The sequence below is a fragment of the Saimiri boliviensis genome, chromosome 2 (assembly GCF_048565385.1).
Source record: "Saimiri boliviensis isolate mSaiBol1 chromosome 2, mSaiBol1.pri, whole genome shotgun sequence".
Lineage (NCBI taxonomy): Eukaryota > Metazoa > Chordata > Mammalia > Primates > Cebidae > Saimiri > Saimiri boliviensis.
This window is the reverse complement of record NC_133450.1, coordinates 190566791-191143506: the sequence shown is the minus strand read 5'-3', so window position 1 is coordinate 191143506 and position 576716 is coordinate 190566791. Positions and strand designations below refer to the sequence as shown.

The following is a 576716-nucleotide window of genomic DNA, read 5'->3' as shown; positions in this document are numbered from 1 at the left end:
TTCTTCTAGGGTTTTTATGGTGTTAGGTCTGATGTTTAAGTCTTTAATCCATCTGGAGTTAATTTTGGTGTAAGGTGTCAGGAAGGGGTCCTGTTTCTGCTTTCTGCACATGGCTAGCCAGTTTTCCCAACACCATTTATAAAACAGTGTATCCTTTCCCCACTGCTTGTTTTTGTCAGGTTTGTCGAAGATCGGATGGCTGTAGATATGTTGTATTTCCTCTGAGGCCTCTGTTCTGTTCCATTGGTCTATATCTCTGTTTTGGTACCAGTACCATGCTGTTTTGATTACTGTAGCCTTGTAGTATAGTTTGAAGTCCGGTAGTGTGATGGCTTCTGCGTTGTTCTTTTTGCTTAGAATTGACTGGACACATGCACATGAATGTTCGTTGCAGCACTGTTTACAATAGCAAAGACCTGGAACCTAGATGCCCATCGATGATAGACTGGATAGGGAAAATGTGGTACATATACACCATGGAATATTATGCAGCCATCAAAAACGATGAGTTCGTGTCCTTTGTAGGGACATGGATGAACCTGGAAACCATCATTCTCAGCAAACTGACACAAGAGCAGAAAATCAAACACCGCATGTTCTCACTCATAGGCGGGTGTTAAACAATGAGAACACATGGACACAGGGAGGGGAGCACTACACACTGGGGTCTGTTGGGGAGAAATGGGGGAGGGACGGGGGGTGGGGAGGTGGGAAGAGATAGCATGGGGAAAAATGACAGATACAGGTGAGGGGAAGGAAGGCAGCAAGCCACACTGCCATGTGTGTACCTATGCAACAATCTTGCATGTTCTTCACATGTACCCCCAAACCTAAAACGCAATAAAAAAGAATAAATAAATAAATAAATAAATAAAGAATGGGCAATCTGAGCTCAGTCACTTGAGTCAACAGGAAAGGAGAGGCTTGGAGTCCAAGACTGGCTGTGCCCTCCCTGGGTAAGGCAGCTATACTGAGGCAGAGATGGGCAGACCTAGGAGAAAGGTCAGGCTGGGATGTTGGCAGGTGGTGGAGCAGAGCCTGTGTTGGGGGTGCAGTAGGGCTGTCAACAGACTTAGGAGTTCAGGCTCTGCTGGGATTAGGGGAGGAATTGAAATCTGAGAGAACTGGCAGAACCAAGGCAGGATCTGAGTCTTAAGAGGAGATAGGCAGGTTATCCAGGGCACTTAAGGACCTCAAGGCAGCAACCTCCTCATCATACTGGAGCTGGAGATTTGTATTTCTTAGTTCTTTGCCTAACATCTGATCTTTGCCAGGATACAAGGTCACATGTGAAAATGCCTTCAAAAATATAGTAGGATGACATAAATAATTAGTGCTTAAGACTAATGGGGCAAAGGGAAGCAAGTGATACTAAATGGGAGGCTGAGACGGGGGATGGCTTTGAAAACTGAATTGACTTTGGAACCTCTGACCACAGAAGGTGATTCATAACTCGTGGTCTAAACCTAACTTGGAAGAATTGTTAAGTTAAAAAAAAAATCCATTAAAATCTCCCAATACTGTGTGGAGTCTTTTGTAGAAAAAAAAATCAGTGTTCTCCAGAGGACTTTTATAGGCACAGTATCTCACAGCATAATACAGGCATATACTATATAACAATGTTTTAGTCCAAAATAGGCTACATATACAACAATGGTCCCATGAGATCATAATATCTAATTTTACTGTATCTTCTCTCTGTTAAGATATGTTTAGGGTCGGGCATGGTGGCTCAAGCCTGTAATCCCAGCACTTTGGGAGGCCGAGGCGGGTGGATCACAAGGGCAAGAGATCGAGACCATCCTGGTCAGCATGGTGAAACCCCGTCTCTACTAAAAATACAAAAAATTAGCTGGGCATGGTGGCGCGTGCCTGTAATCCCAGCTACTCCGGGGGCTGAGGCAGGAGAATTGCCTGAACCCAGGAGGCAGAGGTTACGGTGAGCTGAGATCGCGCCATTGCACTCCAGCCTGGGTAACAAGAGCGAAACTCCGTCTCAAAAAAAAAAAAAAAGATATGTTTAGGTACACAGATACCACTGTGTTACAATTGCCTGCAGTATTCAGTATAGTAACATGCCGTAGAGGTTTATAGCCTAGGAGCCATAAGATATACCATGTAGCCTAGGTGCGTAGTAGGCTATAGCATCTGGTTTTGTTAAGTATACTCTGTGGTGTTTGCACAATGACAAAAGCGTCTCTGATGATGCATTTCTCAGAACGTATGTCTGTCATTAAATGACACGTGATTGTATTCAAAATGTCTAAGCTACAATCCAAAATCACTCAACAAGGAAAATTTAAACTATTGTCAGGGGAAAAGACAACCAATAGATGCCAGTCCTGAGATGACTCAGATGTTGGAATTATCAAAGACTTTAAAGCAGTTGTTACAGCTATCCTATAAGAACTAGAAGTGAGCACTCTTGAAATGACTGAAAAGATGGAAGTTCTCTCAAAAAAAAAAAAAAAAAAAAAAAGATGGAAGTTCTCAGGAGAGAAATAGAAACTACAAAGAAAGAACCCAGTGCAAATTTTGGAACTAAACACTACAATATCTAAAATAAAAATTCATTTTAATGGGCTCAGTATTAAAGTGGAAGTGACAGAGAAAAAGTGACAGTCTCAAAAAAAAAAAAAAAAAAGTTAGTGAGTCAGTGAACTTGCAATAGGTAAGTTGAAATTATCCAATCTGAAAAACATAGAGGAAAAACACTTTAAAAATGAACAGAGCATCAAGAATTTATGGGACAATATTAACAGGTTTAATATGCATGCCATTGTATTTCTGAAGGAGAGGAGAAAAAGATTGATTACAAAAATAAAAATTGATGAAATAATGGCTAAATACTCCCCAAGTTTGGTGAAAGATAAATAGATTTAAGAAACACAGCAAGGCCAGGCTCAGTGGCACACGCCTATGATGCCGGTAGTTTGGAAGATGAGAGTGGTGGATCACTTGAGCCCAGGAGTTCGAGACCAGTCTGGTCAACATAGGGAGATCTCAATCTCTTAAAAAAAAAAAAAAAAAAGCCAGCCCTGATGGCATGTCTCAGCTACTTGAGGTGAGAGGATTGCTTGAGCCTGGGAGGTTGAGACTGCAGTGAGCCATGACTGTACTATACACTCCAGCCTGGGTGAAAGAACAAGGCCTGCTCTCAAAAAAGAAAAAAAAAAAAAGAAACTCCACAAATCTGAAATAGGATAAATTCAAAGAAAACAATATCCAGACACATCATTATTTATTAATCTACTGGAAATGAAAGGTAATGAAAACTATTTTGAAAGCATCCAGAGAAAAATTACAAAATAGAAATTAATCAAATGATTTATTGTAGCCGAACTCAATGAAACTGAAAATAGAACAACAGAGAAATACTAGTGAAACAAAAAGTTGGTTATTTAAAAGGATTAATAAAATTGATAAACTTCTAGCCAGATTGGCCTGGAAAAAAAAAAAAAAAGAGAAGACAGATTACTAATATCAGGAATGAAAAAGACATTATTACAGACCTTACAGATATTAAAAAGATAGTAAGGGAATACTACACACAACTATTTTCATAAATTTAATATCTTAGATGAAATGGACCAATTCCTTGAAAGTCACAAACTATCAAAACTCACTCAATAAGGGAATGGAGTGGCTAGGCTATTTGAGGCAAGAGGCACTTCATGGGAAACCTGAGGCAGGCTTGGCAGTTTTACCTCCAATTTGAGGCTCAGCTCATCTTTAAGGCTTCAACATTCCAGATCTAGGGCACCAGCACTGTTAGTGACCAGGGTGGGGGACATTTCTTGGTCACTGGAGCCCCTCGATCACTCAGATGGCCATTTAGTTTCTGAACATCTTCCGGCTCACTGGCTTTCAGGATATCTTCTGGGTGTAGCTTAGGAGTTGGAGTCTCCTTGGTATCTTTGGCTCTTGAAGGAATCCCTAAATCTCCAACATCCTTTTCCTAAAGTGCGAACTCCAAGAAGATGCTCTCCCCTGTGCTGAGCCCCTTCAGACCCTCTGCCCTCTGTCCTCTGCCTCTGGGTACTGCTCCTCTGTGGCCAGAATCTGTGGAGACGTAACTCCACTCTCATCCATTGAGTATATACTGCCATTGTCTGACTTAAAGTGACTTTGGACTATCTCTCTTGTCCCCCTTACAGTCTCACTCTGACACGATCTGTCCATAAAGATGATAAGAGAGTCTTAAAAGTTTGCCTGCTTTTCTTCTTGGACTCAGGGTCCTCTGTGACCAAAATCTCAGGGCCTTCTGGATTTCCTGCTTACAGCTGAGGGAGCAGGGACAGACTCTCTGGGGTGAGAACTGAATTTTTTTTTTTCTTTAAAGATGGGGTTTCACCACGATGGCTAGGCTGGTCATGAACTCCTGACCTCAGGTGATCCACCCACCTTGGCCTCCCAAAGTGCTAGGATTACAGGTGTGAGCCACCGTGCCCGGCCGAGAACTGAATTTTTTTGTGATCCTCTTGTCTCCTGGATGGAGCTTATCTAATGATTTCTTTCAAGGATCTAAGCAACCTCAGCTTAGCCATCATGAAAACCTGGGTGGCTGAGGGAGAAAGGTGGACTTCAGAAGGAGCTGTGATTGGGCCTCTGTCACCTTAAGTTTTATGGATTCAACAACCTTGAGAGGTAAGCTATACCTCTACCTCTGCCACACTCAAAACCATGCCACCTGGGCTTCTAGTGCTGTGGATCAAGAAAGGAAAGCTTCCAAGAGGTATTCAGGCAGTATCTGATTCTCTGAGGGTGCCAGACTTACAGTTTTCAGGAAGATCTAGGACTTCCCAGGAGGGGGCGATATATAGTTAGCAGCAAGTCATGAACATGCCCATGGTCTCCAGCCTGGGCCATTGGCCCAACTTCCTGTCCAAGTGAATGTTTAGGGTGTTTTCTGATGGCTTCTGGTCTAGGTTCTCCCTTGAACCCTGGACAAGTCATTCCCTGAGTGACACTTTAAGCCACCACTTTTCTGCTTCTCAGAGTCGGACCCTAGGCTCTTCACGGGGTAGCTTTTTAAGCACCAGAATAGATTTTTTAAAAAATCCTTCCTCAAGCTGGGCTCCATACTCTGCCTGTAATTCCCTACCGGAACTTTGCTGGGCCCCTCTCAGGAAGCTTCTGGGCACCTTAGTGCCATCTTGCTTAGATCTTTCCTTGCTGCTTTGACCCTTACCACAGAGGGCTATGTAAGGGTCCACACTTGCCCTTTGGCTGAGAATTTGTTCTGAGGCTGTATCTGTGCCAGGTGGGGCTGGTGTTGGATGAAGCTCTTTCAGTGATGGCACTCCCCTTGCCCCCAGATCCTGCTGCTCATAGGACATCTTCAGCAAGGATGGAGATGGGTGCTCAGGTCTCAGAGGCCATGCTATCCTGAGGAATGTTGCGAGCTGAAGGGTTCAAGGTTTCCTGAGATCTTTGGACCAAAAAAAGAGTAAATGCCACAACTATTCTAGTTGCTTTTGCAACAAGTGCCAATTCAGGTATTGAATTTCCCTTGGGATGAGAGATTGTACCTCCTTCTGGGCTCTAGGGAAAGATACCTCACAGGCTCTAATCTGGGGTGAGAGTTAGAATGGGAAAGAGGATTGAAGGTAGGCCTGAGGTGGGACTGGGATTGGGACAGGAGCAGGGGATGCAATGCAGATTCTTCAGCCTAAATTATGCTGGAGGCCATTAGGAGAGCATTGAATAAGACACATGGAAAATCTAGTGGGGATCCACTACCAGAGACCAGGACTGTAGCCTCTAGGAACTTGCTGTGCAGAGAGGTTAGACCCCAGAAGAGCTGGTTCTATTCCTGCTGCCAATGGTTCCCCCAGGTTTTGGGACTGGGAGCTGCTGAGGACTGTCCAGACTGATTTGTCTTCAGTATTTCCACAAGGGTTGGGAGCCTGTGGTGTTTTGCATGTCAGCAAAAAACTGTAAAGTAGACCCAAAAGATTTCAGTTGATTTTTCCTGTTGTTTGGGAAAAAAATCCCTCCTGCATTTCTCTCCTCTATAACCTGGAAATACACTGTCTTTGTGACTTGTATCTCTAGAGCTCCTGGAAATCAGGGCTGAGGAAGACAAGCTACCATCTTAACACCTGCTGGCAGAGTCCCCCAGAGACAGGCCTCTGAGAGAGGGAGGGCCCAGGCAGAGGAGTTGTGGAAGCCAAAGGGGACAACAGAAGGAGGAGCATCTTCCCCAAACCCCATAAACAACAGAAGTTTAGGTTCTATGGTCAGTCTACCTTGACCCTCCCAGCAGGAGTCATCTTGCCTCAAGCTCCCCTCATCAGGAAGCCTGCCCAGATAGCTGCAAGTCAGGAGACACAAGCTTGAGCCAGAAGCAGAATGCGAGCTGGGCATGGTGGCTCACACCTGTAATCTCAGCACTTTGGAAGGCCAAGGCAGAAGGATTGCTTGAGGTCAGGCGTTTGAGACCAGGCTGGCAAACATGGTGACCCCATCTCTACAAAAAATACAAATATTAGCCAGGCGTGGTGGCAGGTGCCTGTAATCCCAGCTACTCAGGAGGCTGGGGCAGAAGAATCGCTTGAACCCAGGAGATGGAGATTGCAGTGAGCTGAGATCACACCACTGCACTCCAGCCTGGGTGATAGAGCAAGGCTGCATCTCAGAAGAAGAAGAATGGGGATAGACAGAAGGCCCAGCAGGCCTGATGGGAGTTGCACTCTCCCACGTTGCAGGCCTTGTGGTACTTCCCTTATTCCCCATGCTGGGGCTTTCTTTCACATTTCCTTCCTGTGGGGATTCCTCTCACATGCCAACCCCAGCAGCACTAAGGTCCTGGAATCACACAGGCTATGCTAAGAAAAGATACAGAAAAGGAGAAAAGATTGATCAATACTTGCTTTTCCAAAGAGCAAATAAGTCCAGTGGCAACATGAGCTCCTTTCTGGCAAGCTCTCCTGGCTGGGAAACCAGGGGACTTGGTCACACAAGGTGAAGGTAGGAACAAATGGGTCATAGAGAAGGTAGAGGGAGGTCATGGGACACTAAACTCTGACAGCCTCAGCTGCTGGTACACAGGGTGGAGTGGTCAGTGACAGCAGTCTGCAGGCTCGAGTATGCCACCACGTGTTATACTTAAAAGTACTTTCTTGTATATTATCTTGTATGAGTTACATACCTATGTTGTGGGGGATACAGGCCAACTGTATCTCAAAGAGGCATCTGAGCCTCAGAGAAGTTAAATGATTTGTTCAAAATCAGAACCTCAAAGGTTCACCTCTAGCTACTCTTCCCACTGCACCTCACAGCGCCATCTAGTGGGTGAGACCAATGAGCTGGCTCCATCATTCTTTCATTTCAGGAAATGGACAGAGCGGGGAATCTGCTAAGCATTCCAAATTCTGATTCCTTCCTATGATTGTCCCTGCTGGGGGCTTTGTCTTTTGAGAGTAATGGGCTCTAGCACCTGACACAGGTCAGAGGCTGTGGACCGGGGTCCTCATGGGAAAGAAGAGGTTAAGGTTAGACCTTGAGAGTTCTGGGCTGAACAAGCAGAACCTTCTGCTATTGATTGAATGTTTATATCCCCCCAAGTTCATGTATTGAAATCCTAATCCCCTGTCCAGCAGTATTAGGAAGTGGGACCTTTGGGAGGTGAGTAGATTGTGAGGGAGGAGCCTTCATAAGTGGGATTAGTGCCCTAATGAAAGAGACCCCTGAGAACCCCTTTGTCTGTTTTACTATGTGAGGACACAGCGGGCCTCACCAGATACTGAATCTGCCAGTGCCCTGATTTTGGCCTTCCTACCCTTTAGAATTACGAGAGATCAATTTATAAGCCACCTAGTCTATGGGCGTGTGGTATTATGTTATTGCAGCCTAAGTGGACTAAGACACTTAACTGGAAATGCTTTCCTCTCTGTTCCCCCTCATCTCTTCTCTCTACATTGATGCTGAAAGACAATAAAGGAAAGAGGGCTGAGGTCCAATGCTGTCTCTCCTCTGTAGGCAGACCATGCTCATGGATAGTCTTTCTCCATTGCAGAAGTGGAGCTCTTTATTACTCCCTTTTTATTCATTTGTAAAATGGGTAAAAATGTTTTTCTGTTTTCTTCTTTGAAAAACCTTAAAGAAGTGTTATTTGTGTATTCCTCTTTTGTGAAAACGGACAAAATCTCTAATAGGGTTTGTTCCATGAGGTGGGATTGGCTCCGCAAGGACTAGGGCTCCAGCCTCCAACTGGAATCTTTTAGAGGCTCAGCATTGCTATCCAGATTAGCTCTAAACGGAGGAAAGCCTTGGCGAGCACACCTAGATGGAGGGAACTGATGAACAGGGTGAGGACTCTGCTCTCCCTGGGTTATTCTGAACTCTAAATAATCCAATTCCTGGCTGGGAATTTTCCCTGAACACCTCTGCCACATCCAGATAGATGGTCTGTGACTACTGGATAGAAGCCCTAGTCTCAACCCAAACTCCTCCCTTTTCATAAAGATGTTGTTCTCTTCTGAGAGTTCACATCTCAGTTGTCTATCTGGGCTAACATAATTCATTTAGAAAAGTGAGAAGAGAGACAAAAAAAAAAAAAAATTCAGTCTCTGCTGGAGGCTGGCCTTCAGTTTCTCTAGGGTGGGGACGGGAAGGACAGAGTGCCAGGTGAACTTATATTCTCCCTCAGCCTGGCTGTTTAGTGCAGAAGACCCTTAACCCTGCAGCTCCTTCTAAATCTCCCCACCCTTCTCTGGGCCTTCCTGTTCTCTAACTGTCTTTTCGTCATGTCAGATATATCCCTTATGCTACTTTCTGTTTCTCCCACCTAGAACCTAGACATTAATTGGTTTCATTATCCCTTGAGATCTCAGCTTGACACCCCCTCAGTTCCACAGTGTTTGAAAGTCTTGCTCATTTCCAGGAATTTACCCTGGAGACTTCCACTCCAGCTTCCCTGCATGATGTGTTTTTGCCTTGCATCAACATGCACATACAGTTCAGCCTTGCAGGCCAGGTGCAGTGGCCCACGCCTGTAATCACAACACTTCGGGAGGCCAAGGTGGGCAGATCACTTGAGGTCAGGAGTTCGAGATCAGCCTAGCTAACGTGGTGAAACCCTGTTTCTACTAAAAATACATAAATTATCCAGGCTTGGTGGCACATGCCTGTAATCCCAGCTACTTGGGAGGCTGGAGCATGAAAATCACTTGAACCCAGGAGGCAAAGTTTGCAGTAAGCTGAGACCGTGCCACTGCACTCCAGCCTGAGTGACAGAGCAAGACTCCATCTCAGAAACAAAGTTAAAATTCATCCCTGCATCCTTCAGTACTCCCAGGAGAATCCCCTTTCACAAAAAAAGAATGAGTGAGCAATGTAGACTTTTCTAATGACTGTGCAAGAGTAACAGGAGGGGCCGGGCGCGGTGGCTCAAGCCTGTAATCCCAGCACTTTGGGAGGCCGAGGCGGGTGGATCACGAGGTCGAAAGATCGAGACCATCCTGGTCAACATGGTGAAACCCCGTCTCTACTAAAAATACAAAAAAAACTAGCTGGGCGTGGTGGTGCATGCCTGTAATCCCAGCTACTTAGGAGGCTGAGGCAGGAGAATTGCCTGAGCCCAGGAGGCGGAGGTTGCGGTGAGCCGAGATCGCGCCATTGCACTCCAGCCTGGGTAACAAGAGTGAAACTCCGTCTCAAAAAAAAAAAAAAAAAAAAAAAAAAAAAAAAAAAAAAAGAGTAACAGGAGGGAAGGAGGCCCATAGTATACACCATGGCAAACAACGTAGAAATTCCCTCTTATTAATTCCTTTTCTCCTAAAGTCTTTTGTGCTGCTGTGGCCCTCAGGGCTCTCACCTCTGTCCTTCATTCAGGCGGTGCCCTGCCCTGCCAGCTGCTCACTCCCCTCTCCCAGGTTCCTCCTCTCCCCCTAGCATTATGATTCTTCTCCTTTTTGTACAGAACAATTCACCTCTCCCAAAACTCTGCCCTAACCTGCACACCACGCTGATTTGGGAGTTCTCATAGCAGTTATCACTATAATGTACAATATTCTATACAAACCTAATTATTCCTTTTGTCCTTCCTTTCATAGGTGGTATAGAAGCAAACCATTGTGTTACCTGGTTGCTACTTTAGAAAACGCAAATGTTGTTTAGATATCAAAACATCTTAACAGTTTTGTTATTTTGAATATGAGACCTGGATTTGGGAAAGGCAAAAATCAAGAGAAGATGGTTAGAGGATGGCTGGGCATGGTGGCTCACGTCTGTAATCCCAGCACTTAGGGAGTCCGAGGCAATCAGATCACTTGAGGTCAGGAGTTCAAGACCAGCCTGGCCAACACAGAGAAACCTCACCTCTACTAAAAACACTAAAAATTAGCCTGGTGTGGTGGTACACGCCTGTAATCCCAGATTGCGGTGACTGAGGCAGGAGGATCTTTTTTTTTTTTTTTTTTTTTTTTTTTTGAGACGGAGTTTCACTCTTGTTACCCAGGCTGGAGTGCAATGGTGCGATCTCGGCTCACCGCAGCCTCCACCTCCTGGGTTCAGGCAATTCTCCTGCCTCAGCCTCCTGAGTAGCTGGGATTACAGGCACGCGCCACCATGCCCTGCTATTTTTTTGCATTTTTAGTAGAGATGGGGTTTCACCATGTTGACCAGGATGGTCTCGATCTCTTGACCTCATGATCCACCCGCCTTGGCCTCCCAAAGTGCTGGGATTACAGGCTTGAGCCACCGCGCCCGGCCTGGGAGGATTGTTTTGAAAGTGGGATGCGGAGGTTGTGGGGAGCAGAGATTCATGCCACTTCACTTCACTTCAGCCTGGGTGACAGAGCAAGACTCACTCACTCTCTCTCTCTCTCGCTCTCTCTCTCTCTCTCTCTCTCTCTCTCTCTCTCTGTGTGTATACACACATGTATATCAAATATGCAAGGTGTATTAATTTGGATATAAATTTTGAGAGGAGGTAGATTAAGAAAAACAAAAATTAAGAAAGGGAACTTATATTTATTGCTTGGTTTATCAGAAAATAAACTTTATATATCATAATATACTCGTATAGTAAACACTGAATAGCTATGATGTAGATGTAACTATTTTGGTAGACAGTGATAGGGATAAACCAGAGAGAAGTGGTTAGAGAGGCAAATCCTTATCTTCAGTTGGAACTCAAAACACATCTTCTCTGGGCCCAGTGCCTCATGCCTGTAATCCTAGCACTTTGGGAGCCTGAGATGGGTGGATCACCTGAGGTCAGGAGTTTGAGACCAGCCTGGCCAACATGGTGAAACCCTGTCTCTACTAAAAATACAAAAAAATTAGCCAAGCGTGGTGTTGAGTGCCTGTAATCCCAGCTACTTGGGAGACTGAGGCAGGAGAATTGCTTGAACCCGGGAGGTGGAGGTTGCAGTGAGCTGAGATCGTACCACTGCACTCCAGCCTGGGCAACAAGAGTGAAACTCTGTCTCAAAAAACGAAACAAAAAAATGAAAACAAACAAACAAAAAACCACATCTTCTACAATTAAAAAAATTTGAAATGGTAATTTCTGTAACCTACATAGTATCCTTTTCCCCTTATTTTCTAACAGATCACTGATTTTACTTGGGAAAGCTGAGCATTCAGCTAAAAATTAAAAATCTGCCAATCTTTCCTGCAGTGGGAGTGGCCTTATGACACAATTGTAGCCATTGAAATATAAGGAGAGGTCCCTGTTGGTGATGTTGAAATGTAAGCAGTCAAGAGGGTTTCCAGGTGCAGTGGCTCATGCCTGTAATCCCAACACTTTGGGAGGCAGAGGCAGGGGGATAGCTTGAGCCTAGGAGTTCAAGAACAGTCTGGGCAATGTAGCAAGATTCTGTCTTTATGAAAAATTTTTTTTAAAATGGCCAGCATAGTGGTGCATCACTGTAGTCTTAGCTACAGCCACTTGGGAGGCAGAGGTGGGAGGATCACTTGAGTGCAAAGAGGTCAAGCTGCAGTGAGCCCTTTTATATATATATGGTGATATATATCTATATAGTGATACATATATATGTATATGGTGATATATATCTATATAGTGATACATATATATGTATATGGTGATATATATCTATATAGTGATATATATATGGTGATATATATATATGTAAGGTGTACGGCTAGATATATGTAAGTAACATATATATAAGTAACTTAGATATAAGTAATATATTTATGATAAGTTACTTATATCTAAGTTACTATATGTATCTATAACATATATATATGTAACTTATATACGTGCCCATATATATATATATAGAGTAAGTCAACCTTCATATATATATATGAAGTCAACCTCCCTATATATATATATATGTATACGCGCACACACACACACACTTACACACACGTACCACCTATAGATGAAGGTTGACTTAACTAGCACTTTCCTTTTGTGCCTTTTCATCCCTCTGAATCTTGATGGCATGATTCTATTGCCTTCTAGAAACTGTAGAAATGATGCCATTATTATTCTTCCTGCCTGAGATGCAAACATATGGCTGGAGCTCTGGCAACTGTATTGAAAGACTGAGACGGTGGTATAGGGTCACACCCTTAAGATCACAGCTATAAAAGGGAAAGCTGTAAGGAGCAGGTCCTTGTGGCATCATAGACTGCAGTATTAACTCTGAACTCCTTTTGATGTCAGAGAAACTAACACTGTATCTTCAGGTTTCTGTTACTAGTGCATTTCCTACTTGATAATCAATATATGGATATATAATAGGGTAGTCTAACTGCTACGACAAATACATGCCAAAATGCATGCTAACTCAAACATAATAGAGTCCTTTTTGCATAATGGTACTGGGCAGGTAGGAGCAGACTGGTAGGTCAGTCTTCCTTCTTTCCCTCATTCAGACACTGACTGATGAATGCTTTTTTTTTTTTTGGAGACAGAGACTCACTCTGTCACCCAGGCTGGAGTGCAGTGGCTACTGCACTAGTGCAGAAGTGCTACTGCCACTTCTAAGCCTGGTCCCTAAAACCACCATGCACTCCTCTATGATCTTTCTTCCTCTTTTTTTTTAGATGGAGGCTCACTCTGTTACCCAGGTTGGAGCGCAGCGGCCCAGTCTCAGCTCATTACAACCTCTGCCTCCCGGGTTCAGTCAATTCTCATGCCTCAGCCTACCAAGTAGCTGGGATTACAGGTGCCCACCACCACACCTGGATATTTTGTATTTTTAGTAGAGACAGGCTTTCACCATGTTGGCCAGACTGGTCTCAAACTCCTGACCACAGGTGATCCACCTGCCTTGGCCTCCCAAAGTGCTGGAATTACAGGCATGAGCCACTGCACCTGGCTGATACTATTTCATTGTAGAAACAGTTTATAAATATTGCCTTGTAAAAAAAAAAAAAAAGGCCAAATTAGTTTATAAAAATAATGCAAAAGGGCTGGGCACAGTGCATCATGCCTGTAATCCCAGCACTTTGGGAGGCCGAGGCGGGTGGATCCCCTGAGGTCAAGAGTTTGAGACCAGCCTAACAAACATGGTGAAACCCCATTTCTACTAAAAAAAAATACAAAACTTCACCAGGCATGGTGGCGGATACCTGTAATCCCAGCTACTCAGGAGGCTAAGGCAGGAGAATCATTTGAATCCAGGAAGTAGAGGTTGCAGTGAGCCGAGATCATGCCATTGCATTCCAGTGTGGGCGACAGGGCAAGACTCCATCTCAAAATAATAAGTTTCAGCTACAGCTTCCTTTTGCATTCCTGTCTCTGCCTCTGCTACCAGTCTCCCCAAGGGTGGGAACCATTTCTTTTCTTTTCTTTTCTTTTCTTTTTTTTTTTTTTGAAGTGGAGTCTCACTCTGTTGCCCAGGCTGGAGTGCAGTGGTGTGATTTTGGCTCACTGTAACCTCAGCCTCCTGGGTTCAAGTGATTCTCCTGCCTCAGCCTCCCGAGTAGCTGGGACTACAGGCACCCGGCACCATGCCCGGCTAATTTTTGTATTTTTCAGTAGAGATGAGGTTTCACTTTGCTGACCAGGCTAGTCTCTAACTCCTGACCTCATGATCCACCCGCCTTAGCCTCCCAGAGTGCTGGGATTACAGGCATGAGCCACTGTATCTGGCCATTTAAAAAATATTTTTAGTTGAGACGGGGTTTCATCATGTTGGTCAGGCTAGTCTCAAACTCCTGACCTCAGGTGAGCCACCCACCTCTCCCTCCCAAAGTGCTGGGATTACAGGCATGAGCCACTGTGCCCAGCCAGGTGAAAGCCATTTCTTAGATCCATCTTCCTTCTTCTTCTCTAGAGACCCATGCTGCCAAACAAGCAGAAAAAAAAAATGTTGAACAGAATGGCATTCTGCCCACTTTGCTTGCAGTGGGCTCACTCTCATCTAACAGCCGCTCATTCTTCCCACGTGTCCAGCCTGGTAGATCTGTGCTGTAGCATGCACTGCTTCAGTCCTGAGAGACTGGCCAGATTCCAGGGCCCTTGTACTCACTGTTTGATGAAGCCAGAGGAATGCCTGCAGCAGATGAGCACATTCCCAACCAGTGTGCAAATGGTAATGAAATTACTGTAGCTTCCTGTGGGGAGTCAAGTGCCATGACCCTAACCCCACAAAGAAGATGCTGATGGGTATGTTAATAGAAATTTTCCAGCATGCAGAATCCTTGCATTTCACTCTATCCAGGATCATTACCATTAAAGTATAGCGTTTTCCTTTGATTTTCAGTATCATGAGATTGCATTTGCAAGAAAAGGTTTTCTTAGATCCTCACTTGCTCAACAGTGAAATGGGATGCCGTGGGAAGTTACAAGTTCCCTGCTTGGGGTGCTGGATAACTGATTGGCAGGGATGTTGTGGAGGTGGAGAGGAGGACTCCAACCCCAGGATGCTATGAGTCTTTAGTGCCCATTGTCCCTAGGACGCCACCAGAGGTACGCAATCTGATGTGGATTTTGCAACACAGCTTCTGAGGTTAGTGATGCAAGTTCATTCAGGAGAAAACTGTGTGGCTGATGAGATGGGCCCAGGCTGTTGAGGCAGCTGCTGGGGGCAGAAGAGCCTGACTCACGCTTCACAGCCCCTGCCAGCATTTCAGAGGGAAGCGATGTTGTCTCTCATTCTTCTTCCTCCGCTCTCCCCTAAGCCAGGTGTCTGGTCTTCAGCCCTTCTCTTTCATTCCACACAACCCCCTGGGAAATTTCAGCCACACCCCAGCCTCAACCCTCATCTCTGTGATAACTCCTAACTCTGTCTACAGCCTTGACCTCATCCCTAAGCAACAGACTCATATAGTTAACAGTTTATTGGACATCTTCATCTCATTGTCCTACATTTCAAACATGATATATCCCAAATTGGGATGTTTTCTCCTGGCTTCAAATCTGACATCTCTCACCCAGCCAGCCACCCCATACAGAAACCTTCCTACATTCCTCCATCTCCCTCTTAAGCTCGCATCTACCTTATAAGTCCTGTGTATTCCACTTCTATGGCATCTCTTTTTCTTGGCCTTTTTCATTCCAGCTCTATTACCACTGATTCCATTCCTTCAGAGTGAGTATACTTCAACCCAAGTGGGACACCACCTTCACCAGATGGTCACTCCCCTCCAAAAACTAAGCATAAAACACAAAAAGACTGACAATACCAAGTGTTGACAAGAATATAGAGCAATGAGAACTCTTGTGTATTCCTGGTGGGTATGTAAATGGGTAGAAGGATTTTGGGAAACTAGTAGTATCTATTCAAGTAGATATATGCCTAGCCCACGACCCAGCAATTCCAATCCTAGATATGCACCCAGAAGATTTACCCCCACAGGAGCATGTAAAGGCATGTGCAGGAAGCTTTATGGCCCCAAACTGGAAAGTGCACAAAGCTCATCAATTGCAGTGCATCCATACAATGGGATGTTAACCAGCAATGAGCAAGGGCAAACTGCATTTATGTCTAACAACATGGAGGAGTCTTGCAAACATATGTGGAGTGAAAAAAGCCATACACAAGAAAATAGCAAAGACTAGTTTATGGTGTTAGGGTGGTTGTTTCTCTTGTATGTAGGTAGTTCCTGAAAGAGGGCCAGAGTGGATCTCTGGAGTCTTAGTAATAATTTGTTATTGTTGTTGTTTTAATCTGAGTGCTATCATATAGATGTAGTCAGTTAAAAATTTTGTACTTTTTTATACGTATGTTATATTTCAATAAAAAGTTTACTAAAACATACCCACCTACACATACATGCTGAAAAAACAAAATCTATTCCATGGTTCCTGATACCCGGAGGAGAAACTTCCAGACTCTGACAGAACACTCATAGATCTCCATGATGTGACCCTGTTTGCCAGGCCACCGCCTTCCCACCAGTACCATGTGTGCCATGCACTATGCCATTCTCCTTGGTGATTGATCTCTGTGCTACTTCAGCTTGAATCCCTCTGTCCACCTGGCTCTGTCTGAAGAAGCCACTTCCTCTATGAGGCCTCTCCTGATTTCTGAGACCACAGAAATCTCTCCCTGGACTGTAGTCCCATGGCATGCTGCTTTTCTCTCTCACACAGCTCTGAGCTCTCTCTGCTTGCATGTGTCCCCTTGACTGAAAGCAGCATGCCATGGAAATGCAGCCCAGGGAGAGATTTGTGTGGTCTCAGAAATCAGGAGAGGCCTCACAGAGGAGGTGGCATCTTCAGACAGAGCCAGATGAACAGAGGAATTCCAGGCTGAAGGATTAGCACAGATACCTGCACGGAGAATATGGAGTAGGCTGGTAGATGGCACACATGCCTACGTGGGAAGGACGTGGCCAGCTAGACAGGGTCACACCTCTTGAGGTGGCAGAAATGGTGTCCAGTTTATTTTTGTAGATCCTACTGAGGCTAGTGCCGTGCCTGGTACAGTGCTTGAGCTAACAAATGTTTGAGAAATGATTGAATATATGCTCTGGGTTAAGCTGTAGTCCACACTGCTAGAAAGCCAAGACACCCAGTGTGCCTGCAGACAAGCTGCTGAGAGTCACTTCCCTTTGGAAGCAAACACATCCTGTACTCCTTTATTGGCTGCTGACAGCCAGGTCACATGTGTTGTGTAGCATTGTGGGCGTGTCCAATTAGACTCAGTGAGAAGGAGCAGCCCCACTAACATGAATAAGCCGTGCAAATATGTGGTTAATGACCGTGTCAATCTGTGTCAATTCTTAATCCCGGATAATTAGCAGATAGATAATTGGTGGAAGAAGGGGAGGTGCTGATGGATGGCCCGTCACTTGGGTGAAGCTAATGATCCTTTATGGATTAAGACCCACCCTCTGTTAAGTGTTGATGGCTCCTATTTGAAATGCTCCTTTTGAAAGGGCCTAGATCCAAGAAAAGGTGTCAGGAACTTCAGAGCCGGGCGTTGGCACTGGGACTAATTCCCTGGGCTGCTTCCATGAAAGGTGGGCGGATGCCTCCCGCTGCTGCCAGCCTTGTGCAGGCAGCCAGAGTCCTGGACTGCCCCTGACTAGCTGGGTAGTCCCACGGAGGGCCTTTTTCCTCTCTTGGTTTCACATTTGTTTAATAGCAAAGAGCAGGAAGGCTGGGGTGGGGATGGTGACTTCAGAATCCATTGTAGACGAGAGTTTCCCTCACCTGCCCCTCCTTGACCACATTGGGAGTGTGTCATTTGCTGCCACTGAAATGGTTTAGGTGGACTAGCTGGCCTGGATGATAGGTTGTGGTGGAGGGGACATGCAGGGGTTGAAAGCAGACACCTGAGACTGAAGCTGGCAGTACCTTATGTGATTTGAGGCAGGGCCAGTTAGCTGTCCACCAGGATGGGTGCATCTGGTGCCACAGTGTGAGTCATCACTGCACAACAATTGCTCAGCCAGCAACTCCATTTCCCAGGCCCCTTTGCACTAAGTCAGGTACAGTACAACGTTTCCTGTTGTTGACAGCCGACATTTGTTCCGATTGGCTGGGTGTCCACTCTGATACCCAGTTGGTGTGTGTGCTGAGCTAGTCAGAAAGTTTTTCTTTTTTTCTTTCTTTGTCTATAAGGAGCAAAAAATTTAGTAGGCAAGAAAGAAGAGACCAAGCCACCCCATACAAAGACACGGGAGGAGGACTTGGAACAAAGAGAAACCCTGTGTATCGCAGAAAGGGAGTCCATTCTATAGGAGGTTGGAGGAGGTAGTGTCTGTTTTGAATAGGGCCCAGGGATTGGTTTGACCAGGTGTGTCATGCATGTAGTCCACGAAAAACCTGGCCTTCCCACCTTAACCCTTTAATATACAAATGTGGGTCACCATGATGTTCTGAACACATGGTGTTGTCTGGAAGTGGCCATCACATTTGGCACAGGTGGTTACCTGGAGAAGATGGCAGGAATCACCATGCAGAGTGACCCCAGTTTCTAATACCCAACATCTGCATATCAAAGCTGGCTGGGCCGGCCCTTCAAGCTGCCTTTTCTGTTAGAAAATAGATGGTTCGAGGTTCTTATTACAGGAAAATTTCCATCGAGAACCTTTATCCTTACTGTCTGTCTGCCTAAAATATTTCTTAATAACTCCTGTATTATTCCCCCCTCAAAGAAAAGTAAACCTAATTGCTATTAGGGGGTGTTGGGTGATGAATCTTTCAAACTAGTCAGAAAGTACTTCTAATATCACTCTTAGAGGTATGAATCCCTAAACAAGAAAGATATCATTTAGTTTTACCCATTTTGCATTTTTAATGAATGGAATCATAAGGCATATATTCATCAGTGGCTTTCTTTTTTATGCTCAGAGATTCACATGCATTGTAAGAAATAATATACGGAGATCCTATATATCCTTTACCTACTTTCACCCAAGGGTAGCATCTTGCAAAACACTAGTATAGTATCACAACCAGGATGTACTTACATAGTATCAAGATCAGAACATGTCCAGCACCACTAACATTGCCCTTTTATGCTCACAGCCACTTCCCTCCTACCCACACCCACTCCTTAACCCTGGGCAATCACTAAGTTGTTCTTCGTTTCTGTAATTTTTTTATTTCACCAATGATATATAAATGTTATATATTGAAATAGGCTTTTTCCATTCAGCATAGTTGATGGATAAGTGTTGTATATATCAATTCATTCCTTTTTATTGCTGAGTAGTATTTCATGATATGAATGTACCACAGTTTAACTGCTGATGTACCATATTTAACCTGTTGAAGGACATCGGTTTTTTTGTCCAGTATTGTTTGTTGCTACTATGTAAATAAAGCCTCTACAAACATTCATGTACAAGTTTTAGTTTGAACGTTAAGTCTGCATTTCTCTGGAATAAATACCCAGGTGTGCAAGTGATGAATTGTATGGTCATTGCATGTTTTGCTTTAGAAGTAACTGTCAGCCCAGGGTGGTAGCTCACACCTGTAATCCCAGTAACTTCCGAGTCTGAAGCACGAGGATCACTTGAGTCCAGGAGCTCATGACCAGGTTGGGCAACATAGAAAGACCCTATCTCGTCTGGCCGGGCGCGGTGGCTCAAGCCTGTAATCCCAGCACTTTGGGAGGCCGAGGCAGATAGATCACGAGGTCAAGAGATCGAGACCATCCTGGTCAACAAGGTGAAACCCCATGTCTACTAAAAATACAAAAAAAATTAGCTGGGCATGGTGGCGCGTGCCTGTGATCCCAGCTACTCAGGAGGCTGAGGCAGAAGAATTGCCTGAACCCAGGAGGTGGAGGTTGCGGTGAGCCGAGATCGTGCCATTGCGCTCCAGCCTGGGTAACAAGAGCGAAACTCTGCCTCAAAAAAAAAAAAAAAAAGAAAGAAAGAAAGAAAGAAAGAAAGACCCTATCTATCTCTACAAAAATAAAAAGAAAATTAGGGCAACAAGTGAGACCTCATCTCTACAAAAAAAAAAAAAAAAAAAAAAAAAAAATTAGCTGGATGTGGTGGCAGATGCTTATAGTCCCAGCTACTCAGAAGACGGAGGGGAGAGGATCTCTTGAGCCTAGGAGTTCAAGGCTGCAGTGAGCTATGATGGTCCTGAGTGACAGAGTGAAATGCTATCTCACAAGAAGAAAGAAAGAAAGAGAGAAAGAGAAAGAAGGAAAGGAAGGGAAGGAAGGAAGGAACCAGTACCTTGTTTTCCAGAGTGTATGAATGATCCAGTTTCTCTGATTCTTTGCCAGCATTTTTTATTTTAGCCATTTTTATAGGTGTGCAGTGATATCTCATTGTGGTTTTAATTGCATATCTTTAGTGGCTAATGATATTGAACATTTTTTTTGGGCTTATTTGTCATCCGTATGTCCTGTTTGGTGAAATGTCTCTTTGGGTTTTTTGTTCATTTTCTGCTTGGATTGTTTTCTTACTGTCCAGTTTTGAGTGCTCTTTGTATATTCTAGATATAAATCTTTTGTCAAATATGTGGTTTGCAGATATTCTCTCTCAGTCTGTAATGTGTCTTTTCTTTCTCTTAGAATGATTTTTTGAAGAAAAATGTTTTTAATTTTAATGAAATCAAACCTATCAACTTTTCCTTTTATGGATTGTGCTTTTGGTGCTAAGTTTAAGAACTTTTTGCCTATCGTTACACCCCAAAGATTTTCTTCAGTATTTTTTTCTAACAGCTTTGTAGTCTTAAATTTTACATTTAAGTCCATGATCCATTTTAAGTTAATTTTTGTATAAACTGTGAGACTTAAGATTTTTTGTTTTTTGAGGGTTTTCTTTTAACCTGTGGATGTACAATTGTTCAGTACCATTTGTTGAAAATGCTGTCTCCCCCATTGAAGTGATTGTGCATCTTTTTCAGATCAGTTGGGTATATTTGTGTGGGTCAATTTTTGGATTCTCTATTCTGTTTTAGTGATCTATGTTTTTGTCTGATAACCACCGTCTTTATTACTGCAGCTATTTATAAAACAAGTCTTGAAATTGGGCAAATAATGCCTAGAACTCCTAGAATTAATAAGGGAGTCCAGGAAGGTCCACAGAATATAATATAAATGTTAAAATATTTATATATATATATTAGCAATGGACATCTGGACATCAAACTTAAAAATATATCATTTATAATCACTCAAATAAAAAAACCTTAGGTATAAATCTAACAAAACTTGTACCAGGAAATGTATGCTGAAAACTATAAAATGCCCAAATTGATATACAAGGTTTAACATAATTTCTATTAAAATCCCAACAAGAGCTTTTGTTAATGTAGACCAAGATTATTATGAAATTTATGTGGGCTGGGCACCATGGGCCAGGTATGGGCCTGTAATCCCAGCATTTTGGGAGGCTGAGGTGGGCGGATCACCTGAGGTTGGGAGTTCGAAACCAGCCTGACCAACATGGAGAAACCCCATCTCTACTAAAAATACAAAATTAGCTGGGTATGGTGGCACATGCCTGTAATTCCAGCTACTTGGGAGGCCAAGGCAGGAGAATCACTTGAACTCGGGAGGTGGAGGGTGTGGTGAGCCAAGATCATGCCATTGCACTCCAGCCTGGGCAACAAGAATGAAACTCCATCTCAAAAAGAAAAAAAAATTATGTAAAGGCAAGGGTACTAGAATTTTTTTTAAAAAAGGATATCCACCAAAAAACCTACAGCTAATGTTATACTTAACAGTGAAAGGCTAAATATTTTCCCATAAGATCAAGGCAAGGCTGTGCACTGTCACCACACTTACTCGACATAGTGCTGAATGATCTAGCCAGTGCAAAAAGACAAGAAAAGGAAATAGGAGTCATATAGATTGGAAAGGAAGAAATATTGTATTTTCTATATTGTTTTCATTTTTTCAATTACACCGATTTCTGTTCTTATCTTGATTATTTCTTTCTATTTGCTTTGGGATTTTTCTTTTTCTACCTTCTTAAGGTGTGCTATGGTTTAAATGCGTCCCACAAAGTTCATGTGTTAAAAACTTGATCACCAGTGCAGCTGTGTTGAAAGATCCAGCCCTAATGGCAAGTGTTTGGATCAAGCTCACTGCCCTTATGACCATTCATGCTGTTGTCTCGGGAATGGGTTCCTTATAAAAGGATGAATTCAGCCCACTCTTGCTTTCTCTTTGCCCCTCCACCATGAGATGATACAGCAAGAATGCCCTTACCCATGCTGGCCCCTCAGTCTTAGATTTAACAGCTTCTAGAACGATGAGCCAGTAAATTTCTGTTCATTGTAAGTAACCCAGTCTCAGGTGTTCTGTTATAGCAGCACAAAATGGATTAAGTCAAAGTGGGAGCTTAGGTTATTGATTTGAGATTTTTCTTCTTTTCTAATGTATGCCTTTAATGCTACAAATTTCCCTCTAAAGACTGCTTTAGCTGTGTTCTGTAAATTTTCATATGTTGCATTTTCATTTTCATTCACTTTGATGCTTTTCCCTTTCCATATCCCTGAAACTTTATCTTTGATCCGTAGATTATTTAGAAGTTTCTAAGTATGTGGAGATTTTCTTGTTATCTTTCTCAGAGAACTTCTGAAGACTTTGGAGAACTCACTCTGTAAGATTTTGTTTCTTTCGATTTTCTTTTAATGGACTGGGATATGATCTATCCTGATACAGTACGTGTTTTTAGGTGGAGTGTTCTATAAATGTTGGTTATATTTTATTATTGCTACTGTTGAGTTATATATTCTTGCTGATTTTCTTTCTAGTTGTTCTTTTTTGTTTGTTTGGAGATGGAATTTCATTGTGTCGCCCAGGCTGGAGTGCAGTGGCGCGATCTCGGCTCACTGTAACCTCTGCCTCCTGGGTTCGAGTGATTCTCCTGCCTCAGCCTCCCAAGTAGCTGGGACTACAGATGCCCACCACCATGCCTGGCTAATTTTTTGTATTTTTAGTAGAGATGGGGTTTCACCATGTTAGCCAGGATGGTTTCGATCTCCTGAATTCGTGATCTGCCCTCCTCAGACTCCCAAAGTGCTGGGATTACAGGTGTGAGCCACCTCACCCGGCTCTAGATGTTCTTTCAATTATTGATAGATGGGTGTTCAGTTCTCTAATTACTATTGTGAATTTCTCTTTTTCTCCTTTTAGTTCTATCAGTTTTTGCTTCACATATTTTGTAGCTGGTTTTTGGTGCATATATATTTAGGGTTGCTATGTGTTCTTGGTTAGTTTACCCTTTTAACATTATGTAACATCTCTCTCTGTTCCTGTAATTTTCTTTACTTCTGAAGTCTACTTTATCAGATAGTAATATAGCCCTCCTGTTTTCTTTTAATTAATGTTTGCATGATACATATTTTTTATCCTTTTATTTTCAACTTGAATTGTTACATTTAAAGTGAGTTTCTTATGGATATCTGTATTAGTTTTCTATATCTGCTAAACCAATGTACCACAAACTTGGTGGCTTAAAATGACACACTGGCTGGGTACAGTGGCTCATACCTGTAATCACGGCAGTTTGGGAGGCCAAAAAAGTGAGGCAATTGCTTGTACCCAGGAGTTTGAGACCAGCCTGAGCAACATAGGGAGATCCTGTCTCTCTTTTTTTTTTTAATAGCTGGGTGTAGTGGCACTCACCTCTGGTCCCAGATTCTCAGAAGGCTGAGGCAGGAAAGCTGCTTGGGTCTAGGAGGTCAAGGCTGCAGTGAGCCATGATTGAGCTACTGTACCCCAGCCTGGGTAACAGAGTGAGACCCTGTCTCAAAAACAAACAACAAAAACCCCCTCACATATTTATTTTCTCATAGTTCTGGAGGTCAGAAGTACAAAATCACTTTCACTGGGATAAAGTCAAGATGTTAGAAAGGCTAGTTCTTGCCATTGTGGAAGTTCCAGGGAAGAACCTGTTCCTTGTCTCTTTCAACTTCTAGAAATTGTAAATTTTCCTTTGCTCATGGCCATATTACTACAATCTCTTGCTTTCATCGTGGCATTTTGATTTTGGGGGTATCAAATCTTCTGCTTTTTTCTTTTAAAATTGTTATTTTTTAATTTTAGAGACAGGTCTTGCTCTATTGCCTGGGCTGGAGTGCAGTGGCTCAATCATTGTGTGCTGCAGCCTTAAAATCCTGGGCTCAAGGGACCCTTCTACCTCAGCCTCCAAAGTAGCTGGGCCTATAGTCATGCACCAGCACACCTGGATAATTAAAAAAAAAAAATGCTTTTTTTTTTTTTTTTTTTTTTTTTTTAAATAGAGACAGGGTCTTGCCTTGTTGCTCAGGCTGGTCTCAAACTCCTGGCTTCAAGTGATCCTCCCTCCTTGGCTTCCCAAAGTGCTGGGATTATGGGCATGAGCCACTATGCTTGGCCTCCACTTCCCTCTTAAAAGAACGTTTGTGATGACATTGATGTTTACCCAAATAATTCAGTGCAATCTCTCCATTAAAAAATTCTCCATCACATTTGTTAAGTACCTTTTTCCACACAGTAACATTCACAGGTTCCAGGGATTCAGATCTGGATACATATATGTATATCGATAGATAGATAGATAGATAGATAGATAGATAGATAGATATACACACATATATACATATATATATTAGCATGGCTCCGTATTTTTCATTTATTTCATTTTATTTTATTTTTGGTGGAGGAGGATTCAGGTTTTTTGGTTTTTTTTTTTTTTTAATTTCATTTTTTATTTCCATAGGGTTTTGGGGAACAGGTGGTATTTGGTTACCTGTGTAAGTTCTTTAGCGATGATTTGTGAGATTTTGGTGCACCCATCACCCCAGCAGTATACACTGAACCCAATGTGTCATCTTTTATCTCTCACCTCCTTTCCACGCTTTCCCCAGAGTCCTCAAAGTCCATTGTATCATTCTTATGCCTTTGCATCCTCATAGCTTTACTCCCACTTATGAGTGAAAACATATGATGTTTGGTTTTCCATTTCTGAGTTGCTTCACTTAGAATAATAGTCTCCAATCTCATCAAGGTTGCTGCGAATGCCACTAATTCATTCCTTTTTATGGCTGAGTAGTATTCCATCAGAAAGAAAGAAAGAAAGATAGATAGATAGATAGATAGATAGATAGATAGATAGATAGATAGATCGCAGTTTCTTTATCCACTTACTCATTGGTGGGCATTTGGGCTGGTTCCACATTTTTGCAATTGCAAATTGTGCTGCTATAAATATGCATGTGCAAGTATTTTTTTCATATAGTCACTTCTTTTCCTCTGGGTATATGCCCAATAGCGGGATTGCTGAATCAAATGGTAGTTCTACTTTTAGCTCTTTAAGGAATCTCCACACTGTTTTCCATATTGATAGTACTAGTTTACATTCCCACCAGCAGTGTAGAAGTATATTTTTCCACTCTATCCATGCCAACATCTATTATTTTTTGATTTTTTTTATTATGGCCATTTTTGCAGGAGTAAGGTGGTATCACATTGTGGTTTTGATTTCATTTCCCTGATCATTTGTAATGTTGAGCATCTTTTACGTGTTTTTTTGGCCATTTATGTATCTTCTTTTGTGAAATGTTTATTCATGTCAGCCCACTTTTTGATGGGATTGTTTGTTTTTCTCTTGCTAGTTTGAGTTCATTGTAGATTCTGGATATTAGTCCTTTGTGAGATGTATAGAGTGTGAAGGTTTTCTCCTACTCTGTAGGCTGTCTGTTTTCTATGCTGACTGTTCCTTTTGCTGTGCAAAACCTCTTTAGTTTAATTTAGTCTCACCTATTTATCTTTGTTTTTATTGCATTTGCTTTTGGATTCTTGGTCATGAAATCCTTACCTAAGCCAATGTCTAGAAGGGTTTTTTTTCCAATATTATCTTCTAGAATTTTTCTAGTTTCAGAGGGGCTGGATATCTTTGAGAACCATCATTCAGCCTATCACAGAGGCATGAAGTTGCACCTAGGCTCCTCACTTGAACTTTTTGGTGTGGTTATGCGTAGGGGGTCACAGTTTTCTGTGGTGTTTGGCTAGAGGGGAGAAGTTATTGTCTAAAAGTTTTCCATCTTGCTAGGCTTTCCCTGTTCTGCTTATTTGGCTAGAGCAGGCTTTTGGGGGCATTTTGGTTTGTCCCCTGTGGCATTTTTGGGCCATTTTCAGTTCCAAGTCTAGGATATACAAGGCAAAAAGAAAATACATGTATATACATTCACCCGTACTCTGAGTATGTATGTATGTAGACTTCTGGAAATCCCAAGTTTTGTATAGTCTTCTTGTACATTCTCTACCTTGCACAGGCCCTCAATGAGTATTTCTTGTTTCTTATACCTCAAAAAGTCTACGAAACAGTGCTGAGCCTCTGGAATTGGCAGCTACTCTCAGGGCAGTTATGGCTTGCTCATTTCTAAGAATTCCTGATTTCATTTCATTTTGAGCCTCTGTGGATTTAAAAAAAAAATTTCTTGGCTACTCAGCAATGCATTTTAAATGATATTTTATTTGGATATTTTAGTTGTTTCCCTTGGCGTTTGGTTTTCTTTGCTGATAGAAACAGAAGTCTCAGTGCTTTTTCCACCAAGATATCTGTCCCCAGATTTCAAAATGTCAATAGTACTCAAGCTCTTGACCTGGATATACTTTGTATGTGTTTTATAGGGTCAGGGAAATTATTGTTTTCACTGCAATGGCAAAGGTTGGAGGAACAGACTTTAGAGTCTCCTTGACAAGCCCCTGCTGTCTTAACCTAAAAAAAGCAAGGCACAAATCCTTTATGGTGCCAGCCCAGTATCCCTTTCTTCTGATATGTCCTCCTAATTTACATTTGCTTTGTAGAAGACTTCTTTATTGGATTTAGTCATGATTGAACTGTCTGTTGGTCAATTGCTCTATCCCCTACTAGTCAAGGGGAGTATGTGATATACTTCAATATCTTGAAATTGATATACTGCAATATCTTGAAATGTATCACATACTCCCCACGGTGTCCCTGGAAACTGAATCGTGAGCTCAGTGGCTCAGTGAGTGACAACTTCACCTTGACAGTGGACTCACAACTCATCCATTAGTTCCTGGAGTCTAGGTATTAGCTACTGTTTTGAATTATATCCTTTTTAAGGCCTGATTTTTCTGCTCTCCCTTGAGATTTGTGAACTGTCTTATGCCTTCTAATATGTTCCTGTGACTGTTTAATTATTCAGAGTTGTATTTTTTTTTCTTGCAACCAAATAACCCTGATTAATAGTGTTGTAGAAAGCCTGCGATGTCTTGTTCTTTTGGAGTGCCACTTAAATGCCAAGTAGAGGATGCGTGTAGAATTAAGAAATAGGTATGTGGATGAGTCTTCAGTGGGTGCCTGATTTCCTAGAGACTTAGGGCTGTAAGAATCTTCAAAAGTCATTTAGGGGCTGGACATGGTGGCTTACTCCTGTAATCCCAGCACTTTGTGAGGCCGAGGTGGGTGGATCACTTGAGATCAGGAGTTTGAGAACAGCCTGGCCAACACGGTAAAAACCCATCTCTACTAAAAGTACAAAAATTAGCCAGATGTGGTGGCGTGTGCATGTAATCCCAGCTACTCGGGAGGCTGAGGCAGGAGAATCACACTCCAGCCTGGGGGACAGAGCAAGACTCTGTCTTTAAAAAAAAAAAAAAAAAAAAAATTCCCCCAACTCACACCCAGGGAATGAATTCCCTTACAACATCCCCGCTGACTGCTTTTTCAACTCTGTTTGGACACTCCTCCAGAATGAAGAGCTTGTTATGCCTGAGGCAGCTAGCTTCACCCTTGGCTGCCTCCAATGAACTGAAACTTATTCCTTTTATTAGCCGAAATCTGATGCTACACAGCATTGATCCTATCTATGCTCCCTCCCCTGCCTTCTCCACTCTGAAAACTCCTTAGAGAGAGACTTCAAGAAAGGAAAATGCACCCCAGCCTGGCTTTCTTCAAGCTACACAAGCCTAATTCATCCAATTCCTCCTCCTGGGACACAGGTTGCAGCCACTGCCCCATTCTGTTTGTCTTCTATGACATATTCCATTTAATCAATCTCTATCAAAAAGTGTGAAGCTCATGGGCAACCCAGATACCCAGAGCAGGGCAAAGTCAGGTATGACCATCACCTCCTCACTCTGGGCACTCTTTTTCTTTTAATGCTGCTACAAATGTAGTTTATTATTATGAAAGCCTCATGACACTCCTGACTCACAGGGAGCTTAGCATTGGCTAAGCCTTTAAACACACGCTGTTACCCATTGTGGCTTCCCCAGCTAGTTCATGTATTATTTGTGTTTTGAACTCATGGCCCTACTTTAAAATATGGCATATCCTACCTAATTTTTCTATAGCATTGTCAGAAGGATCTTGCTGTGGGGTTAGGTAGTTTCTAGATTCCCTTTGTATTATTTGTTCTGGATATGCAGAAGAAGGGAGTGTTAAGAAACACTTCTCACTAAAACAGTGTTCAAACATACTGGAGCAGAAGTCATGAGTGTAATTATGAAAAAAACCTCAGTCCAGGTTGTAGGGTGTGTTATTCACATCCTTTTGGGAGTAGTTCATTCTAATTCTAATGTGGGACTTAAAGTCCAGAAGAAAGTGGGTTGAATATGCTGGGTTATTTTTTTTTTTTAAAGAAAACTAGAAAACTTTACTGAAGTGATACTGGCATCAAGATAGATATATAGATCAATGGAATAGAGAGTCCAGAAATAAACCAATACATCTATAACCAATTGGTTTTTGACAAGGGTACCAAGACTATTCCACAGGAAAAATAATCTCCTCAACAAATGGTGCCATGACAACTGATATCCACATGCAAAAGAATTAATTTGAACCCCTACCTCATACCATAGATATTTAACTTAGTAGTTCTAATAGGCATGTATACAAGACTCTTCCTAACAATAAAATACATATTTTTCTCAAGTGCATATGACATATTCTCTTAGATAGACCATATATTAGGCCACAAAAGAAGTCTTAATAGATTTAAACAAATAGATATCATACGAAGTATCTGCTCTGACCAAAACAGTATGAAGTTAGAAATTGATACAAGTAGGGCTGGGCTTTGTAGCTCATGCCCATCATCCCAGAACTTTGGGAGGCTGAGGCAGGTGAATCATTTGAGGTCAGGAGTTTGAGACCAGTCTGGTCAACATGATGAAACCCCATCTATACTAAAAATGCAAAAATTAGCCAGGTCTGATGGCACAAGCCTATAATCCCATCCATTTGGGTGGCTGAGGCATGAGAATCACTTGAGCCTAGGAGGTGGAGGTTGCAGTGTGTTGAGATCATACCACTGTACTTTAGCCTGGGTGACAGAGTGAGACCCTGTCTCAAAACAAGCAAACAAAAAGCAACAAAAAATCCCCCTAAAAACCCACAGAAAATTCATGAATCTATAGAAATTTAAAAACTTATTCTTAACCAATGGGTCAAAAAAGAAATCACTTATGTAGATATTAGGGATATTAGAAAATACTTGGAGACAAATGAAAGTAAATATACAACATACACAAACTTGTGAGATGCAGTGAAAACAGTGCTCAGAAGGAAAATTATAGCTGTAAGCTACTGCACTAAAGAGAGAGAAAGATCACAAGTCACTAACCTAATTTTACACCAAATTTTGCTCTACTTTTTCTAACTCAAACATAGCAGAAGAAATAATCAAGGTTAATAGAAATGGAAATAGAAAATAGAGAATAGAAAAACAGTAGAGAAAATCAATGTAACCAAAAGTTAGTTCTTTGAAAAGATCAAAATAGTGAACAAACCTTTACTTAAACTGACAAAGAAAAATAAAGATCCATAAATAACTAAATTCAGAAATGGAAGTGGAGACATTACCACCAACCTAACAGAGATGGAAAAAAGATTATAAGAGAATACTATGAGCAGTTGTATGCCAATGCATTAGATAACCTAAAACAAATGGACAAGCTTCTTGAAACACACAAAGTAACTGACTCAAGAAGAAATAGAAAAATCTCAATGGATCTCTAACAAGTAAAGAAATTGAATCAGTGATCAAAAACCTTCCAATTAAGATAAGTCTGGGATCAGATGGCTTCACTGGTGAATTCTATCAAATATTTAAAGAAGAATTAAAACCAATTCTTACCAAACTCTTCCATAAAATTGAAAAGGAAGGAACACTTCCTAATTCATTCCATGAGGGCAGCATTACTCTGATACCAAAGCCAGATAGACATAAGAAAATTACAGACCAATATTCCTTTTGGATATAGATGTAAAAATTCTCAACAAAATATTAACACATCAAATCCAAGAGCAAATTAAAAGGATTTTCAACATGACCAAGTGAGATTTATCTCAGGAATGCAAGGATGGTTCAACATATGAAAATCAGTCAATCAATCATTCACATTTATACAATGAAGAGGGGAAGAAATTACATGAGCACCTCAATGCCGAAAAGGATGTTGGATCATTTGGCAAAATCCAACATCCTTTCATGATGAAAAGCTCATAGAAAACCATGAATAGAAAGAAAATTCCTCAAACTAATAAGGGGCATTTATTTAATTTAAAAGTCCACCGTTAACATCATACTCGGTCATGAAAAACCAAAAGTTTTCTCCCTAAGATCAGGAACAAGAGAAACATGCTTGCTATATGCTGTTCAACATTTCTGGAAATTCTAGCCAGGGATATTAGAAAAGAAAAAGAAATAAAAGGCATCCAAGTTGGAAAGGGAGAGGTAAAACTATCTCTATTCACAGATGACATGATCTTATCTGTAGAAAATCCCAAGGAATCCATAAGGTGACTAGAGCTATTAAACAAATTCAACAAAGTTGCAAAATACAATATCAACATGGAAAATCAGCTGTGTTTCCATACAACAACCATGAACAATCTAAGAGGGAAATTAGAAAAACAATTCCATTTACAACAGTAGCTAAAAGAATGAAATACATAAGCAAATAAAAGAATGAAAGAGTCCGGGCGCAGTGGCTCACGCCTGTAATCCCAGCACTTTCAGAGGCCGAGGTGGGCGGATTACGAGGTCAAGAGATCGAGACCATCCTGGCCAACACGGTGAAACCCTGTCTCTAGTAAAAATACAAAAATTAGCCAGGCGTGGTGGCACGCGCCTATGGTCCCAGCTACTTGGGAGACTGAGGCAGAAGAATCGCTTGAACTCAGGAGGCGAAGACTGCAGTGAGACAAGATTGCGCCACTGCACTCCAGCCTGGTGACAGAGCAAGACTCAGTCTCAAAAAAAAAAAAAGAACAACAACAAAAAAAGAAAGAATGGGAATAAATCTAACCAAGGAGGTAAAAGACATAGATTGAAACACTGCTGAAAGAAATTAAAGACAAAAAATGGAGAAACATCCCTGTTCATGGATAGAAAGACTTAATATTGTTAAGATGTCTACTCTACCCAAAGTGATCTACAGATTCAATGAAATCAAAATTCCAACAGAAACAGAAAAGGTAATCCTTACATCCACATGAAATTGCATTTTGAATAGCCAAAACAAATCTTGAAAAAGAGAAATAAACTTGAAAGCATCACACTATCCAACTTTGAAAGTTACTACAAAACTACAATAATTAAAACAATACTGGCAGTCTGGACATTGTGACTCAAATTACAAGTCTGTAATTTGAGGACTTTGGGAGGCTGACGTGGGAGGATCACTTGAAGCCAGGAGTTTGAGAGCAGCCTGATGTTGCAATGTAGTGAGACCCTGTCTTTACAAAAATTGAAAACAACAACAAACAGGTATGGCAGTGAGTACCTGTAGTCCTAGCTACTCAGGAGCCTGATGCAGGAAAATCCCTTGAGTTCAGGAGTTTGAGGCTGCAGTGAGCTATGCTTGTGTCACTGCACTGCAGCCTGGGAAATAGAGACCCTGTCTCTAAGAAAAGAGAAAAAAGTACTGGCATAAGGACAGACATATAGACCAATAAAATAGGACAAAGAGCCTAGAAATAAACCCTCATGTATTTAGTTAATTGATTCGCTCAAAGGTGCCACAATTAATGAATTGTGTTGAGACAAGCAGATAAATAATGCAGAAGAATGAACTCGGTTTTTTACACCACATACAAAAAAGAACTAAAAATGAATCAAAGACCTAAAGTGAAGAGTGAAAGCTATATGAGACTCTTAGATGAAAAATTGGGGAAAATCTTCATGACATTGGATTTAACAATGACTTCATGGATATAACACTAAAAGTGTAGAAAACAAACAAAAAAGAAAAATTGAACTTTATTAATATTAAGAAATTGTGTGCATCAAAGAATACTATCAAAAAGTGAAAAAGATGACCTAGTAAATGAGGGAAAATATTTGTAAAGCATGTATGTGATAAGAAATTAATACTCAAAAACATAAAGAACTTCTAAAATTCAGTAACAATAAAACAACCTCATTCAAAAATGGACAAAGGACTCAAATAGACATTTTTCCAAAAAAAATATATAAATGGCCACTAAGCACATGAAAAAATGCTCAACATTATTAGTCATTAGGGAAATGCAAATCATAACCACAATGAGATACCACTGCACACTTACCAGGATGGGTATAAGAAAACAGAAACAAAAGCCCAGAGAATAACAACTGCTGGTAAGAATGTGGAGAAACTGGAATCCTCATGCTTTGCTGGCAGGAATGCAAAATGGTGCAGTCACTGTGGGAAACAGTTTGGTGGTTTCTCAAAAGATTAAACATAGAGCTGGGCACAGTGGCATGTGCCTACTAAGAAGCTCTGGACCTAGACTGCCTGGCTTCAACTCTGCTCCCACTGTTTCCTAGTTCATAGTCACTACCTCCTTGGGCAAGTTTTGAAGCACTAAGACTTCTCAGGTATCAAAGCCAGGACTTAAACCAGTGTTTTTCTCACAAAGGCAGACAGCCTCTTGGGAAGCTGCAAAGTATCAACAAAGGTAAGATTTGATGGTTATGAAAAGTACAGCAGCTGTGGCTCACGCCTGTAATCCCAGCCCTTTGGGAGGCTGAGGCAAATCATGTGGATCACCTGAGGTCAGGAGTTCAGGACCAGCCTGGCTAACATGGCAAAAACCCTTCTGTACTAAAAATACAAAAATTAGCTGGCATAGTGGCAGGCGCCTGTAATCCCAGCTACTTGGGGGGCTGAGACAGGAGAATCGCTTGAACCCGGAAGCTGTAGGTTGCAGCAAGCCAAGATTGCGCCACTGCACTCCAGCCTGGGCCACAGAATGAGACTCCATCTCAAAAAAAAATAAGATAAATAATAAAAGAGTACAGCGGAGGCTTCAGGCTTATTTCACACCTGTGTGTGTAGTCTGCAGGGGGCAGTGGGAGCAGCGTTAGTTTCCTGAGATTGAATTTAGGTAGAGATCTTCAAAATGAGACCCAAAAGTTCCTTGCTGAGAAACAAAGCATTCATCAGGGGATCAGTCTCTGGTCTAGCCAACCTTGCAGTTCCGGGAAAGCTGCTTAAGTTCATTGTAGTTTGGATTTGGGTGGAAAGTCTGTTTTGGTTCTAGAGTTTTGCTCCCCTCTCAGCCCAGCTGCAGGCCCAGACGGGTCCTTGTTGGAAGTCAGCCCTCCTCCCCAAAAGGAGGACGGGCCCTCCAGTCTGTGGTCGGAGGCATTGTACTCGCTGGATTCCAGGCTGTCAGTCTCATGGGTGAGCTCCTGGGATGCTTAGCCTGCAGATTGTTTTGTTAGTTTTCTCCTGCAATTAATTTGGAAATTACCCAGCTACCCACAGCCTCTCCCAGGTGTTCTGTAAACTGCAGGCCTGCTCCTGCAGCTTTCGCCTTGGTGGAACCGATGCTGGCTGAAGCTGGGAGGGTTCTGGGTGGAGTGACAGGAGTCCCACAATGGCAGGACTTGTTTTTAGCAAAAGCCAGTTTCCTTCAGCTTGGTCACTAACCATCCTACTTTGTTGGATCTGAAGCAACTGGATCCACACACTCAAAGACATTATCTTTAAGCCTCACATGCCCTGGGGAGATAGGCTGGGGGTGTGGAGAATCCACCCTACTCGGAGGCCCAAAGCCAGAGGATTCCCAAGCTCCAGTCAACACTAACAGGCGATTCTCCCAGCCTCCTGATTCCCACATCCAGGGAGGAAGGGGCCTCAGACTTCTGGTTCATTTTACTGAGGATTCATTACACCCGGGTTGAGGGTTGGTCCCTCCTGTGTGCAACGGTCACATGATCTTGAGCTTATCACTTCCTTTTCTTGGACCTTAGTTTCCTCACCTGCAAAGGGTATATTTGAAACTTGCTGCTCCCCAGGGGAGTGTGAGGATCCAAAGAGAGAACACCTGTGAAAGTGCTTGGTACCCCCTGAACAAAGTGGCTTTTGGAAAATGTCAGGATTATCAGGATTATTATTAGTTGTGCTCCTGCTGAGCTCCTGGAGCTGTGAAATGGTCCTAGACTAGGGTCTACGATGTTAACTGACTGTAACCTGGAAAGTTACTTTTTCTGGTTTCTCTTCCATAAAACAAGGGGTAGAGCTAGATAATCTGTTACCTGCACATTTATTTATAAGAATGGAAAGAGCTCAAAGGGAGTAAGTCAAGAATCAGTTTTCCCCGGCCCTGTCACGGTCACCTTCTGTATCAGTTAGGATACATTTGTTTGTTGTTGTTGTTGTCATTGTGATTTTTGAGACAGAGTCTTGCTCTGTTTCCCAGGCTGGAGTGCAGTGATGCGATATCGGCTTACTGCAACCTCTGCCTCCCAGATTCAGGCGATTCTCCTGCCTCAGCCTTCTGAGTAGCTGGGATTACAGGTATGTACCACCATGCCTGGCTAATTTTTGTATTTCCAGTAGAGACAAGGTTTCACTGTGTTGCCCAAGCTGGTCTCAAACTCCTGACCTCAAGTGATCCACCCGCCTTGGCCTCCAAAAGTGCTGGGATTACAGGCATGAGCCACTGCACCTGGCCAGGCACATGCCTGTTTCTCTTCCCATTTCTTGTTAAGACCAAATAAATGTGTTTCAGAAGTCCACAGCAGACTTTCCTGAACATCTCATTGGCCCAGAAAGTATCCTGTACCTATTTCCAAGTCAATCCCTGGCAAGAGTGATGGGATGATTACCACGCTTACCTTATGCAAGTCAAGATTCACTGCTAAGGGATAAGACTTCCCTAAAACACACGACCAACTGAAACCTGAACAAAATCAGGGTTTTGTGAGCAAAGAAGAAGTGAAGAAGATGGGTGGGTAGACAACTAGCAGTGCCTAGAACAACTTCTCAGACTTAACAAGATAAGCTGATATTTATACGCCAGAAAGAGGGTGGATTGTTCCATGCCTGTCTGGAGTTGCCCACTGGACAGTTGTCCTCAGCATGGTCCATCTGGTCACCCCCAGCTCTGCCATCAAAAGCCCTGAGCACAGTCCCCAGGAGAGGACACCATTCTTTCTTTGTGAGCACCTGTGCAGGGAAAATGAAAGCAGATCCCACTTCACACAAGATTGAATCATTGTGTGAGGTTTTGATAAAAATTTGGAATAAAAGAATTGTGTTATGATGTGGGAGGGGAAAGTTTTGAAAACATTCATATTAAATGTAATTTTTTCATAGTATGAGAAACCCTTCATAGGACTGCTTGTGGAAAAGTCATGTTCCTAATTGCACTCCCAGTCCCGAGGTCTGGGCCTTTGTGAGAGAGTGACATGGTCTGGCTGGCCTTTGAGCTGGGTCACACATTGGCTGCTGTAGGAGAACCACCAAGGAAGCAGGGGGTCCTATTAGGAGGCCAACACTGTGATCCAGGAGAGGTAAGAGGGTCCTACTGGGCTGGCAGCTATGGAGGCGTGGCATGGGGTTAGGTGGTTCCTGGAGAGGGAATGGTCAGGGCAAATTCATGATGACGGGAACACATGGGAGTGTCAGAGAACAGCAAGTGGTGTGTTAGCTGCAGCCTAGGGGTGTGGGAAGGCAGCTATGGGAGATACAGCTGGCAAGAAGGTTAACGTAAGGATCACCGAGGGTCCCAAGTGTCAGGTGAGGCGCTGAAGCATTCTACTGCCAACAGCAGGGAGCCTACTCCACAGGGCTGGAGCTCAGCCTCAGGGAGGTAAGGCTGGCAGCAGGGACAGAATGGAGGCAGGAGTCCCCTTGGGATGTCCTGGCTGGCTGCTGGGGCCATGAGCAGAGGCGGGAGTTGAGTCCTGGTAGGTGGTGGCTTTCAATGTATTGCCTGGTTGCAGAGTGCCTTCATGCCTGAGAAACCATGGCTGGGGCTCTGCCCTGACCACCCCTACTTGAGAAGCTGTTCCAGGTTCTCAGATAGCGAGATAAACCGGTGCTCTGCACCATGGCTGAGATCCACCCGATTCTGGCTTCCCAGTCTTTTCCTCACCCTGGGAGGGGCTGACAGCTGTTCCTCAGGCCTCTCTGACTACATACTTCCTGGTTAACCCTTCTAGGCTGAGCTGGAAATCTGAGCTCTCAGAAGAGGTAGTGTGGGGCTGGCTGAGGGGCTCAGGGATGCCACATTGAACAGACAGCCTTCCTCTTTTGAGGCCAAGCATTGAGGACCATGCCAGGGGCTCTTCTTTGGCCTCAGCTGGAAAGAGGAGATGCTGGAGAGAGGCAGGGGCAGGAGAGCGGAACTTATTACGGGTCTTCCATCTGCCCCCCTCCCCGCCGCCTGTCCATCCCATTTAAAATTTTGTTGGCTGCTTAGTTTGGCCTGAGAAGCACTAACTACACTACTTTCTAGGTAGTTCTAAGCTGTTTAACAGGGAAGTCCATCCCTCAACTGCACTCCATCCCCATTCCTTAGTCCCTACCTTTACATCTTCACCGGTACTTTTACTTCTGTATTACCTTCATTAAGATGATAATCAAATGCAGTCTCCATTGGGGGAGGCATTGGTTCTAGCCCAGGTTGGACACTTATAGCTGTGAGATCTTGGGCAAGTCCCAGGCCCCTTCTTTGGCTCTATGGAGGCTCCACACACACTTCCAGTATTCCTATTTATTCCCATTGGGAACTTATACAAGCAGGGAGATGCGAGTCCTGGTTCTCCCCATGTTAGGGGATCCTGGGAACTTGCTTTCCCAATCTGGGCTCCTGCCTCGTCCTTCATAATACATGCCCCTGTCTGAACTGCTTTTCATCAGGGACATTTCCACCACCACCACCACCCCCCCCCCCACCATCTTGTCATGCCTACCCTCAGGAACAGGCTGAGCACATACAGAAAGCTAAGCTCAGGAAGATGTATGTGTTCGAGGAAGGGGAGAGGTCCTTAGGGCACTGAGGACCTTAAGAGTTTCTACTAGAGGATCCCTCTGCCCAGACCGACTTGGAGACAGGGACCGCTTCCAGTTGGCCATTGTGTCCTGAACAGAAAGCTTCGTTTTTCTCTTAAACCCTGAAGTACCTCAGACTCTGGGCCAGAGCTGACGGGTCAGAGGCAAAGTTTATTCCATACTCAGACAATTGACTGCTGCTTAGGAGGGGTAGAGATTGAACCCAAAGTCCCTACAGTGCCTCAGCCCAGAGTCAGGACCTGGCTTCCTTCTCCAGCTCTGTCACCCCAGCTTTCAAGATGTTTCCAGATATACTCTTGTTGAATATCATTGCCACAGTCACCCATAGAGCTGGAAACAGGAGGTGAGGTGCAGTCTAAGGGTAGCATTCCAAGACTTAGAAAGTACCCAAAGGAGGAGATGAAGCACTCCGCCCCAGCTCTGTCCCCTTGCCACTCAGTCCTCTGTGCTCTCTGCAGTCAGAGCCAGAAGGTAGCCTTGCAGTGCTAGCTGGGGTTCCAGGCCAGAAACAGGAGACTTCTGGAAGTCATTCTGGCATCTCTAATCTTAGTAACACATTGTTTCATATTTTTCAAAGTTCTTTCTCTTTGGTCAGGGAATAGGAGTCACCTAAGGGTCTTACAGAGAGGCAGGTTCTGATCTGGGAGGTCTGGAGTGAGGCCAGAGGACCAGCATTTCTAGCAAGCTCCCAGGGAATGTCCTTGCAGCTGACCTCAGTCTCCTGTGTAAAACAGCAGGAGAACTTGCCTCCCTTCGCCCCCAAGCCTCGTTCCTGGCCCTTGTAGAAGTGCATATTGCATTCAAGTGAGCAAACGAAGGGAAGTTAGAGAATGTGAAAGGGTAAGAGGGGGCCTGCACCTAGTTTTATAGATGGGGAAACAAGCCCACCCCGTGCCGGAAGGACCTTGTTCAAGACCTCACAGCAATTCAGTGGCAAAGTCAAGACCCAGGCCTTTTGTACAGGGGAAAAGACAAAAGCAAAAACAAAATCCAGAAAAGATACTCACATAAGTGTTAACCTTGCATTCTCTGGGCCAATATGGGTTCCTTTGGGTTTTTTCCCGTCTTTTTTTTTGTTGTTGTTGTTGCTGTTATTTCCCTCCTTCTTTATTTTTCTTACCTGTTATTTCGTTTAAAACAATGAACACGTGTTGATTTTGTAACAGGAAAAAAATTTTAGTAAAAGAAAATTCTCACAAAGTTCTTTGTAAATGAGATTATGTTCATGAATGTGTTCGGTAAACTAACTCCACAGCGCAGCTCCAAGTCATCGCTGTGTAGTTCGGCTCAAACTGTGCGGAAGTCATTTCGAGGACGTTATCCTTACTATTCTCGGAGCCCACAGCGCCCAGATGAGGAAAGCCACCGCTGCCGCCTAGGCCGACTGCCGCGAGCAGCTTCCTGCTCCCCCGTCGTAGCCTCTGCGGTCGGGGCACTTCCCCCAAAGAGCTGGCCGCAGGAATCTTTCCCCTTAAGTGGGGGAAGAAGGTTCTCTAATCCATTTTCCGCAGTGAACGATCTCGGGCCAAGTCTGCTTTTGTTGCTGGTTCCCTAAGCTTAATTGCAAGCAAACTTAATTTGAAAGAAAATTCATGATACGGCTCTAGGGCGAATTCTAACGAGCCTTGGGCAATTAGGAAAGAACGTGTCTAATTAACCACAGCCCCGGGGCGCCTGCACACGTCGCGGGGGGCGGGGGGTGTGCAGGGGCTGAAGAGGGACAAACGATTTTTCTGTGTTCACAAAATGAAGAAGAAAAAAATATAAAAAAGGCACCTCTAGTCTCTGAGCCCCCAGATGAGGGCCTGGGAGGTCCCGTCCCGTGGTTTGCCAACTCCTAGTATTAGAAAGTTCCACGTGCAGCGGAATGTTCTCAGGATCTCAGTCATGCGGACTAAGGGGGCCGCCCGCGACCCCGCTGTGGGTGAGGCTTGGGGGCGGCGGGCACGGTTTCCGAGGCACTGGCTCCCCTGCGCGGCGCCGACACCCGGCCCGGGCGGTGTGCGAGCTCAGCGTATCCTCGGCCGATGGAGGCTGAAAAGGGCTGTCGCTCTGTCTTCAATGCCTTGATCCCAATCCTCGCGTGTCTCCGGGTCCCTTGGGTTCCTGCAGCACACACCCAAATCCCTCACCGCAGCGTCCTTTCTCGCCTGGTGCTTACCCTCGCCCTTGGCACAATCTTAGCTGTCCCCCAGGTTGACAGTAGAATGGTGGACGAGCACGCCCACTTTCCCAACCTTTCTTTCTTCTTCCCGGGGCTTTATCGTGACACTCCAGGAGTGTTTGTTACAAGCTCTTATTTAAAGCCTTTCAGCCCTGCTATGCCCTGCGCTTTACAGTTTACAAAGCACTTTTCACATCTACTCTCGCTTAACTTCAGGAAAATTATCTGAGGTAGCAGGCACAAATTCCCGTTTCACAAATAGCAACTGGAGAGGAGAAGGGACTGACTGAAAGTTAATGGTGCTGTCAAAGCACTGAACTTGCTAATTAGGAAACAGAAAGGCTCACCTCTGGCACTAACGGGGTGCAAAAACTAGCCTTCTGCAGCCCCAGTCCTACACCTGGGCTCTTCCCCAGCCCAGAACAAAACTTTTGGGCAGAGTACTCTTACTTTCCCATTCGTCCCAACCAGGCAAGGCATCCAGACCTCTCTCTGTACCTGGGACAGCCAGCTTGTCTAGCTGCATGGTAGAGAACCCTTGAACTCCATACCTGCAAAGGTTCCTAGGGAGAGGATGGCAGCCCAATATCTGCGCTATTCCAAGGACACAAGTCTGGGTCTGGGATTTGGGCCCATGGGTGGCAGGGTCGGGGCTTAAGTGCCTTGAACCTCCAGATGGTCACTGACCACCACCAAAGCTGGGGAAGGCCAGCAACTAGAGCTGCACAGTGTGACACAGTTTGCTACTGAACGCCTGGCAGGCGACTAGTCCAAATTTAGAGAAGCTGTAAGTGTAAAATACACTCCAAGGCGGGGGGCGGTGGCTCACATCTGCAATCCCAGCACTTTGGGAGGCCAAGGTGGGCAGATCACGAGGTCAGGAATTCAAGACTAGCCTTACCAACGTGGTGAAACTCCATCTCTACTAAAAATACAAAAATTAGCCGGGTGTTGTACGCCTGTAATTCCAGCTACTTGGGAGGCTGAAGCAGGAGAATCACTTGAACCCAGGAGGTGGAGGTTGTGGTGAGCTGAGAGTGTGCCATTGCACTCCAGCCTGGGTGACAGAGCAAGACTCCATCTCCAAACAAACAAACAAACAAAAAACCTCTAAATTGTAAAGCCTTCATGTGAAAACAGAGTAAAACATCTCCATTTTTATGTTGATATCATAATATTTTTTGTATGTTGGGTTAAGTATATCATTCAAATTAACCTCACCTGTTTCTTTTAACTCTACTAATGTGGCTACTACAAAAAATTACACATGCAGCTTTCACCCTATTTCTAATGGAGAGCACTGATTTACACAATCCCCATTTGGACTGAACCAAGTTCTCATGTCTTCGTGAAAAGGATAGTGCAGTCCCCAAATTAAAAAATAAAAATTACCAATGTTTTTCATACAATCTTATTTTTCGCACTCCCAACCTTTCCCTGTCAAGTTTATACAGAAAGAGGCTGAGTTTCTCTTGCCAGAACTCACTTGCTCAAAGATTTTTATTAAAACAGTCCATCTGAACACTCCAGTTTATCTAAAAGCTGTGAATGCAACCTCCGAAATATTTAATGTTGAAAATGTTTGCTCTAGAATTGAAACTTACACTTACAAGATTTCTCAGGGGAAAGGTGGGAGAGATATTGGACTTTCTCTGATTTTAGTGAGCTGCTACTTAAGCAAGATCCAGAACGGAGTTAAAATTCCAGTTTCTTTCTAAAGCTCACTTTACAGACTGCCCAATTTAATTTTTCTCTTGTTGCATGGGGAGGCTGCTGAGGTGTAGCAGGGGTGCTGGGGATGGAAAGGCCCTCCCCAACTACTGAAAAGTGTCACCAGCCGGCTCCCTGAATCCTCTCATCTCCTTAAACTTTAGTTCACCCTTTGGGTCAGGGCTGCTTGATGACAAGAAACTGCACAAATGAACGAATGTATTTCTATCTGCCTTATAATGGAAAACCAGATTTATGACTCGGCAGTAACAGCTACCGAATGACCAGTACATCCTGCTCAAAAGATCGGTAAGTTCTGATATTAATTGCTGCCTGGAGCCAATCATGGGATTTTAGGTTAGACGCTTGGCCATGAGTTGCTTTTCCATTCCCTAGATGAGCGGCGAGGCTTTGGCTGGCTACTCAGAGGCCCCGAGTGGCCCATCATTGCTGCCAAATATGCAGAGCAGCATCCAAGATGATGGGGCCCTGAATGACAACCCGGGGGCGGTGGGTAGAGTCCTGCAGCCCTCTCGAGTAACAGATGGGAGAGACTGAAGGTTCAGGTGATGGGACTGGGGCGCCGAGGCACAGTTCAACTAGGAGCTAGGTCTCCAGTTCTCAGAGGCAGGGAAAACCAGCCCAAGTCAACAAGAGCAGAGATTTCTCCCATTTAAAAAAGAAGAAAAGGCTAATTGCTTTGCAAATTTGTCCTCACTTTAAGAAGAAAGGCGCTGCGGCGGAGCCTTTTATTATAGTAACGCAGTCAAAGGTGCTAGAGGCCGAGCCGCGTAAAAGGGGCCGAGTTTCCAGCAGCACGTGGAAGGCTGAAGTTAAGTGATTTCCCACAATTTGGATTCTGGTCTCTGTGTTGACAGTACGCTGCCCTCTGGTTACCGCCAAGGACTCTCCCCGAGGAATGCCAGAAAGCAACTCTTTTGGGGGCTTCGCCCCATCGAGGGTCGCTGTGCCCGTCCAAGGGTTCTGGCCGCCTCGACCCACCTCCTCCCATTTACAAAGTAAATAGGGTGCATTCGCTGTGCGTGGGGAGACTGAGCCTCTGTGGCCCTCTCGATCCCTTCCACGTGGGTCCCAACTGAGTCCTCTCTCCAGTCCTGTTCTTAGGTTGCGGGAAACGTAGTTCGTGTGAACAGCCGAGGTATCTGAGTTTTTGTTCATATGCTCGGCTCACATGGCGGACACGAACCGATCTATCCCGCCGGAATAGGCGGCTGCATGGCGAGCATGGTAGGCGCCTGCACTGCCGCCTCCGAGCTGCCCACCAGGGTTGTAGCAGGGCCCCAGAGCTCCGAACTGGCCGGGCGACGTGCGCCCGTAGAAGTCCACCGCGGCCTCCACGCCGCCACCGCTGCCGCCCGTTGGGGGCGAGGCGGGTCCCGCCAGGCGGCCGGCAGCGGCAAAGATCGCGCTGCCTGCGCCCTGCGCGTACGCGCCGTCGGGGCCCGCGAAGGTGGTAGCATAGGCCGAGGGGTTGGCCTGTCGGGCTCCGGTGCAGCCGGCGGGCTGGTAGCCGGCGGTAGTGGCGGGGACGCCGGCTGAGGCAAAGGCGCAAGAGCCGCGGGGCCCCGACGGCGCGGGACCCAGCTCTGGGCTGAGCGGCCGCTCAGGAACCAGGCCGAAGACGCGGCAAGGGCCGGGCGACGCCGCGGGGTAGTAGACCGGAGGCGGCGCGGCCAGCGACGGCGGTGCGTAGCCAGCATAGACGGCGCCCGGGTAGGGCGGGCGCGCAGCGGGCACCGCGCCCGGGAAGATGGCGGCAGCGGCGGCGGCGGCGGCGGCGGCGGCGGCCGCCGCGTCGTGCATATAGGCCGGGTAGGTGGAGAGGTCCGAGCGCTTGAAGCGCTTGCGGCGGCGCAGGAAGCTGCCGCTCTCGAACATGTCCTCGGCGTTGGGGTCGAGCGCCCAGTAATTGCCCTTCCCCGGGCGGCCGGCCTCGCGCGGGATCTTGAGGAAGCAGTCGTTGAGCGTCAGGTTGTGGCGGATGCTGTTCTGCCACTTCTTGGGGTTGTCGCGGTAGAAGGGGAAGCGCTCTGTGATGAACTTGTAGATGCCGCCCAGCGTCAGGCGGCGCTCGGGCGCGTGCGCGATGGCCATGGCGATGAGCGCGATGTAGCTGTAGGGCGGCTTCCCGCGCTGCAGGGGGCGCTTGCGGCGGCGCCCGCCCGCCCCGCGGCCCGCGGCCTCCCCCGGGACCCCGGCCCCTGCCGCGGTCTCGCCGCGCTCCTCCTTGACTGCAGCCAGCACCTCCGGCTGCGGCGGCGGCGGCCCGCTCTCGGCCGTCATGACACGGGCGTCCCGCGCCCCCGGGCTCTGCGTCCCCGCCGCTCTCGGGGGTCGGGGGCGGACCTGAGGTCCCCGGGACGAACGCTCGGCCACTCTGCGGAGACTCAGGGCGTCCTCGCGGGCCGGCCCCGAGAGCACAGCTGCCCAGGCCGGCGTGCGCTGGAGGTTCGGCGTCCGCCGTCTGGGGCTGGCGCGGCGCAGACGAAGGCTCGGGACCGACCCGCCCGCCGACGGCTCAGCCCGCGTGGTGCAGCTCGAGGCGGGCAGCGGCGGCGGCCTCGGGACCGGCACTGGGCCCCGGTCGCCGGCTGGAGGGTCCGGTGCGCGCTGGTGCCGGGCGGTCGAGGGGTCCAGAGTGATCCCGAGGTTGGGGAGGCTGCAGCTGGTCTGGGGTGCCGGCTGGTCTGAGGATTACCGCCGAGGCTGTGCACACAGAAGAGGCTTCGGGCTTGACGGCCAGGGCGAGGGCAGTCGGTGCAGGCGCGGGGCGATCTGGCGGGGGCCGCCCATGCCCTGCCCCTGAGGCCGAGGCGGCTGGCCGCGCCACGGGCAGGGAGGCGAGGAGAGGGCAGTGAGGTCGGGGCGCGGGCCCCGGCGGGGCTCCCTGAGGCTGCTCCTCTCCGCGGCGCGGGTCTGCGGCCCTGCGGACCTCTGGCGAGGCGCTCCCCTGCACACGCCTGGACCGGCTCCTCCCTCCGCCGGCTTCCCCTCCTTAAAGGGGCCAGGAAGCGTGGGGCGGCACCGATTCCCTGCCCGCCCCCCGACTGCCCGCCCCCCAGGGCTCGGGCGCACCTCCCCAGGTAAGCAGCTGTGGCGGCGGCTGGAGCCCCACAATGTCAGGGCGGGGAGGGCGCTTGCAGATCCCCTGGGCCGGCTCCCTCCACGCCCGGATGAGGAGACCTCAGCGCCCGAACTCAGGATTTTCGGACTTCTCAGGCCTCTGCCAAGGGCTGGGACTCGCAGATGAAAGAACGGGCTCGTCTCACTTTTTTGTCCCGAGAGGGTGAGAATTGGCCGAGAGGGCGCCCGGTGTTTGTGGGAATGGGGAGGGAGAAGTTTCGGGACACCGGCTCCTAGGACCTTTCAGGACGGTTTCCAAACCCCAATTGTGGCTGCCACGGCCACTCGGCACTCCAGTCCCCCCATCTTTAGATGAGGATACCTAGGCCCGAAAGGGAAGGTGACTTGCTGTGGCCCCACTGCTACTTCTCCGCTGCTTAGCGGAGTCTCCAACCTGTGTCTCTTTTAGACTGAGCGTCCCCGTTGGGTGGTAGAAGTAGCCACTTTCCCTTTTTGGGCCCCAGGTCCCTCGACTATACCGGGGGTTTGGGTCTCTCAAAAGTCCTTAAGAGGCAGATATTTAGAGAAAGGCCACCTTCTTACCCCCAATCATCCGTCTTTGAGAGGCCCAGGATCCTTCTCTATTTGATGGATGGTGGAGCATGGATTAAAGATGACGCAGGTTAGGTAACTTCCTCCTCCAATTCCCCAGAGCCAGGATAGCTCTGAAGACCCTCAAAGGCAGCCAAGTAGCCCCTTCCCGCAGCATGAAATGAGGGCTGCGGGTTACCGGGGAGTGGAGAGAGAGCTGCGACGGGTGGGCACGTCTCCAGGGGAAGGGGCGGGCAGTCAGGACACGTATGTTTCATGGGTGTCCAATTTCTGAGTTCCTTTCCTACTGTTCCTGAGCCAGGACTTGGTCCTAACCTGAGATCCTCGCGGCGCGGCCCCTCTGGCCTGGGTCACTCCCTGGCCATTCAATGGAAGATCCAGAGCCTGTCCCTGTCCCCTTTCAGGGCCTTAGTGTTCTACTCTGTTAAATATCGGCTGGAGGACATGTGCTGATCTCCGAGGCCCCTTCTAGCCGTAGGATTTGGGCCCTGGCGCGGGTTCCAATGGCTCCAGCCCAGATGCAGCTTTCCGGGCCGGGGCTGTGGGTGCAGGGCCACGCGGAGGGTGTCAGGCGAGCATGGGCTATCCAGGGTTTTCGTCGCGTTGCGTTCTTCGTGGTGGTGAGATGAGGGCGGGCTTAGCCCGGCCAAGCGTTGGGGAGCTGCTTTCGGAAGAGCGAGGCAAAGCCCAGATCCTCGCTCAGTCGACCAGGTCTGTGGAAATGCTGGAAGCGTTTGCTTGACAACCTTCCCCGGCAGAGGGGTGGTTGAATGAAGGGAGAGGGGCTTTACACTCGCTAAACAAAACTCTTGGCTTCCTTCTTGCCAAGTAACGAAGAAACAAAAACCCAGATTTGGTCATGTTTCGTTTTTACAAAGGGGAAAAAACTTGAAATTTAAAAAATTTAACTGGATTATATTATAGGCATCCTTTAATACTGAATTCAGTGGTTCTCAGTATTTTCAAGATTCTGAGATTCAGATATCCAGATTTTAAATTCTGAACGATCGTTGTCTTAACGTGATTCCATAAATCTAGAGAATGCGATCTTGTAATTCTAAGATTCCATGACTGGGAGTCTAACTTCTTTGACTATGCTTATATTCCTTTGACTTAAGCTTCTAGTCAAAGTCTAAAATCCTATATATTAAGATACTGGTACTAAACCAGGCATGGTGGCTGGAGCCTGTAGTCCCAGCTACCTGAGACTAAGGCAGGAAGATGGCTTAGTGCACAATCATTGTGCCTGTGAATAGCCACTGCATTCCAGCCTGTGCAGCAGAGGGAGACCCGATCTCTTAAAACAAAACAAATTTAAAAACTGGAACATTAAGATTTTGTACCTGAAAATATGATGCCACTCTTGAAGCTGCTACTTCTCTAGTTTTTGATTTTTTTCCACTTTAAGGTATGTATTATTTAATTGAAATTCCTGTCTAGGAATGTCTGATTGGAAATTTGAATCCTGTAAATTCACAATTCTCTTTTTCCTTAATTCTAAAATGTTAGTGCTGGATCCACTATTCTGTAGCTCAGATAATCTGATTCTAATAATTCTTCTAATGTTCATGATTGTATACTTTAATGCTTAGTCCCATGACTTTATGATTCTCTGCTTTTAAGCTGCAACAACTATGGTTAAAAGTCTTCATGTCTCAGGATTTTTTGATCATCGGTGTCTTGTCTCTATGACCTCATTCTTCTAGAATTCTGATTCTTTTCTCAAACTTTATTGATATCAAGCTACTCCTGTGGTGCAGACCGAGACCTAGAATCATGAGATTAAGAATTTCCAAGATCATAATCCTAAGATTTTCACAAAGGACCCCTAAATTTCTATCTCATAAATGTTCTATTCAAATAATGCATTTGAAGATTCTGTGAGTCCCCAGTGAGTTCACATTAAATGATGTAGTGAGCACACAGGTCACAAGTTTACTTGTTTGGATCAAAACCATACATAAAAATCACCTTGGTGCCTCGGTGCACAGGCATTTCCTTGCTCTTCCCATTGCTTCCTTCTCAGTTTCTTGAGCAGGAACGTGGTCATGCCCAAGTTCTCCCCTCTCCTCTGACACAGTGCTCCTTAGCGTTTGTGAATCATCTGGAAGCTAGGAAGGGCAGGTTCCAGTCCCTTGTTGATGTGGGTAAGCCAGTGATTTCTGTGTGCTTCCTGCTGGTCTTCAGCCCTTCAAGTATTCCCAGCACCCTTGGAGAAGCCTGCCTGCAGCAGGCCATTTTGTGTGCATAGGGGGCTGGGGTGGGGGTGGGGGCACTATTGGGGATCTGTACAAGATGTTCTTCTGCAACAGCTGCTTTCTCCAGTTTTGAATTGCCCTCGGAGAGTTTGTAAATTAAAACAAGAGGGGTCCAAGGAGTCAAGGAAAATTCCTCCAGATTCCTTGATGGAGATTCCCCTGCTTGCAGTTCTTCTATTTAAGGAAATCACTCTGGATCATGGAAGGGACTTGTAGAGAGGAAAGCCTTGGGCTGAGAGGGAAACTCAGGCCTTTGGGCTCTTACTCTTTGCCCCTGAAGCCTCTCTCTCTTTTCCTGAGTTCTGAGAGCTTCACTTATACTTAATTCTTTGGCCTGGGCTGCCCTTTTTACTGAATAACAAAACTCCAGGCCTCCACACTTGCAAATCTGATCCAAGGATCTCCTTACAGCAGCTCGCAGTGACCTCTGTTTGGGTTTCTCCAGTGCATTCTCTCTGGGTCAGTGGGCTATACGGCCCCAGAGCGCATCAGAGCAAGACGCTGCCACAAAAGGGGGCCCCAAGTCATACTCAGCCCTGCTGACCCCGGAAGACATTCTTCTAAAGCAGCACCAGCATTGTGAAGGCTTCCACCCAAATCACTCAAGACCCACCCAGTGACTTTAAACCATCCACTGCCCTTCTTAGGCCCCAGCTTCTCCATCTGTGAAGTGTGTGTGTGGGTGTCCCATATCTGCGCCTTCTCTTCCACCGAGTCAAGGTGATAAAGTGGAGCGCATTACAGACACACGATCGTGTTTTTCCTCTTTTAAATTGTTTCAAGACAAAACTTGGACAAGGAAAAAAAAAGACAACACGCTGGGGAAAATTCCAGCCTGTTCCACTCCCGGGCCGCGATGAAATGCGCCCCCTCCCGGCCCCGTCCCACGGAAGAAGCAGCGGTTGATTAAAGTATAACATTTTCTGCGGTCTAGCCCGAGATTTTGTCTCTGAGGCTCCCGCAGGTATGGACCCTTTCGGCTCCCCCAGCTCGGCGAGCGCTCTCTCCCTTTAAGTTGGTCCACTTAAACACTATGAACAGAGAATCACTGTCACCTCGTCACTCGGTGACAGGATGGAGGATCTTGGGGCCCAGGACGGGGAGCCTTCTGCTTCCCACCTCCCGGTTTGCTTGGATCCGGCCACCAACGTTTTCTCCGTAGATAAGATGCACCTAGCCTTTCCTACTTCCCTCCCCCCAAACCCTCCCACAGAGTCCTCTCCCAGCACAGTCTCCTCTGCCCAGGGCACTCAGGGTTCTCAGAGCAGCGCGGAGTGCAGGAGCCTGCTTGGAGGTCCAGGAGCTTTGCAAACGCAATGAGAAGGGGAAGTCGGCTCCAGACGGTGCGGACTTGTCCCACCATGCACAGCGTATTGGGGACAGAGTCAAGCCGGACCCTGCCCCGGCTCCAGGTTGGCTCCACGCGCTTTCCCTGCGTTCCAGACCCGAGGGCCACGAAGCGCAGGCCACCACCCGTGTCTGATGTAACCTAGGTGGGCCTGCGGGAGTTCAGCTGTGGTGGCGGGCAATCCCAGCAAAGCCGTGGCCTGGAGCAAAGGTGACGACCCGCAAGCACATTTCAATTAGATTCTGGGACCCTGGGCACAGGATAGGTCCTCAGACAACCTCAGGACTCCAGGTTTCTTGGTCTGGGTCCGAAATCGGTGCGCGGCTTTGGAGCACTTGGAAACCTGAAAGTTGCACACAAGATTGTGGGTGTTCATTTCAGGAGGTTTGCAAGACATGTTCATTTCAGGAGGTTTGCAAGACAATCTCAAAAGAGCGGATGATTACTCCTCTTCCCCCTTAAAAAGGGAGATGTGTTAGCCTCGATTCTAGTTCAACCACTAGAGGCACAGGAAGAGGCAGTGACTTTTTCCTCTTCCCCAGGCCAGCCTCTGCTGGGATCCCTTCCCGAAGCTCAGTCCGGCCGCCTGAGCACGGGCAACGGGGCTGGTTGCCTCCCGGTACAGCTCAACCTGGTTGCTTGGCTGCTTGGCGCCCCAGGCCTGAAGTGGACCGTTGGGAGGTGGCGCAGGGAGCTGGAAGACACTTGAACCTGGATACTCGAGAGCAGCCAGCTCTCCTCCGGCCTCTTCACCACTCCCCCTCGGGCCGCAGTGTGTGTGTGTGTGTGTGTGTGTGACCCTAGTTCTGGAGCCGGCGTCTCTTAGTTTCATCGTAGGTCTTTTTGCCTCTTATGAATATGCGTGCATGTGTCCTGCCTTTCTGGGCTCATCTCCCCGGGGTCACCGGCACGGCAGCCCGTGGGCTGGAAGTAAGGGGACCAGCTGCACACTCCAGCCAGGTCCCAGTTGCCCATACGAGCCACTTCTGTCCTGGAGGATGGCACAGAGAGTGGCAAGACAGGACAGAGGGACATCCACCCAGGAGGACTCTGGAGCCGGTATGAGTTGGATCCTCGGCTTTTCTGCCCAACAGCTTCCTCTGCTCGGCAGAGCCTGACCCAGGGAGGAGAGGCACACAGGGTTTTTCTCTGCAAGTCCAAGGCTCTAAACAGTCTGCTCCCAGCGAGTGCTCTGCTGGCTCTGCATAAACCTTCAATGCTTCCCATCATCCTCCTGCAAGATCAAGTGCTTACCTGGCCTGCCATTCAGGGCCCTCCCTACACAATGCAGCTTCTTTCTACTCTCCCTTGGTCTTTCCTTTCCCAGCATCTGAGGACACTGGCCCTCACCAAGTCTTCTGTCACAAGGTGACCCTCCTGTGAGAACCTGTTACTCAGTTCCTGTCCCTGCCTCTTCCAAGCTGTGCAACCTTGGCCAGTCACTTACCTACTCAGCCTCAATTTGCCATTCTATAAAATGGGGATAAGTACTAATATAAGAAAGTTGTGAAAGTTAATAATGTTAACTCAGGCATACAAAACTCTTCCATGCACACACACTGTTTTAACCAGTATGCACATATTAAATACACTAATGTATCAAGAGACCCACGTGCTAGTCTCAGGCCTGTCACCAACTGGGCATTGGGAGCACATCCAGGAGAACTGGCAGAGCACTGGATCTGGAAGGCATGGTAATGGAAAGATGGGCCATCTAGACAGGTGGGCAGCTGCAAAGCAGCCCATAAGCAGAAGTCTTGCAGGTGATAAGCAGGCATAAGGGGAGATTCAGACTCAGAGCGGCATCTTCTACCCTAGAATCAAGTACTGGGGACCCTGGAATGATCCTGGGGTCTAGAAATAAGAAGGTTTCAGGGGCAGTTTGGCTAACTTGACCCTACTGGGCTGGGGTCTGAGGGTCTCACAGGAGTATCCTTTCTCCCTGGTGTCCCGGGAACTTAGGGCCTTGAATGTGCATGCAGCCCTTGCCTTTGCCTGGGCAGATCTAGCCCAACTTTTGATGGGAGGATCAGGGAAAGGTTCAGCACTGAGCTGGGGTCCAGCCTCTGCAGGTTCAGAGGTTTTCTTCAGTCCTGAAGCCATCTGCATGGTTATCATGCTCATCAGCCAGTAGGGTAGGACTCTAGGGGGCTCTGGGGCTGGCCAGGATAGCTGGGCTTGCCCTCCTGATGCGGGTTTGAATGTAATCCAGGGGTATGAAAAGGCAAGGAACAGCTGCTCAGGTCCCTGTAGGGGGACCTCACCTTGGGTAGCTGGTGTGTGTGGCTCCCTGCCTTCCCTGAGCCCTGGCCAGGCCAAACTGTCCATAGGTGGTAGGACCAAACATCCTCCTGGAACAGGGCTCTGGGTCAGTGGACAAACACAGTGGTGAAGCTCTGGATGTGTGTGCACGTTGTGAGGATGAAAAAAAGTGAAAGGAAGGAGAGGAAAAATAGCTTCTGAAATGGCCAGGAGGTAGAGTTGACAAGGCTTAGGAAAGGTTATCAATTAGCTGCCTTGTGAGGTTGGTATCCCAATAGTCCTCGGACCACTTGGGCTCCGGCCTACAAGACTATTTTAGGCAAAGCAGGGGCCCAGCTATGAAAAGAATCATATTAATGATCTCTGAAAGCCTGCACAGGCTTCTGTCACTTCGGTTTTCAAAGTTTTAACCCTCTCATAGACTTTCTACTATATTCTCATCTCTGGTTTGTGGAGCTGCCTCTGAAAGTTGGGGCATTTGCTGTCCAGAGATGATTGACATCAGCTTTGCCCAGTGAATGAACAAGACTATCCAAGCATAGGTAAGCAGCGCTACTCTTCCCTGGGTTCACTTTGTTAATCCGCCCTCTAGTGCCCACTTGGGAAGTGGGTTTCTAGAATTTGTCATTTATTAGTATTGAAATAACCTAAAGAGTCAAACAGTGGCAGATGATTTCCACCGAGAGAAGAAAAGGGGGCATCCTTTACACCACACCCTAAGCCTGTCCAGCATTTTATCCATGACTTAGAGCAAGCTCATCCAACCCACGGCCTGTGGGCCTCATATGGCCTCATGTTGCCCAGGACAGCTTTGAATGCTGCCCAACACAAATTCTTAAACTGTCTCAAAACATTATGAGTTTTCTTCTTTTCTGTCTTTTTTTTTTTTTTTTTTTGTTCACCAGCTATTGTTTGCGTTAGTATATTTTTTATATAGCCCAAGACAATTCTTTTTCTTCCAATATGGCCCAGGGAAGCCAAAAGACTGGACACTCCTGACTTGGAGGAAGACACAGAAGGAAGGCAGGCTGATTTGGCTTGTGGCTGACCACACTGAGGTGCTAATGCTGGGAGTTGACAGACTCCAGGCATGGAATAATCACCAGGTTGGGAGCCTGAGCCAAAACCAACAAGAAGACATTTTAAAAACTGTTATGAAAACATTGTAACATTACAGGAGACAAATCGGGAAGAAAAAAGTCATATACATGCCAATTCTCTATCATTCATCTATTAGAATTTTCTGTTCTGTTTTTCTTCTCTTTGTGTTCTTATACATAAGTATGCATGTCTATATAGGTGTAACCATAGCATAAGTATAATTCTGTAGTTTTTGTACAATGTACATTTGCATTATTTTGTAAACATAGCTAAACACTGCTCTTCTTGTTTTTCATCTGTAATTGTGAAGGAAATGGTCTAGTGTTGATTTAACCCTTTCACAGTAGCTGGGAAATTAGGTAATTTCCAGTATCTTTGATGTAGGTGAAGTTACTATGAATGTGTTTGTATAAAGAGCTTTTTATATTTTTTTAAAATATCCTTAAGACAAATTCCCAAGAACAAGATTTATGGGGCCGCAAATATTTTTATGGTTAATATCGTGTTACTAAGTTGTCTCCAAGGGTATCTTGTAAGTCACGACAATCAAAATAATTAACGTATTTATCACCCCTAAAACTTTCCTCCTGTTGTTTTGCGACCAAATTATCCCCTACTCCCATTACCCATAAGCAATCACTGATCTACTTTATCATTATAGATTAGCTTGCATTTTGTAGAATTTTATATAAATGAAATAATGTAGTGTACACTATTTTGACATTCATTCATGTTATGGTATTAATAGTCTATTCCTTTATATTGCCAAATAGTATTCCATTATATGGGTATACCACAATTTGTTTGTCCATTCACTTATTGATGGACATTTGAGTTGTTTCTATTTTTGGTTATTACAAGTAAAGTTGCTCTGAATATTTGTGTATAAGTCTTTATGTGGATATATGTTTTCATTTCTCTTGGATAAATACCTAGGAGAGGAATGTTTGAGTCATATGGTAGTCATATGTTTATATTTATTTCTATTTTTAAAAAAAATTTTCAGTAGAGATTACTCCTTTTGAAAGTATGGTTAATTTATTTTTCTTTTTCTTTATTTTTAACTTTTAGTTTCAGGGATATATGTAAAGGTTTGTTACATATGTAAACTTGTGTCATGGGGATTTGTTGTACAGACATTTCATCACCCAGGTATTAAGTCCAGTACTCAATAGTTGCCTTTTCTGTTTCTCTTCCTATGCCCACCCTCCACCCTCAGGTAGGCTCCAGTTTCTGTTATTTTCTTCTTTATGTACATGTGTTCTCATAATTTAGCTCCCACTGTGAGAATATGCAGTATTTGAATTTCTGTTCCTACGTTAGTTTGCTAAAAGTAATAGCCGCTAGCTCCATCCATGTTCCCACAAAAGATACGATCTCATTTTTTTTTTATGGCTGCAGAAAATATGGTTAAATTTTTAAGAAACTGTGAAATACTTTTCACAAAGTAGCTGTATTTCTTTCATTTCCACTACCAGTAGATGGGAGTTCTAGTTGCTCAACCTCCTTACCAGCACTTGACATGTTCAGTCTTTTAAATTTTACCTATTTTAGGGAGTGTATAGTGGTATCTCATTGGTAGTTTTAGTTTGTATTTACCTAATGACTAATAATGTATTTGTTATCTACTGCTATGCAACAAATTGCCTCCAAATTACTGGCTTAAAACAACAAACATTATCTCACAGTTTCTATGGGTTAGGAATTTCGGTGTGGCTTAGCTGGGCTGGGTGTGGCTCTCTTATCAGGTTGCAGTTAAGTAGAAATCATCTCAAGGCTGATTGGGACTACAGAATCCACTTCCAGTTCACTTACCTGGTTGTTGATTGACCCCAGTTCTTCATCATGTGTACTTCCATAGGCTGTCCGAGCAATCTTGGGTTGGTGATCTGAGAAAGAAAGCTAGAGAAAACCCAAATGGAAACCACAGTCTTTCTGTAGCTTAATCTCAGCTTTCTATCACTTTTATTCATATTTGATTTGTTAGAAAGGAGTGAATATGTCTAGCCTATACTCAAGAGGAAGGGATCACACAGAGTGTGAATATGAGGATGTGAATATCATTGGGGACCATCTTAGAAGCTGCTTACCAAAAACAATGTTGAGCTTCTTTTTATGTGCCTTTTTCCATCTGTAGATCTTCTTTGGTAATATGTCTTTGGTGAAATTCTGGCCAATTTTTTATTGGGTTGTTTGCCATCTTATTGAGTTGTAAGAATTCTTCATATTCTTTATAGCAGTACTTTGTCAAATACATGTTTTGCAAATATTTTCTTCTAGTCTGTGGGTTGGCTTTCCATTTTTGTCACAGTGCCTTTTGAAGAGCAAATGCAAATTTTGATGAGGTCCAGTTTATTGAATTTTTAATTTTATAGTTGGTGCTTTTTGTGCCCTATTTTAAAAATTACTAAAATATTCTATATTATTTTCTATACATTTTAGCTCTTATATTTAGTTGATCTATTTTAAGTTGTTTTAGATAGTGTAAAGGTTGAGATTCATTTGTTTTTCAACATGGGTACCCATTTGTTACAAAACTATTTCTTGAAAAAATTATTGTTTTCCATTGAATTACCTTGGCACTATCCTTGAAAATCACCTGTCTTTAATGTTATTTTTCTCTCTGCTTATACTGGATGGTTGATTTTTTTTTTTAAATTAATAAGCCTACATTAACATGTATATGGTGTATAGCATTGATGAATTTGATTTTCTTTATTTTAAAATTTTGATTGCACACATAAAAAGTTTTGTATATTCATGTTTGAATATTTTCCTTTGTAATTTTTTTCTGTTGATTCAATTAATAGAGAATCATTACTTCTTCATAGTTGAGATAAATACGTTATCCTGTTCTTTGATCATTTTTATGAAATTTAAAAACTATATATGAGACAGTCTTCCTCTGTTTCCCAGGTTGGAGTTTAGTGATCTTGGCTCACTACAGCCTCTACCTCCTGGGTTCACACAATTCTCCTGCCTCAGCCTTGGAGTAGCTAGGATTATACATGTGCGCCACCATGCCCAGCTAATTTTTGTATTTTTAGTAGAGACAGCATTTCACCATGTTGGCCAGGCTGGTCTTGAACTCCTGACCTCAGGTGATTCACCAGCCTCAGCCTCCCATAGTGTTGGGATTACAGGCGTGAGCCACCGTACCTGACCAAAAACTATTTTTTTGTTGTTGTTGTTGAGACGGAGTCTCTCTCTGTCACCCAGGCTAGAGTACAGTAGTGTGATCTTGGCTCACCACAACCTCCACCTCCCAGGTTTAAGCGATTCTCCTGCCTCAGCTTCCCAAGTAGCTGGGACTACAGGCATCTGCCACCATGCCTGGCTAATTCTTTTTGTATTTTTAGTAGAGATGGGGTTTCACTATGTTGGCCAGGCTGGTCTCGAACTCCTAACCTCGTGATCTGCCTGCCTCGGCCTCCCAAAGTGCTGGGACTACAGTCTTGAGACACCATGTCTGGACAAAAACTATTTTTAAACATAAAAGCAATATAGTCACATTACAGAAGTTTTAGAAAATGAAATTTTAAAAGATTATTTTATCTTACTATAACATAGTTATTATTACCATTTTTATGTTTTTCCTTCTAGACTTTTTATATGCATATTTCCTACAAAGGTTTGTATTTCATTATTTTAAATTATTCAGCTTAATTTATCTGGAACATATCACTCTCATCCTCCCTCCATAGCTCATTAGTTCTGAAGTTCTATCTTTCCTACTTCCCCCAAATTCTTTCAGTTTATTTCTATTCATTTTTATTTCCATTGTCCTGGTTTAAGCTACAGCAATCTCTTGTTTGGTTTGCGATAATGACCTTTTTAAAAAATCCAACTTAATTAGATACATTTTGCATATCATAAAATTCACTATTGTAAAGTATACAATTTTGTGGGTTGTAATACAATTGCAGACTTACACAATCATCACCACTATCTAATTCCAGAACATTTTCATTACTCCATAAAGAAACTGTATACCTATTAGCAGTCATTCCTCATTTCCTCTCCCTAGCCCCTGGCAACCACTAATCTACTCTATGGATTTGCCTATTCTGGACATTTAATACAAGTGGAAATATACAATATGTGGCCTTTTGTGGCTGACTTCTTTTACTTAGCACATATATATATATATATATATATATATATTTTTTTTTTTTTTTTTTTTTTTTTTTTTTTTTTTTGAGACGGAGTTTCACCCTTGTTGCCCTGCAATGGCGTGGTCTCGGCTCACTGCAACCTCCGCCTCCTGGGTTCAAGAGATTCTCCTGCCTCAGCCTCCTGAGTAGCTGGGATTACAGATATGCATCACCATGCACGGCTAATTTTGCATCTTTAGTAGAGACGGGGTTTCTCCATGTTGGTCAGGCTGGTCTTGAACTCCCGACCTTAGGTGATCCCCCTGCCTCAGCCTCCCAAAGTGCTGGGATTACAGGCATGAGTCACTGCACCTGGCTACTTAGTAGAATTTTTAAGGTTCATCTGTATCATAGCATGTATCACTACTTCATTCCTTTTTATCGCTGAATAATATTTTGTAATAATATTCCCTTGTGTCTATATGACATTAAAAAAATTCATCCTCCAGTTGATGGACATTTGCATTGTTTCCACTTTTTGGTTATTATGACTAATGCTGTGAATATTTGTGTACAGGTTTTTGTATGGAAATGTTTTCAGTTTTCTTGGATATATACTCAGGAGTGGGATTGCTGGCTGTTTTGACATTTTGAAGAATTATCAGACTGCTTTCCACAGCAATTCCACCATTTTACAACCTTCCCAGTGGTTCTAATTTCTCTACATCCTCTCCAGTACTTATTATTCTCTGTCAGTTTGATTTTTAGCCATCCAAGTGGGTGTGAAGTGGTAACCAATTGTGGTTTTGATTTGCATTTCTTTAATGACTAATGATGTCAAGTGTCTTTTCATATGCTTATCAGCCATTTGTGTAACTGCTTCAGAAAACATCTTTCAAATTCTTTGCCTATTTTTAAATTGGGTTACTTGTTTTACTGTTTAGTTGTAAGAATTCTTCACATATTCTGAGTACAAGTCCCTTATCAGATATATGGTTTGCAAATCTTTTCTCCCATTCTGTGAGTTGTATTATGGTGTCATTTGAAGCAAAAAATTTTAAATTTTTATGCAGTCCAATATATCTTCTTTTGTTTCTTTTGTTGCTTGTACTTTTGGAATCATATCTAAGAAAGCATCCCCTCATCTAAGGTTACGAAGAGATTCTTCTAAGAATTTCATAGTTTTGCTCTTAGATTTAGGTCTATAATCCATTTTGAGCTAATTTGTGTATATAATGTGAGGTTATATATAGTCTAGCTTCTTTTTTTTTCCCCATGTGGATATCTAGTTTTGTCGGCATCATTTGTTGAAAAGACTATTTCCTCTGTTGAATGGTCTTGGCACCCTCATCAAAAATCACTTGATCGTAAATACAAAGGTCTATTTCTGAACTCTAAATTCTATTCCATGAATGATTTTTGTATGCACTATCAACCTTACATTCCTGGGATAAATACCACATGGTCATGGTGTATGAACATTTTATATATATTGTTGCATTAAGTTTGCTAGCATTTTGGTGAGTTATTAACATCTTGCATTAGAGTGGTACATTTGTTACAATTGGTAAGCTAATGTTGATATATTATTATTAACTAATATCCATAGTTTACATTAGGGTTCATTCTGTGTTTTATAGTTATATGGGTTTTGAGAAATATAAAATATCATTTTTTTCTTTTATAATATAGGCATTTGTAGCTATAAATTTCCCTCTGGATCTATGTGCCTAGCATTATGGCAGTATCACACTGCCTTGATTACTGTAGTGTTGTAGTAAGTTTGAAATCAGGGAAGTGTGGGTCTTTCAATTTTGTTCCTATTTTTTAAGTTAGTTTAGGTATTCTGTGTCCTTTGCATTCTCATATATATTTTAGTATCAGCTTATCAATTTCTATAAAATAAACAGATTTTGATAGGGATTATGTTGGATTTGTAGGTTTGGGCAGTATTGCCATTATAATAATATTACATCTTCTGATCCATAAATATGGGATATCTTTCCATTTATTTAGGTTTTCTTTCATTTCTTTCAACTATGTTTTACAGTTTTCAGTAGGCAAGCCTTGCAATTATTTTGTTAAATTTATTTCTAAATGTTTTATTCTTTTTGATGCCATTGTACATGGGATTATTTTCTTAATTTCATTTTAATTTTTCATTGTTAGCATATAGAAATTAATTTTTGTATATTGGCTTGTATCCTTTAATTTTTATTGGACTTGTTTATTCTAATTGTGTGTGTGTGTGTGTGTGTGTGTGTGTGTGTGTGTGTGTGTTCATTAGGATTTTCTTCGCAGGTCATCTGCTAATAGAGGTGATCATCAGGTCATCCGCAAATAGAGATAGGTTTACTTGTTTCTTTCCAATATGGATGCCTTGTATCTGTTTTTCTTGCTTAATTGCTCTAGCTAGAACCTTCAATATGATGTTGAATAGGAGTGGGGAGAGCTATCACTCCTATTCACCATAGTACTGGAAGTCCTAGCCAAAGCAATCAGGCAATAGAAAGAAATAAAAGGCATCCAAATAGGAAACAAAAAAGTCAAGTGATTTGTTTACTGATGACATCTACTGATTCTACATCTAGAAAAACCTTAAAAAAGACTCCACCAAAAGGCTTCTAGAGCTGATAAATTACTTCAGTAAAGCTTCAAGGTATAGAATCAATATATAAAAGTTAGGACCAGGCTTTTATAGTGGCTCATTCCTCTAATCCCAGCACTTTGGGAGGCCAAGGTGGGAACATTGCTTGAGCTCAGGAGTTCAAGACCAGACTGGGCAACATGGTGACACCTTATCTCTTAAAAAAGTATTTTAAAAAATCAATATACAAAAATCATTAGCATTTCTATATGCCAATAATGTTCAAGCTAAGAGCCAAACCAAGAATGCAACTCCACTAACAATAGCCATACTCACAAAATAAAAATACTTAGGAATACATCTAACTAAGAAGGTGAAAGATCTCTACAAGAACTGTAAAACATTGCTAAAAGCAATCATAGATGATACAAACAAATGGAAACACATCCCATGCTCATGGATTGGAAGAATCAATACCATTAAAATGGCCATACTGCTGAAAGCAGTCTACAGATTCAACACTATTCCTATCAAACTACCAATATCATTTTTCACAGAATTAGAAAAAATAATTCTAAAATTTATATGGAACCAAAAAAGAACCCGAATAGCCAAAGCAATCCTAAACAAAAAGAACAAAGCCATAGGCATCACACTACCCAATTTCAAACTATACTACAAGACTACGGTAACCAAAAGAGCATGGCACTGCTACAAAAACACACATATAGACCAATGGAACAGGACAGAGAACCCAGAAATAAAGCAACACACCTACAAACATTGAATCTTCAACAAAGTCAACAATAACAAGCAGTGGGGAAAGGATTCCCTATTCAATAAATGATCTTGGGATAACTGGATAGCTATATGCAGAAGAATGAAACTGGACTCTTACCTTTTATCACATACAGAAATTAACTCAAGATGGATCAAAGACTTAAATGTAAGACCTAAAACTATAAAAATCTCAGAAGAGAACATTGGAAATACCATTCTGGACATTAGCCTTGGCAAAGAATTTAGAACTAGGTCCCCAAAAGCAATTGCAACAAAACCAAAAATTGACATGTGGAACCAAATTAAAATAAAGAGCTTCTGCACAGCAAAAGAAACTATCAACAGAATAAACAAATAACCTACAAAATGGGAGAAAATATTTGCAAACTATGCATCTGACAAAGGTCTAATATCCAGAATCTATAAGGAACTAAAACAATTCAGTAAGCAAAAACAACCTCATTAAAAAATGGGCAAAGGACACAAACAGATACTTTGCAAAAGAAGACATACACAAGGTCAAGGAATATATGAAAACATGCTCATCATCACTAATCATCAGAGAAACACAAATAAAAACCACAATGAGATACCAGTCAGAATAGCTAATATTAAAAAGTTCAAAAATTACATGCTGGTAAAGTTGTGGAGAAAAGGGAACATTTATACACTGTTGGTGGGAAAGTAAATTAGGTTAGCCACTGTGAAAAGCAGTTTGGAGGTTTCTCAAAGAGCTACTATTTGATCCAGCAGTCCCATTACTGGGCACATACCCAAAGAAAAACAAATAATTCTACCAAAAAGACACATGCTCTCATATGTTTGATGCAGCACTATGCACAATAGCAAAGATATGGAATCAACCTAGATGCCTATCAATAGTGGACTGGATTTTTTTAAAAAGTGCTATACATATACCATGAAATACTATGCAGCCATACAAAGAATGAAATCATTTTATTTGCAACAACATGGATGCAGCTGGAGGCTACTATCCTAGGCAAATTAACATAGGAACAGAAACATTGACTACACATGGTCATAAAGATGGGAACAATCTGGGGGCTACTAGAGGAGGGAGGGTGGGAGCAGGGCAAAAGTTAAAAAATTACCTGTTGGGTACTATTCTGACTACCCAGGTAAAGGGAATTATTTGTACACCAAACTTCATCAACGTGCAATTTACCCATGTATTGAACCTGTGCATGTACTCCCTGAATATAAGAGTTAAAAAAAAAAAAACTGGAGATAATGTACATACTTTTCATAGAGAAAGGATCTGGTTTTTCACAATTAACTATGATGTTAGCAGTGAGGTTTTTCATATCTGCTCTTTTTCAGATTGAGGAAATTCTCTCCTATGCCTACTTTGTTGAGTGTTTTTTTTTTTTTTAAATTATGAAATGAAGTTGGATCTTGTCAAATGTATTTTCTGCCTCTATTGAGATGATCATATAGTTTTTGTCCTTTATTCTATTAATATGTCATAGTATACTGATTGATTTTCATATGCTGTACCAACCTTACATTCTGAGATAAACACTACTTGGTCATGGGGTACAATCCTTTTTATATGTTGTTGAATTCAGTTTGCTAGCATTTTGTTGAAGATTTTACATCTACATTCATTAAAAGATATTGATCTATGCTTTTCTCATGATGTCTTCATCTTGTTTGGTATTAGGGTAATAGTGGCTTCACGGAATGAGTTGTGAAGTATTCCTCCTCTTCTATTTTATTGGAAGAATTTATGAAGTCATGGTGTTAATTATTCATTAAACATTTAGTGGAACTCACCAGTGAATCCATCTAGGCCTCAACAGATCCTCTTCCTGATCCCTCAACTGTTTGCGTTTTGTTGTTGTTGTTTTTGAGATAGGGTCTTGCTCTGTTGCCCAGGCTGGAGTGCAATGGCACGGTCATAGAAGACTGCAGCTTTGAGGGCCTGGGCTCAAGCCATCTTTCCACCTTGGCCTCCTAAGTAGCTGGGATTACAGGCATGAACTACCATGCCTGGCTAATTTTGCTTAAATTTTTATTTCTTTTATTTCTGCAGAGATAGGGTCCCACTATGTTACCCAGGCTGGTCTCTAGCTCCTGGCTTCAAGTGATCCTCCCACCCTAGCCTCCCAAAATGTTGGGATTAGAGGTGTGAGCCATCATGCCCGGCTCAATTGCTTCTGATGATTCTTCTCATTCCCCACCCCAAATATACAGGGTACAGTAACCTTTTAATCAAAACAGCATTGTAGGTGGGGAATGAAAGCCTGCTGTTACATGTTGCTGTTATTTCACAGCTGATGCAGGTATTCTGGTGATGCTACTGTGCTGCTCAGTACTGAACACATTATTTTTTCACTGCATTAATAGTATGTTATATTTTTTACTATCAAGTTCTAAGGTGTAAATTAGCATAACAAAATGATTGCTAATCAGTAGCATATACATTCAGAGTCAGGAATGACGGTGATGCCAAGCAACCAGATTGTCCACATGGGTGGCTGGGAGAGTGGCACCTTTGCTTTCTGATGGTTCAATGTACACAAATTTTGTTTCATGCATAAAATTGTAAAAATATTGTATAAAATTACATTTGGACTGTGTCTATAAGGTATATATAAAACATAAATAAATTTTCTGTTTAGACTTGAGTCTTGTCCCCAATATAATCTCTTTATGTACATGCAAACATTTCAAAATCCCCCAAAATCCAAAATCTGAAGCACTCTGTTCCCAAGCATTTTGAATATGGTATATTCAACCTGTATTTTATATATATATATATATATATATATATATGTATGTATACATGTATATATATGTGTATATGTATGACTACTTTTCAAATGTATGTCAAGCTGTGTGACAAATAAAATGCAAATTCATTTTAAGATGTTATTAAATTTTTGGTCTTTTTTTGAACATAAAATTTCTCCGTCAATGTTTATGAAAAGTCTATCTACCTTGTTTGTTGTGAGGACTGTGGAATTTATAGCTGTTAAGAAAGTATCTTCAAACTAAAAATGATAAAGAAGCACTAAGATATTCCCCAAGGTCTCTTCTAGCCTGATGGAGTAATATTAACAATATTCTATTTTCTGAATTAGAGAGCATGGAGCAGGGGCAGTGTATAATGTAAAACTGTAATGCCAGTCATCATACATACTGTGTTCAGGGTGCTATTCTGACAAGAAGGCATTGCGGGTTATAGGAAAGAAAGGCTCTACCAACAGACAATGAAATGAGCAGGCCAGGACCTTAGGACAGAGATTTTTATGGGAGGACAGTAATAAGTTATTAGGAACTGATTATATGGTAGAAATAATGCAGGGGAAATGGTGGCCACTTTCACCATTGAATGGCAATAGCTGCGGCATAACAACAATTGATGCAAATTAGTCTTTTTTTTTTTTGAGACGGAGGAGTCTTGCTCTGTAATCCAGGCTGGAGTGCAGTGGTATAACCTCAGCTCACTGCAACCTCTGCCTTCTGGGATCCAACGATTCTCCTACCTCAACCTCCCAAGTAGCTGGGACAACAGGTGTGTGCCACCATGCCCAGCTAATTTTTTATATTTTTAGTAGAGATGAGGCTTCACCATGTTAGCCAGGATGGTCTCGATTTCCTGACCTCGTGATCTGCCCGCCTTGGCCTCCCAAAGTGCTAGCATTACAAGCGTGAGCCACCGCGCCCAGCCTCTTATTATTATTATTTTTTTAATTGATGAGAGAAGAGTTGTGAGGGTGGAAATTTTCATCAAAAGAACCAAAATAGCATGTTCTTGCATAGAATTTATATTAGCTGCAGGCATTACAATTTCCTACTGTTTTGTAGGAATGTATCATAGATATAATGTTTTAACTAATAAAATTCAATTTTTTTCTATAACTAAAAAAAGTTTTTTAACACTCCGCGGGGCAGGAGGTATTGACCCATCAGAATATGCCCTGGATCAATCAGAATGGAAGCCTAGTCAGACTGGGCCCCCTGCAATGCCAGGTTTTAACCTTTTAATGGCAGGATCTCGAGGTCAGTCCTGGGCGTCCCAGGGGAAAGGTTCAGATAACCAGGACAGCTGGGGGAACGGGGTAGGTGTGGGGAAGGGAGCTTGGGCAGTGGGTATGTATCTGTGGGCATGGCCGTATTTCAGTATCTCCGTGTTCAGAGGTTACATGTAGGCTATCCTCCCAGCTGCGGCACTGAGTGGCATACGATGCTCCCAGCCCAGGCTGCTTGGCCTCTTGCCTCCCACACAGCTAATACTCCATGGCCACAAGCCCACCTGGTATCACTACATGCACTCTTCTGCTCCACATTTGACTTTAAAATGATCTATTATGCTGGGCAGTTTTCCACCCAGGTGGTAAACTTGTGAACCTCCAAATCAGGCTTTGGTTGAATGAGTTCATCTCCTGCTCACAGCCTGTGTACAGGTGAACTGTGTAAAGGAAAGAAGGCTAAATTTGGGGTCAGGAGCCCAGTTCTGGATTCACATCTCAGCTCTAATACTGTTTCCCCATATGCCTCTGAGTAAGTCAGTTCATCCCTGTGACCTCAGTTCCATGGTCAGTGAAAGAGGATGGTGACTTCTGCCATTATAAGGCCCCTCACAAGGTTGTGCTGAGGTGTAAATAAGAGAAAAGAGGTGAAGTACTTTGCAAACTGTAAAGCTCGGTGCACACATGCGTGAGTCTGTGTTCCGTAGACCGAAGGATCTGGCTGTTCAGAATGTTGTTTGTCTGTTTCTGATTAAATCAGGAGTTACATAGCTGCCATTTATTTAGAATGTTTCCTGACTATCTTCAAATACGACCATAATGTAGATTTGGCTTTTCATGGAGGAGAGAATGGGCTGCGGAAAGTGTGATCTTTATTTCCCCTTAATCCTACAGCCTCATACAAAATCAGAGCTGAAATGGACTGCCAGAGAATACCTACTCCACTTCTCTTAGATTAACCAATGAGATTCCTGAGATCCAGAGAGGACCAGTGAGTGCCCATAGTGCGTTATTAGTGGAGCCAGAACTAGTTCTTTTGATTCCTAGCTCTTTTTGTCATAGCATGCGACATGTCTTGTGGCAAACTTTTTCTTTCATTCAATAGCATTTATTAAGTCCGTTCTAAGTGTTGGTTTCTGTGATGGCCATTTGTGGTAGACAAGTTGGGTGCAATTCTGCTTTCAGGTTGCTCTTGACTCTGGGCAGAGAAGGCTCTTTCAGAATCCTGAGACAGGGACAGGTAAAGTTCTATCTGTATAGGTTTGGCCACCTCCTTTGAGGGTGACGGTATTTTTTGAGAATAGTCAAGAAGTGTGATTCTGTAATCGCAGCAATTTGGAAGGCCAAGGTGAGGGTATTACTTGAGGCCAGGAGTTGGAGATCAGCCTGCTCAACATAGCAAGACCCCCATCTCTACAAAAAATTTTAAAACCTAGGCAAGTGCAGTGGTGCACACCTGTAGTCCCAGGTTCTGTGGAGGCTGAGGTGGGAGGATCACTGAGGACTTTGAGGGTGCAGTGAGCTATAATTGCGATGCACTCCAGCCTGGGTGACAGAGTGAGACCATCTCAAAAAAAAAAAAAAAGTGTGATGAAGCTCTGCAATGCTGACCTAATACCAGTGAATGACCAGCGTTCTCACCTTCCTACCTCATTTAATTTTTACAACAATTTTCTCTCATATTGCAAATGATGAAGTTGAGGCTCAGAGAGGAGAAGGGATATGGCTGGGGTCACAGATCTGGAAACTATCATAGTCACTTTGATGGATTCCTGGGCCTTGTAGGTCTTACGAAATGGCTTAATTCAGGTAGAAAGAGCAGGGTTCAGGTGTTTGGGAAACCTGGGTTCAAATTCTATGCCAATTCCCAGGTGAGTGACTTGGGCAAATTACTGTTAAAGAGACTCAATTTCCTCATGTGCAAAATAGAGAGATAATAGGATATGTACCTTCGGGGCTCCTTGAAGGTGAAATCAGTGACTGAGGGTAGAGCCCCTAGCAGTGCCTTGCATACAACCATACAATGGGAACTCCATACATGTTCCTTTGCAGCCTCTCCCTGCCCCTGCTGTGGTGGTTTGGTCAGTATTCCTGGCTCTCTGGAGCAGTTCTGTGCTTCCAGGAGAGAGGCCTGGAGGGTTTTCCTCTGTCAAACAATAACAAGGGCAGGGGCAATGGTGAGGTTTGCTGAAGATGCAGGCCTGAAAACTGGGGCCCTTTCCCCCAAATCTCTATCTTTCTCTTTTCCTTTCTCTCCCTCCCTCTCCCTCTACCTCCTTCTCTCTCTCTCTCCCCCCAACTCTCTCCCCTCCCCTTCCCTCTCTCCGTCCCACCCCTGACTCCTTTCCTCCTTGTCTCTCTCCTGGGTGGAGCCTACTCCAGGCTCCTGAAGGCACAGTGTGGATACCCAGAGTGGCTGGCCATGCCTGACTGCACAGGTGTCGGCTCTGCCCCTCCTTGTCCCTGCTGCATTCCGGCTTTATATGTCAGCACCTATGAAAATCTTCCAGGTCTTGGGTTTGAATAGCCCCTTGGCTGCCTGGGAGACAGGAGGCTGGCTCCGTTTTGCCTGTCAAATCATCCACTTTGTTTGTCTACGGGCAGGTAAACCAGGTCCCCTTCCATAATACAGACGGGGCCATTAGTGTCAGGGCTGATTCTACCAGGCTCAGGCTGAACAAACAGCCATCTGCCCCACCAGTGAGGCCGAGGCCAGGCAGCGGCAGGGGCTGTATTCTTCAGGAGCAGTTTGATGACAGGCTCAGAGCAGATGCCGGCACTCCATTGGGAGGGAGCTGAGCTCAGACTTGCCTCTCCCAGCCGGCACAAATCCTCCTTTCTTGGCTGGGTCTAACCTTCCGAAGGACTCCCACTTTCACTTCTGCCATCACCAACGTGTGATACAATGAGAAAAAGAAATGGGAACAATGAAAGAAGACAGAAATCTTGCTACACAAAGAGTCCATGAACATCTACAGAAAACCCCATCACCTGCCAGATTTCTTCTTTCGCTTTACTGCTAGGAGACTTGAAAGGAATTTAGCGCTGGTGGCCATAATTAACTCACCCTAATGGTCTGGCAGTATCCTCCACTCCTTTTAATTGGTTCTCTTAGTTTAAAATTCATCTTTCTTGAATGTATTTTTTTATTGTGGTAAAAAAACACATAACATAAAATTTGCCATTAGTGACATCGAGTAATTCACAGTACCATGCAATCAATTGTGCATTCATAATCTGTACCACTGTCTAGTTCCAGAACTTTTTCAACATCCCGAAAGGTAACCCCTTATCCACTTCCCATTCTTTAACTTTTAAGACATCACAGATATCTTCGTGAAATGAGTAGGGGTGTATATTCTAAATAAAAAGATAAAAGAATGGATAACTTTTACATTTCAGTGCATTAGCTGTACACATTCACCTTTTATTTTTCCACATTCATGTTTGTTTCATTTTCTTTTGTTCATTTAGGGTCTGAATTATGAACCATTTCATTATGAACCTGTGTCATTTCAAATTTCATTCCTTCATTTCCCACCCCTTTTTTTCTCTTTTCTCTCTAATCTCTTCCTTCAGATCTTCAGGTCTACTGTCTATCTACCTAGGTACCTATTATATATCCATATATTTATCTCATTCATCATCTTTCAAAAATCTCTCCTCTATCCATGTGCCATCTGTGTATCTCTACCTATTGAAAATCTGTCATCTATCCATAGATCATATATCTATTACATCTCTATCATATTTGTTTTCTCCATCCATCTGTCTATGCCTCTGTAAATCTAGATAATTGGTTCTCAGTCCTGCAAATTAAAATCACCTGGAGAGACACTGAAATCACCTGAAGAGTTTTTAAGATCTATGGATTCCTGGACTCCATTTCACGCCAATTGAAACAGAATCTTTTGGTGTGAGGCCTGGACATCTCCATATCTTAAAAGTCCTCCCAGGTGATTCTAAAGCATAGGGAAGGTTAAAAAGCACTCATCCTAGCCGGGCGCGGTGGCTCAAGCCTGTAATCCCAGCACTTTGGGAGGCTGAGGCGGGTGGATCACAAGGTCGAGATATCGAGACCAACCTGGTCAACATGGTGAAACCCCGTCTCTACTAAAAATACAAAAAATTAGCTGAGCATGGTGGCGCGTGCCTGTAATCCCAGCTACTCAGGAGGCTGAGGCAGGAGAATTGCCTGAACCCAGGAGGCGGAGGTTGCGGTGAGCCGAGATCGCGCCATTGCACTCCAGCCTGGGTAACAAGAGCGAAACTCCGTCTCAAAAAAAAAAAAAAGCACTCATCCTGGCTAACACGGTGAAACCCCATCTCTACTAAAAGTACAAAAAATTAGCTGGGGATGGTGGCACGTGCCCAGCTATTCAAGACGCTGAGGCAGAAGAATCGCTTGAATCCAGGAGGCAGAGGTTGCAGTGAGCCGAGATGGTGCCACTACACTCCAGCCTGGGTGACAGAGTGAGAGACTCTTCTCAAAAAAAAAAAAAAAAAAAAAAAAAAAAAAAAAAAAAAAAAAAAAAAAAAAAAAGAAAAAGAAACACTCACTTAGAGATACCTCTCTGATACTTAACCTTCTGCAAAAACTCCTTATCCTATCCTAGCTCTGGTCCTCAGTTAGTCTATTTTTTACATAAATGGAAGTTTTCTACATGGGATGCTTAATAATTTGCCTTTAACAATATGTAAAAAATGACTTTCTATGTAGTTAAATATTTTTTTAAGAGCATCATTAAAAATGTTGCCTAGTATTCTATTAACATATATGTTATATTTATTTAGTCTTCTGTTGGGATTTTGATTAGGATTACATTAAGTCTGTCAATGAATAAGGGATAACATGTATATTTGATATATATATTTAATTTAAACACTTGGAATTTTAAGCATATACAAAACAAATAGTATGATGTACCCCTCAGTATTCATCCCTAACAGCCCTCAATCCTGTACAATTCTGTCCTATCTGTGCCCCCATCTTTTCCTGTGGTCAGATTATTTTGAAACAAATCCCAGACATCATTTAAATTCATCTGTAAAATATCTCAGAATATATCTCTAAAAGGTATCAAAACCCCAATACTGTTGTTGTACTCCCCCAAAATTAACAGTAGGTCTTTAATATCATCAAGGGCAACTTGATGACTTGTTAAAAGTCAAGATTTAAATTTCCAACTCATCCATTCATTTCATGAATGTATTTGTTTTTGTTTCTACATTTTGTTTGGGGTTGATTTAGGTAGTCTCATCTCATTTAATACATAAATTATTGCACCACCTTTTATTTTCTCTTTGGAATTTATTTGTTGAAAAAACTGGATTGTTGGTCTTGTAGACTTTTCTGTATTCTGAATTGTATTTTTATGGTGTAGTTTAACATGTGTTTACTTTCTGTATTTCCCATGAATAGGTGACTGGAGCTAATACTTTGTATGACATTGAGCCTTCCAATTAATGAACATGTTTTATTTATAATTTGTTTATGTTTTCCTTAATGTCTATCAATAAAAGTTTTCTATCTTCTCAGTAAAGGTCTTGTGCATCTTATTAAAATTATTTCTAACACAATCTTTTTAAGAAAATAAAATTGAAAATATTAGCTCTTCTTAAGTTGAAATTTCTACTTGTTTACTACTGATGGATACAATACTACTGAGTTTTTACATTAATTTTGTATTTGGCAGCTGGTTAAACTCTCTTAAAAATATAGTAATTCATTCTAAATTTCTTTTCGTTTTAGGTGTAATTATGTAATTTGTGAGTAATGACACTTTTGTTTTTTCCTTTTAAATATGTATGTAACTTTTTTCTTGCTTTATTGCTTTCAATACAGTGATGAATTAAAGTGATGATAGTGGGCATCCTTGTTTTGATCTCCAAAATAATGTTTTAATGTTTCACAAATAAATATAGTATTTTGCCATAGTTCTTTTTTTTTGGGGGGGGGGCGGGAAACACTTACCAAGTTAAGAAATTTCCCTCTATACCTAGTTTTTAGGGAATTGTATCAGAGATTGGATGCTGGTTTTTCAAATGCTTTTTCTGCATTTATTGAGATAATCATATTCTTTAATCTGTTAATGTTAATCTGATTTTTTAAAATCTTAAATGTTATTTTAAAGTTTTCATGTCTAGTTTATGGTATCATCATGAAGTATTGGGGAATAGTCCTGTCTATTCTGTTTGGGCTGCTATAACAAAATAACTCACATTTGGGCAATTTGTAAACGACATACATTTATTGCTCATAGTTTTGGAGGCTGGGAAGTCTGAGATCAAGGCAACAGCAGAGTCAGTGTCTGGTGAGGGTTTCTCTCTCCTTCCAAGAAGGCAACTTCTAGCTTTGTTCATATATAATAGAAGGGGTGAACAAGCTCCTGGCTTCTTTTATAAAGGTGCTAATCATGAAGGCTCTCACCTCCCAAAGGCCTCCCCTCTTAATGCTATTGCACTGGGGATTACGTAGCAATATATGAATTTTGAGAGGGACACAAACATTCAGACTACACCAAGTCCCATTTTCATTTTCTTTTTTCTTTCTTTTTTTTTTGAGATGAAGTCTTGCTCTGTCACACAGACTGGAGTGCAGTGGCACAATCTCGGTTCACTGCAACCCCCGCCCCCCGAGTTTAAGCGATTCTCTTGCCTCAGCCTTCCTGAGTAGCTGGGACTGCAGATGCCAGCCACCACATCTAGCTAATTTTTGTATTTTCAGTAGAGATAGGGTTTCACAGTGTTGGACAGGCTGGTCTCAAACTCTTGACCTCAGGGGATCCACCCGCCTCCGCCTCCCAAAATGTTGGAATTACAGGCGTGAGCCACCGCACCCGGTGATATTTTCTATTATTTTATTTTCTTAAGTGTTTGATAGATTTTGCTGTTAAAATCTTTTGGGTTTGCTAATTCCTTTGTAGAAATATTTTAAACAATTCAATGTGTGTGACAATTGTAGGACTACTAGGTTTTATGTTTTTTTCTTGTCAGTTTTTAAAAAAATTAATGGACTATTTTTTAGAGCAGCTTATATTTATAGCAAATTGAGAAGAAAATGCAGAGAGTTTTTACGTACGGCAGTCCCAACCCTCAACACACACATGACCATCAACTTCCCCCACTGGTGTGATGCACTTGTTACAACTGATGAACCAGCATTGACGCATCACTACCAGCTAGAGTCCCTAGATTGTATTAGGGACTATTTTTATTTATAGTGTATAGGTTTCAAAAAATGTATAATGGCACGTGTCCATCATTATAGTATAACACAGAACAGTTTCACTGCCTTAAAAATCCCCAGTGATCCACTTATTCATACCTTTGCTCCCTCAGCACCACTGGTCTTTTTACTGTCTCCATAGTTTTGCCTTTTCCAGAATATCATATAATGGTAATCACACAGTAGGTAGCCTTTTCAGATTGGTTTCTTTCACCTAGTGATATGCATTAAGGATCCTCCCTGTGTTTTCATGGCTTGATGGCTTGTTTCTTTTTATCACTGAATAATATTCCATTGTATGGATGTACTTGTTTATCCACTCAGCCATCCAAGAACATCTTAGTTACTTCCGGATTTTGGCAGTCATCTTTGTCCATTTGTGCTGCTACAAAAAAAAAAAAAAAAAAAAAAAAAAAAAAGCCACAGACTGGGTAACTTACAATTTATATACATTTATTTCTCACAGTTCTGAAGGCTGGGAAGTTCATGATCAAGTTAAGCTTGGTATCTGATGAGGTCTGCTTGCTCTGCTTCTGACATGGTGCCTTGTTACCGAATCAGCCAGAGGGGAGGAGTGCTGTGTCCTCACATGGCAGAACGGACTGACGTGCAAAAAGGGGCAAATTCCCTCTGCCAAGCACTTTTATAAGGGTATCTAATCCCATTCATGAGGGTGGAGCCCTCATGACTCAATCACCTCCTAAAGAACAAACCTCTTAATAATACTGTTGCATTGGGGATTAAGTTTCAACATGAATTTTGAAGGGGACAAAAATATTTAAACCATAGCAGTAATTATGAATAAAGCTGCTATAAACATTTGTGTGCAGGCTTTTGTACAGACATATGTTTTCAAGTCATCTGAGTAGTTACTGGATCCTATGGTAAGAATATGTTTAGTTTTGCAAGAAACTGCCAAACTATGTTTCAAAATGGCTGTACCATTTTGCATTTCCACCAGCAATGAATGAGAGTTCCTTTTCTTCTGTATCCTTGGCAGCATTTGGTGTTGTTAGTATTTTGGATTTTTGCCATTCTAATAGATGTAAAATGGTATCTTCTTGTTGTTTTAATTTGCAATTCCCTAATTATGTATGATATTCTTCACTTGATCTTAGCCAAAAGGCCGAGAAGCGATATGTATGATATTCTTTGTCATCTGTTTATCTTTCCTTGGTGAGCTGTTTGTTCAGATTTTTTGCCCATTTTAAACACTGGGTGGTTTTCTTATTGTTGAGTTTTAAGAGTTCTTTGTATATTTTGGACAACTGTTCTTTATCAGACATATCTTTTGAAAATCTTTTTTCTCAGTCTATGGCTTGCCTTCTTATTCTCTTAACAGTGCCCTAGGCAGAATAGAATTTTTCTTAAGTTAAACTTTTCAATTTTTTTTCTTTCATGGATCATGCCTTTGGTGTATCTAAAAAGTCACTGCCAAACACAAGGTCATCTAGATTTTCTCCTGTGTTGTCTTCTAGGAATTTTATAGTTTTACATGTTACATTTTGGTTTATATTCTCTTTTGAGTTAATTTTTGTGAGAGGCATAACGGCTGTGTGTAGATTGATGTTTTTTTTTTTGCATGTAAATGTCCAGTTGTTCCAGTGCCCTTTTTGACAAGATTATTCTTCTTCCATTGAATTGCTTTTGCTCCTTTCTCAAAGAGTAGTTGACTATATTTGTATGGGTCTACTTTTGTGCTTTCTATTATGTTTCATTGATTTTTAAAATTCTCTTGGCAATGCCACACTGTTGTCTTCATTACTATAGCTTTACAGTTAGTCTTGACGTTGAATAGTGTCAATTTTCTAACTATGTTGTCTTCCAGTATTGTGCTGGCTATTCCGAGTTGTTTGCCTCATCATATAAACTTTTTTTTTTTTTTTTGGTAGAGATGGGGGTCTCACTAAGTTGCCCAGGCTGGTCTTGAACTCCTGGCCTCAAATGATCCTCCCTGGTCAACCTCCCAAAGTGCTGAAATTACAGATGTGAGCCACCATGCCTGGCCAGCCATATATGCTTTAAAATCAATTTGTCAGTATCCACAAATAACTTGCTGGGATTTTGATTGGTATCGTGTGGAACCGATAGATCAAGTTGAAAAGAAATGATATCTTAACAACATTAAGTCTTCCCAATCATGAACATGATTATAGCTATTCATTTATTTTTAGTTCTTTGATCTCTTTCATAAAAGTTTTATAGTTTTCTTCATATAGATCTTGTACATATTTTGTTGGATTTATACCTAAGTATCTCTTTTTTAGTCTAATGTAAATGATATTGTATTTTAATTTCAAATTCCATTTGTTAGTCACTGGCATATAGGATAGCAATTGATTTTAGTATATTAACCTTGTATCCTACAACTTGTAAGTTTCAAGGGGTTTTTGTTTTGTTTTTTGGTCAGGTCTTTGGGATTTGCTACATGGATAATCATGTCATCTGTAAACAAAGACAGTTCTATTTCTTCCTTCCCAATCTGTGTACCTTTTAATTCCTTTCCCTATCTTGTCACATTAGCTAGGACTTCCTATTATTGGTTTCTAATTTAATTCTACTGTGGTCTGGGAACATTAATGGCATGATTTATGTTCTTCTAAATGCATTGAGGTGCATTTTATGGCCCAGAATGTGGTCTGTTGTGAGTATTCCATTTGAGCTTGAGAAGAATATGTATTCTGCTATTGTTGGGAGTATTCTATAAATGCTTATTGTCATTGTCTTGTGTTCATATTTTCAAGACTCTTTTAGTTTTTGATACATACTAAACACAATTTAAAAATTTTGTTCTGATAATTCTAATAACTTGTCTGCAGTTTTTGCAATTCTGATCTGCCACCTCACTTTTTGTGTGGTACATTTCTGACTGAGATATTCTTTTTGGGGGTGGGGAATGGAGACTTACTCTGTGTACTCTGTGGCCGGCTGGAGTGCGTGATCTCAGCTCACTGTAACCTCCACCTCCTGGGTTCAAGCAATTCTCCTGTCTCAGTCTCCCAAGTAGCTGGGACTACAGTCGTGCACCACCATGCCCAGCTAAGTTTTGTATTTTTAGTAGAGACGGTTTCATCCTGTTGGCTAGGATGATCTCGATCTCTTGACCTCATGATCCACCTGCCTCAGCTTCCCAAAGTGCTGGGATTACAGGCATGAGTCACTGTGCCTGGCCAATATTCGTTTTTTATAGAACTTTATCTTTGGAAATCCTTTAGGCTTTATATCCTCTTTCTCTTTTTTTCTTTTAGTGAGTGGAACTACTCTCCCAAATTTCTGTTTTCTTTCTATATCAAAGCCAGCTTGTCTTTATGTAAAGTTATTTGCATGCAACATTTCTTACTCTCAAAACTTTGTAAATGTTACTTTATTATCTTTCACACTCCTTTTGCAGAAGACAAGTTTGGTGTCAAATTGAGTTTTGTTCGTTTGTGGTAACTTTACTTTTCTGTCTGTGTGGATTTTAAAAATTGCTCTCAGTTCTAAATGTTTTCTAGATTATATTTAGATGGAGCCTCTTTTATTGATTTTGCACAGCACATGATTAAAGCTTTCAATCCTACATAGACCATTTTTTCCATCTCTGTAAAGTTCTCTTTTCTAGCTTTTATATTGTCATGTGCTTCATTTATTCTAATCTCTTAAGGAACACCAAATAAGTGTTTATTGGCTTTATGTTTTGTTTTTCCTCAACATCTGTCATTTGTCTTTCACCAGATTATCTTATGTTGAACACTATCAGTGCTCTGCTGTGTCACACAGGCAGGCACTTACCTCTATTCACTGGAGGCTACTTAACTGGGAACACCTATGACTTTCCTGAGCACTTTTTTCTATCTATGACAGTATACTTAGCCTGCGTGTGAAACAAAATGAAAGTTCCAGGAAGTCAATGCCCCCAGGAGCTGCATAAAATGATGACAGATATAGAGTTGGTGGGTAAATACTCCAGCTTCCTCACTTGTCAGGAGGGGTAATTCTGAGGTATGGTTACACCGCCACTGAGGGTTGGCCGGTGGGACTGAGCCCCAGTTGCCCATGGCGGAAACCTGCTTTATAACTCACACCCTTTATAGGCTTTCTTTCCTTCCCTGGCTCACTGCCTTATCTCCTTACTGGTGCTTCCTAGGATCACTTCTAAAATAAACTACTTGCATCCATAACCTTGTCTCAGGGTCAACTTCTGGGGAAACCCAGCTTAAAACAGATATTTATTTATAATTTTTATATAAATAATGTGACAATGAATATATTTGTACAGGAGTCTTTGCAACTTTCACTATTTAAAAAAAATCCTCAGAAGTGGAATTGCTAGGTCATAGGACATAAATATTTTAAGCCTGTAGTAGACATTGCCAAATTCCAGGTAGGTTTTAGACAGGAGTTGGGTAGCAATCCTTCTATAGCTGGCCTCTCTGAAAGACACCAGTGTTGACAACTGCTTCATTTGGGGTGTGTGTGTGTGCGCGCGTGTGCATGTGCACTTGCTCATTGCTATTGTTTGACTGTCCCAGCCAAAACTCATGTTGAAATTTAATTGCCATTGCAACTGTTGAGAGGCAAGACCTTTAAGGGGTGATTAGGTCAAGAGGGCTTCACTCTCACAAATGGATTATTGCCATTATTTCAGGAGTGGGTTATTTATTGTGGAAGCTAGCTCCTGATAAAAACAATGAGTTTGCCTGATTTCCTCTCTCTGTCTTCTGCCTTCCACCCTCTTCCATGTGATGACCCTCACCAGATGATGGCTCCATGTTCTTGGACTTCCCAGCCTCCAGCACCATGAGAAATAAATTTCTTTAAAAAAATTACTCAGTCCGTGCTATTCTATTATAGCAGCAGAAAATGGACTACAATGCCCATAGCCTTATAATCTTAAAGAGCAGGAGCAAGATAGCCTTTTCTGGAGTGACAGGGGGTAAATGCTAGTAGTATGTGATTTTGTAGGTTGGCCTCACATACCACCAATCTTATTCAAATACATTTGTTCTTATTTTGAATGTATTAATTCTTAGACTCCATATATCCTGCCTCAGACTCTAACCTGAGCCACAGACTTACTGATTTTCATGCTATTTATTTATGCAGTTTATCCAAGGTTCTCTGAAAGATCCTCAATTTGATAAGCACTGTTTCCCCTCAGCATTAGATATGAACCCATCTGTTTCATGTACTTGACAGTGTGTTGAGCCAGGACCCTGTGTTCAAGGTTTATAATTTTTGATTCCTCCCCTTTCCTCTCTCAGCCTCAGCTAGAGTTGATGAAAATGAGACTTAAGGCAAGATGGTGACTTGCCAAGATTAAACAACAGGTTAAACATGGAGCTAGGTTCAGAATCTGGCTCCTTTGAGATCCTAGAACTAAAAACAAAGCTAAAAAGACAACAATCCAAAACCCTTCTGGGGGTCCATGATGATTCTTCTCCACTCCCTGCCCTTGCCCACTTTTTCTAGCTCAAGCAGATGTTCAATCTGCTACAAAGTTCCAGGGCCATCCTTCCTGATCAGGGCTCTTCCCATGTCTCTGGGATCCTATCTACCATGCCTTCTTACTTGCCCTTCCCCCAAATATCTCTCTTGCTTTACTCTTACCTGGTTCCGACCTGCCCTCACCCTACTCTCCTACCTTTTACCAGATGACTCCCCATGTGTCACTCTTCAGGGAAGCTGTACCTAGTGATTGGTTTGTCTGTTTTCTAGACTAGACTAGAAGTTGTTGATGCCAGGAATGGCCACTCTATCCCCAGCACTTGCCACAGTGCTTGGCCCAAAGCAGGTACTGAATAAATGTCTGCTAAAGTAACAAATATCTACTAAATGAATGAAAGAAAAATGAATGGAAGGCATTTGTTAATCTCCTTGAATGAGAATTTGTTTGAAGATTAGCAGTTAAATTATTTAAAAACTCATCCCTACACAGAGTTAGGAAAATGAAACAAGAATGACAGGCACAATGGCTGCTAAAAATACCAATGTCTCAGGATCTTACTTTTCACACCTGGCGTGGCCAGTTTTGTTTATTCAGAATTTTCTTATTTCCATGTAAATCACATTCACTGACATCAATCTGGCTTAGATTCTATGTCTTCATGTCCTTTGGTTAAAAAAAATACTGTAGTTAGTAAGCTTCTGGACTTCACAGTCTGCTGTTATTAAGAGCTGCCATTTAATTGAGATTTCTATGTCACAGAGTATGCTAAGAGTCTTATTTCTAATTAAATCCTCCTGATAAATGCTATTACTCCCATTTTGTATGTAAGGAAATGAAAGTCAAGAGATTAATTTATTCATGGTCACCCAGAAAATGAGCAGTGAAGCTGGGGTCGGAACCCAGGTTAGATCTTTTCACGCTCCATTTCTTATCTCCCCAATTGACAAAACAGTTTTACTTCTATCATCTCAATGGCTCCTCAAAGCTTCCTCCCTTCAGGGAAGGAGAGAGGGAATCCTAACCTCACCTTATGTGTGTGGAAGGTGAGAAAGTCATTAGCAAATTTAGAATTTGAACCCAGTCCAGCAGATCTCTCACTCAGCCCTTGCTAGGGATGTGACTGTGGACAACTTACTTTCCTTCTTCAAGTCTCAAGGTCCTCATCTGAAAAATAGGAATCACTGAAGAACCATTCTGCAGGGTGGCTAGGAGGATGAAATAAGATAGTCGGGGTGAAGCAACTAGCAAGACGTGAGTTGTCTGCAGGAAGCCTGAATATTTCAGGCAAAGTGAGGGAAGACAAAACTGAGGCTTGAGTGGGTAGAATGAGCTGAGGACTTAGCAGTAGCAAGGATGGCTGAACTATGCAGGCTTTATGGTGACCTCTAGCATAGACCCACATGATGCTACCTGTGAGAGTTCAGAACTGTTGTCTAAGGGGAATAACCAAGTCTAAGCTGCTGGGATGAAGCCAGTGAGGGCAGAAGTCCTCTGCCAGCCCCCTCTTCTCTGACCTTCTCTTTCTGTATGCCTTTTGCCTTACATTTCCCTCACCAGCCTCTCGAAGGCTCCTGTCTCCTCCTCCCCCCTTCCAAGTCCCCCCAACCCAACACATAAACACATACACACACTCTCTCTCTCCTGGGACTCATACACTCTGTCCCAAGAACCAGCCATCACTTCTCGCAACAGGTACTCTCAGCAGCCTCCTATGCAGCTCTCCAGGGTCATTCAGCCATTCATTCATTCATTCATTCACCAAGCATTTCCTAATATTTTGCTTGCCCTGTGCTGGCCCCACTGAGCTGAACAAGTCATGTTCCTCTGCCTGGTAAAGGAGCTTTCCTATCAGTTCAGCAAGCTCTCAGTAATGTTTTTCAGCTGCATACCCTGTCTCTAGATTCCTTCCTTCCTTCCTTCCTGCCTGCCTTCCTTCCTTCCTTCCTTCCTTCCTTCCTTCCTTCCTTCCTTCCTTCCTTCTTTCCCTTCCCCCTCCGTCTCCCCTCTCGCTTCTCTCTTTCTTTCGAGAGAGTGTCGCTCTGTCACCACGCTAGAGTGCAGTGATGTGATTTCGGCTCACTACAACCTCTGCCTCCAGGGTTGAAGGGATTCTCCTGCCTCAGCCTCCCAAGTAGCTGGGACTACAGGTGTGCACCACCATGCCCAGCTAATTTTTGTAGCTGGGATTACAAACTCCCAGAGACAGGGTTTCACTATGTTGGCCAGGATGGTCTCTATCTCTTGACATCATCTGCCCACCTTGGCCTCCCAAAGTGCTGGGATTACAGGCATGAGCCACTGCACCTGGCCTCCAGATATTTCTCTACTCTGCTGTCCTTAGGAAATCCTATCATTGGCATGTATTTCTCATTTTTAAAAATACTAAAATGAATGCAAATCAAAACTACATTGAGATACCATCTCACACCAATTAGAATGGCGATCATTAAAAAATCGGGAAACAACAGATGCTGGAGAGGATGTGGAGAAATAGGAACACTTTTACACTGTTGGTGGGAATGTAAATTAATTCAACCATTGTGGAAGACAGTGTGGCGATTCCTCAAGGACCTGAAAACAGAAATCCCATTTGACCCAGCAATCCCATTACTGGGTATATATCCAAAGGATTATAAATCATTCTACTACAAGGACACGTGCACACGAATGTTCATTGCAGCACTGTTTACAATAGCAAAGATCTGGAACCAACCCAAATGCCCAACGATGATAGACTGGATAGGGAAAATGTGGTACATATACACCATGGAATATTACGCAGCCATCAAAAACGATGAGTTCACGTCCTTTGTAGGGACATGGATGAACCTGGAAACCATCATTCTCAGCAAACTGACACAAGAGCAGAAAATCAAACACCGTATATTCTCACTCATAGGTGGGTGTTGAACAATGAGAACACATGGACACGGGGAGGGGAGCACTACACACTGGGGTCCGTTGGGGGCAAATGGGGGAGGGGTGGGGGGTGGGGAGGTGGGAAGAGATAGCATGGGGAGAAATGACAGATACAGGTGAGGGGACGGAAGGCAGCAAACCACACTGCCAAGTGTGTACCTATGCAACAATCTTGCATGTTCATCACATGTACCCCAAAACCAAAAATGCAATAAAAAAATAAAAATAAAAATAAAAAAAACTAAAATGTTACTATTCATATAATGTTGAATTATATTATTAATGTGGTATCCCTTACCCAACCAAGTGAACTTTCAGCTTTAATTTCTTCATGAATACCACTATGCGTATAGAGTTGATTTTGCTGGACAGCAGTATAACAAAGTGTTTAAGAGCTTGAAACTTGGGGTCAGCATGGACCACCCAGGCTTGAGTAATGTCTGTATGTTTTACTAACTGTGAGATCTTGAGAAAAATCCTTTAACTTAACCAAGTAAGTGAAGGATCTCATCAAGAAAAAGTATAAAACATGGATGAAAGAGATTGACGAGGACACAAAAAATGGTCCTCCATTCCATGCTCATGGGATGGAAGAATCAATATTGTTAAAATGTCCATAGTACCTTAAGTAAACTACATATTCAGTGCAACCCCTATCAAGATACCAAGGACACTCTTCACAGAAATGGAAAAATCAATCCTAAAATGTATATGAATTTTATTTGTTGTGATTGTAAATGGGATTACTTTTTTATTTCTTTTTTGGAATATTCAGTATTGGCATATGGAAATGCTACTGATTTTTGTGTGTTGATTTTGTATCCTACAACTTCATTGAATCTGTTAGTTCTAATACTTTTTTGGTAGAGTCTTTGGGTTTTTTCAAATATAAGATCATAGCACCTGTAAACAAAGATAATTTGACTTGTTCCTTTCCAATTTGGATGCCCATTATTTCTTTCTCTTGTCTCATTGCTGTAGCCAGAACTTTCTTAACCACATTTTTAAGACCTCATAAATGCACACCTCTTTTTATGTGATATGTTAATAACCTTTTACAAAACCGAGCATCCACTCATTATATAATCTGGTCATCAGGATGAGAAACAACATGAACACACAAAAAAAACCCATAATCAGTCACTTTCAACATTGGTTAGAATCCTACAATCTGGGACTTATTTTTCAAATCCTCTACCCCAAGCAACAGTCATCAGAGGGTCTGGGGAGAGAATAGAGCTGCATCCTGTGAACCCAATCCTACATTAGGGAAAGGAGTCCCTTGGGTTGGAAATTTGAGTTATGTCCACTACACTTGTCCCAGTGGCCATTCTAATGCTCCATGTCTACTCTACCTCCCCAATATCATTCTGATTTTGGCCCTCCTCTCTATTCCTTCTGTCAGTCACAAGACTATTGCAACCATCTCCTTACTGGTTTCCTTCTCCCAGTTTCTGCCGTCTTCAGTCTACCTCCCATACTAGCTTCCAGAGGGACCTTCCTTGAGCATAGTCCTGATAATGACACCTCCCTCCTCAAAAACCTACAATGACTTCTCATTGCCTACATAACAAAATTCAAACTGTAAGCCTGCCATTCAAAGCTGTCCATGATCTGGATTCTTCACCTCTCTCCAGACTTACTTCCTTCTTCCTCTTTCACACATCCTTTAATCCAACCAAATAGAATTGCCTGCTGTTGCCCAGACATACCCCCACTCCCAGCTTTGATTTTACTGTTCCTTCTGCCTGGAATGTCCTTTATACAGCATCTCTGCAAGTCTGCAACTCTTTCCACTCTTCATCAGATGCCATCCCTCCATAAAGCCTTCTCTTTTTCCCAACTGGAAGTGATCTTTATTGCTTTGTGTAGTAGTCTCTGACTTAACCACCAACAAGACCAGGAAAGTTGCACTACACATTCCTGGGGAGGGGGATGGGGGCATTCACTTTGTAGTCCATGAGATTGATTTTCCTTGGAGTTGTGCAATAAGCACCACCTGTGCAGCCCTACATGATCACTCTGGGCAGGGCCACTTCATCCACCACAGACTAGAGGTACAGTCTTGTGAGTTTTCAAGAGCTTGCCCAAAATGTATCGATTCCCAAACATAAAAAGAAAACCGTAAAATTTAAATTCTAAATTTAAGAAAATTACTAAAATCTCTTACCTTTTACAAAAAATTAACTAGTGGGACGAGGCTTACAAAAGAAAGAGCGATTAAGGCCCATGGTGATGATGATAATGATCATAGGTAAGATTTATTGGGTGCTTACGTGCTCTAAACACTGTTTTAAGTGCTTTACATATTTTGAATTAATTTAACCTTTTATAGCACCTCTATGAAGTTATGCTGCTAATATTTCTTTTTCACAGCTGAAGAAACTCAGGTGTAGTTCAAGAATGTTTTAAAATGGCTCTGTTTGCCTGCATCATCCTCTAAGTCCTGGGTAGCAGGGGCCTTGAATGATTTAATGCTATGTCCAACTCAGGGCTTGGCATTGAGCAGGTGCTCAGGGTTGTAAGATAAAGGAATGAATGAATAGTTGAGTTGATGTCCCTCTAGAACATTTTAGATGTACTTCCTTTATCAGATGCGGTCCCTCCCTTATGAAATTAGAGGTTGTTTTTATTTCCATTTTCAGGCTCTTGTGAATTCATCACTTCTGTTATAAGAAACAAGTTTGGGTTACTGCTTTGCTAATGGACTATTGTAAGGATGCACAGAAGAAGATGCTTTTAATCAAGATATTCCAGGCAAACAGTGAGCTAAAGGGAGCTGGGATAGGTACTAATATACTACTGTCAAAACAGATTTTAAGTAAAGGGTTAAAAGAGACAAAGAAGGACATCATATACTGATAAAATAGTCAGTCTACTAATAAATACTAAATTTTATAATAATTATAAACACATATCTAAAAATAGAGTCCCAAAATATATGAAGCAAAAATGGACAGACTTGAAGAAAGAGACAGCTCTGCAGTAATAGTTGGAGACTTTAATATCTCTACTTTCAATAAAAGCCATCCAGATTGGAAAGGAAAAAGTAAAACTATATTTTCAGATCACGTAATTTTATATATGGAGAACCCTAAAGAATCCACATGTACACACAAAAATGATAGAGCTAATAATGAATTTAGAAAAGTTGTAGGATACAAAATCAACATACAAAATTAGTTGTCTTTCTGTATACTAGCAATAAAAAATCCAAAGCAGAAATCAAGAAAACCTAAATACGTAAAAAGACATTTCTGTGTTTATGGGTTGGCAGACTTAATATTGATAAGATGTCAAGACTACCCAAAGTCATCTATAGATTCAATGCAATTTCCATCAAAAACACCCCAATGGTTTCTTTTGCAGAAATGGAAAAACTCACTCTAAAACTTATATGGAATTTCAAGGGATCCAGAATTGCCAAAACAATCTTAACAAAGAACAAAGTTGGAGGTGGGGACTCACTCTTTCCAATTTTAAAACTTACCACAAAGCTACAGTAACCAAAACTGGCATGCAGACCAGGAGAATAGGCTAATAGGCATATAGACCAATGGAATAGAATTAAGCATTCACAAATAAACCCTTACATCTATTGTCAGCTGGTTTTTGAAAAGGGTACCAAGACCATTAAATGGGTAAAAATAGTCTCTTCAACAAATGGTGCTTGAAAAACTGGATATTCACATGTAAAAAAAAGAAAGTTGGACTACCTTATGTCATATACAAAAATTAATACAAAATTGATTAAAGATCTAAATGTAAGAGCTAAAACTATAAAAAATCTTGGAAAAAAAAATCATAGGGGCAAATCATGACCTTGATTTGGTAATGGTTTCTTTTCTTTTGTTTTCTTTTCCTGAGACAGGGTCTCAATCTGTTTGTTGCCTAGGCTAAAGTGCAGTGGTGCGATCATGGCTCACTGCAACCTCAAACTCCTGGGCTCAAGTGATCCTCCCACCTCAGCCTGTCGAGTAACTGGGACTACAGGTGGACGCCTTACCAGAGGCTGGGGACCCAGGGAATGGGGAGTTATTGTTAGTGGCTACTCAGTTTTTGTAAAAAATTTTTTGACTAGATAGTGGTGACAGTTGCACAACATTGTAAGTGTAATTAATGCCACTGAATTGCACACTTAAATGTGGTTAAAATGGCAAATTTTCTGTTATATATGTATGTTGAGAAACATTAAGTTTACCCTGCCCCCACGGCTCCTTTGTGGAGAATACTTTAGTTTGTAATTAGTGGTAATCGGGTAACAGCTATCTACTTCGTATATTTTTAAGTTAAGAGTAAATACAGAACACCTGTTTATTAATAAGAATCACCTGTTTAAGAGATAATATGTGGATCAGAATCTGCTGGGAGCCTTCAGCCTGGAATTCTGTCAGCCCCAGAGGCTCTCAGTTCGGAAGGGTGCTGGCTCCCCGCTGGCAGACCCACTTTGTTGTTCTGTCTGGGTGTCTGCCTCTCATTGCTTTCAGTCCCACCTGGGTGGGGGTCTCCCGGCCGAGCTGGTACTTGGTATATGTATTTTACTACAATCAAAAGAAGCAAGAACTTATATGTCTCTGCCCACCCCTCCCAAGGTTAGTATAGCGTCTGACACAATAATAGAAACTCAGTAGGTGTTTGAAATGAGTTAGGCCTGAGGCTGGGAGTCCAAGAGCCTATGCAGAAAATGTTGAAAGCTTGTTTTCTACAATTTATAGACTGACCATACAGCAGATAGTCAACCTTTTTCCTTCCTAGAGCTACCAGTGAATCTGGTGCCAAGGCAAGAGAGAAAAAGTTGATTTCTTATCTTTTTGAGACTGGAGGTGGCCCTTGCCAATTCAAGGTAAGTGTGTTTTTCCATGGAGCTGTTTTCCTCTGAGGGAGCTCTGATTGTATTTGGAGTGTACTTCTCCAACTAGTTCAGGCAATGCAGCCACTCAGGGTTGAAGAAGGAGAGCTAATCTTGGAACGATGAGTCACTATGGTTTTCAGAGCCAGGATGAAGGGGGAAATAAGGGCAAATTCAAAACAAGTGGATGGGATGCTGCAGCACATCTGAGATGGAGGGCATGACAATTCACTCCATACAGTCACAGGTATGAAAACAAATTGCTATGTTCGTACCATTGGCAGCAGGCATGAAAATCGGCACCTTTGTCCATAGCAGCTTCGGGTTGATTGTGGTATTTGCAGATAGATGCCCTCATTTTGGAAGGGCATCTGGTTTCCACGTGAAATTCCTCAGCCCCTTATTACTATCTGCCAGGCACTGGCAGGATGCCAGGAATATAAAATGAGTGAGGTAAGCAAAGAAGTACTGTATGTGCCACAACATGGATAAAACTAAAACAAAATTATGCTAAGTGTAAGTAGCTAGACACAAAAGTAATTCTGTATGATTCTGTTAATACGAATGTCAGAAAAAGCCAGTCTATAGAAACAGCTGATGGTGGTGTGGCAGCTAGGGGCTGGCAATGGAAATAAGGACTGATTGCAAATGGGCATGAGGAATCTTTGTGGGATGATGGAAAGACTTCTGAAACTAGACTATGGTGATGGTTACACAATTCTGTGAATTTACTAAAAGTCATAGTATTGTATGCTTAAATGGTGAATTTCATGATATGTAAGTTATACTTCAATAAAGCTTTACAAAAATCGTGAGGTTGGCAGGGCACAGTGGCTCACTCCTGTAATCCCAGCACTTTGGGAGGCTGAGGCAGGTGGATCATTTGAGGTCAGGAGCTCGAGACCAGCCTGACCAACATGGTAAAAACTCTGTCTCTACTAAAAATACAAAATTAGACGTGTGTGGTGGTGCACACCTGTAGTCCCAGCTACTCGGGAGGCTGAGGCAGGAGAATCACTTGAACCTGGGAGGCAGAGGTTGCAGTGAGCTGAGATCATGCCATTGCACTCCAAGCTGGGCAATAAGAGTGAAACTCTATCTCAAAAAAGAAAAAAAAGTTGTGAGGCCCCAGACTCTTCTTTGGAAATGTGGGCCTTCCTCAGGGAGAGGGACTTGGAGGATGCTCATTTGACCTTGAGGTGGAGCCAGCATGTGCCAGATACAGTGCCAGCACTTGGGGGAAGTATGGGGAAGGGGACAGGCCCTTTTCCACTGTGGGAAGCACACAGTGTCCCCAGTGCACATTCTACACCTCTGCCACAGGCCCCTGTCACTCTTACCACCACCTGACCCTGAGGGATGCTCTGCCTCTGGACAGTCAGCAATGGGAAGAAAAAGGTGCACTGGGTCAGAGGGCAGGAGGCTGGTTACAGCTGGGACCTGAACAACTGATTCACCTGTGTGACTATAGGCAAGACCTAAGCATTTCCAGCATTGAGGAAAGGCTGTGAGGCTGAGCTACGTGTCTAGCTCTCTCTTCATGGTTAGGGGAATTAGGGAAGAATGGCCCATGGAGATGAGCAGATGGATACCCAGCCAGCAAAGCACATTGCATCTGGCTCATAACTGCCCTGTGCAGGAGGCGGGTGGGGGCAGGCTGAGAATTGCTCCCTCCTGATCCCTAAGTGGCCTCCTTCTGTTGTTCTGAGTGTGCTGGCTCCTCCCAGGACCCCTGGATGACCCCATCCCCAGCAAGCAGAGGACTAACAGCCAGCTCAGGAGGGGACCTCCAGGTCCCTGCCAGTGTCTGCTCTGATTGGTCTTTGCTATCCTGGTGGTTTTTTTATTCAGCTTACTCCTACCGAGTCTTAGAACATGGAGGCCTAGAGGGAGAAAGGACTGTGATGCCATTCTGACAGCAAGGAATGACTTAAGCCCTGGTCTCCTATTTCTTCCCAATAGGTGGTCTCTCTGGGCTCCTGCACAGCAGGCTTTTGAGTGAAGGTAGGAAGGGTCTGGGGCTGACTCCAAGACATGGTCTTTCTCTCCATAGATGGTAGAAAGCTCCACTTGAAGTCCAACTCTGACCTGCAGGAATAATTATGTTCCCACTCTTGGGAGCCTTTCTTCAGGGAGCTTCATGGTTCCAACCTGCCCAGAAGCCTGGGACATCTGTGCCCCTGGGCAATCCCCTGCAGGTGAGTCATAGGGAAGGAGGAGACAGTTTCATTATGAAAGGGGCCACCCACCGGGGCTTTATCATCTAGCATAATAGGAAAGTAATTGCCTCTATTTATCCAGGGCCTAACATAAGTCTGGCACTGTGGTAGGTGCGTCCTACGCTTTATCCCACTTAATCCTTACAGTTGCATAGCAAAAATGTAGGGAATAGTATTTACAATTTACCAAAGAGGAAACTGAGGCTCAGAGTAAGAAAACCTGGTATTCATTCCCTACCCTCAGCACCTGTTGAAATCTTACTCACAGGTCAAGATCCATCTCTGGTGTCCCGTGGCTCTCCTCAGAGCCATCTCAGTGCCTCTGTGCCACCACCTCTGCTTGTCTTCCATGGCATTTTGGCTGTAGACTACAGATCTTTGAGTCCATGTCAGTTGCCCCACTCAGCTGGGAGCTCCTGGAGGGCAGGAAGCTGGTCCTACTCGGTTCTGTCCCCAGAGCCTGGCCAGGACTCTGGGAATGTGGGTTGGATTGGCCCCATATTTCCAAACTGGGTCAAGACTCAGGGGTAACAAGAAGGAGGAATGTAAGGACAGCAGTGGCGAAAGTAAGCCACAATCCTCACACCTCCCCACCCCACCACACCCCCATGCATACCCTCCTACCCCACCCCTTCATCCTCCCACCACATGAGGTTTGGGTAATGATCTCCATTAGAAAGTAATGAGGAAACAATCTGAGAGAGTTTGAGTAACGAGGTCACACTGCAAGCAAGTGGAGGAACTGGATTCAAACCCTGGCCTGACTCCAAAGCCCATGTTCTTTTCATTGTTCCAGGGAAGTTCACCATAATTTGAGTCTTTTGATTCTGCTTTTACAATTTTTGCCATATCTACAAACCACTGTGAGAGTAATCAATATTTTTTTAACTCATTTAAAAAAATGTACACTTACTCTAAAAAGAAACTTTGGATGGAAACCCTGTATAATTTGCCATAATTAAATTATTATAACAATGAAGTTTATCCTGGTGCCACCTACGATCACCTTTGGTACTATGCACATATCATCTGGGGAATCCACACCATGCACACTGCATCCTTCACACTGCTGCAGGAACCCTTTAAATCTCTTCTTTCCTACTCTTTTGTTCACTGTCCATTTTGTCACATGGTGCTCAGGGTCCTGGGACCTGAGTGTTGGAAAGGACATTGGACATAGAGGAAGTCCAATATTGTCACTGAGTCTGAGAGAGCTTGTGATGTGCCCACAGGCTTGTGATCACGTGGCCCAGGTCCCACTGGGGCTTTTCACCGCTCACATTTCATTGTCCAGAACTAGCCACATGGTGCCACCTTGTTGCAAGGGACAGGAAGTATAGATTCCCAAATACCCAGGAAGGAAAGGAAAACCAAATAATGGTGAGCATTTAGAGTATCTCCTACACATCATTCCTCACATCATTTCTATGGGGGAGGAAGTTACTAAATATTATTTCTTTTCTATAAATGAGGAAACTGAAGCCCACAGAGGAAAATTGACCAAAGCCTCACAGATGGAAAGAGAAGGGGCCAGCATTTGAACCCAGGCAGTCTGGCTTTGGAGTTCATGGAAAAAACTCAGTGAGAATGGTTAGCATAAAGTTAGCAATCTATCTGTGTTAATTTCCTATGGTTGCTGAAACAAATGATTACATGTAGGACTCATCTAGATAATCCAGGATATCCTCCCCATATTAGGATCATTAATTTAATCATACCTGCAAAGACCCCTTTGTCAATTAGAGTAATATTCAAAGGTTCCCAAGATTTATGCATGGACATCCTTGGCAACAGTATTCAGTCGACTGCACTGTCTTCTGTGAGAGCTCTAATTATCTGGATGCTGGTTGTCTTTGTGGTCTGTTTCTTAGGGCCTGATCACTTTCTACCTTGCAGGCTAGCAATTTGTCTGTTATTTTGCTGGAATTTGAGCACCCTGAGGGCAGGGAGTGTTGCTGATTCACCTTCCTCTCTACAGAGTTGGGCACATACAAATCACAGAATTGTGGAAATGACTGATTTGAGTGAGTTAAAATTTCTCTTGAGGGCATCAGAAATAGCTGTAGTAAAGGAGGGGTCTGTGAATGGTGGTGGCCCAATGAAACACCTTTTTGAGGATGAAGAGGGGGACCAGCTGTCCTCCAGGGTTCATGTAGAACTGCTTTGCCCTGTCATTGCCTCAAGCCTGCATGTTGGTTGTGGGGAGAAGTTGGCCCTGATTTCTCACCAGTGCCTTTGATTCATTGACTCATATAGCAGATGTTTGACTATCTCTCCACTTTAGTAACATCTTCATCTGGAGAAGCCATGGCCTTAGGAACCTCTTTTTGGTGCCATGTGCAAAGACTTTGGGCACATTCCCAGTCAGTAAAGTGGAAGAGAAAGAGGCTCAGGATATCTGGGCTCAAGTCCTAACTTCACTGCTGCCTTGAACAAGTCATGTCTACTCTATGGAGTGTCCACACACATCACTGTTAATGCATTTACTATATTATTAAATTGTAATCATACATAGTTTCTGTATCTTCCTTCCATAGGATGAGTTCCATAAGGAGAGGACTATGTCATCTTTGCCTTCCTATTCACTATCTTAAGACCCAGTGTATCACAAACTCTAGTAGTAGTGATAATAGTGTAGCAATGATGATGATGACCCTGGTAAAAGCTCTCCATTTATGGAGAGCTTACTATGTGTCAAGCAGCGTTTTAGATCCTTTCATGTTGTAACTCATTTCTTCCTCATAACACTATGAATTAAGTACTATTATTATCCACACTCTATAGAGGAGGAATCTGAGGCACAGAGAGATTAAGTAACTTGCCCAAAGTTGCACAATTAGTAAGCGTTTGAGCCAGGATTTAAATTCAGGTTTTCTGTCCAGAAGTCATGGTTTAAACCATTCTGTACAATGTGGTTTGTTTGAAAGATGGAACGAAATGTGAAATGAGGACCTGCAAGGTCACTTTAGCTCCCATTTCCTCTGAGTCTCAAAAATGCTTCCCTGCAAGCTGTGCAAAGGACCTCTGCTCTGGCCTGGCAGTGTGGACCAGGGAACACTGAGGTACAGGGTGTGGTCTCCTGAGAAACGGGTGTTTGAATCCTGGTTCTGACACTTATTGTTGTGTCTTTGAGAAAGTTATCTAACTTTTCCGAAGCTCAGTTTCCTCATAAGGCAAAAGAACACTAATACCTACATTGTGGAGTTGTTGGTAGAATAAAAATAAAACAGAATAAAAATAAATAACTTAGGAAAAGTGGTTGACATCAAGGAAGCTCTCTACGGAAAATAGATACTTTGGAATGTAATTGCTACAGAGTTGAATATTCCTCCTTAGAACAGAGCTTGGTGGGGGATTTAAGTTGGTTCATTTCTCTCAAGGATTAGTAGGATTAGTAGGAGAGATCCCCATGAGAAATCCAGCGAATCCAAGGTTGATCTGCTTTCTGGATGTGAAGACTTTGGATGGAAAATTAGGCTGTGTGTGTTTAGATTGTCTTGGGGTCAGTTGCTGTGATGGGTAGGGACATATTTCAAAATGAGCAGGGACTACAGAGTGAGGAAACATGTTCAAATTCTGGCTCTGCCATTACCTTCCTGTGCCATCTGGCAGGCAGGGCCAGAAATCAATCATCTTTGGATTTCCAGTTTCCTAATTCCAAGAAGAGTAGGTGGAATCTGAAGATCTCCAAGGCCTTGATGAGTGCTACCAGTCTGGAAATTCCCAAGCCAAGTTTTACAATGAATGAAATTTCCTCCAGTAGCCATTTCTACCAAAGGAGAAACTCCTTCTCACTGACCTGGCTATGTATTCGAATTGGACACAGGAGAAAGGCATTTTTGTCCAGCCTTCTCTGGCCCCTCCCCTCTCAAGCTGGCAAGGAGCTCCAAGAGGCTCAAGGATCCCAGCCATGTAGGGATAAAAATACCCAATCAATAAACATTTTATGTTTAAAAATCACACAATTAGCAAATACAGAAGATATGCATACGCAAAATGAACAAAATTAAAATGTCACAGAATCGCAGGACACTGGGACCTGAAGTCTTGGAGAGGATGCAATCATGAAGTCATCCCAAGGAAGAGCAGGATGCCCAAAAGAGAGGGATGCCTAAATTGGTGAGCCTGAAAGCACGTGACTCTTAAGGCATGTGTAAGGGAGTGGGAGCCTGCAAAAAGACTGGGAAGGAGCAGCCAGAAAGGAAGAAAACTGGGAGTGCTTGTTGTCATAGAAGCCAAGGGCAAGGAGGACAGGGGTTCGGAGGATCCGATGCAGGTATATCCCTCACACTTTCCAAGGGTCCCCTCATGATTTTAATCTTCCCAACAGATTGGTGAAGTGGGAACCATCTTATTCTAACTTCTCCTTTTTTAATACTTTTTATTTTGGATGATGGGTATTTATTATTTTTATATTATTCTTTGCATCTTTTTGTCCTGCATAATTTTAATTTTTTTCAAGGTTAAAGAGGAAGGAGGAAAATAGGGATTCTCAGGCCAGATCCAGAGTGGCTCCTCTATGGAACCGTCTTTGGGCGCCCCAGACTAGTGCCTGAGCAGGTGACCAGCTCTACCTCCGTCCCAAGGTGGAGTACAATCTCAAAGTGTTGGTGCAGAATGAGGCCCCACTGCAGGTGGCTGCCCCCAGGACCAAGCTCACCTGCCCTCCTCTAGCCTCAGTTCCTTACTTGTTGGTTGGGACAGTAATACCACCTTAAAGCCCTGGGGAGGACTGGCCCCTAAGGCTCACAGAAGGTGCTGGGTGACTGCAGCTCTTGTTGTGCACCTGTGTGTAGTGGGATGTATATGTGTGTCTATGTGTCATCACACTTCTGAGGGCCCTGGTGTAAGCTCAGGATACCCCATTCCACTCCATCCCTCTCTCACTAACAGCAACTCCAAGGACCATGGCCCCAGGAACTAGGCACAAGTGAAAGGAGCCACCTGCCATGTCCAAACCCAGTGCACGCTCAGCCCGGCCTCACCTTTCCTCAAGAACAGCTGGCACAGGCCATCATCGTGGCCCACGATGATGGTGAGCATCAAACTCCAATTTCTGAAGAGGAAACTGAAGACCAGAATGGGGAGGAAAATGTCCCAAAGTCACCAGCTAGTCAGTGGCAGACACAACTTGAACCCTGGTTTTGACTGGCAGTGTATGGGCATCGAGGCCACCATTCACCACGTACGTAATGTGCGCCTGGCACTGTTCCAGGCTTCTCCTGAATCATTTCTAATCCCCTCAACCAGAGGATCAGAGAGGTGGCGTTTTTACCCCTACCACGCAGAGGAGGCGCCTGGGGATCAAAGGCACGTGTGGGACTCGACCCATGTCACGCACCCCCCAGCAGGTGGCCGAGTGTGGTGGCGGCGGGGGTCTCCCCATCCCCAGCGGTGAGGGGTGGCGGCTCCTTCCTGAGGAACAGAGCGGGGTCCGCAGCAGGAACCGCTGGAGGCGCCCAGCTCCGGGCCCGGCCCGCCTTCGCCCCCGCGCCTGCTTGGCCGCTGAAGCGTGAGAGCCGCCGCCTGGGGCCTCCCCACTGCGCGCCTTGCACAACCACCCAGATAAATGCTGCGTTTCTGGGCAATTATCACCCTCCCGCCGCCGGGGCTGGCCGCGCACAGGGCCCACGGCCAAGGGACTCGCAGCCACCCAAGGAGAGCTGTACAGTCTGAGGCGGCCGCCAGCGCGCGCGATTTCACACCGCCAGAGCGCGAGGATGGGGCGGGCGGGGGGCGCGATGACGTCACGCGCATCCCCGCCCCGCGGCAGCCCCGCCCCCGCGCGCTGGGCCGGACCTCGGGAGCCAGCGGTGCGAGGCCACCTGTTGACCCGCGCCGCTTCCTCCTTCCCCCTCCTCACTGTCCCCTCTTTTTCTTCTTTCCTCCCATCTCCCATCTTTTCCTTTTTATCCCGCCCATTCTTCCCTCTTTCTGTCCGTTTCCTCCTCCCTTTCCCATCTCCTTCCTTTTAATTTTCTTTATTTTCGCCCCCCTCTTGCCTTCTCTTTGCTTCCTTTCTTTTCCTCCCTCCCTCCTTCTCTTCTGCCTCCTTCCTTTCTCCTCTCTCTCTCCTTTCTCCTCCCTCTCCTTTCTTCCTTTCCTCCTCCCCTTTTTCATTTATTTTTCTTTCTTTCTTTCTTTTTTTTTTTTTGAGACAGAGCCCTGTCGCTCAGGCTAGAGTGCAGTGGCACAATCTCGACTCACTGCAACCTCCGCCTCCCGGGTTCAAGAGATTCTTCTGCCTCAGTCTCCTGAGTAGCTGGGATTACAGGCGCCCGCCACCATGCCTTGCTGACTTTTTTGCATTTTTAGTACAGATGGGGTTTCACCATGTTGGCCAGGCTGGTCTTGAACTCCTGACCTCGTGATCCACCTGCCTCAGCCTCCCAAAGTGATGGGATTACAGGCGTGAGCTGCCGCGCCCGGCCTCATTTCTTTTAAAAGTAATTTTTTAAAAATATTTTTAATTGTCGTAGAAGACACATCCCATGAAATTTACCGTCGTAACCGTTTTAAGTGTGCAGTTCAGTAGTGTTAACTGTATTCATATCGTTGTGCAACAGAGCTCTAGAGCTTTTTCATCTTGCAAAGCAAACTTTATAACAATTAAACAACTCCCCATCCCACTGCCCCTCCTAGCCACCATTCTACTTTGTTTCTCTTCAGTTCTTTTTCCGGGCCTTGCTTTCTTTTCCTTTATCTCTCCCTTTTCTTCCCCTCTCTCTTTTTCTCTCTTTCGCTTCTAAAAAGCCCTGTGGCCCTGCTGCACCCTGGGCAGCCCTCTCCAGCCTCTGCCTGGACTGGGTTGACGGGCCTGTCAGCAAGGCTGTTAGAGTCTGGTGAATCATCATTCTTCCCTAGTGTGTCAGGCCAGTGGGCGGCCCCTGGAAGCCTCACCAGTGAAAAGCCATTTTACATTTGCACCAGCAAGGTAAACATGTCCAGCAAGAAACTTCTGCCAGGAAAAGTTAATTAGAGAGAGGCCCTGACTCCCCCAGAGTAAGAAGGTCGGACTGGGAACCCCTCTCTTCCCTGGGCCTTCTCCAGCCCTGGGGCTCCCCTTCTAGACAGTAGAAGACAGCCATGATGATGCTGATGGGGATGATAACTTGGACTGACACAAAATGCATTTCTATAGACGTTATCTCATTCTTGTTCTCACAACAATCCTGGGAGGTAGGTGTTATCATTCCCATTTTACAGGTGAGGAAACTGAGCCTCAGAATTGTAGGTGAAGGGATTTGCCTATGGCTACAAAGCTGCTCAGCTGCAGAGTTGGCAAGGTAGGGGACCCAAGTTTGTGTCACCAAAGCAGGAAAAAAAATGGCTGGGTCAGAGTGTAAAACATTGAATAAATGATTTGTTCCTTCTTCTCTGTTCCCATAGTGCTTTGTTTAGACTCCTGGATGTAGACTGTACCTGATGGGTTTCTCCAACAGCTGGGCATAGGCAAGGGTGGTGGAGGCATCTGACTGCATGCATAGCAAGTGCAAAAAAGCTGGTTTCTAGGCAGCTAGGAGAATTTTTAATCAAATAAAGCTGCCAACCAGATGTCCCTGGGTTTTCTGAAATTTTGGCTGTCCATATTGGGAATGTATTGAGAGAATAAGGTGTGGCTGGAGTTGCAGATCTCCCACCTTTTGTGGGTAGGACCTCCAGTTCATGGGACAGTTCACATTCTTTGAGCATATTCTGTTTTAATCTCTTTGCAATATGTTGGTGTGGAAATAATTTTTAGTATTACAGGTAATTGTGGAAGATAGTTAATGTTGACCAATTATCCAGTTCTCCTTCTAGGTATGTGGATGCATATACTCTTATGTCCCCTTGAAGTAAAGCATGGTCATGTGACCATTTTTGGCCTATAAATGTTATTAAAAGGAGTTGTTCCTATCTTTTGGCTATTGCAAAAACTGCTACTATGAACTCTGGTGTATAGGCTTCGGTGTAGACACTTGTTTTCAGTTATTTTGGTTATATACCTGGAGTGGAATTGCTGGATCATGTGGTAATTGTTTAATTTTTTGAAGAACCATCAAACTGTCTTCCACAGTGGCTGCATCATTTTACATTCGCACCAGCAAGGTATAAGGGTTCCAGTTTCTCCACATCCCTGCCAGCACTTGCTGTCTTCCCATGTTTTGGATAATAGCCATTCTAATCGATATGAAGTGGCATCTTATTATATTGCCTTTGTTTCTGAACGATAATTTTACTGTGTGTGGAGTTATCAGTTGACATTTTTACATTGAATATTTTTCCCCACTGTCTTCTAGCTTGCATTTTTTCCCCAATAACCAATCTGCTGTTATCTTTATCTTTTTTCCCTGTATACTTTTTAGATTTTCTCTTTATCATTTGTTTTGAACAACTGGATTATAATGTGGCTTGATGTCGTTTTTTTCATTTTTTTTTTTTTTTTTTTTTGAATTCAGTGGGCTTCTTGGATCTTTGCATGTATACTTTCCATCTTTTGGGAACTTTTAACCATTAGCTTTTTTTTTTTTTTTTTTTTTTTTTTTGAGACGGAGTTTCTCTCTTGTTACCCAGGCTGGAGTGCAATGGCGCGATCTCGGCTCACCGCAACCTCCGCCTCCTGGGTTCAGGCAATTCTCCTGCCTCAGCCTCCCGAGTAGCTGGGATTACAGGCACACGCCACCATGCCCAGCTAATTTTTGTATTTTTAGTAGAGACGGGTTTCACCTTGTTGACCAGGATGGTCTCGATCTCTCGACCTCGTGATCCACCCGCCTCAGCCTCGCCTCCCAAAGTGCTGGGATTACAGGCTTGAGCCACCGCGCCCGGTCCTAACCATTAGTTTTTAAATCCATTTGTTGAGATATAATTTATCTACCATACAATTCACCCATTTAAATGTACAATTAACTGTATATTATTATATGTGTGGATGATGTGCACCCATCACCGCACTGAATTTTAGAATGTTTTCATTATCCTAAAGAGAAACCCTGTTTTTTGTTTTTTGGTTTTTTGTTTTTTTTTTTTGATGAAGTTTTGCTGTTGTTGCCCAGGCTGGAGTGCAATGGTGTGATCTTGGCTCACCACAACCTTCTCCTCCTGTGTTCAAGCAATTCTCTTGCCTCAGCCTCCAGAGTAGCTGGGATTACAGCTATGTACCACCATGCCTGGCTAATTTTGTATTTTTAGTAGTGACAGCGTTTCTTCATGTTGGTCAGGCTAAGCTCGAATTCCCGATCTCAGGTGATCCACCTGCCTCGGCCTCCCAAAGTGCTGGGATTACAGGTGTGAGCCACCATGCCCAGCCAAAACCCTGTTCTTTTTAGCCATCATCTCCCAACCCTCCTTAACACCTCCCACCTCTCTACTGCAGGCAACCGCTAATCTACTTTCTGTTTGTACAGATTTGCCTATTCTAGATATTTCACATAGAGAAAGCATACAATATGTGGCCATTGGCCTGCCTGCCTGCCTTCCCTCCCTCCCTCCCACTTTTGGTGGGAGTGTAAATTAGTGCAATCATTGTGGAAGACAGTGTGGTGACTCCTCAGGGGTCTAGAAATAGAAATACCATTTGACCCAGCAATCCTATTACTGGGTATATATGCAAAGGATGATAAATCATCCCATCATAAAGATACATGCACACATATGTTTATTGTGCACTCTTCATAATAGCAAAGACTTGGAACCAACCCACATGCCCATCAGTGATAGACTGGTTAAAGAAAATGTGGCACGTATATACCATGTAATACTATGCAACCATAAAAAAGGATGAGTTCTTGTTCTTTGCAGGGACATGGATAAAGCTGGAAACCATCATTCTCAGCAAACTGACAAAAGAACAGAAAACCAAACACCACATATTCTCACTCATAAATGGGTGTTGAACAATAAGAACTCATGAACACAGGGAGGGGACCATCACACACCAGGGACTGTCAGGGGGTTGGGGGGCTAGGGGAGGGATGGCGGGGGATGGGGGGATAGAGAAGGGATAGCATTAGAAGAAATACCTAACGTAGATGACGGGGTGATGGATGCAGCAAACCACCATGGCACATGCATACCTATGTAACCTGCACATTCTGCACATGTACCCCAGAACTTAAAGTATAAAAATAAAAAAAGAAACTGATGGGGGAAAGAAATAATAAAAAATAAAAATAAAAACCCCTTTAATAATATCTAGTTCAATGAATTGTACAAATGAAATGTTCCAAAACATAAATCCCCTAAAAAAGGGCCGTAAATGCTTTGACATTATTATAAATAAATGTTTCTCAAACTAAGAATAACAGACTAATGAACCCATTTAAAAGGAGAAAAATCTCACAGACTCCTCAGTACTTAATGTATAATTTAAATGTATTTTAGTTTAACATCGTTTAAGTATGTACAATGTAAAAGTAGATATAACCTTATAAACAATAAAACCAAAACAAATTTATAAATTAGATACAATACTACAAAAAATCAAAATCAAGACCAATACATTTAATATGATGGAGTTTTTTTAGTTGCTGACACTGAATGGCTATTTGCAGTGTTACTATGGGGCTGACCTGTTAAGGGGCTGATTCTTTGAAATTTGTCATGACTGTAATGCTGTGTGTGGATGACTCCGTTTGAACTTTCTCTATTTTAACGTCTGAGAAAACTTGCTTCTTACAGGGCTGTGATATTCTTTTATCTTTAGATAACATGACCATATTACACCTTGAGATTAGGTCTGCCTCCTTTTTTTTTGTTAAGGTTACTGCTTGGTCCTAGTTCCATATAAACAGTGCAAACATGAACACTGCGATGGTGAATTTGGTGTGCCAGTTTGACTGGGTTTCAGGGTGCCCAGATAGTTAGTCAAATATTATTCTGCATGTTTCTGCAAGGGTGGTTTTGGATGAGATTAACATTTAAATCAGTGGACTGAGCAAAGCAAATTGTCCTACCTGATACTGGTGGGTCTCACCCAATCAGTTGACACCTCACTGGAACAAAAGGCTGACCCTTCCTTGAGTAAGAGAGGATTCTTCCTGCTTGACTGCCTCCAAACTGGGACATTGGCTATTTTTTTTTTTTTCCAGTTCTCGAGCCTTCAGCCTTCAGACTGGAGCTACACCATTGGGTCTCCTGGGTCTTCAGCTGGTGGATTTACCCTGCAGATCCTGGGCCTTGCCAGCCTCCAAATTGTGTAAGCCAATTCCTTATAATAAATCTCTTTATTATGTGATAAACATATAATAAATGTATATACACACAGAGGTACTGACATCATGTGGCAAAAGATATAAAGTATATTTTTTGGGGGAGAAATGTGTCTCACGCAATATCTGAGATATACTTATACTAAAAAAGCATTCACTGTTTATCTGAAATCCAAATTTAACCGGGAGTCCTGTATTTTATCTGGTAGCCTCACATCTAGAGGACATAAAATACGATTTTATTGGTTGTTAAGATTATTATTGCCAGGCACAGTGGCTCATGCTTGTAATGCCCGCATTTTGGGAGGCCAAGGCTGGTAGATCACAAGGTCAGGAGTTCGAGACTAGCCTGGGCAACGTGGTGAAACCCCGTGTCTACTAATAATACAAAAAATTAGCCAGGCATGGTGGCAGGTGCCTGTAATCCCAGCTACTCAGGGGCTGAAATAAGAGAATCACTTGAACCCAGGAGGCTGAGGTTGCAGTGAGCCAAGATGGCGCCACAGCACTCCAGTCTGATCAATAGAGTAAGACTCTGTCTCAAAAAAAAAAAGAGAGATTATCAAGATAGAAAAGCAAAAATTTTCCCTGATAACTTGAGGATGGGTCTGCAGACTCCAACAGAGAAATTGCAATGGTGTTTACATGAATGTCACTTGTGTAGAATTATTTGGGAGCCTGCCCACCATATCTCTGCACCACCTAGCTGCAAAGTGACAGACTCAGCTCCTTGTGCTCTAGAGCATTATAACACTGCACCACCTGAAGAGTTGGAAAAGTCAGACCTAGGGATGCATTTTGAGGTTAGATGGGCCCTCCCTAGAGGCCTCATGGTGAACTCCAGTGCCAGCCACTTAAGAGAATGATCCTTTGAGGGACTCATTCTGGCTTCTGCATTGCAGGCACAGTAGAGAATTGTTGCTAACCAGCATTGTGCCTTTTGTCTGAAGTCTATCTTTCCCTAAGAGACCCTCAAGACTAATCTCAGGATACCTTTCATTCCTGTCCACCTCAGTCATCTCCAGAAACCCAAGCTCCTCAGGTCAAGGGGACCCTAATCCCCACGCCACTCTGAATAATCTCTGTTCTGACTCAATTTTCCACTTTTTTCTGCACTCCCAAACCTTTTCTCAGTGGGGTGGTGAACTCATGGCTGTCAGCTACACTCTTTCCAATATCCTCAACCACCTCTCACTTTCTTTTTTTGCATCAAATGAAAGCTGAATATCTGCTTATGACATTATTTCTTTTACAACCTACTGAGGTGGAAGGTGTCTTTCCTCTTAAAAACTGGGTACCTGAGGACCTGAGGTGGGGTAGTTGGGTGAGTGGTCCTTGACCTTTTTTGTTCTTTTCCAGCCCAATATGATGCCCACCCATGCTGGGGAGGGTGGGGGTTCTTTACTGCCTGCTGATTATAATGCTGATCTCTTCTGGAAACACCTGCACAGACATACTCAGAAATAATGTTTTGCCAGCTATCTAGGTATGTCGTAGCCCAGTGAAGCTGACACACAAAATTAACCATCACGGTTGACATGGTCTGATTTGTACTTTTAAATATACCTTTAAATCTGATTTCCACCCTGGCTGCTGAGTGGACAATAGAAAGTAGGGGAACAAGACAAATAGGACATAGGCAGAGAGACCAGTTAAGGGAGACCAGGAGATAGGCAGGGAGACGAGACTGCAGTAATCTAGGCGAGAGTTGATGTTGGATGGGACTAGGATGTAATTGTGGTGATGAAGAGAAGTTTTAGATTCTTGATTAGTTCTGGGGAGACACTTGAACATGACTTAAGTATGAGGGGTGAGGAAATAAATCAAAGATGTGTCCAGAGTTTTAGGCTGATAATCTGTGTGGATGTGTGCTATTTACTGGGATGGGGAAGACAGGGGGTGGAATGTGTTTGGAGGTGAAAGGAGAAACAAGAGTTTGATTTGGGACAAAGCAAATCTGTTAGACATCCAAGAGGAGGTATAAAATATAAAGTTGGATATATATGAGTGTGAGATAGACAGAGCTGAAGGTATTTTTGAGCGGCACTGCAGCATATTCAAAGCCTTGGGCCAGAGGAGTTCACCAGGGAGAAAATGGATCTGCAGAAGGAGATCTATGGCCAGGACTTAGTGCACTGTGGCATTTAGAAGTCAAGCAGCAAATGTGCAGGGCTGCTAAGAAGACTACAAAGGGACATGATCTAAAAAGATAGGATATTCCAGAAGCCAAGAGAAGAAAGCAGTTGAAGAAGGATGTGGCCAACTGTATCAACCATATCAAATGCTGCTGAGAGATCAAATAAGGACAGAGAACTGACCTCTGGAGGTCCTCAGCAGCCTCGTGAAAAAGACTCAGTGGGCTGGAAGAAAGAGAGACCCCGTGGCACAGGGCTGAGCAGAGAATGGAAGGTGAGGAAGTAGACACAGGTGATAACTCCCTGAAAAGGGCTGCCTTGAAGGACAGCAGAGAAATAGATCAGCTACAGGAAAAGGCAGGGTAAGAAAAAGACTCTGCAAACCCTGGAAATACTGGAATAGGTCTGCATTTTGGGGGAATGATCTGAGTGGAAAGAAAGAAACCAGAGATGCAACAGAGATAGGAGAATTGCAGAACCAAAGTCCTTTAAAAAACCAAGAGGCCAGAGGATCCAGCTCTCAAGTGAAGGGAATTTCTCTTGGTAAAAGAAAAGACACCTTATCCATAGCAACATGAAGATAGCAAGAAAATATGAACACAAATTCAGATAAATTGTGTAGTTTTTGTACATGTCATGCTGCTTTGGACTCTGGGCTTTCTAGCTCATTCCTGGAATGCTCTCCCCACTTCTTGTGAAGGATTTCTACTTATCAATCCCTCATGACTCAGTTCAGACACCACCTCCCCCCAGGGCCAGCCGACCCCCTGGCCAAGGCTTGGGGGAGCCCCTTCCTCCCTACCTAGTGCTGATCTCTGCCACTTAATGTCCATATTGTTTATAGAGTGTCTGTTTACACACCAGAACTTAAGCTCCTTGCAGGCAGGGATTTTTTTCCTGTTCAACTCCATGTCCCAGCACTTGTCATACTCGCTACTTACGACATATGAATGAGTTCTTCCAGCAGCTCTGTGAGGTCAGTTGTGGTGACATCATGTCCAGTTAAAAATATAATAAAATTGCGACTTAGAGAAGGGCAGAAGTGATATGGGACATTAGAGATAAGCCAGGTCAGGGGCTTGTCAACCTTACCAGTGGTTTCTTTAGACAAAATAATATGCATGGCTTTTCAAACCACTGCACACAGAGGGCAGCCGGGGACTCAGAATAACTCCCAGAACGAGACTCTCAGAGGGCCTTCCAGCACAATCCTTCCCAGGCTGTTCTGCTTGGAAGCAACCTCACAGTTCCACTGTTGTCCAGTCATCTCTTGCTGCAAACTCTGCAAGGCGGGCAGCCTTCTACCTGCTCCAGTGCTCAGCTTTCCCTTTGTTTTGACCTTGAAAATGCCCTCACTGTAGAGTGGTAGACACTGGAGAGTTGGAAGGGTGGATGGGGGTGGGGGGTAAAGGAAGAGAGATTATTTAATGAGTACAATGGGCAATATTTGACTGATGGCTACCCCAGAAGCCTTTACTATCCAATATATTCATTGTAACAAAACAACACTTGTACTCTATTTTTTTTTCAAAAGAAGGAAAATGTTCTCACTTTCCTATAAACTCAGCTATGCATTTAAAATGATTAAAAATTTTCGTACCAGCATTTCTGAGTGTTTTGTAGCAGGGAACTTTCAGGTTATTTCGTCTGACACTCTATGAATAGGTAACCTCTTTCTTGTGTCTAGCCTTCATCTCCATCTCTCCCATTCTACCGTGGTGTGGTTTCTCCAGAGGGGAAGGGCAACTGTGTTGAGAAACCTAAAGGGTGACCTCTCTTGACGCTGTCATTGCTGCTGAAGTTACTATAGAAAGAAGTGATCCTGGGACTGAAAGATTTATAGCTGGGGCTTTCCAAATCTGGGAGCATGCTGTGCAACATCCCATGAAAAGGTGTGGGACAGGCACGAGTAGGGGAGCTTCATGTATGATTGGGGCCTCTTTCCAGTCCCAGCTCTGGTCCTTCAGTCTTTGCTGCCTCCACAATCAAGTCCACTCTTCCTTGGCCTGACCTTAAGGTCTTTTGCCATCTGTCCCCACTTACCTCTCCAGTCTCACTTTCCAATTCAACCAACCAAACATTCTACCTGGTGTGATTCCAATGCAGCCCATCTTTCTTGCTTCCAGACTGCACCTCATACTTTCTCTTCATCCTGGGTACCCTCCTCTCTGTGTTTTGCCCCATCAGATCTTTCTTATTCTCTAAGGGACAGGTCCAGTATCACCTTTCAGGAAGATGGGGTGCTCTTCCTGACCCCGATGCCCTATAGCCCATCTCTGGCCCTTCCTGTGGTCCTGATGACCATACTTTGCTGATGCTGGGGTCTGTGACTGTGCAGTCCTGGGAGTAAGCCACCTTCAACTTGCTCTGCTTCTGTCAGTGGTCAGTGCAGCACTTTGTTCATGGTACAGGCTCACATTTGTGTGGAATGATGAAAATGGTGGTGAGGGACTGGCTGCCACAGGGAGGTATGTGCAGCCCACCAAAGCAGCAGCATGCTCCTTCCTGGTCATGAGGTGGTGACCATCTCATGACAGCTTTGAACTTGAAGGAAAGTCACTACTATGGCTGCTTTCCATTTTCTCATCCAGAACTGGGGCTGAAAGCTCAGAAGCCATGGAGGGAGCACAGCTTTGCTCTGAAGGGAGAAGAGTTTCTTTATTTTATTTTATTTTATTTTTTATGGATGAGAGTTTAATGCTTTCACATTCCAGGCCCCGGGAGGAAACAAAGGGCCACATCTTGAAAGATCCTTCAGCCACCATTGCTCCATTGTCTACCTCATGCAGGCTTCCCATCCCCAGGAGCACTTCCCCAGCATCACCTCTGAATGGGGGAGCAAATGACTGGGAGGTCAGCTCACGGTAGAGGGATTTCCAAGAGTGATTTTGAGTGTGCTGAGTTTTTGCCTAATATGCCGACTTCAACCCCAATACCCAATACCAGGTATGTCTTCACCTTAGCATTAACACCTCATTTAGAGCTTGTTGTATAAATGAATGAATCCTCAGACATTAGAATTAGGAGGAGCCTTAATGGCCATTAGCTGCAATACACATTTTATGAAGAAATACATATAATAGTAATAACTATTTATTGAGAGTGGATTCTGTACTAGGTATCACACTGAGAACTTTACACACATTATCTAATTTTATCCTTTCATCAGTAATGTGAAGTGGAAGTTATCATCCCTACTTTATAAATAGGAAATAAGGCACAGAGAAGTTGCATGACCTAACAAGGTTGCAGGGCTGGTGAGTTGCGGAACCAGATGTCTCTAGAGCCCTCTGGCTAACCCTATGCTATACCACTGCTCACTGCATCTGGAGGAAACAGACTCACAGAAAGATAGTAACTTGCCTGGGTCCCCCAGCCTTTCAGAAGCAGGATGGCCACTTCATCCAGAGGCGCCTTCATTCCTGGGCCTTCCAAGACACCTGGCCACAAAGACACCATGAAGAGGAAAAAGAATTTCAAGTGCATTCTAAGAGCCGTGTCCATTCTCTTGTTGTATAGGCAGAAAACCTGCACTCAAAGACCCAGCCAAGAAGAAAGATTTGATCTGCTGGGCAGAATCCACTTCCCATGGCGACGCCTCCTTGAGTCGCAGCTCTGGTATGAAGTAAGACTTGTTTAAGGCAGTTAAAAGCAGCAGTCTCTATTGTGTCGAGTGGTGACAGTATAATCCTCCTTAATAATTTTGTTCCCTCTCCAAACTCCCCTCCATTATGCATCCTTAAATGTGACTTCAGATGCCTCTTTAGGTTTCTAGTTTTATGAATGCAGGAGGATCTGGTGACAGGGGAAGCAGTAAAGAATGTCTTTATTGTGCTCAATCAGTTAGAGATACTTCACTGGAAAGACCTCCTGCCCCGTTTGCCCCCAATATTTGTATTTTTTGGTCAGAGCTATTTGTTTTATTTTTGAATGCAAATATAAATTATATAAAAAAGTAGAGACATTAAAACCTCCACGTCCACATCACCTTGCTTCAATAATATCAACACATGGCCAATCTTTCCTCCTTACACCCTGTCTACTCCTACCCCTCACCACTGCATTCATTTAAAGCAAACCCCAGATATATCAGGGATGCACATACCTTTTTTTTAATCTCTAAATACATCTTTTATCTCTAAAAATTATACACTATATCACACCTAAAATTAAAAATAATTGTTAATATCACTAAATACCTCGTCTATGTTCAAACAGGTAGATAGATAGATAGATAGATAGATAGATAGATACACACACACTAATATGTATATCAGAATCCACAAAGTCTACACATTGAATTTGGTTGATATATCTCTTGTCTCTTTTTTTTAAATTTTTTTTTTTATTTTGAGACAGGGTCTCACTCTTTCACCCAGGCTGGCATGCAGTGGTATAATCGTGGCTCACTGCAAACTCCACCTCCTGGGTTCAAGCAGTCTTCGGCCTCAGTCTCTCAAGTAGCTGGGACTACAGGCATGTCAGGCATGTGCCAGCACAACTGGTTAATTTGTGTATTTTTAGTAGAGACAGGGTTTTACCATGTTGGCCAGGCTGATCTTGAACTCCAGACCTCAAGTGATCTGACTGCCTCGGCCTCCCAAAGTGTTGGGATTACAGGTGTGAACCGCCATGCCCGGCCTCTTTTTTTTTTTTTTTTTTTTTTTTGAGATAAGGTGTCTCTGTCTTTCACCCAGGCTAGAGTGCAGTGGCACAATCTCAGCTTACTGCAACCTCCACCTCCCAAGTTCAAGGGTTTCTCCTACCACAGCCTCCTGAGTAGTTGGGATTACAGGGACCTACCACCACACTTGGCTAATTTTTGTATTTTTAGTAGAGACAGGGTTTCACCATGTTGGCCAGGGTGGTCTCAAACTCCTGACCTCAAGTGATCTAACTGCCTTGGCTTCCTAAATTGCTGGAATTACAGGCATGAGCCACTGTGCCCAGCCCTTCATCTCTTTTAATTAATAAGCTCCCCTTCTTCCTTTATTTTAAAAAAATTATATATTGAATTTGTCCTGTAGAATTTGTCCTGCAGAATTTTCTGTGTTCTGGTTTTTGCTGACTGCATCCCCAGGGGATCATTTAACACGTTGCTCTGGTTCCTGGTAGTGAAGTCTAGAAGTTCTGTCAGATTCAGGGGAACTGAATTTGAGGGCAAAAAAGTTTAAGAGATGGCACTGTGTAATTCTTGTTGCCTCACATCAGAAGGCACATGCTCACTGGTTTTCGCTAGTCTTGGCTTATTCAGAAGATATTGATCAGTGGATTCAGGTGTTTGCAGCCTGATCCATCCATTATAATGTTCCTTGCTGGCTTTTTGCCTAATGGTTTTACCAGTCATTGATGATTATATTATTTCATCAGAGGTTTCATGTGATATTCTAATTCTGATATTCCTTCTTCTACTATTAGCTGTAATTCTTCTATAAAGACCTTGTTCTCATCAACTCTCTGGTTACTCTGAAATAGTTGATAAAGGAAAGGCAGGACAAATGCTTGATTCTTTATCTGCTTTTGGAATACTGAGTTTATTCTCAAGCATCTTCTGAAGGTGATGTGCTGGTTACATATGCTGCATATTAATTGCCTCCTCACTTAGTGGCTTAAAATAGCAACCATTTTATTTTGTATGATAAGTTTGTGGGTCAGGGATTTGGGCCAGGATAAGCTGACAGATTCTTCTGCTCCATGTGGTGTTGACTGAAGTCACTTGGACAGATTCAGCTTGTGGATGAGCTGCTCTGGAAGATCCGAGACAACTTCTCTTGTATATGTGATGTCTTAGTGGGAATGGCTGGAAGGTGGAGCTGTACGGGGACTGTCAACTGGAGTGCGTATACTTGGTTTCCACAGCATGGCAGACTTCCTTACTCTAAGAGAGTGTTCTAAGAGACTCAGGTCAAAGCAGCAGGGCTTTTTCTGACCCAGCCTCAGAAGTCATGCAACACCACTTCTGCCGTATTCTTTTTATTACAAGTGAGAGTTCCAGGACTGGTCCAGGTCCAAGGGAAGGGTAGTTCATAAGCACATGAACACTGGGAGGCATAGTGTATTGAGACCCTCTTACAGTTACCTGGAGCATAGCATCAGAAGCCTTCCTAACTTCTCTGATTGTACTTAACCCCTTCTGCCTGCTATGTGTCTGGCCATCTTAGTTTTGGCTGGGTGCTTGTTGCAGAAGACACATCCCTACTCCAGGTATCCACAGTCTCCTTTGTGGTCAGCAGAATGTGTACAGCCTCATTGTGAGCAGGGCCAAAGTAAGTTACCAAGCTTCTGCAATGCTGGAGTGCCCATTGTCAACTCCTGCCAACCCATTGCCACATAGTATTTCATGGGCTCTTAGTTAAGCTGAACATCTTCGCTAGGACCACCTTGGAGGAATTTGGCCTTGACCTGCTTAAACACTTGAGCAAGGATCTATTCTGAGAACTTGGCTCTTTCCTGAGACCAGCAGGACTCACAGGGGTTTTGCAGATGGCACGAAGAGCGCCACAGCCATGCACCCATGATTGGTTTTAATGGCTGTAAAATACTTCACACCGTGGACGCAGCACATGCTGCCAAACCATTTCTCTGCTGTTGTAGCTGTTTGTACTTTTGATTATTTGCAATTAATACAATTATCTATATTTTTTGTATCCAGAGCCTTTTTCTTCTGTTGAATTATTCTCTTAATTATTGATTTTCAAGAGGATAATTGATTTTTGGATCTTGATGTATGTTATCAAATATTCTTCCCAAAGAAGTGAACAGTTTTTATTCCAACAGAAGTGCAAATACTGGTGTTTCTAATACCCTCGACAGCATTAAGAATTACCATTTTAAAATGTGTTTGCTAATTTTGTAGATGCTAAACTGAACTTAGGGTTGCTTTGGAGTTCTTTTGGGTTGTTTTGGAGTTCTTTTGTTTTCTCTATTGTGTTCTAAGTTGTCAGTTATTTTCTTTTACAACAATCATACAAAAGAATACATTCCAGCTCAATGTGGTGTTGATTTGCTTGATTTGGAGCAATTGGATGTTGGTTGCCTAAGTGAAACTTAGGTTGTTTCCATTAGTGCCTCCAGTACAATTTGTAACAAAGATTCTCCTCACCATTTTAAAATAAAAACATTTAACTTCTAAATCTACTCAAGGATGAGCAACAGCACCACTTTTCTTCTTGGATTCTGCACCTACAGGAAATTCACAAGTGGAGGTAATACCTAATTATATCAGGGATAAGCATGTGACCAAGCTTCACCAATCAGAATCCTTTCCCAATCCAGGATTTTTGATGGTGGATCTGGGAAAGGGAACTTTTCCTCTCTGGTTGTGGCGCTGGTAGGATACAAGCCCAGAGCCTGGGTGGCTAGTCCTGTGTCCCATGAAAAGAATGAGAACAGAAGGAAGACAGAGAGAGGGGAGAGGTAGCCCCAGATGGGGGTTGAACTACTTATTCTAGTCACCAAGGCATATTAATCCTGGGGGTTTTCTAAAAGTTCAGCTTAGCTCTTACCTCTTGTTGTTACTGTTGTTTTGAGACAGGGTCTCACTCTGTTGCCCAGGATGGAGTGCAGTGGTGCAATCAAAGTTCACTGCAGCCTCCAACTCCTGGGTTCAAGCAATCCTTTCACCTCAGCCTCCCAAGTAGCTGGGACTACAGCCACACACCACCATGCTCAGCTAATTTTTGTATTTTTTGTAGAGATGGGTTTCTACTATGTTGCCCAGGCTGGTCTTGAACTCCTAGGCTCAGCAATCTTCCCCTGCCTCGGCCTCCCAAAGTGCTGGGATTACAGGTACTAGCCACTGCACCCAGCCTGTTCTACCTTGTTTTTAAGCAATGATAATATCCTTCTGAAAACCACCCTGCCTTCTTTTTTCCTTTTGTTTAAATAAGCTGGAATTGGGTTTCTGTCTCTTGAAGCCAAAGAATCTAGCCTAGTGTTTCTTAACAGCAGCATTAATGACATTTTGGACCAGGTAATTCTGGGTTGGAAGGAGCTGCTCTGTGCATTTTAGGATGTTTAGCAGCAACCCTGGCCTCTACCCCACTGGATGCCAGCAGCACCCTACCCCAACTATGACAACTGAAAATGTCTCCAAAGAGCTAAATGTCCTTTAAGGGTGAGGGCAAAGTTGCCCCTGTCTGAGAACCACTGATTTAGTCTAATGCCCTCAATGTTTCTTGTTTAAATGAGCAAACAGACAGATGGGGAAACTGAAGTTTGGCAGGATGGTGGGATTATTTTTCAAGGTAGCAGAGACATGACTCCCAAATCAAGTGGGAAAAAAAAGGATCCAGGAAGTAATGCTACAAAGAAATGTTGGTACATGCAGATGTTGGCTCTTTTATAGCTGTTGGAACAATAACAAACCCCACAAAATGATTTGGGATTTTACCCATGACACAGGCAGTAACTCTCTGCTTAAGAATTCTCACACATCTCACAAGACGGTGAGACAAAGCAATGCTGATTTGTCTCATTTCTGTTGGTTTAGATCTTTCTGGTGAACGACTTGGAGGTTTGGGTTCAGCAAACTTTGATGTCTCAGAGGGTTCACCACATGCCCTCTGAAGCAGATATTCCAGGAAACCAAACCTTGTTACAATTCAAATATAAGATTCCTGGCACAATAATGCCTACATGAGATCAGTAAAATGACACGAAGAAGCAGCTTCGTTTTCATGAGAACCATTTTTAAGGAAGTGCTCAGCATGGTGAGGAAAAGAGTGCTGGCAGAGGAATCTAGAGGTCCGGATGTGATCTTGGTCTTGCCACTAACACTGTGTGATACTGTGCAAGTGTCTGCCCCTCTTGTGACCTCAGTTTCCTTCTCTGTAGGGCTGAACCAGACAAACTTGCAAGGCCTTTACAGCACTGCCCTTCAATGCTTCTTGTAGGCAGACACCATACCTACCTATCTTGGCTGTCCTATCCCCAATGCGGGACCTGGTGCAGTACCAGACACAAAATGGGCACCAAGCAAATGCTTGTAAAATACACAGGTAAATTATTTAGGAGATTAATAATTGCTCTGATGAGTTTTCTATGTACTTTTCTCTAATTCTTCCCATATGTTTCAACTAAACTGAAAAGAAATATGAACACATCATTTGAAAAAAGTTTTTATATTTTTCAAAATTATACATAGTTTAAAGGTCAAATAACTCTATAAGAGTTGATATAAAAAAAAGCAGCCCTATTCCTTTGCCTTTTCCCATTTCCACCACCCAAAATCAAATTTTTCCCAACTCTTTTGACTATTTTTAAACATGTTTTTCTTTCACATCTCTATATAACACAATTAACTTGCTATTACTTGTTTTTTTTTTTTTTTTTTTGAGACGGAGTTTCGCTCTTGTTACCCAGGCTGGAGTGCAATGGTGCGATCTCGGCTCACCGCAACCTCCGCCTCCTGGGTTCAGGCAATTCTCCTGCCTCAGCCTCCTGAGTAGCTGAGATTACAGGCACGTGCCACCATGCCCAGCTAATTTTTTGTATTTTTAGTAGAGACGGGGTTTCACCGTGTTGACCAGGATGGTCTCGATCTCTCGACCTCGTGATCCACCCGCCTCGGCCTCCCAAAGTGCTGGGATTACAGGCTTGAGCCACCGCGCCCGGCCTATTACTTGATTTTTAACAATTGAGGTATAATTGGCAAATAAAAATTATATATATTTAAGGTATACAACATGGTGTTTTGTATATACATTATGAAATGATTACCACAAGCTAATTAATTTATTCATCACCTCACATAGTTATATTTGTGTGTATGTATGTGTGTGATGAGAACACTTGGTATCTACTCCCTTAGTAATTTTCAAGTACTTAATACAATATTATTAACTATGATAACTATGCTCTACATTGGGCCTCCAGAACTTATTCATCTCATAACTGAAAGTTTGCAGGCTTTGACAAATACTCCCTTTTCTGCCAGCTCCAAGCCCATGGTAAGCACCATTCTATTCTCTGTTACTAGGAGTCTGGCTTTAAAAAAAATGTATTCTACTTATAAGTAAGAGCATGCAGTATTTGTCTTTCTGTATCTAGTGTATTTCATTTTGTATAATGTTTCCAAGTCCATCCAAGTTGTAGCAAGATGTCCTTCTTTTTTAAAGGCTGAGTAATATTCCATTGTGTGTTTGTATGTATTACATTTTATTTATCCATTCATCTGTTGAGGACATTTAGGTTGTTTCCATATCTCAGCCATTGCGAATAATACCACAGTGAAAATGTGAGTGCAAATATCTCTTTCACATACTGATTTTGTTTCCTTTGAATACATGCCTAGACATGGGATTGCTGGGTCATCTGGTAGTCATATTTTTAATGTTCTGAGGTACCTCCATTCTGTTTTCCCTAATGACTGTACCAATTTACATTCCCATCAACGACGTACAAGGCTCCCTTTTCTCCACATCCTTGACAACACTTGTTATCTTTTGACTTTTGCATAATAACCATCCCAACAAGCGTGAGGGAATATCTAATTGTGGTTTTGATTTGTATTTCCCTGTTGTTTAGTGATATTGAGATTCATTTCATTTCATTTTTATTGATTGATTGATTTTTTGAGACAGAGTCTCACTCTGTTGCCCAGGCTGGAGTGCAGTGACACGAGCTCGGCTTACTGTAACCTCTGCCTCCCAGGTTCAAGAAATTCTCATGCCTCAGCCTCCCAAGTAGCTGGGATTACAGGTATGCACCATCACACCTGACTCATTTTTTTTTCGTATTTGTAGTGGAGATGGGGTTTCACCATGTTGGCCAGGCTGGTCTCAAACTCCTGACATCAGGTGATCCACCCACCTTGGCCTCCCAAAGTGCCTGGATTACAGGTGTGAGCCAATGCACCCAGCCAAGATTCCTTTTACATACTTGTCGACCATTTGTATTCTTAGGAAAAGCGTCTATTCAGGTCTTTTGATCCTTTTAAAATTTGATTATTTGGGTTTTTTTTAATTGAGTTGTCTGTGTTTCTTATATATTTTAAATATTAACCCCTTATCAGACATATTAGATTTACAAATATTTTCTCCTATTCTGTAGGCTGGTTGTCTTTTTGTTTTGTTGATGGTTACCTTTGCTGTGCAGAAACTATTTAATTTGATTTAGTCCTTCTCGTTTATTTTTGCTTTTGTTGCCTGTGCCTTTGGTGTCAACTACTACTTAATATTTCAGATTTTGGACTTAGCTTTATGGAAAATAAAGATTTGGCTTTCTTTTACACCTATATCCACCATGTGTACCCATTCCTCCTATTACCCCATCCTCTAATATAGTCATATCATAATGTTAATTAGATCAGCAGTCAGTGTTTCTAGTATTATATAAATGCTTTTCACAGCTGAACTAGTAAAATACTATTTCTTTATTTCTTTCCATTTTTGGACTTTGGTTTTATCTGGAGATAACAGTCATCTGTGTTTTCATTTGCTGAATTAAACAAAATTTTTTTTTATCACTAATTCAATCCTAAATGCTCTCCTCTCTGTGTTTTCTTGCTGCAATCTAGAACTTGGGCATGGCCATCGCCCTGGGATCACCCTTCACCAGCATTTTCCAGGAATTCCCTTAATCTTTCTGCCGCGTTTCATGCCTTGCCCTTGTGTCCATGTCTTCCTTCTTCTTGATTTTCTCCTTTTTTGTGGGAAGCACATACTTCAGTAACTTCCTAAGAAAGGTCTTGGGAATTAAGGATGGGACTAGAGAAAGGCAAGTGAGACACTTGCTTCAAGTGCAGAATGTAAGGGAGCGCCCAAAATCTCAGTAATCACAACAAACGATATTTTAAACAGCATTTTAAAATATCAAAATAAGTACAAAATAATCATTATGAACAAAATATCAGAATTTTAAATAAAGACAACGTATTACTGACTTTTCCTTTTTCTCCAGCCCCCAATATGGCTGAGCATAGCCCTGATAGAAAACATTTTGAAGTTTTGCTTGTATGAAAATGTCTTTATTCTGTTCTTTCATTTAGCTGGCAATTGAATTCTAGGCCAAAAATAATTTTCCTTAAGAATTTTGGAGGCAATGTTCCATCATCTTCTCACTTCCAGTGTTACTTTCTGAGAAGTCTTTAGTCATTGTAATTGCTGACTATTTGTATGTGACCTGGTTTTGCTGTTTGAAATCTCATAGAATCTTTTCTTTATCACCAGTATTCTTGAACTTTGTAGTGACTGTTGGGTGTGAATTTTTTGTTTGCTTATTTGTGTTTTAATCTATGGACCTGATTCTCAAGGTTTCTTTCATTCTGGAGATTTACATCCTTGGGTTCTAGAGAAATCAATTTTTATTTTATTTTATTTTATTTCGACAGAGTCTTGCTCTGTTGCTAGGCTGGAGTACAGTGGCTTGTTCTTGGCTCACTGCAACCTCAGCCTCCCATGTTCAAGCAATTCTCCTGCCCCAGGCTCCCGAGTAGCTGGAACTACAGTTACACCCAGCTAATTTTTGTACTTTTAGTAGAGATCGGGTTTCACCATGTTGGCCAGGCTGGTTTCAATCCCTTGACCTCATGATCTGACCACCTCGGCCTCCCAAAATGCTGGGATTATAGGCGTGAGCCACCACACCTGACCATCTTTTTAAATTTTTTTTTTAATAATTTTGTACCTTCTTCTTTTTTTCCACCCTCTGTCTGGAATTACTATTAGTTAAATTTCCTGAATCCATCCTCTAGTTTTCTTATGTTTTCTCTACTGTTTTTAATCTCTTTGCCGTTTTATTCTATTTTCTGACAGACTGCCTTATTGATAAGAGGATTAGTGCAGTCTTTCAGATCCATTTTCTTTTATTGTTTTGGAAATCAAAACATTTAACACCACTCAACTTAAAAAAAATTTATTTACTATATTTTAAGCTCTGGGGTACATGTGCAGAATGTGCAGGTTTGTTACATAGGTATATACGCGCCATGGTGGTTTGCTGCATCCATCACCCCATCATCTACATTAGGTATTTCTCCTAATGCTATCCCTCCCCTAGACTCCCACCCGCTGACAGGCTCCAGTATGTGATGTTCCCCTCCCTGTGTCCATGTTTCCTCATTGTTCAACACCCACTTATGAGTGAGAACATGTAGTGTTCGGTTTTCTGTTCTTGCATCAATTTGCTGAGAATGATGGTTTCCAGCTTCATCCATGTCCCTGCAAAGGACAGGAACTCATCCTTTTTTAATGGCTGCGTAGTATTCCATGATACCACTCAACTTTTTGCTACTTCTCCTTTTCTCTGTGAGTTGTTCTCAAAGATTGCAGGGAGTGCTTTTGATATTGCAGTTACAACTTTCACATCCCCAGATAGAATTCACTGACTTGGAGACATACTTATTGCTTTATTAAAATGCAAATGCCTATAACAATAATAGGTATAGTATTTTGAACACTTGCTATGTGCCAACCCTGTTCTAAGTGTTTCACATGGCTTAATGTATTTAATCCTCAAAACAACTCTGTGGGGTGGCTGCTTTTATTATCCCCACATTCCAGATAAGGAAACTAAGGTCCAGAGAGGTTAACAGCTCATGAATTGCAGAATCAGAATTTGAACGCAGATGGCAAGACTCCAGAGTCCATGCTTTTAACCACCATACTATATTGTCTCTTGGAACTTGTACAGCACCCAAAAATTCCTTTTTAGGAGGTACTTTCTGATTAAGATCTGAGTAGAGGGAGTAACTAGCACCCCATGATTATGGCAGTTCTGGGATATTACTACTTAACTATTTCATGGCCAATAAAACCAGTTTAATAGGCACAATTTTGGCCTTCTAAGCCAACAGTTCTCAGACTCTTGGATTGAGCAATATTTCAAGTAAAAATAGGGGAACTCTGCAGGAAATGTCATTTTTGTTTTGTTTTCCAAGTCAAGTCAAACAAAGTAACTTATAAACTATCGAAAGCTAAGATCTGCCATCATTTCCTCTACAAGGACATTTTAATAGCCCAAAATAAAATAATTAGGAAAGACACACACTTAACTAAAGCCCAATCAGTTCTTTCCAATAACAGTCATCTGATTATCTTATACTGACTTTACTACTGTGGACTGATGCTTGGAAGCCATAACTCTAAGCATCTTTTTTTCTATTCTTTTTCAGAAAACCATAATAAGCCCTTGAATTTGTGCCACATATACATATGAGAAAGTGTGTTCACCTAGCCATGAAAACCAGACATTGCTGGAAGTTATTATGTTTTGGTAACAGGTTAGGAAATGGAAATCCAGGCAGGAAAAAATGACCTGTCTAAAGTCTCACGGCAAGCACCTAGAGGAGTGGAGCCTTTTACCACAGACCCAATACTTTCCTAGCTACACGTGAGTTTGGAAACTTTCCGTTGAGTTCATACCAGTCAATGGCAGAATGTGCTCTAAAGATAAGGGGCTCCTGGGATGTTAGTCACTTTAAATACACTGGAATAAATCACTTCTGTGCAAAGTAAGGCTCAGCAACTGGCACAACGCAGTGGGGTTGGCAGCCATCCCAAGCCTCAGTGTGAAAGGCGAGAACATCTCCACACCCTGTAATCCCAGCAATAGGGTCTCTATCTTTTAAGATTCCTAAACAGTATTACACATAACCCTCCAGGGGCTTAAACTTGACACACAGACAGGTAAGCAGGGGCAGGTAGGTAATCTCCTCACACATCCTGTTGCACCTCCCTGGCTGGTAGAGAACAGTGTCACCTTAATCCCCACCAGGCAGATCTCTTCTTGCTCCTGTTGGGAACTAGGAGGCAAGAAGTGAGAAATGGCTCCAGGCCTGGAGCCAAATCATTCTCAATTTTTTGAAAGTGAGCTCTGCAATATAGAACAGGAGTTGTGTTCAGAAAACATCAAAACAATCCCTGCAGGATTAGGACTGTGGTGAGGACCCCTCTGACACATGATTCAAGGGGTTGATGGAGACGGACTCCTAAGTCCTCTGCAGGTAGGAGGATGCCTGTGTTCCCACTGTTTGCACCTGAATCAAGGCAGGGGTATTTGTCTCCCTACAGCCTGATGAGCAGCACTGCCAGAGACAAGGAGACACGACAATCTCCACATTCTCCCGGAACAACACTAGGAGTGACTTAACTGAGCAGCTCTGGGAATGGACAGACTGGCTGCTGTGCAGACTCACACCCGGAACATTCTGCAGCAGGTAGGTGGAGCCTGGGGGAGGGGCAAGCAGCCTGGGTAGAAAGAGAAACAGGGAAGTGACACAGATTCCCACCATAGTTCCCCGATTCTGGGGTCCGTAGTTTCATTTGGGCTGGGTGGTGGAGACTACAGGGCTCTGGAGTTAGGAGAAATCTTGGTGACAGCTCATTTGAGAAAGAAGGCTTAGCAGTTAAGGGTCTTGCCCATTTGGCAGATAAGGGCTGGAGCTGCTAATAGCAATAGCAATACCTGGGTGCTTACTATATGATAATGCTAAGTATGAAACAAAATGTCTGTGCCCATTGGTTCACTTAATAATTCCAACAACTTAATCATTCCAGCACTTAATAATTTCTAGCTGCAGTAATTTGCCAAAGCCATGGGGCTGGCAAAAGGCAGGAGCAGGACTTGAACCCAGCCAGGCCTGCTGCCAGGGCCGGTGCTTGGGGACTCTGGTGAAATGCCAGGTAGGACAACACTGGATGGAAATTGGAATACTGCATTTCCTTCTATTCCAGTTCATAATATATCACTTAGAACTAATTTAAAAAATTTTTGAGGGTCGTGGTGCTGTGGAAGTCAGGAGGTCTTGTGCTCAGTCTCTTGCCTAAATTGCTGTGTGACTTGGGACCAGCGTCTTCCTTTACCTCTCTGAGCTTCAGTTTCATTATCTTGAGGCCTTGTGATGAAAATGCATTGTGTGCTACAAAGCAGGGATGGTCACAGAGGGAGGACATGTGTTGTGGACATGTTTCTGTACAACCCTCAGTGGCAAAAGGGAGAAAGGCCACCAGAGGAGATTCCAGGTGATAGCTCAGGGCCTGGCCTCCCAAGAGGCTGGGCCGCTTCTAGCCCACCAGCTGGGCCGACACAAAACCTCAGCTTTTGTTTGACTTGGCTTCTTGTGCCTTGTTTAGTCTGCAGAGCAGGGAGCTTATCCTCTGCCTTTGTCACAGGCCATTAGTACACACATCATCCCTGAGGGCTTACAGCTGGCTGCTTCTCTAGGAATTCAGGGAGGGCCATGGAAGAGGCTCAGCTCTTAGAAGCCATCGCCCCAGCCCCCATCAGAGAGAACCTATGGAGCTCTGCACTCCTTGTCTGCAATTTTGGCTGTGTGACCTTGGGCCTGTCTCTCTCCATCTCTGGGCCTTGGTTCACCTATCTGTGCATACAGAGAGCAGTCCCAGGTGCCCTCAAAGGGACCTCAACTTCATGAGGATCAGAAGCCCCTTCTTGCATGGTTCCTCCCCTTTGAGGCCTCCCTTGCTTCTCTGCTGCTCCTCCCCAAGTCTTGAAGCAATTGGTAGTGTCTGCTGGGTTTTCACTGATCCCAACTCTGCCCAGAGCCTGGGACCAATCCCTCTCTCAGTTCTTCTCTTCTTCACCCTCCTGCTTGTAAATTTGGGCTAATGATACCTGATAACTCACATCGCTGGTATGGGGATTAACTAATTAGTGGTTATGAAGGGATGGAGGAACACAGTACGCTGTTCCCATTAAGATGACTTTCCTCCTCCAATTTCCTGCTACTGTCTGCGCAATCTCAGTGTTAGTCAGAAAATCCTGAGAGTCCGGACTTCTAGCACCTCCATTATATAGATAAAGAAACAGGCTGAGGAGCAGGAAGGGGTAGCCTGGGACCATACAGCATCTTGCAGCAGAGAGGGGACCAGAACTCGGGCTCTGGACCAGAACTCTAGTGCTCCTCCATCATCCCCACTGGTGGTGGTCCAGGGTTTTCCTTGGGCTAGGAGGGAAGATGTATGGAAAGGCTCCCACACCCAGCGTCTGGCTCACAGGGGATCCACAGTTTGGTTTTCAGGGGAACAAAATTTGGCATCAGCCAGACCTAGGTGCCAGTCCTGGCATCTTGGCTTACTAGGTGACTTTGTGCATGTCAGCTGCTTCCTGCTTAACTGTCAGTTTGTTCATGTGTAAGTGAGGATAATGACACCTTCCTCAAAGGTTGCTGTGAGGATTAGCCCCGCTCAGTATTTGGAAAACAGTAGGCATCGTGTCGTTATGATTATATTGTTGTTCTTGTGGATTGCCATGCGGGCCAGAGCTCTCCGTGCCCCAGGAGCAGAGCTTCCCTGAGGGCTCCTGTGGGCTCCACCCTGGCCAGAGGCTTCATCCTCACCCCAGTCAGCATGGGAGGTGTTACTAGCCCATTTGACAGAGTTGCACATGGAGGCTCAGAAGGGAAAATAACTTGCCTGGAGCCATGCTTTCATTAGCAGTGAGATGGCATCATTTTCAGTCTTTTTCTCTCTATCTCTTCACTTTCCTTCACCCTTTATTTCTTGTCCATTGCCCTGTCTCTGCTCTGTAGAGAAGTTTGAGTGATGCCCAGCTCATTACAGGCCACACCCCCCTCAGGCTTCTCATACCCCTCGATTAGCACACCTGCTCCCACCTCAGGTTCCAGGCATTTGCTGGAAGGTGCGTGGAGGTACAGGAAGCCATTGGGTCTGATCAGGCTCAGTGTCAGGAGGAGGGCGGTGGGCGGGGGGACAAGACTATGCCATGCACCAGCCTCAGCCTGGGGTATGATCTCTCTGTAATAATACTGATGACAATGTTGGTGTTAGCGTCCATGGCTGAGCACTAAGCCAGCATTCATCGTCTCCTTGCTGCAATATGTGGGCTCCATATTACTAGCTCCCTGCTACTGGCTCCATTTTAAACATGAAGAAATGGAGGCTGAGAGAGGTCAAGTGACTGGCCCAAGGTCACACAGTTTGTAAGCAGCTGCAATTTAAACCTGAGTCTGCCCCTGTGGTCTGTGCCCATAACCAGATTCTGTATACCTCTGAACTCCTTCATCTTCCTTGGAGCCTGGAGTCTTGGACAGACACAGGTTCAAACCTGAGTTGTTCCTGGTCATGTCCATCCTTCAGATTCCTGCAGTTGTCCCGTCAGCCCAGAGTGATAGCCTTGTATACACAGGCAGTCTAATGGGAATGATAATGCATTATTATTGAAGTTACTGAAGATGAACTATAAGCAGAGCACTCATTAAGGTGCCTAGCACGCAGTGAACACACAGTGTATGGCAGTAGTTGTTATTATAGACATGACTTTGGCCTCCTGTGGAAATGTGGGGGTCCATGTGCACAGGGGAAAGGGAAGCTAGAGGAAGTCAGTGCTAACAGGATAGAGAATCCTGTCCCTGATGACCTGTTAAGGCTGCAGCCAGGAGAAAAATCAAACTTAGCGGGGTATGGCCTTTGTCTCTGAGGGGCTACCCTGGGGCCAAGGGAACAGATGTGGTCTGTGGGGGCCACAGAGGACAAAGCCAGTGGGGAGGAGATGCGGGGGTGGGGAGGGTGCTGATTTATAAATACCCAAAGAAGGAAAGGGTTGGTGTGAGTGGTGTTGAATTCCCCAAACTGGAGGCGAGTGAACAGATGCTGGAAGTGGGCCGGCATCTGTGTTGCAGAGGGCATTTGAATGGCTGCATCACACGATTCCTGAGGTCTTGGGCAGCAGTGTTATAAGAAGGCTGCTTTTGGCCCCAACTGAGCAAGTGTTTTCTGGCAGAGCTATCTACAGATGCATCTCACTGCTTCAGAGAATGGTAGTGAGGCTCCTGTCTTGGGGAGTGTTCAGGCAGAAGCTGAATAGTCACTGGACAGGGATGCTGTTGAAGGCATTAGTGTATCAGATAGCAGGCTGGACTGGATGATCCCTTCGTGAGAAGTGACAAAGCGCTGGAGAGAAAGAGGGGTCCTGAGTGTGAGGTCTGATCCAGCCTCTGACATTTGCCAGCTGGGCAATCTTGGGCAAGTGTTTTCACCTCTCTGAGTTCTGGTTTCCACATCTGTAAAATGAAAATCATAATTTCTACCCTCCTTGCTATCTAGGACTGTAGGGAAGGGTCGGAGATATGCCAACTGTGAAAAGGCTTTGTGAACTCTGAAGCTGCTGTGAATGACTCACTTGACCCTGTTGGGGGACAGGAAGAGTGGGGTTTAGATAATAATCCAAAAAAACACAATCCCAAACACCATAATCGTGAAAGCTGAATTCTGGAGATGGGATTAGTGGAGATTTGGTTGTACATAGAGTAGTTGCATTATGTTAGTTGCATCACGTTAGGTGGAACTATTACCTTGCTGTTGTCTTTATTTGCATCTGGTGGAAAATTCCGATGAGTGGTTTGGCCAAGCAATATTGCAGTTGTGAAAACTTCCGTTTAAAAATGTTTCGTTGGCCTGCGTGGACATTCCTTCTAGCTGATGACATTCCAGGAGCTTTTAATGAATTAAAGACACATTTGCCTAAAGAAGCCAGTGAAGTTATTGACTGGTTTGAAAATGATTATGTGCATGGTAGGATAAGAAGACAGCCAGTGGTATCACTGTTTGATCACCAGTAGTATTTTTTCCACCAAATTTGTGGTCTTACATGCACATTTGTGGAATGGATTTTGGAATACCCAAAACAATATGGGAGCTGGGCTCAAAAGATTAGAAAATTTAGTAGGAAATGCTATTGTCAGTGTATACTGCATCATAGAAGGATTTCAAAAAGAGCAGTGCCATGCAGAAAATGCATGTGAATATATTTTCCAAGGACAGCCATGTCCAAATAAACAAATAAACAAGCAGTTATTTATGATGCAAGACTTCAAAATACACTTAATGATCAAGAAGGTCAGCCAGCTCTTACAGACTATCTCTGTGCAGTTGCCCATATACTATCCTTGTAATACACTTTTCAATATGTCAAATTTTCTTTTTAGTTTTTAAATTTTGGGGGGTTCCCCCCACTATTTAAAATTGTTAGCATTTTACAATTCACTACCCTTCATAGCTCATCTTTTGATCATTTCAAATATTGGAAGTATAAATTGTATGGAGATTTTCAGAGTTCTGATTTGTTTTATGCAGTTTTTACAAATTTGACTCCATGAAAATACAGTATCACAATGTTTGCTTGTGTGTAAGCATTGTGCATATATGTAAAAACATTGAAACTCCTTCAATAAAAGAAAATATGTCCTTTTTTAAGCATTTGCACTTGTGAATATAACATTTCTTGAGATCTCGGCTCTTTGGGTGACTGCATATTCAGTGGTGACCCACCATGGTTTTTTATTGATCCTCATTAAAAGACTTAGGATGTTCATCATGATATTTCAGATGACTGCCATTATAAATCTGGGTGCCTGCAACTCTAACTATAGTTAGATACCTTTATAAATTTCCAGTTTAAACCTGTTTCTTTATGAGTACGGTTAGTCTGCTCATAACTGTCATACTTGCATAACTGTTGTTAGTATACCTGAGTATTTATGTTTGCAAAAGTATATATGATATTATTGCCTATTTTATTATGTAAAGTAGCCTATGTGTTTTGATGTTTCTCAAATAAATCTTCTTTTAAAGTGTAAATAAATACCTTTTCAAGAATTTTAAAATTATTTTTCCCAGAATTATGTTTTTGGGATTTTGATCCTTCAATATTTGGGATTATGGTGTTCAAGGTGTCTCTTCCGGGATTATGATCAGCTCCTGGAAAGGGGTGTGGAGAAAGAGGGGTGGAAAGGAAGGAGAGAGAGGGGGAAGGAGGATGTGTCTGGCCTGGTGCTAGGTGCTGGGGTGGAAAAGAAAGGAGTTTGTAGCAGATGGTCTGCCCCTCTTAGCTCTGCAGTCATAGTTTGAGTTTCTAGAAGAGAACTTTCTACAGTGATGGAAATGTTCTATATTTGTGCTGTCCAATCAGTAGCCAGTAGCTACATGGGGCCATTGAGGCCTTCCTGGCTAGTGTGACTGAGGAACTAAATTTTAACTTTTATTTAATTAGTTTAATTTTTTTTTTTTTTTTTTTTTTTTTTAAACAGAGTCTCACTCTGTCTCCCAGGCTGGAGTGCAGTGGCGTAATCTATGCTCAATGCAACCTCTACCTCCCAGATTCAAGCAATTCTCCTGTCTCAGCCTCCTGAGTAGCTGGGATTATAGTCACAAGCCATCACACACAGCTAATTTTTGTATTTTTAGTAGAGACAGAGTTTTGCCATCTTGGTTGGAAAGGCTGGTCTTGAACTCCCGACCTCGGGTGAGCCACCCACCTTGGCCTCCCAAAGTGCTGGGATTACAGATGTGAGCCACTGCACCCAGCCCAATTAGTTTAAATGTAAATAGCCACATGTGGCTGGTGGCTACCATACTGGACAACTCAGCTCTAGAGAAAGTGACAGGACCCTCCCTTCTTTCCACCTTTCCAATCCACCTTTCTTGGCAGATGTTGTTGACTTATGCTGTGCTGGGCATTGTAGAGGCCACCATGATGAACAAGATATGGGTTCAGCTTCTGAGAGCCCCCAGCTAATTCTGTGAGACGGACAGACCAGCATGTGAATAGAAACTCAAGGGGAGGCGTACAGCCCTCCAGCTGTGTGGGAGCAGAAGGAGGAAACTATTTACTCAGTTGGGGCCACAAAGGCTGTACTGTGAAGGATGAGTTAGGAGGCCTGGGTGGGAGAAAGCATTTTTGATGAGGGAACAGCAGAGTCAAAGGCTTGAAGGCAAGGAAGAACACGGAGTGTCTGGAGAATGCAGGCTGAGGTGAGGCTGGGGAAATCAAATCCCATACTCCCGTCTCCATCACCAAGGAATGGTTGGTGAACTGGAGAGCGAAGAGCTTCAATGGCAATCCTAGTGAGGGTTCTGTTCACCCAACCTGCCTCGCACCATTCAGGACATGTGAAGGGGATGGCATTGGGGGTCCCCTTTCTCCACCCCCAACTCACAGTCTTGTCTCCCTGACCTTCCTGCACAGAAGGGCTCAGGGCCCCAAGATCCTCCTTTGGCAAAATCCCCGAGTTCTCCCTCTGAGAACACACCCTTCTTGTCTTCAGCCTTCTGACCGAAAACTTAGTCCTGACTCATGCCTTAGCGTTCCTGGGCTGAGCTGTCTCTTGGTTTCACCAGTGCTGGGCTGGCAGCTGGACTGACTTCCTAACTGGTGTTCCTGCATTCAGCCCCACCTCACTTTAGTCCACCCCCGACAGCAGTCCAGAGAACCTTTCTCAAAGTGACTAGGACAAATGTTGACACCTGAAGTTTGCTTCTGGACATGGTGTATGGATGTTTTATGATCACCATTCTCTTGCAGAGACTAGGGGAATAAAACTTCCTGCCTGAGAATTTGATGTGGCCCCAGTGTAAGGAAAGCTTTGGCTAGGGTGACCATTGGATGTAGTGCAGTGCACGTCATGGGCTACCTGCCAGTGCCCTTTTCCTTTTGTTCTCTCCTAACAGAACTCTAGTGTGATTGAGGTAACCCCATCATACACTTACAGACTGCCCCTGGGGGTCTCTGATCCCACCTCTGACTTCAGAGTAGTGCTTGATTGGTCTAAGGAAAATTCCATTTCGCTTGCTACTGTCTCTATCTCAACTCATTGATTGAGGAAAGCCATGAGATCTGATTTTGGCCAGTGAAACGCACGAGATACCTGCTGAGGACTTCAGGGAAGATTTCCTTGCCTTAACCCTGAGAGACAGATGTAGTAAGAAACGGTTTCCCTACTTCCTCAGATTGACATCATGTGGAAGATTCCATATGAATGTTATGCATCCTTATTTCTAGGCAGAGTAAGGAGCTTGGAAGAACCTGAAGACACCACTGAATCCCTGAATCAACCTATCTTGAAGCCCACACTAACTCCACACTTTTTGTTTTGTGACATAATACATTTCTGCTGTTTGAGGCTGAATGCTTCTTAACCATTAACCACTACAGGGAGATGAGGTGCATTGCTTGGGACTCTTTCTACTTTTAAGTGAGACAACACAATTCCAACTGGCATGAGCAAAAAGGGCACATATGAGGGATATCCATGTGGGCAGGAGAATCTGTGCAGATTATACACATTTGTAAAAATCTCTTTCTTCTAGTAGTCTAGAGTCTACACTGGCTTTGAGAATTATTGTTTAGCTTTGAAAGTGTACGTGTGTGTGTGTGTGTGTGTGTGTGTGTGTGTGTGATTGGGAGGTGTTGGGAAGAACTAGTGAGCATTTTCATTTCATTTTGGCGAAGACACGTAGAAGAGGACTGTCTTTTGAGTGCCCAGGCTGACCTAATGTTGTTCTGCTGAGGCCCTGCGTGACTATTCTAGACTCGGCCTTTGGAAAATTCCTGCTGGGTGTATTGTGTGTGATGGATTTCTCTGATACTGAGTTAGTCTCGTTCCTGTGAGGGCTCACCTGGTGAAGGACTGGCAAAGGGATTTTTCTCACAGAGAGGGAAAAGGAAAGTGGTCTTCAAGACAAGAAACATGAGAAAACCACTCATGGAGGGTTTATATTTCTTTGTTTTTTGTCCCTTGGAAGAGTTGTATTTGGAATCCAGTTTTATGGCTGCAATTTTCTGATGTTCTCTGATCTTTGGAGGTGGCTGATAGACCTATACGGCCTGGTGGGTGGGTTGCGGGGTGTTGAGCATGGGCAGGGGCGGAGGCTGGGCTTTTCAACAGCTCCTTCATGGTGAGGCCCTGCAGTGCTGGCTACATCATACAGCTGATGACCAGAGCAAAGCAAATGGAAGCCCAACATGAAGCTGGAAGTGGTGGGCAATTGAAACCCTTTGAGATCCATTCCTCAGCCTTGAAATAGGCCTCCAAATATTTCCCATTTGGGTCCCAATGCCAGATTAGGGTGGAACTTGATGAAAGTGGCCCAAGATCTAAGTAGATACACTCCCCACTCAGTGGCTCCCCTGCCCTCTTGGGTCCTTCCTAAGCCACCCCCTGGGGATGGGGCTCCATTTCCCCTGTGAGGTCTGAGCTGAAGCCTGAGATGCCTGCAGATTGGGTGTCTATCCTCTGCAAAAAGGAGTGATACTATTACCTTCTCCTGTGTGTTGGAGGCTTAGGGACTTAGTGCAGCTGTTGAGAAATAAAGCTATTTAAGTGGTGAGCTTTATATTTTGATCCACAAGCCTGTCTGTTTCCAAAATTCCCTTGTAGACACCATCAAGTAAAGCCTGGCAGGTTTTGTTGTTGCTTTTTTCTTTCCTCCAAAAGCCTGCTAAAATTGCTTGGTTAGCTGTGATAGGAGAAGCCATTTTCTTCCGTGTTGTTGGATTCTGTTTTCCTCTCTCCACTGAAGCCACCAGCTTGGAAACTTTCTGGGTGCAAGGGGAGGGGACTCCTTCTTAATTCCCCTGCCTTAACCTAGCATTCAGGGCTCTTTTTAAAGAACAAATCCTAATTGGCCTTCATAGACTTAGCTCCAGCTACTCCTCAGTGTATACTCTTTTTTAGAAAAATGAAACAGTGGCATCACTACTTTTAAAATCCAGGAACCTGCAGTTACGTCCTCTCTTCCCTGTCTATTTTATTCCCACACTGATGACACTATGAAACATTAGTAATCATCTCTCCCTATTCAGCTTTGACTGCAAAGTATGTCCAGGCCCACTGTCTTATTTTCTTCTTAGAGTAGCTCTTTGAGAAAGAAGGATAAGCATGGAAACTGAGAGTAGAGAGATTAAACAGCTTGACCAAGGTCACCCAGCATTGCTGGGCTCAGCTGATTCTGGACCAGGCAGCAGGAATGTGGAGTTCCTCTTTCAGGGCCCTGCCATGCTCTGCTTTGCATTTTGGCTATGTGAGCCCAAATCTTACCGGACTCTGAAGGGCAAACATAGTGCCTGACTCACTACAGAATCCCCAGTTCCCAGTGCAGAGTCTGACAGAGGGCAAGTCCATGGTGAATGTTTGTCATGTTGAGTGAATAAGCACAAAGTACAGGAGTTTACTCACAGCTCTCGGCTCACACAACTCCCTCTGGCTGCTCAGATCAGAGTAGAACCCCATGACTATTTCCCACTGGCCCCTTTTGGTAGGCCCAGAGGCAGGCTCCAAAGAGGCAGCGGGTACCCTACGAGGAAGCAGCCATGGGTGTCATTGGAGCATGTCCCTGGCTCCACTGAGATAAGTCAAGTATTCCCTGGAGCCCTGGCGCCTCTTAGCAGCTCCAGCCATCTGGTTCTTCGTAGCAGCCCCAGCCATTTCTGCTTCCCAGTCCCTGCTTAGGTGTCCACTCACCTGTGACAGCTGGGTCAGGAGCAGTGCTGGAGAGGGCACTGTGTGGATCCAAGCACCCTGGGATCCCCATGCTTGGCTCCAGCCAGGAGATCTGGGGCTTGAATGCCATCTCTAAGCCTCTTGGGCAGCAGCTGGGCAGCCAGGCCTAGATTCCTGGGAGAAATTCCAGTGTTGGCTCCCCCAGGCAGGCAAAATACTGGGCTTGGAAACTCTTCTCCTAGTCACTCTCTAGGGGAATTTAATTTACCGTGACTCTGAGGACTGGAAGTATTTCTTATTTGGTTAGTTCTAAGTACTTCTTGCCTTACATCTATTCCTTCTGAATCTAAGGCACATTGAGAAAAGCTCAATGGAAAGAGTGAGAGAACTGGGATTTTTTTCCCCAACTCAGTTCCCATTGTGCTTTGCCCCTGGCAAGTGCTTCTCTTCTTCTGAGGCTGAGAGAAATATTACTCAGAGGCAAGCTTAATGATACCACCTTTTTTTCCAATCAAAGATAAACAGACAGCTCATTAGAATGTAAAGAGCATTGGATTCTGAATTGGGAGATTTCTGTGACCTTTGACAGTTGCTTAACCTCACAGATTCAGTTTTCCCATCCATAAAATGACAATAATGTATATTTTCCTAACCACCTCTCAGGCTGATGGGGGGTCTGGGGATTTCATAAATGTCCAAGTGCCTAGTAAGAGTGCTTACTAAGAGTGTGAGTAGGTGACAATGATCCAAACCTCAGCTGTCTACATTGAAAATCATGAAGTCAACTAATATTTCTTAAGCACCTGCCATATTCACAGCACTTCACTGAATGCTGAGACATGCAAATATATGTCCAAGGAGACAGAACTTAAGGTTGCTGAGCATTTTGCTTTCTACAAATCTGAACTACAATGATTCTTAGATGTATTGCTATAACAACCTAGGAAGCCTCAAGCTGGAATACATTTCCATGGGGCTCAGATAAGTCAAGGAATGTGTCAGGAGAATGTGAAACAAGGAAGAGGGCAGAGATCAGTCATCCCTGAGGTCCTACTGTGTGCCAGGTGCTGGGTACATGTGATCTCCTTCAACATCCAAGGCAGCTCCCAAATGACAAGCAGCAGCAGCCCATTCCACAGATGAGGAAACCGAGGCTCAGCAAGGTGATACAAGGGAGATGGCTTCAGACTCTGTAATCTGATCCCCAGCTCTGATGCCTTGATGGATTCATTGACTCATTTATCCCTCCTTTCCTTTATTGCACACATATTTGTCACACTCACATCCAGGTGGAGGGATTTGGTTTCTCTGCCTGAGCCTCATTTTTTGCTTCCTCCTCACTGGGCTCTTCCCGCTGACTCGGTCTTTCCCCTCTCACAAAGAGACACATCAAAGGAGATCAAACTGGGCGTAGACTCGGTGAGACTGGTTGATATCAGGAAGTGAGAGTGGATGTTTGTTTGCTGGAGCCTGGCAAGGAAAAGGGGTGGTCAAGGGCAGACTTCCACCCCACCTTCAATAATATCACTTCATCCTTCTCAAGATCCTGCCATGGTACTCCCCTCTCCCACATGTGAGTACCTATTTTCTGGAAGGAGCTGCAGGTCCCTACACCATGGCTTCTGCTGGGCAACACTACCTAACAGTCCTCATCCTTTCTTAGCCTCTCAGGACACAGAGCAAGACAGAAAGGGTGGAGGTAAGATTGGGGGCTAGGAAGTGGTGCAAATGAAAAACAATCAGCACATTTGCCTGGAGACACTCGCTAAGAAGATGCAAACGTGGTCTAAGTTCTTACCAGGACTTAGCAAGTCACGTAAGAAGGACAGGAGGGGATTGCAGTACATATGCCTCAGTCCCCCATGCCCCATCCAAAGAGAGCTACTGCAATTCCCACCAATTATTGCCATCTGGGTAGACTCAGTGTCACCAAATTTTCACATTTTTTCAAGAGAATCTGAAAATCTGGATTTCAATGCAATGCCTCTTATTCCTGAATGTTGGCAATAATTCCAGTTTAAAAATCATACTGGTAGCCGGGCGTGGTGGCTCAAGCCTGTAATCCCAGCACTTTGGGAGGCTGAGGCGGGTGGATCACGAGGTCGAGAGATCGAGACCAGCCTGGTCAACATGGTGAAACCCCGTCTCTACTAAAAAAAATACAAAAATTAGCTGGGCATGGTGGCGCATGCCTGTAATCCCAGCTACTCAGGAGGCTGAGGCAGGAGAATTGCCTGAACGCAGGAGGCGGAGGTTGCGGTGAGCTGAGATCGCGCCATTGCACTCCAGCCTGGGTAACAAGAGCGAAACTCCATCTCAAAAAAAAAAAAAAATCATACTGGTAAATGGGTAAATAGACTGTGGTACATCCATACCATGGAATATTATTCAGCACAAAAAAGAAGTGAACTATCAAGCCACAAAAAAATATGGGGGAATCTTAAATGCATATTAGTAAGCGAAAGAAGCCAATCTGACATTCTGGAAATGGCAAAACTATGGAGACAGTAAAAAAGATCAGTGATTATCAAAGGTTTGGGAGGAAGGGGGAGGTGTGAATAGGAGAAGCACAGCAGATTTTTAGGGCAGTGGAATTATTCTGCATGCTACTGTGATAGTGAATACATGACCTCATGCATCCAGCATTACCTGTAGATCTGTACAGCACAAAGAATGAACCCTAATATGAATTATGTGCTTTAGTTAATAATAATGTATTGATGTTGGTTCATCAGTTATAACACTTATACCATATGAATGCAAGATGTTAATAACTAAGGAAAGTATTAAGGTGGGAGTAGGGAGAGGAACTATGTGGAACCTCTCAATACTTTTTGCCTATTTGTTTCGTAAGCCTAAAACTGCTCTAAAATAGAAAGTGTTTCAATTTTTAAAAAGACATACTGAAAATGCTCTGTGGGCTGAATGGAACACATGCCTGCTGGATCTGGCTACCACTTTGTGACTCATGATCTAGTCCAACTCCCTCATTTTACAGATAGGGAAGCAAGGGACCAGAAAAGGAATGGATGCTGCTGGTCTTCAGCACAGAGAAAGAGAGAGAGAGTGAAGCTTCCCATCTTGGGGTGCGGGAGTCTTCCAAATGAAGGGGAAGGCCCCCAGGAAGGCTACTACTTGTGGAAGAAGAGGCAGCTGAGGGCAAAGGCCAGCTCTAGCCAGGCTGGTCTGGCTGAAATGCTCCAGTGAGTAGTGAGAACCTCCAAGAGCCCAGATGCTCTTAGTGTCTGTGTTTATTTAGCCAGAGAGCAGCCTCCCTCCCAGCTTGGATCAGACTCACTGAGTTGGATCCAGAAAGGAGTGGACGCTTGCATCCCTTGTATGTGCCTTAGAGCAGGACAAGACTCAGAGGACAGAAACTGCTATGTGCAAGGCCCACACCTGGAGCTCAGTGACAGTGAGGTAATGATATTGGGCATTTGAGGGGTGCTAGGCAATTCTTCCAAGCCCCTTTATATCTGCTATAATTAATCTCCTACCATCAGGCCTAGGAATCAGGTAGAGCAGAGTTTGCTATTCTCATTTTATAGGTGAGTAAACTGAAATAAAAGAGAAGTTAAGTGTGTGCCTTATATCTACACAGCCAGTGAGTAGCAGAGCTGGGGTTCGGATCCAAGCTTTGTTTTAAATATAATAATTATATGTAGTGAAAGACAAAACAAACTGTTTAGAAACACTGTGCTGCAGTTGGTAGATGTATTTCTCATAGGAGTACAGGTTAGCATTCTGAAGCTACTTTATATATATGTAAGGGTTCAACAAATAAGTAAATAAATGATAGATAATGGGAGGCAGGTTTCTTATCGTCAAAGAAAAAAGTCATAATTCATAACAGGAGAAAGACCAGTATGAATCCTACAGGGCCAGTATCAGTATGAATTCATGTTTATTTTAATATATATACAAATAGATTTAGAAATAAGTATAGTTACATATATATTCATAGGTTAGTATGTGCATGTATTTGTTTATATTTGCTTGCTCTGTCTGCTGAGAAGGCCTAGAAGCAGTGGTACCCCAGTAACAACGGGCACTCTCAGCCCTCAGATCTTGCTTCCTAAATGTTATTCTCCAATAAAAGGAACCAGGGCTCCCTGGAGAAATGGGTAGTCCTATAACTAAGTCAAGGAAAATAAATACAAGATGGTCCTAAATCCTAAAGGAGTGCCAGCAAGTAAGAAAGGATATTTAAAAAGTAAAGAGAGGGTATATCAAAAGGGCACAAGAGTCACCCTGAAAGAGTCTCCAGTGGCTACAGTTGAGCAATAAGGTCAATAAATGTGGTACTGCATTGTAACCCAAAGAATAAAATAAACATCCATGAGTCCATGAGATACAAATAAAAATGGACTGAATAAATAAATTAATGGGGAAGAGGAGATAAATCTTCCATATAAAAGAATTCCAAATAGTAATTACAGAAGAAACTCAGAAAACAGAAGATCACCATTAGAACACTATAACAGTAATTGCAATATCCACTGACTAAGATAAAATTGGTAGACAAAATTTTAAGGAGAAACTGGATATTTATATAGCCTCAGAGGACTTCCTCCTAAATATTCATTAATCACTGTGAGGGAGGAGGCAGGACTCAACTTGAGCAGGGCTTGGACACTGGACCAAATTGGAGACTAGCTAAAAGAGGGATGGGGCAAAAGCAGCTTTCCATAAGACATGCCCACCGGTATGCCATGTCAGTTTGCCATTGCCATGGCAACACCCAGGAGTTACTGCCCCTTTCTATGGCAATGACCTGATGACCCAAAAGTTAGCACCCTTTTCCTAGAAATTTCTGCATAAACTGCTCCTAAATCTATATGTAATTAAAAGTAGGCTATAAATATGACTGCAAAACTTCCCTGAGCCGCTACTCTCAGCACACTGCCTATGGGGCAATGCTATTCTGCAGGAGCAGGAGCAGTCATGAAACTGTAACACCACTGGAGCTGTAACACTGCTGCTTCAGAAAAGCTGCTTTCTTCTACTCTGTCACCAACTTGTTCTTGAATTCTTTCCTGGTTGAAGCCAAGAACCTTCTTGGGCTAAGCCCCACTTCAGGGCTTGCCTATCCTGCGTTAACTGTGATAGTTTTAATGTATGTCCACAAACCCTGATATTCCTCCCTCCAGGAGGTGAAGCGTAATTCCTTACTTCTTGAACTGTGTGTAGTGTAGGCTGAACTTAGTGATTCTCTTTTCTGAGTAGAGTATGGGGAAAGGAAAAAAACAGTACTTTGCTGTGGAGACACCTGAAAGACACCGCCTTAACCAGGTTATTAAATTTAACATCACCAGTGCTAACAGTATTAATATTATACCACTGCTATGATGCAATAAGAAGGGGACTTCATCTCTGTGATATTCTTTCTCAGAATTCACTAGCTCTGTCAAGTCATGAGAAAACACTGGGCAAACCCAAACTGAGGACATTCTGCAAACTCCCTGAGCAGTATTCTTTAAAAATGTCAAGATCATGAAAAAAGGGAAGACTGAGAAACTGTCACACATTGCAGAAAAATGATATGACAGTTAAATGCAATGTGGTACCCTGTATTGAATTTTGGGATAAAAAATGACATTAGTAGAAAAATTAGTGAGATCTGAGTAAAGTCTGTAGTTTTATTACCAGTATTGTACTGATGTTTATTTCTTAGTTTTGAAAATTGTTCTGTGGTTATATAAAATGTTAACCTCAGGAAAAGCTAGGTGAAGAATATATGATAATTCTCTGTTCTATCTTTTGCAATTCTTCTGCAAATTGAAAAGGTTTTTGAAATGAAAACAAAATAAATTACACTTGCTGCACAGACAGGTTGTAGCCACTACCAAAGAAATATCAAAGCCAATGAGAATTTGCCCCTGCTTTATAGTTCTAATACATCAAACTGTCAAAATGAGGCCTTCAGTTCTCAGATCTAGTCGACATTCCTCCATGTTGATCTAACAATCAGGAGGGTGGAGTAGGGTATTTACTGCAATGCCCATTGCACAGATGAGGGAGCTGAGGCACAGATCATAGTACTCCATCATCTTATTGTACAGATCGGGAGACTTAGGCCCAGAGAGAGGAAAGGCTTGCCCTTGGTTATGTAGCTGATAAAGGGGCCAACCCAGGACTAGAACTCCTGGGTCCCCATCCTCAAAACTATATTGGCTGCTGTTTCAAGGCAGCTGCAGACAAAGCTTAAATTTGAACTATGCAGGAAGGCAAAGGAGAGTAGTTCTCATCTGGCCCCCACCCCCTTCTCACCTTTAAGTTAAGCAATAAAGCTGAAAAGATCCTTCAACAAACAAATCCCTTCTTACTATAGAATCTGCAGGCACATCGGCTCTTAGGAAACCTGAAAGGCAAGCTCCTCAGGAGGGAGGGCTGTTCATACATGCCTGTCCAGGTGCCCTCTTCCCTGCTCACTCTCAAGAAGGTAGAATGTCTGTTTCAGGAGCAGCAGTGTGGTGGACATTCAGGTTCCCAGACATCCCGTGATGGAATAGGCTGGGGGTGGTGGGAGCAGTGGTATTCCAAGACCCAGCTTCCAGGAAGGCACACTAGCCAAGGCACAGTCTATACTTTCCCATTCCAAAGTTGGATTCTTTCTGGATGTTAGAAAATGCTCCAAAGGACTCCTGTTGATGAGAAAAGGCATTTGTGGACTCAGGTCCATGTGGTGATCAGATAAAGATTGTTCCCAGGCTAGTGGATGAATCCAGAAAAAGATGTGCTCTTTTCCCTTCCACAGAAAAGTGCAGCTCCATTGTATCTTTCAAACTATGAGAAAACCGAATTAGTAGGATATAGTTTTGCTCATGAAATTGGGGCCAGGAATTCTGGGCAAGGTTTGGCTGCACCAAGAAGTAGAATTGCCTTAAAGAAGGAAAATGCAGAGAAAACATCCCACCTGCACATCTTATTTGAGGGATATAGAATAATTTCTCCATTTGCATAAATAAAATATTAAAGCTTTTTGTTCAGGAAACCTATATCTCACAGGAAAGGAATGCAATCATTCCAGTAATTAACAGTTCCCTCAAGAAGTGTGGTTTGCATCATATATGATCTTCTCATTTTGATTTTCTTAGTTCCCAGAAAATGCAGTGTTCTTTCTCCAGGGCCCCATAGAAGAGAGATGGTATTGACAAGAAGACTTTGCATACCTATGATGTCAGAGTCCAAAGTTTCAACCCTTGGCTGATCAGCTTTTAAGATTAGAAAACACAACATGGTGTAGGAAAAGATTCTGGGCAATGCTGTACATCAACCTGGGCTTAAATTCTGGTTCTACTTGGTAGCTGCATGGCTGAACTTTGAAGAATTGGTTAGCCTCTCTGACCCTTTGGTTCCTCCTCTTTAAGTGGAGATAATAACTCCTACTTAATGGTATTGTTGGGTTAGCTGCCATCAAATTCCATTGCACAGTGGGTGCTCAGAAGATATTCTTGCTGAGTATCTCTAGAATATCTTCTCTCTAATTTGCTTGTAAGGAGTCTTGTTTTGCAGGAATATGTGTTGATTAAGAATTTCTTTTTATTTCCCCCAGATAAATAAGAACTTCTTTTTCTCTGCTTTCCTTTTATAACTGCTGTATGAAGTTACAGAAAAGTTTCTTTTAATGACAGTGTTAAAAAATTTATTTATTGTACTTTAAGTTCTGGGGTACATGTGCAGATCATGCGGGTTTGTTATATAGGTATACACGTGCCATGGTGGTGGTTGCTGCATCCATTGTCCTGTCTCCGTTACTTGATGACAGCTTCTAAAACGTTCAGCAGATTAGCACTTTCAATTGTGATCAAGCTCCTAGCAGTGCAGATCACTCTACCACTCTATTGTAGGAATTACCACCATTTTAATTGGCTAATTAATTGTGAAATGAATTGTTTAATGATGATCTGTCTTACCCAGAATGTAAGCTTTATGAAGGCATGGATAATAAGGACAGTATCTGTCATGTTTACTGCCATATCCCTCACACCAGGGGCTGGCTAGTATGTGTGTGTGTATGTACACACACATATATATTAAGCACAATATAAGTGTTGCTGTTATTTTTTGGTAGCAAATGTTTATCCTCTGAGGGTGCAGTCATTTTTGTAAGTAGCCAAAAGTTAATCCCAACCCTATAAATGATCAAGCTGAGAAATAGGGTTTTTGGTAAAAATCGTTATGTATTCACTTTTTTTTTTTGAGACAGAATCTTGCTCTGTTGCCTAGGCTGGAATGCAATGATGTGATCAGCTCACTGTAACCTCAAACTCCTGGGCTCAAGTGATCCTCCTGCCTCAGCCTCCCAAGTAGCTGGAACTGCAAGTGTGGACCGCCATGTCCAATTAATTAAAAAACTTTTTTTTTTAAAAGATATTGGATCTCACTGTGTTGCTCAGGCTGTCTAGAACTTCTGACCTTAAGTTATTCTCCAGCCTCATCCTCCCAAAGTGCTGGGATTATAGGTGTGAGCTACCAGGGCCTGCCTTCCTACACTTAATCAATATTTCTTTAGCCCTAAATGCCAGGAGCTGGGAAGTCAGGCATGAACCTTGCCCTGAGGAGACAGACACACATATCAACAACTACAGGAAAAGCCAGAGCCTTGGAGCTGGAGGCAGGAGGCAGGAGGCTTGGATTCTAGTTCCAGCTGTGCTTTGAACTTGCTTTGTGGCCTTGAACAAGTCCTTTTCTTCTCTGGGCCTGTGTGTTGGGGGAATCAGTCTTGATGTGAAACATCTGACTTTGTGGTTTTGGAATCTTAAGATTATTTTCAATAAGATGGTGCTCCTTCCAGCAGTTTCCATCTCTTGAGGTCTGTGCGGCCTCTACAGGAAGGTGTGTGAATGCCACCCGCTGAGATCTTTCCAAAATGCCAGTCCCACTAGCCTGCCTGGAGTAAAAAGGCCTTTCTTGGCCCTGGTTCCTCCCTTCATTGACTGTGCAGCCTGAGAATACCTGCTACTTTGTGGGTCTCAGAACTTCATATGCACAACAAAGAGGCTCTGCCCGGAGGTCTCCTGGCTTTCTTCACGACCTCCATCTGGTGCTCTCAGGTTGTCAGGACAAGAGCTGATATTTTTCAGGGCAGCATTTCACAAACTGTGTTCAGTAACACATTTATATTCTTTGGGACGGGAATAGGATTCAGCAAACAAAAAGTAGTAATGGGGATGGAGTTGTTCCAGCCTCAAATAAGGGTGGAAGATGCTTAGTTGAGTTTTTTCTTTTTTGAGACCAAATCTAACTCTGTCACCAAGGCTGGAGTGTGGTGGCACCATCTCAGCTCACTGCAACCTCTGCCTCCTGGGTTCAAGTGATTCCCCTGCCTCAACCTCTCAAGCAGCCGGGGCTACAGACGCACACCACCACGCCCAGCTAATTTTCATATTTTCAGTAGAGACGGGGTTTCACCACATTGGCCAGGCTGGTCTTGAACTCCCGACCTCGTGATCCACCCGCTTCAGCCTCCCAAAGTGCTGGGATTAGAGTCGTGAGCCACTGGGCTTGCCAATGCTTAGTTAAATTTAAACAAGAATTCTAAGGATGTTCAGCATGCTAATGACATCTTTAATGTCCTTCCTCGGGGGACAATGCAGTAGACAGAAAGGTAGACTTGGAAAGTGGCATGAAGGACAAGATGGGTTTGGAATCCTGGTTCCACTACTGCCTAGCTGTGCAACCATGGGGGAAGTTTATTAGCTCTGTGAGCTGTGGTTTCCTCACAGTTCAGAGAAAATTATGGAACCTGCATTTTAGGGCTATTGTCAGGATGAGGGACAACACTGCATGTAAGATGATCTGGGCAGGGCCTTAATAGATGATGGGCGTGTAATTCTGTATTACTCATGGTTTTTTTTTGTGGGAGGAATAGCTATAGGTGTCTCTCAGGATTGTAGTATTCCACAAACACAGTTTGGGAAGGGCTGAGCCATTTGTGTATTCCAAGCACTTTGCTTTTTTTTCAGTCTGACGTTGCAAAACGTCGGTGAACATCTGTTCTGCCTCTTCATCCAGTTGTCTTGATTGTGAAGTCCCAGAACACAATGAGGACAGAGTCTGGGCACCAAGTACAGGGTTCTTAAAACTCTGGTGAGCCAGATCCTTACAGCTCAGGTGGATAAGCAGGTATAGCTTAATTGGGGCATCTGAGAAAGAGTGTAGAGGATGAGGCTGGAGAGACAGCCCTGGGGTGACTGTTATGCCAGGAGGAGGAATTTGGGCTTTACCCTGGGGCAACAGGGATTGTGCTGGAGGTGCCTGGAGGCCCTGCCTTCTGCTTCACTTTGGCACAGATTTTCTGACCTGAGTATCCAGGGCTGATCCAGGTGGGCAGCAGCTAGATGAGGAGGCATGAGTGAGAGGCTGGCTTCCCTCTCTGCATGGGGCCTAGGACATGTCACTCACCTCTCTGTCTTAGCCTCCATACCCATAAAATTATAGGCATCATGACTCCTGGGCAGCCTGACCCATAGGGCTGCAGTGAGGGTTCAGGGAGATAAAGAATTTCACTAAGCACATTAAGTTGAGATCCTACTATGTGCCAGGCATTGTGTTTAGGCCTGGGGGAGACTGAGATGAACAACACATGATCCCTGCCCTTGAAGGCTCACAAGCTGCTGAATTTGATACAAACTCAGTGCTAAGATAAAGATAAGCCCATGAAACGGCCGTTCACCCAATATGGGGAGTGGAAAGGCTGGGGGGGCGGGGAAGGAGACATTCAGTTTTCCCTGGAGGATTGATGTCTCCATTGAGTTCTGAGATATACCTGGTAGTTAGTGGATGAAGAAGGAAGAAATAAGTTTCCAGGCAGAGGAAACAGCATGAGCAAACTCATAAAGCAATGAAATGCCATGGTCCATCTGTGCAAATGAGTAGCAAGTAGTATTAATAGGCCATTAAATTTGAGGTATGGAAGGAGACTTCGTGGACACTGTTGGTGGCAACAATGCTTGCTTTTAGACAGACAGCACAGTCAAATGCTAAGAAAGTGGAGCTCTAACTGAAAAACTCCAGGAATTAACTTGTATAAAGCTTTTTTGTTTTCCCTGAAATCGCACGATGGTCTCTTTGCTATCTGTGATAGGTCACTGTGGTGTTGGCAGACTACAGGCCTTGAATGCCAGGCTGAAGGGCTTGCTCTATAGCTTGCAGACTAATGGAAGAATTAGCCATAAAAGCCAGGGGATTTAGAATGGAATCCTTGGCATTCTCTGCTTGTGCGGGGCTGGCTAGGTAAGGCGGTTCCCAGAAGGAAAACAGTGCAACCTTTGCCCTCCTTCTGTACTTAGGTGAAAAGCAGAATTAGAATAGGGCTGACTGAGTGATCTGGTTATTGTGCCTTCCTTTTGGGCTTCAGTATCCAATCTGCCCTAGTGCAGGGGGCTTAAGGCATGCCACTCAGGAGGCCAGATGATAAGCCCCAGCCACTGCCTAAGCTTTGAGGAGCTACTGCGCACAAACAAGCCTGTGCCCGGGAAGTACTGTTGTTATTAAGAGAAAGCCGCTTGGCTATCGCTCTCCAGCTGAGAACGTGCACTATCCAGCCTGCCACCACTGCGGGGAGAGTCTCTCATCCTGGTTCTCCAGGGCACCCCCATCACTGCCTTGGCCTCTGTGCTTGATAGTCAGAACCTCCCATTATGAGGTCCCTAAGGTGGAGAGAGGCAAGGGCTGGGAGACAGGAGGTTAAGAATTCTGCCCCTAACCTATGTAACTTTGGGTGAGTCCATTCATTTCTCTGAGCCTTTCCAGAAAGACTTTCTCACATTTCCAGAATGAAGAAAGTCCAACCCTGTGTTGGGCCAAGGGCAGATATGAGCATTAGATAAGTGTGTAGAAGGGCTTTGGAGTGGAAGAGGCATTATTATCATTATTAAAAGAGGCAGCAGGGGAGAGTAGAACAATGATTGGAAGGGTGAATTAAATGTGTTGCCTTATTTGGTGATCTTAAGAAAGTATTATGAAGTTTTAAGGCATAGTAATGGTATTTTGGTCATGTTTTTAAAATTGACTTTGTCTTATAAAGGCACATACTGAAGTATTTATGACAAAATATGTGATGTCTGAGATATGCTTCAAAATAAGGAAAGGGTGAAATGGATGTGGATTCGGGTGAAACAAGATTGGTCAAAAGTTGGTCAGTGAAGCTGGGTGACAGGTGAGTAAGGGTTCACTACACTATTCTGTCTTCTATAGGCTTAAATTTTCCCATAATAAAAAGTTAAATCAGCTGGGCATGGTGACTCATGCCTGTAATCCCGGCACTTTGGGAGGCTGAGGCAGGCGGATCACCTGAGGTCAGGAGTTTAAGACCAGCCTGGCTAACATGGCGAAACCCCATCTCCACTAAAAATACAAAAATTAGCTGGGCGTGGTGGCACACACCTGTAGTCCCAGCTACTTGGGAGGCTGAGACGGGAGAATTGTCTGAGCCCAGGAGGCAGAGGCTGCAGTCAGCAGAGATTATGCTACTGCACTCCAGCCTGGGGGGACAGAGCAAGACTCTCTCTCAAAAAAAAAAAAAAAAAAAAAAAAAAAAAAAAAGTTAAATCAAAGAGCATGTCATTTAGAGACTGACCTGCCTTCACCACCTAATAGGTATGTGACCGAGGGAAGGTCAATTTCTGACTTTCATCCCTTTAAACCTCTTTACTCATGTGTTAAACAGGGTTACTAAAATAGCACTGCTTCATAGGGCTCTCATAAAGACCATGCATAATAATGCATGTAGAATGCTCAGCCCATGGCTGACACATGGCAGGTGTTTGGTAAACTATGATTCCCTCTCCCTCTTAGAGATGATCATCCATCATCATCTGTCATCTGACAGCCCTGCTGGATGTAGTTTGATATCCTGGTCCATTGTGACCCTAGGCTTTCTTCACTGGTTGAGGCACAATTAGTATGCTGGAGCTCTGCGGTGGTGAGGAAGGGAGTTAATGTGGTGCCCCCACCTGTTCTCCTTCCCATCTGGAAGAAATGGGAATGGGAATGAGTGAGTAGAACATGCTTGGATTGGGCATTTTCTCTGCGCTGACCACTGAGCTTTACAACCACCTTGTGAGGTCAGGGCTTTCACTCAGAGAGGTTAAGAAACTTGCAAGTGGTTGCACAGCTAGTGGGTGAAGAGGAAAGAGGGAGAAAGAAATAAGGAGAGGGGATAGGGACACAGGGAGGTGGAAAACGAGTACCTCCAGAGGAATGGAGGGGAGGTTGGAAAGGGATGAGAGAAGAGGAACAGGATGAATTAGGGAGAAGGGCACCAAGGGGTAGGAATAGGAAGAAAGCAGGGGAAGCAGAAACATCGGTCCCTGCTTCTCCTTCTCCTCCAGTCCCTCAGTTGAGAAAGTGTCTCCAACCCCTTCAACCACTGATTAGGAAGGGTGGGAGACAGGAGGGACCAATCTGCTTCCCTGAAGGTCTCTCTTTTCCCAGCAACGAGACAAGTCAACGCTGTGGGTCGGACAGCACCCTGGCTACGCCCTTAGCTGGTAGGGGCTTTGCCCGCTCTCCTTGTATCTTAATGGACAGTGCTGGGTCTGCCTCCAGCCTCCTTTCTCAACTCTCCTTCAGGCCACTGTTCTCAGATAGCTTGGGACTTGACCTGAAGGATCAGGTGGAGCGTGGGTGTCTCTCCTGGGCAGGGCCTGACACATGGCTGGATATCTTTTACCTACTGGCCCTGGGCAGGTACCCAAGGCCCAAGGCTTCCTAAAATATGGGAGAAAGGAACCTGCCTGCAAAGGCTCAGTGTGCTTGGAGAGATAAGAGAGATGTGTATGAAATTCCTGTAGAAAAATAGGAGGCATTTGGATTTCACTCCCAGCCAGCATGAGAGACCTGTTCTTGGAGCAGGGTTCCTCAGGGAACCTCAGTCCTGCCACTCACCAGCTGTGTGAACTTGGGACAATCTCTGGAATATGAGACTCAGTTTTGGCATCTGTAAAATGCAGATTACACTGTCTGCCACACCTGGCTGTTTGAACATATGTAGGATGATGGATGTGAAAGCACTTTGTGAACTCTACTGTGTCCATGTGAGGGCTCATTCCTGGGTGCCAGCCTGGATGGTCAGGATGTTGAATTGTGTTTCTTTATTGGGCTGCAGTGTTTATGCAGGGATAACATGAGAACCCTCCACATGAGGATAGATCTTATCTGAGTCACTGTTGAGCATTTTATCTCTTGCCTTGTTCAGTGTCCATTATGTGAAGATACTTGCTCGGTTATTTTTAGAATATAACATAAAGGAAAGATGTGTGTTGCTTGAAGAGCAGAACTGATACCTTTTTATCAGAAAATGAAAATTACATCATCCACTCTGATTTGCGTTTTGCCTCTGCTGTCTAGAGGCTCAAAGTAAAACTTGAGTGCAATAATAACAATATAGGTGCTTATTGTATAATTTTTTTCTTCTCATTTTTACCTGGTTTTATTTTTTTCTACTGATGTTTATTTTTTCAACTGACATTTCAGTCAGTTGATGCCAAGCTGATCCAAAGGCGAACCATGCTTAACACGTCTGTATCAATCTGTTTTCACACTGCTAATAAAGATACCACCTGAGACAGGGTAATTTATAAACAAAAGAGGTTTAGTTGACTCACAGTTCCACATAACTGAGGAGGCCTCAAAAAACTTACAATCATGGCAGAAATCGAAGGGGAAGCAAGGACCTTCTTTACATGGCGGCAGGAGAGAGAGAGGCAGTGCAGAGGAAAGTGCCAGACACTTAGGAAACAACCAGATCACGTGAGATCTCACTCACTGTCACAAGACTAGCAAGGGGGAAATCTACTGCCATAATCCAATTGCCTCCCACCAGTTCCCTCTCTTGACACGTGGGGATTACAATTTGAGATGAGATTTGGGTGAGGACACAGGGCCACACCATATCAAAGCCCCAAACAGATCATTCCAGCCGTCAAGAGCAACTATGACAAATGGGGAGGTAAAATACACTTTACCGGCCCGGCTCAGTGGCTCACGCCTATAATCCCAGCACTTTGGGAGGCTGAGGCAGGCGGATCATGAGGTCGGGAAATCGAGACCATCCTGGCTAACACAGTGAAACCCCTTCTTTACTAAAAATACAAAAAATTAGCCGGGCGTGGTGGAATGTTTCTATAGTCCCAGCTACTCGGGAGGCTGAGGCAGGATCACTTGAACCCAGGAGGCAGAGGTTGCAGTGAGCCAAGATCAGGCCACTGCACTTCAGCCTGGGCAACAGAGACAGACTCCATCTCAAAAAAAACCAAAAAACAAAAAACACTTTACCACTGGTATCACTTTCCTGTGGATCCTATAAAAAAAATTGTCACAAACTTGGTGGCTTGAAACTACAGAAATGTATTCTTTCCTTTCTGGAGGACAGAAGTCCCAAATCAAGGTGCCAGCAGTGCTGTACTTTCTCCAGAGGCTCCAGCGGGAGAATCTACTCCTTGCCTCTTCCAGATTCTGGTTGCTGCCAGCATTCTATTCTTGCGGCTGCATCACTCTAATTTCTGCCTCTGTCTTCGTATCACCTTCTCTTCTGTGTGTCAAAACTCCCTCTTTTAAAAAATACACGTGATTGATGCAGGTCCTACTCAGGTAATACAGGATAAGTTCCTTCTCTTGAGATAATTAAATCAATCACATTGTTCACCACATAAAGTAAGGTTCACAGGTTCCAGGAATTAAGACATGGATATTTATTGGTGGGGGGGGCATCATTCATCCCTCCACATCATCTGAGAGCCCTAGACTCATAGACTAATCCGTCCTCTCTCATTAGTGATAAAGCTTAAGTGATTAAGAGCGCAAGTTCTGATGTCTGACTCCTGGGTTCCCATCCTAGCTCTGTCATTTGCTGTGGGACTTTGGGAAAATTACTCAATCTTGTAGCATCTCAGGGTTTTTTTTTTTTTTTTTTTTTTTTAATTTGAAAACCCAAGGATCGTATTTACCTTGTAGGGTTGAGATAAGGATTAAACAAAATACTCTGTAAAAATACAAAATATAGCAGCTCTCAAGATTTGCAGGGTGCTTAGAGACTATATAACCCCATCTCTCTACTTACCACTGTTAATTCTCAAGCTGATTTTAAGTCATATAGGGACAAATCATTTTTTAAGGTTGGAAAATATTTTATTGTAGTAGGAACTACTAGCACATAAATCTCATTATTTCAGATATAGCTTATCTGTGAAATAATGAGATTTATGTGCTAGTAGTTCCTACTACATCCCCTTATCAAAATTTAATAAACAATTTGATATAAAGAAAAACACTGGATCAGTAATACTGCAGGTTGTGAATCAGGTTCACTGCGTACTGGTTACCAACTTGTCTGAGTGAGGTGAGACAGAACACACACACACAACGTGAAGTTGCATGAAGTGAGTTCACTGCTTACAGAGAGACAGCAAGGGACTGCAGAAGCCTAGAACACATTTAAAACCTGTTCCCCAAGGCTCTGGAAAGCTGCCCAGGGGAATGAAATCTTGACTGTGTGTCCCACTTGCACTGCAGTGGAGGACCCTGGAAAGTAGCCTGTCCTGGATTTTATACCCGGGAAGACAAGACTTGCTGGACTAAAGCGTTGAAGGACATTCTGTCCCGGGGAGGACTGGGACAGAGCCAGACTGTTCCAGCCAGCCCTCCCTATCTCAGGATGCCCTTCCAGCATATTCTACAATTCTTGAGAACCACAGGGAGAAAGGGGTAGAACTGGATGAGTCCTAGGCTACCTGAAGAAGTGTCCTACACAGGCGGTACACAGGCATGGCCAAATGAGTGAGTGAAGTTCCAACACTCTGCAGCAGCCAAAGTGCAAATCCAGCAGGATCCCAGAGAGTGAAAGCCCATCTCTTTCTTTGCCTTTTCTTTTCTCCCTCTCTTCCCTCTTTCCCTCCCCTCCCTCCCTTCCTCCTTTCCTTCCTTCCTTCCTTCGACAGGGTCTTTCACTCTGCGGCCCAAGCTGGAGTGCAGTGGTGCAATCACAGCTTACTGCAGCCTCGAATTTCTAGACTCAGGCGATCCTTTGGCCTCGGTCTCCCTAATAACTGGGACTAAAGGACCACTACAGTGGGTTTTTCTTTTTCTTCTTCTTCTTCTTCTTTTTTTTTTTTTTTTCCCAGTAGAGACAGGATTTCGCCATGTTGTCCAGGCTGGTCTTGAACTCCTGGGCTAAAGTGAGCCTCCTCCTATAGGCCTTTGGGATAAGGAATCCCTGGCTTGGAGTAACCTTCAAAGCCAGATCCAGCTTGTCTGGGTTAAGGATTCGATGCCGGAGCTCCAGTTAGGCAGAGAAAATGAACATGCCCGTGCCTCCAAGGCCTTCAAGAGCCTCCAGGCTCACAGAGATTAACTCGTCCTCACCCGCCTGCCTGCCCCTTTGTGCAGGTCTCTGCATTGTACTGAAGAAGACTCCTGCACTCAGGCCGAAACTCCGTGTGCCGATGACCCGGGTTTTGCGGGGGAGTTCGGGGGGCGGCTTGTCACGTGAGGCACTGGAAGGGATGGCGCCCACCGCGCCCCTGAAGGCCTGGATCCACCTGCCGTAGGCAGACAGCCGGCAGCACCGGGCAGCAGCGCCAGGCGGCCCCGAAGAGGCTCAGCCCCGGCTGGGAGTCAGTTCGCCCTGCAGCCTTGCAGGCCGCCCTGCCACCTGGCGGTGGATTCCCACGGGACGCGGCCTTTCCCCACGGGCTGGGCCTCCCCTTTGTGCGAGTCCCCAGCGCAATGCGCGTCATCCTGCAGACCTGCCGGGCAGAGGCGGGCGGGCAGGAGCGCGCTGGGCTTCCTGTCTCGCAGAATGGCTTGAATGGGCGCTGGGCCCACTCCTAATCCCCCAGCGGCTGACTGTCCCGGCAGGGGCGGAGGAGGGCGGGGAGGCTCGAAGCCCTCGCGTCTCCTCAAGGCTGCAGCCAGTGGGGCCCGCCTCTTCCAGTTCCGCCTACCTTTCCGGGGTGAGACCGGCAAGGGACCCTCCGCCCTTCTCCCAGGACTATTTCTGTCCAGAGCTGCCTGTGCTGAGCTTACAAGCAGGCCGCTAGTGGTGAAGAGCCTCAAGATCCAGCACATCAGAACCGGAAGCGCCCTTACTTAAGGATTTCATCCCCCTTCTCATTTTACCAGTGGGGAAACTGAGGCTCTAATGGTTCAGGAACTGCACACGATGAGTAAATGAGAGACATAAAAGACAGAGCCAAGGCTCCTGACTTTAGTCAGGTGGCCTTTCCAGCAGACCAGCTGTCTCCCAACGCTGTTCCCTGCAGCATCCCGGAAGACTAGGGGATATTTAGTGCTCCTGACAAAAAAAAGTTAGGCAGAGACCCTGAGAAGTCCTGCAGTGTGTTAACGTGGATGATATTAATGCAGCCGTTTCCAAACTTACTTGGTAACACCCTTCTTTTTTCACATGGCACCTTTTCTCACATAGAAGCAGAACTCTCAAGCACACGATCTGGAAATTCTGCACTGGACCCTGCTGTAAACTTTCCAAAAGTGATTCTGAAGATGATGAGGATATTTCGTTTTGACTTTGTGGAGTGTCACCCAAGTGGAGGGCTGAAAAATAAGAGGAATCCCTTTAGAGACTCAGAGTCACCCAGTGTTTATTGAGCATCTGTTACTACCAGGTCTAATCCATCTCAATTATCTCTGCTAAGTCTCCTAACAACCTTGTTGGATGATAGTAGAACCTCAACTTTACAATCGTGGAAATTGAGGACACGAAACTGAGTAACTTTCTTAAAGTCACACAGCTAACAGTCAGCAAAACTGAGTTTCAAGCCAAGTCTGAAATCCAGTGCCCTCGTTCTGCCATGCTCCCTGCTCCTCTTTCCCTAGTCTGTTAATGAGGCAAAAATGGTGAACTGGAAATAAAAGAAAAACCCTGAGTTCATAGCCCATTCCACTCCTGTTGTACTGTGTGACCTTGGACAAGATCCTGTCCTCCCAGGTCTAAGCATCCCCCCAACAATGGGAGGGTTAGAACAAGTGCCCGGTTCCTGTACAACTCTTCTGCTCCAGCATCGTATGGCTCCACCGCTCTTGTCCTCAGACTCAGTGGTAGGGAGGTTGTGCTGTCAGGGACATCCTGGGGAGTCATCAGTTCAGGAACTGGGTGACATAAGACTGGGATTGTGTCTTACGGACACCAAGATAGACCAGATCAGTATCCTGTCTGAGAAGGCAGAGAATACGCCAGCTCACTCCTAGCGCCTTGTCAGAGCCATGGGAAACTGTCACCCAGAGGCTCAGGATGGAGTCCAGCCCTGCGTGGTTCTGGTTCTGGGGAGCATGACTTGTGACACCCTCACAGGTGCTCCCCTCCTTCATGAGTGGTGAAAGAACTTGCAAGACTGGTGAGAGTGGGGCCAGGAAAGGAGCAGGCAAGTGGTGAGAGGGCATGGAGGTATCCAGACCTGACTTGGACTTACTTCGTATAAACAGTATTTGCCATTGTTTAGCCAGGTGGTTCACTCACCCTGCCTTTTTGTTTAGAAGGTGATAGTCTTAGTTTGGGTTACTCCTGAAGCAGACTCTAAGACAAAGATGCAAATACAAGTAGTTTTTTTGGGCGGGGATCCCAGGAAATGCTGCTAGAGAGTATGGAAGTGAAGCAAGAGAGGGGAAGAACAATCCATGGTGTGTTAGCAAGCAAGTCTCCCCTGTGGGCAACTGGAGCTGGGTCCTGCTGGGGGCTCTGGGAGCCAGCGTGGCCCGTGTGCACCACCTTGCCCCTTGATGGGAATCCAGTGCCCTTGTTCTTCTGCCATGCTCCCTGCTCCTCTTTCCCGACAGTCTGTTAATGAGGCAAAAATGGTGAACTGGAAATAAAAGAAAGTTTATTTTATTTTCTTTTATTCATGGGCAAGCCTCTGAGTTCCCATCAAGGGGCAAGGTGGCTAGAGGATGTTTCTGCCAACTGCCATCAGCCACTGGCTGAGGACTACTCCCAAGGAGGGGCTGTTAATTCCCCAGCACATCTAGCCTGTGCCAGAAGTGACCGGAGGGAGATACCCCAGGCGGCATGGCAGATGCTGAGGGCATGTGGATGAGGCAGTAAAGTGGCTTCCTCAGAGGTTTAGGGAGCCAGAAGCTGAAACACCTGGGAAGGCGTCTAAACTCCAAAAATTACTAGGCAAGCAAGGCTCACTAAGCGCTTGGTATCTTTAAGCTTCAGAGGAACTTTGATGGAACTTTTTCATCTGTTGAATGGGAGTGGAACATTGTCCTGCCTATCACACACAGGACCAAATCATGAGTTATTAAAAGGCAATGATGAGTACATACTTACCCCTCTCTAATCCGTTCCTCCCATCTGCCTGCCCCAGCACCACATACTAGTTCTCATTCACTTCAGCTAGGACTGTGGGCACTGAGGTCGTCTACACACTCTTCTGCACATCCTGGTCAAGGAGCCATCTCCCTTAGTGTGAGAAAGGACTTTAGAATTAGAAATGGAGATTTTTAGGTTCAAAGGGAAGTAGAATGATATAGCAGAAATAATATGGGCCTGGATTTAAATCTCAGTTCATTCATTCATTCACCCAACAATCATTTTATTTATTTATTTAAGACAGGATCTCACTCTTGTTGTCCAGGCTGGAGGGCAGTGGTGTGATCATAGCTCACTGCAGCCTCAAACTCTTGGGCTCAAGTCATCCTCTCACCTCAGCCTCCTGAGTAGCTAGAACTACAGTCACATGCCACCACGCATAGTTAATTTTTTTTTTTTTTTTTTTTTTTTTTTTGTAAAGAGTTTCACTATGCTGCCCAATTGCCCAGGCTGGTCTTGAACTCCAAGCCTCAAGTGATCCTCCTGCCTCAGCGTCCTGATTAGCTGGGATTACAGGCACAAGCCACCATGCCTGACTCACCCAGTATTTATTGACGACCTACCATATGAAAGAAGCTGAGGGTGCTTTTTAAGAAAACAGTTACTGTACATGTTTTATAGGTTTGTTTTATAGGTAAACTCTTGTCACAGAGGTTTGTTGACAGATTATTTCATCAGAGGGCTCTTGAGGAAGACATCGTCCTAAAGGAGCAATGTGTCCTTGGGTAGGCAGGCACCTTCCCTTTGCTTGGCTTTAATTTCTCCATCTGTGAAATGGGCCAGGTGGTTCCTGAGGTCCCTTCTAACATTGTGACTTTTGTTGTTGTTAATTACCGTGCTCCCGGGCTCCTTGAGATTTGCAGGGGTCGACAGAGGAAATGAGGCCAAGGTCTTGCTGGGGCTAGGGATTGTGGGTCGGGGAAGGGAAAACTCCACGGGGAGCCCTCCAGTGAGACTGCCACGGCACCTGGGCTTCCTCTGCTGGGAACGCTGCCTAAGCTCTGCAAACAGCAGCTGAGGATGGTGGATTTGGTCAGCATTAAGCTGTATTAAGTCGAGCTTTTTCTACAAAGACTACATTTTAGGATAAACATGGTACCAAAGCCACACTAAGACAACACAGCACTCCTAAGAAGAGGCTTCATGCCACCCCCAGCACCTAGTGCAGAGAACTGTTCTAACGCACCCACATACAGACTCTCCGAAGAGAAAATCCCGCAGCGTGTCCTCCGTCTGTTCCTTCCAGGAATACATCCCGTGGCCCAGGGAGAGGCGCACGACTCAAGCCAATCAGAGGACGCCATCCTCCTGGCTACTGTGATTGGTCCGGGGGGGGGGGGGGGGGTCACGTGTCAAAAGCCAGGCAAATGAGAGTTCTTTCCCGGGATTTTTTAGCTGAGGAAGAATCTTCTCCTGATGGGTCAGGGAATGGTGAACTGAGAGCTTTCTGAAGTCATGTCCTCACCCCATGGGAAACCTATGGCAGGGCAGAAGCCAACAGTTAGAGATGAGATGCTGAGAAGAAGAGAGGGTCTTGCTGATAGTAAGTCCCTGGTCCCAAACTGCCCCAAGGCCAACTTCACCCCTGCCCTTCTTGGTTATTTGAAACAACAGAATGCCTCCTTTACTTAATCTAGTGTGAGTTTGATTTCCGTCACTCAAACCAAGAGTCCCAAATAAGACCAGCATCTTCCATTTACTGAGCTCACCATGTGCTGGGAGCTTTTCACTGTATCACTTTATATGATCTTGAACACAGCCACATGAACCATATGGCCATTTTATAGACAAGGAAGCTGAGACACAGAGGGGGCTGAGGGATGTACTTTTGGCCACCCAGCTATTAGTAAGTGGCCAAACGGATTCAAACCCAGGTCTGCCTAACACCAAACCCATGTCCCTAACTCTTGCCACAGTGCTATTCACACTGTGCTCTGAAGCTTCTCCAATTCTCACTCTCTGGGATGCACAGCTTCAGAACAGACTCAGCTTTTATGACTTGACCTTTTGCAAACTCGCTTCTTGTACTACAAAAGAACTGCAAATAAAATTACTCCCATAAATAAAATTTCAATACAAGATCTTATGATGGTTCTTAGCAGGTTAGACTCAAAGTCTCCATGTTTGATCTCTCCTCACACTTTCACCACACTAAGTAAATACTTTTTATTGACATCCCCTTTGGAGAGTGAGACTTTTCTGATCTGATCAAATCCTGGCCTTAAGAATGCAACCAATATTGTAATCTTCAAAGGCTCACAAAGGTGAAGTGACTTGCTAGGACACTGAGCTTGCTAGTGGCAGAACAGAAATTGGAACCCAATTATTCATTTTGTCTAGTTCTAACAAATTTCTGAGTCCTTATAGCCCTCAGGATTCCAAACCTTCTGTCATAAGACCTCTGCATCCAGGCACAGATGACAGTGGTGGTGATGCTAGCACTGGTAAAGAGAAGTGTAGAGAGCCCCACCTTTTTGCTTTGAACTGGTGAGAGCTTGTGCTTCCCTCATTAAAACCTCTTGTGGGAACTCTTGTGGAAAAGGCTGTGGTCAGGAAGTTGGGGTAGACTACCTGCCCTTCCTCCCAACAAAGGGCGTTCCCCCCCAAATCAGTGTAGGCTGGCAGGGGCCGTGGGTGAGGTCAGGTCTAGCCCTGGCACTGGCAATCACTGATTCACATCGAATATGTACATCACCATCATCATCACTACCACCTACTCTTCTGAAAAAAAAATAATGACTACTTTTATCAAGCAGTCTTAGATGTACAGACATTCACAACTGCCCAGTGGAGGAGGCACTATAGTCACACCACGTGACAGGTGATGAACCTAAGGTCCTAGGCATTGCAGCACAACTGCCAGTGGCAGAACTGGGATTTGAACCAGGCATTCTAGCTCCAGAGTCCATTCTATTAGCCATCTCGCTACATCGTCTTCCTTTTGAATCATGAATCAGGGTATTCTCTGGCAATCAAACCATTCTAGATTTGATGAGGAAAAGGGTGCATCAGATAGCATCCTTTTGAGGCTGAAATCACCAACTTTGTATCAATAGAATAGGGTATTATCGATGCATTAGAGTGAGTTTATCTAATATCTATTTGGAGGGATCCCACAGGGCTAATTTTATGATTTAAAGAAATGGGGGTAAGTTCCATTCTCTGCTATTTACATGGGCAGATTGAGTGAGCATTATCTCAGCAGGGTTTTCTCAGTACTTTATCGTTTACAAAGCAAACTTTAATGTGTCTGAACTTTAAGGATTCTCTGGCAAGCAAAGATAAGCTCATATTTTACTAATTAGGAAACTGAGGCCAGAGAGGGAAAGGCACTTGCTCTGTGCATCATGCATACATGCACACATGCCTGTGTATTTGTGTTTCTGTGTGCGAGAAGGGCTCTGAATGCTCCTGCAGACCTGGATCCCAGTTGTGAGAGAAGTTGTCAGTTCTGATGCTTGGCAGGCAGCGTTCCGGCCCACTGCTCATGTATGGAGTCACTCAGACTTAGCTAAGTACACAGCAGCCAGAAGCCTGCATTTCAGCAGCTGAAATCAATGGGCAGCACAAAAATGTAGGTGTAGGTCCCTTCCGCCTTCCACCTTGCCCCTCTTCTCTCCCCTTGCACAGGGTGGAACTGCCTGGAATAAGCTCAGCCCAGACAACAAGTCTGCACATGCAGCATCCAGGGAATAAGTACAGGGCAGCTTTGGGCACACGTGGAAACACGTACCTTCATACATACGCACATATGTACACACACATATACACATGCATGATTTTCTAGAAGGTACACTAAAAAGGTGTGGGCTCTGGGTTCTGATCTGGCTCAGTCTCTGATTCTTGGGTAACTTCTGATTCTTCCTGTCTTGGAGTCCTGACTTTCCACCTGTAAAATGGGAAGGATGATGTCTACTTCCCAGGCCATTGCAAGTATACAAAAAACAAAGACGGCAGCATGTGAGAGCACTGGATGTGAAAGAGCCCTGGGAGACAATTAGCCTAAAGCTTTCGTTTTACAGACAGGGATGCTGAGGCCCAGGGAGAGACAGGGAATTGCCCAGATCACACAGCAAGTCAAGCACAGATTGCCTAGAACGCAGAATTCCAGAACCCACACTCCAAGCTCAAGGCCTGGCTCCGAAAAGACCAAGGTGCTGTCGAAGGGGAGTTCTTGCTCTTGCCCTTCAACTTCCATGCAGATGCCATTCTGAAACCAAATACTCTGTAAACACCATTTATTAACACAAGTTCACATGTACTCTGCTGTGGAGGGACATGAGTCTTCCTTCTTTGTGAAATATTAGCTCAGATAGGCATATAAAGAACTCTGACTCTCAGTTTGCTTAACATATTTGATTTGCTTTATGCCTACAAGTTCATACTAAGCTCTTGCATATCTGCTGGCCTCTTTATTGACACTATATCAATCCAACTTTCCCTAAAAGATAAGCTCCAAAATAGAAGGAGAGATGGAGCCCTGGGTGGCAGGAGAGCCAGGGTTCAGGACCCCTGTGAGAGCTTTCCCAAATCCCTGCCTGTGTGCCTGCCCATCTCTAAACTGATAGGTGTGCATGTATCTGGTGTGTTTTCCTGGCCTGAGTTTGCCCACTGACGTTCTCCTTGGTTCCTGGGGCCTGCTGTAAACACTACTTCCTCACCCCAGCTCTCAGTTTACCCCTACAGTGTGGCGCTCCACACAGGTAGCCATCTACCTGTCAGGTTGGGTGCCCCTCAATGGCAGGAACAAAACTCCAGTGTCTCTCACAGGACCCAACCCCGAGGAGCTGTTCAGCTATGTGTGTCCAGTGGGATGATCCTAGGTGAACTTGGAGTTAAGGCTCACACATCACAGAGGAAGGAAGAACTTAAAGACAACAGCTAAAACATTGGGAAAGTCAACATTCCCTCCTCCCTCTGCCTCTGCGACCAGCCTATGTAATATTCCAGGTAATGCAACACGACTTTGTGGGTGACACAGATTTTCCTCATAATAATCACAGCCATTAACTCAGCACATCCCATATGCCCCACATTTCATGTATATTAGCTGTGATCCTAACACCAGTCCTAATCCCATTTTCAAGATGTGGGACCTGAGATTCAGAGACCTTGAGTTATGTCCTTAGAAGGAGAGGAGCTAGGATTTGACCTCAGATGTGTTTGATTCCAAGCCCACATTCTATCTATAATAACATGCAGCCTTGTTCAGAACACTGATAGTCTCTGCAGGCGTGAGGCTAAGGTATTTCCCCCTGCTGGATGTTTTTTTTAGTGTAAAGGGTAGAAGTAGTGAGGATGGGGCTTTTCCCTGACCCTGACTTCTTGTGAGCATTTCTTCCTTCCCCTGCCTCAATTTCCCCATGAGTGCAATGAGGAAAGAAACCAGGTGCACCCAAACTTATTGGTGGTTCCAATCAACCATTCACTTTTTTTTTTTTTTTTTTTTTAAACTTTGGCTTTTAGGAGCAAAGACATGGATGAAGACATGGGTGGGGTGGGGGTGGGAGTGTCAGGGGAAGAACCAATTGTAACTACTGTCCTCAGAAGGGGAGTGGAGTGGGGGCGACGTGGGGAATCGTGCTGTCTGAGATAGTGATAATTTGCCTCGTTGGTCCATTGTCCATGGAAACACAAAAATCAGGAAAGTTGCCACACCTGGTTGAGTAGCAGAATCACCTAGGGCAGGCATCCCCAAACTTTTTACACAGGGGGCCAGTTCACTGTCCCTCAGACTGTTGGAGGGCCGCCACATACTGTGCTCCTCTCACTGACCACCAATGAAAGAGGTGCCCCTTCCTGAAGTGCAGCAGGGGGCCAGATAAATGGCCTCAAGGGGCCGCATGTGGCCCGCGGGCGGGCCGTAGTTTGGGGATGCCTGACCTAGGGGATACTTTCTAAAAGGCAGATTCCTGGGTCCTACTCCTAGAAAGACCAAGGCCATAGGTTTGGGCAGGGACAGGATGGTGCATTTATTTTAAGACAGAGTCTTGCCCTGTTCCCGGGATAGATACCTCCATCTCCCAGATTCAAGCGATTTTCCTGCCTCAGCCTCTGGAGTAGCTGGAACTACAGGTATGCGCCACCACTCCCAGATAACTTTTGTATTTTTAGTAGAGACAGGATTTCACCAGGTTGGCCAGGATGGTCTTGATCTCTTGACCTTGTGATCTACCTGCCTCGGCCTCCCAAAGTGCTGGGATGACAGGCATGAGTCACTGCGCCTGGCCAGGATAGTGCATTTTTAACAAGCCCTCCAGATGATTCTGAGGCAGAAGTTTGGGAGCCACTGTCTGAGGGATCTGGGACCCAGGATTCTTCTAAGCCCAGACACTAAGGGGTCAGGCAAGCTAAAGTGGAGGAAATGCTGCTGTGAGTTAAAGTCCCTGATTCATTTGATATAGTCATAGTCACATATGTTAAGATGTTTTGTGTCCTACCTTTACCCAAATAAGATTTAAAGTGGCTTAGGGAAAAAATTATGCTCAGAATCCCTAAATTAAAAGTTAATTAGGACTCTCAGATACATACCTAAGAGAATGCATCCGTGTATTAAAAGACACTTATAAGAATGTTCATTGGCAGGGTGCGGTAGCTCATGCCTGTAATCCCAGCAGTTTGGGAGGCCAAGGCGGGTGGATCACCTGAGGTCGGGAGTTTGAGACCAGCCTGACCAACATGGAGAAACCCCGTCTCTACTAAAAATACAAAATTAGCTGGGTGTGGTGGTGCAGGCCTGTAATACCAGCTACTCAGGAGGCTGATGGAGGAGAATCATTTGAACCTAGGAGGTGGAGGTTGTGGTGAGCCGAGATCATGCCATTGCACTCCAGCCTGGGCAAGAAGAGCAAAACTCCATCTAAAAAAAGAAAAAAAAAATGTTCGTTGCAGCACTGTCTTTAATAGCCGTAAATTGGTAACAACCTAAGTATCTTTTAACAATAGAATAGATAAATTGTAATTGTGCAATGGGCTACTATCACTCAGTGAAAATGAAATAGATCATTGTTACCTGCAAAAGTGTGGATGAATCTTAGAAACATAATGTAGAGTGAAAGGAGTTAGATACAAAAGAATACATATTGTATGATTCCACTTATAAGAATTTCAAAAACTTACAAATAGAAGCATGAATCATGATGTTACCTCAAGGGTATTGACTGGGATGAGGCAAGAAATCATCTGTGGCACTGAGAATGTTCTATACGTTGACCCACATGGTGGGGACGTCGATACATATTTTGTGAAAATTCATCAAGCTGTACACTTAATATGAGTGCACTCTCCTGAGTGTGTATTATATCTCAACTTAAAAATATGTTAAGAAAAAATAGTAAATTGTGTAAATCTCAATTCCAAAACACTACCATCTAACAAATCATATTCTGATAAGAATACAAAGCAATTAGAACTAAATTATTGAAAGACAGCTTCCCTTTGCAAATCCATACACCTAGAAACAAAAATACACTTGAAAATACTCTTAGGTTAAAGAGAAACCCAATGGAAAGTGCAGATTTTAGAAGTAAATGACAATGAGAACCCCATTTCTTAGTTCCTGGCACATAGTAGATACTTAATAAACATTTGCTGAACTGCATGATCTCACAGGTGGAATCTTTTAAAAGTTGAACTCAGCTGGGCATGGTGGCTCACACCTGTAACCAGCACTTTGGGAGGCCTAGGCAGATGGATTGCCTGAGCTCAGGAGTTTGAGACCAGCCTGGGCAACACGGTGAAATTTCTGTCTCTACTAAATATACAAAAAAATTAGCCAGGTGTGGTGGTACTTGCCTGTGGTCCTAGCTACTTGGGAGGCTCTGGTGGGTGGATTGCTTGAACCTGGGAAACGGAGGTTACAGTGAGTCAAGATTGCACCACTGCACTCCAACCTGGGCAACAGAGTGGGACCCCATCTCAAAAAAAAAAAAAATGGTAAACTCATAGTACAAGAGGATAGAACAGTGGTTACCAGGGCCTGGGGAGTGAGGGGAGATATTGGTCAAACTTTACAAATCTGTTACAAGAAGAATAAGTACTGGAGACCTAATATAAGCATCATGACTCTAGTTAAGATTAATATACAGTATACCTGAAATTTGCTGAGTAGACCTCATGTGCTCTAATCTCACATGCACACAACACACACACACACACACACACACACACACACACACACACACACGGTGACTATGTAAGGTAATGAATATGCTATTAGCATTATTGTAGTAATCATTTGCCAATGTGTATATATATCAAAACATTATGTTATATACCCAAAATATGTATAATTTTTAGTTCTCAATCATACCTCAATAAAGCTGGAAAAATATTTGTTGAATGAATGAATATCAGATCTATGAAGTATCGCCAAAGCAGTACTCAGAGGGAAATCCATAGCTTTAAATATCCTCACTATTAAAAGAGAAAAATTAAAAAATAAGGAGTGGAACCAACTGAAGGTTTAATTTAAGATGCTAAAAAAAAAAAAAAGAAAAAATAAATAAACTCAGAGGAAGTAGAAGAAAGAAACCTACTTAAAAGTAAAAATATCAAAATAGAAACAACTAACTCAGGTTAAAAACAACAACAAAAAAACAGGTACAGATGATGATCAACAAAACAAAAAGCCAGTTCCTTGACAAACGGATAAAATAGACTGCTCTTAAGAAAAATTAAATAAAAAATATATAAGACAAGTAATATCAAGTATAAAGTTATAATTAGGGGTTAAAGGAGAAACCCAACTATAGACACTGAGGAGATTTAAAAACATATAAGGAGATGAGGAAACCGCAGTAAAAAGAAAAGAAGGACAGGCATGTACAGTAAAGGGCAGGGAGCTTCTTGGATTTTCTGTCTCACTAGTATTCAATGTAATGGCAGGACCAGGCAGAGAAACAACATGATTGGGCTGCAGGGTGTGTTCTTGAAAGGCAGAAGCTCAGGTTCCCCAGTGGGTGTGCAGGGATCCTGGAATCAGCTCAGCATGCCCAGACCTCCCCTTTCTGCCTCATCTTATTCTACTTGGGCTTTGACCTATAGAGGGCTGGCACTGCATGGGGGGATATTCTGCCCTCCTAGCTCTGTCTCCAGCTCAGGGATGCTTTGAAAATACAGGGTCCCTTCTCTCCAGTGGCCCCAAAGCATTTCCTCCTGGGGTGGTCCAGCTCAGCACAGCCTGTAGCCAGGCTCACTCAGTGGGAGGTTGAGTGGCCCCACCCAGGGCCTCCTCCTTTCTCCTGAAAGCTGTTTGGGCCAAGGACCAGAGCCAGAGGAATCTAGGGCAGTGAGGATGCTGGCCCCCAGGAGACAGCAGCCACCTCATCTTCCACGGTGTCACTCTGCTATAGATGAACCCATTTGGCTGCCCTGTCTTCTCCTACCTGAGCTCTTACCGTGGACTCTCCCACCAAAAATGTATGCATATATATGTACATAAGTTAATTATAAATTTTTCTAATGTAAAGAATGTGTAGCCTGCAATTTAAAAATAATAACATTGCAATATTCTACTATAAATTCCATCTGCCTTTAACTTCGGTGCTGCCATTTGTTGTAAAATCCGCTAGTAGTTTTTGTAATTCTATCACCAAAAATCATGTTATAAAATCAAACTATGAACAAATGGTTGTTTACTATAGGATTCAGCAATGAAGTCATGTCATGAAACATAGTTCTTTCACGAATGTTGATTGACATTTTATGCTAACAAGTAAGAAAAAAATGATACAATGAAGACATATAATAGAACTTTACTCATTCATCAGTGACAGATATTACTTTAATTGAATCAGAATTCAATCAGATATTCATTTCAAATAGACTATTTCATCATTTTTGAGTGCTATTCATAATATATAAAAGCTATAGACATGACAGACTTTGTAATTCAATCTGTTATTCACATTGTCTTCATCCCTTTCTTAAATTCAGAGTCTGGACTTTAGACAATCAACAGAACATTAAATGGAGTCCTGATGTGTAGCATTTGCCCATTTCCATAGTGTAAATACTCCCACCATTGCCAGTTTCAGCTACCAACATCATGTCACTGAATATACAGTTGGGTAGAGATGCATAGCAGCACATGGCTTTGTAGTATTTTCACCGTACAAGTGCAATAGATGCAAACAATTTCAAGAGCATAGATAATAGTAGAATATAGTGAAATAATTCAGATGTGACAATTGTTGGGTATTACCTTCGTTTCAAATATTATTTATCAAATTGTAATTTTGTCAAATTTGTTTTTAGTAATGACTATGTCTAAGCACTGGCATCTGAGATTCCTAAAAGCAGTTAGCCTCCAAAAGCTGGTACAAACTGGCTCCGGTGTGTCACATGCCCTCACCCTGCTTTGAGATCCAAATGCGACTCCTGCTTGATGCCCTCCCTGATCACCTCAGGCAAAAATCGTCTCTTCCTCCCATGTGCTCTGTGACAGTGAGCAGTAGGTTGGGCCTGCGTCTCTCCCTCAGGGCCTGGCATTGAGTAAGCTCCATTGCTCAGCAGGTGTGTGCCGAAGCCACGTGTTGAACCAGCTGCCTCCACACCAGCTCCAGGTGTCTTTCATGACCTGATCCTCCTGTTGCATGGTCACCACCTCCTCCACTCTGCCCCTGTAGGCCACATGGAAACTGTAGGAACAGCAGGAACAGCCCATTGGTCTTAGTTTCCTCATTGGTAAATGCTAAGGATGGAGGAGATGAAAGAAGGAAAACACCCTGATATCCTTTCTAGTATCTTTTTTCTTAGGCATATGGCTGTGGGCAATTGTATTTGGCCTGTACATGCAATTTAGTATCTTGAACACATCATAAGCAAATTTCCGTGTTCATATATAGTTTCCAAACTTTCCACTATCAGAAGCAGATGTTATATTTTATGTAATCAAAATTTGCTTTACCTCTCTTTTGAAACAGTTGTGTAGTTTTCAGTTTTATGTCATCATCACCAGCATAGAGTTTTTCATTTCAGAAAATATATGCTAATCATAGACTTTATTGTTGTTTTAGTGCTTTTTAACTACTAGTGCTATTGGACATTTTTCTACCAGCCATCCCGGCCCTCTTAGATCGACAGCACAGATCACAAAGCCTGATTCTCAGCATCTGCAGTCATTACCAATGACAGGAGCTCCTGGAATGTGTAGGGTTTTGACCCCAGACTGTGCTTTTGAATGTCTATAGCTGCCATTTATACTCTTTTGGGCATCCTGTCAGGCTGTTAAATATTGCTTTTTGCAGGGGTCAGTGGGCCAATTTCTTGAGTCTTTGTTTACTTCTACTCTGAAAAACCGGACACAATAACTAAGCTTGTTAAATTGCTTAGAAGAAAACACACTCACTGAGTGTCAGGCCTGGTTGCTTCATTAAAAGGAAGGTGTGGCCAGGTGCGGTGGCTCATGCCTGTAATCCCAGCACTTTGGGAGGCCAAGACGGCAGATCATGAGGTCAGGAGATCAAGACCATCCTGGCTAACACGGTGAAACCATGTCTCTACTAAAAATATAAAAAATAAAATAAAATAAATAAATCAGCCAGGTGTGGTGGCACCTGCCTGTAGTCCCAGCTTCTTGAGAGACTGAGACAGGAGAATCGCATGAACCCGGGAGGTGGAGGTTGTGGTGAGCCGAGATGGCCCCACTGCATTCTAGACTGGGCAACAGGGCTCTGTCTCAAAAAAAAAAAAAAAAAAAAAAAAAAAAAAAAAGGGAAAAGAAGCTGCATGGGTTCATGTTATCTTGTACAGTTGCCTAGAGGCCTTGCAGGTTTCTATCCTAACTCTTGGCTGGGGTCTGAGTGTATGAGGATGTTGGATCAATTACCCGAAATAAGAGGAGTGACCACATTTGGTTTTATTTAAATCATGCTGGTAGAACGAATGTGGATAGCAATACCTTCACATGTGCATTGAGCTTGACATTTTATGAAGCCCTTTAGCTGTATCATCGATCCTTGCCATAACATTACAGGGTAAGGACAGCCTTCCTATTTTATGGATGAGGATGATTAGACCTGAAGAGATTGTGTGTCTTACACAAATTCCCTGAGCTAGTCTGTGGCAGGACCAGCTGTCAAACTGGGACTCAAGACTCAAGACCAGTGCTCCCCGGCTACATGTGAGGTCTGCATGACTTCAGCTTCTGTGTGTCTGGCTCCTTCACGTGTTTGCTCATGTTCAAGATGCAGGATGTGGGGAAATTGCCTTTAAATACAATAAAAGGAAAACAAGCTGATGATCTCACAAGGTTTTTGTTTGGGATGGTACCTGTTTATCTAACTGACGTTCCCCAAATTGCTAATACTGCTGTTGCAGCCAGGAAATGGACCACCCTGTATCTGAGACATAGGCGTCTCACTGTGAATTTATAAGGTTATAATTTAATTCATCTTGATCCTTTATGTTGGACAAATTCAAGAGGACAGCAGTGATTATAGGGAAGGGGACATTAATGCCATCCTGGGGACACCCATGAGGGCTTTGGATTTCTGAGGGCAGATGGTGTGTATAGGATTTTGTGGTATACGAAGGATTTCCTATGGGTGGTCCTCCATAGATAAGGCATTATCCCATGTAGTGAGGCAGTAGGGCATAGAAAAGGGCACATGGGTTTTGGAGTCAGATATACCAGGGCTGGAATCCTGACTCTGCCACCTGGGTGACACCTGGTAGGTCACTCAACTTCTGGGCCATCTCCATGGACCTAACCATGGTGCCTCCCAAAGGCCTGTCCTATTTATCTCTTGTTCTCATTTCTTGTGTTCTGAATGTCCAGCCTGGAAGGAATTAGTTTTTCTTTGAGGTGATGTTGTCAGTGCATATCCATTTAGATTCCTTTACCATTGGGGCCCTACCTGCGGGTATTGAAATTTTTTATTTATAGAAAAGTTACAAAGCATCTGCATCTCTTTTTCAGAGGATAGAGCCCAGGGTCTGGCCACTGCTTTGCCTGCACACAGGAGAGCTGGAAGTACCTGGGAGATTGCCCACCCCCACCCACCCTTTTTCTAGTAACTGATGGGTGCTGAGGCATAAGTACTCCATCCCCCTGCCCCTGACCAGGATGACTTGGGGGTATGACCCTTACCAGAGCTCCCTAGTGGGATTGAGCCAAAGTTCTCCTCTGAGTGCCTGTGTGATAACAGTGCTCCACTGCCTTACCTTTTTTTCTGGGAGCACTTCCTAATACATCACTTTCACATCACTCTAGGGTTGTTTCTGGGGACCCCAGTTAAGATGCAGCCATGGAGAGGCAGCTGCCCATGCTGTAAGACAGACCCAAGTGGGCTTACTCAGACTCCCAAAGTTCTTCTCAATCTAAACTCATGTGTCCTCCAAATTGGCTGCTGCTTTTTTTTTTTTTTTTAAGAAACTGTTAAAAGTTCCAGTGGCCGGGCACGGTGGCTCACGCCTGTAATCCCAGCACTTTGGGAGGCCGAGGCGGGTGGATCACCAGGTCAAGAGATCGAGACCATCCTGGTCAACATGGTGAAACCCCGTCTCTACTAAAAATACAAAAAATTAGCTGGGCATGGTGGCACGTGCCTGTAATCCCAGCTACTCAGGAGGCTGAGGCAGGAGAATTGCCTGAACCCAGGAGGCGGAGGTTGCGGTGAGCCAAGATCGCGCCATTGCACTCCAGCCTGGGTAACAAGAGTGAAACTCCGTCTCAATAAATAAATAAATAAATAAATAAATAAATAAATAAATAATAAAAGTTCCAGTAAAGCAGCCATTTTTGAAAAAGCTCTTTATTAAGACCATTTACCTTTGTAGCATTTTAAAAGAGTTTTCATATACATGGTTTCATTTGAGTCTTACGGCATTGCTGAATAGCAAGACGTTATTGTCCTCTTTTGCAGGTGAGAAAATTAAGGCCCAAACTGATGAAGTGATTAGACTAAAGTAACCCAAGAGGTACATTGCAGAATCAGGTGTAGAAACCCAAATTTTCCAACCCTGGTTCAGCTGTAGGACTGAGTTTTTAATAGTGTGACTGATGATGATGATGAGGTGTTTTCAGGCATTTTGTGTGTGTGTGTGTGTGTGTGTGTGTGTGTGTGTGTGTGTGTGTGAAGACGGAGTCTTACTGTGTCACCCAGGCTGGAGTGCAATGGCGCGACCTCTGCTCACTGCAACCTCTGCCTCCTGGGTTTCAATGATTCTCCTGCCTCAGCCTCCCAAGTAGTTGGGATTACAGGCATATGCCACCACATCCAGCTATTTTTTTTTTTTTAAGTAGAGACGGGGTTTCACCATATTGGCCAGGCTGGTCTTGAACCCCTGACCTTATGGTCCACCTGCCTTGGCCTCCCAAAGTGCTGAGATTATAGATGTGAGCCACCATGCCCAGTAACTCCATTATGTTTAAAAAGGAAAAACCTTTATGTAATTTTTCTCATTATAAAAGTAATACATTATCAATACAACTTTTTATAATTCCAAGAGTTTCTTTTAGTCTTTTAGTATTTTATGCTGGTCTTTTGTTTTTTTCTGTGCAGAGTTGTTTCTTTCTGTGTTGCAAGCTCAAAATAATTTACACTTAATTATACCTACAATTGCCAATGCACAATCATCTTTGTGGATCTGTGAGGGCCCCTTTCTTTGTTCTAATCTCACACTTTTTCTTTACAAAATGAGCTTTATATATCTTGTGCTGGAAAGTAAGGCAGTGCTCAAAAAAAGTGATGGGGACCTGTCAAAATGATAAGGAAATCAGCTTGAAGAGCCTTCTGCTGGCCAAATCTAGGGCAATTTGAATATCAACATAATTAAGAAAATAAACCATTGAAAAATAGGCATCTATGAGTCTGTGCAATAATAAATAGATCAATAGTAAGTAAATAAGAAATAGGAGAAAGGAGACGGCTCTTGCTTACAGTAAAATGCCAACCATTTAATGTGGAGAGAGTCCTAGAGTTGGAAGATCATCATTTTGAAACTATCATGGTAAAAATTGATTTGAATAAGAATCTTCAAAGGGTGCGACACCTTAGGGGGAAATTTTTTATTTATAGAAAAGTTACGAAGGTAATACAGAAAATTTCCATATACCATCACAAAGTATTCCCTAATTTTAACATGTTTTTGTTTTTGAGACAGGGTCTCTCTCTGTCACCCAGGCTGGAGTGCAGTGGCACAGTCAGGGCACACTGCAGCCTCAAACTCCTGTGTTCAGGTGATCCTCCCACATCATCAGCCTCTCAAGAAGCTGGGACTCTGCCATGCCTGGATAATTTTTAAATTTTTTGTAGAGACGGTCTCACTATATTCAGTAGGCTGGTCTCGAACTCCTGGCTTCAAACTACCCTCCCACCTCGGCCTCTCATGTTGGGACCCCAGGCATGAGCCACCACACCAGCCCAGAATACTTCTTGCTCCAACTCCTGTGTCCTCCTTGAAGCTTTCTTCACTATTTCCCTCCTATCAGAATTTTTCTCTGTTTCTGTTTTACATTATCTTGACAGTGGTACATGCACCGCTGCTTAGCACCTACCTCCTTGCACCTTGTTTTTGAAGTAAGTGGTGAGATGTCTGTCTTCTCCTCTTACAGAAGGGAAAGAATGAAATCTAATCCCTCCACCTGGCAGAATGCAGTGTACCTACTCTGTGGGCAGGTTTTCAATTACTACTGCTGAAAGAATTCAAACTGAAATGGAAGAAGTTTCCTCATTGATCAAAAATCTTAACTAAAGACTTCACGTTTTCCAATAACCGCAGTCATTTACATCTGTTTAAGCTTCTGGTATCAAAAACGGAAAAGCAGCCAGTGACTTCTGCTTTAACCAAGGCTGTCTTGTATTTTTTTTTAAAGTTTTTCTACGTTTTTCTAGAGATAGGGTCTTCCTCTGTCATCCAGGCTAGAGTGCAATGGCATGATTGTAGCTCACTAACTTCAAACTCGTGGGATCAAGCAATCCTCCTGCCCTAGCCTCTCAAGTAGCTCAGACTACAAGTGCAAGCCCTGCTAATTTTTAAGATTTTTTTTTTTTGTAGACATGGGTGTCTCATTATGTTGCTATGTTGCCCTGGCTGGTCTTGAACTCCCGGTCTCAAGCGATCCTCCTGCTTCCACTTCTCAAAATGTTGGGATTACAGGCCAGGTGCTGTGACTTATGCCTGCAATCCCAGAACTTTGGGAGGCTGAGGTGGGTGAGTCATTTGAGGTCAGGAGTTCAAGACCAGCCTGGCCAACATGGTAAAACCCCGTCTCTACTACAAATACAAAAATTAGCCGAGCGTAGTGGTGCTTGCATGTAATCCCAGCTACTTGGGAGGCTGAGACAGGAGAATTGGCTTGAGCCGAGGAGGTGGAGGCTGCAGTGAACCAAGATGGTACCACTGCACCCCAGGCTGAGTGACAGAGTGAGACTGTATCAAAAAAAAAAAAAAAAGAAAGAAAAGAAAAGCGTTGGGATTACAAGCGTGCACCTCTGCACCAGGCCAGTCTTTTTAAATAGTGTACTGAAGGGAAGATGCTGATTTGGGTTGTAATACGCTTCTGCACTCTGCCGTCTGTACAGGATGCACTGTGGAGTGATGCTAAGACCCGGCCTCCACAATTGGAGAGCACCTCTGAGGAGCCGGGAGACCTCTTCATGCCTCTCATTTCATTCCAGACCATTTAATCTGCTGTAAGCGAAAACTGATTGATTCCTTTACATTCCACTAAGTTTTGTTATTTTTTTTTTATGATTTTTGGGGGGTGTCTCTAGGTATGAGAGAACAGAAATAGAGATTTGGGTGTCTTTAGCTGTTTAGAGTAAGTTACTGAAACTCTTCTCTGCCTGTAGCTGCTATTTCAAACACCGCTTATCTCCGCACAATGACAATGGGCTTGTTCCTTAAGGTAGTATACTCTGTTGTTTTATTTTTAATGATAGGAAAGGAGAAAGAAGACATTTTATTTCAAATTGTGGTATACATTGATTGGAAACCTCCCAGGTTGTTTTCTAGTTTCATACAACTTAGAAAGAAAAAATACAACTCAGGGAGACAAATATTTGAGAGTGATGTGTACATTTTAAGAATGTTTACCCAATTCAGGGAAGAACCATTTGCCACTAAAAGGTCCCCCCGCAAGTCCTCATCACCATGTCACCCTGCAGAAGGTCAAGTGGCCTTATGCATGAGGCTAATTCCCTGCATTCCTGATCAAGGGGCAGAGGGGGCAGGCAGAGTCGCTGCTGTCTTGAGCAGCCAGTGGCCATGAGGGAATGAGGATCAGAGGCCCACAGTTGCAAGGATAACTGAAATACACTATAGGCTTCCTTCAAAGTCTGAAAAGCATAGGCTTGGGGCTTCATTCACTTTGAACAAAACTTTATGAAAAGAAACAGTCAGATAGATTGAAGTCTAGGTATCTTTCAGACAGGTAATCTCAAATGACATTTACATAGTATGTTATGGTTTATTGTATACATCTCACCAGCCTAATAAAAAGAAAAGGGGTCTCTTCGAAAGGCTGAGTTCCAGCCACAACTCAGCTACTGACTTGCTGAGTAATCTCGGGCAGGTAACTTACTTTCTGTGGGTTCCAGGTTCCTCGTTTGTAAAATAAGGGGTGGAGTAGGTCATGTCTAAATAGGTCCCTGATTATTCCCTTGTAACGCACATGACAACTCTGAGATAGATAGGGAAAAGAACACTGTCTATTTTACAGATAAAGAAAACTGAGGCTCACTGAGGAAAAGAATCCTGACCAAGGTGGCAGTGTGATGAGTGGATTCGAATCCTCTAACTCCTGTATTTTTCCCATTACATTGAATACACCATTGCGTGGCTGCTGTGGGAATTTTTGTGCTGGGGACAGAAGGCATTGTGGGTGAAGAAGAGCTCCATCTCTGCAGCCCAGGCTCATCTGCTTCCCTCGGGATGCTTGCTCCTCTCTCTTTAGGGTTTTCAAAGTTGCCTTATTGGTGTTATGTAACCTTGATTTCCATCAACACCTAAAAAAGATACCAGAGACAGCCAGTCAGGAGTAACCCGGGAATGGCAAGGATGCAGCTGTGTCTCTTAGGCAGGTCAGCAAAGGGCAAGCTGACTGAGTCCAAGCGGAGAAACACCTGAGCTGAGAAGCATCCTCACCCCCCCCCCGCCCCACAGACCACATGGGCAGCAGAGACGTGAGTTCAAAAGTTGGGAACTCCCTGCACCGCTGCACACGGGTCACCCGCTGTGAGTGGCACCCAAGTCATCTCATGTACTCCTCACAGCAGTCCTAGAGGTGGCAAACCTCATCATCCCCATTTTACAGTGGAGGAAGCCAAGCTCCTCTGAGCTTGGGGAGCTTGCCCAGAGTCTCTGTGTGTTGGAACTGGGATGGAATTTGAACCCAGGTCTGGCTGTCTGCAAGGACAGGGTCTCTTTCCCCATGACCACCTGCTGCCTTCCAGATTATTTTGGGATACTTTGCAAAATTTGGTAGTCACACACAAAAGATTAAATAGACATTTGAGCAAGTGGTGTTGGATACCTCTGGGGTGGAAACCTAGATTGCTCCTGGACATGGAAAAGAGGGAGCTCTCTTCTTCAGCATAAATCCTTTACACTGGTAACATTTTGAACCATATGCATGTATTACCTATTCAAATGAATGAATTAATTTTTATTTGATTTGTTTTTTGAAACGGGATCTCACTCTGTCACCCGTGCAGTGATCACAGCTCACTGCAGCCTTGATCTCCTGGGTTCAGGAGATCTTCCCACCTCAGCCTCCCAGGCAGCTGGAACTACAGGGGCATGCCACCATGCCTGGCTAATTTTTTGTATTGTTTGTAGAAATGAGGTTTTGCCATGTTGCCCAGGTTGGAATTAATTAAATTTAACAAAAGGTAATCTAGTATATTAGTTTCTGGTGTTAACTATAACCAATTGCCACTGTCTGGGTAGTTTAAACTACAGAAATTTATTCTCTCACAGTTCTAGAGGCCAGAAGTCTGAAATCAAGGTGTCAAGAGGGCCCTACTCCCTCCTGAGGCTCTAGGGAGAGTCTGTCCCTTGCCTCTTCCAGCTTCTGATGGCCTCAGGCATTCCTTGGCTTGTGGCCACATCACTCCAACCCCTGTGATCACATTGCTTCTTCCTCCTCTTCTCTGTGTGTCTGTCTTATAGAGTCACATGTGACTGCTTATAAGACCACCCACAGAATCCAGAATAAGCTCTACCTCTCAAGATCCTTAACCACATTTTTGTCTTATAAGGGAATAATTACCCCTTTGCTATATAAGGTAATAGTCACAGGTAGAAGGGATTAGGATGTGGATGCAGCTTTTGAGGCTACCATCCAACCCACTATGCTAGAAATTAGCAGGTGAATCTCTACCCCTTCCCTGCTTGATGTTGTTTGTCTCCCTCTGTGTAATCCTTTGGATAGGACACTTGTGTCTAAAAACAGCAATTGTCATTTTGAATCTCATCTAGAGTGTTTATCTGGCCTTCTTTTCTTTTTATTTATTTATTCATTTTGAGATGGAGTCTTGCTCTGTTGCCCAGGCTAGAGTGCAGTGGTGCCATCTTGGCTCACTGCAGACTCTGCCTCCTGGATTCAAGCAATTCTTCTGCCTCAGCCTCCCGAGTAGCTGGGATTACAGGCACCTGCCACTATGCCTGGCTAATTTTTTGTATTTTTAGTTGAGATGGGGTTTCACCATGTTGGACAGGCTGGTCTCAAACTCCTGACCTCAGGTGATCCGCCTGTGTTGACCTCCCAAAGTGCTGGGATTACAGGCGTCAGCCACTGTGTCTGGCCTCTGTGGCCTTCGTGAATGCTTAAGCTTGGGAGTGAGCCAGAAGTGTTTTCTAATCTCAGTTCCTTCGTTTGCCCCCTGGGGGGCCTTTAGGAAAACGAATCTGCCTGTTTCACCAGATTAATACCCCTAAAGCACAGTTCTGATGGCATTACATCCTGTTTTTTCAGGCCTTCAATGGCTTCTGGTACCAAGCAAATGCTTTACAGCCACCTTGCTCTGGCATTCAAAGGCTCCTAATCTTTCATGATCCCCTGCTCAGGCCTTAAGTTTCCAGTGTGTTCATCTCATGAGAACATGGACTTGCTTTCTCTTCCCTGCTTCCCTACCTTGCTCACGCTCTTCCCTTGGCTAGAATCCCTTTCCTCCGCATCAACACGTGTTTACATCCTTCTCATCCTTAAGGCCCGGCTTAATGACACTTCTTCCATGATGCCTTTCCTCATCTTTTTTTCCAGGCAGAATCTCTACTTCCCTAACTCCCTCAGCACCCCATATCTCCTGCACAATCTGCCAGGTTGACTTTGTAGTGCAAGCTTCTCACTGGTCACCTCCTCCCCTGGTGACCAGAGGGCTCTTGCAGGCAGGAAACGTGCATCATATGCACTGTCAGAGCCAGGAGCAAGGCTTGCAAGAGGATACATGCGCAGTGTTCAGTTCTTCCTTCCTTTCCTTTCCTTTTTCCTTTCTTTTCTTTCTTTCTTTTATTTTGAGACAGGGTACTGCTTTGTTGCCCAGGCTGGTCTTGAACCCTTGGCTTCAAGTGATCCTCTTCCCTCAGTGTCCTAACATACTGGAATTACAGTCATGAGCCACAGTGCCCAGCCCAGTACTGATTCTTAAGCTGAATTGACTTAAAAGGAATAGAAACTATGCTGGAAGTATCCATAGTGGTCATGTGTTCAAACTCTCATTTTATAGATAAGGAAATTGAGACCCAGACTGGGAAAGGACTGTCTTCCAGCCCAGTGTTTCAAGACAATTTGAGGAATTAGACGAGAAGGTTGAGAGGTTCAATCTGGGGCCCTATTAGCCTCTGACTTGGGAATCTGTTTATTTGTAATGATGTCAAATGGCAAAGGGCATGCATTTCATGGTGCATTTTGTTTAGGAGTCCAAAAAGGCCAGATCACTTGAGGTCAGGAGTTCAAGACCAATCTGACCAACATGGTGAACCCCATCTCTACTAAAAATACAAAAAGTTAGCTGAGAGTGGTGGTGGGCACCTGTAGTCCCAGCTTCGAGACAAGAGGATCGCATGAACTCAAGAGGAAGAGGTTGCAGTGAGCCAAAATCACACCACTGCACTCCAACCTGGGTGACAGAGCAAGACCCTGTAAAAAAGAAGGAAAGAAGGAAGGAAGGAAAGAAAGAAAGAGATAGAAAGAAAGAGGAAAGAAAAAAGAGAGGGAGGGAGGAAGGAAGGGAAAGGAAGGGAAGGGAAGGGAAGGAAGGAAGGAAGGAAGGAAGGAAGGAAGGAAATAACAGTCTGGTTTTTCTCATGTGTGCTCCAGCTGTTACCAGCAAATTGCAATCCTAATCTCACACTTGGCTTGGTTAGCATGCACTTTGTATTTCACCCTAATTTTGTTGTTTTTTTTTTAGCCTTTCCTTACTCAGCTTTAGGCCAGAATGTCCAGATTCAAAGTTTTGGCACTGTCTTTTAGAGTCCTATTTTCCCAGAAGAAACACAGCAGGAAAATGCAAGTTGCCTAACAAATCCTTCCAGTCGTATAAAACCTCAGAAGGGCAAACCAGTCTTCATCAACATGTCTTTGCTGTCTGGTAAAGTGTAAAAAAGGTGAAGCAGAAAGGCAGACTAGAACACCTGTGGCTACTATGAAAACCATGCCACTTCCCAGCCCTACGTGTTTTCTGCTTAGAAAGTATGCACCTGTCACCCACAGCTGAAAACCCAGCAATCGAGGGCCCAGAGCTAGGGCTCAGATGAGTTGACTGAGGAATTAGAAGGATTTCAAAAAAGCCTATTAATTCTGTTGGATTGAAATATTCTCCATCTCTGCACAACCACAGATAGCTGAACTTTTGTTTGACATTTTATACAGTGTCTTAGGCCTGCCTGAAAGACGGGGTGCAGATCTTCACAGAATGGGGGAAGGCCAGAGATTTGGACTCCAATGACCACAGCTTGGATTCTGAGCTGTCACTTACCAGCTAAAATGGAATCTTGGCCCAGTTACTGAAGCCCCCTGAGTCTCAACTACCTCATCTGTAAAAGCTTCTCATCAGGCGCACGTTAGATTATCTATTCGACCAAAAGTTCAAGCTCTAAAGTAATGTGTAATTGTTCATGTTATTACCAACTTGAGAGAAAAAGAAAAGCAAAACTTGGTGGTTCAGAGAAGACCGTTTATCTGGATTTTCTCTGTTATAGGAAGGTCAAAATCACCCATGCCTCCTAATCTTGGTCCTTTGATTTATGTCTGACTGAGTGAAGAGGTGGTCCCAGTACCTGGGATGGGAAGAGCTTGCAGGGGACCCAGGTGGACCTAGCTGTGGTGGGTGGGGGGATTAGCTGATGCTCAGGGCCGTCATTCAGGATAGCCCATCCTCTGTCTTCTAGAAGGAGCATCTTCATTCTTCCTCTGGGCCTCAAGTATTTGAAACCACCACCATCTCTTGGAAGGCAGAAAGTCTTACCTTAAATTGTTTTCTTTCTTAATTTATACACTTATTGAATATAAAAACAAATGCTAATTCTCCTGTTAAATGGAGAGCCCAGATTTCAACTATGTAAAATCTGTATACACATAGAAGAAAAGACTTGATGAAAATGTTAATAGTGACTGTGTTTGAGAGAATAATCAACTTTGTCTGCTTTTCTATATTTTCTAAATAACCTAAGTGTTCATCAATTGCTCTTATATAAAAAGAAGATTCTATTCAGAAATATTTTAAGGCCCCAAAGGGACAATTCATTTATATATTTTTATGAGAATTATGTATACAACTTCAATAAAAATTAACGATACTATTAATAATACTAAAAAATTTGAAAGATGTTTTATGAATATTAATAAAGATGTCAAGTCTGAGTCACTCAAAAGGTGCAGCAGCGCAGTGAAAGCATATTATAATAAATCTTACACATTAAAAAAATCTGTATGATTTTAAAATCCACTTCTGAAAATAGTACACTTATAGTAAGGAATATGACACATTTAAAAGCACAGCACACACAGCACACATGGAAAAGAATGTAGGCAACCTCTTAGGGTTTGTTGTACTAGAATGTCTCTTCTTGGTTTTTTATTTTTTGAGACAAGGTCTTTCTCTGTTTCTCAGGTTGGAGAGCAGTGTCACTAACCTGACTCACTGCAGCCTCCACCTCATGGGCTCAAATGATCCTCCTGCTTCAGCCTCCCAAGTAGCTGGAACCACAGGCTATATATATATATATATATATATATATATATATATATATATATATATTTTTTTTTTTTTTTTTGTAGAGATGGGGTCTTGCTATGATGGTCTCAAACTCCTGGGCTCAAGCAATGCTTCCATCTTGGTCTCCCAAAGTGCTGGGATTACAGGCATGAGCCACTGTGTTCAGCCTCAGAATTTAACCTGTATCTATATAGGCTCAAAACCACTGTCAACATTGCTCAAAAGTCATAAATTGGAATTAATGGAGGGATGTGTTAATGTTTTAGAATATTGCAATTGTTACTAGTAAACATACATAATAGAGATGTATGTTCCGGCCGGGCGCAGTGGCTCACGTCTATAATCCCAACACTTTGGGAGGCTGAGGTGGGTGGATCATCTGAGGTCAGGAGTTCGAGACCAGCCTGGCCAAGATGGTGAAACCTCACCTCTACTAAAAATACAAAAAATAGCTGGGTGTGGTGGCACATGCCTGTAATCCCAGCTAGTCAGGAGGCTGAGGCAGGAGAATTGCTTGAACCCAGGAGGTAGAGGTTGCAGTGAACTGAGATTGTGCCACTGCACTGTAGCCTGGGAGACAGAGTGAGACTCCATCTAAAAAAAAAAATGTATGTTGTAGAGCAGTGATACAAAATTAAATTCCATGGGACCATCATTTAGTAAGAGGTCTTAGATGTTACCTGAGAAGAGGGTCAGTGGTCAGAGATGCCAGGTAAATGCTATATCTGGGTATTTAACAGGTTCATCTTTGCATGGCTTTTTGGAGCCTCAAATATATTAATTTTCATTGTGAATCTCCAAAAGGGGTGTGTAATAATGTGCCCATAGCATTTGCCCAGAAAGCCATTTGAAAAAATCTTAGGCTGGTCATGGTGGCTCATATTCCAAACAATTTGTGAGGCCAAAGTGGGAGGATTGCTTGAGCACAGGAGTTTGAGACCAGCCTGGGAAACATAGTGAGACCCTGTCTCTACAAAATATAAAAAAAAAAAAAAAAAAAAAAAAATTAGCTGGGTGTGGTGGCACATGTAGGCCTGCAGTCCCAGCTACTCGGGAAGCTGAGGTGGGAGGGTCACTTGAGCCCAGGAGTTTGAGGATGCAGTGAGCTGAGATCAACCAACCCACTGGACTCCAGCCTGCGTGATAGACCAAGACCTTGCCTCAAAAATGAAATGAAATGAAAAAAAGGAAAAAAAAAAAAAAGAAACAAAAATTCTCATTGGGATATGCAGTGTCATAGGCATGTAAAAAATTTTTTTAAATCTCTTCAGTTTTAGTTTTGAGACCATGAAGCAGAGTTTGTCTATCTCTATTGTCACAAAGGAGATATTTTGCCAGGTGTAGTGGCTCACGCCTGTAATCCCAACACTTTGGGAGGCCGAGACAGGTGGATCACCTGAGGTGAGGAGATCAAGATCAGCCTGGCCAACATGGTGAAACCCTGTCTCTACTAAAAATACAAAAACATAGCCAGGCGCCTGTAATCCCAGCTACTCGGGGAGCCGAGGCAGGAGAATCGCTTGAACCTGGGAGGCAGAGGTTGCAGTGAGCTGAGATCACACCACTACACTTTAGCCTGGGCAAAAAGAGCGACCCTCCATCTCAAAAATAAATAAATAAATAAGTAAATAAATAAAAATAAATAAAAAACAAAGGGGGTATTTTATAAATTTGAAGCTCATGTATGGGTCACAATAAACCATTTAGTGAATCATATTACATGGAACTAAAGTCTAGTTCTCATTGTTGGGATGAGTCTCATTCAAGTCATTCCCCTGCAGGAGTGCTGCAGGTGCACACCACCAGAAAACTGGCAGAGACTTTTGAGCTTCATCACAAGTTCCGTGCTTTGACCTCCTTTATGAAAAGGCTGAGGAATGACATGCAACCCTGCACCTCCTCCTACCCCCCAACACACAAATGCACACCCTTTGCTGGCATGCGAAGCGTGCTTAGAAAGGGGAGGAAAAACCCAAACCACAAAACCCCACATTCCTTTCGAGGGCTGTCTGTGTACACACCCTGGACCTTTGACTTCCTTTCTCTGGTGAAGAGGGGTTTTCAAGGCTTTGAGTCAGGAGTTAAGGACTGTTGAGATGCAACTCTAACACGTCCTAGCCTTATGATTTCAGCATTTACTCTCTCAGGGCTCTGTTTTTTCTCTGTAAAATGGAGATAATAAGCCCTAGGACCTGTCTAACCTCCAGGACTGTTGTCAGGATAAGACAGCCTCCACTATTTCCTTTATCACTTATTTAGCCAGTCTTCTCATCACAGTAAACACAGGGCTTCCATTCATTCTAAAGACCACAAAATGGCAAAGCAGCTGACAAATGAAAACAGTTGTAACATTTCACAGAGATGGTTCATATCCATAACACACAAGGAGTGCTTATACACAAATTCAAATATATATGAGTCATTAAAAAATTGGCCAAAGTTAAGAATATGCATTCACTTTTGCCAATAAGTGTATAAACAAAGAAAATGATTTTGTGCAGGAGGAGCAGCACAAAAGGCCAATAAGCATATTTTTATGTCGATGCTCATTTTGAAATTTTGGAATTGTTTGGTTTTTAGACTGGCTACTAGATGGTATTATTTAGTGTGTTAATGATAAAGCCCACATTTTACTATGTCACATTCTGAGAACAGAGTCCTCAGGCTTCATCAAAGTGCCAGAGGGCTATGGCAAAGAATCCCTTCCATAGACGTCTGATCAAATGAAGTATAGTGTATCCATATAATGGAATGCTGTGTAGATATCAAAATTGATGCTTTAGTTAAAGATGTAGAGCAGTTGGAACTTTCATACACTGCTGGTGAGAATGTAAATTTGTGCAACCACTTAGGAGACTATCAGCATTTTCCACTAAAACTGAACATTATGTTCTTGAAATTGCACTCCTGAGCAGGCAGGTAACAGAAGTGTACACCTACGTTCACCAAAAGACATCTAAAAAATGTTTGTAGCAGCTGAAATAGCTGAAACCTGGAAACGGCCCATATGTCCATCAACAGTGAATGAATAAGTAAATTGTCATATATTTATACAAAATAATACTATATATGTCAATGAGTGAATGAACTGTCACTATATGCAACAACGTGAATGAATCTCATTCATATACTGTTGAGTGAAAAAATATAGACAAAAATAAATACTAATAATAATTCTACCATATAGTTCAAAAACCAGACAACACAATTTTTAGAAATCAGAAGTCAGAATTACGTTATTTTTGTGGTGAGAGGTGACAGTTACTTGGAGAGGATCCAAAAATATTTTGGGGGATGCTGGTAATGTTTTCGTATTTTATCTTGGCGGTGAATATAAAAGCAGAGTCAATATGTGAAGGCATTGTGAGATTTACACTTACAAGTTTTTGCATGTTTCTGCTTTCATGTTCTACTTTAATCAAAAGTCTGCTTAAAATGACATAGAAACATTTTAATGGCACTGAAAGATATTCATGTTGTCATGTTATATTAAAATACAGATTTGTGTATAGCATGCTTCCACCTACTCCCCTTCAAGATCATCATTCATATGTGCTTTTCAGTACATGAAATATCTTTAGAAGGATATATAAGCAATTGATAGAAGTGGTTGCTTCTGGAGAGTGAGACTGGGAGAGATGTTTATTTTTTACTTTATGCCAAGGATGTCCGATCTTTTGGCTTCCCTGGGCCACATTGGAAGAATAATTGTCTTGGGCCACACATAAAATACATTAATACTAACAATAGCTGGTGAGCTAAAAAAAAAATTACAAAAAACATTCATAATGTTTAAAGAAAGTTTATGAATTTGTGCTGGGTTGCATTTAGAGCTATCCTGGGCCATATGTGGCCTGTGGGCCACGGTATGGACAAGCTTGCTTTATGCTGTTTTGTGCCTTTTGAAGTTTTACCTGTGTATATGTATTGCCAATTCAATACATAAATAAATTAGATTATAAAACTGTATAAACTCATTTTGTGAAAATAAAGGACTGGCACTATCAATATAAAATGACAACTATGTTTACTTCTGGGTAATGGGATTATGGATTATTTTATTTTATTTTTATTTACTTGTTTATTTTTGAGACAGGGTCTAGCTCTGTCACCCAGGCTGGAATGCAGTGGCACCATCACAGCTCACTGCAACCTGGAACTCCTGAGCTCAAAGAATTCTCCCACCTCAACCTCCTGAGTAGCTGGGACTAGAGGTGCACACCATTGCACCCAACTGATTTTTAATTTTTTTGTAGAGATGGGTTGGGGGTCTTGCCACGTTGCCCAGCCTGGTCTCGAACTCCCAGGCTCAAGCAATCTTCCCACCTCAGCCTCCCAAAGTGCTGGGGTTACAAGTATGAGCCATCGTGCCTGGCTTGTTTTTTTAAAATCTGATTTTCTCAGTCTTCTAATATGAAGACGTATTTCTTTTGAGAGTGAGAAAAGTAATTATAACTTTTTTTGTAATGCAGTTTTTATCAGTGTTACCGAGGTATAATTTGCAAGCAGTAAAATACACTGGTTTTAAGTGCATTATTCAGAGTTACAAAGGTATGTATACCCATGTCATCACTCAGTCAAGACCTAGAATGTTTTCGTCCCCTAGAAAGTTCCTTCTCTGCCTTTGTAGTCAACCCTCCCCTTGCCTAAGGCGGCAACCATTGACCTAATTTCTATCACCGTAGCTTACTTTCGCCTGCTTTGAAGAAATAGAAATTATATAGTCTGTATTCTTTTTCTGTATGGCTTCTTTTGCTCAATATAATGCTTTTGAGATTTATTTATGTTTTGGTGTGTATCCATAGTTTATTATAATTTTTTAACGAAGAGTAACATCTTAACTACTTGCTTTCTGATCTGCAGAATGAGACACCATCCACACGAAAATAATCTTCCACAGACTCTCCCAGCATGTCTGCTGTAGGAAGGGGTGATCCTACAACCTTCCTGTCCTGGGAGGAGAGACAACACCCCCCACTTCCATTCTGGCCTGCCCCCTCCTCTGGCGGCAGCGCCAGTCTCAGGTGAGAGCCACCCTGCTTGCTGCCATTGTTCTGCGAGTGACAGCCTCAGGGGCAAATGGAAAGCCCTCAACCTGAGGCCTGTCAACGGCAGACAAGAATTCCTTTCTTTGTCTGGCTGGGTGGTCTTCGTGGCTTCAGCATCAGCCTGTACAAAGATGATAAACATCATGAGCACTCACAGGAAAACATTGCCACCACCCAACAACTCTAACCGCACTCCTTTGTGAGGCCAAGATTAGCCTGTATGTGGCTTCCCTTGACTGTGTACAAATCATCAAGTCCCAGCCCCAGTGAGGGCATCCAGAGGTCATGTAGCCCAAGTCCCCCCATCCAGTCCCCCCACCTGCTGCTTCGGCATTTATTTGTCCCAGAATCTTAATCACAGACAGCTGGAGGGTCCCTTAGAGATCTCCTGGTCCAACCCTCTCGGGCTACAAGATGGGGTCCAGACACAGGCCGTGACTTGCCCAAGGTCACACAGCACAGGGACTAGGGCAAGGGCAAGAACTCACATCCTGCAAGCCTTCCCCTTTGGAGAATCCTTTCCACTACTCCAAGCTGCTTTTGTTAATGTCATCTTCACCCCCAAGGTGCAATGTAGTATCATTTCTAACTGTCTAATAAAAAAGGAGTGGTGTGTGTGTGTGTGTGTGTGTGTGTGTGTGTGTGTGTAAAACCTGCATACTTGGGGACCTTTCTGCAGCCTGGGTTATAAAGGCTTTATTGCATTTGTGGCCAGGACACCTGAGGCCGCTTTCATTAAAGAATAGTTTAGTGCCCTCTACTGGCTATCAGTAACAATGACAATCACTGCCCCTCTGCCTGGGCATCTGCTGAGTAGGACATTCAACATGCACTTTTATTTCTGATTTTGAATCCAGAGAACAGGCCTGGGGAGTAGGCAGTTTTCTCTCAGTTTTCTAGAGGATAAAATTGAGACTCATAGATATTAAATAATCTTCTCAAGTTGACTGAGCCCGAACGCAAACTCAGCCATGTTTCTTCCGCTCGTGTCAGCACTCCTACTGAACACATGGGCAGGCCTAGGCTGGGACATCAGTGGCTTGCTCAGGGCCACAAGTCCCGTAAACCCCATGCTTGCCGATCACTGTGTCAGGCTGCTGCCCAGAAGGAAAGCGGCATACAAAGTGCCCAAGGAAACTTCTTGCCCATGGCAGCCTTTCTCCAGCAGGGGTACTGAGGGGGACCTAGGGTGTCTCTGGGCCTCTCTCTGTTCTCAGGTATATGTGGGAAAGGGGTTCCAAGGGACTCAGAGATGAAGAAAACACAAACACATTTGATTCACTTGATTCAATGATGCTGTACAACTGATCCCCAGGAGTGAATGCGTGAGCAAATGAATCAATGAATGAATGGAGTGGCCTAGACACTAGGGTGAGGACTGATAGCAGAGGCTGTGCCGGTCAGGGGTGGTTTTGCAGTTGTACTATAAAGAGATTGATCCCAGCTTAATTTGAGGAATCCATTTCTATGGGTCAGAGCAGTCCACAGTTAGAGAAGGCTGCTCCCATGGGGGTGAGCTCCACATCCCAGGGATGTGTAAGCATGCTGAGAAGATCTCAGTGGAGTTGTTGAGAGGGGATTTCTGAGCCTGTCTGTGTTTTTCAACATCGGCCTAAACATTCAGAAATTGGAAGATTTCACATTAAAATCCAGATTTCGAACTCCTCTTTAACTGAGTGGGAGACTTGGCCTCACTGGGCCTGCTGCAGCCCATCACTGCTGCCCCTCCTGTTGTTTTTCTTATTGTAAAAACAAATAAGAGTTGCTGGGACTACAAACACACACCACCACATCTGGCTAATTTTTAAAATTTAAAATATTTTTTTTCTAGAGGCAGGATCTCCCTATGTTGCCCAGGCTGGTCTTGAACTCCTGAGCTCAAGGGATCCTCCCACCTCAGGCTCCCAAAGTGCTGGAATTATAGACATGGGCCACCATGTCTGGCCTGAAGATTTTTCAAGTGAAAAGAGAAATTTTAACAGGAGGAAAAAGAAAAATAGAATATAATGTATTTATCTGCAGAAATAAAGAAATTTCTATACATTTTAAAGGCAAACACACAACTTGGTTTTATTACCAGCATGAAATCCACAGCACTCTGAGTTTGCTAGCCAGTAGAATCTTTGATGGCTTCTTATCTCTGCAGTGTGAACCTCAAGTCAGATTCTCACCCTGTTGCTGCCGTCTTTAGCTTCTGAGTGATGGGGGGCCATGGAGCAGTCCCGGGTCTAGTGGTCCGAGGAGAGAAGAAAGCCTGCCCAGGCAGACTGCTGTGAATGTCCAGGTAAGTGAGAGCATAAATGCCTGGCAGACCACATCTATGCCCTCTGTCCCAGGGGAGCCCTTTGGCGATCTGGTGCCTGGTCATGAATCTGCACTTTCTTCCTGTGATAGGGTTTCTTAGCTCTTCCTTCCCCATCCTGGCCATATAGACAGCTCTCTGATTCCCTGATGGTGTCTAGAACCGAACACAAACTCCAGATATGGTTTGAGCATCCCCAAACAGTGGGGCAAACACCTCCCTCACTTCAGGCACTGCTTTTGTTCTTGTCATCTCAGATCATGCCATCTCTTTTTAGAAGCTATACCACACTGTTGATTCCTACTTAGTTTGTAGGACCAAGGTCTGTCAGATCATTTAATGAGCCCTACTCAAGAGTGGTCTATACCTACCTGACATGAAAATAATAGACATTGAAGGTTGAACATTGTCCTGGAGGTCATCTAAGGCCACTTCCCACACATGCAGAAAAACACCCTTTCCTCAAATGCCCTGTAATACTCCATTCTCATACTGCTATAAAGAAATACCTGAGACTGGGTAATTTATGAAGATAAAAGAGGTTTAAAGGACTCACAGTTTTACATGCCTGGGGAGGCCTCACAATCAGACAGCAAAGGAGGAGCACTGGCATTTCTTACATGGCAGCAGGCAAGAGTGTGTGTGCAGGGGAACTGACCTTTATAAAACCATCAGATCTCGTGAGACTTATTCACTATCATGAGAACAGCTGGGTAAAACCAGTCCCTAAGATTCAATTACCTCCCACCAGGTTTCTCCCACGACAGGTGGGGATTATGGGAGTTACAGTTCAAGATGAGATTTGGATGGGGACAGCCAAACCATATCACACCCTTACCAAATTTTTAACTGAAGTGGGGAATTTATATTTCACTTATTGCTCCATTCCTCCAAGAATGGATCTTGATTTTGTCAAAAGACACATTAGTCATCTTTTCCAGTTCTGTGTCATTCATAAATTTGATTAAGACAATTTCTACATTTTTATATATGTTGGTATAAGTTATGCATTCTGCTCATCAAGATACCTCATAGTCATTATAGAAAACTTAGAAAATAGAGAAAGCGTAAAGAAAACAATTTAAAACTCTGGGATACACAGACTATGTAAAGAACACTTACAATTCAATAATAAAAAGGCAGATAAATCAATTTAAAAGTGAACAAAGGATTTGAACATACATTTCTCTAGATAAGAAATACCGATGGTCAATACACACCTCAAAAGATGCTCAACATCATTAATCCTTAGGGAAATGCAAACTGAAACCACCATGAGATACTACTTCTTACCCACTGGAATGGCTATAATAAAAAAGATAAGTGTTGGCAAAAATGTGGAGAAATTGGAACCCTCATATACTGCTGGTGGGAATGCAAAATAGTGCAGATACTTTGGAAAATAGTCTGACATTTCCTCAGAATGTTAAATATTCCCTAGCAATTCCACTTTAAGTTCTATATCCAATTAAAATGATAATAGACGTCCACATAAAAACTTAGATGTTCACATCTAAGATGATCATATACATCCACATAAAACTTAGATGTTAACAGCAGCATTGTTCATAATAACCAAAAAGTTAAAACAACTCTGTGTCCATCAATGGAGGAATGGATAAAGAAAATGTGGTACATCCACGCAATGGACTGTTGCTTGTCAATAAAAAATCAAAATATCATATAATACATATGAATCCTCAAAACATTATGCTAAGTGAAGGAAGCCAGACACAAAAGGCCATGTACTGCGTGAGTCCCTTTATGTGAAAAGTCCAGAATAGTCAAATGTCTGTCTATAGAGACAGAAAGCAGGTGAATGGTTGCCTAGGGCTGAGAAGGCTTGAGGGGAAACGGGGGAACTGGCTGCTAATGGGTATGAGGTTTGTTTCTGGGGTGATGAACATGTTCTAAAATTGATTGTGGTGATGGTTGCACAACTCTGTGAATATATTGAAAATAATTGAATTGTACACTTTAAATGGGTAATTTGTACAGCGTGTGAATTATATCTCAGCAAAGCTGGGAGACCCTACCTTTTATGAGCGCTTTGTGTAATCTCTGTAGTTGTGTTCTCACCAGTGGTGGATGCAGCGTCAGTCAGCAGCATTGGCTGGATATGAGTCCACTGTGGGCCAGCTCCTCTGCTGCTCCCTGAATGCAAAGGAGTTCCTCCTCAGGAAGCCAAGTGCGTCTTGTATCATCTAGGGGAAATAAGCAACAGCATCATTATAATACAAGATGCCAGGATGGAAAATGGGGGTCCTTAGAAGATGGGGGAGAGGGGCTAGGGATAAGCCTCAGAGGAGGGAACAGATTACTCCTAGCTGAAAGATCGGGAAAAAGGCTTCAAGAGGAGGGAAGTTGTATCCTTTCAGATAGGATTGTCGCAGGTGATCATGGATGTGACCAGAAGGAGTCTAAATTAGACTTTGAGCTCCTTGAGAGGAGGACTGTGACTACTTCATTGCTGGTCCTCAGCATAGGACCTGGCTTGAGGAACGTGCACAGTAAAATTTGCCAAATGAATGTACAAATGAAAGAATGAGTGAAGTTATAAACGAAAGATTTATAGGGTAAGAAAACAGCATGAGCGAATCATGGAAACAGATGGGCACAGGGCAGGTCTAGAAAATACAAACTTGTCCAGTTTGGCTAACACATATGGTTCGTGATAAAGGTTTATGGAAGAAAAGTTGCTAAAGGGCTGCGGGAACCAGGTGATGGGAACTTAGAATTATCTACAACTGGGAGTCAATAAATGATTTTTGAGCAGAGAAATGGCATGACCAAAGCTGTACTTTAGAAAGATGGAGCTGTAAACCTATGCAGAAGATGGATTAGAGTTCAGTGGCTGTTCATGTAAAAATTGGTGGGGGCGAAACCAGGACAGTGGCAGTGGAGCCAAAGACACGTAAGGCCAAAGACACTCAGCTCCTTTCCAGGCATTACACAAACTACAAAAACAAGTGCATCTGGTGATAAATATTTCACTATTCAACAGAACTATACCTATCAGAGGATGCACTTGCCAATAAAAATAGTGGTTTGTGGTTTGACGCTGCAACCATACTTGTTATAAAGGCAATTGAAAGGAAAACCCTCAGGGGCGTAATAAGAGAGGAGGAAACCACAAGACCATAACCCCATTGTGACCAGAGTTTATCACATAATGGGTGAACCCTGGACCATATTCATCCTCCCTTGGTCCTACCCACGATGGGCAATGATCACTTGAAGACTAAGCTTGAGGCAGAGATGCCCTCTTTGTTTCAAGCCACCTGGTTAGCCACATAGGTTATTGGCAAGAACCTGGTCTGATCCCAGCTCTGTGCTAACCCATGCAGGACAATCTCTAGTGGAGGAAGTAGGAGGGAGACTTGTTCTAATTTAGAGACATAACTTGGTGGTTGAGACTATTAATGCTGGGGTTGGGCTGCGCCTGCGTGAACCCAGCTCTGTCATTTATTAGCTGTATGATCTTGAACAAGTTGCTTAGCATCTTTGTGCTTTAGTTGGCTCATCTCTAAACTGAGACTAGTGAATATGCTTAAAAACTGCCTAGTATTACAGTAAGTGCCATATAAGTGTTTGCTATTATTATTGCTATTACAATAAATAATGGGCAATGCTAGATAATAATGGAATGGGTTGTTCTCAAGTGGAATGTTCCCCATTACCAAAGGCACATAAGCAGAGATGAGGTGGTTGTAGGGTTCACCTTTGGACTGTGAGTTGTCAGTGCTAAAGAGATATGCAAGTAGTCTTATTCAGTATTATTCAATTAATTTAACTCCACAAATGTTTGCTGAGCAGCTACTCTGTACTGGATACCATGCTAAGCCCTGGAGATATTGGGATGAATCAGACACCCTTAGCTCTCAAGGACCTGAAAGGCTAGTGAGAACGGCAGAGAGGTATTGCTTCTGGTGTGCTAAGTGCCACAGCACCAGCACAGAGGAGGTTCAGAGAGAGCCAGATGAGGGAATCCGGCTTCCAAAAAGCTGCGATGGGAAGCCAGGGGCCTCTGGGGCATCTTCAGGATCTAGGGATGCAGAGTGGGAAGACCTGCCCTTGCTGGTCTGTGAGTGATGAAGATTTTGGCATCCATAACCGATGGCCCTGTCCTTAGTTGAATCAGTTGTACACTCCCACTCCTTGCTGCTTTTGGAAAGACAATTCTTATGAATCTTCAAGATGTTTTCAAAATCTCTCCACACACACATTTTGTTGATAGAAGCTCCACTATGATGTTTTTGCCCAGTTTTAAAATTTCTTTTGGTTCAGGGAGGCTAAAATCTAAGTTTCTTCAGAAGGAGGATTTGTCTGGCCCATCAGAGAAAAAAGAGACTGCATTTCCTGGATTACTAAGCGAATGCAGCTTAAGGCAACAGGATTGTGCTAACTTCTGTGTTACTGTGGCCTCCACCCAGAAAGAGTCCCTCCTTGCTGCGTTTCTCTCACAGATGTTTCCCTGTTGTGAATTGATGCCAAGGATGTTCAAAGTGACCACATTAAGAAGTAAAGCCCCAGGGAACCAGGGGAGAAATAAAAACAAAAAAGAAAGCCACACACAGGTACTATTTACTAGATAATAAAGACAAATGCGTTAACACCCTGTCATCTCCGGCATGAGTCACCCTGGTAACACACTTAGAGAGTAGGCCCTGTCAGAAAACCCTGCCAAGTTTCTTACTCTCCTTTCTGGCTTCCATTCTTATCTTCCTGCTCTTTTTGAGGCTTTGGCGAGGGCTTTCAATTCTTTCTGTGCTTTGTTAAGTATCCCTCTTTGAGCCAGGACCTCAGTTGGGTTGGGAGGAGAGGAAGGTAGAACTCAGGAAGATAAATGCAGTCACAGGCTTCCCTGAGATTGAATGGGGAGAGGCAAGAACACATCCACTTCTCTATTTTCCTTGCCTGTTTTCCTTGCGTGCCCTGACAAAAATGACTCATGCTGCCTTGCTTGGGGCAAGCCCTCCAGCCTCTGCCACCCTGTGGGTTATACCTATTCAAGCATGCATTTTTCTTTTCTCCAAAGGAGTCATTTTATCTTGGTCAAGATGTCAGCTAACAATGCAGACCCAACTACAGCCAACAAAGGTCAGTATGCCAAAGAAGAGAGAGTTATGGGCAAAGGAAGACCACAGTTACAAAAGCTGCCAAGAGTTACAGAATCTAGGGCCTGTACAGCATCTGAGCTGTAGGTCACATTCTCCAGCATCGAGGCTTGGAATGCTTTGTTGGGGAGGGGGTTCTCTGGGCAAATTATTTCCAAAAGGTTACCTTGGGGGAAAACTGTTACCTTCTCCTCTGGAAATATTTCACAGCCTCAGAGATTATTATAGCTATGGAGTCCACAGGGGTCATCTAGTGTGCGGGCTCTCAAACTTTGCTGTGGGCTCATTAGAATGACCTAGGAGTTGGGCTATGGGGCTTTACAAAATCCTGATGCTCAGAGCTCGCTCTGACCCTATGACATCAAAATCCCTGGAGGTGAGTCCTAAGCACTGGTGTTTATTAAATACTCCGGGTGCTTTCTGGTACAGTCAAGTTTGGGAACCTGCAATCTAGACCCTTACCATTCCAAGTATGATCTGTGGTGCTGCGGCACCACCAGAGATAATGGCATTTCAAAATAATTTGTAAGTATTCAGTTTCTACACAACTTTATCATCCACTAAAATTTAAAAATTGTGTTCTCTGTTCAGCTGTTAATGCTGGGATCCACATTTAGTTTTATAAGCTTTTCCCTGTTTTTAGTTTTGTTTTGGGTTTTTTGGATCATGAATTTTATTTCTGTTTGTCGATAAGAAATGTCAGAGTGGAACGTTAATAAATTTCAGTTTAGGGCCGGGCACGGTGGCTCAAGCCTGTAATCCCAGCACTTTGGGAGGCCGAGGCGGGTGGATCACAAGGTCGAGAGATCGAGACCATCCTGGTCAACATGGTGAAACCCCGTCTCTACTAAAGATACAAAAAATTAGCTGAGCATGGTGGCACGTGCCTGTAATTCCAGCTACTCAGGAGGCTGAGGCAGGAGAATTGCCTGAACCCAGGAGGCGGAGGTTGCGGTGAGCCGAGATCGCGCCGTTGCACTCCAGCCTGGGTAACAAGAGTGAAACTCCGTCTCAAAATAAATAAATAAATAAATAAATAAATAAATAAATTTCAGTTTAGTTCTGTAATGTCAAGAATTTAAGACTTAAATAAGTGGATTGGTTAAAAAATGCTTCATATTTGAAAAAGCTGAGAATTGCTGTCTTAAAAATTTTTTTTTAATGCTTATTCTTTAGTGTAATGGTAGACACATGGCATTATACATTTGTTCAAACTCAGAATGTACAACTCCAAAAGCAGCCTTAGTGTAAACTGTGGACGTTGGGGGATGATGATGTGTCAATTTAGCTTCATCAGTTGTAGCAGATGCACCACTCTGGTTGGGGATGTTAATAATGGCGGAGGATATGTATGCTCGGGAGCAGGGAGTGTATGGAATATCTTTGTACTTTCCTCTCAGTTTTGAACTTAATAGTACTCTAAAGTTTTTTTTTAAAAAGAAATGCGTATTCTTGGGTCCTACCATAGACTTACTGAGTCAGAATATGCATTTTAACAAGATGACCAAGAGACTTATATATGCATTCAAATTTGATGCTTTTCTTGGCAGATTGAAAAATCTGGCAACAAGGGGCCCAAATTCTTTCTTCAAAACTACCAGTTGGATTTGCATAGTAGCTGTCCTCTTTAAGGGGGATCTCCACTTTCCAGTTTGCCTCAGTTTCATGACTGGCTAGGTTCATTAACTTCTACTACCTACCTGTGCCTAGACACCTAGACAGATACTGAGTTTTTTTTTTTTTAATTGTGGTAAAATATACATAAAATAAAACTGACCGTTAGTGACATGGTACATTCACAGTCTCATGCAACCATTGCCACCATCTAGTTCCAGAATATTTTTATCTCCTAAAAAGGAAACCCCTTATCTACTAGGCACTCACTCCTTCCTTTCTCTTCCTTTCAGCCCACGGCAACTCCTAATTGCTTTCTGTCACTGTGGGTTTGCTCATTCTGAAAGTTTCATGTAAATGGAATCATATACTCTGTGGCCTTTCCTGTCTGGCTTCTTTCACTTAACATAAGATTTTCAAAGTCTATCCGTGTTGTAGCAAGTATCAGCACTTCATTCTTTTTTATGGCTGAATAATATTTCTTTGTATGAATATATTCTATTTTATTTATCCATTCATCAGTTGATGGGCAGTTGGGTAGTTTCCAGCTTTTGGTTATTGTGAATAGCGCTACGTGAACGTTCTGCATGCATGCTTTTGTTTGCACACCTGTTTTTAGTTCTTTTGGGAATATACCCATGAGTGGAATTACTGACTCATGTGGTGATCTTATTTCGTATTTTGAGGAATAGTCAGACTGTTTCCAGGGCAGCTGCACTAGTTTACTTTCCCACTAATAATGTATGAGGGTTCCGATTTTCCTTTTACATCCTTGCCAATACTTCTTTTCTCTCTCTCTCTCTTTCTTTCTCTTTCTTTCTTTCCTTCTTTTTCTTTCCTTTTCCTTCCTTCCTTTTTTTTTTTTATTCTAGCCGTCATAGTGGGTGTTAAAGACCTTAAAGGCCACTTTGATTAAGTCTCTTTGGGAGGTTTGAGAGCCATCTTCTAGTTTTTTAAGTTCCTTTCAGATAGTGGGGGCTGACTGGAAAAGGAAGTGTGAATGAGTAGGTAGATTCTGCCCTCACCAGTTAACAGCCTTGAGGGCAGCTTTATCCATGCCAGCTAGGAGGCAAGTTGCCTGATAATCCCAACTGGGGTCAGTTCTGGGGACAGCTAGAGTGTCTATTGGGTTATGGGCAGCATCTTGTTGGTGGAGGGTGTTTGCATGGGCCTGAGTGGCTGTCTGGTTAGGTTCCCTATTCTCTGGGGTGAGGGAGGAAGAGAGGATGACATATGTCATGCCAGGCAAGGCACACAGAAATTCCTTTCGGGCCGGGCGCGGTGGCTCAAGCCTGTAATCCCAGCGCTTTGGGAGGCCGAGGCGGGTGGATCACGAGGTCGAGAGATCGAGACCATCCTGGTCAACATGGTGAAACCCCGACTCTACTAAAAATACAAAAAATTAGCTGGGCATGGTGGCGCGTGCCTGTAATCCCAGCTACTCAGGAGGCTGAGGCAGGAGAATTGCCTGAACCCAGGAGGCGGAGGTTGCGGTGAGTCGAGATCGCGCCATTGCACTCCAGCCTGGGTAACAAGAGCGACACTCCGTCTCAAAAAAAAAAAAAAAGAAATTCCTTCGGAAGGAAGTGGGGTCTGTGGAAAAGGAGCTGAGTCTCTTTTTAAGCTGGGAGAGGTCGGCTAGGGAGAAGGGAACATGAACTTGGACTATGCCTTCGGCCCTGCCACCTTTAGCAAGGAAAGGACTTTGGAAGACCTTTGGGTGTGGGAGTGGCCTTTGGCAGAAGGCGGTTGGGAGAAAGATCCAGTAGGCATTGGAGACTGAGTGGAGGGATGGAGGATAAGAGGGTGGGGGAGTGGAGCTGAAGCAGAAGGAAAAGGTATAAAGGAATGGCTGTGGGAGGGGGACTGAGAGAAGGGGTTCGTTGGCGGGGTTGAGATCAGTGGAGGAAGGCTTGTCTGGAGATCTTTTCATGTGTTTGTTGGCCATCTGTATATCCTCTTTGGAAAAATGTCGATTTAAGTCCCGTGTTTATTTTTAAATTGGGTTGTTTGTCTTTTTGTTGTTGAGCTGAAAGTGTTTGTTATACATTTCTGGATACTAGATCTTTATTAGATATTTGATTTGCAAATACTTTCTCCCATTGTGTGGATTTCCCCTCCCCCACCAATTTTCTTCATAGTGTTCTTTGATGCAGAAAAGTTTTTAATTTTTTTTTTTTTTTTGAGACAGGACGTTACTGTGTTGCCCAGGCTGGAGTGTAGTAGTGCCATCACAGCTCACTGCAGCCTTGACCTCCCAAGATGGGTTCTTATTACATTGCCTAGGTTGATCTTGAACTCCTGAGTTCAAGCAATCCTCCTGTGTTGACCTCCCAAACTACTGGGAGTACAGAAGTTAGCCACTGCAACTTGCCAATTTTTTTTTTTTTTTTAAATAGTGATGGGGTCTCACTGTGTTGCCTCAGCTTGTCTTGCACTCCTGACCTCAAGTGATTCTCCTGCCTTGGGCTCCTAAAATGTTGAGATTACAGGTATGAGCCACTGTGCTCAGCCTAGTTCTTTTTTTTTTTTTTTTTTTTTGAGACGGAGTTTTGCTCTTGTTACCCAGGCTGGAGTGCAATGGCGCGATCTCGGCTCACCGCAACCTCCGCCTCCTGGGTTCAGGCAATTCTCCTGCCTCAGCCTCCTGAGTAGCTGGGATTACAGGCACGTGCCACCATGCCCAGCTAATTTTTTGTATTTTTAGTAGAGACGGGGTTTCACCTTGTTGACCAGGATGGTCTCGATCTCTCGACCTCGTGATCCACCCGCCTCGGCCTCCCAAAGTGCTGGGATTACAGGCTTGAGCCACCGCGCCCGGCCTCTAGTTCTTAATTTTAATGAAATGCAGTGTTTTTTTCTTTTGTTGCTTGTGCTTTTGGTGTTATGGAATTTTAAATATTTTCACCTGGACAAGATCAATGGCTAGGGAGAAAGAAGGATCTGAGGGGAAGGGAGATGGGGACGGCTTGAGATTTCTATCTCCAGTTCAATCAGAAGATTTCAGCATGTAACTGCTTTATACAAGGTTTTGCAGCTTTATGTATATATGGCCGATAGATTAGAACTACTGAATTGTGTTTCTGAAACTTTAACCATTAAATATTAGTGGGAAACATCAGTGCGTCAGGTTGTCTTTCTAAAAGCCAGTCCTAAATGGTATAGGTAGTAATTAGAAGTTAAAGTTTTCTGGTTTCAATTAAGTATTATTTGTAACAAAGAGAAAGCATACATTTTTGAGAAAGCCTGCTATTTTCTTTTGTTCCACTGGCCACACCTTTGGGAAGTCAGGATATTTGCCCCAGATCCAAACCCACTGTCTACCTGGCAGCAGCTCACCTCACTGAAGGAATGTTCCATGGAAAAGATAGCCGACCTCATGCATTTTAGCCCTGGACCAAATGCTGCATTTGCTTGAGGTCACCCAGCAAGCTAAGTGGAAGTTTCAACTCAGGTTTTCTCATTTTAAATCTGAAGCTGTGTCTCTAGGCCTTATACCCAATATAAAACCAGGGCTCTATGACTGGCACTACTGCAACTCACTGTTATCATTTTTTGAGGTCTTCTACATGCCAGGTATTGTCCTGGCAATCTCATCTTCCCAACGACTCAGTAAATGGTTCCATAATTATCCTCATTTTACCACTGAACAAACTGAACTCTGTGTGACCTTGGGAAAGGGTTAAATAACTTGCCCAAGGTCACACAGAGTTTTACTGTCAAGAGCTCAGACTTAACCCAGGTCTGACTCGAAAGTCCATACTCTGAATCTCCAAGCAAGACTTTAAAGGTGATCAAGTCCTGAGACATGATCTCATCAGCACAGACCCTTCTCCCAGCTGACAAGTGAGCAGGTAGGTAGGTGGGTACTTCTGGCTGTGCGCGTGCCCAGACTCCGCCCAGCGCCCCTGCCGGCCGTCCCGGGCCCCTTAGCTGCGCAGGCGCTCTCACGCCGAAAGGCCGCTGGGTGAGCGCAGCGGCGGTGCGGGCCGGCGGACTCGCCTAGGTGCGCAGCGCGTGTGCGTGGGGCTGCGAGCTACGTCCTCGGAGTGGGTCGGAGATGGCGGCGGCCGAAGGGGCTTCGTCGGAGGCGGCGGCTTCAGAGCAACCCGCGGAGCTGCCTGCCTCGGTGCGGGCGAGTATCGAGCGGAAGCGGCAGCGGGCGCTGATGCTGCGCCAGGCCCGGCTGGCTGCTCGGCCCTACCCGGCGACGGCGGCTGCGGCTACTGGAGGTTTGGGCCGCGGCGGCGCTTCCCCCTTCCCTCTCCCAGCCTCCCTGGTCCCCAGAGTGGCTCGCGCGAGCCGAGTGCCGGGGTCCGGGGGTCGCGTCAACTGCGCTGGCGTCTGGGCTCAGATTCTCCCCCAGTTTGGGGAGGGAATCCGCCCAGCCGGCTTGTCAAAGCGTTCTGTCCACGACCACAGAGCGTTCCGCGGTCGCACTTGGGCCTCCTGAGCCGCAGTCCCGGACCTTCGTCGCTGCACCTTGGCTGCTCGGCTTCGGCTTTTCGTTTAGGGATGCAGCCGCCCCCGCCGAGAGGTGCCAGTCGGTGCCAGGTGTCAGGGCCTCAGCTGTCCCAGAAAGAGGAGTTAGACTAGTTCTTGATTCTCAGCTGTATACCCAGAAGTAGTTGATGGAAGAGGCAGCTCTTGGTGTTCATTAGGGAGAACTTTCAACATTTGGAGTTGCCAAAAGTGCAATGGATTGCTTCTCGTGAGCGTCGCATCACTAGAAGCGCTCAAATAGGAACTGGAAGAACCCTTACTTATATGGAGGAGAGGAGATTTCAGCAATCAGAAGAAGGGACTGGATAGTAAACCTTTAAGATTCTAATCCATGGATTCCATGAGTCTTTCTTGGACGTGTGACCTTGGCAAAAAGTAGATGCTCAAAACGTGTTTATTGAAGTAAATTAAGGACTGATCTCTCATTGCGAATTATTCTTTTATAGAATTTGTCACTGGGTCAACTAAATTTTTTTCAGGGTACTTGAAATATGGTTTGATTGACAGGCAATTCTTCAGGATTACCTCTGTAACATGAAGTACATGTGTTGCGAAAGTGCTGTACGGTACTGTGTCGAGCACAGTTTAGAGCTGTATTGTCTATTACTCTTTTTTTTATCAGCCAGAAGTAGTGAGAGTGAGAAGAGTCTGAGGCTGGCAGCATGTCTTGATATTCATACTAACACGGAAATTGTAAATTCTGGCTACTTTTGATGGTACTGGTCTCATCCTTTGTGCTTTGTAGTGCTTTTCTTTTATTCTTTTCTCAGCTTGAGGCACGCTAGAGTCTGATTAAAAAGTTCATTTGCCCTGATTAATTAATATTCATGATTCCATAAAGGTTTCCAGGTTTATACTTCATGGCTGTGGAACAGAAGGTACAAAATAGCAAAAACTGACATTAAATTAAACTTCTGAACATGGAAAGCAAGGTAGAATGAACATTCTGTAAGATTTCTTAGGCAGTTCCCCAAGAACTGTACTGTATTGTAGCATTGGGTACAACCCACCGTGTTTCAAGAGTTACGTAAGTGCCGGGATTTTTTTCTTTGTGGTACTTTTATTTCACGGTACTATACGATTTTTTTTTTTTCCTCTGTGTGCCATGACATATGCCATGAAAGAGACTGAAAAAAACTTGCTTAGAATATGAAGAATGGTGATAAGGTCCTGGGGAAACAGCAAGGCATAGCAGCAGAGAGAAGTTGGGCTTTGTTTTGGGCATGAGTTAGCATTGTTTAGGATCCTGCTCAGGTCATGGCCTTGACTACTCCAGCTTTCCCTGTTCTTAATTCTCATTGTGCTTACTGGCATTCCATTCATTTGCTTTGCTTTTTATATTACATATTCCGGTACGTTCGTTCATTTCTGTCTATCCAGTCGGTACGCATGGAATGTTTACTCAGAATTAACACAGGTAAAGGCACTCAGTCTAATGAAGGGATACAGCGATACCAACAGGTGTTATAGTGTGAGAATTGCTATTAACAGTGGAAACAGGCTTATAATCTAATCCTTTCATTTAATAGGGGGAAAAATTGAGGCCAGAGAAGGAGAGTGACTTTAGCAGAATAAAACATATTGTCTTTTTAAATTTTTTTTTCACTGTGTCATTTTTCTTTTATTATTTTTATTTTTTTTATAAGAAAAAGAATAAAGAGGAAGAAAAAGAGGAAGAGGGAGAGAGAATGGGGGTATTGCTTTATTGCCTGGGCTAGAATGCAATCTAAATATGGGTATGCCTATAATTGTCCTTAATAATGGAGATATAAAAGAAAATGAAGGAAGAGAATAACAAACAGGGAGCCAACGAACATTTCGTTTAAACTTCTAAGTTGATACGATGTGGTACTGATCTACGTATTCCTGTATTGGGTGTGTATATATTTAGGATCTTTAGCTCTTCTTGTTGTTGCATTGATCCTTTTATCATTATATAATGTCCTTCTTTGCTTCTTTTGATCTTTGTTGCTTAATTTTAACTTCTGCTTTTTATTTATTTATTTTAGCTCTCTGTTTGGTTGGTAAATCCTTCTCCATCCCTTGTTTTAAATCTTTGTGTATCCTTGAATGTGAGATGGGTCTGGATGCAGCATACTGATGGGTTTTAGTTTTTTATTCAAATTGCCTGTCTGTCTTTGGATGGGGGATTTAGTCAATTTAAATTTAGAATCAATAATAATATATGTGAGTTTAATACTGCCATGTAATATTAGCTGGCTATTTTGCCCATTCGTTTATGTAAATTCTTCATTATATTGATGCTCTTTTTGGTATTTTTTTTAGAAAGGCTGATACTGTTTGTTCCTTTCTATGTGTAGTGGTTCTTTCAGAAGCTCTTGTAAAGCAGGCCTGGTGGTGATGAAATCTCTGAGTGCTTGCTTATTGACAAAAAACTTTATTTTTCCTTCACTTGTGAAGCTTAGTTTGGCTGGATGTGAAATTCTGGGTTGAAAGTTCTTTTCTTTAAGGATGTTGAATATTGGTCCCCACTCTCTTCTGGCTTGTAGGGTTTCTGCTGAGAGATCTGCTGTAAGTCTGATAGGCTTCCCTTTGTGGGTAACCTGACCTTTCTCTCTGGCTGCCCTTAGTATTTTCTCCTTCATTTCAACCCTGGTGAATCTGACAATTATGTGCCTTGGAGTTGCTCTTCTTGAGGAATATCTCTGTGGTGTTCTCTGTATTACCTGGAGTTGAATATTATCCTGCATTACTAGGCTGGGAAAATTTTCCTGAATAATGTCCTGAAGCGTATTTTTCAGCTTGGATTCATTCTCTTCGTCACATTCAGGTACACCTATCAAGCGTAGATTAGGTCTTTTCACATAGTCCCATATTTCTTGGAGACTTTGCTCGTTCCTTTTTATCCTTTTTTCTCTAATCTTGTCTTCTTGTTTTATTTCATTGAGTTGGTCTTCGACCTCTGATATCCTTTCTTCTGCTTGATCAATTCGGCTGTTAAAACTTGTGCATACTTCACGAAGTTCTCGTATTGTGTTTTTCAGCTCCATCAATTCACTTATATTCCTCTCTAAATTGTGTATTCTGGTTAACATTTCGTCAAATCTTTTTTCAAAGTTCTTAGTTTCTTTGGATTGGTTTAAAACAAGTTCTTTTAATTCACAGAAGTTTCTCATTATCCACATTTTGAAGCCTGCTTCTGTAATTGGAACACACTCGTTTTCCATCAAGCCTTGTTCCATTGCTGATGAGGAACTTGTCTTTTTTAAAAAAGCGGGCTGGGCACGGTGGCTCGTGCCTGTAATCCCAGCACTTTGAGAGACCAAGGCGGGTAGATCATGAGGTCAGGAGTTCGAGACCAGCCTGGCCAAGATGGTGATACCCTGTCTCTACTAAAAATACAAAAATTAGCCAGGCACAGTGGTGGGCACCTATAATCCCAGCTACTTGGAAGTCTGAGGCAGGAGAATCGCTTGAACCTGGGAGACAGAGGTTGCAGTGAGCCGAAGTCCACAGCACTCTAGCCTGGGTAACAGAGCAAGACTCTGTCTCAAGAAAAAAAAAAAAGGTAATAAAAAAATGGAGGTGTAACGTAGTGTAAAATGTACTCATCTGAATTTTACATATGTAAATGGTTGTGTAAACACCATAGTGATCAAGATACGTACACTTCCAGAACCTTAAAAGTTTTCCTGTGGCTCCTTCCTAGTCAGTGTCCACTCTCTACTCTCAAAGTAATACTCTTGTGACCATTTGATTGGTATTATTTCCAAAGTTCATGTACACTGAGTCATAACAGTATCTGACTTTTTGTGCAACATAGTAACTGAGAGATTCACGCATTTTGTTGCATGCATTGGTAGTTTGTGCATTTATATGTTGTATAGATTCTTTTGTATTATGTCACAATTTTTCCATTTTCCTTTTGGTGGATATTTGGGTAGTTTCCATTTTGGGGCTGTTAATGAATAAAACCTCTGTAAACATTCTTGTTTATGTCTTGTTTTGTTTGTTTTTTGTTTTTGTTTTTTCTACTTTTTATTGCATTTTAGGTTTTGGGGTACACGTGAAGAACATGCAAGATTGTTGCATAGGTACATGCATGGCAGTGTGATGTGCTGCCTTCCTCCCCATCACCTATATCTGGCATTTCTCCCCATGCTCTCTCTCCCCAATTCCTCACCCCCACCCCCACTGTCCCTCCCCTGTTTCCCCCCTATAGACCCTAGTGTGTGATGCTCCCCTCCCTGTGTCCATGTGTTCTCATTGTTCAACACTCGCCTATGAGTGAGAATATGCAGTGTTTGATTTTCTGTTCTTGTGTCAGTTTGCTGAGAATGATGGTTTCCAGGTTCATCCATGTCCCTACAAAGGACACAAACTCATCGTTTTTTATGGCGGCATAGTATTCCATGGTGTATATGTGCCACATTTTCCCTATCCAGTCTATCATTGGTGGGCATTTGGGTTGATTCCAGGTCTTTGCTATTGTAAACAGTGCTGCAATGAACATTCGTGTACATGTGTCCTTATAGTAGAAGGATTTATAGTCTTTTGGATATATACCCAGTAATGGGATTGCTGGGTCAAATGGAATTTCTGTCTAGGTCCTTGAGGAATTGCCACACTGTCTTCCACAATGGTTGAACTAATTTACACTCCCGCCAACAGTGTAAAAGTGTTATTTCTCCACATCCTCTCCAGCATCTGTTGTCTCCAGATTTTTTAATGATCACTGTTCTAACTGGCGTGAGGTGGTATCTCATTGTAGTTTTGATTTGCATTTCTCTAATGACCGGTGATGATGAGCATTTTTTCATATGTTTGTTGGCCTCTTGTTTATGTCTTTTAGTGTACATACACACTCACTTCTATTGTGTATACGCCCGGAGACGGAATTGCTGGGTCATAGGAGAGGTGTAATTATGTTAAGCTTTAGTAGATATTGCCAAACAGTGGTTCTATCAGTTTCCAATCTCACCAGCAGTGTATGGCAGTTCTGGTGGCTCCACATCCTCTCGCTCGGTATTATCATGGTATTGTCAGTCTTTTTCATCTTAGACATTCTGGTGAGAGTCTAATGATACTTCATTATGGTTTTAATTTGTATTTTCCCAATGATTAGAGATAATGAGAACCTTTTTTTGTGCTTTTGGCCATTTGGATATCCTCATTTGTGAAGGTGCCTATTCAGATCCTGTGCCTAGTTTTAGGAAAGTTGGGTTATTTGTCTTTTACTGATTTAGAGGATTTGATTATGTATTCTGAATGTGAGTCCTTTGTCAGACATGCATATGTTAGTCCTCCCTTATCCAGGGTTTCACTTTCCGTGGCTTTAGTTACCCACAATCAACCATGGCTCAAAATATGAAATGGAAATTTCCAGGTGTGCGCGTGTGCACACACACATAACACAACACAGCTCATTGCTGGGGTTCTGGCTGAGATCACCTTGAATCTTTAGATAAATTTGTGAAGAACTGACATTTTTATAATACTGAGGTTTAAAATTCATACATAGTATGTTTCTCCGTTTAATTATTTTGAGACGGAGTTTTGCTCTGTTTCCCAGGCTGGAGCGCAGTGGTGCATGCGATCTTGGCTCCTTTTCCTGGGTTCAAGCAATTCTCCTGCCTCAACCTCCCAAGTAGCTGAGATTACAGGCCTCCGCCACCACGCCTGGCTAATTTTTGTATATTTCAGTAGTGACTGGTCATGTTGACCAGGCTGGTCTTGAACTCCTGATCTCAGGTGATCTACCCACCTTGGCCTCCTAAAGTGCTGGCAGTACAGGTGTGAGCCACCGTGCCTAGCCTATTTCTCCATTTAAGTCCTCTTTGATTTCTCTTAGTGTTTGTAGTTTTCAGTGCAGAGATTTTACACATCTTTTCCTAGTTTTAATTCTTAATTCTAATTGTATAGATTCCTGTGGCTATTTTACATACATAATCACATCAGCTGTGAATGGATCCTGTCTTCTTTCTTTTCATCCTTTGTACCTTTTTGGTTTTCTAGCTTTGTTGCACTAGCTGGGACCTTCAGTATAATGTTGAATGGAAGTAATTATTGTGGACATCTTTATGTTTGAGATACATTGAATTTAAAGGAATTTGCTGTTTATGCAGAAGGGAACATACGGACTTACCTAAATTGTTGACTACTGACACTTACTTTTCTAGGCATGGCTAATGTAAAAGCTGCCCCAAAGATAATTGACACAGGAGGAGGCTTCATTTTAGAAGAGGAAGAAGAAGAACAAAAAATTGGAAAAGTTGTTCATCAACCAGGTAAAGTGAGTTTTTCAAAAATAAGCATCTCGATTGGTTATTTTGAGTAACATGCATAATTCTATGCAAACCGATGCTAAATAAATGCCGTACTTTAATTGGAGTGCATTATAAAAGTGATAACGTTTGGCAGTTTTGCTGGTAGAGTTAAAGAAAAAAAATTAAAGAAACAGCCATGCATGTGGAAATGATTACTTAACTTGTAGCTGATGTACTTAGGGGTTGATGCTCTCTGTTGTTTTATAACAGGCAGGGTTAGCCAGTCTATTGATTGATAGAATAAATACTCAAAATTATCTTGATCAAATGAGGCACCAGAACTCAAGAGATAACATTTAGGACATTCTTTTATTTATCTGTAGAGAAAGAAAGTAGATTACAAAGTATGAGATAGACCAGCATAGAAAGAAAGCTATAACTAAGATCTAAGGTTAGTGCTTTGGTAAATCACTTATATGTATACATATCTTCACAGTGAGGATATTGTCACACTCTTTGGGAAGAAAATAGAAATGCTTTATTTGTTCATAAGTTTGGCAGCCAACAGTGCAATATAACAGCTTAAAAAACCCACAAAACCCTATTCTAGTCTTTAGTTGCAGCTACAAAAGTGTTGTGCATCCATGTAGGTGGTTGCCCTGCTCCAATCTATGTGTGCAGAAGCTGAGACTTGAAAGATTAAAGTATTTGTTTTTATTTGCACCAGGGACTGGTTTCATGGAAGACAAAACCTGGGGTGGGGTGGAGGGGCGGCAGGTATGGTTTCAGGATGATTCAAGCACATTACATTTTATTGTGTACTTTATTTCCATTATTATTACATTGTAATATATAATGAAATAATTACACAACTCTTGCTTATGGTAGATTGCCAGTTTCTGAGTGGTAAATGTAAAAGGGAGTGACAGAGTTTGAAAATCATCATGTGCTTATTTAGGAATTCCCATTATAAAGAATGTTTTAAATTAGAAAACTGTACATTGTATATGTTTTGATTAATGGTGTAGTAGCTTCCTAATTGGTATTTCTACCACAGTTTCTCTTCATTCTAATGCATCCTGGTAATTTTTTCAAAGATACCACTTTGACTGTCACTAGCCCTGTTCCAAAATTTTTAGTTTTTCCTTTTGTCTATAGCTATGCTCCTTTAATATTCTACAGAAAACTTTTTTTTTTTTTTTTAAGTTTGGAGATTAGTGTGTTAGAAGGAGGTAAGGGAAGGCAGTGATAGGAATATTTTGAAATAAACAGTTAATAAATGACAACTCCCCTTTTCTTTATTTTGCCTTTTTTTTTTTTTTTTTTGAGATGGAATTTTGCTCATGTTGCCCAGGCTGGAGTGCAGTGGCACGATCTTGGCTCGCTGCAACCTCGGCTCCTGCAACCTCCGCCTCCCAGCTACAAATGATTCTCCTACTTCAGCCTCCTGAGTAGCTGGGATTATAGGCGCACACCACCATGCTCAGCTAATTGATGCCTGGCTAATTTTTGTATTTTTTGTAGAGACAGGATTTTGCCATGATGGCCAGGCTGGTCTCGAACTCCTGGACTCAAGTGATCCACCCACCTTGGCCTCCCAAAGTGCTGGGATTAGAGGATTGAGTCACTGTGCCCAGCCTTACTAGTAAAATTTATAAAAGTACTAGGAGAAACAATTCTTAAAGGATTAAATTCCTTAGCGAGGCATTTGAAGTCCTTAAATAACCTAGCTTTACCTTAACCTAAGAGTGGTTTTTCTGTGCTGGGAGTTGAGGATACATGGCTGAATACAGTCTCTCCCTTCAAGGAGTTTATAATCCAGTAGGTGAGACAAAGAAGAAGCTATTTGCTTTGTTGGTAGGACATAGAATGAAGGAGAAAAAAATTTTTCCATTTGGAAGTGAATTCTGTTGTTGTCTCTTTTCTTCTATTACCATGCTCATTATTGCTCTTTCCCGTGTACTGTTGGTACCCTGTCTGTAAGCAGATCCCTTTTCACCCTACCACTCTGGGACTAATCTCTTTTGTACTTTCAACAGTGCTGTGATAGGCAGAATAATGGTCCCCAGGGATGTCAATGCCTTAATTACCCTGGAACCGATGAATCTATTACCCTTATCATAGCAAAAAGGACTTTGCAGATATGATTAAGGTTAAAGACCTTGAGATGGGGAGATTATCCTGGGTTATCCAGGTAGACCCAGTGTACACACAAGTTTCCTTAGAAGTGGAAGAGGGGCCAGGCGAGGTAGCTCATGCCTGTAATCCCAGCACTTTGGTAGACCAGGGCAGGTGGATCACATGAGGTCAGGAGTTCAAGACCAACCTGGCCAACATGGCGAAACTCTGTCTCTAATAAAAATACAAAAATTAGGGCTGGGCATGGTGGCTCATGTCTGTAATCCCAGCACTTTGATAGGCTGAGGCAGGTGGATCAGGAGGTCAGGAGTTCGAGCCCAGCCTGGCCAATGTGGTGAAACCCCATCTCTACTAAAAATACAAAAATTAGCCTGGCGTGGTGGTGTGTGCCTGCAATCCCAGCTACTCAGGAGGCAAAGGCAGGACAGTCACTTGAACCTGGGAGGCAGAGGTTGCAGTGAGCCAAGATTGCACCACTGTACTCCAACCTGGGTGACAGAGCAAGCTAAACAGCCCCCCTCAAAACCCGGCCGGGTGCCGTGGCTCAAGCCTGTAATCCCAGCACTTTGGGAGGCCGAGGCAGGTGGATCACGAGGTCAAGAGATCGAGACCATCCTGGTCAACATGGTGAAACCCCGTCTCTATTAAAAATACAAAAAATTAGCTGGGCATGGTGGCACGTGCCTGTAATCCCAGCTACTCAGGAGGCTGAGGCAGGAGAATTGCTTGAACCCAGGAGGCGGAGGTTGCGGTGAGCCGAGATCGCGCCATTACACTCCAGCCTGGGTAACAAGAGCGAAACTCCGTCTCAAAAAAAAAAAAAAAAAAAAAAAAACCCAAAATTAGGCATGGTGGTGTATACCTGTAATCTCAGCTACTTGGGAGGCTGAGGCAGGAGAATTGCTTGAATCTGGGAGGCAGGGGAGGCGAAGGAGGCAGAGGTTACAGTGAGCCGAGATCGTATCACTGCACTCCAGCCTGTGCAACAGAGCAAGACTCCATCTCAAAAAAAAAAAAAAAAAAAAAAGCAGAAGAGGAAAGCTGAGAGTCAGAGGGACATGTATTATGGAAGAAGTGAGTGCTGCAATGTGAGAAGCCATCACTGCTGGCTGTGAAGATGGAGGAAGGGATCACGAGTCAAGGAATACAGCCTCGAGAAGCTGGAAAAGGCAAGCAGATGGATTCTTGCCTAGAGCCTCCAGAAAGGAATGCAGCCCTGCCAACACCTTGATTTTAGCCCACTGAGACCCATGTCAGAATAATCTAGAGATCTGTGTGATAATAAATGCGTGTTTTAAGCCACTTGATGGTAGTTTCTTATAGCTGCAGTGTAACACTAATACAAGTACCTTGCACAAAGCTGGGATTGAGAAATACTTGTTGAATTGCTAGGTTTTTTTCTTTATGTTACTTCCTTTTCTTTTTCCTCTTAAAAAATTGTTTTTATAGATAAACATAATCAAGATCTTATTTGGTCTTTTACTTAAATATATTTATATTAGGCATAACATACATGCTGATAAGCTAATAAGATAGAGGAGAATATATTGTTCTAGTCATAAAAAAGGAAACTTAGAGTTCATTTTCCTTTTCTTAGGACCTGTGATGGAATTTGATTATGTAATATGTGAAGAATGTGGGAAAGAATTTATGGATTCTTATCTTATGAACCACTTTGACTTGCCAACTTGTGATAACTGCAGGTACTTATTTTAGATGGTGTTCCGAATTGCCAATGTTTATGTGTAGGTTTCGGACAAAACAAGTTATATCTGTTTGGATATGATATTTTCTTAATAATTACGGTTTTTATTTTGGGCATTTCCTAAAACTTCTTTGGTTTCTATTTTGCCAAATATAGTAGATCTGTGCTTATTAAAGCTTATGATATACCCCATAAAATAGGAAGGATGCCAGTGGTTCTGCCATATAAATTTCCTTTTCCTTTCTGGTGGCCTGAGTTTTTTTGTTTTTGTTTTTTAAACATCTCTCAGTGGCAGACTCCTAACACTTCTCTTCTCCCAGCCCTAACGATCCCTCTATTTCTTAATTATTCCAGGGTGTGTTTACACCTGGGTCAGAGGACTGGGGCCTTCAGTGAGAGGACAGTAGCTCATGATACCTTTTTTCATTCGTCTTTTGCTACCCTCATAAATAGATGAGGAAAAATCATATTCTTCCCTTCTTTTTCTTCTTCTAGACTTTATCCTCTTTTTATATCATCCACAATAACCGTTCTCAGTTCACATGGTTCTCTTATCGCTACTGTTTACTCAGCCAAATGCCGTTGATGTCTTTTGCACACTGAAGGTCCTGTCTTGGAATCTTAGTTGCCCCCCCCCACCCCTTATTCGTTCCCTGTTCTTACTTTGTCCCTACAGCCTTAAATCAACTCCTCACCTGCCTGAAGGATCTACCCTTTAAAGTCCCTTCTGCAGACATTGGGAGCCATCATGATTGGCTTGTTGCTGAGTGGAATCTTCAGTAGACAGAGAGGGAGATGTGGTCCCTGGCCTCATGATCAGATATATGGCTGGGAATGTTCTGGCACCACAGCTGGAACTATAGATGACAAACTTATTTCCCACTGACACAGTGGTTAAGGTCCTTAGTCTTGTCATCATTCTCCTTAAAGCCAGTATAGCTTTTGGGAACTGAAACACTCCATATAATTTATTTCCAAGATAAAATGGAAGCAGCCGTTGTACCAGTTTAAAGAAAGTTGTGAATATATTATCTTGCCATAGCAAAAGGGACTTTGCAGATATGATTAATGTTAAAGACCTCAAGATGGGAAGATTATCCTGGGTTATCCAGGTAGACCCAATACAAGCACATGAGCTTTCTTAAAAGTGGAAGAGGAGAGCTGAGGGTCTGAGGGACATTCAATTATGGAAGAAATGAGTGATGCAATATGAGAAGCCACCATCACTGGCTGTGAAAGTGGGAGGAGGGCGTCATAAGTTAAGGAATGCAGGTGGCCTCTAGAAGCTAGAAAGGGCAAGGAGATGGATTCTTACTTAGTGCCTCCAGAAAGGAACACAGTCTCTGCCAACACCTTGAAAAGTCTGGAAACATTACACTTTTTTGTTTAATCATTATCAGGAACATGGTCCTCCATTCTTTTTCAATATCATTAAAGATTATAGTTATAGTACAGTATAGTCTGCATGTCTCCCATTAGTTTATACTTCTGAATTATTTAGCTTTCATACAGCCATTCCTAGTTTTAACTTTTATGGTTTTGTGACAGAATCCTCTGATAGAACCTTTGATTTCTCCCCTCCCTAACCTGTACCTGCTCTTTAGTGTTTACCATTTTAGTACAGGCAGCTTCATTCACTGGCTATGTCTCCGCTCTCTTGTGTGTATTAATTCCAAAGCTGTTTGGCTCTATGCTCAAACCATATCCTGAATCCATCTGCATCTCCTCCTCTCCCACTGCTGCCTTAGCCTAGGCCACCGTCATCTCTTGCCTGGACCACTGCAGTAATGTTGTAACTAGTCTCTCCCCAACTACCCCTTTAGTACCCCTAGGGTCTCTTCTTCATACAGTATTTTGCTCAAAGCTTGGTTTCTAATGCCATTTAGAATAAAATTTTCTTCACCATTGCTTGCAAGGCCAACTGTCTCTGACTGTATCTCCCACCACTCCTCACCATCACTTGTCTTCTAGTTACACTGGTCCCTTGCTGTGTGGTCCATTTGCAAAGTACACCCTTGCCCTAGAGCCTTTGCTAGGAATGTTTCTTCTCTATATAATATAATTTATTAGAATAAGTGAAAGATATTTTTCTGTTAGAATTCCTATGTTGCTAATTTAACCATGACAGTTGCAGGAAAATGTATTATTTATGTGCTTTTTTGCTGTGGGTGCCCCTAAGTTGTTGGGCTATTTGCAATTTATTTAAAATAACTAACTTACGTAATGAATTTAATCTGTTTTCAGAGATGCTGATGATAAACACAAGCTTATCACCAAAACAGAGGCAAAACAAGAATATCTTCTGAAAGATTGTGATTTAGAAAAAAGAGAGCCAGCTCTTAAATTTATTGTGAAGAAGAATCCTCATCATTCACAATGGGGTGATATGAAACTCTACTTAAAGTTACAGGTCTCTAATAAGTTGTATTTATTAATTTTAACTCTGGTAAAGTTTAAACAACAAACTAGTTATAATTAGTTTGGTTTTTGCTTACAGATTGAAAAAACTTTCCCTAGTTTTGCATATGTGTGACAGTCATGCACAATGACATTTAGTAACATGTTTTCTCATTCATTTTTCAAATAAAATTTGAAATAAAATTTTTGCAAAAAAAGCAAAATGAGAAAACATGTTACTAAATGTCATTATGCATGACTGTTACAGGTATGCTTTTTTTTTTTTTTTTTTTTTGGCGAAAGGTCTTACTCTGTCACTCAGGCTGGAGTGAGGTCACAGCTCACTGCAGCCTTGACCTCTTGGGCTCAGGTAATCCTGCCTCAGCCTCCTGAGTAGCTTGGATTACAGGCACACGGCACCATACCTGGCTAGTTTTTGGCATTTTTTGTAGAGATGGAGTTTTGCCATATTGCCCAGGCTGGTCTCGAACTCCAGGGCTCAAGTGATCCTCCTGCCTTAGCCTTCCAAAGTGCTGGGATTACAGGTGTGACCTGCCATGCCCGGCCTCATTTTCCTTCTGATATGGCACTTTGAAATAAACATGTTGCTGTAGGGTGATGTTAAGAGTACAATTTGGAAACTAAAAAAGGTTGGAATGGGAGTCATGCCCTGTTTCCTTACCCCCTTTCACCTCCATTGCCCACCAAAAAAGAAATGTTAAAAAAAATTTCGGCCGGGCGCAGTGGCTCACGCCTGTAATCCCAGCACTTTGGGAGGCTGAGGTGGGTGGATCATGAGGTCAAGAGATCGAGACCATCCTGGTCGACATGGTGAAACCCCGTCTCTACTAAAAATACAAAAAATTAGCTGGGCATGGTGGCGCATGCCTGTAATCCCAGCTACTCAGGAGGCTGAGGCAGGTGAATTGCCTGAACCCAGGAGGCGGAGGTTGCGGTGAGCTGAGATCGCGCCATTGCACTCCAGCCTGGGTAACAAGAGCGAAACTCCGTCTCAAAAAAAAAAAAATCACAAATACCTAAAATCTAACTCTATTCAGGAAATGCCCTTCTGGAATGCTAGTGAGTGTCCATATAACTCTGTAGTCTCAGAGCAGATCTTCTCAACTCTACTTGCTGCAGATGGGTATGCCAAGATGGTGATCGACTTAGTGGCTAGGGCTGCTAATGCCCAGGCCAGTTTCTTTGGGTCACAAGCAGCTTCTTGTATCTACCCCAGAGTCGTACAAATATTGTAATATTCTATTTGTGCTGTTAGCTTGAAACATTGGGAGGCATTCCTTTAGAGCACAGTTTGAATACATGCTATACTAGAAAATCCCGTATCTCCAAATAAAATTAAGAAGTTGTATTATAAAACAAAATATGTACTGAATTTCATTAAATATTAGTATGATTCGGTTGATTAGAAAATTCACTATTATGTACTGTTAAATATTTTTAAATGCTAATTAAATCAACATATGCCTTCTTATCACTTGATGCTTTTATTTTATACTTAGTGAAATAGTGCCATTACTTTATTACACTTTTTTGTCATATATCACAACTTTTACATACGTAAAAGGGAAAATGCAAGTGCAAAAGACTTACTAAGGCGTTCCTAAACTTCTTTACATTGAGTTCAATTCTTCTGCACCACTTTTGGACTCAGAATTTTTAAGTACTTTGGTGATGCAGCATTTTCAGGGATGTTAAATTATGGAAAACGTGATGTCCCAAAATCTATGAAATACAAGTGTATCACTTGATTATATTAAGAAATTTGAGTTTGGCTACATTGATTAATATTATGGTCCTTTTAACATATTGTGAGAGGCATCCTGGGCATAATTCTTAGTGTGTAAATTATTCTCTTAAAATGTAAGTAAATATTATAAAGAGTAAAGGTATATAATGTAAAGTTTTAAAAGTAGAATGAAGACTTTTTATATCATTTTGGTACCAAAATTAAAATAGATATCCTGCAGATCATAAGTCAAGTCGATAGAAATAATTATTGATCTTGAAGGAGATGAGTAGTGGTAATTGGTAATTTCCTGTGGTTGGAGATTTTTGGAGATGACCTCATTTTTAGGTCTGATTTGGCTAATCTGTCAACAGACTGTTTCTTTGGTGAGCTTGCTACAGCTGGTGAAACTCACTGATCACATGTACTTTTGATTCCTGTGACAGTACAGAGGACAACTTTTCTATTTATAATGTAATTCAGCATACGGTTACTGAGAGTTTTATAGGTTTAGATAGATGTTTTATTAGACTTGTTTCTGATCATTGCTATTTTAAATCTTTTAAATTTCTAGTAAATAGTTATTAATTTATACTTAGATAATTCTTTGGTAACTGGATTTGATAATTATAACTTTATAATATTTTGCAAGTCTGAATCACAACTCATTTAAATATGGATTTCGTGTTGTAGATTGTGAAGAGGTCTCTCGAAGTTTGGGGAAGTCAAGAAGCATTAGAAGAAGCAAAAGAAGTCCGACAGGAAAACCGAGAAAAAATGAAACAGAAGAAATTTGATAAAAAAGTAAAAGGTAAATGGCCACATTTTATATCGTGAAGGATTGTGTTTTACCATTTCTCAAAAAGCCTTTAGCTAGATTCTTCCTGTTTAATGTCACCAATAGATTGGAATGTGATTTTTAGAGGATGATAATGACTTAAGTTTGCCCTCAGTATGTTGGTTTTTAAGGCACTCAGTTCAAACCTTACAGTACTACATTTCTGAAAAGATGTATGTCATCATCTTAAAGTGAATCATGTTTTTCTATAGGAACAATGTATCAGGAGTGGTATCACTGATCAAAGATTTGGCATCAATTAAATCTTAAGTATGATCAACAGTGTTATAAAAAACACCCACCAACAAACCTCTCTAAGTGCTTACAGTGAAAAGCCATGCCCTAAGTCCTAGTCCTCTAATTCAGCAGCTAGAAGACACTTTTATTTTACATATGACCAAAAGACCCAGAAAGGTGGGGTGACTTGTTACATAGTTGTTGGCAAAGTTGGGACTGGAACCAGGCTTTTTTTTGACTGAAAGTCTTCATGAAGTAGTCATTTCTCTATCCATGTGTCTGTCTCTGTATGCTTTCCCTTGTCCGTCTATCTCTGCATTATTTTGTCCCTGTTATCCATATATGTCTGTCTGTTAATTCTATCTCTGCATCCATCAGTGCATCCAAAGTGTCAACTATGTGCCAGGCACTGTGCTAACATAAATGCTGGAGTCAGTGTTTGTCAGGAGAGAAACTTAAAATTGTTCAAATGTGCTAGGTACTGTGATAGTGATGAACATGCAGTGCTGCAGGATCACAGAGGTCACTTTCTGCTCTATCTCAGAACCGCTAAGAGTCTCAAAAAAGTAAACATAAATGTTCTTCATGCAGTAATTTATGCAGAGTCCCACTGTAGTGTACAGTGTGTAGAGATAACACATTTTGTATATATATTGGGTTTTTTAGATATACTAAATTAATTCATTTAAAATGAACGTCCTGCCGGGTGTGGTGGTACATACATGTAATCCCAGCACTTTGGGAGCCAAGGCAGGCGGATCATGAGGTCAAGAGATCGAGACCATCCTGACCAACGTGGTGAAACCCCATCTCTATTAAAAAACACAAAATTAGTTGGGCATGGTGGTATGTGCCTGTAGTCCCAGCTACTCAGGAAGCTGAGGCAGGAGAATCACTTGAACCCAGGAGGCGGAGGTTGCAGTGAGCCGAGACCCTGCCACTACACTCCAGCCTGGGTGACAGAGTGAGACTCTATCTCAAAAAAAAAAAAGTCCTACCATATAATTTTGCTTTTGTTTTTAGGATTCAAGAAGTGGCCTTGGAGGGTGAATAAGATAACTCAGATATCTTAAACACAAAAAAGCAAAACCAAAAATGGAATGTAAGCCTTCCTCGTTGTGAGGAACACAAGTTGTTGTTGTAATCCTTGTCACTGTGAGGATTTGTTTTTCCTTTGTCATTACAATTGTAATTCAATTAGTGCAGAAAAGTTAAGAGAGTTACAGAGAACCCTTATGGCATGATTTTCCTAAGAGACAGTCATCAGCCACACTTTTTTTTACTCTTCCTGTTCTTTTCTATGGTAAGACCCTTACAAATTTTTTAAATAAAAATGGAAGCACTATTTGACACAAAGTTTAGCAAGCAACTCCGTAATCAACATCGTTATATACATCTTTTTATATAGTTACTTAGCAATCCCTAAATCACAAGGTAAGGCACACTTTCATGGCTTTGTAGAGTTTCCTATAGCAAGTTATGCCATGTAAGAGCATTTCATTAAAGAACCTTCCCAAAATTTGCCACTGCTGTATTGAGAGGATTTGAAAAGAGTTCTTTTGAATTTAGCCCTTTAATCTTTTCACTGCCCCACACCAGTCCTTCCTCTCTTACAGTAGCAAGGAGAACCTTGAAAGACAAAGCAGTGAAAAGGCATTTTAAGAGGTGTGAAATGCTGGACAGAGTTATAGGTTAGTTATATACTAGCCTAGGTTTTCTTGTTAATTCCAGCCACCTGAAATCACCTCAACTCTTGATTCTCTGCTGCCTCCTTAACCATTTCCAGGTGGTATTTTGGTGCGGATAATAATATATAGATAAAATAGTAAGTATTAATTAAAAACCTTTATCTGCAAAGTGGTGAGGTATTTTTTAAAAGGAGGGCTGTCTGTACTTTTTTCTTAGATACTAATTCTGTAGTTCAGTGTCATCTAATGGTAACTAAATTCCTGTAATTTGACTAGCAGATTGAAAGATGATGGCATCCATTTCATCACATGCTTTTTTCTATAAAAATTCTATGCAGCATATATATTATTAGTATGAACAGAACTCTTAAAAAAGATTTAGTTTTCATTAGTATTACTTTATAAAGAAAGATACGAACTTTATAATAATTGGCTTTTTTTCTCATTACATTAAATTGCTGCTATTAATCACCAGATAAGCTACTGTCAATTGTCCTCATTTTTGAAGAGTTTGAGCTTTCCCTGAAGCTCAGACTTTTCATAGAGTTAGACTTCTTGGGTCTGGTTTCTTTATTTCAGTTCGCTTTTTATTTGAATGAAGCGTGTCTTTTGAGAATATTTTCCCAAGTAGTAACATGAGTGGTATCTTTTCCAAGTCTCTGCAAATAGAAATGTTTTTCTAAGTTGTTTCTCAGTTCAGTAACATTACTCTATGGTCTTCTGGTGTTTAATGTGCAGAGAGGTCAGTGTGATGCCTTCTTTAATTATGGCTTCTTGTTGATTTACTTTAGAAGTTGTTCCTGCCTTCCTGAATAGGCCACAAAGGGCTGAGATTGGAGTAGACACTGTAGAGATTAGACACAAGAAGCTTACTGTGCAGTTTTCTCACAAGGCTCAGAACAGAGAGGAATAAAAGCAAGTCTAAAAGTATTTTAGTTGAAAAGAAATTGGAACCTGGTTCCTCTTGGTCTTCTGATTTTGATCCACAAAGAAGCTGACAGTTTACTTCTTTCTGGGAAGGTAAGAGATTATATTTACCTGCTTTTAGAATATGATCTTCTACTTTAGCAGTTTGAGAATTTATCTTACTACGAAAAGAATTTTACCATTGAAATAGTGTGTGTATATATATAGATCTGTATTTATATATCTGTATCTAGATACATAAAAGCTGAAAGACAAGAGTTTTCTTGTTAGTGAATTCAAACTGTTACAGATTTTAGATATAAGAAGGCAGAACTGCTGTCCAGTCTTTTAACTGCTATCAAAACTCTGTATCAAAATATTCAAAGGACCTATTGAAATTTGGAGAGTTCTTTTGAATTTGGCCCTTTTCTTTAATCTTTTCAATGCCCTACACCAGTCCTTCTCTTCCAGTAGCAAAGAGCCTTGAAGGAAGTATAGTGAACAGGCATCTTAAGGAATGTGAAAGAGTGGACAGTTATACATTACAGAAATGAGTTATAGATTATAGAAATCAGTTTTGATTTCAAAACTTCAGTATGCACTGGCCTTGGTATTAGATGGGAACATTCAGCTGGTTCAGATGTACAGAACGTTTTGGGTTTGCTTGCCTACTCTATAAATAAGGTAGAGTTAAAGCTTTTCTTTTGTTATACTAGCTTTCTCTTATTTAGTACTGGTAGAGGTTACCCTTCTAAAAAAGGAAAATTGATTTTCATTATTTATTACTATGTATTTTCCTCCCAAAAGAGGTAGATAAGAAATTGGGGGACCCCAAGTTTGTAGGTATTGTACATTTTGGGCCTGTGGTTATATTTATGACCCTTTGGGGTCATCTCTCAAGAGTTTGGGAGACTCAATTCTGTTTCTCTGCGTTAGTTTATGGAGGAAAAAATAAGACCAAAGAAACATTTTGTTATCGTGTTCTTTCTTTGTAATTCTTTTTCTCCTGTTAACAAGGGGCATCATGAGTCAATACTTCCTGCCCTACCATAAAGTATTTAGAAATATCTGGTCTCTCTCAGCTACTTGTCTAGTAAGTTTACCTCAGAAGCCAGCAGCATTGGGTTTCTTTGAATACAGACCACCTCTTTTGCAAAATCAAGATGTTAAAAACTGAATACAAGTTTTAGATTGGTATAAAATTTTCATTAAAAAGTTTTAGGAGAAAACTATTTTGTGTAAAAAGTAAAAGCAGTGTCTGAATATATTAGTAAGAAGACTGGTTACCATGAAAATTTTTATAAATTTCCACAAAAGGCAGTCCTTAGTTAATAGCTTCCAGCATTGTGAAATTCTAGGCCAGTGACTAGGAGGCTGTAATGTGGTGAACCACTATTTCGTCTCCAGCTTCAGTTAGGCTTTCAGCACTGCGTAGGACCTGCATCCACCCAGGTTTCCTCAGCTCCACCAAAATCATTTCAGATTACAGACCTTTCTCACTCTTCTAAAGTGTTACCTTTCTTTTAAAACTACCTCCTTCTCATTCTTAGCAGGAGATAGTTGATACCTGCTTTCCAAAGTTTTGTTAAATGAATTAATGTGAAAAAATTATTAATGTTAAATTTTACCTGATGTTGACATTTGCCATATATTTTTCTTTCACACACACACATTTTGCCAAGCCATGTAAGTTACTTGCAGACATTGTGATTTTTTTTTTTTTTTTTTTGAGGTGGAGGGAGTCTCACTCCGTTGCTAGGCTGGAATGCAGTGTTGGGATCTTGGCTCACTGCAACCTCCGCCTCTCGGGTTCAAGTGATGATCCTGCCTCAGCCTCCCGAGTAGCTGAGACTACAGGCATGTGCCACCACGCCCTGCTAATTTTTGTATTTTTAGTCGAGATGGGGTTTTACCATGTTGGCCAGGATGGTCTCTATCTCCTGACCTTGTGATCTGCCCACCTTGGCCTCCCAAAGGACTGGGATTACAGGAGTGAGCCACCGTGCCAGGCTTGTGGGTCTTATAAATATTTTGGCTTGTTTCTCCTCAAAACAATGGCATTCGGCTGGTGGCTCATACCTGTAATCCCAGCACACTGGGAGGCCAAGGCGGGCAGACCATCTGAGGCCAGGAGTTCAAGACCAGCTTGGCCAATATGGTGAAACCTTGTTTCTACTAAAAATACAAAAGTTAAAAATTAGCTGGGCATGGTAATGTGTGCCTGTAATCCCAGCTACTCAGGAGGCTGCGGCAGGAGAAATGCTTGAACGCAGGAAGCAGAGGTTGCAGTGAGCTGAGATTGCACCATTGCACTCCAGCCTGGGTGTCACAGCAGAATCTGTCTTTAAAAAAAAAAAAATGGCATTCTTTTACAGAACTAAAGATTAATGATCATAGTCAAGAAATTTAGCATTAATATAATGATCCTGTCTTGCGTATAGTATTTCCCAGTTGTTTTGGTGTCCTTTACAGCTGTTGGATCTAGGTACTATTCATGGATGATGCATATTGATAGTTGCTTTGAAACTAGTCCCTCAGTCTTTGTCTTTCATGACACTGACATTTTGCAGTGCCCAGGCCAGCTGCTGTTCAGTGTGTCCTTCCATTTAGATTTGTTAGCTGCTTGTATCCTCATGGTTAGGCTCATGTCGAACGTTTTTGGTGGGAATACTTTAAAGATGATGTGTTTGAGCACTTATCAATAGACACATGGTACCAGCTCTTTGAAGGGAGTGGTAGTTTGCTTAGTTAAGCTGGTATCTGCCAGGTTTTTCCACTGGAGAGGTACTCTTTATCCTTTGTAACTAGTGTGAAATCTAATACTATGTGAATATCTCATTCCTTACCTTTCACTCAGTGGTTTTAGTACACAGGGCTGAGTTTTACTTGAGTTGGTTATTATTTTGGTGGATATAAATGGTGATTTTCTATTTCTTTCACTTTCTACAGTTGTTATTTGGGTTTTGGAAAGAAGAGTTCTTCTCCTTTTAAAAACTGATTTTTTTTTTTTTTTTTTTTTAAGCATGAGCTGGACTCATGGTTTCTTATTCTGAAGTCAGTGTATTACAGTTCATTCTGGTCATTACTCATTTTGGTGTTCAAATTGTCCAAAATTTGGCCAGTAGAATCCCCTTCAAGCTAGCGCCTGTCTTTTTAAACTATTTTGTTTGGAAATAATTTCAAACTTATAAAAAAATTGCAAGGATAATAATATAAAGGGCCACTTAGATATTCTTTATCCAGATTACCTACTGTTAACACTTGATGCTGTTTGCATCATTTGGATGCTCTTTTTATACATACACAGTATTTATTTTTTTCTCACCATTTAAGACTAAGTTGTTTATATCACTACCTTTTACCCATAAATATTAGTGTATATTTCCTCAAAGGGATATATTCTGTTAAATAACCAAAGTATATTGTTAACTTGAGTAAATTTAACATTTAGTGTTTATGTCTAATCTGTCTTCCATAGTCTAGTTTTGTTAGTTGACTTAAGGCTCTTTTTAGTGATTCCCTTCTAGAACAGAATTCAGTTCAGGATTTGGTATACTGGCTTTAGGTACCAAGTCTTTCTAAACTTCTATTCCAGGATATTTACATAGCCCTTATTATTTTATGACATTGACATTTTTGAAAAGTCTGGTTCCCTTGCCCTGCCTTTTAAAACATGCTTGTCACTTGGGGCAGTTTCTGGTGTGTCCTGCTGATTAGATGCAGGGTGTGTATTTCAGGCCATGGATAGTATGTAAGTGATGTGCTTTTCTCACGGCCTCGTAACTGGAGGCATTGATGTCTAGCAGCCCTCGGTGGTAACTCTGATTTTTGATTTGGTAAGCAAAAAGAAATTGTATCCTCGTAGATTTAGTATCCATTGATGATTCTTGCTAGAACGTCTTTAGTATGACGGTTATAAGAACTGTCTTCTAATTCCAGCATCCCTTCTGCATTTAAGCAGTTGGCAGTCAGAATTCTATAGCATCCTTTGCCCTATTTACTTATTATTGATATGGATTCATTAATTTGTTTTTCACCAGTGGCTTTGGTTCATTTCTGTTCTTATTTTGGTGCTCAAATGGTCTGATGTGGCCTAGTGACTAGCTTTTGTATCTTTTGACATGTCATTTAAAAATTTTATTTACTTTTGAGACTGAGTCTAGCTCTGCCACCCAGGCTAGAGTGTAGTGGCACAATCTCAGCTCACTGTAACCTCCACCTCCCAGGTTCAAGCAATTCTCCTGTCTCAGTTTACCAAGTAGCTGAGATTATAGGCGCATGCCACCATGCCCACCTAATTTTTGTATTTTCAAGAGATGGGATTTCACCATATTGGCCAGGCTGGTCTCAAACTCCCAGCCTGAAGTGATCTACCCGCCTCGGCCTCCTAAAGTGCTAGGATTACAGGCGTGAGGCACCGTGCCCGGACTTAGGTCATTTCTTTAGCACTCCTTTCTGCTTTCTAGCACAACACGTGTATTTTATTTGTCCGTCTATACGTATATGTAAAGTAAACCTTGAGTTTTCACTGATACATCCAGTTCTAATTGGAAATTTCATGGTTTTACGGATGATGAGAAACCTGGGTCCTTTGGTCCTTACTTACTATAGTGACTTGATCAAAGCCCTGTGACTAATTCCCATAATTGTTGCTGCCTCCTTTTCTGGAGGGAGCCCTTTTTCTTGGGCTCTCTCACTCTGCTGTGGATGCTTACTTGCTCCAGTTAATGGCTTTAGGTCCAAATTGTTCAGAAAGGGAAAGAAGGATGAAAAAAAACCCCAAACCTATCTATCTATTTTTAAATACTTTTGTTCTGTGTGTTTTTTTTTTTTTTTTAAATTTGAGACAGTTTGTCACCTAGGCTGGAGTGCAGTGGTGCAGTCATGGCTCACGGCAGCCTCAACTTTCATGGCTTAAGTGATCCTTCCACTTCAGTCTCCTGAGTAACTGCGACTACAGGCACGTGCCACTGTGGCTGGCTAATTAAAAAAAATTTTTTTGTAGAGATGGGGGTTTTACTATGTTGCCCTGGCTGGTCTTGAACTCCTGGGCTCAGGTGATCCTCCAAAGTGCTGGGATTATAGGCATGAGCCACTGCACCTGGCCCCAAATACTTCCTTTCTGGCACAAGTTTTTCCAGGAATGTCTAGTAAATGTTAAATATATGGCTTTATTCTTATTATATAGCCTGACACAATAGCTGAAGAATGGGGAGAAAAAGTCAATGTAAAACCTTGGGTTCAATTAAGGCTAGAAAGACCGATTTTGACAAGTTATTTTTTTTAGTATTCAGAAAGCTTTACTTTGTTTTAAAGTACACATAATATATTCAAATTAGGCAGAAAAGTTAGTTTAGCATGACTGGGCTGCAGTGAAATTTTGTAGGATTTTCAGTGGGATGATCATGCCAAGATGTCTTGCATGAGAACGAAGTTGAAAAGCAGTTATTAGAATTGAAGTAGGCAACATCTTCCTTACATTATCTGAAACCAGGAGGCATCTGTGGAGTTCTGGTTAGCATATCATTTACTTCTTATTTAGAAAATATCCTAAGGTAAAATTTAAAGGATGGAGGGCATTCCAGATCTATATACAGAAAAACCAATGTCTTCAGAACAGTATGAGGATACTGACAGAAATCGGAGTTTGGATGTTTTTCTTCCAGGCCAAAAACTATCTAGAGGTATGTGCACTGAAATAAACTCAAAAGTATTTATCATGCTAGAGGTATCCCGTCAACATATAATGCAACCTTCTCTGTGTTTTGGTTTTCTCATCTGTAAAACTGGAATAATTCTACTTACCTTAAATGTTTGTGAGGATTAAACACATTTAAAATGGTAGGAACAGTGCCTTATACATAGCCCTGTGTTTTCATCCTCATGATATCATAACAGCTGAAAATACAAAGATTCAAGTAGTATTCTGATCCTACTTATAGATCTAAAATGGATTAGGGAAAATGTGATTTCTTGGAGTATGTTGATTTTTATGGCTGAGATTATAAAAGATAGCTATCATACTCTCCCTTAGGTAATGCCATTGTCAAAGATGATGAACTGGGTGGATCACTGGTGAGATCAGAAATGTAAAGTGTTGCTTTTTATTCATTAATCTAGAAACTAAGAAGTTACTAGCTTGTTAATTTTCAATTAGCACCTTTTTTTTTTTTTTTGGAGACAGTTTCACTCTTGTTACCCAGGCTGGAGTGCAATGGCGCAATCTCGGCTCACCACAACCTCCGCTTCCTGGGTTCAGGCAATTCTGCTGCTTCAGCCTCCTGAGTAGCTGGGATTACAGGCACGCACCACCATGCCCAGCTAATGTTTTGTATTTTTAGTAGAGACAGGGTTTCACCATGTTGACCAGGATTGTCTCGATCTCTTGACCTCGTGATCCACCTGCCTCGGCCTCCCAAAGTGCTGGGATTACAGGCGTGAGCCACCGCGCCCGGCCGTAAACTTTTTTTTTGAGATGGAGTCTTGCTCTGTTGCCAGGCTGGAACCACCGCCTCCTGGGTTCAAGCAGTTCTTCCACCTCAGCCTCCCAAGTAGCTGGGACTACAGGTGCGTGCCAAACACCCGATTAATTTTTGTATTTTTACTAGAGACGGGGTTTCACCATGTTGGCCAGGATGGTCTTGACCTCTTGACCTCGTGATCTACCTGCCTTGGCCTCCCAAAGTGCTGGGATTGGCAGTGTAAACTTTTAAAATATTATTTACTTGGTGGCTTTCAAAGAACCCAATATAATTTTCTTTGTAAAATGATTCTGACACGAAGTAGCAGAAAAAGCTCCAAACTTAGAATATGACCAATGTTCTGGCTTCACAGTTGGAAGTAAAATTAACTATATGGTTCTTTCTAACTCTTAATATCCTGTGATTGTTATTTTTAGCCCTTTCCTAAAATAATGCTGTCATTTTATAAAAACTTCAATAGATATGAGGTCTGTTACACAAGCACCTTTTCTCAGATGAAAACACATCAGCAGAGTGGTAAGAGTTAACTTTCTAGTTTTCTTGCAGGCAAAGCTTGACTTGGTGGTTATAGCTTCTGACAGGAACTTAATAATACCCTTTTAAAAAATTTTTTCAACTGACTCCTTTTTCTACTGTGGCATTCTGTTATGTGAAGTCAAATGTACCTGAATGTGTCCTATTCTGTTACTTCTGAATTTGGTTCTATTTTGCCTACCGCCAACCCACATAACCATTCTGAATCTCTTGTTTCACACTGCTCCAGTGACAACTTAATTCATAGACCAAGCTACTGAGGTAAGAAAGTAAACTTCCCAAGTTTATATAATCAACTCTGATTTGTTATAAAATTAAGGTAAACTACATATGGTTTAAATACACATAGACACACACATGTACATGGCTGAAAGCTTGATGGATTTTTGGATTCAGCTGAATAGCACCACTGAAAAGATGACCTTTTAACTTTTTTCTTAGAATTGCGGCGAGCAGTAAGAAGCAGCGTGTGGAAAAGAGAGACGATTGTTCATCAACACGAGTATGGACCAGAAGAAAACCTAGAAGACGACATGTACCGGAAGACTTGTACTATGTGTGGCCATGAACTGACGTATGAAAAAATGTGATTTTTATAGTTCAGTGACCTGTTTTACAGATTTATACATTTAAATAAAGGAAATTAAGATTGGTCCTATTGAAAATTTAAGAAAATGCAATGTCTTCATAGATGAATGAAACCCTTATATAAGTAATGCTTCAATAACAATTATGTATGTTACTGCTTAAAAGCAAGTTTGAGTGAAGGTCCACCTGGCCTGGTTGTGTGCAGAATGTCATGTCTGTGATTGTTTTCTTACAACCAGAGATGGGAGCTGAGTGCTAGAGTAGGTGCAAAAGTGAGGACAAGATACCAAAACAAACTGTAGACTGAGGTACCGGGAAAAGCTTTCAAAAAGGACCATAGCCATCTGAACTGGATTCTTAACCAAGAAACAAATAGCAATGGTGGTATACGACTGTACCCGGGTTCTGGTCATGTTTTTTTAGGACGATTTCTGTCTCCACGATGGTGGAAACAGTGGGGAACTATTGCTGGGAAAAGCCCTGATAAATAGCAGAAATAAACATTGGAGTTTGATCATGTAACCACTAGTTAATAAGCATATATAACGAGGCCACTATATTACAGAAAATAGATTTGTCTAGTTAAGGGATGCTTCTATTGACTCTCTACCCTTATCAGTTTAAGACAATCCTAGTATCCATACATTGCCAACAGCTAAATCTGCTCTACCTAGGTTGGCAAGGTCCCTTCCTCATTTTTCATTTTCAAGTATAATTATAAATCAGGAAAACAGTTATGTTTACTTTGACAAAAGCATGTTAAATTGCATCAGTACAATTTAACAAAATATTTATTGCAAGGTATGACATACAGTGACATGCCTGCCATCTTTTGTCTGTGTGAACTTCATCAGTGGGGACAGCAACTGCTGAATGTTTGCTCTTACACCTTTATTTCTTCAAAACTCAATTCCTAGTTCAGTTTTTCTATACACTTAAGCTGCTAGACTGGGACAGAGCAGGATCACATCAGCGAATACTTGTTAAAAGCAACCATTATACATGAAGAGAGGACCAAGAAAAAAAATTAAAACCTACAAATTTCTCTAGAATGCGGATCAAAAATAACTAGCCACACTTTTCAGTACATTGTGAAAAAAGATTACAAAGCAGTTTAGACTCAAAGTTACCAATGCCTTAAAGGTTATCCTTTGGTTTTTTTGAGGACAGGAGTCATTTCAAACTACAGTTGACCCTCGAACAACTTGGGGTTAGGGATGCCGACACCCCGCACAGTTAAAAATCTGCATATAACTTTGGACTCTCCCAAAACTTAATCACCAATAACCCAATGCTGACTGGAGACATACCAATAACAATTAACTCATTTTGTGTATTATATGCTATATTCTTATAAAGAAGCTAGAGAAAAGAAAAGAAAAATATATTTACTATTTAATTAGTGGATCATCATAAAGGTCTTCATCCTTGTCATCTTCATGTTGAGTAGGCTGAGGAAGACAATGGGTTGGTCTTGCCATCTCAGGGGTGGAAGAAAACCCGTGTGTGTGCAAACCCACACAGTTCAAACCTATGTTGTTCAAGGGTCAACTGTAATTACATGTAATGACATAGTTTGTGCTGTGCTTAAGCAATGGGCAGGAGAAACAGTCTAAACGAGAATACGGAGCCAAGAACCGAGGGTTCAGTCCTCCAGGAACCCGCCACGCAACCTGGATTTTTCTGAGTAATTGCTTTGTATTTTGTCTTACATAGTATAGTATTTAAAAACCCTAGGAATTCCCATCTATTAAAGTGGACTATATTCTGTAGCTACTAAAATGGATGGCAAACCAAAGCAAAAATACATCAAAATATGGAAAACACTTAATGCATCATTAACTTGAGATGTAGTAAGAAAAAAATTGTATCTTCTGTGCAAAGGCACAAATACACTACCAGTAGTTGTACTGGTAATTTTTTTCTAAGGTTTAATGAAAAAAGTCTAATAATAATAGAAATTTGGAATGTCAGATAATTCCTTATACTTGCATATTATCTTACAACCCACTGTCATCTTATTTCAGCATCAATACCACAGGAAACAAGCTAAGGACTTCGTACTTTTTTGGACCAGGTTCCATAGAAACAAAATCTGAACTCACCTTGAATTCCAGATACAGTTTGAGTCGATCTGATCACTTCTATATCCACTTTAGTGTTCCGTAACTCATTACAAGACTTGGACAAACCCAGAGGCTAGAGGAAGTCAGTAGATGCTCTAAGATAATGGTGACCAGACCTGGAATCACCTGGAGGAACTTTAAGGATTACTAAGGATGTCTGTGTTCCACCCTCAGATTGGGGTTTAATTTCAAAATAACCTGAAAGATTCCCAGCTGATTTACATTCAGACAAATCTGAGAACTACTGTTCCAACTAGTAACACTTATATACTAACAAGTCGTGTCTTAAGATACTACTTAAAAATATTCTGAACAGATTTTGTGAAGAAAATTTCAAATGGAGAACATCTTCAGTAAGAAACCACCAGTTTTAAGACCAAAAAAAAAAAAAAAAAAAAAAGGAAACAAACCCCACCAGTTTTAGAGATTATAAATCATGAAGTACCAAAGTTTAAAAACCATACTTTTAGTTTTATTTCAGCCATGTTATCCCCGAGCTGTGAAAAGTTAGACTACTGGGTAAACCCATCAGTTCTATATGCTACGTAAGGTTGACCTCTACTGTTTCACATACCTCACACCTGTTACTTTGTGCCTTAAGAAAAAAAAATACCAAACCGATCACAGAAAAGTCGTATCTGTCACATATAGAATACATCATGGTCATCGTCACATTGCTGTCGTAGGAAGTATTTGCTTTTCAGGGCAATTAAAAGTAATGCCATGTTATTCACTGCCCTCTTTTCCTTTGTTTCCTTTAAGAAGTGAAAGGATACTACAAGAAAGCAAGCATTCAAATCATCAAAAAATAAGAAATTATTTTAAGATATTAAAAAAAAAAATCTTGACATGAGGGGAAAAATGACCCTTAGGCCTGCAGGGCACAGAACTGCTGGAACACAGCCAAGATATGAGGGTCTAATTCAGCAGTGAAGAGAAGGTTCTCCAGGGTCACCATGTACTGCTGGATTATCTGGTGATGCTGTGAACACAGAAAAGGGGGTAGTTAGGTTGGGAAAAAGCATGTAAGCTATCTAGTTGAACACTTCTTTCAGCAGCCCTCCCATGCTGCAGCATCAAGAGAAGAGGCAGGGGGAAAAAAAAGTGCTGACAGGAATAACGGACTCCTGAAAATCCCCAATTTTTTGCATTTCCCTTTTTATTTTATGTTATTAAAAAAAATAAAAAGGGAAATGCAAAAAAATGGATGCTCAAGAGATTTTTAAAAATCCAGTTCTCAGCTACTCGGGAGGCTGAGGCAGGAAAATCGCCGAGTAGAGATCGTGCCACTGCACCCCAGCCCAGGCAACAGTATGAGACTCTGTCTCAGAAAAACAAACAAAAAAAAATCCAATTGTTACCAACTTCTATGTAAACAGAAGTCATGATTCAATAAATGTCCTGATTGGGGAGAGAGTCTGCCACGCTGCAGTGGCAGCAATGCCTGCTTGCTGCTAGTACTATTGCAGACTAGGCTCAGCTGGCTCTCTCCCCAGTCAGAACATAATACATTATGACTTTTTAAAAAGCAGCCAGACAGGGACTGACAGGAAGATAAAAAGAGTGAGAAAATGAAATATTTTATTTATTTATTTAATTATTTTTGAGACAGTCTTGCTCTGTTGCCCAGGCTGGAGTGCCATGGTGCAATCTCGGCTAACTGCAACCTCCGCCTCCCGGGTTCAAGTGATTCTCCTGCCTTAGCCTCTTGAGTAGTTGGTATTACAGGCGCCCACCACCATGCCTGGCTAATTTCTGTATTTTTCGTACAGATGAGGTTTCATCATGTTGGTCAGTGCTGAGATTACAGGTGTGAGCAAAAGTGTTTGGCCTAAAATACTCTGTGTGTTCCTCTATAAGCCATTAATATACTCAGAAATTCTTACAGGACTAGACACTGGGAAAGCTTTTAAAACTGGCAGTAACTGGCCAAGCGCAGTGGCTCACGCCTATAATCCCAGCACTTTGGGAGGCCGAGGCAGGTGGATCACCTGAGGTCAGGAGTTCGAGACCAGCCTGACATGGAGAAGCCCTGTCTCTACTAAAAATACAAAATTAGTTGGGCATAGTGGTGTATGACTGTAATCCCAGCTACTTGGGAGGCTGAGGCAGGAGAATCACTTGAACCCATGAGGTGGAGGCTGCAGTGAGCCAAGATTGCACCATTGCACTACAGCCTGGGCAACAAGAGAAAAACTCCATCTCAAACAAACAAAAACCCCCAAAACTGGCAGTAATATAAGATCGGGAATTCCTAAATAAATAAATAATAGGAATTCCGATTTGGAGGCTCCAAGAACTGAACTTAAAAATTAAGGCGGGAAGGGATAGCATTAGGACAAATACCTAATGTAGATGACAGGGTGATGGATGCAGCATACCACCATGGCACGTGTATACCTATGTAATAAACCTGCACATTCTGCACATGTACCCCAGAACTTAAAGTATAATAAAAAAGAAATTTAAAAAATGAATTCTACACTAATCATTCTCCTAGAATGAACAAATGAAGACTTAAGAGAGTAGCATCTTAAGACACAATTAGTTCCACTTCCCTATATATCTTTAACTTAAATCTGGGTGAGAATAGGTGCTGGCATTTGCTTTTGCAGACAGACCCTAGGGAGTTTACCTTGATTCTGTGGACACTGTTTATCATCTGAACACTGGATTTTTAGGGACTTCTAAATCCAGTGACTGTCCTCTTGACATTTTTGTCTTCTACATTTTATATTATAGCTAGGATCCCTAGCATAGAAAATGGCAAGTAGGAGACTGGGCGCTGTGGCTCATGCCTGTAATCCCAGCAGCACTTTGGGAGGCTGAGGCAGATCACCCGAGGTCAGGAGTTTACGACCAGCCTGGACAACACGGTGAAACCCTGTCCCTACTAAAAATACAAAAATTAGGAGTAGTGACAGGTGCATGTAATCCCAACAATATGGGAAACTGAATGAGAACTGCTTAAACCTGGGAGGTGGAGGTTGCAGTGACCTGAGATTGTGTCACTGCACTCTAGTCTGGGCAACAGAGTGAGACTCCATCTTAAAAAAAAGTGAGGTGGGGTGGAAAGGCATTAGGAATCTAAGTGGTATAGAATCAGTTTAAGCCTAAATATTCTGATGAGCAATGGTTGCAGCAAATGGACATGAACTTAAGGGTCTAACAGGTACTATGTAACCTCCTAACAAATTTGATAAGGATTGATTTTAAATCAAAAATCTTTGTGGCTGAGAATAGTGCTGTTTATTATCTAATTGAAGTTCCCCATGTACCTGTAGGAAGATCTGCTGCAGCCTCTCTATACAGTTCTTATACCATGGTGTTAATACACTGGTCCCATCAGTTTCGCATCGTACTAGGTGCTCAGTCAAGATCATGATAAACCGCTGAAAAGGGAGAAGGAAATTAAGGTAGTATTAGAGATAGAATCTTATACTTCAGAAAAAAAATTCATGACAAAGAAACCCCAAACCACTGCTTGTGTGCTCCTAACTTTCATTATTCATTAAATCAACCTAGAAAGGCAGACTGGTAATAACATGAGTTGGTACATAGTTCCTGGCAATACATAAAGACCTTTAATGTCTTAAATTACTTATCCTAGTAATATTACTTCCTGACATCTATTCTAACAAAATAATCAGAAATGTTAACAGGAATCTATGCATCAAAATGTTCATGGAAAAAAAATGATGAGCAAAGAGAATAAATGAGATGTATTTAACAAAAGCAACCCACAATTTTGTTTTAAAGCATGGAGAAATGCTCATGCAAGAATGTAAACAGCAGAGAAACTCAGAGGCATACACGGTTGCCTGAGTAGTAAACTTTTATTTACTTCCAAATTTTTATATTTTTAATCTTTCTATAAATATTTATTACTTTTATAATTAAAAATAGTATTTTTAAAAACTAAAACTAAGGAAATGTATTGTTTCCTTTTATGTAGAAATGTCCCAAGCCAAAATACCTGAAATATGACGAGGAAGAGATTCTTTTGTTCACTCTGAGCAGATTCCACTTTTTCCTGAAGTCTTTCTATTTGTTCCTCAAGAGCCCCATCTTTCCTATCACTGCTTCTGTCATCATCATCACTTCGCTACACAAGGCAAGAGAACAAAAGGAAAATACCATTTAGAATTCCAGTGTATGAAATCCCCTCCAGCGGAAGGATTTTATTGTGGCTGGCCAAATGTTAAAGGCTTATTATATTCTGCAGTAAAAGTACCCCCCACCCCGCCACCCACACATATATACCTCAAAGTCCTGTTGTGGTTCAGAAATATGGTCTTCTCATTCAGAAATTCCATGGGTTCTTATCTAGGCCAGGGAAATTTCATGGCACTTTTCTTGGTAACAACGTGGGGGACTTGGCTATAATTTATCACTATTTGACTGTTTGAGTAGTAACAACAAAGAGGCGGCTTGCTAATCATTCATCTCCTAATGGGCCATATAAAAAAACTGGGCCAGTCCTATGCACCGAGGCTGCTCATTTTTGCCATTATTTAGAAATGGCTACATAGTTTAGAAATGACATACAATAATTCAAAGTGGCTGTTTAAGATTTTCTGCTGGCAATGATGGGGGTTCAATATACTCCTGTAAAGCTTTAATAATTCCCTCCTAGCTTACTCTGAAGAGTTTATAGCATTTTGATTTTTTTTTTTTTTTTTAAAGGAAAAGAAAAACAAGGCATGGTTTACTTCCTTTTACAGAGAAGGGAACAGGCTGAGAGGTCAGATGACTTTCCCAGTATCACCCAGCCTGAAAGTGGCAGAGCCAGAACGTGGCTCTAGGTATTACATACCAAGGTACTTTCAGCAAGAAGGTGGCATCACTGAATCTAGAAAGCTGGGAAATTCTTTTGAGGTGATACTTACCGCTAAGGGCCCATCTACTGGTCGCCTCTATGCTTTAAACAAAATGATCAGAACCCCACTCTCGGATTTCATCTTGCTTTTCTCTCTATAAACACAGCCCATTTATGAGGTCTGCTTTACGTTCTAGAAACTTGGGTACATAACTGTCTTTTCCTAACACCACTCTAAGGTAAGGTTCTAGAGCACTACTACCTAACCTCTCTTCAACGGGGCAAACGTTATATAAATATGTGCAGCCTCTTACAACAGCCACAACGTTACTACTTAGCACCTGAAATGTGGTTGTGTGACCAAAAAACTGAATTTTAAATTGTATTTAATTTTAATTAAACTAAAATGGTCACATGCAGCTAGTGGCTACTGGGTTGGACAGCACATTTCTGAAACAGTGTGGCATGAGAGAAAGTCTCTGGAGTCTGACAGACCTGGGTCAGAACCTAGCTCAGTCATTTACTAGCTATGCAACCTACTAGCTATGTTACTTAATTTCCCTGTGTCTCACTTTATACATCTACAAAATGAGATGACATCATTTACCTTACAGTATTTTAGGTCTGTGAGTGTTTATATCCATATATGTATACATGTATGTCTATGTGGAGAATTGTACTCAAACTTGCTAAAGGTTTCTGTAAGGCATCAAACCCAGCTTTTATTTTTTTTTACCTTCTACTTTGATAAAGATGCATAACAATAGAAAATGCTGTCATAAAGAATAGTAGTAATATCGTAAGTCACAGAACGCAGCCAGCTCACTGCTTCCCTCCAAAATGGCTAAAATACTAAACTTAATACTATGAGAAGCATTCTGTTAACTTGGGATTGACTGTTCCATTCCTCCTCATAGTATGGGGAAAGTATCAGTCTCTATAGTCTTCTCCCTCTTCCTCCAGAGACTTCTACAAAAATACAAGCGTTCTCTTCCCTTCTGCTACTTCCCTTGTGCAAACACAAGGCTGACCCAGAGATGGCCAACGATGGAAAGTGAAGTTTGTGGCTTCCTGAACTGGTCATCATGCAGTGTAAAAGCACACAACACACTACCTGCTCCTTCCTCCTTCTCTGCTTCTGCAAACAGCTCTGCATAATTTGGGCTCAGAAAAAATGAAATACCATCAAGATAATGAACTCTGAATTCTTTCCAGAGTTTCTGGTATATTTTCTTTAACTATTTACGAGTTGACACAAAACTTACCCGTTTGTGTTGCCTTGCAAGTTTCTCTTTAGCTTCTTCTAGCTCTTTCTGGATCTTCAAGACATGTTTGTTCATCTTACGAATTGTAGAGTGCAAGATTTCCCAAACAAACAATCTTAAAGAAATACGGCATTTGATGATTGTATGTCAAGCTATCATTATAGAAAATAAAACCTTTCAACTTTTATAATCTATTCTTTTTTTTTTTTTTTGAGACAGAGTCTCACTCTGTTGCCAGGCGCCAGGCTAGAGTGCAGTGGCACAATCTCGGCTCACTGCAACCTCCGCCTCCCGGGTTCAAGCAATTCTTCCGCCTCAGCCTCCCAAGTAGCTGGGACAACAGGTGTACGCCACCACGCCCAGCTAATTTTTGTATTTTTAGTAGAGACGGGGTTTCACCATGTTGGCCAGGATGGTCTCGATCTCTTGACCTCGTGATCCGCCCGCCTCAGCCTCCCAAAGTGCTGGGATTAAAGGCTTGGGCCACCGCACCCGGCCTATAATCTATTCATTCTTAACAGCTGATATAGCCTTCTGTCCTTTGGGCTGATTAGTCATATTTCTCCAGCAATACTTATGGACTGTCTTTTATTATAAATTGTGCAAGAATCTATCTTCACACCCGTTAGATTCAGGTGAGTCCCCCGAGGGCAGTATTGTGTAGTCATTTTTCTTATTTCCATCCCTTACTAGAGGTACATACTCACTGAATTGAAATGGCAAACTATAATGAATACTAACATTAAAAATGGAAATAATTTTTCCTCTCTTTATAAACAGTAAGTATTGAAATTTTCTCAAAATGGTGACCTAAGGTGAGACTCATTTCACATGCTTTATACTATTTAATTAGCACACACTCAGCCAGTTATTCTCTTGGAACATTTAAAACCCTAGCAATTCAGTATATTTCAGACCAGTGTCCTCTGGCAGTAACCGATACAGTGGAAAAGTTAAAGGCTGTGATAGATTTTTGTTTTCACAACAAATTTGCTTTTGTTTTTTGCTTTGTGTGAACTCCTGCTGTCCTGGGTCCTATCAACTGTAAAGTCCATGGAACTTCACAAATAATAATCAAATAGCAAAAACTTTCTTTCCTTAGGGGGAATGAGTACAGAATGAATCTTCGGCACTGAACCTAAGATTATGACTGTGGTGAGAACCCCTTTCCCCTAACCTTCAGGCATCCTGGTACTCACCAAGCTTTCCTGGATCCCTCCATGATTTGTATTTAACCTACTTTCACCTTGGTTTCTCCCAGTTCCTGGTGTGCATTCTAGACGCCATGCCCACTGAAGCTGGAACCCTTCCCAAGTCCCATCTGGACTGAGACTTTGCACATAGTTGGCTCTTGCTAATTTTCTCTCCCAACAGTCTGTATCCTTCAACAGCATTTCTCCTTCACTGGCTTAGTCTTGATTCAACTTACGATTGTGTCCTCTAAGAGAGGCTGCAACCCAACAGGCTGTGTATGTTTCTACTGTCTAGGAATTTTTGCCACGTCCAATCCTACCAGACTGGACCATTAGTACGTTAATATCAAACTAGTTTGGACCAGAATTTGAAGCTAATATATGAGAGACCACACATCAATCAATTCTTAGAGAATACAAGTTTTCATAAAGTAATTCATATTACCTGGTAAAGTCACGAGATAGTTCTGAAGAAAAGATCCAATTTGCTACTGCAGCACAATCAACTATTTGTGTACGAATCATCTTATCCACTAGCACAGCAATCATCTACAAAGAAAGAAGAATTATACGAGTAACAAACACACATGGCAAGACTGCTGCTATAAAAGTAAAATAGGAGGGCTACAAAATTCAGTGTTGGTGGCTATGGAATTGATTGATCAATTTGACCATTGTGGGGAGTCTTGCTCTGTTGCCCAGGCTGGAGTGGAGTGGTACAGTATCGGCTCACTGGAACCTCAACCACCTGGGTTCAAGCAATTCTCCTGCCTCAACCTCCTGAGTAGCTGAGATTACAGGTATACACCACTATGCCCAACTAATTTTTTTAACTTTAGTAGAGATGGGGTCTCACCACACTGCCCAGGCTGGTCTCAAACTCCTGGACTATGGTGATGCGCCCACTTCGGCCTCCCAAAGTGCTAGGATTACAGGTGAGAGCCACCGCACCTGGCCATACCATTAGGTCTTAAGATTTATTCTGCCCTTTGCTTTGCTCTAGCACAACAAGAAACAGGTTGACTAAACAAAAACTCTGAATGGTAACAGTTAAAATGAAAACACTGGCCGGGCTTATATCTGTAAGCCCAGCACTTTGGCAGGCCGAGACGGGTGGATCACCTGAGGTCAGGAGTTCCAAGTCCAGCCTGGCCAACATGGTGAAATCCTGTCTCTATTAAAAATACAAAAATTAGCTGGGTGTGGTGGTGGACACCTGTAATCTCAGCTACATGGGAGGCTGAGGCAAGGGAATCACTTGAACCTGGGAGGCAGAGGTTGCAGTGAGCTGAGATCATGCCACTGTATTCTAGCCTAGGCGACTGAGACTGTCTTCAAAAAGAAAAAAATTTTTTTTTACATTTCAGATACTAATACCTATTCAAAAAAATTTAATTTCAGTGAACCCCAGAAGTTACATGTAAAACAATGTTTTATCATTAAAACCTCAACTGTTTTCTGAAATTTATTTCAATGTTTCTTTATAATACACAATATACATCAAGGTTTCTCAATGTTTGAGAAATCTGGAGCTTGTATTTAGAAACTGGATAGACCAGATAATAAATCTTCTGATGAACATTTAAAATATGTTGAGATATTGTCGTTCAAAACCAAATCATAATAATGCATGCTCTTTAAAGAATGAATCAAATGTCATTACTCCCATAGCACTGAAAAATTTTTATTTAAAAACCATTATCTAGGCAAAGTCAAATTTCATGTTTTACAAACAAAACAATGGCAATTAACAAATGGCCTTATTTTTATACAATCAGAGCCTCAACACGTGTATTTAAGTAATTTTTACCTGTGGATGGTTCCTCCAGACCTCAAACATAACTCTTAGCACGTGTAACTTTCCTTCATCACTTTCAGCTAGGGTTTTGAAGACTTCATGAAACCTTTTGATAATAGTGGGGAAAAAAGAACCATATACACTTATTCATTAAACATTTTAGCGTTTCCAAAGCCTTTCAATGTTACTGAATTTATAATGCAATATGTAAATACAAAATAACTATTAACCCTTAAGGATGCAAAAAGCATGATCAGAGATTTACAGTTTGTGAGGAAGCTGTCATAAAATCTTAAGACATTTATAATACACTACCATTAGCCCAGGACTACAGTTTATAAGAATAGGTAAAAACTAAGCAACTGTCTTCAAACATGGTGAAATATTCAAACTGCATCTTCTGTGGGAACTCTGCAAGTACTACAAAGCCTTGGAAATTGAGACGGGGTGAGATGTCCAGTTTCTCTGCTCGGCTGGAGGAAAATCTATGTGCTCTTTCTTCCTTTAGACTGTCTGACAAGTTAAAACTATATCCGTCTTTAGATGCCAACCTGTGGGTGGCTCCCAACAACGTAGCTGATTCTAATTTCTTCTTACCTTCCTTTGGGAAGATACTTAGGGTGGAAACTTCCAACTGCATATATGACTGTCCTGAAGATCTAGGTTTTTACTCGTTTCTTTTAATGTCTATATGAAAAAAAGCACTTACCATGTACATATGCAAACTTTACAAACAGACTGATAGAAGCTTTAGGATATAGATTTTAGCTACCACAAACCCACTCTATCCAATTATACATTATTAAGATCTTCAAATTCAACAATCTTAGTAAAAATTACTATACCACTGGTGTTCACCAAGCAAAGTTCCAAACCCTCAAGAAAGGCTGTGTACTCTTGTACGTACTTTGCAAGAGCACTAAAGGAGTGGCTGAATGATTTGGCTGCCAAGTGTAGCAGAGTCTGTACAAAGACCTCTATTTTCAATGGGTTAAAACTGAATCCTTCATCTGAAAAATATTTTACAGTAAAACAGAAAAATGTAAGTATAGCAATTCTTTGGTGCCTTACCTTAAATGCTAAATAGATGGTATGCTCACATTTATACACAGATATTTTTGTAATGTTTTTTAATAATAACAATAAAAGACTGTCACTGATTTCAAACACTGAAAATCAGTTTTTATGTGACTGTTTTAATTCTATGATCCATTCCTCGAAAAAAAATCACATAGGTTTCCTTATTCATATTCTCCATAATATGGCAAGATAATATAATACCCAAAAAACCCCAGTAAAACCTCATGTCTTAAGATGTCTGACAATGTCTAAATTTAATGCCATCATTTTGGCATATGCTTTCTAAACACATTTTCTCCAATATAATACAAGTTTCTTAGAGATATCCAAACAAAATCCCAGTAATAAATACCCAAAGGCCACTAATATCATATTTTGATTAAGTAGTTTTTCTATGTGCATATCCATGTATTGATTCAGGCAACTGTATAAATTAGTTTGTCAATTTTCCCACCCTTGCTCAGAAAAACCCCTAAGATTCTGGTTGAAATTACACGGTACATAATTTGGTCAATGTTAAGCATTATTACTTTAATAGCTTAACTTGGAGACAATATCCAACTTTACAACACACCAAGTCTTTCTATTCAGGAACCTCTCTACGGTGAAAGCGGGGTTGTTTAAAAATCCTTGAATGGTAGCATATTTCATTTTGTATTTACAATCAAGTTAATATTCTTAAGTAAGCTATTTCACAGAAATGTTAGGATCTCTTTTTATATAGGGGAAAATGCCTGGGATGCTAAGAACAACTAACAGTCTGAACAAGATATATTGCTTTATGAGCATCATGTTGCCAGAGTTGTTTATGCTTTAACTTGGCCTATACATAGTTCCACTCAAGAAATACGGAAATTCCCTTACCGTCATCATCATCCTGGTTAGGATTTGGTACATCTTTCAGAATGCTGAAGATTTCATCATTGGTTGCCTTACTTTTAAAGGCAACAGCTAAACAGAGGGCAACAGAATGTCCAGGAAGAGAATCTAAACACAGAATGGGGGGTAAGCAGAATGACAGATCAGGATTAAAGACTATTCTTATGAATAAATAACTGAGAAAAATTCTTCCTTTCAAAATAGGATGCTCTTTATCCCAAGGATAATATTTAATCTGTAAAAAGACACCATATGTGAAAGTTTCTTTTACCCATGCTGGCCCAGAAAAAACCCCTAAGATTCTTATTTTTCACCTAAAAAGGGACAATTCTCATTTCAACAATTCCTTAAGAACACTTAGCTAAGTAAAATTCAGAGTACAAGGGGTGCTGATCTTCCTCCAGATGAGTGGTAAGGAGAAGACTGGACACAGTTAAACTTTTAATGCCCTCAATTCTCCTGGGCTCAAATGCCCAGAAACAACATACTTCTTTTTTATTTTGCCAACATCCGCTTCCTCCTCCTTTCCTCGGGACAGTGGAAATGAAGTCTGAGTCTCAACAAGGTAACAGCTGCCAACTTTAGAGAGGTGTTTTTGTACTTTTCTTTTTTGCTGAGTCCACAAGCTTCAATCTATGTAAGTCAGATGCTCACGTGATGGGACTCCCTGTGTTTACTATTGGTTAGTATCAGTTGAGTCCTTATTATAAAAATTTGTGCTAGTACATACTGCAAGGCATCGCCAGAGCAACAAGAAATGCTTTTAATGTAAAGTAGACAAAGAGGTAACAAAAAAGGCAATCCTGTCATAGAGTATGAGTTACTGGAATGAATAAAGTAAATTACAACAGTCAGGTTACACCTGCTGATAGCTTTTTCTCTAAAAGTAAAAGCAAAGAAAAACAGAATCCCCTGTCACCAAGCGGTCTACATTCTACCTGCGGAACCAACATATTCACATTAGACACAGCCAGAGAGCAATATAAAACTGGCGTGCTAAAGGTTAAAAAATATATACAGCAATCGAGCTTCGGCTAGACCCTAGAAAGATGAAAGGAAGTAAAGTTAGAAAGGGCTTTCCAGACTGGGATAATGGCAAAGCTAAGAACAAGGAATATGGGAAAAAATATAAAATGATGTGGGCCTGGCAGAAGTAGAGGTCCATTTGAGGAGAAATGAAAAATAACGAAGTAGGAACAAGGGTTATGAAGGCCTTGAACGTTAGGCTGAGTTATTTCTATGGGGAAAAAAGAAAGCTCATTCTTCAACAAAAGTCTGAGCTTTCTGACAGCAAAGACTGTACCTTATTATTCTCCGAACCAGTACAAGACAAAACTTAAAACCTGGCACTTCTAAGCGCTGCATGAATCTTTCTTTGATTTGCCAAAAAGCACAGTAACTAAGAGCATGCCCACTCAGTTAGTGCACCTATACCTGAATTTGGGCTCCACCACTCAGAAGCAATCTCATTCTAGCTTGACCTGTTGGAAGCCATTTCCTCACTGTAGTTTTGATAATCATATCTATTTTTTAGAGTTGACATAATAAAATATGAAATGTACCAGGATCAACACAGTTCATTTCAAGGAAAACTAGCGAAGTCAGGGACAGAGGTGGAGAAACAGGCATACAATATGAAAAGCACGGAAAAGCAGAGTTTCGAGATGCAAAGAACCTTCACACAACATGAAACGGAAGGATCATGGAGAAGCTGTGTTAAGTTTAATCTGCCAAAAACAAGTTGGAAAAACTCCACACCTAACTCTACCAGTGATCAACAATGTATAATACTTTACCTTCATTAAGTGTAAACACTGTGCAAAGTACAAAATGACACATCAAATTATAGTCCCTAATTTATGGTGCAATTTCAGAGATTATGTGACTAAAAGGTAAGAAAATCATAACTAAGAATTTACTTTTAAAGGCATACTGCCACAGAATAGGTACATCTATGTTCCCAATACCACACCTGAATAAGAATGAATTCAAGTAATCTCCATCACCATGACAATACACATTTTCAGTTTAGTAAGCTATAAATTCGTCTCGCTATACTTAACACATTCAAAAGAGAAAAACCAATTAATAAACCTAATAAAAATTAGTCTCTAAAAAATTAGTAACTAATTTTATCACAACCAAATCCTCAAAAATGACAGGGCAAATAAAACAGTGGCTAATGATAGACCACCATTCAAATGTAGGAAATATAAACCCCAAGAAAAGAAAACTGACTTCAGATATACTTGAACTGGTACCTTTTAAAGGCAGAAGGATTTGTTTCGTTACTTACTGCTGCTTTCATCTCCATACTTGTAAATGCAGGTTGGGTTTGCAGGACATAGAGCTGAGAAGGTAGGAGGAACAATATCTAATATACGCTGATGGTAAGACAACCTACAATACAAATAACAGCCTCAGAAAATATCGTTTATATTTTCTGTCCCATTCTTCGGTAACACCCAACTTACCTGGAAAGTCACAATCTCCAACAACTTGGAACTCAGCTGACAACCAAAAAGTGAAAGGGGAAAAAAAATCCTTTGGGCTTTTGTCTAAGCCAGCACACCAAATCTCAGGCATACTGCAAAACTTACTGGCTTGCACTGAGGTGCGGGTGAGTGAGCTCATGAGCCTGGTGGCCAAGGATGTGGGATGATGATGGGGTGTAGTGGAGGTGGCAGTCTCCATGCTTTGGAGACTGGCTATAATGTATCAAATAAATAAATGTTGAAGATAATGAGAGCCAAGTTTCTTACTGCCTGAGAAGGTATTTACAAATCATGTTAGAGAAGTGTAGAAATAAGAAGGTATTGAGTTGGAATTGGAGGGATATATATACATACACAGGTGGACATAAAAATAGTTATGGAGGGATGGATGTGTGCCCACCAAGAGGCTTAGAACCAATGACATCCCAATGGCAAAGAGCATAGCAAGTGCCCAGATCTTGGCTCTTAGGTACCATATTCCATTACTCTATTACTAGACACTAGGGCTCTATGAATAAATAGATGATCCCAATGATGGGGCAAGAAAATGCAAGATGATCCTAAATATGTTGTTCTAGAAAATAAATGCTCAATGAATGGTGGGGTACATTTAAAAAAGGAAAAAAAAAGGACATATAGAACTTACCAGGGCTCCTCATGTACATAACACAGACAATTTGGGCATCAAAATAAATGACCTTCATAGTTTATAACCCATTGAATGAAATATAAATTAATTAGTCCCTAATGATATATAAATAAATGAATACATAAATAGGGAGAAAGGACAGCTCTTTCTTACAGTAGAAGGCCCACTGATAAATGTACAAAAAATAGTGGAATGAGAAAATCATCACTTGGCAACCATCTTAGTGGTAGCTGCTAAAAGCAGGAGGGAGATCTGATGAAGAACAGATTAAGAGTAAAACTTCAGACTATCTCCCACAAAATACTAATGAATTCTACTAAAGGGAAAAACGGAGAGGTAGAAAAAGCTGGCAGAGAAAGGTAGGGAAAGCTGGAAGATATTGACATGACCAGGTGATCAAGATTAACATTACCAGTGGTGGGAATCATGTGCCTCTAGATGTGAGGCACCAAGAACATTAACAATTTAAGACCTCAGGCTGCTCATGGGGAAATATCAGAGCGATCCAAGTAAAGTCTAAACTCTTGAAAACTGGTAAGAATGCAAAGATAGAAAAAGATTAACTGTTCAAGACTGAAGGATCTGAAGAGAATAACAACTCAACATTACACATGTTCCTGGATAAGATTCCAGACCAGACAGGAAATACAGACGTTGGGATGGCTGGCAAAATTTCAGCAGCACCTGTGGATTATGTAGTAGGATTGTACCAGAGCTAATTTCCTGATCTAAAAGGCTATATGCCAGCTAGGTAGGAGAGTGGCTTTGTTTTGGAAGATATGAAGTTAACAGGTTTGGAATGTACCTGAACAGGATACAGAATTCTTTGTACTGTTGTGGCAACTTTTCTATAAATCTGAATTCATTTCATATATAACATTTTTTTTTGAGATAGAGTATCACTATGTTGCTGAGGCTGGAGTGCAGTAGCAAAATCTTGGCTCACTGGAACCTCCACCTCCTACGTTCAAGTGACTGCTGCCTCAGCCTCCTGAGTAGCTGAGAATGCAGGCCTGTGCCACAACACCTGGCTAATTTTTCTATTTTTAGGAGAGACAGGGTTTCATCATGTTGGTCAGGCTGGTCTGACCTCCTGACCTCATGCGATCCACCCGTCTTGGCCTCCCAAAGTGTTGGGATTACAGGTGTGAGCCACTGCGCCCAGCCTATAACATCTTTCAAAGTACTGGCTTAATTCACATGGAGTCTATACGGCATGGTTGCCTAACTTCTTCAGCCTAAAAGTGCGATGGAAGATGAGTAAGTGGATTTTGAATCCAATATTCTGAACACACATCACAAATGCAGAGAAGAGAAACAAATCCTCCCAAAGAAGTTAAAAGACCTAAACAAAAGAGAAAATACAAAAAACTTACCTCATACATTTTTCTAGAACTTCTCTTACAAACTTTGGTTTGGGACTTTCGGGATCTTGATTAAGACAATCAGACCTAATGAGGAAATGTAGTTTTATCAATTCTTACACACCATCTGCACTTACACATATTTATACTATAATTATCTGTTAACATAACAACTTAGATGTTAAGTTATAATTGCACTTATAACTATTTGTACTTAACGATACAAATAATTTCCTTCCAAGAAATTAAGTATTTCAGACACTTTTATTTTACAGTTTTAAACACTGGCAGTTTTCTGACTACAGAAAGGAAGGATAAAACACACCACCACTTACCAATCTTCCCAGCTCCAACGGAACTGGAAGTTACTTAGATGATGAGAAAACCAATTAATAAACCTATGTAGAGGAGGGGGAGGTGGGGAGAGAAAAAAGAATGGCTGTGATTTAGAACATAAATTTATATAAGCCTTCAAAGAGATAAAACTCAATTTTACAGAGTTAATGAAAAGCATATTCCCCTACATACAGCTTTATCTCCTACCAACCCTGTTTATCCTTTTTAGGTCAATGACATACACATTTCTAGTACGTGTTTTGTGTGGGCACCTAATTATTTAATTCTCATGACTTCCAAGGTACATATTATTTTCCTCATATAAATGACGATGAAACTGAAGGAAAAAAAAAAAGATTTAAGAAATGGTGGCCAGGTGCAGTGACTCATGCCTGTAATCCCAGCTACTCAGAAAGGAGGCTGAGGCAGGACTGCTTGAGCCCACAAGTTCAAGGTTATAATGAGCTATGCTCATGCCACTGCACTACAGCCTGGGTGACAGAGCAAGACCCTGTCTCCAAAAAAAAAAAAAAAAAAAAAAAAAAAATACTGCAGATAAAGTGATTACTGTACCTGTCTACGCAGGTGGTATTCATTGTGTCCAAACGCATGTACAGCATTTCCGTTGCCTGTGCAAGCTGCGAATTTAGGATAAGGAAAACTGTTCTCTACCTTTATCCCAAATAAGTTGTAACAGACAAAAATAGAAACAAAACATTTCCTTTAAGTCTTTATAATGATTAAACATCTTTTCATACAATTGATCTTGTTTTTTTACAGCTTTGAAATATCAGTGATGTATAATGAATTTGACCTGCATACACTAGTGAAATGAAGAAAATATTTTTATCACCTCCCAAATTTCCCCATGCTCCTCCAAATGCAGAGGCATACACTGTTTTATTGTGCTTAGCAGAAATTACATTTTTTTTTTTTTTTAACAAACTGAAAAGTCTTGTGGCAACCCTGCACGAGCAGGTCTACTGGCACCATTATCCCAATGGCATATACTCACTTCATGTCTCTGTGTCACATACTGGTAATTCTTACAATGATGCAAGCTTTCCCACTGTTAATTGCTGTAATCTCATAATAAAACTTTAAAAAATAAGAAGCTGCTTTCTATGGATGAACAAAGAAAGTAGTTTCTTGAGATGAATCAACTCCTTGTGAACACTGCTGAATGACAACAAAGGATTTAGACTACCATAGAAACTTAGCTAATAAAGCAGTGGCAGGGTTTGAGAAGATTAATTCCTTCAAAGTTCGAGTGTGGGTAAAATGCTGTATCAAACAGCAATACATGCTTCAGAGAAATCTTTTGTGAAAGGAAAAGTCAATCTATGCAGCAAATTTCATTGCGATTTTTGAACTTCCTGACCCAAATAGTGAATTATATATCTACAGATACATATATATTTACAGACATACAAGTACATACATGTAATACATACAACACACTTCAAAAGCTACTTTTTTTAACCCGCAAAATTTAAACCCATTAGCACAAATATTTAATCATCTCTTAAGACCAGGCCAAAGAGATTAACTTTAAAAACAAAGGGAAGGATACAACTTGGGGTAGAGAGCCAGGCTGAAGTTTGCACAGTTCAATGAGAAGTGTTGTGTACATCACATCAATGTGAGGGGGTGCTGGAAGTTGAAACAGCTCTGCAAAGATCACCTACAAAATAATCATGAGTCATAATTCAATTCAACTGTTACCTCTGCACTTCTATTAGAAAGACCTTAACATTCTAAATCTGAGTTCTAACTCCATGACATTTTTAATGAAAATTGAATTACTTTTTAATATTTAAAATTATGTTCTTTCAAACACAAAAACCTAAAATTAAAATTGTAATGAAAATTTCTACTCTCCACAATTTGATCAAATAAAAACATATGACACTAATGCTCATTTGATCTATACTCCTCCCAGAAAACTATGCAATTAAATTCCAACTTTGAAAGTTTCACAGTTGAGACAAGGAAATACAGCTTTCTGAGGGGCTCAAAAGATCCATGACAGTTTCATTCCAGTAAGTAGTAAGAACTCTTCAGCCGGGCGCAGTGGCTAATGCCTGTAATCCCAGCACTTTGGGAGGCCAAGGCAGGCAGACTACTTAAGGTCAGGAGTTCAAGACAAGATTGAAAAACATGATGAAACCCTGTCTCTACAAAAAATACAAAAATTTGCTGGGTGTGGTGGTGGGCACCTGTAGTCCCTGTAACTTGGGAGGTTGAGGCAGGAGAACTGCTTGAACCCAGGAAGCAGAGGTTGCAATAAGCCGAGATCGTGCTACTGCACTTCAGCCTGGGTGACAGAGCGAGACTCCATCTCAACAACAACAACAACAACAACAAAAAAAAAAAAAAAAAAAAAAAAAGAATCCTGTTAGATTCTGGGGACAGGAAACAAGATAATCAAGTCATTCCACACTGTTATTTGAAATAGATGCCCAGATCTTTCTGGCAATCCAAGACTTCCTTGCTATGCCTCTTATTCAGAAGCTTCCTTCCCACCTTCTCTGTGTAACTGGTGGACCATCTGCCTAGAATTCTAAAGCCCTAGTCTGCATCCTTTACTCTTACCCATCTCTCACACTTCTACACTTTGGTCTAATGAATGCCTATAAATTTTGCAGATTTAAAAATGACTTATTTTGCATTTCAAGCATGTCACTGAAATGAGCCAAGTTCACAACATTAAGTATACACAAGTTTTGTAAAGAAAGGAAATACACAGTACTTTTTAAAAAAAGCACAAAAGTGCATTATTAATAAAATGTGAATCTTAATACATCCTATCAGGCCCAGTTAGCTCAGTCAGTAGAGGGTGAGACTCTTAATACATCCTATCTATGCTCTCTCTTTCATGAATGCTAATTTATTTTGAGACGGGGTCTCACTCTGCCACCCAGGATGGAGTACAGAGGCATGATTTCGGCTCACTGCAGCCTTAACCTCCTGGGCTCAAGTGATCCTCCTACTTCAACCTCCCAAGTCACTGGGACTACAAATGCACATTACCATGCCTGTCAGAGTGTGTATGTGTGTGTGTGTGTGTGTGTGTGTGAGAGAGAGAGAGAGAGAGATTGTGCGTGTGTGTGATTTTAGTGAAGACAGGGTTTCGCCATGTTGCCCAGGCTGGTGTTGAACTTTTGAGCTCAAACTATCAGCCCGCTTCAGCTTCCCAAATTGCTGGGATTATAGGAATGAGCCACCGTGCCCAGCCCATGAATACTTTCATATATATTAAAAGAAAATATTCAGTGGGCTGGGCGTGGTGGCTCACACCTGTAATCCCAGCACTTTGGGAGGCCGGGGCGGGCAGATCATGAGGTCAAGAGTTTGAGACCAGCCTGGCCAATATGCTGAAACCCTGTCTCTACTAAAAGTACAAAACTTAGCCAGGCATGGTGGTATACACCTGTAGTCCCAGCTACTTGGGAAGCTGGGGCAGAAGAATTGCATGAACCCAGGAGGCGGAGGTTGCAGTGAGCTGAGACCATGCCACTGTACTCTAGCCTGGGCAACAGAGCAAGACTCAGTCTCAAAAAATAAATAAACCAAAAACCAAAAAAGAAATAATGCAGTTAACAGTTTGACTCATGTCAAGTGAACACTTTCTTTTTTTCATATGCATCTCTATAAAGTATTCAACTGTATATTAACATCAACTTTTGTATGCGTTAATATGAAGCCAAAAGTGTTGCTACTCTATTTCTAAACTGCTTGGCTCTTTAGATTTCTAAGAATAAATGATTCATCTCTACTTTGTGTTATAGGAAATAATATACTAACCAACTGCATGCTAGTAATAAGAGGCCAAACACAATTAAAGATTATGTGTCTAAAATGATAAAGTATTTAAGCCACTTATACGTCTGTTAAGTGGAGAATGTATTGACAGAGCTAGAGGTAACTTACATTATCCACAACAACTATCTATGAATGAAGACATACTATATAATAATTTATACGCAACTCAAAATTTCATTTGGCTACTGGTTTCAACCTTTTTTCTTTTTACTAACATGACTAATATAGCACCAAAACTGACAGCAATTTCCTCACTCCTCTGTTAACTTTCAATACCTGACAAGTATCAAAAAATAAATAAGCCAAGAGTAGATTATACTTTAAAGCCAACAGAAAGATTCTGAAACTGAGAAACAAGCTCCACATGGAATGCATACCTCAACTATGTGGTAGTTCAAGGGGATCTTGTTCTTCCCTGGATAGCTCACTAACTGTGCAGCACTATAAAAAGTGTAATTTAAGTTTAATAAGTATACAAAGACACATGAAAAGTCAAATAAGCAGTTTCAAAAGCAATGTGTTTAGACATAAGCAAAGAAAAATCTTTTTTGAAATGTCCTAGATTTCAGTTACTTCATTTAACTATGGCATAAATTATTTTGTCTACCACAAGAAAAATCTTTAATGCATCCCAAATTTCTTGAAAGATCTAAGGAAGCACATTCAAATGTACTAACTTAAAGAAGTCTTAGGCTGGGTGCAGTGGCTCACACTTGTAATTCCAGCACTTTGGGAGGCTGAGGTGGGGGGAATCACCTGAGGTTTGGAGTTCGAGATCAGCCTGACCAACATGGAAAAACCCCGTCTCTACTGAAAATACAAAATTAGCCAGGCATGGTGGCACATGCCTGTAATCCCAGCTACTCGGGAGACTGAGGCAGGAGAATCGCTTAAACTTGGAAGGTGGAGGTTGCAGTGAGCCAAGACTGCGCCACTGCACTCCAGCCTGGGCAACAAGAGCGAAACTCCATTTCACAGAAAAAAAGAAGTTTTAATAGGGTAGATCACTCTCAAAATACTGTATTTTTTCTACCTTAAAATCTAAATCAAACTTCCCAAAGTTTAAGAAAATTTTATTTAAAAAAGCATTCCAAAGCTTGGATGTCTAAATGATAGAAAACAGAGCAAAATCATTGGTATCCAAACCCCAAAATAACTTGCCATTCAAGCTCTCCATAGCATATGACAAACATCCACACCAAAAAACTGGCATTATATGCTTATTACCATAAAGCACCTTGAAAAGTATTACATGAGGGTAAAGAGCCTCAAGAAAGTAAATCAAATGTTTTTAGAAATTGGTCTTAGCAAGACAGGGAGTTAGGAGAGTAAGGTTTTCTAACACTCTCAACGTACACTTTGCTCTTACTGAATCACCAAAATTGCTGCTTTGTCTCCCTTCTAAAAGTACCATGAAAAGAAACTTACCAAGTCTTCCTTTCCTTCCAGTGGGACTTAATGATGCAGTGAAGATTCTCTTCTATTACAAATCTTTCCACTGAATGACTCCCTGGCATAACAGGACCCTGGAAAATAACCAAATGTGTATACATACAGGGCTAGGAAACAGATTTCTTCCATTTATTCAACAAATATTTGAGAGACTATTATGTTCCAGGCACTATAATGGGTGGTAAGGATTAAAGCTATATATTTCAGTAAATTCCATTGTCATGTTCACTTATACCCCCAGAGTATCAGCTGTAGTGTTTCTTCTACTACATCTGATACCTACCATACAACCATTGCCCACTTTACACACCAATTCTTATATGAAACAAACTAAATAATTTTGGGTATTACAAGCCTTACAGTTTATTTTTTAAACCGAGTAGATTATTTCCATTAATATGGAGAGAGAGAAAATCCTATTCAAACACCATATAGCCATTAAAAAGTCATGCATGAATGAAAAGTTGCCCATAATATACTGTCAAAGCTTAAAACATATTACCTACACGGCATTGTTTATTTTATTCTTAAGTTATTGCATTATTTTATTCTTAAGTATATTCATAGCAAACAGGTTCAAAGAACAAAAAACAGACCTTTAACGGTGACTTTCAGATGATTTTAATCTTCTTTAGAATTTCTTTTTTTTTTTTTTTAATAAACAACTTTTAAAAGGCCAGAACCACCAAAATCCTCTTCATTTTGAGAGTAATAAGTAGTTTATATATTTATACTCTTCCAGCAAGGGATGGATATGCACCTTATAGAGGTGATATCAATTAAATATAAATACAGGAGAAACAAATTTTAGGGTCCCATTCTAGTTTCCCTTGCATGAAAAAAATAATCACAAACATTAGCAGTCATAAATGTAAACCAGATTTTCAGTTAGATATACATAACCAGATCATTAAATAATTTTGACTTAAGTATTTGGTTACATATGGAACATAGCAAAGAGGGCCAGCAAACTGCTAATTTTGTATATGTAACTGATTATCTGACAAATTTTTATTCTGAAATAGATTACATATATACTAAATTTCTACTGGTCATATGCACTTTACTACAGGACAGAAAAGAGAAGACAGGAGAAACTCAAATTTGACTTTAGGTGGTTATGTTCATTTTTATGCCAATAGTTTTCAACTGGGGGCAATTTTGACCCATGGGGACATTTTACACTCTCTGGAGATATTTTTGGTTGTCACATCTGAGGCAGGGAGAGTGCTACTGGCACCTAGAGGGTAGAGGTCAGGTATACCACTGAGCATCTTACCACACACAAAATAGTACCCAAAATGAAAATTGTAAATTTTCTTTATTGTATAATATATATTTGTAACAGTACAATGGCTGCCAGCAACTTTGACTTTGAAATAATATGTATATTAAAAATGATAAAGTCAGCTTAGACTAATCTTTGGAATTTTTTAGTTAAACACTTTTAACATTTGTTTGTAAATAACCATACAATATGAATAATCACAAGACAAGCTGTGTTGCCTAGAGAGAGATGGAGAATATCTAAAACTAGGTACTTTTCCTGAGAAACCACCTTATTAAGTATAATTATGGCCAGGTGCGGTGGCTCATGACTGTAATCCCAGCACTTTGGGAAAACTTGGTGGGCAGATTGCTTGAGCCCAGGAGTTCAAGACCAGCCAAGGCAACATGGCAAAACTCCAACTCTACAAAAAATTAGCCAGGCAAGGTGATGCATGCCTGTGGTCCCGGCTACTCAGGAGGCTGAAGTGGGAGGATCACTTGAACACAGAAGGCGGAGGTTGCACTGAGCTTAGATCTCACTTCTGCCTTTCAGCATGGGTGACAGAATGAGACTCCATTTCAAAAAAAAAAGGAAAAATTGCTAGAATGGCTGAGCATTCATCATGTGTCAGACACTGTTTTTGTTCTATGCATTTTACATATGTTAATAATTCAAGCCTCATAGCATGAGATATATACTACTATTATGAGATATATACTATTATTATTACCTTCAGGAAACAAAAGCAAAGAGAGGCAAACAATTACCAAATTCACACAGCTGGTATTTGGCTAAACCAAGTTTAAAACACAAACAATGTAGCTCTCAAAACCTACATTCTTAGCCTGCAAACTGTGCTTGTCTAATTTATTTACACATGCCAAATATAATTTCTTGCATAATGAGGTGATATCATTCACTGAATTAAAAAGTTAACTTCATTGCTATTGACTTTCTTAAAAAACAACTCAAAATTAAAACATACCACAGGCATAATTTGAGCAGGATTAAACCACAAGCACAGTGCAACACAGGTCCTATCTATGACTTTTAGTTGGTCACCTACCTCAGGATCATCTGTGTAATCAAACATTCTGAAGATGACCCTTGGCATTGGGTACACTGAATCTTCAGTGTGAGGAGGTGGTGTAAAAGGAGGCAGATTATGCTGCAGTGCTTCACACAGGATGCTGTCAAAGGCAAGATAAGGTCTTAGGATGTGCCGTTCCTGCCAGCGATCCTTTTTCAATTTCTGAATCTGGGCCCACAGGCAATCTAAATACTAAAGACAGATTAATTTTTAATAATTAATATAATTAACATTTTGATTAGACAAAATAAAAAAAATCACTACCCTTTAAAATACAGGCTACAAAAGTAAGCTATCTTGTAATGTAAAATGGCACCAAAAAAAGGTGCTAAGTTTTTGTTTTTATTTTAATTACTTATTTTATAAAGTCTGTTCAGAATTGTCTGTTTTCACATTTTTCAAATTGAGCATTTAAATAAATATATGTCAACTCTGTAGTAGCTGGAATCCCACAGAACAAGGGAAGATTTCGATTACATTCTATCATTTATTAAAAATCTACTGTATACCTAGAGCTATGAGAAGGAGCTGACATGAAATGTGGGAACACAGCCAAGGGGTAAAATGGAATGGTCTGAGTATCTTACACAGGTGGACTCTATTCAAGAGCTGTGTTTGTATCACAAGAGACTGAAATCAATTTACCTCTTCTTGTGGATGTGGTTTATCAGCAGTCCATACCTGTAACATGGGTACATGAGTCTTCTGGCGTCTTCTAAAGATAAAAGTGAAAATCTACATTTAGGCTTTTAAAAATATGAGATGCTAAGTCACCTTCATAGTTATTAAAATGCAAATTAAAGCAATAAAATAACATTTTGCCTACTGTAGTGGCAGATGTCAACTGTTTTGATAATGTACTGTGTGTCAAGACGTAGGTAAAGATTCAGTCTCAAACATTGTTGACAAAGAGGTTAACTGGCATAATCTCTAAGAGTACAATCTCTTTGGAAGGTAATTTGACTAAATCTATCAAAATTAAAATTGTTTAGAACCTTCAACCCAGTAATGCTGTTTCTAAAAATTTATACCCCCTATAAATCTATTTGCACATGGACACAAAGACATATACACAAAGATATTCACTGAAACATTGTTTATAATAGCAAAAGACTGAAAATAACCTAAATGTCCACCAACAGGAGAGTAAGGAAATCATGGTACATTAGCCGAGTGTGGTGTCTCCTGTCTGTAATCCCAGCACTTTGGAAGGCGGAGGCGGGAGGACCAACTGAGGCCGGGAGTTCCAGACCAGTGTGACCAACATGGAGAAATCCTGTCTCTACTAAAAATACAAAAATAATTAGCTGGGCGTGGTGGTGCATGCCTGTAATCCCAGCTACTTGGGAGGCTGAGGCAGGAGAATCTCTTGAACTGGGAGGTGGAGATTGCAGTAAGTCAGGATCAGACCATTGCACTCCAGCCTGGGCAACAAGAGTGAAACTCTGTCTCAAAAAAAAAAAAATAATAATAACAATAATGGTACATTAAAAAGTGAAATACCCTACAACTGTTAAAGAATGAAGTAGAGCTCCGTATTTTTATGCAACAAATCCAAGTTACAGTAAGAAAGAAAAAGCAAGTGAAGAACAGTGTATATATTGAACTACCCATTACATAAAAGAAGGAAGGATATGTATACATACACAAAAGATTCTTATTTTTAAACTTCTTTTAACTTTATTTATAACCAACTAAGTAGCTATTAACAGTTATCCAAAAAGGTACTCAAAAAAGAGAAAATGAGGGCCGGGCATGGTGGCTCAAGCCTGTAATCCCAGCACTTTAGGAGGCCAAGGTGGACAGATCACGAAGTCAAAAGACCGAGACCATCCTGGCCAACAGGGTGAAACCCCGTTTCTACTAAATATACAAAAATAAGCTGGGCATGGTGGCGCATGGCTGTAGTCCCAGCTACTCTGGAGGTTGAGACAGGAAAATCACTTGAACCTGGGAGGTGGAGGTTGCAGTGAGCCAAGATCACCCCACTGCATTCCAGCCTGGTGACAGAGCAAGACTCCCTTTCAAAAAAAAAAAAGACAATGAAACTTAACAACAAAATCCATCTGTAAAAACTTAAGGGCCACATGACCATTACCATGTTACTGGATAATTAAGCATAAATTTACTAAAAAGGCTTATTATTATTACTGTACCTAACAATATAAACCAAGCTTTTACATTGGCTTGGGAGAGATGGGTAATGAAAAGACAAGTAACTATTTTAATTGAAATGTGCCATATTACTTAAGAAGTACTGCCTGGATTAAGGACCATTGTTTTAAGAGTTTGGTTTATGATTAATTTACATGAAATATGTTGTATGTGCTAGGACAGTGGTTCTCTACTTGTGAAATGTATTAATAATACAGATGTCCAAACCTCTCCCTCAAACTGCGTAATTTATTAGGTCTGGGGGTTGGAGTCTGAGTACTTTAAGTACCACAGGTAGTTCTTATCCACACTAGTATCTGAGGAACTATTGTACTAGGGTGTTTTTAAATAAACATAAAGCAGCTTAAAAGAAGCTACATTACCAACTGTCCTCTGCACCGGCAAAAGTAAGCAAATCTATTTGACTACTTTGAGCTCTCAGTGAGCTAAAGCGGTACGACAATAGGACTGCCTAGAAAATACCTTCAGGAACTCTACAGCTTATTTTTGAGAAACTCAAATGACATCACTGATAGATAAAGTATAAAACTTAATTAGATATCCTTTACCTAAGCAACAAAGAGTACTATGAGCTGTGCCCTTACTTAAGATAGCTTTCAGTGTTGGCAAAGATGCGGTCCATCTCTGCATCTTTCTTTTCGTACAACTCCTTTCCAACCCAGGGCAAAGATGACAGAAATGCATACACATACCAATCTCGCCGCACCTAAAGGATTTTTAAAAAGTTAAGTTTAAAATATGCTTTAATTATATTCATTCATATTTTATTTACTCTTGAATGAAATCCTATGGAAACTAATAGGACTTAAGTAAGACATCTGGTTTATACAGAGCATTTCTAGATATATTAGTTCTAATCTTACTAGATAGCATCATTTAAATTAACATACAGAAATCATGAGAACCCACCAGTGTGCCAGTCAACTTAATTTTTAGACATTAAGAACTTAAAGTGTGATAGTCTGCTGTTATCTTTATTGCTAATGGGTTATCAGCGAAAAATTCCTGGTACTGTATGAAGTACCAGGATTCAGAAACCCCTCAAGATTCAGCATGAGCGGTTCTCTTACCTGAGGCACATCTTCTTCCTGAGTTACACTTACAAAATTTTCAAACATAGCAACCATTGATGGGGCAGCAATCACGTGACAATTCACAAGATCAGATAAAAAACGAACCTGTTGGGGCAAACAATTTCTGCTATTAAATCTAAATGTTCTTTGTAATAATTACAAAATAAGCAATCTTGTACAGCCTGAACTATTGGTCTGAAAAACTATAGCCCAAAGGCTGGATCTAGCCTACTGTTTTTTTTGCATACGTGGGAACTAAGAATGGTTTCTGCATTCTTAAATGCTTGAAAAAAAAACCAAGAATATAACACATACAAATTACATGAAATTCAAGTGTCCAGAAGTAAACTTTTATTGGAACAGCCACGCTCATTCACTTACATATCGTCTATGGTTGCTTTTGTGATACAATGGCAGAATTTAGAGGTTGTAACAAAGACTATATTAAAGGACAGCAATCTGTGAGTTTATAGGTTTCTATGCTATACTACATTAAGAATCTAGACTGTAAAATATTCTAGCTACTTCAACCTATAATCTCCTTTTCTGTTTGGCTGAGACACTTTTCACTGAATTACAGACATGGAAATTACAGAAGAGATATATATTGGGTATGCTTAGTGTGCTATTGTTAAACACTACTAAAAGTCACTGTCAGGGGACCCATTCTAGTGAAGTAAGCAAAATCTCAATACGAAGGGATGACTCTTGCACTAAAAGGCAAATTAAAACTTTTCTAGGAACAATGACAAAGGGAGTTAGGGAAAGCATCATAAAGGAGGTAACAATTAGGCTAGGTCACACAGGACCACCAACGGTCTCAAGTAGTGAGCAAGGAGGGCAGTGTAGACACAGAGGTTCAAAAACAAGGTACATACACATGGCAATGTGTATGCAAGTTATTTTGACATTGCTGGAGAGTGTATGGGAGACAAGAATAGAGAAAGAGGCTGGGGAAACCCTAAACGATCAGGCTAAAGAGTCCGGACTTTAATCCTACAGCCTGATGGGTGGCCAAACTTTTTTGTCAGTAAAAAAGAATGTGATCACTTATCTTCAACACATATATATTTATTTATGATATACACTGGATCACTATTAATCTATGTCTTAAGTATTAGTAAGGCTTAATTTCATTTCCACTTAAGATAAATAAGAGTTCTTGGTATTTACTTCCGGCAACCCAAGGAATCATCTTGTGCACCAGGCTTTTAAGACCACTCACTGTAGACACTGAGAAGGAACTAAGGTTTCTTAAACCAGTAACCAACATGTGCAGAGCCTAGTTATAGAAAGACCAGTCTGGTGCCACTGTAGAACACAAAGTGAAAAGCAGAGAATCTAGATGCAAAAAGATCAGTTAAGAGGCTATCAAGAACATATGGAGGAAGGCACAAACTAAGCTAGAGGCTCTGGAGATCAAGAAGGACAGACTCCAGAGAAATTTGGGAGACAGAATTGATGGGGACTGGGAACACCTATGGTACAAGAGGGCAAAGGAAAGACAAAAATTAATGCTGAGCTTTCTAGATGGGTTATTCAGTATGCAGTGGCCACTGTGAGGACAGAAAAAAGGAAGTATCAATGATGCTTTAATTTAGGCACTTCCTGGCAAGGTATCTGAAGGCTATAGAGTTAGCATCTGGAATACTGGACTGGAGCTCAGGAGAAAGGTTGAAGTTGGAGGTTCTGTTACAGATTTGGGGGTATCATCAAAATAAAGGTGGTTTATGAAGCTATGAAAGTGAATGAGAATGCTTCAGGAGAGCATTTTAAATTTGGTTGTTGCTCACCTTTTCCCTCCATCCCAACAGTAAGCCATAACACACCAACAAACTAACTTACCAAATATACGGCTTCATTATAATTGTTTGCTTTCAATGATTCTTTAAGTTGACGAATCATGGCTTCTACAAATTCTCCACCAAAGTTGTAATTCCTGGCATTCAGTAGTCCAACTAATGTTGTATAAATTGTCAACTTCTCAGGTAACAGACGTGCACTGATTTGAGAACCCAGTATAACAAAAAAAACCCCAAAACAAGGGCGTTATGTTAAGTTGCTGAATTTTATGTGAATCTTTTTATCATTCCACTAACTTGGAACAGGATTACTTTTAGCTATGTCTTTAAAACTACTTCAGAAAAAGCATGTCATTGAGAAATGTTACAGATGTAGCTCCATAATTTTTCATTTTAATTCATTAAAGAGTTAAGAAAGTAAATCGTTTAACTGTGAAGTTATCATACTGAAATAAATAAAACTAAGGCTACACCAGTTTTTCTTCAAGTGTGTTTAGTGGAACTGAACAGGATTTCCACAGAACATGGTTTCCATGGTAAAATATCTCAGAAATGCTGGGTGAAACAAGCCTCTTTAATGCAGAATCATTAACGGGGGTGTTGGGGGCGGGGGGAGGTACAGCATTCAGTTTCTAAACTTAGCTAACCAAATGTCATGGAACCAGAATTCTACTTTGAGAAACACTATTCTAGTTGCTTAGAAAAGATGCACAATTAAAATGAGTTTCATCTAAGTTCCTACCAGTTTAATTAGTGAATTTTAAAAAATGTACTCTGATATAGATAACATTTGTCTACATCTCAGTTGCTTACTCCAAGTGTGTTGATTTCATTAAAGTTATTTGAAAAGTATGGGAAATGATTACAATAATAACCCTTTAGAAAAAGCAGTTTTTCCTAATTTAGGCAGGCTTTAGAATTAGCTCTTAAAAAAAAAAAAGCAAGTAAGAAATCATGATCATTCAGTGAGGAAGAGATTCTCTGACTTTTTATTTTCCTCAAGTACCTAGCAGAACATAAGGGTCAATTTAGGTCTTCAAAACAATACCTGTGATGATGGTAACTGTGCTTCCTGAAGCCCTCTCAAAACCAAAAATTAAAAAAGAATACTATGAAGTAATACAAGTTCAGCCTTAAACAAGGCTTCCAACAGAGTTTAAGCATAAAATACAACTCCATTTTAAAAAAGGATTTCAGAAGATTTCCTTAGTAGTTTCTTAAAGTTACCTTCACTTGATCTAAACGAAAAGACTAAGAAGTGATAAGCATCACTTTCGTCATTTAAAAACACCTCATACAATTTCATGAAACTACAAAGACTCCCATTTACCCAGAGGGTATGCCTATTAATAGCGGCTTCAAAAGCATCTTCAGTTTTCCAAGAAGGGCTATTATTTGAGTTAACAATTCCCAAATTTGGTACTACGAATTTTAAAACCTAAGTAAAACTCTATTTTAGACATTTAAATGTATATCCTTAAAAAATATATGTATCTGAATGAGAGAGTATCTATTCTCTCTACAAAGTCAAGTAAGGCTGTTGTGGTGGCTCACGCCTGTAATCCCAGCACTCTGGGGGTGCTGAGGCAGGTGGATCACGAGTTTAGGAGTTTGAGACCAGCTTGGCCAATATGGTGAAACCCCGTTTCTACTAAAAATACAAAAATTAGCCAGGCGTGGTGGCACGTGCCTGTAATCCCAGCTACTCAGGAGGCCGAGGCAGGAGAATCACTTGAATCCAGTAGGTGGAGGTTGCAGTGAGCAGAGACTGAACCACTGCACTCCAGCCTGGTGACAGACACTGCCTTCAAAAAAAAAAAAAAAAAAAGAGCCAACTAAAGTGATTCTAAGGTTCTAAGAAACAACACATAAGGAAAATATTCAATTTTAGTTTTATCTCTAAGAAAGAGTTCACTATAGGGCCAAAGGTTGGCTCGTTTGTACAAATTTCCCCATAGAAGGAAAGCCAAGGGCATACAGAACATAAACATATATTTTGAACATTTCCCAAAGCATTTAAGAGTAGATAATACATTATCACCTGGATTCAGAAATCTTTTGCATACATACACTGTACAAAGAAGCCTTAAGATCTTGCTCTTGTAGTTAGGAAGATCAGCTTCCAAAACCCCAGCCAAGCCTTCTAGGTTGCTCTCCAAAGAGCAGGCACTCTGTAGAGGACATCACATTAAATATCTGTCAAGTACTCAGGAATATAAATTTATTTATTTATTTTTTTATTTTTGAAACTCTATTTAAATGCAAATATATACATATACTTTAAATCTTTGTAAATTAATTACCAATCTGTCCTTTTAACTGCTATTTTAGTGAACTAAAATACAATTTTCTATATGATCATTAAAAAAGTTAAAGTCTTACATGCATACAGAGCTATAATGGGTTTAGTATAAATCAATTCAGATACTTACTGCTTTTTAGAAATCCACGAAAAGTCGATGAGTGAAATTTAAAAACAAAGCAGTCCATGACAGAATAAGTACTAGAAATGGGAGGACACCATGGGCTCCATTTTACCTCTTTTACTAATTACTCTCTTACGCTGGGCAAATTACCTCAAGTATTCAGGGCTCATTTAGTTCATGTATAAATTAAGTGGTCTATATCCTAGGTCCCTTCCAACACTCATCTTCTACGAAAATTATTAATTACTAAATTACTAAAAATGATCAATTATCTGCATCCCAGGGGCTTCAACATTCATTCAATTTGGGCTATAAATGTATGGTAATAACAGCTTTGTCAAAACATACTTCAAGTTTGCAGCATCAAAAATTAATCAAAGCACAGTCAACCACATTCTTTTTATTTTGTTTTTGTCTTCTACTTACTCATCTGATTTTTTTTTTGTCAACCACATTCTTAACTCCATCACAGCCTATGTCTACTGTGTGACGTACCTTTTCTCCTACTTTGCATATTAAAGATTCCAAATGATCTTCAGTTTCATTTGCATCAGAGGTCTTTCTCCTTTTGTGAGGCTGCCCACCTATTTCAGCAACATAAAAAACTAACATTACATGATAAATCTGCTATCACAAATTTTATTTAACCTTTTAAGGTTCTAATCTCTTTTCTACCAGGCCTTATTATTATTATTATTATTTACAGAGTAGAAGCTCTTTACAGACCCTCCATTTCTCAAACTAAGCTAGATTAACCAACAGCCTCCATTCCCAGAGCCACTGCATACAATAACTCCAGGAGGCATTATTTATGTTAAATTTTGTGTGAATGGTGCCCATGGAGCTATGCAGTCAGCAGCCCTGTGCATTCCTGTGGACAGGCTGGGAAGCTGCCAACATGTTAAACACTAGGAGTTAGTACAATACTCATGTACTGCTACTTCCATTCTAACTTGAGTTGTTTACTGATTCTCAGTTGCTTGTTCTGGAACCTGCTAGTACCAGTAGTATTCACTAATCTAGTAATGTAATTATTATGTAAATGACAAAATAAGGGTGCAAAACCAAGTTGAATGCTTTGGAAAGACTTGATCAGGAAAAAAAAAAGCTGTTATAACAGCTATAAAGAAGAAAGCTTCAAAAAATGGGAAAAAGGAACGTAAAACATTAGGATTTCTCACTTGCTTCACATGTTTCTAAGCTCTTATCTAAGTCTTCAATTAACAGTTTCAGCTTTACATACCATGCAGCATGAGGGTACAATTTATCCTAAATAATGGGAATGACAGTACACATAAATTCAAAGAAACCCGAGCACTTTATCAAATAATTGGTGGAAAAAAGTACATGTTTGACAATTCCTGCTTTAATTAGCTTTTATTAACTGAATTACTGACATTGATTTAAAAACCGTATCATTCGAATAATATTAATACACATTTTTAAAAGTCTACCATTCTAAAATTACCAAGCATCTGTCCTTCTGATTGCTAAACAATTCAAGTTGAATGAAGCTGTGCTAAAAATTAACCTCAAACACCTGTCTATTGTTAAGACCCTTGCTCTATCTCTTATCATTTTGTTTAAATCCTTAATGTGCTCACCTAAGTCCTTTTGTGGAATAAGTTAGGCTTAAAAAATTTAAATGATAGTGTTAAATATGGAAACTGATGCTGCTGCTAAACAATTCTGAGTAGTCTAATACAATTTTCAACTTCCACTGATTCAATTATTTGGTCGGCATATGGGCAAAAAAGCCAGAATCTGTAACTGTGCTGGGAATCGGTATCAATAATGAAAATCTGCAGTTGGATATAGGGTTACACAGTAGCAAGTTATGTAACTTCAATCTTCTTCAGACCTGAACAGCCAAAGGAATTAAATTATTTTTACAAAGTTCATAATCACTTACTTGCCTCTGGAACACTTGGCTTGAAATGTATGGTGCTTCTCATAAAACACAGCACCTGGTTATTCTAAGCTTGGAACGTTAATCTATCCAATGACTGAAATGATCTTCAGATACCACATGAACTGAAGCTGAATAAAACAAATCTATTACTATCTACATGGGATCTGAGGGGGTTGTTATAAAGGTTACAGGGTAAGGCACTCTGTGCTTTAACTTCCCAACCCATTAATTCCCATTATAACCTGACTGAATGATCACTGACTATAATTTTGAAGGAATAATGCCACAAAAAGTATGATATGCATGCAGTGTGAAAGCTGAGATGTATTTATTTCTGGAGATATCTGCCTGTGTAAAGTTGTAGACATGTGTTGCACAGAGGTTCAGGGACCTTGATTCTTAAGTATACATCAAATCTAAGTCATAGGACCCATCGAGGTTCCGTCACCCAAAGTGCCAACTTTCACAAAAAGGTCTTTTATTTCCAGGATTCATTTATTGAAAACACAATGCATAATTGACATATTTATACAAGCTGCCAGCCAGGACATTAAAATAGCCTTCTTCTAGAGCAGTAGCTCTCAACAGGGTGTAGATTTTGCCCTTAGTGGTCATCTGGCAATCCTTGGAGACATTTTTGGTAGTCACAACTAGGGGAAGCAGCTGGCATCTAGTGGGCAGGGGCCAGGGATGCTGCTAAATATCCCATGTTGCATAGGGCATCTCCCAAAACAAATAATATAGCCAAGAATGTCAATAGTGCTGATGTTGAGAAACCATATTCTAGAAAGCAGAGTTCTTCAGAACCAAATTTCAGTGAGGTTGGGAGAATGCAGATGCTGAAAAACTAGCTGAATGAGAAGTTACTTTTCTTGTTGTTTTTTCAACCTTATACGCACTGTTCCCTTCTTTCCAGCTCATCTATTTTGCCAACCCTTTATTCCACCTCTACAGTCCTCCTAACTTAACTTTCCAGCTGGCTTGTTGTAGTTTAGAATCATACCACAGCCTTTAAAGCAACCCTCTGAGGCCCTCTTAAAAGCTTAAAAATGGGAAAATAATGCTGCGGGAAGAGAAGGTATGATTTCTGAGAAAAAAAAAAAAAAACTAGAAAATACAGGTACACAGTCACATTTCTGAACTGCAAACCTCTCTTCATTTTGGCTATATTAAAGGACAAAATTTGTCTGGAGAATGGAAGGAGGCAGAACGTATTAAGAGGTAATACATGTTCCACTCTCACCTGATAGTTGAGAGAATATAAAGGGGGGAAAACTACAGACATAATCTGAACTTAGGAACAGAAACATGATACTGAACTCAGAAGAGAACCTGGGTAAGGGAACAAGGAAATGAAATAAAACAACATGAATACAATTTTGGGACTTAGCTCAATGTTTTCATGTACCCTGAAGAAAACATATCTATGGTAGTTCCCAAAGCAAGAACAGACTTTTTATTAAAATTTAACTATGTAAAAGTTTTAAAATGTTAAAATATACATTACCATTTCACTCTGGAAGATTTGGCTAGTATAGAGAAGCATGTATAAAATCCATCTGAAAGGATCTTAATAAACCAAATAAATTTCCCCTATATAAGGCAATCCTAATTTTATAAGGGTACACTGTAGATGTTGAGACTTTTTTATAATATCTGTATAAGAGGCGACCTTCTGCTATCTCTCTAACCTTATCTCCTACAACTTACCCCACATTCACTATGCTCCAGTATCACTGGCCTCCTTGCTGTTCTGTGAACATGACAGGAACGCTATAGCATTAAGACGTTTGCACCAATGGTTCCCTTTGTTTGGATCACTGCTCTGCCCCATACAGATATATGGTTGCTACCTGACCTCCTGCAAGTCTTTGATTAAATGCCATTCACACTAAGGCCTTCTCTACCCAACCTACATAAAACAGTAACTTCTCCCTCACAGAAATCTCTACCCCGTTTACCTAATATTACTTTTCTCCATAGCATCTGTCACTATACAGTATACTTGACTGTCTTCTCTCTACTCTAGAGGGGAGGCTCTATCTTTATATTGTCCATTGCTGTATTGCAAGTAATTAGGACAGGGCTTGGCAGTTAAGCGTTTGTCGAATAAATGATTTTATACATATATATATATATAATATATATATATATATATATATTATATATATATACACGAGTTTCCGTATGCTTGACTCTGTAAAGCAGGCGTCCCCAAACTGCAGTCCGCGGGCAGCATGTGGCCCCCTGAGGCCATTTATCCAGTCCTCCACCACACTTCAGGAAGGGGCACCTCTTTCATTGGTGGTCAGTGAGAGGAGCACAGTATGTGGCGGCCCTCCAACTGTCTGAGGGACAGTGAACTGGCCCCGTGTAAAAAGTTTGGGGACGCCTGCTGTAAAGTATGTATGTTATATGCAATGATATATATATGTAAAATATATTATAAAGTATATATTGTATATAAATTTATATGTAATACATAAATATATTACATATTCTATTATAATATATTACATATATACTCTCTCTATATACAGAGTCAAGCATATGGAAAGTCAGGGCAGTGATAGGAGCTGACAATTATCCAGAAATGTTCAGATGCATCTATTTAATTCTGACTATAATTCCTAGCCTATTATAAAATAGCCTTCTATAATACTTAAGCTTCTAAGATTTCTTATTTTTTAGAAAATACATGTTTAACTAAAAGGAAAGCATCCAAATTATCTGATTCAGATCATTGTGTAGGGTAAACTCCAGCTGACTGTTACCCAAATTGTGGCAATTTACAAAAATTTCAGATTTGCTGTATTATCAAATATAAACTGTATCTGCCTCTCCCATATTAAAATACCCACCAATATTAACCTTTACTTAATGAATGCCTTGTTTTGTTTCTTTGTCTTACTCTGAGGTTGTCCGGCAAGACACAAATGGACAGTAATTCGGCTGCCAGCTGGTGTTAAAAAGAAGCCAACTCCAAGAAAGTTATGTAAGTCTCCCAATAACCAAAGCAGAAGTTATTTTTCTACATATTTGCATTCCAATTCTCTAGGATGCCAGAAAGTGACATTTCCTCTCTCCTTAGGGATTCCCGATAAGGGAGAAAAAGCATAACAACAACAAAGAAAATGGAAAGGACAAAAGATTCAAGTTATCCAACCCCCAGGTAATGACTAGGGAAACATATTTGCTTTTGACTAATCAATAACAAAGCATATGAAAATTGTATTTTCGGCGGGCGCAGTAGCTCACATCTGTAATCCCAGCGCTTTGGGAAGCCAAGGCGGGCGGATCGCCCTGAGCTCAGGAGTTGAAGACCAGCCTGGGCAACGTGGCAACACCCCATCTCTAGGAAAAATACAAAAGTTAAAAAAAAAAAAAAAAAACCGGCCGGGCATGAGGGCCTGCACCTGTGGTCCCAGCTACTCAGGAGGCTGAAGTGGGAGGATACTTGAGCCTGAGAGGCAGAGGTCACAGCGAGCCGAGACTGAGCCACTGCAATCCAGCCTGACAGTGACACTCCGTCTCACACACGCAAATAAAGGGGAAATGTATTTTCTGTGCCTTGTACAGAAGTTACACAAGAAGCCTCTTGTGGTAGAAATCAAAGCACGTAGCATAATTTACACCTGTGTAGTGAAGAGAGCCCTGGAATGGACTTGCTCTTCCTGGTGACTTGGAACTGACAGCTGTCTCTCCGTGTTAGTTATACTCAGTCTTTATACCCTTAGGTGTCAGATGAGAACGCTGGACTAGAATATCCCTTCAAGCCATGCCTTTGTAGAAATCTGGTGTTTCCCTATTAAAACTAAATGCATGAGATTCTGCTTCCACCTCAACTGCCACAACATTCAAGCAGAGAGGGGAGAAAACTTAATTTAAAATGCCTGTTACGGCTTTTCCCCCTACATTGACAGCATCTGCTAACGTTTACCACCTCTTAAGCATTGGCAAATGATAAAACACCATCGTGGGCCACTGCTGATGTGTATTATCTCAGATAACCTTCACAAAACCCAGAAAATGTAAGTATCATTGCTTCTATATTACAGACTAAAGTTTAAGGAGATTATATAACCTGGACAAGATCACAAAGTAAATGGTAAGGTCTGGCTTTGAACCTAAACCCTCTGGTTCCAAAGTCTCACCTCTTAAACGCTACTATACACTGTCTTCAAAGATTAATACACTAAAATGTTAATAACATAATTACTCTAAGTATTACTTTGTGTGTGTGTGTGTTTGTATTTTTGACCGACTGTAAGGCTTATGTATAATGTAAGCATCTTTTTGTTTGTTTAAACTAGAATTAGTCCGTTTTTATGAGGGTAACACCATGATCTCCACGAGCACAATCATCCAAATGGAGATAGAAACCCCTAACTCTCTGAGAGATCTGAGTTAGTTTTCTAGCACTCTTTCTCACACGAGGGAAATGTGCGTGCGGCCAGTTCGAAATCTGCCGTAACCTGTGTCTATTAAGGACCTCTTGGGCGTGGTAAGACAATATTCTTTCTTCGCAGCTCGAAAGAAGGAAAATCAACGGATGACCACTACCGGAACAGAGTTCAGACTGCAATTCATGAATCTCTCAGTCCTTTCCTTCAGTGAATTCTTCCGAGCCCTTTACAGGTGCAGCTTTGAAGGTTAAAACGAGACACTGGGGTCAGTGGGTTCCTAAGAGGCACCAGTACAGACACAGGTGTGCCTCCCTGCTCCGTGGTGCTAAGGACCAAGTTCTGAAGCGTCCTTAGAGACCAAGGGTCTACCCGTGAAGTTCACCAGGCCTCCTTTCCCAGGATCGGCCCATGACTCAAGGAACTGGGGCGAGAGAGAAGTCGCTTTCCAGAAGCCTTCCGGCCACACCGGTACTGTATTCCACTCTTTCCCTCCGCGGCTCCCCGCACGCTCCCGGGAAAAAGAGCTTCCCTTCTCTTCCCTGGACACCCAAAGACCCCGAACCTCGGCTCCCAACAGGGAGCGGTCTCCGCGGCAGGGCCGCGGGCACTCACCGTCGTTTTCGTCGCTGTGCCGCCGCCGCGACATGCCGCCCTACGGTGCGCCGCGAAGCCGAGAGACCAGGCGGTAAGCGCTGCAGGAACTGTCCGGCGCTGGCCGGCGCGAGGGCAGCTGCGAAGCGCGCGGATGCGCCTGCACGCAGGCGCAGTCGCTCGCCACGGCTCCCGGAAGCGCAGAAGAGGCCGCCGGGTGAGCTCAGAGCCACGAGAGCCGGCGTGAAGAAGCTCAGTGGGCTACGGGCGACGGGCTCGCACGCAACCGCCCCCTTCGGGCTGCCTCCGTCTGCCGGCTGCTTCTTTCTCCCGCCTTCCGCTTTATGTCCTTCCGGGGCCACGCAGAAAGTGCGGCCGCTTCGACCAGTCAGAGCCCCAGGGCCGCAGTCGTCATACGTCTGAAAGCGAGTGGTGCCGGCGGCCGCTCTAGTCCCCGCCTCCGCTCAGGCCGGTCGTTCGGGGTTTCTCAATGGTTTTCCCGGCGGCCCTTGCGCTGACGCCCAGGAGACTTCCGGAGCTTGGTGACGTCACGAGCGAGCTTTTCTACCTGAACATGCGGCCGGGGCTAGGCTCGAGGGCAGTGAGCAGTGACAATTGCTAGGCGGAGATGGTGCAGGGAAGAGACACCTAAGAAAGGATCAGGACTGGCGGGTATGTGCTCATCTACTCCCACTTTCCGGCTTTTGCCGCCTTGGGAAAAGTGGGCGGAGAGGTTGGGCCAAGCTCTGCACGCGGGGTGGGGCCTGGGCGGGAGGCGGTGCCTCCCCCTGGGATGGAAAGGCCAGTCCTGACTCGAGCCTGCTGCTGCCTGCTGCTCCTGGCTTGCCGGCTGGCCGTCATTTTACCTAAGTGTTTGCTTAAGAAGGAACAAATGATTGTTTTAGTCATCTGTCTTCAAGGATTATTGGATGCCTATATGCCTGTGTGTGAACATTCCCTCCTCTGATGTCTTTCTGAGCACCATACTGGCTTATCTAACTGCTTTGTCCATGGCCATCTGAAATTTCACTCTCCTGGCCTAATTCTCTTTCAGTCTTATTTCAGTAAATGACGTCATCGATCGGCTGCTTAATCCAAAAGTTTAGGGAGTCTTTCTTAGTTCTTCTCCCTCACTTTTTACATAACAATAATTTGTAAACCCTGCGTGCTCTGCTTTCAACACAAATCCAGAATCAGATCGTGTTACTGCTTTGTTTAAAAGACTCCTATGAAGGTCGGGCGCGGTAGCTAACGCCTGTAATCCCAACACTTTGGAAGGCCCAGGCGGGCGGATCTCTTGAGCCCAAGAGTTCAAGACCCACCTGAGCAACGAGGCGAACCCCGTCTTTACCAAAAAAAAAAAAAAAAAAAAAAAAGCCGGCCTTAGTATTTAGCGTCTGTAGTCCCGGTTACTCAGGGGGAGAGTAGGGGACCGAGGTGGGAGGATCCCTTGAACCCAAGAGGTCGAGAATGAAGTAAGTCGTGATTGCACCACTGCACTCAAGCCTGGGTGGCAAAGTGAGACCCTGTCTTAAAAAAGTGTCCTATGACTTTGCATTGCAAACTCCATACCATGGCCCGTGGGGTTCTACCTCTCCTCACCGTGCTCCAACCACTCTTTCTATTCTTCCAATAGATCAACTTGTTCTCATTTTAGGAACTTATACTATTTCTTTAACCTGAAGGTCTCTGGTTCTAAATCTGCGTGACTGGCTCTTGGCCACTTAGGTCTCAGCTCAATTATCAGGTCCTTGGTGAGGCCTTCTTTGGTTACCCAATCGCTGTTTTATTTCATTCAACGAATATTGTATTTATTAGCATTTAGCACCTCCTAGGTGCCAGGCAGAGTTCTGAATGCTGAGGATGTAGAGATGAACAAAGGAAAACCCCTGTTCTCTTGGTGCTGACATTCTAATGACCCATTCAGGAATAGCCACAAATAGTGCCATCATAGGTAATGAGCAATGGCAGAGTCGTAGATAAGATCAAAAAGGTAGGGGGAAGGTGCTCTGTAAGCACCTTCCCCCTACCTTTGGACATGATGCGAGTAAATTGAGAAGTCATTGGAGTATAATTTTTTTTTTTGGAGACAGGTTCTCACCCTATTGCCCAGGCTGGAGTGTGCAGTGGGACAGTCTTGGCTCACTGTAACCTCTGCCTCCTGGGTGCAAACAATTCTCATGCCTCAGCCACACAAGTAGCTGGAATTACAGACATGCACCACCACGTATATTTAGTAGAAACGGGGTTTCACCGTGTTGGCCAGGCTGATCTCGAACTCCTGGCCTCAAATGACACCCCCCACCCCCACCCCCCAGCCTCCCAAAGTGCTGGGATTACAGGCAAGAGCCACTGTGCAGGGCCAATCTGACTTATTTTTTAATAGTTACCTCTCTGGCTCCCATAGGAGGAAGATAGTTTGGCTGTTGCAATAATTCAAGCTACAAATGATGGTAGTCTGAACTACGGTGGTAGTAAAGATGGTGGTGCAAAGTGATCTGATTGGATTGTACTTCAAAAGCAAAGCTGGCCCGGCACGGTGGCTCACGCCTGCAATCCCAGCACTTCAAGAGGCCGAGGTGGGTGGATCACAAGGTCACAAGATTGAGACCATTCTGGCCAACATAGTGAAACCCCATCTCTCCTTAAGAAAATATAAAAATTAGCTGGGCAGGGTGGCATGCACCTGTAGTCCCAGCTACTCAGGAGCTGAGGCAGGCAGAAAAATCACTTGAACCTGGGAGGTGGAGGTTGCAGTGAGCCGAGATCACACCACTGCACTCCAGCCTGGGGACAGAATGAGACTCCTCAAAAAAAAAAAAAAGCAAAGCTGATAGAATTTTCTGAACAAGTAAATAATAGTGTGAGAAAATAAGGAGTAGGCAGATATTTATAGAAGTAGGGAAAATTATATGATGAATCCCCATGTACTCATCATCAACTTCAGTAATTCTTAACTCATGGGTAGTCTGGTTTCATCGATGTTACCTCCTTTCTCCTAATTATTTTGAGGCAAATATAGTTTTAAGTCCTTGGAAATAGATGAGATCACCTATGGGGTAAGTATAGATAGAGCTGGCACAGTGGCTCATGCCTATGATCCCAGCACTTTGGGAGGCTGAAGGGGGCGGGTCACTTGAGGCCAGGAGTTTGAGACCAGTGTGGCCAACATGGTGAAACCCTGTCTCTACTAAAAATACACAAATTAGCCTGGTGTCGTGGTGTATGTCTGTAATTCCAGCTTCTTGGGTGGCTGAGGCACAAGAATTGCCTGAACCCAGGAGGCGGAGGTTACAGTGAGCCAAGACTGTGCCACTGTACTCCAGCCTAGGCAACAGAGCGAGATCCTGTCTCAAAAAAAAAAAAAAAAAAAAAAAATCATATTCCATTTAGAGGTTGGGGTGATAAGGAAGATCCAGCAAAGGAAACTGAGAAGCAGGGGCCCTTATCCCTAGCTGGTATTTTCATGTTTTTTTCTTATTTACTTACTTAATGTCTCTCTTTACCAGAATATAAGCTCCGAGAGCGCAGGGACGTCAACTGTTTCATTTATATCTGCAGTCCCAGGACTATTCCACATGCCCGGCACATAGCAGAGGTGCTGCAAATAACAGTTCAGTGCACATAAATCAAAATACGGTGAGACTAAAAAAAGATGTCAAGTATGGGGAGATCATTTTGGGGTGGTGGAAAAAGTACCCCACACTCAGGTGTGGAGACCTTGAGTCAGGAAAGAACATGGCTCGTTTGTGGAACTGGACATGGTCCAGTGTGGCCAGAGTAGGAAATGTGATGGGGAATGGGGAGCATAGTCAGAGATGAGCCTAGAGTATAGGGAAACTAAGTTTTTCAGGTCTTCAAAGGAAGCAGTGGCATGGGGGTAGCAGACAAGACATAAGTGAAAGGTGACACTTGAGCTCAGTCTTGATATACATAGTAAGCATATGGGGAGGGAAAGAGGAGAGATGAAAAAGCAAGGGAAACAAAGCAGCTGAAAGCATAAAGATTGGGACAGACCACTTTAACCATCAGATCATATAGAGGGAGATTGGGAAAGATGCGGGAGGTGGGATCAGATTGGATAGCAATTTCTTTCAACCATGTTACCTCCCAAATGCACTGCCCTTATAGGTAAATCTCTGTTTCTAGAACAATGCCCAGAACCTAGAAGACCCTCCGTAAATATTTGCTGAATGAATTTTAATTTGCAAATGATATACACACTTTTTCTCCCTTTACAATAAAACAGCTTTGAGCATGGAGGAAGTGTGTTGGATGAGATTCTTCTACTTATGTTTCCTCTGCCTGGAAGGCCTACAGATTTGTGTAGAGACAGAAATGTAACCTTTTCAGTGGAATTTTATATGAAAGACATTTTCATGAGAAAGGAAAGAGATGCTAAAGAAGGTAGTATTTCTTCACCCAGTCTCTTTCACTTTCAAATACAAGTAGAATTTGAGTTGAATAAATCTGTATTACCTTGCCTTACCTCTATAACAAAGCTCATTTTGAGTTCCATGAAAGCACCACTTAGCTGATTCAAATGCATTTCATGTGGTGCAAGTGACATCTTAGTTTATGAATCCAAGAAACAAAGGTCCTTTATAAGAAAGTTGGTGGTGCGTGTGTGTGTGTGTGTCTGTGTGTGTTTAGTCTCCATCAATCCCATCCAGCATTTTTAAGCAGCGGGTGTTCCCCGACTCATAAACTGCTCCTCCTTTGCCTTCACCTGGTTGAGGTACCCCATAGACAGAGTTGTGAATCGGCAAAGTTCTTCACCAGTGTCTCACACCTTCCTTTTTCTCATTCTTAGTGGTGCACTTTTTCTGTTCCCTCTTGTGGAGCTTAGGACCTCTCTGCATGTTACTATTTTCAGAACCAAAAGCGTCCGCCTCAGTTTTGCCTCCTTCAACATTATCCTCAAGATACTAACTTTGCCAGTTCACTAGTAACATGAAATAACCATTTGTTATGCTTTGGGGCAGGAATTTGGATAGAGCACAACAGGGATACCTTGTCTCTGCTCTCAGCTCAGAGGCCAGTCTGAAATCTGAAGGGTCTGGTGGTTGATGCTGGCCGTCAACTAGAGGCCTCTTCCTCTCCACCTGGTTTTCTGGGTGTGGTCTTTGCACGTGTTGGATTGGCTTACTCACAGCACAATGGTTGGTCTCCTCAGAGTGAGCATCTCAGAATGAGAGCCAGTGCTAGCGTATCCTTTTGAGGACCCAACCTCAGTCATACAGCATTGCGTCTATCACACTTTATTTTTGGGAGCAGTTAACAAACCTGCCTAGGCTTAGGGAAATGGATCAGAAATAACTGCTGGAGCCATTTTTGGAAAATATAATCTGTCACAGCTAAATTTTAAAGAAAATTTTAATGTGAAATTTAAAGTACAGCATTAAATTAAATTAAAACATTACCATTCACTGAACCCTAGTATGTGCCAGACACTATATATTATTTCTTTCCAGTCCACAGTACAGTACTGCAGTGTAGATACTGCCATGCCCAATTTCCACATGAGAGATTTAGAACTCAGAAACTTTAAGTAGCTTGCCCATGTTCACATGCTTGGCAAACTGCTGCACCACAAACCAAAGCCCATGCTTTTTCTCAGTGTGCCTCTTAGTGCTTGTCACCTATAACCTTTGCTTTACAAAAGAACCAATGTAGTATGATGGTTGTAGTGTGTCCATTTTGATGAGATTTAGCCACAGTAGCAATTTTGACCTTTCTTCTGGCTCATTACAGTGGGGCTTTCTTGGCAACTATTTCTTCTAAAGAAGGAAGTTTGCACAGCTCTGAAATTTAGGGGGCAAAAAGAAGAAAATGTTTATGACTGAAGGTACTGGCACACAGCTTGATTGATTTGGGTTGTACCTGATGCTTTTCTGGTATTATTTACCCTAATGTCTGCCTGGCTTACTCCCTAATTCAGGTTTCTGCCTGAATGCTATTATCGCAGAAAGGCTTTTCCTACTCTCTGTGTTCAAAGGGCTCCTCCATCACTGCCTCCTTACCCTGCTGATTATTCTTCATAACCTTTTCACCATCTGATTTTAAAAATAAAAAATCAGTTTATCCACTTGTTCACTTCACCCCACTGGGATGTAAACTCTAAGCAGGCAGAAACTTTTTTCTATTGTTTACTGCTGTATACCCAGTGCGTAGAATAGTGCTTGACTTAGAGTCGTTGTTAAGTAAATACTATTGATTTAGTAAGTGAATGAATGGATAGCTTGGGCTGCTTTGCCCATGCTGATTTGCATGATTGATTAGCTTCATATTCAAGAAGTAATCAAAGACTAGCATGGCTGTTTCTTTCTTATTTATATTCTAGGAGGTATTTAACTGAAAGGAATCTCTGCCTCACTGTTGCAACCAAACCAGATGCCTTCTTCCACTTCACCAGACCAAGGAGATGACCTGGAGACCTGCATTTTAAGATTTTCGGACCTGGATTTAAAAGATCCAAGTCTTCTTAATCCTAGCAGCAGCCTCAAAGCAGAGTTAGATGGCAGTATGAAGAAAAAATACTCATTTGCAAAGAAAAAGGTAGAATTCCTATGAATGTTTCATGATTATGTATGTATGGTTAATACAGATACATTTGGAAGTAGCTTATCAAGGTTGCTCTCCAGCTCAAGGTAAGGTCTAGTCAGGGACATTAACCAGTGATGTTAATTCCATCTCAGGCAAAAGGGAATCATAGGCAAGGTGTGGCCCTGGAATAGTCATGGTGGAGTACTTGAGGAGGGTGGATCCTAGACAGATGGGTTAGATTTCATTCCCCCTTCCCAGGTCAGAAAACACTGTCAACAAAGTTGAAAATCAAATGACAGGCAAAGAAAAAGTTTGTAACTATGATCAACAAAAGATCACTAAAAACACTTACACATCAGTAAAAAGATGAATGCCATAATGGAAAAATAGTCAACAGATGTGAATGGGCAAGCCAGAAAAAATAAATAGGAAAAAATATTCAACATTACTACTAATCAAAGACATTTAAAAAATAGCATTTCTTTTGCCTTTTATTTGGACCAACATAAAAAATATTGATGATAAAAAGTGTTATCAAAATATTGATGATAAAAAGTACTTAGTCACAAAAAAAAAAAAAAAAAAAGTACTTAGTAAGGCTATGGATAAAATGGCACCCACATGCTTTTCTGGTTAGAGTATAAATCGGCACATTTTTCCAGGAAGTTACTATTACAGATTAAAATTTCATGCTTTTTGACCCCTCAATTTTTATTTTAGATATCCTATATAGATGGTTAAAGATACAGAAAGATGGATGCACGGAAGCTCATTCAGTATTGCTTATAATTAGAAATAGTAGAAGCAATCTAAATGTTCATCAGTTGGTAACTGGTTAAGAGAATTGTCTGTTTTACAATAAGCATAAGGAATTTTTATAAAAATAGTAATATTATTTTCCAAGAAAGAAAACATTTTGGTACATTTCTTCCCAGTCTTTTTCGATGTACTTTTTAATGTGGTTGAGCTTATATTGCATAAGCAAATTTTATCCAATTTTTTTCACTTAACATTATATCATAAGTATTTTTCCATATAACTTAAAAACTGGCTGCTTAATACTCCATGGTAAGCATACTCCATAATTTACTTTCCATTTTCCTTTTGAAAATAACCGATAGTGTTATTTGTAATATTTTAGGCCAAACTGTATTATGTATATTCCACTGTGACTAATTCCTGAGAATAAAATTATGATGCTGAGAGTTATTTAACCTCCTTAATATAAAGCCTAGTCTTGATTTCTCTAATAGTCTCTTCTAAAGCTTACTAATAAGAGAAGTGTTACTCCTCAGAGAACTGTATAGCATAATGGGACATAAAACTGGAAACCCCTGTGGAAAGATAATATAAGGAATCTCACTGAGACTTCTATTGGCCGTAAACTTAAGGTTATTTAACAGTGTTTGTGTTTGTAATCTAATTGCAGGCCTTTGCTCTTTTTGTCAAAACCAAAGAAGTTCCAACAAAGAGGAGTTTTGAATGTAAAGAAAAATCGTGGAAATGCTGTCAGCAACTGTTCACAGACCGAACCAGCATCCATAGACATGTGGCAACACAGCATGCCGATGAAGTTTATCACCAGACAGCTTCTATTTTAAAGCAACTGGCTGTGACATTGAGCACCTCAAAGAGTCTTTTGTCTGCAGATGAAAAGAACTCTCTAAAAGAGTGCCTTCCACCTAGCCATGAAGTGTCTGCTTGGCTCCCTGATATAACCTGCTTTAACCCTGATGAGCTGATAAGGTAAGATTTTCATTCAGTATTTTGGTTTGATTTAAAGTATTTTTCCAACCACAATGAGATACTACAGTTCACCCATTAAAATGGCCAAAGTCAGAAAGACTAACTCTGTCAAATGTGAATGAGGATGTGGAACAGCTGGGACACCCAGTCACTGCTGGAGGGAATATAATATTACACAACCACTTTGGAAAAGTGTTTGGCAGTTTATTAAACGTGCATTGTCCCTGTGGCCCACGCCTGGGTATAATATCAACAGCAATAAAAACATGTCCACAGAAAGACTTGTACAAGAATGCTCATAGCGGTTGTATTCATAGTAACAAAAAACTGGAAACAACCATAATTATCCATCAACAAGAGAATGAATAAACCGGCATAGTCACGTAAGAATACTGCACGACAATAAAATGCTATAAACTGCTAATATGCAAGAACATATATGGGTAAATGAGAAAATCCTTATGCTGAGTGAAAATAGCCAGACATGGGCCACGTGTGGTGGCCCATGCCTGTAATCCCAGCACTTTGGGAGGCCAAGGCAGGCAAATCACGAGGTCAGGAGTTCGAGACCAGCCTGGCCAACATGGTAAAACCATGTCGCTACAACAAATACAGAAAATTAGCTGGGTGTAGTCGCAGGCGCCTGTAATCCCAGCTACTCGGGAGGCTGAGGCAGGAGAATCGTTTGAACCTGGAGGCGGAGGTTGCAGTGAGCCGAGATCACACCACTGCACTCCAGCCCCGGAGCTGGGGTAAGAAAAAGAAAATTATAATATTTATTTACTATTCTTTCAGTGGAAGTGGCACATCATAAAGATCTTGACCCTTGTCACCCTTACATTGAGTAGGCAGAGGAGGAAGAGATTTTGGTCTTGTTGCCTCATGAGTGCTAGAGGCAGAAAAAGATCTGCAAATAAGTGGACTTGCACAGTTCAAACCCATGTTGCTCACGGGTCAACTATAGTCCAAATTTGATAAATTTTTGTCATTACTACTCAGTGCCACATTCCTTTTGCTTATCGGAAAGCAGAAAGTTAGAAAGGAAATTGAAGTAGGAGTCACTCTTGAGATATTCACTAAAATTTTCCGTACCTTCATTTCCTTACCTCTAAAATTGGAGTAACAATCCCTGCCTTGCCTTCCTCCCAGTACTGCAGAATGGATTACATAGGATGGTGATAGAATGAGCACTTGTGAACTATAGTGTGCTACACAGATATGGCCATTCCATTTCTTTATGGCCCCACACTTCAGGAAATTTACTTACTGGTTAGAGAAACAAAGAAAAAGACACATGAGACAAATTAGTAGATGGTACAAAACAGGTTATATAATTACCTGTTGAATTGTATGATACAGAGACTAATTTGTTAAAGGAGCTTAGAGAAAGGAAAATAGGATCTGAAATAGGCAAGAAGGTTTCATGAAGGAGACTAGGCCCTGAAATATGATGAGGCTGTTGATGAGAGACTCAGACTCCAGAGCTGGAGAAGACTTTAATTGTCCTGTACAGTAGCATTCCCTAAGGTTCTGTGGAACACTAGTTTTAGAGGCTGCTAACAAGATATTGAAAAAAGGGGTATGAAAGACAAATTTGGGAAGCACTCAATCAAACTGTTGTTACTGCAAGACTTCTCAGAGCCTTTAATAGATTAAGAGGCTTTTGCTGTGATTCTTAAGGAAGGAGATGCTGTCTACAGGGTTTCCAAACATGACTTTATAGAGCAGCTTCATAACACACTTTGGAAAATATAATTTATTTCCATTCTCTCATTTTACAGATCAGGAAACTAAGGCCCAGAAGTGATGAAAAGACCTGCCCAGGTTTCACAGCTAGTTAGTATAAAACAGCACAGTGCAGTAGAGAAAGAGCATAGATTCTGATGTCAGAAGACTGGAGTTCAGGTCCTTGCAATCACTTTCTGGCCATCTCATTTGGGAGGAATTGGCCTCAGTTTATTCAGCTGTAAAATGGGGATAATAATAACCTGCATCATAGAAAGAGGGTTATAAGAAAAAATGGAAGTGATCCTGAAATATACCACAGGGGGAAAAATAAAAAAAAATTTTTTTAATTAAATAAATATAAGAAAAAATGGAAGTGAAAACTTTTTTGTATGATGATTCATACAGATCCTTCCTTATGTGAGAGGATAAGCCAGAATGGAACCAAATTTCTAACTTTTCTATGAATTGGAGTTACTAATACCTGTCTCTTGGATATGACCATTAAATGAGGGATCAAAGTAAACTCACTTTTTGTAAAGTAAGTTCGGTATAGATACTGTCTTCTGTACAGCAAATATAAAAGGAAATTGCTTTTCATTTCAGCAGGAGAACAATAATCAGAGCAAAGGCAGGCATGAGTGTCTTCATCTTAGCCTTCCCTCAGACTGCCTGGGTGTGCTTTATGAATTGTGACTGCTTTATGCCAGTGACTCAAATGCTCTTTGCCTCGGATTTTCATTTTATAGTGGCCAGGGCAGTGAAGAAGGGGAGGTGCTCCTTTATTACTGCTACCGTGACCTGGAGGATCCCCACTGGATCTGTGCCTGGCAGACAGCTCTGTGTCAGCACCTGCACCTCACAGGCAAGGTAACACCTCCTCCTATACTCCTTCCTCGACTCGGTTCATCTTGCCTGCCGACCTTGGATTGCAAATGCTGCACTCATTATAAAAAAGATTCACTGTTGAGTTTTTAGAAATTCGGGAAATTCTTTTGGGAATTTAAGTAGAATATCAGCTATTAACATGATATTTTTTGGAGAATATTTACTGGCATAAACCAGGAGTTAGCAGACTTTTTCTTGAAGGGCCAGATAGTACATAGTTTAGGCTTTGCACAAAAAACTATTCAATATCGTTATACCATGTGTGTAACTACAGATAATAGGTGAAAGAACTGTATGGCTCTGGTTGACTAAAACTATATGGAAAACAAGATCACTTGCTGTTCCCTGGTATAGGGAAATATTCATGATGTATTAACTGGAAAAACATTTTATAGTACATAGAGGTTGTGATTCCAAGTTGCTTCTTAATTTTCCTGGAACATGCCAGGGTCATTTACCAGCTCAGGGTATCGACATTTGCTGTTTCCTTCCCCTCTAGAGTGCTCATCCCCTGCACTTTCACATGGCACATGCCCCACTTCAGATCTCTGCTCCCGTATTGTCTCCTTAGCGCTCTAGTCTGAAGTAGTCCTCTCCGGATCTCATCACGTTCTATCCCTTTCTGCTTTTCAAAAACCGTATTGCTACCTGAAAGTGTAACCTTCATTTATAACCTTCATGAGGAGAGGAACTTTGGTCTTAATTAATTGATATATTCTCAGTACTAGAACAGAGCTTAGCATATAGCAGTTCCTCAGAAGATATTTGGAGAATATAGAATGAAGGAATGAATGCATGTTCATGCCAAAACCAGAAGTGTGTGTATAAAGATGGAAGGTTGTGTATACCAAAATGTTAGTAAAATTGTCTAGGCATGTAGGGTTATTGATGGTTTTTATTTTTTTGGTTTTATTTTTCTAAAATATTCTCTGATTACATTTCACACATCCATATGTCTGTGTCTTTTACGTTAACTTTCCAAGTTTCAAATTATATACCACTACCAATGAGTTGTCATTGGCTTGTACCATGAATCTTGTTTTATATCCATACCCTAAAGAATTGATCAAGTGAGGCATCAACCCAAGTGTCTTCTCTGGACCCTGAAAAGGGCAGCCATTAAACATTTTTGAATTATAAAGTACTGGTGTTATATGACTAGAACAATATAGGACCTTGAATTAAATCATCTGCTTTTCCAGAAAGTGCCATGATGCCACATGTGCTGTGCTTGCTAGCACTTTTCTTTGGAGAGCCATCTTTAAACTCATCCACAGGAGTTTGTAGTACCAAAACAACCAATTCTGCAGGGCACCCAGAGCATTGTCCCTTAAGGCAGGGCCTTACCCCAGGCTCTAATGTCCCCTAACCAGGGGAGCATTTCAAAGAGAATCAGGGTTTGAGATACCAAAGAGCCCCAGATAGGGATACACATTCATTTATTCAGCAAATATGTATTGAGGGCCTACCATGTGGCAGGCAGTATTCTGGGTGATATACCAGTGAGCAAAACACACATACCTATGCAGAACTTGTATTCTAGTGGATGGGTTTGCAGTGGTGGGCTGTCCTCCAAATACCACGCAGAGATACATGCTAACATATACTCTCTGCTTTCAGATGTGCTCTGTGCTTAGGGTTTGGATAGTATCTCCTCAGCAGTTCTTTTCATTTCTGGTGCTCTTTATCCACATAAAGAAATAAGGGTTCAGAGAAGTCAATTAACTTTCTCACAGCTACATGCAAGTTAGTGGCAGAGCTTAATCTTGATCCTAGATCTGCTCACCTCTGTAGAGGACTCTGTTACGCTACCTGGATTTAGATTAAGCTCAGAATTCACTTCTTTGGCTGTTGGACCATCGTAGCTCCATAGGAAATGGGGCTTTCCAGGAGTTTTATTCACATTCTCTTGTTCAGCACACATGAAACAGAATAGTTCATCTGAACTGTAGGTTATGCCATTTTAGAAAAATACAGATATCCAGCTGGGCGCAATGGCTCATTCCTATAATCCCAGCACTTTGGGAGACCAAGGTGAGTAGATCACTTGAGGCCAGGATTTCAAGACCAGCCTGGCCAACATGGTGAAACTCTGTCTCTATTGAAAATACAAAAATTAGCTGGGCTTGGTGGTGCATACCTGTAATCCCAGCTACTCGGGAGTCTGAGCTAGGAGAATCACTTGAACCCAGGAGGTGGAGGTTGCAGTGAGCTGTGCCACTGTACTCCAGCCTGGGCAACAGAGCAAGACTCTGTCTTAAAAACAAACAGGTATCCATCGCACACCAGTCAGAATGGTATTATTAAAAAGTCAAACAGTAACAGATGCTGGTGAGGTTATGGAAAAAACGAAATGCTTATATGCTGTAGGTAGGAGTATAAATTAGCTCAACCATTGTGGAAGACAATGTGGTGGTTCCTCAGAGACTTAAAGATAGAAATACCATTCAACCCGGTAATCCCATTACTGAGTATGTAACCAAAAGAATATAAATCGTTCTATTATAAAGACATATGCACACATATGTTCATTGCAGCACTGTTTGCGGTAGCAAAGACATGGAATCAACCTAAATGCCCATCAGTGATAAATGGGATAAAGAAAATGTGGGAATACTATACAGCTATAAAAAGAACAAAATCATGTCGTTTGCAGAGACATGGATGGAGCTGGAGGCCATTACCCTTAGCAAATTAATGCAGGAACAGAAAACCAAATACTGCATATTTTCACTTATAAGTGGGAGCTAAATGATGAGAACACATGGGCACATAGAGGGGAACAACAAACACTGGGGTCTTTTGGAGAGTAGAGGATGGGAGGAGAGAGAGGATTAGGAAACGTAACTAAGGGGTACTAAGCTAAACCCCCATGACACAATTTTACCTGCAGAGCAAACCTGCACTTGTACCCCTGAACTTAAAAGTTTAAAGTAAAAAAACACAGATATCTTTGTCAGTAGCACTTTGATGTCCTCAGCAGCTTCTCTGCTTTTCCTGTTAAACTCAATTGACACACATGAGCCTATTGTTCTTCCTTAGAAAGATAACTAAGCTAAGAATAGTCTGTGTTCTCTTTCTTACCGTCTTGTCTCAGATTCGAATTGCTACAGAAGGAATCAATGGGACAGTTGGTGGAAGCAAACTGGCTACCAGACTCTATGTGGAAATCATGCTTTCCTTCCCATTGTTTAAGGAAGATCTGAGTAAAGATGATTTTAAGGTAAGAGAAAATGAAAATAAAATGGATCTAGAGCCATCAGCTTCTGCCTCAGTGCATGTTATTGAAGAGGAGTTCAAAGTAAAGAAATAAGCAGTGCCAAGTAAATACCCTTTCCCCTTTATTTTTTGTGTGTTTTTTTCTGGTTTGGGGGGTGGGGCTTGTTTTGTCATGTTTTTGACAGAGTCTCGCTGTGTCACCTAGGCTGGAGTGCAGTGGCGTGATCACAGCTCACTGCAGCCTCGACCTCCCTGTACTCAGGTGATCCTCCCGTGTAGCTAGGACCATAGGTGGGCACCACCATGTCTGGCTAATTTTTAAATTTTTTGTAGAGATGGGGTCTCACCATGTTGTTCAGGCTGGTCTTGCACTCTTGGGTTCAAGCAGTTCTCCTGCCTCAATCTCCCATAGTGCTGAGATTACAGATGTGAGATTACTGGTCCCTTTTCCCCTTTAAATATGCTTTTCCCTTTAGGTTACGAGACAGTGCAATAGAAGGAGCATGCTTGTCCCCATTCTTCCATTGAGTCACCATGTGATCTTGGACCAGCTAATGCCCTCTCTAGACCTCAGTATCCCTTCTTATAAAATAAGGATGTTATAGCTCATGCAATCTGGGACTCTAATAGACTTGGACAGATTAGCTCACTTGAGAGACCACCAGGCTGGTCAGCACATCACAGTGTTTTTAGAAAATCTGGAATAGTGTGATTAATACTTCACACCACATGGAGGAATAAAGCTGTTGCTCTCCCAGGTGGGCTACATTGTTTGAGTGACTTTCTACTTAGTCATAATAAGTGATAAGGTGATAGGAAATGCATTGCTAGTGTTCATACTGGCAGTGATAGGAAAAGAACGAAAGCTGGGCATAATCACACGTTAGAATTGCTTGGCGGTGTTTCCGTTGTATAATTAAATGATTATACCTGAAGAAACCCCTTTTCACCTTAACATTCCTTCACATGGCAGGTATGCAGTAAGTATTAATGTTGAATTATCTAGAACATTCTGGGCCCTAACCAGAAGTTTTTTAAGGTTTCAACTATCGTTATTACAGAGTAGACCATTATTCTTATATTGGCACTTGTTTTATACCTGGAGATGGGACAGGAAGACTGTATTCTGTTTTGTTTTTCATTGGCTAGACCAGCAGAGGAGGAGCTCACTGTTTTCCAGAACTGCGTGTTGGTGTATTTGAAGAAATCGTGCCCATGGGCATCAGCCCCAGTAAGATCTCCTACAAGAAGCCTGGTATGCTTCCTTTTAGAAGATTGTGCTTTAATTCACAGGGACAAAGCTTAGTAGAGAGACAAATAAGAAAGCTGGGCACTGTGATTAGCAGGAGTCATGAGTTCTCTCTAAAGCAGCTGTTGGGTGGCTAACGCTTGGGTGCATCCATGCTTAGATTGTTTCTCTGTGGTGCTGTGGTAATTGAAGACTCACCTCTTAGAGTGACGTATCTTATTTTTCTTCTTGGTGATGGTTTAGCAAGTAGTAGTTTTCTCTTTCCAAAGACAGCAGTTTGGCAAGAGTGTAATTATTACTTGTAAACAGTTCATCAGCAGAATAGAGCATGTAGGCCTTTTGCTACAGGAAGCAAGTTGCCTTCAACACTAAAGCAGTTTTCACTGTGTTCTAGAATGTTCTTTCCCCATCTTCTCCATGGTAAATGGTTGAAAGACATTTGTTTGGCACGTTTTTGGGGGGTTTTATTGTACTTTTTACTATGAAAAATTTTAAACATTAAAAAAGTAGAGAAAATAGTATAGTGAAGTTCTGTGTACCTATCATGCAGCTTTAGCAGTTAACTGATTCATGGCCAGCTCTCACCCATACCCCATCCTTTCTCCCATCTTGGTTATTTTTTGAAGGGAATCCCAATGTCAGCCCATTTCATTTGTAAATATTTTAGTAGATATTGCTAAAAGATAAAATTTTGTTTAAAAAGATGTAAAACTATATCACATCTTAAAACATTTTAACTAATTCCTTAATATGTTATCAGGTTTCTAGTTAGTCTACAACCATAAGTCAGGCACTAATCCAGAATCCTTGGCCTGGCTCTGGGCCCTCATCTCTCCTTGGTGTGGAGCAGTTTCATTGGTTGTTGGGGTTCCTCTCTAAGAGGAATGAGGCTCCTTTGGTGCTGTAAAGCTTTATCATGAGTGGTGGATAACTGAGTCGCCAGAGCCCCTGGCCATGATGAGGCATGGCTGCTTCACAAAGCAGATTCACCAAAAGTTCCTCGCAATCTACTGGGATGGCTGGACTCCCAAAGATGGGGGAATACTTCTATCCTAGAGAGTTACGAGGCAACGAGCCCCAGGAGACTGAGGTTCTCTTTTTTTAGTCCCTTTGTATATATATTTTTGAGACAGGGTCTTGCTCTGTTGCCCAGGCTGGAGTACAGTGATGTGATCGTAGCTCACTGTAGCCTTGATCTCCTGGGCTCAAGGAATCCTCTTGCCTCAGCCTCCAAGGTAGCTGAGATTGTAGGCACACACTACCATGGCCAGGTAATTAAAAAAATTTTTTTTTTGTAGAGACATAGTCTCGCTATGTTGCCCAGGCTTCTCCTTGTATTTTTAAAATACTTATTTATAATACTTTAAGTTCTGGGGTACATGTGCAGATCGTGTAGGTTTGTTACATAGGTATACACAGCCATGGTGGTGGTTTGCTGCATCCATCACCCCATCATCTGCATTATATATTTCCCCTAATGCTATCCCTCCCCAGTCCCCCCACCCCCTGCTATTCCTCCCCTAACTCCCCACCCCGAAGGCTTTCCTGTCTTTTTCTTTCCTTTCCTTTCTTTCTCATATGTCATTTCTTTGTCTCCTCCTCTTGCCCTTTTCTTTTACTCATGTACACACACTTAGAGACATTCTTCTTGCCCTTTTGCATTAAAAATATATATATTCCAACATTTTTCCATAACTTGATGCTCACACCTGCCTGTGTCAGGGTTATTATCCTTCAACGTGGGTTTGACCTTGATACAGAACAGTTTACAAAGCCTATAGTGAACCACATGCATGCCTAGCTCCTCCATGCACAGTGACAATAGAACAGCAGCCGTTTCCTGACCTACTATTGACCGTACAATGGACCAGCAAATTCACATGGCAATTTAGATCTCAAGCTACCTGGTTTTTATTACTAGGGTAAGGCCAAGTATGAGGATGCACAATTCTTTGCCTAGTCATTTCTAAACTACCAGGTCTCCATAGCCCTCATTTTAGGAGGATGGCGATTGAGGACACCTGGAATTACTAAATTATTTCATCATGATCATCAAATAGTGTTCTTTTCAGACAGCTGTAATCATGAAGAGGTTTGGGTGGAAAGAAACTAAGCAACACGTAAGTGAGGCTGGGCCAGTTGTGACTGGGTTTTGGATTTTTCGTTTTGTCTTTGTTTTAACATAATTTTTTGGTTTGGTTTTAGGAGTCCATTTATCCCCAGGTGAATTTCATAAAGAAGTAGCAAAGTTTTTATCCCAGGCAAATCAAGAACGGAGTGATACTATCCTTCTTGATTGCAGAAACTTCTATGAAAGCAAAATAGTAAGTAAGAGCCAGAATTAAGTTCTCTGAATTGGTACATCTCACCATTCCCACAGTGTGGTATGTTTCCCAAGGGGACCTTGTGTGTGCCTACCTGTGGCCACATGGATCTCCTCCTAGTACTAGCAGCTTCAGAGAAACACAAGCCCTTAAACTCAGAATCTGATGAGAGAGTCTAAGAAAATATGAATTAAAGACATCTTGGCACATAATATACTTTTTGACTCCCATGAGCCTGCCTTTGACATGGATCAAGGATCTTGCAGAGTTGCCTTTGGGCAGCCTCTCCAGTTCCCCTGAGGACCCTGGGAAGGTGACCCATAGCCCACCAGCCTTGGTTTGAAATTCAGATCTTGAAGTTGAGAAGTCAAGAGTGGGGATGAGATTAGCAACTAGCAGGGGCTTCCTTGCCAAAGTGGGGTTTGTTGGGCACAAAAAGAACCTTGTTCCTACCAAGTATGTTTTTCTGACAATTTTCCTTTTGCTGCTCCTATGTTACAGGGACGATTTCAAGGCTGCTTAGCACCAGACATCAGGAAATTCAGTTACTTCCCTAGCTACGTTGACAAAAATCTAGAACTTTTCAGAGAGAAGAGGGTGCTGATGTACTGCACCGGGGGCATCCGCTGTGAGCGGGGTTCAGCCTACCTCAAAGCCAAGGTGAGCCACTACCCCAGGCCACTGTGGGCATGGCGGTGAAGGAGGCGGCTCCATCAGCAGCCTGTGTGGAGCTGTCCACTGCCCCCGGTACCTCCCCACCCCAGGCAGCCAAAGCATGCATTCACCCCTTCTATGGCTCCAGCATGGATTTTATAAGTACAAAATCTGAAGGTCTTTAATCTCAAGACGTGAAAAACACTGAACAGTCTTAGAGACTCATTGAATGTAAAAGGGAAAGATTAGTTATCATCTCCCATTTCCTAATCCTTTTGCTTGATCCTGAGAAGAGCAAATTCAGTAACATTACATGTCCCAACAGGTGTCTTCCTATATTTAGGGGGCAGCAGAAATAGTTGGGCTTCCCAGGATCTAAAGGGTGAAGGCCCTGCCTGCTGTCATAACCCATTCCCCTAGGAGGCAAGATCTGTCCAGTTGGTGCCTTACTTAACCCCTTGGTCAGCAATTCCTCAGTGTCTCTCAGGGAGAGCCAGTAGCCCCTGACTGATAGCAGCGGCCATGAGTCCTCCACGTCAGCACTCCTCGCCATGCGCCGCTCCTCCGTGGAGCATCGTAACAGGTCTCTGCTTGGCTCTTCAGATTTTCTGTTGTTTTTCCACACCTAGGGAGTGTGCAAGGAGGTGTTCCAACTCAAGGGTGGCATCCACAAGTACCTGGAAGAGTTTCCAGATGGCTTTTACAAAGGGAAGTTGTTTGTTTTTGATGAACGCTATGCTCTGTCCTACAACAGTGATGTGGTGTCAGGTAGGTCAGCGCAAGCTCAGAGCCCAAACTGAAATGAAGCATATTACCAGTCACCATTCTAGAAAAATGACACAGGGAAGACAGGCCAGTGCTCATTACTGAGCACTGAATAAGCTGGGAAAATAAGTACATTGTGCCACCATTTTCCCAGCAGTGGAGCAGAGAGAACCCTAGCCCAGGAGTCAGGAGGCCTGTGTTGGGATCCTGGCTTCACCATTGCTAGCTGGACTAGCCCTTTAACATGGGGATCATCTCACCTGCCCTGCCTGCCTGTCTGCCTGCCAAGAGCTGGACTACTGGGCTAATTCAGGGCTCTTAACCTGGAATTGGTGTATAGATTTTAAGGGTTCTGCAAATTTGGATGGGAAAATAATTCTATCTTTGTTTTCAATAACTCCTCGCTAAAATGAAGCATTTCCTTCCATAATGAATGTAGGCAACAAAACCAGTTATATTAACATACCTGTGACTTTGTCTTCAGTAGGATTCACAATATTTTCGTATGTTACAGTTGCCTCAGAGATCTCAAAATAGTATTTGTATCACTGCTTCAAAATGGAAATAGTTTATTAGACCCACCACTAAGAATTGATACATAATGTGTTAATGACACATCTCTCTCTCTCTCTCTCTCTCTCTCTCTCTCTCTATATATATATATATATATATATATCAGATTTTGAAAAATACTTTGATATTTTGTATTTGTATATAGTTGGTTTCCTTTGGAAACGTACATATTTTATGCATTTAAAAATATTTTTCTAGGTCAGGCAGAGAGGCTCATGACTTTAATCCCAGCACTTTGGGAGGCTAAGGTGGGAGGATCACTTGAGCCCTGGAGTTTGAGACGAGCCTGGGCAACATAGTGAGACCCTGTGTCTACAAAAAAATTTTTAAATTAGCTAAGCATTTATTTTCACTTTAGTGGTTTTGTAGTCTCTTACTGATCACTACCTCAGATCTGTTTTGGAGCCAGATGGGGTATAAATTCTAAACAAGCAGAAAGAGTAGATTTGATTTTACAGGGGTTATATTGGCTGGACTCGATGGGTACCTGCATGTGAGTGTGAAGGAGAAAGAGACAGCCCAAAGGTAGCTTAGATAAGCAAGATAAGGAAAGATGAGGAAGAGTGATGTTATCAATGGTAACAGGAGGTCATCAGGGAAGAACAGGTGGAGACGAGGATAGTGTGAATTTTAGGAAGCAGATGGTCAAGTGTCCTAGCAACTGCAGGAGAGATGCAGTCCTGGGGGAGAGGGGTGTGGACTGCAGATGTTGATTATAGGTGGGTTATCGCCTGAATTTAGGTGTGTTGTCCACACAGGAAAAGAGAATGATCAAAGGGGAAAAGATCACTTAACAAGGGGGCTTGGGAGGTGGTTGGCCAGCTTTGGAATAGCTGGTGAGAGAGAGAAACTTTCATTACCATCTAGTCACCGCATGTTCTCTAATGGGAAAAAGAAAAAAAAAAAAGGAAATACTGGAAGCAGACAATTTCCCCATGTAATCTCCCAAAGAATAAGCGGGTTGGTTTGGGTGGTGGTTGGTTGTTGTTGCTAGAGGACAGAAGACTTACTCTTTGGAAACCTTCCCCGGATATATTAGCTTCTGGTCAGCTAAGGGGAGGAATGCCTGTCTACATGTGAGTGAATGCATGTGTTTATAATGAGGGCTTTCCTTCTTCCCCAGAATGTTCATACTGTGGAGCCCTGTGGGACCAGTATAAACTCTGCTCTACTCCCCAGTGCCGCCAGCTCATTTTGACCTGCCCTGCCTGTCAAGGACAAGGATTCACAGCCTGTTGTGTCACATGTCAAGACAAAGGGAGCAGGAAGGCTTCAGGCCCTACGCAAGACAGCTTTAAAGAGGAATGCGAGTGCACAGCCCGACGTCCACGTATACCTGTGGAACTCTCGCAGCATGTGCGACAGCCTGTGAGCCCAGAGCCAGGGCCTGATGCTGCTGAGGATGGACCACGTCTTGTGTGAGCAGCACCTTTGGCATTTTCCCAGGCCCTTGATAAAAGTAGGTTTGGGGTGACCATATACAGAAAGAATGGCAAGGCTGCAGAAAGAGAAATCAGGAACTTCAGTGCTGGCTACTGTCACCATGGCAGCTCTCGGCACTTCGCAGTGGGAGGGGAGAAGGAGTCACATTTTCTACCACTTACCTGAGACATTCTGATATGGATGATGCTAGAGCACGAAAAAAGGTGAGCTGCGTGGGATCCCAAAGCTGCTGAGGGATACTGCCTGTGCCTGGTGGCCACAGCCTGCCCTTTCTCTGCCATGCAGCGGAGCTGTTAGTCATTGCCCTTGTCAGCAGACCTTCTACCCCAGTGGCAAACGTGAAAGCTGTGGCCCTGGGAGTGGTCTCCTAAAACAAGCCACTTAGGTAATCTGCCATCTTCCCTTAACCTCTTTCCTCTCATAGCCTGAGGATATCTGCAAGCTGTGGCATTGGGCTCACCTCCTGCTTTTGTAGATATAACCATTCTTTTGTATACATGGAGGATGTTATAAGAACGCCCGAGTATGCCAAAACTCTTGCATACTCAAGTTCCACAGTGGGTCCTGCAGAACCCACGTATCTGATAAATTAGCCCTCCATGTACGCAGGTTTCGCATCCTGTCAGTACTGTATTTTCCACCTGCATGGTTGAAAAAAAATCCATATATAAGTTCAGCCATGCAGTTCAAACCCATATTGTTCAGGGGTCAACTGTACAGTTTATTGGCACAGCCACACCCATTCCTTTACATACGACCTACAGCAGAATTGAGTAGTTGCAACAGACACTATGTGGCCTGTGAAAGCTGAAATACTTACTGTCTGACCTTTTACAGAAAAGTTTGCCAGCCCCTGGTGTAGACCAACAGCTTATCTGATAGAGACAGAGGTGGCCTTAAAGATGTTGCCTTCTTCATTTTTTTTTGGTTTGGTTTCTATAAGAGATTTCCTCTAATAGCTCTGCTTTCCCCAGCACTCACTCTGTTAGTTTTTAAATGTTCTCTTTGGGAGCTTCATATAAGCTCGATGACATTTGAGCCACAGTTTGTAGATCAGCACCTGGAATAGATGACACATTCGTAGTGAGGTCATCCAGCACTGCCATGATGGCTGCCCAGTCTTCTGGCCAGTGTGCTAGGTACACCTTCCTGTCACACAGGGCCCAAGAAACACATACACAGCCATACATAGACCAACAGATTTAATATTATATTGCAGTTTTCAGCGATGCATAATGCAGCTGCAATTGTGTTTTAAGGAGAAGCCAAGTGGGGATGGTTGTCCCTGCAACCCACTCCTGGGCCGTGTGCAGCCTCAGTGGACACTTCCATAGTGCTGAGGCCCTGGCCCTGCCTCCAGTTACCCTGTACTGCCCACTGCCTTATGGTTCAGTGCGCAGGCCTTTGCCTTTTCATCACCAGCCTCTCTGCTCAGTGCTCTGCAGTTCTTGGCCTTGTCCTTTATCATGAGATTTGCTGAAATCACTAATGAAAATAACTCCCAAAAGCAACCAACAAAAATACTAGTTTAACTGGCACTGTGGTATATTAAAAGGCACAAGGGCATTGTGGCTTAACACTTTTGCACTTTTGCTGGATCCCAGGAGACGCACATGATGTTACAAAGGGATCTGGCAGAATACTAATAAATACATTTCAGTATAATCATCTTGGGGTGGTTTGGCCAGGATTTCCTAATTCTTTGACATCTAGGTTTTCTTCACCATTGTCCTGCAGAGGCTTAATATACAGGCATAAGATCAGCAGTGATTTGTCTAATAAGTGATGAGATTGGCAGCCAAAGTCGCTAAGCTGGACCATTACTAAATACCCTGGCCATGTTGGACTGGAAATTTATCCTTCTAGTGTCTTACCTGACATAAGCCATTTGCCCACTGTGCAATATAGAAAGGTGTTTTCAAGTATTTGGCCATAGATTTTCACATCCATCATAAGGTTGGCATTCAATAGGAAAAACTTCTAACTCCAGTATTAAATTGTACATAAATCCCAAATGTTCTTAAAGAACACTCAGGGACACGTTTGTTGCCTGGGCTTGGTAATGAAAGGTTCGTTTTTGAAACTTGAAATTTCACCATTGGTTTTTTTCCTATCATTTCCTCATATCCAGCAAAAGGAATCTCATGTTCTTTGATTCCTGGCAGAGTTCTGTGGCTTCAGTCTGTCTGTCTGTCCTGAGGGGAAAATTGTGTCTTGATCCACTAATCAATTTGGTAACTTTAATCTTGAGGTTTTTATAATTCCAAGGAGGGTTAATAAGAATGATAATCTGTTTTGTTTGCTAATAGCTAAGACAAATTTATAATAAAGTGTTTCATAATACTTCTAAAGCATATGGAAGAGTATGCCATTTATGTGTTACACATTTTAAATGTACTTGAAACACCACACAGCAAGGCCACTGAAATTGGGCTCCTGGGGCTAAGTTGCTGCTACTGTAACATCATCTTCAGTAAGATCTGCTGGTTTGGGGGCTTCTAGTCTTTAAATAATAACCAGACCGAACTTCTGTGACTAAAGAAAAACTTCACATTAACGATATTTTATAAAATTTTCAACTACAACCACTAGTCAACCTAAAACCTTAGTGCATAAAGAACTGAACCACAAAAGGGTTTCATGCTGCCGGTGTTTTGCCTTCCGGTTTCCCCTGCAGAGCACAGGTCATCAGTAGAACATGTCCAGTTCAAAGGCATGGTCTCCACCGCCGCACACTAGACACCACTCCGGCACTTGGGAATGATGGGCCCAGTCAGGTCCGCAAGCCTCCTCTTCCTCACTGGAAAGGAATGGAGATGAGATATAAGGCACTTGTCTTTGTAGACCAGGGACCACCGCTGTTACTCTGAGAAAGCACTGTGAAGCCTGGCCCTAACTGGGTTGTTAGCAGAGTCTGAAGTCCGTTGTTTTGAAAGGACAGTATGCGTGAGTTATACAACAGCCCTCCAGCTTGTCAGTGTTCATTGATGAGGGTCTGTGGTAGTGGAGATTCGTCCATAGATTCCTGCTAAATGGCTGATCACACAGTCCCGCTTTATAGCTCAGCTGTTTTCTTTGCCTACAGCTGAAGACCTTTTTACTCCAGTTCAGATAAGAGTTAAAAGTTTAGTCAGTCGTCTTAATAAGATTTGGGTCTTAACTAGGTGGAAACATTTCCCCCAGCTGTGTCTGGGAGCTCCTTACCTACCTCCTTCCTATGTAAACCAGAGTTTCCACTGGCAAAATTACCCTACAGTATCTGTATCCCCTTATGTTTAAGCGGGCCATTTTCTCCCTGGGGACACGACAGTTAAGCTCAACACTTTCAAGTGAAAAGTAGTTAAATGCCATAAAGAGGAAAGCACTAGCCAGGAGGTTGCAGGCTGGAGACGTTAGCTTAGAGGATGAGGAGGATGCGGGGAGGGGCAGGAGGGGGTCTTTTGTCGTAATAAGGGAGTGTGTTTTGAAATTAATTGTAGTGTCTGCAGATGAAGACCAAGCAGCAAGTTCCATCAGCCACAAGAGAAAGGTCAAAGAAGTCTGTAGAGCCAGTAGGTGGCAGTCAAGAGGCCTGCTGGTGTGGCAGAGACAGGAAGCTATTGCGGAGGGGGAAAAAAAAGTCTGTCTATACTTAGATGTCTTCAGGTTCCCGAGCTGAGGCAGTAGACCTGCAGCCACCAGATCGATGAATACGAGCTGTAACAAAAACCGAATCAGCTGGTGCATGACACTGGGCATGTACAGCAAACCCATAAGGGAGGTGAGGCCAGCCCAGTTCCTGAGATGATTAGCTTGTCCAACTTACTGGGGGTAGATACGGAGGGACAAAATTCAAACCCAGAGAGCACAAGAGGTTTGCCCAACGTGACCACAGAGTTTAATGAACCAGATTTTTCAGCATCTCCATGGTAGCTGTGCAGGTATGCCCAGCAGGGCCATCCTCATTGCCTCTCTGGAGCCCTTCAACGCTGCTGAAATGTTTGTGTTGCCATTCCCATTTTATGGATGAGGACAGTATGGCAGAGATGGTATATTTCTTGCTTAAAGCAATAAAGCTAGTACCAGACAGAACCAAGGTGTTTTTTGTTTTGTTTTGTTTTTAGGTGGAGTTTTACTCTGTCGCCCAGGTTGGGCTCACTGCAACCTTGCCTCCCAGGTTCAAGCAGTTCTCTTGCCTCAGCCTCCTGAGTGGCTGGGATTACAGGCACCCACCACCACACCCTGCTAATTTTTGTGTTTTTAGTAGAGACAGGAGTTTCACCATGTTGGTGAGGCTGGTCTCGAACTCCTGACCTAAGGGATCCCCCTGCCTCAGCCTCCCAAAGTGCTGGGGTTACAAGTATGAGCCACCGTGCCTGGCTAGAACCAAAGCTTTTGACTCATCTTGAGCCTCAGTTCAGTGCCTCCCTCAATGGAGTTAAGCCTTGTCTGGGTAGGGTTTCCATATCCATATCTGCTGATTCTCACAGGGAGGATTAGCTCCTTCCTGCAGAAGAAAGGAGCCCTGGTCCCTGAGAGCTGGCAGCAGAGCCAGGACTGAAATCCAAGTTCCTGGGCCATGGTTGAGGAAACAAAAATGACCCCATGACTTGGAGCGGGGCGGGGTGGTGGTGGTTCTTTTTCCATTACTTGCCAAGTCCTCCTGAAGCTTGCCTCATCACTCCTCCAGTTAGAACCCTGACTGGGCTCGCATTGCTCTCAGCCCCTTGATGTGACTCCCAGGTCCCTTAATAATAGCTGACTCTTTTTTTTTTTTTTTTTTGAGACGGAGTTTCGCTCTCGTTACCCAGGCTGGAGTGCAATGGCGCGATCTCGGCTCACCGCAACCTCCGCCTCCCGGGCTCAGGCAGTTCTCCTGCCTCAGCCTCCTGAGTAGCTGGGATTACAGGCACGCGCCACCATGCCCAGCTAATTTTTTGTATCTTTAGTAGAGACGGGGTTTCACCATGTTGACCAGGATGGTCTCGATCTCTCGACCTCGTGATCCACCCGCCTCAGCCTCCCAAAGTGCTGGGATTACAGGCTTGAGCCACCGCGCCCGGCTAATAGCTGACTCTTACATGGCACTTACTGTGTGTCAGAGACTGTTCTGAACACTTCCCATCTCACTAGCTCATGTAGTCCTCCCCACAGCAGGTGAGATACCTGGTTGCTATTATCATCCACACTTTACAGGAAGGTCTAGAGAAGAGGGACTGCACGAGCTAGTGAGATGAGAAGTGTTCAGAACAGTCTCCGACACACAGTAAGTGCCATGTAAGAATCAGCTATTACTAAGAGACTTGGGAGTCACGTCAAGGGGCTGACTGAGAGCAACAGGAGCCCAGCTGGTTCTAACTGGAGGAGTGACGAGGCAAGCTTGGGAGGGGCTCCAGTGAGGCAGTGAGGATGGCCCTGCTGGGCATACCTGCACAGCTACCATGGAGGTGCTGAAAAGTCTGGTTCATTAAACTGTGGGCACGATGGGCAAACCTCTTGTCCTCTTTGGGTTTTGGTTTTTGTCCCCCCACCTCTACCCCCAAGAAGTTGAACATTCTGATCATCTCAGAATGTCCTTCTTGCCTTTTTCCATTAGTCACAAAACTGGGAGTAAAGGCTGGGTCTCCCAATACCCTCCTTCAATTCTGTCTGCCCTTTACTTTCTTGAAAAAACTCCTCACTGCTTATCGCAAGAGCCAGAGACTCCTTTTATTGTGAAAGCCAGAAGGGCTCTCCAGTCGTCCGGACCAACCTCCATCTGCTGCTTGAACTCCTCTGCCACTTCTTGCCAAATTTGAACATTTCCATCATGTTTTTGGAAAGCACTTTCTATTCATTTAAATATTCAGCAGCATGTACCGAGTGCTGTGTGCCAAGCACAAGAATCAGAACTAAAGACACAGCATAACAGGGACCAAGACATACAATGTTTGAGAACTACTGTTTGATAAATATGAGATATTAGAGATGCCTGGATGCCTGGCAGATCTCTGAGGTATAAGAGGCATAAAGAATGAAGTGCTCAGACCTTCCCAGGATGGCAGGTAACAGGTCTTAAACAAGAAAAAGGAAGAGGATGGGATTTTAAACAGAAAAGGTAGAGAATGGGAAGGTGGGGGGGCACTGGGAGTAACCACCCTCTAAGGATAAGCTTTTTCCTTGGTCACTTGGGGGCACTCAAGGTACCTGGAATGGTACTAACATGGCAAAAGGATAGGGCTTCTTGGGGATGTCAAGAGATGACTTCCTGATGGGACCATCTCCCAACGTAGAGTGCATAGGCACTAGGGCCAGATTGTCAGTTCAAATCCCGGTCCTGCCCACGGATTGTGGGTAACATTAGTTACCCACTTCTCCAGACCTCTGTTTCCCTCTGTAAAGTGTGGATAATGCTTTACCCCTGTCTCACCTGGTTGTGGGGAGGACTACATGAGCTCGTGAGCCAAAGTGTTCAGAACAGTCTCTGACACACAGTAAGTGCCATGTAAGTGTCAGATATTATTAAGAGACTTGGGAGTCACGTCAAGGGGCCTAACTGAGAGCAACGGGAGCCTGGTCAGGGTTCTAAGTGGAGGAGTGATGAGGCAAACTTTGGAAGGAGACTTGGGATGAGGGCTGGGGGGCCTTCCCTGGAGGAGCTGGGGGCCTGAGGACGTTGGAGGAGATGAGAGTGACAAGGGCTCAACATGCGGCAGGACACTGGGATTGGAAAGGAGGTGACTGGCTGGCTAGGGTGGGAGCAGCATCTAGGAACAGGCTCAGATTTCTGGCTTGGGTGGCTGTGAGAAAAGGAATAGCCTTTTTTTTTTTTAGACAGTTTTGTTCTTGTCACCCAGGCTGGAGTGCAGTGGCGTGGTCTTGGCTCACTGCAACCTCCGCCTCCCAGGTTCAAGCAATTCTCCTACCTCGGCCTCCTGAATAGCCAGGATTACAGGCACTCGCCACCACATCCAGCGAATTTTTTTTTGTATTTTTAGTAGAGATGGGGTGTCACTGTGTTGGCCAAGCTGATCTCAAACTCCCGACCTCAGGCGATCCACCCACCTCAGCCTCCCAAAGTGCTAGGATTACAGGAGTGAGCCACCGTGTCTGCCTTCCTTTTCTGAGATAGGTTTGGGGGACTGTGATGAAGCTGATTTGGGATCCAGCAATCCCACTTCTGGATATTTATCCAAAATATTTAAAATCAGTTGAAAAGATGTTTCACTCCATCTTCATTGCAGCATCATTCACAATAGCCAAAATACGAAATCAACCTAAGTGTCTATCACCAAGAATGGATAAACTGTGGGGTATATGCACAGTGGAATACTATTCAGTCGTCATTTTAAAAAATGAAATTTGTTCATTTGCAACCACATGAATGGAATGGGAGAACATTATAAGTGAAATAAGCCAGCCACAGAAAGATAAATTATATGTGGAATCTAAAACAATCGAACTCATAGGAGCAGGGAGTAAAATCGTCATTATGGAAGCTGGAGGTGGAGGAATGGGGAGATAATGGCCACAGGCTACAAAAATCTCAGTTGGACAAGACAAGTTGTTTGACAAATAAGATCTGTTACACAGAATGGTGAATATAGCTAATAATAGTATATTATACATTTCAAAATTGCTAAAAATAAATGTTCTTACCACGAAAAAGTATTTGAGGTGATGATATGCTAATTCACTTAGTTTTTCCACATTGTATTCATAAATCATAACAGCACTTTGTATCAGGTAAATATATACAGTTACAAATTGTCAATTGGCAATACGGTGTTTTAGAAATTGCTTTGCTGTGTGCTGTGTCTGGGTTGTTTGCTGCAAAGGTGTTCCCTGAGAATACTGTAAAATGGTGACTTTCCCAGGAAGGGAAGTTTTCTGCTTTTAAACACATTATTCTCCCTTCACATGATACCCAACCCATACAACTGTCTTACCTCAGAGGCTGCAATTCAGATTTTGCTAAGTGGAGAGAGCTGCAGTGGCAGATTTGGAGGACCCGAGTGCCATGCTTGGCCTGGCTCTTTGCTATAAATAGTGTGGAGATGACAGTCATCTGAGGTATTGCTGTGGGAAAACGCAGATGGGATCCACAGCGTGGCTCCTCCTTGGCACCTCACATTCACAGAACACTCTTTAGAGCTTTGTACACAGGGTGGGGAGGACCAAAGATGCACAATGATTTTAAATATTTTGGGTAAATATCCAGAAGTGGTCAGGATGCATCCCAGGCATACCGCCTGTCTGCAGAGCCAGTTGCTGTCACCATAGCCTTGGGGACTGAACGTCCCCCAAGGAGGAGCCCAAGTACTGCAAATGCCCCACCCATGGGCCAAGGGCCAGCAGAGGCAGGTCAAAGTGAGCAGGAGGCCTGAGAGGCCTGCTCCCTTCCCAATCTCTGCTCCCTGCTGCCAGGCCTGCTAACAGCTAACAGCCTCAGTCCTGAGGAGGAGCTGGCAGGAGGCTTTTATGATACAAATATTCAGTTGGAAAACATGAAGCCTGTCTGGTGGCATTAACGTAGGATGCAATAATCTGTTGTAAAGTTAGGAGGAACCTGATGCACTGCCACAAACAAACATTTCTCTTACAAAAATTAGCAGATAGCCACAAATTTCATTCTAAAGCCAGAGATCCTACATCACCGAGTAGAACTCCGTTCCCTGTAATCACTGAGATGATTCATCTCTAATTCCTTCTGTAGGAAACCCCAAGGGAGCAGCTGCCCACAGTTCCCTGGGGTAGCCCAGAGGCCCATTTTTATCACCTGGCATCACCGTCCAGGAAACTGTCATGGTTCCTGTTTCCCACCTGCTTCCATTGCCAGGCTCCTGAGCTTGACATTAAAGGCCTTGGGCTGCAGCCGCCCAAACACCTCCTCAGCCCCATTCCTTGTGAACATTCCATATGCTTTCAACCATCCTGCCTTTGCTTATGCTGTTTCCTCTGCTTGGAATGTCTTTCCCTTCCTTCTTTGTGAACTCCTGTTTTTCCTTTGAGGTCGATTTCCTTACAACAGTTCCTCCAATCCTTTTAGATTCTTCTGTCTCTCCTTTGTACCCCCAGCATCCCTTCCTAATACTTCTAGAACCCCCAGAGGAATGCCTCCTGACCTCCTCCGTCAACCTATCTCTTCCTTTCGAGGCTGGCTAAAGCCCCTCCCCAACCAGGATGCTTTGCCTAACTGGCCTTTGTTTCTATAAATCATTTCCTCACTTTGTTTAGATAGAATTTGTAGGCATTCTTGAATTTTTAGGCATGCCTTTGAGTCTTTTTTTCCCCCCTAAAATGTTGTAAAGCTTCTTGAGTTAGAGGTAGCCTGTCTGCTACCTCTGATATCACCTAGCACAGTCCTACGCACACAAAAGTTGCCCAGAAAATGCTTGCTGTCTCTAACAACTGGTGTGACCTGACTGAGCGGCTGCCTAGACCCCCTACCTCTACCCCCGGCTCCAGTTTCTTTCTAAGGGAGTTGGAGGAATAAGCTCTAAGTCCTTCCGGCCCTAGCATTTTACATTCTTACAATGGCCTCTGAAAGTTCTTGGCAATGGGAGTCAGGCCTGAATTTTGGACTCAGATTCACAGGACTGGGAGAGTTTTCAAAGGCCATTTTGTCCAACTCCTAGATGATTCTGCAGCACCTGCGACCTCTGCTCATCTAGAGCCTCTAACCCCAGAAACAAGACCTCCAGACTGTCATGGCAGAGGACAGAAACTGGATTAGTCCAGAGACAGGCACCAAGGGCCACATAAGAAATCTAACTGTGAGGGAAAAATGTGAGATTATTGCATAAAGAATAGAAACTCAAAGCTGCTCAGTGCTGGTACTGCAGCCAGGTCACAGCTCAGCCAACAGAGGTTTCATTGCTGGCCATCTCCAACAATTCAGTTTAGCTATGACATCTGTGATATGACATAATAATTATGATTCTTAGTTATGTGTGTTCGTTCTCATTTTATTTCAAGTAAGGATACTTCTGATAAACCAAGACTTTGTGTACATTTAAAAAAATGGGCTTTTCCAAACCTGAGGCTCTAGAAGGTAGCGGCATTTGAAGTAAGCAATGAGAGAATAGCCCCTGGGCTGTGACATCCTTACAAGCAGGAACCTACAGAACTTTGGTACATGTCTGTGGAATTGAATAATTGGATCTAAAGCGTGTGAGCATGTGAGTTCTGTGGTATCTATGCATGTGGGGTCTGTGTACATCTACCTTGAGCATACACCCCTACACGCTCATCTCCGTTCTTTGAGGGCTTCCAGGTAGTGACCTAGCCTCACATAAATCACCAGGAAGTGACATATGTTGAGTGGAGCATTCATATTAGGCTCTTTGCATTTTATTGACGGTTGGAAACTATTGTGTAGAGCAGGTTTGAATTTGATGAGAAGCTCACTGAAGACACTGTCCTTTAAAACACATACTTATTTCATAATTTAATCCCAAAAAGAAGTTTTTTTTTTTAAATTTTCTTTTTTTAATTGCATTTTAGGTTTGGGGGTACATGTGAAGAACATGCAAGGTTGTTGCATAGGTACACACGTTGCAGTGTGATTTGCTGCCTTCCTCCCCATCACCTATATCTGGCATTTCTCTCCATGCTATCTCTCCCCAGCTCCCCACCCCCCGCTGTCCCTCCCCTATTTCCCAACAGATCCCAGTGTGTAGTGCTCCCCTCCCTGTGTCCATGTGTTCTCATTGTTCAACACCCGCCTATGAGTGGTGGACTTCAAAATATACTACAAGGCTACAGTAATCAAAACAGCATGGTACTGGTACCAAAACAGATATAGACCGATGGAACAGAACAGAGGCCTTGGAGGCAACAACATATCTACAACCATCTGATCTTTGACAAACCTGACAAAAACAAGCAATGGGGAAAGGACTCCCTGTTTAATAAATGGTGTTGGAAAACTGGCTAGCCATGTGCAGAAAGCAGAAACTGGACCCCTTCCTGACACCTTACACTAAAATTAACTCCAGATGGATTAAAGACTTAAACATAAGACCTAACACCATAAAAACCCTAGAAGAAAATCTAGGCAAAACCATTCAGGACATAGGCGTAGGCAAGGACTTCATGACCAAAACACCAAAAGCATTGGCAACAAAAGCCAAAATAGACAAATGGGACCTAATCAAACTCCACAGCTTCTGCACGGCAAAAGAAACAGTCATTAGAGTGAATTGGCAACCAATAGAATGGGAAAAAATTTTTGCAGTTTACCCATCTGACAAAGAGCTGATATCCAGAATTTACAAAGAACTAAAACAGATTTACAAGAAAAAAACAAGCCCATTCAAAAGTGGGCAAAGGTTATGAACAGATACTTTAGAAAAGAAGACATACATGAGGCCAACAAACATATGAAAAAATGCTCATCACCACTGGTCATCAGAGAAATCAAAACTACATTGAGATACCATCTCACACCAGTTAGAATGGCGATCATTAAAAAATCTGGAGACAAATGCTGGAGAGGATGTGGAGAAATAGGAACACTTTTACACTGTTGGCGGGAGTGTAAATTAGTTCAACCATTGTGGAAGACACTATGGCAATTCCTCAAGGACCTAGAAATAGAAATTCCATTTGACCCAGCAATCCCATTACTGGGTATATATCCAAAAGATTATAAATCATTCTACTATAAGGACACGTGCACACGAATATTCATTGCAGCACTGTTTACAATAGCAAAGACCTGGAATCAACCCACATGCCCATCGATGATAGACTGGACAGGGAAAATGTGGCACATATACACCATGGAATATTACGCAGCCATCAAAAACGATGAGTTCATGTCCTTCGTAGGGACATGGATGAACCTGGAAACCATCATTCTCAACAAACTGACACAAGAGCAGAAAATCAAACAGCGCATTTTTTTTTTTTTTTAAATTTTCAAACTCATTATGCTTCCTTCTCTTCTGTGATAAGAATACTGTAACTTGGTTTGGCTTCTTCCTGCCTTGGTTCTAGGAAACTCAGGTCTAAACAGAATCATCATTCATGTTAATGATACAGCCCCACTGCTTTTCTGATTTTTTCCCCCTCTTGTTTTCCTATAGCCCTGTCAGTCATGCTCCCTTTGTTGAATGCTATGTCAAATGCTTTTTTGGCAGCCAGCAGGAATATACATAAGCAATAACTACATAGAGCTTGTGAACAACTGGCATCTGCAAGTAAGATCGTGGCTGCTCAAACTTTTCATTAGGTTGACTTATATAACTATTTGTTCGTATAGGTATATGATAGATGTTCATCATCAAACAACATTGTGATATCTTCTTTTTCTTAAATTTTCTTTCTTTTGAAAAATTTCCTGGAAATGTTTCCTTCATAATCACTTTTCCTTTCAGGAAAAAAAAAAAAAAAAAAAACAACTATGCCTTTAATTGAGATTAAATTAATATACCCTATTTTTACTTTACTACGAAGTTGACATTTTCAACTTTTACCTTAAAGTCAGTGTGAAGTCTCTTAGGCTCAGGATTTTGGTAGTCATATTGGAAGGTAGCTTTGGGATTTGGGGCTAAATCTGAACTATATGACCTGGAGAGGATGCTATGAGTTCAGAGAAGGTTATTCGGAAGAGGAAAATACTCCTAGGAGCCTTATGCCCTCCCAACATTCATTTCCTTCTGCTAACACACTTATGTGTCCTCTGGGCCCAGCCTGTGTTGAGCTGTGCTTTGAGGAGGAGAGGACCCAGTCTTAGCTCCTGAAGTCAGGGAGCTCATAGTCCAGGGTAGAGATGAGGCACAAACACAGAAAACCAGGAAGACGTGATCCATGTGAAAATCAAGGTTAAAGAAGACTTAGAGAGGTATCTACAGAATTTTCCCTGACATCCCCAGCACGGGTGGAGGGAGTAACAGGTATTCGGGCAGGACAGGGAGCATGTTTCTACTCACCAAGGTCATTGTTGTTCATCATTGCGTTGGATGCCCGAAGCCGGGGCCCCTGCTGGGTAAAGTGGTAGCCAAATTTAAGAAGCGTTGCATTTTTTTCCAACATGCTCACGATCTCCATTTCCACTTTGTTGCCCAGGGGCTGGCTCTTTGGTAAAAGAAAAAAACAACACAAAAAACAATAATCACCGCTCATTCCATGTGTACAGTGCCTAAAAGCCCTCTACCTGCAGAAACTCTTGAGTAATGGGAGGGGATTTTAGCCAGTGGAAGTTCAGAGAAGTTGAAAGGTCACACGGCCAGGAGCAAATGCCCTGGAATTCAAACTCAGGTCTGCTGGATGCCAAGAATAGATCTTTTCACTGCTTTACAAAAACCTTTCTCTGAGCAGGCGCCCAAGCAAGAGCTCCACAACAGAAGAATATTTGGAGGACCTTCAATCCCATCTAGTCCTAAGGAGACTTTAAAAATCCTGCTGTTCAGGCTACACCCCATACTATCTGAATCAGAATCTCTGGGGAGTGGGACTCTGATGGCTGTGTTTTTAAAATCTTCCCAGGAGATTTCAATATGCAGCCAAGTTTGATAACCAGTAATTTAGTCTCTTCAAATTATAAATGAAAAAATTGAGGCCCAGAGAAGAAACAAGGGTTTTCCCAAGATCACATGGAAAGTTGAAAATGCCAAAGTTAGCTTTCTGAAGCCCAATTCTGATCATATTATTAATAGTTCCCTGTCCCCAAATCTATAGTGATCATCTGACAAAAATATTTTTAAAAATCAGAAAAAAAAAAATCAGGAAGACCCCGCAACGTTGAGAAGGATATGATGAGGGTGTTCATCGCAGTTCAGTTATAATAGTGGGAGGAAAAGGGAAATAAGAATTCATTAAGAGGCCAGGCACAGTGGCTCATGCGTGTTATCCTAGCATTTTGGGAGGCCAAGACAAGCAGATTGCCTGAGCTGAGGAGTTTGAGACCACCCGGGCAACATGGTGAAACCCCATCTCTATTAAAAATACAAAAAAATATTAGCTGGGTGTGGTAGCAGGCGCCTGCCATCCCAGCTATCTCAGGAGGCTGAGGCAGAATCACTTGAACCTGGGAGGTGGAATTTGCAGTGAGTCGAGATTGCTCCACTGCCCTCCAGCCTGGGCAACAGAGCAAGGCTCTGTCTCCAAAAAAATAAAAATTAAAAATTAAAAAAAAAAAGAATTAATGAAGAGAGAGTTGCTCAGATAAATGATAGTTCAACCTTACTAAACAGAATGCGGGCAGCTCTAAAATGATGGTGCAAATCTTTGGTCATAAGCATGGAAAGATAGCCATGAACCAATACTGAATGGAGAAAAAAAAAACAACCCTCGTCACAAAATAGACTGTTTGTATGTAAAGTTATCTATATTTTCCATTTATATACATAATGCAGAGAAAAACCTTTGAAGTACACTGATAATGCTGGGATTTGGGGGAAAAGTTTTTGTTTTGTCCTTTATATCTTATTGTATTGTTTGGATTTTCTATTACCATATATAACAAAATAATAAAACATAAATATAATCTTAAACAGGTTGTAAAATAGAGAAAGCTAACATCATACTTAATGGTCGAAGACTGAAACCTTCCCCCCACCCCAAGATTAGGAACAAGATTAAGGATGTTTGCTTTCACCAACATTTTACTTGGGGTGAGGGGGTCCAGACAAGATAATTCAGCAAGAAAAATAAATAAAATGCATCCAGACAGAAAAGGACAAAGTAAAACTATCTGTATTTGCAGATGATATAATGTAATATCTAGAAAATTCTAAGGCATATATATTTCTACATAAAATTAGCAAATTCAGCAAAATTACAGGATATAAGATCAATATGCAAAAATCAGTTGTATTTCTATACACTAGCAATAAGCAATCTGAAAATGAACCTGAGAGAATTCAATTTGTAATAACATAAAAAATATTAATTCTTTTTTTTGAGACAGAGTCTTACAAAATACTTATTCTTTTTAGACAGTCTTATTCTTGTTGCTCAGGCTGGAGTGCAGTGATGCGATCTTGGCTCACTGCGAACTCTGCCTTCTGGGTTCAAGTGATTTTCCTGCCTCAGCCTCCCGAGTGGCTGGGATTACAAGTTGTGCCGCCATACCTGGCTAAATTTTTGTATTTTTAGTAGAGATAGGGTTTTGCTATGTTGGCCAGGCTGATCTCAAACTTCTGACCTCAGGTGATCCGCCTGCCTTGGCCAAAGTTCTGGGATTACAGGTGCAAGCCACTGCATTTGGCCAAAAAGAATAAAATGCTAATTCTAACTTTTTTTGTTGTTAGATTCATTTCTAACAAAAGTAGTAAACACTTATATACTGCAAACTACAAAACAACACTGAAATACGTTAAGAAGACCTAAATATAAAAAGATCCCATGGATATTAAGTCTTCATGGATGAGAAGACTTAATATTGTTAATATTGTAATATTACCAAATTGATCAAAAGAGTCAATGCCATCCTTATCAAAACTCCAGCTTCCCCCCACTTTTTTTTTTCAAAAATAGACAAGCTGATTCTAAAATTCACATGAAAATGAAAGGAACCCAGAATAGCCAAAACAATCTTGAAAAAGAGGGAAAAAGTTTGAGAATTCACATTTCCTGATTTCAAAATGACTACAAAGCTACAATAATTAAGACTTTGTGGTACTGGCATAAGGCAGCTATATGGATAAATAGAATTAAGAGTCCAGAAATAAATCCATACATCTATAGACAACTGCTTTTCAAAAAGGACATCAAGACAATCCAATGGGGAAAAAAAATTGTCTTCTCAAGAAATGGTGATGAGACAACTAGATCCACATGCAAAAGAACGAATTTAGACACTAAACACAATATGTAAAAACTGAAAATGGATGAAAGGTGTAAATGTGAGTGCCAAAACTATGAAACTATGATGAAAACATAGGTGTAAGTTTTTGTGATCTTGGCAATAGTTTTTTAGATGTGACACATAAAGCACAAACACCAAAAGAAAAAATAGACGTTACACTTCATCGAAATTTAAAACTTGTGCTTCAAAAGACACTATCAAGAAAGTGAAAAGACAACACAAAGAATGGGAAAATATTTTGTATTGATATTTTAAAAATATCTGGTGGATAGAGGATTTCATTATGAATATTGAAGACGATTAGAACTCAACAGTAAAAGCACAAATAGCAATTTATAAATGAGCAAAGGATTTGAATAGACATTTTCTGTAAAGAAGATCAAAAATGTCAAATAAATATACAAAAAGGTGCTCATCATCATTAATTCAGAAAATGCAAATCAAACCACAAGACTCCACTTCACACATGCTAAGATGGCTATAATAGAAAAGACGGACAATAACAAGTGTTGACAAGAATGTGGAGAAAGTGGCACCCTCATACATTGCTGGTGGGAATATAAAATGGTGCTGCTGCTTTGAAACACAGTTTGGCAGTTCCTCAGAAAGTTAAACACAGAGCTACCATATACCCAGCAATTCTGCTCCTCGTGGAAAATAAATAAAAACATAAGACCACACAAACACTTGTTAATGAGCGCTCATAACAGCATTATTCAGAATAGCCAAAAGCAGAAACATCCCAAATGTCCATCAGCTGATGAACGGATACACACCATGTGGTAGATCCTTAACAATGGAGTGATTATTCAGCTAAAAAGGGAATAAAGTTCTGATATGTGCTGTATTACAACACAAATGACCCTGGAAAACATTATGCTAAATGAAAGAAGCCAGACACAAAGGCCATATATTGTATGATTCTACTGATACGAAACGTCTAGATTAGGCAAATTCGTAGTGATGGAAAGGAGGTTAGTGAAAGGGGATACAAACAGAATGAGAGCTAATGGGTATGGAGTTTCTTTTTTGAGTGATAAAAATTTTCTAGAATTAGATAGTGGTGATGGTTACAGAACCTTGTGAATACATCAAAACCCACTGAATTGTACCTTTTAAAAGGATGAATTGTGTGATATGTGAAGTAGACGTCAATTAGAAAATACTCCACAGTGAAAAAGAATCAATCCAATTAGAAAATGAGGACAAGATATGAAGAGACATTGACTGAAGAAGATGAACATATTGAAAATATTCACATGGCAAGATGTTCAACATCATTACCTATCACAGAAATGCAAATCAAAATCACAATGAGATGTCACTATATACCTATCAAAATCTCTAAAATAAAAATTAGTGACAACAGCAAACATGGGTGAGGATGTAGAGAAACTGGTTCACTCATAAATTACTGGTGGGTCTAGAAAATGGCATAGTCACTGTGCACAAGAGTTGAGCAGTTTCTTAAAATACAGTTTGGACTCCTGGGTATTTATCCCAGAGAAATAAAAACATATGTTTACATAAAATCTGTACATGAATGTTTATAACAGCTTTACAGGTAACAGACTAACCTGGAAACAACCCAGACATCCTTCAACAGATGAATGGTCAAACAAACCATGGTACCTCCACACCATGGACTCACCAGTGAAAAAGGGCAAACTATTGGTACATGAAACAATTTGGATGAATCTCCATAGAATTATGTCAAGTGGAAAAAAAGCCAGTCCAAAATGGCTACATAGTATATGATTTCACTTGTATAACATTATACATATATAATTCTTGAAGTGACAAAATATTAAAATGGAAAACAGGTCAGTGGTTGCCTAGGATTAAGGAGGCAGGAAGAAGAGACAAGTGAGCTTGGAAAGGGAACATGAGAGACCCTTGTGATGGAAATATTTTGTATCTTGACTGTATCGATGTTACTATACTTGCTGTGATACAAAACTACAGTTCCCACCAAAACTGCATAGAGTACAAGTGATCTCCCTGTATTATTTCTCCTTCCTTCCTTCCTTGCCTCTCTCCCTCTCCCTCTCTCTCTCTTTCTTTCTTGAGAAAGAAAGATCTCAAGGCCTCTCCTTGAGGTCACTTGCGGGAAATGTCCTGCTAAAACTCTGGATGGGCTAGTCTCAGAAAGTACTGGTCTACCCTGAGAGAAGGGGCTACCAGAGATTTCGAGGGCTGCCTCTGCAAAGCTGATGCTTCATGCAGAGTACAAAGCCTTTTCTTTCCCTTTCCCTTTCCTTTCTTTTGTTTTTCTGAGACAGAGTCTCACACTGTTGCCCAGGCTGGAGTGCAGTGGTACAATCTCAGCTCAGTGCAGCCTCTGCCTCCCAGGTTCAAGCGATTCTCCTGCCTCAGCCCCCTGAGTAGCTGGGACTACAAGCACGTGCTACCACACGCAACTAATTGTTTGTATTTTTAGTAGAGGTCGGATTTTGCCACGTTGGCCAAGCTGGTCTCAAACTCCTGGCCTCAAGTGATCCACCCATCTCTGCCTCCTGAAGTGCTACAATTACAGGTGTGAGCCACCACACCTGGCCCTTCTGTTTTATTTCTTACAACCGCATACTAGTCTGCAAGTATCCCCAAATTAAAAAGTTTAATTAAAAAAAAAAAAAAACAGAAATAGAAACCAAGCAGAAATACACAACCACCTCTAAAGGCTCCCCACTGCCAAGAACTGCTGCTGTGACCTGTGTTCCAGGCCCTGCCTTGGGCCCTACTTGCATGATCTCAGTTCTTTCCCTCACTAAGCCAACAGGACAGAGCCCCACCTCCTCAGCCGGGCACTCCAGGGCCTCACAGATGATTCCTTGCTTTCCTTCTCTCTCGTTCCTTACAAAGCCTGTTTATCTCCGACAGTCTGATACATAGTACCTGGTGCAGACAGAGGTCTACTCCTAAAAGCTCATGTGACCACGTGGAATGCTCTTAGCCTCCCTATATGCACCTGTTTGTCTATCCCTAGTGCTTCAACGTGCACTGCAAATTCCCCTGCCCCTAGGAGGCTTTTCTTGATCCTGACCCCAGGAAATGATCTCTCCCCATACCACACTCAAGTGCACATTGGATGTCTCCCTCTACACCTAACACAGTCCATCTGCCTTACTTGGGACACTTGGCTCTAATCTGTCTCACCAGTTAGAACTGTATTGTCCAAGACAGTAGCTACTAACCACAGTGTGGCTCTATACATCTAAATAATGAAAATGAAATGATGTATAGTTCACTTCCTCGGTCCTATTAGCCACATTTCTAGTGCTTGATAGCCACTGGTGGCTGGGTGCAGTGGCTCATACTTATAATCCCAGCACTTTGGGAAGCTGAGGCAGGAGGATCACTTGAGACCAGGAGTTTGAGACCAACCTGGGTGGGCAACATAGAGAAAATTCATCGCTACAAAAACAAAAACAAACAAACAAATAGCCACTGGCTAGAGACTACCATGTTGGTCAGTGCAGATATGGAGCATCATGATCATCACAGAAAGGTCTATTGAACAGCGCTGCTGTAGAACATGAGCTCCTGGGTAGGACATACTACCCAGTTTCTCTCGGTCGAGGTGTGCAGAATTGAATAGAATGGAGGAAATACAAACGTGCTTGGGAGGGACAGAGTGGATATCAGCCCAGAATCCCAATGGACAAGCATGAATTGTAGCTGAGACTCTTGATGGAGAACTCCCCCCAGGTATTCTGAGTTCACTAGAGCTCATCTGAGTTCAGACTGGGCTCAGAAAACTGGCCATGGCAGGCAGAGGGACACTGGTGAAATTCTACCAGCCCCTCTGGCAAGGCTCCTCCTAAGAATGCCAGGAAGAGGTCAGGTCTGTCCTCGGAGGACTCAGCACAGCCCTGGAATCTGGCCGTTTCGGCCTGGAGCTGGTACAGCAATCATGTGAGGCCCCAAGAAGGAACTGGCAGCTCCCTCGCCCACCTTCCCCAGTTAGCAGGAAGCCTGGCCTCTCCTTGACGTCACTTGCTGGAAATGCCTTGCTAAAATTCAGGACTGATTTATCTCAGAAAGTACTGTTCTCCCCTGAGTGAAGGGGCTACCAGAGATTTCAAGGGCTGCCTCTGCAAAAGGGTGTATAGAGTACAAAGCCCCTTGACATGCATTGCTTCCATTCAACCTGTCTGCATCCCTGGGAGGTGATCTGGGCAGGCAGGAGCCCGCATCTCCATCTTATAGATGAGTAAACTGAACCCAGGTGTAGACGGAGGCCGGACCATGCTCCCTTGGCTTATTCATGACAGACCCAAGGCTTGACCTTGACCTGGGACTGGAAGGACTGGAGAGGTTCCTCTAGGCTCAGATCTCACATTAGTGTCCAATATCCTGGGATACACACAGATGTGTCAGGGTGTGTGGGACAGGGTACAGGATCCCATTAGATAATCATGATCTTCCAGGAGTATTCATCTCAGACCAAACCCATTATTTTCACCTTAAGGAGTAAAATAGAACATGTGCATACGTCTTACAATAAGCCTTAAGATGTCAAAGAAGCTTTATACTTGCATCCTTCTCTGACTCTGGGGACACTGAGACTAAAAGGACTCATTCATTTTATAGATGAGAGAAGCAGTGGCTAGCTAGGAAGCCAGGACTAACAACCAGTTCTCTTACTTATTTTTCAAGTAACTTATTTAGTGATTACTGCGTGCCAAACAATGTCATAAACATTTTACAAAAGCTAATTTATTTTCTCCTATCAATCTAAGGGATATATACTACTATCATTATTTTCATTTTATTTTATTTTTTGAGATGGAGTCTTGCTCTGTCACCCAGGCGGGAGTGCAGTGGTGTGACCTCAGCTCGCTGCAACCTCTGCCTTCTGGGTTCAAGCGATGCTCCTGCCTCAGCCTCTCAAGTAGCTGGGATTACAGACATGCACCAACACACCCAGATAATTCTTGTATTTTTAGTAGAGACGCGGTTTTACCATGTTGGCCAGGCTGGTCTTGAACTCCTGAACTCAAGTGATCTGCTGCCTCGGCCTCCTAAAGTTCTGGGATTGCAGGCATGAGCCACTATGCCTGTCCTTATTATTTTCATTTTATAGGCAAGAAAAATGAAACACAGAGGTATTAAGAAAATTTTCCCGAATCCCAGAATGGGTCAGTTACAGAACCAGGATTTGGACACAGGCAGTTAGCTCCAGAGTCTGTCTGGTTTCTACCTCACTTAAGTGCCTCTGAGAATGATCAGAAGGCAGAAGTAGGACTGACAAGAGGAACTGCAGGCAGATGGTGTTTGGCTCAGCATGCAGGATTGGCTCTGACCATTAGAAGTGTCCATATGCTGAGGAACTACCTGGTAAGGCAGTGAGCCACCTGTGCCTGGAAGTGTGTAAAAGGGGAAGAGATCAAGGGGTTGGTCATGCCAGGACTGGCAACAGTCTCTGGGCAGCAGAGTCAGGGACAGGGTGGTCAGGGAAGAACTCTTGCCTCCCTTCAGATTTGCTTGAGAAGTAAATAAACTACTCGTGAATAAATACAACCTCATTATTAAAAATTCAAATGATACTAACACAGATTGAGTAAAATGAAAAAGTCTCCCTTCACCCATTTTATTCCCCATCCCTCTCTGCTCTGTAGAAGGAACTACCATGGCCAATGAGTTGTGTTTCTATGCATGAAGCATATGACAGACATGTACAGAGGTTTGTTTTGTTTTGTGGTATTTGTTTCTTCTTTAAGTGAATTCATACTATACTCATTGTACTGCAACTTGGCTTTTTCATTTTATTTATTTTTAAAATTTATTTATTTTAGAGACAGGGTCTCACTCTGTTGCCCAGGCTAGAACACAGTAGTGCAAAGTAGGGCAATCATAGCTCACTACAGCCTTCAACTCCTGGGCTCCAGTGATCCTCTTGTTTCAGCCTCCCAAATAGCTAGGACTACAAGCATGTGCCACCATGCCTGGCTAATTTCTTTTTCTTTTTCTTATTTTTTTTTTTTCTAATAGAGATGGGGTTTTGCTATGCTGACCAGACTGGTCTTGAACTACTGGTCTCTAGTGATCTCCCTCTTTGACCTCCCAAAGTGCTGGGATTACAGGCATGAGCTGTCACGTCCAGCCCACCTTTTTCAATTAATTTTTTGCAGAGCTTTTTCCAAGTCAGTACATAGAGAATGACCTTATTCCTTCTATTGGCTTCACAGGATGCCAATGGATAGATGGATATTTAGGTTACTTCCGTTTTTTACTGTTACAAACATCATGGCAGTGGTAGGGGAGGGAGTGGGTATACTTTAGGCTCCCTATGGGGACGCAGAACTGCTGGGTGAAAGATAGGTGCTTTCCATTACAATTTGAGTTTGCTCTGCCAAACAGATAGGAAAATCCTTCGGCCATGTGTGGTGCTGTGTGTCCTCACACCTTTACCCCCACAGAGCATCACCCATCTGGTGAGAAAGAGATCAGATTTGCTCTTGAACCAAACCACCAACCAACACCTCAGGTGTTACAAGCTGTATCCTGGAGCTGGTGGCTCTGAGGCCCCCATTCTGGCCAGAAGCACCAGGAACATCAAGAAGCTCATGTTGGATATTTGATGGGGCCAATTCTGGCCATTCCCAGATGATATGGACAACTGGGAATACTTCAAATCACAACAGAAAGGAGCCCTGGGAATTCTGTTGTCCAACTCCAGAATCCCAAACCCTAATTGACATGAAAATTCCTTCCATCTCCAGCAGTTTACACACCCCCAGGATGGGAGCTTCTCCTGCTTTGAGGTACCTGTTCCATCCTTGAGTAGCTTTGCTAGTTACAGAGGTCTTTCTGGACAACTGCTATGACACAAAACAATATAGATAATTCTTACTCTGATGACTTAGTAGCTGCAAAATTCTTTGATCCTCCTCCCTCCAAAAGGTGGTGCTGATTTCCCTCCCCTCAAGTGTGGGTTGTGCTTTGTGACTCACTTTTAATAAACAGAAAATGGTGGAAATGACTCTGTGTAACTTCCGAGGTGGGGTCATAAAAGGCATCTGAGGCAGGCTGGGTGCAGTGGCTCATGCCTATAATCCCAGCACTTTGGGAGGTCGAGGTGGGCGGATCACAAGGTCAGGAGTTCAAGACCAGCTTGGCCAACATGGTGAAACCCCGTTTGTACTGAAAAAACAAAAAATTAACCAGGCATGGTGGCGCATGCCTGTAATCCCAGCTACTCTGGGGGCTGAGGCAGGAGAATTGCTTGAACCCAGGAGGTAGAGGTTGTGGTGAATGGCGATCATGCCATTGCACTCCAGCCTGGGTGACAGAACGAGACTCCATCTCAAAAAAAAAAAAAAAAAAAAAAAAAAAGGCATTTGAGGCTTTCTTTTTTCTCTCTGCCTTGGCTCACTCACTCTGGGAGACGTTAGCTGCCATATTGTGAGGACATTCCAAGAGCTCTAGGCCGGGTTCACATGGCAAGGGGTTGAGGTTTCCAGCCCACACTGTGACAGAGCCTTCATGAAAGCAGTTCCTCCACCTCAGATCATGCCCTCTGGGTGAAGTCAGCCAGCCACGCTGCTCCTGGACTCCTGGCCCTCAGAAATGGTGAGCTAATACATGTTTATTGTTGTTTTATGTCAGGACTCTGAGGCTGTTTAAGTCGCTATATTTGGGGATAATTCGTTACACAGCTACAGATAACTGATACACTCACAACGTCGAGTAAAAAAAGCCAGACGCAAATCATCCAGTCTGGGAAAACAAGACAGCACAGTCTACCTCTTTGCACTTCTCTTCAAACTATTCAGCACATCCTCATTGTCAAATATTGGAATAAAAAGTGGGGAATCTGGGCAGTACCCCCAGACACTGTACATATTCTCATTTGTGGGGCTCACCCCAGGCCTTGTCTGTCCTGGGTGGGGGGGGGGGGCAGGGCCCCTCTGCACCCTGTGGGTCCCGGGGAAGGGCAGCTCTGTGAGGAGTTTGGAGGGTGAGGTAAGAGCAGCGGAGGAGCCGTATGTGGAGATGGCTGCTTGGCCCGGGCCGAACCTGCAGCTCCCTCGGGGCCCACAGGGTCTCTCCCATCCAACCATCAGTGCAGCCAGGATCCCGCAGCTCCAGCCCAGCTCTGCCACTAACCTGGCCCGTGGCCTTGGGCTAGTCCCATTCCTTCTCTCCTCCTCAGCTTCCCCACCTGTGAAAGGAGGCCTGGGCTGGATGTCGTCTTAGTGCCTTCCAGCTCTGGGGCCTGCTCTGCCCTTTCCCGCTCACTGTGGCCCCGGCACAACCACGGGCGGCAGCAGAACCTTGCTTGGAAAGAAAGAGAGACTATCTGAGTCAACAAACGGCTTCGAAGTCCTGGTTCCCAAACTACGTCCCGAGCCAGCTCCGTGTCACCCTGGGCAGAACTCCCCATGTCCCTTTCCCTGGCCGTATAAGGAGAAAGAAGGACAGAGACTCACTGCTACAGGTTCTAAGCACAGGACTGAGGGAAAAGCCGTCTCCAGGGACCTCAGTGACTAACCAGGAATGAGGAATAAATCAAATGCCACTCGACACCTCCTCTGGGTCACATCGCCCTGCCTCCCCTGAGCCTGGGGCTGGGGCACCTGAAGAGGAGGCACAGGTGGCCTCCTTCTGAGCCTGGGTCAGCAAGCCCCCTCCCTGAGGCCCAACTGCAGTTAGGCAGGAGCGTCTCCCCATAGCCCCCTGGTCCTGGGCCCTGATACCCGCTCCTTGCCCCCAGTCTCCTCCCATCCAGCCAGAACCATCTTCCCAGAGCACAGCCATGGCCTCCTTTCCCTCAACCCACCCATTCAAAGCTCTCTAACTCTTAACCCTCTTTCGGGCTTTCTTCTGGGGGTGTCATGAGCCTGTGTGGATGGGTTCTATGGCTTTCCCCACTCCTTCTCTCTGCACCTGGAATGCCACGGCCTCCACTTCACCTGGGAAACTTTCCACCCTATGGGTGGGAAGTCAGGGTCTATGCAGCATCCATAGGTTTATCTCAAAATCTGCCTCCTTCGAGCAGCCCTCCCTGACGCCTGATCCTGACTCAGGCTGCTCCCTCCCATGGACCTCACAGCCCACTGTCTGGCTGCTGGAGCACCGGGTATGATGGTGCTTTCTGCAACCGTCTTTCCTCCATCCAGAGAGGAAATGCCTGGAGGGCAGATCTGGAGCCTCAGTCCCACACACAGCCCAGCAGAGTCCTGGCAAGCAGCCAGCGTCCATCAAAATGTCAAGATGAACCTAAAGAGAGACTCACTGGATGGGAGGTGTGCCGAGCAGTGCTCAGGGCCCAGGCCAGAGGACAGATGAGAAAAGCCAGGCTAACATCACATGAAACTACAGCTGCTTTGAGAACCCAAACAGGAGAAGCATTATACATGGACTCTGGGGTCATATAGACCTGGCTTTGAATCTTGCCCTTCTTATTTCTGGTGTGGCCTCTGGCAGGTTGCATAGCCTGCCTGGCACTCAGTTTCTTCATCTGTGATATGGGGGTGAGTTGTGACATCCACTCACAGAGTCTCTGTGAACACTAAATTAGATAACAGACGCAAAGCACCCAGTATGGTTCTTGGCGCATGATACCTGCTCAGGAAATTCGCTCTTAGAATAATGTGTGAATTCCCTAGATCACCTTCCTAGTAATTCTAAAAGTTAAAACTTCAGAGTTTACATCTGTTATCTCCTTAGAAGCAGAGATTCTTACCATCTCCATTTTACAAGCAAGGAAACAGGCTCGGGAAAGTGAATTTGTTTGAACCAGGGTGATCAGCTAGCATAAGGGCGATGGTTAGCATTGGCACCATCTTGGACTCTAGGGGGACAGTGTGTGGAGGGAGGGGGCAACTCCCTGGCAGCTGCCACCACAGTGACCTGAAGCCAGTGCTCCCAGTCCTCTTTGGCTGACATTCTGCCCGAGGAGTTAAGTTTCAACTGACTCTGGGCAGACCCTGACTTCCTGCCAGGCCAGGCTGGGATTCACATGAGTAGCCAATCCCAGGGCCTGGCCCAGGGCTGCTGCCAAGCCTGCATGCCTTTGTTCTATCTCCTCTGTCCCTCTTGCCTCCAATGGAGCAGAGTCAGCAATGGTCAAGGGAGGGTGCCGAAGCGGGGGCGGTGGGGAGGGCCTGAGAATGAGTAGGTGGCAGCAAGACCACTGGCGCATGTGAGAGATGCAAGGAGTCTACTGCGGCTAATGCATGTGACACAGCTGCTGCTGGCTCATGTGTCCACTGTATATGAATGAGAAAAAAGTGCCCTCTCTGGGTGAACAAAGCCCCATACTGAGGCACCCAGCTTGGAGTGTGGATTCCGGGCTGAATTTTGCTCTCTGCTACCTCATTGTGTCATGAACAATATGCACGACCATCCAGGGCAACTTCCTTACCAGGCACCCCTGAAGGGCCAGGTCCTGAGCTGGGCCCGGAGATATGGAGATACCTCAGACATAGCACCAGCTTCTGGGAAGCTCAAGGGAAGCCAAGGTGCTAGGGAGCCCGGAGGAAGAGGCATTTAACTCTCTTTGGGCAGAGGTTTGGAGGAGCTATGGCAAGCTATTGGGAGAAGACGGTGATAACCTGGCTCTCAGAGACAAAAACAAAACACCCCTGATGCATGGTGTGGCAATTTGCCAATTTCCATAGTGTAAATACTCCCTCCTACCATGAGCAATTCAAGGTACCAATGTGCCATCACTGGTCTTGGGGAAAAGATATGCACAATCAGTTCCTGCAAGCTTGTCCAAGCTGTCTCTAGAATACCACTAAGATAAAGAGAAACTTCAACTAAATCCAGAAGGCAGACAAGAGGGTAGAGGCAGGTGAAGACATTCCAGGAGGAGGGAAAGGCAAGGAGGCATGAAAGTGAGTAGGGAGCAAGCTGTGAATGGTTTTGAAAGGGTTATGGTTGGGAAGGGAGGCAAAATCTTCTGGAGGTTGGTAATGTTTTAGTTTCCTGACCTGGACAGGGGTTACATGCCTGTTATAATCCTTAAGCTATGTATTTAAGTTTTATGTACTTTTTTATATGTTTGCCATATTTTACAATAAAAAAGTTAAAAACTAGTGATAATCTCACTCAGGTATAATCACTGTTTAGAATTTGTAATATTTCATTCCAGTCTTTTTTCCATGCATACATTTATATAACAATTCAGCAAAAATTTTCCATGCAGGGGAAAATAATAACTAAGTCCCCCATTCATAAAAAAGAAAGCATTTTAACATCAAAAGCAACATGTTACAGTGGAAGAGGTGTGAGTTTTGGAGTCAAGGAGACCTGGACTCAAATCCTGCTTCCTAAATGCTGACCTTGTGACCCTGAAAAAAGGGGCTTATATTTGGCCTGTCTGGACTGCTTTCTGAAAACTGAGATTGAAGATGTAGGAATTCACTCAAGGCGGTGGCAGAATTATTTAAAGAAAAATAGTAGAGAAAGTTATAGAATATAGTTTCAAACCCTTTCAGAAGGCCTGAAAGTGTTTTCATAGTTTTAGTAGCAGTTTCAGCCAAAGGCAGCCTGACTCCCCTCTACATTTAGTTAATAAGTAAAGCAAACAGTTAAGGTATGCAAAAGAGTTTCCCTAACTTGTTTACTCACATGGTCTTAAAACTAACCTTTGAGCTGGATGGCTCTCTCAGGAGGAGGTTGACCAAGGATATTATCTGCTAATGGTGTTTGCTTTAAGCGTCAGAACCTGTGCTTTAATCTTCACTCTGGTGATGTTAACTCAAACTTTTGTGAATTAAACTTTATTAAATAAATGCAAGTCTCTCTAACTCGTAAAGGATGGCCGTTGCGACTGTTTACAGCACTCTCCAAAGAGTCTGCAAGCCACCCAGTCCCTCAGCTAAACTAGAAAAGCATAGTATCTGTGTGTCAGTGTACTTTATTCATCTGTTGCTTAGTCAAAGTTTGCAAGACAGACCCCTGCAGGTAGTAACACTGACAATGATACCCACATTCTGCAGGGTTGTTGTGAAGACCAAATATGATGGATGTGAGATGTGTAGCTCAGAGCCTGGCCCACAGTAGACCCTCAATGCATGTAACATATAAGATGTTGTTATTAATGCAGCCTCTCAGAAAGTTGGAGCTGAAAGTTACCCTGCAGATAAATGACTGGCCCACAGAAGTTACAGAGAAACAGTAACTCTGTAAGAATAAAGACAAACTAGAATTTGTTCAGAGAGTAACCTGAATGGTGAGGAAACTCAAAAGTCCCGCTAAATGGAGGAAAATGAAGAAAATGGGGGATTTTAACCTGGGGAAGGAGAGTTTAGTAGTTCATGAAGTCTGTGCAACAGATGTCCTAGAAGCAGAGAATGGATAGAAGCAGGGAACGGAGCTAAGCCCAACAAACAGGACTTACAGGGAGCTGACTTCTACCAGATATATGGAAGAATGTTCTAATTGCCTAAGAATGGAAGGGGTGATGTTGGTAAGGAGAGTGTCCCCCATCACAAGAGAGACTCAAGCAGAACTGGAAGAGCACATAGTGGGAATGATGAAGAAGGGAGGTGAACATGGTAGAGGGTATGAACTTTGGGGACCTTAGAGGTCCCTCAAAGCTGGGCTCTGAGTTTCTATCATCAGCATTCTCAGCTCCATCCAGCAGCACGGGAAAAAGTGCAGGCCAGTGAGCTACCCATAATTATAGACCTGAGGAGACCCTTGACCATCTCACCTGGTTGTCAATTTTCAGTTCCACCAGAGAAGTGTTGTGTGGGAGGGCTTCCACCAGGCGCAGAATCCCAGCTCCAGAAATGAAGTTGGATTCCACATTCAGTGTCTTCAACACCTTATTCACCTTGAGCATCTCAGCAAGGGCCTTGAGGCACAGGAGAAACGTAAGGATACCCATGAGTCAACCTGAGCAAGGCTGGAGGCCCCTCTGGGTAGATCCTAAGACACCTAGGGGCACAGGAGGATGATCTCCACCAGGTCCTTCACCAAGCATAACTCTGACTGTGTCTCTCCTCTCCTGCAACCTGCCACGGCTCCCAATCCCCCACAGGAGAATTCTATGCTGCTTAGCCTACTTCCAAAGCTTCTGTGACTTGGGTCTCCTCCTCTGTCCAGAATCAGCTCTCACCACTCCTCTTTAGTGGGGCTACTCACAGCTCCCCATGCCTGCTCAACTCAGTGCTTTCCCAATTTGTCTTTGCCCTGTTTATCCCTCCAATCCTGGAACCCCCTTCCCTTTCTGCCTCCCTGTCCAAGCTCTGCCCATCTTTCAAGGCCATTCTCAACACCCCTTTCCCCAAGAGCTCTTACTGACATTCCCTAGCTGACTGTAGCCTACCCACCTGAATCCTCATAGAATGGAGCCATACTTCCCTCATTATGGACCTTGTATTCCTCTGTTCAGAGTTGTTTTCATACCGGTGTTGTCTCTGCCATTAGGCTGTATACTCCTGGTAGGCTTAAAATGCATCCTATCCATCCTATGTTGCCCACAGTACCCAGCACATAGTAGGTCCTCAGGAAATGTTCATTCAGTAACCAGTGGAGTTTCAACCTCCCATACATACTCCCCACTTGTCTCTTCTACTGCCCTGTGGAAATTCCGTGGAGATATGATTTTCTTCATCTGATCACTACAGAGCAGAAGAGGAAAGCCTGGGAAACAACCCACTGGGCAAGTAACCAGGGCAAACTGGAGAAGAGGAGCTTAGGTGGCCCCTAGCACGTTTCAGAGGAACTCAGCCAGGGGGTATAGATGACAATCAGAGCCTCTGAAGGAAATGAGGTAATTAGCAGATGGTGGAAACTATGTGTCATGGAGGAAAAAAGACACCCGCAGCTGATAGGACATGCTGATCGGTGGGCCTTGCTTCCTGAAATGACGCTCCAAGCCAGGAATACTTGCCCCACCACCTCTGCCTTGCTGAGGCCTGCAGAGAGGCTCAGCTCCCAGGAAGCCCTCTGTTTTGAAATCACCCCTCCTCAGCGCCCCTCACTTCAGTGTGCCCCCAGGATGGCGTGTCAGCTTTCTCTACAATGGTGTCCATCTCTGACTTGGCTGGCCCTCCTGAGGGAATGGACCCAGCCAGAGTCCTCTCTGTACCCTCCACCAGAACCTCCCTGCTCCTAGGAAAGGCCTGGCCTGGCTTAATCAAATCTAATTTAAAAAAAATAATCAAAGTAACAACCAGTGGGCAATTCACCAGGCTGATCCAACTGGACATGCTGGTGGCTGAGCAGGTCCTAGAGGCACTGTCTTGCCAGGTGTTAACTCCTTGTATGCTGGGTCCCCGTGGAGGAACCGGGGCCCAGAAGAAAAGCTAGGCTGGGCAGTGGGGGTACTGACAGAGCTCTGGCAGCCTGCTTTACCGACTGGCACAGAAGCATGTCAGTGTTTGACATGGACATACTGGTATGCATGAACTGATATCAGCTGTTGGTCTGGCAGAGTCTATGTCCAAAAAGCATTTGGGGACCTCAGCTGAGGGCCAGCATGGACATGCTTGCTTTCTGATCCCTGACATAGTAGCATACAGGGCATGTGGCTTTGCCAGCTGTGTTTTTATAGGCAGACTCAGGATCCATGGAGATCTGAGGCCTGAGGTCATCAATCCAGAGATTCCCCACAGGCAGCAATGGGAGGCTGTGAGCTATTTCTATTATTTCAAAAATATGAAAGAACACTGCCCTACCTATTTTTAAAATCAGAAAAAAAACTGATTTCTACTAAATGTTCAATAACTAGCCTGGATAAACTAGTTTCTGCCCTTCTTGCAGGAACGTAGCTTTGCAGTAATCACACTGCACTGTGATCCTTTAGTTGTCTGCTTGGCCAAATGGACCAGAATGTTTATGAAAGTGGGAGCTGAGTGGCCGGGCGCGGTGGCTCAAGCCTGTAATCCCAGCACTTTGGGAGGCCGAGCGGGTGGATCACAAGGTCAAGAGATCGAGACCAACCTTGGTCAACAAGGTGAAACCCCGTCTCTACTAAAAATACAAAAAATTAGCTGGGCATGGTGGTGCATGCCTGTAATCCCAGCTACTCAGGAGGCTGAGACAGGAGAATTGCCTGAACCCAGGAGGCGGAGGTTGCGGTGAGCCGAGATCGTGCCATTGCACTCCAGGCTGGGTAACAAGAGCGAAACTCCGTCTCAAAAAAAAAAAAAAAAAAAAAAAAAAAAGAAAGTGGGAGCTGAGACTGTGTGGTCACAGTTGTATTCCCAGAACCTAACTCAGTGTTGGGTACAGAGAGACTCTTAATACATATGAGCTAGCTGTTTAAAAAGAAGAGTTGATGGTCACTTCAGAGTAAGTACAATTTAATTTGATCGGAAATATCTTTTGAGACTTAGTAAGATAAAATTGGTCATTGGGACCTGCTGATGAAACCACTGATTTTATTTTAGTTAATTGATTGATTGATTGATTGAGATGGAGCCTTGTTCTGTTACCCAGGCTGGAGTGCAGCGGCGAGATCTTGGCTCACTGCATTCTCTGCCTCCTGGGCTCAAGCACTTCTCCTGCTTCAGCCTCCCAAGTAGCTGGGATTACAGGCACGCATCACCATGCCCAGCTAATTTTTGTACTTTTAGTAGAGACGGGGTTTTACCATGTTGGCCAGGCTGGTCTTGAACTTCTAACCCTAAGTGGTCCACCCATCTTGGCCTCCCAAAGTGCTGGGATTAGAGGCATGAGCCACCGCGCCTGGCTGAAACCAGTGATTTTAGAGAAGGAGAAACTGAGGAACAGGGAGGGGCAGGCCCTTGATCTAATATGATGTGCTGAGTGAAGAGAAAGCCAGATTTAGGGTCACATGACTGCACTGGAATTGCAGGTCCGACCTCTCACTTGCTGTGTGACTGGACAAAACAAGTTGCCTGACCTCCCTGAGCCCTGGGTTCTTTAAGTGCAAAGTGGGGAGCCCTGCACATCCGAGATTGGTGGTGATTGTGAGAACCGGCCGGGATGGCGTGTGAGGGGTGCTGGGCAATGGCTGATCCCTCTACACCCGCCATGGCTCCTGGTCCAGTGCTTTCCACTGCCGCAGAGAGCTCTTCATTAGTGGGATACAACCGGTCCTGAGGCCGCATATTTCAACCCTTCTATTTCAAAGCCCCCTGTCCACAATGCAGCAGAATAGAAAGGTACGTACATACGCCACGGGGTCATTACTCCGTGTCCCCACGATGCTGAACTTCTTCACATATGAGTTTTCCTTCAGGGCTTCTGCGTACGCCTTGAGGGTGGGGATGGGGATATTCTGCACAAAGAAAGGCAACAGAGAGAGTGACCAGAAGCCTCCCCTGGGACAGGCTGAGGCAGGCAGATTAGCCTGGCTCCTCACTGATTTCTGGCAAGTCTCTGGCCAAAAAGCTGAATGGGCAAAAGGTTTGGGCTTTGTCCCAGATGACTAAGATTTGGGGAGAACTTTCTGGTAAACAGATTTAGTAAATCCTTCCTGAAAGTTTCATCTAAGACCTGTAACTTTTTTGTGCACTTGGGGGCCAGAGAAGAGGCAAAACTTGAGGCGTGGAGTGTTGCAAAGAGCTAGGACTCTGGGTGTGGGGAGGGGCTGGACCTGGCTTTGGCCCCAGTGATTGGCAGTGTTTCTGACTTGCTATGTGTCTCTGTGGAAGCCTCTTCCCCTCTCCGGCCCTGTTTCTGGAAAACAGGAGAGGGGGTTACATACAACGTAGCATCTTCCCCAGGGGGTCTCTGCTCCAGCTGCACATCAGAGACTCCTGGGGAACTTTTACAAAGTGGTGATGGTCTTCTCAGGTGAAAACCAATGAGATCTGGACCAACAGGCTCATAGTGCAGAGGGGAAACTGAGGCCAGAGGAAGCAGGCCTCACAGGGAGATTCCATCCCTCATGCAGCCTTGAGGTAGCATTCACTGCCAGAGTGCCGCATTCTGAATTGTGCCAGTGTCTCCCACTGGGCACATGAAATCAAACATGGCTGTGTTTTTACCAATCTCTCATTTCAGAGCGTCACTTAAGCTCCCGTGGGAGCAGAGCACGGCAAGGCCAGGTGGAGGCAAACACTAGGTGCAGGTTTCCAATCTGATGGTGCCGTGGGGCTGGCAGCTGCTTAAAAGAAAGTGGAGCAGGGGCATGGGGGGCTGGCTTCTAGTCTTACCCCCACCCCCTCCCAGAACTAATCCAGGGGTCTCCGGGCTGAGCAGGTGGGTAGGCAGCTGCATCTGTCTCTGAATTCTTTCTGCAGTGGCCTGTTCGGGGTGGGACTGCCTGCTCACCTGTCCCTCCCTGCCCTGGGGATCACGTAAGGAAATGTCCACAGAGAAAAGGGCAGACAGTTTGGGATATTGCTTTGGACATTTTGGCCAACAGCTCCCTTCTGTGGCTGTAAAATGAGGCTGACTATGAAAGTGATACAGCAGCAGCAATGGTACAGGGGAGGGACCTGCCCAGGGCCTGTGCTGCCCCCGAGCTTAGTGGGCACTGGACTTTTCCAGCCTTGAGATCCCGTGCAGCGGCGTGTGTCTGACTCATGATTTTATCTCAGAGAATCTCTCGGTGTTTTGAATAATGTGGCAGGTTTCCAGATCGAAGCAGGACTGGTCCATGCTAAACATCTGGCCCTGATATCATCCTCAGAAAGAAACCAGGACTGCGGGATGCACTTGTTTACACTGCCACCCCCTTTAAAGGCTCCCATTTGCAAAGGTTTTGTCCCTATTCCTGATGCAGAAACACCCAGAGTCCAAACAGGACCCTGTTTACTCTGCACAGCCAAGCCTGGACCATTTGGGTTTGGGTGACACAGTTCCCCTCCCCCACCTACGCACAGGTAAAGTGAAATAAACGGACTTTACCCGGATATTATTGAGGTTAACCTCTTCAAGTTTCGGGTCGTTATTCTTTATCCGTTCCAGCGTTTCCTCTACGTCTGTTGAGTTTGGTTCTTCGTCAGGCACAGGCTTGTATTGTGTGGGTTTAATCACACCTAGAGTGACCGACAAAAGGGAAGTGGCTCACGGAAACAAGGGGCTCACTTTCTGCCAACACAAGGATGCTCTGGAACGGAGCAGGTGCAGAGTTTGGGCACGTGAAGGCTGCACATTGCAGGGGCTGGTGGGGGTAGGGGCACTACTCAGAAGCAGCCCCACAAGGGAGCCAGGAGGCTGGGGTTCTATTTGGACTCTGCCTTTGAGGTGCTGCAAGAACTGGGTGAGTTACTTAAATTCTCTGAACCTTGGGTCTTCACCCGTAAAGCAGGGAGAGTCATTTTACCGGTTCTCATTACCTCAGCGGGCTCTTGGGAGACCAAGATGAAGCCTGGATGGGAAAGAAATGCACCAGTCTTCCAGAGGGAGAAATAATTATTTTTTTTTTGGCAGCCTCATTTTTGTTTGGGGCCAAAATGCCAGCTTTGGAACAATGCAGTGGAGTAATTAAGGCAATGCAATATCGGCACAGGAAAGGACAAAAGGGCTCATGGAACAGAGGAGGCACCTAGAAACGGACCCATGTGGATGATAAAGGCGGAGGCCCAAACCAGTGGTGAAAGGCTCAGTCTTGCAAGGAATGGTGTTGGGACCATCGGATATCAATTCAAAGAAAATGAGTTTGATCTCATGCCACAGCACACACAAACATGAACTCCAGGTAGATTAAGAAGTTGAATATGGCTGGGTGCGGCGGCTCATGCCTGTAATCCCAGCACTTTGGGAGGCCGAAGCAGTTGGATCATGGCTTCAGGAGTTTGAGACCAGCCTGACCAACATGGTGAAACCCCGTCTCTATTAAAAACACAAAAATTAGACAGGCATGGTGGTACCCACCTGTAATCTCAGCTACTCAGGAGGCTAGGGCAGGAGAATAGCTTGAACCCAGGAGGTGGAGGTTGCAGTGAGCTAAGACCGTGCCACTGCACTTCAGTCTGGGCAACAGAACAAGACTCCATATTTAAAAAAAAAAAAAAAAAAAAAAAAAGAAGTTGAATATAAGGCCAAGTGTGGTGGCTCAGGCCTGAAATCCCAGTTCTTTGGGAGACTAAGGTAGGAGAATCATTTGAATCCAGGAGTTCAAGATCAGCCTGGGCAACAGTGTGACCTCATCTCCATAAAAAATAAAACTAGCCAGGTACGACTTCATACACCCGCAGTCTCAGCTACTCAGGAGGCAGAGGTGGGAAGATTGCTTGAGCCCAGGAGATCCAGGCTGCTGTGAGCCAAGATTGTGCCACTGCACTCCAGCCTGGCTGACAGAGCGAGACCCTGTCTAAAAAAAGAAAAAGCTGAATATAAAAAGTAAATCTCTGAAACTTTTAGAAGAAAATATAGGAGAAACATTTTTATAATATTGGGATAGAGAAGGCCTTTGTAAACAAGACATAACTCCCAGGAGACTCAAAGGAAAGGATGAACAGATTTGGCTACACAACATTTTTGTTTTTCTTTTTATCTGGCTACATAACACGTTAAAACTTCTGCAACCAGCCAGAGAATATCAGTGAGTGAAGGAAGCAAGAAGCATGAGGTCCTTCGGGGGGCGGGTGCATACTCACTGTTGAGCCCCTCCTTGTTCATGATGGAGCTGCTGCTCAGGGCCTGGTAGTACTGCTGGTTGCTCATGAGTGTGTGCATGCCCAGGATCGCTGCAGGGACAAGGAAAGGGCCCGTGATGCACCTCTACCATCTGAAGAGCCTCCTAGGGACCCACACTCCAAACCCTGGGAACTCTGGCTCACAGAAATGACAAGAAACACTCACATGAAGCCTCCAGAATTTTATTTTACTTTTACTCTCACCTCTGTTGACGTGACTCTGAAATCCCCAGCCCCAGCCCAGACTGCTCTGCCCCTGGCCTCTGAGTCCCTGATATCCTGCTGGCACGTCCAGCTCAATGTGGCCAAACCAGAATGGCTCTTTCTTCAGAAGGGTCTCTTTCCATCTCGTCATCCTGCCTGTCCCTCAGGGTAAAACCCCAGAGCATGTGGCACCTTCTCCCCGCAAGCCCATTCGACCATCCCAGTGCCTCTCAGATCCATTCTCCTCGCATCGTGTCACCTCCGGCCTCGTGGAGGCCTGATCATTCCTGGGCTGTCGGGCCACAGCTGCGTCATCACTGGTGTCCCGGTCTTGGCCTCTTCCTCCCAGCACGAAGCACAGAGCAGCCAGAAATGCCAACCTGACCTCATCACGCCCATGCTTAGCCATTCATTCATTCAACATGTACTGAAGCCCACCCCAGCACTGTGTGCCAGGCTCTGGGGGGGCAGGGGGACAGTGGAGGATAAGAAAGGCTGAGTCTCTGCTCCCGGGGCTGAAAGTGTGCCAGGGGAGGGAGGACCCAAGCAAGTTCCCACGCAATGAAAAAGCAGTGCAGGGTGTGGTGAGTGTGGTAGAGGAAAAGTTCAGTCCTGAGAGAGCATGAAAGAGGGACTTGGGATGGGAAGGAGGAGTAAGTGTTGGCCAAGCTAAGAGAAGGGCAATAGAAGATTCCAGGCAGAGGAATGCAGGGGGGAAAGCCTCGAGGTTCAGAGAGTGGCAGGCCAGGGAGGGAGGAAGGTCAGGTTCACATTGCCAAGACCTTTCCAGCTGCTCTGTGCTGCATGTTGGGAGGGAGAGAGTAGGAAGAGGCCGAGGCCAGGACACCTGTGATGACACAGCTGTGACAATCACTGCTGGGGAAAACAGGCTTGAAGCTGGATATGTGGCAGTAATAATCAGAAGCATGACAATGCCACCCCTCTCACTGAGCACTTGCCCTGGGCCAGCAGGCCCTGCGTAACCATCATTCCCAACTCGGTTGAACATTGGAATCACTTAGGGATTTGTTGAGATTCCCGATGCCCAATCCCACCCCAGAAGGATGAACCCAAAATCTCTGGGGGTAGGCAGGCACCTGCATTTTTAAAGCTCCCTGGGTAGTTTCAATGAGCAGCCAAGGTTGAGAATCATTGCGTGACACTACCCTCTTGACCTGTCCAGTGATCCTCTGGAGTCGATTTGATTCACCTAGGCGAGGTCAGATTCTACAGGGTCTTCAGGTGGAATAAGGAGTTTGGGTGTCTTTTCCTAGGAACAGCCTGAGAAGCCGTTGAAGGGGTGAGCAAGAAGTGAGAGAGTCTGACCTGAGTTGTGACTACTGTGTTGAGAACTCACGACGGAGGGAAGAGATGGACGTGGCTGCAGAGCCGTGAGGCTGTTGCAGCTGTCCAGATAGGAGGATGGTGGCTTGTACAGCCAAGTCCAAACCCAGAGCCTGGCTTCACAGCCCCCCGCCCCCACGGGGGCGGCCCCACCTCAACAGTGTTGTTGCACTGCCCGTCCTAACAGTCTCTGCTCCAGCCACACAAATAGTCCCTGCTTGTAGCCGCTCCTGCTTTTCCTAGTGCTCTCCTTTCTGCAGGTGATTCTCTGCACCCACTTGACTTGGAATTTTAGATAAAGAACAATTTTTTTTTTTAGCATAAGTATGCCCCATTCGATATTGGGACATATTTGTTGTTCTCTGAAATCTGAATTCAATTGAACATCCTGTATTTTATCTAACAACTCTCCCTCCCTCTCCTTCAAGACTGGGATTGACCCTTCCTCCTCCAGGGAGTCCTCCTGGACTCCTCCTCTCCCTCTCTAGTTCTCCACAGCACCTGGTGTATGCCTCAGAATCTATTTGGTGTTAGACATATCTAGATACATGTATGCTTCTCCTACTAGACTGTAGGCTTCTGGAGGTCAGGGAAGGATATGCGCTCTTCTACCTCTCCTTGAATATGGTATTTGGCAAATATTTGGTGATAATTTTTTAAAAATACCCAAGTCATTTCATTAGATATGGTTTCCTGTTAGAGAGACAACATGGGAACCCTTAATGAAGAGTCAGGAGACTCAAGTTCCAGCCCTGACCATGCCCCTGATGTCAGTGTGACCTTGGGCAGTTCCCCCGCTCCGCCCAGGCGTCAGCCTCCTCTTCCCAATGAGGCGTGGAGACGAGACCAGTGGCTCTGGGTCAAGGCTGCACACATGGATCCCCCGGGGAGCTTTAAGACCATTCCAGTGCCTGTCTCCATCCTGGACCAACCAACCAGGATCTCTGGAGATTCTTTTTTTTAATCTCCTCAGGTGATTTTGTTGCTCAGTGTGAGTCAAAAACCACAAGACAAGATGATCTCAAATTCGCTTCTGTTTCTCACATTCTAGGATTCTTCTCTGCTAAAATTAGACTTGCTTGTTCATCACTAAGTGAACTGGTGGGGAGAGAGGCATCTGCATTTTGTCGAGCTCTCGGGGTTTTAATTTAGGCTGCGTCTATGTGGGCAACAGGAGCTGAGGCCTGAGTCAGCAGCAGGTGAATCAGATCACCACGGATGAATCCCATCCCAGGGCAGGCTCTCACAGCTCCCGCACAGCAGCTTGGGGGGGTGGGGGCGGGCGGAGGATCTGGGATGTGCTGGGGTTTCAGGCTTGAAAACACAGTTCATAAAGGTTGTTGGGGATCACATGAAAGATGTAGCCTCATATGGCTGGCTCGTGTGGCTTAGAGTGTAGAGAGGTGGAAAATAGAAAGTGCATTTGGCACACAGATGCCAGCTTCCTGCGACAGTCTAGAAAGAGGGATGGAGGCGGTGAAGTGACAAGAGAAAGGAGACCTGTGTTTCAGTCTGAGCCTTGGTATGAATTTTCTGGGTAACCCTGTATAGGTCACTTCCCTTTTAGTGGCAAGGGGGGGGGGCTCAGTTTTCTCACTTGTAAAATAGAGTGTTTGAACTAATCTCTTACCTACCCATAGGATTTAGCCACCCAACACTTTCTCATGTTTTTATCCTGTTTGACTTTCACAGTAAGTATCCAGGGGCTGGGCATGGTGGCTCCTGCCTATAATCCTAGCACTTTGGGAAGCTGAGGTGGGTGGATCTCTTGAGGCCAGGAGTTTGAGACCAGCCTGGCCAACATGGCGAAACCCTGTCTCTGCCAAAAATACAAAAATTAGCAGGGTGCAGTGGCGTGCACCTGCAATCCCAGCTACTTGGGTGACTGAGACAGGAGAATAGCTTGAACCTGGGAGACGGAGGTTGCAGTGAGCCACGACTGTGCCACTGCACTCCAGGCTGGGCAACAGAGTGACACTCTGTCTAAAAACAAATGAACAAACAAACAAAAAGCATCCAGGGCATCTGTGATAGACTCCCCACCCCTGACTTTTTCAGCAGGCTCAAGAGGAAAATGGGTCGCCAAAACCACATAGCAAGGACCCTCGTGGCTTTTAAGCTAGTATTCTTATTCACTGGATCACCAGCAGTTCTAAACTTCTAAAACTTCCTCTTGACTTCGGTGTTCTAAGGACAAATAACATATATTCTAGGATGTTGCGTATGTTAATAGCAGGGCTAAGAAGAAATAAAACCATTTTGCCGCTCAGAGGAAATTAGAATTCCAAAAAGGAAGGCTGAAAAGAAGGAATGAGGGAAAGAGGAAGGAAGGAGAGAAGGAAGGGAAGGGCCTAGCTAAATTTCCATTGATGGGCAGAATGCCTGGGGCTAGTATGACCTTCCACCAGACCGCCAGACCGAGGCACAAAACCGCGACTTTCTCTCTCACTTGGTTTTGTGCCACACCACATCGCCAGGAGTGAGTGACGGGAGAAAACAGCACGTCAACATTGCCTGTTGCTTCATTCTTTGTAGATATTGGCAAGGCTGGATTTAGCACTGGGGAACTGGATTTTTTTTTTTAAAAAGACTAGATCTTCCTCAAAACTCAAAAAGGACTATTTTTGAACTCTGAAAAAGAACATTGAGTTCTGTTTCCTCTCCCTGCCTTGGCAGAGTTCGCTCCTTTGGTAATTCCACTCAGGACGCAGGGAGATAACGGCACACATCCCCAGCTGCTCCAGCTGCCAGCTGCTCAGGCTGGCTCTAGGCAGATGGCTGGAAGATGTTCTTCTACATCTCAGGAACAGGTGGGAGAACTGGCTCCAGTCCAGGACTTGGATGCAGTTGAACTGCTCCTGGATAAGATACACCCTGCCACTGGTAGGGTAGCCGGACAGGTGCCTAAGCACATGGAAGTAGCCAGAAGCCAGGGGGTGGTCTAGCTAAGCCTGCCTCTGATAGCCGCAAGACTCTCAGGTTGCCAGCTGCCTTTAGGGGTGAGTGGCCAGAGGCCATCCCATCGAAATGATGAGTCTCCCTACCTCACTTCCTTCCTGGGTCCTGCCCCACCTGAAAGGTCCCTAAAGGCCATCCAGCATCACCTCGCTGAGTAGGCAGGGGAGGCACTGGGAATTTGCTTCCTGACTCCCAGCAGCTTCTGACCTACAACCCAAGGCTGTGCGCCAAGAACTTAGTCCCGCCAGGAACTTGTGCACTCTGCTTGTCACCCAGCAGGGAAACTTTTAATGTTGAAATCTACATGTTTAGGGGATAAAAGACTTTACGGTTTTAAAAAAAATACATGTTTCTGGTCTGTCCTCCTCATCAGCTCTTGGGCCTCCCAAAGTCAAGGACTGGCTCTGGTTCATCCTAGTATCTGGGAGGTTGATAATGTGCAGTGGCTCAGTCAACAGACAGGTGAAAGGATGAGTGACGCACCTTACCTGTGTCACACTTGAGTTAGGAGGGCACACCTGAGGGTGCCCCCCAAGCTCCTACCATCAGCAGGTAGCAAGCCTGCCACGCCACCCCTGCAGAGCACACATCTCAGAGGGGCCTGCCCTTCCCAGCCCAGAACGGCTTCTCCTGCCACTCCCAAGTCCTGGACCTTCTCCATGCGCGTTTTCAGTGCTACTCTTCTGCTCCTAGGCTCTTCTCCATAGCTCTTCCTGGTCTCCCCAGCCCCACCCCCTGGACCAAGTGCCCCCTCACACGCTGTCCTGATTCTCTTTAGAGACTCGCTCTCATTGGTCACTTCATACGTGCCTGGTGTTTGTTTAACGTGGGCTCTGAGAAGGTGGAAACTGGGCTGTTTTCTTACCATTCTTTCGCCAGGGGCTAGCCAGAGACTAAATGGATGGCACTGACTGTGTGTGAACGAGCAAGCAAGGGCCGAGCTGATGGAAACGTTCCACCTGGAGACAGGCCGTACTGAGTACAGGGGACCTGGATGCCCCATGTCCTTCTCGCCCTACTCTTCCTTCAGTGAGTCACCCACACTCTTGGCCCCAGCCACCCGCTCCATGAAAAAGGGCCCCAACCACCCATCACTCTCATGGGCCTGCTCCGCCCAGCACCCCCAACACCGTGTTCAAAGTCCAGCCTGCATCTCATGCGGAGTTTCTGAAGTCAGCTCTCGGCAGAGCTCTCCTCATCAGCCACATAGCCTGTTTCCTGCTGCCTCAGACCAGAAAGCCTGGCACCATCTCAGCTGCTCGGCCTCTGAGCCGGCACTAGGAACTGCTGGCTCTTGGTGAAGCTGCATCTCAGATGCAGTCTCACAGCTCTGCCCAGGTCTCGACCTCATCCAGGGCCTGCCTCCTCCCTCCTCCCAGCCTGCAGAACACTGCTTCCTCTCCACGCAAACCCCTGCTGCCAACTAACTCTCTCGCATCCCCTAGTCCCAGGTTTCATCTCTGGTGTGGCATCCAGAGCCTTTCCTAATGTGACCCGCCTGTCCTCAGCCAGCTTCTCCAGCCTTGCCCATCACCCTCTGCGCCCTGTGCCCTCCCCTACCCTGGAGGGCTTTAGTCAGGTTACATGGGTGGTGACGCTGCCCGTAGGCCCTAGAATGAGGCTGCCTGGGTTTAAACCCTTTGGGCAAGGCATTTAACCACACCTTGCCCACTTTCTCCATCTGTAAAATGAGGACAGTAATAGAAGTGACTTCATAGGATTGTTTTGGTCAGTAAATGCCACAAGGTCTTGAGAGCAACTCACATAGCACCTGGGACATGGTAGGTGGTCAACAACGTTCAGTCCCTCCTTCCCCAGGGACGCTGCCCCCTTTCAAATGTCCAACATCAAATGACAGGCATCCAAGCTTAGCCAGTTTCCACTGGTGTAGACTTACAGCTCCCTTCTCCTTCCCAGACATCAGCAGGGTATTGTATCGTTAACAGATAATGATAAATAGCCACGCCAAAAAAAAAAAAAAAATTAAGAGAAATAGTTTCAAGAAAGCAACACAGAAACCTAGCACACGGTTGCAGCTCTGTTTTGGCACAGGAACTACAGGAGCGGGAGGTTGTGACAGCAGTCATTTGATAATCCCTTGGAACTGCCTAATGAGGGGAGTGACGTCATGGAGGGTGATTGGAGGAGAAAGTCCAGGGTAAAAACAGCCCCAGCGTTGGTCAAGGTGGAGACCGCGCACCAAGCCATCAGCCACCTCCCTGCCTCGCAGACTAACCCGAAGTCCAGGGACCCCCATCAGGGAGATGGTTTAGTTGAAGTGTGACATATAATATATGGGCGCAATGGAGGATCTACTGTGACTTGTGTGGTCTCTGACGGGATAAATCCCTACCCTAGCAAACTAGGTTCTGGAGTTAAGTGCTCCCTTTCCACCTGGGTGAAGCACTCATTGCTTCTGTACTTCACAATGAACAGGAAAACCATTCTCTCCCAGTCTTGATAGCCTTCAAGCCACTGCCCTTTGTCCCTCTTCAAATTTCCTGTCTCCTGAGGAAAGGGCTGTCTGGACTTGGGGTCTACACATTGGCTCTCTGCATTCACTCCTCAGGTCCCCCACACCTGGCTTCGCCTGTTGCCATCCAGAGTGCCCTTTGGGTAGAGGTGAGTCTGCTCACTGCCCTGCACATCCCCAGCAGCTCCCCCACCCCTGCACGAAAGTCATCAGAGTCATGCACAATACCACCACCCACACGACGCAGAAGGCAGCTGTGGCCGGCCGGGTCCCCAGTGCTCTTACCCTCTCCTCTCAACCATGGCCTCTGGCCTCACATGCCTCTGAGCCTCCTGGCCAGCCCCGAACCCTCACTCTGTCTCCGTGGCCACTACATCTGATTCTGCCCTTCTTGATTTGGCCTTTGGTTTCCAGCCTATTTGTGGCTAACTGATCCCCATTCTAGCTTTGCCCCATTTCCACGATTTGACACCCCCACTTCCCGCTGCCAAAGGCTTCTACAAGGATCATGTGTTCTGCTTGGAGCCTGACAACACTAATGATGCCCAAATCTCTATCCTAAATGGGAACCCCCTGTAGCGCTCCAGACCTTCCTATACGACTGACCCCACTTGGGTGGCCCACAGGCGCCTCAAATGCCACAGGTTGTAAACTGAACTCAGTATCTTCCCTCTTCCGGCTCCTTTGTTGCCATCTGTCACTAATGGCACCAACACCACTTAGTGTCTGAGGTTACCCTGCTTGACTCTTCTACCTTGCTCTCATAGCCAATCAGTCACAGGCATCCGCTTCTACCCTCTCCCCTGCCCACCTGCCTCGAGCCTCTCCTCACCCCACCCACGCTGGGCTATGATTAGTAGTCTCCAAGCCTGCAGAATAAAAACCCACCCACTCCCTGGGTCAGGGAGCACAGTAGGTGGGGAGTGTACAGGGTGCTGGATGTGGCCAGAGCCTGACCCTCCCGGGGATAGAACACACAGCATTGGGACAGGGACTAGACAGGAGCAGCAGCGAAGTAGGGGGTGGGGAAGTGCTCTGAATATCAGGCCACCTTCTGAAGGTTTGGGATAGTTTGTGAAGATCGTATGGAAACACACATGAAGATGGATGGCATAGGGCAAATATGCAATATACAAGGGTGACCCCCTCCAAGCCCGGCTCACTGAGCTGACTGCAGGCAAAGTGCAAAGTTGTAAAGATCGAGCCCTTAGTAAGCTTCCCAAGCCAAAGACACCAGAGGCCCTCTGTCTGTTTCCCCTCTATCCTCTCTTCCCAAGCGGCTTGGGCAGGATTCAGCACAAATGGCTGGCAAAGGGCATCTGTGGGCTCTCCCTGAGATGCAGCCACGTCCCTCTGGGATGGGGTCCCATAGCAACAACAGATGGCTCCGTGGTGTGATGGGTTCGGGTGGTTTTCTCTCTGTTTTCCTTGTTTTGGTTTTTGAGAATGGATTTTTATTTTAACACACTCTCGGTCTCCTCTAGTTCTTCTTAGAACTAGAGGAGGTGTTCATGCTGAAATGAGCCCTACAGGGTTCCCTGCAGATGTGGGTCAACTCCTTCTGGAGGATGTGGAAAGCTCCTGGAACGCCTCTTACCTGCAATGTCGCAGAGTTCTGCATCTGAAGCATTTGCCAAGGCTTCCTCCAGCTCCGGTTCCAGCGTCACACTTTCCAGCACGGGATCCATTGGCTTCTGCTTAGGAACCCAGACCTTTCCTGCAAACACACAGGGGACCTGTTAATGGAGTGGTTGCAATAGGGCAGCCTCTGGAGATGGCCGTGCATGGACCACTGTAGAGCCCTGTGGGTCCCTCCATGCTGACAGTCCCTTCAGGTTTCTCCCTCTAGGGACCAACTTCCTCAAAAACAGGAATCAGGGCTCTCCAACACAGCACTCCTCACACTTGAAAAGAATGATTTTATAACTTGGTCCAAGCCAACTACCCTCTATCAAAAACATTGGTCATAACCAAACAATCTGTAAGTAGGAAAAAAATACAAAAGAAAAATATAATAGAATGTCATAATCTGGGACACCCTAACCAAAGGTTCCGAGACCTTGAGAAATGAGAAAATGTATAAACATTTCTAAACAAACAAATAAAATATGAAAAAGGAGCAAAAAAATGCATCCTTGCCTCATTACCATTTTTTTAAGTGTCAGATTCATAATGGAATGAGGGGAGTAAAGAGGTACATATGAGGATGGCCACTGTCATGCCCACTTGTAGGAACTGGTGAAGAAATTATGGTGCGTCCATACAATGGACTTCCAGCAGTTAGCATAAGGATGATGGAGATTGCTACTTACTAAGGAGAATGCCTAGGACAAATGTTGTGTGAAAGTGCAAGTTTACAAAGTAGCACGAACAACTTAATTCCATTGATGAGAAATTGCATATGTATATTTATTTATGCAACATTTATTGAGTGTGTCTTATGTGCCAGGCACCTTTCTAGGGGTAGGGGAGAGTAGCGAGTGAAATCCTCAAGAGCTTCCAATGTAGTAAAAGGAGACAGATAATAAACATATAAAGATATGGAATGGTATCAAGCATTATGGAAGGAGACAAAGCAGGACAAGGGCCTAGAAGATGCCTGGCTGGGGAGTGGGTGGGGGCCACTGCTGTTTTGGAAAGGGTAGTCAGAGAATGCCTCACTGAGACGACAGCCTGTAATCTGGGACCTGACAGAAGTGAGGAAATGAGCCCCTAAGATCAGAAACAAGACAAGGGTGCCCACTTTCACTGCTGCTATTCAACATTGTACTGGAAGTTTCCGTCAGAATAAATAGGAAAAAGAAGTCAATGGAATCTAAACTAGAAAGGAAAAAGTAAAATGGTTTGCTTGTAGATGATATAATCTTATGTGTAGAAAACCCTGAATTTCCACACAAAAAACTATTAGAACTAACAAAGTCAGCAATATTGCAGGGTACAAGATCGACATACAAAACTAAGTGGTATTTCTGTACATCAGCAATGAAAAATTTGAAAAGGAAATTTAAAAAGCAATTTCATATAATACATCCAAAAGAATAAAACTTGGGAATAAATTCAACCAAAGAGATAAAAGACACGTACAATGAAAACTGTGAAACATTACTGAGGGAAATTGAAGACCTAAATAAATGGGAAAATATTTTAAGTTAATGGATTGCAACGCTTAATATTATTAAGATGGCAGTGCTACCGAAAGCAATCTACAGGTACGGTGTAATCCTTATCAAAGTTCCAGTAGTCCTTTTTCTAGACATAAAAAAGGCGATCCTTAAATTCATCTGAAATTCTGGGCCACAAATGCCAAAACAATCTTGAGAAAAATTAGAGCCCTCATACTGATTTCAAAACTTACTAAAAAACTAAACTCTGTAGTGCTGACATAAGGACAGACAGACAATGAAATAGAATTGACAGTCCAGAAAGAAACGAAAACATCTATAGCAAATTGATTCTTAACAAGGGTGCAAAGTTCATTCAATGGGGAAAGAATAATCTCTTCAACAAATGGTGTTGGGACAACTGAATATCCACAGGCAAGAGACTGAAGTTGGACCCCTGTTTCAAACCGTATGTAAAGGTGAACTCAAAATGGAATGACTTAAATATAACAGTTAAAACTATAATATTCAGGCTGGATGAAGTGGCTCATGGCTGTAACCCCAGCACTTTGGGAGGCTGAGGTGGGCAGATTACTTGAGGTCAGGAGTTCGAAACCAGCCTGGCCAACATGGCAAAACCCCGTCTCTACTAAAAATACAAAAATTAGCTGGGTGTGGTGGCGCCTGTAATCCCAGCTACTCAAGAGGCTGAGATAGGAGAACTGCTTGAACCTGGGAGACAGAGGTTGCAGTGAGCAGACCTTGTGCCACTGCACTCCAGCTTGGGAGACAGAGTGAGACTCCATTTAAAAAAAAAAAAAAAAAAAATATATATATATATATATATATATATATATATATATATGGGGAATATTCAGTTGTCCCAACACCATTTGTTGAAGAGATTATTCTTTCCCCATTGAATGAACTTTGCACCCTTGTTAAAAATCAAAATATTATATATATATATATATAATTATTAGAAGAAAACATAAGGATATGTTTCTATGACCTTAGAATTAGCAATGGAGTCCTAGAAATGATGAAAACATTAGCAACAAAAGAAAAAATAGATCAACGGGACTTCATCAGAATTTAAAAGTTTTGTGCATCTAAGGTGACTATCAAGAAACTGAAATGACAATATACAGAGGGGAAAAATATTCACAAATCACATCTATGATAAGGTCTAGTATCTAGAATACAGAAAGAACTTTTACAACTCAACGACTAAAGGAAAAACAACCCAATTTTAAAATGGGTAAAAGATTTGAATTAACATTTCTCCAAAGAGGATATACATATGGCCAATAAGCACATGAAAAGCTGTTCAGCACCACGGCTTGTTAGGGAATGCAAATCAAAACTACAGTGAGACGCCACTTCACACCCATGAGGATGGCTACAATTTTAAAAAACGGAAAATTCGTGTTGGAAAGGACGTGGAAAAGTGGAAGCCTCATACATTGCTGATAGGAATGTAAAATGGTGTGGTTGCTATGGAAAAGAAGTTTGGCAGTTACTCAAAAAATTAAACACAGGCTATACTGTATGATTCATCCATTCCATCCCTAGGTATATACTCCCAAAGAATTAAATACAGGTATTCAAACAAATACTGGTACAGGAATGTTCAAAGCAGCGCTAGTCACAATAGCCAGGAGGTAGAACGAACTGACATGTCTATCAGTGGATGAATGGATATACAATCGTGAAATGTCATTCAGGTATAAAAAGGCATGAAGTGGCGATTTGTGCTGTGACATGGATGAGTCTAGAAAACATTGTGCTCAGTGAAAGAAACCAGACACAAAAAGTCACATATGGTATGATTTCATTTAGAGGAAATATACACAATAAGCAAATTCATAGAAACAGACTGGTGGTCACTAGGGGCTGGGGCAGAGGGAGCCATAGAGTACTTAACTGTGTAACGGGAACAGGGTTTTGCTTTGGAGCAACAAAGTGTTTTGCACCTTCATAGAGGTGGTGGCGGCACAGTGTTGTGGACTGTTCATTTTTAAATGGTTAATTTTATGTTATGTAAGTTTTACCTCAATTTAAAGAACCTACACAGCTCACTGTAGCTGTTGATGGAGGATGAGCTGATGGGAGTGCGGGTGGAGGTGCGGAGATGCTTAGGAGGTCGGTGTGGGTGCAATACCAGAGTCGGAATGATGAAGGCTGCGAGTGAGTGGGAAGCGCATAGAGAAATATCCAGAAAGATGTTCACTAAAATGGGATCAGTGCTTATTTTCAGTGAAGGAAATGATTTTGAATTACTTAGCTTTATTGTGTAAATTGTTTATAGCAAAAATCAATTATCTATCAGCAAAACATGCAACAGAATCATTTGGGGGGAAAATGTATCATAACCTCTGTTCATATCAGATTCCAGGGATCCAGAAAAGAGGAACACATACAAGGAAAACAAAATCCCTAAAAAGGAACTCAAGTATTAAAATGACTAATGCGATGTCTGAGATGAATATTCAATAAACATTTAAGACCTGTGGTTTATTATACCCTATAACGGGTTCCTCCAGTGAGGGTGGCAACTCTGAGCCACTGTAAGAGGGAGCTAGACTTCTTCCCTTCGTCTTACCAGAGGCATGTGAATGTGATGGCTGGAGCTTCAGCAGCCAGATAGACCGTGAGGACAAAGACAAGTTGTAGGGATGGCAGAATGAAAAGCTGGAAAGGGTTGTGATCCATGACGCTAAGCAATATGCCTTACTCGCCCCGGAATGCCTAAGAAAATTAAACTCCTTGATTAAGTCTCTGTTACGTTTTACATTTTCCTCCCAGCACTTGCAGCCAAATCTAATTCTAATGAAAGCATCCCGCATGGAGCTGTATTCTGGTCTCCCCCACTTGAAGGAGAAGGCCTCACTTTCCAAACTTCTCAGGGCTTTGTGCCAGTTTACGGCTCTTCCCACATACTATCAGGTCTTGCAGTGTGGGGTGCTGTTTCCCGGCAGCCCAAGCTGAATGTAGGCCCGGTGTGGGGAAGTGCTTGGTAGAGGCTGGACTGAAATGGCCCTCGCCTGCCAATCAGAGCTGGAGGGTCTCCTGCCCCACTGGCTCTGAGACCTCCGCTTATTCAAGCCCTGAGAATTCCAACAACTAGCATTTAAATCCTCTAAGATGATGATGATAATGATGACGACGATGACGATGAGAATGATGAACCCTTTAGGCTTGCCGCTATATGGAAGTAGAATGAATGCTAACTATTCTCCTTGGTCAGCCTGGTTTTTCATGAAGGTAGTCCAGCTCTAGGAGGCTAGAGAGCTTTTCCCGACTCTGCCCAGTCCAGCGTTCCGTGGAGGAGTGACAGGACTGTGTGCCACTCAGACTCCCTTTTCATCCCCGACACCATCCTCCAGGTCCCCCCCTGTGAGGGCTGTGGGTACATGAGGAAGCGGATGCCAGCACCAGCTCACCTTGCTTGGTGTCCAGCCAGGTCTGCTGCCCATCCCCACTCCCTCCCCTTGTCCTCATCCTCTCTGCTGCTACCCACTCCAGGATCCCTCTGACCAGGCAATACTTTCACAACTCAGAAATTCTATAATCTAGATGTCCCTTACACCTCCCTGGCCTTCCAGTTTTCAGTAGAATCTGGATTGAGCTCCAGTTCCAGGGTTTGGAATGGCTCAAAGTCCTCTGCACAATGTCTGCCCCTGCGTGCATCCTCATTTTATGAAGCAGCTACTCAGTGCTGGGCATTGTGCGAATACAACAGCGATACAGGGGTGCCAGCCACAGACATGGACCCGGGGCTCACAATGCTTGCATTCTTGGGGGGTGGAGAGAATGGAAGAGACTGAAAAGAACCAACTGATTACACAACTAATTAATTAGAATTAGCGCTTTCATTCAACAAATATTTATTAGGTGCCTTCTATGGGCTAGGGATTTATTAGCTGCTGGGAACAAAATGATGAACAAGACAGATACGGTCTTTGCACTCGTGGAGCTGGTATTCTAAGGAAGTAGTGCACAAGATCCATTAAACATTTATTTAATTTTAACTCATCCATTCACCCAACAAATCTCTACTCAGTCCTACTATACAGCAGGCCTCATGCTGGCTGCATGCTGGGGGTACCACTTTAGCAAAAACAGCCCAAGTGGTTGCCCTCAGGGAGTTTACAGGCTAGTGAGAGAGAGAGATCAAACATAAAGCAATGCTGGTAAGATGTGAGTTAGTCTGAAGGACGCACGCAGGCCCCTGAGTTGGAAAATAACCAAGCAGAGGAGTTGGAGAGGGGTTGCCTGTCCTGAACAAAGTAGACAGAGATGGCTTCCCTGAAAGAGAAGACAGTACAGTTGAGACCTAAAGGATAGTAACAACTAATACTTGGGCAGCATTCACTTCGGGCCAGATGCTGTTCTAAGTGATGGACAGAAATCTGAACTCACTTAGTCTTCATCATGAGGCTGGTATTTTCATCGTCCCTGTTTTGCAGAGGAGGAAATGGAGGCACAGTAGCTTAAAACATTTACATCTATTCACACAGCTAGTTTAAGTGTAGTGCCAGGATTGCAACTGAAATAGATCTAGCTCCGGGCTATTTCTAACCATTATATCTTACCAGGCAGGTAAGGGGACCAGGACTATATATAGGGAGTATGTGCAAAGGTCCTGAGGTGGAAAGTTTGAGGAACAGAAGGAGACCTGTGGGACAATGGGATCAGGGGGATGAAAGAGGAGGGTAGAGGGTTTGGAGAGCAACGGGAAGTCCTAGAAGAATGGGTGATCAGGGAGGCCCTCTCTGTTCCCTGGGACCTTCAAGATGGCTTGCCTCAGGCTGGAGCACAGAGTCTAGAAGGACAGACAAAGGAAGGGAAGCTGCAGCTGCCAGAGAGAGGAACTTTGGAGAAAGAGCAGAGAGAATCCAGGTGGAGATGGTTAGTTCATCTCTAATCCCTGGTTTGCACAGGATGGTCCCTGCTTAGGCCTCATGTCCTGATGTCTTTTTTTTTTTTTTTTTGAGACTGAGTCTCACTCTGTCACCCAGGCTGGAATGCAGTGGTGCGATCTCCGCTCACTGCAACTGCTGCCTCCTGGGTTCAAGTGATTCTTCTGCCTCAGCCTCCTGAGGATCTGGGACTATAGGCTCGTGTCACCACACTTGGCTAATTTTTGTATTTTTTAGTAGAGACGAGGTTTCGCCATGTTGGCCAAGCTGGTCCCAAACCTCCCTGACCTCAGGTGGTACGCCTGCCTTGGTCTCCCAAAGTCCTGATGTCGTTATGAACAGTCCCTTCTTTTACTCTCAAAACTGTCTAGGTTTGCATAAAAAATAATCAGAACATCCTGGCGAAAAAGGGTTTAGGGAAAAGTTTTGCAAATTTGAGTGAATAGGACTCTTTTCTCAGTCTACCCCAAAACTTCATGAAATCTACATCATCCACAGATGCTTTTGAAGTTGGGTTTGGGTGTTTTGGCCAGGCAGGGATGAGGACAAGGAGGCCCAGTCACATTTGGCCCAGTACTGGGCCTGGCAGGGCCTGGTATACAGTCGGCACTCAGTGATGCATGGCGAGTGGCATATTCATAACAGCAGCATTGTTCAGTACCTCGTTTTTCCCCTGTGTAGGGGACCAGATCTTCTCGGTCCTTAAACTCCTTTGCTTGCTTTTCCAAGTGATCCAAGAGCTCCTCTCTTTTAAAGGGGCCTGTGGGCGCCTTGGTGGTCTGATCCTTTTGCCTCAGGCCTGCAGGCAGCAGTGCATTCTAAAGTGGAGGTTGTCGGGGGGCAGGAAAGAGAGAAAGAGAGAGAGAGAAAGAGAGAGTGGTCAGCTGCTGAAGACTTGCACTTCTCCAGAAACTCATCATCAAACAGCAGGGACCTCAGAGCTCATGGAATCCATGGTGTGCCTTGTTTTACATGTAAGGAATCTGAAACCCCAGGAGGGGCAGGGGCTTGCCCCAGGTCGAAGGCAGACAAGGAGCAGAGAGAAGTTAGGACTCAGGTTTCTCAATCCTCCAGCATGTCCCTGCCTCTAACATTTTTTTCAGACGAGGAGGTGAGGGGTCAAGGCAGCCGACTCCAGCCTGAGCACAGAAGACACTGAAAGAGCATCTGTTGAGGGATGAATACGATTGAGTTGTTGTTTGGATGCATAAAGAGATTTAGATATTTACAGGAGTTGAGTATCAAGTGGTTGGAAAGAGAAGCAGCCAAAGGGGGTTGACTTGGGGCCCTGGATGGAGAATCAGGCAGGAAGAGGCAGACAAAAAAAAAAAAAAAAAAAAAAAGCTGGAGAAAGGCCCAGGAAAGCAGCGAGGTGCGCAGAGCCCTGCAGAGCTAACAGGTGGGCGGGGCATGCTCTCTGGGCACAGCCTCTGCTGGCTCTACCTCTCACTGCCTTCTCACCTCCTGATGGGTTTGTGCTCACGACACACTGGTGGTTAAATATTTTGAACGTCGCCCCTGGAGATGGGTATCTCAAGAAACATAACATCAACCAACTGTTCCCTTCTCTTCTTCAAACATAAGCAGGCTTCTAGGTGAGGGCTTACTACTAAAGCAGATTCCTAATTAGGGGGGATTGGAGTTATCCTCACCAGCTTCACTTTAACTCAGCCCCCGCCGTACCTTAGGGAGTCAAAGATATAAGCTATCATCCTATAGCTGCAAGGATGCTCAGAGATCATCTAGTGCATACACTCTCCATCAGGGAAAACTGAGGCCTGGAGCAAGGAAAGATTTGCCCGAGGAGTTTCAGGACAGGTCTAGCACAAAAACCAGGGTTCTTCTTCAGATTTAGGGGGGGAGGAAGATCTTCATTTCTAATTGCTGTGTGCTCCCTGTCTCTTCCTGCATTCTCAGAGCTAGCAGGTGATACATGGGAGGCTGGTATGGAAAGAACATCACCCCAAAGATATGCACCCTCAAACTGGCTAAGTTGAAGATGGTCTCCCTCTATTGCGCCCAGGCTGGAGTGCAGTGGTGTGATCTCGGCTCACTGCAGCTCCTGCCTCTCAGGTTCAAGCGATTCTCCTGCCTCACCCTCCTAAGTAGCTGGGATTACAGGCACCCACCCACCATACCCAGCTAATTTTTTGTATTTTTAGTAGAGTCAGTGTTTTACCATATTGCCCAGGCTGATCTCGAACTTCTGACCTCAGGTGATCTGCCCACCTCGGCCTCCCAAAGTGCTGGGATTACTGTGCCCGACCCCACCTCCAATCTTTGTACCATCAAAATGCATATCTTTTACAAACTCCGGATCCTTTTCTGAAAGCCCCCTCTGTAAGGGGACTGTTATTAGGCATATGAAGATCAACGTATGCCCGGCACATAGAGGGATACAGCCTGGGAGGGAATACTACTGTTTAATGCACCATGTTTTAAAAGATGTACTATCTTTGTTTTTTCTTTTTTGAGGCAGAGTTTCACTCTCGTTTCCCAGGCTGGAGTGCAATGGTGCGATCTCAGCTCGCCACGACTTCTGTCTCCCAGGTTCAAGTGATTCTCCTGCCTCAGCCTCCCGACTAGCTGGGATTACAGGCATGCGCCACCACACCTGGCTAATTTTGTATTTTTAGTAGAGACAGGGTTTCTCCATGTTGGTCAGGCTGGTCTCGAACTCCCAACCTCAAGTGATCCACCCAACTCAGCATCCCAAAGTGTTGGTATTATAGGCATGAGCCACCACGCGATGCTTATGCTTTTAACACCACAATGCTGTTTCAGTAAGAGTCGTGGCTGTAAGGTCAGGAGACTGGGCTGTGACCCTGCCTCTTAGAGGGCTGTAAGTGAGCAGGGCCCACCCAGCATAGAGCCCAGATAACAGGCCTGGCAAATGGTGCTGGTGTGCTTGCAGACAGCTTTAGGCCACAGATCAAAAGAGACACTAGGAGCTGAAGCTTTTTATGAGAGAACAGTAGGTAGAAAACCAAGGCCCAACACTTGGGGTTGGAAGTTTCAGGAACATAGGTGATGCTACACACATCCCAGTTTTCCTTAAGCACTCAGATATTGCCCACCATGATAGGCAGGACAGATGATGCTCCCAGGTGAGCCATGTTTCTGTGGGCATGTCCCAGGTTAGATGGGACTTCCTGTAGCTAGCTGTATCTGCCTACTCCTTCTCTTCCATGGCAGGGAGCTTATTGTGATGCAAGAGAGTGAGAGAATACCTCATTGCCCTGCAAACGTCAATGTGTGACTACCCATAATGGATAATCCAAATTCTTTGTGACATGCCTGCACCTCATAGTTGATCCCACATCAGGCTTCAGCCCTGACTTGGAGTAATAATGATCCAACTGCACAATCTTGGGCAAGTCCCCTAAATCTCATTGTGCCTCAGTTTCCATGGCTGTAAAATGTGAATAATGAGAGTTGCTTTCTCATAGAGTGGCTGAGAAAATTAAACGAGATAATGCAGAAAGTGTGCTTAGCACAGTGCCTAATGTAGTGAACAGCCAAAAATGGGTACTTATGGTCACTTCCATTGTTATATAATCAGGTAAAATATATGTTAATGGGAGATTGGTTACCCAAATATATATGTTTAACAGGGAATGCATTATCCAAGTATAAATTCAAAAAACTAAAACACACAAATATAAAATGAATTAAGCACTGAAATCAAGTGCTCCTGTTTCTTAGGAATCCCCACAGGGAAGGCCTACAGATTTTCATTACCATAAAGGGTTTTGATGTCAGTAAGATGCTGGGGCACGTACTGGCCCCAGAAAGGCTAAGTACTGCAATAGAAGAAATCCAGGGGTCGTAACTGAGGGGAGAAGGGTTTGCAGACTCTCATCTCTTTTCCAGTCCATCTGGTAGCTGCCACGGATTTAGTGAAAGCAGAGTTTCTCAACTTCAGCACAACTGACATTCTGGGCTAGATACTTACTGTCGCAGAGGCCGCACTACCCACTGGAGACTGTTTAGCGGCCCTTCTGCTCTCTATCTTCTAGATGCCAGGAGCACTGTCCCCCAAGTTGTGACAAACAAAAATGTCTCCAAACATTGCCAAACTACTTCTTTTTTTCTTTCTTTGATAGAGTCTCACTCTGCTGCCTTGGCTGGAGTGCAGTGGTGGGATCTCGGCTCACTGCAACCTCTGCCTCCCGGGTTCAAGCAATTCTTCTGTCTCAGTCTCCCGAGTAGCTGGGACTACAGATGCGTGCCACCATGCCTGGCTAATTTTGGTATTTTTAGTAGACATGGGGTGTCGCCATATTGGTCAGGCCGGTCTTGAACTCCTAACCTCAGGTGATCCACCCACCTCGGCCTCCCAAAGTGCTGGGATTACAGGCATGAGCCACAGTGCCCAGCCACCATTTTTCCTTTGAGGGGCAAAATTGCCCCTGATTGAGAACCACTGCATTAAATAAAAGGCCGTATAATTATAATATGTTGTATAATAAAGATGTTTTTAATGTATTTCAAAAATATTATTTACATAACATAAAAATATGGCTTCATAGGCCGGGCGTGGTGGCTCATGCCTGTAATCCCAGCACTTTGGGAGGCCGAGGCGGGTGGATCACGAGGTCAAGAGATCGAGACCATCCTGGTCAACATGGTGAAACCCCATCTCTACTAAAAATACAAAAAAATTAGCTGGGCATGGGGGCGCGTGCCTGTAATCCCAGCTACTCGGGAGGCTGAGGCAGGAGAATTGCCTGAACCTAGGAGGCGGAGGTTGCGGTGAGTCGAGATCGTGCCATTGCACTCCAGCCTGGGTAACAAGAGCGAAACTCCGTCTCAAAAAAAAAAAAAAAAAAAAAAATATGGCTTCATTTATTCAAGTCTTTATTGAAAGCAGTTGATTTACAAAAAACAAAAAAGTCAAAGGCCTTTTTTAGTAACTCTAAGCTTATCACATTTTTTAAGTAAATATTGAGAATATCAGCCTCATTAGGAGCTAAAGTTTGTTTTCTTTCTATTAAATGGTATGTTTAATAAAATATCACATGATTTTCAGTTAAAACCAAAGATAGCTACATATTTTTAAGCTCCTGATTGTTTATCACTTTAATTCGTTTTCAAAAACAGCATGTGATCTCCAATTATATATAAAAACTAACTCAAAATGAGTCAAAGACCTAGATATAAGAACTAAACTATAAAACATTTGGAAGAAAACATAGGCATAAATCTTTCTGACTCTGGATTAGGCAACGGTTTCTCAGATAAGATATCAAAACAATAACCAACAAAATAAAAAAGTAGATAACTTGGACTTCATCAAAATTAAAAACATTTGTGCTACAAAGGACACTAGTGAGAAGACAATCCACAGATTGGGAGGAAGTATTTGTAAATCATATCTCTCATAAGAGTCTCATATCTAGAATACACAAAAATCTCTTATAACTCAATAATATATGACAAATAACCCAATTTAAAAATGGGGCCAGGCATGGTGACTCATGCCTGTAATCCTAGCACTTCAAGAGGCTGAGGCAGATGGATCACTTGAGGTCAGAAGTTTGAGACCAGCGTGGCCAACAGGGTGAAATCCCATCTCTCGTAAAAATACAAAAATTAGCCAGGCATGGTGGCGCATGACTGTAGTCCCAGCTACTCAGGAGGCTGAGGCATGAAAATTGTTTGAACCTACGAGGCGGTGGTTGCAGTGAGTCAAGATTGCGCCACTGCACTCCAGCCTGAGCAACAGAGCAAGATTCTGTCTCAAAAAACATATAAACATAAAAATAAAAATGGGCAAGTGGCTGGGTACAGTGGCTCATGTCTGTAATCCCAGCAGTTTTGGAGGCCAAAGGGGGCAGATCACCTGAGGTCAGGAGTTTGAGACAAGTCTGGCCACATGGTGAAACCCCACCTCTACTAAAAATGCAAAAATTAGCCAGGCATATTGGCACACATCTGTACTCCCAGCTACATGTGAGGCTGAGGCGGGAGGATCATTTGAACTTGGGAGGTGGAGATTGCAGTGAGCTGAGATTGTGCCAATGCACTCCAGCCTGGGTGACAGAGCTCCATCTCACAAAAATAAAAACAAAAATAAATAAATTTTTAAAAACAGGCAAGTGATCTGGATAGACATTTCTCCAAAGATGATATACAAATGGCCAATAAGCTCATGAAAAAAATGCTCAATATTATTATGCATTAGAGAAATGCAAATTGAATCTGGAATGACACACCATTTAACAGTCAGCAGGATGGCAATAATTAAAAAAAAACACAGATAATAACAAGTATTGAAGAGACTGCAGAGAAACTAGAATTCTTATACACTGCTGGTAGGAATGTAAAATGATACAGTGCTTTTGAAAAATAATTGTGCAATTTCTCAAAAAGTTAAAGTTACCATAAGATGCAACAGTTCTGCTCCTTGGTGGAAAAGAACTGAAGATGTATGTCCACCAAACACTTGTACATGAATGTTCATAAGAGCATTATTCATAATAACAAAAGTACAAACAAGTCTACTGTTCATAAGCTGATGAATGGATAAACCAAATGTGGTATATCCATACAACTGAGTATTATTCAGCTATGAAAAGAAATGTAGCACAACATGAGTGGCCCTTGAAAACATCATGCTAAGTGTAAGAAGCCAGATGCAAAAGGCCATGTATCATACGATTCCATACAATATATACGAAATGTACAGAACAGTCAAATCTGTAGAGACAGAAGGTAGATTGGCGGTTGCCTAGGGCTGGTGTTATGGACTGGAATGTGTGCCTCCAATTCATAGTTTGAAGCCCTCACCCCCAGAGTGACTATATTTGGACATAGGGCCTGTAAGGAGATAACTGTAGTCAAATGAGGTCATAAGGGTGAAACCCTGATCTGTTAGAATTGCTGTCTCTGTAAGAGGAGACACCAGAGGGCTTGCTGCAACACCTCCTTCCCCAACCAGTCACCATGAGAACACACCGAGGGAAGGCTGCTGTCTGTAAGCCAGGAAGAAAGCCTTGACCAGAAACTGACCCCTGGAGACCCTCTTCTGGGACTTCTAAGTCTCCAGAATTGTGCAAAAAAAAGTTTCTGTTGTTAAAGACATCTAGTCTGTGGCATTTTGTTAGAGCAGCCTGAACAGGCTAATAAAGCTGGGAAGATTGAAGGGAGATGGAGAGTGACAGCTCATGGGCATGAGGTTTCTTTGTGAGGTGATGAAAATGTTCTGAGATTGATCATGATGGTTATATGACTCCGTGAATATGCTAAAAGAACAAACCATTGAATTGTGCACTTTAAGTGGATGACTGTAAACTACGTGAATTGTATCTCAAAAAAGCTGTTATTTTGTAAATGGCATATGTCATCTATGGGAGAATGACAGAAGTGGCTAATGCAGTCACTGCACCAAATGGTCACGGACAGAATGCTGAGGACAGAAGGCTCTTCATGTGCCAGTGGGTGATGCTGAGATTGGCCAGGCTAGAGATGGCCAGATTTCAAATACTGCCTGTTTTACAATGTGATTTGCCTTACTATGCAAATTAGCTGTGGAGAAGTTAAATGAACCTGAAAATACTGCTGTATATCTCTCACGATTATTAGAAGCTAATACTGACTCTCAGACCCAGGCTACCGCACAGGGGAGGAAAAGAATTCTCACAACCATTCTGTTGTTGGCTCTGACCAGGAGAGTATTGGTGATTGTGTATGCATAGAAATGCATCTCTCATTTCTTTCTTTCTTATTCATTCAATATACATCTGCTAAATAAAGCTACATATCCAGGCAGTGTGTTAAGAGGTAGGGCTATGATCCCACAAAGAGAAATTAAAGAATTTGGAGTAACCAGGGAGATGGGAGGTGAATGGAGAAAGTACAGTAAAATTAGAGAAAAGTCTTTCTTTCTTTCTTTCTTTTTTTTTTTTTTTTTGAGAGGAGTCTTGCATGATCTCAACTCACTGCAACCTCTACCTCCCGGTTTCTAGTATTTCTCTTGCCTCAGCCTCCTCAGTAGCTGGGATTACAGGTGCATGCCACCATGCCCGGCTAGATTTTAATTTTTTTAATGTTTAGTAGAGACAGGGTTTCATCATGTTGGCCAGGCTGGTCTCAAACTCCTGACCCTGTGATCCACCCACCTCAGCCTCCCAAAGTGCTAGGATTTCAGGTATGAGCCACCACACCTGGCCTAGAGAAAAGTCTTAATTACACGTAGTTTATTCACTACACACTTGGCAATCAAGATCCTAATGGGAAGGGAAGGTCTACTTTACTGAACAGCAAAGAAGAATCTCTAACTAGCCTATACATTACATTTAAAGGCAGACTTTCATGGTGCCTGTGAGAAATTGAACTCATTTAACCTTTAAGAAATTTAAATCTCAGTCTTAAAGTGTGCACAGGATAAATTTGCTGGGCAAGTGCCTTTTTTTTTTTTTTTTTTTTTTTGTAGTTAGTTCAAAGGGAAACATCAATCTGACTCCACCAAAACAGTCATCAATTCATTAGGGGCACTGAAAGTCACATGCACTTGTCACACAAACATCCTTACCCCAAAGACAGGTTGTGAAATTTGTATATAGGAGTCTGAGCAAATCTTCATGTCCTTACTTAACAACTGGAAATTTACTCATCTGCAGAGGACAGTGACTAATACCTGGGTGATCTTTTTATCATTACCCTACAGGAAAGTTAGTGCAGGTTTTAAGGAGGAGGAAATTCTAGATTCTCTCTCATGTTAGACTAAAATTATATAATAGCTGTGAGTTACCTGGGAGTGGTGGGGACTGGGGCACACTGGAGCTTTTGTCCTCCACACTACTCAGCTCCAGAGAACTGCTGACGTGTAGGAATGTCGATGTAGTAATGAGATCTGCTCACTTTTGTGTGAAATCTCTTGATTTTAAAATATTGACACATAGTCCAAACATTTTAAAAATAATGTTCAGGCCAAATGAAACATATCTGCAAGGCAGACTCAGCCCATAAACTACCATTACGCCACATCTGATCTAAGGTTCATAGCAAACTAAAATTCCATGTAGGAAAGCCAAAATATTCATTCATTTCACAAATATTTACTGTGTATCCTGCCCATATCAGGTGTTGGGCTAGAGAAAGCAAGAGGTATATACATAGGTTTTAACTTTAGAGTTTTTTAAATTTTAAAAATACGAAGTTTAATTTGTTCTTGAAAATGACTATAGAGGTGGAAATTAGGCAACCTTTCCTGTATGCATTTCCCAACTTGTGATTTTTAACATGGTGACTTCCCCTTAAATGTTGTAAAATTAAAACTCGGATGTGCAGCTTGACAGGCTCATGTCGCAGTCTAATTTTCACACCCACACTCTGGAGTCCAGTTGTTCAAAGGACAATGGAAACTTGGACAGATCCTTAACTGTGCCGTTAGGAGTTCTAACACCCTGCAAACAGGTGCCTGTAAAGCTAAATATCAAGTATCTGCACAGTTATCGTTGCTATAGATAGGGCTACGTGAGAAGCCGTCCTGGCTAGAACCTTGTGGGCTTGTTCAGATGTGCACACATAGGCAACAAGCATGCACACACACTACACACACACACACACAGATGTACACATGCACCCATACACACACGATCACATATGTGCATACATGTGCACATGTATGAATGCACACATGCATGAACATACACAAATGCATTAAAAGGATCATAGACTCCTGGCAGCTCAGAAATATAAAGCCCTAAGAGAGTCTCTAAACCAATGATTTTTTTCATTTTCCAATGGGGAAACTGAGGCATAGAAAACTGAAGTTGCTGGCCCAAAGTCACATAGCTTGTTAGCCTCATAGCCAGGAAGCCTGAGCTTACATAAAAATGACACTATATATAATTAGCATGTATATATATTAGCATGGTCAAGGATCTACATAACTATCTTCAGACCAGTGGCTCATCACGCATAAAACCATGCAAAAGCCTTAACCTGGTTCTTCACAGCGACAAAAACACAAGGAATTTTTATCACTTTTCCCAAATACATCAGCTAAGAACAAGGGAATACAAAACGTGGCCCCCCAGGCCTGGGCTCCCGCCATCCTAGGTTCCTTTTCTTGAGACGGAGTCTCGCTCTGTCACCCAGGCTGGAGTAGAGTGGCATGATCTTGACTCACTGCAACACTACAATCTCTGCCTCTCTTGTTGAAGCAATTCTCCTGACTCAGCCTTCCAAGTAGCTGGGACTACAGGTGTGTGCCACCACACCTGGCTAAGTTTTTGTATTTTTGGTAGAGACAAGGTTTCACCATGTTAGCCAGGATGGTCTCAATTTCCTGCCCTCATGATCCACCCACCTTGGCCTCCCAAAGTGCTGGGATTACAGGCGTGAGCCACTGTGCCCGGCCTAGGTTCCTATTCTGTGACTGAATTATACCCAGCTTCTTGGAAGAGGACAGGACAGGACAGGTGGTACAACCTCTTTATCGGGATTGGAAGAAGCCGAGGGCTAGGGAAGGGAGGGGCCTCGCCTGAGGTTACAAGCTGGACCCGGAGCCCAGGACTCTTGATTTCCAGCCTACAGAAAACTTTCCATCCCACCTGACTGCCGTCCTCCGGGAACAGATCCTGGAAACCAGCTGTGGCCGCACGTGAGAGCCAGTTCTCCTCTCCAAGTGTTAGAAAGCCAGCTCTCCACTCCCCTCCTTATCAAATGGGTCTCAGTTTACACATGGAGAAACCGAGGCCCAGGGCCATGGAGTAATTGTCCTGGGGTAGGAGTGAAGCCAAAGCGGCCTCACTTTTCAAACTTCCAGCATTTCAAACAATTTAACCTGAGCATGCCCTAGACGCCCACCCCTGCTCTCTCCCCAACTCCACATCAGGCCAGGCCAAACCTTTCACAGGGCAGCGACTCCCCCAGTTGCCTTTTAGAAGGGATTTGACTGAAAAACCAAAGTGTTTAACTGGCCTTGAGGACTTCTATTTTCCAGTTATCTGCCAGGTCTGTTTCTCCTTATGTAGAACGTAGGTGCTTAGGGTTCTGTCCCCGTGTACAGAGCTCCGCCTCCACATACTGGTCAGCAGCTTCCAGATTCCACTGGAAACCACTCAGTGGAGTGCTCTTCTCACAGACTTTAGCCTGAGAGAGTGGCAGGGACAGGGGAATGAGCCCACGCTCGCCCCAGTCACAGCATGTTCACGTCACAAAGGGACCAGAAGGATCCAAACCTCTAAGAGCCCCCTCTCTCCAGGCACAGCCCCCACCCCAACACACACGCTCTGGGCCTCTTCCGCCCCGTCTTTGCTTTCTCTCCACAAAGAGCTAGGCCTTTGGCTCAGCCGCCCTGACCTTGCTGCAGGGCTGGTGAAACTCAGTAGCTGCCATTTCCCCAGTCAACTTGACAGGGCATTCATGCTGACGGCCAACGGCGCCCTAGTAGTCCAAGCCCAGTAACTGCTTGCGGTGGTACCTACTGGTCATAGCAGCAGTCTCTCTCTGGTATTCACAGTACAAGGTGGGGATGAACCTTCCCTCCCTGGCTCTGTCCTAATCCTCCCTTCCTGCCTCATGCGCAGGGAAAATGTTCCATGTTCCTGTTGTGCTGGGGACTGGCTATGCTGAGACAATGACGGTATGATCTCCGCCCGGAGGGGCTCACAGCCAGAGGGGAGATACCCATCTCAGTGTGCTCATCTTACTCAACCCTGGGCTTCCTGGAGGAGGTGGTCCTGAGCTGAGTCCGAGGGGCCAGGGAGAAGCCAGCCAGGTGAAGAGAGGGAGGGAGAAGCATCACAGGGGGAGAGAACGCATAGGGCAGCAGAAGCCCAGCAGATGAGGGCGGCATGGCCTGCTAGGGAAGGCATGGGGTCTGCAGTGTTCCGAAATGTCTCCTCCCATGGGCACCACCCTCGTTCAAGCCCTTGTGCCTCTTGCTGGGACCACCAGAGCAGCCACCTGGCCGATCCCCCGCTTCAGGCCTCTCCCCTTCTGTTCCTTAGACCCTACAGACGTGTGCGTCTGACCACATCACTCCCCGGCATACTCAGACATGCTCGACCAAATTCATCAGCCAGGCATGAAGAGCTGTCCATGACGGGCCTCCAACCTACTCCCACCTCTCCAGTCTCCTGAGCCTCTTCCCTTCGTCAAGTAGCCCGTGTTCTAGCCACTCCAGGCTGCTCCACATTCCACGGCCACACCCTGCACTCTCCTACTGCCATGCGTTTGCTCAGGCTGTGCTTCCCACCTGGAATTCCATCACTTCAGCTCCTCTGCATTCATCTTTCAAAGCCCTTCCCTTGGGGACCCTGGTCAGCCTTTGCAGGGCTCCCCACAATGAGCTGATGAATCTTATTCCAAATTCCCCTAGGCACCTTGCCACCTCTTGTATAATGCACATCCTACTCTGTGGAGCACATCTACACTGAATCTCTCTCCCCAAAGATACTGGGTGCCCCTCAAGGGCCAGCTAGGACATATTTTAGTCTTCTCTGAATCCCCAGCACCAAGCCCTGAGTGCTAAGAGAATGTGGTCTAAGGTGTCCGCAGTCACACAACACTGATGCTCCAGCTGGGAACAGGGCGGTATGACTTGGACACCCTTCAGGCCCACATTACACCTGCTGCCCCAAGCCATTGGCTGTTCCACCCAACTGCTGTCCCCAAGTGGGTTTTGGGGAGAAGGACGTATTATGAAAGGTACCAGAGCTGGGGAGTGTCTAGGATGAGACCAAGGTTCACTGTTGTAGATTTTGGGAAATGCCAAGCTAGAGATTTATGAGATTTATGTGAGACATTTATGTTTTTTTTGAGGGCCTGGATTTGGTTAAATTCCTGCCAACTCGCCGGGCGCGGTGGCTCAAGCCTGTAATCCCAGCACTTTGGGAGGCCGAGGCGGGTGGATCACGAGGTCAAGAGATCGAGACCATCCTGGTCAACATGGTGAAACCCCGTCTCTACTAAAAATACTAAAAATTAGCTGGGCGTGGTGGTGCGTGCCTGTAACCCCAGCTACTCAGGAGGCTGAGACAGGAGAATTGCCTGAACCCAGGAGGCGGAGGTTGCGGTGAGCCGAGATCGCGCCATTGCACTCCAGCCTGGGCAACAAGAGCGAAACTCCGTCTCAAAAAAAAAAAAAAAAAAAAAAAAAAAAAAAAAAAAAAATTCCTGCCAACTCCTCTCAATCCATCCCAGGGCTTTCAGCAGAGAACACTGGCTATCACACTAGCAATCCCACAGTGACAGACTCCAAACCATCCCTGAATCCAGCTTCCCTTTCTTTAGCAATTAAAAAAAAGCTTCCACTTTTTAGTTGAGCTCTTGGCTGCTCAGATGAAAGACTACACTTCCCAGGCTCCCTTGCAGCTAGGCTGAGCCATGTAACTTAGGTTAGGCAACGATATGAGAAGTGTCTAGTGGCAATTTCTGGTAATCTTCCTTAAAAGGCACTTAAATCATGGCTTTTCTCCTTTCTTGTTTCCCTCCCCTACCCATTTTTCTCTGTTTGGATGCCGGGAATGTGGCCATTATGGCTACAGGGCTACACCTTAGGAATAGTAGAAGGATGAGCTGGACAGTCTAGGAGTCTGAGGAGCTGAGCTCCATCTCAGCCCTAGACTGCCTTCCTGTGGACTTCTACTTGAGGGATGGATAAAACACTGCACCAATTACGTCATTCTGAGTCTCTGTTACTTGTAGCCAAGGGGCACCCTACCTGACAACCCAAATTCTGAGCCCAGGTCTGTGAAGCCACAGACGGGGCACTGGTGCTCTCTAGTTTCAGATCCCCCAGCTGTAAAATGAGGGTCAAGAGCCCTTTTATCTTGAAACCTCAGAATAAAGGTTTGAACTCCATATGGAAACAACTTCTTGCTAGTCAGTTTTACTATCAGTGGGTATGAGGGTTCACTTTCATTCAACCAGCCAGATACTGCATTATGGAGGTGCTTTGTCAGGGCAGTCAGATCTGGTTGTGTAGGTTGTGCACTGCACTAAGCCAAGGGCATTATTCACTATAGTCTATGTGAACAGTGTCTTCTGGAGGACAGTGTGCAACTTGCATAACTGTACCTGGCTGCCCTGTGTCTGTGGCCATACAATATGTTCCCAGTCTCAAAAAACTTAGATTCTAGAGGACAAATCATATACTCAGGCTCACATTTATTAAGGATCACCAAGCGCCAGGCACTGGGCTAGATGCTTTTCATCTAATCATATATATACATGATATACATGTATATAGATATGTACTCACGTATACGTTTCTGTGTGTATGTCTTCTTTATGCTAAGAGGTAGAAGCAGAGATGCACACTGAGAGGCCTACAGGTCAATCAAATGCCAACACTTGGTTGGGTTTGCTTGGTCTGTGCATTTAAATGAGCTGTCAGCATTTTCAAATAAGGAGCCTACACATTTTTTAAAAATCCAGATTTCCAGCATCCCTTGAAACATTAGGTGACCTGGCAATATCAGGTCTGCACTCTCACACTGGCAGCAATTAGAGGAGCTGAAAACGGTGGGCCCTTTAGACAAACTCCCATTTACCTCAGTCCCCACCTCTCCCTGTTGTCTCTGACACAGAGGCCAAGGTCAGTTATTACATATCACTGGTTTTCCTGTTGCTTTTCTTTCTGAAAATTTAAATGGTAAGTGAAAATTTCCTTACATACACCTATCTTTCCCTGTCTTTCAAGAGAGAGAAAGTAATAGATGAGCCAAGATGATCACGTGGCTCAAGGCGACTGCTCCTTCCTTCATGTACAGCATTTACGTGATGCTGTGGGTACCTGGTTTGCTGCCTCCCAATAGGAAGTGCTCAGAAGAGTGGCAGACATAGCGAATAGAAAGGGGGACAGAAAGGCAGGGTTTAACTTTATCTGTAGTGATTTCCTGTTTTGTTTTGTTTGGTTTTTAAGGGTGATCGGAACCAAATAAGGCAAAATTTTAATGTTTGCTAAATTCAGAAGATGGGAACATAGGTATAGTGTATACTATACTCTCCTGTGTGTTTCAGATATTTCCTATGGAACATGTCAAAATCAAAAAGGAAACAGCTTAGTGTCATCAGGGTGGAGCAGGTGCTGTACTATGGGTGTGGGTTGGAAGAGTCTAAAAAAGGCTTCCTGAGGGAGGGGAGGAGAGGTCAAGCCTTGAAAAACGGGAGGAAGTGAAGGGCTCCAGGTCGAGGAAGTTCCCTAGCCAGAGAAGGGGGTTCTGAGAGGCCGTCATGGGTCCAGAGGACCGAGGGTGGGGACACAGTGACGCCTGGCCTGGCTCGCCCTCACCCCGCCGGGCCTGTCCTCGGCTCTGTGCACAGCCGGCAGTGTTTCTAAGGATGTGTGCCTATTTTTAGAGGAAAGATTTATTTCTTTCCATTTCAACTGTTTACTTCTGTCCTGGGCTTGCGATTCTGCCGGTTTGTGTTACAAAGGAGAATCACGGCCCTGTGGACCAAACTTGGCTGCTTCCTGGATGGCCAAGAGTACCCTTGCCTTAGAAGATCCAATTTGGGGCATGAGGAGGGAGGATTTTATGATCATCTGATGGGAAGCTATGTGGAGTGACAGGAAGGCCCAGGTGGGCGCCTTGGCTCTGCCACTGACTTGCTGTGTGACCTTGAACGAGTCCTTTCCCCGCTTTCCACTTCAGGGTTTTATTGATGTTTGGGTGTTTCATCAGTGAAATGGTAATAATGAGACCTCACAGGATGGGTATGAGGATTTGATGAAATGCGTAAAACACCAAGTGAATGACATGTGTCCAGGACAGACTCCAAAACTCAGGCTTTCTCTACCAGTACCACATATGTAGATGCTGGGAGTGGGCTACTGTTAGATGATTTCTAAGTATCCTTGGAGCTCTGGGATTCTCCAATTCTGTTTTCCATCATTCCATCCTGTAATTTATGACCCTTTGAACTCTTTTTTTTTTTTTTTTTTTCTTCTGAGATGGACTCTTGCTCTGTCACCCAGACTGGAATGCAGTGGCACGATCTCAGTTCATAGCAACCTCTGCCTCCCAGGTTCAAGCAATTCTCCTGTCTCAGCCTCCCAAGTAGCTGGGATTACAGGCGTGTGCCACCATGCCCAGCTAATTTTTGTGTTTAAAGTAGAGACAGGATTTCTCCATATTGGCCAGGCTGGTCTCGAACTCCTGACCTCAAGTGATCCACCTGCCTTGGGCCCCCAAAGTGCTGAGATTATAGGCATGAGCCACCATGCCCAGCCTATTCTCAGAACTTCTGACACATTATGGACTAAGGGAGGCAGAGTCTGTCTGAATTTTATCACTTAATAGCTGTGTGATTCTGGGCACCTATTTCTTTATCTACAGAATGACATTAACCTCATCCTATGAGGATCAATCTTATAAGATTCTTGTAAATATTCTTGAAATGATGCCCATAAAATGCTTAGCACAGCACCTGGCATGTATGAACACCTTAGTAGAGCCCAGGCACAGTGGTTCATGCCTGTAATCCCGGCACTTTGGGAGGCCAAGGCGGGCGGATCACCTGAGGTCAGGAGTTTGAGACCAGCCTGGTCAACATGGTGAAACTCTGTCCTATTAAAAATACAAAAATTAGCCGGGCATGGTGGCACACACCTGTAATTCCAGCTACTCAGGAGGCTGAGGCAGGAGAATCACTTGAACACAGGAGGCAGAATTTGCAGTGAGCTGAGATCATGCCGTTGCACTCTAGCCTGACCAACAAGAGTGAAACTCCATTTCAAAAAAAAAAAAAAAAAAAACACCTTAGTAGAAAAACATCATTGGTTATTATTATTCAGGCTTTGCAGAAGGTCTGTTGTTTTCCATTATTGTTTCTATGGTTATATTGTGTCACAGATTCCTGACAGCTAACTTTAAAATCAACTTTTAGGTCCCAATTTCTTTATAAGGTTATATTATCTTTACCTTCTTCTCTCTTGTGAATATTTTGAGCCTTTTACTGAGACAATTTAAAAAATTTCTGCCTTTTCCCCAAAGCCTCATTAGCAATCGATATTTACAGTTAAATTCCTTGTGTTGGTGAATTCTTAATTCTTTTAAGGTTAGTATGTATTATGAAAATAACATAACAACTTCAAAAGAAATCAAATCGGAAGTAAAATTTGCTCATAATTCCCCAATATGCTGAGTTTCCCTTGGGCGAGTCCCAGAGGTGTTCCCAGGAAATAGTGGTGAACAGCAGAGGTTACCGGGCCAAGACTCTCAAGGTTGGAATCCCAGCCCCACTCAGATTGCATCCTGGGAGGTTACTTCATATCTCTAAGCCTTGGCTTCTCCATCTTTAAAATGGGGCTAATGACTGAACCTTCCCAGAGGACTAAATGGGATAATCACGTAGGGCTTTGCTAATGGCACACTCAGGAAGTATTGAGTGTCTATTGCTCATGTGAGAACTGTACACTGCTCCCTGCAAAAGTCACAGTGACTTGTCATTCTCAAAACTGCTCTCTGTGCTGCCCCCACTGCCTGGTACAAAGGCAATCTGAACTGAGGAGTTGGCTCCGCTTCAGAGCAGCATCCACTTAGCTCCAGAGAGACGAGAAAGGGCAGATCCTCTGGGGAATCGGTCAACAGCGGATACTTTTAGCACATGAAGCATTCCTTTCCCAAGGGAGTCCAAGTGCAACAATCTCATGATAAGCTCGAGTTTTTCCAGAGTGAGAGATAGAAAGTTTTGGGGACTTTTTTTTTTTTTTTTTTTTTTTTAATGTGCACAAGTTTGGAATCCTCTGCTGCAAACAGAGCTGCTTTCCAAGTCCTCGTACTCCATTCTGTCACATGACACTGGGGCTTAACAATTGCATAACCAGAAGCGCCACCCCGTGAAGTGTTTGTTGAACTCAGGTACTAAGACAGCCAGGAATGGCTCAGAGAAATCATTTGCGGTTAGAGCCGAAGGGGGCTTCTGAGGCCATCTAGGCCAACTGCATCCATTTTACAGAAGGGAAAACTGAGACACGAAGAAGGAAAATCCTGTGCCCAAGTCCAGAGCAGAGCCAGGACTGAAACCTGGGCTTCTGCACCTCAGGCTCTTTCCCAGAAAAAAGGGGGATGATTTTCATACAGCACCCCCACCCACAAAACCAGAGCGCATCTGCAGCCCAAACTATCTCCCTGAACACTCACTCCCATGAAGACTAGGAGTGACATGGCTAGGACTCCAGACGCACACACAGTGGCTCCGCCATCGCCTAGCTGTGGGACTTTGGACAAGTTACTTCATGTCTCAGTTTCCTCATCTGTAAAATGAGGATGATAACAGGGCCTGCCTCCTAGGATCTGGATGATGGTCAAATGAGTTAAAATTTTCAAAGTCCTTAGAACAGCATCTGCACACAGTGAGTGCCATGTAAGCACTCATTAAACAAAAATCAAAACTGGAGAAATGTGAAGGCTGGGCACGGTGGCTCATGTCTGTAATCCTAGCACTTTGGGAGGCTGAGGTGGGTGGATCACAAGGTCAGGAGTTCAAGACCAGCCTGGCCAAGATGGTGAAATCTGTCTCTACTAAAAATACAAAAATTAGCTGGGCATGGTGGCACATGCCTATAGTCCTAGCTATTCGGAAGGCTGGGTCAGGAGAATTGCTTGAACCCGGGAGGTGGAGGTTGCAGTGAGCTGCAATTGTGCCACTGCACACCAGCCTGGGTGACAGGGCAAGACTCCATCTCCAAACAAACAAGCGAGCAAGCAAGCAAACAAACAAAAAACAAAACCAGAGGAATGTGGACTACAACAGAGAGGGCAGTGGCCTGGGTGCCAAGGGATCAGGGTTCTGATCTGGTTCTGCTTGTGTGTGACCCAGAGCGGGTTCTTGCCCCTCCCTGGGCTCTGCTTGAGCTCAGAAGCGGTGGGAGGGGCGGACACCTGCCAGGAGTCTCTCGTGGTCTGCATATCTTTGGCCTCTCCCTGTGCTGTGATTTCAGAGCACGGGCCAAGCAAGGGTGAAAGTAGAACTGGAACGTTTGTCCGTCTCAAAAAAACAAAAAAACAAACAAAAAAAAACAAACAAAAACCAAAAAAACAAAAACCAAAAAACCAAAAAAGGGAGGCCCTCTAGGCCTTTTCAAATCTCACAAACTGTCTTGCAAATCAGGTAACAGAGCTGATCTCAGTGAAGGGGCCGATTGTGTGGCTGGGACAGAAACCCACTGGCCTCCATTATCTCCTATCCTCTCTCCGGTTTCTCTTCTCTTCTCTTTGAATGGAGAAAGGGGTCTTTGAAAATGCCAACTGGGAAACCACAGTGGTGTGAGAATCGCAGGTCTCAGGGGGCCCATGCCGGCGCCCACATCCCTGTGCTCAATTACTCTTCTCCTGCCAGAGCTGGACCCGCGCACACTCTGGAGCCTGTTTGGAAATCCGAGTCTCTGCGCCTGCCTGGGTCCTGTGACCCTCGGCAAGCTGAGCCCCAGGTGCTCTGCCCCTCCAGTTGCCCCAGCGGACTGTCCCTGCCCTGCTAATCACCTGGGTGGGAGAGCCGGCCGAATACTCTGACATGCGGGGTGGCAGACCGGCGGGAGCTCTTTACCAGTTTGGGGGTGAAAGGGAATGCAGTTCCTGGTGGATGTACTCTGGGTTCGGAGCGGCCTCCTCCATCTGCCCCCCTCCACTCCCAGGCCTGATGCTTGGCTCTGACCCTTGTCATCATCATCACCTGTCCTATTTGCAGCCACAGCCTGATCTAACCTCATCCCCACGTAGCAGCTCAGGGCAATTCTAACAGCCCAAAAGACCTGCGGGGCCCTCAGGTGCACTTCCCTCTGGGAATGGCAAAGATTCCCCCGAGGGAGCGCCTCCCAACTCTCACCTATCTACCTGACACCCCTCCAGTCCATATGTCCTCAGCATCAGCTCCCCAAAACACCAAGCCCTCTGAGTCTCTGACCCTCAAGGGTTCCCCGAACCTACTGAGCAAAGTCTGAACCCTTCAGTCGGCCTCGCCACTCCCCCTGCCCCGGTGTTATCTAGCCCAATCCCCTCCCCACCACTTTCTAGTGGCATCTGACCCTCCACAGAAACCACACTGAGACTCCCATCCCTAATTACCTTCCCTACACAACACTTTCCTGTGGCCTTTCTCAAGGCCCTCACCCGGCCTGGAATTAGAAAAATCCGGGGCCCAGTTCCAGTATCACCTGCTCTGTGACGCCTCGCACCAGTAAGAGTTAATTTCCTTGCAGAGCTTCCTGTCTGCTCTGGGTAGAACCAGCCTGTGCTCCTGGAAGGCAGAGTCCCAGCCAGGCTCCCCTGTTGGTGGCCAGCACAGTGCCTGGTGCTCGGCAGGTAACTGAGTCACATTCATTGAGTCAACTGGAAGTGGCTGTATGCCCCTTTTGTCGTTCCTTTATAGAACTGTTTGTTCCTGGAAGTCTGTGTGACAGTGATCTAGGATAGAGTTAGAACAGAATAATTTTACAGCTTGATTTTTCCTTGCCTACATGGCTTGTTTTCACTGAAACACAGGCTAATGGGGAGAGACGATGCGGGGGAAGGAGGAACGCAAAGCTCTTTCCACCAGTGCCGACTTCTGATCAACCTGAGCAGCCTCATCAGGAAACCAGCTTGTCGTGGCAGGCAGGGGAAGGTAGTGAATATCAGGAAGAGGAGGACACTCTGCTGGAGGGATGTGAAATTCTCTGGGGGCTGGGACCCAGGAGCCCTAGGCAAGCATTCTGGGTTCTCTAGAATGAAGCCACTTAATCATACCTGGGTATAAGACCAGGTTATAAGTCAGGTTAGCTTAAGCCTGAAAGTGACCAACCAACTCTGTTATTCCATGGATGGGGCCACTGAGGTCTAGGAAGGACGGCAGCTGGTCCAAGGTCACAAGGAGTGAAAGACACAGGGCTGGGATTGGAAGCCAAACACCGAACTTCTAGGCCTGCGTGTTTCCATCTCAACTGTGCTCCCTGGATGTTAGCAGTGACCATCTGTGGGCGAGTGAGATTGAAGTGTTGTTTTCTTTATGGATCATTGTTAAACTGGAGTCGAGCACTATTAAACCTGTTTTAAAACTGGTTTTTAAAAAGGGTATGAAACACTCAATTTTTAATTAAAAATATATAACATGGAACATTTACTCAGTTCAGTAACTTTCATTATCTACCTTCTCTGTGACGGGCATTGACCCGGGTGCCTGGCATATAGTTGTAAGATGAAGACCGCTGTCTAGTAGGCCACCTACGAACCCCTCTCTTGGTCATGCTCACAGTTTTGTTGTTGTTATTGTTGTTGTTTGTTTGTTTTTTGTTTGAGTCTCTCTCTGTTGCCAGGCTGGAGTACAGTGGTGCGATCTCAGCTCACTGCAACCTCCGCCTCCTGGGTTCAAGTGATTCTCCTGCCTCAGCCTCCTAAATAGCTGGGACTACAGGTGCATGCCACCACATCCAGCTAATTTTTGTATTTTTAGTAGAGCTGGGGTTTCACCATATATGCCAGGATGGTTTTGATCTCTTGACCTCATGATCCACCTGCCTTGCCTTCCAAAGTCCTGGGATTACAGGCATGAACCACCGTACCCAGCCCCATGCTCACAGTTCTAGTGTGACTTGTTAAACCACATACACAACGAAAGAGACTTTTGACTCTTAACGCTGTGTACCCTGACTGCAGGGATGAATTCTGAGCATTAAACACACTTCTAAATGTGCCAGCTATGAAATTCAATGATCAAATGTCAACTGTTAAATGAGAAGGATTCTTCTGGTCCTTTATTTCTTAGTCATTCATTCCATGACACATCTTCTCTACCAGCCTGAAGCAGCTGGCTCGATACAATGGGGTAACGGCCTTTTGAAGACTCAGTTGCAGTGCCAGCTAGGTAGCCACACCTTGCAGGCTGGGGCAACATTCTCCAGAAGGCTGTCTATGCTCTGAATCAGTAGGCCCTTGCTGATGCCATTTCTCCCATAGCTAGGACTCACAGGTCAGGGAATCCAAGTTGGAATGGGAGTGGCACCACTCACCATTACTCCTAGTGACCCACTAGCAAAACTTTTGCTTATTGTTCCCGTGACCCTATGGTCTGCTGGCCTAGAAGTCTTAGTTTCAAAAGAGGAAAGTTCCACTAAGAGACACAAGAATTCCACTAAACTGGAAGTTAAAACTGCCACCAGGCCACTTTGGGCTCCTCATGACTCTGAATCAACGAACAAAGAAGGGAGTTACTGGGCTGGCTGCGGTGATGGATCCTACCAAGGAGAAATTGGATAACTGCTGCACGAGGGAGGTGAGAAAGTCTCGGTCCAGAAACAGGAGAGCCCTTAGGGCATTTTTTTAGTATTACCACGCCCAGTGATTAGGGTCAATGGCAAACTGTAACAAACTAACCCAGGCAGGACTGCTGATGGCCTAGACCTTCCAGGCAAAGAACCACAACGAGCTGAGGTGCTTGCTAAAGGCAAAGAATGCGTAGTTATAAATATTAGCTACAACCACCTGACTAGTTACAGAAATGAAGACTGTAATTGTCATGAGTACTTCCTCTTTATTTTATGAACACGTGTGTGTGTGTGTGTGTGTGTGTGTGTGTGTGTGTGTGTAACAAGTATCTTTGCTTTTTCCCTCTTACTGCCTGGTCATGTAACACAAGATTGTTTGTTATTAACTTTAATGTTTTGATTATATTGGCTTTGTATAATAGGATTCAAGTATCATTAATCTGACATCAAAGTATTTAAGTTACAGGATAGCAAGGAGAAGAATAAACATCACGCATGGACTTTACCTCCTCTTCTGGAATAGGTGATAGTGTGTTTTCCATTGTACCCGGGATAGTTGTATCATGTTAGGTAGAATTACGACATCGTTACTGTCTTTATTTGGAAATTAAGTATGGTTTAAGGCGATGTGTATGTGTGCCAAGTTGACAAGGGGTAGACTGTGATGGTTAATTTTGTATGTCAACTTGACTTGGCCATGGGATGCTCAGACGTTTGGTCAAACATTATTTTGGGTGTGTCTGTGAGGGTGTTTCTGGATGAGTCTAATATTTGAATTAGTAGACTCAGTAAAACAGATTGTTCTCCCTGATAAGGTGGTGGGTGGCAGGTCGGGGTGGGGGTGCAACTAATCAGCTGAAGACCTGGATAGAAAAATAAAGCTGACCCTCCTACAAGTAGAAGGGAATTTCTTCCTGCCTGACTGCCTTGAGCTGGGACATTGGCTTTTTTTTTTTTTTTTGCCTTTGGACTCAAACTAAAACACCTTTTCCCAGACCCAGCTCTTCCTGGGTCTTTGGCCTGTTGGTATTTGTATTGAAACTACACCATTGGCTCTCCTGGGTCTCCACCTTATCAACTGCAGGTCTTGCCGGTCTCTGTAAGTCTATACATACAGTCTCCTTGTGAGCTAACACCTTACAGCAAATCTGTCTTTCTCCCTCTCTCTCTCTCTACACACACACACACACACACACACACACACACACACACACACACCCTATTGGTTCTCTCTTTCTCTGGAGAACGCTGATACAATACATTCAAAGAAAAATCTGTAAAGGCAAAGTTATTCTATTGTCATTGCCATGGAAGGAAAAGGAAGTGGTGGCTTTGGAAGCATCCACCTGTCCCTCCCCAGGTCCCCTGCCCTGGTGACAATGCACTCCCCTTTAGCACCTACTCACATCAGGGTCCAGCTCATCCAGCTCGTTTTCCAGGGTTCTGAGCTCTTCCTCTGTTAGGGCTCCAAGGATTTCATCTTCATCCAGGTCACGGTATTTCTCTAGTTCTCGTCTGTACGACATCGTGGAAGAACTTGTCTGCGTCCGAGTTTCTGTGCTGATTAATACCTACCAGAAAGACAAGAATCTTAGAAAGACCCTTCTTGGATCTGCTCTCTCAGGGCAAATGGAGGCTCATCATTCACACTGGCCTGGGTACATTTTATGAATCGCCAGGATAATCATTACTATGGTGGAATACTACACTAAGTTTGGCTAATTATCTAATAACTTTGCAAGGTAAGGTCCTCGGGGTGTGTAAGTTAATGAATTGTAATTGGTTATAATTGGCATGGACATTAATTACAAGTAAATGGGTAATTATAAATGGCTTAAGAGTGCCTGAAAACAATGTTATTCTTCAAGTAGTTCAAATTCTTTTCTGTATAACTCTCTACCCTCCACCCTCCACCCCAGTGGGAATCATGAATACTGGAAACTGCCAAAAGTGAGTTTAAAAGGGGCAGGGGAGTATCGATGGTTAATTGAGCACCTTCTGCATGCAGGCCCCTCACCTATACCATCTCATTCAATCCTCACAGAAAGTAGTCTATAGAAATAGCTAACTTTACTACTGTATACCAAGCTGTGTGTCAAGTACGTCACAAGGACTTTCTCATTTAACCTATGAGCTAGGCATTTACTATTATCCCCATTTTATAGACAAGGACTTAGAGAAGTCACTTATAGAGTCGCTCAATGGCGTGGTGAGCACACTGCCTAGTCCGGAGCCCCGTTTCCCTCGAGAGGGAGCTGGTTTAGAGGGAAGAGGTGGTTGGCCAGCAGGACCCAAGGGAACCAGGGCTCACCTCTGCTGCCTCCCAGACGGCTCTCTCCTGCTGGAGAAGCCTACCGTTCATTCCCCGTTTCACAGATAACACCCAACAGCTGCGTTTGGACCCTATCTCTGCTACTTCCCATAACTATGACATTTGCAGACCTGTTAACTCATCTGAGCCTCTCCACACACCCTGTAAGTTGGTCTTTTTTTTTTTTTTCTTTTTTATACCTTAAAGATCTTCTTGGATACTAATGGGTCTTTTAATTAAAACATTTTTATTAGAGAAAAAACTGAGGGATGGCCTAGGCTTGAGTCAGGACCCCTGACCTCCTCCTCCATGCTCTCTACTCCACCATGCCACCTCCCCTGAGCTAGGAGGGATAGCAGGACCTCGAGCCCTTCTCTCCTCCAGGTTGGCTAAATGTAGTACTACGCATAGAATCAGTGTGACAGGTTCTATTATGTCTCCTAAAAACTCATACGTAAGGCCGGGTACGGTAGCTCACGCCTGTAATCTTAGCACTTTGGGAGGCTAAGGTGAGAGGATTATTTGAAAAATACAAAAATTAGCCAGGTATGGTTGTGTGCACCTATAGTTCCAGCTACTCAGAAGGCTGAGGTTGGGAGGATCGCTGAGCTCAGGAGGTCAAGGCTGCAGCGAGCCATTTTCCCACCACTGCACTCCAGCCTGGGTGACAGAGATCCAGTCCCAAAAAGGTAAATCAATAAATGAAATAAAAATAAAAATTCATATATTGAAGTTCTAACCCCCAATACCTCAGTAACCTAATATCACATTGAAAGTAAGAATGGGACCTTACTGTGAAATAGGGTCAGTGCAGATATAACTAGTTAAGTTTAGACAACGTTATACGGGATAGGGTGGGGCCCTACTCCAATATATTCTACCTGGCATCCTTGGACATAGACACAGCACACTAGGAGAACACCATGTGACGATGAAGGCAGAGGTTGGGGTGATGCTACTATAAGCCTGAGATTGCCAGCAAGCCACAGAAGCCAGCCCCAGAGGGAACTCACCCTGCCCACACCTTGAACTCAGACTTCCAGCCTCCCAAACTGTGTGGCAGTTACGTTTCTGTGATTTAAGCCACCCAGTGTGTGGCACTGCGTGACAGCAGCCCTGGCAAACTTCTGTAACAGATATGACCTTCTTCACAGCAATGTACATATGCAGACCTCCATGCAAGTCAACCGACCAATCCACCCATGGCTCATCTGTGAAATAACAATGGAATTTTCTAGAGTAGAGAAAAATGAAAAGGAGGAAAGGACAATCAACCAACTGATCCAAAAGCTGGCTTCAGTTGTCAATTAAAAATAATTAAAGTCATCTAAAATGAACTAAAACCAAAGTTCACTAAGCTAACAGAAAAAGTCTCTGTCTCAGAAAGCAGAGGACACATTTTATCAGTGTAAGCCTGTGCATGTGTGGGCCTATTTGCTGGAGAAATCCAAGTATATGACAACTGGCTTGATAAGAAGGATTTGCTTCCCAAATACAGAAAATCCAGTGCTATCCCTTTTTTCTCAGAATGGCTCAGCTTGGCTGTTAGGCCATCTTCCTTTGACCAGACCTCAAGAATGCAATTCTCAGACCATAAATGGCCCCTGCCACTTGATCCATTTCTATTACTTCCAAAGAAAGCCACAACCAGCGGACGGTGCTCTGGTATTCATGAAAAACCTTCCTGAAGGCCCTTAGAGAACAGCACAATTTGGCTTTTCCTAAGTGAAGCCAGGACAGGGAGAGGATCCGTGATCTCCGTGCTGGGGCAAAGAGCGACTCTAATGAAGGGCTCGGAGTCTTCCAGAACCAACTCACAGAGATGTCCACAACTGCCTTCAAATTAGCATCTCTTAGAGGGGCTGCAAACACAACTTTTGGTGTTCAAATGGGTTTGAGGTTATACGAAGTTCCCTAGGACTCTGGCCTGCAGGACTTCTCAGAAATATTGGTATGTGGCTATGCAGTAGATCAGGCGTCCCCAAACTACGGTCCCGCGGGCTGCATGCGGCCCCCTGAGGCCATTTATCCGGCCCCCGGCCGCACTTCAGGAAGGGGCACCTCTTTCATCGGTGGTCAGTGAGAGGAGCACAGCATGTGGCGGCCCTCCAACGGTCTGAGGGACAGTGAACTGGCCCCCTGTGTAAAAAGTTTGGGGACGCCTGCAGTAGAGTCTCCGAGAGGAACAGGTTGCAAGCAGAGTTCCCCAGTCTTTTTGATCATAAAAGCACATCTCTGAGAGACCGCACCCAGAACTGGAATCTCACAAAACCAAGTTTGGAAAGCATACTCTTTGCCTCACCTCTGGTCACGTCAGAACCACACAAGAAGGGACACGGGGACAGGATCAGCTGAGACACACTTCCGGGGACTGTCAGACAGGTTGGGAACCCTGGGAGCTTCTCAGGCTTGTCACCTCTTCCAGCTGCCTCATTTTCTAGATGCTTTATGGTAAAAGCCTTAGAAAACGAGCCACGGACAGATTCTGCAGAATGGACAAGCCAGGCTGAGGGAGCAGGGGAGAAAGAAATCCTTTAGCAAAGCCAGCTTGGGGAAAGCGGGCTGGGAAGAGCCAGAAAAGAAAGGAGGCTACAATTGTGAGGCCTGCTGAAGGAAGGATATGGGGTGAGGCATGAGGCCTCCCTTAGAGATGCCACCCGAGGGGTACAAATCATGAAATTTCCTAAAGAAGTCTCCTCCTACTGGACCCAGGAAAGTTAATGCACCACTTACACGCCTTGGGGTGCTGTTGATTTCTAAAATCCTACTTCACAGGATTTAAAAAGCCCTTTCTAATGTCAAGAGTCCTGTGAATATTATGGAATGATGAGGCGCGACATTCAATCAACTGAGAAGAACCGAAAACTCTAAGGTAAACTATGAAGGTGTCAGTTTCAAGCCACACTCATCCACTTGGCTCACAAGGACGGTTGCTAGGAAGCAGGATTCTCCTCCTGTGGTAGAGGAAGTGGGAGAGCTGGAGGCAGGGAAGAGACAGGGCGGGAGGGAGGCAAAAGCAGTGTATTTAGAGAGCCCACGGCAAGCTCGGTCTTAAAATATGGCTTGGAAGAGATCGTATTTTATTGCTGCTAATAAAAGGCCTCCGTTTCCTAAGAGAAGAGGTGTCAGGGATGGAGCACAGGCTTGGGCTTCACAGGACTTGTGCTTGGAGTGCTAATTGCGACAGTGACTCCCTGGGTGGCCCTTGCTAAGTTCCTTCCCTCCTCTGGGCCTCTGTTTGCTCCTCTGGAAAATGAAAGCACTGACTGACCCAGCTGGTTTTCTAATCTACGACAACAGGAGATCTCAGGCTCTGAGAACGTGCCTCCAGGGCGCTCTCGCTGTAGAGGGTTAGGGACACGTGAGGGGACTCACTCCTGATTTTACCTCATGTATTTATTTGAGGTTCCATATAAAATTTTACCTGAAGAAAGGATCCTGTGGCTCAAATAAGAAGTGGAATATCTCTGGACTGGGTTTCGTGGTCTGCGTGGTAAGAGGCTAACTGTACTCGCCCCGGAGGGTGTTGTGAGGGTCATGGGCAGCCAGCAGATGAGGCTATAGCCTGGGGCTGGTGCCGCAACGGGCTTCACAGATCTTAGCCGTTGCGATGAGGCTGTCACTGCTGGAGTCTCTACTTCCTTTCCCCACAACCACACTGTCCTCAGACCCTAAGCTACCTCAGGAGAGGACCTACGTTCCATATGTCTTCATGTCCCTGTGCCTTGCCCTGTGCCTGGTCCAGGGTGTCACCTGAGGAGTGGGGGAGGAGCACCCCTGGCTTCCGGTCTAGGGTTGTTGGAATGCTGGCAAGTCCCTTCTCTTCTCAGATGCTCTCTGTTTTCCCATCTTTATTTCGGAAAGATTGGACCAGGTCTGTGGGGACTGAAAGTCTGAGAGGGGAGGGGTGGGCAGAAAGGGGGTGATGAAGCGTCTGCGGCTCCCAGCATGGCCCACCCACAGCAGCTTCTCTGTGATCGAGCAAGAGTTGGTGAGAGCAATAAAAGGACAGGTAAATACACTTAAAACGCCCTTGCAAACTCAAGCCTTCCACATTGGTGTCTATTTTACGCTTACAGTGTATCTGGCCACCTCACCTCCCCATGACAGAAGCCTTAAGCCTCCACCAAATATGAAAAAATAGAATTTACAAGCTGTGCCAGGAAGTAGCACTCGGCAGATTGGACCGTAAAGATGAAGGGGTCAAGGGCTGAGGCCATCCGTCATGAAAGCTCCGAGAAGGCGCAGCTCCTGGAGTACACAAGGCTCTTTTAAATCTTTCACGGGCGGCCGGTCCAGTCGCTTCTGCTAATGGCTTCTCCAGCACTGCCCGCCCATGTGGGAACACTTCGGAGGAGGCACTTAGGCAGCATCATCTTGATTTATGGACCGCGCTTCCTTGAGCTCAGGAAGAGCTGAGTCACAAGTTCAAATAAATATTTTCCAGTTATACTGACTCATTATTTTAGCCACAGTGAACATCTTGAGGATGAGAAGGCAAGGTTGACTTAGAAAGTTCATCCTGGCCGGGCGCGGTGGCTCATGCCAGCACTTTAGGAGGCCGAGGCGGGCAGATCACGAGGTCAAGAGATCAAGACCACTCTGGCCAAGAGGGCGAAACCCTGCCTCTACTAAAAACACAAAACTTAGCTGAGTGTGGTGGCACGTACCTATAGTCCCACCTACTCAGGAGGCTGAGGCAGGAGAATCGTTCGAGTCCAGGAGGTAGAGGTTGCAGTGAGCTGAGATTGCACCACTGCACTCCAGCCTGGCGACAGAGCAAGACTCCGTCTCAAAACAAAAACAAAAACAAAAACAAAAACAAACAAACAAACAAAAAAAAAAATTTTATGCCCAAATATTTGTGGATTTGTCCCTCTCTTCCGTTTCGGCTAAAGGGACTTTATGCCATGTTCCAGCGTCACTAAATCCTGTATCCCAAGACGATGCCATCTACCTCCCTCTCTGGAATCTCTCTTCCCTTGGCTTCAGGGAGGCACCGGCAGTGCCCCCTGTCCCTCCTGCGAGCACTGTCTCCCCACTACTCCCCTGCCCCCTTTAAGGGGCTCCTCTCAGGGCAGCCATGCTTCGCATCACAGGACACCCTCCACTCTCAGATGATTGGGCAGAGGGGTGCCTGCCTCAAGGGTAGCCAATTGATTGGCAGGCCAGTGACAAGGTCCCAATGTGGTGACAACGAAAAAAGCAAAAACCGAAAAGAGGAGCTGGGGAAATAAGCTCGTTCATTTCTTAGCATTTGTATTCATGTCCTGGGGGTGCCCCCAACAAAGCCCCACAAATCAAGTGGCTTACACAACAAAGGTGTGCTGGCTCTCCGTTCTGGAGGCAGAAGTCAGAAATCAAGGCTCAGCCGGGTTGGCTTGCTCTGAGGGTGAATCTGTTCCCAGCTGCTCCGCTGGCCTCAGGTGGTCATCGGCCTGCAGAGGCGCCTTTCCCTGTGGTTTTCTTTGCAGTGTCTACCCTCTGTTTGGGTCTGGGTCCAAATTTCCCCTTTTGATGAGGACAGCGGTCATATTGGATGAGGGTCTCCCTAAGGACCTCATCACATTCACAGGTCACAGTCACAGGTACAGCTTTTTTGGGGGACACAATCCAGCCCATAATAGCACAGAACTGGGACAGGAGAAGAGGGGGCAGGTGTTGGGGCAGCTGGGGTGAAGAGAAGCTGGGAGGCCCATGGCGGGTGCATGGAAGCTGAGACCATGGGGGATGAGACTGGGCAAGGGAGCGGAGTCCTAAGGGAGGGCTTGTGCAGCCCACGAGAGACGGAGCACACAGGACCCACCAGCGCCCAGGCCCCACTCCCTCAGGCCTGGATGGTACGGCTCAGCCTGGTTTCCCACCAGCCCCCTGTCCTCCCATGAGCCTGTCCAGGCCCACCCCTCTGGCCACACCCAGTCACTATCCTAAGGGACCTTAATGCACCCCCACTCCTTGCAGCCGAACTCTCCTGTTTCTCCACTTCCTTTCTGACTCCTCCCTGGCCCACCTGCTCCTCTGGGCTCTGCCCTCTTCTCCCATTCTCCCTGGCTGGTTCTCATCTCTTCCCACATGGGGCCTGGTACCTGGGATAAGCCGAGGACACTTGGACAGTGTCTGTCCAGCCCAGGCCCCTTCCTGAGCCCCTGGTCCCCACTGGGTACCCAACCCTGCATGCGTGTCTGGCTTCAGCACCACTACCATTCCCTGGCCTGATTTGCAGCTCTTCTGTTACCTGCCAGACACCCAGGCCAGACCCTTGGAGTTAGCCTAGACTCGCCCCAACCCCCGCTCCCCAGCTCAGGACCAGCCCATACCTGACAAGGCTCTTTCTCTTTTTTTAAACTTTGTTTTTTGCTCTGTCACCCAGGCTGGAGTGTAGTGATGTGATCAACGCTCACTGCAGCCTCCACCTCCCAGGCTCAGGCAATCCTCCCTCCTCAGCCTCCCGAGTAGCTGGGACTACAGGTGTGCATCACCATGCCCAGCAAACTAAAATAAAATTTTTATAGAGACGAGGCCTTGCTATGTTGCCCAGGCTGGCCTTGAACTCCTGGCCTCAAGCAATCTTCCCACCTCAGCCTCCCAAAGTGCTGAGATTACATATGTGAGCCACCATGTCCGGCCTCTCCTCCCCACCCCACAGGCCCACTATTTTTCTGTTGTTACAGATGCTTTTCAGATTGTGGTAAAACACACGTAACATAAAATTGACCATTTTAACCATTTTTAATGGCACAGTTCTGTGGCATCAAGTACACTCCTGTTGCGCAGCCAGCATTACTATCCATCTCCAGAACGTTTTCATTTTCCCAATGGAAATTCTGTCCCCATTAAACACGGACTCCCCTTTCTCCCCTCCCCCAGCCCCTGGCAACCGCCTTCTCCTTTCTGTCTATGTGAACTGGACTACTCCAGGGCCCACCTATGACTAGAGTCATGCTGTGTTGTCTCTTTGTGACTGGAATCCCGTTTCCTTAACATCCTTGGATCTGTCCCTCCTCTTCCGTCTCAAGGCACTGCCTCTTAGGATCTCGGTGAGGGCAGCGGTCTCCCAACCAGTCCCCTGCCTCAGTTCTCCCTCCTTCCTATCCTTACTCAACTCAGCCTCCAAATGATCTTGGTGAAAATCAACCCTCATGCTGCTCCCAACCTGAAAACAAGCTCCAACTCCCAAGCTCCAACCGCTTCGCAAGGACAGAGAGGGAGCACGTCTTTAAAGCGCACCCCTCCGCACAGGCTCCTGGCACCCCTGGCTGGGATACTGCCCCCCTCTCCTCCCACAACCTCTGTGGGCAGTTCTAAGGAAGTGGCGCTGCCCCGCCTAGCAGAGGAGACTAGGACTTCCCACATCTCTCTGTGTCTCCAGGCTGAGCCGGGCAAGGGCCAAGATCACATCTGGCATCTGCACATCTCAGCGCCCAGCCCCTGCCTGTTTCAGAGTGAAGGCGGTTACTGCAGATCGAATTGAATTGTCTGTCAGGGATTCGGATACCTGGGAGCAGGGTAGAAAACTGAATCCTATCTCAGGCCAGTGACCGGCAGGGGAAGAAAGTCAACCAGGACTTGACTGGGTGGGGTGGGGGTAGGGGAAGGTGTGCAAGGAGTAGACAAACGGTAATGGAAGTTGAAGGAGGCTTAGCGTCCTTAGTTTTTAAGGCCGAGATCAGGGCCATAAAATGTCATGCAATAATTTTGCCAATAAGCATTTCTCCAACGTGCAGGGACCTTTGCAGCTCATAAAAATAAAACTATTTTATGCTTGCAGTTTCACGTCCCAAGGGCTTGTTGTCACCTGTGATGGGTTCCAGACAGAAGAGAGCAGAGGAGAAACAGGGAGAGGGAGAGAGCTGAACTGAGAGGCCTGAGCTTCGTGTAAGGAGCCCCTGTGTAGAATAGCCTCAGTTTCTCAACCTGCCTTGCTGAAAGATCCACCCAGGCAGGACTGGCTACATAATTTGTTGGGTCCAGTGCAAAGTAAAACAGTGGGACCCTTTACTCAAAAGGAAAGAAAAAGTTGCTGTTAAAGGTACCGAAATGGGCTGGGCGTGGTGGCTCATGCCTATAATCCCAGCACTTTGGAAGGCTGAGGTGGGCTGATTGCTTGAGCTCAGACATTCGAGACCAGTCTGGGCAACATGGCAAAACCTTGTCTCTACAAAAGATACAAAAATTATTCAGACATGGTGGTGTGTGCCTGTAGTCCCAGCTACTTGGGAGGCTGAGGTGGGAGGATTGCTGGAGCCTGGGGGGCAGAGGTTGCAGTGAGCCACAATCATGCCATTGCACTCCAGCCTGGATAACAGAGTGAGACCTTGTCTCAAAAAAAAAGGTATCGAAATATAAAGCTTTTCCTTTTTCCCATGGTCTCTCTCTTGATCTTGCGCGGTGATTTTTAAATTTTTTCATTTTTGTTTTATTTTATAAACTTTTGGTAGAGACAGTGTCTTGTGAGGTTGACCAGGCTGGTTTCAAACTCCTGGGCTCAGGCAATCCTCTTGCTTCAGCCTCTCAAAATGCTGGGATTACAGGTGCAAGCCACCGTGCCCAGACTGCCATGAGTTTTTAAAATTTGTTATTTAATACTGTGATCCACATAGGTGTCCGTGTACTGCACGAGAAGCCCACTGGGTGCCAACTTCTCTTTTGTCACACCCAGGTCCAACACATCCTGCCCGAGAGGAGGGCCAGGAAGTTGTGCCAGGCATTTCCCCTTCCCACGGGCCACCGGCCCAGCACAATCTTGTCTGTCCTTGATCCAGGTAGCGAGTGTCCTGGTCCTGGCCACTGACTCAACACAATCCTTTTGTCCACTTCTAATTCAGATTACCTAATGTTTCAGCACAGAGGCTGCAATATCATGGGTGATTCCCAAGGATATTGGAAACCCTGCGCCAGGACATTAGGTACCTGGATGAGCAGTGAATGAAAGGCTTGCCCTGCAGAGTTTCTAGCTGAATACACCAGGGGCCTCACTGGTTGCCCAGCAGGAGTGGGAAGCAGGGATGCCCAGGAAGCAGTGAGGCAGCAAGAGGTGGGACCTCATGCAAGCTGAGGTTCTGAGCCCTGGCACATATGCCATTGGAACTTCACTTAAAAACATAAATTCAAAGATAAAATTATGAAGAGTTTTGGTCAGATGCAGTGGGTCATGTCTGTAATCATAACACTTTAAGGGGCTGAGGCAGACAGATCACTCCACAGTCGGGAGTTTGAGACTAGCCTGGCCAACCTGTCTCTACTAAAAATACAACCAAAAAAAAAAAAAAAAAAATTAGCCAGGTGGTGGCATGCATCTGTAATCCAAGCTACTCGGGAGGCTGAGGTGGGAGAAATGCTTGAACCTGGGAGACAGAGGTTGCTGTGAGCTGAGATTGCGCCACTGTGCTCGCTCCAGCCTGGGCGACAGAGCAAGACTCTGTCTCAAAAAGACAAACAAACAAAAAATTCAAGACAGTGGCTGCAGAACATTCCACCAAGCACAGGGTCCCTCTGAAAGCAGGGCTCTGTGCACCTGCACAGGCGTAAAACCTGTTTCCAGCGTTAGCCCCAGGACACACACCTTGAAAGACCCAGGGCCAGGCTCAGTCACGGCTAATCTATGATGGTCCTTTTCCTCCGTAGTGTCTTCCAATCCAATGAAATCTATAGCCCTGGGTTCTAGAGGACACTAGGACCACTGTGCAGTGGCAGAAGGAGCATTGCCATAGAAGTCAGGGGGCCTGGTTACGAGTCCTGACTTCACTTGAGGACCTGCCGTATGACCATGAGCAAATTACTGTACTTCTCTGGATCTCAGTTTCTACAACATAATTCACTGGTGAGTATTTACTGGGCACGCACTATGGGGAGGGCATGCTGGGCCTTTGTGGAAGAGACAGAAATTAGTAAGAGGTCCTGGCTCTCAGGTGCTTATAATTAACATGGAACGGCAAGACTCACACAGAGATTCCTGGGGCAATGTTACACCCATCATCTCTTCATCCACCACTTTTGGAGCAGAACGGATGCCCTGGACCCTTAGTTCTCTTTATAGGTGAGGCCCGTCTTGGGTCAGCCTGGTTAATGGTGCAAGCTTGAACTATGGGCCATGCAAACCTGGGCTGAAATCCCTGCCCTGGCTCTAGCTGATTGAGCAGTCTCAGGCGTACCACTTAGTGCCTCTGAGATTTGGGGATTCTTCTGCAAAGTGAGTACAGGAAATGGACTGAATGTTCTCTCAAGGGATACCGTAAAGGGGACATGAGAGAAGGGATGATACAGTTTGATGACTGCTTTCCTTCCCCTTCCTTCAGGCCCAGCCCGCAGCCTGCAAGCACTGGATGGGTAGACATGGCTGAGCAGCCATGAGAAAGATTTGGGGCCCTCCAGCAACTGTAGCATAAATCAACAGTGAGAGGTGCTGGTCCCCAAAGCCATGGTGAGAGCTTAGCTGTGGTAATTAAAGTGTCATGCCAAAGTAAGGGCAATGACAGTCTTGCTTGGCTTTGTGCTGGAGCTCAACTCTGTGCCACACTCTCTTGTGGCAGAGGCAGGTGGTAATTTTCTCTCTTTTTTTTTTTTAAAGACACTGGCTATATGTAGTCAAGCATATAAGTTTTAAGTATACAACTCACCTAATTTTCCCATATTTATATACTTATGCAGACACTCAAAGATACTAAACATTTCCAGCCCACAAGAAAACTTTCTTATGCTCCCTCCCACTCTCCCCCAAAAGTAACTATTTATAATATGTATATTTATAGTACTATTCTGACCTTTAAAACTGGAGATTAGCTTTGGCTTTTCGAACATTGTATGGAAACATAGAGTGGATATGTTTTCTGGTTTTTGTGTGTCTAGTTTCTTTCATTCAACATATTATCTGTGAGATTCACCTGTGCTGTTGTGTGTAGTAACAGTTTGTTCTCAGTGACGTGCAGTATTGCATTATCTGAAATATACCGTAATTTATTTACTCTACTTTTTATGGTCATTTAGGTTATTTCCAGTATTTGGTAATTACACATAGTGCTATGAATATGTCTTTTGGTAGAAATAAGTACTTCCTTCTTTTGGGTGTGTGCCCAGGAGTGGAATTGCTGGGTCATAGAGTAGACATATGTTTAGTTTCAGTAGATGCTGTCAGTTTTCCAAAGCAATTTTACAATTTTACATTTCTACCAACAATGTATGAGAGTTCCAGTTGCTCCACAACCTTGTCAACACTTGCTACTGTCAGCACCTTGGTGTTAGCCATTCTGGTGGATAGGTAGTGGGAACTCATTGTGTATTTCCCTGATGACTAATGATACTGAGCACATTTGATATACATTCTGGACACGGGGATGGCCTCTGTTGTGAATTAGACCTTCTCTCATGAGTGGTGCCGAGTCCAGAGGAGGTGAACAAGGTGTCATATGAAGAACAGTTGAAGGACCAGGAAGAATATGGTCATACTCTCCAAACCTCTACTGGGCTCACCTGGGAAAAAAGGCACAGAAGTCTGTGGCTCCCCAGAGGACAGAAGACATAGATGTATTGAAATTACCTGGAGGTAGATTTCTGATCAGCACAAGAAACTTTCTAACAATTAAAAACTGCCTAAGGGCGGGGTATGGTGACTCACACCAGTAATCCCAGCACTTTGGGAGCCCAAGGTGGGTGGATCGCTTGAGCCCAAGAGTTTGAGACCAGCCTGGGGAACATGGTGAGACCTTGTCTCTACAAACAATTAAAAAATTAGCTAGGTCTGATGGCACACTCCTGTACTCCCAGCTACTCAGGAGGCTGAAGTGGGAGGATTGCTTGAGCCCAGGTGGAAGAGGCTGCATAGAGTCCAGTGTGCAGCACTGCACTCCAGCCTGGGTGACAGAGTGAGACCCCATCTCAAAAGACAAGCAAGCAAACAAACAAAAAGTATCCAAGGGTACACTGGGCTAAGGCAAGAGTGAGCACTTGTCTCTAGGGGCTGTGAGCTGCAATGGCAGAGCCCTGGATGAGGTCTTCCAGAGAGGACTGGTGTCTTGATTGATGGTGGTTGTTGGGGAGTTGACGATATAGGACTTTAAGGCCTTGTTCTATTATGACAGATGTGTTTGGAGCCTCTGAATGGTGGAGGATGGGGACTTAGAGACCAGCTCTTGTTAACAGACTTGTTTTCTGGCTCATTTGCAGTTATTTTCCCTGGCTGATTTCATTCTCTTAGTCATATGGGAAAGTACCTTCTAAAAAAACAAACACACTAAACATAGTGTTTGACTCCATCACTTTCTGCAGTTGCTATTAGCTTTACCCCAGAACACACTGAGCCATGCTCGGTCCGCTCAACGTTCAAGTTGTCAAGTGGTTTAAATTGGAAAGGCCTGTGCGTGCGTGTGTGTGTGCATTTGCATGTTTTCATTTTGTATCTCTTGGGTCATCATGGTGTCTGAGTCACCATAGGAATCATGTGTAAGCAAGAGGGTTCCAGGGAAAGAGTCTGAAGACACCTTCCTGTCTCAGCTGGCCTGCCCTCCTGCCCTCAAACCATGCTGCACTCCACTCCTTCTTTTGCGACTCTGGAACTTTCCTGGTTCACGCCACGCTTAGCTCTCCCCAGGGTCTGCTCCTTCCTTTTCATTTTTGTCTACACCAGCGGAAGAGTGTTCTAAGAAGCCAAACATTGTAATACAAACAAGAAAGGCCATCTGAGTTCTTTGGGAGCTACTGAATTATCTTTGGGCATCCCCCACTCCCACAAGACTAAAAGCTACTTGAGGGCAAATATCTTTGTCTCCCATGGTCCTTCACAAAGCCCTGCACCTGTGCAGTGCTGAAGACATGTTCGTTGAATAAATGAACAAATGAATGAATGCCTAACATTATTATTGGCTTTGACATCTGTAAGTCAAAAGCACTGGTAGAATAAAAGCTAATCTGTAGGCCGGGTGTGGTGGCTCACATCTGTATTCCCAGCACTTTGGAAGGCTGAGATGCGTGGACCACCCCTGAGGTCTGTCATTCGAGATCAGCCTGGCCAACATGGAGAAACCTCGTCTCTATTAAAAATACAAAAATTAGCCAGATGTGGTGACGAACACCTGTAATTCCAGCTACTCGGGAGGCAGAAGTGGAAGAATCATTTGAACCCGGGAAGTGGAGGTTGCTGTGAGCCGAGATCACGTCACTGAACTCCAGCCCGGGTGACAGAGCGAGACTCAATCTCAAAAAAAAAAAAAGAAAAAGAAAAGCTAACTTGTAGAAAAGCCTGTGGAATTCATTCCTATCCTCATTCTCCATTTTACAAACATGAACTTCATCACCTTGCCTCATAGCAGGCGTTAATGTAAGGTAGAGCTTTATGAAACACATTTTTATATTTTTGGAAAAACCAATATGAAAATTAATATGAACAATACCAAAAGCAAATGGCAAACTGGGGAAAATACATTTGCTTCATATTAAACAAAAGGCTGATTTGTTTAATAGACAAAAAGTTCCCCCAATAAAAAAACAGAACAGGCCAGAAAATGTTGGAAGAGGAAAGGAATAGACAATTCACACAAAAGGAAATACTAATGGCTAATACACATATAAATCATAACAAAGCTCACTTATAATTACAAAAAAACAAATTGCGGAATGATATATCCGTTCTAGCAGATTGACAGAGATTTCAAAGTCTGAGAATTCCCAGTGCTGACAAGATGTGAGACCAGTGCCCTTACAAAGAAGAGAAGTTATATTGGTGTACCCCAGGCGGCCCCAAACTTTTTTCACAGGGGGCCAGTTCACTGTCCCTCAGACCGCTGGAGGGCCACCACATGCTGTGCTCCTCTCACTGACCGCCAGTGAAAGAGGTGCCCCTTCCTGAAGTGCGGCGGGGGTGGGGGGGGCGGATAAATGGCCTCAGGGGGCCGCATGCAGCCCGCGGGGCCGTAGTTTGGGGACGCCTGGTGTACCTTTTTTCATTCAAAACCAGCCTGGGCAACATGGTGAAACCTGTCTCACCTAAAAATACAAAAAAATGAGCCAGGAAAGGTGGCACACACTTGTGATCCCAGCTTCTGGGGTTGAAGGGAGTGGGTAGCTAGGGTGGGAGGACCACTTGAGCCCAGATGGCAGAGGTTGCAGTGAGCCACTGCACTCCAGCCTGGGTGACACAGCAAGATCTCATCTCAAAACAACAAGAACAACAACAACAAGAACAACAACAACAACAAAAACCCCAAACCTGGAAAAGGCATATAAATTCATCAACAGGGCACTGAGTCAATAAATTAGAGATACACAACAGGCTACTATTACCATCATCCTTGAGGCTGCTGCTGGCCACTGGGTCATTGCACCTTACAAGCTTTGTTTTGTTCTTACTGCATACCAGCACAGGGCTAAGGTCTTTACATGGAATCTTAATCATTGTGAAGCAGGCAAGTTTATTATCCCCATTTTACAGATGAAGAAACTGAAGTGCAGACTATGTTAGTTTTATGGGGCTGCCATAATAAATGACCACAAACTGGGTGGCTTAAAACAACAGAAATATATGCCGTCTCAGTTCAGAGGACCAGAAGTCCAGAATCGAGATGTGAGCAGGGTTGATCCCTACTGGAGGCTCTGAGGGGAGTCTGTCCCATGCCCGTTCCTACCTTCTGGTATCTGCTGACAATCCCTGACATTCCTGGGTTTGCAGCCAGCTCCCTCCAATCTCTGACTTCATCGTCATCGTTTCTTACTGGTTATGCTGCCTATATAGGTTTAGTTTAAGCTGTCTCAAGCCTTTTTAATGGTGTGTGTCAACTCTTATAAAGACACCAGTCATCGGGTAGTTAGGACCTACCCTAATCCAGTGTGACCTCATTTTAACTTCATTAATTACATTTTTAAAGATCATATTTCCAGGTAAGGTCACATTCTGCAGTGCTAGGTGGGCATGACTTTTGGCAGGGACACTGTTTAACCCAGTAAGTACACTGACCAAGGTCACAAAGCTAGTAAGTGGTAGAATCAGGATTTGAATCCAGGCAGGCAATCAGGACTCATTACCAGTGCTCCATGCTGCTGCCCTCCCATAATCTAACAGCTCACACTTACATAATGTCCCAGGCACTGTCCTAAGCATTTCAAATATAGGAACTAATTTCATCCCCACAGCAACCCTACTTTATGGATGGGGAAACTAGATACAGAAATGTTCTAAGTTAGCCAGGCGCAGTGGTTCACGCCTGTAATTCCAGTACTGTGGGAGCCTGAGGTGGATCACCTGAAGTCAGAAGTTTGAGACCAGCTTGACCAACATGGCAAAACCCCATCTCTACTAAAAAGTATAAAAATTTGCTGGGTGTGGTGGCATGCACCTGTAATCCCAGCTACTCGGGAGGCTGAGACAGGAGAATTGCTTGAACCCGGGGGACAGAGGTTGCTGTGAACCAAGATTGTGCCACTGCACTCCAGCCTGGGTGACAGAGTAACACTCTGTCTCAGAAAAAAAAATGTTAAAGGTTACCTGAGATTACAGAGCCAGTAAGTGACAGACCTTGGGTTTGAATCAAGCGAGGTGGTCTCCAGAGTCCCTGTGTGTGTGTGTGTGTGTGTGTGTGTGTGTGTGTATGTGTGTATCAGGAAGATAGATTGTGTCTCATTATGTGTCAGTTGCTATCCAAGGCCCCCAAAGGGACTAATGAAGGATTTGAGTCTGCCCTTCTTTGCTCCTGGGCTCCTTGGGCTTGTGCAGACCGATCCGGAGTCCGTGTTCCTAACCACTGTGGTAAACTCTCTTCTGTCTAGGGGCCTATCTTGACAACATACTGAGGATTGGGGCTAAGAAAACATTTCCCTCTCCTGAAAGACTGGTGTTCTTCCTTCTACCATCAGACACCGCGAGTCCTCCCCTTCCTCTCACTCCCCCTTTTCCCTTGGCTGCCATGAGTCCCCTCAGAACCAATTTGAGTGTCCAAATACAGTTGTCATCTTCAGCCAGGGCGCTGGCATAATTTTCTCTCTTTATTCTCTGTATTGGGGGGTTTTAACCTGAACTTTTGAATAAGCTTCAGGGGAATCCACACACCCACTGAAATGACATACAAACGGTTGTGTATATGAATATGTTCATTTCTGCGGAACAAGGATCCATAAGCTCTAATCAGATTCTCCAAGAGTTTAGTGATCTTCATCTTCAGGTGTCTACCCTCTTTTTAGAATTTCCGTCCTTACCAGCTACACTAGCCATGTGGTTTAAGACATCTCAAGCCTTTTTAATGCTGTAAGTGGAATACAATGTAAAACCATAATAAGCAAATGCATTCAGTGTTGCCATCCATTCTGAATGTTTAAATCTCTCTTGGTTTGCATGGAGGAAGTCTGTCCTCACATCTCCCTCTGTGTTACCTTCACTTTACACACTTCTGAGTGGTTTTGATGTCTCAGGGTCTCAGGTATCTCAGGTTCACATATAGGAACTAATTTCATCCCCACAACAACCCTACTTTATGGATGGGGAAACTAGATACAGAAATGTTCTAAGGATACAGAAATGTTCTAATGATCCTAGCACTGGCCAGGCACCCATCCTGTGCTCATAGGTCCAAACTTGCAAGAACTTTGCTGACCAGAAAGAGCCCTTAATTTTGATCCAGGGCACAAATGAATTCATTCGTAGATTTTAAAAGCCACTATCTTAAAGCAATGGCCAAGAGGAAGCTTGGTGGTAACTAGGACTCACCTTGGTGTTCAAAATGTGGTGGCTTAGACATACAAGTCAGCATCACCTTATTAGATGTTTATTAGAGCTTATTAGGAGTTATTAAGCTTATTTTCTAATCAACTCATTAGAGCTTATTAGAAACAAGGAGCTTTTTAGAAACTCAGAATCTCAAGCCCCATCTCATCCCTCTTGAACTAGAATCTGCATTTTTAAAAAGATCCCAAGAGATTTCAACACACATTAAAGTTAGAGAAGCATGGATATAAAACAAGAAGACCCATTTCTCAAGTTTGCCAAACCCTGGAGAGCACTTTGGTTTTCTGGAATTGGATGATCTGGGACAACTGGATGACCTGGGACAATTCCTACTGGGCTTTACCGCCCTATTGCAAAAGACGGGTAATAATACTCGCTGTTCCTCCCTCTTGGGGTTACTGTGAGTTTCAAATAAGCACAAGGATTCACACGAGCCTTGTATATACAAGACTTACAATTAGTGTGTGTTTAATGACTGAAAACAAGTTAAAGGGCTTTCTATTTTAGATTTGGGCTTAGATATTAAATGATTAAGATGTTACAGTCTTTAGAAAGTATGGAGCTATTCATTGTACTGAATTTATATTTTTGACGAGCCTATTTACTATGCTATTTATTACCTATTTATTATGATGGGCTGACGGGAGCTGGGGAGCTGGCAGTGGGAAGCAGAACAGGTGTGGTCTCTGCCTCACAGAGCTGATGATTTGGTTGGGTAGGAGAACATGCTGTAAATGCTGGTTGGTGTTGTGTGACTGCCACGGTTATCACAGAGCCTTCATTCATTTACTCTTTCATGTATTCATTCATTCAATGGTCAGCCATTTATTAAAACCTGAAGTGCCTGTAGTATGTCAAACATTGGGCTCTGAGCTGCACGTGGGGAAGCAGAAATAAATGAGCCAGAAACTTCATCCTCAGGGAGCTTTTAGTCTAGCCAGAGAAAAAGATGTATCATTGGATGATTACGTTTAGAACACACTACTCTGGCTGGTGCTCTGAGTTGGCACAGGGGTCTATGGGGGTACAGGTAAGTCAATAAAGAACTTTGCTTTTAAGGGTGATGACAAGTTCATGGGCTGAGAAGAGGGAGAACAGCACTGAAGGAAGAAAGAACAGCAGGGGCAAAGGCAGGGAAGCATGAAGGCACAGCATGCTTTTGCCATGACCAGAAGGTAAAGAGAATTTGGAGGAGTACCTAGATACTATTTTGGAGTAGTAGCTTGAGGCCTGATCTTAGAGGCTAAGGAATCTGGTCTTTATCCCTTAGGAAACGGGGAGTCCCTGAAGGGAGAGAACTGACACAACCGGAGATCTTTTAAGAACAACATGGAAGAAGGAACGACTCAGAAATACCTTTAAGAGGCTTGGGGGAGAGATGGAGAAGTCCTCAATTGGGGTAGTGGATGCGGCGACAGAAACAATGTAAGAGAAATTAAGGAAGGTTGCGCTGACAGGACTTGGTGGGCAAACGAATGGGGCGGTGAAGAGAAAGGAAGCAAGAGGCAGAGTGTCTAGATGAGGAGAGCAGCCCAGAGTGATGCAAGAATTAGGGAGGTGACTGGAGCCGTGGGAGTGAATGAGACTGTGAGAGTGTGGGGTGGAAAGAACAGGGTAGGAGTGGCACCAACAGCTAAGGGACGGGCAGAAGCGATGAGTCTGTGAAGGAGGCTGAAGGGTGCCAAGAGGCAGTTCTGCTTTCCCTCCTACCTTTGGGCATGGAGAGCAACACCGTAGTGGTCACAACTCATCCCCCTCCAGAATCGTTGCAAGGAACGGCCCTGGGCTCACCACCCTCGAAGCCCCGGAGTGAGTGGGGCCTGAGGCTGGGGCCCCCGAGAAGATGAACTGAGACAGGGATGGGCACGGGTGGATGCATACAAGCCCTTGTCTCCCTTTCCCTCCCTGTCCTCACAGATGATCATCTCCAACCCTTTCACAAATCGTTTCTTCTCTGAGAGAAAACCAAAAGGACATTCGAGAAGGAGAGACGAAAGGCACGCTTGAGTTAGTTTAGTTTTTCAGATCAGACAAAGATCCAACACCATCTAACACGAAAGAAAACCTCCCAGGCTGTGTCCTAAGTAGACTCCAATGAGCTCATTCTCTCATCGTCATTAAGAGCAAAGAGAATCAGGTCCTATCACGATTAGCCAAAGGAAGATTTTACAAAACAAAACAAAAGAGAGGAAACAGGACGGAATTGTGCTATCTGGTCCGTGCTTCTCCCCAGAAACAGGCCTGTGGTTTTAAACTAATAGTGGCTCCTAGCAGCCCAATAATTGATCTATCTGGTGTTCTGGCCTTAAGTGAAAAGTGAACTGGCCTCTTTAGAAATGTTGGCAGCCTGTCTGGTCCATTAGTAAGACTGGAAAATCAAAACATTGGCTGGAAAAGGCTATTACGACTGGGCTCAGCAGGAGTCATTGATAGATGATGTCATTTCAGAAATAAGTAAGCCAAGGTCATGAGGCCCCTACCCGTCACGGTCTATTATCACCCTCCCTTGCAGATACTGGTCTCCAGGGACACAGGGGTCTGAGCCAGGATCTGCTTTTTACTTTTTGCTCATTCCAGGGGATGAAGGCCACCTGCAGTCTGTGACATCCTGCAGGTCACGAAGGAAGTTCCCCAGTCCTCATTATGGGCACATCCTTTAGATTCTCCTTTAAGTCTGTCCCCTCTCCTGGGTTCTTCCCACTTCTTGCCATACTCTTTATTCCAGAATGCCTGCCTCCCCTCTCTTCCTTGTCCTCAGTTCCTGCTACCTTTCCTCTCCCTTCCTTTCTCATGCAAGCTTTTAGAAAGAGTTGTAGGCTCTGTCTCCACTTTTTCAGCTCCCGTTAGCTCCTGCCTCTGCCCCTCACCACAACTAATACTATCATTGCAATATCAGGCTCTGGGCTGAGGGCTTGCCTGGTATCATCTCACTTAATTCCTATAAGCAGCCCCTATGAAATGGGGCTATTGTTATCTCCACTGTATAGAAGAGGAAACTGAGGCTTAGACAGCCTAGGTCACTGGCAGATCCCATTTTTTGAGCCTGCTGCAATGCCCTGGTCGAAGTCCTTATGATCCACGCCAATCCTGATGGCTCCTTTCCAGTCCTCATCCCCCCACTCCTGTCTCTCCACAGCAAGTGACGCTGCCCACCTCTGTCCTCCCTTGGCACTGGGGAAAGCCACTCTCTCTCAGTCCTTCCCCAGCTCCTCCTTACAGAATGGGTCATGCTAGAAAGGCTTCCCAGGGAGACTCCAAGCCCTCTCCACTCCAGGTTCACTAGAGACCATCTTGTCCACCCCCTGATTATTCAAGGTTACTCTGAGTGGGTGGCAGAGCTGGAGCCAGGTATCCTAACCTCCAGGCCAGCCCACCTCCCATTGCTCAGAGCTGCCACGACCTACTCTGTGTTTTTTCTGTTTTTGCTGAGCTGCTAGAAAATGCCCGCCCAACCCTGGAGGAGGGAGAAGGTGTGAGACCCTGATAAGGTTGGGCGTAGGCTATTTTTAGACTACACTGGCTTTCATCTTAGGCTGGGAGGAACTCAAGGGCCAATGACTTTCTAAACCATGGGTTTGTAAGACTAGCTCATTAAAAGTAATACACCAAAGTGACAGTGTTCTTGTTTTCACTCTGCCTGTTGGTTGTGTGACTCTAATTGATGGAAACTTTATTATTTGCTCCATTTCCCATTAATTCTTTTGTCTGTAAGGCTTTGAGATGGCTTTAGAAAAAAAAAAAAAAAAAAGTAATAGAAAGTAAACTAGAAACAAAAATGAAACTTCAGCATGAGGGCGCTGTTGTCCAGACAAGAGAAAGTCCTGAACAGCAGATTAAAGAAGAGAGGGCATTGATCAGGTGTTCCCAGAGCTCCCGGACCTGCCTGGGCAGAGGGAAGGGTCCAGAAAGAGATGGGAAAGGCTGGGAGACTGCAGACCTTCTGGCGTGACCGGCCCCGTGTGACCTTGAGCAGGGGTCTCTGCGGCCCTGCACAGAGCACAACATGGCAGTCACGGGGGAAAGATGGGGTGGGGGCCACAGGGGTGCTCCCACTGAGGGCCCAGCACCTGGGTTCAGGGTCTGGTTCTGCGATTCAGCCACAGAGGAGCTTCGGCCAGGTTGTCCGAGACAGTCTGGGGGCGTAAGGCAAGGGCCTGAAGCAGGGTCTGTAATAGCCGCGATGGGTGAGCGGCGTAGGAGCGGGCCGCGCTGCGTAGGCTGGAGGGCTCATCAACAGTGCGGAAACTGTGGCTGGATTGGAGCAGCTACCCCTGCCCAGCTCATGGCATCTGAAGCTGTGGGGGTCACAGGCTGCTTTGCCAAAGCAATGCCGGCTACGCAGCAGAGAGATGCCCATAGGCACCCCGAAAGTTCATGTCCTAGGAGTGTACGGCTCAGGGTATCCGAGGCCCTTAGTGGGTCCCGGGATACGATCGATCTGGGGGCAGCCAGTCTCCGATTTTTGCAGCCTCTCCGGATGTGAGAGTCTGGGACCCCAGCGTCCCAAGCCCGGAGCGGGTGAACAGGTGGGGGGAGCGCAGGCGTTCAAGAGCGTGCCCTGCAGTTCTCACGGCCGGGCTTCCCAGCTCCACTGCGGCTACCAAACCTCACCCCTACAAATGGGAAACCGAGAACCAGAAACAAGAGGGGGCTTCCAAGGCCATGCTGAGAGCTGGCGACAACCTGGGGCTCCTATCTCCGAGCCCTTTCCAGTTCCACCTGGCCGCGTAGTGCGTGTCCTGGTGCTTTAAACCTTGTCTCTCGCAGTTTGGGAAACTTTTCCTGCCCTAAACACTCTCAGCACCAACCTGGGCTCCACGTCCAGTCGAGCCCTTAAGCCCCCACTCCCACCCCCAGACTCTTGCAGGCGGAGAGGAGGCTGCGCCCCCGCGCCCAGCTCGGGCGGGCACCTGTACCCAGCAGATCGCCCGGAGGGCGCAGAGCCCGGCCGCGTTGGAGTCCCGCGGGCGGCTGGGGCGCCCCTCCACCACGACCCTGGCCCCGGGCGCCACTCCGTCTCGCGTTCAGAGACGCGACGCGGAGGTCCCGAGAGGAGGGCGCCCTGGCCAGGGCTGCGCGCGGTGAGGCGGAGACGCGAGCGCCGGGCTCAGGACCCCGAGACCCGGGCTCCCCAGCTCCGGAGGCAACAAGAGGCGGCAGCTATTTATAGAGGGAGCCACGCTCAGTCCCTCTTGGCGGCGGCGGCGACAGCTGAATATTTTGCCCAGATATGGCTGAGGCCCCGGCGCGGGGGCAGGGAGCCCCGCGAGCGCAAGGGGGACCCCAGGCGGGGTGGGAGCTTACCCGGAGGCAGAGCGGCGGGGTCGGCGCAGGCGAAGGCGCGGGCGGCTGGACGGTCGCTGGCGGCGGGCAGATGGACGCGGGCGGCGGCTGCGGTGCTCCGGCGGGCGGCGGACGGGCGAGCGCAGCGCGGGGCTGGACGAGCTCCCGGCCGGCGGGCGGGCGGGCGCTGTGGGCTCCGGGGGTGGGAGCCAGGGGCGGGCCCGGCTCACGCTGTCACCGCGCCCCGCCCCGCCCGCCACGGGCTCCCTCCTCCCCTCCCCCTCCACTCGGGGGCGCCGGGCGCAGCGTACCTCCCCGTGGGGACGCGGCCCCGGGCCGGTAGCACGGGGAAATCGGGCTGCTGCAGAGCGAGCGCGGTCGGCCCCAGCTTGGGTCTCCGCTTCCCCGTTGGTACTGGGAAGAATTTGAGCGACGGTGGAGTTACGTGGGAAAAGGTGGGCAGATTTGCATTCCTTTGGGGTCTAGAATTTAAGATTTTGAGAATCCGAAGTTCGTGAAAGTGATAAAGGAAACAAAGCCAGCTAAGCAGCAGCTGTACCTTCCCTTCTGATTGAAGCGCCGCTCCGTCCGTCTCCCAGCAGCGCGGCCAGGTGGGCTCTGAGCCGAAGCTTTAACCGCGATCGTTTTGTCCACACGTGGTTTCAATACGCAATCGAATGCATTCTCTCTACACTGAGAGCGAGTGGAGGGTATAAAACACTGATTTTAAACGACCACAACAAAAAGACCCACGTTCTTAAAGGGCTTCCCCCCCACCCCCAGAACAAACCACTTTAAGTGGTTTAACCCAAACCCAATTTAAGTGTTTTAATAAACAAATGGCTCATGCAAAGGAATTTATATAGAAATAGGAAAATGTCTTATTTTGGATTATTATGGGAAAGCTTTTGGTCGGATAGACCTTAATAAAATCAGCTCTTAATCCTAATGTATAGGTTATTAATGAGAAACACTCACCCAAATTTTGTTTCTCAAGAAAATGTATTCCTCTAAAGTCCTCAAATTATAAGAGAACTTTCTTTTCAAGGGGTATATGCCATACATATTTAAAAATATAATGATTTAATATTTCGGATCATTTTAAAACACTTGTTGTGAATCAAACATATAAGAACATACAACGTAAGTTATGTTGTATGTGTAAACCAAATAAATATGCAGCTTCATAACTTTATTTATAGTGTAAACACCTGTGCAAACATCACTCAGAGAACATTGCCAACAGTCCAGAAGCCTACCTGTCCCTCCTGGGTCCCAACTCCCCTCAAGATGATCACTTTCTTGACCCTTACGGTGATCTCCTTTTTTTCTTCCCTCTGTAGTTTGTCTTCATTTGTTCAAATCTGTTGTTAATTTGTGGTTTCATGCAGCTGTAATTTTCCATTGTATGAATATACCACAGTTGTTTTTTAAAAAAATCCATTTGACTATTAATGTGCATTTAGGTTGTTTCCAGGTTTTTGCTATTACAAATAGTGCTGCTGCTGTGAACATTTCTTGCCTAGAATCCTCCCGTCCACGTGCACACCTGCTGTTGGAAGTGCTGGGTGATAGAGAAAGCGTAACCTCAACTTCAGCAGCAACAAGGCTGAACTCTTCCAAAGTCATAGTACCATTGTACGGTGTAGTTTCACATCTTCAGCAACACTTGGAATTATCAAAAATGGAAACACTTCAGACATTCTGGTATGTGAGTAATGGTATCTCACTGTGGTTGGAACTTGAATTTCCCTATATCCTGATGGGTTGAACATCACTTCAGATTTATGGGCCAGTTGGATTTGTTTTGTGAATTGTCTGAATTTATTGTCCATTTTTCTTCTGGATAGTTTCATGTACTGAATAGATTATATGGTGTGTGTGTGTATCCTCAGTTATATTCTTCCACTCTTGCCTTTTCACCTTATTAACATTTTGATAAGCAGGTGTTCTTAGTTTTAATACAGTCTATCAATCTTCCCCTTAATTCACAGTAATCTGTGTCCTGTTTAAGAACTCTTTCCTGCTCCTGGGCTATAAAGTTATCTTCCTATGTTATCTTTCCACCTTAGCCTTTCATGTCTGGGTTCTTTTTTGCTGGAGTAAGGTGGTGTGATCACGGCTCATTGCAACCTCAACCTCCTGGGCTCAAGCCATCCCCTTAACCCCTGCCTCAGCCTCTCAAAGTGCTGGCATTATAGGCATGAGCCACCATGCCCAGCTATTCAAAAACATTTTTCGTAGTGATAGGGTATGTTGCCCAGGCTGGTCTCAAACTCCTGTGCTCAAGCAATCCTCCTGCCTCAGCCTCCCGAAGTGCTGGTATTACAGGCGTGAGCCACTGTGCCCAGCCTCACGTTTACTTTCCCTCCCCCCCCCCCCCCCCCCGAGACAGGATCTGACTCTATCATTCAGGCTGGAGTGTAGTGGGCAATCTTGGCTCACTGCAACCTCTGCCTCGCGGGCTCAGGTGATCCTCCCACCTCAGCTTCCTGAATAGCTAGGACTACAGGTGTGCACCACCACATCTTGCTAATCTTTTTTTTTTGGTAGAGACAGGGTTTTGCCGTGTTGCCCAGACTGGTCTCAAACTCCTGGCCTCAAGTGATTCCACCTCCGTCCCCACCCCGCCTCAAAGTCCTGAGGTCACAGGCATGAGCCACCATGCCTGGCCAATGTTGAGGTTTTTAATCCACCTGGAAGTGACATTTGAATATGGCATGAGGTAGGGTTCACATGTCATTTGTTTGTGTCACACTGCCTTAGCACTAATTTTGTAGTTACATCAACAATTTATTGCTTTATTTTAAAAAGTAACGGAAACATTTCTAAAGTCAGTGAAATAGAAACTACCTTTTCCTTACTTGTAGACAATTTGAGGATTTTTACATTTTTTTTTTTTGGTTAGGGAATGAAACCATTATTAAAAACATTTTTATCAGTTTATTTCACTTAAACATTTCTGTGTTATTTTTATTTCATCACAAATGATTAATCACTGGCATTCAGTATTCCTGAATTTTGTATCACTAGTTGTAAATATTGAGTTTTAAAAAGCTAGAGATAATTCTGGCATGTTTAAAATGAAAAACTTCAAACATCTGGTCTTTACCTTCCTCTTTCTCTTCTCATTTTTTCTCAAATAAAAACAAACAAACAACTCTGAAAATTTTTACTTCCAGCCTGGTTTTTGCCCTGAAGTTTATTCCATATTTCCAAGATTCTGCATATCTTCATGTGGAAGTCTATTAGCTCAAATTCACTATGTTCAAAATCAAATTTTTAAGCTTCCCACTTCATCTGAGTAAGGTCCTAGGCTCTCATACCTTAAAACTTGGCTTCACTCTTATCTATCTGTATCTAAGCTTATAATTTTAATTAAAAACCTTACCAAGTCTGCAACACTTTTTCTTCAATACCATTGCTCCACTCTTAGTCCAGGGCCTCTCTACCTCATCTTTGGACCACTCCTAAAACTGATAACCTATCTGTCTGCCAATCTATCTGTCTACCAATTAGCAAGCACAAAAAGAGTGCCTAATGTGTGTAAGATGCCATTCTGACGGTTGTGGATGCTCAGACAGTGGTGTGCTGGAGAGTCGGCCATACAGGTCTCAAGAGCTGCTTAGGTGAGTCTCTTCCTAACTCCACAGTCATGTCATATTATTAGCTGCAAATCAAGAATGGTGGCACTATTTACAATATGATAATTTTCAGACACCACAAATCAAGGCTCAGCTCACCACCCAACAGAAACAGCTGTCAAACATTTACCAGTATATCACCAGAGATGACTAAGACCAATTCCTCTTTCAGGGGTGCCACGATCTAGCTGGGGTGATGGGTGCACAGACTAGTCATATACTATAAAGTACGGTGACATATGGGCACCAAGAGAGGCATGATCAAAGAACGATGGAGTAGAAAGGGGCACCAGAGAAAGCTTCATGGTTGGCCCAGGAGGTCAGGCAGGACACTGACAAGCAAAAATGATGGGAGGAGAATGAGATACAGGTTGAGAGAATGGAATAAGCAGGGGTTCAGTGACCAAATAAAGGTCCAGTGTAGCAGGGAGTGGTAGACAATGAGGTTGGGTAGGAGGACTGCAGAAGGCCTGGGTCTTAGCTGGACTCTGTGGGCAATGAGAAGAGAAGCCACTCAAGATTTGGGTTAAGGGCCACGTTGGTTTGCCTGGACTGCTCCTCTAGAAATGCTGATGTGTTAAGACTCAGGATAAGTCCTCACATGCTTTGATGATCACTTGCTTTGAGATACACTACTGCATCAGGGTCGAGTTAAGTCCTAACATTCTCAGCTTAACTGGAGCAGAACCCAATGCTGCAAGGAAGACAACATGAAATGGAAGCTTTCATCTTAAGATCATGAAGCCTAGAAATTACAAGGTAGTCAGCTTTTATATTGATAAACATTTTTATTCTAATATTATAGTGATAATTCAAGTACAATTTTCTTTGAAAAGTCAACTCTGTTAAAACAAAAACTTGTTAAATATCTTTCATCAAACATAAGCATATTCTTTTCAATCCCCCACAGCAGTCAGAGCCATGTAGCAGAGAGAAGACTTTTTTTTAAGCCTACTACACTTTGTTATTGCTAAAAAATCAGAATTAGTTGTCAAGGTTTCAGAAGCAGTCATTAATTAACTTTTGAAAGCTCTATCAGATACTCTGACATAAAATCATGAATCCAGATATCAGTGTCTGGCAACGACGTGTCCACTAAATAGACCACCACTTTCCGGTCCCAAGGGTTAGCGTTTTCAATGACTGTCTGCACCAGTGCCACCAGAGGTTTCTTCTCCACATGATTTCGAAACACCATTGAAGCCTCCTCAGACCACTGGTTGCACTTGACTCCTACGAGGAGGACAGGAAGAAGAGGGAGCAGTGAGGAGTCAAAGGAGTTTTCTTTGATCCACTATGATGGAAAACGATTTAGCCAATTCTGAAGTAGCTTAAGCATCCCAGATTAGACTTGCCTCAACTGGAATACAGTTACTGAACAATCTTAAAACACTCCAGCTTATAGTTTTTCTACTCTGAACGGAGTCACTTCTGTAAACCTTTACCTAAAAAACAAGTTTCATTTGAGACTTAATATTGCATTATAAAATGAGGTAATGACGACTGTACAACAGCCATATATAAAGTATATGCATATTTAAACTAATAACATAGTTGAAATAAAATATCAATATCAATCATATTACATGACATTTTTCTCATTAAAATTTTTTCTGATGGACAAAGTATCATAAAAAAAGAAAAAAGAATGATCAATCATATTAATGACATTTCTCTCGTTAAAAATTTTGTTTCTGATGGGCCAAGTATCATAAAAAAAGAAAAAGTAATTATTGTATGATCCATTTACAGTATAGTTTTTTTTTTTTAAATTACACACAGCATCATGGAAAAAGCACTGAATCGAAAGTCAAGAGCCTCAGTTACTATTCCCAGCTCTTCCTCTATTGAGTGGTGTGGTCTTGGGTGAATCAGCTGATTTCTCAGGCCTCACCTATGATAAAAGAAACTTGTTGGATCAGATCATGAGAAATTAAGTTAGAGAATTCTAAATTAGATTTTAAAACAAAATTGGGACAAGAAAGTATATATTAACTGGGCACAGTGGCTCACACCTGTAATCCCAGCACTTTGGGAGGCCAAGGCAGGTAGATATCTTGAGCTCAGGAGTTCGAGACCAGCCTGGACAACACAGTGCAGCCCTGTCTCTACCAAAAAAAATACAAAAATTAGCTGGGTATGCTGGCATGTGCCTACAGTCCCAGCTATTCAGGAGGCTAAGGGAGGAGCCCAGGAGGTCAGGGTTGCAGTCAGCCATGATTGCATCACTGCACTCCAGTCTGGGTGACAAAGTTTTTCCTGTCTCAAAAAAAAAAAGTATTTTTCAAGAAATACTATTGAAATTAAGTGCACATATACTGGATTGCATAAACTATAAATTATGCCCCAAAGAAATGAAGGTATGGAAGTTTCAGACATAATTTTGGAAGATTTGCTATCTACTTAGCAAATAGGCTAAATCATTTGATTATGAATTTCCCACAAGAGAAGTCTAGAAATTTCATTTTATCTGCAGCAGCCCTGTCAATCTTTGAGCCATGTTATTTAAGGAGAAAAAAGGTAACCCTTCTAGAAAGCTTCATTGGTAAGGTAAAAAATGATTCCACTGTATGGCTGCCTTTCTTCTAGGATCCAGAAAATTTTATGTATATCCATGGCACACTGATGCAAAGAACGCCCATGTCAAGCCCAGATGTAATGAAGCAACAGCTCAATGGGAACCTAGAGAGACTGAGCATTCAGTGATCCCATCTGTGAGCGGGTACGGTCCCTGGAGAATCCTTAAAGCATTCCGAGTTAAACACTCAGGGCATCTCCATGGGTTCCTCTTAGATTCCATAGAGTTCCTTTGCATCTAGAGATATTCCTAAATATTTCAAAAGGCTTGGCTAGATGTGAACCAAGTCTACCAAAGTGATGACTCCAGTGGCCATGTCATAACAGGTGACTTCCATGAAAGTTCTAGTCTATGTCACTTCTCTCTAGTGGATGCCCATGTTGGCCCAAGAGACACATACTCTCCACCACATATAGTTTAATAGTTCCAGTACATATGTCTTCAATTAATTATAAAATGGGGGTCCTCCCTTCAAAGTGGATATGTGATGCCCAGGAAGATTTCGTGACTTAGGAGCAAGTCAGTAGGAAGAAAGAAGGCTTGGCAGAGGTGAGCCTAGAAGAGGAACTGAGGACATGATGGGACCCAACAGCAATGCTGTTTCAGAGGTAAGTATACAAGGAAACTTTCGTGCATTTGCACTATGTGTTTTAGTTCACGAGGCAATTTCATTCACATTTACTTTTTCATCTGATCCACATATTAGTTCAGTCACATAAGCAGGCAGGGATTTAGTGGTGATTTTATAAAAAATCATAGGGTAGGTTTAGAAGTTAAATAACTCGAATCTCAGCCTTTTGACTTAAACAACCACACTTTTCATTAAGAAGGAAGTATACAGTGAAGAAAGGCACACACTGAAGAGGCAGATTGCTGAATTTAAGGCTGTGGGATCTTGGACAAGATATTTAACTTCACTAAGCTGCTATTCCCTGATGTGTATAATAGTTACAGTAACAGTACCTAAACCTCCTAGCATGGGGAGAATTCAATGAAATAAAGCATCTGGTAGAACTTCTGCCTACCAATCTGGCAAGTAAAGAGCTTAGAAGTTGCTACTGCCTCCTAACAAGAAACAAAAAGCTGAACAAACAGAAAATCAACAGCTATTCCTAGGTCCATCAGAGAAGGGAGGTCACAGGTCACTTCACTGTCCCCAGAACCAGAGAGACAGACAGGTAGATATGGAGAGTCAAAGTGTACTGGAGCAGAAGCCAGTGAGAAGTGGCCTGGAAGCCGGAGGAGAGAGACCTAAACTGTAATTGACAAATTGCTGGGGGTGCATGTGAATAAGTCTGAGAGTTAAAAACTCCAGGGGAACCCAGTCATAGGGCCTTGCCTCCCATACTTTTGAGAGTTTTACCTCCAGAAGTACTACCTGGTACTCACAGTAAATATTAGGGGGAAATCTCCTCATGGTTCCAGATGGGGGAGGAGAAAAGGAACATCTTGAAATACACCAGAGCTTTCTGTTCTTAACAAGCTCTGTCCTTGGAAGAAACTATTTTACTAGGGCCTGACCTGCTGGGATTTTATAGAGCTTAACATTCCTGGGGGAAAGGAAATACCCATCTCCACTCCCCTGTAGCCATCCTGCTCCACCAAAGCTGAGGGAAAAAACCCTAAGGAGCACTGGTAAAGTTCCCAGTCCAGGGGCACAGGCTCAACAAAAGACTGAGACTGATCCCTCCACACTTCCCAACAACAATAACAACAAAAAAGACTGAGACCTAATCCATAGGACTATAGAACATCCCCCACACCCTAGACACACATTGCCGCTGCTACATTACAAAACCCTTATTTACCCAGAGTTCCTTCTACCCAGTGCATCATGCCCGCCTTTCAACAAAGAACTACAAATGATAAGGACAGGAACAAACAGTTTGAAGAGATTGAGCACGTATCAGAATCAGAGTCAGAATTGGCAGGAATGCTGGAAATATCAGACCAGACCAGAAATTTAAAACAGCTATGATTAATATGGTACCAGTGTTAATGGAAAACCAGACAAAATGTAAGAGCAGATGGATAAGGGAAGCAGAAAGACAGAAATTCTAACAAACAATAAAAAAGAAATGGTAGAGGTCAGAAACACTACAAAAGAAAATGAGAATGTCTTGGGCTTATTGGTAGACTGGACATGGCCGAGGGAAGATCTCTGAACTCAAGGACATGACAACACAAACTTTCAAAACTGAAAAGCAAAGAGAAAAAGACTGAAAAAAAGAACAGAACAAAATATCCAAGATCTGTGGGACAACTATAAAAGGTGTAACAAATGCATAATGAGAATTCCAGAAGGAGAGAAAGGAACAGAAATATTTGAAACAATAATGACTGAGAATTTCTCCAAATTAATGTCACACACCCAACCACAGATCCAGGAAGCTCAGAGAAGCAAGATAAATGCCCCCCCCACCCCGAAATAAATCTAGGCATATCATATTCAAACTTTAGAAAATCGAATATAAACAAAAATCTTGAAAGAGGTCAGAAGAAAAAAATCACCTTATCCATAGACAAAGATAAGAATCTTTGTTCTGACTTCTCAGAGAAGCAACTGACTTCTCAGAAATCATGCAGCAAGAAGAGAGTGTTGACAAAAAAAAACAACCCACCAGCTAGAGTTCTGTACCTTATGAAGTTATCCTTCAAAACTGAATGAGAAATACAGACTCTCAGACAAACAAAAATTGGGGGAATTTGTTGCCAACAGACCTACCTTGGAAGAAATATTAAAGAAGTTCTTTAGAGAAGGAAAATAATATAGGTTAGAAATTTAGATCAACATAAAGAAAATCAGAGAAGGAATAAGTGAAGGTAAAATAAAACTTTGATATTTCTTTTTCTTAATTCATCTATTAGGGTTTGTTAAAAATAATAGCAACAATGTATTTCTGTATGCTTGTGTGTGTGTGTGTGTCTGTGTGTGTCTGTGTGTGTGCACATGCACTTATATATGAGTGAAGTAAATGAATGCAATGAACAGGGGCCTGGAGGAAGGAATTAAGATTATTTTGTTATTATACTGTACTTGCACTGTCTGTGAAACAGTGTAATGTCACATGAAAGTGGACTTGGATTAGTTCTAACTGTATGTGGCAAACTCTAGGGCACTCGCTAAGAAAAGGAAAAAACAGAGGTGTAATTGATATCCTAAGAAAGGAGAGAAAGTGGCATTGCTTAAAATGTTCAATTAAAATCACAAAAAGCAAAAAAAGTGTGGAAGACAAAAATCAGAGCAAAGAATGGGAAAACAAATAGAAAACAGTAACAAATGTGGTAGATATTAATCCTACTATATTAATAATCACTTTAAATGTCAACAGTCTAAATATACCAATTAAAAGGCAGAGATTGTCAGAGTAAATAAAAAAATAAGACCCAACTATATATTATCTACAAGACCACTTTATTTTTATTTTTTATTTTTATTTTTTTTTGAGATGGAGTTTCACACTTGTTAACCCAGGCTGGAGTGCAATGGCGCGATCTCGGCTCACCGCAACCTCCACCTCCTGGGTTCAGGCAATTCTCCTGCCTCAGCCTCCCGAGTAGCTGGGATTACAGGCACGCACCACCATGCCCAGCTAATTTTTTGTATTTTTTTTTAGTAGACACAGGGTTTCACCATGTTGACCAGGATGGTCTCGATCTCTTGACCTCGTGATCCACCTGCCTCGGCCTCCCAAAGTGCTGGGATTACAGGTGTGAGCCACCGCGCCCAGCCAAGACCACTTTAAATATAAAGACACATAGAAAGTAAAAGTAAAGGGATAGAGAAAGATATAGCATGCTAACACTAATTGAAAGAAAGCAGGAGTTAGGTATATTCATTTCATTTCAGACAGAGCCTACTTCAGAGCAAGGAAAGTTCATCAGGGATAGAGAGGGGCATTACATAATGGTAGAGAGGTCAATTTTCCTAGAAGACATACCAATTCTAATGTACATGCACCTAACAAAAGAGCATCAAAGAGCATCAAAATACATGAGGCAAAACTGATAAATATGCAAGGAGAAATGAAAGAATCCACTCTCACAGGTAGAGATTTTAACACCCCTTTATCAGAAATGGATAGATCCAGAAGGCATAAAAATAAGGACATAGTTGAACTCAACAGCACCATAAATCAACTGGATGTAATTGACATCTACAGACTACTTCCCCAAAACCGCAGATTATACACTTTTCTCGAGCTCACATGGAACATTCACCAAGATAGGCCACATTTTGGGAATAAAACACACACTAACAATTTAAAAATAATACAATGTTTTCTCTCAGACTACAATGAAATTAATCAGAAATCAGTAACAGAAAGATATCTGGTAAATCACCAAATATGTAGAGATTAAGCATAATTCTAAACACATGGGTCAAAGGATACATTTCAAGAGAAAAAGCATTTTGAGCTAAATGAAAATATAGCACATCAAAGTTTGTGGGATGCAGCAAAAGCTGTACTTAGAGGGAAATTTGTAGCACTGAATGCATATATTAAACAAGATCTACCAGTAGATCTACCAGTAAAGTGGTAGAGCGCCTAGAATACCACAAGTACAAATAACTCTTAGCCACACTGCTGGTGATGCGGATGATGGTACCATGTACTCATTCTTCACAGAGAAGCCTTCTCTGGGGGAGTATAACTGTCACATTTAACAAAACATGTTGTAGCAAAACCTGAACATTAGACAGTGAAAAAAAAAAAAAACCCAAAACATTAAATCTGAAGAAGAAAGCTTGAGTCTAAAGCAGACTAACTGGTGGCCATGCTACATAAAAGTGTTATTTTTGCTTTAAATCCAATTACCATGGGAATTTCCTTTGAATTCTAGTAGGAAGACACAGAGAAGCTGGCAAATATTTCAAAATAAGACAATATATAGCCTTACAATAAAAGCTCATCAATTTCTGACACTGTGTTCCACATATGGGGCAAGGTGCTAAGGACTGTGGGCAGCAGCAAAGGGATCAGGGGGTCACGCTTCAGCTCTTTTGTCCTCAAAACCCTCTGCTAATGCTACATAATGGTAGGGGTTCACAGGGGAGCCACCAACATTGTACTGCTTTCACAAAAGATAAAAGGGAAGTCTCATTAGACAACATTACAAAGAGGTATCATTGTACACCTATTAAATTGGCTTCTTACATTTTAATGATAAGAGGCTGATGTGAATGTAGTGAAATTGCTCACTTGTATGCTTGTTAGTTGTGTTGCAAACTGCAAACTCCCTTGGTCAGAAGATGGTCATATATTCCATGACCCAGGAATGTTTTAAGATTGTGTAATACTCTATTATGTAGATGTATTATAATTTATGCAATAATAATAAAGTATGATCCTCCTATTGGTTATTATAATAGGTTATTTCCATTTTTTTGGTTTGTTTTAGCTAGTATAAAGATACAGGGTTTTTCTTGATATTACAGTAAAAATGTTCAACAATAGGGAAGTATTGATTAAACAGAATATTTTGCATCCATTAAAAAAATAGGTAGGAAAACCATAAAACCACCCAGAAACTCATTAGAAAACAATACTAGATGAAGAAAAGCAGAATGCAATATTATGCCTGTACTAAGATTACAGCTTTAGAAATATGCTTGAAACCAGAGACAGGAGTAAGGAAAATAGAAACAGCAGATATGATGGAGCATGACTGTAACATATCATTGAAATTATTTCCATTACAGTTGCAATATTGTTAGTGCAAAAAAGCAAAAATCCAACATACCCAAACTCAAGAGGCCAATGAGTCAGTACTTGCTAAGTACCCAGGACAAAATGACAATATTGCATTGTTGCAGCTTGAGTTCAGATTCCACAGAAATTACCTGCAAGTTGAGCTGTGACTGCTTGGAAGGGCAGCTTTCGGAACATGTCCACTAGGGGCTGTACTTTTCTTATGTTGACTAATTCGTGTTTGCCATAATCCAGCTCATACACAGATACCAGTCCATTGGTCAGGATTCCTTTTAAAAGCACCCTGTGCCACCTAGATGTACATTAGATTAAAAAGGAAGATAAAACACATAAATATCTCCTTTAAGGGCAAGAAATATTTTATGATAAAAAGAAAAATTAATGCAAATCATGGTTATGAAAAAACTGTATTGTCATAAAAAGTTTTAAACACATTTCCTGCTTCTTTTTCCAAAGGTTACTCTTCTCTGCTTTGCCACTGTCTTATTTGATAGAATTTACTCATTCAAGAGACTTTTATGGGCCTCATGGAGTTAGTGATGGAAACACACACATAAATTGCCAACCATCATTAAGTGGAATGAAACAAACACCATGGAAGATGATCAGGACAAAGCCAGGGGATCCCTTCACTGAAGGAGGGTGGACAGAACATGCTCACATGTCTGGATATGGTACATGTTTGAAAGATGGAAAGAAAGAGAGGCAAGCAGGACCAGCTGGGGCTGAAGAAATGCTTGAGAAGAAAAGCACAGAGGACTGGAGAGGGCATGGTGTTCTGGAGCAGAGCAAACCTTCCAGTATAGTTAGAGAGGGGAATGCATGGAAAAATGGAAGAGAAGTCAGACTAGGAAGGCAGGCTGGGGGCAGATCAAATAAGTTTTGGAGAAAAAAGTTTGCAATTTTAATTATGACAAAGACATTAAAAAGAGAACAAAACACAAGATTCAACCCACCGCCTAAAATAAAGAACCTGGAAAAGGCAAAAGAATATGAGGGAAGTGGAGAATTGCTTCAGATCTGGAGCTCAAGGCACCAGAAGCAAATCCACGTGAATCTACTTATCCCCACTGAACCTACATCAACATCAAAAAAATGAGAAAAGCCTGGACTTCAAGGTTAATATATGAAAGATCATTTTAAAGTCCTTTAGTCTCAAATACATGATTAAAAAGTATTATTACATGAAGGAAAGGAAGATTGTTCATAACAGCTAAAAGAAAAGTGTCTATGGAGGTGGTCTCTGCTGCTGAATGGTGTAAATTGGACTCTAGTTCAGGTGGCATGGTCAGTCTCTGGAACAGGTTTACCAGCCAGAAGCCAGAAGCCCACCAGAACAGCAAGCCCTGTACTGCAACACACTGCTGGACTGGGGCTGGCGGGAATGGACCAATTCTCCAGCCCATAAACACCTCGTATAGGAAACCTATGCAACTGCTATAGGATGAACTACAAAGAAACGCCCGAACCAAAAGGTCAGCTTTCGACACTGTGACTGGGGGTTTCTGAGGGAACTCCAGGAACCTTCAGACAGGCTCAAAGTGCAGCAAGCAACATTCCATGAGTCCCACAGACAACTGGGACACAGAAAGGATACATAATATGTACATGAGCGTTGGGGGCCAAACAGACCTGAACTGGAATCCCATCTGGGCCATTTTCCAGTTGTGTCATCTGTTTAATATTTAATGTAAATTCACTTACAGAAATAAAATATGGACAGTGCCTAGGACATTACTTGGCTAATAATAGGCACTCGGCAAAGGATAGTTATCATCATTATTATTGAAATGAAGACAAGCTACTATAATAAAAACTTCAGACCAAACGGAAGAGAAATTTTCACATGTGGACATATTTTCAGTATAGGTTGCTAATCTGTGTAAGTACAAAACGAGATACACTTGGTTTCCACCAAGAGCATCATCTTAAAATTGTACAGGGCAAATTGGTGGTGGTCTGTGTTTTCAGTCTATAATAGGTGGTATAGACTTAGTTTTCAACTTTCAAAACTAATAGCTTAAGTAAAGGCTTCAGTTTTGACTAGATAACTAAATTTCAGTACTGGCATCACCTGTAATTTGTTAAAAACAAATTCTGGAGCTCCACCTGCAGAGAGTGTGATTCAGAATGCCTGGGGTAAGGAAGAAGAATCTGCATTTTTAATACGTTTTCCAAGTTATTCCTATGCCAAGATAGATTTGGAAACCACTGTAATAAAAATACGTATATAAAATTCCTAAGTCTTAATTTACCCCAGTTGGGAACAAGGTTTAGTATATAGTCCTGAGTCTTAAGAAAGGCAGAAGCTCTAAACATTTTATATTGATTCAGTTCATGAAATTAAAAATCAGATTATCTGTTTTTATATACAAAACATCCCTTGATTATCTGGGACAAATTAACTTAAGTCCAAGAGTCCCAGGGCAGAATGGTTGAAAGCCATGGAGGGCAGAATGGGGAGTGTGAAGGCCAATACCGTATATCTCCAGTTTGTGTTCTCCTTCCTACACAACCCCTTTCCTCCCAGGTAGAACTCCTCATCTTTAATCATCGTTAATCTGCCCCCCAGAAAATGATGACATTAGTTTGGTTTTTAATGGTGACTGAATTATCTTACAAAGAGTTCTGATTAAGGCAACCTATGCAAACTAAATTAGACTCATTTATGCTTGCAGTTATAAATAAGACAACAGTAAAAATGTTTTTTTAAAAAATGAAAAGCTTATGGCATACAAGTTGTATGTTTTTTCAAAATGAGAGCTATTATACCCTTCACTTTTGAGAGTTGAAAGTCAGGCTTTTTCTCCCATGAAAATGACAAAATTTTATATATGCCTATGTTTGCTGTCTTAAGAAAGAAAACACTTCATATGAAAAATAAGCAGTTTGACCTTTTAAACTGAGTTTTGGGGTGTGTGTGTTGGGGGGGGGACTGTTTTTTGAGTTCAGCATCAACAAATATGCTTGTGCATTTCTCCTGAGCAAGCTGGCAAAGAAAGAGGACAGGGCATTGTGTCATTTCCCAAAGCTTCATGGCCTGAGTGGAGAGTGGGGTGTCTGGGCTTCACTTGGATGAAACCAGCATATCCTGAAGGGCTTTGGGGAGGGAGTTGTGGACTCAAAAGTGAAAATATTTTTAAAAAGACTGAAGTGCTAAAGAAATGTAAGAGAAAGTATGTTCTCACAACCCCAAGGCCAAACAGTAGTGAAATAAGCATTGTTGCTCATGATGAAAGATGGCAAAGATGCCAGGATGCAGCTGACAACATAAAGCAAGAGTCTTGCCATCTTCCAACAAGTGATTTTGGTTCTAGAAATCTATCCCACAAATAAATAATCAGAATGCAAAGATTTATGTTCACTATTATAATAGTGAAAAATACAGGAGAAAAAACCTTACATAACAAAATAAAATGGTAAGTAAATTATGATTTCATTGGGAGAAAGAAATTCTGTATGTCATCATTAAAATAGCTACTATAAGGATTCCTGAAGAAATTTTATCACATGGAAAAATGTTCACAGCATAATGTTAGGTGAAAAAGCAGGTATAAAGTTATATAGACTAATAATATACCAACTACATAAATATGCACATATAAAATTAGAGGAAATACATAAGTAGTTTAACAAGTATTATGTGTGGGTGGTTGATTTTAATTTCTTATGCTTTTTTTGTATTTTTAAAATATTCCACAATATTTTTTTATTTTTAAAATAAAAAGTCATCAAATAAAAAACCCTGGTTATTTTCTAAATAAAAATATTTTCCTAATATAAAAATAGAAAAGAAATTTAAACTTTCATTTTAGTTATATAATGGGTTTTAACAGGAATATGGCCAATATATTTTTGATAAATGACATTGTTTTCAATATTAGAAAACTGCAAAAATTACTGAGTTTGTTTCATATTCAAAATTCCCATTAGTACAGTTCAAAGTCCCCCTGACAAGATGAAGACTGGCATCATTTTATACATTTTTCTTAGGAGTAGAATAAAATGCTTTGTCCAAGGACCTACTTATTTTCCACTTTTGCAGCATATACTTGGTCTTTTTCTACCGCTATGTGGCGTTCTTCAGACACGCTGTAATATAGAATCATCTCTTCCATCAGAACTTCCAATTTATGTATCTCCTGCCAAGGCTGGATGACGAAGTAGCCTGGGTGACAGGCCACAGGCACGTACACATCCATGTGTTCCCCTGGCTTTGACAAGAGGACAGGAGGTGGTAGTTCCTCCGTGGAGAAAGAGCCGGTGTGGTCTACCATGGACTTTTTGATGACATCTGTGAGGTTCTTTCTGAAATTCTCTCCAGTGTTGCCTGACACAGGCACGTTGCCATTTTTGCTGTCGGGAGAGCCAGCTCCACTGGATATGGCACTCAAAAACACATCCTTCTGATGCTTCCACAAGTCTGCATTTGTAATCTGGCGATTAATACTGCGATGAGGATCAGGGAAGTTCTTAGGGGTAAATAAATAAACATGTGCAATCCCTCTGGTTTCATCCACTTTTGTAACCTTTGGAAAATACAAAAACAATATAAGAAATACAAGTTCACATTAAATTTTTAGAGGCAGTTATAGTAACCTTAATCATTAAAACACAGTATTTTGCCAAAAAACTTGCTAAAATCCATTTTATTTCAGGAAAGATAAATTATCACAGCTTGGCAATGAATGGGCTCTAAGTCAAAATAGTCTAGGAAATAGTGTAACCTTATGGAAATAAAAAATTTCCTAATCTTTAAAAACTCTGAGAAAACTGTAACTTGCTATAGGTCATTATCATTGAAAGAAAGGGATTCTATATATCATGATTAAAATAGTTTAAATTAATGACATTTCAAAACACTTAAAGTAGAAATTATAAGTACGATGAAACCCCCATGTACTCAACACCCAGCATCAATCATAAAAAACAATCACAATGATGGCAAAATGATTTATCCTCAAGACTGGGAAGGGAAGGAAAAAGCCCTGATATCCACCATATCTGTAAGCAACTCTCTTTCAAATTCTTTGTCTGACCCTAGTATGTATCCTCTCCCCTTTCCCCATCTCCAATTACATGGGAGGAGAGGGACCTGGGGAGAAGAAGAAGCGGGCTTCACAGAATGGGTCAAAATTAGTTTTACACTTGTTGCCCAGGAGAGCTTTTGACTACCTAACCACCTTAATTCTTTCTGCCTCAGGGGTGTTTGTATGGAAATACCATACATTAATAATTGGGACTGTATTGCTGTGTGTCCCAAGGGGCTAGGTGACTGTTGGCTATTCTCATCAGCAACGCTGGTTTATCTTAGGAATGATAAAAATAAGATACTTCCAGCCACATCTATCTTTCACCAAATAGGGATAGAAATGAAAGGCAGGAACATAGGCCTGGACAGAGGGAGATAAAAGCAAGGCAACCCCTCTATAGTAATTTACTTAAATGTTTTTTTCCAACAAGATGACTCTATTAAATTCATCCTCTGAAGTACTAATCAAATACTGACTGCAAATCCATTTTGATATTTATGATACAGAAGTACAATTTTTAAAATTAGCAAAAAGTATTTGTATTGAGTAACCATCCAATATTCTGGCTTTAGGAACATAAAGAGTAGCTGAAAAAAACAGTATTATGTGACAACTGAAGAATATGACATAGTACATAAACATGTAATTGTACACAATAAACCCCAGAGGAATACAAAGACAGAAAAATCAGTGCTAGCTAGAATAATTCGGAGGTCTCCATGAAGGTATTTTTCAAGGACATTTCATTTTAAATGTTTATATAAAACAATAATGCAATTTTCATCAGTTAACAGAGAAAAAAAGTATCTTCTTAAGTTTGTATTCTTTGAAATATGAACAATGTTTCTGATTTAAAGACGCAGAAGTACAGAAAAAGAAACAAGAGATAGTGAAATAAGTGCAGCAGATTAAATAAACTAAGAAAAAGAGGCTAAACACCACAATTACAAACAAATGATTTGTTTATATTCTATTTTATGAATGAAAAAGAAATAAAGGGTTTATTTAAACGATCTTCAGAAACATTTATCAAGAGATATTTGGTCCCTTTGTTGAAGACTTAATTCCTTATCATGAAGCAAAATACAAGTGGAGAACCAGCTCTGGTATATTAATAATGGAAAAAAGTATAAGAAGGGTTTAAAAATAATACTGGAGACATAGGATAACTTCTTAAATAAAAAAAGAATTAAACCATAAAATATCTTACAGCTACACATGTAGCCAGTCCTGAATATAAAAAATGTGTTAGATGTGGAAGCATCCATTTTACAGTGAGATAAAATTCCTTCACAAAAACTAAATGAACCCTGATGGCTGCCAGCTCCCTCTCTAAATCTATCAGGCCTAGTAAGATAACTAACTAACCTTAATGCTACAGTCCGAGCAATTCAAAACAGAATCTCTTAACCAAAGCACGGCATCTGGTGTCCACATGCCAATAGATTGTGGAAGATCTGCTAAACAGCACTTAATGGCCTGGAAAGAAAATATGATAAAACAGTGAATACACCATGCTAAAATACCTAGTTATGAGTAATGTTAATATCATTTTCCTACAAATCAAATGTTACCGAGATATACAGCAAGCAACATCTAATAATGACAATCACAATTCCTGGTTTGAGGATCTGCTATGCTCCCAACTCTATTTCTATAAATACCATTGTCTTTACTCCTATATGAGCCAGGGCTAACCCCCAGCACTCCATATACTTCACACTGTACAATACTTCCGCATGTTGCAGTCCCAATTCACAGATGGCGAAATAGACTCAGAAAGACTGTATAAGATACTGAAGTTGCAAAGACAGGGTTGGGACTTTTATCAAAGTCTACCCTCTAGCCCAACTTAAAAAAAAAAAATGTCATTTGGAGGAAATCTGACTTCTGTTGCTTCATTCAGCATTTCCTGAGTACCTCATGGGTACCAGGCACATTTGCTTGCCTTTTGAAGGAGGTTGTAATGAGAATTAAGGAGGGTGAGAAGAACTGAAATCCACAGGTCCCTAAAAGCCTCCTTTTCCCCAGTGCTTTTTAGCTCCTACCGCCACTATATAAGCATCTGTAGAACAGCAGAGGCTAAAAGGTGAACTCAGGGATTTCCTTCAGCTTCAAGCAAACTCGAACAGACAAAAGCAATTTTGTGAAAGGGACGAAACCCAGTTCCAGGATTCCTTTTCTTCTCTGAGCCCCTTCCCCTCTTCCTGCCTTTCTCCCTCAAGGGATGTAAGCCTCTCACTCTGTTCTGGGTGGAGAGGAGGTCATTTAAAGCAGAGGCAGCACACTTGGATATCTGCTGGGCAGGCAATGAGGGAGTGGGGCAGGCCCGATGGGGCCAGCACAGAAGTCTCCACACTCCCAAGGAGCACTGCCCCACAAAGACGAGTGCGTAGCAGCGTCAGATTTTCCAATTTGTCAAGAGAAAAGCTACAAGTAGGAATTTTTTGTGTGAAATTTTCTAATTTTAAAATCCTGGCAACCAATTCACATTTTTAAAATACTGTAAGAGCCAAGAGCCAAAACTCAATATTTAAGGGTTGGCTTTGGCTGACAATCCATTGGTTTGGTACTATGATCTTGGGGAGATGCTGTGAGCCAGAGGCTTGGGCTAGCTGGCTTTTAAAGTTTTCTCAACCAGCAGTCTTCATATCTGTCAGATAATAAACCTAGATAAGTTTATGAAAGAAAAAGTTTAGTGATTGTTAATGCTGTAGCATATAAGTGGTACTGTTGTGGACTTTTGGATAGTCAGAGTGGTGGGACAGATTCCCAAGTGCCCTCCAGCCCAGGGGATCCTTTCTAGGTAAGGCTGGCCCTGCATGGTTGTTCCAGTAAGTGGTATTATTAAGTCAGACTAACACTTAAAGGTCTATCAATTTCCAGAATTATGGCTGAGCAACAGACAGTAAAATGATTTTGAAAAAAGCTTCTCTGTAATAGTCATGGCTAGAAAAAGCAATGGTGATGGGAGGGAGAGACATGTCAAAAGCCATGCTAATTATGAACAATGTTTTATTCACTGGGTTTGATGGCAAAAGATGTCTTCTTGAAAATATTAGTAAATGGGCATTTTGAAGTTGTAGAATGCTGAATAGTTCTATTTTTTAAAGATATTAATTTCTGCACAAATCCTCTACTTCTCCTAAAGGTAATGAGTAGTTCTAAACAATTCAAAATATTCAAAATCCTTATGATCTGAACATTCACAAATAAGGAAATAATCAGCTGAAGTTAATCTTTTAATTAAAATGTATGGGGGGAAAACACTGAGAAAATGTGTCTAAACAGATTTCCAAAGAAAATGGTTACCTAATAAACTATAAACTCTAAAAATACACATTTATACACAATATCCTGCAACTGTGTAGAAGTTGGTACTGGCATCTAATTTCAAAATGGAACCCGTAACTGGACAACACAGCTTACTGACTGGATGTTTCTGAAAACAAACATTTCTCAAGCAACACTGTAAATATGACTGGTCTTCTTGTCTAAGTCAGCCACATTTTACTTCTGAAAACCAGTAGACAATCACATTTGGAAAACTTCCAATGTTCTTAAAAACTAACTAATGAGATCAAAACTGAGAAGGCATCTTACAATAAGATTATGAACACATCCAAATCTGTTCCAGCAAATCTCCCAGGCTGGCAACATTGTACCTGAGGTGGTATTGCAATCATTTCTTGTAGAAACCGAGGTGGAATTTCCCTGAGCTCTGACACTTTTACAGATGTCACAGTGCCAGAGTCCAGGAACTGAACATCAAGAGCCCGACTGCTGTGAACGTTTGTGATCTGAAATGAGATAAGTGTTGGCTAATTTATGAGCATATTCAAAAGACCAAAATGCTTCTGTGCAATTACATTTTGTACAATCCTGAACTGCATATTAAAAGCAACAGACTATCAGTGTTAAAATTTGCCCTTAATTTAAAATGTATTTATTTACTATTCTTTTTTTTTTTTTTTTTTGAGATGGAGATGGAGTGTCACTCTGTTGCCCAGGCTGGAGTGCAGTGGCACGATCTCAGCTCGCTGAAACCTCCACCTGCTGAGTTCAAGCTATTCTCCTGCCTCAGCCTCCCGAGTAGCTGGGATTACAGGTTTCTGTCACCACACCCAGCTGATTTTTTTGTATTTTTAGTAGAGACATGGTGGGGTTTCACCATGTTGGCCAGGCTGGTCTCAAACTCCTGACCCCAAATGATCCACGCATCTCAGCCTTCCAAAGTGCTGGGATTATAGGCATAAGCCATCACACCTGGCCTACTAAATATTCTTTTAGAGTAGAATTGCTTTCAACATCGCGTTAATCTAATCAGCAAACTGATAATAAACAGTAAAATATATTTATTATGTCTCCAATTCTGGGACATGACTTATTATAAAATTATTTGATACATTATTATATGTTGCTGATTATAAGATACAGTCTGTTCTCCAAAATATTAAAATATAAGGGAAAAACTATTGTTTTGAGGTCAAAGCAATGATTACCTTTGCAATTATTTGCATAACTATCAGGAATAAATACATAATTAAATACGGGGTCTGCTTTTCACTACTTTTTCTTCCCTGACTTTCCATACATCACTACGAGAATACGTACTCAAACCTTTTGTCTATTTTGAAGGCATACAATACATAATTTGATAATAATAAAAATAATACTAGGCATTTATCTAAAGTATTTGGACATACACTGAGAAGGCTTCTTTTTGCAAAAATGAATAACCTAAATTTAAACATGAAGATACTCAAATTGTGAGATACTTTAAAAAACAGTGCTATTCTTCAAAGGCAGGAACAGCAAAAGAAAAACTGAGTAACTGCCAGGCTGGAGGATACTAAGAAGGCGCGCCAACTAAAGGCAATGTAGGATCTGGGATTGGACGCTGGACCAGAAAAAGGACTTTGTGGGACAATTCAGGAAATTTAAGTTCTGTGGATTAACTAATGGTTTTGTATTGTGTCAATTTCCTGAATTTGATAATTATGCAGTGGTTATATAGATGTTAACATTTGCAGATGGCAAAAGCCCAACAAGACCTCTTTGTGCTATTTTTGCGACAGTAAAATTATTTCAAAATAAAAAGTTAAAAAAATTAGTATTCGTACATTTATACATTTTAAACTAAATAACACAGAGCTTTAAGATCTGAAGAATGCCATGATCTTTTCAATGAGTCATGTTTTTGAAGTTTATACCTAGGCATATAACCTTTGGTCATATGACCCAAGATTTCAGCCTTCTGACATACATTCACATTAATAGCAGTAATTACTTCAAAACTGCTACTTTTATTAAAGTAGACAGAACCATTTTATTTAGATAATGAAAAAAAATCAATACAATTAAGTTATCAAAATGTTGCTGTGTAGCATTTAAAAATTCAATAAAGCAATGATTCTTATCTTGTGGGGGTTGAGAATGTTATAAAAATTATGCATATATTTCCCCTAAAATATATAATACAAGCACACACACAATTTGCAACAATTCCAGGAGGGTTGAGGGACCCGCTGAAAACAGAGGTCCTTGCACCTAGGTTAAGAACCTCTGCATCAAAGGGAAAAAAAAAGGAAAAAAAAAAGCCAATTTTTTTTCTTAATTTTTTTTAAGGCTTTTGTTTTATTTTTTATTTATTTTTATTTTTTTGGTTTTGTAGAGATAGTATCTCACTACTTTGCCAAGGCTGGTCTCAAACTCCTGACATCAAGTGATCCTCCTGCCTTGGCCTCCCAAAGTGCTGAGATTACAGGTGTGATCCACCTCAAACTAGATGGAGGGAGGGAGGAAAATCAACCACAAAAATCCAAAACCTGCCTTTTAAAAAACATATAGAAACACAAGATACACCATAACAAACCTCCTTTCAAGTTAATAACTGAGCTTGCAAGAAAATATGACAATTGTTAGTGATTAGAAATAGAAGAGTACTGAACATTAAAGCCAAAATTGTCCTGGGCAGGAGACATGGCCTTAGATCCTGGCAGGAGGGAGGGACGATCTGAGATTGCCCCACGAAGCCACAGTTCTTAAAGGGATATACTCTCAATGGAAGAGCAAATTTGAAGAACAACTAAGCAAGATGTAGTAAAATTAAAGATATGCATTCCCAATACCTAGAAACTCCATTCCTATCTATGTACTCTGGAAGACATGGAAAGGAAGGTTCACAAAATTAGGAACAATCTACATATCCATCGTCAGGAAGATGGAGTAATAATGCTGCATATTTATACTGCTGAATCATACAGCAGTAAAAATAGATGAACTAGAGCTGCACACATCAACACGAATGAATCTCACAAACATCATGAAAAAGCATGACCAATACATCTTACTACTTAAACTTTGAAAATATTTATTCATTTATACTTATTCATTTACTTTTATATTCTATACACATATTCATTAATATATTTCCACTATCTAAACATTAAAAACATATAATAAAAGTGTGTCTATAGGTACAAATGCAATAATAATATAAACAAGTAAGAATGAGAAAAAAATAAATAAATAAAACTGGGAGTGGAGGCAGGAGCAAGGAGATGTAAACTTTGACCATAACTTCAATCAGAAAACTTCAACCATACTGGTCATGTTTTATTTCAAACTGATGATGAATCTGTGACTGTTTATTCCATTATAAAAAAAAAAACCTACATGTATATTTGAAATATTTCACAATAAGTTAAGATTAAAAAGCCAAGTGACTGATTTTTACCTCTACTCGTAACCATTTTCCTTTGCAATGGAAGAGGCAGATTTTCCCACAGAAGGGTAATGAAACAAAGCACTCGGAGGTCATGTGCTACAAAACAGAAATGCATGATACTCTTATTACTCTTAGCAAATAGCATATTGCTACACCATTAGAAAAACAGATCACTGTGGCACTGGCAGACTTAACCCATATGTAATCAGACTTCTTGTGAGCCCTTTCCCCACAGGGAGTGCACTGCAATGGATGCAGCAAATACACAGGGTTACAAAACTTTTGACTTGTTACTCATACATTTGTTGACATCAGTAGTTTACTCTCCCTACATGCACATGGCTCATAAGACAGCATTGTTAAAACGTCTAAAAACATTAGCATGGAGATCATTATGATTCGTTTAGGCACTGGCTCCATCAATTACACAAGAAGAGAGGTGTTGAACCTGACAAAAAGGAGAGCAACATGGATGAAAAGTGAGGAGGTTGTGCTAGTCATTTGTAAGGCCTATTCTTTTCATCTCTTCACATTTAGATGCACAGATAACATTTTAATTCCAAAACAAGAGAAATGTTGTCAACGTGAATATGTATGTCAGTGCTGGTTAAATATCAACAAATCACAGCTATAAAGATGAGGTCTCGTTTTCCTCTTCTGCTATAGTTTGAAGTTGGGGGTACCTGTCCATGGTCTCTTTCTGTTCAGGGTGTGTGTTTCTACTCTCCCCAAAGGCACTGTCTCACTTAGGTCACAAATGCAGTAGGAAATATTGAGTCCTTTTCACCACCATAGGTTATAAGGACAACATTTATACAAATGAGTCTCTGGAGTCAGCCAAGCTGGGTGGTTTCGTATCAGCCAATCTAGGGGGTTTCAGATTTTTCCAAGGTAGACTTAAAATTAAACCTCTGTAACACAGAACAAGATCAAGCTACAGGAATGTCTCAATTCCAGACTGTACTTTAAGTGCAGGTTTAACCTGATTCAGTGCATATTTTGGCATACATATTCTACATAAGACACTAGATTAGGTACTGTAAGGGATGCAGAAAACTGGTAAGGCATAGTCTATGCTCTCAAGAACCATACACTCTACAAAGACAACTAAGTACCCAAATAACTAAAATACAAACCTAAACATAAATGCCCTGAGGTGCCTGATGTGCTTTGTGAGTTAGAGGGAAGGGTTCACTTCCAGGAATGAGGGGATAAGGGCAGAAGTGGCAGTAGGGCTTAGTGATTTGAAAACCATAGCATATTCTGAAATACAATCACAATGTCCTAATGGAGGTAAGGAAACCTTTTTAGAAACTTAAAACACAACAAAACCTCTATAGAGCTTGATTCAGAAATACTAGAATTAAGGGATAAGAAGTTTATTAATACAATTTGAACCGCAGAACCCCATTTATAAGGTGGCAGGTTCTCAGGGTCCATAAGAGCTCAAGGAGTGATGTCTGCGGAGAAAGATGAAGGCAGAATTAAGGGAGAAAGTTTTATTCTCCTTCTAAATTCTAAGGTTTTTCCTTGCCTGAGGCAGAAGAGTCAGCTGGCTCTAGCAGACAGTCACAGGCAGCTGCACTGGGGGATCATCAACTGCATGTTATAAATAACACATCTACCGATTGCTGAGCACTTACTATATGCCAGGCACAGTGTCCTCAGGACAATCCTAGGATAGACACTACTGCTATCTTCATTTTACAGAAGATACCAGAAACCAGCAGAAACCAGTGTTGTGTTCTTCTTTTAAAGCTCTGAAATCTGGAGCTCTCTACTATTCTAGAGATTCCATTTCAGACTACTAAAAAATTCTTCATATTTACACCATTTAGTAAATTACTCTTGCTTGTAATTTTAGGGCTAATTTTAGAGGTAGAAGAAGTTCTGCTATAATACCTTGCAATGGAAGTAGTCTTCTATTTTATGTAGAAGGTCACTGAGCTTGTTCAGACCCTTACAAGGCACCTGGCAGTAGAGTGTCCCATCAGAGCAAATATTAGTCACTTTGACATTTGTGTACATGGCGTCAACCTATAACAGACAAAGGACATCTTGTGAATGCTTGAGAAGAGAATGCAGCTCTTACCTACCTAAAGGGTATCTACCTAAACATCCCATTGTAAGTCTTTGCATTTTAAAATAATAGAGTATATGTAAGATGAGATGCAATTTATAGCTTAAATGTACAAAACTAATTTGAATTATTCTCTTTTTAAAAGAAATAGCTAATATCATTTGTGTCAAGCACAAAATAGACATTGTGCATACATTCCCACATTCCATTGTCTGAAAGGCTAGGAATATCTTTAACGTTGGTTTATTTTCTCCCAATTTACTTAGAAAAAGAATTACATAAACCATGTTTTGCAACATTAACAGAAGTTAAAATAAACTCTCACAAAATCAAATCCATCAGCCTACTTTCTAACCTATGTCCACAGGCCACATGAATTTGAGTAATTTTTAAAAATCATAATCAAAATAAATATTTAATTTTACCCATTTTTAGTCAAACCACAATAAATGTGAATAAAGACATTCACAGTCATTTTACTTATTAAAACAAGTTTTCCCACTGTTTCTATGAAGTCTTTAAAATGACTATTTTTAACATCTCATCCTATTCTCTTGAGTAGATATTCTATAATTTAATTTAAAGTCTTCCTTCTTTGGGGACATTTATGTTCTTCACATTTAAAAAAAAGTTGATAAAATGTTAAAGCAAGTAATAAACATCTTCATAGACCCAATTTTGGGGGGTCCATAAACATCTTCATCGACCCTTTTTTAATGTTATTTTTCCTTATTATCTTACAAAATAATCTCATATAAAATCAATAGATGCTCACTGCAGGAACTGGAAAATAAAAAATCCAATTCCTAAGAAACAATTACTCTGAATGTTTTGGTACTTTTTTTTTCCTTTCCAGCCCCACTGCCTACATTTTTCCCCCTCAATGTAGATGTAATCTGTCTCAATCCATTGTTAGCCTAAAATGTATAATATTCTGGTGATTTTCTCTTATGCAGTATGTGTAACAAGCAACAGTGATCACAGTGGTACCTGCAGGTGAACCTCTAGTGACTTGTCACATATAGCCTTCAAGCAGGAGGCATTGATATTGATATCATCTTCTCCTGAGGTATCATACAGAACAACAAGTGGAATATCAGCTTTGTCAAGTATTTCCACTGCAAAGATCTTCCCACAAGTTAAAGATTCAACCACCTTCACTAGATCAGGGTCATCGCTTAGCACTTCCAAGCCTGAAAAATATTGAATCTTTTAATTTCTACTTAATTTGCAAAATCATTTCAAGATGAACAGATGAATTGTGTCTTTTTTGACCAGTATCAAAATTATAAGCCTACTGCAAAATTATTCAATTTTATATGAAAGCTTTGTTTTATCATCTTTATCTTACCTCTTAGGTTTTAAAAAATACAATGTGAATGCCCTTTTGAACGACACACTGAGGCAGGCATTCTTAAAACAAGCAGAAAAATGGATAATAAAAATTTCTGCCTTGGGAGAAACAGTCTTCACTTTATACATGAACACATATTTAAAACAAAAAGACTAATACATATGAGAAGCAATCAGTCATGTGTTCCAGTCATATGTTTGTAAAGCACTTCCTACATATACAATTTTTTTCTTACAAAATGAACACATATTTATTGGAAATTGAGGTTATCACTATTGTTTCTTTTTTTAAAAAAAGTATGCCATTATGACCCTTAGGATACCAAAGAACCTTCTGATTTATTAAAGTGAGATTAAACAGTGTTTAACATAACACAGGTATTAGGTGAATTTTGTTGTGGTCTACCTACTCTTTAAATTCTTGGAAAATTGTAGTTCCATATAACACATATGACAATTCTAAGCTAATGTATTAAGCTAATAAAAACTAGTTCATATTTCCCCTAATGGTACTATGCTGTCTATTTCTATATTTTTCTACTTTAAATCTACAAGCTAAAATTCAGACTCCTCCTCAGTTTTTTCTTCAACTTGTTCTGTTCTCCAGACGTACAACTTTGAATTTTTCTCAAACATTTAATTTCAACACCCGAAATCCTGTCCTATGCTGTTGGTACATTCTTTCCAAAACCAGTTCTAAAAGTTTTTAGTAAGTTTTTAAAATTTCTTCCGGTTTAACTCACAGATAAGAGTCAAACCCGGCTCCTGTGACATAAGAATTCATCCCGCTGGGAAGGAGGCATTTCTTCAGAGTACTAATTTTCATGAAATAATTATGATTATTTTCTGCATTTGACTCAAGCTCCCCTGGCATGGTGCATATTTCAATGCCCCCCACCTTTCTTAAAATCATGAACACAACCAATGTGTCCTCTGTCTTTAAGTTTCATTCAAGTGGATTCCTCTGTTTCCTATCTAAGAGGAAGGAAAAGGACAAGATACATCTACTATGCAAGAAACTGCATGTGACCTGTAATCAAACTCATGCTTGGGTGCATAAGGGTGTGTCAGTCCTAAGCATCGCCACAGTCCATCTCAGCAGGAAAGGGGCTGAGAGTCACCTAGCAACATGCTGAACAACGTACTGAAACTGATCAAATGTCATGAAACAGGGCCTCTATCAATTGTTACTAGGGCAGTCAGAACAAGAAAAATCCTTTCAAGATGGCTAATAGACATTTTTATAATAAAATATAGTAAGTTTTTATATATAACATAAAATACAAAAACATAACATTTTTATAATATCTTATAAAGACGCATTTGACATGAATTTATTTAAACCTTTCAAGAAATAACACATGACAACACAAGATACTTAGTCCATTTTATATTCAACCATCCAAAAGTACAGTGGTAATAACCTATCGAAATGGAGGAGTTATGAAAAAAGTTCCTCTTACCTGCAAGCTTACATTTTGTAGCCTGAAATGAGAGTGAACAAAACTTCGGGTTTAATTTGTATGCTTTGCTCTTTTCAACATTTTCACTAAAGCCATAGTCAACATAGCATACCTAATGATTAAAAAAAAAAACCAGTTAGTTCTTTATCCTCTCTTTAAAGAATTCATTTGATACGTTTGATTGGCTCAATTTTATTCCATAATCAGCAAGCTGAGTGGTACAGTGGCACCTGGAAAAAGCTGTGGAGGTGCCCCTGACTTACCACAGAAGAGAAAGGCTGAAGCTGAGACCAAGGAAACCAGGGCTACTGGTTCCAGGCCCCAATTCTCTACCTCACTCTACCCCTTCAATGGGAAGACCAAGACTGCTCAGCCCTGCCACCTTGCTATTGCCAGTCTCTCAGCAGCATATCTACCTGTTTCTGCCAACTCTGCTCCCCTCCCCTTTGGTAGTTTCATTGATATCATGACACCTGCATCAGCTCATTCTTTTTTGAGTTACACACTTCCACCCGTTCCCTGGACGGCAGTATTTGTTTCTACAGCAGGCATCATCTTTGAGGTATTTATCAGATTCTAAATCCCCAAAGCAGCATTTGTGATGGCTGCTCTCAGCTACTGTGCTTCCAGGGACTGAGATCCTTCATCAGTGACAACAATAGTATCACAGCTGAACAACATGGAATTCTAAACTGAAAAATAGGTGTACCTATTTTTTTCAAGGGTGTGAAGCTGGGTTGGGCCTTCATCCAACTCAGCAAAAGGCCCTAAGTCTGCTGGACAGAGGTCTGTGTTTGCAGAAACCTGCTTGACTTTTCCTCACCATTAGCACAGATTATTAAGAGCCTGAATATTATTTTTTAATTTAATTTAATTTTATTTATTTATTTATTTTGAGACGGAGTTTCGCTCTTGTTACTCAGGCTGGAGTGCAATGGCGCGATCTCGGCTCACCGCAACCTCCGCCTCCTGGGTTCGGGCAATTCTCCTGCCTCAGCCTCCTGAGTAGCTGGGATTACAGGAACGCGCCACCATGCCCAGCTAATTTTTTGTATTTTTAGTAGAGACGGGGTTTCACCTTGTTGACCAGGATGGTCTCGATCTCTTGACCACGTGATCCACCCGCCTCGGCCTCCCAAAGTGCTGGGATTACAGGCGTGAGCCACCGTGCTCGGCCCTTGAATATTATTTTTAAGAGTATTTATAGAACCTTCAGTTTAGAAGGATTATCTAAACACAAAAGACTTTTTTTTTGAGAAAAATAAAAATCTAGAAACATTAAGCTATGGTTTAGGATGGTAACTAAGAATCTAAGGGAAAATGTTGAAAACCTATGCAGTATCTCTAATTAAAGCCAATGATGGTTATTTTTTCAAAAAACAAACAAAAACAAAGCAAAACAAAAGAACAACAAAAACCAGGGCAAAGTCTTGGCTAAGAAACACCGAGTAACATGAAGTAGGTTTCTTTCACTTCCACCCTGAAAATAAAGTCCATAGGCCAGTTTCTTAGTACCTAGATTATAGTACTAAACACACAAAACAAAAAACCTCCCCAGCAGAGACTCTAACAGAAAAAAGCCGAAGACACCACTAACTCCTTTCCCTGGCCATGTGATAAGCAAGCCTGTGTGGCATGTCTATACTATATCAGAAAGATCATCTCTTAGAATCCACATCTGACTCAACACTGACTTAGGCCTAGATTGCTGGCAGGGCTGCACATCAGGCAGCTGGCCATTTAAGTGCACAAGCCTATTTCTCCAATCCTAAATTAGCACCTGTTTTTACTTCTCATAGGCCTCAGGAGTCAGGCAGCTCTCATTTCCTTTAATAGCTATCACCATCTACAACTTAGACTCCGTTCTTCCCAGGCCCAAAATGAAGATAATGTGGTCTAACAATAGGACACAGCATGCAAAATCATGACTCCTGGGAAATTCAAAATGTATTCTCAGTGCAAAAACAGATTAAAGAATAACTGCTCCAAAAGCTTCAAAGTGTTTCTGAACTGTTTGTAGCTTGTTTCTTTTCTTCCTTGTTTTTAATCATATCATCACATATTTGTATGGCAACTGCAGTTTATAAAACACTCGTCCATGCATTGTCCAGTGTGACTCTCACCACACCCTCCCCTGTGTCCTTCATTCTGTGAGGGCTCAGTTATCTTTCTCTCTAATGTCCTGGGATCAGGGCCAGTAGTCACATAATCCTGGCATGAGGCCCCAGTCTATTCCTGGTTCTCTGGCACCATCAAGTGGCCAAAGGTCTCCCAGCATCACCAGCAGACACCCCTGGGATGTGGGTCTCAGTCAGGCCAAACTGGCACCAGCCTCAGTGGGTGATCACATCATCCTGGTTTTTCCTGCTCACCAAGGATCTGACAGGGAAGGCAAAGATGGAATTGGTATCCACCGCCAGCCAAAGTTCAATTCAAGTGAAGCAAGACTGGTGCTAAGTAACTGGGGTTTCTCCAAAAAAAGGGAGAAATAGTCTCTGTCAGCTTCATGGGAATATGGGGAACAAGTTCAGGCCCAGATTGCTACAATCACTGCTGTTACAAGAGCTTGCTACTGCACAAGATACCGAGCCATCTTTTTTATTCTTCACAACCAGCCCAAAACTCTCAGCAGTAATGACAGGCTGGTTGCCCCCTTGTACGAGAGACGCTTCCTTTTTCTGGTTTCTGTGATACCACTCTCTTGCTTTTTCTTCTTTGGCCATCTTTGCATGCTTCTCTGCTCCCCTTCTGCCTCCATGTAAATGCTGAAGGGTTTTAGGACTTGGCCCTAGGGCCCTCCTCCTCTCTATGTGTATTCTTTCTCTAGGTGATCCCATCTCGACCGGTGACTTCACATAGCACCTATACGCTGATATCTCCCAACCTGACACATCTCCAGTCCTAACTGCTTCTGAGCTCCAAGTTCATCCATGTGACATCTGATAGCCATTCTCAAACCTTGTAGGTCCTATGAAATTCTCAATTGTTCTCCATAATGGTTTTTCTCTTTCACTTCCCAGTTTCAACAATGGCACCAATATCCAGTCAATTGCTCAAGCCACAAACCAAGTAGCTATCTTGAATCTTCTCTTTTGCTTACCACCCACTCCAATAAGTTATTGTCCTGTCAGTTCTACCTCCAAATATATCCTGAATCTCTTCCACTACCTTCATCTTCACTAATCTAGGTGACAAAGTAGCTGGCTATTACAATAGCCAGCTAACCAGTATTACTTTCCTTCTGTGCCCTACTATATAATACAATCTGTTCCCCAAAACAGTCCCAGAATGATTTCTGAAGCATCTAAGTAAGATCACATCACTCTGCCTATCTCTTCCTTCAGAGTTATTTTCTATCATAGTACCTTGGTTATTTCCTTCATTGCACTAAAATTGTTTTGTGTGTTTATTGTACACTTATCATCTGTCTTTTCTCACTAGAATGTAAGCTTCTTGAGAACAAGGACTTGTCTGTTTTGTTCCTGGCTCCAGAATAGTAAAAAAGTGTATCAGGCAGTTACAACATGATGCAACTATCTGAATTTACAGATAAACAATCAGGGAAGTTAAACAACTTTCCTAAGGCCACACAGCTAAAAATGGCAGAGCTGAGACTCAGTTCTATCTAACATAAGAGCTTGAAGTCCCAAAGTAGAAGGAGGAAGGGAGAAAAGAAAGTGATTGCCCTATTTCTATATCTCAGACTGGGAGATATCGTTGTGGAATACCGGCATTATTTATTGTAAATACTGTTATACTGTTAATGTGTCACTAGGATTTATGTATGATTCTTCTCTTCATAAGAAATCCCTGTGCCTTAAAATAGGTTAGCTTTTGTTGAACTTCCTAAGGGCCAGGGGAGAGAAATGGCCAGGAAATAGAAGTTTATCTAGGAACGTTTAGGGATAGTTATTTATTATCAACTAGAGACCCAGAGGAATGAAGGGACTTGACCAAAGGCACACACCCAAAAACAGGCAGACTCTGGACTAGTGTCTGAGCCCTGTGTTCTCCACTGGTCCGGTGATCATCGTGGTCCTTAGCTTCTTCCACATTTGTTTCAAACTTTATCCAAATATAACTTACGCTGAATAAAAGATGCCTGTTCACAATACAGTTTGATGGGCTTTGACCAATATATACATCCATATAATTATCACCATAATCAACACATAGACCATTTACACCACCCCAAAAAGTTCCCTCCTGCTGGCAACTTTGCAATTAGCCCCCCTCTACCTCCTGTCCCAGGCAACCACTGATCTGATTTCTACCACTGCAGATGAATTATACCTGTTATTATACATCATTTATATGAAATCATTAAACATTACTCTCTTGTGCCTGCCTTTTTTTGCTCAGCACAAAGTCTGTGAGATTTGGCCATGAAACTTTTCATATCAGTAGTTAATTCATTTTTATTGTTGGACAGAGTTCCATTAAACTATAACTCATTTCTATGATTCACCTGTTGGTGAACATTTGGGCTGTGTCCAGTTTGGGGCTATTAATAATAATGCCCCAACACACATGTATGTACAAGATACCTTGTGGCCCTTATGGATCATATGCTAAATGTTTATAAGAAACTGCCAAGCTATTTTCCAATTTTCAGATTTTTAAAGTCAGCCAAATTACTTAACATTTGTGCCTCTGTAGATTTGGCTAGGAAATTTCCTAAATGGCTCTGCAAATGGGAAAGGGTGGCTTGGTAGTTGGGTGAGCTTACTTCTAGAGAGGGTTGGGGCCTCTCCTATTGAGAAACCTGGTTAAGAAACAGCAGATCCTTTTCTGATCTCCTAACTCCCACCTGAGGCAGGGGGTTCAGTGGCCAATAACTGATGGACTTAAGCCTGGGTCAGGGACTGGTCATTTGCACTCAATGACACATATGGGATTACTGGCTGGTGGCTGATAGTGACCCATGGAATAAGGTTTTGTATTATGGAACAGAGGCTGCAGAAATAGAAGCATATTTCCCTGCTTGCAAAATCTAGAGAAAACCAAAAGATCTTAGACATGTTTCCCTCATGATCCAAGAGTGCTCCATATAAATACAAGGGACTATAGTAGTGGAGAACTAGGGTTACCCTTCTACACAGTGTCCTTCCCATCATGAAAGACAGAAATGAATCCAAGTCTTAAAGCACAATTTCCCTTTAGGGAAGGGAGACATCTTAACAATCAAGAAAGAAAAGACTTACTCTCCCTCCAAATTCTCTATAAAGTAGCAGGCCCAATATTCAAAGGATAAATTCCAAACAGACACACAGCTTCCACCAAGATAGAAAGAAGAAACACATTAAAAGTAGACTACGACAACTGACCATACAGCACATGGAGCTAATACGTAATTTCTCTGCATTCTATCTGGCAGTTCCAAGGCCCTGAGATAATGCCGCTCTCGGGGAACTGTGCATCTTGGTCTCTGGATTGACGGTATGAAGAGGCAAAGGGCAGGGGCTGATATCCACGAATGTAGCCAAGCCCAGAAGTCTTAAGAGTCTGCTGATGGAAGAGAGAGGCAAAAGGGCCCACTGGCCTTTCCGAGAGCATGAAGAGGGCGAAGAGGGCTACGCCAGGAGCAGCTGTGGAGAAGGATCTGTGTCTAGGCTACAGAAGAAGGAGAGGAAGAATGGTCTCCTGTGGTCTTATGGTTTCCCTCACTCCAAAGTACTGGCCTTGATAAGAGGCCCACAGAGCTTGGTCAGTAGTCACTGTACATCCCCTGGGAATAGGAAGTGTCTTTCCCTGATTGGATAATGGGTTATGGATACTCCCATGGAGAATTTACTTTTTTTTAACTAAAACTCTGAGATAGTATGACTACCATGAATTCAAAGGCTGACAGGGATAACCTTTTACAGATACTATCTTTTAAACTTCCATTGAAAACTACACATAGTTATAGGATACAACATTTACATTTAAAAAATGTAATGAATATTCACATTTGGAAAGTAATAAGGTATCTGTGTCCATGATGCTAAGACAAAGTAAACAGTGCTTGCCTTTATTTTGTTCTCTTCTGCTGAGATGACCTGTGCCCGTAACCAGGCATCCTCCTCGGCATTTATGGCCAGCAACTGCCCAACATGCACGGCCTGGACTGGTGTGACCTTAGGATTCTTACTGTAATATTCCTTCATCTCATCTTCCATTAATTCCTGAGCAGCTGAATAGTCTTTGCCCACATATCTGAATCAGTTAAAAGAAGAGAACACAAATGAAGCAACCTAGAAGAAAAGCAATAGGAATTCATTTATGGTCTTCTGTTTTCTCTGCTGCCATCTTTGGTTCCAGCCTCAGACTTGCTTACATCAACAGGGAGAAGAACATGTATTCAGTGAACAGTTACCTCTTGGAAAAGAAGGGATTATGGAGATTGCACAAAACACACACCAAACAACGCAGCAAATGTCTGGTTCAACATATCCCACAACAAAGGAAATCTGAGGCAATCCAGAGAATGAGGGCATAATAGGAAAGAGTGATGGTGTCCTCAGGAAGGACGAGGCTGACAAAAGAGTCAGGCAGAGAGGAGAGGAAGAAACATGGAAAATGGAGATGCCAAGGGAGGCCTGGAGACCAGAAGCAAGGGTCGATGCTGGATCTTGATTAAGGCTGCTGGAAATCTTTACTGATTACTAAGAAGAGAATCTAGCACATAGTGTTGCCCTAACTAAGGCTGGGTCAAGCTTTGAAAAGCAATGAAATTTTACTAGAGAAAAAACAAAGCTTTAAGTACATTAAACACAACAATATGACACCCTCTCCAAACTTATTAAACAATCTGAACAAATTACAACAAAATGTAGACTTCTGATACCATTAAAAGAAGTACCATATTCTAGCCAAATGTCTCTAAAACTGTATGCTTACTGATACATATATTTTTTCAGGATTATGTTCTTATTCTCTTCTACAGTTTTCTACTGTTGATAACTGTGGTCGCCTTGTTCCAGTTCATGTTATCAAAACAGGTTACAGTTTTCTTGTACTTATGTCCTCAGAGATGACTTCATCAAGGATCTCCTTCCAGGGTGTAAAACCTGGCAAATCAAGTTTGGGTCATGTAACAGAAGCTGTCCCAGCTATAGGATTAAGGCCTTTTTAGCTGGAAGGCCATACTCTAACAGCACCAGCATCATTTGGCCAGGGAGACAGGGGAGATGCCACAATAACATTGTTCTTTTTATTGTTCCAGGTTTTACCCAGGCCCCAAGTGGTCTGTACAGCTCTAAGAAATGGCTCCTTTAGGACTATTTCTATGTATTTTTGGTAATTATCAGCCAGGCAGAAGATGCCATAGTCAACCTATTCATTACTGGGGGGGAGGGGGGGAAACACTGCAGAAAGTCCTACACAAAATGGAAAACAATGTACAATGCCTATTTTAAAATGAAATATTATGTACATATTGGCTTCAAAAATAGCTGCAGAAGTTTTGCCATATTATTATCGTTTAAATTTAATTTTTTTTTTTTTTTCAGAGACAGGGCTTCACTGCTACGTTACCTAGGCTGGACTCCTGGGATCAAGCAATCTTCTCACCTCAGCCTGCTGAATAGTTGGGAGGATGTGTATGTGCCACTGAGTCAGCTACTGTCATTTAAATGTATTGAGCTTTGCAAATATTAAGGCACTGCCTGGAATGCTGCTGTACTCTTGACTCTGAAGTCCTCCAGAAGGTCTGCAACTTTACCCGAGTGCCCATTTCCTGGGACCTAGAGTCTCCCTGGGCTGCCCCCTAGTGCTGCTACATAGCCCTGGGCACTCAACTGGCAGAGGCCTGGGCTGCCTCCCTGATGTGGTGGTCTGCCAACCACAGGCTCCTTCCAGAAGGGAGGAAGGTGATGAGAAGTGGCTTGGGATGTGCAGGCAACTTCTGTTCTCTTAAGCAGCCAGGAGAGAAGGTGGGCTGCACAGATAGGGGGAAGACAGAGGGTATTGGATGGGGCAGAGTGCAGGACTGACATTACAGTTGGTATGAGAGTGGGTAATGAAAAGAATCGGGTCATATATTGTCCCTGAATTACCTGAGCAAGAGGGGTAAAGAATGATGCATAGGCCAACTTAAGGATGTTATCAATATGAAGCTTTACAAAGTTAATTTTTGAGAGAAGAGAAAAGGGATTTCCATATTTGACATGAAGGTTCTGTCATAGCACCTCCAGGCACTAATGAGCCAGAGACCCAGCTTCCAGTGTCTACTGCCTGCCTGGGTGAAGATGCAGGTACAGAATAGGGTTCAGTCTGGTAGAGGTTGGCAAAGTCTTGTGGGGGAGGGCAGAAGCCAATGACCTATGGTCAGTCTAATGGCAAACATTACCCATCGTGCTTGCTGGCTGCCAGCCACTCTGCTGAACACCTAAAATGCTGACTCCAGGATTTAAATTCCCACTGGGAAAGGGTATTTAAATAATCTGAAGACCCTGGACCTGATCATCCTAGAATAGATTAGAACCCTCCTAGTAAAGTCCTAAAACTGATCCAGACTCCTGACAAACCTTGGTGACAACAACAGAAATCATGTGATTGGTCCAGCCTGGTGCTTGGTCTCTGACTATGGCACCAACAATTACTGGTTAACAGATACCAAAGGATCCTGCCATGGAGGTTTCTTTATAATGTCAAATGGTAAAAGCTGGCAATGTGGCCTTCAATATATTTCCTTTACTTCAATACATTAGTGAAACATATCGGGACCTCTAGCCCTCAGCAACCTATTTGTATCTTCAGGCCACACACCACAGCTTAGAATAAAAGCTTTATCCTCTCTAAAGTTTCTGGAGGTTCTTCTAGTTTGAGCATCAGAAGACACTAGGTTCACTCTATTATCTACTCAGACTTCCTTTGTTCAAATGAAAGAGCTTTAAATTTCTGAGCTCTCCTTTCATTGATTCTGATTATTTTTTGTGGTCCTTCGTTGGGCCTTTCCAGCTCAGTTATGGGTCTCTAGAGGAGTGACAGCCCAAACCAAAGGACCATTTGGATGAAGGAGCCCAGATTCTGTTTACTGCAGCATTTTTCTGATCTGCCTAGCCATGGTCACACCCCAGACTGGTGCCTCCACGGGTTCAGCTACACAGGTTCCCATTCTTTTTCCCAACTGGAAACTGCAGATTATAGTCTTCTATAGTTTCCATGTATTCTGCATTTTCTCCAAAAGACCAGGACAGGTGCCTGGAGCTGGACTGTTTTTTGTTATTCTAGTTATCATTAGCTACTTAGGCAACGACGCCTCCTCCCAGGCAATGATACTGAAAGACTCAAATAACAGAACACCTTGGGTCCAAGGCCTAATCTGATGTATTATACAAGGAAAGCAGTTCTGAGCTATTTTTACTTTCAGGAAATACTACATAGTCCCAGATTAAATAGTACTATGTAGCATGTGGCGCATTTGCTTTTTCTGTGAACTCGTTATTGCTTTTGACATAATATAGTTACCATCATCCTTTTGACATAAATCTTTTTTTTCAAGTTCATATTATCATTGTAATTTTTAAAGCTATTAGAGGTCTTAGGATAGTTGTATATTTGGAACATTTAACAAATATTAATACATTATTAAGCCTCACCCTATAGAACTAAGAATATATTATTCTTCCTTTAACCCTCAGCATCCATGTGAAGAATAGTCAAGTGACAACAGTAAATCAAAATTCTAAAGAATTAGAAAATGAAACTTGCCTGATAACCACTTCATTTGTGTTGCTCAGTTCAACCACCAATACAGATGGTGATGCTTCAGTTGGAATCATTAAAGGAGGAACTGTTATGTCCTCCATAAAGGTATTAGCACTTTCAGCAATGTTTTCTTCTATCTGCAAATACTCTTGTTCAACCATAGCCTTGATATCATGATCACCAAGTGCTTGCCCTGCATCATTTTGGATTTTTTCAGTGGGCAATGGAAGTTTAGCATACAGAATGGCCTTCTGGGGATTTCCAGAAATGTAGTCTATGGTGCACACATCAGAAAGTGAGGCAAGATTTTTTAAGGCATCCTCAGGGAATTTCACTTTGTACATTTCCTCAAATGCTTTTGGGAGCGCACTAGCCCAAAGGCCACTTGTGTATTTCACCAGCAGCTCTGCCACTTTTCCTTTAAAGTCTCCTGGCATAACAGGTGGACCCCCTTTCAACGGTGGTGTTTGTTTGGGAGCAGGTAGTGGGGATGAAGGTACTTTCTCAGTGTCCAGTTCACTTCTCAAAATCTGCTTTCTCTTAGCTGGATAAAGAAGTAAATCTTGACCACCGCTGCAAGGTTTCTCCACCTGAAATTTTTAAATAAAGCAAATGACAGATATTTCTGTGACTCTAAACAATCTGCAAACATATTAATGCATTTTAAATTTGAGAGTCATGCTGTTTTCAAATTAAATCAAGTGTACATTTTACTCTTTTCAATTGCTAGGACTTTAATGCATTATCTTCACCTGCAAATAACACGAGCCACATTTCAGAAATAAACAGGAAAATAAAATAGTATTAAATTCACTTGTGCAGCTAGACTCCAGCTGCCCTAGAAAATCACGAGCACTCTGCCCTGTAAAGCGTACTCTCATTTAGTTGTTGCTGCCAAATCCAAAACAATAGCTTACAAAACTGACTGAAAATAAGTTGTAAAAGGTATTAAAACTGTCAGAAATAAACCACTGAGAAGAAAACTAGAAAATACTCTCTTCTTCCTGCAATATTCTGAGAAAACCCTTGGCTTTCCATTATATAGAAAAAGATGCTCCAGAGTTGAAGTGCAGTTTTAAAACAACCACAGCAGAAAGTTTAGCTGCAAGTGTTGTCACTCCAACAAACAAGTATTAAAAATACCTGGCACTTATATGTCATCCAGTCTTAAATTTTATTTGCATGCCATTCCTGAGAGGCACAGCTTAATGACATATTTTTATATAAGAGAAGAAAGAGAAGAGAAACTGATGTATGGCATAATTCCCCGCATCCCCCGAGTTTTAAGCCTTTTCACTACTAGAGCAGGGGTCAGCTTTACTACTAGAGCATGGCCCAAGGTATTTCATGGCTCATGAGTTAAAGAATGATTTTTGTACTTTCAAATGCTAGAAAAAAATCAAAAGAATTATTTCATAACTTGTAAAAATTATAAGAGACTCAAGGTACATAAAGTTTTATTGGAACACAGTCATGCTCTTTTATTTATGCATTATCTCTGGCTGCTTTTGCACCACAGTGGCAGAGTTGAGTAACTGTGATGGACTGCATGTGATAGTTGCAGCTCTTGGTCTGCAGAGCCTAAACATTTACCAAGGACCTTTGTAAAACTAGCTTCTTAAACCCTGTACGAGACCCTTAGACTGAAGTTAAAATTCCCGGCCTTCCAAAATGTTCCTACTTTGTCGGAACCTATTTACCTACTCCTTCGCTGCAAATTAAACACTTAGGGTAAGAATACAAGCTTACAAGAACCATGCTTCACCCAGAAGAACAGAATATTAAAGTATGCTGGGTAGGTAGCTTACAGTAAAAAACACTGGGCTCATCTACTTCACTCTCCATACAAGGCTCAGGAAGAGTGAACATAAACATTTATGTATCCAGAAAAAAGGCACTGTCTTGCTACCAAAGAGCTTTGATAAGTCAAAAGACATAGTCTATTTGGTAATAAAATGAATTCCTTTTAGTCTGATTACATATTCTAGATTATACATAGGAAGTGAACAATATCAATATAAAACATTAGGTTTTTCTCTTCATTCTTTTGCCAATGAATGCTTAAGTTCTGAGGATGGAGGAAAACTTCCATACCTGGAAAGCCTAAAGCATCACTGAAAGTAGAGGTCTACTGGCACCTCCTGTAATCCGTGGCGGCCTCTTGCTGGCACTCTGTGAGGCCTCTAAATGGGATCCCATAAATCATGTTTTATGATTGGCACAGTTTATGTCCCTCATTTTAAGCCGTAGGAACACAAATAGTTGCAGCATTCCTCATCTTTCTCTTGAAGGTTAGTCTACTTCTCTAGAGACCAATGTTTTAAAATCTGAGGTCTTAAAATGCCAATCGTCACTGTGCTTTACGACACTCAGTAAGATACAAGAATACACATTTGGTATCCAGAGGTTTGAAACACACACTTCTGGAGCCAATGGAAAAAGAAAACAGCATTATAAGTGAGTGTTTAACTTGTCATATAAAATCCCAATTAGTGTAGTCAATCATGCATCACTTAACAATGGGAATACATCCTAAGAAACATGTCGTCAGTTTGTTGTGCAAGCATCATAGTGTGTACTTTTACAAACCTAGATGATATAGCTACTCCATGATATACCTTCATTATAATCTTTTCTTCTTTAAAAAAAAAAGAGATACATGTGCAGAACGTGCAGGTTTGTTACACAGGTATACGTATGCCATGGCAGTTTGCTGCACCTATTGACCTGTCCTCTAAGCTCCCTCCCCTCAAGCCCCACCCCCTACTAGGCCCTGGTATGTGTTGTTCCCCTCTCTGTGTCCATATGGTCTCCCTGTTCAACTCCCACTAATGAGTGAGAACATGCAGTGTTTGGTTTTCTGTTCCTGGGTTGGTTTGCTGAGGATGATGACCTCCAGCTTCATCCATGTTCCTGCAAAGGACATGATCTCATTCCTTTTTATGGCTGCATAGTATCCCATAGTATATACACACCACATTTTCTTTATCCAGTCTATCATTGAAGGGCATTTTGGTTGGTTCCATGTCTTTGCTACTGTAAATAGCACTGCAATAAATATACATGTGCAGCCAGGCACAACAGTTCAAGCTTGTAATCCCAGCACTTTGGGAGGCTGAGGTGGGTGGATTATGAGGTCAGGAGTTTGAGACCAGCCTGGTCAACATAGTGAAACCCTTTCTCTACTAAAAATACAAAAAATTAGCTAGGCATGGAGGTGGGCACCTGTAATCCCAGCCACTTGGGAAGCTGAGGGAGGTCAATCACTTGAACCTGGGAGGCAGAGGTTGCAGTGAGCCAAGATTGCACCACTGCACTCCAGCCTGGGTGACAGAGTGAGACTCTATCTTAAAAAAAAAAAATACTTGTGAATATGTCTTTATAGTAGAATGATTCATATTCCTTTGGGTATATAGCCAGCAATGGGATTGCTGGATCAAATGGTATTCCTGATTTTAGATCCTTGAGGAATCACCGTACTGTCTTCCACAATGGTTGAACTCATTCACCAACAGTGTAAAAGCATTCCTATTTCTCCACAGCCTTGCCAGCATCATTTCCTTTTTAATAATCGCCATTCTGACTGGCATGAGATGGTATCTCATTGTGATTTTGCTTAGTGATGTTGAGCTTTTTTTCCTGTTTCTTGGCCATGTAAATGTCTTCTTCTGAGAAGCGTTTGTTCATATCCTTTGCCCCCGTTTTGATGATGTTTTTTCTTGTACATATGTTTAAGTTCCTTGTAAATTCTGGATATTAGACCTTTGTCAGATGGGTAGCTTGCAAAAATTTTCTCCCATTCCATAGGTTGCCTATTCACTCTGATGATAGTTGCTTTTGCTGTGCATAAGCTCTTTAACACCATTTGTCAATTGTGGCTTTTGTTGCAATGACTTTTGGTGTTTTTGTCATGAAGTCTTTGCCCATGCCTATGTCCTGAATGGTGTTGCCCAGGTTTTCTTCTGGGGTTTTTATGGTTTGGGGTTTTGTATTTAAGTCTTTAGTTCATCCTGAGTTATTTTTTGTATAAGGTGTAAGGAAGGGGTCCAGTTTCAGTTTTCTGCATATGGCTAGCCAGTTTTTCCAGCACCATTTACTGAATAGGAGATCCTTTCCCTGTTGCTTGTTTTTGTCACGTTTGTCAAAGATCAGATGGTAGTAGATGTGTGGTGTTATTTCTGAGGTCTCAGTTCTGCTACTTCGGTCTATATGTCTGTTTTGGTACCAGTACCATGTTGTTTTTGTTACTGTAGCCTTGTAGTATAGTCTGAAGTCTATATACTGGAGGCATTACACTATCTTTGTTCTTTTTGCTTAGGATTGTCTTGGATACATGGGGTCTTCTTTGATGTCGTATGAAATTTAAAATAGTTTTTTCTAATTCTGTGAAAAATGTCATTGGTAGTTTGATGAGAATAGCATTGAATCTATAAATTACTTTGGGCAGTACGGCCATTTTCACGATACTGATTTTTCCTATCCATGAAGACGTAATGTTTTTCCATTTGTTTGTGTCCTCTTTTATCTTCTTGAGCAGTGGTTTGCAGTTCTCTTCGAAGAGATCCTCCATGCCCCTTTTTTAGTGGTATTTTATTCTCTTTGTAGTGATTATGAATGGGAGTTCATTCATAATTTGGCTCTCCGCTTGCCTATTGTTGGTGTAAAGAAATGCTTGTGATTTTTGCATATTGATTTTGTATCCTAAGACTTTGCTGAAGTTGCTTATCAGTTCATGAAGTTTTTGGGCTGAGATGATGGGGTTTTCTAAATATAAAATCATGTCATCTGCAAACAGAGACAACTTAACTCTCTTCCTATTTGAATACCCTTTATTTCTTTCTCTTGCCTGATTGCTCTGGCCAGAACTTCCAATACTATGTTGACTAGGAGTGGTGAGAGAGAGCATCCTTGTCTTGTACCAGTTTTCAAAGGGAATGCTTCCAGCTTTTGCACATTCGGTATGATATTGGCTGTGGGTTTGTCATCAATAGCTCTTATTATTTTGAGATATGTTCCATCAATACATAATTTATTCAGAATTTTTAACACGAAGGATGTTGAATTTTGTCAAAGGCCTTTTCTGTGTCTACTAAGATAATCATGTGGTTTTTGTCTTTGGTTCTGTTTATGTATGGATTACGTTTACATGGATACGTTGAACCAGCCTTGCCTCTCAGGGATGAAGCCAACTTGATCTTGGTGGATAAGTTTTTTGATGTGCTGCTGGATTCAGTTTGCCAGTATTTCATTGAGGATTTTCTCATTGATTTTCATCAGAGATATTGGCCTGAAGTTTTCTTTGCTGTGTCTCTTCCCAGTTTTGGTATCAGGATGACGCTGGCTTCATAAAATGAGTTAGGGAGGAGTCCCTCCTTTTCAACTGTTTGGAATAATTTCAGAAGGAAGGGTAACAGCTCCTCTTTGTACTTCTGGTAGAATTCAACTGTGAATCCATCTGGTCCTAGGCTTTTTTTTTTTTTTTTGATTGGTAGGCTATTAGTTACTGCCTCATTTTCAGAGCTTGTTATTGGTCTATTCAGGGATTCGTCTCCTTTTTGGTTTAGTCTTGGTAGGTTGTATGGACTCAGGAATTTATCCATTTCTTCTAGATTTTCTAGTTTATTTGCACAGAGGTGTTTATAGTATTCTCTGACGGTACTTTGTATTTCTGTAGGATCAGTGGTGATGACCTTTTTATCATTTTTTTATTGTGTCAATTTGATACTTCTCTGTCTTATCAGTCTAGCTAGTGGTCTATTTTGTTAATTAAAAAAAAAAACAGCTCCTGGATTTGTTGATTTTTTTGGAGGGTTTTTCATATCTCCACCTCCTTCAATTCTTCTCTCATCTTAATTATTTCTTGTCTTATGCTAGCTTTTGGATTAGTTTGCTCTTGTCTCTGTAGCTCTTTTAATTGTGATGTTAGAGTGTCAATTTGAGCTCTTTCTAGCTTTCTGATGTGGGCACTTAGTGCTATAAATTTTCCTCAATGCTTTAGCTGTGTCTCAGAGATTCTGGTATATTGTCTCTTTGTTCTCACTGGTTTCAAAGAACTTCTTGGTTTCTGTCTTGACAAGTTTCATTATTTACCCAGGAGTCATTCAGGAGTAGGTTGTTCAATTTCCATGAAATTGTGTGGTTTTGAGTGAGTTTCTTCATCCTGAGGTTCTAATTTGATTGTACTGTGGTCTGAGAGACTGTTATAATTTCAGTTCTTCTGCATTTGCTGAGGAGCATTTTACTTTGAATTATGTGTTCAAGTTCAGAATCAGTGCTATGTGGTGCTGAGAAGAATGTATATTTTGTTGATTTGTGGTAGAGAGTTCTGTAAATGTTTATTAGGTCCACCTGATCCAGAGCTGAGTTCAAGTCCTGAATATCATTGTTAATTTTCTGTCTTGTTGATTTGTCTAATACTGACAGTGGGGTGTTAAAGTGTCCTACTATTATTGTGTGGGAGCCTAAGTCTCTTTGTAGGTCTTGTAAAACTTGTTTTATGAATCTGGGTGCTCCTGTATTGGGTACACATATATTTAGAATAGTTAGCTCTTCTTATTGAATTGTTCCTGTTATCATTATGTAATGCCCTTGTCTTTGTTTTGTTTTGTTTTGTTTTTTTGGTTTAAAGTCTGTTTTGTCAGAAACTAGGATTGCAATCCCTGGTTTCTTTGTTTGTTTGTTTGTTTTGGCTTTCCACTTGATTGGTAAAATTTCCTCCATCCCTTTATTTTGAGCCTATGTGTGCCTTTGCATGTAAGATGGGTCTCCTGAATATAGCACACCAATGGGTCTTGACTCCTTATCCAATTTGCCAGTCTGTGTCTTTTAATTGGGGCATTTAGCCTGTTTACATTTAAGGTTAATATTGTTATATGTGAATTTTATCCTGTCATCATGATGCTATTTGGTTATTTTGCACATTAGTTGATGCAGTTTCTTTATTGTGTCATTGGTCTTTATATTTTGGTGTGCTTTTGCAGTGGCTGGTACCAGTTTTTCCTCTCCATATTTAGTGCTTCTTTCAGGAGCTCTTTCAGGCCCTGCCCTGGTGGTAATGAAATCCCTCAGCATTTGCTTGTTTGGAAGGAATTTTATTTCTCCTTTGCTTATGAAGCTTAGTTTGGCTGGATGTGAAATTCTGGGTTGAAAATTCTTTTCTTTAAGAATGTTGAATATTGGCCCCCAATCTCTTCTGGCTTGTACAGTTTCTTCTGAGAGTTCCATTGTTAGTCTGATGGACTTCCCTTTGTAGGTGGACCTGGCTTTTCTCTCTGGCTGACCAGAGTTTTAAAAGTTGAACTTTATTTCAGCCTTGGAGAATCTGATGCTTACGTGTCTTAGGGTTGATCTTCTCGTGGAGTATCTTAATAGTGTTCTCTGTATTTCCAGAATTTGCATGTTAGGCCTATCTAGCTAGGTTAGGGAATTTCTCCTGGATAATATCCTGAAGTGTGTTTTCCTGCTTTTTTCTATTCTCCCCGTCTGGTACTCCAATCAATTGTAGGTTCAGTCTTTTTATGAAGTACCATATTTCTTGTAAGCTTTGTTCATTTCTTTTCATTCTTTTTTCTCTATTCTTGTCAGTATGTCTTATTTCAGTAAGGTGGTCTTCCAACTCTGATATCCTTTCTTCTGCTTGGTAGAGTCACCTGTTAATGCTTGCGTATGTTTCACAAAGTTCTTGTGCTGTGTTTTCCAGCTCCATCAGGTCATTTATGTTCCTCTCTAAACCGGTTATTCCAGTTAGCAATTTCTCTAACCTTTAATCAAGGTTTTTAGCTTCTTTGCATTGGGTTAGAACATGCTCCTTTAGCTCAGCATAGTTTCTTATTACCCATCTCCTAAAGCCTACTTCTGCCAATTTGACCATCTGATCCTCCATCTAGTTCTGCACCCTTGATGGAGAGCCACTGTGATCATTTGGAGCAGAAGAGGCATTTTGGCCTTTTGGGTTTTCAGCATTTTTTCATTGACTGTCATCTTCATGAGTTTGCCTAGTTTTGGTCTTTGAGGTTGCTGACCCTTGGATGGGGTTTTTGTGGGGCATCTTTTTTGTTGTTGTTGATGCAGTTGTTGTCACTTTCTGCTTGTTTTTCTTTCAATAGTCAGGTCCCTCTTTCGTAGGGCTGCTGCAGTTTACTAGGGGTTCACTTTGGGCTCTATTCATCTGATTTGTTCCTGTGCCTGGAGATGTCACTCAAGAAGGCTGGAGAACCATAAAGATGGGTACTTGTTCCTTCTTCTGGGACCTCTGACCTCTAGGGGCACCAACCTGATACCAGTAGGATGGCTCCTGTATAGGGTGTCTGACAATCCCTGTTGGGAGGGTCTCATCCAGTTGGGTGGCACAGGGAGCAGGACCCGTTTAATGAAGCACTTTGTCCCGTGGTGGAGGGGGTGTGCTTCACTGAGGGGAAACCCATTCATCTCAGCTGCCAGGATTCCTCAGAACTACCAGGAGGAGAGGCTAAGTCTGTTGGTCCATGGCCACCTCTCCAACTGGCTCAGGCCCAGGGAGAATCCAATCCTGTCCCTGAGCCTCAAGCTGGAGTTACTAGAGATCCTACAGGGAAGTCCCACCCAATAATGAAAGAAAGGGTTAGTTTAGGCCTGAAGAGGCACTCTGACCACAGACTGCCACAGCCAGTGTATTGGGCTATGGGGACAAGTCTTGGGATCAAGCCAGCCAGCCTCCCTGGCTCCAGCAGGGGAAAAGCACAGCCTAGAGTTATAGAAATGGGTACCCTCCTTCCCCTACCCAGGGAGCTTAGCATGTTAGGCAGTTTCTAGTCCCAGTGCTGGCTGCTGCTCCTCCCCAAAGCAGCTCAAGCAGCTTAGACAGCAGGCAGCTGCAGTCAGTGCTGGTCGCCCCTCCCCTCAGGAGTTCGATAGGCTTAAGCAGATTTCAGCTGAGAGGCTGTAAGACTCTGCATGATCCAGGGTTGGGACAGTAGGCCATGGTGGTGTGGGTTTGCGAGTGGAGATCTTCCAATCTATGGGTTGCACAGTTCTATGGAAAAAGTACATTTTCCCCAGCTAGGTAGCAAGCTCACTCACCACCTCCCTTGGCTGGTGGGAGGGAATTCCCCTTCCCCATGTGGTTCTCAGGTAAGCTGCTGCACCATACGTTCTTCCTTCTCTCTGTAACTCACGCCAGCCTTCTAGTCAACTTTTATGAGAAAACCTGGATACCTTGGTTGCTCATGAAGGATTCACCCACTTACTATGTTTTTATTGATGGGAGCCTCTAAAAGCTGCTGCTTCTTGTCAGCCATCTTGGCCCCATCCCCTGTTCCCTGCTCCATTATAATCTTCTGGGACCACTATCGTGTATACAGTCCATCATTGACCAAAACGTTGTTATGCAGCATTTGACTAATTTTAGATTTAGATGTGGTGGTTCTCTGTAGCCAAAGCCAGATGAGCCTGCAGAGACCACCTTAAAAACTTTTCTTCAGTTTTCACATAACCATCTCAATACTTTCTCTGAAGTGGATGGTAGAAGCTAATTTCAGTGGATTATAACCCATGTTATTTAAAATAACTTCCTAAGCCCCATCCCCCCACTGTTCACATAGTTTCTTCTAACCCAAAAGAAGGTATGGGGGTTCTTCAGCTTTATGATCTTTTTCTTTCCAAGGAGTGCACTGAGAATCTGGGATGCTTCAATGTTTAGTCTCCCCTGTCCCAGTACCAAAGCTGCCATTCCATCTGTGCCTTAGATGTGATCAGTGCCAATTACCTAATAACATACTTATCAAACCTCTAACGATGACCGCTGACATGACCAGCACAAGTTCTTCCAAATAGGAATTACTGTCTTAACAGAAGTTACGGACATTATGTCCACACTTGAGTGTCCACATTTGAATTGGTCCAGGGCAAGAGCAGAATTCCCATTTTTCTGGCTTTTATTCCAGAGTAATATTTAAAGATCATCTGGAGGTACTAAGCTTCCAGGGCTGTGTCTGCAGCTTTTAAGTCAAATTATGCCAGTCAGCCTATGAAGTGAATTTTTGACCAATAGGCCTGAATTTACAAAGTACCAACCATAGCCAAATAATCATCTGATTGGAAGGCAGGATTTTTTCCCTCAGTAGTTTTATAACATTTTTATTTTATAAAATAAAATAAAATAAAATTTTATAACAATTTTATAACATTAAAGTAGATAACTATATCCCACTCTAATGGCTAGTCCCTTGAAAAGTAAGCACTTCCCAGTCTTCAATGACTTTTTCTTTTATCTCAAAATGGTTGGTTAAGTGCCTAAATTCCATTTGTTCTCCAATGATTTGGCTTCTATACATTCAAAAAGCATTTACTAAGATTAAACATATACCTAACAAGGAACCGAACCTGACTCTACCTGGAGTTGATTCAGATATCCTTCAACACTTTATGCAAATATTCACAAATAAATTTAGTGACATGGAAAATATGCCTGGTCCACATACTTTATTCCAATCTTTGGGGTTTCTTTTCTTTCTTTCTCTCTCTCTCTCTGTCTCTTTTTTTTTTTTTTTTTTTTTTAAGACTGGGTCTTGTTCTGCTGCCTAGGCTAGAGTGCAGTGGTGCAATCTCAGCTCACTGCCACCTCCACCTCTGGGCTCAAGCGATCCTCCTGCCTTAGCCTTCTAAGTATTTTTGATTACAGGCATGAGCCACCATGCCTGGCCAGTTGAGGGATTTCTCAATTCAAAGGCAACAATTCATGAAACTCCTTTTAAAGTGAAAAAATATAATTTAAAGCAAATGTGATTCTTTTTCAGTTATGAGTATGGAAAACACAAACATGTTTTTCCTATTTTCTCATTCAACAACAATCATCAACACAGAAGACATGTGTGACCAAATGAGTGGGGGTCCCCCCATACCAATCAAGCAATCAGTTCTGCAGTGGATATCAGCTGAATTCTACCAATTTGGATTCTGACACTATCTACCAGGAGATAGTGTCAGATCCTACAGGTTGAGGATTCAGTCCCATAAGACTTGTCTCCTCTTCAGACACCAGTTATAAGCCTAGGCTTCTGGAACTTCGGACCAACTGGATCAAGTTAGGGTTCCCAAGACCCTCTCTTTAGTTTTAATTTGCTAGAGTGGCTCACAGAAATCAGGGAAACATGTTTACTGGCTTATTATAAAGATTATGGCTCAGTGCAGCAGCTCATACCTATAATCCAAGCACTTTGAGAGCCTGGGGCAGGAGGATCACTCACTTGAGGCTAATAGTTGAAGACCAGCCTGGGCAACCTAGTGAGAATCTCAACAATAACATTTTAAAAATCAGCTGGAAGTGGTAGTGCACACCTATAATCCCAGCATTTTGGAAGGCTGGGATGGGAGGACTGCTTGAGCCCAGGATTTCCAAGCTGCAGTGAGTATGATGGTACCACTGCACTCCAGCTTAAGGGACAGAGCAAAACCTGTCCCTAAAAAAAAAAAAAAAAAAAAAAAATACCAATGAAGAGATGCTTAGTGTGAGGTATGCTGGAAGGGGTGTGGGGCTTCCATGCCCTCTCTGCTACCCTACAGGAAGCTCCATGTGTTCTGCTATCTGGAAGCTTTTCTCCTGCTTTGGGTTTTTATGGAGGCATCATTCCACAGGCACGATTGATTAAATCATTGGCCACTGGTGATCAACCTAACCTTTAGGCCCTCTACCCTCCCCAGAGATTGTTTGGAGCTGAAAGTCCCAAGTCTCCAATCATGTCTTGGTCATTCTGGTGAACAGCCCCATCCTTAAGCTACTAAGGGTTTCAAGTCATCACTCATTTAAAAAAAAAAAAAAAAGACATTACTTTGGAGAGTCACTTTGAATTTTAGGAATTGTATGCCAGAAAACAGGGAAGGCCAAATATGTATTTTACAATACCACCTGGCTCAAACTCTTTAAATTTTCATATGGATAGAAATTTGCTTTTCCTGGGCATTCTACTGTGATCACCATCTGTCACCTACAAAAAGTGACATCTCTTTTTAATTTTCTGGCAAATAGGTTTAGGAAAGAGACCTACCACTATATTTATCCCACAAGAACCTTCCTACAAATAAAGAATTGCTATAATGTGAGTTACAGTGTAGCGTCCATTCTTTACTGGGCTCTGGTGCATCTGACAAGACTTATGTGTTCATCTCCTGCCTCATCCCCCAAGACAGAACAGCCATCTTCTGGTCTTCACAAATGACCAAGGCAAGCCAATATCTACTTGAAACATGGCTTTTATTATTTCCTTAGTGTGATAATCAACTGCTAACCACTTCAGGTAGATCTCTCAAGAGGGAGCTTTCATGGCGTTTAGTTCCTTTAGTTCACCTGATTCAGGCATATACCTGAGGAGGGAGTCAAAGGCCTCCTCTACTGTGGGAGAAGACTCAGGACCATACTCCTACCCTCTTTATGTTTTCTTTTGTTTTGTGGTTCTGTATTTTTTCTTTGGCTCTGAATGTCCACCCAAAAAACCCATCAGTCCAACGACTGGGAACTAGCATGACCTGTAACTCCACACACCACATGTACACTTCCACCCCCACCTCCAAAAGGAGAGACAAGTAACATAGGAGATGAACTCCCTACACCATGGAGTCAAGCCACTTCCTTTGCCGATCACCAGAAGATACTGAATCTAATATACTTTAAACTTTCTATTCCTGTAAGTCCATTATAATGAGCTTGATTTCTGTCTCATTTGGAATCACAATTTGAATGAGACACTTCTCTCACACCCCTCTGGGTTCCTTTAAGTTTGGAGAGGACAAACTACGCTTGGCAGATGTGAGGCTGTGATACTGTGAAATATATATTTGGTCTTCTTTCTTTCTCCGTTTCCTAAATACAATTCCGAAAATCTTTGGAATCTCCAAAGAGCTTGTCTCTTTGTATGCCAATACTGACTGACAACTTCAGGGTGGGGCTGGTTATCAGAAAGACCAAGGCAGATTAGAGGGTTGCAACTTTTGATTCCACTACTCAACTTCCAGGGAGGGAAGAGGCACTGAAGGTCAAGCTAATCATCAATGGCCAACGGTTTAATCAACCATGCCTGTGTAATGACACCTCCCTAAAAACCCCTGAGGACAGGTTTGGAGAGCTGCCTGGAGGGTGGCAGGCCCAGGGGGGGGCATGGAAGCTCCATGCTGTTTCCCCCATTTATGCATGTCCTCATCTGTACCCTCGGTAATATCCTTTGTAATAAACCAGTAAATAGAAGTTAACTGTTTGCCTGAGTTCTGCAAGCCACTCCAACAAATTAATCAAACCCAAAGAGGAGGTTTTGGGAACCCCAACTTGAAGCTGGTCAGTCAGAAGTTCTGGAGGCCTAGATCTGCACGACTGGTGTATATGTCAAGCAGCAGCAGTTCTGGGGATTGAGCCTTCACCCTGTGGGATCTGATGCTATCTTCAGGTGGATAGTGTTGGTATTAAATTAGAGGACACTCGGCTAGTATCTGCTGCTTGGTGTGTGTGGGGAAACACGCACATTTGGCCACAGAGGCCTTCTGTGTTGATTGCTGTGGTGTGAGAGCAGAAGAAAAACATGGTTTGAGTGTTTTTCTGAAACAGGCCCAAAAACTTAGAACATGAATTTCTTCAGGAGTCTGTTTGTTCAAACAAATAAAAGTCTTCATTCTACATGTCTAGAAACTTGCTTCTCCTGAATTCTAAAAGGTCTTTACTTCTTTCTTTCAAGTTTTACCTGAGCTGTAAACTTAAAAGTTCTTGAAGCCAAGCTCCTTTGAGTTTACGAAGGCTCACCTGCTAATTCTATAGCATGGACTTCTGGGGTAAGTTTATTCTTTCTTCTGGAGTTAGAATATTCTTTAGGCTTCTATAACAGAATTGGTATTGTCCAATTAAATCAAGCTTTCAAAAGCATTTGTATGGGCACAGTTTTGTTTCCACAGGGTAGCAGTCCTTTTTGTTGAAGCTTTAAATTGAGTTCTAAATTTCATTTTATATGATTACCACCCAATACAAACCTGGGACAGTACAGCAAAATTACATTTACCTAGAGACCTGCTTTCTATCACTCCAAGCATTAATAATGATTAGAGCTCAAAATGAACCAAAAACAACAAAGAAAAACTAAATTTAAAAAATCCAATTTTAAAACTTGATTTTAGTAGTGTTCAAAAGATCCCTGAGTGCCTAGCAACAACTAAAACATCGAAGTCACTGACCAGAAGCTTGCACCAAATGATCAGCCAGTTCACAGAAAGGTTGACCAGCCTTAAGAGGTAGCCTTTTCATGCCAAAGCTAAAAAGCGCTGGAAAAGTCAGACAACTGAGAAAGAGATAGGGTAATGGTCCCCAATGGCATCACTGAGTCACAATGCAGACATACTGATCAGGACAGACATGAAGCATGTAAGGGCAGCCGGTGTGGTGTACCCTGTATGCAGGAGCTAAACCCATCAATCCACTGTTCCGTATCACCTACAACCACAACCATCTCTGCTAGAATATACTGATGCTAGTAATGATAAGCCCAAGATACTCAGAGAAGGTTACAGTTTTTCAGTCAATTCTCTTTGAGAAAGCAAAGGTTTTGTGACATATTCCACAGAGACTTAATCAAAGGTAAAGGTAAAAAGATCCTTGTAGAGGGTAACCCTTGACTGTTGACAAACCATCTACTCAGAGAAACTCTTCTCCACCAACTTAGATGAATCATTTTATAGACTCTATGTACTTCAAGGTCAACACTCTCGCTCACTCCCACCCATTTAACTAGAAAAGACCTTTTACTGATGCTGTCTTTAGATACACATTGCAACTATTTATATTAGGATAAACTTCAAGTGATTTTCCTTTAGCATGGCCTGAGGTTTGGCCTTTTGGTCATGTTCCTTCAGGAAGATAATGGAGTCTTCTCCTAGTCAAACACGTGCAGAGCTTTTTGGAAGGCTGTTGGCCAGTGGCTGTGGTTTTCAAGGTGCATTGGATACGTTCCTTGCTCTCATGTTCCTTGCTCTTTCTACTTCTGCCAGGAGTTGGGGCAGGTGCTAGAAGAGTAGGAGGTCTGGAATCTATTCATGGATTGTTAAGACGTCAGGAACTTTCTTCCACTTGGAGTTTATTTTGACTTCATTTCATCCGCAGCTCTTTATTTCAAGTTAAAGTTTTGTGTTTCCCTCTTTAGCTTTTCCTGTTTGTATTCAGTTCCTTCACAGAGCTTGTTGGGCATGTCCCTGGTTGAGCAGTGGGGTTTGGCCTGCTTTAAACTGGGGTGCCTCTCAAAAATTAACTGCTGGCATTGCTATTTAGAATATATTCAATACACAGAGTATATTCAATACTATTAAGCCTGAGGATATTCACTGCTGTTTATGTTTCACATCCTTAGAAATTCATGTGGTTTGTTTTTATCCCAGAAGTTCCTGGCTTTTTAAAAAGTCATTTTACATTGGCTGAGAGGTGCTTTATTATCTTATACAATTAATTACCATAATTAAAGTTAAGTTAGATTCCTGAACATTACAAAATATAAAAATATCTCTACATAAGTGACAGAAACTTTTGCCTCCTTTGATATTAGAGAAATTGCTATATTGATGCAATTCAGAATTTTAAGAATTTTTGAGTCTGCAGGATTAGCTAGGAAACAAAGCTCAGTGATTTCTAATGAATAGGAAAATGATACATAATAAAAACAGATTAACAGTAAAACATCCTTGTACAAGCTATGAATAATTAGTGTAATTAGGCAGTTTTTCCTCATTCACAACATTTTATGTTCTATCATTTTGTCATTCAGAAAATGTTTTATAATTAAGGCTTGGTGTGCCTCCAGCCCGGCTTAGAATGTTTCCCAGCTACCTGTCAGTTGCCTACTAGTAGGTCTTGGTGCTACTGACAGAATCTCTCCTCAGCCAAGTCCATCTAGTTCTGTATACCAATGAGCTCTTCAGCTCTCTAACAGCTTCAGGAAAGACATGGGAGACAGATATTCTGGCTAAAGTAAGAACAGAGAGGTTTCTTTATCCATTTCAGAGACTAGAAAATTTCAACAAAATCTCTGGTGTTCAGCAGTCATTGCTGCAAAATTTGGATTTTTTTAAAGACAGGTCTTATGCTGTCACCCAGACTGGAGTGCAGTGGTGCTGTCATAGCTCTGCAACCTTGAATTTCTGAGCCCAAGCAATCCTCCCAACTCAGCCTCCTGAGTAGATGGAACTATAGGCATGCATCACCATGCCCAGCTCATTTTTTTAAATTATTTTTTTGTAGAGACAGAGCCTTGATATGTTGCCCAGGCTGGCCTCAAACTCCTCACCTCAAGCAATTCTCCTGCCTTGACCTCCCAAAGTGCTGGGATTACAGGCATGAGCCAATCAATGTGCCTGACCAAGATTTGTAATTTTACTAGAAATCATAGTCAGCCAGAGACCATGGATCCTGGGTGACCTCAAGGCTCAGACCTGCTGCGTTTCCACCAAATGGTGACTCCTTAATGAAGTGACCTGGCCTCTGCCTGCTTCTTCAGCTTCATCATGAGCCATTCTGTTCTTACTTAATTTCCTTCAGCTTCCTGAAAACACTATGCTTTTCTATCTCAGGGCTTTGGCACAATCTTTCTTTTGTCTGAGGTGCTTTTTTCCTCCCTCTTTACCTAACTCACACTAACCTGTCAGGTTTTAGTTTACCAGCCACCTCATCTGGAAGCTTTGTTTGACTCATCAGACATACAGTCTCCTGTGTAGACATTCCCTCAGCGTCCTGTACTTCTCCTTCATAAGCACTGCAGGCTTATCATTATTTGCTCAATGTTTATTTTCCCCATCGGACAGAAAGTTCCATGAGGGCAATGTCTTTCTTGTTTACTGTTTTATCCCTAACACCCAGGTCAGTAGAACATAGAAGTATTTTACAAATACCAGTCAAATACAACAGTTAAACAAGAACACTATTAACAAGACCACTGCTCTAGAACAGCCAAGAGGTGCTGCTGTCCTCCCAGGACCCAATAGGAACTCTTAGAGTGCAGTGCCCTTGGTCTGTAGGCTTACTGTTTTGGCATTTTTGCCTTTTCAAGACAGTTGTCTATGAATACCTTGGAGCTGGCTCATCATTGTGAATAACTCTGTGTTCTCCCTAGCTTTGAAAACTCTCTGTACACATTTGCTATTGGACAGACCCAAAAGGTTAAGGACAACAGAATCAAAGCATCCTTCTGCCTGCATCAAAATGTCTTCCAATATCCATGTGCAGTGGCTTACAGCATACTAACTAGAACCTCCCTGAAGGTAAAATTTCAAAGCTGCTATTTGGTCCCTGAAGCTAATGCTGTGCATTCTGATATTCAAATGAAAATTCCTGTAAGTAGTAATCTCTGGGTGGTAGAACGATGAATGATTTTTATTTCTTTTATAACTTTATTTCTCAATCTTTTAACATAGAATATTTTATATGATTGGAGGAAAAAACTCTTTTTTTAAAAAGAAAAACACTGCACTTAGATTTCTTCTTTAGTTACATGACAAATCATATATATAGAGAGATACCCATTACCAAGTTCTTTCTTATCATAAACTTTTTGCACTGCCCTGAGACTGTCTAATCTTGCTTGTAGTAGTAATATTTGCCCTAGGCATGGTATCAGTGTTTCTGCTTTGCACCAAAGTGAAAAGAAGAAGTTACAATAAGGGGGAAAATAACCATTGTATAAAACTGTTTAAAAACCACCATGGATTAACTGACTAAAACTGTTTAACAACAGTCTGCTAAAAAATATTCAGAGGTTAGACAGTTTTGAAAGATATCAATAGACATCATTACGACTGGTGTCTTCTGGCATCCTACTTCACTAAGCAAATTACCATAACCTATTAATTGGCATTGATTACATCTGAACAAAGGTAATAGGCAAAATAAATAGATCTAAAAGGTAGATTGTGTGTCTGCTTCTGACCCTCACTGCTTGGACAGAATATAATTATGCAATAAAAGATGAATTAAAGTGCTATAAAAAGTAACCAAAAAAAAGTTGTTTTAGCACCAGAGATCTAGTAGAAAATTATTCATTTTAGGTAAAGTTTTTAACATCAAAGAGATATATACTCTCTTACCTACAATCCTAGCAAGAGAAATTCTAGAACTGTGAAGGCATGTAGAGTAGCAAAGATAAAAATTTCCCAAAAAGGTCATAATAAAGCTACACAAATATTAGTAATTACCATGGAATACAAAATAACCAGAAACACATTACATTAAGAAGAACCAGTGAAGTATATTTAAAAATTTTTTAGTCTAAAGAAGACTTATCAAAACTTAATAATGAGTTATATATGTATTTTGATGATTTAAAAAAGGTTCTAAGTTTTATATAAAACTTGCTATGGAGTGCAAATACCCATGTAACAAACCTGCACATGTATCCTCTATATCTAAAATAAAGTTGAAATAAAAAAATTCATAAAGTTCTATGGATTTAAACCAAAAAGGGGCCACATGCATTTCAAGAAGGGGCTACACGTCCTGAACCTTCAAACTGAACAGCCTAATGAGACTTCCTCAAAAGTCTCCTCTAGTACAGGAAAGTCTAAGAAGGTACCTCAATGTCATTAAACCTAAATTGAGTGAAAAAAATTCTTTCCAGAATGGAATAAAAATGGAGTGAATGGAAAAGCAATGCTGAAAATTTCCATTAGGAGAACAAACCCTACATTCCACATAAATCAGAGGTAACATTCCTAGGAACATTAAGTGTTCTTGAGCGTATTAGAAGGGAAACAGAGCCATATTTCCAGAGTTTAACATTCCTTCTTATTTTCCCATCTTATTCTCACTGTATATTCTAACATTTGCCACACTGTCCTAATCCTTTTTTTCCCTATTTCCCTCACTAAACTCTTAAGTGTCTTCGTTACCTTTGTTCTTAACGCTTAAAGCAGAAATCGGCACATGCAGGTGCACAGTGAATGGTATATGAGAAAATGGGATGGATGGACGAATTAATGACACTTGCCTCTAAGAGGCCATGGTGGCTCACGCCTGTAATCACAGCACTTTGGGAAGCCGAGGTGAGGTCAGGCATTTGAGAGCAGCCTGGCCGACATGGTGAAATCCCGTCTCTACTAAAAATATAAAAATTAGCCAGGCATAGTGGCTCCTGCCCATTTACTCGAGAAGCTGAGGCAAGAGAATCACTTGAACCCTGGAAGCAGAGTTTGCAGTGAGCTGAGATCACTCCACTGCACTCCAGCCTGGGTGACAAGAGTGAAACTCTGTCTCAAAAAACAAAACAAACAAAAAACCCATGTGCTTATAAAAGAGGGAATGTCCTACACTGCCCAATAGGCTTGGGGGCCAAAATCTATGTGAAAGAAATGAAAGCCCTCCATCAAAGCATACAGAATTCTCAAGCATATTTAATTCTACAAGCCTAGAAGCATTGTGTAGCTGTTAATGCTACCATTTAAAAGTTATATTTTAAATATATTTCAGGTAGGCAAAAACATTAAGAAACATCTAAAAGTTAGTTACTTTGGTGTAGGAATTCAGCTGTCTCTATCTCTGGCTGAACTAAGATTTTTAAGGAACTGTGCTGTTCCGCGTCGCTGGGAGCGGTGGCTCAAGCCTGTAATCCCAGCACTTTGGGAGGCCGAGGCGGGTGGATCACAAGGTCAGGAGATCGAGACCATACTGGTCAACATGGTGAAACCCCATCTCTACTAAAAATACAAAAAATTAGCTGGGCATGGTGGCACGTGCCTGTAATCCCAGCTACTCGGGAGGCTGAGACAGGAGAATTGCCTGAGCCCAGGAGGCGGAGGTTGCGGTGAGCCGAGATCACGCCATTGCACTCCAGCCTGGGTAACAAGAGCGAAACTCAGTCTCAAAAAAAAAAAAAAAGAAAAAGAAATTGTGCTGTTCCATAATCTTACAATCAGACTTTCAAGTAGGAATAGAAATGGAAATTGATAAATCATTTTTAATTTTCTTTTTTCTAATTTCCAATTTTCTCTCTAAAGATGGCTTGTGAAAGTTTAATATGAACACTATATTAATTTTGAAACAAAAATTAAGAACTCTTTATAAAATTAGTCAAAATAACTACAATTTGCTTAGGTAAAGTCTTTAAAAATGCTCAAGACTAAGCATATAAACTTTGAGGCTAATGCAACAATTATTCCCAATAAGTTCAGGTTATTAAAATGGCAAAGTTATCAGTGTTTACTGGTAACAGTTCGAGCATCATAAAATGGTTTAGATATTATCACATATTAAATACATTTTTAAAATGATATTAAACAACATACATAAAAATAGCAATTACAACATAGGAGAGCCTTCAACTTTGACATAGTTCTATAAATAAGAACTGACATATGTTAATCTTAAGAGATAAAGATTAATGAAGTAACATATGTAAAGTGCTTTGTGTTCCGCGGATAAAAGGTGATATGCCTAATAATTCAAGATCTCAAAGTTGGGCAGGGAGGAGGTATCAGAAGGGAGGAATAAGGAAAAACATACCGTGCAAATATGAGGCCAGTGTTCAAATTGTTGTAAAATTCCTTGATTGAGGTCTTCTTTATATAACTCTTTGTAAAAATGTGGAAGCTTAGATATCCAAATGCCATTGTTATGCTTGTTTAGTATTTCCTTTATGCGGTTTTGAACCTCATCCATTTTATAAGTGTGAGACGCAGGAGGCGTGACATTGGGTTTTTCAACAGTCTGATTTAAATTATCTTTAAATCAAGAAAATAATAGAATTAACCAAAATGCTTAACATTTTAGATTATCCCCATTACCTAATATTTGCATTTCAGGTTTTGCTATACTGTGGGCTTGTGGCAACCAAAGGACTTAGAAGGGGAGCAGGATTAGGCAGAGCAACACCATGACAACCTCATTCTAAGTTTTAACCCTGAAATAACCAGCAGTGTTTCTTGTGGGTCAAGAAACATCCAAAAAGGGAACCTAGCCCCTTTATTTTGCAAGGATGCTTCATAGTTTAAGTTTAAACATCAAGATGATCTTGCTACGTAAAGAATGATTAAATTATTTAACCAACCATTTTCTACCTGCTAAAGAAGATGACATTTTGGATATTAGCTTATAGGTAATATTGAATTTAAAGCTATATTCCACAAAACATAGGAATAATGCCTTAATAGTAAGATCAAGTAATTTTTGATCTTATACAAGATTTTTATAGAAGATACAAAATTGCTTGAGTCTGAATATTATGATCTATTTTCACCTTTATTAATGGAAAACAAATAATTTAGCAATACACAAAAGTTAAAAAAATTGATCCATCTACAAGAATCATCATCCTAGCCTCAGTTTATAAACATGAATAAAAGGTTTGGAACTTTTATTTCCCCAACATTAATCATTTATCTGTCATAAGTATATATTTATAAAGTTTTGGCTTTATAGCTCTTTTACATTTCGTTTTTATTTAAAACTTAGAATGCAAGAGTTAATAATATCCTCAGACAATAAAAAAAATCCGAGTGTTTACTATAGCTGATAGTCCTGGAATTTAAAGAAATATGAAATGTATTCCAAATCTCTAGGAAATTTCACTGAGATACAGATCTGAGTATATTAAACATTACCATCTGTACACAAAATATATGCATATTTAAATCAGATAATATCTCTGCTGGGATTCAGTAATTTTTATTTTAATTTGCAGGTAGAGCCGGGCACGGTGGCTCAAGCCTGTAATCCCAGCACTTTGGGAGGCCGAGGCGGGTGGATCACGAGGTTGAGAGATCGAGACCATCCTGGTCAACATGGTGAAACCCCGTCTCTACTAAAAATACAAAAAATTAGCTGGGCATGGTGGCACGTGCCTGTAATCCCAGCTACTCAGGAGGCTGAGGCAGGAGAATTCCCTGAACCCAGGAGGCAGAGGTTGCGGTGAGCCGAGATCGCGCCATTGCACTCCAGCCTGGGTAACAAGAGCGAAACTCCGTCTCAAAAAAAAAAAAAAAAAAAAATTTGCAGGTAGAGCGAGTCTGATTTGGGAATGCTGGCTTTGAGAATGCCAGGAAGCCCAGGGTGAGCTATTCCTTGAGGATGCTTGGACACTGACTCTGCTTTTCCACCAAAGGGCAAGATCTGGCCTTACCAAGTCTTAGATTGGCACAGAGAAGAGAAGGCTCCAATATATCCATATATATTTCCTATTAAGGGTATACCTAATTTATTTAAGTTCTTCCCAAATAATCATTATAAATGGACTGGGAAGAAGGAAAAAAGATTAAGTTTCTCGTAACTGGGCAGACCCTCCCATAATGAAAGAGTGTCAGCAGCTGACCCACAGTTGTGTCTGCAAATGCACTTGCTCTGTGGGGCCACTGGGGTCATCTAAGTGCCTGCACCTCTTGTTAAACAGATTAAAGAAGTAACGGAGGCGTCCATCAGGTAGGAGAGTTTGTGTATATATGTGTGCATATCAGCTCTGCCAGGTGAATTGCAATCCTCCTGAAATAAATCCTCCTGTTTCTGTAGAAATAGCTTATACTAATTTAAGCTTCTAAAAGGATATTCAACTTTACCAAGTAGTCATGTTTCAGAAAATGCCTATGTTAAAATAATTCGTGTAAAGAGAAATCATATTGTTTAATTTCCATTAAGAAATACTGGAGATGTGTTTTTACAAAAAAAAAAAAAGCGTTTCAACTCAGACTCACACTTAAAGAAACAAATAATGTAAAATCACATTTACATTTCACATACAATAAGCATTGATATGAAAACACTGTTTCCCTAGGTGGGTCTATGAGCAGGGGATTTACACATTGGTTGGAGAAGAAAAGGCAACGAGTGATTGCATTTCTAAACTTCAGATTCTTTGACTTATACTAGGTTTCCTATTGTTTTCTTAACAGCCAACTTGGATTCTATAACCCAAAGAATTATTTATATTCATATTTAGATGATTAGTGGTTACTACACACAGTTTAGGGTGCTAGCTTTTAAGTGGTGGAGTATCTGAAACTCTTTTATAAATGTAAGTCCCATATTTATGTACTTTTAAACTAGAGCAGATGTTTCCTTTATGTGAGGCCTCGGCCTCCAAAATCTCAGGGGTATACCCCTAAGAGATGAGAGGGTAAGGAACACAAGCATCTCTGCAGGCCACACACGGAGGTGACATAGAGTAGGGCTGGGGTGAGGAAGGCCTCAAGTCAGTATGATAATGACATCCTTGGGAGGTACTATTTTCTCTTAAGATCATTTCAATTCATAGCGTAAAGAAATTCGGAAAGAAGGGAGAAGAGATATATTCCAAGCAGGAGAAAGTGAGTGCAAATGTCAAAAGCTATCCCTAGATATGTTTCTTGGCTTCAGAAGCCAATATGTATCTCAAAAATGTTTAGAAAACATACCACTCATTTCCTTAGCAGAGGTTCTCGAGAGATGCATCTGCAAAGGTGGTTGAAGGAACGCCTTTGGGTTAAACCTAAGGTATTAAAAAACAAAAGGTAAAATAAATGTAAATAACAAAGTCTACACCAAGTTTTAAACACTATACTTTTCACTTAAAGTTTTGGTGGCATTTAACAGCAAAACAAGTCATTAAAATAATCCAAAATCAGAAAAAATAAAAATAAAACCTGGCATCATCTTTCATAGTTCATATTCACTCAGAGAAAAGTATGTTAAAAAGCTAAATTTAAACAGGTCTTTGAAAGTCTCTTTCAAAACTTGGATGTCAGAATTCCACTTAATCACTTATAAGAAACTGGCAAAACAAAATATAGAAAACGATGCAAAAATAAACAGCTGGAAACAAAACATTTCGGAATATAACCAAAAAATGAAGGAGTTATATCACCAGATACTGAAATGCACTATGAAGTTACAACATTTAAAATAGTTGCACAGATAAGTAAAATGGTAGAGTACTTAGAAACCTGCAATTTGCATTATATCTTGGTACATAATCAAAGTGGCATATCAAAACAGACAGGTGAGGAACTGATCAAGCAAGTATTTGAAAAAAAGAAACAAATCCCTATCTCATACCCTCACCAAAATAATTCTTATGTAAATTATGCTGGATATAGGTAGGAAGATTTTTCCAAATATGAAGACAAAGAAATAAACCATGCACACAGCACTTATATTCATGTCTGTTTCCCACACTAGACTCAAAGTGTCTTAATCGTTTGTGTTCCCAAGTGCCTGGGGCAGTACTTGATACATGCAAGGCAAAGTGAATTTTATAAGAATGACTGAATGAATCACGACTGAATGAATCAATGACTAAAACCTGCCCAGCAGTGGGTATGGGACTATAGTAGGTGACAGTGACACAGTACACACATCTGCTAGTTTTTGAATAGTATAAAATAGTCTAAAAATTAGATCAATTCTTTGAAATGAAGCATATTTTCTTATAATATTTCAATTCTAAAAGAAATGATTAGATTCTAGGCTACCAATAAAAGCTTACTTGGCGTATGCAATTATAATGCCATCAGATTTGTATATTAATGTATCTCTTAATAACAGAAGATGCCCAAAACATATCCAACTCCTACTTTTGCAGAACTGGTAGGGAAGTAGTACTCCTTCCCCTGCACAAGTCCCAAAAATGTAAACTGGAAACTTCCGCTGCTTTAAGTGCACATCAAAGGCTCCAGTAGAAGGTAGAGGGATATAAGTAAAGAGTGAGAGTACACAGAAACTATGGAAGGGACTGCTGTGGTTCAACCAACAGGTCTACTGGAGAAAAAAGAAAAAGTGTATATAGCAAAAGAAAGCCCTTCAAAGGAAACTGCAGGGACGCATGCAAAACAAACATAATAAAATAAGATGACAGAGGTCCAAGTAGTTTTCTAACAATAAGAATAAAATACATTGTTTTTTAAAAAGACAAAGAATTAGTCTGGTCCAGAAAAAACCTTCCAAATCTAAACACATATTGTTTATTAGAGACACATTTATAGCCTATAAATATTTAAAACATACTATGTGCCAGACATCGTGTCAGACAGTAACTGTCAACGATCAGCAAGATAAACATGCCCTATTCTCAGGGACTATACGGTATAGTTGAGAAATGAACCATGGTAAGCAGGTACTGAGATACCCCCAAAGATTCTTCCTCCAGATATTCAGTCTTGTGTAATCCCTTCTTCTTGAGCAACCTGCTTTTAGTCAATACAAGACTTCAAGGTTGAAAAGATCACAAATAACTAGATTACAAAAGATTCTAATTTCAACTTTGCTAGCATAATCTCTCCTTTGTTGCTTTGATAAAGCAAATGGTTATGTTGGGAAGAAGCATGTGGCAAGGAACTGAAGATGGTCTTTGGCCAACAGCTACCTAGGGACTAAGGAACAACCCATAAGGAAGTACATTGTGCCAACAACCATGTGAGTAGGACTGAAAGCAGATTTGTCTTTAGCTGAGCCTTCAGGTAAGACCCCAGCCATGGCTGACACCTTGACAGCAGCCTCATGAGAGACTCTAAAGCAGAGGACCCAGCTTGACCTTGTCTTCCTTCCCAACCCATAGAAACTATAAGGTAAGAAAATGTGTCTTGTTGTAAGCTAATAATTTTGTGGTAATCTGTTTAGACAACAACAGATAATGCATTGGCAAAATCTAAGCAAAGTCTACTAAGTGTTATGATTCATAAGGGCAGTAGGTATATTAAAAGCACACAATGGAACTAATAGACCAAATTAAGAGACAGAGAGAGGAGGAAGTAGAGAGTAAAGGTTATTAGCACTTACTATGAAGGTATAATAATCTGAATAGCTTGGAACTGGAGAATAGAGAGGTAATCAATGATTCTGAAAGAAAGTCCAGGAAGTGAATCATATGTTTATAAGGCTTTAGTACTGGTAAAGATAGAATCAAACCGGCAGGAAAAAAAAGGATTGTGTAGTAACTTGTATAGGACATCTGGATAATAAAAAAGGATTCCAACTCTCACACTATACAATAAAATAAATTCTGGATGAATTAAAGACTAAAATTTGAAAAATGAAGCCATAACAATTACAAAAGAAAACAGAAAACACGTTACATAACACTGGGTGTAAATGCTTTTCTAAGCATAATACCTAAAAGCAGAAGCCACACAGTAAAAGATTGATAGCTGTAAGCAAGTAAAATTTTAGTTTTAGTATACAAAAATACAATAATTAAACAAACTGAGAAAACACTGTCAAGATATTACAGACAAAGGGCCAACTTCTTTAATTTATGAACACTTTTAAATGTTAGAAAGAAAAGGGCCAACAGAAAAATTATGCAAAGGACAAAGACATGTAATTCATATAAGACCTAAAATGGGCTAATAAATATATGACAAAAATGTAACTTCCCTAAGACTCAGAATCAAGGAAATAAAAATTAAAGCATAAATCTTTTTTTCACCTTTCAAAGTAGCAAAGAAAAAAAACAGATGCCCAACGTTGGCAGGCACACAAGAAAATAATCACTGTCATATTCTTCTAGAAGAATACAAATTATTATACTCTGTTTAGAGCACAATTTAATAGGAGTCTTAATATACACACCCTCTTACCCACACTTTTTATCTCTACCAATTTATTCTACAGGAACTAGCCATGCTATTTTTCTAGAATTTTTCAGTTTGTTAACAGGCAAGCATGAGTTCTTAACCAAAACTCTTGAGAACAAGCTTTGGGGGCTCATGAATCTACTGACTAGTATGAGATTATTTACACATATGTATATTTACATGTGTGAATTTTTCTGGGAAGATCATTTATAGCTTTCATCCACTTCTCAAGAGGTTTGGTGACCTCAAAAAATTTAAGTGTCCTTCACAACAGGTTTAACTGCTTTTTACTACATTAATATTTCATAAGTAGATATAAACGTTTTTGCTATTGTTCCATTTGGATATTCTGATTTGATAACTAGAAATGTTACCCACAACATCTGCCACTGGGTGGTATTTAGATTTCTCTGAAAAGGTATCTTTCAAATTGTACTATACGCTTAAAAAAAGATTTGATTAAAATACTTTATAATATCTCAAGCAGTCTTTAATTAAAATATGTGGCTTTTTTTAAGAGACAGGGTCTTATTCTGTTATCCAGGCGTGAGTGCCGTGGTGTGATTATAACTCATGGCACCCACAAACTCCCAGGCTCAAGTGATCTTCCCATCTCAATCTCTCAAGCAGCAACAACTACAGGTGCACACCACTATGTCCAGGTAATTTTTTTTCTTTTTTTAGTAGAGATATCTCACCATGTTGCCCAGGCTATTCTTGTGCTCCTGGGCTCAAGCAATTCTCCTGTCTCAGCCTCCTAAAGTGTTGGAATTATAGGCACGAGCCACTGTGCCCAGCCTGTCTAGTTGAAAACTTTTTATTCTGAAATACCTATAAATTCATGGTAAATTTCAAAAAGTGTACTCAGAGGTCCCACGTACCCTTCACTGTTTCCCCTAATAGTAAAATCTTGCACAGTACATATCAAAACCAGGATATTGGCAATGGTACAATTCAGAGCTTATTCATATTTCCAGTGGTATATGTGTGTTCACATTTGTAGTTACATGCAATTTACCACATGTACAGATTCATGTACCCACCAGTACAATCAACATACTGAACTGTCCCATGGCTACAAGGGTTCAGAGGAACCCTTTATAGGCATACCCACCCCCCAAATCACCCAAATCCTTAACCTTTGGCAACCACTAATCTGTTATTTATCTTTATAATTTTTATAATTTCAAGAACGTTATATAAAGTCACATAGGATGTCACTTTTTGAGATTGGCTTCTTTCACTCAGCATGATTCCCTTGAGATCCATCAGAGGTGCTGTGTGTATCAATAGTTCATTACTCCTTTTTACTGTGGAGACATATTCTGTAATATGAATGTATGATAGCTTGTTTAACCATTCACTTACCAAAGGATGTCTGGGTTGTTTCTATTTTTTGGCTAATACAAATAAAGTTATAGTGAACACTGTGGACAGGTTTTTGCATGAACATAAGTTTTCATTTCTCTGAGATACATATCCAGGAACACAAGTGACAACTGCTGGGCTGTCTTATAGTTGCATGCTTTTAATTGACAAGTAAAAATTGTATCTATTTATGGTATGCAACATGATGTGATGGCTTGCCATGTGTACACTGTGGAGTGGCTAAATCAAGCTGCTTAACACATGCATTACTTTACATGCTTATTTTTTGTGGTGAGGACACTTAAAATCTACTCTCTTAGCAATTTGCAAGTATACAATATATCATTAACTATAGTCACCATGAAATACAAAAGATACATTGAACTTATTTCTCCTGTCTAACTGAAATTGTGTATGTTCACAACCCCCAATTCTAACCCCATTCCCCTGCCTTTGCTAAGCACCATTTTACTGTTTCTATGAGTTCGACTTTTTTAGATTCCACATATAAGAGCTTGTGGTTTTTCTTTCTGTGCCTGGCTTATTTCACTTAAAACAATGTCTTCCAGGTTCATCTATGTTGTTGCAAATGGCAGGATTTCCTCCATTATAAAGGCTGAATAGTAAGTATTCCCATTCAGTAGATAAACTGCATATTCTTTATCTATTCATTCATTAACAGACACTTCAGTTGATTCCGTGGCTTGGCTATTGTGAATGCTGTAGCAGTGAACATGGGCATGCAGGTATCTCTTCAACTGATACACTGATTTCATATCCTTTGAATATATACCTAGTAGTGGGATTGCTGATAGTTCTTTTTAACTTTTTGAGGAATCTCCATATTGTTTTCCATAATAGCTATACTAACTTACATTCCCCTCAGCAGTGTATTGAGGTTCCCCCTTTTCTCCACATCTTTACCAGCACTTGTTATTTTCTGTGTTTTGATAGCAGCCATCCTACTGGGTATGAGGTAGTATCTCATTGTGGTTTTAAATTGCATTTCCCTGATGAGTCGTGATGTTGAGCATTTTTGCATATACCTGTTGATCATTTATATATTTTCTTTTGAGAAATGTCTGTTTGGGTCCTTTGCTCATTTTTAAAATGAGGTTGTTTTCTTGCCATTTAGTTGAGTTCCTCATATTTTGAATACTAAGCCCTTATCAGATATATGGTTTGCAAATATTTTCTCCCATTACACAGCTAGCTTGTCTTTTCACTCTGTTGACTGTTTCCTTGGTGGTTTAGAAGCTTTTTAGTTTGATGTAATTTCATTGTTCATTTTTGCTTTTGTTGCCTGTCCTTCTAGAGTCACATCCAAAAAAATCATTCAAAATGTATTGCTGAAATGTAGGCACACAAATAGGGAAACAATGATACTTCTGTCATACACTGTATTCAACTAGTGCTTTGGGTCAAGAGCTGTGTTTTAACTATGTATTTTCTAGACCTTATCAAAATTACAATAACTAATCATAAATAACATTAAATGTATGCTATTATAAAAATAGTTTAGAGTTATTTTATTAAAAATTCTGTAATATAAAAAATTTGTATCAGTTATACCTTTTTTAAAAAAAATAATTTTCTTCCTACATGTTCAGTATCTGGGGGAAAGTTCCCAGGGGAAAAATTATCTTTCACAAAACAGAATTTTTGAACACTGATTTAAAGGAACAGAATACAACAAAATTTGTTTTTAAAAGGCACAGATAGGATGGAAGAATGTGATCTTGATGCATCTACATCAGGGATCAGCAACCTTTTCCTGCAAAGGGTCCATCAGTTCATTTTTGGCTTTGTAGGCCATCTAGTCTCTGTATTAACTACTCACTTCTGCCACTATTTTGCAAAAGCACCCAGAGGCATATGCAAACAAAGCAAAATTGGCCATGTTCCAATAAAACCTAGTTTACCAAAACAGGCAGTGGGTCTGATGTGGCCCATGGATTGTAGTTTGCCACCCTCTGAGCTACCTTATAAAACCATAGTTTTGAGCCAGAAAGAAACTTTGAGATCATCTAGTTTAACATTTTCTTTAGACAAACATAAGTCTTAGTTTGGGTACTGCCATTCACTAGTCAGGTAAAATAAGTTATTTCACCTTATAAATTATTTCATCTTTTGAGTCCAAAAGATGAAATAACTTATTTTACCTGACTAGTGAATGGCAGCACCCAAACTAAGACTTACAGGTTGTCTTATTATTGCGATTCCAGTATTCTGATGCATGGATATCTGACGCTACTAAATAATTACGGGCATGATACTTGCAACAGAGTGGAGTGTGTAAAACTCCATCAGATTTTACTAGAACCTACAAAATTAATTGTTAAAAAAAGGTTTTCTGAAAAAGTTCTAAGTTCAACTGAAACAGTATCTCAGAACAATTTGTGAGAGCTTTTAAATAAACTTTACAAGGAAAGATTGACAATGATACAGAGAAAATATTCTAGAAATGCATTTAGAGAATGATGTTCAGGCAGCTAGGAAAAGTGAACTCAACTGGTAATAATGCACGTCTCTACTATATGTGAACTTATATTAGATAAAATAGAAAGTGCTTCTTTCTTAACCTGAATGTACATTTTTAACAATCTTTTACCCTAAATTCACCAACTTTCTGTTAGTTAAAAGCCAAATACCTGTTGTTGGTGGACATGGTCACATGCCTTTGCATTGGAATGTCTTTGAATGCTTCATTTCCAAGAGTTGCGTGTAATGTATAAGGAGACGTTTCAGCATCAGACTTAACTCCAGCAGAGTTTCCTTTGTCTCTTAATAGTGGTGGATTAGGTTTTTTGCCAATAGAAAAATTTGAAGCAAATCCTGGTTGTCTGAGGGTTGCTTTCGGTTTTCCTATGAAGTTAGGCATACATAATAAAATCAATTAGCATCCTCAAACCCCATTTTCATTATGACACTCCCCTGACCAGATGTTTTCTGTGGGTATCTATTCTCAGAACAGTTTCTAAGAAAATGAGGAGGTTGCCACTGGAGGGATGGTCAATAGGAAAAGAATAGATTGGTGAGTATTTAGCAGATAAGGTTCTTCATCCATCAGGCTGGCCAGGAACTCCTGCTACTCACCAGCTGAACACTTCAGTGGCAGCCACCTCATGATCTTGCAAATACAGCACACTCAGCTGTATCTTGGTCCTCTCATCTTTTCCCCATAAATCCCAATTCTACCCATTGTTTGAGGTTTGGGCTCAAGTCTCCCCTTTGCCATTTTCATTCAAAATTGTTGCTCCCTTGTCCTAAATGCTCACTGTGGCATTTAGTCAGCTACTGTTTTGTATTATCATTGAACCATTTCATCGCAATTTAGTTTTAGAACTGATTATAAGCTCCTTGAGATAAGTGTTTGGTAAACACAGGCTAAGCTGTCTATAACATTTTTGTGTAATACATAATTCATGTATTTCTGAAACTAGAGTTTTTCTACCAAAAGACATGATTTGTCAAATGAGACGTTAAATCATAAGTTCTTGGTGCAGCCAACATTCTGGACAAGGCATTCCTTCAAATAAGCTAAAAAAAAATAAAAAATAAACCACACATTACCATAACAAGCACAACTAAAATCTGTTCTATCTCCCACTGTGTAATTACTTCACTTAGCAAGTCATGCGAATCACGTTCACTTAAGAATTTCAAATGGAAATGCTAGCTTCAGGACTTTTCTCCTGACATATGAATGTTAACAGATATCGGTATTTATCCAAAGAATACTTCCATAATTCCCTGTGACAACGTATTTGTAGACAGGCCTAAAAATTTTAACATACAAAAAGCTCCTACCTTCTAGAAAAAATGGCATGGTTTTCTTCACTCTCATCTGACAATTAACTTGACGCCCGGTTTTCCTTTTAGAACTCCTCTGACGAGCCACAAGCTGAGCGATTCTTGCAGTTTCTGTGCAGGCCATGGCATAGCAGGTAATCTATTCATGAGAGGCAGGGTGAGAGGAGAAATATTTCTCAGATTCCATGTTGCCTAAAGGCCAAGTCTTAAAAGTGAATCTTAATGAGCCTACACATCCCAAGTCAAGCTGTATGCAAATATTCATGTGTCTCACTCCTTGATAAAGTTAGAAGAAAACTGTATTTTCTGCAAGAGGAATCGAGCATAGTCTACTACGCTGGATTATCTTTCCCCAAGCTGAAAATTTCATTTATTTTTTAAATAGGTATTAAGCATCTACAATGTATTAGGTGCTATGAGATTACCAAATGAACCAAAAGCAACCTATGATCTGACATATAATATCATATAATCTGTGAGGTACATTTCATTCACACTTTACACATGGGAAAGCAGAGGCTCAGGAAAGTTAAGAAACCTTCCAAGTAACATGGCAAGTCTCTTTTGAGTCCCATGTGTGTACTCATAACTACTACGTTGAATACAAGACTTACTAAATTCTTCTCTTGCCTCTGCAACGGATCTGGTGGGTGACTCTGGACAAATCTAAGTATTCTCAGCTGCAAAACAGGGGTGGTTTAGACCTAGTTTTTTCAAACTGTGTTCATGGAAGCCATAGAGTTCCATGGAGAGGCCTCAAGGGGCTGCCACTGGCAGGGGCATGAAAGCAAGGCAGGGCAAGCAGGGTCTCCGGAGCTTTTACATCTCTCAAAACACTGCAGCTCAGCTTTGTATCCTTAAGAAAAATACTGGTATGATATGATACTGAAAAAAGATCTGAAGTATAGAGTCTACTGGGACAAGATGATCTCTAAAGACCTGGGTGGTTTTCAAGCCTTTGACTCTAATTTGAAATCACGGACAGGGAAACAACGAAGCTTTATATCACAAGCTAAAATATGTTCCTACTCTTTGGTCCAGTATTTCTATTTTGAGACTATATTACAAGGGTATAATTTAAAAGAACAAATGTTACCTATCCTAGTACGTGCAATTGGGGTATTTTAATAGTTAAAACCTGGAAACATTTAAAATGTCCAAAATAGGGAAACTAAGAGTTGAGTAAATTACAGTATAATAACTCTATGATGCATTATGAATTTATTAATTCATTCAGCTATTCATTCACTCATGCATTCAACACAGATTTATTAAGCCCTTCATCCTTAAGGAACTTATGAAGGAAAAAGAAAGAGGCAAGAAATTAAACAGAAAACACTGTGTCAAGTGTTATAATGGATGTATTACAAGGTGCAAGTAGACAGAAAGGAGGACTTAAGTCTGTCTGGAAGGATCAGGGATTCCAAAGCATGTTTTATTATTCATATAACATTTAATTAATGTCTATCTCCTCCTTAGGAAAATTATTAACTATAAGGTGAATTTCCACTCTGACCACTTTCCTGCTCCTGGTTGCCTTGTCTTCCTCCACCACTGCCTCCTCATCCCCCTGCCCCTGCCCCCCTAGAGAGAAACCATGATGTCAGGTTTTGGTGAGAAACATTCCAGACCTGCTCTATGTATTTACATATGTAAAAATACACCCAGGAAACTATAGTGTATGAAGGGGTGCGGGTGTTTTTGTTTCTCTTCTGGGTGGTGGTCTGTCCACATCTATCATACTGTACAGTGGTAGGTACCAAGGAGTGAAGCTGCTAGGTCACAGTGGAAGAGCAATGACAGATCAACCTGCTACCACCAAATGTCCCATACTATCTATAAACTGTTTTCTTCCAGAGAGGCAGAAGGATTTAAAATGATCTAATAATGTAGTCATACTGGTGTGAAGGCGAGGAAAAGAACAGAAGAGAAGAGAAAATGGCAAGGAGGCCCCGGTAGTTACGGTGATGAAGGATTAGCTCAGGACTGACTAGGTCTAGATAGCAGGAATCAACACGATGGGAATTTAAAACTGCCTGTTAGATCTGGTGATCAAGAGGTCATGAGTGACTGTGGCAAAAACATTTGTAACAGGTTTGTAAGGGGCAGGTATGATGTTTACGAACTTAAGGCCTCCAGTACAACTATTTTGTTTAGATGTTGACAATGGGTAAATAAATAGTTTTAATTTTCTGTGGTTAAAATCTTATTTTTACAATGAAAAGAATCTGAGGAATAAAACAAAAGACATACGACTCTAGGCCATGCTTTAGATGCTGTTTTCTCTGTCACCACCAATCTCAAACAACTAAGCTAGTACTTTTGCTTAGACTTCTATCACAGATAGGAGATTGGAAGTGCCAGACAGGCAATTATGAACTGGTTTGATTCTTCTGACAAGCACAATTACCCTCTTACCTCTCCAGATCTACTAGTCTCTATCCTGACCACTGCTGGCACACTTCTCAGATAGGCTTCTAGTGTAGGGAAACCCAGCTGTTTGAAGGGGATCCAGTCTCCAGTCAAGGATCTGTACTCTCCTTGGAGCCGGGGTAATGCTACTCCATTCTTATGAGACTGCAGAACAGCTCGCAGCATCTTTGAAACCAGATCTCCTTCCAGCATCTTTGCCTATAAGAACACAGTAATATGGTTCATTAGTCTGTGAATTCAAATAGATTTTCAGAGCTGAAACTTGTTACTTTATAAATTATTTCTGCATACTTTCTGTGCAATTACAATATGGGGAAACAACTGACATGGAAGAGAAAAGCAGAAATACTATGAGAATGCAGGGGAAAGTCAGAAAGGCACAAGACCAGCCTGGGGAGGGGAGGTATCAGGGAATGTTCCTACAAGTGGGGAAGCCTGAAAGGAGTCCTGAAGAGCAAGATGGAATCACCCAACAAGGAGGAAGAGGGTGGGCTGTGGGGCTGCGAGAGATACCAGCCCAAGAAAGGGAGCAGGATGTACGAGTGCACAGAAGTTAGAGAGAAGCACATGGTGTGTTCCAAAAATTCCAGGCAGTTAGGTGGCTGGACATGACTGAACAAAGACTCCTAGCTGAGGGCTGAGAGGGCCAGGGAGGGCAGACCCTGAAACTACTATATTATGCTAATGTTTGTATTTCTGCAAAAAGTAATGTGGGACCTTAGAGGGATTTTAAATAGGGAAACAAAATGATTAGCTCTGTATTTTAGAAAGATCACTATAAATGGGTAGGAAGAGTAACAAGTTGTCAGAATACTGGAAATGTGGAAGACCACAAAAACGGGTCTTAGGAGTAGAGAAAAAAATCAGTTTGAGAGGTAATTAGGACGTGGAATCAGCAGAAATTGGTTAATTGGTTTGGATTAGGAGGAGGGCTCCAATGTTTCTAGCTTAGAAGCATAACAGAGAGTAATGACCCACACTGAGATGAAATAAAGGCAGGTTTGCAAGAGAGGAAGAGGTGGGTTCATTTTGGGCCCAGGGAGGTTGGAATGCTTAGACAACAGTCATGTTGATATATTCACCAGGAAATTAGGTTAGAAGTCTAAGCTGGTCATAGATTTGTTGGTCTTTGACTTATATAGTGTATTTGACATCCAGGGAGTAAAAAACGAGGTTACAGATGGGCCTCTGTAAAAGGCTATCATTCAAGAAATGGAGAGAGAAAGAAGAATCTATGAAAGGCTAAGAAAAAGGGGACAGAGAGATGGAAGAAAAAGAAGCAGAGTCACAGTGCCATATGAAAAAAGAAGGAAAGAATCATTTCCTTTAGACTAATGATTACATCTAGTTGCAGTTTTGCAGAGAAAAAATATAGACAAATTCAGGAGATACATTCAGAGACTGTACAGATACATACTAAGAGATACATTCAGAGAATAACTAGCCTAGAAAAAATGGTTTACCCTTTTATTAAAGGAAAGAGGAAGGTAAACCACAGACAATTTGTTACTTTCCCTTCAATGGCGCTGTTCAATAGAACTTTCTGTGATGATGGAAATGTTTTATATTATTGCAATGTCCACAATGTCCACATATGGCTCTGGGCCCTTAAAATATGGCCAGCATGACTGAGGAACTAAAATTTTACCTTAAATTAAATGTGGCCATTGGCTACCATAACGGACAGCAGAGAATTCTAGACAAATAGCCATTTTCTTTCTCTGGCTTAGAAAACAAAAATGAAGAATGACATACAATTATATCAATTCCATCATTTGTCCATCTTAAAAAGAAAACAAAATATCAGCCTGTTTGTCCTGTTATTAATTATAAATATAATATTCAAGTCAAAGCAAGGTTTAAATAGCAAATGAAACTCTATATAGTCATGTGCACACTTAACAGTGTTTTAGTTAACAACAGACTGCATATATAAAAGGGGTTCTATAAGATCACAATGCAGTTGAAAAAATCCTGTGGCCTAGCAATATCTTGAAGATCCTTGCCTTGTACAGGGCGAGGCTAATGTGTGAGATTTTATCTTTGTTTTTAATTTTAAAAGTTTAAAAAGTAAAAGAAGCCAGATGCAGTGGGGCTCACATCTATAGTCCCAACGCTTTGGGAGGCCAAGATGGGCAGAATCACTTGAGCCCAGAAGTTTGAGACTAGCCTGGGCAACACAGTGAAACCTACCCCTACAAAAAATATAAAAATTAGCTAGGTGTGGCAGCGTATGTCTGTAGTCCCAGCTACTCAGGAGGCTGAGGTGGGAGAATCACTTGAGCCCAGGAGGTCAAGGACGCAATCAGCCAAGATCACACCACTGCACTTCAGCCTGGGTGACAGAATGACACTTGTGTCAAAAAAATAATAATAATAAAAAGTAAAAGAAATGAAAACTTTTAACAAATTTAGTGTTGCTAAGTATAGTGTTTATAAGTCTACAGTAGTGTACAGTAACGTCCTAGGCCTTCACATGCATTCACCATTCACTCACTGACTTGCCGAGAGCAACTTCCAGTTCTGCAAGCTCCATTCATGGTAAGTGACCTATATAGGTATGCCATTTTTTGCTTTATATACCAATTTTTACACTGGTGCAGGTGTATAGCCTAGGAGCGACAGGCTACACCATATAGCCCAGGTGTGTTAGGAGGCTCTACTGTCTAGGTTTCTAAGTCCACTCTATAATGTTTGCACAACAATAAAATTGCCTAACAATGCATTTCTCAGAACATATCCCTGTCATTAGACAATGTATGACTGTATGCCTTACATACTTTCCATTACTAAACATTAACTCTTTTCAAATTATTACCACCAGGACCAATAACATTTAATTAATACTATAACCTACAAAAGCCCTATACTAGGTCTGTATTCTTATTCTTTTTATAGATGATAGGTACACACACAAATATGTGTGTGTATGTGTGTGTGTGTATAGTCATGTGTCACTTAACAATGAGGATACATTCTGAGAAATGTATCATTAGGTAATTTAGTTATTGTGCAAACATTATTAAGTGGACTTGCAAGCCTAGATAGTATAGCCTACTACACACCTAGGTGGTGGAGGTTGCAGTGAGCCAAAATGATGCCACTGCACTCCAGCCTGAGCAACAGAACGACTTCATCTCAAAAAAAAAAAAAAATATATATATATATGTATATATATGTGTGTATATATATATATATATATATATATATATATAAATAAAAGAGCTAAACACTACCAACAAAAGCGATCTAATGATATTGACTGAACACTCCATTCCAAAGATAGAAGAATATACATTCTTTTCAAGAGCACTGAGACATTCACCAAAATAAAATATATTCTTGGACTCAAAGTGATATTCAAACAACTTTAAGTAACTCATATTATACAAAGTATATTCTGTGGACAGAACAAAATTAAATTATGTATCAGTAACAGAAAGATATATGGACAATCCCCATGTATTTGCAAGTTTAACAACATACTTCTAACCAAGAGTTAAAGAGAAAGCCTACCCCCAAAATTAGAAAAATCTTTTTAAATAAATGAAGACACAATATGTAAAAATTTGCCGGATGCAGTTATGTTAGAAAGAACAAAAGTAGCAAATCAATGTTCTAATCTCCTACTTTGAGAACAAAAAGAGAGAAATTTATCTCAAAAGTAAGCAGAAGAAAGGAAATAAAGATGAGAGCAGAAATCAATTCTGAAATGAGACAGATCAATAATGAAGCTTAAAAACAGGAGAGAAAAGAATCATGAAACTAAAACTAGTTCTTTAAAACCATCAACAAAATTGATAAACTCCTAGAAAGATAGAAAAAATAGAAGGCACAAATTACCATAATGTAATTGAGAGGCCATAAAAGCAGATCCTACAGACACTAAAAAGAGAATATGATAAAAGAGTTATGTCAGTATGCTTGTAGCTTAGACGAAATTGATAAATTCACTGAAAGACACAAATGTCAAAGTTTACTCAAGAAGAAATAAATAACCCCCAAATATCCCTATCACTATTAGAGAAATTTAATTTACAGTTTAAAATCTTCACACAAAGAAAACTTGAAGCCTAGATTGCTTTACTGGCAAATTCTACCAAACATTTGTGAAAGAATCAATGCTACTCTTACAGACTCTTCCAGAAAATAAAGGGAAGGGAACATTTCTGAACTCATTTTATGAGGCAAGCATTATGCTGATACCAAAACTAAACAAAAGACACTACATGAAGTATAAATCATATCCCTCATGAACATAAATGCAAAAATTCTTAACAAAACATTAGCAAATAAAATCCAACAATTAGTGAAAAAAATAAGACATAATAATCAGTTAAAGCTTATTCCAGGAATGCAAGTATGGTTCAATATTCATTAAGTGAATCAACAGAATTTACTACATCAACAGACTAAAGGAGACTAAACCATATAATCATATCAATAGGTGAAGAAAAGACAGTTAACAAAGTAAAAAAAAAAAAAATCCATTTATGATAAAAACTCTCAGAAAATTAGAATAAAATGGGAAGTCCTTAGCCTGACAAAGACCATCTGTGAAAAACACACAGGTAACATCATTACTCACAGCTAAAGAGTGATGTCTCCCTAAGACTGGAAACAAGGCAAGAATGTCCATACTCAGCACTCCTATTCATTATCACAGTGGAGGTCCTAGCAGTACAATAAGGCTGATTTCAAGACTTAAACTATATTAGTCAAAATTGTGTAATAGTGTCAAAAGAACAATGGAACAGAATATGTAATCCAGAAATAAACCTATATATGGTAAACTGATTTTTTTTTTTTTTTTTGAGACAGATTCTTGCTCTGTTGCCCAGGCTGGAGTGCAGTGGCACAATCTTGGTTCACTGCAACCTCTGCCTCCTGGGTTCAATCAATTCTTGCATCTCAGCCTCCTGAGTAGCTGGGATTATAGGTATGTGCCACCACACCTAGCTAATTTCTTTGTATTTTTAATATATACAGGGTTTTGCCACGTTGGCCAGGCTGGTCTCAAACTCCCGGCCTCAAGTGATCCACCCACCTTAATTTTCCAAAGTGCTGGCATTACAGATGTAAGCCACCACACCTAGCCTAGTAAACTGATTTTCAACAAAGATGCTAAGGAAATTCAATGAAGAAAGTTCAACAAATAGTGCTAGCAAAGCTGGTCATCCACATGCAAATAACGAACTTCATGCTATATACAAAAAATTAACTCAAAATAAATCATTAAGGTCCTAAATGAAAAGGCTAATACTCTAAAACTTCTAAAAAAATACACAGGAGCAAATCTTTGTGGCCTTGGGTTAAGCAAAGACTTTTTAGAACCATAGAAGAAAAAATTGGCTGGGTATGGTGGCTCATGTCTATAATTCCAGCACTTTGGGAGACAAAGGCAGATGAGTCACAGTCTGGGCAACATAGTGGATGCCAGCCTGGACAACATAGTGAGGTTCTGTCTCCACACACACATATATACACAAATACACACACACACAAACCAGACACAGTGGCACGTGCCTCGAGTCCCAGCTACTTATGAGGTTGTAGTGGCATAGTGCTAGGCATAGCGGCATGTGCCTGTAGTCCCAGCTACTTGGGAGGCTGCAGTGAGTCGTGATGGTGTGACTGAGTGAGAACCTGTCTCAAAAAGAAAAAAAGAATAAATTGACAAATTGGATGTCATCAAAACTTAAAATTTTGCTCTTCCAAAAGCTGTTAAAAAATGAAAAGCCACAGAGAGTGAGAAGATATTTTCATAACACACCTGGTAAAGCTTGTAGTCATCATATATAAACAATACTCAAAACTCAATAATGAAACAAAAAGACCAATTTAAAATGTGCAAAACACCTGAACACATATGTCACTAAAGTAAAAATGAAGATGGCAAAAAAACACATGGAAAGATGCTCAACAGCATTCGTTATTAGGAAAATGCAAATTAAATTCACAATGAAGTATCACTACACATCTATTAGAACAGTTCAATTTAAAAAAAAAAAAAAGACAATTTGAAGTGTTGATGAGAATGCAGAGCATTTAGACCTCTCATACATTTTTGGTGGGCATGCAAAATAGTACCTTGGAAAACAGTTTGACAATTTTTCTTTTCTTTTTTTTTTTTGTTGAGATAGAGTCCAGCCCTGTGGCCCAGACTGGGATGCACTGGTGCGATCTGGGCTCACTACAACCTCTGCCTCCCAGACTCAAGCAATTCTCTTGTCTCAGCCTCCCGAGTTGCTGGGACTACAGGCACACACCACCACACCTGGCTAATTTCTCGGTATTTTTAGTAGAGACAGGGTTTCACTATATTGGTCAGGTTGGTCTCAAACTCCTGACCTCAGGTGATCCGCCCGCCTTGGCCTCCCAAAGTGCTGGGACCACAGATGTGAGCTACCACGTCCAGTCAGTCTGACAATTTCTTACGAAGTAAAGCATAATCCTACAATCCTCTCCTACTAATTGCCCAAGAGAAATGACATACATCCACACAGAAACTTGTACATGTATATAACAGCATTATTTATAACTGCCCTCAAACTGGAAACAATCCAAATGTCTACCAAAAGGTGAGTGGATAAACCAATCAATCTATAGAGCCATACAGTGGAATACTATTCAGTAATTGGAACAAACTGTTGATACATAAAACATGCATGACTCTCATATTATACTAAAGAAAAAGCCGGACACAAAAGGCTACATACTATATGATTCTATTTATGTGAGCATTCTGGAAAAGGCAAAACTATAGGCACAGATATTAAATCAGTGGTTGCCAAGGGCTAGGGATGAGGGGAAGGATTGACTATACAGAGGGATTTTCACTGCATATGAAGCATATCTTTAAACCACCCACCCCCCGACCACACACACACAAAAACACCAAAACCAAAAACAATAAAACAGTTCCTTCAAGTTGTGCTTCTCTGTAGTCAACCCTCTCTGGTTCATACACATACTGCCCTGGCTCCTGGCAACTACCGCTCTGCTTTCTGTCACTATGAATTATTTTTTGCCTAGTGCTTTGTGTTTCATCTATTTTGCTGCATATAACACCAGTTTATTTCTTTTTATTGATGAGTAGCATTCCACTGTATGGATATACTACAATTTGTTTACCCATTCAAATGCTGATACACATTTGGGTTGCATCCAATTTTGAGACATTATAAATAAAGTTGCCTTGACCATTCATGTACAAGTCTTTAGATAGGCATATGTTTTTATTTCTCATATGTAAATTCTGAGAAATGGCTTTTCTAAAAATCTAACATCCATAATAATTCTGGGAGTCTATTAGCCTCAACCTATAGATGTGAAATCAAGGTTCAGAAGTTAAATAATTAAGATATCACAGAATGTAAATAAGCTAGGATTTCAGTCCAGATCTGTTTGATGCCAAAGGCCACATTTTTTTCCATTATATCACCCTGTCTACTGGTACTGGGAACAACACCCAACAAACCCTGATGAATTAAGAACAGGAGACAAGACAGGAAAGAAAGAGTAAGCAGAATATAAAGGAAAAATACAGTGGTGTGAAATCCATAGCAGATTTGTCTTAGTCACAGGGATGGTGCGGATTCCAAGACAATGGAACAGCGGAGATACTCTAAAACTAAATAGAAATTCATGGCAGAGACAGAGAACAACTGCAGAGTCTGTGCACCTCCACTACCTCTGAAGTCTACACTTGAATGAGTGCCAGGAAGCAGGAAAGAGGATGGCTCTGCGACCCATATTTCACGGTTGCCAGATGTTAATGCTAACGTATGAATTTTGGCTCCTGAATAGTAAACTCCTGATGACACAGAAAAGACTTTAACAATGGTTCATGACTCATCAGTCAAAGATCACTGAACTACTATACAGTTATTTCCACAAGTAGTGAAAACCACAGTGAAGACTGGCCAAGTTTTAATTTATAAGAGGACATACTAAAGCATCACTTGCCTCCTCTTCAGTGCCAACCCACCCTGACTATTCATTTCTGATCTCACCTTCCCCATCTACGTACTCTTCTTCCCTTCAAAATCCAGTCCCTCCCATTAGTTCATCTAGAGCAGGCGTCCCCAAACTACGGCCCACGGGCCGCATGTGGCCCCCTGAGGCCATTTATCCGGCCCCCCGCCACACTTCAGGAAGGGGCACCTCTTTCATTGGTGGTCAGTGAGAGGAGCACAGCATGTGGCGGCCCTCCAACGGTCTAAGGGACAGTGAACTGGCCCCCTGTGCAAAAAGTTTGGGGACGCCTGATCTAGAGCTCTTCTGAGTGAAACTGGGCTTTGCATCTTTGTGTATCTGTATGCCTAAGTGGGCCTTGGCTATCAATTACATGCACATTGCATATAGATATAATGTCAGGTGGTTAGCATGTATCCAGGGAAAATATCCACCCAGGTGTGACCAGTGTAAATGAATCAAATTAGGCTATTCAATATATCTGACTCCTCCCTGGCCAGACTACTTTATATTCCCCTGCCACAGTTTCAGTAAGCGGGCCTTACCCTTTGCCTTGAGAGTTTCCATGGTCTTCTCCTTCCCTTCTTTTTGGAAAGAGCATCTGCTCCACTGCCACCTCCCCTCTGTGGTCTACTTCTCCTCAGCTACATTAGGAGTGGACAGCAATCATTAATTTATGGGGAAAAATGTCTGATAAATGCATTTTATGAATGGGTGTCCTGTTACTAAAACCTAACAGAACACTGTGATGCAGATTTGAAAGGGCAGGTCCAGCCCTGTCTTAGAGTCTAATCAGAGGCCTGTTCTACAGGCTGCCCTCTGCAAAAGCCTTCTACTCCTTCCACCCTCGCAAGAACCATTTTAGACCACTGTCCCTGAAATGCCCCCTCTATCTTCCTTATTTCTGCTCTGAAACAGCTGCAAGCAGGGATCGCCCAAAAAGGGCACTTAACAATCTTTTTTAAGGTGCAGCATTTGGGGACAGTCTTCCCCTCTCCCTTACCCATGATCCGTTTAATGGCCACAGAGTAGAGTGAGGTAGGAACCTTTGGCTAATGCTTGCTTCTCTAGTCCCACCCTCTTTAAAAGTGTCTTCTCCTTTATATGGTAGATGTCTTGTGATCTCTATCCTAATTGTTCTATCCTTTGCCCCAAGACACTCAGATATGTTTCAAGTACAAGGTACGTAGCACTTTGGGATGCCAAGGTGGGCGGATCACCCAAGGTCGGGAGTTCAAGACCAGCCTGGCCAACATGGAGAAACCCTGTCTCTACTAAAAATACAAAAAATTAGCCGGACATGGTGGCACATGCCTATTATCCCAGTTACTTGAACCTGAGAGGCAGAGGTTGCAGTGAGCTGAGATTGTGCCATTGCACTCCAGCCTGGGCAACAAGAGCAAAATTCAAAAAACAAAAAAAGGGAGAAACTAGTAAGAAAATTAAATAAAATAGCAATGTGAATCTGCATGGCACAGAAGTGCTCATCCTCATTTTTCACTTTTCCCACCTTATCCAACCTCACATTTACCCACCTTGGTTTCTTGGCAGTGTCCGACTGTTTGTCTAAGTTAGGCTTCTCAATCTGATCTGAGAGAAGCTTACGCCACACACGTACTTCCTACTTTCACCCCCTTTTTAGTGCACATATTATCACACTTAAAGTCCGCTTTAAAATATTTCTTTCAACAGTAAAGTTGCTAACATCTGGCTGTTGATATATTTTGATCTGGTTTTGGGGGAAGGGCAGGGGATTGCAGAAGATTGTACCTGAGCCTCCCCAAGTTTAATGCCACTGCTCCCTCACTTTCCCGGGAAAAGCCCTTTCTCCTGGGCCTCAGTCTCCTTATCTGTAAGATGAAGGGGCTCAGTATTAGTTGTCCTCAATCCTCCCCCAAGCAATGTGATACATAAAGATGGAAGGCGGATGTCTACAATTCCTTCAATCTTCACCACCTCCATGGCAGTTGCCCTAACCCATGCCAGCAACATCTCTTTCCTGGAGCAGAGCAACTGGGCTCTTAGCCGGGCTCTCTGCTTCCATTTCACCTTCTACAATCTATTCTCCACACATCAGCCTGAGTGATCCTTTCATATAATACATACTATTATATCTGTCACTCGAAACCGTCTAATGCTTTCTGTGTCACTCAGACAAAAAGCCAAGTCCTAAAGAGCCAAAAAGGGCCCTATATAACCTGCAACCCCCACTTCTCCCATCTAAATTCTCTCTTCTCTTTATTTTCACTAACCCATTCTGGGCTCCGTCCTTTTCTTTGAACATGCCTGGGATGGCCTCACGACAGGGCTTTTGCACTTGCCATTTCCTCTACCTGGGACATCCTGACTCCAGGGGTACACGTGGCTCACAGCCTCACCTCCTTCAGCTACAGTATTTGCTCAAATGTCACCTCCACAGTAAGGCCTTCTCTGGCCACCCTATTCAAAGTCAAAACTGAGATGCCAGCTGCCCTGATTTTTCCCTTAGCACTTATCACCATCCAATATTTTCTTCATTTAATGTTTTTGTCTTTCTTCCCAACTTGAATGCAAGTTCCATGAAAGCAAGGACTTGTGTCTGTTTTGTTCACTCCTAAATCCCTAATGCCTAGCCTACAAGAGCTCAATAAATATTTGCTGAATGAATGAGAAATTCTCAATCTACCTAACAGTACTCCTTTTCTCTCCTACTCACTAAAATACAGCATAAATGAGCCATTAAAGGCATAACTCTGAATCCAGTCTAAGTTACTAAAAAGTTACCTGCACATTTTAACAATTCTTATAAAATGAATGAGATAGCCAATCGCAACACCAAACTGTGATTGAGGATCACGTAGATTATTTCTGAGCCTGTCCGCTCTGTGCCAGATTAGGTCCTGTCAAGGCTGCAACATGATTGCAAGGAGTCCACATATCCTGATGAGCAGCAGGCATGACTTCAATATTTGTAAATGTTTCACATGTACTTACAGTCCTCTTTTTCAAAGAGTATGCAGATACTGTCGGGATCCACATCACAAACTGATACTAAATTCACAATAGCTTTTGGTAGTTACATATTTAATAGACCAATGGATACTGCAAGTACAACCGCTACTGTATGAGGTTTCACAAAATTTTTCTAAAGCTATAGAAAAATGGCCTCATACTTGAGGAGACACTTGACCACATGGTTGCACTGTAAATTAAGTTCCCTCTTCTGCCTGCTTTTTTAAAGTACGCTATCTTTCATGGAAGACTATAACTCTCTATTTGCAAACGACTTTTTGAAGGAAAGGGGACTCCCTTGGACTGTAAGACTGTGGGTCTCAAAGCTAGTGAGAAGCAGTTAAATGTAGTAAAACCTGGAAGACTAAATGCTATTACATTCAAATGTATGTCCTGCCAGTCTGATGCACAATTCTCACATTAGCAACGTCACTTTAGGCAGCGAATGAAAAAGAAAGTGTAAGCTTTTAAAAAATCATTATTATTTTCTAATCTATATCACTTTTAAAATGCTCTCAGTTTTGTTACTTCGGTCGTGATGACTTTTTTGAGGCTTTTGGAAGATGGGAATTATACTCTCAAGGTATATAGGAATACTTTATTCTACCTATAAAAAGTAAAGTTTAATATCTTAGACATCATCCATTAAAAGCATAAAAGAAAGCATATAATGGGAATTTCAACTATTAGTGTCCCAAAGGCAAACTTTTAGGTATCCCCCCAGAACAAATGAAGTTTGGAAGACTTTCTAAAGTCTCCTCAAAATTTTAGAGTTGCCATTTTGATCTTTTGGCTCTCTTCCTCTCCCCACTCATTTCTATTCTCTAAAAGTACTGTGATAAATACGTTTTGGAGAATTCATGTTATTTTTATTTTGTGAATCTGAGAATGTTGTGCAAGCCCAGGTGACCACAAGTTAGGCTATGCTGGAGAAATGAAGTTGTCCATCTTCTGTTTTAGATCATGGAGTCTCAGGTTAAAATTCCCAAGAGCTTCCCTAGTCAATACGGGGGCTGCTTGAGCTGAACAAGACTCCTGAGCAGCAGAGTAAAATGGAAGTGGGTCTGGGGAATTATCAGCTTATGCCACTTTTGATTTAAAAAACTGGCCAAAGTCAGCTAGTAAAGACCACAGTCATGGAGAAACTGGCCATGACAGACTGCACTTGATCTTTACCTCCCTCCTGTCACTGTTTTTCTTCTCCTGGTCTCTATGAAAAAAAGCATCAAAAGTAGAGTTATATGTGCTTTGCACAATACTTGACAGTCAGTAGTTACTAAATAAAAAGATTTTCCTAGAAGCATGGTGTCTATGAATATATGCACTCAATGGCTAAGAGTACAATAACACAAGCATTGGTATATTGAAGAAATAAATGTTTTGTATGGCATTAAATTTAAAATATCAGTATTTGCCCAGATTTTCTTACTTGCCTCATTAATACACTTACGAACTGGCAGGCTTGGTAAGAACACCACGTGCTCTCCTCCAAGATTTCTTATCTAACTTGCAGGCAAAAAGTCACATACTGCTTTGGCAAGGGTTTCGAAGCAGACTGTCTGCCACCACAATCCCACCATGTCCCTGGACCCTGCCTGGTTAGGAAAGCAACATGGGACAGTGGGCCCAACTCTGAATGGGGAACTGGGAGAAGCATGGAATACTAGTGGGCACCTTATCACTGTCTCCTCCAAACTCTTCAGCTTAAAATCAAGAAATGGAGGCCCAAGGGAACTGTTCCAGCTCTCACATCTTTATGGCCAGAATCATAAGAACCCAGTTTCTGATTTCCAGACTAGGACTTCCTTTCAGACAGTTGCTCCTAATGTATACAGTTGGCTTCTGAGGGTAAATTTTGACTAAGGAAACACTAACAGCAACCTTGGGGCATGTTTAATGACTAGCCCTCAAGCAGCATAAAACAGGGAGCTGCCACGTTATAAGTTAAGGGTGTGGCGCCCAAATCCAGAAGAATTGCAGAATTGCTAACTGTTGCACCTGCCATCGTTTTTATACTTTTGTGCTTTTCTTTTTCTCTTCGAGTATACGCAATTAATTGTAAGTATCCAAGATGTTAATAATGCACACGAAGTGGGGCAGGCGGTTGAGGAAAGTGATGACAATCTTTAGGGAAACAAAATTTAAATAATTTAAGTGGCCTAAAATAATTCTCACTCTACTTCGAAACTATATTGTGTCAATTCACAGCTTTTCTCTTTACTATATCTGAAAATGGCCTGAGAAAGTCCTATTCTGAAGAACCTGGTTTGGGTGTATCCCAGATAAATGCCTTCTACCATTGATTGAGCCTGCCTGACTCAGTCATTTGCATGTTATCTGCTTCCTCTAGCTACTGTGTCAAAGGCCTTTAGCTGAGCTAGTCTGACTCCCATCCTATGCTTTCTCTTCTCTAAGTTTCTCTTTGCTCAACTATTTCCAACTGTATTATTTGGTTCATCTTCCTTACCTCATTTTTCATGTTATGAATTTAAGTTGTCAAGTGGCACTAAATCTTAAAACAAATCTGAAGAATTATTAGGGTAAACTGAAAACACCAACTAATTTCTTAGCTTCTTTTGGTTAGACACTCAATCTTGAAGTATTTGGATATCTCTTTAGGGCATATGCTTCTAACAACTAGCTGCCCTTCTCCTTGAAGACACTATTTTAGCAATAGCTGGGACCTTAAAGTCCCATAATGTCTGTGCCAAAACATTTTAGGCATCATCTAGGCTAACCCAAACTCCTTATCTTACAAATCAATAAATTGAGCCTCAGAGGGAAGATTTTTTTTCCTAAGATCTTTACCCAATAAATGATTTCTCATTTTGCAATACTTTAAAATGTTCTTTTCTTTCTAATGATAGTCTGCTTGCTACCACCTCAATTACTCCTTCCCAACTGGTTTCTAAAGGAAAGATGGTGATTAATGCCCTCAAGTGATGGTATACTTCCTTAAGAGGTTTTTAAGGAGTTATCTATTTTATTCTGTGATTTCAAGTTCCAAATTATGCATGCATTTTACTTACATACCATTTACTTACATACCATGAATGTACGTAAGGGATTTCTGTAAGTATACATACTAGAGGAACAAACCCTGAGATAATAAAGTGGCTTAGTGAGGAGTTTATGTCTTAATCCTAGCTCTGCTACTAATTACCTGTGACAAGTCACTTCAGGTCTCTTTTTCTTCACAAGGAAGATAAGAAAGGTGGACAACTGGCATGATTCTCAACTTTCCTTGGATTCATTCAAGGCTGAAATAAGGTCCAAATATCTAATGAAAACCGAGGTTGCTTACTCATGACAAAGTTGCACAGGCTAAAATGTCAAGCTTACTTTGAAGTCACACTGGGCAGCTTGCGCTGATCAAGTTCTGATTGGCATATATACATCTCTTCAACTAAAATTGCAAAATTACTTTTCGTTTGAAAGACAAAACTAAACATATTTGGCTCACAGGGAAATAATGACAAGAATGAAGCTTTCAAAAGTACAGAGGTGGGAGTGGAGGGAGGAAAAAAGCAGGTTTGGCACAAGGAAACAGCAGCGCACATAAATATAAAATTTCACCAAGGAACTTCTGTCAAAGTGTCCAGATGCAAAGCACTCTATGTCAAATCTTAATTCTTGAAAACAACACTTGTCAAAGTAGGCACTCAGAGTTGGACTATAAAGTATTTTTTCTTCACATTCACAGTAAGTATCCAACTAGATTATATTGCACAGAGAACTTAAAAGAGGGGTTCTTTAAGGAGTTTAAATCTCTTGATGCAAAACACAACAGTTCATTCAGCCATGTTCAACCTGTACACTTTGGGCATCAGCAGGGTGATTACCCTTCATTTTCAATCTCCAGGGACTGAAATCCGAAGGCACTGCCAACTGCTGCCTCACAGCCTCATTGTGTAACTGCCTAAGAGGGAGGCTGTATGCCACCAAAGGGCCCTGGATTGGAGCATAGGAGACGTGAGTTCTAATCCAGCTGGCCCCAGGTGCAATTCCCTATTCCCAGAACAGTACTTTGCATGTAACTGATGCTCAATGAATGTCAACTGAGTGGAAATGCAAAAATATCCACTATGTGCCAATTTATATTATATAGGAAACATAAAGATCTTTGTGTCCCTGCCCTCGAAAAACTAAAATCCAATTATGTAAAACATGGACAGTTTGTTGGGAGGAAGATGGTGAATACTGCTTGGCAATTACTACAAGGCAAAGGATTTACAGTTGTTATCTTGAAAAAGCCTTGCAAAGTAAGCCAAATATTTCTATCTGACACATAGAAAACTAGACTCAGAGAAAGTATGTATTTGTTCAAGATCACACAGCTTCTAAAATGAGAAGCCCAGATTTCAATCCAGGTCTGCAAAGTTCACATTATTTGCGGTATGCAACACATTCATATACACCAAGGCAGCCCAGGAAGAGACAGGGATTTGGGTCTAAGTTTTACTTCTGCCATTAAGCTGTTGCATATCTCTCTAGAAACATTTGTCTGCATTTTTTTTCCACCGGCACAACTGGAGAGCAGAGAGGTGTTGTGGGGAGTGTTAATGAACTAGATGTGTGGTTTTTTGGTTTGGTTGGGTTGGGCGGTTATCAGAATTCTTTTGGGCCAGGACTTGTTCTAACGTGGTTGCTTCCCTTCCCTGCTCTTAGAAATTATTTGGGAATGGTACCTTTAGCTATTAATGGAAATATATTATACCTCTCAAGTGAATGGGAGCAGAAGGAGGTGCCGGCTCCAAGCTCCCTCCTAGCAAGCTGAGGCTGAGAGTCTGACCCCGCTGAGGGGATGCTGCTGAAAGTTGAGAGACAACTTATTCATGGATCCATGCTTCCCTGCCAGCTGGGTGCTCTATACCCCAATGGATGCTCCCCGTTTGAGAGGAACGGGGATATGTGTCCTGCATTACGGGAGCGGCCTGCCTGGGCTCGTCTTCAGATTAGAGAGACCTTCAAGAGAAGTTCGTGGTGTAAAATACATGGGTTCCAATAGGGGAGCGCGGACATCCCTCGCTGCGGGCGGCGGCTGCGGCCTGCAGCGCTGCTAGCGGGAACCACTTCCTGGTCCGCATCGCCCGCCCGCGTCCAAACCCCGCTGCTGCATTTCCCCCACCGCGCAGAGCTTCCGAAGCGGCAGGAGGGTCCGTCCGACTCCCGGGTGAACGTCCAGCCCGGCCCGGAGCGGGGTCCCTTCAGAGGTTTAAAACACAACGCTCTGGAACTCCAACTCCCCCGGCGCCCAGCCCGATTCCCAGGCGTCGGGGCCGGGGCAAGCTCCTACGGCTGCAGGGAAGAGGCCCCGAGCCTGTTAGAGCCCCGGCCCCGGCTGCGGTCCCGCCGGTGACCCAGGTGCGCCGCGCCCGCCCGAAATCTCGTCCGACGTCGCTCGGCACCTGTCGCGCCCGGAGCCCGCAGGACCTGCGCTCACCTCGTTTCAGGGGCTCACGGCCCGTCCCCGCGCCTCAGGGCCCAGCTCCCGCCGCCGTCTCCACCACTGCCCCTGCCGCGGCCGCCGCCCACTTTCGGTTTCCCCGCACCGCCGGAGCCGCCCCGCGGCTCGGGAATCACCTCAAACCCCCGCCCCGCCCTGCTCGGCCCCGCCCCGCTTCGTCCCGCCCCGCCCCGCCCCGCTCCGAGAGCAACCCGGCCTCGGCTCTGCGCACGCGCGGGCGCCCCGGCCGCGTCGGCCCACGCTGGCGTCCGCGCGTGGGAAGGGAAACCGACGCCGCCTAGCGGTTTCTGCGCGTGCCCACGCACCGGCCCCCGGCGGAAGACGCCTGCGGGGCGGGGGCAGGAGCGCCTTCTGGTGGACTACGCAGGTAGGCGCGGGCCGGGCCAGCTGGGACCCAGCAAGGAGTGTGGGCGGCTGCTGCTACGGAGCTCACCCTCCTTCCAAACGGTTCAACTCCTGCACATTGTTTTCTTCAACATCTGGAGCAGTTACTTTTTATTACCCTAGACACCCACCCACCTTGTCCGCCCATAACCTTCGGGCCTTTCTCAAGCATCATCCTTTCAATGACGGTGGACACAGTCTCTAACACGTCAGCCTCCTTCCTTGGCATTCCCTAACCCCCTTCTCAGCCGTATTCCTCCTTAGCACCTATCTAGCACACTATATGTATTTTTACTTACGCTTTTATTGTCCGCTATCATCCTGAAGTTAAAGCTCTGTGAGCAAAGGATTTTTGTTTGGTTCCTTAACCTATTCCCAGAGCCTAGGATAGTGCCTTGCACACATCAGCGATAAGTATCTGTCAGATTTATTCATTCATTCTAAAATTATTGAACACCTAATAAGTGAATATGTATTTCTTCTGCTCATTAATTCCACCAACACGTATTGGGCACCTGCTTCAGCCCACATTGAACACTTCTCTGCATCATTTGATATGCATTTACTGAGAACCTGCTTCTTCTTCAACCAGTATTTTATTACAGCTTGACTGCAATGTATAAGACATACAATAAACTAAAGGTTTAAAATGTACAGTTTGATAAATTTTTCGTTCATATACCACTGTGAGACCATCACTGTAATATATCCATCACCCAAAAAAGTTGTATTATTTATTGTTTATAATTCTTATCTTTTGTCCCGCCTTGTCTCTTGCCGCCTGAACTGTTCACCTGCTTTCTGTTGCTGTAGATTAGTTTGCTTTTTCTAGAGTTATATATAAAACTTTTATATATGGAATCGTATGTACTACCCTTTTGGGGGGCTGTCTGGCTTCTTTTATTCAGCAAATTATGTTCATCCCTGTTGTTATATGTAGTAGTAGCTCATGTCTTTTTATTGCTTAGTGATGTTGTAGGGATGTACCAAACCTACCACATGGCCCAGCAATTCTTTCCCAGGTATTTACCTAGGAGAAATGAAAGCATATGATCACACAAACACCTGTACAAGAATGCTCGCAGAAATTTTGTTGATCATAGCCCCAAATGGAAAGAATACACGCATCTGTCAGAAGGTAAATGGACAATCAACTTATATTGAACACCAGCTGTTAAATAACAAATTTTCATAGAGTGTGGATAAGCCTGTGCTTATAGAGCTTTTGATTCAGCGAAAAGATGCAGTAGGCAATAAAAAGATAAATTGGAAGTGGATCTGGAAAACCTGATATCCAGTGCTCAGACATTTGGGTGTTTTCCCACAGGCAGTGGGGAATTGTTCAAGATTTTTGAACAGGACTCTTCTTTAACGCTGTTCTCTTTCATATCCCAGATCTGGTGTCTGACTAAGTTTACCTAAATGTCTCTCTCCTGAATTTCTCTGCCTCTCCTTTTCTCTATTTCAGTCTATTTCAGATGCCTTTCTCCTTTCTCTCCCCTCCAGTCTACTCCAAACATTGCAGTGGATTTTTAATAGACTTTGCTATGGTCTGAATGTTTGTATCCCTTCAAAATTCATGTTGAAACCTAATCCCCATTGCTGTGATGTTGACAAGTGAGGCCTTTGAGGAGTCATGGTGGCTTCATCCTTGTGAATAGGATTAGTACCCTTAGGGGCTTAAAGGAGCCTTCTTCCCCTTCCACTGTATGAGGATTCAGCAAGAGGGTGCCATCTTTGAAGTGGAGCACAAGCCCTCACAAGATGCCAAATCTGCTGGCACCCTGACCTTAGGCTTCCAAGCCTCCAGAACTGTAAGAAATACATTTCTGTTATTTATACATTATCCAGTCTAAGATATTTTGTTACAGCTGCAGGAATGGGCCAAGACAGACCTAAAAGACAGCCAGCCCCAACTCTGCAGTGCTCACAACATCCTGTGGCTCCACATTTTAGATGGAAAAGATGTAAAAAGCAGCTGCCAATGGAAAGGGTGCTAGCAGTAGTAGGAAATTAAAAAAAAAAATTCCAGAGTTTCATATGTAGAATAAATCATAAAATCATGTGAGTTGACCCCAAGTTGGAGATCCTTTATTTTTGCAAAGATGTTCCGTGTTTAGACTGTCCTATGTATAAAGAAAAATAAAGCTCTGCAGCTAGTTTTAAACCAGCTTTATTGATAGTTGACATATAATAAATATTTAAATGTCCAGTTTAATGAGTTTTGACCAATGTCTTTAATTGTGTATCTACCACCACAATCACTATATGAAATTAGTTCTTAATTCCAAAACTTCTGTGCCCCTTTACAGTTAATTCTCTCCCTCACCTTTATCCCCTAGCAGCTACGGATCTAATTTTTGTCATCACAGGTTTGCCTTTTCTAGAATGTCATATAAATGGCATCATGCAGGATGCAATCTTTTGTGTCTGGCTTCGTCACTTAGCATAATGCTTTTGAAAGTCATCTGTGTTGTTGCACATACGTCATTGGTTCCTTTTTAGTGCTGAGTAGTAAGCCATTGTATGGCTCTATCACAATTTGTTTATTCATTCACATTTACATTTGTGTTGTTTCCAGTTTGGGCTATTACAAATAAAGCTGTTATAACAACCACATGAAGGTCTTTGTGTGGTGATATGGTTTTTTGATATAAAGACTTAGGAATAGAATTTCTGCTTGTGGGATAGGTATACGCTTAACTTTTTAAGAAACCGTCAAACTGTTTTCTAATGTAGCTTCACCATTTTGGACTCCCACTTTTACTCCCTCCTTGGCAATGTATAAGACTTCCAGTTGCTCTAAATCTACTCCAATACTTGGTGTTGTCTGTCTTTCTAATTTTAGCCATTCCAGTGGATGTATAGGGACAGCAAACAGAGGTTTCAATTTGCATTTCCTCATGACTATTAATGTTGAGCATCTCTTCATGTGTTTAGTGGTCCTTCATATGTGTTCTTGGGTAAAGTATCTGTTCTGCAAGTAGATTTTTGTCCAAGACATCAGGAGGTTCTCACAATTACCTGGGTAGCTGACATAGCAAGGGCAGGTTAGGACATCATGGTTTTTTGGTCTTTGCGAAGTGGTCCGAGGCCCAGGGAGTTCAAGAATTCACCCTCATACCCTAGATATAATTGGATTTCAGGAGAATTAAGAGATATCAGAGATGGCACAGACTGGTTACTCTTTAGGCACAATGGTTCTTACCTTTTTATGGGGATGTCAGAATAGATGAAAGCAAATTTTGATGTATGATCTCAGAGAGGATTTTGAGTCCTTAATGCTCTGCTGTGAACCCATGTTAAAAATTTCCTTTGAGGAAAGCATGTATTCTGGGGCCAAATAGCAGAGTTTTCTAAATGATGAGGACTCAGGCAGAAGGCATTCTTCCTCTGCAAAAGCCCAAGCGTGTCTTTGGACAACAGGAGCTGTGGCCAGGTGCATCTAGATCTTTTTGAAAAGAGGCAAGCACAATTTCCCATCCTCAAGGGCTGTAGAGAGGTCCTTTGTACTCTGCTCAAGGTGGCTTTTAGGGTAGGAAAGGTAGATTGGAGGGGGGATCAGTAAAAGCTGGCCACTAAGCAGAAGCCTGACAGGTCATTGTGCCTGTCCAGAGACAAGAGAGAGGTTATCATGGAAAGGAAGTGCAAATCAAGGCCCAAATATGGGGAAGGAAGATGGCTTTGTTGGCAGCTTATCCTTGGCAAAGAAAGATGGACATATTTCCAGTGTGAAACCTCCATCCAAAGCCCTTCATGCATTTTTGTTCACACCTGGGAAGCCTGTTCATTTGGAGAGAGTCACATTGGATGCAGACACCAAAATACCTGTACAAAGCAGGCAGGACCAATACTATTGGTTGAGTTGAATCTCTGTCCTTCCGCTCTTTCTTCTCTCATCAGCAAGCACAATTTAGAATGAGGGTGAGACAGCAAGCATGGTCCAGAAACATATCTGTAGTTCGTTTTGTTTTTTTCTTACCCGATAGTTCTTTTGGTCTTTGCAATACAGCCTCAGAACAATACATTCCTCATCTTTCCTCTAAGAGCCTCTCAGACTTTATAGCCACATAGGCAGCTTTGTCACTTGCAGAATTTAGAGTGACAACTTGATAGACTTCTAGGTGCTGTCGTCTCACTTCCTATGTTGGAAGTGAGATCTTACTTTCTTCTCTATATTGACCCCAAAAAGAAACCAAAAACGAGAAACAAAACTTTCATTTCTATCACTTTATGTCCCATCAAACGAACAGCAGGGACTTGGTAGTGCCCTTATTCAATGCCTGGAGTAGTTCCTCTCTCAGGAAACCTTCTTCGAATCCCCCACCTGACAATCACTGCTCTTTTAGCTGAGCTTCTAGAGCGCTTTGTTCTTCAAATATATTTACAGCAGAGAGAACATAACAAGTGATTTTATGTCTCATCTCCCTTGTGAATAACTTGAAAAGAGTTTACATTGTATTCATCTTTAGTTGCTATTTGATTGCAAATAATTTTAGCAATACTATTTGAAGCTGAGCAACAGCATGTTCAAAGTTATGTATACAGATGGAACCCAGCCACATGAGTGCTTTTTGCTTACATAAGGTCAGGAAAAATAGATCCACGACAAAAGGAATCTTTGGACAGACCTACTTTGGGTTAATCATCAACATCATAATCACTGCCTCTCCCATCAGCTTTAATTGCCTCATGAACAGATGCAGAGGAATTTCTAGACAACTGCATTTGTTTCAACTGAGTAAGGAGAAAAGACAAAACAAAACAAAACAAAAAACAAAAGGGAGAGCTTGCCAGAGCCCTGCTAAAATCCGGGCCCCGGTAAAGCTAAGGATGTGCTGATCAAGCAAAACCCCCTAATCTGCCCACAAAGCCCTCCAAGGTGAGTCAGCTGAAAGGGGCTAATCCCCAGAAGGGACTGATCACCAAAGCTTTAGAGGCCACACAGCCACAGCACACTGGAAAACAGGGGATAATGAAAGCTTAAAGGGATATTGTGTATAGAAAGGTCATAGAACCAACAGAGGAGGGTCTTGGCTAAGAGGTCACATTTGCCCTCTCCTGAGTCGTAGGTCATTCATATAGCTCAGTCTTAGGACCCCAAAATAAGAATGATTCCAAGGATGTAGATATTATTAAGAGTTAGCTGGCTTAGGGGCGCAGCTGTGGGGTGGGGCATGGAGGTGAGGTAACTAATACTTTAAGCAAGGCAATCAACCACAATATGACTGATTCTGTAATAGTCAATAAACCAGATGGCACACAAATTGTACTGCAATCGCTGCTAGGGGTAAGAAAGTAGGGAGGCAGTGAGAAGAAACTACATAGGTGCAGAGAAGGTGCTCAGTATAGGTGAGCTGACACTGAAATCAAAGAAGCAGACAGTATTTGAGAAGCGTGGGCTCCAAAAGAAGTGTGCTATACAGGAAGAATCACTGCCCCTTAGGTGCTTGCCCTGGGATAAATCATTGTGGACTTGACCTTTTGTGAAATTGGGAGGTGGCATAGAATTCCAGAGCCCTTTGGTTCTGGTTCTAGCCTCAGATTCCCTTATGTGGCAAAGTGAAGAAGAAAGTAGCAAAAGAGCCTTCTCCTGGGGCTGTTCGGTGAATTTCTATTCATCAGTGGTTATCTACGGGAAATAACCACTCCCCACAGATACTCAACCACTCTTGAGACAGTAGCCTCCCACCCCTGAGCCTGGGGCACTTTGTTTTTTTACTTTCAGGAAGTTATTTTGGTTGTCAAAAGATCAGGTGCACATCCTGGCATAGAGTTGGTGGGGCTGGGATGCTTGTGGTACTTCCCCCATGGAGCGGGAACTTTCCCTTGTCTCAACCATGTGAACGTTGTGCTGGTTATCTATGTAGATGACAGACCTCTGCCTTATATAGAAACACAAGTAATTTTACCCACAGTTTCACTATACAATGAATTTTCCAATGCTATTTTTATCTGTGAATTTCACTTTAGGAAAGTAAATAAAGGGATTACAAAATATTTGCCGTAAAACAGTGGTGCTGGGTCGTATTATACTGCTACTTAAAATCCCCCAACAGCTAACTCCACCCAGAGAGAAGCTAATCAGGATATTCTTGTTTATACCAATAGACACAGGCATACACAAATTTATCTTTATTAGAATTCTGCATCACCCCACTACAAGATCACCTTACCTGCCCTAATGCTCACACCAGTTGGGGAAGTTAGAATCATTCTTTTTGGGGGTCTTTCTAGAGTTCACTTAGCCCCACATTATATTTCCCCTACCATTAGTACAAGAGGTAATCTTTCTCTTCCTCCTAATTCTCCCTCATCCTCTCACACTCGGTCTTTTTCACTTAAAATTGGAATCATTGCTCTCAGCAGAAACTTTCTTAAAACAGGATGTTTTATATTTATAATTAGAAAAATATAGCACCTGGGAGCTAGCAGTTGGCTAAGGAGAGCTAGCAAGCTGTTGACTGGAGTGAGACAGTGCAGGAGGTTTCCTCTAAGAATGTGGTTCTTAATTTGAGAGTGATAGAGTGTGTCAGCACTAATGTGGCATTTCTCTCCCTTTGTACACTACAGGTTGAACTATAAACTCACTTGTAAATATCACTGTAATTACGGGAGATTTCTTTACAGTTTGTTTGTGTGTATGTGTGTGTGCATGCATATGGTGTGTGTGTGTGTGTGTGTGTGTGCATGTGCAGCCTTAGCAGTGGCAGCCCACATTCCTAGTGTTACTTGCTAGAGCAAGGATAAGCAATAAGGACTTTGTCCTTCAAATATTAGGTTTTGTGTTCTGAGTGTTGATTTCTGCTTTTGATAGTTGAGGGGCCAGCACAGAGGCTGACAGCCATTGTTTTAACCTCCATGGGCTGAAGCAGCTTCCAGGGGATTTAAAGAGACAATACTCATACTCCCACACCTGCCTCTTTTGGGAGCCAGACATTTAAGGAAATCTTTGTCAGGTCACTGGTTGATTACAGAAATAATGGAACAGAAACTTTAGTGACCACACACAACAATATATATCTTGTAAAAATAGTTTTTAAAAGCCATAAATAGGTGACCCTCATAAAATATCAGAAATCTCTGAGGCATTGAAGAATTAGATTTCCAGTTACTGCAACAGGGTATTTAAAATCTCTAGCTCTCAACAAACAAGTATAAAACTTACAAAGAAAGAGAAAAACATGGCCCATTCACAGAAAAAAAAGTTTACAGAAATCATTTCTAAGAAAGACTAGACATTGGAATTATTAGTCAATGGCATAAAGTCAACTGCCTTAAATACGTTTAATGAGATAAAGAAAACCATAAACAAAAAACTAAAAGGAATCAGTAGAATTATATATGAACAAAGAAAGAATATTAATAAATAAACAGAAATAAAAAAGAACTGAACTGAAATTCTGGAGGCGAAAACTATAATAATGAAATGAAAAATTCACTAAGGCATTCAAAAGCAGATTTGAGCAAGTGGAGAAAGTGTCTATGAACTTGAAGACAGGGAAATGAAATTATTCAGTCTGGGGAACAGAAAGACAAAATAAGTTAAAGCAAACAGAGGCTAAGGGACCTGTGGAATACCATCAAGTGAATCAAATTTACAATATGAGAGTTTCAGAAAGAGTAGAGAGAGTAGGGAAAGAAAGAACATTTGAAGAAATAATGCCTAAAAATGTCCCAAATTTGATGAAAGAAATGAATCTACAGATCCGAGAAACTGAACAACCCCCACACCCCACAAGGAAAAACTCAACAAACTCCTAGGATAAACTCAAAGAGCTTTACCCCAAGACATATTATAATTGAAGTGTCAAAAGTCAGAGACAAAGACAGAATCTTGAAAACAGAAAAAGAGAAATTATTAATCACACATAAGGACTTATCAATAAGATTAAGAGCTGCTTTCTCATCAGAAACTATGGAGACCAGCAGGCAGTGGAATAAAAAAGTGCTGAAAGAAAAAACTCAAGAATTCTCTCTCTGGCAAAACTAGCTTTCAAAAATGAAGGATTAATTAAGACATTCACAGATAAAATCTGAGGAAGTTAATTGCCAATAGACCTGTCCTCACAAGAAATACTAAAGGGAGTCCTTGGGAGTTGAAATGAGAGGACATTAGACAGCAAATTGAAGCCATATGAAAAAATAAAGATCTCTAGTAAAGATAACTGCATAGATTAATGTAAAAGCAGTATTGCATTTTTGACTTGTAACTCTTCATTTCTCATGTGGTTCAAAAGATAATGCATGAAAAGTAATTATAAATCTTTTAATGGGCATATAGGTAAAATGTGTAATTTATGGCCAGGGACAGTGGCTCATGCCTGTAATCCCAGCACTTTGAGAAGCCAAGGTTGGGCAACCACTTGAAGCCGAGAATTCAAGACCAGCCTGTGCAACGCAGAGAGACCCAAAATCTAAAATTAATTAATTATTTAAAATACCTAAGCATAGTGACACATGCCTATATTCCCAGCCACTCAGGAGGCTGAGGTGGGAGGATTGCCAACAACATAAAAGTAGGAGGGAATGAACTGTACAGGAGCAGAATTTTTGTATGCTTTTGAAGCTAAGTTGGTATGAATTCAAACTAGACTGTTAGAAATTTAGGATGCTGCAGTGGATGTTAATTTTTTTTTTTTTTTTTTTGTATAGACAAGGTCTCATTATATGCTCAGGCTGGTCTCAAACCCCTGACATCAAGCAATCCTCCCACCTCGGCCTCCTAAAGTGTTGGGATTACAGATGTGTGCCACCAGGCCTGGCTTGAAGTTATTTTTTGTAAATGACTTGATTTCTGGGGGGTCCACATCATAATATACTGACTTTAGATTCTGCTATTGTCAGCTTTCTTTAGGTATTATTCCTACCAAGTCAGTTTTCCTTGGTCAAATTACGCATATCAAAATGTTAAACATACTTTTCTTACATCAATTTTCAGCGAATGATAAATTTTACCATGTGCAGTTTTAACCATGATCCGTTTTTGCTGTAGACTGAATGTTTATGTCCCCCTAAATTCCTGTTTTGAAACCTGTCCCCCAGTATGATGGTATTTGAAGGTTGGACCTTTGGGGGGTGATAAGGTTGTAAGGGTGGAGCCCTCATCAATGGCATGAGTGCCCTTACAAAACAAGCCACAGAGAGCACCCTCTCTGCCTTGCCATCTGAGGACACAGCGAGAAGACAGCTGTCTGTGAACCAGGGAGTTGGCCCTCACTAGATACCAAATCTTCTGAGACTTTGAGCTAGGACATCCCAGCTCCCAGAGCTGTGAGGGATAAATTTCAGTCATTTACATGCCATCCAGTTTATGGTATTTTGTTAGAGCAGGCTGAACGCACTAAGTTTTATTTTGGGTGGATTCATTTTACTGGTAATATTTACTATGAGGGTCAAAGTGTCCTTGGGGTGAATACATTGTACTTTTTACATTTACAGACTTTCAATTTTGACCCAGTTTTGTAGGGACATGCTGCTTGCCTTAAAGGTTACAGCTCTCAGCCCCTCCCTGCCCCATTTATGAAATAGGAAAGAATGTTCTCAGATTTACTTACAAGGTGCAAACAGATGAAAGCCAATACAGTGATTCCAGTCATTCTGCTTGGGAATTAAAAGCAGGGGTCCCATTCATATATCCTGGTTTGGAACCAAGCTTTTTCTCTCTCTGTGAATGAATAAACAGTGAGAAAAGAGCGGCTGTGATAGGTAAACAAATGCCCGATTCATCTGAAAACAACCCCATCCCTTCCTCTCTATCTTGGCACTTACTGTAGAGGGAGAGAGAGAGAGCACTGTTAGTTTCCACGGTTTTCATTCTCCCCTTATTCTTATGTACAGACACTCAGTTTTATTTAGGGCAGCAATTCACTACACTAAAAGACTAAAGTTGCCAACCTCTCTTGCAGCTAAGAATGACCAGACTAAGTTCAGGCCCATGAGATGTGACCACAGTGTGGTGTGGGACTTTGGGGTGACTGCTCAGATGGAACTGACACAGCTTGTGGCAGGGGGTGGTGGGGGAGTTGCCATGCCTTGCCTGCTGTCTGAAATGTAAACATGGTGGCCAGTCGAGGTTGGAGCTCCAGCAGCCACATTGGACCATGAGACTGCATTGAGTATGGAAAGCACATACAAGATGCTAGAACAGAAAGACAGGTGATTCAGGAACCATGGTGGTCAGTCCAAGGTCAGTATGGACAGCCTGTCTCCGAGTGATTTTACATGAGAAAGAAAGAAATCTGTCTCTTGCTTGTGTCACATGATGGTTAATACTGAGTGTCAACTTGATTGGATTGAATCCTAGGTGTAAAGTATTGATCCTAGGTATATCTGTGAGAGTGTTGCTAAAGGAAATTAACACTTGAGTCAGTGGGTTGGGAAAGGCAGACCCACCCTGAATCTGGGTGGGCACCATCTAATCAGCTGCCAGCACAGCTGGAATATAAAGCAGGCAGAAAAATGTGGAAAGAGAGCCTGGCCTAGCCTCCCAGCTTGCATCTTTCTCCTGTGCTGGATGCTTCCTGCCTTCGAACATCAGACTCCTAGTTATTCAGTTTTAGAATTCAGACTGACTTCTCCTTGCTCCTCAGTTTGCAGACAGCCTATTGTGGGACCTTGTGATCATGTGTTAGTGTTTAATAAACTCCCCTTTATATATACATCTATCCTACTAGTTCTGTCTCTCTAGAGAACCCTGACTAATACATGTCACTATTATTTTGGTGATTCTAGTATACGTAGCCATACTGAATGTTAACCAAAGCATGAGTGTTTCGCCATTGCTCACTGTGTGACCTTGGACAAGACACGTGCCTTCTCTGAGACATATATATCCCCATGAGCCTAGTGGCAGAAGTAGATATGGGGTCTACATGTGTGATTCTGAGATCGAGTGCTTGTATCTGTCTGACATCCAGCTCCTCTTCTGTTGGAGACAGCACCTCTGATTTTTCTTGAGGAACCACCCCTCTCTGCCCTCACTCTCAGTGCTTAAGTGAGACTGACACCCCTTCCTGGCTCCAGTGGTGAAGATGTAACCCAGGCCTCTGCAAGTGTAGGAGGCTACACTTGTATTGCCTGGGGATTTCTTGTGTACCGCACTTGTGGACACAATGTAGCAGGAACTCACCAGCATGTTCTTTGTCCAGACACAGGGCCCCTTGAGCATGCCTGGCCATGGACAGTAGGCCTGGCTGTTATACGTGGTGTCCCTCAGCATCTGCCCTAGTTAGTGAGGCTTCTGCACCATATGCACCTGAGCCACCCCACCCTGACATCCCATCCTGTTGATGGAACTCGAAACTGCATCCTTGCTAAGCACACTTCGGCAGTTTCACGGCAAACCCCTCATTGTGCATTTGGGAAAGTGAATCCCAGAAAGAGACAGTGCCTGGCTTAGGCCACAGAAGATGCACAGAGTCTAGAGGGTAAGGGAGGGCTCCAGCTTCCTAGGCCAGTGCTCAGCCTCCTCCCTGAAGGAAAGCAGAAAGAGCTTGGAGGCACCTCTGTTATGGGTCAGTGGCGTCAGCCTCCTAGCAACATGCCCAGGAACCCAGGGTATGAGCAGGGCAGACAAAGGGCTCCCTAAAGGCTCCAGAACAGCCTTGAGAGGGCAGTGCCAGACTTCTCAGGCCACTGCTCTGAGCACCCAGAAGCAGGATGAGCCCTCTCCGCTAGTGCAGACAGAAGCTATGGGAGATAAAGCCTCTGTTTCCTCCTGTATTAATTAGGGTACTTGGGTGGATGACCCCAAGGGTTCTACATACTCAGAAAGTGTCTGTTGATGTGGGTTATCCATCAGTACCCACTGTGCTCTGAGACCCTGGGAAAATGCTCTCCACTCCCTGGACATCCTTCAGAGCAGAGAGAGGTTTGGGGCTTGGGTGATGAGGGCTTGCTATAGGCAGAGAGTGCCAGAGCACTGGACACTGAGTCTGTGGTCCAGGGATGAGGCTGGTCCTTGCTGGATTCTCAGAGTCTGCATTTGAAAGTAGAGGGAAGCATTGCCCTGGCCAAGGTAAGGGTGCCTGACACCAAAAGAAGTGAAGGCAAAGAGGGTTCAAGGGAGAAACCTTCTGAGGTTTCTCACACTGCCCTTGGAGCCTGCGGACCTGCTCCTTTGTCCCTTTGCCCCGGGAGACCCCTGAAGAACCACTGCCTTGAGGTCACCCAGCCAGAGCCTGTGACTTAAGTCGAGGCGCTCCAGCCTGCAGCTGCAGTGCTAGGGCTGGCCACCAGGGGGCGGTCAGCCTCCTGTGTCCACGGTGGTGCCCCCCTTGCTTTGCCAGCAACTGGAATCAGGGAAGAGTCACGCAGAGGTCATGCTGTCCAGCCTCCTGCCTCAGGCCTAACTCGTACCTCTTACTTTTACTGATCATCTCCACAGTCTTAGCTGGTCAGAAGGTGGGGAGGTGGAAAGTCTGCAATCCTCCCATTTAGTCATTCAACAACCATGCCTGAGCATTCACCCTGTGCAGGTGCCCTGGTGGGCCCAACGTGCTGTGCTGAGATCAGCTGAGTGGAGCTCAGCCCTCCAGGAGCTCACAGTCTGGAGGGGAGGTGGACAAAGGCATGTGAAAGAAAAGAGCAAGTGCTGTAGAGAATATGAAGTAGGGTGCTGAGAGGTGGGGCTGGGAAGTCACTGGGTGGGGGCAGAGGGGCCTTACATTTTCTGCTGTGACCAGAAAGACCAGAGGAAGCCAGCCCTGTGCACGTCTGGGAACTATGTGTCAGGGAGAAGGCACCACCAAAGCAGAGACTCCCAGGCAGCGGTGAATTTGGCAGAGATTAGAAAGAGTCAGTGTGTGGGCCGGGCGTGGTGGTTACACCTGTAATCCCAGCACTTTGGGAGGCCAAGGCAGGCAGATCACCAGGCATTTGAGACCAGCCTAGCCAACATGTGAAACCCCGTCTCTAATAAAAATGCAAAAATTAGCCAGGCGTAGTGGTTTACACCTGTAATCCCAGCTACTTGGGAGGCTGAGGCAGAAGAATTGCTTAAGCTTGGGAGGTGTAGGTTGCAGTGAGCTGAGATTGCGCCACTGTACTCCAGCCTGGGTGACAGAGTGAGACTCTATCTCAAAAAAAAAAAAAAAAAAAAAAAGCCAGTGTGGCTTGAGGGAGCCCCTAAGGAGAGGATGAGAGAGGAAGGGAATGATGGCAAGGCTAGATCCTGGGGCCTGGTAGACTAGGTGAGTTACCCATTCTTCTCACAACATTAGCAATGTGGAAGTACAAATATTTAATCTCTCACAATCTGTGGATCAGGAACCTGAGCACAGCTTACCTGGGTGCCCCTGCCTGGAGGTCTCTCAGGTCTCTCATTGAGGCTGGACTGTGGGAGGAGCTGCCCCCAAGCTCACTCATGTGGGTATTGGCAGAACCAGTCTGGACTGAGCCGGAGTTCCTTTCTGTCTGTTGGCCTTGGTGTTTCCCAGATCTTTGCCGCCATGTGGGTCCCTATGTTGGGTAGAGATGAAAGCTTACTTTCTCAGTTAGAGGGCTATGACAGAGGCAGTGAGAGGAGGAGGGACATAGACGAGAGGGAAAGGGAGGGAGAAACACAGGAGACAGCAAATACGAGGGAACTGGCACTTTTTTGTAGCTCAGTATTGGAAGTTGCAATGGATTTGTTTATGTCTCCCAAAAGTTGTGTGTTGATAGCCAGACTCCCAATGTGATAATATTAGAAGGTGGAGCCTTTGTGAGATAATTAGCTCCTAAGGGTGGAGCCCTTATGAGTGGGATTAGTGCCCTTTTCAAAGGGACCCCTCACCTTTTTTTCAAGCATCTGAGGACACAACAGGAAGCTGGCAGTCTGCTACCCTGAAGAGGGACCTCAGCAAAACTGGACCATGCTGATATCCCGACTTCACACTTCCAGCCTCCAGGACTGTAAGGAATACATTTCTGTTATTGGTGAGCCACCCTGTTTGTGGTACTTTCTTACAGCAGCCCTAGCTGACCCAGACAGGAGAGGCAGCCCATCACTTTGCTGTATTCTCTGAGTCCGAAGGGGAGTCCCCACTTCACGGTTACACAAGGGAATGAATCCTAGCAGTGAGGTTCATTGCAAACTGCTGTGCATGATGATGCAGCCTACCACTCGGGCTGGGATGAGACACCCGGCTCTGATTTTATGCCACAGGATGACCATATATGAGCTTCATTTTATATTAACCCCTTCATGGTACAGAATGAGAAATGAGGCCGAGTGGAAGTAACCTTTCCAATATTACACTGGTTGAACCGGACATGTCTTTGGTTGTAAGACCATACTGCATCCCATCCATCCTTTTTTTTTTTTTTTTTTTTAACATGGGGTTTCACCATGATGGCCAGGCTGGTCTTGAACTCCTGAGCTCAGGTGATCCACCCACCTTGGCCTCCCAAAGTGCTAGGATTACAGGCATGAGCCACTGCGCCCGGCCTCCCATCCATCCTTATAATTCTTCCTTCTCTTAAGTTTGTGCATTTGTTACTTGTGACACCAACCTGTGAGTGTTATGAGAATTATCTCATACATGCCTGATGACGCCTCTGGGAACCAGATGCTGGGATGATTCGCACTGTGCAGGTTGGGAGACTGGAGAGGCTCTGAGACATACAGTGAGCTTTCCAGGGCACAGAACTGGTCAGAAAAAGAAGGGTTGGAACCCAGCTGTGCCTCCTCAAAACTAGGGCCCTAGCTGCATTTGGGTTTTCCCAGAGCAACGGTGCTGGCAAAATTGTGAACAGTTAAGGAGATGACATGGGGAGGAGTGTGAGCTGCCAGTAGCTCAGAGAGACCTTTGGGAAAGTCTTTGAAGGAAGGGGTCAAGGTAATGGAACCTTGAAGAAGTGACCTAACCTGCTTGGTGGTAGGCCCCAACAGAACTCAGAACTTTGATAACCAGCTCCCACATTCTAGAGGGAGCCCCCTCTGGTCCAGCTCACTCCATGGGAGCCACTAAAGAGAATAAGATGTTCTCCTGCTATATCCCAACTTTCTGAGGCTCTGACTGCAGGAAAGCCCGGCACGAGAGCCTTTTCCATTGCTGCAGACTTTTTGGTTCAGCACTCACTTCTGGCACCTCTGGCCATTTGGCAGGAAGTACCCAAAGGTAACACAGAGAAGTCCAGGGAAGGCCCATCCAGGCCAGGCCACAACTGTGATCCCACCTGGGCAGCCCCCATCTCTCCCCATCACTGTGTTTGTGGAGCGAGGCAGTGGAGGGAAGGCAAGGGATGAGTGGTGGACCCTTCCTGGGCCGGAGCAGGTTGTTGGGTGTTGGAACCCCAGTGGGCCTGGCAAGCTGGAAGGTGAGTGCCTGGTGAAGCATGTTTCCCCAGATGTTATCCTGTGCCCCTGAGACTTCAGCTCATTTCCCCTCTGGCTGAAAGTCTATGTGTTGGCCTCCTGTGCCTTATCTGGGGAGCAGAATTTCTAATGTGGGCGTCCCGCTGCAGTGATGGCCAGGCAGGGCCCTGATGTCTGATGATCTGGCTGCTGGGCACCATCTTTGCGGAGTTCCATGTGGGAGATGAATGAGCAGCTGGTTGATGGGTTCAACTCCTCCGTCTTCCTGGACAAGGGGTAGGTGCACCATGCCATCAATAATGTCCAGCACTGGTCTGGGGTGAGAGTGGGCATGGGGGTGGGATGGGGGATGTCTCCACTGCCAGTACCACGAGATGACCAGCATGGGTCCAGAACCCAGTTTTGTATACAAGGACTCCTGGGGTCTCTCTAGCAGGGCCTTCCCACTGGATTGGCCCACAGTTCTACCCCTCAGAAATCTGGGCTCCCACTCCCCCCTCATCTGCAAGTTGGGAAGGTGGAAAGACACTTTGCATACTTGCAGGAGTATCAGAGAAAACACTTTTTCGTTGTTTGCATATCAGACTAGGCCATGAGTATTTTTGCATGTTGCTACTGTTTTTGTTTTTTTAACCACCTGCTCCAGATATCCCATGTAAGAATCAGCTCCTCTGTCCTTCCAGACTTGCTCCAAGCCTTAGAAATCATCAGGCTTCATAGGGTGGTTTATACACAAAAATGGGGAGTGGGGAAGTATTGGTTCAGCTGTTCTCTATGTGTCTCTGCAGTTTGTCACGGCCTAGAACACATCATCTTAGCCTCTTAGCCCACCAGGCCCAGAGCCTTGGCCTCACCTGCCTTCATCATATTCGATAAGGGGGCTTTTTTTGCCACAGCAATTCAGCCTTCCACTGCTGGTGAACCTGGATGTGACTGCATTCTGCTGCCATTTCAGCAGGGCTTCAGGGAACACCTTATGTGTGTCCTATTAGAGAGCATTGGTGTGCTAGGGCTGCCATAACAGTTCCCTGGTTGCGTGGCTTAAACAACCGAGATTGGTTTTCTCACAATTCTGGAGGCTAGAATTCGGAGACCAAGGTGCAGGCTGTGGTGGTTTCTTCTGAGGCTTCTCTCCGTGGCTTGCAGATGGCCGCCATCTGTCTCTGTATGGACATCGTCTTTACTCTGTGCCTCATTTTTTTTTTTTTTTTTTTGCTTGAGACAGAGTCTCACTCTGTCACCCAGGCTGGAGTGCGGTGGCTCGGTCGCGGCTCACTGCAACCTCCGCCTCCCCACTCTGTGCCTCTTTGTGTCCTAATCCCCTTTTCTTGTGAGGACATCAGTCAGACTGGATTAGAGTCCACCTCAATGAGCTCAACCTTAATGACCTCCCTAATGAAGACTGTCTCCAAATACACTCACATCCTGAGGTCCTGGGGGTTAGCACTTTACCATGAACTTTGGGAGACATAATCTGGCTTATACCACATACTTATTCCCTACAGAAGATAGACTCCAAGCATGGGATTGCTTGGTAGAAGGATATGCATGTGCATATCCTTAACAGCTTCAGCCAAATTACTTTCCAAAGAGGCTGAGGCAGTTGTGTTGCCACGGAAGTCTCCAGTGGTGGCTGCTTCCCTGCATCCACCCTGACACTAGGGGATATCATTCCTTTACATTTCTGCTAATTCCAGTGTCCATGTGGCAAATACCATTTGTATGCTTCCTCTGCTTTTTAATTTCTCACCTACAGGCTTGAGCCACTTGTCAGTTGTTTAACAACCATTTGGTTTTCTCTTTCCTGAGTTGTCTGCTTCTAACCTTCGTGCTGTGACAGCCCTTCTCCCACCCTAGAACCTCCAGGCCTTTGCCCCTCTGTTGGATCTGGGATCCTCTTAGCTCAGTTTCTCAAAACTGCCTTTATTGTAAAAGAAAGAAAATTAAGTGCCGTGCTCTGAAGTCTAAAGGACTCTCCTAGGGTGGGTGTTGTAGTCCATTTTGTGCTGCTGCAACGAAACACCATTGACTGGGTAATTTATAATGAACAGAAATGTATTTCTCACAGTTCTGGAGGCTGGGAAGTCTGCAGTCAAGGTGCTGGCGTCCGGCGAGGGCCTTCTTGCTGCATCATCCTATGGCAGAAGGGCAAAGAGAGGTTGAGACAGAGCAAGAGGGGGCAGACCCACCTCCACGATACTGACATTAATCCACCGGTGATGGCAGAGAACCCCATGACCTCAACATCTCTTAAAGGTCCCGTCTCCCAATATGATCACAACAGCAACTACTTTTCAACATGAGTTTTAGAGAAGACAGACATGCACACCATAGCAGCGGGTCCACACTGCAAACTGTCTCTCAACTTGGTGGGGGTGGTGAGGTGGAGAATGAGCTTTCCCCAGATCCTCTTCCTCCAGGTCAGAAGCAGACCCAGCTCCAGGTAGCTTAGGGGGAATGTGATGCAGCCCTAGCTTTGGGCAGTTCTTAGTTCTGCCCTGTGTGACCTTGAACAGGCACTGGACATCCCTAAGCCTGTGCTTTCTGATCTCAGCAATGGGGATGCTTTTTGAGGACTCACTAGAGCAAACAGGCTCTTAATAGGGGAGTGCTAACCTCTCTTGCTGTGGGCATTCATGTCCCTCGTCATGTACAAATCCCCGAGGAGTTGGGGCTTCCTGGTCTGAGCTCTAGCCCACGATTCTCCTGGTGGTTTTTGGTGCTGCCTCTGACTCTGTGTCCCTCCTTGTCCCACTCAGTATGAGAATGAGTTAACCCTGTACCTGGCCGAGATCTGCACAATGTGCACCCTCCAAGTAGGCATTCAGGGACATATGGTGTCATCCCTGGACCAGGCTTCCAGGGCAGACACCTCCCCCAGCACCACCTTCCTGTGTATCCACTGAGTGTTTGCCTCCATCCCACAGCTCCTGGACCAGGTGTTCAATAGGTGGGAGCCTGTCCCTTCCATGGCACAGTAGGGACTCTGCCACCAGCTAGCTGTGTGCCTTGGAAATATTGCTGCACCTCTCTAAGCCTCAGTTTGCTCCTCTGAGAAGAAAGGTGGTAAGAGGATGACCTTCACAGGGTTCTTGCAGGGACTAAATGGGGTGAGCCATGGCAGGTGCGGACCTGGTGCCTGGCTCTGTGGGAGGCGCTGCCAGATGAACTGTGGTTGTTTATTTTTTTGAACATGAAGTAGCTCTCTCCCTCACTTGTGGCGTATTGAAAGCATATGGAAAGCAAACCTGTTTTCCCATTTGTGAAGAGGGTTTGAGTTTCCACATAGCTGGTCTCTGTACTTGGGATATCCAAAACAGGGATCCCTGGGGGCTGGTGGAGGGGCCTACACTAATTTAGATATCTGGGAAGAGTCTGGTTGTGGTTCGTTCTTTCAACAAATATACATCAAGCACCTACTGTGTCCAGATACTTCTCTGCCTGCAGAAAGTACTCCCTGGGGATTGTGTGAATTCTGGCTGGGGAGTCACTGGTACACCAGACATCACGAGGGGGCCATGTCCACAGTATGTTGACACCGTGATGTCCTCCTTGCCTCCTCTGGATACACATGCATTCTGCCATGTTCTCACAGGGATGGTGGACCTCGTGATCAACTAAAATTGTCAGCAGACTTCAGCTCCAGAAGAAGGGGCTCCTGCTTCCTCAGAACAGTTCGGGGCATATGGGAGCCTGTGGCTGGAAAGGCTGGCAGAACCCTGGGTCTCATGCATCTTAGGGTTCTCATGAGAGGGCTGACGTCTGGGGGCTTCCTCTGCAGGAGGAAATCAGTCAGTGAGAGTTACGGATGAGATCCAAGTCCCCTGGGAAGCGGAGGGGAGGCTGGGACTCAGAGCCATCCCCACCACAGTCCCATCCCAGCCCTGCCTGCCTCCTTCCACATCCACCCCTCCGGACCCAACCTCCCGGGGACCCAGAAGAGGAGCTGTAGTGAGCAACCCAGGCACACTTCTACCTCAAACCTCATTCCTGAGCATCCCGGTCAGGTAGCCTGTCACAGCAAGAGTCACTGGCAAGACCCGGCCCATTCAGATTCTGTGACTGCCCTGCCTGAAGACCAGGTCTGTCTCTGCCAGGACAGCCACAGTGGGCGGAGCCATCTCTGGACAGGCAAGACAGGCACAGGGGCCCGCATCCAAACAAGGGTGCCCCAGGAGAGCAATGTGGAAGGAAAGGCCAGGCTCTGACTCTGCTGCCCCCACCCCCACTACCCCCAAACACCTTCTCTTCCATCTTGGGCACCTGGCCAGAAGAGTACCTTGAGGGCGCTCCATGGAAGGAGCCTCCTGTGGTGACAGCCCAAGATAGTCAGTTCCAGAGCCCTCCTGCCCCTCGCCTGGGACCACACAGAACTGGCCTGGTGAGGAAGTGCCCAACCTCTTGGTGGGTTCCCTTCATGCTGGTGGCAGAGCAATTGACTCTGATGGATGCGATGAGTGCTGGGCTCTTGGGGCAGGGTGGGGGCAGCCTTCCCTCTGGGACCTTTCCCTGAACATCAGTCAGATGATATGGGCCAATCCCAGCTCCACCTCTTCCCAACTGTGTGGCCTGGATGAGATTCTTAACCTCTAGGCCTTCACTGTCTACATGTGGAGGGAAGAGATGGGACATAACAGCACCTGCCTCACACAGAGGCTGTGCAGAATGGGAAGAGAGAGGGAAGGCAGGGCAGGGCCAGGCCCCTTTGTGGGTGGAGGGTGCTCACTGAGGAGCAGCCAGGCGCATGGGTTGCCCACCCACGTGCTCAGGAAACCTCACCCACCTCAGCACTTATTAAGCACCTAATGTGGATGCTAAGACAGACACCCAAACAAAGCTGCCCCTGGGGGTATGAGGGGAAGAAGATGCGCACCCGAATGGGGAGACAGACTTGATGGCTGATCAAGAAGGAGGCAGATGTCACCTGGGGAGGGACAGGCATGAGCCACCTTCTGGTGCTTGGAGTTAGTCAGGAAGGGCCAAGTGAAAATCCAGTCTCCCTCGCCTGCCAGTATTGGGCGCTGGGCCATGATGTCCTGGTGCCCTCAGTGAACAGACACCAAAGCTCAGGGACTCCCACAAGGCTCAAGCCACATCCTCAGCTTCCTGAGCTTCAGCTCAGACCAGTGGCCCCTGCCTGGGCTGTGGGGGACTGGGACTCTGAATTGAGCTGGGTCATGCCTGTGACGATCCCCCTGTCTCCAGAAGCTGTTCAAGAAAGGGCTGCCCCATCATTGCCAGGGCTCCCTCTGGTACAACAGAACAAGAAAGCCAAGGACCCTGTCACCCACTGTCTGCACCTCCATCACCCAGTTCAAATGTGGGGAAAACTGCATCATCACCATGTGATGCAGAGACTAGAGTGTGTCCAGGGCCCCAGGGTCAGGGGGCTGGGAGAATAAAGGGATGAGGAGGATGTCCTCACTGACCTTGCCCTTGACCCTGGCAGGAGGGGACCTTCACGGTGGCCACCCTGGAGATGGAGGCCCAGAGAGCCCAGAAGAGGCAGCAGCCACATGCAGGTGGGGTGGGAGAGCCTCCAGAGAATCAGAGGACAGGGCTCCTCCCTCCCTCCTGGTGGAGGCCTCACATCAAGAGAGAGGGGGCCTTACTCCTCCAGCAGTACCTGAAACGCCTCCAACAGAAGTAGCCAGAGGAAGGGCCAGGGAGAGCTGGGCTGGTGCAGGGAGTGGGAGAGGAGCAGGGAGGAGCAGGGCTGGCCCCTCCTTTGTGATTGCCAAAGCTGACTGTGCAAGTTTGCTAAGCAGAGGGGTGGTGTAGGGAAGGGCTGTGGGGAAGGCAAATCTTGGCTTCCCCAAGTAGGAGGCCTGGGTGGGTCGGGGAGCTGAGTGTGAGGACTTCGCTTAGGTAATTAGGAAACTGCGGCTGCCCCAGGTGGCTGAGATAGTTTGATCTGATCAACCTAAGGGGGATACCCGAGAGCCAGTGCTCATCAACACCCCCACCCCATGGGCACAGGGCCCGTCCCCTCCCTGACCCGTTCCACCTGACCTGGTGATGCTTGGCACTCGATGAATTATCCGGATGTAAGTGAGCCTGGGGTGGGGCAGGGCGGGCCCAGGGTCCTGAGCTTGGGAGGAGAGAGACCCTGACCGAGGCCTGAGCTCTCGGCACACCTCCTCTTGGGCGGTTCTCACACTGTCCCTGTGAGCCGGGCGTTGCGCCCACCGTACTGTTGAAGGAATGGAGGCTCCACGGAGCCACCTGCCCACGTTCCCCACGTGGTGAAGCGGCCCAGCTGCCTCGCTGCCCAGCTGCTGTAGATTGTGGCTGCTCTGGAGTCAGACGCTCCCCAGGCGCTGTCCATGGTGGCAGGAGAGTGACGTCAGGGAGCACGGGAGTAGGTGAACAATCCCTTCCAGCTCAAGGCCTCAGTTTCCCTGTCTGTCATCTGAGAGGGCTGGGCCAGAAGGTCCCTGAGCCTCCTCCGCTCCCGCGACCGCCTCCACTGGAGCTTAGTCTGACCCAAGTCCAAGTCCCGTTTTGTGTGCACGCCTTGCCCTCTGGTGGAACCCGGTGGTACTACAACGTGAGAGGCAAGCGGTCGGGACGTGGTCAGGGGCCAGGGACCTTTTTGAGCGGATTTGGCTATCTGCCTTCCAGGAGAATCTGATCAACTTCCCGGAAAAGAGTTAGGTAAGCAGCTGTGGCATTCACTGCGGGAGGCTGGGGGTGTGGAAGTCGGAGACTCTCCACTTACCAGACACTTTCTGGACCCATCCTCTGCATCTTAGACTCATAGGAAGGGCTTGATACAGAGCAGAGGAGAAACCATCCCGCTGGAGAGTGGGGGGAGGCGCTGGAATCAAGGACAACTTCCTGGAGGCGGGACTGTTTGAACTCATCTCTGAGAACAGGTAGAGACTGGATGGGATTGAAGGGGAGGTGGGAGCCCTTTTAAAGGAAGAGCTAGAGACTGGCCCTTGGCCCCACACCCCACACTGTCATTTAAACAGCTGCAGAGGGACCGCACCAGGGCTCCGCCAGCATGTCCCACCAGGCCCTGTCACTCTGCTGTTCTTCCCTCTGGCACCAGGAATGCACAGTAATTTAGGGAGCTGCCGCTGCCCCAGGTGGCTGCGATAATTTCCAGCTGAGGACTTTGGAACCTGGTTCCAGGCCAAGGAGCAGCTCAGTGAGGGTGAGAGATCAGGCTGGGGCAGGACTTGGGTGAGAGCAGGGGTGGACTCTGCCTGGTGGCCAGCAGCAGGAAGTCTGCAGCTGTGGCTCCTGGTCAGAATCCTCTCCTAGTATGTGGTGACAGCTGGGCCATCCAGACTCCAGGTGCTGGGCAGGCACTGAGAAGGAGAGTTGAGGTGTGGCTCCAGGTACTCCCAGAGCTGCCACTCTGCCCTGTGGCTACAACCAGTCCTGCCAGTCAAAACCACCACCTAGGTCAACCAGCATCGGCCTCAGAGCCAAGGAGAAAAGGCCACAGTCAAGCTCAGGTGCCAGTGAGTGACCTGATGCACTGGGCAGACTGTCCCAGGGCTCAGTGTGGCTTTGGGCTAAGTGTGGGCTCGGAGTATCAGACAACTGGCACTGGGATCCCAGCTCCTTCACTGAAGAGCCCTGTGACTGGGGCAGGTCATCTCACCTCTCAGGGACTTGCTTTCCTCCTCTGTGAAATGGGCGGATGCTAAATGATCACTTGCATGACTGGGGCATGAGTTGCCCTTGTCCGACAGAGGTGAGCTGGTTCCCCGGGCAGTGGGAGCACTCTGCAGCTGTTTAGTCAAGTCCAACTCTGCTTAGCTTCCGGGCCGAGGTGCCCTCAGGCTGCTAAGGTCCCTCTGCAGCTGTTTAAATGACAGTGTCCCACACTGCAGTCAAGACCCCTTCATAAATTAAGTGGACTGGGCTAGGATTTAAAAAGCAGGGAGAAAATACTAGAAAGCAGCCTTCCTAGTAAGGTTAAGTGCTGTCCTGTGACCTGTTGGTCCCAAGTTGTCTGTATGTGTGCAGGGACCGTGTGTTTCGAACACGTTTATTCTATATAGTGGGTCAGAGTCAGAAAAGTGTGAAAATCGATGGTGTAAATGAATACTTAAGGATATGGCGTAGGGTTTATCCAGTTAAAATTTACCAAGCATTTAATGCAACCTAATGCACGTTATGATTCCATTTTGTAAAAATAACTCACATATGTGGAAAGATGCTATGGACAGTGGCTATCTCTAGATTCCAGGACTTTATTATTGATTTATTTGTTTATTTGAGATAGAGTCTCATTCTGTTGCCTAAGCCAGAGAGAAGTAGCATGATCTTGGCTCACTGCAACCTCCATCTCCTGGGTTCAGGTGATTCTCATGCCTCAGCCTCCCCAGTAGCTGGGATGACAGGTGTGCACCACCATGCCTGGCTCATTTTTTGTATTTTTAGAAGAGAGGGGGTTTCACCATGTTGCCCCGGCTGGTCTCGAACCCCTGAGCTCAGGTGATATGCTCACCTTGGCTTCCCAAAGTGCTGGGATTACAGGCATAAGCCACTGCACCCAGCTCAGGAGATTAAAGTTATCCTTTTGTCGGTTTCATAAATTATTTTTCTACAATGCACATATATTCCTTTTGGGATAATAAGCAATGAAAGGTAGCACATTGGGGCCGGGTGGTGGGAGTGCAGAAAAGAACAGGAGACTGCTTTTGCCTTCATGGAAGGGGGCTGCTCACTCTCCTGGTTTCAGTGCATCAAGGCCACCAAGCTAACCAAGCAGGGCCTCACTGGGTGGAGCAGACCAGGAGGGCGGGGTGAGTGTCCCCAGGTGAGGGAACTGAGCTCAGAGGGTCACACAGCTGTGAGGGGCTGGAGATTTACGGGCTGGGGCCTCCTAAGTCTGTGGCTGAGGAAGCCTGTCCAGATGATACACACAGCTACTGACAAATGAAACCTGTACAATTGAAGAAGAGAAAGTTGACAAGCAAGATGCCAGCAGGCTGGAGGACTCCAAGAGAATGATCTGAGCATCACAAGGTTAAAGGGGCCTGGAAGATTTTTTTGTCAAAATACTGCAGTTTGCTCAGACAAACTTTGGCACAAATACCAATCAACATCGGATGGGTTCTTTTTTGGGTCTAGGAACCAGTGCAGAGTTGCAATTATAACCCATACTTATTAAATTAAAATATCCTTTTCCCACGGCTTTTAATTATTTCATTTTTCTAGATGAAGTGCCAAGCCCGCTGTTTGGAGGTGATGTCCTTTGAAGTTCTGGTGTCTATTTTAAGTGACCTATAATTCCTGGTACTCACCCTCTCTGCTAACCACGTGGACCTTCCCTTTCATGCTTACTTTTCTCATGGGAAGTGGGCTCCATGTGGGCAGGGACTGTGCCGTGTCCTGTTCACTGGTAAAGCTACAGTGGCCAGCACAGAGCAGGGGGGATGGATGAAGGGAGGGAGGGATGGACCAAAAGTAGGTAGGCAGGTAGATGGACAGGGAGGGAGTCTGCATAAGAAAGCATTTATTCGTGGTGGGGTGGAGGGGTCACACATACAGGGCCTGGATGGTGTGCATGGACTGCTTCCAGCTGTCCTTCCAGCGCTGAGCCTCCTTCATCTGAGATACGCAGTCATCGTGGATCCTCTTCAGCTCCTCCTCAAATGATGCTAAATATTTCTAGAAGGAAGGTGGCAGTAGGGATCCACGTGAGGAGAGGCTTCTGGACCCTCTCCCCTAGGGCAGTGCTGTAACTTGCTGGCAGGTGGCTGTTAACCCATTCCAGGCACTGGCAAGAGTCCCACAAGTCACTTCTCAGGTAGCAACCAGGTAGGCCTAGTTGTTTCCCCCATTTTACAAGGCAGGGAAACTGAGGCTCAGAGCCTGGCCTGGGGTCACCCAGCTAGAAGGAGGCTGAGCAGGGACTAGGACCTGTGTGTACCTGACTCTAGGCTCAGCACTTCTTCCTAAGCTCTGTCCCACACTGCAGCCTCCCAGGGGCTCGGGGGTCCTGGTTTTTTGGTAGGCTGGGTCTTCCAGGCCTCCCACCCTCACTGAACTCATCAGGCAGAGCTGCTGCCTCTGCCTTGGGCTTGGATGGGAAGCTAGGGAAGGCTGACCCTGGGTACTTCAGGCTCTCCCAGTAGGGGGGCCAGCTGGTCTGTGAGCAGGTCAAGGTTTCTCTCTGGGCATCAGGATCAAAGGTCCACAGACCTTTAGAGCCAAGAGATCCCTCAGGTGACATCTGGGTGTAGCCTCCTCATCAGGCTGTCCCCAGTGGGTCTGATAGGCACTGAGATCAAATTCTGGCTCTGCCACTCTGTAGTGGCATAGAGGGGACAAGTTTCTTTAAACCTCAGTGTCCTCATCAGTGAAGGGAGGAAAATAATTTTACTTCCCTTGTGGAGTTGTTAGGAGGATTCAGTGAGATGCCTCATGTCAAGAGCAGAAGCTCCCAGTAAGTACTTCCCAGAAAGTTCTCAGGAGCTGTGACTGCTCCTGCTGCTGTGTCCCCACCTGAGTCCACTGCTACCATCACTTCTGTGCCTGGTGATAACGTTCCCTAGCTCTGACCCTACTGTGCCTTTGGAAAGCCTTTCTTCACCCCCAGTCTGGGTGGGGTGTCCCTCAGCTGGGCTCCTGCAGCATTGGGATCACACCTCAGACCCGCACTAGCACCGGGACGGGAGATGGCCCACAGCTGTGTCCCCATGCCTGTGCACAGTGACTGTCCCAAGCGTTGAGACCCGCAGCTCTGGGGAGCACTGACGTGTTGCCTGCTATATCAGCCAAATGTTGGGGTGCCGGGTGACGGGAAGCTCCCCCTTTCCGAGGCAGCCGGCCTGAGCCGTGCTCCCTGGGACATGCTCACTCCACCCCCGCCTCACCAGGTACACAGCATCTCGGGCTTCCACGGCCGCCAGGTGGCCCAGGGTGGTTTTGGTGGTGGATATCGACGATGTTGGCCGGAGAAGAATCTTGTTTTGGATGGTGACTTCAGTGGGTTTGATTCCTGGCCACTTCCTACAAACAAACATGTGTGAAAATCTCACAGGCTTGTCTTCACCATTCACAATCTACCTACCAATCCTGCTGGAAAAGCTTAGCGTTTCTTTGAAAAAATTGTCGTGCTTTAAATATCTTAATGAAAAGAAAAAAACATACGGAGCACTAATGCTACACTTCTTCAAGCTCTGTTTCACATTAGCCCACACTAGTCTAATCGCTGTGCACAGTCTAGGGTTCTGGTGGGGACAGGGAAGTGCCACAGCTCAAGTTGCTTCCCCTTTCTCGGCCTCAATTTACTCACTGATCTGCCAGCCAGGCGGTGATCACCAGTGCCTGGTCTGCTTTTCCTACTATGCTCTAAAGACCACTTCCGAGAACATAGCAGGGCAAATCGCTGCTCTGCTGCTTCTTGCAGAGTCACACTCTTGGGGCAGAGGGGATAGGCACATTGCCAACTCTCTTCGCACACAACAGACAGCTGGAGTGGCTCACAATGGCAGCAATGACCCAAGAATGCATCTCCCCCTACGCCAGGCCTCCCTTCCATCATGGTACCCTTTGGTGAGTCCTTCTCATGTGAACTCATAGCTGTGGAGCTGTTCGTATGTGCTGGGGCACTCTGTGTACTACCTCATGTAACTTTCTCTGGATAATATCAAGGTAGCCTGCCATGCCCACTTCATAGCTGAGGAAACTAAGGCTCAGAACACAGTGCCTTTCCCAGGTCTGTCTCACTTCAGAGCCCAAGCCCCTAACCATTATACTGCACAACCCCCAGCAGATACAGCTGTTTACAGTAGTTCTTGCTGCTTTTGGCTTTTACCTGCTTCCACGTTCAATCAGGGGATGCTCACTCTCATCCTTCAGGGAGAGCCCAGCAAGTTTCCTTCGTATGAGTATTGATATTTTCTGTTTCGGGGCCTCCGTTCCTAGAGACAAGAGAAAGGCTACTGACTGCAGCCTCACCGACAGCCTGAGATCAAAGGAATTCCCCTAGCATTACATTTAGAGGAAGGAGGACGGTGCCCCTCCTCCCCACTTGGAGTTATGGCAGGCAGAGCCCTCTCCATGGAGAAGCTGAATGCCGTGGCCAGGCAGCTCGGGGTGGTGGTGGGGGCAGGAGGTCATGGCTGAAGGAATCTGAGGAGTGGTGTGGGTACTGTTCCCAGCTCCAAATCCGAGCCTGATGCTGTGAGCTTCCAGCAGTTTCCATGAGTCCCGGGATATGCTTCATATCCTTCTCTGGCTTAGACTAGCTCATATGGGTTCTGAACTAAGAATGTCCCCTGGAACAAACATGTTCAAGGTTGTCCCTTGACTATCTAGCTCAATAGTCCAATCTTTGATGCTCTGATGTTCTTTCTAAATCAGGGGGCAAGGAGGTGGAGGGCTCTGTGTGCAGACAGCCCGCAGGCAACCTGTACGCTCCTCTGCCATGAATGGCAGGGCCCAGTGGCCTGGCTCAGAAGTCAAGTTACAGAGCAGGCAGAGGCTTCCTAGGGCCTGGTGCAGGGAGTCCTCCTGGCTCAGGGGTTCCTTGCAAGGGACTGTGAACCGCTCCACTGCCAGTTCGCCTGCCTGTTCTTCCTAGGGGCTCAACCCCAGCACCTCTGCAAGGCCCTGCTTTCGCAAGTGAGGCTCACCCTAGACAGAGGCTTCTGATATAGAAAAGTGGCCAGCACTTCAAAAATGTATATACACTTTGACCCAGACACTGCATGTCTGGGAATCTGTTGCCCTAGAGATGCGTGGATGCAGAGAGTCTCTTCAGCACAATGACAGGAGTAGGAAACTGAAAATGATCCAAAGTTCAATAGCAAAGGGATGAATTAGTAAGTTACGATGCTTATTAAATTAAGGTGTGCAGCGACTGAAAATGCTGAAGAAGAGGAGTGTTAACTGGCCAGCCTGGCCAAGGTTCACCTCCAGGGAAATCAGGTCACAAAAGCGTCCAGGCCCTACAACCTTTCCCAGCCACCCTGACACACAGGCCTGTGGCCAAAGGGAAAGGTCTGGAAGGATGAACAGCAAGGGCAAAGAGTGCTGCCTCGGGGCCGAAGGACTGACTGTGCTCTTCACTCGCTGCTTGGTTTTAGATTGAATTCCTTGTTTTACTAGAATGAACATTTATTGTTTTTGTAATAAAAACAACCTTTAAAAATAAAAAGGATGCATTTTAATTACTTTATAGATCAGTGATAAATGGATATTTAATGTATGATTTTAATTTTATAGTTATAAAATATGTACATTATTAAAAATGTGAATATCACTTCATGATGGAAAAAAAAAAGGTTTTAGGGAGATTTCTCTCCATCTCCCCCAGCAGAGGTGATCAGCAGCAGTTTGGTACCTGTCTCTTTGTCTCTGTCTCTCACACAGATTCATTTAAACAGATGTGAGTATGCATGTTGACATCACACATGCGTTTTAAACGATGGGATCATAGGCATGTTCTGTTTGTCAATTTGTTTTTTCACACAACAGTCCTCCTTCATGTCTTTCCATGTCAGCACACACAGACCTACTTTAACAGCTGCTTGGCATTTACCCGCACATCTGGCACCTCATTTACACATCATCCAATTTTCTTTTCTGTTTTCTTTTCTTTCTATTTTTTTTTTTTCTGGCTCTCTCACCAGGCTAGAGTGCAGTGGTGTGATCAAGGCTCACAGCAGCCTCGGCTTCCCAGACTTAAGCAATCCTCCCCCCTCAGCACCCTCCCAATCCCACCGCCATCTCCAGGAGCTGGATCTGGAACTACATGTGCACACCACCTCACTGAGCTAATTTTTAAATTTTTAGTAGAGATGGGATTTTGCCATGTTGCCCAGGCTGGTCTCAAATTCCTGGGCTCAAGAGATCCACCCACCTCAGCCTTCCAAGTGCTGGGTTTACAAGTGTCAGCCACCACGCTTCGCCCATCGAATTTTCTGTATATCAACGTTAGTGTTGTTTCCAATTCTTTGCTATTTCAAACAGTGATGTGATGAATATTTTTGAGCATACACCTTTGAAAAAGTGTCCACTATTTCTCTCAGATGAATTCCTAGAAATAGAACTTCTAGGCCAAATGTCTACACACTCAGAATTTTGAAAGGGACTGACAAATTGTTCTCCACGACAGTGGTATCCATGTACACTCCTACCAAGAGTCTCTACGGAGTCTCTGTTTCTTGACATTCTTTTACAGCGTTACCAAATGTCAAAACTTTGCCAGGCTATTGGTGAGAAGTGGTAATGTGAATCATGCTTACATTTTCATTTTTCATCATCAGTGTAACTGAGCTTGTTTCACAGTGACTAGCCATAGGAACTGCTTCTCTTTTGAAGTGCATGCGTTTGTCCTTCCGAGTCTTTAAAAATCTGCCCTGTGAGAGTTCTTTGTACCATAGGGATATTAACCCTTTCTCTGATCTATAGGTTGTGAGGAATACTTTTCCAGTTTGTGGTTTGTCTTTCCATCTTTTGACAATCTTCCGTTTTTGTTTTGGCTACAGAGAAGGGCCAGCCATTCCCTCTATGGCTCCTAGCTCTCCTGTCAGACCTAGAAAAGGTGTCCCTAACCCCAAAAGTATGGAAATGTTTACATAATAGGGTTTCATTTTTTATATATAAATGTCTAGCCATCTGGCATTTGCTTTTTAATCAAAAAATTATTTTTAATGAAAACAAAAATTAATCAGTTCCCTCAATGGATAACCTGTTTTCACTCTGATGGAGCAGGGGAAAGCCGAGCCCTGCGTGACCTAGCCCTCACCAGTGCCCCGGGGCCAGGGCACAAGGCTGACAGTTTCTCTTACTTGCAACTTGGACATCGTCAATGGTGACCACCTCATCCAGCTGCAGTAGGAGCTTCTCGGTGAAGGCGGCCAAGTTGGTTATGAAAACCTGGCCATTCTTTCTGGTACATTCCTGGAAAAAACACGGTGAGCACAGTGCTGCTGGGAGAGGAGGGCAGCTGAAGAGGGACTGGGTGGACTCTGCAGGGAGATGTGGGGACCCAAGCCATCATATCCACTGTGTCCAAGTAACTAGCATCTGGCCCTCGGCCAGGAGGCCTCTCCCGAGACGTGGTCTGGTTTAAAGATAAGAAACGATTCAGAAATGGCCAAGGGACACACACAGACAATTCACAGAAGAGGAAATAAAACTAGACATGGATCATGAAACAAAACTTATCATCAGTAATTTTGTAATTAATTAATTTAGAAGTCAAAAAGGATACACGTTAAAACAGCCAATAATGGCCATTTTTACCTACAAAACCCACGTACTCTCATGCCTTCTTTGTCGAAGATGCCAACAAAGGGCTGCCCCCAGCGCCATCAGTGGCTGTCCATTGGGCCATTTTTGGAGCGTTCCTGGACTGGGGAATCAATGGTATCACTGACCTGCAGCTTCTCCTTGTTCATCCTAATCATGCTGTCCAGCTCTTCCTGCCTTTTCTCTTCATTTAAGTGTAGAGACTCCTTTTCTTGGAAATGTATGGGGTGTCCAAGATTTAGATGGAGCTTCTGGGCATTTTTGTCCTTTAATCAAACAATCCAGAATTCAGCGGTGATGCTGACCCACCAAAAGTCACTGGCCTGCGTCTTCTGTCAATTACGATTATGGCCAGACTCGTGTGTCATCTGACCTGGGTATGTGGGGGCAATGGGTGGGCAGAATAGTGGCAGAGGGGTTAAGAGGGGGGCATGGCTGGAGCTGACTCAGAGGGTTTGGAAGAGAAAAGGCTGAGCATCTGCCCAGCACAATCAGAGCTTTAGTCCAGTGAAATCAGCAGCACCCATATTCCACAGCTCCAAGGACCACCTTGGACAATTATTGTTATTTCAATGACTACAGCCTCATGGAACCCAGCACACCCATTATAGCCAACAAGAAGTTTATTGAACACCTTCTATATCAAAGCTGTTGGCTCAGTTCTTATTTCGCCAGTGGCTCCTGTCCCTCATCCCCCATCCAAAAATCCCAAGCCCAGCTTACCTTCTTCACTTGGACGTGGCCCTGCCCACCACCTGCCACCATTTCTGAACTCCCAGTTCCCCTGGTCCTGGAATGGAAGGGCTGGTCCAGGGGCCCTCACCTTCTTTTTCTCTAGCTGCTTGTGGCGTTCCTCAAACTGTCCTCGGATCTCCTTCATGGAGGTGCAAAACTTGTTCCAGTGGTGCTCCTTCAAATTTTCCATCACTAACCAACACACTTGGGGCAGCAGCTCCTCAAATCTCCTCATCTGGATTCGTAATTCTGCCAGAATTGCAGGTAAGAGGTCAAGGGAGGGAACAGGAGTAGAATAAAGTTGTGGAGGCGATCTCTCCAACAAAGGCCTAAAGCAGCTTCCCAAAGAGAAAATCTTGGTCTCCAATGTGGTAATAGCTAGTCCATCAAAAGGGGTCCTGAGGTCAAACTAGTACAGAAAATATGATAGCCAGGTACAGTGGCTGACACCTGTAAGCCCAGTACTTTGGGAGGCTGAGATGGGAGTATTGCTTGAGGCCAGGAGTTCAAGACCAGTTTGGCAATATAACAAGACCCTGTCTCTAAAAAAAAATTTAAACATTAGGGAGGCATGGTGGTACATGACAGCTACTCAGGAGGCTGAAGTAGGAAGATAGTTTGAGCCCAGGAGTTTGAGGCTATGGTAAGCTATAATTGCACTGCACTCTAGCCTGGGCCACAGAGTGAAACCCTGTATCTAAAATAAAATAAAACAAAATAAAATAAAATAGGGGCTTAAATAAATTCAAAGGGCTCCTATATACTCTTCAGACTTCTCATCTCATTTAAAATGCATTGTATCTCTCAGCATTTTTGGCAAGTTCTCCTCTGTTATTTCAACTGTTGTTTTGATTCTAGGTCTCCCTCTTTCTCTGCATCTCCAAACTGCCATATGTTAGACCTGCTCTTTCATTCATATCTCTTTATCTCTCTCCCATATTTTCATCTCTTTATCTTTCTGTGTTATATTCTGATTATTTTCTTTGGATTTGCCTTCCAGTTCACCAATTCTGCTTTCAACTGTATGTAACCTGATAATAAAGTCATGCATAGTTTTAAATTTTCAATTCTTAATTTTTCCTTCATCAAAGTTCTATTTTATTCTCTTTCATAGGTACTTGGTCATTTTCAGAGTCTCTTGCTTCTTGTTCATGTTTCCAACTCCCTCTTTTATTTAACTAGAAGTGTATTATTTTATATTCTGTGTCTAATACTTTAATATCTGAAGTCTTTGCTGGTCTCCTGCTGCTGCCTTTTGCTCAAGGCAATTTGTTTCCTTGTGTTTATGGGGATTTTGTTGCTCTCTGTTTATTACCGTAAGTTGTTATTCTGGGCATTTTATCTGTGGGAATCCTTTGAGGCCTGAACTGAAGGTAGGTTTTCCTAGAGAGAATTTGTTATATTGCTAATAATCAAGTTTCTGAACACCACCAACTCAAGATCATTTTAAGCTCAGGTATTAGCTTGAGGTCTTTTGGATGATCCACAAAAGCAAAACTGAATTCATGTTTAGATAAGCGTAAATTATCTAAACATAAATTTAGAAACCACACAAGGGCTGGCATATAGTTCTGGATTTCTTTTTGGAGTTTTTTTTCTTCACCCAGTACCACGGTTTTTGATAAGACAGTTTCCTTCTCATTGCTGGAAGGAGAAAGGGAAGAGCTTGGTTTCTGTCTAATTTGCCTTACTCTGGAAGCCCTGTTGGATTCCACCTTTAGGTAGCTTGCTCCTTTTAGACTTTCTACCTTGGAGGTCTGTGGATTTGTCTCTTTTTCTCAATACCCTGGAGGCCATGAAAATAGAGGCTCAAGTTCACCTGGGAGTCAGCAAGTGCCCCTAGGGTAATAACCAGGGTTCCTACTCAATTCATCCTCAAAGTTTCTATTTTTACTTAATTTTTTGCTTTTGTGTGTTTTTCAGTTTACGAATAGCTCTCTAATGCATTTAAAAGATTTTATTATGAAAATATTTTATGCAGCATTTTACATGTTTTTAGTGGGAGAGTGGATCCTCCATTAGCCCGCCAAGCTGCAGGAAACAGAAGTCTTCAGTTAACGTGAGTTGTGAGTTTACCAGAGAGGGATGCAGGCTGGCAGCATTTTCCAAGCCCATTTGACCATGGAACCTTTGTTTTGAGGACAATCATGTAGGATGGGATCCCGCAGAGTTCACATGGGGGAAAATTCTGAGCTAGAGAAACAAAACGATGCCTGTAGTTTCAAGTCCGGTCATTCAACAGACACAGCTATGAGTACTGTAGCTGCTTAATTCCCTGTACATGCCATGTCTGTGTGAGGGAAGGACTCAAACCTCAAGAAGGCCTTCTCTAGCAGGTGTCAGTAATAGCTGCAGTCCACAGACAAGAACACTGAGGCTTTGGCTGGGCGCAGTGGCTCATGTCTGTAATCCCAGCACTTTGAGAGGCCGAGGCGGGCAGACCATCAGAGGTCAGGAGCTTGAAATCAGCCTAACCAATATGGTGAAACTCTCTCTACTAAAAATACAAAAATTTGCCGGGCATGGTGGCATGTGCCTGTGGTCCCAGCTACTCAGGAGGCTGGGGCAGGAGAGTCTCTTAAACCCAGGAGATGGAGGTTGTAGTGAGCTGAGATTGCGGATCGTGTCACTGCACTCCAGCCTGGGCAATAGAGCAAGACCTCATCTAAAAAAAAAAAAAAAAAAAATCAGAGAGATGAAATCATTTGGCCAAGTTCATATAGCTGGGAAGTGGCAGTGCCGGGCCCTGGCCCAGGTCTGGCTCTCCCCTAAACTCTCCTCCTTGTACCCAGGAGGCCTCTGAAACAGCACAGTAGACCACAGCAAAGTGTGGCAGATTCATACGACAGAGTATTATTCATTGATAAAAAGGAATGAAGTATTATTACCATCTACAAATGCATAAACCTTGAAAATTTATGCAAAATGAAATAAGACAGTTACCAAAGACTATATACTATATAATTCTATTCTCATGAAAGTAAATAAGGAAGTCTATAGAGATAGAAAGTAGATTGGTGGTTGCTGTATGCTGGGGAGGGCTGGCGGATGGGGTTTCTAAAATTGACTATGGTGGTGATTGCATAACTCTGTAAATAAGCTAAAAACCATTGAGTACACTTCACAGGTAAATTTTATGGTACGCAAGTATCTCACTAAAGCTGTCAAAAATACCTGTGGAAGAAGCAAAATCTTTTTAGAGGTACAAATGACATTTCTCAAGAAAAGCGAACTTTTTTTTTGCATTGTCGCTTTTCCCCAGTAAAATCTGATTGTTGTTTTTACCTAATTTTAAGAGGTCAGCTTTTCACAGGGAGTCTCCTCTGCCTCCCCCATATGAGAGGATCCAGGCCACGAGGCCAAGGCTGAGCTCCATCACTGGCTTCTCACCACGCCCCGCTCCCTGTGCCTACCTGCTCCCCATACCCACCTATGAGGCAGGAGTTGTGGTACTCATCCGCCTGGCTTTGGTACTCCAGGATCTTTTTGCCGATGTTCTCGGCGCACTGGTCGAAGGTGTCATACATGCAGTCAGGCCTGGTGACCGGGCGTTTTTCTTTACGGTAGAACTCCTGCCGGAGACAGTCGACCATGTGTGGGTGAGGACCCCATGGGACCCTGGCCCTTGCTCCTGGGATTCACCAGCCTGCCCTCGCCTCCACACTCCCCAGCCTTTGCTCGTGGCTTCCCCTGTGGAAGTGACACGGGCAGACACTCCTCCTTCCCTGTCTGCCCATGCCACCTCCCTGGGCCCACCTAGAGTGACTGGGGCCACGGGCAGCCCTCGTTATCTCTTGAGGGCCCACCTAGAGTGACTGGGGCCATGGCCATCCCTAGTTATTTCTCGAGTGAGTGACTGGTGAGAATCCTATTTATTCTTCAAGACCCAAATAAATGGAATCTCAGACTGGTGACCAGGTTGGGAGCTTACAAGGAAGTGCCAAGCTGGGTATAGGCTGCAGGCCACAAAGATGGATGAGCCAGGGACCCTGCCCTGAAGGAGGCAGAAACCCGATAGGAGGCAGACAGGAGAATACACCCATACCACAGTGCAGGATGTGTGGGTGCAGGGCGTGTGGGTGCAGGGCACTGGGCAGCTTGTCTGGTGCCTGCTCCCACTGCCCCACCTCTTTCTGTGCTTCCACCACGTCTGTCAGCTTCCCACTGGGCCTGGGTGCCTTGGGGACAGAGGCTGGGCTTGTTCCTCTTGGCACACACAGTACCTGACATGTGAGTGGTGTCTAAGTAATGTTTGGTGATCAATTAGATGACTGAATGAGGTTTAGTTTCTAGAAGAAAAAAAGTCATAGGAGGTAACAGAAGCTGGGATGCTGTGGTCATGGTGAGGGTAGAATCCTCTCTTCCTCATTTTCCCCCAAGTGGCCTGATCAGCAGACTGCAGAAGTAAGGGGTGGCTTCCAGGGCAGGCACAGGCTGTGGGTGGTGGTCCTTACCTCTGCGACCGTCAGCAGGATCTCATTGCTTTCCCAGAGGAGGGTCAAGATGATCCCCTTAAAATCCCTGCAACACACACAAGACAGATCCCTGAGGGGCCTGGTCTAGACGCATCGACATAGACAAAACCAAATAAGCAGAACTCTCCAAGTGCTCTGTTTCAAGGTCACTTCTTGAAATTACTCACTGCTGCCCCAGGACCTCTGCACACTCTGATCCCTCTCCACGACAGCAGCAATTTCCGACCACCTGGTTTTAATGCTCTTTGATTAATAGTCCCCTCAGCCCTATGGCATGCTAATCAGGTGGATTTGGGCTGATTAACCACCATCTCTCCCAGCAGTCTGCTCTGCGAAGGCCACCAGGGTTTAAGATCATAAATGGCAGGCTATCAAGCTGAAATGACTCCAGTGCCTGGAGTTCCTACCTAGAAAACAAACCCAACTCAGAATGAACGGTCAAAGTCTAGGAAAATGAAATGTAAGCTTAATCAGAAATCGTCAGCTAGGAACTTCTCACTTTAAGCAAATATTTTCTTTGCCTTGCTTCTGTGAACACCTTATACAAGGTTTCCCCTGGTGTCCCCTCAGTGGATCCCTACACCGCTGGGGGGCTGGCAATGCCCAATGCATGAAAAGCTGACTGCTCAAATAAACTCACCAGCATTTTAATGTGCCTGACTTTATCTTTTGACACAGGACATGGCCCTGTCTGTACTTGTGCACCATGGAATCCCCAGCCCCACTGCAGTGCCTGCAGCTGGCAATGCCTTGATTAGCTGAAAGAATGATTACTCATAAATAGTTCAAATGAACAGGATTTCATGTAGGACCAAACATTCTCCTGCATCGAGCTATAAAGAACAGAAAGCCAAAGTATTCATGGTGCAGGAGTGTCCCTGGGTGTGGGACGAGGGAACTGTCTACCTGCCAGCTGGAGGCTACACCTGGGTGCCTGATGTCACAGCCACACTTCTTTGCGAAGTTCATGACCCCCAGAGATGAGGTCCTCAGGGTGAAAGGGCTGATGAGAGGGGACACTCTATGGGGGTGATCTCTGATATAGGGGGAGGGGGAGCTCCACTGTGGAGCTTGACTTTCTCTGAAGGCTTTTTGTTTTCTGAACTTGGAATTTTGGTTGTTTGCTTGCAATGAAGCTATACTAAGTTTAACAGCTTTTGTTTTAATCACTAGAGTTACAATAAAGGAAAAGAGAAACAGGGGAGAGCACTGAAAAACATTCCAAAAAAAAAGCTCAGACCTCGAAGGGGATCTGCTGCCCTACCACCTGGAAGTGCTTGTTAGCTCAGAGAATGTGAAATTTTGATGAAAATGTTTCTCAACAAATTTAGGTAAAATGGGCCAAAACAAACTGACTTTGACCTTTGCTGTCCCCTCTCACCCATCCCCTGCTTGAACCTCCCTTTCCCCTTTCTGATTTTTCTCCTCAGCTGAGTCACATTTGCTGCTCCCCAACCCAAAACAGGCTAAATACAGTCAAAAGGAAAGGCATTGTCACTCACTCGGCAGGAGGAGGAGGCTTGTCCCCGAGCACTTGGTACTTTCTCTCCGTTTTGTTGGGCTTGGAGTGCCGTGTGAGGCTGTGGGACAAAGGTGGGTGGGTGGTCTGGAGGCTGTGGATGACACAACGCAGGTCTGAGCCTGCAGGATCCCTGCCTAAGTTGCTAGAGGTGTGGGACTTGCCCGTGGGCAACCCAACTCCCATTTCCAGGGTCCAGCCCTTTGAGACGTGTCCCTTCTCAACAGCTGTTGAGTCTCTACCTTATTGTGGGGTGAAACCTTAATCACCTTAACTGCTAAAACCCAACCATGGCTGCTGGGAGAGGGCGAGGGGCAGAGGTGCTCAGGTCCAGAAATTTGCATTCTTGCCTCCCTGTGATGAGGACCCAAAGGAAAAAACGTTGAGCCACAAGCAGGTTGCCAGATTTGGCCATAACAATACAGTGCACCCATTTAAACCTGAATTTCATATTAACAGAGTGATTTTCAGCATTAGTATATCACGTGCAGTATTTAGGATATACTTATGCTAAAAAAAAAAAATAGGTGGTGGTGTTCTGAAATTCCAGTGTAGATGGGTGCCCTCTCTTTTATCTGGCAGTCCTAGTGACATGGATTTCCTTTTGTAACCTCAGAGTCTGAACACGGAAACTGCTCATGGCTGGATCATATAAAAATAGAGCTCCGACCCACGATGTGCAGCAACCTACCGAGGAGACCACCCCCTAATCTACAGGAAGCCACCCAGGAAGTCAGCCTGCTCTAAGTCAGACTTGCAGGAAGTGAGACTGTCATCTCTGGGGACAGTCTGTATCACCATTAATCAATTGTTATTGCCTGTAACAGTAGGCCCCAAACAGGCAGGACTTGATTAATAAATGACAGCTTTCCTAATTTTTTCCTTCATTTCCAACTTCGGACCAACCAGAGAAAGTCAAACATGTCCCCTCACCAATCACCTGGGATGCCCTGCTTTCAGTGGGCAGCCTCCAGCTTCCCCATGCCACAACCCCCAACCAGGGCACAGCTGGAGAGGAGGGCAACACTTCCCACTCCTCTCCTGTCCTGGGAGCTCTGCTGATGCACTCTGGATGGTGGCTGACTCCCTGCTGCAGTCAGCCCTGAGCCAATAGCCCTTGCTCTTCTCCTGGTGGCTGGTCTTTGTTTCGTTCCGCATTGCATGCAGCACATATGCTCAATGAGACCTTCTGGAGGGAAAGGCAAAACAGGGATTCCCTTCACCTTCTCAAAACCAGGAATGAACCCATGTCAACCAGGTTGACACAAAGAGTTAGCAAGTCTGCTCCGCCATGGGGCTTCCCTATGTCCCTTCCATAAAATCTGCATGTGAGGTCAGCTTCGAGTTTAACAACCTTGCTGAGGCTTGGTGGGCAGGCGCCAAGGCCCAGAACTCTTGTGCGGCTCTGTGATGTCCCTCCAGGAAAGCGATCAGCCCCGTCTTTCTAACCATGACCGTGTGTGGGAGGTGGCAGGGCTGAGATCCACCAGCACCATGGACAACCAGCAAACCAAGGATGGTGCCTGACTAAAGCCGGCGTCAGAGCTCACTCCTCACTGCGCCCCATCAAGTCCCAGAGCCGTGAGCTCTGTGGTGCCTTCTGAAGAAAAGCTTGGGAAAGCCATGGGTCTCTCCTGCCTTTGTGTGGAGAGACAGACTGGGAAGGAGCATTTCTGGCCGCCCCGTGTCCTACCTGCCTGCAGAGGTGGCACTGGCACTGGACAGGAGCTTCTTCCCAGAGTTTTCTGGCCGACACCGATGTCGCTTGAAGCCTTTGGGTGACAAGGCCCCAGGACAAGAGCAAAGGGCAGGAGGTGAGGATGGGCCACACGGTGCCGCCAGCCTCACCCCCACTGCCGCCCCGAGACCCACAAGTCTGTGCACCTCTACCTGTCTGGGACCGATCTTTGTCACAGTGGTGGGTTGGCCATTTTGCATTGGGAAGTCTGAAACCAAAAGAAAGGGTGTGAGCTCTTCCATGGTGACCATGAGGACAGCTCAGGCTGGGGTCTGAGCAACATCCCAGTTAGTCCTCAGCACCACGTCGGTCAGTCCTGTCACGAGCCCCATTTCAGATGAGGAACTGGGGCTCTGGTTCGGAAGCCCGTTGCCTGAGGTTGCAGGCTCTCAGGGGTGAACCACATGAAACCCCAGTGTGCGGGGCCCCAAAGCTGGTCCCTGAAGGTCCAGGGCCAGGGGCCGGGGCAGCAGGGCCTCAGGTGCACTCCGGGGGGCCACTCACTGCAGGATCTTCCTGATCACATCTACAGCTGGGTCCTCAATCAGGGGCTTCCCCATGCGGGTCAGCTGGGCAAAGGACTCAGGGGTGACCAGGTCCAGCTTGGCCTCCTCTTCAAGGGCTTCTGAAGATGTCAGGATGTCACTCTTCTCCTCCAGGTCCTTCAGGATGGTGTTCTGCAGGCCAGAGAGAAGGGCCTGAGTATGTGAGGACTGGCCCGGGTGCCAGCAAGGCAGCGAGCCAAATTCACGTTCTTTCCCACCCAGCCTCAGTGGAATGGCTGCAGGAAACCTGGCTGACCTCATTGAGCTACTGTTTTCGCCTCTGTAAAGTGATCTCCCTTACAGAACCATTCATTCATTCATCCGATTATTCATGCCTTTAGAAATGTTTCCCTGAGCCTGTTCTTCACAAGTCTCTGCCCATGTTCTAGGAACACAGGGGCCAGAAGGACATATATGACCCCTGCCCTCTCAGAGCTTGTGGTTTAGTCAGAAGAGAAAGACATTTAACTTGCACTCATACCAATAAATGCTTCTCCAAAATTGGAAACAGTGCTGTGAAAGAAAAGTTCCAGCATATTCTATGAGATTGAAATGAGACCTGCAGATGTGCCCGGTCAGTGTTTTTGACCAAAGGATCAGGGGAGTGAATGCTGGGCTGAGTGGGTGGCCAACTCCCCTTGAGCAGGTTCTTAGAGAAAGGGTGGAATTGGTGCCCACGGTGCCTAGGCTGTTCCCTGTTTCATTCTGAGTCTCATCTTAGTGATGGCCTGTCAACCCCTGAGTGAAGGTCCTAGGCTGGACCCTTGGAGCCCCATGCTGCTGGACACCCCACCAGAGGTAGATGGATGCCTCGTCCTGGCTACATGGTGGGAAGGGTCTCCCCACAGAAGGAAGGCTGGTCAAGGCTTGGCGGTGAGAGCAGGGCCTAGCAGTGCTCTGCTCCACAGCCATCAGCTCCTGGGGCCTTCTGGAAGTTCGCTGAGCATCTCAGCCCGGTGTGAGGGGTGTGCAGGGGTGGGGGTGACGCAGGCTCTGCCCATAGAGGCTTGCAGTCTCAGGGTAGACGGCCTACAAAATGGAGACCCCCAACATTGGTCTGCAGACTGACGGGGAGGTGAGGCTGGACTACAGGCCAGGAGACCCCAAACCAGTCCAAGGGGTGAGAGGAGTCTAAGTGGAGAGTGACATCGTAGGCAGAGTGAGAGGGATGAAGGGGCATGGAGGACAAGCCATGGAGACTGCTATGTGCCCAGTGAAAGGGTGTGGACTTTGCCCCAAGGGTAGGGGAGTGACATGGTCAGGCCAGCCTCTTCCAACCACGTTCGGGGAATGGACCATAGGAGATGTGAGAGGATGTAGGCACCAGGCAGGCAAGAGGCAGGGGGTCTGGATGAGGTGTTGGGGATGGCACGGGGAGAAGCCAGGGCTGCTCCTGGGTGCTGGTGGGAAGGAAGAGGCTGAGAAGTGGGGCTGGCCTGAGAGTCTGTGGACATGGTGAGTGAGGGTCCTGATGGAGCAGGGGAGGTAGTGCCAGGAGCTGAGGGGTCTCCTCCGAGACCAGTGCAAGGGAAGTGGCCCACTGGGGATTAGAATCCAGCTCTGACTTCACAGCTTGTGATCTTTCCATGGCATCTCAGTAGGCCTGATGTCCAGCAGAGGCCTGGGAGTCCCCTCTTCCCTTTGGCTCTGCTGAGCCCTGCGAGTCTCCTGGGAACCCAGACAGAGCTCACCCACCATTTCCTGCCACTCCATCCCATTCCTTACGGTGAAGACCAGTTCGGTCATGGACAACCTATCCAGGCTGCAGTTGAGGTACTGAATCCTCTGCCTCAGTTTTTCTTTCCAAGTTTGGACGAAGCCGAGGAGTTCTTCTGTGGTCACCGTCTAGTGAGAACAGGAAGGAAGGAAGCCCCGGGGAAGCAGACTGCAGGAGGATGGGCAGATTCTGTGGGAACTGCAGGAACAGGGGCTAGGCTGGTGAAGATGCCTCTAGGCTTGATGGAGGCTCCTCATGTGCAGGGAGGGCCCTGCGGAGTCGGGAAGGCTGGGCTGGCTCTGCTGGTGTTCTTTACTTCACAGTGAAGGACAGTGCCTCCTTCACTGATGGGGACATCGGTTGTTCTCTTCCTGGATCTGTGGGTTCAATGCCGGGCAAATGACCTAAACTTGCTCAACTTGGTCTCCCCTTCTGTAAGATGAGGACACACAATATTCCCTAGGATCTTCTTTGGCTCTAACACGCTATGTTTAGAAGGAAACATTTGATCCAGGTGGCAAGGGTGTGCAGGAGTGTGTAGGAGAGTGATCTGGCCATCTCCATGGCAACATCTAACACGCATCCCCTCGGAGCAGCACCCCACAGGTGTGCAGGTGTGCAGAAATGCGACTGCAAGGATCTTCCCTCTCGCCACATATTCAAGGCATCACCTTGTCCCCTGATCCCTGCTTTACAGACTGTCCAGCCAGCCTCTTCCATCAACACAGGAATGCCTGCACACCCATATTCACATGCTCCTTACCTGGCTGGGAGGTTGGGCAGCCCCTGGCACCCACTCAACACCCTAACAGGAGAGGACAGAGCAGGGGTTGGGAGGCGGGAATGTGAGAGACTGGACATTTCTTTTCTGGAGAGGCAGAGCTGGCTTAAGGAGCCTGTTGAAAAGTCACAGCTGATTAACCACATTTTCCCCCTGCTCCCCATTTAGGGGGCTCACAAAGGAGACCAGGTAAGTCACAGACAAAATATAGGGACCACCTTTCCTCTGCACATCTGCACTCCAGGTCAAGTAATCTCAGTGGATGTGTAGAAACATGTGCATGCATATACATAAGCGGGTTTAGAGGGCCTCTGTGGAAAATGAGAAGAGTGAGAGGGACATTTATTCTGCAAACTATGCTTTGTGAGTGCTTACATTTTTTTCAAGAGTCATGCAATATACTATATAAGAAAAAGCAATAAAGACAAAAAAAATAGATATCCTCTCAGTGGTAACAGTAGAACTGCAACTCAGAGTCACTGAAATTGTAGAGAAAAGACGGAATGGTGAGGAGGAAGCTTCCCACTCTTGAACCTTCAGGCTGGAGTGTCTGGTTCTGGGAGCACCTGGCTGGGCTGCTGAGGAAAGGTTCCCAGGAGTGGCCTGGGTGACAGGCCAGGGAAGACCGAATGGAGCAAGTTTAAGTCATCTGCCCGGAGTTGAAGCCGCAGATCCAGGAAGAGAACTCCCGAGGTCCCCATCAGTGAAGGGTGCGCTGTCCTTCACTGTGCAGACTCGGGGATAGAGTCGTGCACTCATGGCAGAAAAACAAGCACGTAGACACCCAGAACCCTGCTCTGAGGATCAGGGCCGAGTAAACGCTTGGAATCACGCTCCCCTCAAACTCTGCTCCAATTCTGACTTTCCATACTTTAAACTGAGAAAACCAGTTTCTGTGCTACAATCAAAGGAAGCAAGTAGGGCTGAGTGAGGTGGCTCATGCCTGTAATCCTAGCACTTTGGGAGGCCAAGGTGGGCAGATCACTTGAAGTCAGGGGTTTGAGACCAGCATGACCAACGTGGTGAAATCCTATCTCTAATAAAAATACAAAAATTAGCCAGTGTGGTGGTGGGTGCCTGTAGCCCCAGCTACTCAGGAGGCTGAGACAGGAGAATCACTTGAACCCTGGAGCTGGAGGTTGCAGTGAACTGAGATTGTACCACTGCACACTGCACTCCAGCCTGGGTGACAAGAGTGAAACTCAGTCTCAGAGAAAAAAAAAAAAAGCAAGTGGAAAGTCAAACAAAAAGTGGTTGTTCATGGGGCAGGGCCCTGCTTCTGTCATGCATATGGAACTGAGTTCTCCTCACAGCAAGGGACACCTAGTGACATTCCAAGGGAGTGAGGTCAGAGGAATCCAGACTCAGGCTTCCCCCATCACTAGACGCTGCTCCATGCCTACCTGGGAGGGGCTGGGGGTGGAAAACAGTGGCGGCTTTCTCTTCTGATCCTTTCTTCATTCCATGAAACAGGGGTTAAGTAGGAAGGCTCGGAGATGTCCCTGCCCCACCCCACCAACCTTGTGCTGGAGAAATCCTGTACACACATGTAAGTTTATTTCACGTTGATAATTCTAGCATGCTCTATCTTTATTATTCACATGCAGGATCTATTGAACACTTACGGTTTTCTCTCCCCTGGACTCTTGACAAGTTTTTATCTTGTTCTGAAGCTGTTGCAGAGAGAAATTTAATCCATTTGTTTGCGAATTGGATTTTGCCACCTGGAAAACCAGAGGTTCCGAGATTTTGTTTCTAGAATACATATTGTGATCTGGGAAATGTTCAGTGAAACACACCATCTGAGAAACTGATTAAGCACTGAAGAAAATGAAATCAGGGGAAGCTATGCAGTTGTACTGCATTGAAACGATTTTTCTCTCTCTCAAGTAAGTAAGGTTCAAGCAAAACTGGCACCCCACAGTGTGCTGAGGGAGTTGGGAGACCAGGCTCTCCTCCAGCAGTGGAGGGCCAAGGCTGTAAAAACTCCCTGGAGAGCTTAGAGAACTGTGGAAAGGTCATGCTCTGACCCAGGACTGTGGCTTCCAGGAGGCGTCCTAAGGATGTGGTCAGATTGTCCTGGCAAGGGCACTTCTCACAGTACCATCTTTCACAACAAGAAGTGAAATTCACCAAATTTTCCTCTGGAAAGGAATGCTTAAGTAAAAATGTCAACACATCCATGACAGAGAAGCCATCAAAATTGTGTCTTTGCAGAATATTTAAAGATGATACAGCTTCTAAAACTGGTGTAAAAAGCAAGCAGCCAATTTTAGAATATCCCCATCTTTTCATGCATAGAAAAAAAGCTTAAAAATAAATCAAAATCTTAAACAGGGGTTATGCTATGTGGTAGAATTATGGATTACTCTGTTATGTATTTGTTATATATTTCCAATATTGTCCATGATGGAAATGTATTTTGTTTATCACAGGTGTTAGATATTTTGAAATGCAAACCCTGTACCCTGTGAACAGTCCCCAAATATCAGCTCAGAAAAAAAGAATCAGTGCCAGCACCAGCTGGAGACTCATTAGGAATATGCTCCTCAAACAAGAGTGCGGTTACGTGCCCTGGAGCTGTGGGTTCTGCTCCTGGCTGCTGCCTCCTGCTGCTTCTGGAATGACTGAGAGGTTCTTCTGGGGCCTCTACCAGAGCCTGCCTTCACTGAGGATTCACAATGCTCCAGGGACTATGTTAAGAGTTTGGAATATATCAGCTCATTTATTGGTGCCATGATATTAGGAATTGCTTTTATGATTCCCATTTCATAGATGGATGAATTAAACACTTCCTGGGGCAAAAGGGGGCAGGAGGCTGGGACTAGAGTCCCTGTCTCAGAGCCTGAGATGCCAGCAAACCCTTCTTTTATCACCTTGCACTTGCCACTCTCAAAAGACAGGTCTGTCTTCCTCAGCTCGGCTTGTCCTAGCCCCAGTGGGTCCTCAAGCATTGTTCCCTGAATGGGTATTGACCTACACAGATAACCCAGGCCCTTCGTTTCCAGTGTACCCCAAGTCTCACCCGTTCCACTTCCACTCAGTTCTGGAATCAGAATGTGTCCCGGACGACCTTATGCCCAGGCCAGATTCTCTCCCACTCGGCCTCCCACTTCTGCCTCCACTCCTACCCACCTCCAGCCTTTCTGTGGTCAGCGGCCAGGACCCCACACCCTCCAAGTACAGCCCTGAACAGATGGTCCCACCCAAACCCTCCCCAGTCCCCACTGCCTGCCAGCTAGTGCTCTCCAAATACAGAGCTTCCCACTTCCTCCCTCACACTCTTGCAGTCCTGGGCTCCAGCCCCCTGGATTTTCTCCATCACACTTCACTTCCCACTGCCAACCTGGCAGGCTCCTACCTCTCTGGCAAGCCTCTGGAAGCCCCCCTTTCTTAGTCCAGGTTAAGTCTTCGCCTCTGAGCCCCTTCATCCCCACGGAGCCACCTTCTCCTTCTGTTGGACAGATGGTCTGTTTGTGGTTATGGCCATAAGCTCTGGTGTCGGTCAGACCTGGGTTCACGTTTTGACTTTACCTTCAAGAGCTCCGTGTTCCTACCTAAGTCACTAAAATGCTCCTCAGTTTATCTCTAAAATGGGGATAAAAACAGTACTTGCCTCCCATAGTTCTTATGAGGACTAAGACAGCTAATTGAAATAAGTTGGTTAGCAGGATGCATGGTGCTCAATAACTAGTAAATATTTGCAGTTATTAAGATTTCATTTTTGGCCAGGTGCAGTGGCTCACATCTGTATTCCCAGCACTTTGGGAAGTTGAGGCAGGAGGATCGCTTGAGCCCAGGTATCCGAGACCAGCCTGGGCAACACAGGGAGACCCCATCTCTACAAAAAATAGAAAAAATTAGCTGGGCATGGTGGTATGTGACTGCTGGCTGGAACTACCAGCTACTTGTGGGGCTGAGGTTGGAGGATTGCTTGAACCCTGGGAGTAGAGGCTGCAGTGAGCTATGTTCACACCACTATACTCCAGCCTGGGTCAGAGTGAGACCCTGTCTCAAAAACAAAAAAAATGTGTCTGTCTTCCTGGCTCGAGAGCAAGTCCCACACACATGACAGAGACCACACGGCCTCCCAGCACCCGGGACAGTGCCTAGTGTGCAGGTGTGTGTGATAAAGATCCGTGATGAAGAATGAATCTATCCTACCTGGCACTTGATGTTCACTTGCAGATTCGTCAGCAACCGCTGGATTTTCTCTATGAAAATAAGGTCCACGGACAGGTTATGGAATTTGCTTTCAAACTTGTTGATGACATCATTGGCCTGTACAGAAAGATAAAGGGTAAAGGACAGGGGCTTAATCTGAACCTTTTGGACTCTGAAAGAGGAAGGGTACAGGCCCAGTGAATGGTTGGATGAGGGCTTGGCTCTCCCTTCAGAGGGAGCTGAGCAAGGGATACTGCAGAAGGGGTTGGCCTGGGGCCTGGCTGGGGGCCCCACCTGGTCCAGGTACTCGTTTTCCATCTTCTCCATGTTGACCATGATTATACTTTCAACTAACTCTATCCGGGCGGTTTCCTTCTCCAGTCGACGACACAGTGAATTGATTTCTTTAGGAGAAAAGTTGCCTCCTTCTGAAAACAATCTGAAAATAATCAGAGAGAAATAAAAGCCACAGATCAGACCTGAGAGTTCCCATCTCTCCCAAATACTTTTAATCTAGGCTTCAGGTTAGAGTTCGAGACGATGGGAAGATGAGTGCAGATGGCTTAAGGACAGGAGTAGGATTCATCAACAGTGCAGAATCTCTGTTTTTGTCAGTTTATCAGGTTGGAGGCCTTAACAGACCCAACTGAAACAAAATACAAAATAAAAATAGTTTTTTTAGAGCTGCGTAAAGGTAAGAATTCTTCATGAACCGGCTGGGCACAGTGGCTCATGCCTATAATCCCAGAAGTTTGGGAGGCTGAGGCAGGCGAATCACTTGAGGCCAGGAGTTCAAGATTAGCCTGGGCAACATAGCATAACCCTGTCTCTATAAAAAGTAAAAAAAATTAGCCAGGTGTGGTGGTGTCCACCTGTGATTCCAGCTACTTGGTGAAGATGGAAGGATTTCTTGAGCCCAGGAGGCAGTGGTTGCAGTGAGCTGAGATTGCACCACTGCACTCTACCCTGGGCGACAGAGTAAGACTCTTTAAAAAAAAAGAATTCCAGATGAAGTGAAACTAGAAGGGACCTTGGAATGTGGGTGGCACCAGAAGCCAAAACTTTGCACCAGAGACTTGGAGTTCAGTCTTGATGACTGCACAGGTGAAGGGATAGCCTGGGGCTGGATGCAGAGGACAACCCTTGCATTATGAGACCGAGGAAGAAATGAGCCCCACCAGATTCCAGGACTCTCTCCTGTCTAGATCCGAGGGCAAGGAGGAAAGAAAAGATATCTCTCCCCTGAAAATTCATCACACAAACTAGACTTCATATACATTTACAAACTGAATTCATATTCTCTGGAGTGACCCGAAAAAAACTCAAACAGAGAATTCTAATTGGGGCTGGGTAGGCAGGGCCCCCTTGGCTACCCGGGAGAAACAAATAAGGATTCTCTCTGAAGGAATGCAATGTCCAGTCCAGGCCTCAAAGAATGCCACAGATGAAGTCCCAAAGAAAATGAGTGACTCGTAGTTTAAAAAATTGATAAGGAAACAAGATACAAGATAGCATACATGAGAACCAGTAAAACAATAGAGAACAGAAACAGACCTCCCACAAAACCCTCAGATATTAGAAATAGCCGATATAAACTACAAAGTAACTAGGCTTAAGATGTTTAGAGAAATAAAAAGCTTCAAAACATGAGGAAGGAGCAGGCAGTTTTGAAAAAGTCAAATATAACTACAAATGGGCCGAGTGTGGTGGCTCACACCTATAATCCCAGCACATTGGGAGGTCAAGGCAGGTGGATGACTTGAGGTCAGGAGTTCGAGACCAGCTTGGCCAATATGGCGAAGCCCTGTCTCTACTAAAAATACAAAAATTAGCTGGGCATGGTGGCGCATGCCTGTAGTCCCAGCTACTCGGGATGCTGAAGCAGGAGAATAGCTTGAACCCAGGAGGTGGACGTTGCAGTGAGCCGAGATCACACCACTGCACTCCAGCCTGGTTGAGAGAGCAAGAATATCTCAAAAAAACTTTTTATTTGTATATATATTTTTATATGTATATACTTTTGTATGTATATACATATATACATGTGTGTATATATCTACAAATGGAAACTATAATAATTAAAATCGAAAATTCAATGAATAGATTTGCAGGGGGTTCAACACAGTTACGGAGTGAATCAGTGACTAGGAAGAATAATATAAAGAAATTAGCTAGAATGAAGCTAAAATACGCAAGACTGATGTAGAGATAGGCAAGATAGAGACGATTAACAAGTCAAATTATAGTTCTAATCGCTGCTACTTTCCAAATTTTCTTTTAAAAATCTATATAATCAGAAAAATCTTAATAATATTTAAAACAAATGCAAGCTTTGCAGATACTGACATGGAAGGTACCCACTGTTAGGGCTCAGAAAATGATACCCAAAAATGTGTTGCTTTAAACTTCAAACTGAGAGTATCTGGGGAGCAGCAAATGCAGGGAAGAGATTTCTCTAAAGTTCACCTACCAACGTAAGGCTGGATGCTCCAGAAGATACTCAACTGTTGTGAACCCCTTCCCCAGAGAGCTCATCCACCAGGAGAAACTGATGCATAGTTGCGGGAAGGAAGACGAGTTGACACCATGCCCAGAGCCCGGACGGGTTTGGTCCCAGGCTATTGTCTGTTCTTTTGCTCCATTAATCTCCCCTAAACATCATTTTCTCTTCCTCTAAAATTTTCTATATCTCCCATTTCTCACTCCCTTCTCAAGACGATATTTAAGCTTCAACCACCTGGCCTTTCTTTGAGTTTCAAACTTTGTGTGACTCCTAAACACTTGCATGTTAATAAATCGGTGTGCCTTTTTCTCGTTAATCTGTTTATTTTTTAAATTTATTATTTATTTATTTATTTTGAGATGGAGTCTTATTCTGTCTCCCAGGCTGGAGTGCAGTGGTGCGATCTCAGCTCATGGAGGTTCAAGTGATTCTCCTACCTCAACCTCCCAAGTAGCTGGGATTACCGGCTCCCGCCACCACTCTGGGCTAATTTTTGTATTTTTAGTAGAGATGGGGTTTCTCCATGTTGGCCAGGCTGGTCTCAAACTCCTGACCTCAGGTGATCTGCTGGCCTCGGATTCCCAAAATACTGGGATTCCAGGCGTGAGCCACCACACCTGACCTTGTTTTATTGGCTCAAATTGTTGAAACGTCAGGGGTGGAAAGGAAATTCCTTTAGTCCCTACATCACCTTGGTTTGGTGATGGTGGTAGTGGGGACTGTGGGTCTGCGTGTGTACTAGGACTCCATTTCTGTACAATACTATCCATTTTTTGCTCATGTATACGTAAGTAAAGGCACATAGAAGATGTATTTTTGGAGGGCTTCCACTTGGTACTTTATATAAAATCTGTGTTTGATTATGCTATAATGATTAAAAGATTTGTGATTTTTAAAATAGCATAGGCCTTAAAAAATAAAGATAGCTTTCATAAATGTCAAAGACTAAATCCAGGATTACTGTCATCCAGGATTAAGATTACAGGAGTAAAAATAAGGGGAAAGAATGGCCAATAAACACAGGGAAAGGTTAACATCATTAATCGTCAAGGAAATGCAAATCAAAACCACAACATGGTACCACTTCACACCCGTTAAGAGGTCTATTATAAAAAACAAAAAATGCCAGAAAGTAACAGCCTTGGTAATAATGTAGAAAAACTGGAACCCTTGTGCACTGCTGGTGAGAATCAATCTGGTGCAGCTGCTGTAGAAACAGTATGATGGTTCCTCTAAAAACGAAACGTAGCATTACCATTTAATTCAGCAATACCCAAAATAATTAAAACCAGGACCTTGAACAGGTATGTGTACACCAATATTCCTATCACCATTATTCACAATAGTCAAAAGATGGAAACAACCCAAATGCCCACCAACGGATGAATGGGTAAACAAAATGTGATACATGCATACAATGGAACATTATCCAGCCATAAAAAGGAATAATTTTGTGACCCATGATACAACACGGATGAACCTTGAAGACACTATGCTAAATGAAATAAGCCAGGCAAGAAAAGGACAGATATATGATTCCACTTATATGAGACACCTAGAGGTTTCAAATTCACAGAAACACAAAGCAGGAGGGCGGTTGCCAGGGACTGTGGGGAGAGAGGAATGGGGAGTTCTTGCTTAACGGTACAGAGTTTCAGTTTGGGAAGATGAAAAAGTTCTGGTGACCGATGGTGGTGATGGTAGCACAATAACCAGGACATCCTTAATGCCACTAATTCGTGCACCTAAAAATGGTTAAGAGAGTAAGTTTGAGGTTATGTATATTTTGTCAACATTAAAAATTAAGGGAGAAACAAGCACACATCCCAACAGAGAAACTCAGGTGGCCTGAAGAGGTCCTGGACAATGGCTCCCACCTGCAGTGTTTGATGAACTCAATATTTGAGGAGTGGAGTTTGCCCAGACTCTCCTCCAAGTACTGCCGGAAGCTGCGCAGGGACACCTGGGTGACATCGACATAGCTAAGCAACTCCCGGTGCAGTGTGTTGCTGAGAATGACCAGCCTGTGGGAGACAGAAGAGGGACAGGACAGTGATGGGGGACAACCCTGGGGGATGTGGGAGGGGCAGGTGGGGATGGTGACCAGCCTGGGGGACACAGGAGGGACAGGTGGGGATGGTGACCAGCCTGGGGGACACAGGCGGGACAGGTGGTGATGGTGACCACCCTGGCTGACAAGGGAGGGACAGGTCATGATAATAATGAGCCTGGGGACACAGGAGGGACAGGTGTGGATGGTGACCAGCCTGGGGACAGACGAGGGGTGGGTGGTGATTGGTGACCTTCCTGGGGTGGGCATGAGAGGGCAGGGTAGTGACCTGGGCCTGGAAAGAGGACTTCATGGGAGTCTATTTGGGCTCCATAAGCTGTGCCCAGCTGCCCAGCTCCTCTGGGTAGCAAAGGGGCCGTAGAAGGAAATTCAAAATTCCAGTGTCTGCAAGACACACCCTGCGTGTGCTGGATCAGAGAGGATCCTTCTCTCTCTGACCCTTGCCATCCATTAGTGAAAGAAACCCAGAAGATCCTACTGGATCTTTGTCCCTGCTCCAGTGGGCTGTGTCTGACCCCCTGCAAGGTGATTCCTGCACCTGTGATCCCCCAAAAGACTGCCCTGTGTGTGTCCTCTTTATAACCAAGTCCACCAGAACCAGCTGTCCCTCATGCACCTGATGGCTGTGTAGACACTTGCCAGCCTCCTCCCTGTGACCTGCCTGAGGCTTCCATGTTATATCCCAAATGGCCTCCCTAGAGTGCCTTGCTGAGTGTGCTCTGGCCTGAGCACACTCCTACACTGAGCTGGGCCAGTGCTCTTTCCCTGATTTCGGAACTCAACCCTCTCTCATCTTTCTCCATTCAGGGATCCTCTGAGTTCATCTTCAATGCTGTCTCCTTCAGGAAGTCGTCCCTGATTTTCCCTGAGGGGACATGATCTTCCCCACCACTGATATTTCATAGCACATGGTTTGCACCCTTGCATGGTACCTGTGTGTATTTTTTTGCTTTCTGGCTGCTCATTCCCTGTCTTCCCAAGCAATATTTCACATAGAGTTTGACTTGACTCTCCTGAAGACTTTAACTCAAAGAAGGCTCTGGCGGTGCCTTCTGCTCCTGTGTCTGCAGGGAGGGTGTCTCCTTTGAAAACATCAGCCTAGCTGGGATTCCAGAGCCACATAGCTAGGATGGAGACTCCCAGAACCCCTTACTTTTGGCTCCTGGTGGCATTCAAGAAGATGTGCTCCATGTCATAAATCTTGAGGCGGAAGTTTTTGCTCCTCATGTTTTGCTCTTCTTGGAACTGGCAGAACATCAGCCTCTCCTTCTTCAGCGTCTCGGTCACCCCAGCACAGTGGCTGTCCAACCGCTCTTGATGAAGCAAGAGCTCAGCTGAAAAAGGATTAGGAGAGCTGGGGCCCCTGGGACCTGACTCACCTCAACACATTGCTTTCCTGGAACAAGGCCCGCCTGCTGCCTCTCCCAGGCCGGCTGAAGAACAGGAATGATTTAGGTCAAGGCCCCCTGTCCTGCCCCTGTTGCCTTCGTCAGGGCTTGGGCTAGAGAGGAGGCCTGGCCATGAGCAGGGAGCTCCTGTTGGTGGAGACACCCTGCCCAGAGCAGAGGGAACAAAGCCAGAGAGATGGAGAGTCTGGGGAGCAGCTGAGTAGCAGGCAGGTTGCACAGCGGGTACTGGGGAGGGCTGAGATCTAGATGAGAGGGTCTGGGGGGTAACAGCAAGTACAGTACTGAGCAGTCTGGGTTTGCTTCTTTATATCAGCAGATACTAATGTCCAGTGAGCCTGAATTCCAACTGTCTTCCAAGGTGGAATGGCAAGAACAAGGACTGGGCTTCCAGGGCTCCATCACAGGCCTTTAGATGAGCAGAGACTCCCTAGACCCCACCCTGTTCCCCATCTGACCCCACCATCATCTGAAGTGGGAGAAGTGCTGTGGTCCCAGTGCTGCCAAAAATGAATGGTGTGAAGCTGGGACTTCACTTCTCTGGCCTTGTTTTTCTCGCTGTATATGGGGCCAGGGGGCCTGGGAAGGAAAGGGAGCCAGCCTTCAGGGAGCTTCTACTCAGTGCACGTAGAATCCCTTTTTATTCCTCAGTGCATTTAGCGCACACATTTTCCAGATGAGAACGATGAGGTTCCAAGTGCTACACAAGTTGCCTGAGCCCACAAGCACTGGGATTCAAGGCCAGTTGTCAACTTGCGCAACTCTTTCCCTGCTCTAGGAATAGAAGTCTGCATGGGTTCGTGACAGGGCTCTCTGATAAAGGGCTTTGAAGGAGTTGGGGTATAATTTGGGTGAAAAACCAACAGAGGTCATAGAAGGATCGTATTAAAAACATGCCCCCCTCCCCCATTAACAGAGCTCACCATGTAGGTGTGCAATGCATGTCTTTTTAAGTATGATAAATGATAAAGTAGAAATAATGGCTACCACTTTTGGAGGCTGTATCTTGTACCAGGTGCTCATGATTCCTTACTATACCATTTAAAGAGGGGTTATTACCACCTCCTTAACACCTCCATCAACCCCTTCTGCAGGTGAGAGAGGGGTCAGAGAGGTCAGGTAACCTGTGCAGGATCACACAGTCACAGGAGTTGAGACTGAGAGCTCTATCCTTGAGCTATGAGCTTGCCTCTAGAACATCCACCATGCAGGTGTATATCTGACAGGTGTATGAGCAGATCTGGGGTCCAAGAGCTAAAACAGTCTTCCACCTCTAACACATTTCCAACTCTAACACCCTCTTGAAAAAAAGAGGAAATGAAAAAAAAATATCTCACAGGAGGATTCTGAGTACTACCTTTCTCTGCAAGCCCGGGAGGTGAGAACCCTCATGCACACCTTCCATGGTGTGATGAGAACATGCTAAACATTGCATGGTACAAACTGGGGCAACTAATGAACATGGAGCCTCGGTGGAGCAGGCACTGAAGGAGGGGCTGGGGGCCGGGCAGCCCTTCCCAGGCAGCATCTGTACCTGCCCTGACATTGTGGATATCCTTTTCAATCTGCTGGGCTCTTGGCTGGTGCAGGTGTAGACGCAGCTCCAGTTCTGAATCCAGCTCATCGATCTTGGAGGCCACGATGACCCGGGTGTTGAGGGAACACTGGTCAAACCACTTCTCAAGGTGCTCGAAGAAGCCAGCTCGAAGTCTGAGGGAGAGACCAGCCAGAGTCAGCCCTACCAGCAGTCATGACCCATGAGAGGTCTTTACATGTGGAGACCCAAAGTGCTTCCCCATTTTGGTCCTTCCTCATTTCATTTCCCATCATTGCATTTCCCTACATTGCATTTCATCATGTAAATGGACCGTTGCTCGTTTACCCGTACTACTGCTGGAGAACACTACGTATGCCAGATGTAGAAGTGTTTCTTTGGATAAATGACCTTGAACTGGAATTGCTGAATCAAAGATTAAAATACATTTGTGGTTTTGGTAGCTATGGCCAAACTGTTTCCACTGGAAAGCAAGTTGTATTCCCATCAGCAATGAATAATAGTTCCTGTTTCTCCACAGTCTCAGAGTGTATTGTCAGACTTCCAAATTTGACAATTTTGTCATATTATGATTGAGACTGAACATATCTTCAAGTGTTTAAGATTATTTAGTCTGGGCGCTGTGGCTCATGCCTATAATCCCAGCACTTTGGGAGACTGAAGCAGGAGGATTGCTTGAACCTAGGACGTCGAGACCAGCCTGGACAACGTGGTGAGAACCCATCTCTATAAAATACTTAAAAAAATTAGCTGGGCATGATGCCATGTGCCTAAGGTCCCATCTACTCAGGAGGTCAAGGCTGCAGTGAGTCACACCACTGAACTCCAGCCTGGGAAACATAGTGAGATCCTGCCTCAAAACAAAAAAAAAAACAAAGCAAAACAAAACAACAACAAAAACCAAGAGTATTTAATTTCTCTTTCTGTGTACCGTCCCTGAATGTCTTGCCCATTTCTCTGTTGTGAAGAGCTGATTTTTTTTTTTTTTTTTTTTTTTTTTTACAAATCAGTTTCTAGGAGCTTTTCATATATTGGGGACATGAGGCTCATTGACTTTGATGTAAGTTGCAAATATTGTTTCTCAGCAGAAATTATTTGGAAGAAATAAATTATTGTTTCTTCTTTTTAAAAATTTACGGTGCTTTTTTGGCCATGTATTGTTAAGGATGTCAGTTTCCAAAAACTGATCTATAGATTCAATGCAATAACAAGAAACAACATAGCAGAAGACGTCTTATGGAAACTTGAACTAATTTTAAAATGTATGTAGAAATACAAAGGGCCAAGAATAATGGAGGGAGGAGACTAAAGCTGGAGGACTTAACACTATCAGATATTAAGACTTAGTGTAAAGCCGTAGTGATCAAGCAGCATGAGGTCACTGGAGAGACACATAGAGAACTGGAAAAGACATGTGGCAGAGAAGTTGGGGAGAGGAGAGTCTCCTCATTAAGTGACCCAGGATCAACTGGTTATCTATACTGGAAAGAAATGGAACTTGACCCCTATTTCACATGATAAACAAAAATCAATACCAGGTAGACTGTAGATGTTAATATGGAAGTTGAAAACAATAACGTTTTAAATATATAACATTGGAGAACATCTCCATGTCCTTGGGGGCAGGCAAAAATTTCTTAGATAAGTCACAAAGTAAATTAAACCTAATAGAAACATTGACGAATTGGACCTTAATAGAAATAAGAACTTATGTTCATCAAAAGATATACCTTGAAAGAGAGTAAAAAAGGCAAGCACAGAGAGATGAACATTCACCATTTATTTACCTGACAAAGCCTCATACAGGATATATAATTCAATTTTTGTTTGTTTGTTTGAGATGGAGTCTCACTCTGTCTCCCAGTCTGGAGTGCAGCAGCACTATCTTGGTTCACTGTAACCTCTGCCTCCTGGGTTCAGGCAATTCTCCTTCCTTAGCCTCCCAAATAGCTGGGATTATAGGCATGCACCACCACGCCCGGCTATAGAATATATAATTAATTCCCGTAAATTAATAAGAAAAAGGACAGACAATTGACCAGAAAAATAATAGGCAAAAGATTTTGCTAGGTATTTCACAAAAAGATAACCAAATGGCCCAATGAGTATTTTAAAAGGTATACAATTGCATTACTCATCAGGAGAATACATATTAAAACCACAATGAAACACCACTATAATTACACTAGAACAGCTAAAATAAAAACCACTGACAATACCACTGAGGTTGTGGAACAACTGAAGTTCTCATATGCTGTTGTAAACAAAACCACTTTTGAACACTCCTTGGTAGTATCTTTTGGCCGTATCACCTAAAGATGGATACGGACACACATTCTATAAGTCAACAGTTCCAGTCTTAGTTGCATATGTAACAGAAATGTATTTGTATAATCACCAGAAGTCTTATACAAGAATGTTCGGAGGAACATTATTGGTATATCGCCAAATTGGAAAGACCAAATGTGTATCAGTAAAGTGAATTAATAAAATAGGTTATATTTTTTATAATGGGATACCATACAGAAATAAAAACTGATCTCTAGCCACGGTCAAGAATATATATATATCTCATAAACATAATAAAAGAGTGAGTTCTGTATGACTTAACATAGGTAAAACTCAAAAATAAGCAAAATGAACTCAGAAGTTATAATAATTGTTTTCTTTGGGGAAGAGATAGTGGTGACTTGGGATGGGTACACTAAGTGGGTTCCTGGAGGGTTGGCAATGGTTCTATTTCTTGTGGGCTTAGGGTATCAACTGTGTCCTATTTGGGCAATTCATTGTGCTATACACTTATGACTTTCATACTTTTATGAATGCAAATTATTCCTCAGCATGCAAACCTAATTAGTTGGAAAGATAAATTGTTTTCTGGTTAGTCATAAGGCCAGATGGCATAGTGGCTGGTGCAAGATTCTGGAGTTACAGGGTCTGTCTGGATTCATATCTTGGATCATATCTTGGATTCATATCTTGGATCAAACTGCTTTTTTTGGAGATCTAGGCCAAATGACTAACTCTCTGAGCCTCAGTTTCCTCATCTGTAAATGCAGTTAGTTATGGTACTTCTCTCACAGTTATTAAGGGGACTTAAATACATTCAGTAAATAATAGCTCCTGTGGTAGTCCTTGCTGACCTTTGTCCTGTCTGCTATGGAGAGGGCAGATGACGGCCTCTCCATGTGTTAGAGAAAGGAGAGGGATGACATTTGAGTCAAGGAACATTTCCAAGGTGAGATGCTGCTGAGGTGTAGGAGAGAAAGCCCAGAGGCCTGACTGCACTCCTTTCACTCCTTATCTCTGCCCTCCTGCCCATGTATACATATGGGAGGTAAATGAACCAGGAGATCTCTAGCTGATGAGTCCTCCCCTCCTATGACACTGTAGAGGCAGGAGGACAATGAGAATGTCATCCAAAAGGCAAACACAGATGTCCACATTTGATCCAAACTCAAACACAAAGGCCCAGAAACTTGGGAGTTAGGGGAAGTAAATTATCCGTGGTAGGATTATGGGTCATTTCTCTATTCTTCATTGTTCTTGTATTTTCTGCAATGAAACTCTTTGGTAGTATCTAGTGATGGACATGAACACACTCTGTGAGTGAACAGTGCCATTCTTACATTTTGCACATATTAAGTACAAAATGCCATATGTGATATATTTATATGTATGGTGTATATCTACATAGAAAAAGAAAACTAGAAAAAGAAAAGAAACCTTAAGATTACAGATGTTACAGGAACTAGAACCCAGAAGTATCTGGCAGGGAAAATACTGTATCTCATGTTCAAGGCCCAAGCCAGCAGAGAGCCTCCTGAGGTGGGTGCAGGGGATCACTCTTACAGAAGACATCTGTGACTGCAAATAATTCCTGGATTTTGCTATTTTTTATTGTGTTTCTCACCCCTACCTTCCTTCAGTTACCTACAATTTTTTCTTTATCCAACTGGGACTTTTTTTTCACAATATTTCACCTTGCTAACAAAACTCGGAACAACAGGATAAGAATAACATAGTTTTCTACTCACTGTTTCTTAATTTCTAAAATTAGTCTCGATGGAATTGTCACTTGTTCTATGAACTTGGCACTGGAAGTGTCATCGATGAACATGGCTGAGAAGATGGAATGAGACTTCCTGCAATGCTCTTCTTCTTCCAGGGGTATGAAGACAAAATAAGTGTTTCCACTGGAGGTTGTGAAGGACTCCATGTCCTCATAGTATATCTCCACCAGACTCTCTTCCTTGTCTTCGTCCTAAGTAGGCAACAAGACTAAAGTTGACTTGAAATATAGGAAATTATTCTTCTGTGATTCTAAGATTATAAAATTCAAGTTACTGTTCTGTGATTTTGAATGTGTTTTGAGGACAAGATTTATTTTATGAGAGTCACTTCCTTGCACTCAAAGGAGAGCTCTGTCTGCCAGCTTGGAATGGAGCTTTTGAAAACAGAAAGAGAGAAGAAATAAATAGGCCGAGGTGAAGCAAGAGAGTCTAAGTTGATCTATTCAATAAAGATGAATTCAGAAGGAGAGAGAACCAGGGAGGGTTAAGGAAAGCCATACAAAGTCATAAAGAGTAACTTTAGAGTAGGTTGCAGGGACATGAGGAGAGGAAAGTGAATTTTAGAAAGCACTGCTGTGGCTGGGTGCAGTGGCTTACACCAGTAATCCCAGCACTTTGGGAGGCTAAGGCAGTGGATAATTTGAGATCATGAGTTCAACAGGTGAAACTCTGTCTCTACTAAAAATACAAAAATTAGCTTGGTGTGGTGGCAGGCACCTGTCCTCCCAGCTACTTGGGAGGCTGAGGCAGGAGAATAGCTTGAACCTGGGAGGTGGTAGGAGCCGAGATCACACCATTGCACTCCAGCCTGACTGACAGAGTGAGACTCCATCTCAATAACAACAACAACAACAAAATCAAAAATGTTTTAAAAATAAAAAGCATTGCTTTGAATAAATAATTAGATCACTCTTGGCAAAAACAAAGTATTAATACATTATCACTGACCCCACAGAAATATTTAAAAACTTCCAACATCCATCAGAATACTATGAACACCTTTTTGCACACAAACTAGAAACTATAGAAGAAATGGATAAATTCTTGAACACATACACCCTTCCAAGACTGAAACAGGAAGAAACTGAATCCCTGAACAGATTTATAATGAGCTCCAAAATTGAATAAATAATAAATAGCCTACCAACCAAAACCAAAACAAAACAAAAAAACAAAACCCCAAACTCAGGAACAAATGAACTCACAGACAAATTCTACCACATGTACAAATAGCTGGCACCATTTCTGGTGAAACTATTACAAAAAAACTGAAGAGTACAGGCTCCTCCCCAACTCATTTTATGGACCCAGAATCATCCTGATGCCAAAACCTGGCAGAAACACAACAAACAAAGAAAACTTCAGGCCGATATCCTCAATTAACATTAATGCAAAAAATTCTCAACAAAATACTAGCAAACTGAATCCAACAGTACAACAAAAAGCTAATTCACCATGATCTAGTAGGCTTTATTCCTGGGATGCAAGGTTAGTTCGACATATACAAGTCAAATAATATGATTTATCACATAGACAGAACTAAAAATAAAAACCATATGATTATCTCAATAGATGCAGAAGAAGCTTTTGATAAAATTCAACACCCCTTCAAGTTAAAAACCCTCAACAAACTAGGCACTGAAGGAAAGTACTTCAAAATAGTAAGAGCCACCTATAACAAACATCATACTGATTGGGCAAAAGCTGGAAGCATTCCTCTTGAAAACCAGCACAAGACAAGGATGCCACCTTGCACCATTCCTATTCAACTAGTATTAGAAGCCCTGGCTAGAGCAATCAGGCAGGAGAAAGAAATAGGAAGAGAGGAAGTCAAACTATCCTGTTTGCAGATGACATGATTCTATATCTAGAAAACCCCATAGTCTCTGACCAAAAGCTCTTTGATCTGATACACAACATCAGCAAAGTTTCAGAGTACAAAAGCAACGTACAAAAATCAGTAGCATTCCTACATACCAATAACATCTAAGCCGAGAGCCAAAACAGGAATGCAATCCCACTCACAATCACCACAAAAAGAATAAAATATCTAGTAATACAGCTAACCAGGAAGGTGAAAAGTCTCTACAATGAGAATTACAAACCACTGCTCAAAAAAATCAGAGATGACCAAACAAATAGAAAAGCATAAACATCCCATGTTCATGGATAGGAAGAATCAGTATCTTTAAAATGGCCATATTGCTCAAAGCAATTTACAGATTCAATGTTATTCCTATCAAACTACCAATGACCTTCTTACAGGATCAGAAAACCTATTTTAAAATTTATATGCAACAAAAAAAGAGCCTGAATAGTGAAGGCAATCCTAAGTAAAAAGCGCACAGCTGGAGGTATCATGTTACCTGACAGGTCTACAGTAATCAAAATAGCACGTTACAGGTACAAGAACAGACACACAAACCAACGGAATAAAATGCCTCACATCTAAACTATCTGATCTTCAACAAAGCTGACAAAAACAAGGAATGAGGAAAGGACCTACTCATTCAATAAATGGTGCTGGGATAACTGGGTAGCCACAGCAGAAGATTGAAACTGGACCCCTATGTTATGCCACATACAAAAATCAACTAGAGATAGATTACAGATTTAAATGTAAAGCCTAAAACTATAAAAGAAAAACCTGGAAGATAAAATAAAAAAGCCATTCTGGGGACTTGGCAAAGATTTCATGATGAAGACACCAAAAGCAATTGTAACAAAACCAAAAATTGGCAAATGGACCTAATTAAACTAAAGAGCTTCTGTATAGCAAAACAAACAAAAACTATCAACAAACAGAGAACCTACAGAGTGAAAGAAAATAATTGCAAACTATGCTTCTGACAAAGGTGTAATATCCAGAATCTCTAAGAAATTTAAATTAACAAGCAAAAAACAACCCCATTCAAAAGTGGGCAAAGGACACAGACACTTTTCAAAAGTAGACATACATGTGGCCAACCAGTATATGAAAAGAGGCTCAACATCACTTATCATTAGAGAAATACAAATCAAAACCACAATGAGATGCCATCTCATAACAGCCAGAATGAATATGATTTAAAAGTCAAAAAACAGCAGATGCTGGCAAGATTGGAGAGAAAAGGGTATGCTTATTTACTGCTAATGGGAGTGTATTCTAGTGTGGCAATTTCTCAAAGAACTTAAAATGGAACTAACTACCTTTTGACCCCACAGTCCCATTATTGGGTATATACCCAAAGGAATGTAAAACATTCTACCATAAAGACACATGCATGCCCATATATTCATTGCAGTACTATTCACAATAGCAAAGACATGGCGTCAACCTAAATGCCCATTGACAGTAGACTGGATAAATAAAATGTGGTACATATAAACCATGGGATACTATGCAACCATAAAAAGAATGAGACTATGTCCTTGGCAGCAACAAAACCTATCGGGTACTGTGCTTATTACCCTGCTGACAAAATTATCTGGATATCAAACCCCCATGACAAGCAATTTACCTGCACATGTACCCCTGAACAATAAAAAACCTGCACATGTACCCCTGAACCTAAGATAAAAATTTTTTTAAGTATGAATATTTTTGTAATTCTCTTTCTATACCTCTATGGATACTGGGCCACTGAGGACCCCCGCTTACACTAGGGATACACACAGAACGACCATAGCAAACTTTCTCAATGCCCAAGAATGAATCCGTTGCTGGCCTACCTCACCCACAGACAAACTCTCTTGCTCTTCCTGTGCCTCCTTCTCCTCCTTCTCTTCCTCCAGCTTCTCCTCCTCCTCCTCTTCCTCCTTCTCATGGTCCAACTCCTCCTTTTCTCCTTGACCCTTCACATTCTCCTGGTTCAGGGATGGGTTTAAGGAACTCTCTCTTTCAACCTGCATTTCTTCCACTCCCTGAATAGAGCCTTCTTTGGACTCATCCATCTCAGCATGCAGAGGAGAGTTTTTCTGCTGGCCCAGCTCCTCTTCAGTTATGAAGGACTCCATTTCTTGAGTGTTTTCTTCTTCCGTCTCTTCTACTGACCTGGCAGCACTTGTCCCACTACTTATGCTTTCCTCACCTCTGCTCATGTCCTCTTTAGATTCTTGCCTCTTCCTCAGTTTTCTCATTCGCTTCTGGAAGCATTTTTCATGTGCGTCTGTTGACGATCAACATCAAAGCACAAGGACAGACAAGTTACTGATGCTGCCTGGATTGGGCCTCCCAACCCACAAACGCATAAGAGTGAAGTCTGGGAGAATCAGACTTGAATTGAAAAAGTGTTACCTGGTTTCCTGAATTTGAAAATGACTTCTCCAACCAAGTTCTACAAGGAAAAACCACAAGTCACTAAAGGACATTTCTTCAGAGTGCCACTTCTAAGTGCATCTCTTTTAAGTAGAAGGACCCATCCCTCCCCTTTAATACCTGATGCAGGCTTTGACAAACTCAGTTCACTGTGGTAATTGGGGTGTTCCCAATCTAGGGAACCAGTTTTTCTTAATTCCAAGAAGGCCAGTAAACCCTTATACCACACAATAGGTAGTCACGGAATAAAAGCTCATTATGACATATATTTTGGCAGTGATCTGGAGCAAAGGGCAAGAAAAATATAAACTGAGGGATGCAAATGAAGGGGCAGAAATCTGCTGCATTCTGTGCTAGATGAAACAGACAGAATGGGCATGATTTACATGATCCTGTGAGCCCCCTTGTAAACCCTGTCAACCTGTTTCACAGGCTCTGGCTGAAGTTTTGGATATACTGTGTTATGGATAACAGTGCAAGCTATAGAGTGTGCAGGTCTGGATTTGATTCCCAGATCCTTATAAGCTAAGTGATCTTGGGCAAGTCCTTTAAACCCTATGGGGCTTAGTGTTATCCTCCATGAAATGAATATTTTTTAATAGTACCTATTTTACCTTTAACCCAGATGACCCGAATCACCTCAAAGGGCAGGCAATGAGCTCACCATCCTATAGCTTGAGCTTCCCCTTCAACCTAGGTGGCACAGGGAGCATCCATTAGCAATCTAAACAGGATTCTCTTCTGGGAGGAGAGATCCTTGGGGAAGGAGCCAGTTGTCCTGTATATGTGGGAAACCTTTGGCCACGTTCGGTGCCAACCACAAGCATTTCCATTTTGGCCAGGCAGGACTCTGGCTAGTGTGTGGGAAAAGAGCCAAACTCTGGGGGATTCAAACCAGGGAATCCCAGGTATCCATGCATTTACCCAGAGAACATTTATCATGTCTGAATTATGTGTAAGACCTTGTGCTAACAGCAATCAAAGTTGAATAAAAATTAATAAGGCATACATGCCCTTTAAGCACTACATAATACTTAGGTGCTCTAGACTCCTGTATTTGACAGCAACCAAGCACAAAATATTCAGAGCCCAGAGAGGTGGCAGGGGCTGAGCAAGGTGAGATGAGGGGTCAGGCTGAATGAGTGGGAGCCTTTCCCTTGGTAGTGAACTGGAGGTATGGATGGGTTTGGGATATGTAGAGACAGAGGGGCCCCAGCAAAGGGAGCAGGATGAGGAAGGGCAGCAGGCAGGGGGCACATGCAGGAAGAGGGATGAGTCTCCTGGATGGGGAAGAGTCAAGAGGGGAAGCAGAGAGTGTGGGACTATCTATCTAGTGTTTATCTAGGGACTGTAAGTTGGATTTGGCGGGGGCTGCAAAGTTGATGAGCGATTTTTCAGGAGTGTAGGTGGGTCAAAGCTATATTTTAGGAGAATTATGCAGCAGTGGTAAGTATGATAAATGGAATTCCAAGAGCCCTATAAATTAACCTTTTCATTATAAGTCCATTCAGGCTTGAGCCCTGAATTCTGAACCCTTCAGTCTCTTTTAAACTGACAAAGAGGTGGTCTCTTTAGAGACACTTTCAGCTTCTTTCTCCTTACATTGATTTGAACTCTGCAGGGTTAGGAATGTCTTTCAGAGTCTAGGCAGATCATAACAAGAAGTCAGCCTCTCTCTTAGCTTCTTCATGAGTAGCTGGGTGTATCATTTCCCTCTCCATACCTGTTCAAAGATTTCACGCACAAAGAAGTATTGGCTGAGGGTGGAGCTGTAGGAGTTGAGTTCTTTCAGTACGATGCCTGGGTACTCCATCACTTCCTTTGTCACGAGGGTGTGAAAAGATTCATACCTGGGAGGTAGGTAGGTGAGACAGGGGACCCCAGCCAGGAAGCACACCCCTGACCCCAAAGAGATGGGCTGAAGTCTGGCACTTAGCTCTGTGTAGAGCTGCTGTGTGGCTGCTTTTATTGCAGCAGTCCTTGGTTTGTTTTGCTATTTTTCTGATCATACAAGAAATACATACTTTTTGTAGAAAGTTTCGAAAACACACTCAGAGGGTTTTCTGCTTGTAACGTGAGCTTCCTTTCGCTGTCCAGGGTTCTAACCCTGCCCTTGGTCTTTACGCTGTCCTTGAACTTTACATTATCTACATTATCCCATCAAACCCCCACATCCCCCAAGATCCAGACTTCTGTTTCTCAGATAAGGAGACCAAGGCTCATGGGGTTACTTGCTTGCCTAAAGTAATCAGAATTGCCTTCTGAATCTAAGTACCGCAATCAATTGACAGTGTAATTCCATTTCTGTGAATAGTCCTTATGGAATCAGTTGTACAAAGTCACAAAGATCAAAGAAAGTTCACTGAGAATTGTCTGTCATACTGAGGAGTTAGAACAAATAGAAACAGCTAATCAATTGGGGGATTGCTAAACCATTATGAATTATCTATATTTACTTCATAATGCTATGTGGTATTTAAAAATAGAAATAAATCTGCAGTTATGGAACAATTTTCATAGTATAATCCAACCTTTTTTTTTTTTTTGAGACAGAGTCTCACATTGCTGCTGGGCTGGAATGCAATGGGGCGATCTTCGCTCACTGCAACCTCTGCCTCCTGGGTTCAAGCAATTCTCCTGCCTCAGCCTCCCAAGCAGCTAGGATTACAGGCACCCACCACCACAGCTGGCTAATTTTTTGTATTTTTAGTAGAGATGGGGTTTCACTATTTTGGCCAGGCTGGTGTCGAACTCCTGACTTTGTGATCTGCCTGCCTTGGCCTCCCAAAGTGCTGGGATTATAGGCGTGAGCCACCGTGCCTGGCCAATCCAACCTTTATTTTAAAAACACTATATATGTGTATGTTTGCAGTGGTTAATTCATTTTTCCTGCTTTGAAAAATAATGTACATGTTTAATTTTTTTTTTTTTTTGAGACATAGTCTTGCTCTGTCCCCTAGCCTGAAGTGCAGTGGCATGATCTCAGCTCACTGCAACCTCTGTCTCCAGGGTTAAAGTGATTCTCCTGCCTCAGCCTCCCAAGTAGCTGGGATTATAGGTGCCCACTACCATGCCTGGCTAATATTTGTATTTTTAGTAGAGATGGGGTTTCACCATGTTGGCCAGGCTGGTCTTGAACTCCTGTTCTCAGATGATCCACCCACATCTTTAAATTTTGAAAAGGAGGCCACATGTTCTTGAACTTGAGCCACATTTCTTTGAAACCTCCCTCCACAAACTTTTCAACATTCTCCCTAGAAGCTTCTTTGTTGGCTGAGAGCAGAGCTGCAGAGGGCCACAATGCTTTCTAAAGTGAGAGGCACAATTTTCGTTTTAAGGACTCTTGTGCAGGCTGCCCTTGACTTTGAAGATGAATCCCTGACCATCCCCTCCTGCCTTTTAGGGCCTGTTTGGCCTACCTGTATTTCATGTTCTTCAGATAATCTTTGACCTTTTCCAGGTGAAACGCCAGTGTTTCTTGGTGGCTCTGCTGCCTCAGTTGGTCCAAGAGCCTGTCAAGGTGGGCTTCCTGGGCCTGCAGCCACCCCCAAAACAAGAGCAGATGTGACCTCCAGTGATCATGGAGTATGAGTGACCTGCATGGACCCTGCCGCTGGAACTGAGGCCCAGGTGCCCGGCAGATCCAGGACTTCCTTTCAACAAACAGGGCACCTAACCTGCCACCACCCTCTCTCTCCACTATAAGCCTTCAGACACTTCTCTGCCTGCAAGGTTCTTCCCTGCCCACATAATACCCCCAGGGAACCAGGTCAGATGGGACTCCCTGGGGACATGGCCCTCCCACCTGCCTAGTCAGGCCTGCACTACACCTGCTCCTCACTCTCCTTCTCACCAGTCGTGCTTGAAATCAGTTGCTGAGTTTGTCCCCCCTCACCTCCTGGACAGTGTGAGAGCAGGCAGGGCAGGGGCCAGCTGACCTCCTGTGCAGGCAGGAGATGGCCCCAGTTATGGAGTTTTGAAATGATTCCCAACACGTGCACAGTTTGCTATATGAATGACACGTTTGACTCTAAGAACTTGGAGTGTCTTCCCCCTCTTCTTTCAGAATGTGATGTCTTATCAGACCCCATATATGAGAACTTGGAGCTATTCCTCCTTAACTTGGAAATGTTATATCACCCTTATCAGCCCCCGATATGTGAGTTACTGACCTTAACTACTGGACCTCAAAAAACTCAAGAGTTTGACACTTAGAGAGCTTAGGCTGAGGCAGGTTTCACTCTGTGAGTGGCTCCTTTGAATGAGAGAGAGCTCAGGCTGTGACAGGTTTGAGGCTATGAAGCCAAGCCACCAGCACCGGCACTACCCTCTGGCTTCCAGGGACCTATGTGCCATCACCGATGTCTACTGTGTTGGCTTGCAAGCCAGTTTCTCCTGAGAAACCACATGTGGAAAGAAACCATAGCTGAAGCTTTTATTAGACTTTACTTCCCATGGAAGCCTGCTTCCATCCTAATTGAGCAACTGGACTTTAATAGCTTTGCAACTCACAACAGGCTTGAAGTACCTTGCTACGCCCTGTGGACCTATTCCCTTTGCGGTTTGCTCACGCTCTTCTCCCCCTTTTTAAGCATTGTGAAGCTACAAAAAAAAAAATTCTCTTTGAATGGCAATAAAGTGTGTGATTCGTAATCCCATCCTTTAATCGTCTCCTTATTTGAACCATCTGTCAGCCTCCCATGCACGCTCTTACAGACACCTTTGGTTCCGGGAGATTTCCGCTATCTCCATCTGATCCTACGACCAACGTGAGCCTCAGTGTCCACATCTGCACAAATTTCATAGCTTAAGGTTTTCCATTTGGGTCAAGGATCTGTTTGAGTTCACTGGTGTTTGTGGTGTGAAACATGGAGCCCCAGGTGGGGGCATACCTGGCTCTCCAGGCTGTGCTTCTGCCGGTGCTGCTCCATCCTCTTCTCCAGCTCCAGCTCCTGCACCAACAGCTCACTCTGGTGTGCCTCCCACAGTTGCACCACCTCCTGGAAGTACTTGAAGAGGTTCGAACTCTGCCACTCCGTCTGATCTGCCAGGGTCTCGAAGGATTTCTACAGTGGCAGAGCCCAGAGAAGGAACCTTGAGGGTTGATGGTCCCAGGGCCAGGAAGAGGGCCCACCTGTGGGACCCCCATCTCTAACAACTAAACAGCATTGCCCAGACACCATCCCTCAAGGCCAACATCCAGGCCACACCTGGGCTCCTGGTCCTCCCTCCCTGGGGTAGCATTTCAGGTCTGCCCAAGGCCAAATGCCCTTGGTCTTGCTGATCGATAAGTCCCATCTCTAGACATGTCCTATGCCCCACAAAAGTCTCTGACAGGAAGATGGAATCTGGGCATAGAAGAAAGAAGGTCCATTCTTAAAAACCAGGCTGGGCACTCAGGAGGCCACAGCAATGCTGGCCTGGGTCTCTTTCCTTCTCTGGAGTTCCCTCACTCATGGCACGGGGGCCAAACACCACACCTGCTTTGAAATCCTCACACACCACTCACCTTTGAAAAAAATATATGTGTTGGCCAGGCATGGTGGCTCACACCTATAATCTCAGCACTTTGGAAGGCTGAGGCAGGTGGATCACCTGAGGTCGGGAGTTTGAGACCAGCCTGACCAACATGGAGAAACCCCATCTCTACTAAAAATACAAAATTAGCTGGGCATGGTGGTGCATGCCTGTAATTCCAGCTACTTGGGAGACTGAGGCAGGAGAATCACTTGAACCTGAACGGTGGAGGTTATGGTGAACCAAGATCACACCGTTGTACTCCAGCCTGGGCAACAAGGGCAAAACTGTCTCATTAAAAAAAAAAAAAAAAGTACATGTCCTATGCCCTCATCTGGGTCAGGGGTAGGCAAGCTGCCACCTGTACACTAAATTTGGCCCTCCACCTGTTTTTGTTGGGTCCTGAGAGCTACACGCAGATATTCCAGTTTTAAAATGGCTGGAAAATAATCAAAAGAAGATATTTAATGAGATAAATATTATATAAAATTCACATTTCAGTGTTCATCAACAAAGCTATTGGAACAGTATTTAAAACAGCCATGCCATTTGTTTCTGCATTGCCTAGGGCTGCTTTTGCATGGCGCTTGCAGAGCTGACAAAGTGAGTCAGAGACCTGATGGCCCACAGACCCTAAAATCGTCACAATCTGGCCCTTCACAGAAAACACGAGCCAACCCCGGCTCAAGACAACACACATTTGGGCTGGGGGCTTATTGTGCCTCTGCCAACCCTTCAGTGCCCAGGGTCAACAATGGCTGGGAGCGTTCATGGCCTGGAGTTCTGCGCAGCACCCCTGTCAGTGGGTGGCTGGGAGGAGTCGGCTTGGTGAGCCTGGAGTGGCCAGCATAAGGGGGCTGCTCTGAGAGGGGCTGACAAGGGCGAGTGGACACACTAGGAACATGCCATTTGGAGCTCCTGGACTCTCCTTACAACCCAAGACCCCCAGGAACCCCCAACCCCACCTCAGCTCCCCAGCAGAACAGTCCCCAGCACGCACGTCCAAGAGCTCCAGGTCCTCCTCCACCTTGCCCTGGAACGCTCCCACCATCTGGAATAAGAACTGGTTCACCAGGGTCTCTGCCTCCTCCTCAGTGAAGGCTTCCCAGTCCAGCAGCTGTTTCTGGGGTGTGTGGGACAAAGCAGAGCCTGGATTAGTGCTTGGTCCCCACAGGCATCAACCACATCCTATGGGCCTCAGCATTGCTCAAATCAGGCCTGGGCTCCAGGTGAAGGGCCCTGCACCCCATCAATTCTGTTCCCCTTAGGGTCTGGGGGGCTGGGCGCAAGCTGGCTGGAGAGGCATGCAGGAGCTCCCTGGGGGCTCCCCAAGTGGGGCCCTCAGCTCAAACATGCTTCACAACAGATTAAGCTTTGTGGAGAGGAGTGGGGGTTGCTTACAGTCTTACCAAGAAAGCAGAAGGGGATATTCTGACTCAATAGTTCCTCTACCCCAGAGAATTGGTCACAGCCATGCTGGGGTTTGGGAGAAAGTTCACCGTCTCCCTCTGTGACACAGTGGGCAAGGTGAAGAGGAAAGTGGGGCCACGCCTATCTACGAAGGGGGCGCATCACAATAACTCCAGGACGCGACCTCCATTCATAAACAACGCTGTGTATGACACAGAGTCAAGGGTGAAGTCTGCGGTGATCTGAGAGTGCACACACCATCTGACATGGGCTTCCTGGGGGAGGCGATGGGCTAAAACAGGAGAGATGGCAGGGCTAGCTGGGAGGGGATCTGGGCAGAAGGAACAGCTTCAGAATGCCCAGAGCCCATGAGGAAGAAAAGCCTGGATGGAGGCTAAAGGGTGTCTGGGAGTGAGGTAGGGACAGAGCTGGGGAGGGAAAGGCATTGGGGATGGGGCCGGGGAGGGCAGTGCAGGTCCTGCCCAGGCGCTCCTCTTCTCAGGCCTGCAGGAAGGGTGCCCACCTTACAATTCTGCAGATGCATCAGGCACTCCTGCCACGTCTTCTCATACAGCAGGCGGATCCGCATCATGCAGTCCAGGTGGTAGGTGTCTCCAAGAGCAGAAAACAAAGCATATCAGTCCAGAAGGAAGAAGGGATGAGAAACAAGAGTGTCCCCTTTGCAAAGGAGCAAAGTGCCTCCACAGCAACACTTATTTAGGTGAAGATCAGTGATCCCGATTCAGACCAGGGGCTGGCATCCCCTTACAAAGTTCCTGACACCCCAAGATAAGGATCTCAAATGAAGAGCTTGTCTTTATCTGTTCTGAATCCATTCTGGCCCTGACTCTTGACTCAGTTTCGGGGCTGGTGAAATTCCTTTTGGGCAACTGCACCAAGTTGTAAACCAGTAATGAGAGTGGAGATCAATGAACATCGACTGATCCCATCTGTGGTTCATCCCTGAAAAAGTGAATGCACTAGCAGAATGCCCAAAAGCTTTCTTATTTATTTATTTTCTCTATTTCTCCTCCCTTCAGTTTCCCAGCTTATGACAAACTCAGTGTGACTCTGATGTTTAAGATAAGCAACTCTGGGTTAGTGCTGCTGGCAATTTCTAGAAACTGAAAGACCACACAGAGATTTTGTGGTGGCTGTTCTTTGTCCAGGGCTGGGGAAGAGGGCAGGGTGATGGTAGCTGGCTGTAGATTTAGGATACCTGGGAGGGTTGACAGATGCCAGAACTGATGAGAAGAAGCTGTCAATCTGCTTCCTCCTGTCCCCAGGGCTAGTTCCTAGGCCATGGTGTCCACATCCTCCTGTGAGGCCACTGTGAGGGGTTCTCAGCGGTCCCCCTGCACCTCTCTGGGCCATTTGCGCCCTCTGACATCATCACCTTCAGCACAGAACCTTCCACTGGGTTACCACTGCCCTCAGGATAAAGCCCAGACTTTCCCATGCAGCCCGTGTCGCCAGCAGAGTCCAGCTGCTTTGCATCTTCTAGCCTCCCTTCCCTGTTTCCAAAGGCCTCCACTTTGTCTTGGCTTGGGGGCCCCCTACACTGTATCCTTGCTTGAAATGCCTCCTCCCTCTTGGCTTGGCTGACTCTTACCTCCCTTGCAGTTCTCAACCAGCTGTGTCCCTGGGGATGGCTCCCAGGGCTGGGGACCTGTCCATTCCCTGCTTGCTCTGACTTCTGCTCTGGACTGGAAGTGCCCAAAGGCAGAGCCAGCTACTGAATGCCAAGGCCCAGCACAACGCCTGTCCGTAGGGGGCACTAAATGAATGGCAGCCATTGCTATTATTTGGGGTCTCAGGGCTCATGCAGAAACACCCTTAGTATTATAAACCTGAGGGCCCTAGAAACAGTGGCGGGTACTACTAGCTGAAGTACCCAAGCTAAGTCCAGCTGTGACACTTCATTGGCTGTGTGACCTTGGGCAGGATACTTTACCTCTCTGTGCCACTAAACCCTTCTCTTGCTACAAGAGGACAATGATACCACCGACCTCACTAGGTTGCTGTGATCCTCTAAGGAGATGAAAAACTTATTACATATCTTCTAGAGCAAGTCGTGGCAAACCTTTTCTATGCAAGGCTAGAGAGTAAATTGTTTTTGCTTTGTGGCCATACAGTCTCTGTTGTAGCTGCAGATGTTCCCTGATTTACAATGGGGTTATGTCCCAATAAACCCACCGTAAGTTGAAAATATCTTCAGTTGAAAATACCTTTAACATGCCTAACCTACTGAACATCATAGCTTAGCCTAGTCTACCTTAAATGTGCTTAGAAAACGTACATTCGTCTACAGTTTGGTGAAATCATCGGGCAGCAGAGTCCACCTGTTTACCCTCATGACCGCAGGGCTGACTGGGAGCTGCAGCTTGTCACCATTGCCCAGCATTGCCAGGGAGTATTGCACCACGGGTCCAGGCACCATAGGCCAGGAAAAGAGCAAAATTCAAAATCTGAAGTACAGTTTTTGCTGAATGTGTATCACTTTCACACTTCTGTAAAGTCGCAAAGTCCTAAGTTGACCCATCGTAAGTCAGGGGCCATTTGCATTCACCTCTGCCATTTAGGACAAAAGCAGCCAGAGACAATGTGTCAGCAGATGAGGCAGCTGGAGTCTAACAACACTTACTGACCAAACCAGCAGCCAGCCCGGGCTGCAGCCTGACTGCCCTCATTATAGAGCATTTTGAAATATCACCATTTGGGATTGAGGACTCTGTGTAAGCAAGGCACTGGACTGCCACTGGACACCCACCCCACAAGCAGGGACTACTACTCCTCTTGCCATCACTGTTTTACAGAGGAGGACGCTGAGGCCACGAAAGGCCCTGATTTTCCCAAGGTCACACACTCCTCTGGGAGGAGCAGAGTTGGGTGTCAAGACCATGTGCTCCACCTCACACTCTCAGGATATATCCCTAAGCCTTCCTCAAAGAGGGCATCAGAGCCATCTCTCTGTCTCCATGCTTGGGTCAGGGGTCAGAGGGTGTGCCTTGTGTAGCTGCAGGCTGGGCAGTGAGGAGAGGAGGCTCTGGGAAGGGAGGAGGGGCCTTTTGAGCCCTCAGAGCTCTTTTCCCTCCACATCCCCGTCGTGATTGCTGCTCCACCCACTTGGCTGAGCTTCGACAAAGCATCTGCTTGAACAGAGTTCTGGAGAGATGCAGGCGAGTCCTGCAAACGTCACTCACCTAGTTCCTTGTTCAGGGCATTGAGGGAAGAATGCCACTCAGTCAGCTGAGTTCTGTTGTAATTGGGGGGCAGGAGGTCACTGGGGAAGGAAGATGTGGCAAGTCAGCCGCACAGGAACAAAACATTTACTCACCAAAATGGATAGCATCTTCAAGGAACAGAGCTCCAGAAAATCACAGATTGAAATACTGAAGAACAAAGGGAACTGCTGGAGATTTCCTGGTGCCAAAACACGACCTGGCTAAAAGGTCTTTTAATTAACAACTTCTAAGTAATCAGTTTGTTACTTAGAATTTTTCCAGTGGGAAAAACAAATTGCTCATATCCCTTGACCAAGGAAGCCTACTTCTTTTTTTTTTTTTTTTTGAGACGGAGTCTCGCTCTTGTTACCCAGGCTGGAGTGCAATGGCGCGATCTTGGCTCACTGCAACCTCCGCCTCCTGGGTTCAGGCAATTCTCCTGCCTCAGCCTCCTGAGTAGCTGGGATTACAGGCACGCGCCACCATGCCCAGCTAATTTTTTGTATTTTTAGTAGAGACGGGGTTTCACCATGTTGGCCAGGATGGTCTCGATCTCTTGACCTTGTGATCCACCTGCCTCGGCCTCCCAAAGTGCTGGGATTACAGGCGTGAGCCACCGTGCCCGGCAGGAAGCCTATTTCTGGGAATTAATCTGAGATGGCATTATAAAATGCACAGAAACTTCATATATTAAGATGTTCACTTAACACTCCATTCATAAACTCACATGATGATTTAAAAACCTTCACATCAACAATAGAAAACTGTCTAAGTAAGGTACAGCGAAATCTCTTCTGAAGTCATTAGAGATGGTGTCATCAAAAAGAATGAGATCATGGCTTTGCAGCAACATGGATGGAGCTAGAGGCCACTATCCTACATTAACTAACACAGGAACAGAAAACCAGATACTGCAGGTTCTCACTTGTAAGTGGGAGCTAACCTTCGAATACATACGGGCATAAAGAAGAATACAAGCACCAGCACCTACTTGAGGGTGGAGAGTGGAAGGAGGGAGAAGGTGGAGACACTACCTACTTTGGATTATGCTTATTACCTGGGTGACAGAATAATCTGTACACCAAAACCCCACAACATGTGATTTACCTGTAGAACAAACCTGCACGTGTACCCCTGAATCTAAAATAAAAGTTTAAAAAAGGACACCAAGTTCTTTTCTAAATTTTTATTTTTATCTTAAGTTGCAGGGTGCTTGTGCAGGATATGCAGTTTGTTACACAGGCAAACACGTGCTATGGTGATTTGCTGCACCTATTAACCAGTCACCCAGATATTAAGCCCAGCATGCATTAGCTTTTCCTAATGCTCTCCTTCCCCCTATCTCACCCCCAACAGGCCCCAGTGTGTGTTGTTCCCTTCCCTGTGTCCATGCGTTCTCATCATTCAGCTCCCATTTATAAGTGAGGACATGCGGTGTTTGGTTCTCTGCTCCTGCTTTAGTTTGCTGAGGATAATGGCTTCCAGCTCCAACCATGACCCTGCAAAGGACATGATCTCATTTTTTCATGGCTGTACTATATTTCATGGTGTATATATACACCACATTTTCTTTATACAATTAGACACCTAATTTAAAAAAAAAATAGTGTGGTAGACTGAAAAATGGTCAGCTCCCTCCCACCGGGGAGGTGGAATCTATTTCTCCATCCCTGGAATCTGGGCATGGCTATGTAACTGGTCTTAGCCAACGGGACATTAGCAAACACAAGCTAGCAGAGGATTGGGAAGGGCTGTGCATGGGTTTGCCCTCTCCTACTTCAGTGACCTTCTGCCACCCACTGTATGTAGGATTTCAGGTTGGCCTCCTGGAAACTAAGACAGTAATATGGAGAGAGGACCCAACTGACCCAACAGAGACTCCAGACACATGAGTGAGGCTGTCCTAGACTTTCCAGCCCTTGCCAAGCCAGCCCACATTGGAGGAACCACCCAGCTGACTTATAGAATTATGAGAGACTAGACATGATTGTTGTTTAAAGACACTAAATTTGGGGTGCTGTTGAATGGTGCGGAAGAGGTGCATTGCTAGAGGGATCATATGATTTATTGTCTAAACTAGGACATTTTTGACAGTGAAAGAAGTCACTATGAATGATTATGCCAGAACAAGATGTATAACCCAGTATGGTCTTGGGCAAACAGTGATTCAGGTAACCCTACTCATAACTGGACAGTAATGAGCAAACGGTAAGTACAAGAGTATGCAGAGCATAATTCCAACTCTAAGCATTACACTAAATGCAACGTGGTCTCCCGGAACAGAAGAAGGACACGAGTGGAAAAACAGGTGAAATGCAGATGAAATCTGGGGTTTAGCTAATAGAAAAGTATCAAAATGAATTTGTCGCTTTTAATGAATGTCCAGTGGTACACAGGATGGTGACATTAAGGGAAACTGGGTGAAGAGTTAGGGTTAGGAATTCTGTGTGCCATCTTCGTAACTTTTCTGGAAATTGAATATAACTCCAAAATACAAATTTTATTTTTTGAAAAAAATATTTTACTATCATATGCACATATACTTACTGAGGCCAAGAAAACTCACGGGAATTCTCCCAGGTCTTAGGATATCTCCCTGTCAAGGCCTTGGGGAATCTTAGCTAGACTTTTCCCCCCGGCCATCACTGCCACATGCTCCTAGCAGACCCTGCATTTGAGTAGCAAGGATCCCCACCAAGTTTCTAGAACTTTGGGGGTTCCAGAAGAAGGGCCTGAAACTGTGGGCCAGGATGGGATGTGGGATCCCCAAATTGCCCAATGAGACAGTCCTCTTGGGACAGCTCGTCAGGCTTGATTAGAAGGTTTCCCCACTGCCTGAAAGGTCAGGGAGAAAGAGAGGACCATCTACACAGTGGGTGTTCTGGGTGCTATCAAGGCCTCAAGACCCAGCCTTCTCTACTGATGTTCACTGAATCTGTGACCAAGGCTTTGCAACTTTACCTTTAGTCCTGTGGGCTCCAGCCTTGTGTTCATAGTACATACTTCTGGGTGCTAGAATTGGGTTCTGAACTCATCTCTCTACATATTTCTACTGCAAAGGAGCTGTGTGGTCCTGCCAACACTCCCTCTCCCTCTGATTCGCAGAGTTGCCCCCTCTTCCTCCAGGTCAGGTCCAATGGCCTCCCCACTCTCCCTACAGACACTGCCATTGCACAATGTCTCGAAGCTATGGCCAGAAATTTCTATGGATACATTTTTTTCTCCTTGTGTTTGATCCCGTCTCTCTCTTCCATTCAGACAGGGGACCAGCCAGCCCACACTGACATCCTGTGAGAGAGGGATGTGGCAGGGCAATTTTCCTGGCTTTCATTTTCAAGAGCCTAATTTCTTGGGAGAGCCTAGTGTATTGGTGAGAAGGTGTTTGTGGCACCAGGCTGAGAGCCCTGGGGACCAGGTATTTCCCCGACTCTATACAAAGGGGCTGGGGAGAAACACAAACCGAGCAGGACAGGCAGGTGCCTGGCAGTGGCAGCCTGGATTCTGCTTCCTGGTGGCACTATGGAAGCACCTGCAAGACCCAGGGCCCTGGAGGGAGACACTACGTAGGCATGAAGACTCAGGGACTCAGAGCAGCCTCTTTGAGGAGGTTCCTATGTCCACTTGTCTGGAGGTAGCAGGAGCCCAGCGGCATTAGGGTGAACTATCACTGAGAACCAGACATCCCAAAAGCAGCCTTGGCAGTGCAAGAGATTCTAGAACTTGACCTCAAGGGATAGGATCCCTAGAAGAACAAGTTCTGTCCAACTTAAAGAACAGGGGCTCACCGTTGGAAATAAGTTGAATTACAGAAAACAACACAAGGACTTTTACTGTCCTGAGATATGTATCCACCTTGTTAATTTTACAGCTCAATCCAGATGTCCAAAATGTCAAACGCAAGGAGAAAAACTGGCCGGGCATGGTAGCACATGCAGGTAATCTCAGCACTTTGGGAGACCAAAGTGGATGAATTGCTCGAGCTCAGGGGTTCAAGGCCACCCTGGCCAACACGAAGAAACCTCATGTCTACTAAAAATACAAAAATTAGCTAGGCAAGGTGGCTCATGCCTATAGTCCCAGCTACTCCAGAGGCTGAGATGGGAGGATCACTTGAGCCCGGAAGGCAGAGGTTACAGTGAGCCAAGAGCACACCACTGCACTCCAGCCTAGGTGACAGAGCAAGACCCTGTCTCAAAAAAAAAAAAAAAAAAAAGAAAGAAAAGAAAGAAAGAAAGCATTACTTCCCATGGAAACAGGAGGTTCCTGCCTAGAGGCAGCCCCTCTAGCTCAATGTGGAGCCTTAATAGTTATTTATATCCTGGGAGAACTTAGGACCTCAGGGAGGGGAGATGAGAAGAATCTGTGTCCCAAGGTTCCAGGGAGCATTTCCCCAGCACACAGTACCTCCACTATGCAGTACCATGCAAGCTCCATCCTGCTGCTGAGGATGGAGGCTACAAACTCCCTGGACAGTGGATTCCAGGATCTAGAACAATCAGTGGGTACCCCACTTAACAGCTTTCTTATGAAATCAGAGCTGGGTGGACCCACATCTGAGGAGAGCGTCCACAGCCTCTGACAGGTGCCCTCAGCCTCCAGTGTCAGATGCCTCTGACCCGCACCTCCAAACTGCAAAGCTCTTGGAGCTACTCTGCTCCCCAATGCCCTCCAAACCCCTTCACCCGGCCACAGGCCCTGCGTGCTTTGCTCTGTGCCTCCTCCTCCCTCACCCCTGTTCATTGCTTCTTTCAAGCTGTTTACCAGTTACAAGAAGCTTCTTTCTGCAGCAAATGGGTCATGCCCTTTCTTGTGAGTGGGGCTGGAATGCTCCAGAATGTGGGCCCAGGTGGCCAGCCCAGGACCAGAGAGCTGGGAGTTGGCCTGCCTAGTCTGAAGGATGGCTTAGGGACAGCGTGCAGGCCACACCTGCCTCCGACACTGGACCCCCCAAAAGCACCCCTCCTGGGTGACCCCTCCGACCCATACCAGATGGTGCAGAGGTGCTTCAGCCGCCTTTGCTGCAGGATGTTCTGGGTCTTCAGCATGACCTCTAGCTCCTTCTTCACAGCCGGGGGAGTACGGATACTCTCACTGGCCATGAATTCACTGGGTAGCCAGACACATTGGCACCATAAAAGGGAGAGGAGGAGCAGGGCAGGTGTGAGAGCCGGGAAGAGCCCCAGCACCCCTTCCCTAACACCACCCCAGCCCCTTCCTCCCCAGCCTCTGCTTCTCCTCCAGGACCCTAAAGAAAGGAGAGAGACAGGGAGAGTGGGAGAAACAGAGAAGGGAGAAGTGGAGGAAAGAACAGAGGGATCGTCAGGTCAGTGGAGCTCTGGCACAGACAGCATGAGACCAGCAGGTTCAGACGTGGTGGGGTCTTGACTGCCGCCTGCCTGCTGTGCTACTTTGGTCAAGTCCTTCTCCTACTCTGAGCCTCCATTTCTTCTTCTGTAAAATGGAATGCATGATCATGTTTTTCTCATTGGCACTTGCAAGCACTCAGTAAAATGATGGAAGCAAGGCCCCTAGCACTGTGTTTGGCTCATGGGAAATGCCTAGTAAACGGCAGCTGTTGCCATCACTGTTGACGATGTTTGGCATTTATAACAGCGTCCCAGTTCTAAGCCCAGACACGCGCTTTCCACGCAGTATCTCGCTAGATGACTGAAGTTCTATCACAGGTCCATTAGGATGCCTGCTCTGCGTAGGAAGAGATATAGACTTCGAATATTCAAGGGCTTGGTCAAAGTCACATGGAAAGGCAAGGTGGAGCTAGGCCCTGATGCATTTTTCCTTCCTCCAGAGCAAAAGTGCCACTTGGCGGAGGAGGCACGGAGAAAGGACCTGTCTTCACCCTCCCTCCTATGGGAGTGAGGAAACACTCTCCCCAAGGGTGGGAAGTGTTTACCTGAAAGATGTCCATTCGTTCGGGCCCAGTGTCCACAGGGTTATGAGTGATAATAAACAGTGGAAATTATACAGATAATTAGATGAATGCTTTCCAGCTATTTGTCGGGAGATCAGAGAATGGTCATGCAACAAGGTTCATGAATAAAATATATAACTGCATATAGTGTATGGATCCAGAAGAGCCTGGGAGAAAATATACCAAAATATTTGCTATGTTTCTCACTGTGAGAAGAGATTAGTGGTGATTTTAAATTTATTCTTTATACCTTTATGTATTTCTAACTTTAAAAAGGACACAGAGAAACAGCAGCATTTTTAGGTAATGCGAAAAGGGAGGGAGAATGCCACCCCAGCCTCTGCCAGCCCCTGACGGGCTGGAGAAGGAGCTGTGTGTGGTGTGGGCAGCACTGACCTGAAATTCTGCAGCAGAGCCTCCTTCTTGAGAGCCTTCCAGGTGTCCACCAGGCCTTGCCAGCGGTGGCGGCTGTCCAGCTCCTGTTGCAGGGTGGACTCCATCAGGTTGACAAACAGCTGGGTGATGGCCTTCCGGTTGCCCAGCAGGGCATAGTTCATGATCTGTGGTCACAGGTGGACAGGGCTCTAGACAGGGCAGGGTCTCTCTCAGGTCAGGGCAAGGCTCAGTTAGAGAGGGGCAGTGGGAGGCTGGAGTGGGTATGTGTCGCTTGTGGGCTGTGAGTGGGGTGGGTGCAGGGCCTGAGGGGGACTGAGGGGTCAGTGGGCACTCGAAGAAACTGCCTGGAGCTGAGCAGCCACGGACAAGGTTCTTCCTTGAAGGCTTCACCACAGACTCTGACTGCAGGAGCTTCAGCCCAGCTCCAAGGTCACTCTAGATGGTTTGCTAAAGAAGGTGAAAGGAGCTAGGCACTCAGTGAGCTCTAAGTGTTTACCCTTTTTTATAAATTTCTTCCAAAAACAGAGTACGTGTGCCATCAGATACGAGCCACATAAGGTCGTTAGGAGAACCGAGACCCAGTGGGAAAATAAGGCCAGAGCTAGAATATTCTTCAGCAGTCCTCCCGTGGGTTCTCACCTGGACACCCTTGGCATGGGCGTGGGGATGATCCTTCATTGCATGGCACTGTTTTGCCCTTTAGCATCCTTGCCCCTGCTTAGATGAGAGTAACTTTCCCCATCCTCCCCAGCTCCAAATGCCTCCTCGCATTTCCCAAAGCCCTCTGGGGAGGTGGCAGTATGATGGGGCAGTGACTGAGAACCCTGCCAAGCTCAGAGGCTAGAAATTCCAGTAATGCTTTTCAGTGGAGCCTGAGGCTTAGCCGTACTTCCTAGCTGGGGGGGCATTGGCAAGCATTTCCTCAACCTACAGATCCACAGCCCTAACATGGGGTTAATGCTATTTATAGCATAGGGATTTTGTGAAAATAAATGAGAAAAATGCAGGTAGAGCAGGTAGAGCAGGTAGCAAATGCAAGTTGTAATAATGAGTAGAAGCATAGGAAAGTGAAGCAGTGAAATGTACCCCGGACACTGAAATCCTTGACTCCCTCAAGTGGATAAAACACATATAACTTAGGAGCCCTCCCTGATCTCAGAAGACAGCTACCACAGCTGAACTCTTTTTAATTATCCTCCCAACAAGTCCTGACAGGTATTATAGGCAGTCCTCAACTTACAATGGCTTGACATGATTTTTCAACTTCATCATGGGTTTATGGAGGTGTTAAATGCATTTCTGACTGACAGTATTTTCTACTGATGATGAGTATATTGGGAAGGGACCCTATCATAAGTGGAGGAACATCTATATCATCTTCATTTTATGGACGCAGTAAGCTCCAGGGTCTGGGCTGAGCCACTTCGGAGGCTTCCACATCTGGGCAGTGGAGAAAGTCTGTGCTCACTCCTTGCCTGTGCCTTATCTGGGTCACCATGGTGTGGACGTGGGCTGGACCCATCTGTGATTCTGAACACTGTCCTCTTTTCAGCCTGCTGTGCTGCAATGCAAGGAGGCCCCTTATCCAGCAAGCTCAGCTCACTGTACAAGACCAGGAAATGCACAAAAGCAAAATGTGCCTTTGGCCAGCCAAAAGAGGAGTCCTCTCTCACAGCAGAGGAGTAGAGCTTTGCTCTGACTTTGGAGACATCATAAACAACCTTGAATGTTGTGTTTCCACCCCAAGGAAAGAAGCAGGGGGAGGCTGGGGGCACGGACAGGGGAAAGCAGTGGGGACAGAGCCAAGAGGCAGGCTCAGCAACAGGTACCGACCACTGCAGGAAGAGAGGCAAGAACAGGCAGAAAACTAGGCATAGCAGGCAGAGCAGGTCAGTCATGAAGGTGGAAACTGCCCTGAGACAACATTCGCCCCAAGATGATGACTCCATAGTGTGGCGTCTATTGCACCGCACACAGAAGCTAAGACATGGTCTAGTAGGTGCTCAGTAATGTCACCAGCGCTCCAGATAATAGCACTATATTAGGTATGCCTGGTTGAAGATGGCAAGGAAATATGAAATGTACTTTAGAAAGATCTCTACTGAAAATGCTTACAATAGCAAGGACTCTGCTTCTCTACCTAAGAGGCCCACCTGAGCCCCTTAGAAATGTAATAGATGAGAAGCCCACCATTCCTGAGACATCAGACACCAGGCTTGGGGTGCCCTGGGTTTCCCGGGTTCCTGGTCCTTCTCCTTCTCCCATGGGCTGATCCCTGCACAGGAAAACCACTCACCATGGCTTCTTTATTTATCAGCCTGTACACATCGGGCCGCATGAGATAGGAAGTTTTCTCTATGATTTCCGCATATTTCTTCAACACGCTTTTTAGCTAGAAATGACAAGGCATCAAACTTAGTGGCTCATTTCCTGGAGAATTAAAAGGAAACAGAAGGATGCCTAATAAACCTGGCAAGTAAAAATCACCATGGAGCCCGTCTGCAGCCAACTCACTTTATTGGCTCGGGAGAACTCCAGCGAGTGCAGAGCCTCATCCAGCTCCTTAACCTCCTGCTTCTGGAGCAGGAACATCTTGGCCACCTTATCCCACAGCTCCAGCAGGGCCTATGCAGAGAAGTTGGGGTCTGGCTAGGAGCCGGTGGGAGGGAGGGAAGAAGCAGGACCCAGGTGGGGCAGGCCCAGCCACAAAGGGACCCCTACTTGGATGGTGTAGTCCTCAAGGTTGGTGTCGTTTTCCACCTTTAGGAAGAGGTGATTAATATCTTCATCAGATTCGGTCAGCTTCGTCAAAAAAAGTCCCCCTGTGTCCACGATAAGAGGTTCCATTTCCTGCAACAGGCCAGGGGGGTGATGGCCATGGCATCAGCACCCCGGGGAAGGAGGGACCCCTCCCTGTCATGGGGGAAGTGCCAGGCATGGTCCCATCTCAAAAATCATGACCATTGCCTACACCTAAGGAGTTAAGGCTCACTAGTCAGCTTTCAGCCACGCCACATGCTCTGCGCTGAGCCCTTCTTGTTGGTTCATTTGATCCTCATCTCACTCTTTGAATTGGCTGCTGACATCGGGCCTAGCCTACAGTTGGTGCTCAACAAATATTCATTAAAGAAATGGCCAAATGAAAGAATGGCAAGTTTACTTCAGAGGAGGAAACTGGGGCTCAGGTAGATGGCTTAACCAAAGCCACAGAGCTCAAGGGTGAAAGCAGACCTGGCACCTAGTTGGGACATATGAAGAAACACGGCTGGGAGCCTGTTCTTGGTGCTTCGGGCACAGAGCCAGCTCCAGGAATCCAGGGTGGGGCAGCAAAGGTCAGAGAAGACTCAGGGAGAAGGGGACAAATGGAAATCCAGGGCTCGGGGCAATCTGGAAGGACAAAGGCTGGTCTTGTTTCGAGAACAATGCAGATACCAGTGTGTCTAGAGATGAGGTCTCTGGAGAGGAATGAGAGCTGAATGGGGGGCAGTGCTGGGCTGTCTCAAGGGATGTGCCATTCTGCTCTTCACCAGCAGGACTGAGCAGGGAGGCCAAAGGCTAGGCTTTGGTATCAGACCTGGACCTGGAGGGCAGCTCTGACTCGGGCCTTATGTGCCATGTTGGGTGAGACTCCCTGGGCCCCACCGCAAAATACGGTAATAATGGCACATGACTTGTAGGGCTTTTCCAAGAAGTGCGGGGAGCTGTGCTCACAAACGCTCATAATGAGCCGCTCAGGCATGGCCCCTAGGGTTCCATCTGTCTACAGCTCTGTGAGCCACTGAGGTCCCCTCAGCTGGCAAGCAGAAGGGAGGCTGGGAGCAATGACACACCCGCCTTCGGAATGGCACAGGAAGGGAAGAGGAGGGAGAGGGAGGATTCTCACCTTTCCGACCTGCGCGATCTCCTCCTGAAAGCTGGCCAGAGCGCTTTCGTAGCTCCTCCTCTTGCGTTCTTCTCGCCCTTGAAGGGTGCTGGTGCTTATCTTCTCAGGAACTGTGGAGCAACAACAGAGGGGATGAGGCTGCCCTCAGAGCTCTCGGGAAAAGGCAGCACAGGCAGACAGCCCTGCACACCAAGGCCTGGCTCAGAAGGGGGACCCCAGAGCCAGGCCAGGGTGGCAGAGGCCTAAGGAAAAAGAAAAAAGATGATGGTGAGCCATGAGTGCTAGAGGGACTGAGGCCTCAGATAACACAGTTAAAAGCTGAAAAAAGCTCCAAATTAGTGTGCACAGAATATCTTTTAAAAAATTTCTATGGAAGCAAATACATATAGAAGTGATAATTGCCAGCACTTCCATAGCACTTCCTGTGTAGTAGGTATTGTTCAAACTCAGCTAGTCTTCATGCTGAGGCCAAGAGGTGGCTTTCATTTCTAGCCTCATTTTACAAGTGACTCAGTCATGGGGGTTGAAGAACCAAGTTGGCCAGCAGCTGAGCAGGGATCTGGGCACTTGCTTCCAGGACGATGCTCTCGCTGAACACTCTGCTGTCCCCTTTATCCACGTGGGACGCCAGATGCCACGTGGGTTAATGGGGGTGGGTTGGGCAGGGGCTGGTGACTCTCTTTGGAGAGAAAAGGTGTCAAGGTGAAGGGGAAGGTTTTACTTTTTCTCTGTTTTTCTATAGTGAGCATGTTATTACTTTTTTAATCATAAAGAAAAAAGGCTTCTATATTAGGATAAAGTCAAACTAGGACAATGCAGTAGCCAGGAAGAAAATGCAGATGAGAAATATTGCTGGGAACCTGCGAGAAAGCCAGTGCCATCCTCTAGCCACCTGTTTTTCGTCAGTAATTGCCCTCCCTGCAGGAAGCCCCTGTCCTCTGCCAGCTCCCTGCACAGGGGCAGACTCTCAGGTGAGATGCTCAGGGAGAATGCACTCGGGGTGGCTGGGCTGAGGAACACAGTGGGAGCCTCAGGGCCCTCCTCAGAGGAGTTGCCAGGAGACCTCCCCACCTTCCACCCAGGGCTCTTCTTGGATGGGCCCAGGATGAGCTTGCCTCAGGGGTGAATGGAGGCTCACCCATAGTGTCCATGAGACCCCGCACTTCTCGGGCAGCGATGGTACTCTCACTCTCCTGGGCTTTTTCCCTCTTGGCTCTTTCCTTTTCCCTGAGACACAAGCAGAGATGAGTGAAGTCCCAGCTCCAGATGCCATTCATGGCAGCTCTGGCACATGAGGGCACCAGGAGGTGGTTCTCTAGAGGGGCTGTGGGCAGCAGCAATGGACTAGGCACACCCCAAATCCAGAGAGCCCTGAGGCAGTGCCCAGGCTCCCAATAAACACCTGCCAGCAGACACCGTGGATGCCTAGGTTGAGAGGTCAGGTCCCTGCCTTCAGGGAGCTTGCCCTGGCTCTGGTGGTAAGCCAAGTGTGGATGATGAGCCTAAGCCACTTGCCACCTGGGGAAACTGAGGATCAGAGGGGTACGAGCAGCCCAGTGAAGCCAGATCATGCTAGCTCTTGGCATGCATCTTCATTTGCTCCTTCAGCAACCCATCCTATGAGATACTGGGGGTAACCCCATTTTCCAGAAAGGGGTAAGGGGCTTAGAGGAACCCCAGAGTGCAGCAGAGCAGAGACTCTAAGATCAATCCTTGTGACAACAAGGCCCATAACATTTGCGTGAGGGAGACGAGAGCTGGGGTCCCAGGAGGAACTATTTCAACAAGGAGGACCAGCGGGTGGATGTGACTTCAGCTTTAGAATTGGCATCTGTCAATGTCCAGTCCATGGGGCAAGCACCACAGAAATCCTGCAGTTCTCAGTGACCGCTGCTATTCCTTGGGCCCCCCACATGTCCAGTACTTTCCAGCCAACTTCTCATTTAGTCTTCAGTGCAGACCTGGCAGGGAGGAAGCTACTGGGCCTGGGCTGCAGCTGATGGGGCCCAAGCCAGTCTTCTAGAGACAGGTCTTTCAGGCCTTGTCATTGTAAATGCCCCTGGACCAAGGCGGCTCTATAGGAATGGAGATGATGACACCTGCTGTCAACTCTGGCTTCTTGGTCACTTGCCCCAGGGACTCAGAGCTTGGTTAATACCAGCAGTGATTTACTCCCTAGTCCAGGCTGGTCTTCGCCCTCCCAGGGGTCTGTGCACATAGGTAGACTGGCCTTGGCTGACTGAATCTTGAAGTACCTGCACCCTTTGCTTTCATGCCTGAGGAAGACAGGGAACCCTGGCTCTGCCACTCATGTGTTCAGCCCAGTCTTGCCTCTGCTTAGCCCTGCAAAGTGTCTAGAGGGAGTTGGCCCCAATGGATAGTTCCTCTAGATTCCCACCTGGGGCATCAGGCTGCCTGTAACCCTGGACCCCCATCTAGGGGGCATCGGGCAGGGCGAGATGGGCTAAAGAATGCTGACCTCAAGTCTGGGCTTGAGTGGGCCAGTGGATTTTTCCATCTGTCAGGAGTTAAGGGCTTGAGGGTCAGAAGCTTTGGGAGTGGCTTCCCTGGGAAAATTCCAAGGCCAGGTCAGGGCAGAGAACTGTACTCAACAATGGGTCTGTCCCTGCCCCAAAAAGGGTGAAAGGAACAACCAAGACTGGCAGAGGAGGCCTGCTTTCTGTCTCAGAGTCCCAGGCCCAGCAAGGGCTTATGGCTTATGTAGAACTCAAAGTGCCTAAGGGAAGTTCTGCTCCTGCTCTATTCTCTCAAGAACCCTGGGAAGGGATCTGTTTCTTCCTTTTCCCCATAGCTGAGAGTGAGAGCTCAGCAAACTAAAATGGCATGCTTAGGAACTTCTGAACTTGGAAGTTCACCAGAAACTCCTGATCTCCAAACCTGACCCCACCTGCTCTCATCTCAGGGAACTTCATTTCCACTGTTCGCCCAGCACTCAGGGCAGAGACCAAGGGCACTCAGGAGCCCTCCCCGCCCCTCCAATTCATCACTAGGTCTCATGAGTTTTGCCTCCAAGAGACACCCAAGGCCTACCTCTACTTTCCCTCTCACAGCCGCCTGCGAGGTTACAAGTACAACTGCAGTGTCTTGTGCCCTGGCCTTCTGCCTCTTCCTGAAACCCCCTACATTCTGCACAGAGCTGCCTGAGGGACTTCAAAAATGCAAATCAGCTACTCACAGTGGTAATATTCAAAATACTGACCTTGGCCTGAAAGGCTGCTCCCAGCCTCATCTGCCCTCTCTCAGGGTCCCTCACCTTCAGCCTTCTGGAGTGAACCAAGACCACCTTTCTCAGAGCCTTGTCCCCATACTGCACCCTCTGGTTTCAGCTGAGGTCCTTCCTCAGAGAATACTGTTGAGAACAGTCCCATACAGTTCTGACCCCTGTCCCCTTGGTCAGAGCCTTTCTGCCATTGGGGGGATGTGCTTATTTATTTACTTTTGAGGTCTCAAGTTTCTTAGGGGCGGGATCCCCATACCCAGTGCCTGGCCCTAGGCACTTAATCAATAATGATTGTGGGAGTGGGGGCGAGAGAAGCAAACCATCCTGCAAAGTAGATATTAACCTCCCTCCTTTAGGGGTGGTACTAGACACTTTCTTCCTACAGGCTACTCATCTTGTGCCAGCTCTTTTTGAGTTTTTGAAGGCTCAGGGTACTCTAATGCATGAGGGCAAGGCATGCACAGCAGAACCTACCTGTAGAGAACAGGGTTTTCCATAATCCAGTCGTTGGGGAGGCCATGCATCCACCTCTGCTGTCGAGGAGACATCACCTCCCCTTCAAGAGCCTCCACCTTCCTCATCATGGGCGTCCTGCCACTCTTCAGGGTCACAGCATGCTCTGCAGCCCGCTTCCTGGTGGCTGCCAGGGAGTGGACCAGCTGCACCTGAATCCAGAAGGCCAGGGATGGGGAAGAGGTCAGAGCTGCTGACTCCCAGAACTCTCAGGCTGATGGTGGCTGTCTAGAAAGACATCTGGAGGGAGCTTCCCCTCCAGGGGATGGCACTTTTCAGGAAGGCCTTCAACCCCAGGGCCCTCCCCACAGGAGAGCACTCCTCCCTGTCACAGTCACTCAGCCTCTTCAACGAAGGCCTGTTTTTAAGATACTTAAACAAAGATTGAGATGAACATCTCAGCCTTTTTTATAATCACAAGAAATTGGAAAAACAGAACTGACTAGTAGTAGGGATTGGCTGAGTAAACATAGCATGTCCCTTTGATGGAACGTTAGGCATTTATTAAAGATGGGCTACACAAAGACTTTTTTATGACCTGAGGAAATGCTTAGGATATATGGTTAAACATAGCACTTAAAAGCATACATTAAAAATTATAACCAAAATTATACAGTATGATCTCAAAATTTAAAATGCATAGAAAAAGGCCCTGAATGAAATATTCCAAGAGTTAAGAATGGCCTTACAGACAGCAGGATCATGTGAGTGATGTAATTATTTTTTGGTTTCTTTATACTTTTATAATTTGCAGATGTTCTACAGAGAATTATTTAAGGCTCAAATTAGGAATGCAAATCCCTTTTAAATAAGCAATACAGAACTTCAAAGGAAGGATTCAGGTCTGTGTGTTTCTTTTAAGATCTTGTTTTGTCTATACAGTGCTTTAGAGAGGACAAGACAGTTTTAACAACCTGTACTGTTGACAAGAGGGCTTTACTTTAATACAGTTATGGGAGTCCTAGATCAACCAGCAGGCAGCCACTCAGCATGGTGAAATACATGGGTGCCCACAGGCATGGAAAAGGATCTGTGAGATACCGTTACGGAGAAAAAGCAGATTTCAAAATACTGATACAGAATAAACCCTATTTTTTACATACAAAAATTAGACATGCTTTTATGCATGGGAAAAAGACAGAGGTCACCCAGTGGTTCCATCCAGGCTATTTCTGAGTAATTTACATTTAAAATTGTAATTTAGGTTTTCTAATTTTCAAGAAACGACATTCTAATTTTGTATTGGTACAATTTAAGAACCAGTAAGAATTATTTTTAAAATCAAAGTAATCTCAAAGCCCTTGTTTTTTCAGTTTCCAGTAGGGAAGTCCTTGGAGGGAGGGAGGTTTTGGAGAAAGCAAGGGAAGGGGGATGGAGACAGGGGGACAGAGGGCAGGCCGTACCTCTGCCTGGAAGATCTGCTGGTAGGCCTTCCCACTGGGAACCTGGGTCACCTTCCCCACTGACGACATCTTGGCTGCTGGCTGGATGTCCTTGCTGGGAAGCCGTCGTCCAGGAAACGCGTCCTGGCGTCTCAACTTCAACTTCTGAGGCTGGGAAACCACCTGACCCAAGCTCAGGTTCAGGTCCAGGCGGGACGACGTCTGGCCTCGAGGGGGCACCCCAGGGCGGGACTCCCGGGGAGGGACCCTCTGCTGGGGGTTTAGGGGGTGGGGCAGGTGACTCAGGGTTTTAACTTTCAACGAAACAATGAAACTAACCTTAGATGAGCCCCGAACTCGAGGAGGAGTCCCGTTCTCCCCGCCGTGCAGGGCGCAAATCCGAAGGGACTTTGGGAACGTGAATAACACAGGATTATTGTTTGTGCCTCACTCTGCCATGCTCTTCCGGGTAAAGTCAACAGCGCTCAAGGTGTCAGTTAGGCCTGGAACCCCAGCGCAGCGCTGCACTTGCATCCGGGACCCTAACCCACCCTCCACGGGACACTGGGAGGGCGAAGTGGAGGGAGAGTGGCCTGATTCACGCTAATTAGGCGCCTACTGTGTGCTGAGAAGACTCAGCCAGCCCCTCCCGTCCTCCTCCTCAGCTCCTCAACTAGACTAAGCAGCCCTTGGACGTCCCCCTGAGCCCGGCAGATTGGAGGGAGGTCTTGCGCCTGGCTTGGCCGCGTCCCCACCTGCAGAAAGCACCTCTCAAGGCAGCCAGGGCCGATCCAGCAACTGCAGCTGGACGCCCATGGTCTCCAAAGCAACGCGGAGGGGCGGGACTATGCTGGCCCCGCCCACGCTTTTCTTTCCAGGGAAGGGAGGTTGCTCTTAGCAATGGGAACGCCCCATACAGAGTAGCGAAACTCAGCTACTTCCTTCAATGCCAGTTTCTCCTCTCTACAAGGACTCCAACTCCAGGGCTGCCAGGAGCGGCACAATTAAATATTCTGAAAGGCGGTAGGATATATGAGATGTAGCATTGAGCCTTCATGGTCCACAAAGTCCATCCCATCTTATTTGCCTTGGTTAAAACCAATCTCTGCTAGGAGACAGCACACGGTAGTGTTTGTCTGTAAGTAAGAAGCTGAAAGACTCTGGAAGAGACCACCTCTTTCTCAGTTTAAAAGAGGTTCAGAGCTCAGAATTCAGGATCAAGGCTTGCCTGGCCAGAGATGAAAATGCTTGTGGTTGGCACTAGACATGGCCTAGGGTTTCCCATATATGTGAGACACCAGCGCCTTTTCAGAGAATCCCTCCCTTTGGCAGTGATATGTTAAAATTGCTACTAAATGCTCCCTATGCCAATTTTCTAGAATCAGTGATTGTTCTGTCCAGACTAGAATCAGAAATTAAGAAATGGTGAGTATAAAACTCTTCCATTCTCATTCTTTGGTCCTGGTTTTATTAATAAGGGGAAGTACTATAACAATTATTAGATTCATTTTAGCTGGAAAAAGAAAACGAGGACCATGATAAGAGAAAATATTTAAAGAGAAGATTTAATACCTGCAATAACCATAAGAGAGGTACCTTAATTTACCCATTTTACAGATTAAGAAACTGAAGTTCAGAGTCAGTAACTTGGCCAAGATCTCCAAGATAGGAAGATCTAGGATATGAATCTAGACCCTGTCATTCGAGTCTTGAACCATCTGACCTGTGACTAACCAGAAAAAAACGTTATTTAACCAACTGATTGGATGTACATATTGAAGCATAGCAAACATATCTAAAGATATGAAAATCACTTATATAGCTAAATGAATTATCTGAAAGGAACGTGCCCGGTACCCAGTACCCATAAAAACTAGAACATTACTAACTCTCTAGAAGCCCCTTTTGTGTACCCATCGCAAGTCATTGCCCTCTCCCCCGCCAGGAGAACAAATATTCTAACTTCTGAATTAGTTTTGCTTCTTTAAAACTTTTATTTAAATGGAACCATACAGAATGGACTCTTTTGGGCTTATCTCATTATGTTTCTAAGTTTTATACTTTTTTTTTTTTTTTTTTTTTGAGACAGGGTCTCACTCTGTTACCCAGGCTAGAATGCAGTGGCACAGTCATAGCTCACATAGCTTACACTGTAACCTCAAACTCTTGGACTCAAGCAATCCTCCCACTTCAGCCTCCTAAGCAGCACAGGACAAATGTCCACGCCTCCTGGCATGACATTTGGCCTGCCTTGGGATGGTCTTGGCCAGTCCCTAGAGCTCTGTAACCTGACATGTCACATGGCTCACCCTCCTCAAACATGCTTGAGGCTTTCTAGCTCATACAACTTTACTCTTGTGATCCCCTACTAGAATACCTGCCCACGCTGTCTTTGTATCTTCAGACACGTGGCTTTTCCAAGTAATCTCACCCTTCTCAGAGAGAATCTGTGCATCTGCTGTGTGACTAAGGCCCAAGTTAGCTCTGATCCATTCCCCTCCCATACCAGTGGTGATGGGAGAGAAAGCCTGTTGTGCGCCTGCAAAGGTCCAACAAAATTGGGGGCCAGGATCATGGAGTTCCTTCTTTCCCATCTGTGATAAAGCCTGGCAAGACGGAAGCAATGAGGATGCTGTCGGATTGAAATCCACGTTCTGTTCCAGACAAAAATGGGATCTGATGGTTAAACTCTCCTGATGTACATATTTGACTATCTTCTCCAGTGACATAAAATTCTGCCTTGTAGGTAAACTAAGTGCTTTTTACCAGGTAACTCTTCAAGGCTGCCTACCCACAATGGATAGTGCAAGTCATTAATGGGCAAAGTTTGTTCAACAGACTTTTCTTTAGTTTTTTAATCTTTTTTTTGCCAAGGGAGTGAAATAGTCCTGAGGCTTCATCCCTCAGTCCAGGTGGCCATCCCATGAGTAGCCAATGTTGTCTACCATCTGCATGGATGGTGCCTGTGCCATCCCATTTCGTTGCAGGAGACAGCTGCCGGTTAGACTGAGCCTCTCTTGGTGGCAGATGTGCTAGCCCGGCCCTGGAGCAGATGATGGGGGCCAGCATCAGCTGTCCGAACATGTCATCAGAATTTGGGACTCCTGGGAACTGTGCCCTAATTTTGATTTTCTGAGCATGACGAGTCTTGGGTTGTTGATTAGGGTCTGCAATAGGAGCCATCTTGTTCTGGACCTAGCTGAGACACGGGGACCTATGATAGAATCAGAGCAGACAAACTGAAGAAAAGAGGGGTCGCAGGGAGGTGAACTCCCTCTCCAAAGCATTTGAAAGAGCTGCCTGGAATGTGTAAGATGTGGTAGAAGGAGCTAGACTGGGACTCCTGGGGACATGAGGGAGGTTGGAGGAATGTAAGTTGTCCCTCAGAATTGAGTATCTACGGTGCTGGAAATAGCAATGAACATTATTAATCTGAGCCCTAGAGAGTCTGAGCCCTAGAGGGGCAGAGAGCCTCAGAGATCTTGTGGTAAGCAACAAGGAAGAATCATCAAAATGTAGCGTCATCTTGGAGGGCATCTGCCATGTAGCCTGGGATATGGGTTGGAGACTCAAACAAATGGAGAACTCCACTAGCAGAACTAGAGTTCACTTCCAGGAACAAGGCAGGAGGCCAGTTAACAAGACAAGGACACAAGGCCTGAGTGGTTCCCATAGTCAAGTTGACTGGGAGCTAAGCCTCCTGGGCTTCCTAGTTCCAAGAGATCCAGGGCCTAAAATATGGAGAAAAGGAGCAGGAACAGCGGACTGTGGGGTACCTCAGGGATCCCAGGGAGTCTGAGGATATTTATTTCCTGTTGTCTGAATCCAGCGTAGGTCTAAACAGAAGCCGTTACCTGCCGATTGATTTAGGCACCAGTATTTGGTGGTCTGCTGCAGCTTCCTCTCCCTGTGATCTGTGATCAGAATGTGGCAAAAGCTGACAAGCACAGGGTTGGTGTGATAATGGTCCACGTAGAGCATGCCGATCCATGCACTGAACCCTGAAATCCAGAGGTAGGTCAGGCCAGGCAGTACCTCCTGACATGGCCCGATTTGTGCTTTTCATGATATAACTGTAGAGCCAGTTTGCTCTCCAATGGTGTCTGAGTCTTTTCTGAGAATCTAGAAAATGAGTTATAAAGATCTGCAGTACTCTTACAAATCATATTCTAATCTGCCCATTTTATGGGGAGCTCAAAGCTCAAAGGGTTAGGAGCTGTTGTGGCTAATTCCAAGCAAGCATCAGTACATTTATTGAATAGATGAGTGAATGAATGACTGTGGGCTCAGAATAGAACAAAAACTACTTTTGCTTCCTCAGAAATGGCTTTGAATTTGGAGCATTTCAACTGAACAGAGCATCTTCTGCACTGTTTCCAACTAACAACACTAATAATTCTGAGATGTGTTCTTTCTAAAAATTTTCAGAGCTGTGCATTCATAAATTAACTTCTAAGTGTTCAGATAGAATGTGACTACCTTTGACTCCTCTTCCTTTATACCTCAAAGGTCTGCCAAATGGGCAGGAATTTAATAGCCTTGAACTCCCTTTTGACCAGCAGGCTGCATGTGTCTTTATTACTCAGCCTTAAAGCTTCCGCTGGAAGATAAACTCTGAGCATAAATAAAAGGCATGAACTCCGGGCTTAAGATACTTGTCTTCCCAGGCAATTGCCACAAAGGTGAAAGACCAGCCCTCTCCAGAGGATGTGGCCAGATGGGTGCTGATCACTTACCCATGTCTGCCCCCTCATAGCCACTCGGCATGATGGTCCTGTCAATGCGGGCAATCAGCCACGTGCCCAGGAGGCAACTGATGAGCAGCCTGGAGAGGCAGGCACCCAGGCCCAGCAGCACATTGTAGAAGAACAGGAAGTAGTTGAAGTTGTGGAATGCTTTCCTACAAACAGAAGCCGGCCCAAGGCACCACCTTTCAATACAGCAAGGTTGCTGGGCTGAGGGACTCTGGAGTCCCCCAGACCCAGGGTCAGATCCTGCAGCTCCAGGCTCAAAGCTTTGTGACCTCATGCCATCAACGGGAGCTGACTGCCCTCACCTCACAGCACTGGTGTGAGGAATGGCTCAGGTAGTGTGGGGGCTGCTAAGCTCAGTGAAGGATGAATGGCAGTAGGGACAGCCATTGTTTCATGCAATCCTTGGGGTCTGAGGCTTCCTACATGATAAGAAATTGTGTGGGGCTGCAGCTGGGTCAGTGATTATGGCAGAAGTGGGGCTTCTCCATGTCTGTTGCACCAGGGACCTATTCCCAGCCGCAGCTGTTCCAACATCTTCCAAAGGAAATTTCCCAAATGACCACCTGATCATGTGGTTTCCTGTTGCCTCTAGAATAAAGCCCAAACTTCGCATCCTGAGTTTCAGCCCCCTCACTGCCCCCAGAGGTCTTCTGGTCTTGTTTCTTTGTGTCCCCTTCCTGTCACTCATTAAGGCCATTGCATGACAACCATTTAGGATTCTCATTCTTCTCCTAACATATCCTGCCCTTTTGTGGCTTCCTGCCTTTGTCCTTGTGGTGTTGGCTGCTGGCCATACCCTCTCCTCTTCTCTGCCTGTAGAAATCCTACTGTCCTGCTGACCTCATCTCCAGAGTCCCATCTGCAGTGGCATTAACCACTCCTGCCTCTCCTCCGGTTTCTCTTGTATTTCTTTGCACTCCCTGGCATCCTCTGTCCTTGTTGTTTATGTGCCTGCTGTCTGTTCCAGTGGACCGAGCTTCTCACAGGCAGATTGTGTTGGGATGATCTCTTTACCCTCATGCCCATGTTGTTCCCCCAATGAATGGATGGCTTTGAATGAACGAATTAGAAAGGATTTCCATGTGCCGAGCACTACTAAGTTCATATTTTAACACATTTCATCCTCACGATGCCTCTTTGAGATATACACAATTATTTGTAAATGGGGAAACTGAGGTTCATAGTAAGCTTCCACATCACATGGCTCCTAAGGTGTAGAGCCAGGATGTAGACCCTGGCAGTCTAGCTCCAGAGCCCACCACTGACCCACTGTACCTGGCCCTCGCAGAGAGTGTGGGGCCTGCCCAGGAACCTGCCATGGGCGACAGGGAGGGACTCAGAGACAGCCAAAGGCAAAGGCCTACAATTCCCTCATTCCCTCCTTCACCATCACCTGTTGTTGAGAGCCAGGGGCTTCTGCTTGTCAGCTGTGCCCAGCTTTGGCTGTAGGAAGAAGCTGGTGGCGATCCACATCTGCAGGATCATGAGACCCACAACAATGGATATGGTGAGGCTGAAACACAGGGTGGAGCCCTCCTGAGGTGGCCTTTTCCCCTCTGCCAGGCCCTTCTCTGATGCCCAGTGAGAGAGAGGAGAGAGGCTGACCACCCAGCGGAACAATGGTAATGTGAGCTCCATGCTTTATGCTTACAAAGGATTCCCCTGCTCACTGTGCAGAGGAGAAAAACGAGGCTCACAAAGGGGAGGTGACTTTCCCAAGACCACACGTCAGGTCTTGCGGCTCCAGATCACAGACCATTACTCCAAGATTTCACTGATGTCCCTTTCTCCAGGGGTGGCAACTGGGTGAGCAGTTTAACAGGTTGGGGACTAAAGAATGGAATGGGGTTTTGGGAAGTTCCTGAGAAGACCACAAGAGAGTGGACAGGACAGGCTCTGCCCCCAACTCACAGGTGGCTTGAGGCAAGTATGGAATCAAGAAGCCTAGAGCAGGAAGGGTCCCCAGAGAGCACTGCATGCCATGTTGACATCCCCTGAGTGGCAATGAGAGATAGTGGCTAAAAGGAGGCATTGGTTTCAGACTGCCCAGCTCTGAATCCTGAGTCTTGCCCCTGCTTGGAGGAAATGCTTAGTCTCTCTGTGCCTCTGTTCCCTGGTGTGCAAAAGGGAAGGTAACACAAGCACCAAATTCATAGGCTGTTATGAGAAAAGGTACATACTAAATGTTCAATGAAGCCAACATTCACTTTGTCTTCCCAATATGTAAACTGAGGCCCAGAGAAGTGGAGTAACTTACCCCAGGTCACACAGCAGATCCAAAAGCTTTACCAGGATCCCCTGCCTCCTTCCATCATACTGCCTTGCCTCCCATTTTACCTTCCTAAACCTCAATTTTCCCAGCTGGAAAATGGACATACATGTATCCCACACATATACACATGGTTGTGAGGGCGTAACGGAATGGTGTAAGACGCAGCCTTTTGTGAACGCTGTTTTCCCTCCCTGTGAATTGCTATGACGGCCCATCTTTAGGTCAGGGCCAAGATCATGTATGTGTTCACATAGCAGCTCGAACTGCACCCCAGCTCTCAGAACATGGCAATGACAGGACACCCGCCCAGCACTTACATCCCGATGCCCAGCCCTCGCAGCATCTCCAGGCCCTGTTTGTGGACGATGGGCAGCACCAGGCCGTACATGATTGCCATGCCACACAGGCTCTGCACCACGTGAATGATGAAGTAGCCTGGGAGCGAAGGAGAGCTGCTGGTAACTCAAGGTTCTTCGTGAGCCACCCCCATACCCCTCCCTGCAGGCCACCCTCTAGCCTCCTCCCACCAGACACCCTGGCACGCTTGCTTATCTGTTTCTTCTGCCTGGAAAGGCCTCACCTTCCTTCCCGTTCACTTCCTACTCCACCTGTCAGGTGCAGTTCGAGTGTTAACTCCCCTAAAAGGCATCTGAAACCTGCCCTGGGGCTGGATAGTCACAGTCTCCTCTGGGTCACTACAACCCTTAGCATACACACTGCCTGGGTTCAGGACGGTGGTGAGGAGGACCTTGAGACTAAGTTTCGCCTTCTGTCCTGACAGCCCTTCAAGGACAGAGGCTAGGGCTGCTTCTGACCACCTCTTTCCTCCCCACTCACAGCCAGGACTCCCCAGGTGATGAGAGGATGTGTGATGAATTGAATGGGTCACCTAATGGCACTTACCCCATAGAATATAGGCTATTTGCCAGCCAGAGTACCTTGCAATGGCTACCTGAGGTTTAAAAGGAAAAAGCGGTCTCAGAGCACGAGGAAAACTTCATAACCTCTGCCACATGTGCCTAGCATCCCTTTCTCATTGCAAGTTCACCCACAAACCCAGCGAGGCAGGTGTCATGCTCACCCTCAGGTTTTAGCATAGGGCTTAGTCTAGATCAGAAAGAGACTCGGCAGACTCACCACGCTCTCCGACGAGGCCGGGTTACGGAACCTCAAAGGCAGAAAGTGTTTATCTCCTGCCCAGAGCCTCTTTATGTGCTTTCTGGAAAAGACATGGGACATCAAGTAGTGCCCATAACTGATAGCTCTTTGTGAGTAATTAGAGTCCCAAAGATAGCACAGGGAGGCCTGCAGGGCTGATGGTGGGCAGTCTAGCCTCCCTGTGCCGACTGCAGCTCACCGAGGATCTCCAAGTTGCCTTAAAAGTCTTGAACTTTAGTCCAGATTACATCTTGTAAAAATAATATGTATTTACTGAGTCATAATAGTGACTGAATCTGACAGATGAGATAATGTGTAGCCGGCCAGCCTGCCTGCCTGCCATCCTGCATGCCTGCCTGCCTGCCATCCTGCCTGCCTGCCTGCCTGCATGCCTGCCTGCCTGCCTGCCTTCCTTCCTTCCTTCCTTTTTTCCTTCCTTCCCTCCCTCCTTCCTTCCTTTCTTTCCTTCCTCTTCCTTCCTTCTTTCCTATTTTTATAGTTGAGAAAGCTGAAAATCAACAAAATTAAATAACTTGACCAAGCAATTAGCAGATGATCAAGTCTTTCTGATCCCAGAGACTTTCTTTCTTTCTCTTTCCCTTCCTTCCTTCACCTCCCTCTCTCTTTCTTTCCCTCAATCTCTTTCCCTCCCTCTCTCTCTCCCTCCTTTCTTCTTCCCTTCCCTTCCCTTCCTGACTTTTCCCTTCCCTTCCTCTCTCTTTCTCTCTCTCTTTCTTTCTTTCCCATCTCAGCTCACTGCAACCTCTGTCTCCTGGGTTCAGGCAATCCTCCCACTTCAGCATCCCAAGTAGTTGGGACTATAGGCGCATGCCACCATACCCAGCTAATTATTTTATTTTATTTTATTTTTGTAGAAACAGGGTCTCACTATATTGCCCAGGCTGGTCTCAAATTCCTAGATTCAAGCCATCCTCCTGCCTAGGCCTCCCAATGTGCTAGAATTACAGGCGTGGCCACTGTACCTGGCCTATTTTTCTTTCTATATTTTCTTATTTTTCTATGATGTCATACATATTCCTGGTGAAAGATGCACAAATGATTCTGAAAGTGATCTTACCTGTAACAGACCAAAATGTGGAACAGATAGCTCACACACGTTAGCGAGGCAGGCAAAATGGTCGCCACCCAGACTCCTGAAATAATGAAAAGTGATATGAGAAGCCTCGAAAAATTAACATGAAAGAGAATTTTCAAATACAGAATACTGTACCACAAAGTACTAAGCAAATGAAGTAGACCTTAACACATTTATTGTGTAAATAAACTTTTGCTCATTTTGTTTTATTTTAGCTGCATACACCCTTAGTATATTTCCCGCATAATCTTCTCATTTTGTGCTATTTTCACTATACAGTGAATAAAGGAAGAAAAATTATGGAGTACTTTCCATATATCATACATAGCCTCTGTCCATGAAAAACATATTTGACCTCTAATTGCCACTTTTTGGGAGGAGTGTTGGTTATAACTCAACTGGGTACAAAGGTAACTGGGATCAAGATGTCTTGACTATTTACTCATCCACCCTTCAGCAAGTTTTGATATTGAGAATATAATATGCTTTTACAGAGATTGTGTGAGTTCATGAGAGAGGGATGTAGAAACAGGGAAAGAAAATGATTTGTTGGTTTAAAAACTTCTATAGAAATTGATTATCATTAGGTGCAGAAAAAGTATTTTACAAAATCCAGCATCTCTTTACAATTAAAAACATTCAACATCTGGTGTTCTGTTGCACAGTACAGTAGCTGTAGCTAACAATAATGTGTTGTATATTTCAAAATAACTAGAAGACAGGATTTTGAATGTTCTCACCACAAATAAATGATAAGTGTTTAAGCGGATGGGTCTACTACTTTAATCATCAGTCAATGTATATATGTATCTAAACATCACATTGTATCTAGTAAGTATGTACAGTGTTTATGTGTCAATTAAAAATAAAACAAAACAACACTACTCAACATATTAGTAATACAAAATAACTTCCTTAGCCTGATAAAGAGCATCTGCTAAAAACCCACAGTAAACATCATACTTAATGGTAAAAGACTGATGCTTTCCCCCTAACTTCAAAACACCTTATCTACTCTCATCAATTCTAGTCAACATTGTACTAAAGGTTTGGGCCAATGCAATTAGGCAAGAAAAAGAAAATGAAATGCATCCAGATTGGAAAGGAAAAAATAAAACTCTCTATGATCTCATATATAGAAAAACCAGGAAATACATAACAAACTATTAGAACTAATAAATGAGTACAGCAAGGTTTACAGGACATAAGAGAAATATATAAAAGTCAATTGTATTTCTAGAAACAAGCAATAAACAATCTGAAAATTAAATAAGAAAATGATTACATTTACAATAGTATCAAAAAAAATAAAATAATAAATTTAGCAAAGGAATGTACTACTTGTACACTGTAAATCACAAAAGATTTTGAAAAAACTTAAAGAAGACCTAAATTACAGGAAAGACTTCCCATGTTCACATATAGGATATTCATTGTTAACACAGCAATACTATCCAAATGGATCTATAGATTCAACTCAGTTCCTATCAGAATTCCAGTTCCATCTTAGCATTAATTGAGAAGCTAATGTTAATATTCATATAAAAATGAAGGGACCTAGAATAGGCAATAAAATCCTGAAAAAGAGAAATAAAATTACAGGACTTACTGTTCCTAATTTCAAACTTATTACAAAGTTACAGCAATGAAGGCACTGTGATACAGACATAAGAATACATAAATAGGCCGGGTGCGGTGGCTCAAGCCTGTAATCCCAGCACTTTGGGAGGCCGAGGCGGGTGGATCACGAGGTCAAGAGATCAAGACCATCCTGGTCAACATGGTGAAACCCTGTCTCTACTAAAAATACTAAAAATTAGCTGGGCATGGTGGTGTGTGCCTGTAATCCCAGCTACTCAGGAGGCTGAGGCAGGAGAATTGCCTGAACCCAGGAGGCGGAGGTTGTGGTGAGCCAAGATCATACCACTGCACTCCAGTCTGGGTAACAAGAGCGAAACTCCGTCTCAAAAAAAAAAAAAAAAAAAAAAAGGCATACACAAATAGATCAATGGAATAGAATTGAGAATCCAAATTAAACCCTCATACTTATGGTCAATTTATTATCAACACAGATAACAAGACAATTCAATGGAGCAAAAATGTGTTTTTTGAAAAATGGTGCTGGAACAACTTGATATTCACATGCAAAACAATGAAGTTAGACTCCTACCTCACACCATACATAAAAATGAGCTCAAAATGGATCGAGGGCCTAAATATAAGAGCTAAAACTTAAAAGTCTTAGAAGAAAATATGAGAAAAATCCTTGTGACCTTGGGTTAGGCAATGGTGTCTTAGATAAGACACCAAAAGCACAAGTGATGTAAGAAAAAAACAGATATATTTGGCTTCATCAAAATTGGAAGCATCTGTGTTTCAAAAGGCACCATTAAAAAAACTGAAAAAGCAACCTGAAAAGTAGTAGAAAATATTTTCAAATCATGTATTTCATAAGGGATTTGTAAAATATTTTCAAATCATGTATTTCATAAGGGATTTGTATACAAACTATGTAAGGACACTTATAGCTCAATAAATAAACAGACAAATAATATAATTTTCAAATGATCAAAGAATCTGAATAGATATTCCTCAAAATAATATATACAAATGGTCAGTACATGTAAAAGTACATGTAAAGATACTAAACATTATTAGCCACTAAAGAAATGAAAATAAAAACAACAGTGAGATTCCACTGCATCTCCACTAGATGGCCATAAATAAAAAGATGGATAATAATAAGTGCTGGTGAGGATGCAGAGAAATTGGGATTCCCACAATGCTGGTTCAAATAAACAGTGATGTAGCTACTTTTGAAAACAGTCTAGTAGTTCAACAAAAGGTTAAAGAGAGAGTTGTCATATGTTTAACCAGCGATTCCACTCCTATATATATATACCCAAAATATATAAAAATATATACAAAAAACTTGTATATCCATAGATATATCACTGCAATATGTCATTTCCATTTTAAGACAAAGTGCCTTTCTCATTGTCTAGGGAAAAGGACCTGAATAGACATTTCTCAAAAGAAGACATACCAATGGCCAACCAGCATATAAAAAAATCTTCACCATCACTAATGATCAGGGAAATACAAATCAAAACCACAATGAAATATCACCTTATACTTGTGAGAATGGCTATTATAAAGAAGACAAGAGATAAGTGTTGGCAAGGATGTGGGGAAAAAGGAACTCTAGTATACCGTTAGTGTGAATGTAAATTAGTACAACCTTTCCTCAAAAAGGTAAAAAAGCAATTACCATATGATACACCAATCTCACTACTTGGTACATATCCAAAGGAAATGAAATCAGTATATTGAAGAGATATCTGCACTCATATTTTCAGTACAGCACTGTTCACAATAGCCAACATATGAAATCAACCTAAGTGTCCAACAACAGATGAATGAATAGAGAAAATACGTCATACATTGTATACAATGGAATACTACTGAACCTTTAAAAAGAAGGAATACTGCCATATGTAACAACATGGATGAACCTGGAGAACATTACATTAAGTGAAGTAAGCCAAGCACAGAAAGACAAATACTGCATGATCTCACTTATATGTGGAATCTAAAAGAGGTGAACTCATAAAAGCAGAGTAGAATGGTGGTTACCAGTGGCAGGCAGGGGTGTGAGGGGTGTAATTGGGGAGATGTGGGTCAAAGGATACAAAATTTCAGTTAGACAAGAGACTAAGTTAAAGAAATCTATTTTTAAGTGACTTTCAAGTAAAATTTGAAAGACATAAATGAACATTTCATAAAGAAAGACCAAGGCTTGGTGTTTCATTTTTTCAAAATAGAAAATATAGAATCATTTTAGTATTTTCCATTGGCATTGAGGCAAAATGGGCAATTTAAGGTAAGAAAATTTTCAGGGCATGTTCATTTCAGTTCCAGCTTCATCAAAGAAATGGCTGTGTCTTGACCCCTTTGTTTATCTAGTCAACCCAGGGAGGTAAACCAGCTCTAACACATTTTTCTCCAAGTGTGGTCATCTCAGCCAGGTATATCAATACTAGCAGCCACAAATACTACACATGTGCACCTGCCATTAGTTACAAGCCCCTCACTCAGTTTCCCACACCAGGTGTGGGAACAGGTGGCTTATGATTTTACCTTTGGTAACGCTGATCAGCTCTTTCACCTGCAGAATGGCTGGCGTCAGGATCCCTGAATGGTTCACGGAGGTGATGTAGCTCTCCAGCTTGTTTTCAAACATCTCCAGCTCATCTCTCACATACACAAACATGCAGAACTCGATGACAATGAACTGGGGACAGAGAGCAAAGTTTCCAGGTCTTACTTTAGTCCAGCTCATCATGGGAATAACACGTGGATTTTTCTTTGAGGTTGAGGCCAGGGTCTTCCAGGGATTCAAAACTCTTCTGAAAATGATTCTAGACCCTGGCTACTCTAAGATGAATGGGATTTTGTGTTCTTGGGAGATAGGAGTCACTTCATGATCTGTTGTTTACCCTCCAGAAAACAAGACAAGGGCCCATAAAGGCTCAAGAAACTCTACAAACATTCATAGAACCAGTAAAAAAGAATGACTAACTTTGAATAAGGGGTGATCTGGGGGACAATTCCATCCCTATCTCCCATTGATTCCCTTCACTGATCTTGGCACATTGGAGAAAGTACTGTTTCTTGTACAAATGTCATAGCTGCCCAACATCTTAACATCCTGTTGTTATGCCACTGCTTCTATAGTTCCTGCTGGCATTTCACTCCAACAACCTAATTGTGTTTATCTCTGAAAATGGAGCTCATACACTATCATGTTCAAGCAGCTGCTAGATCTTGAATGATTTGCTAAACTTCTAGAGCATTTCACCTTATCCTTTTTCTCTCTTAAGATGGCAGGTACCTCATACCATGTCTTATATCCTTCTTATAGACCATAAGGTTCTCCTAGCCCAGGACTGAGCTGAATCAGCTCTTTGCCCTCTTCCAACTCTTAGCACAGTGCTGGCACAGAGTAGATATTCCATAAATACTTAAGAAACAATATCATTCCAAATGTGTTATTCATTGTTGCAGAGAACTTGAAAGTTACTGTTGTCCCTTAAAATCCATTCTCCCTTCTGTGGGCACGGAGCTAGACTACATTGCCCAGTCTCCCTTATATTGGATATGGCCACATGACTAGGTTCTTGCCAATGGAAGAAGAGTGGAAGGAATATGTGATACTTCCACACCTAGTCCATGGAAACCCTTCACATACATCTCTCCTTGCTTTGCCCCCTTCTTGACTATGTGCAGATAGATGGTGATGAGGCTCTCCAGGATGGTGAAGGCACATGATGGAAGAATTCTGGGTTCCTGAATGAGTATATCTTCCCTTACCTGAACACCCAACTCATCACTGTTGTGTAGATAAAAAATACATACTGTTAAGCCACAGGAATTTAGGAGGTTATCTGGTACATCAGCAGAACCTAACAAATACACTCACCTAAAAACTTAATCACAGGATTTACTTAAATAGGTATTTTCCTGGTACATTTGAAAGGAAGAGAAGACAATTTAGGCTTGCCATTTTCATGCATCCATTTTTGACCCTACTTTTAACTCAGCCATTTTACCTCAGATAACTTGACCACACAAAATGTTTTGATTCTATGCTTAATAAAACATTGAAGTCGGAATTATGCCAGTATTTAAAATTTCTTGTTGAGAAAGCAAACTTAAAAAAGAAGGTTTAATCTGCTTAAAAATATAGTACAGTAAACCAACTCTAGTTATCTGCTTTTATTTTTAGTTCAATAAAAATACATTCAATTATTAATTTATAATAAATTCAACAATTTTAAATTCGGTTATTGAAAAATAATTGAAATTATTTTCATCAGAATCAATTATTTTACATTTAAATGATTTGATTTTTGTTCACGGAAGAATTTATTAATCACAGATTCTACTATTGTGAGTTTTCTTTAGGGATCATTAGTTCTACCAAGTAAACTTTCCTGGGTCAAATTTTGCATATCAAAACATTCTTAAATATATATTTTTTTCATCAGGTTTTAGTTGATACTAAATTTTACCATGTGGCACTTTAACCATCATGAGTTTTATTTTTTGTGGATCATTTTTACTGGTCATATTCACCATGTGGGTAAAAGTGTCCTTGGAATCAAAATAGTAGGATTGAAACATTGTACTTCTTTGATTTACCAAGATTCAGTTTTGACTCAACTCTTTAGGAACATGCTGCTTGCCTCAAAGACTGCATAACCCTAGCCCCAACCCTGCCCCATTCATAAAATATAAAAAGCTTTTCTTAGAGCTACTTACAAGGTACAGGCAGATGAAAGCCAATACAATGGTTCCAATCATTCTGCTTGGGAATTGAAAGCAGGGATCCCACTCGTATATCCTGGTTTGGAACCAAGACTTTTTTTCTTCTCTGTGGATGAGAAATAAGTATCAAAAGATGAGAGACTGGTAGGAAAACAAGTGCCTGATTCATCTGAAAATAGCCCCACCTTCCTTTTATCTTAGAGTATATTGTAAAAAGAGATCACTGTTAGCTTCCATGGTTTTCATTTTTCCCTTATTCTTAAAGACAAAAACTGGATTTTATTTTGTGCAGAAATTCACCAAACTAAAAGATTAAAGTTCCCAATCTGTCTTGCAGCTCAGAGTGACCAGACTAAATACAGGCCAACAAAATGTGGCCACAAGTGTAGTGTGGGGCTTTGGAGGGAACGCTCAGATGGAACTAACACAGCTGGGAAAGCTTCTTTGCCTTGCCTTGCCTGCCGTCTGAAATGCAGATGTGGTGGGCGGTCCAAGCTGGAGCTCCAGCAGCCACACTGGACCATGAGACAGCGTTGAGGATGGGAAGCACACACATGATGCTAGAGCATAACGGCAGGTGATTGGTGAATGGTCATGGTAGGCAGTACAGGGTCAGGACAGATTCCTCACCTTTAGAGTTATTTTATAAGAGAAAGTAATAAATCTCTCTCTTGGTTGTGCCACTATTATTTTGGGGTTTCTACTACATGTAGCCAAACTGAATTCTAACCAAAGTACTAGCTTTGCCACTATATGACCATGGACCAGGCACATCCCTTCTCTGGGGCATATGTCCACATACATAGTGAAAGGGGCAGGTGTGTGGTGGCTTGTATGATTCTGTATCTGGTGCTTTTGCCTGGCAACATGAATATCCTCCTCTACTGGTAACAGCACCTCAGTTTTGTTTTGTTTTGTTTTGTTTTGATACAGGGTCTTGCTCTGTTGCCCAGGCTGGAGTAACATGGTCACTGCTGAGTGCAGTAGTGTGGTCACCACTTACTGCAGCCTTGACCTCCTGACTCAAGTGATCCTCCCACTTCAGTCTCCCAAGTAGCTGGGACCACAGACCTGCACCACACCTGGCTAAATAGTTCATTTTTTGTAGAGATGGGGTCTCGTCATGTTGCCCAGGCTGGTCTTGAACTCCTGAGCTCAAGCGATCCTCCCGCCTCAGCCTCCCAAAAGTACTGGGATTACAGGCATGAGCCGCCACACCCAGCCTAACACCTCAGTTTCTATTTGGGGAACCACCACTCCCTGTCCCTGGGTAAGAGATGCTGATCCCACTTCCTAGCTCTGGAGGAAATGGAGGGACATGTGACTCAGGCTTAGCCAATCAGTGCACTCCAATCCCTGCCATAGTTACTGGTTCCACGGAGGTGTGTGATCCAATTTGATCCAGTGAAACACGTTTGTGGGACTTTCATTTGAATAACTGGAAAGCAGCATTCGTCTGTCTTCTGGGCTTAAACCACTAGTGTATAAACACAGAGAGTCTGGGCGCCACCTTGTGGAGGAATCCCACTCTAATGGGAGGCCGACACATTAAAGCAGAGCTGAGGGGAGATGGAGGGAGAAAGACCTGGCTTTGATAATATCAGTTAAGCCTGTGGATCCAGCTTGCCTGAAACTGACTACCTCTAGACTTTTTAGTGATGGGAGCCCATAAGTTTCCTTTCTTGCTTCAATCCAGTTTGAATTAGGTATCTGTTTTTAGCAAATGAGGGTCTTGATCACTGCAGTGCCTTTCTAGTCATCCTAGGCTCTGTCACATCATCAGGGCTCATCAGAGTGGATGCAAACCTGTAGGTGAATAAACGAACTGTGGCTTACTGTGGGCGGGGTGTCCTCAGGAGCTGCTTGACGTGCTCTGCCTGGTGCGCTTCCAGGACGGGCTTTTCTTCCTGTGAGACAGCAGACAGGCTTACACTTTGGCTCATAAATTCTTGTTAGGCTTTTGATCTCATTAAGTGGGGGCAATGGCCACAGAGGGCAGGATTTTGGGTAGGAGTTGCTCTTTTGGATTTAGCCATGTTGTGGTCAAGATAGGTCTTTTCCTCTCCCCGACACCCCACTGTTGAATTTGCCTCATGCCAAAGAGGCTATGTTTGCCAGTGGTTAAGGAAGATGCTCCATAAGTGAAATGTCTGGGTTCCATTCCTGGATATGCTACAGGTTAGCTATGTGAAAGGAAAATATCTTGGGCCCCCCAAATCACTAAGCTAAGGGGAAAAGTCAAGCTGGGAACTGCTTAGGGCAAGACTGTCTTCCATGCTATTCAAAGTCACCCCTCTACTTACTGAGATAAATGCATATCTGATTGCCTCCTTTAGAGAGGCTAATCAGAAACTCAAAAGAATATAATCATTTGTCTCATCTACCTATGTCCTGAAGCACCTTCTAGTTGTCCCACCTTTTCAGACAGAACCAGTGTTCATCTTACAGCTGTTGATGGATGTCTCATGTCTCCCTAAAATGCATAAAACCAAAGTGTGCTCTGACCACACAGGGCACATGTTGTCAGGATCTCATGAGGCTGTGTCATGGGTGTGTGTCCTCAACTTTGGCAAAATAAACATTCTAAATTAACTGAGACTTGTCTCAGATTTTCATGGTTCCCAGCTAGGAACCTCAGGCAGCTCAACTCACCTCCATGCACCCAAGTTTCTGAATTCAGAATGTGAGGTGTAGTAACAGTACTTGCCTGCCTCCCTGGCTGTTGTAGGGATGAAACCCATCAGTCCATGCAGTGCTTATACTTAGTACTCACCACCTGGAGCTCCCAGCCAAGGTGCACCCTCAGAGCCTTGACAAACATATACAGGAAGCGGCCCAGCAGGAAGGCGAGGCACAGCAGCGAGGGCCAGTAGAACACGAGGGTCTCATACTTTCCCACAAACTGCAACAGAAGCATACCACAACGTGGCTCCAGGCAGGTGGGGCCGAGCCACCTGCTGAAGCTGCAGGACTCTGCCTGCCCCAGCTTGCTCCAGCGAGGCCCCCTCTCTCAGGCTTGGCAGTCAGTGGCCAATCCCCCATCTCCCAAACCCCTGTCATTGGAATGGGCAGTGAACTTGGAAGACAGCAACCCTGGATTCAAGTCTTGGCACCCCCATTTTATTTTGTAAAGCTAGCTTTCTAGTCTGGGTCACAGAGCAAGACCCTGTCTCAAAACAAAACTAGTTTTCAAGGTATTTTGTCCTTATTAGGAGCTATTAATAAATGCTTCTTTGGGAAAATATATGAGTGAGAGAGCCAGAGGTGGGTAGGTAGATGGGAGGAGGAGGTAAAGAGGGAGAGAGACTGAGAGGGAGAAGGAGAAACAAAGAGAGAGGAAGAAATGGAAGGAGGGAGGTACAGAGGAAGAAAAAACCCATAATTGCTATAAGGCTGGGACCAACACAAGCTGAGGGAAGAGTAACAGTTCTCTTAAGAAGGTACTCATAGATTTTCTGTGTTTTTAATTTTATTTTGCTGAAAAAGATTGTTTTTCACTGTCTCAAAGCAAATAATATTGTGACTTATCTTTTACACTTTACTGGTTGGTTTCATGTTTTTTACATTTCCAGAGTCGTATTACCTCCCATGGGAAATCGGGATTTGAGGTTGTGATGTTCAGGTGCAGGATGGAGATATGCTGAGATGCAGGGCTCATGTCTTCCCTTGATCCTCCTCTCCAACATATGCTTATGGCTAGATATAACCACTGCCAGCATTTCTGTGGCTTTCATCTATATATCTAGATGCTCTATAATTGAGGTTGTACCAAACATAAAAGTCTGCACATATGCACTCCTGACCCAGGTGGCTTTTGTGAGCTCCCCGCAACCTGCATGGTAGCATTTCTAGGTGCACTGTTACATCCCTCTTTACTGAGGTCCAGGGCTAAAGAGATGAACCAGTTCCCACCAACTCTGAGGACAATGCACGGCAAAATTGGAAGGGGCTCATCTGGTCCAAGTCTTCCATTTTATAGAAAAAGAGATTGGAGCTATATAGAGTGAAAAGAAATTGACTTTGGAGTCAGCCAGACCTGGCCCCAATTCCCAATTCTGCTACTTCCTATGAGTTACTTAATGTACTTGAGCCTCACTATACTAGTTCCTCACCTGTGAACTAGTTTTGATGAACTTCCCAACCTTGCAGGGCTGCTCAGAGGAGTAAATAAGAAAACGCCTGTCTGTGAATGCACACCATGATGAACACGGGTGCTATATAAATGGAAGCACTGTGAATGACAACTACTACCTTTTTACATACATGAGAAAGTGGAGCCCCAGAAGTGACTGAGGCTTGTTCAAGATCACACAGCAAGCTGACCACAGTGATAGGACTGAAAACCCCAAAAGGCCAACAGAGACTCACCTGCCCATGGGGACACTGTGAAACTTGAAGAATGGTGACAGCAAACCTACAGGAACAGAAACAGAGTTTGGGGCACTGGGGTTCTCTCCCAACACAGCCCCAGGAGCAGCCCCTGTAAAAATGGCTCAGATTGCACCCACCCCCACCTACCTGTCCCCCTCAGGAAGGCTGATTCCCAGGCCTCCATGGACATCTCTCCCTGATCAGCCACCCTGCTTATGCCAAAGTAGGCGCACACTAAATTCATTCATTCACCTGCCCTCATGGAGGACATACTGTTGGAATCCATGATGGCAGAGCAGGAAGACCTTAGAGAGCTCATCTTCCCTCCCATCATCATTCAAATGGGAGCTGGAAGTCCAGAGTTGGTAAGGGATTTATCCAAGTCACATATGGGAATGGGCAAACCCAGGTCTCCCGACTCTGTGACCTGGGCTCTTCTTGCTCAGAAGTGATGAGCCTTGAAGCTTTACCCACGCCCGCCCATACATGCATTCCTGGTTCTGTTCCAGCTTTGGCCATACTCCCATGGTGCCCAAGCTGCTGAGCAATTCCCACCACCCTGTTATCTCCTGGGCAAACGTCTGTCACAGGCTGATGAGACGATGTTACGCCACATCTAACCCTGGATACCTTCCATTTAAATTTTTAAAAAGCAAGCCACTCACAAACTTTACAGTTGTAGCCACTGGTGTGTCAATTGCTTGTGAGCCCCCTGCCCGTCATCTCTGACTAAGTGGGGCCTGGGAATCCCAGCCCCATAGAAAATGCTGGATGGGGGAAAGAGCCCAGCAAAGGAGTTGGAAACAAAGAAATGAGTCTCAGAGGCTGGAGAGTAGAATTGTTGGAGGGGTTTTCCGTCAACAACTGTTCTCTGGTGCCAGTTCTATGCCAAGTCTGAGGTCACAGAGCTCAACATGAAGGTCAAGAAGCTTGCATCTGGTAGAAGTTATTGTCCTCAAAGCAGGAGTGTATACTTATCCCTAGACATGACCCACACAGGGAATGGGAACAAAGAGACAAAGAGGCCGGAACACCTGGTTCATGCAAGTCTGTCTCGTTTGCCGGGGTTATTTCGTCTCGTAGTAGGGATGCAATGGTTGTTGAATGAATAAGTAGATGGATGAAGGAATGTAGGAGTCTTGTGTGGCTGGAGGTATGTGCTAGATACTGTTCGGGGAGGGAGGGAGAGGGAGAGGCTAAACTGTGATGGCCCTGAATGCCCAGCTAAGGCATGGGAACTTTCTCCAAGGCTCCCGAGAGAAGCCATGGCAGCTTTGATGAGGAGCCTCTAAAGGGGCTCCTTTGTCTTCCAGTGGGGTCCCCAGCAGCTTATAGAAATGAGTTTTCCCTGTAGTCCCAGCACTTTGGGAGGCCGAGACGGGTGGATCACAAGGTCAAGAGATCGAGGCCATCCTGGTCAACATGGTGAAACCCCGTCTCTACTAAAAAAAAAAAAAAAAAAAAAAAAAAAAAAAAAAAAAAAAAATTAGCTGGGCATGGTGGCGTGTGCCTGTAGTCTCAGCTACTCAGGAGGCTGAGGCAGGAGAATTGCCTGAACCCAGGAGACGGAGGTTGCGGTGAGCCGAGATCGTGCCATTGCACTCCAGCCTGGGTAACAAGAGCGAAACTCCGTCTCAAAAAAAAAAAAGAAATGAGTTTTCCTCAGGAACGGAAAACCAAATACTGTATTCTTACTTCTAAGTAGAAGCTAAGCTGTGGGTGTGGAAAGGCATACGGAGTGGTATCATGGACTCTGGAGACTCAGAAGGGGGAAGGGTGGGAGCAGGGAGAAGGAGAAAAAGCTTCAGATCAGGCATAGTGTCCACTACTAGGCTGACAGATGCAAGAAAATCTCAGACTTCACTACGATACAATTCATCCTTAAAATCCAAAACCACTTATACCCCAAAAGCTATTGAAATAGAAATAAATAAAATAAGATTATAATTTATGTGGAAAAAAAAAAAAGAAGTGAGTTTTCCTAAATCCTTGACTTCCAGGAACACTCTAATCATAAGCAGCCTGGTGTAAAGCAGACAGAATGCCAGCCTGACCTTCTGAAGCCTCCAATGCAGTCCCCACAATGGGACCATGGATAGGTCACTCTTGCCCTCCCTGGGCCTCAGTTCTGGGCAAAGGTGTCCCCCAAGGAGAGCTCCCAGGTCACCTCCAGCCCTGCGCCCAGAGTTCAGTCATGCATAAGGAGTCGGGGGAGCGGGGGCAGGCAGAGACTGTCTTACCAGATAAGAGAGTAGCAGAAGCCCAGGGTGGAGCTGACCAGCTGGAACTCCGACGAGAGGCAGGCAAAGAAGGGGAAGTGAGACAGGCCAACTTCAAGGCCTCCAATCAGAAGCTCAAAGGCTGGAGAGACAGGGCCAGAGACGCTGTGAGCTTCTCTTACCACTGGGTTCGGGGAGTCCCAGGGAAGTTGTGGTACCTCATGCTGACCTCTAGTCAGGAAGCTCAGGACCCAGTGAAAAGAATGGAACAGCCCCAGCCTAGGGCCAGCAGGAATGCAGGAATGCCTTTCGATCATTCATGCAAGAGACCCTTCCTGGTTCCTATTCGATGCCAGGCACTGGGCTTACTATTGACATGAAGGAGACTTGGTCCTTGTACTTGGTGAGCTCACAGTGTGATGGATGGAGACACACTAGATAAACAGGCAGGCAAATGAACATGCAAAAACAATGACTGAGGGTCAAGTATTGCAAGTGCACCAGACCCAAAGAGAGGGGCTGTAGTATGTGCAAAGCTGCTTGTCAACTACAGTACACTTCACACATAAAGGAACAGCCATGTTAATCCTGCACTAACTAGCTCTGAGGTGGACTGACAGCATCCAGTATAATCTAATCACGCATGATGACCTTTTCAAAGTGTCTACTCTACTTGGGAGGCAGAGGTTGCAGTGAGCTGAGATCATGCCACTGCACTTCAGCCTGGGAGACAGTGCAAAACTCTATCTCAAAAACAAAACAAAAACAAAGTGTCTGCTCTGAGCTGGGTCCTGGGCCAGGCACTCAGGACAGGAGGAATGGACAAGGTTCTTGCTTTGAGATGCTGACCATCCAACAGGAAGGACAGGTGGGAAAGTCAGTGGCATGAAATGACCTGTAAGACAGGGACATTCAGCCTGCTGCAAGGACACAAAAGATGAAGCTACTGATCTCACTCGGGGTGTCAGGGAAGGCTTCCTGGAGGCAATACAACATAAGCAGGAGATTGTATGATGGAGAGAAGTAGGGAAGGAAGGACATCGAAGGATGGGAGATAATTGGCTGGTCAGTATACGTGTGAATGTGAGTGGTGGAGGGCTGGCAGGAAAGATTAATACAAAAACAATAATCACAGTGAGGATAGCAGTTGCAGCAGTAAAACATTCTAATCTCTCTGAATTCCTTGCATAGAAATAGAGCAGCTAGAAAGACAAAACTAAAGACTCACATACAACATCCGCAACAAATCTAGGTGACAAGACCCATTTGATGTCAATGTCTGAGTAAGAGGAAGCAGAAGAAAGGTGAGAGGGGGTCTGAAGGCCCAAGAGCTGATGAACTAAAATTTCCAGCAGATACTAACTAGAAAATGCAGCTGAAGGCCACGATTCATAGGTGAGTATAAGCGGACCTTAGTAGGATCTGAAGATGCTGGAGTTGTCTAAGCCCCAGGAAGTTACTATGCTAACAATCTAAGGCCCTTCCCAGGACAAAGTCCCCTACTGAGCATCAATTGCTGGCAGTAGAATCCAAAATTAGGAGTAGCTGGGAAATAATGTGTCTGGATAAGGGTGGAAAAGACAGGCAGACTCAGAAAGTATGAGGAGATGGATGGATGGATGGATGGAGAGATGGATAAGTAGGTAGGTAGATAGTGGAGAGATGATAGTAGATGGATGGATGATAGATAGATATTAGGTAGATTATAGAGAAATAATGAAATAGACTGATAAAAGATAGATAGATAGATAGATAGATAGATAGATGAGACAGAGACATAGTCACATTGTAAAAACTAAAACGGGAACTCTAGAGCCATAAAGCAAAAAATAATATCTGACCCATCCTTCCTACTTGAATTTATAAGAAAACTTATTTCACTTAAAAATGGGCCACAGATGTGTGTCTGTAGTCCCAGCTACTTGGGGGCTGAGGCAGAAAAATCACTTGAACTTGGGAGGCAGAGGTTGCGGTGAGCTGAGATCATGCCACTGCACTCCAGCCTGGACAACAGAGTGAGACTCCATCTCAAGAAAAAAAAAATGCAAAGTTATAAGAAAAAAAGAATAAGGAGCAGAAAAATATCACTACAGATCACAAAACCACTCCAGAAAGAGGCCTGTAAGACAGATGGAAACAAAATACAAGCTAAAAGAAATTAAGAAAATGATAGCATCTATGAAGAATCTATAAATCAGAATTTAAAAAACTAAAAAATAAAGTTATTTAAAAAAAGAAAGACTTGATGACATATTAGATAACTTAGGAAAAAATTAGAAATACAAGAAAAAAATCATTTTAGAAATGAAGACCAAAGTAAAACAAACAGAAAATTGATATCCTAAATATACGAAGAGCATCTGAAAATAAAGAACACACTATATTTACACTTCCACCTGAAACAAACAAAAATCAGACAAAATATATAAAACAACTGCTTTCAAGACACTCGACTTCAGGCAGCAGAGGACAATAATCACTGAAGGACAGTAAACAAATAAGGTGAGCCCCACAATTTCCCTACCTTAACGTAGAATGCAGTATAGGCAGGGGAAACCCAGGCAGAGCCCTGCAGTTTCCCTGAGTTGAGGAGATAGAGCTGAGACTCTGGGAAGACAAAGACAGCTAGAATTTACAGGCGATAGTACTGGAGAGGAGGGAGCTGCACAGAGAAAGAGTTCTGGGAGACAGAGATCTGCGAAAGGTTCCCCTGAGTCTTCAGCTGAGTTCTGACCAGCACAGTTGTGAATGACAGAACCACTTGAAAAGACCAAAGGTAACCATGACTGCTACTCACATAGGTCCAGGATAGTGCCTGTTCTCATCAGCCAGACTGAAAAACTTTATGATATAAAAAGCACAAGCAAATTTGGACTTCCTCAAAATTTAAAACTTCAATGTATGAAAGGACATTATTAAGAAAGTGAAAAGAAAACCTACAGAATAAGAGAAAGCATTTGCAAATCATATATCAGATAAGGATATAATATACAGAATATATAAAGAAGTCCTACAACTCAACATCAAAAAGACAAACAAATCAGTAAAAAGATGGCCAGTACTTGAATAGACAAGTCCCCAAGCAAGACATACAAATGAACAATAAGCACATAAAAAGATGCTCAGCATCACTAGTCATTAGGGAAATGCAAATCAAGACAACAATGAGATACCACCGCACACCGATTAGAATGGTTATAATCAACACACACACACACACACACACACACACATACACACACGGGGCGGGGGGGGGAGAGAGAGAGAGAGAGAGAGAGAGACAGAGACAGAGACAGAGACAGAGAATGTTCTGCAAAACCAATGAGACGGCCGGGCGTGGTGGCTCACGCCTGTAATCCCAGCACTTTGGGAGGCCGAGGTGGGTGGATCACGAGGTCAAGAGATCGAGACCATCCTGGTCAACATGGTGAAACCCCATCTCTACTAAAAATACAAAAAATTAGCTGGGCATGGTGGCACGTGCCTGTAATCCCAGCTACTCAGGAGGCTAAGGCAGGAGAATGCCTGAACCCAGGAGGCGGAGGTTGCGGTGAGCTGAGATCGCGCCATTGCACTCCAGCCTGGGTAACAAGAGCGAAACTCCGCCTCAAAAAAAAAAAAAAACCAATGAGAATTAAGACACAACATACCAGAATCTCTGGGACACATTTAAAGCAGTGTCTAGAGGGAAATTTATAGCAATAAATGCCCATGTGAGAAGTAAGGAAAGATCGCAAATCAACACCCTATCATCAAAATTAAAAGAACTAGAGGAGTAAGACCAAACAAATTCAAAAGCTAGCAGAAGACAAGAAATAGTAACTAAGATCAGAGTAGAACTGAAGGAGACAGAGACACAAGAAAACCCTTCAAAAATCAATAAATCAAGGAGCTGGTGTTTTGAAAAGATCAACAAAATAGATAAACCAATAAAAATAGCCGGACTAATAAAAAAGGAAAGAGAGAAGAATCAAATAGATGCAATAAAAAATGATAAAGGGGGTATCACCACCGATTCCACAGAAATACAAACTACCATCAGAGATTACTACAAACACCTCTATGCATATAAACCAGTAAATTTAGAAAAAATGGATAAATTCCTGAACACATACACCCTCCCAAGACTAAACCAGGAAGAAGTTGAATCTCTGAATAGACTAATAACAAGGTCTGAAGTTGAGGCGGCAATTAATAGCCTACCAACCACAAGAAGTCCAGGTCTAGATGGCTCATAGCCGAATTCTACCAGATGTACAAAGAGGAGCTGGTACCATTCCTTCTGAAACTATTCCAAATAATACAAAAAGAGGGAATACTCCCTAATTCATTTTAGGAGACCAGTATCATCCTGACACCAAAATCTGGTAGAGACACAAGTAAAAATGAAAATTTCAGGCCAATATCCATGATGAACATCGATGCAAAAATCTTCAATAAAATATTGGCAAACCAAATGCAACAGCACATCAAAAAGATTATCCATCACGATCAAGTAAGCTACATCCCAGGGACGCAAGGCTGGTTCAACATACCCAAATCTATAAACATAATCCATCACATAAATAGAACCAAAGACAAAAACCACATGACTATCTCAATAGATGCAGAGAAGGTCTTCAATAAAATTCAACAGTCCTTTGTGCTAAAAACTCTCAATAAACTAGGTATTGATGGAACATATCTCAAAATAATAAAAGCTATCTATGACAAACCCACAGCCAATATCATACTGAATGGGCAAAATGGAAGCATTCCCTTTGAAAACTGGTACTAGACAAGGGTGCCCTCTCTCACCAATCCTATTCAACATAGTATTGGAAGTTCTAGCCAGAGCAATCAGGCAAGAAAAAGAAATAAAGGGTATTCAATTAGGAAAAGAAGAAGTCAAATTGTCTCTATTTGTACATGACATGATTGTATATTTATAAGACCCCATCATCTCAGCCCAAAATCTCCTTAAGATGATAAGCAACTTCAGCAAATTCTCAGGATACAAAATCAATGTGCAAAAATCATAATCATTCCTATACACCAATAACAGAAAAACAAAGAGCCAAATCATGAGTGAATTCCCATTCACAATTGCTACAAAGAGAATAAATACCTAGGAATACAACTAACAAAGGACATGAAGGACCTCTTCAAGGAGAACTACAAACCACTGTTCAAGGAAGAGGACACAGATGGAAAACATTCCATGCTCATGGTTAGGAAGAATCAATATTGTGAAAATGGCCATACTGCCCAAAGTAATTTATAGATTCAATGCTATCCCCATCAAGCTACCACTGACCTTCTTAACAGAACTGGAAAAAAGCCACCTTAAACTTCATATGGAACCAAAAAAGAGTCTGCATAGCCAAGACAATCCTAAGCAAAAAGAACAAATCTGGAGGCATCACATTATTCAAACTATACTATAATGCTATAGTATAGGTAATCAAAACAGCATGGTACTGGTACTAAAACAGAGATATAGACAAATGGAACAGAACAGAGGCCTCGGAAGTAATGCCACACACCTACAACCATCTGATCTTTGACAAACCTGACAAAAACAAGCAATGAAAGGATTGCCTGTTTAATAAATGGTGTTAGGAAAACTGGCTAACCATGTGCAGAAAGCTGAAACTGGACCCATTTCTTATACCTTATACAAAAATTAACTCCAGACGGATTAAAAATTTAAACATAAGACCTAACACCATAAAAACCCTAGAAGAAAACTTAGGCAATACCATTCAGGACATAGGCATAGGCAAGGACTTCATGACTAAAACACCAAAAGCAATGGCAACAAAAGCCAAATAGACAAATAGGAGCTAATTAAACTGAAGAGCTTCTGCACAGCAAAAGAAACAATCATTAGAGAGAACTGGCAACCAACAGAATGGGAAAAAATTTTGCAAGCTACCCATCTGACAAAGGGCTAATATCCAGAATCTACAAAGAACTAAAACAAATTTACAAGAAAAAAATAAACCCCATCAAAAAGTGGGTGAAGGATATGAACAGGCACTTCTCAAAATAAGACATTTATGTGGCCAACAAACATACGAAAAAATGCTCATCATCACTGGTCATTAGAGAAATGCAAATCAAAACCACATTGAGATACCATCTCATGCCAGTTAGAATGGCAATCATTAAAAAATCTGGAGACAACAGATGCCAGAGAGGATGTGGAGAAATAGGAATGCTTTTACACTGTTGGTGGGAATGTAAATTAGTTCCACCATTGTGGAAGACAGTGTGGTGATTCCTCAAGTATCTAGAAACAGAAATACCATTTGACCCAGCAATCCCATTACTGGGTATATACCAAAAGGATTATAAATCATTCTATTATAAAGACATATGTACATGTATGTTCATTGTGGCACTGTTTACAATAGCAAATACTTGGAACCAACCCAAATGCCCATCAATGATAGACTGGATAAAGAAAATGTGGTATATATACACCATGAAATACTATGGAGCCATAAAAAAAGCTGAGTTCATGTCCTTTGCAGGGACATGGATGAGTCTGGAAACCACCATTCTCAGCAAACTGACACAAGAATAGAAAACCAAACACCATATGTTCTCACTCTTAAGTGAGTGTTGAACAATGAGCACCCACGGACATAGGGAGGGAAACATCACACACTGGGGTCTGTTGGGGGCTGGGAGGCTAGGGGAGTGACAGCAAGGGGTGGGAGGTTGGGGAGGGATAACATTAGGATAAATACCTAATGTAGGTAACAGGGGGATGGAGGCAGCAAGCCACCATGGCATGTGTATACCTATATAACAATCCTGCCAGATCTGCACATTTACCCCAGAACTTAAAGTATAATAAAAAAAAAAAAGAGAGAAAAAAAATTAATGGCCAAAATTACTCTTTTTTCCATCTCTCCTTCCCTCCCTCCCTCCCATCCTCCCTTCCTTCTCTCTTTTTTTTTTTTTTTTTTTTTTTTTGGAGATGGAGTCTTGCTTTGTCACCAGGCTGGAAGGCAGTGGTGTGGCACGGCTGGGCTGATTGCAACTGGGTTCAAGTGATTCTCCTGCTTTGGTCTCCCAAGAAGCTAGAACTACAGGTGCATGCCACCACAGCTGGCTAATTTTTTGTATGTTTGGTAGAGGTGGCATTTCACCATGTTGGCCAAGCTGGTCTCAAACTCCTGACCCCAAGTGATCCACCTACCTCAGCCTCCCAAAGTGCTGGGATTACAGGCTTGAGCCATTGTGGCCTTTCTTCCTTCTCTCTTTTTTTTTTTTTTTTTTTTTTTTGTGTGTGTGTGTGTGTGTGTGTGTGTGTGTGTGACAGGGTCTTGCTGTGTAGCCCAGGCTGGAATGCAGTGGCACAGTCATGACTCACTGCAGCGTCAACCACCCAGGCTCAGGTGATCCTCCTGCCTCAGCTTTCCAAGTAGCTGGGAACATAGGCCTATGACACCATGCCCAGCTAATTTTATTTTCATTTTTGTAGAGGTGGAGTCTCACTATGTTGCCCAAGCTGGTCTCAAACTCCTGGGCTCAAAATTCCTCCTGCCTCAGCCTCCCAAAGTGCTGGGATTATAGGGGTGAGCCACCTCGCCATGCCCAAAACTTTTCTAAATTTGAGGAAAATCAAAATTCAGAGATCAACAAACCCCAGGCATGAGAAACATCAAGAAAATCAGACACATCATAATATAATTCTTCAAAATCAGTGCTTTAAAAAAAAAAACAAGATTTTTCCCTAATATGAAGAACAAGAGAAGAATGCTTCGTCTGATTACTTGTACTGGGCATTATTTTGAAAGTTTTACCCTCTGCAATTAGGAAAAACAATAACAATAAAATAAGAGACCTCCAGATTGGAAAAGAAAAAATAAAACTACTGCCT

The 576716-nt window shown here is 43.4% G+C and overlaps 8 protein-coding genes across 19 annotated transcripts; 2 read left to right on the top strand and 6 right to left on the bottom strand.

The window, feature by feature from the left end:
• Nucleotides 1-39726: 39726 nt before the first annotated feature.
• On the bottom strand, nucleotides 39727-43973 carry FOXE1 (forkhead box E1). Its single transcript, XM_039475048.2, has one exon. The coding sequence runs from the start codon at nucleotides 43282-43284 to the stop codon at nucleotides 42169-42171; it is 1116 nt and encodes a 371-aa protein (XP_039330982.2). The 5' UTR covers nucleotides 43285-43973; the 3' UTR covers nucleotides 39727-42168.
• A 141819-nt stretch (nucleotides 43974-185792) lies between these two features.
• XPA (XPA, DNA damage recognition and repair factor) lies at nucleotides 185793-214402 on the top strand. Of its 2 annotated transcripts, XR_746460.3 has the most exons (7): nucleotides 185793-186082; nucleotides 192494-192601; nucleotides 196317-196422; nucleotides 198669-198834; nucleotides 201262-201379; nucleotides 204123-204351; nucleotides 211695-214402. XR_746460.3 is itself a non-coding variant. In XM_003940069.4 (6 exons), exons 1-6 carry the CDS (start codon nucleotides 185911-185913, stop codon nucleotides 211841-211843), a joined length of 819 nt encoding a protein of 272 aa, XP_003940118.2. In that variant the 5' UTR covers nucleotides 185793-185910; the 3' UTR covers nucleotides 211844-214402. The 2 variants fall into 2 exon arrangements, 1 of the variants encoding a protein (XP_003940118.2); XM_003940069.4 differs by lacking the exon at nucleotides 204123-204351.
• Nucleotides 209045-252278, bottom strand: NCBP1 (nuclear cap binding protein subunit 1). 3 transcript variants are annotated; one of them, XM_003940066.4, is made up of 23 exons: nucleotides 251889-252278; nucleotides 245454-245542; nucleotides 244603-244703; nucleotides 242576-242732; nucleotides 240728-240835; nucleotides 240242-240363; nucleotides 238128-238197; nucleotides 237459-237674; nucleotides 235099-235196; nucleotides 234048-234111; nucleotides 231419-231529; nucleotides 230419-230483; nucleotides 229845-229907; nucleotides 229522-229596; nucleotides 227298-227401; nucleotides 224987-225109; nucleotides 223950-224052; nucleotides 223055-223148; nucleotides 221690-221793; nucleotides 220052-220166; nucleotides 217944-218072; nucleotides 217246-217359; nucleotides 209045-214949 (listed from the first exon to the last, which is right to left on the bottom strand). In XM_003940066.4, exons 1-23 carry the CDS (start codon nucleotides 251920-251922, stop codon nucleotides 214836-214838), a joined length of 2373 nt encoding a protein of 790 aa, XP_003940115.2. In that variant the 5' UTR covers nucleotides 251923-252278; the 3' UTR covers nucleotides 209045-214835. The 3 variants fall into 3 exon arrangements, with proteins under 3 accessions (XP_003940115.2, XP_074251176.1, XP_074251177.1); XM_074395075.1 differs by lacking the exons at nucleotides 245454-245542; nucleotides 251889-252278 and having other exon boundaries at nucleotides 244574-244664; XM_074395076.1 differs by lacking the exons at nucleotides 242576-242732; nucleotides 244603-244703; nucleotides 245454-245542; nucleotides 251889-252278 and having other exon boundaries at nucleotides 237459-237582; nucleotides 240728-240821.
• Nucleotides 252279-252365: 87 nt separating this feature from the next.
• TSTD2 (thiosulfate sulfurtransferase like domain containing 2) lies at nucleotides 252366-275353 on the top strand. 5 transcript variants are annotated; one of them, XM_010350802.3, is made up of 12 exons: nucleotides 252366-252539; nucleotides 255377-255506; nucleotides 256117-256274; nucleotides 258211-258425; nucleotides 259843-260159; nucleotides 262634-262754; nucleotides 265870-265995; nucleotides 267141-267246; nucleotides 269446-269564; nucleotides 270066-270224; nucleotides 270848-270986; nucleotides 272680-275353. In XM_010350802.3, the coding sequence occupies exons 4-12, from the start codon at nucleotides 258261-258263 to the stop codon at nucleotides 272976-272978; spliced, it is 1551 nt and encodes a 516-aa protein (XP_010349104.1). In that variant the 5' UTR covers nucleotides 252366-252539; nucleotides 255377-255506; nucleotides 256117-256274; nucleotides 258211-258260; the 3' UTR covers nucleotides 272979-275353. The 5 variants fall into 5 exon arrangements, with proteins under 5 accessions (XP_010349104.1, XP_003940117.1, XP_074251178.1 ...); XM_074395077.1 differs by lacking the exon at nucleotides 256117-256274 and adding an exon at nucleotides 254275-254446 and having other exon boundaries at nucleotides 252367-252539; XM_039475274.2 differs by lacking the exon at nucleotides 256117-256274 and having other exon boundaries at nucleotides 252367-252539.
• On the bottom strand, nucleotides 274185-370020 carry TMOD1 (tropomodulin 1). Of its 2 annotated transcripts, none has more exons than XM_003940067.4 (10): nucleotides 369818-370020; nucleotides 346907-347071; nucleotides 323961-324117; nucleotides 316871-316990; nucleotides 308256-308345; nucleotides 306562-306692; nucleotides 304877-304984; nucleotides 301445-301588; nucleotides 285896-286040; nucleotides 274185-275799 (listed from the first exon to the last, which is right to left on the bottom strand). In XM_003940067.4, the coding sequence occupies exons 2-10, from the start codon at nucleotides 347024-347026 to the stop codon at nucleotides 275735-275737; spliced, it is 1080 nt and encodes a 359-aa protein (XP_003940116.1). In that variant the 5' UTR covers nucleotides 347027-347071; nucleotides 369818-370020; the 3' UTR covers nucleotides 274185-275734. The 2 variants fall into 2 exon arrangements, with proteins under 2 accessions (XP_003940116.1, XP_074251180.1); XM_074395079.1 differs by lacking the exon at nucleotides 369818-370020 and adding an exon at nucleotides 348825-348926 and having other exon boundaries at nucleotides 275536-275799.
• Nucleotides 370021-374208: 4188 nt separating this feature from the next.
• Nucleotides 374209-458782, bottom strand: TDRD7 (tudor domain containing 7). The gene is made up of 17 exons (XM_003940065.4): nucleotides 458627-458782; nucleotides 442201-442413; nucleotides 439780-439921; nucleotides 438621-438834; nucleotides 431446-431519; nucleotides 428567-428784; nucleotides 408088-408674; nucleotides 404403-404589; nucleotides 398392-398503; nucleotides 396566-396768; nucleotides 395398-395532; nucleotides 393505-393591; nucleotides 390431-390565; nucleotides 388134-388244; nucleotides 385759-386261; nucleotides 381864-382024; nucleotides 374209-374673 (listed from the first exon to the last, which is right to left on the bottom strand). The coding sequence occupies exons 2-17, from the start codon at nucleotides 442405-442407 to the stop codon at nucleotides 374453-374455; spliced, it is 3297 nt and encodes a 1098-aa protein (XP_003940114.1). The 5' UTR covers nucleotides 442408-442413; nucleotides 458627-458782; the 3' UTR covers nucleotides 374209-374452.
• A 23439-nt stretch (nucleotides 458783-482221) lies between these two features.
• CCDC180 (coiled-coil domain containing 180) lies at nucleotides 482222-554839 on the bottom strand. Of its 4 annotated transcripts, XM_074395068.1 has the most exons (40): nucleotides 554804-554839; nucleotides 554570-554618; nucleotides 553984-554101; nucleotides 546662-547048; nucleotides 545220-545410; nucleotides 542643-542731; nucleotides 541505-541614; nucleotides 540343-540471; nucleotides 540136-540246; nucleotides 539918-540013; nucleotides 537622-537785; nucleotides 536283-536402; nucleotides 531276-531355; nucleotides 528596-528684; nucleotides 527663-527785; nucleotides 526038-526211; nucleotides 524565-524680; nucleotides 522869-522995; nucleotides 521125-521164; nucleotides 520560-520996; nucleotides 516813-517039; nucleotides 512755-512930; nucleotides 510968-511148; nucleotides 509621-509767; nucleotides 505535-505679; nucleotides 505241-505357; nucleotides 502702-502800; nucleotides 500304-500423; nucleotides 498538-498710; nucleotides 498186-498241; nucleotides 497989-498067; nucleotides 496279-496389; nucleotides 494756-494822; nucleotides 493732-493873; nucleotides 490390-490550; nucleotides 489695-489832; nucleotides 489104-489215; nucleotides 486124-486229; nucleotides 485180-485315; nucleotides 482222-483971 (listed from the first exon to the last, which is right to left on the bottom strand). In XM_074395068.1, the coding sequence occupies exons 2-40, from the start codon at nucleotides 554572-554574 to the stop codon at nucleotides 483840-483842; spliced, it is 5331 nt and encodes a 1776-aa protein (XP_074251169.1). In that variant the 5' UTR covers nucleotides 554575-554618; nucleotides 554804-554839; the 3' UTR covers nucleotides 482222-483839. The 4 variants fall into 4 exon arrangements, with proteins under 4 accessions (XP_074251169.1, XP_074251170.1, XP_074251172.1 ...); XM_074395069.1 differs by lacking the exon at nucleotides 500304-500423; XM_074395070.1 differs by lacking the exons at nucleotides 482222-483971; nucleotides 485180-485315; nucleotides 486124-486229; nucleotides 489104-489215; nucleotides 489695-489832 and adding an exon at nucleotides 489226-489669.
• Nucleotides 548611-553975, bottom strand: LOC104653224 (stimulated by retinoic acid gene 6 protein-like). The gene is made up of 4 exons (XM_010350799.3): nucleotides 552788-553975; nucleotides 551377-551540; nucleotides 550495-550641; nucleotides 548611-549854 (listed from the first exon to the last, which is right to left on the bottom strand). Exons 1-4 carry the CDS (start codon nucleotides 553030-553032, stop codon nucleotides 549709-549711), a joined length of 702 nt encoding a protein of 233 aa, XP_010349101.2. The 5' UTR covers nucleotides 553033-553975; the 3' UTR covers nucleotides 548611-549708.
• Nucleotides 554840-576716: the final 21877 nt, after the last annotated feature.

Coding starts and splice junctions, on each gene's coding strand:
- FOXE1 (XM_039475048.2), bottom strand. CDS start 43,284: ATGACGGCCGAGAGCGGGCCGCCGCCGCCGCAGCCGGAGGTGCTGGCT.
- XPA (XM_003940069.4), top strand. CDS start 185,911: ATGGCGGCGGCCGAAGGGGCTTCGTCGGAGGCGGCGGCTTCAGAGCAA. Junction 192,602..196,316: donor AAAAGTTGTTCATCAACCAG/GTAAAGTGAGTT, acceptor TCCTTTTCTTAG/GACCTGTGATGGAATTTGAT. Junction 196,423..198,668: donor CCAACTTGTGATAACTGCAG/GTACTTATTTTA, acceptor ATCTGTTTTCAG/AGATGCTGATGATAAACACA.
- NCBP1 (XM_003940066.4), bottom strand. CDS start 251,922: ATGTCGCGGCGGCGGCACAGCGACGAAAACGACG. Junction 244,704..245,453: donor TATGCAAAGTAGGAGAAAAG/GTACGTCACACA, acceptor TGTCCTCTACAG/AGTGCCTGCTCTTTGGAGAG. Junction 217,360..217,943: donor TCTTCCTCGTCATATTTCAG/GTATTTTGGCTT, acceptor CTCCCTTTTCAG/CGGTTTATCATGATCTTGAC.
- TSTD2 (XM_003940068.4), top strand. CDS start 258,261: ATGCCTTCTTCCACTTCACCAGACCAAGGAGATGACCTGGAGACCTGC. Junction 262,755..265,869: donor ACCTGCACCTCACAGGCAAG/GTAACACCTCCT, acceptor GTCTTGTCTCAG/ATTCGAATTGCTACAGAAGG. Junction 270,225..270,847: donor CAGCCTACCTCAAAGCCAAG/GTGAGCCACTAC, acceptor TTCCACACCTAG/GGAGTGTGCAAGGAGGTGTT.
- TMOD1 (XM_003940067.4), bottom strand. CDS start 347,026: ATGTCGTACAGACGAGAACTAGAGAAATACCGTGACCTGGATGAAGAT. Junction 306,693..308,255: donor GAACAAGGAGGGGCTCAACA/GTGAGTATGCAC, acceptor CGGTCACTCTAG/GTGTGATTAAACCCACACAA. Junction 301,589..304,876: donor GTAATGACCCCGTGGCGTAT/GTACGTACCTTT, acceptor CTGTGCCTCAAG/GCCCTTGCTGAGATGCTCAA.
- TDRD7 (XM_003940065.4), bottom strand. CDS start 442,407: ATGCTGGAAGGAGATCTGGTTTCAAAGATGCTGCGAGCTGTTCTGCAG. Junction 396,769..398,391: donor TACAAAATGTAAGCTTGCAG/GTAAGAGGAACT, acceptor AATATTTTTCAG/GCTTGGAAGTGCTAAGCGAT. Junction 393,592..395,397: donor AAGACTACTTCCATTGCAAG/GTATTATAGCAG, acceptor TCTGTTTTGTAG/CACATGACCTCCGAGTGCTT.
- LOC104653224 (XM_010350799.3), bottom strand. CDS start 553,032: ATGGAGCTCACATTACCATTGTTCCGCTGGGTGGTCAGCCTCTCTCCT. Junction 551,541..552,787: donor CCCCTGGCTCTCAACAACAG/GTGATGGTGAAG, acceptor TTCTGTTTGTAG/GAAAGCATTCCACAACTTCA. Junction 550,642..551,376: donor CTATGAGGGGGCAGACATGG/GTAAGTGATCAG, acceptor TCTGGATTTCAG/GGTTCAGTGCATGGATCGGC.
- CCDC180 (XM_074395068.1), bottom strand. Junction 542,732..545,219: donor GAAAACCCTGTTCTCTACAG/GTAGGTTCTGCT, acceptor CTTGTGTCTCAG/GGAAAAGGAAAGAGCCAAGA. Junction 509,768..510,967: donor AATGCCACCAGGAGCCAAAA/GTAAGGGGTTCT, acceptor TGTCTCCCACAG/GCTGGTCATTCTCAGCAACA.